Below are 570,814 nucleotides of genomic sequence, written 5' to 3'. Positions count from 1 at the left end.
TATTTTCTGTGACCCTCTTCTCTATATCTGTATACCAGTGACATGACAAAACAAGTTGAGGCTGACTAACATGATGGTCATCTTCAATATAGTCTACTCTTTTAATGCCTCACACACACATCCTTCTTTCTGCACATATATATCCAAGTGTACCTTGTATAACAGTTTTTATATATATTAAAAATGTGCAACTCACATTTATCCCCTTCCCAACATATACACAAATCCAATTTATAATTTTAAATCTACTTTCTACATCATTTGGACTAATGGTAAATCTATCCATCAAATGTTGGGGATAATATTGGTTGTTAGAGTATCCACCACAGGCAAATAATAAATCCATACAAGTGGCTATTCCAGATCTCACATCTTTGTCTCAAGTATTAGATTTTTCCCCCTTTCAGGACATACCAGAGTTAATCAGTTGGCAGAATTATGAGGGTTTTCAGCCCTCTAAAATCAAAATTAATGAGGTTTTAGGAGTTTTTCAATAAATTTTACCTCAGGAAATGGTAGAACATAGGGCCATCAACATGCCTACATTTCAATCCTTACTGTGGGAGTTAATTTCTCTTGATAGTCAGAATTGATCATCACAGACACTATCATGACTGCCTCTCCTGCTGGGAAATTTGAGAAACTACAAGTGGCTAGCTGGGAGTTAGAACATGGCAGATAGTGTCATATTAATTTCTTGTCACACCAATGTTACCTTCTTCCTTCAGGAGACCAAACTCACTAGGTAGTATCCCTCAGCTAGTATCAGAGTAGAATGGAGAAACATATTTGACTCACAGCATCTTCTCCAAGCAAAAGTTATAATTTCAGAGAAAGGTGTCCAGCACATAGGGGCAGCACATTGTAGGCAATGTGGATCCAATTTTTGTCTTTGAGACCTGAATGGGCCCCATGCTAGGTGCATGCCTTATGATTAATGGATTGGTCTTCCAAATGTTTAACTTCATAAGTATGTAGATAATCTAGTTCTCAGTCTAGGAAGATGTACTTTGGTTCATGGTGCTCTGTCATTGCAATATTACCAGAAAGCTAGTGTTTGGGGAAGTAGAACAGCTGCTCCAAAGAGTGGCATGGTTCTGCTCCAAAACCTACAAAGCCTTTATTGCTGTGATTATATTAAAACTTGTCATTATCTCCATTATTATTTTTCTCCTGCAGATTCTTCCAGAACCATTAGATCACCATGTATTATGAAATTGAAAGTTACATCAGATTTTAATGAAAGCTTGATCATTTGAATAGGTTTTGTTTTGGTCAGAGTCTTTCCAAAGTTATCAGTTCTTGGGACATCCAGTGAATAGACCTAAATAAGAAATACATATAGATTTCTTGATATTTCCAAAATCCAATTCAGTGTAGATGAACACAGTACAATAGCCTGCCTTTCACCTGGGAGGTGATAGCCACTATCTCTGTACTATTATGATTTAAGCTATTTACAGAAAACCTGAAATAAAAATTTGTCTCCCAGACATATGACTGGTTAGGTGATCCAGAAAAGGTATGGCTATGCCTAGTAGCTTCTTTTTCTTCTAAACACACATTTCTCATCTTCCATCTTGATGGCCTTTCATGGTTCCCTCTATCCCCTAACATCTCATTATTATTCAAGTTAGCTGGAAAGAAAGATGGAAGAAGGGTAGTGCATGCTCCTTCCATTTGAGGGAAAATCCCCCAATTATACACACACTTCCATTAACATTTCACTGGCCACAATAGAGCCACAGCTGTCCATAGAACACCTAAGATTATAAAATGTAAGTCTTTGGATGGGTTATAGAGTAATCATTGGAATTCTTTGTAAAACTATAGATTTATAGACTTCATGCTTAAAGTCCAGTTCAGTAGATCAGAAATCCAGTGGCCAAACAAATATTTGCAAACCAAGTTCTAGGGGCCATATTGTTTCATTTAGTAAAAGAAACATCCAGAAAAGCACCTGCAATTTAAGTCATCACCAAATTACATTATTTGGAGGGATTCTGTATGTACTATACAGATATCCCTCAAGAAATAACTTATTTCTCATCTGTTGAGAGTTCTGCAAGGGCAGTACTTTTAGCTATAAGTTTTCTTAGGGAATTGCCTCAGCTAAAGAGGACCACATCCTCAGATGTTAGGTCCCCCTTCTTGAGGAAAAGAGGAACATTTAGTGATTGGTGTGGGTTAGTAGAGAGATTCAAATTGGGGTGAGAGGGATGAGCCTAAGAACTCCCTACAAGTTTGGCAGAGACTTCCATAGAAGATACAAAATGCCTTGCCTTACCCTACTCAGTCTTGCTTCCTTCCATTAATTTGGATTCCAAGAGCATTCCATAACAAACTTGCTACCTGTAAATCTCCATCTAAGAGTCTGCTCCAAGGAAACCTAATCTTCATTGTTGGAGATTTAGCAGCATTATCTAGAACCCATCAACTGTCTATAGCAATTGAATCAGAATTGAATGGGATGGATATAGGAATTAGGCTACTTATGTCTTTCAAGTCTTTGATGGTGGCTTTGAAATGAGCTACATGGATGAACCCTCCCCTACTATCATCTCTCATTCTCATTCCTTCACTTCTTATATGTCATAAAGATAGTTTCCTGTTTGTCAAGGATACCATTTTAGTAGTTTCATACAAGTGATCCTGCATAAAATTAATGAAGGGAAGGAAAATTAATACTCAAAATTGAGTATATGTTAGAATAACTTTAAATCTCGGTATAACTGACAATTCCAATATTTCTTCACTCCATATATAATCCATCCCCTCCCATATATTAATAATTTCTTCTCATTATTTTCATCTGAATACTTGGTAATCCTACATATGATGTTAATTACAGCTATGTCTTCATATACTTACATGTAAGTTTTCTGAAGGCAATAAGTTTGTATCTCTATTCAAGAGATCTATCCCTAATACTATTAGAGGACCTAGTATATAGTAGGTAATCCATCAACATTTGTTGAGTATTAAATGATGAAATCTAACAAAGATAACACATTACTCATTTCTTATCATTTCTTATCTTATTCTTTGAACACTTATTTTTACAATGAAATATATACTCTCCAGATCCTTATCAGAGATAAGAATGAACTATACCTAATGACAAAAGTTCTATTCTTCAAAGATTATTCATGGAAATTGGTATGCATTCAGTCTTAAATACAAAGTTATATCCTTGAGTAAACAAAAGAAAATACCAAAGATGGGGCTGAAGATCCTCCAGCAACGGCTCTTCACTAACACCAATTTCAACAGGCATTTACCTACAAACAATCTTCACAAAGCTAAGGAAACCAGATGAGAGACCATAGTACCTGGTTTTATAATAATATTAATTTAAAAAGACAAATTAAAGAAGTTAAGAAGAAAAACAGTGCCTGCATCACCCATTCCCGTACTCCAAGCAGCCTAGAGAGATACAGCCCACTTGAGAGACGAAGAAGGAATTGAATCAAGGGCTTAGACTTGAAACCCAGTACCCACCTGCCATGGTGAAACCCAGGGACCTGGAAGAAACCCATAATCCATGAAGGTGGGCCAGAACCCATGGGTGAGACACAGGAACAGTGGTATCCAGGTAGCCAAGGGACTACTCCACCACCCCTCCTCTCACCTCAGGTAGAAGATGGGAATAAGACTACTACCTATTGAATGCAGGGAATGAAAGCTAGAATACACACTTTGTCTTGGAATGGGCTTGGGTCACTCCCTACTCTAAGATTGTGCAGGTTCTTGAAGCTGTCAAAGTCATGTACAACACAGCCTGCTGTCATCCTTTGTGGTCAAGAAACTATTATCTCCACTATGTATATCCCAACCTTGTGCAGCACGGTTATCCCCAGGCCAGTATTCACAGAGGGAGCATCTACACCCACCTGCCCAGGCATCGGGAGATTTGTATGCCAGTAGGATGAACCTGAGTTTCAGTGTGGATTACTGCCAGCTGCACTGTGGGCCTGTATACAACCCTGAGAATTTGCAATTTTTTGAAGCTATGAGACTTGGGTGCACCTCAGCCTTGGTGGCCAAGGTATTGCTTTCAGCAATAGTACCTGGACCTCAGCATAGCGTGGAGTAAAACAATATTTGTGAAGAGTAGGACAGGATATTAAGCAATGCAGACAACAGAAGAACTTAGTTAAAAAAAGAAAAAAATTTAAAAATCCATAGGAAATATTTGAGCTGAAATATACACTCAGCAAAATTCAAAATACTATAGACGGTATCAATAGTAAGATATACCAAACCAAAGAAAGAATCAGTGAATTCAAAGATAGACTATTTGAAAATGCCTATTTGGAGGAGAAAGCAGAAGAATAAAGAATGAATAGAAATGATAAGAATTGGGGGATAGTATTACAAATCAAATATTTGGGGCTTTAGTGATTAAGAAAAAACTAGTAAATGCCAAAGGAGTAGAAAGCTTATTCAAAGACTTGACAACAGAAAACTTACTGAATCCGGAGAGATACAGGAAGGTCAAAGGTCACCAGTCAGATTTAACTTAATCAAGTCTACTTAATACATCTTACAGTCAAGCTCTCAAAGATGAAAGATAAAGCTTCTCAGAGCTGGAAGAGAAAAGACACCAATAACACATAAAGGTGTTTCAATAACACAAGGGTGTTCCAATTTACCTCACAGAAAACTTCACAGAAGTCCTACAGGCCAGGTGGGAGTAGCATGAGATTTCCATAGTACTGAAGGAAAAGAAAAAACTGCAAACCAAGAATACTGTACCCAGCAAAATTATCATTTGGAAATGGAGACATAAACATTCACACATAAACAAAAGCTGATATTCTCTGCTAGACATATCCTAACAGAATAGCTACAGAGCATTCTTCAAAATGAAATACAGAGACACGGGAAGACTAATCCAGTAATGTTGGACTGGAGTGCAGGTGGGAGGTTGGGCGAAAGAGGGAGAAAGTCTAGAATTAGAATGACATGTTACTAAGCTATTAAAATAATCTTCAGTTACAAAATAAAAGCAGAACATTAATAAGTTAAAAAAGTCAGAAGGTATCAAACTCACTGATAAAAGATATTTAAATGTTTTAATAAGGCTCTAATATTGTAAGCATGATGCATAACCATATATTTAATATCAAGATTGAAAAAATTAAGAATAAGTGAAATAATATTGAAAGTTAATAGAGAGCAATATAAAATGGAATATTAAACAACTCAAAATACAGGGAGCAATGCCGTTTAAGTATAAAGTTTCCTAAGTATATTTTCTTTTGCTCTTTATTTTTGAGTTTTCTCTTTCCATCTTTATAATAAGTTATTATAATATAAAAATAGCTTACTATAATCGAAACATGGTTTGTGTAAACCTCATTGTACCACAAAGAGAACATATCATGGACAAATCAAAAATAATAAGGAATCAAAGTACAACTGAAAATTAAGAGTGGGAGAAAGAAAGGAATTACAATAAAACTACAAGTTACAAAGTGACTGTACTAAGACTTTACCTGTCTATAGTTACCTTGAATTAAGTGGATTGAATTCTCCAGTTAAAAGTCAAAGAATTATTGAATGGAGGAAAAAAAAGAATGAATGAATGAATGTAATATCCGACTATATGTTGCTGATAAGAAACTTACTTTATTTCTAAATGAAAGCTTGAATACCCACAATTACATCGGATAAATTGAACTCTAAATCTAAAGTAATAAAAGGTGACTATGAAGGTCATAATATAAGGTCAATTCTGTAAGAGGAAATAACAATTCTAAGTCTATTTAAACACAATATCAGAGCAGACAAATACATAAAGACCTAAAGGGAGAGGCAGCCTTGCTTCCAATACAATATAACTGGGAAGTTAAATACCCCACTTTTAGGAATGGACAGATCATTCAGACAGAAAATCAACAAAGAAAGAGCAAAGTTAAATTTCACCAAAACCCAATGGAACTAGTAGGTATTTAAAGGACATTCCACCTAATACCTACAGAATTCCTATATTTTGCATCAACACATGCAACATTCTCTAGGAGAGCTCATGTGACCGGCTATAAGTCAACAAATGTTTAAAAACAAATCATATTGTGCATTTTTTTTCCACAACACAATACACTGAAAATTAATAAGAAAAATGTCACAAAGTATAAAAATACATGAAATTGAAATAACTTAACTTTGAACAACCAATAGATTGAGAAAATCAAGAAGGAAACCAAAACATTCCTTGAAATGAATGAACATGGAGACACGCACAGCCTGCTCAAAGCTATGACATACAGAAAAGAAGTGGTCAGAGAGCAGTTCATATCAATGACTATACCAGGAAAGCAGAAAGAGACACAGGAAGACAGTGGAGGAGATCTAGGCAGGAAACCTCAAACCTTCCACAGCCTGGAAAGCAAGCAATGAAAGAACAGCTGACTAGAGAAGTGGGTCACAGAATAAAAACTCTAAAACTCAATACTGGACAGTCTGAGACTTGGAGGGGCTTGGAGTTTGGTTACCAGAACAGATAATATGAACAGAATTCCCTAACTCCAAACCTGGACCAGGGTGAAATTATGGGTGAGGGCCAACCCAGAGACAGAGGAGAAAGAAAAGCACAAAAACTCACTTTCTTAACAACAGCTGGAAAGAAAAGCAGACCAAATTAAAACACAGGTGAAACAGCAAATATGGTGAGGTGGATCCAGCAGTTTAACCCAAATTGTGAACTAAAAGCCATGACGGGCATGGCGGTCATTTCATAGAGGCCACAGCTAACCAGCCTCACTAGGAGAAATTGAATCTATATAACTTCTCCCCACCTTCATATACCAGATAGATAGATAGATAGACAGATAGAAAGAAAGAACCGGAGGGCGTACTTCTGCAATGGGATGTCTCAATCCATCAAGAAGGAAATGTACAGGAATTGTTCTGAGCTGAAAATTAACCAAAACTCCCTAGACCTAACCACAGACAAAGTATGTGGAGATGGAGATTAATCACTCCAGGGCATGATAGCTCTGACACAGGAATCAACTCAGCCTCTGTAGAAGGTCAGGCAACACAGGAGTGGGCATCCACAATTCACAGCCCAGGGCACCAAGAGTTCAGACACAAGTGGGTTAATTGCCCCTATCCCAGGCCATGGACAGTCCCCACAGTTCACAACCAGGGGCAGTAAGAACTCAGATGCTAGCAAGCCAACTGTCTCTATACCAGTCAGGAGAGGGGAATGGAAACCATGATTCACAACATTGGGCAGACACAGGCAAGCCAACTGACTCTTTCCCAGTCACAGGTATAGTATCCTGGTGATCTATGTCAGTCAGTAGAGATACTTCTGCACCACAGACCACCCACAAAAAGCTGGCAATCATAGGTCCCATGCTTGCAGAGAGCCACTAGGTTCTTTACCACTTTAAAGGGAGTAAGTACACAGCATCCTGCAGCAGAATGGCAGCTCTGAGCCCTGAATCCTGTGCTTCTGCACTCAATAGAAACAGGCAGCAGATGTAACACAGCACCCTCTGAGAAGGCAGTCTCAGGCCCCTGCACTAATGAATAAGAACTGGCTCCTGAGAAATCCACAGCAATCAGTAGCACCTGTACCAAAGCACCTCCAGAAGGATCCAGAGCTTAAAAGTGATGGACATTTTCTAAAGTTCCCAAATCCTAATGAGATCCATATCAGGCAAACACAATAAGAATTTTATCCACCTTATCATGGCTTACTATAAATAGCTCTTATGTTAATTTTGAGTATACATGTATTACTCTTCATTTTTATTTGATAGTTATTCCACTAGTATTGGATATTGTGTCCTCTACTCATTTAATTGTGTTTCTTCTGCTGTTTTAAGGAACTAATTGGAGTCATTCCATCTTTGTTTTCCTAGCTTAGGTTTATACTTGCTCCTCTTAGCCCTTTTTCCTGCTAACATTTCCTGCTACTGCCTTAAATCCTCCATCTTTTTCTTTTGGTACTGGGGATTGAACTCAGGGGCACTCAACCACTGATCCACATCCCCATCCCTTTTTGTATTTTATTTAGACAGGTTCTCACCGAGTTGCTTAGGGCCTTATTGTTGCTTAGGCTGCCTTTGAACTGGCAATCCTCCTGTCTTGGGATTACAGGTGTGCACCACGGCACCCAGGCCCCATCTTTTTCTTCTTCTTCTTTTTTTTTTTTTTTTTTTGAGAGAGACAGAGAGAGAGAATATGAATTTATTTATTTATTTTAGCTTTCAGTGGACACAACATCTTTGTTTGCATGTGGTGCTGAGGATCGAACCCGAGCCGCATGCATGCCAGGCGAGCACGCTACCGCTTGAGCCACATCCCCAGCCCCTTTTTCTTCTTTTTAACTTGGCTTGTACTATTTTCTTTTTCTTTTGTTCAATTTTTCTCTCTTCCCCATTTCTGTCCTTATATAATAGTGATTTTACTATCTTTATAACTAAATTCTCAAAGTATTCCAGAATATTACTATAATTTTATACCTAGATTAGAGAAACTTGGGAGAACATTACCAACACGTTTTTGTTTTTTCTAAGGTTGATTACTATGTGGCTTTGCTCTCCAGTGATGGTAATAAGCAAGGCTTAATGTCTTTTCTCCGAATGGTGCCGATACTGGGAAGAGCAGAAGATACATTGAGTGAAAGTGGCAATATCCAGATATTCACCCAGCCCAGGGATTTTATTTATTTATTGGTGTCAATGGCCCTTTATTTTTATTTATTTGTATGTGGTGCTGAGAATTGAATCCAGTGCCTCTCACATGATAGGCAAGTGCTCTACCACTGAGCCACAACTCCAGCCCTGGCCCAGGGCTCTTAAGAGCAATAAATTTACTAAATAGTTCCTTGAATGAAGAGGCAATAATCAACCCAGCAGATTGGTAGACATACAAGCAATATAAAAAAAGCAAAGGAAAAAAAATCACATCGAAGAGCTCACAACACTTCAGCAAATTATTCCATTGATATGACAGTGGAGAAAATGTTAAAGAATTTGGAAATCTCATAATTAAAATGTTCAGTGAGCTAAAAAAACAGATTTAAGGAATGAACTTAGAATGCAGGAAGTAAAATATCACTTCAATACAAAGAAATTCTGAAAAAGAATCAAATGGAAATTCTAGAAATGAAAAACCTCAATAAATCAAATTAAAATTTAATGGAAAACATCTCCAATAGATTAGACCACTTTGAAGACAGATTCTCAGACCTTGAAGGAAAGCATATAATCTTGAGAATAAAGTTAATAATTAAGAGAAAGAATATTGAAGAAATGTGGCATAACATTAAGAGACCAAATATTAGAATCCTTGTCAGAGAAAACTCAAATACAAACTTAAGGAAGATACAACTTTTTAAATGAAATATCAGACACATTTCTAAATCTTAGGAATGAGATAGAAACCCCAATATAAGAGGCATATGAAACCCCAAAGAGGCAAGATCAAGTAAGATTCTAAAACACATGGCAATGAAAATGCCTAATATACAAAATAATAGAATTTTAAAAGCCACAAGAGAACAATTACAGCTCACATTTAGATGTCAGTAAATTTGTATTTCAACTGATTTCTTAATCCAGACCCTAAAAACCAGGGGGGCATTGAATAATATATTCCATTCCCTGAAAGAAAGTGAATGCCAACCAAGATTACCATATCCAGAAAACTATCACTTGAAAATGAAGAGAAAATAAGATCCTTCCATGATATATAGGAACAAAAAGAATTCATAACCACAAAACTGCACTACAAACATACACAATGAAATATTTCATGCAAAAGAAATGAAAAATAAAAATGATAACTGTCACAGATAGGAATTGCACTAGAAGACTAGTTAAAGAAGAATCAAGTCTGAATTAAGCATTTTCAAATAAATCAAAACAGCAGGAAATAAAAATCATTTTTCTATAATAACATTTAATGTTAATGGTCTAAACTCTCCAATCAAACATAGATTGGCAGATTGGATTAAAAAACAATATCCAACCATATGTTGTTTATAAGAGACTCATCTTACAGGAAAGAAAACCACAGATTGAAGGTGAAAGAATCAGAAAAGATGTGCCTTTCAAATAAAAACTGAAAGCAAGCAGAGGTTGCTACTAATATCTGATAAAGTAGAATTCAAGTCAAAATTAATCAGAGGAGACAAAGTCCCTTTATATAGGTTAAGGGAATCATCCAACAATAAGTTATAATGATTGTAAATATTATGCCCTAAACAATGGTGCATCCATGTACCTAAAACAAACCCTTCAATATGAAAAAAATAGACCACAATACAATAATACTGGGTGATTTCAACACGCCTGTCTCACCAATTAGATGGGGTATCAAGACATAACCTAAGACTCTTCAGAACTAAACAGTACTATTAATCAAATGGACCTAACAGATGTTGATAGATTATTTTATCTACCAAAAACCAAATTCACTTTCTTCTCAGTGGTACATGGAACTTTTTCTATACTAGATTATAATTTTGGGCAGACAGCAAATCTTAGCAAATACCAAAAAATACAGATAATTCCTTGTATCTTATCAGATTACAATGGAATAAAAACAGAAATTAACAATTAAAAAATTTTAAACCTGAATATCAGATAATAAACTTAAAAAATGTATCACAGAAAAATCAGAGGAGAAATAAATAAAATTTTAGACATAAATTAAAATAGATTTACAGCATATCAAAATCTCTGGAACACATGAAGGCAGTTTTAAGAGGAAAGATTATACTATCAAGTTCCTACCTGAAAAAAAAGAAAGATGCAAAATAAATAATTTAACATTGCACCTCAAGGCCCTAGAAAAAGAATAAACTAGTTCCCAAATCAGCAAAATACAGGAAATAAATAAGATCAGAGCTAGAATTAATAAAATTTTGAATAAAAAATACAAAGAATAGTGAAATTCTTTGGATAGACAAAATTGATAAGCTCTTAAAGTAACCAAAAAAAGAGAAGACCCAAATCAACAAAAGAGATGAAAAAGGAGATAACACCAGACTCTTCTGAAATCCAGAGGATCATTAGAAACTTTTCAAAAATGTACATTTCAATAAGCTAAAAAACCCTCAAGTCATCAAGAAATTTCTAGACACATACAACCTACCCAAATTGAACTATAAGGATATAGAAAACTTAAGTAGACAAATATCAAGCAATAAAATTGAAGCAGCAGTTAAAAGTCTTCCAACAAAGAAATTTCCAGGACCAAATGGATTCTCAGCCCAGTTTTACCAGTCCTTTAAGGAACTAGTGGCAATTCTTCTCAAATTATTCCATGAACTAGAAAAGTCAGGAACATTGTCTAGTTTATTCCACGAAGCCAGTATCACCCTTATACTAAAACCAGACAAAACCCCATCAAGGAAAGAAAATTTCAGACCAATATTCCTAATGAGCATAGATGCAAAGATCCTAAATAAAATATTGGCAAGCCACATTCAAAAACATGAAAAAGATAGTACACTATGTGTAAGGTTCATTCAAGATATGAAAAATCAATAAATGTACTTCACCATATAAATGAAGTATAAGAATCACAATTAACTTTTTTTTCTTTGCAATTTTTAAAATTTGTTGTAATTAGTTATACATGTCAGAAGAATGCATTTTGACACATATACATAAATGGAGCATAAGTTTGCATTCTTCTGGTTGTAATTAAGTAGATTTACCTGTCATGTAATCATATATGTACATAGGGTAATAATGTCCAATTCATTCTAGTATCCTTCCTAGACCCATTCCCCCTCACCTTCCTTCACTCCCCTCTGCCTAAGGCAAAGTACCTCTATTTTTCCCTAGCTCTGCCTTATTGTGAATTAGCAACTGCATATAAGAGAAAACATTCGGCCTTTGGTTTTTTGTAATTGGCTTATTTGGCTTAGCATGATATACTCCAGTTTCATCCATTTACCAGCAAATGTCATAATTTCATTCTTCTTTAAGGCTCAGTAATATTTCATTGTGTATATATACCACATTTTCTTTTTATCCATTCATCTGTTGAAAGGCATCTAGGTTGGTTTCATAGATTGGCTACTTTGAATTGAGCTTCTATAAATATTGATGTGACTGCATCACTGTAATATGCTGATTTTAAGTCCTTTGAGTATAAACCAAGGTGTGGGATAGCTGGGTCAAATGGTTGTTCCATTCCAAATTTTCTGAGGAATCTCCATACTACTTTCTACAGTGGTTGCACCAATTTGCAGCCCCACCAGCAGTGTATGAGTGTACCTTTTCCCCACACTTTTACCAACATTTATTATTGTTTGTATTCTTCATAATTGCCATTCTGACTGGGCTAAGATAAAATCTTAGAGTTTTGATTTGCATTTTTCTAATTGCTAGAGATGTTGAAAACTTTTATACACATTTGTTGATCAATTGTATTTCTTCTTCTGTGAAGTGTCTGTTTAGTTTCTAAGCCCATTTACTGATTGGGATATTGAGGTTTTTTTGGTGCTCAGTTTTTTGAGTTCTTTATATATCCCAATGAATAATGCTCTATTTAGGTGCATATGGTAAAGATCTCCCATTCTGTAGGCTTTCTCTTCACATTATTGATTGTTTCATTTGCTGAGAAAAAGTTTTCTAGTTTGAACACATCCCATTTATTGATTCTTGATTTCATTTCTTCCACTTTAGAAAATCATATGAAAAAGTAAAATTACACCCCTCTCACCCTGCACAAAACTCAACTCAAAGTGGATCAAAGATTTAGTCATTAGAACAGAGACCCTGCAATTAATAGAAGAAAAAGTAGGCCCAAATCTTCTCCATGTTGGCTTAGGAAGTGACTTTCTTAACAAGACTCCCAAAATGCAAGAAGTAAAAACATGATTATCCTAATAAATGCAGAAGACAGCATTGGTGAAGTCTAGAACCCATTCATGTTTCAATAACTATGAAACTAGGGATAAAAGGAATTTCCTTAACATTCCAAGGCTATATCTGACAAACCCAAGGCCAACATCATACTAAACAGAGCAAAAATGAAAGCATTTTCCCTTAAAGGAACAAGTCAAGGGTGTACACTTTCATCTATTCTATTCAGCATAGTCCTGCAACTCTAGCCAAAGCAATAAGAAAAAGAAATTAAGTAATACAAATAGGAAAAGAAAAAGTCAAATTATCTCTGTTTGCTGAGGACATGATTCTGTATTAAAAAGATCTAAAAACTTCATGAGAAAACTTTTAGAGCTGATAAAAAAAATTACCAAAGTAGCAGAATACAAGATCAATATACATAAGTCAATTGCTTTCCTATACTAAAATAATGAAAGAAATCAGGAAAGCTATCCTATTCACAATCATCTCAAAAAAATACTTAGCAATAAATCTAACCAAGAAATTTCTATGAAAACTATAAAACACTGAAGAATTAAATTGAAGAAGACCTTAGAAAATGGAAAGACCTCCCATATTCTTAGCTATGCAGAATTAATATTATCAAAATGGCCATACTATCAAAAGTGTTATAGAGATTCAATGCAATCCCTATCAAAATAGCAATGACATTCTTCACATAACCAGAAGAATCAATTATAAAATTCATCTGGAAGAATAAGAGACCCAAAATAAACAAAGAAATCTGAACAAGAAGAACAATGCTGAAAGAATCATAATACCAGAACTCAAATTATACTACAGAGCTATAATAACAACAAAAAAAGCATGGTATTGGCACCAGAAGAGACATGAAGACAAATGGAATAGAAGATGGAGGTAAAAATACACATATAGTCATCTGATACTCAACAAAGGTGCCAGAAATAACTGTTAGAGAAAAGATAGCCTTTTAAATGAATGGTGCTGAAAAATCATATATTCATATATAGAAATTGCAACTCGATCTCTATGACCCACCTTGTACAAAAGTCAAATCAAAGTAGATCAAAGACCTAGGACTTAGATCAGGAACAGTAAAACTGCTAGAAGAAAACATAGGGGACAACACACCAACTTACTGGCATTTGCACCAACTTATGTAATGGATTCCCGAAACACAAGAAATAAAGCCATTATATGACACAGCTATCCCACTCCTCAGTACTTATGCAAAAAAATTTTTAAATCAGCATATTACAGTGATAGGCACATCAATGTTCTAGCAGCATAATTCACAATAGCCAAGTTATAGAACCAGCCCAGATACCCATAAACAGATTAATAAAGATAATGTGGTATATATATATATATATATATATATATATATATATATATATACACATATATATATATATATATATATATATATACACAATGGTGTTTTACTCAGTCATCAATAAGAATGAAATTATGGCATTTGCTGGAAAATGGATGGAACATAAGTGAAATAAGCCAGACCCAGAAAGTCAAGCATCAAATGTTTTCTCTCATTTGCAGGAACTAGACAAAAGTAAGAGGAACAAAGTGGGGGATCCCATGAAAATAGGAGAGAAATCAGTGGAGTAAAGGAAGGGGATAAAGGGGTAGATAGGAGGGATGGGAAAAGAGGAATGGTGGAATGAAACTTGTTGAGAGCCACAGCTGAAGGGGCCCCAGCAAACTTCCAGCTGCCAGCAAACTTTCAGACTGCCAGCTGATGATTGGCTCACAGCGGCCCCAGCAACATCTAGCTGCTTGGCTCCTCTGCAGCGTTGCTCATTGGGGGACTTCTTTGGCTCCGCCCACGAAACCCAGCCAATCGGCCTCAAGAGCAGGAGGATTGTGGGAGATGGTGAGGCTTGTGTTTGGGGAGAGGCTTGTGGGAAGCTGGTGGTGGCAGTTGGGCTCTGAGGGTTTTTCCTGAGGAGCTGTTTTGTTTGGCCTGTGTGGTTCCAAAACTAAAGTTCGTTTCTTTTGACAAGTGGCTCCTGAATTGTGCCCAGCCAGACTGCAGCAGAAACTGACCATATTATCTGTGTATGTAAATGAATATGCCACAGTGAATTTTACCTTTGTGTATATCTGTAAAGCACTAATTTTAAAAATTATATAAATAAATGGAGATAGTCTAGAAGAGGAAAGGGCACAGGGAAAGGAGGATAGGAGGGAAAGTGTAAGAGTTGAGGACTGAATTGGAGCACATTTTATTTTGTGCTTGCATAATTTTGTTAAAATGAATCCCAATATTATATATAACTAAAAAAAGTAGAAAAATCAAAGAAATAACCTATTAAGATATAACAATTATTTCAGGTAGGGGAAAAATCTAAACCAAAATTTATAGAATAATCAAAAAATAGAAATAAATAGAATGGAAACAACAAAAAACAGAAAAAAGGAACATTTCAAGTGACATCACAGAAATACAAAAGATCTCTAGCAATTATTATGAACAACTACGTGACTACACATTTTCTAACAGAGAAGAAATGGACAAATTTCTATACATCTGTCTTAACAGGGTTCACACATGAAGAAAAATAAAACCTGAATGGATCAACAATGAGTAATAAGGTTGAGTTAGTAATGAAAGACTCTTATTAAAATAAATAAATAAATCCAGCAACAGATGTATTCATTGTTGATTTCCATTATTCTCTCAAAGAATATGAATCATTCTTAAATTATTTCAAAAAAATTGAAGAGGAAATTCTTCCAAACTTATTATATGAGCCCACCATTACTCTAACACTGAAATAAGACAAGGACACAATGAAAAAGAACAAAAAAGAAAAATACTGGCAATATTCTTGATCAACCTAGATGCAAAAATCATTAACAAAATACTAGTAAACCTAATTCAACAGCACACGAGAAACATTATTCACCTTGATAAATAGGATATATCTCTAGGATGCAAGGTTGGTTCAACATAGCAAAAAAATAAATGTGATACATCACATCAACAGAATGAAGGGCAAAACCCATATCATCATATCAACATATGTATAAAAGGCATTTAATAAAATTCAACATCCCTTCATGACAAAAATACTAAACAACTTGGGAACAGAAGGAACATCCTTCAACATTAAGAAAACCATTTTTATGAAGCTAATAGCTAAAACTATACTCAAAAGCTAAAAACTTTCTAAGATGTTGAACAAGATAAGGATGTGCATTTTTTTTTCCACTTTCATTCACCTTATTGCTGGAAGTCCTAACCAGAACAATCAGGTAAGAGAAAAGAATGAAGGACATCTAAATTGGAAAAGAGGGAGCAAATCATCACTGTTTGCAGATGACACGATCTTATATATAGAAACTCACAAAGACTCCTTTGAGCACTATCACAGTAAGTTCAACAAAATTGCAGGATACAAAATTAACATACAAATACAAATATAGTGCTGTTCTATTCCAAGAGCCAATTTTCTGAAATAATAATCAATAAAGCAATTATATTTATAATAGTTACAAAATAACATCTAGTGTGTTGGGCATGTAGTATAGTGATAAAGCAATTCCCTAGCATGTGTGAAGCCTGGTGTTCAGTTTCCCAACACTGTCACAAATAAACAAAACCTAGGAATAAATTTGACCAAAGAGGAGAAAGATATCTACAATGAAAATTATAGAACATCAATGAAAGAAATGGAAGAGGGCACACACATATAAAAAAAAAACATAGCACATTCACAGACTGTAAGAATCAATACTGTTGAAGTCTCCATACTACTTAAAGAAATCTACAGATTCAATGCAATTCCCATCAAAACACTAACACCATTCTTCAAAGAAATAAAAAAAATGTTCTAAAGTTTACATGGAACCACAAAAAACAAATAGACAAACCCATTCTGAACTAAAAGAACAAAGGTAGAGGCAACTACCTCACTTCAACACATAACAAACATACAAAGTTGTTGTAATAAAACAGCATGGTGCAGGCATACATACGGATGGAGATCAATGAAATAGGACAAAGATCTGAGAAGTAAACCCACACATATACAGTCAATTGATTGCACACAAAGGCATTGAAATTTTCTCCAGAACTCACACTGTAGAAGAAAGTGTTTTCAAGAAATGGTGCTAGGAAAATTGGACATCACCATGCAGAAGCCTGAAATGAGTCCCTTATTTCTCACCACTTACAAAAAAAATTACTGAAAATGTATTAAAGACTTAAATGAAATATCTGAAGCTATGAAATTGCTAAAAGAAATTCTTCAGAGTTTTGCAATAGGCAAGAATATTTAGGAAAAAAAACCCAAAGCAAAAGGAAATAATACCAAAAAATGGACAGAATTACATCAAGTTGGAAATGTCTGTACAGCAATGAAAACAGCCAGAAAGTTCAGGGGAAAACCTACAGAATGGGAGGAAATATCGGCACAATATAAATGTAACAGGGGGTTGATGTAAAGACTATACAAGAAACCCCAACAATTCTGTAGGGGGAAAAAAAGGACTGAATACCTCTGTAGACATTTCTTATAAGAAATGCAAATGGCCAACTCTTGCATGAAAAATTTTCTGACATCACTAATCATTAAGGAAATGCAAATCAAAACCATTATGATTTCACATCACTGCAGTAAAAAAATGCTATTATCAGAAAGACAAAAGATGACAAGAACTGGCAAGGATGTAGAGAAAAAGGAAACTTTGTACCCTGTTGGCAGGAATGTAAATTAGTACTGTCCTATAGGAGCATGGTATGGAGTTTCTGAAGATAAAAAACAATAACAACAACAACAAAACAGAACCACCAAATGTTCCAGCAATCTGATTACTGGGTATATATGCAAAGAAAATTAAATTATTTTGTTAAAGAGATTTCTGCACTCCTGTGTTTATTACAGCACTACACAATAACCCAGAAATAGAAACAACGTAAGACTCCATCAATTGAAGAATGGATAAAGAGAAGAGGGTGATATACACAATAAAATACCAGTCAGCCTTTTAAAAGACATTCTGACAATGCAAAAACATGGATGCAACTGGAGATGTTTACATTATGTAAAATAAGCAAGACACAGAAGAAAAGTACCACATGATCTTCCTCATATGAGCAATAAAAACCAAAACAAGAAGTTGATCTCATAGATGTTGAGAGTAGCATGGTAGTTACTAGAGCCAGAAGAGAGTTGGAGGGATGAGGGAAAGTTGATCCATGGGTATTAAGTTATAGTTAGGTAGGAGTGTGAAATTCTGGCATGCTATTGTACAGTAAGATGACCTCGGATAATAATTATGTACCTGACATTCCCAAAATGTAAAAGAAAAATTTTTGAACATTTTCACCAAAAATAAATAAATAATATTTGAAGAGATAAGATAGGTTTGCATGATAAACATTTCATGGCATCCCATTAATATATCGAATTTTTATATTTTTTAAGTCAGGTCAAATGTAATGGAAATGACAGATGGGAAAACAATGTTTGCAGAGACAAGTTTAACTTGATTTAAACATTACACAATCAAAATTGATTGCAGCCCATAAATATGTACAGTTTTAAAAATATTTTTGTGTATTAAGTTTTAAATGATCATATACAATGCAACATTTCATTTTATCTAGGGTTATGTGATATGAAATGGTTGAAAATGCAGGCTCTAAAGCCAGATTTTATCAGTTACAACTGTGGCTAACCTCCGTCTAATCTTACATAAAATTGCTTAGCCTCACTTTAAGAATACTATATTTATTGAGATATAATTCAATAAATTAAAATTCATTCTTTTTTTTATATTTTCATTTTTTATTGATTGTTCAAAACATTACAGAGCTCATGATATCATCTTTCACACATTTGACTCAATTGGGTTTTGAACTCCCATTTTTACCCCAAATACAAATTGCAGAACCACATCTGTTACATACTCACATTTTTGCATAATGGCATATTAGTGACTGTTGTATTCTGCTACCTTTCCTATCCCCTACTATCCCCCCTCCCCTCCCATCTTCCCTCTCTACCTCCTCTGCTGTTGTTCAATTCTCTTCCCTTTTTCCCCCCTCCCCCTTGCCCCTCATAACCTCTTATAATTTTGTGTATCATTGAAGGTCTCCTACCATTTCCATATGCTTTCCCTTCTCTCTCCCTTTCTCTCCCCCCATTCGTCTTAGTTTACTGTTAGTCTTTTCCTCATGCTCTTCCTTCCTTTTCTGTTCTTAGTGGCTCTCTTTATATCAAAGAAGACATTTGGCATTTGTTTTTTAGGGCTTGGCTAGCTTCACTTAGCATAATCTGCTCTAATGCCATCCATTTCCCTGCAAATTCTATGATTTTGTCATTTCTTAGTGCTGCATAATACTCCATTGTATATAGCTGCCACATTTTTTTTATCCACTCATCTATTGAAGGGCATCTAGGTTGGTTCCACAGTCTAGCTATTGCGAATTGTGCTGCTATAATCATTGATGTGGCCGTATCCCTATAGTGCGCTCTTTTAAGGTCTTCAGGGAATAGTCCGAGAAGGGCGATAGCTGGGTCAAATGGTGGATCCATTCCCAGCTTTCCCAGGAATCTCCATACTGCTTTCCAAATTGGCCTCACCATTTTGCAGTCCCACCAGCAGTGTACAAGTGTGCCCTTTTCCCCACATCCTCGCCAACATTTATTGTTGTTTGACTTCATAATGGCTGCCAATCTTACTGGAGTGAGATGGTATCTTAGGGTGGTTTTGATTTGCATTTCTCTGATTGCTAGAGATGGTGAGCATTTTCTCATGTACTTGTGGATTGATTGTATGTCTTCCTCTGAGAAGTGTCTGTTCAGGTCCATGGCCCATTTGTTGATTGGATTATTTGTTATCTTATTATTTAATTTTTTGAGTTCTTTGTACATTCTGGATATTAGGGCTCTGAGGTGTGAGGGGTAAAAATTTGTTCCCAGGATGTAGGCTCTCTATTTACCTCTTTTACTGTTTCTCTTGCTGAGAAAAAACTTTTTAGTTTAAGTAGGTCCCATTTGTTTATTCTTGTTGTTAACTCTTGGGCTATGGGCATCCTATTAAGGAATTTGGAGCCCGACCCCACAATATGTAGATTGGAGCCAACTTTTTCTTCTATCAGACACAGTGTCTCTGATTTGATATCTAGCTCCTTGATCCATTTTGAGTTAACTTTTGTGGCTGGCGAGAGAAAGGGATTCAATTTCATTTTGTTGCATATGGAATTCCAGTTTTCCCAACACCATTTGTTGAAGATGCTATCCTTCCTCCATTGCATGTTTTTAGCCCCTTTATCAAATATAAGATAGTTGTAACTTTGTGGATTAGTCTCTGTGTCCTCTATTCTGTACCATTGGTCCACCTGCCTGTTTTGGTACCAGTACCACGCTGTTTTTGTTACTATTGCTTTGTAGTACAGTTTGAGCTCTGGTATGGCTGTACCTCCAGATTCACACTTCCTGCTTAGAATTGCTTTTGCTATACTGGGTCTTTTGTTTTTCCATATGAATTTCATGATTGCTTTATCTATTTCTACAAGAAATGCCTTTGGGATTTTGATTGGCATTGCATTAAACCTATAGAGAACTTTGGGTAATATCGCCATTTTGATGATGTTAGTTCTGCCTATCCATGAACAGGGTACATTTTTCCATCTTCTGAGATCTTCTTCTATCTCTCTCTTTAGGGTTCTGTAGTTTTCATTGTATAAATCTTTCACCTCTTTTGTTAGGTTGATTCCCAAGTATCTTATTTTCTTTGAGGATATTGTGAATGGAGTGGTTTTTCTTATTTCCATTTCAGAGGTTTTGTTGCTGATATACAGGAATCCCTTTGATTTATGCCTGTTGATTTTGTAACCTGCCACTTTGCTGAATTCATTTATTAACCCTAGCAGCTTCTTTGTAGACCCTTTAGGGTCTGTTAAGTATATTATCATGTCATCCTCAAATAGCGATAATTTAATTTCTTCTTTTCCTATTTTTATGCCTTTAATTTCTTTCATCTGTCTAATTGCTCTGGCTAGTACTTTGAGAACTAAATTGAATAGAAGTGGTGGTAGAGGGCATCCCTGTCTTGTTCCAGATTTTAGAGGGAATGTCTTCAGTTTTTCTCCGTTTAGGATGATGCTAGCCTGAGTTTTAGCATATATAGCTTTTACAATGTTGAGGTAAGTTTCTGTTATCCCTAGTTTTTCTAGTGTTTTGAACATAAAGGGATGCTGTACTTTGTCAAATGCTTTTTCTGCATCTATCGAGATGATCAAAGGTTCTTGTCTTTAAGCCTATTGATGTGGTGAATAGCATTTATTGATTTCCGTATATTGATATTGAACCAGCCTTGCATCCCAGGGATGAATCCTACTTGATCATGGTGCACAAGTTTTCTGATATTTTTGTATTCGATTCGCCAGAATTTTATTGAGAATTTTTGCATCCAAGTTCATTAGAGATATTGGTCTGTAGTTTTCTTTCTTTGAAGTGTCTTTGTGTGGTTTTGGGATCAGAGTGATGTTGGCCTCATAGAATGAATTTGGAAGAGCTCCTTCTTTTTCTATTTCTTGAAATAGCTTGAAAAGTATTGGTATTAATTCTTCTTTGAAGGTTTTGTAGAACTCCACTGTATACCCATCCGGTCCAGGGCTTTTCTTGGTTGGTAGTCTTTTGATGGCTTCTTCAATTTCTTCCTTTGTTATTGGTCTGTTTAAATTGTGTCTTCCTGACTCAATCTAGGCAGATCCTATGACTTAAGAAATTTATCGATGTCTTCACTATCTTCTATTTTATTGGAATATAGGGTTTCAAAATACTTTCTAATTATCTTCTGTATTTCTGTAGTGTCTGTTGTGATATTGCCTTTTTCATCCCGTATGTTAGTAATTTCAGTTCTCTCTCTTCGTTAGCATGGCTAAAGGCTTGTCTATCTTATTTATTTTTTCAAAGAACCAACTTTTAGTTTTATCAATTTTTCAATGGTTTTTTTTGTTTCAATTTCGTTGTTTTCTGCTCTAATTTTAATTATTTCTTATCTTCTACTACATTTGCTGTTGTTTTGCTCTTCCTTTTCTAGGTTTTTGAGGTGTAGTATGAGTTCATTTATTTGTTGGTTTTTTCTTTTTTTGATGAAAGAACTCCAGGAAATTAATTTCCCTCTTAAAACTGCTTTCATTGTGTCCCATAGATTCCAGTATGTTGTGTCTGTATTATCATTTGACTCTAAGAATTTTTTTTATCTCTTCCTTTATGTCTTCTGTAACCCATTGATCATTCAATAACATATTGTTCATTTTCCATGTGGTGTAGGATTTTTCCTTCCTTATTTTATCATTGATTTCCAATTTCATTCCATTATGGTCAGATATGGTGCATGGTATTATCTCCATGCTTTTATATTTACTAAGAGTTGCCTTATGGCATAATATATGGTCTATCTTTGAGTAGGATCCATATGCTGCTGAGAAGAACGTGTATCCACTTGATGATGGTTGATATATTCTATATATGTCGGTTAAGTCTAGGTTATTGATTGTGCTGTTGAGTTCTATAGTTTCTTTATTCAGTTTTTGTCTAGAGGATCTGTCTAATGGCGAGAGCGGTGTGTTGAAGTCACCCGTAATTATTGTGTTATGGTCTATTTGACTCTTGAACTTGAGGAGCGTTTGTTTTATGAACGTTGCAGCTCCATTGTTTGGTGCATACAAATTGATAATTGTTATGTCTTGTTGGTGGATGGTTCCTTTTAACAGTATATAGTGTCCTTCTTTATCCTTCTTGATTAACTTAGGTTTGAAGTTGATTTTATTCGATATGAATATGGCCACTCCTGGTTGCTTCCGGGGCCATGTGAGTGGTATGATTTTTCCCAACCTTTTACCTTCAGCCTGTGTATGTCTTTTCCTATCATATGAGTCTCCTGAAGGCAGCATATTGATGGATTTGTTTTTTTGATCCAGGTTACTAGCCTATGTCTCTTGATTGGTGAGTTTAGGCCATTAACATTGAAGGTTACAATTGAGATATGATTTGTACTTCCAGTCATGCTTCTTTATTTATTTATTTTGGATTGGCTAGTTTTACTTTTTGGTTATTTTCCTCCTCCTTTACTGAGATACCTCTTGTTAGTTTTGGGCACTATTTTTCAATTCCTCTTCTTGTAGTATATTGCTCAGAATGCTTTGCAGTGCTGGTTTTCTTGCTGTGAATTCTTTTAGCTTTTGTTTATCATGAAAGATTTTAATTTCGTTGTCAAATCTGAAGCTCAATTTTGCTGGATACAGTATTCTTGGTTGAAATCCATTATTTTTCAGCATTTGAAATACATTGTTCCAGGATCTTCTCGCTTTCAAAGTCTGTGCTGAGAAATCAGTCATTAACCTAATTGGTTTAATCCCTGAATGTAATCTGCCTCTTTTCTCTTGTAGCTTTTAATATTCTCTCCTTGTCCTGTATGTTGGCTATCTTCATTATTATGTGTCTTGGAGTTGGTCTATTATAGTTTTGAATGTTTGGGGTCCTGTAGGCTCCCAGGATTTGGCAATCCATTCCATCTTTCATCTCTGGGAAGTTTTCTACAATTATTTCATTTAATATGCTGTCCATTCCTTTGGTTTGAATCTCTGTGCCTTCTTCTATCCCGATGACTCTCAAATTTGGTTTTTTAATGACATCCCATATCTCTTGAATAGATTGCTCATGGGATTTAAGCATCTTTTCTGTATTGACTATACTCTTTTCAAGTTGATAGACCTTGTCTTCATTATCTGATGTTCTGACTTCTACTTGATCAAGTCTATTTGTAATATTCTCGTTTGAGTTTTTAATTTGTTTATAGTTTCCTGCAATTCTAGGATTATTGTTTGATTCTTTTTTAAGATCTCTATCTCCTGGTAGAGCTTGTTCTTTGCCATTTGAATTTGTTTAATTCATTTTCAAAATATATTTTTATTGCTTGGATTTGCTGTCTCATGTCTTCTCTAATATTCCTTTCCATTCGAGTTAGGTATGCCTTGAGTTCTTTCCCTATCCCTGCTTCTGATTTTTCTATGTCCTCTTGTAGAATTAAGTTGTCTTGCATTGTTTGTACTCCTTTTTTCCCTTGTTTTCTCATGTTGTCCCCGTTGCTTTCCAGCTCTATTTGATTGTCGTGTTTCTGCTCTCTTCTGTAGATTTGTTTTGGTTCTGTATTACTCTGATGTCTCTCCTTTGTGTTGTTAAACTATGCCTGCTAACGTGGATTCCGCTGTGAAGGAATTCCGACGTCGGAGCTCCAGTGACGACACTACTTTGCTATGACAGGCCCCAGTTCCTTGCCGGGGTGTCCTAATGAGGGGGTGTGACTGGACTGTCTCTGTTTGGTTTCAGCTCCTGGTCGCGGCAGGTGGGCGGTCTCCAGCCGCCCAGTATCACAGGCCGTGGGCGGGTGTTCTCCTACCGCCCAGTTACACGGGCAGTGGGTGAACTGTCGCCTGTGGGCCTGTAGTTTCCAGCTGCCCAGTCGCGAGGGCCTTGCCTCTAGTCTCCTGGTTTCTCTTGCTAGTCTTGGTTTCTCCTGCTAGACCAGATTTCCCCTGAGTGATAGTTCTCGGCAGTTCAAACTGTACTCTGGGCCTGCCGTTTGTTGGGTGTGGAGGGTGACTATTGGGAACCCCGGCACTCTATTGTTTTGTTTCTGTTGTGGGGGATAGAACTGTACCGCTTCCTTCCTTTATGCAGGCTCACTCTGATACTCCCTCCCCTGGAAAGCCTAAGAGAGATTTTATGTGAATCCCTGATGTATGGGGGATGGGGTGAGTGCCACACACCTGTTTTGTTGTTGCAATCTGTCAGAGAGCGGTGGTGGATACTTCAGCTTTCCAAGATGGTGGCCGCTGATTGCCTTGGTGGAGTGTCCGCTGTGGGGGATGGGACTGTACTGCTTCCTTCCCTGTCTAAAATCCTGTACTCAACCCAGGGGTCAGTGCGGGCTTGGCTGGCAGGATTCCACCTAATGGCAGTCACGTATCTCCCTGCTTGCTAATTAATAGCTTCCCTGCGGCGCCACACCTTCTGTAGCCACGGGGCAGGCCTCTCGAATCAGTCTGCCTGGATCTCCAGGTCCCACCTAAAATTCATCCTTTTAAAGCATATATTTTGATAGATGTTTGCATAGTCACAAGGTTATTCAACTATCAACTTTTTAGAAGATGAAACCATAGTTTCATGTAAAATGAAAAAGAAAATTCATGCCCATTAGCAGCCATTTCCCATTCTTCCCTCCCTCTATCCCCTGCCAACTATTAAAATATATCTTTTTGTATAAATTTGCCAATTTTGACGTACTAATAAAATAGTATAGTATGTAGCTCTTGTGTCCAACTTCTTTCACTTAACACAATGTTTCCCAGGCTCATCCATATTGCAGCATGTATCAGTATTTCATTTTTTTTTGAGAATTTTTTAATATTTATTTTTCAGTTTTCGGTGGACACAACATTTTATTTGTATGTGGTGCGGAGGATTGAACCCAGCGCCGCGCGCATGCCAGGTAAGCATGCTACTGCTTGAGCCACATCCCCAGCCACAAGTATTTCATTTCTTTTTATGATTGAATAATATTCCATTTTGGGATTTAGCACCTTTTGTTTATCTACTTTGGGATATCTGTATTGTTTCCAATATATTGACTAATATGAATAATTCTGCAATGAACATTCCCATATGAGTTTTTATGTGAACTTCTACTTTCAATTTTCTTTGGTATACCTCAAGTAGTGGAATTGCTGGGTCTTGTGTTAACTATATGTTAAACATTTTGAGGAACTGCCAAACTGTTTTCCAAAGTGGCAATCTCACTTTACATTCCCACCAGAATGTTTCCATACACTCTTATCAACATTTATTATTGTCTGTCTTTTACTAGCCATTCTAGTGGGTTATTTAACTTTTTTAAGCCCTGTTTCGCCCCACAACTTTGAAACAGAAGTAATAAAAATACCCACTTCCTAAATTTTTTTTTGAGAATGTATAAACTCGCTATCACATTGCCTACAAAATATTTTTTTAAGTTTTATTTTGCTTTCCTACTCTGCCTTTTCTCAACATTGCAAAGAGCTTGACAACAATTGTAGGAATTGATTTGCACACTGCTTACTTTATCTCTATTTAGAAATAAAGGAATTGACAAAACAGAATGATGTTCCACAGTATATAGGAAATGATGATTTCATGATATAGTAAGGATATCCAAGACTAGTTAGGGGTATTGTACTCAAGTTTTGTCTTAAAAAAAACTCAGGGGCTGGGGATGTGACTTAAGCAGTAACATGCTCACCTGGCACGCATGGGGCACTGGGTTCGATCCTCAGCACCACATAAAGATGTTGTGTCCACCGAAAACTGAAAAATAAATATTAAAAAAATCTCTCTCTTCTCTCTTTAAAAAAAAATCAGGTTTTAGAAGTTGAGAAGATGAAAGCAATGCAGGTTGTTATGGTTTGGATGTAAGGTGTCCTCCAAAAGCTCATGGGTGAGATAATGCAAGAAGGCAGAGGTGAAGTGATTGGGTTAAAGTTCTTATAAAACAATCAGTGAATTAATCCCTTGTAGGGATTAACTGAAGGCAAGTAGGGTATAGATGGAAAAGGTGGGTCCCTGTGGGTGTGCCTTTGGGGCATTTATTTTGTATCTGGAGAGCAGAATCTCTCTGCTTCCATGATGGCCATGTCCAAAGCCGCTTTCTCTATTACACACTTCTGTCAGGAGGTTCTGCCTCGACTAAGGCCCCATGGAACGGAGTTGGCACTCTATGAACTAAGACCTCTGAACACTTGAGCCCAAATAAACTTTTCTTCCTCTCTGTTTTTGTTGGGTCTTTTGGTGACAGCAATGAAAAAGCCAACTAAAAAAACACATCAACAAAAGTTTCATTGTGCTCTAAATATGACATTTTACAAATTTTTTAAAACTATTTTTATAATAACTTATTGTGATCCCATAAATAGTATTCTATTGTTATATTTGTGAAATTAGAGTAATTTGTTTTTTAAATTATTTTTGTGCATCTTAATTTTATTGTTAGGCTAATTGGCAAATAATATATATAATATTGAATAGATATCTGTCACTTTTCTGTAATTATAAAAAACTAATTTCACACACACACACACACACACACACACACACATTATATATATGTAGGAATCCAAATTTGCCCATAAAGAAATTCTAAATTTGTTACTGCACAGGATAAAATTAATGGAACACCATCATGTCTCTAACTTTCCTCTCATTCATGACATAAAAACACCAGCTAATGCATAGCCTGGTTGGTGAGGATAAAATGAGATTCTTCATATTTGGGATTTCCTATTAAAATGCTAATTATATGAGGTGAGTTCCATTGCAATTCTGATAGCATTTCCTGCTTTTCTTTTCAAAGTTTAAAGTAATTTTATTAACTTGTATTCATTGTACATATTGATGGGGTTCTATGTGATATTTTGATTTACATATAGCATGCACTGATCATGTCCATCTAGCCTTTATCTCCCCTCACCCCACCTGCTATCAACCCTAGAAATCACTATTCTACATTCAGCTCTGATTGGCTCTCAGTCTCTCTCTGCTCTCCCCAGGGCTGGAGTGAGTTGATGCATGTTTCTAGGCACAGCCCTACAGTCTCTAGGGTCAATTCCACCTCAGAGGTCTGTCACTAAGCAGCTTCCATCCAAATCTACACCTTTGTTGCCAGTTTGATGAGGACTTTGTTTCTCATAGCTGAGCTTTACCTTGTTTCTGAATTCAGATGCATCCTGTTCTACAATTCTGAACTCATGCTTTCTTTCCCGAGAGCCTAAATCTCTCTAGACAATCACCAAAGGACCATCTCAGTATGGCCTTGCAATTTTAGTGTTTTCTCTTTCTTCCTCTCTCCTTTCTTTTACTTCCTTCCTCTCTCCTTGATGCAGGTCATGGATTCTGTAGTAATTGCTACCAATTTTCTCCTCAACTACTTTTCTCTGCCTTTATTTACAAACATATTGCACTAGGCAATATCTCCTTATCATTGAATGTTGATGAAATTTGCTTGCTATTATAGATAATCCACATACACTGAATTGTCCACCCACATTCCTTGATTTTCACAGGGCTCAAGAATCTTATGACAAAGAACTTTATCCTGCCCCTGAGAGCTTCACTCATGAGCAGATCTCTTTCTGTGCAAGTTAGGATTATATTCAATTATATCAAAGACTGAATTCTAAATGATGCCAGGATCTGTATAAAGCATCAACGAATCTTAAGGACTGTGAGAAAGATTCATGGCTAAGGAACAATGACAGTAGGATACAAGCTGTTATACTATTAGTCAGATTTGTCCTGGTGGCATGTATAAAATATTTCCTTCTCCTTGGATGGGAATAGATGTCAGTTAAGGAGAGTAAAGTGTTCTCTTGATTTTTTAAAAACACTTTTAGTCAATTCAGCAGACTTAATACCAAATCTATGGTTGATAAGGATATGAAAATCTCAGAAAATAAATAAGGAGTGTTGGGAAACTCTGCCAGAGTATGAGTGGAGCAGTTCCTCCAATGTCGCATTGTGCCTGTGTGTCCAGCTGGTGCTCAAAAATGTAATGGGCTTTTAGTTGTTTTAACATACTTTTATAATTGAAAAAATTATCAAAAGACACCATTAAAGTTAACACTAATATTTCCTATAACTTTGGACAGAGAATTCACTTGCTGTTCTATTTTGTTTTTCAAGTCACGTATAACTGTATAATCCAATCTGCTCTACTAGAGAGACTAGAGAGTGCTATATAATAAACCCCATGCTGACTCCTTCAATAAGTCTTTATGGAATGGTTACTATTCTATGCAATGATTCATAAGCAAATAAGATAAATACAGAGTTTATATTTACTTATATTTACTTGAATGGGAATATAACAGTAAACAAATATTAGGAACTATGAGAAAACTGATTGTTAAGACAGAATTTGAAAGTGTAATTATCCATGTGCCTGGCAAAGAGAGCATGTGGTAGCGATACTTACTCCACAGAAGGTCTCTCTGAAATGATGAGACAAAGTCATATGTTTGAGGATAAATGTGAGAAACATTCTAGTAGAGGAAACAGAGCAAGTGTCCTAAAATAGGAACAGAAAGAAGACCAGTGCACCATGGGAAGAATGATAATACATCCAATAAGAAGTCTAAGGCACAAAGAGCAAGGGTTGGGTTTTATTGTAAATACAATTAGAAACCATCAAAGATATTAAGAAAAGTGATGTGCTTTGATTTACATTTAAAAAAAAAAGCAGGCAGAGAGAGACAAATGTTTGTCTGAAAGCAAAAGTGGAAACAGTGTATCACTATATTGCTCTCCATGAGAAATAGCTGTGGGTTGGCCTCATGTGGTGTGGTATGTTGGAAAACGGCATCAGGCACTCAACCACTGAGCCACCACCCCAGCCCTATTTTGTATTTTATTTAGAGACAGGGTCTCACTGAGTTGCTTAGTGTTAGGGTCCATAAACAAGTCAAGATGGCTCCTGGCATTTTGCCAGAGGGAGTGGTTTGTGAAGTAATGCCAGTGAGCCATTAAGATGATAGAGATTCCTAAATGACTGACTGCTGTGTCTAGATTATGTCAATTAAGTTAAGCTGTGTGTAATCATTAAGATGATGATTCCTTATTGGTTGACTGCTGTATCTGGTTTATGTTAATTAAGATAAGCTGTGTGTAATATACCTCTGCTGTCTGGTAATAAAGCGGCTCCCACCCACTCCTGCTATATTAATCTACACAAATTGCTTGTAACCCCCGCACCGCACCCCCCCCCCACCCCCAGCCCCCTGCAGCCGGACTGCCGCACTTAGTGTCTCACTTTTGCTGAGACTGGCTTTGAACTTGCTATCTTCCTGCCTCAGCCTCCTGAGCTGCTGGGATTACAGGCTAGCACCACTGCACCCCGATGGTGTCTACTCCTTCAGTCTCAGTTTGGACTGGTGACTTTTGATGGCACAAGCAGAGGCTTGAATACAAAAGGGAACTAGTCTGTTGAAGCTTTTGCCATGCTTATTCTGTGAATGCTTCTACCATAATAAGAATAAATACAGATTGGCAACCTTGAAGATAAGCAGCCATGATGTTTCTCCCAGATGTCCCAGGTGCCCCAGCATCATGCTAACCATTCAGCCCTGGCAGAGCCAGACCACCCTCAAGAACCACCCACACAACCCACATAATGGTGGCAAACAATAAGTGGTTTGGTGTTTTAAGCACTAAGTTTTGATTTTTTTTTTAAGTACAGTAAAAGCTAACTAATGAGTGGCAGTTGGTAGCAATAGCAGTTAGTGACATGGAAAGTAAATAGATTTAGAACAGATTCTGGAGATAAAGCTTATAAGAACTGATAATAGGTTACATACACATTAAGAGAAGTTAAACTTAGTTATAAGATTTCTAGTACCATTGATTAAGACAGGTTGGTCATTTATAGGGAACAGGTAGATGACTTAACAGATTTATCTATAACACCAACAACATCAGAAGCCTCAAATTTATATAATATTTACCTTCTTCCATCATATTTCCAAAGAAAAAGTGAGATGAGGTTAAGAGATATCTGATACAAATATAAAAATCAATTAAGGTAGGTAAAAACCTCATATTTCCTCTTTTTAACTGGAACCATCAATGTGAACTTGGCATTTACTGTCTATATATATGTATATGCATATATAGAAATCTTGCCTATGTATTATGTGTGTATATGTATATACATATACATATATATTCCCTACTTTGTCCACTCAGTAATCTAAAGCTCTGTCAATTAGCAGAAACAAATACCTGCACTGCACAGATTTTTATCCTCAAGTACCATTTTTCACTGAAAGAAACCAGGTCTCCTTAAGCACAATTCCTCATCTGGGCAATACATGTACAAGTAGAGTAGATATATTTCATCCCTCAAGGCAAGAAAACTATCAAAATCTCTTGTCATAAAGACATGTCTAAACCAACCTGAAAGGGCTCGCATAGACCAAAGAGACCAGTCTGAGCTACAAATTATTTAAATACATTGCAATACTTCAAATATTTTTAAGAAAACATTAATTCATAGTGCTTAAAAGAAAATAAACTCTCCAGTCATTTGAGAATGGTTATTTTTGTTTCCATCAAGAGGCCACCTGGCTTAAACGGCTCCAGTGCCTTGGATTCCTTCATAAGTAAACTGAAAACTGCTCCCAGTAAATTGAAACATAAGCATCCACCAATCAGAAACTTCCAATTACCCTCTAAGCAGGGGTTTCCCATTGGATCATATTACAAAACAGGGCAAATATCTAGTTATATCCAAAACAATTTACTTTGCTTCCACATCCCGCTTTTAAAAGCCCGCTGCACGTATGGCTGAAGCAGAGCTCTCTGAACCTTCCTCTCCTGAATGTTTCCCAATTCATCAGTAACTTAGTGTTCACATAAAATATTTTGTCCAAATTTTTCTTCTAACACTTCCTAGACATGAGAGAGTTTTTCGAGAAATTGATAAAGAGAGAATCAAGTATTATCTTAGTCACTCTTCTATGTATAAGAAAACAAATAGTTGATGAGAGAATCCTTTTTATAGAATCAAATGCATAGGAACCCTGGCCTGACAAGGGAGAAGGAGGAGACTGACCATGCTGCAGCCCGCCCCCCCCCCTCGCCCCATCTACTTCTATCTAGAGACTACAGCCAGGACCAGGAAGGTCACAGGCCTAGTTACACCAGATGTGAGGTATTGGTAACCTTCCAGGACACTACAAGATTATAGGATAGAAACTGTAATATCTCCAATCTGCACTGCCAGAGAGGAAGACAAATAAACATAAAAAAGCAGGAAATTGTCCCCAACAAACCAAGATACTTTAATAATAGAATTCATTGACAACATAGTAGATGAAATGTCAGAGAAGGAGTTCAGAATGTAATTAAAATGATCTTTAAAGCACAGGATATAAGAGCAATTATAGGCAACAATTGATCACTTCATCGAAGAGATAAGAGTAAATACAGGTAGCAAAAGATTACTTCAAGAAAGAGACTCTGGGAAAAAAAAACAGAAATCCTTGAAATGAAGGAAACAATAAACCAAATAAAAAATTCAATAGAAAGCATCACCAACAGACAAGATCACTTAGGAGACAGAACCTCAGGCAAAAGAAACAAAATATATAAGCTTGAAAATAAACTTGATCATACAATGAAGATGGTAAGAAACCATGAACAGAATGTCCAAGAATTATGGGATAACATGAAAAGACCAAATCTAAGAATTATTGGGTTAGAAGAAGACAGAGATACAAACCAAAGGAATGAACAATCTCTTCAACAAAATATAACAAAATTTCCCAAACATGAAGAATGACTTGGAAAATCAATTACAAGAGTCTTACATGACACAAAATGTAGAAAAGTACACCAGATCCACACTAAGGCATATTATAATGAAAATGCCTACTGTACAGAATAAGGATAGAATTTTAAAAGCCACAAGAGAAAAGTTTCAGAAACAAATGCATGTAAAAAGAATGATAGGATTCAATGATAGTCATTTTATCTGCTAGTGAAATAATGGATCTAGTTGATAATCAATGGCTGCTTAAACTATCATGAAAAAGAATGAAGATGATATTTCAAAGACTGACACCTTCTGGTCCTTTTTTGTTGTTGTTGTTAGCAATAATTTACCACCAGTAGAGAAATCAGACATTAAATTTTGTTGATGCACCACCCGGAAATAGCACCGTTATAAAATATTCTTGTCATAAATATTAAAGCTACATCCAATCATGCATCTAAATTTAACTACAATTATAGAAACATTCCAAATGATGCTGTAAAAATACAAAGTCAAAGCAAGGATTCATGATCCAGTTTTTTTAAGTAGAATTAAAAATGAGGAGGAAATATTATATGTTAAAAGATACTTCAGTTTCATATGAATTAAATGTGATTCACGTGTGTGATTCAGTTCCTGATTGAAACAATCTAAACATTAAGATGATATTCTTGAGACCGGGAACACTGAACAAACATTGCATATTTAGTGATATGAAGAGCTTGGTGATTTCACTGGCTGTGATGATGGTACTGTGATCATGCTTTCCTCTCTCATCCTTATCTGTGAGAAATATGCACACAAGCATTTCCTTTAAGGATTTGCTTAAAGTACTCAGACAAAAAGCTGTGGTACTCTCAGATGCTCTTGGTCACATGCTGGGATTTTTTTAAGAGATTCTCTAGAGACAAGGAGGCACCAAGGAGATAATATCAGGCTTTGATGACACATTTGAAAAAAATGAATCATTTCAGAGAAACTCTTAGACCATATCTTTCTTTTGTATAGAATAGTAGTATCAGGTTCTAAATATTTCTGTGTCCATTCCACATTTTTCATATTGCAACTGCCGTCGGCATACATGAGGGATTAAAAGACCCTGTGCGACATGAAATAAGTCCATAAGCATTACAGAATATCCACTCCCCATGTGGCAACAGTCCCAAATGTGAGGAGAACATCCGCTGCTGTCACACCTTTGCCTTGCTTGCCCTTCAGCGCTGTGTACTGTGGTTTGTTGCCCTGATCATGCTCTCTTATGTATTCACCAGTCAAAAGTTCCTGCATATTTCAATAAAAATGAGGTCTATTTTGGTGCTAGCTTGAAAGTTTCACTGTCTGACATTGCCATCACAATATGCATATTCAATTAATTTACACAGAGCAAAAATGGACAGCCTGTCAATGAGGTCTGAGGCATACAGAGGGAGCCCCTGAACCACATTACTGCACCTGTTTTGGTAAGTATTTCCAATAGCGCTACATGTATAACTTCCCAATTCCCCCTTCACTAAAATATGGAAAGGAAATAAACCACGTGGCACAGTCAAAGCAAAACAGGTTCTTTTGGAATATCCTATAAACCATTTCTTTTAACAATTTTGATACGTTGGAAGATAATGTCCTATGAAGCCTAAATTAGTGATGCTTACATGAATATTTTAGTTAATGATTCTTTTTTAGAAAACTTAATGCCTCATCTTCATGCAATAATTTTATTTATCAGAGATCCCAATAAAAAAATAAATATCCGCTTTGGTGTTTTGGAGAAGGTCCTTGCAGGTGTAGAAAAGGAAATGTAAGTAAGGGCTGAAGCCAGATTCCAGTTTTCTTTCTTTCGTTTTCTTTTTGGTGGTTGTTGTTGTTGCAGATGGACAAAATGTTTTTATTTATTTTTATGTGGTGCTGAGAACCAGACCCAGTGCCTCACATGTGCTAGGCAAGTCCTCTACCACTGAGCACAATCCCAGCCCCGAGATTCCGATAGTCCTAGGACCCAGTCATGTCAGAACACTGAGGATCTAACAATGGGAGAATTGAGCAGGGAGCCAAAGTTGGAGTTTTGGAGGTCCAATCCCTGTCTACCTACCCATAATCTTAAAAAAAAAAAACATACGAAGTGTCTAGTTTTTAATATAAAAATATACTAAAAAGGGGAGAGAAAAGAGGGAAAGCAGAAAATAATAGCAATAACTTATTTTAGTGTTATGGTTTGAATGTGTATCCCCCCCACCCCAAATCATGTGCTGAAACCTTAATTCCTCAGAGTGGCAGGGGTGAGAGGTGGGGCCTTCCTTGTGGGAGGCATTTGGGTCATGAGGTGGAGCTCTCAGGAATAGATTGATGTCTTGCTGGTAGGAACATGTTCCGCCCCCTTTTCTTCTTCTGCAAGGACCTGCTTGCCCTTCTGCTTTCCTGCTGTAGGACGATACAGCATGAAGCCCTCACCAGATGCAGCCACTTGATTACAAACTTCTGGCCACAAGGACCATGGGTTAAATAAACTTTTTTTTTTATACATTACCCAGTCTCAGGGTGATACTTATTTGTTATAACAGAAAATGGACTAAGACAGTTACCAAAAGGAAGCAATTTTGTAGCTTTGATCATCTAATATAAAACATAACCTGAGAGAGAGCTGAGAATTTACAAATATTGTCCTCTTCTGGACTACAAGAAGAAACGGGCATGGAGAATGTATACAGTATGAAGAGAATTAAGTACAAAAGCTGTGCTTAAGTTATTCTGATACTTAATAGAAATGAATACACCTCAAGGAAACAGGAGAACATTTTATTCTATTCACGTATCATAATAGCCTTTATTCATTAAGTTTTTCATTCATTCAATAGGTTTTACTGAGCATCTACTATGTGTCTTGTGAACCATAAGAATGTTCTATACTTATGGATGGTTGTAAACTGTGATTAAGAATGTAATTACAAAGGAAATAAAAATACCTAAACCTCCTCTCAAAGATGAAAAAAAGTCCTGGCCATGCCAAGACTAATTAGAAGAGCACATGGGGAGAAGATGCAATGTAGAAGAAGCCACACAAACAGAAAAACAGTCTTTGTTTCTCAGTTTATTATGGAAGACTATGTCCTGAGTTGAGCCCAGAGAATTGGCAGGTGCTGAATGTGTCATAGGTCAAGAATGGCTTTTTAATTTTAATTCTAATTCTCTATCAAGAATGGATTGGACAAAATGCAGAAGAAACATAAAATGCTGATCTAACATTTATGTGCTCAGAGGAAGAAATTTATGGACATACAATAGGTATTTTTCATATTTTTACACAATATAGATTTCTGGATTCAGATTACAACTGAGTCACTGTTGCTTGCAGTTAAATAGGCAAACCCCGCAACTGACCAAATATGTTTATGTCTTTTCTAAAGGCTCAAATTGTGATTATCCACCTTTAGTTCAGGAATAAAGCTGATAATAATTCAACTGGCCTCATTCAATCCAGACTATTCATGATCCGTCATGGAGAAATGTAGAATAAGGACAAGGGCATAGAGTTGGCTGTTCTAGCCCAAGGATAAATCATAAATTATTGTAAATGTCCACAAGTGAAAAAATATTTTAGAGCTCCTTGTCCTGTATTTGAGTTATTTTATTGTCTAATATCAATTGAATTTAAACACACAAAAGTGGTGTCTTAACACACACACACAAAAAAGATTGAGATAACCATTTATTTCCTAACTTGCATTTGAGAGGAAGAAAATACATTCAACAGAAAGTTAAGATAATTGGCTCATAAACATTTTTTTTAAGGAGCTGGATGTCAAAGGCTAAATAAACATAATAAACTAAACTCATGTGTGAAGAGAAAGTAGGATCCAACACCTTCTCAGAACGAAACCTTGAGTGTTAATTAAATTCAGTGATATGGATAAAACATGACAGAAGAATTTCATCCATTTGTCCACTACAATAGTTAACACTTCCGAGTGCTCTTACTTAAGTTTATTTATTTTTAGACCTCAAGAGACATTTAGAAGAACTAAGACCAAGTATGGGCAAATAGATCCTTCCTTTATGACATTCAGTTCCATAAAAGCACAGCAGAGCAGTGAATGCACATTTGAAGGACTTTAGAGACTATTTTGTCTACTATTTGGACAAGCTGAAGAATTCTCTAGAGCAAGAGTTTGGCAGGTTAATTCATTTCCCATTGACCCAGCATCTAATGTATGCAATATTACTGAAACCCCTGTCCCATGCATGGCAAGGCTAAATGAGAGGCATTCCCTGTGGTTTGCACCTTCAGAACTTTTTCACAATGCTCTGAAATATTTGACATGTGTTTCTATAGTGATCCGCTCTCATTATCAGAAGTTTATTTTCATTAAAGTTTAACAAAACAAGACACTAATTGAAAATTAGCAACTACCAGTGGTAACTTATAATCCAGGGTCTGAACCACAACAATAATACAAGGGAAAAAAAACCCCAAATAATAAAAACACCCTTCTGCCCTCCACCTTTGACATTTTAATGGTGGAATTAGCAGACAGTTGTCATAAGCCACATATAAATAACTGAAGTATCTGTGTAGGGTGTACAAATTATTTCACCCTCAAAGTTACTTTCCTATCTTTTTGTTTTCCTTTTAGTGCACTGACATACTACTTTTGGTGCCTGCCCTTTCATGAAAAAAAAAAAAATCACTTCATGCTTGATATTCTTCTCAAGCTACAATATGGGAAGCCACTAATACTGTATTTCCTAGTTTCCTTAAATATTTAAGCATTTTCTAATAATCACTGAAAAGTTCTTGCCCTTCCTCACATATGTCCTTCTATATTCTGATATTTCTTTTTCCTTCCTCGTCTGTGTGATAAACACCAACTGGCCTATCAGGAGAATGCCTGTCACCTGGAGCCCACCGTCCTACCTACTGAGAATTCTTCCTGCTCCATCCTTGCCACAGCTGGCTTCATCAGGCTGGGAAACTAAAGGGACCATAACTGGTTGGCTTCTCTTTCCCAGGGATTTAGATTTGAGATACTGAGAAACTACACAAAACAGCTTCAGATGGCACAAGCGCAGATCCTGAGGGAGACTACACACTGGTGCTCACAGGAACAGAACACATTAAAGAGGTGCCGCTGGTCCCAGCAAGCCAAAGCCACAGGAAAGCTGAAATAATGGGAAAGCAGAGACTAAGTGCTAAAGAGAAGGGAGAGCACTGGAAAGGAGCAGAAGGAAAACCCATGCTGTCCTAGAGAAAGAGTCAGAGAAAGACAAAATACATAAGTGCACCACTTTGAAGAGCCCAAGCTGTTTCTGTTTTCCTTCCCTGCAGAGATATTGACCGCCTACCCACCCCCTTTTTTTTTTGTACTGGGGATTTAACCTAAAGTTCCTTTAGCACTGAGCTATATCCCTAGCCTTTTTATTCTTTATGTTGGGACAGGGTCTCACTAGATTGCTGAGGCTGTCTTTGAACTTGCTGTCCTGCTACCTTTACCTCCTCTGTTGCTGGGATAACAGGCTGCGTCCAGCTCCTTTCCACCCCCCACCCCCCACTCCATTTCCTTTCAGTTTGATTTAATTAGAGAGTGTTTCTGTACCTTTTTAGCCAAAAGCTTCTCTTAGGACCTATTTCACATTTACCGAATTTCTACCTCTCAGCTCCACGGTCCTCTCTCCCTGAACGCCTTTTTCTATCCTTCCCCAAGAGGAAGACCCCCCGCCCATGCTCACATCCCTCATTGCTGTCATTTTTATTGTTATGGCTGCTTTTAAATTTTGTCTCGAGATCTGTCAAGAGTGGCCATAAACCAAGCCAGCCACTTGCTAGGACAGCTCTGACTGTGGGGAAGTCAGGTTCTAGTGTATTTCAGGTGAAACACAATGAGAAAGTAAAACCAAAATGCAGCACACAGAAAAAATGTGTTACTTACAGACTCCAGAGAGATTAGGGAGCCCAGGAGGCTGACAGGAAGCCTGAAGGTGGCAGAGAGATGACCTTCGGTACTGCCCTGATATTAAAGCTCACATTGTCCCTTGGGCTTTCCCTCAGGGTTGAGGTTTGGCTAGTTTAAGCAAAACTCTTCCAAAGAGAGGCTTTTATTGACTTGACTCTGGTGTTAACCATCAGGGTTTATCAGGGGCAGCAGCTGAGAGATGTGTTGGATATTGAGTCAGTGAGATGAGGAACAAGTGGGCTGTATCTTTAGTCACAAGTGATAGGATAATGCTGGGTTTCACATCAGGCCTAAACTGGATACCAAGGCAGCAACTATACTCAGCAAGTTTATGACACTCATAAGTTATATACATGCATATTTGACAATCCCCACTGACCTTTGCTAGATGTAGTTTTACATACATCTCTTACCATGAAGGTTGCTTAATCAATGGTTATGAGTTGATTAGTAAGTGAATGAATGAATAAAGTAGAAAAAGACTCATCTGTATATTCCCTCCAAGTTATCATCTTATTTTTTTTTCTTGAAGTTCTAGGGTAAAACATTATTTTCAAATTCTGGTGCACAAATAAGTACTTGCTTGGTTGCTTAATCATAAAATTTATAAAAAATTCAAATATATGGGGACTGGTATATATATGGTTAGTATATTATATCTTTAAGGTTTGAGTACTTGTGGTTTCAGATAACATGATTTCAGACTGTTTCTACTGGAGGCAAACTGCTCTTTCCAAGATGAATGAACTTTCATGACCAAACCCAATAACATTTTTAGTCAGCTTGCCAGTGCTACTTTCAGCAGTTGACAGTTACCCTTATCCATTTGAGAACCTCTCTGCTCCGTTGGATTTGAAGGCACTTCTACTTTAAAATGCATCTCAATATCCCTTAGTCTTGATCTCTGGCTTATTTTCTTAAACTTCAAATGCATGTGCCTCAAAAATCTCAGTACTAGCTAGCAAAGCCAAGGAAACTTGGGTCAGGGAATTGACACCAAAAATAACAAAACAGCCCACAAGATACTACATTTGGGTCTCAGGTCACAGAGGCAGGTGCTGTATGGTGGTGTGGAAGGCAGTTGCTGGAGTGTGGACTTTGCAGAACTTTTTGCTCCACTGTTTCTCATAGACTCAGAATTTGGAAGGATCTTACATTGCTGCAGTCCTGCTGGGCCAAATAACCGGAAGGTGACAAGCAACTTAAAGGTTGAAGAGGGAACTGCTTTATTGCGGAACAGCAGAGGTATATATACCTAACTGATTATACATAGCTTGACTCAATTAGCATCATTCAGATACAGCAATCAGCCAATAAGTAATCTTCACCATCTTAATGGCTCTGTGGTGTTGCCTTACAAACCACTCCTCCTGGCAAACTGCCAGGCGCCATCTTGACTTGATTTGCAGCCCTCAACATTACATATTTATCCATTCCAATCTAATTTTAAAACAGGGAAACTCAGCCCTAGGAGGTTAGTGGGTTGGTGGTAGAGACAGGCCTGAAACATAAGTTTGTTAGAATCTTGCACTCTTCTGAAGAAAATAACAGAATTTCTTATTCATTTTATATTTTTACTTATCCACTTCTTGATCATGCAGGTGATGCATGAATTTTGATAGTTTTGGAAAGCCACTTGGTAGTATCCACTAACACTGAGCACCAGCAACTCCATGGCCCAGAAATTCCACTCCTAGGTATGTATGTGTCCATCAGAAATGTACATATCTCAAGAATGTTCATAGGTGTGCTAACTTTAATGGCTCCTAAATGTAAACAACTTAAATTTTTATCAGCACTAGAATACATAAACAAACTATGGTGTGTTTACAAAATATGCTACATAAAGCAATGAAAAGGAAAAAAAAACCTACAACTACATTATAATAATGCAGAAGCATGTTACAAAAAATAATATTAAGGCAAGTAAGCCAGACACAAAAAAGTATACTCAATATAATTCCATTTCTTTGAAAGTTCAAAACAGACAAAAACCTACCTATGGATTCATTGGAGCAGCATTCAGATTTTGAGGCACATTTATTTGAAATTTAAGAGAAGAAGGTCGGGGGTTGTGGCTCAGTGGTAGAGTGCTTGCCTCTTGTGTGTGAAGCACTGGGTTTGATCCTCAGCACCACATAAAAATAAATAAAATAAAGGTATTTATCCATCTACAATTAAAAAAATAAAAATAAATTATATTAAGCCTGAGATCAAGACTAAGGGATATTTTAAAAGCTAGGATGCATCTTAATATATTTTTAAATTTCTAACCATGTTTTAATGCATACACACATTATTTGTGCTTCTATAATCCCCAAAGTTCAAAACCCAATTTTTTTTTTTAACATCTCATTTGGCAACAAAATTCTGACCTGCACTGAACTCATCTGATGACAACCTGACCTTAACTGACATGAAATTATTTATAGTCTTTGTTTATCCCACTTGGAAGAATATCCATGTATTTCCTGTGAAAAGATTAATGTGCAGAATACGGGAAGCTATTGCAAAAAACACTGAGGATATTAATAAATCCTGAAAATTATGAATTCCAAAATGCATCTTGTCCTAAGGATATAATACAGTTTTATATGTTATTGTAGGTGTTTTACATCAGAAGAAGGTGATCAGAAGACCTGACAAGAACAACTTAGAGGAGGAAAGGTTTTTTAGGCTCATGATTTCAGAGGTCTCAGTCCGTGGTTGGCCAACTCTAAGGCTCCGGGCCCAAGATGAGGCATAACATCATGGAAGAAGGGTGGAGAAAAACAGCTCAGGACATGGTAACCAGCATCAGAGAGAGAGGAGAGAGAGAGAGAGAGAGAGAGAGAGAGAGAGAGAGAGAGAGAGAGAGAGAGAGAGAGAGAGAGAGCGCTCCATTTGCCAGGGACAAAATATAAACCCCAAAGGGACATCCCCAGTGACTACCTTTATAGCCACACTTTACCTGCCCACAGTAACAACCCAATTAATTCATCAGTGAGTTAACCCATTCTTATGTTAAAACCCTCAGAATTTCTTAATTTCACCTTGGAAAATTCTTGCATTGTCACACCTATGAGCTTTGGGGGACACCTCATATCTAAGTCATAACAGGAGGCAAAATAAGTTTCCCAAAGATGTCCATATCCTAAAACCTGGAACCTGTGAATATGTCAAGACACATGGCAAAGGGGAAATTAAGGCTGCAGATAGATTAAGGTTGCCAATCAGCTGAAATCACTTGGATCTATAGACATAGAAGAGGAAGGCACGAGAGAGAACCATAACCCGTGTGGAGTCTGCTAATGCACCAACCAAGTCCTAACTCCAGGGTTAGGGAATTAGTCTTGTCTTTTGAGGGAGAGAGATAAAAATGGATTACATGTTTTTACTTAAAAAGTGGAGAACTGGGGCCAAAAATAATTTACCATAAGCTTTCTTGCCTTCAATCAAAAAGCACTGCTGAAACTGCTATGGAGAGATGGTAATAAATCACTGAGTTGATCATAAAGCAGAAACAGGAGTCATCTTTATTCAGCAGTCTGCAGGCCAAGGGCAGGCTGCAAGTCTACACTCTTTGATCCTTTCTAGGGGTTAAAGCACACCTTTTATACCACAAGTAAAACATGTCAGTACATTAATCATAAGTGGCTATTGTTATGTTTCAAAACCATAAACAAACATCATGAGATCTAAAATCATAAGCAGAGGGGGAAGTAGGTCAAAACGACCCTAATTGAGTACAAGTTAAAGAATGGGTTATTAAGGTCTAGACAATAATTTTCTGACAGGGTACATCATCCAAGAAAAATGAGAACTAAAAAGACAACAATTTTATATTGTATAAGAAGAGAAGAAACATTTGTGTTTCTAAGCAGGGTGTGCTAAGCAGGATAGGGATGGCAGAAGTGGAGTTTTCTCATGGGAGAAGCATTTCTTACATGACATAGATTCTTAGGGCAAAATGGAGTCTGTTTGGTCAATTACCACTTAGCTTGGCCCATAACAAAACCAAATGTGGCTCATTAGATTTCTCAAACTGGACAAGACCTTAAAGACTTAAGAAGGAAGCTATAGACTGTCTTGCAATAAATAATATGTACATGAGATGCAATTATTAAGAAAAGAGGGTTAGATCTGATCAGTAAGAAATTGACAAGGATATGTCTAAAATAGCAGTTTGTTAATACAGTGAAAATATTCTTCAGTAATCAATATTATAGTATATAAAGGTGGTAGAATAAACAAAAGTAAGCACACTTAAACAATTAGAAAGATGATCAGATTTATGTCATGGTTTCTTAATACAGCTGTACTTACACTGACGTTGGTTTTAAAGTTCTGTAGTTAAAGACCTGCATCTTTAGGAGGAAGTACGAGAAGCCACTTCAGTGCCTCTATTATTGGCATTGTTCCTCTATTATTACTCATGGGCAAGATGGGCAGCACCCCATAAAGAGATCTACACATTCATGGACCCAAGAAGCATGTTCAGGTCTGCCTCTGGCCTCCACTCTGAGTCTTGTCGCTCAGATTTTCAGTTTTTTTTTTATTACTCTCATTATCAAAAGTTCACTAGGAAAATTTTTAAGACAAAATGAAAGGTTTCAGTGTAACAAGCAGTTTGCAAAGCAGAAAAATGCAGACTTTCCTACACAACAAAGGTGCCTGGAGAGAGGGGTTAGCTTACAGTACCTGTCTAGGTTCCCACTCCCATTCACTAGGCAACTGAGGATGCAAGTGCACTCAGTCCTGATTGGTTGATGTTTAAATTTGACTGCAGATGGAGAAATGGGACTTTTCCAAGGCTGTTTATCTTGGCAATAAAAACAGAAGCATTTCTTGGCAAGGCTACAAAATTCAGATTGTGGTTCTTCCAGGAACACAGAGTTTGTGTGTGATCTTCACTTAGCAAATAACTACCAGATTCCCTGTTGAATGTAGGTCCAATTATCCACTTGGGACCTTTCCTGGAAACTCAGATGTTATTCAAGTTTATGGTCTGTATCCTGCAGCATAGGGACTACAGATTCATGCTGAGTATGCAATTTCACTTTCATCCTGGAAGGCCTGTCCTCAGAACTTCCTTGGTTCCACCCACTGCCGCACACTCCCCCCTCTCCCCACACATACCATGCATTCCGACTCCAGCCTTGCCCCACAGAACTCAAGTAATGATCCAACATCCCAGCTTATTGTCATTAAGAGAAGCAAAGTTGTGAATAGGGTGGACTGTTAAGACCAAGTAAGTACTTTATTTATGGATTTGTATGTTCTTATTATCCTGTGATAATAAGGGAAGGCTGACACTACCTCAGGGGCAGTATTGTGATCATGTACACATACTGGTTCCACCAAGATCTTTTCAGGACACCAAGGGCTTCTCAGATGGGGCCTTCATCGTCTTCATGTGACATTCTAAAAATACCATCTGATTTTTGGAAATGATCAACTTCAGAGGAACTTTCATTAATCAAACTTCACATGATTAGTAGTTTCTCATCATAAGCAGAATTCTTGGGAAACTGTAATGTAACCACAACCTGGAGATTTTAGTACCAAAACAAAGGATTTCAGGTATCTTAAAACAGTAGTCTCACATAAAATATTCCTGCCAATGCAACTGTAAAGCTAGAAATCACTAGCAGAGTTTTCTTCCCTGAAAAGTAACTACTTTAGTTACTTAGCAAATTTTATATCTGTTCTTTCAAAGTGGGCACTTCTGTGCCCCTTCTGTTGCCATCTCCCTGCTTTGAGTATGTAAATTTTGCTACATATGTCAAAAGGAGACTTCATGGAGATTTGGGTGTTCAGTAAACTCCTTTATCATACATGCTCCTGAAATCTCATAGGTTGGTGGTTTGGGAAGGCCCACTTTATCTGTGTGTGCTAATGTTATTGGTGTAGACGTCTGGGTTCTAGAGAAACTCATCGATTCCTTCAACAAATATTTATTGAGTTCCCATTATGTAGGAGGCACTATTCTGAGTAGTCATGATTAATTTTTTTTAAAAAAGTCTATACCCTCACAGAGGGTACAGATGATAATGAATTAAGCAAATGAAATATTTTAACCCAATGTGGGTTGTGATAGGAGCAATAAAGAAAAGGCAGGGAAAGGGGACAGATGGATTTGAGAGGGCTGAGGAAAAGGCTGTTTTAGACTGAGCTTTCCATGAAGTCTCTTTGGGAAAGTGATTTTGAATCTGGACATGAAAAAAAAAATGAGGGAGATGCCTTATAAATATCTGAGGTTGAGAAAGGGAAAGATTCCAGGCAATGAAAACTGAGTTCAAGCTGGAGGTGGTAATGCATACCTGTAATCCCAAGGACTCCAGAGGCTGAGGCAGGAGGATCCCAAGTTCCAGGACAGGTGTGGTAACTCAGTGAGGCACTAAGCAAATTGGTGAGACCCTGTCTCAAAATAGAAAATAAAAAAGGGCTGGTGATGTGGCTCAGTGGTTGAGAGCCCTTGGATTCAATCTCCAGTACAACAACAATAACAACAAAGATAGAAAAGAAAAAGAAAACTGAGTAAAGCCCAGTTCAAAGGTGATGTGTTGGGGATACCATTGAGGTTTACACAAGTACCTAGGTTAACTAAAGGAATGCCTGGGAGGTAAATGTCTGGAAATGAAGTCAGGAAAAAGCCAGGGTTCTGGTCATATAAGATTTGGAAGGCATTGAAAAGATTTCCCCCACCCCTCTCTAAAGGAGTGTTGAGAATAAGAGATTGACAAGGTTAGATAGATTTAAAAGAATTACCATTAATCCTTTAATCCTTCGCATGAGAACTACAGAAAATAAAGTTGGGAAATGGATCATTTGGAGATTGTAGTAATTTAGGCAAAAGTGGATGTTGGTTGTGGTGGTATCAGAGGCAAGAGGCAGTAAGATCTGGCCAGGATGGGATACTGAATGCACAGTTGATTCTAAGGCTTTGGTCCTGAATCATTGAATGGATCCATTTTCTGGATAGGAAGCATTGGAAGAGTAATTTGTGTGGTAAAGATTGCATATATTAATTTTAAGTTGCCTATTTAACAACCAAATGAAGATGTCATAATGAGTCTGAATTTTAGGACACAGTACTGGAAATGCACATTAGAGAATCATTCATGAACTAAGATAATCTGGACCTATGGTAGTGGATGAGATCACCTATGGATTTAGTCTAGCTATAGCAGCGTGAGAGGTTAGCCTCCAAGGCATCCCAACAAGTAGAGAAAGAGAGCCCTGTGAGATAGGAGGAATCTCTAAGTATCCACTGTGTGCCTTCACAAATGCCTTGAATGGCTCTGCAGATTCAATCACTGGAATGCCACTTGATCACTGTTTCTCTAAGCATTGCTACATTATGAACCCATATTTAATAATTAGGAATACAATATTGGTAATGAAAAGAACTTTGAGATATCAACTTGCTCATCTCCCTCTTCCAAAGTGTAACTAAAAAGCATATAATAAATCTGATTTTTCCTTAAAAACTCTGAACTGTCCCTCTACCTCCAAAATCAGTCTCTGGAATTTCCATCAGATGTGCTAAATTTGATTTAAAGAAATTTTATTAATAAAAAAAGAGATTTTAAGAGGTTAAATATATACTAAACATTGAGGGTAATTACTTTTAAAAATATTGCTTTATCAAACCTCCCTTGAAGAGACAAAAAAATTAAACTAATTTAGTCCTTTAGAGAAAACTGATTTTTTTAACAAAAGGAAGATTTTGAGAAAGAAATTAATTAGTCATAAGGGCCATTAAACCTCTTAAAATGAACAGTGGGTTCCCCTGGAAATTATATCAATATTCATAAAAATATTACTTTTACTGACAAAAATGTCAATTGCTTTATTAAAATCACCTAATTTGAAGAGAGTATCCCCAGAGAAATATGAAAATACAGGGTAGAAAGAATATTAAATATGATAAAATTTTTAATACCTTAATCCTTCCTTTAATTCTCCTTATTTTTCTTTTGGTGGGAAGTGAGCTTAACAAGTTGGTTTAAAACCCCTTCCCAGTACATTAAGATAACATTTTAAAAAAAGAGAGATATCTTTATGGTGAATACTAAAATTTTGGTGTGTAACTATGTTGTGAAATGATTAAATCACGCTAATGAATATATCAATTGCCTTGCATCCTTCTTTTTTGGTGGTGAGTAACTTTAAGATCTATTCTCTTAGCAATTTTCAAGCATGTGAAACATCATTATTAACTGTGGACAGCATGCTATACAATAGAACTCCAGACCTTATTCCTCCTGTCCAAGTGCAAATTTGCATCCTTTGACCAACATTTCCTCACTTCCCCTCTTGACCCTTTCCCAGCTCCAGGCAACCACCATCTACTCTCTGCTACTCTGTTTGATTTTTGTATTCTACATGTGAGATCATACAGTTTTATCTTTCTGTGCCTGACTTATTTCATTTAGCATTATGTCCTCCAGCTTCATCCATGTTGTCACAAATGACAGGATTTCCTTTTTTAAGGCTGTGGTGAAGATTGCATATATTAATTTTAAGTTGCCTATTTAACAACCAAATGAAGATGTCATAATGAGTCTGAATTTTAGGACACAGTTAGTACTGGAAATGCACATTAGAGAATCATTCATGAACTAAGGTAATCTGGATCTATGGTAGTGGATGAGATCACCTATGGATTGAGTCTAGCTATAGCAGCATGAGAGTATTTTGCATGCATATGTGTACCATGATTTCTTCATCCATTTACCCATTGATGAACTTTTAGGTCATTTCCATAGTCTGGCTATTGCAGTGAACATGAGAGTGCAGATATCTTTGAGATCTTGCTTTCAATTACTTGGATATATAGCCAGAAATAGGATTGCTGCATTATAATTGGACATGAAAGTGGTACTATTTTTAAAGTTTTGAGCATCCTCTATGCTGTTTTAAATCATTTCTATACCAATTTGCATTTCCACCAGCCCTGTCCTTGTCAACACTGCTTGTCTTGAGAACAGTCATTCTAACAGGAGTGAGATGATGCCTCATTGTGTTTCTGATTTGCATTTCCCTGATGATTAGTGCTTCTGAACATACTTTCACATACCAATGGGCGGTTACTATGCCTTCTTTTGAGAAATGTTTATTCAAGTCTTTTGTCCAATTTTTAGGTAGATTGTTTATTTTATTGCTATTGTATTATTTGATTTCCTTATATATTTTGGATATCAATTTCTCATCAGATGTGTGGTTTGCAAATATTTTGTTAGTTCTATAGGCAGTCTCTTCAACTGCTGATGGTTTCCTTTGCTGTGCAGGAGGTTTTCAGTTTCATGCAATCCTATTTGTCTGCTTTTGCTTTTGTTTCCAACACTGTAGGGATCATAGCCTAAAAAAAATCACTGACCAGACCAGAGTTAAGAGCTCTTTCCCTATGTTTTCTTCTAGTTGCTTTCCACTTTCATGTCCAATTATAATACATCTCACTGTAGGCTTTGATGCCATAGTTATTGATAATGGTCAAAGACTTCTTGCTGATGGAAGATGGCTATCCTGTCTAGAAAAATAGCTTGCTGAGCATAAGATGTCAAGCTAGAATTCACGATTTCTACTCACAACTCATATAAATGTTGCAAGGCAAAGTAAAATGAAATATAAAATTAGGTTTGGTTCATTCACTCTGGATGATCGCAGGTGAGTGCTTTGGTTTTTAATTACATAATGTCACACTGAGTTGGTACATTCCAGGTGTAACATTTATTTTAGTAGCATAGACATGTAATTATAATATTTTTCTTGATTAAAATGCAGGTAGTTTAAAATAATCTTAAGTATGTGAATATATCTCTCTTTGGAATCTTTGTTCTCTAGACAACTTTTGGGTTCAAGATATTCTAAAAATTAGCATTAAAATATGTCAAAGTTTTTAGAATCAAAAAAAAATACTTTGATGAAAACTGTAACTCTCTCTCTATTTTGTGTTGTCCTAGATTGAACTCTCTGCCACTATATTATTTCCACTTTTGGAAAAGAAATGCCATGCCGACATTAGAATATGATTAGAATTAATCTGCTTTGTGAAAAGGCACATTACTTACTATAGAAGACCCCAAATCTATTTCATATGTGTGTCTCCAAAGCAGAAATGTCTACTTTTCACTAGTCTCAAATTGGGGTAATCATTTAAATTATATCCATCTCATTTTTTATTGTTAGTTTTAAATTTCATTTTTTTTCCTAAGGTACTGGGGATTGAACACAAAGAGCACTTTACCACTGAGCTATATTATCAGTTCTTTTATTTTATTTTACAAATAAAAAGAGCCTTTCTAAATTGCTGAACTTTTGATCCTCCTGTCCCAACCTCTGGAGTCACTGGTATTATAGGTTTGTGCCAACACACCCTACATCAGATGTAGATTATTTCTTTTTATCTTTATTTCTCCTTAACTTATTGGAAATTTAAAAAATAAAAAGAATATAGTGCACAAAGCTAATAAAGAAATCTGTAGCTCTTGATTATTAACTGATCATTAGTTCTAATGGTTCTTAAATGTTCAATTCCTTCAATAACCAGACTCTCCTGCCTTGTTCAGTGGGTGTTTCAGGGACTACACAGCTAGTTATTTACTTGATTATTGCTGAGTTGAGATAACATGCTAATCTCTGAACAGTTCTCAGGTATTTACACATAGAAACATGCTTAATGTACATCATGGTTTGGATATGAAGTGTACACTCATGGGAGAGAGAGTGAAAAAAAATAGAGGTGAAATATCAGATTACAAGAGAGCTTTAACCTCATCAGTGTATTAATTCTCTGGTAGTGATCAACTGGGTGGTAACTGTAGGCAGGTAGGATGTGGCTGGAGGAGATGGGTCATTGGCAGCATGCCTTGTGGGTGTATATTTCATGAGCAGAGTTTAGTCTCTTTCTGCTTCCTGGTGCCATGTTGTGGAGCTGGTTGTCTATGAGTTGAGATCTCTGAAACCATAAGCGCCAAATAAACTTTTCCCCCTTCAAAATTGTTCTTATCAGGTCTTTTGGTCAAAGCAGAAAAAAAGATGACTAAAACAAAGTAGAAAATGGGAGAATTAAGGAAAGGGTGGGTACTAGATCAGGGGCAACATGGGGTGGTCAAATTTTTCTAAATCTGGATAATATTTCCCCAGTATCACTATCTGACAAGACAAATATTTTTTAAATTTGAAATCCAATTAGGTGGTTTCTAATATAAATTAAATCTAGTTTTATGGATTTATGGATTTCCCTGGACAGCCTGATAGCATATTAGTGAAAACAATTTCATTAAAATTGTTCATATCAAAATAGGGGATGAATTATGTAGGTTTTTGATCACTCTTTTATGTCCTCTCTTTATCTTAAAATCATTTTGATTATTCAACCATAGGTGTTTTAGAGATATCCTTATGACGATCTTTTATCCTACTAATATTCAGAAACCTATAATACTGTTTTTTGCTGGTTTTCAAAGAGCTTTGAATAAAATGTTATTAGATTAAAGAAAAGTGGCAGACCTCAACTATATTACATAGGCAATCACTCCTGAGAGGCTGACACAATGGCCTTGTCATTTCAAAGTAAATCAGTTCCAGGGACAGATGGCTGTTCTAATGTTATCTCTGGCACAATCCGTTAAAAAAAAAGTTAGAATTCTTGTGAAATAAGAATAATATCATCATGAAAAGTCTGTAATAGGGCATGGAATTTGAATATATAAGCACTTGTATTTATAGAATTCTTGGTCTGAAAGAGACCTTATGGGAACAATCTTGTCAAATTTTCTGGTAATTTACAGGTAAAGAAATATTAGGTGATTTATCCAAAAATCACAGTTTGCTCATGATAAAGTACTAAAATTTTATTTTATTTTCATTCTACAGTTATATGCTGGTTTTCTGCTGTGTGACAGGGATTCAAAGATGAATAATGCCCTAGAATTGATAGGAGAGGAAACTGAAGTAAAAGAGTAACTCTCATGATTATTTTTATGAGTACACAGTTCACTTTCCAATATTGCCCACCACCTCCTCATATTCCAAGTCAGGTAAACAACTGTATTATTATTAAAATTATTTTTATGATGGATATTGAGTAGGGGGTTTAAGAATGCTAAGCTAAAATTCTTTTTTTTAGAAATTTTTTTTATAATTTATTATTTATCGGCAGACACAACATCTTTGTTTGTATGTGGTGCTGAGAATCGAACCCGGCGGCACACATGCCAGGCGAGTATGCTACCGCTTGAGCCACATCCCCAGCCCAAAAAATTCTAACATTAATCTATACCCTCAACCCTAAAATAATTAATTTTAACTTGGAAATTACAGTTAGGACTACCAAACTAAACTCTGGAAAAGTTCAGGTTAGAGTTGAAAATTTTTTGGGTCAAATTTTGGCAAATTTTTTTAGAAGAAAAATAGACACTATCCATATGTGTGTGTGTATAAATATAAAACATATATATCTATATGTATTATCCCTTAATAGTATAGTTATGATATTCAAGTGTAAGATATTGTGTTTCCTTTAATTATAACTATTGAATATTTATATCTCAGTTTTGTGTCCTAAGCAGACAATCACAAATATAACTGTGTTTTTTACAGAAGCTTACAATTGATCACTGACAAAAAGAAATACTGAATATACAAGGAAGTATCATCATTTGTCTAAATGATGCGTTTATTTGGGGGCTTTGAGATTGCTAGGGACTTTTTGCACAGGAAGTTCAGCAGGAAAATGACAAAATGGAGAAAAATAATCACCTAAATTAGTCTTCAGGATTCCTGGAGGAATTGTAGCTGCTGGGAGAAGTGCTACAATTAAAATGCTCTTACTCCATAGAAAGCATATAGAGTTGACCAGGTAATTTAAATAGTGCAAGCACATTGTATCCTACACTTGCATAATATTCTGATTCTGAAGAATTTCATATATATATATTCCATTAGTACACACTCCTGTTTTTTTTAGATTCATATCTAAATTCTTGCTTCTAAGGGTAAAGTAGTAGCTTAAGATCTCCCAGAATCCCACATTGAATTTTATGTAATTGCTTCCTTTTCAGCATATTATTATTATTTCTTAGCATTTGAACACGTTTGTCTTATTCTCAGCATATCAAGCATAGCATATCAATTTTCATGTAAGTTTATAAAATTAGTTTTACCAAAAAAGTCTCCACAATGAAAGGAATAGTTCTCTCAGAGACGTCTGCCCTGCTTTTCAGAATAGCCTTAGGCCTGTCACCGACCCTTACCACTGTGAACTTTTTTCTCTTTTTGGACACGTTTCTTTAGGTCTAAGATAGGAGGGCTTTAAAAAGACCTTTTTGCAAGAGAAGAGAGGCCCACCGCAGAGGTGTACCCACATTAAGATATGACTATTGGAATGTGTGCTGGAAGGTAGAAATGAAGAAAATTAGTGGAAATAGTAAAGGTGATTGAGAAAAGGACATTGGTACACTGTGCCAGGTGGGTTTCTGTTGGGGGTTTGCTGTTCCAATGCCACTTCGTCAACGTGGTCTCAATTTCAATACTCTAGGTGAAGGTACTAAACCCACTTTTTATTCAACAGGTGTCATTACCCCTAAAATATGCTAAACTCTCAAATGTAAGTCTAAAACCAAGATGTTTGATTAACAGCATTAATGGGTTGTCTGTTTTTAATATTTGAGTGGAGCTTTTTCCACATAGAAAAGATTACTTCGTTATCATCAGAATTTAAATCAATATTCAAATTCTAAAAGTTAAAATTAAAATGGCCTAATATTTTTAAAATATTTGTACTTGTTCTTTTTAGATATACATGACAGTAGGGTGTATTATAACATAAATACATAGAGCATAATTTATTCTAATTAGGATCCCATTCTTGTGGTTGCAGATAATGTGAAGTTTCACTGTTGGTGTAGCCACATATGAATGTAGGAGAGTTATGTCTCATTTATTTTACTGTCTTTCCTATTCCTTTCTTCCTCCCTTCCCTTCATTCCCCTTTGTCTAATATACTGAACTTGTATTAAAATAGGGCAAAACAGTGGGAGCTTTCTAATGGGTTGCTTTTTTTTATATTCTCTCTTTTTTTATTATAAAAGTAACATTTGTTCCCTTAGAGTTTTCAGAGAGGAAACAACCCTGTCAACATCTTGAATTTAGTCTTCAAAGACTCATTTTAAACTTCTGATTGTAAGAACTGAAGATTAATAAGTGACTCTAAACCACTCTAAACTAACAATGAAAAACTGATAGAAAGAAAGACTGTAAATGTCCAAGAAATATTATAGATTGCAGTTTTATTTTATTTGGGTTATGATTGTGTGACACTGTAATTTTAGTAAAATAATTTCATTATAAACTTAAAATTAGTAAATATTATGATTGGTAAATTATACCTCAATTTATTAGTTTCCTGTCCAGAATGACGATTGCTGAACTAGGATCAAACTAGTGTCAGCAGGTTTTATTACTTATAGAGCATCCAGGAGAGAATAACTTTTCTTGTCTTTTCCAGCTTCTAGAGGCTTCCTGAAATCTTTGGCTTATTGCCCTAAAGCACTCTCATGTTTACTTTCAATACCACAATTCCTTCTCTGACTGCTGCTTCCTTCTCTCATTTGTAATAATATTGGATGCATGCAGATAATGCAAGATAATCTCCCCATCTGAAGATTAAACACATCTTTAAAATCCCTTTTGACATATATGATAATATTCTTAAAAGTTCGAGGGATGAGGAAGTAGATGTTTTTGGAGGGCATTATTCTGCCTTACACTCAGTAAATCTGAGAAAAATTATCTTCTTTAAGAATTTCAAATGCCCAAGAGATCAAATGGACAACCTTAATAATAAAGGTCTTTAAAAAACTCTAATACATCTAAAAAAAAGTTAAATTAGAGATATATTAAATCAGGTTTTTATAATCATTACAATTCTGATAACAACTAAATCCAATTCTTTAAACTTTTCAGTTTAAAGTCACTAAGATTAATAAAACTTCAAGTTTTTTCATATTTAACCTTAAAATGTTCATATGACTTACATTAATTTTATCACTTTATTAATTTCAACCATTTCTTAACTGTAAATCCTTCCAGAGTTGGAAAATATGGTCTCTCACACAATTGGTTATATATTTCTTTTTACTCTCAAGAAGATTAATTTTACTGACATAATTGCCTATTCGTCTGTGAATTAAGACAAAGACGTGAATGGAGACTGCTTGTTTTCAAGAATCAATAGGCCCTTTTTATGATTCTTTGCAATGCCAGTCCACATGCATAGCTTTTAGATATGATTAGTTTTGCAAACATGTATCCACTATGTTCAAGTGGCGACTTGCCTAATTAGCTCATGTATGAAAACTTATCTTTACTTAATATGATTTAATTAATCTATTAACTAATTGATTGAATTCTACACTGTTTTTATTATTTCAATTGAGCTCACCACATCTTTCATCATTCTAATGACATGTCTTCAGAGTCTGCTTTCAGTATCTAACTCATTCTCACCATTTTAGCAAAACTCTACCTGTTTTTAATAGAAAAAAGACAGTTTTTAATAGAAAATTGCAAGTTGAGTTGATGATTTGCAAGAAATACCTTTCTAAACTGGTTTATATCTTTCCTTACTTTCTAAACAGATGCTACCAAACCAAAAGTAACCCTTTCTTACTGATAATATATCATAGTTAATGATTTTTTATGTATATTGATGAGTTTCTTTGGCCTAAAGATATTCCTAGTATATACTCAAACATTGTTTTTCAAAATCTATGATTTTTCACCGTCTTATTTTTATTTAGAAGGAAAGACATTGTGCTGGAGACGTATAACAGACTACCTTTCAGCAAAATTGATTGTCAAATCAAGCATTGAGAGTGTAATAGAAATTATAATTTCTATTTGCATTATCACATCTACTGAGTGATGTGATATAAACAAATTTTCTGCATCATTGGAACACCAACTCCTCTTTGTTAGCTTCAACAACTTATTTCTTACTCATCTTAGGGATAGAATTCAGTATAATGTACAGAGAGCTAATAACATCCTAAAATTAATAGCATATTTTTCTCATGTAAAAAAGTGTCCAAAATTCAGTAATCCGTGACTGATACAAGAGATGAGGGTACTCATTAAGGACCCAGGACCCTTCCAGCTGTCTACTTTACTGCCTTTCCCATGAAATTCCCATTCTTAGAGTTATGAGTGCCTATGATTATACAAAGGCATATATTGGAGCCATTTATGTAATCTCATATACGAACCGTCAGTGGCATAAAATGTTTGTATTAACTGGAAAAAGCAGTAGCCGAGAAGTATATATTCTTTGTATCTTTTTTATCAAGTTATTTTTTAAAGAGTTTTTGTGCATGTGTACACAACACTAACAAATTATACACTAAGAGACAACCAATGGTTACCTGTTAACAGGACTTCAGATTAATTTAGTTTTATTTTTGTATACCTCTATTTTTCAAATAGTATGACTTGTTTTTATAATATAAATCTAAATTAAAAGCTATCATTTTTAATAGGAAAGACAGTTGAATGTATCAGATATAACTTTCATATGTCCATATATGAGTACTCAAACAGTGTAACTCCACATCATGTACAGCTTCAAGAATGGGAAGTTATATTCCATGTATGTATAACATGTCAAAATATACTCTACTGTCACATATATCTAAAAAGCACAAATAATTTTTTAAAGTTATCATTTTTATTGGGTGAATTTTCCTTCATCCAATGATTCAAGTACACTTCCATTTATAAATCTGTGGTTGTAATTGGGTTATCTGGTTTTTCATAAATACCAGGGAACATGGGGAAGTATTTCTCCCCTAGATAAAATGGGGACTTTGGTTTTAAATAGAAATATATATTGAGTAGGTAAACGGTAATGTCCACATAGATTAATTATGTGTTGAGCTTTGTATTTAATGTTTACTCATTGAAATAAATTGTAGTTTACTCATTGAAACAAGTTGTAGTTTGCCTAAAATAATGCCCTATATATATTGGTTTATTCCTAATAGTTATGTGCTAGTTTGTATCTCAAAGAGTTCAGAAAATCATAATGTTTTAGATTTAACAAGCTTGGATTTCGACCTGGATTCTAATCACATCTCTGTAACTCTTGTTTCCTATTCTTCAGACTGGAAGAAATACCTATATTTTTATGATGCCTAAAAAGAATAAAGACTATGAAGTGCAACCTACAGAAAGATAAATCAAGGATTGCCTTATTAGTGGGCTTATTAGCTACCCATAGGGAGCTAATTCTAATACCCTCTATGTTGTGTTAGATACATTTAGGTTCCAGAGGTAGGGAGATCACAACTTCTGAGGTAATTACTTCTATTTCTAGGATATATGACTATCAAAGATTTCTTTGCTTTATTGACTTCTATTTTGTAGCCACAGCTTTTAAAGTTAGATCTTCTCTTGAAATTTAAATGCAAGGTTTGAGAAATAGATATGCTTTTCTATTCATGGTGTTTGATTTAGGGGTCATTATAATTTTCAATGTAATTAATATTTATTTCAAAGGGAAAATAATCCCTGAAATTTTTCCCATCGCAGTAATGTTTCTCTTGAATGTTTGCTGCCAGTGTAACTCCAAAAAATAGTTGCTTTTATAAGTTAACTTTGATATTACCTAATTAATGAATATGAATGTGTCCAGTTTTTCCATTTCCTTTCAGGGTAAGCACATCTGGTACTCAGAAGCATTGCTGCAATCTCACACAAAAAAAGGGTTAGTTGATGAAGCTTCTTGAATATCCCTAGCGCAAATGAAGGCAACTTGGCTTCCTCTGAATGCTCTATTTCATGCCCTCAATACTGTGTGAGTGTATAAGCTACACATGTCTTTCTGACAGTTTTTTGCTTCCCTAATACCCAGACCAATATCAAAGACATTCTTCTATCTTTTTGGTGCATTTGCTGGATCTCAGAATATCTTTCAAGCCTGATGTTTTCATGGGACTGATAATCAATAGGCCCATCTGCCCACCGGAAGTGGCTTTGCCATCTGCCTTTAGGAAACTGGGTCATGGCTTAGTGGTTCAAAGTGAACTGGTAGTAAATCTTTCTTATATAGAAGCACAAAACACAATCATGAAAAGACTGCCTTTGAAAGGTAGAAAGACACATCTTTGCAGTGATCCTTAGCTCATTTTACCCACATAGGCTGAGCAGGAAATCATTCGCCTAATACCATTTATGGAATATCTATTACATACATGCCAAATAGTTTATATTCATCATAATAGTACTCAAGAACCAGATGTAACACCCAACAGATGTGCTCCCAAGCTCAAAAAAATTAAGTGAAATGCCAAAGTTGTGTGAATTAGCAGGAGTGCATGTTGAAGTCAAACCTGTTTGGGTACCATGGCCTCCACACACCTGCTCTCCTCCACCTAGTTCTGGCTTACTGTGTCATTCTTTCTGTTTATGTGCCATTTGGTTGTATTGTGGCCATTTGCTCACACTGTGGAAATTAGTAGGATTTTATTTTATTTTCCTGAAATCATAAACAAGCTTTGTGTTAAACCAAAGAAAACAATACTTTCACTCTCATATCTTCCAAAGCCATAAAGGAAGAGTCCTTGAAAGATTTCCATGAATTTTTCTTTTGTTCATGTCTGTCATTGTGACTTTCAGCTTTCTCAGTTGCAAGTAATTGTTCAGTTACTTGAAAACAAAATGTTTTAAACCAACTTATCAGTATTCATTTGAGCAGAAGAGAAACTTCACTAGCATATAAATAAACGTCATTAGAAAGGAAAGATAAACTGGGAGTGGTGGTACAAACCTATAATTCAGGAGGCTGAGGCAGGAGGATCCTAAGTTCTAGATCGGTTTGGGAAATTTAGTGTAGCCCTTGGTACTGAAAAAAATATTTTCTAGTTAAAATTACTTTTTCTTTCACTTAAGTTTTGGTCAGAAAAGAAGGAGACTAAGATGTGCCACTGTCCCAGCTAGAGAACAAAGGGCTTCAGAAGTCAGGTCCACTTCGTTTAAAAATCACAGTCCATGAGGATTTTGTATCACAAACTCAATGTACATTTAAACTTAACCCCTCTCATCTTAATTGTTGTTTGAATCAGAACTTCTTAGAGTAACACAGCAGGACAACTTACAATTTCTAGTATCAATTTCTCCAGTTGACAGCACCAACTAAATGTTTCAAAACTCAACATTAATTTGAGAAATCATTTCCTAAAGCCAGACTGAGGACAATGAAAAAAAAAGGCCACCATTCTTTTCTATGTGATCTCTGCAACAATAAGCTTCTATTTTCCACATCATTCTAGTTTAAGGTGTAGAAATTGGGTGCAGTGGTGCATGCCTGTAATTAGAGCAACTTGGGAGGCTAAGGCAGGATAATCACAAGTTCAAGGCCGGTTTCAGCAACGTAGCAAGACCCTGTCTCAAAATGAAAAAATAAAAAGGGCTGGGGATCACTTTACTCAGAGGTAAAGTGATCTTGGATTCAATCTCTAGTACAAAAACATAAAATTAGAAATTGTATTTGTTTTCAGAGTAATGGAGATATTAATTTTTAGAAAAAAATATTAGTAAACTGGTATAAATTAAAATTAGTACACAGACTTCATGCCACTAGTTTATTTTTGTTAACAAATTCCTACTTGCTAAAATGAATACTTTTGGGCTGGGAATGTGGCTCTGAGGTGGAGTGCTTGCCTAGCATGCCAAAGCCCTGGGTTCAATCCCGACACCACAAAAGAAAACCAAACAAACAAATGAAAACCAACTTCAAAGAATGGGACCCTGAGAAGTTTAATTTTTCGTGGAACTTCTTTCATGGAAATCTCAGGCCACTCAAGCTGGTGAAGCAGACTTAAGCTTTGTTGCTCCCAGTCAGAAGCCAGAATGCTTAGGTTCAAGACTGGTTGCAAAAGTAAATCCAGTTCACTTGAAATGTCTACTGATAATTTCCTGACTACAGTAGGCCAAAGGTTGAACCTGCAAGCTGGGATAGAAATTGCAGTTTGATAGAGGGCTGGGAACTTTCAGAAGAACGTGGCTGGAATGCTATATGGGTGGGAGACAAGGAAAACAACTGTGAAGAACATCTAACTGGATATGATAACTATAGTCAGCCTTTTTTGCTTTGTCTTGTTTTGCTGTATACACAACCTACATGATGTTTTAGTTATATTGGATTAAAATAACATCTTTATGTAGATCATTACTAAATTTATGTTTCCTGTTCAGATGTCCCATCTAAATAGCAAACTAACTGGTTTCTGCCTACCTGGCATCTCCACTAGAGTGCCTTAAAGATACAGACTTCAAAACCAAAATCTCGCATTTTCCAACTCATCTTTCTCCTCGATTCTTCTTCACCTCAGTAGATGGCAAAGCTATTCTATATGAAAACATCCTCTTTTTGCTCACATAAGTAAGTTCTTTACTATTTGGAGCTAGAGAAGATAATGCTAAGTGAAGTTAGCCAATCCCACAAAACCTAAAGCCGAATGTTTTCTTTGACATAAGGAGGCTGATTCATAGTGGGATAGGGAGCAGGAGCATGGGAAGAATAGATGAACTCTAGATAGGGCAGAGGGGTTGAGGGGAAGAGAGAGGGCATGGGATAATTAATGATGGTGGAATATGATGATCATTCCTATGCAACGTACATGTATGAAGACACAAATTGGTGTGAATATACTGTGTATACAACAAGAGATATGAAAAATTATGCTCTATATATGTAATAAGAATTGTAGCACATTCTGCTGTCATTTATAAATTTAAAAACTCAGATTCAAAAAATAGCATATAAATCAGGTTTTATTTAAAAGGGAGTAGCATAGACTTCTCCTGGGAGGGAGAAGGGGGCCATAACTGGTGTCCTGGTACCCAAGAAAAAAGTGTTTTGCCCTTTTGATATGTCCTTGTTGGGGACTGCAAATCAAGTCAAGATGGCGGAGAAGTGATTTGTGAAGCAACACCACCAAGCCATTAAGTTGATGGAGATTCCTTATTGGCTGATTGCCACAACTGGATGATGCTAATTGAGTCAAGCTGTGTGTAACCAGTTAGGTATATATACCTCTGCTGTTTTGCAATAAGGCGGCTCCTGCTACCTTGGGTGCCTTCTACCTTCAGTTCCCACTCAGTTCCTGCTGAGTTTCCCCACAATAAAGCAGTTCCCGCTTCAACCTTCAAGTTGCTTGTCACCTCCCAGTTATTCTGCCCAGCCGGATTGTGGCATGTCCTAGCTTCCTTTGTTCTCCTGCCCTCTTTCCCTTATCTCTCTCCTTCCTGCCTATCTGACTGGGCCTTGGAAATGTTCACTGCGATGGCCAAAAGGTGGGAAACAGGTGAGCTGAAGGGGAAAGGTCAGGATGGAGCATTAATTAACAAACTTGTAGTTCCCGGTAGGGAGGGGCAATTCCTGGGATGGTTACCTTAGCACCAGGATGGAGCAGGGGCAGGTTCTTGATAAGGGTGAAGGAAGGGCTCTGAAGGAATTGACATTTCAATTCCTCAGGGGACAGTCTCCAACTTGTCAGACTCACTCAAAACTGGCCTCCTTGATCCCACCTGACTGACTCAATTTATCAATCTATACTGACTCCCTGTCTAATTCTGGCTTCATTTCCCTCCCCCTCAAATTTGAGGAACTCCTTACTGCTGTAAGGAAAAGGAGCAACAACCACTCTGGCAGCTTTGGAGCAGAGAAGGGGCAAAGTGAGGTGTTGGGGAAGAACAGGTTGTAAAGTCATCTGGGTATGGATGCTTCTATGAAAAAAACCAAAAAGGCATGAGTACAAAATAAATATTGCAGCATCTGGAACTTGAAAGTGTATACCATGAAGATGATAGAAGGTGTGAGGGCTGAGAATTTGTCCCCATTATAAGACTGGAATGGACAAGCCCCCTTTATTTGGGAACGTAAATCTTTAACATCCCCAGAGTTATCAAGAATGTAAACAACGTTTAACTTTTAATGTTACAGATGTCCATCCCCATAAAATGTAGGTAAGCTGTTAATGTCATCTGACCTTGTATAACCTTTCTACTGGTATGACCTCTGTGTCAAGAAGAAAACCCTTTATTTCTGTTTTATTTCTGTTACTTAGGGATAGATAATGATGTTAGCAAATATTAATCCTATTTGTGTAGGATATTAGGAAGATCTGTAGGCCTTAAACTGACAAAAAACTTCTGACTAGGCAGTTTCAATTAATAGTTATTAGGCATTCCTTCTTAGAATCTTTCTTTTATAGCCTCTAATTTTACTTATTTGGGAGGCTAACACAAATGTATATCTTAAGTTACATTTAATTATATATATATTTTAAATGCCTAGGAATGCCTGTGTTTTGGTTTTAACTATTTTTTCTAGATGTTTAATATGGAGCAGGTCAAACTGACTTTTTAAAATTTAAATTATTTATTTATTCTAATTTGTTATATATGATGACAGAATACAATTTATTTCATATTAAACATACAGAGCACAATTTTTCAAGGCGCTGGTTACACATAAAGTAGAATCACACCATTCATGTCTTTATACATGTACTTAGGGTAATGATGTCTAACTCATTCCACCATCATTCTTACTCTCATGCTACCTCTGTTGCCCTCCCTTCCCTTTTTCCTATTTAAATACTGATGTGAGTCAGCATCCTTATACCAAAGAGAACATTCAGCATTTGGTTTTGGGGGATTGGCTTACTTCACTTAGCATTATATTCTCTAAGTCCATCCATTTATCTGAAAATGCCATAATTTTATTCTCTTTTATTGCTGAGTAATATTCCATTGTGTATACACACCAAAGTTTCCTTATCCATTCATCTACTGAAGTGTGGGAGGCCGATCTAGCATGTGACCATGTCTGACTCCCCTGCTGAATGGAGTGGCATCCAGCGGTCACACTGCATGATAGCCCCGTCTTCTAGGGTGCCAGTGAGTGTGTCTTCATGGAGGGGCGTATCTCTCCACATCCCCAGGGATCCAATCATCTCACCTGTCCTTGTAACCCTGCCCCCACCTTGACCTTTATTGGACGGAATTTCTTAAGGATTTAGATTCCCCTAATAAAAGCTCACTCCAAAGCATGCTTGCTCTCTCTCACCAGCTTCTTGTGTAGTTCCTCGATCCCTCATTTGGAGAGCTTGAGGCCGAGGGCAGAGGAGCTGTCCCGGAGCTTGGTTTGGTTTAAAGGTAAATTGTATCTGTGTATTATTTCTAACGCCTTGGGAATTTCTCCTGAGTGACCTTGAGTTAGCTCTTTTTGCTGAACACAGACGGCACTGAAGGACATCTGGATTAGTTCCAAAATTTAGCTATTGTGAATTGTGATGCTATAAACATTGATGTGGCTGTGTCCCTGTAATATACTGTTTTTAAGTCCTTTGGGTATAAACCAAGGAGTGCGATAACTGGGTCAAATGGAGGTTCAATTCCAAGTTTTCCAAGGATTCTCTATACTGCTTCCCTTATTGGCTACACCAATTTGCAGACCCACCAGCAATGTATGAGTGTGCTTTTCCCCTCACGTTCTCACCAACACTTGTTGTTGTTTGTGTTCTTCATAGCTGCCTTTCTGATAATAGTGAAGTAAAATCTTAGTTTTGTTTTGCATTTCTCTAATTGCTAGAGATGTTGAACATTTTTTTCATATATTTGTTGATTGATTGTATATCTTCTCCTGAGACATGTCTGTTCAGTTCCTTGGCCTATTTATTTATTGAGTTATTTGGTTTTTCTTTTTCTTTCTTTTTTTTTTTGGTATTAAGGTTTTTGAGTGCTTTATATATCTTAGAGAGTTTGGTGCTCTATCTGATGTGCTTGTGATAAAGATTTGCTCACATTTTGCAGGTTTTCTATTCATCTCACTGATTGTTTCTTTTGCTGAGAAGAAGCTTTTTAGTTTAAATCCATCCCATTTATTGATTCTTGGTTTTAATTCTTGTGCTATAGGAATCTTATTAAGGAATCTGGGGCCTAATCTGACATCATGGAGATTTGGGCCTACTTTTTCTTCTATTAGGCATAAGGTCTCTGGTTTAATTCCTAGGTCCTTCATCCACTTTGAGTTGAATTTTGTGCATGGTGAGAAATAAAGGTTTAATTTCATTTTGTTATATGTATATTTCTAGTTTTCTCAGCACCATTTATCTAAGAGCCTATCTTTTCTCCAATATACGTTTTTGGTGCCTTTGTCTAATATGAGATAAGTGTAATTTTGTGGGTTAGTCTCTGTGTCCTCTATTCTGTACCATTAAACTACCTGTCTATTTTGGTGTCAATACCATGCTATTTTTCTTACTATTGATTGCTCGGTAGTATAGTTTAAGGTCTGGAATAGTAATGCCATCAGTTTATCTCTTCTTGCTAAGGATTGCTTTGGGTATTCTGGATCTCTTATTTTTCCAGATGAATTTCATGATTGCTTTTTCTATTTACATGAGGAATGTCACTGGTATTTTGATTGGGATTGTATTGAATCTGTATAGTTCTTTTGGTAGTATGGTCATTTTGACAATACTAATTCTGCCTATTCAAGAACAAGGTAGATCTTTCCATCTTCTAAGGTCTTCTTTAATTTTTTTATTTAGTGTTATGTAGCTTTCATTGCAGAGGTCTTTCATCTCTTTCATTAAATTTATTCCCAAGTATTTTATTTTTCTGTTGAGGCTATTATAAATGGGGTGGTTTTCCTAATTTTCATTTCTGAGTATTGTCACTGATGTACAGAAAGGCCTCTGATTTATGGATATTGATTTTATATCCTGCTACTTTGCTGAATTTATTTATTAGTTATAGAAGATTTCTGGTGGAATTTTATGGGTCTTCTAAGTATAGAATCATATCGTTGGCAAATAGTGATAATTTGACCTCGTCTTTTCCTATCTGTATCTCTTTAATTTCTTTCATCTGTCTAATTGCTCTGACTAGAGTTTTAAGAACTATGTTAAATACAAGTGGTGAAAGAGGGCATCCCTGTCTTGTTCTAATTTTTAGAGGGAATGCTTTCAATTTTTCTCCATTTAGAATAATGTTGGCCTGGGGCTTAGCATAGATAGCTTTTATGATGTTGACATATGTTCCCAATATCCCTAGATTTTCTAGTATTTTGAACATGAAAGAGTGCTGTATTTTGTCAATTTTTTCTCTGCATCTATTGAGATGATCATATGTTTTTTACCTTTGAGTCTATTGATGTGATTAATTACAATTATTGATTTCCATATGTTGAACCAACCTTGCATCCCTGGGATGAACCCTACTTCATCATAGTGCACTATCTTTTTGATATGTTTTTGTATTTGATTGGCCAGGATTTTATTGAGAATTTTTGCATCTATACTCATTAGGGATATCAGCCTGAAGATTTCTTTCTTTGATGTGTCTTTGCCTGGTTTTGGAATTAAGATGATATTGGCCTCCTAGAATGTGTTTGTAAGTGTTCCCTCTTTTTCTATTTCATGAAATAGTTTGAGGAGTATTGCTGTTATTTCTTCTTTAAAGGTCTTGTAGAACTCAGTTGTGTATCTATCTTCTTCTTTGTTGGTAGGCTTCTGATGGCATCTTCTATTTCCTTGCTTGAAATTGATCTGTTTAAATTGTGTATATCATCCTGATTTAGTTTGGGCATATAATATACCTCTAGAAATTTGTCAATGCCTTCAATACTTTTTATTTTATTGGAGTGCAAATTTTCAAAATAATTTCTAATCATCTTCTGTATTTGTAGTGTCCATCATGATATTTCCTTTTTCATCATGGATGTTAGTAATTTGCATTTTCTCTCTCCTTCCCTTCATTAGCATGGCTAATGTTTTATCAATTTTATTTATTTTTTCAAAAAACAAACTTTTAAAAATTTTTTTATTTATATATGACAGCAGAATGCATTTTAATTCTTATTACACATATAGAACACAATTTTTCATATCTCTGTGTACAAATTATATTCACAACAATTTGTGTCTTCATAAATTTACTTTGGATAATAATGTCCATCACACTCCACCATAATTTACTACCCCGTGCCACTTTCCTTCCCCTCCAACCCCTCTGTCATATCTAGGGTTTGTCTATTCCTTCCATTCTCCCTATCCCTACCCCACTATGAATCAGCCTTCTTATCTCAGAGAAAACATTTGGCATTTGGGTTTTGGGGATTGGCTAACTTAACTTAGCATTATCTTCTCTACTCCATCCATTTTCCTGCAAATACCATGATTTTATTTTTTTTATTGCTGAGTAATTTTCCACTCTGTATATATGCCACATTTTTTTATTCATTCATCTATTTAAGTCATCTAGGTTGGTTCCACAGTTTAGCTATTGTGAATTGTGCTGCTATAAACAATAATGTGGCTGTGTCCCTGTAGTATACTGTTTTTACACCCCTTGTGTGTAGACTGAGGAGAAGGATAGCTGGGTCAAATGGTGGTTTCATTCCCAGTTTTCCAAGAAATCTCCATACTGCTTTTCATATTGGCTGCACCAATTTGCAGTCCCACCAGCAGTGTATGATTGTCCCTTTTCCCCCACATCCTCACCAACACTTATTGTTGTTTGTCTTCATCATAGCTGTCATTCTGACAGGAGTGAGATGGTATCTTAGAGTAGTTTTGATTTGCACTTCTATAATTGCTAGAGATGATGAACCCACAAAGTTATAATTATCTTATGTTAGACAAGGTGCCAAAAACATGCATTGGAGAAAAGATAGACTTTTCAACAAATGGTGCCAGGAAAACTAGAAATCCATATGCAACAAAATGAAATTATACCCTTATCTCTCACCACACACAAAACTCAACTCAAAGTGGATCAAGGATCTAGAAATTAAACCAGAGAATCTGCATCTAATAGGTGATGCTTTGTTGAGAGCCACAGCCAAAGGGGCCCCAGCAAACTTCCAGCTGCCAGCAAGCTTCAGACTGCCCCAGCAACATCTAGCTGATTGGCTCCTCTGCGGTGATGTTCATTGGGCTGTTTCCCTGCCCTTCAGACTGCCAGCTGATGATTGGCTCACAGCTGCCCCAGCAACATCTAGCTGATTGGCTCCTCCACGGAGCTGCTCATTGGGTGACTTCTTTGGCTCTGCCCATGCAACCCAGCCAATCGGCCTCAAGAGGAGGAGGAGTGTGGGAGGAAAAGGCTGGGGTTGGGGAGAGAGGCTTGTGGAAGCCGGTGGTGGCAGTTGGGCTCTGAGGGTTTTTCCCTGGAGCTGTTTTGTTTGGCGTTTGTAGTTCTAAAAATAAAGTTAGTTTCCTTTTGACAAGTGGCTCCTGATTTGTGCCAAGCCAGACTTCGGCATTTGGTGGCTCGCACGGGGAGCAACTGAGGGTAAGTAAACTGCTCGCCCCTGAGGGCAGGGCGAGAGGATGGGGAGCCATTCTAAGTCTCCTCTTTTGTTTTGCTTCGTTTTTGTTTTAACTTTCCTGTCCCTGGAGATGAGTAAGAGGGAAGAAAAACCACTCACATCTGAGGAAAAACTATTTGCGTTTGAGGAACAGATAGGGAGAAAGGACGGATACATATGTCAGGAGGATAGAAAGGCTGTTATAATGATTTTGTGTGGTTCCCTTTTTATTGGATTCTGTCTCGGTTTTATTTGCTGTTATCTTGCTGGGTTGTATTATAGTAGAAATACGGGATCAGCAATTAGTAAAAAACAAACCGAAAGACTGTTAAGTAAATTGTTAAAGGAAGGAAGCTTCCCAGTAAAATCAAGAGCAGTTAGGGCATACGTTGATATAATACAAGAATATAGCCCATGGCTTTTTAAGGAGGAGTTGTTAGATATATCACAATGGAACCATCATGGTGAAGATTTAAAAAGAATAGAAAAGAACAGCCCAGGGACTCTGCCAGTTGGCACATTGACATTGTGGACGTACATATCTGATTTGCTTAGTCCAAAGCCTTCAGTTCAGACAGAGGTAGAGGAAGAAGAAGACATATTGATTCAAGTAGAAGAGGAAGTCTCTCAAGTTAGTCAGAAAGAGGAAAAGATTCAAGTGAAAGAGAAGGTCTTTCGAGATAGTGAGACAGAGGAAGAAAGTTTAGAGCAGAAAAATCTATCAGGGGAAAAGTTAAAACAGGAGACTGCTAATAAGACCCTTTTATTAGAGAGCGTAAGTGTCCAACCAACAGCACCGCCTCTACAGGAGACTGCTACTAATAGCATTCTATCACCAGAGGGCGTAAGTGTTCAACCAACAGCGCCACCTCTACTAGAGACTGCTACTAACAGCACTCTATCACCAGAGGGCATAAGTGTCCAATCAACAGCACCACCTCCATATGCTAAGAGACTCCCAACCCCCGCAGTTGATAGTTGGGATCCTGAGACAGGATCTCAAGTATGCCCTGTATTTGAGGTAGGAGGGCAGCGAACTTACCAGGGTTTAAATTTCAAATCAGTGAAGGAGCTAAAAGAGGCTGTAGCAACCTATGGTCCTCAAGCACCCTTCACTGTAAGCTTGGTCGAATCCATTACCAACTTAAGCATGACGCCAGCAGATTGGGCTAGTTTGTGTAAAGCTGTGCTAAATGGAGGACAATACCTGTTATGGAAGGTTGCCAATGAGGAATTTTGCAAAGAGACGGCTAGTCGAAATGCAGCAGCTGGTTATCCTCAGAGAAATCTAGATATGTTGTTAGGAAAGGGACCTTATGAGGATCGGCAGCAACAACTTGCATATGATCCTGGTGTATATTTACAAATTGCTGTAGATGCAGTTAGGGCATGGAAGACTTTACAAGAACCTGGAGGTTTACAAGGTCAATTATCTAAGATAATACAAGGAGCTAATGAACCTTACGCTGAATTTGTAGATAGGCTTATTCAAACAGCTACCAGAGTTTTTGGGAATACAGAACAAGCAATGCCATTTATAAAACAACTGGCTTATGACCAAGCGAATCGTTGGTGTAGAGATATCATTAGACCATGGAAACATGAAGATTTAAACACATATATTAAATTATGTAGAGACATTAATGAACAAGGGCAAATTGTGGCAGCTGCAGTAAAACAAGCTTTAGATGCCAGAGACATTAATGAACAAGGGCAAATTGTGGCAGCTGCAGTAAAACAGGCTTTAGATGCCAGAGACATTAATGAACAAGGGCAAATTGTGGCAGCTGCAGTAAAACAGGTTTTAGATGCCAGAGACATTAATGAACAAGGGCAAATTGTGGCAGCTGCAGTAAAACAGGCTTTAGATGCCAGGCCAAGAACATGCTACAATTGTCAACAAACAGGACATTTTAAAAGGAATTGCCCCATAGGAGGAGGGTTTAACAAAACTAGGTATCAAACAAGTAGAATACCGGGTATTTGCCCACGATGCCGTAGAGGGAGACATTGGGCTAATGAATGCCGTTCTCAAACCACCATAGAGGGTACTCCATTATATTGGGCTAATGAATACCGTCCTCAAACCACCATAGAGGGTACTCCATTATCAAAAAACGAACAAGGACAGGGTGTTTATCCACAATATCGTGGACAAAGGCATCGGGCTCCGTTGCCAAAAAATGGACAGGGGGCCCCAATGCTCCGGGGCCCCAAACCACAAATATACGGAGCACTGGAGGAACCCAGCAACCCCAGCAACCCCATCAGGGTAGTGCCCAGCACATCAGATCCCTCATCAGACAAACCAGAGGGAGCGCAGGGTTGGACATCTGCGCCTCCACCAACTCAGTACTAACTCCAGAGATGGGAGTTCAAATCATTCCCACAGGGGTAAAAGGACCTCTTCCCAAAGGAACAGTAGGCTTATTATTGGGACGCAGCTCTTCTACTCTAAAAGGACTTTTGATAAGTCCTGGGGTAATTGATTCCAATTATGAAGGTGAAATAAAAATTATAGCCAGTTCTCCAAAGGGTATATCAGTAATTTCACCAGGAGATAGAATAGCACAGTTACTAATAATACCAAGCCTACATGATAAATTTTCCAGTCATGTTGTAGAAAGAGGTTCCAAGGGATTAGGCTCCACAGGTGTAGATTGGGCTATGCTTTCTTTAAATTTAGATTCTCGCCCCATGCTAAAACTAAATATTCAAGGACATGAATTTAATGGGCTACTGGATACAGGTGCAGATCTTAGCATCATCTCTCGTCAAGAATGGCCAAAACATTGGCCATTACAACAAGCCACTCAATCGCTTCAAGGCCTAGGAGTGGCGACTAATCCCGTTAGAAGTGCAATGCTATTAGATTGGAAGGATCCTGAAGGATGTGAAGGAACTATACAGCCATATGTATTGGATCATCTTCCCGTAAATTTATGGGGACGAGATGTCTTAGATCAATTAGGTTTGACATTAACAAATAATATCAATCAAAATGCACCCACTATTATGGCTAGACAAGGTTTTAGGAAAGGAAAAAGATTAGAAAGACAAGAACAATGTATAGCAGCACCAATACAAATAGATCAAGGAACAGACAGACATGGGTTGGATTTTCACAAAGGGCCACTGAGACAATAAAAATTACATGGAAATCAGAAAGACCAGTATGGGTTCCTCAGTGGCCCTTGACTAAAGAAAAGACACAAGTAGCCCATGATCTGGTCAAACAACAATTAGCGGAAGGACATATACAACCTTCTGTATCTCCCCATAATACTCCCATTTTTGTCATCAAAAAGAAATCTGGTAAATGGAGATTACTGCAAGATTTAAGAGCCATTAACAATGAAATGGTCATTATGGGACCTGCTCAATCGGGGATTCCTCAATTGTCTGCTTTGCCAAAAACTTGGTATGTTTTAGTTATAGATATTAAAGATTGTTTTTTTTCAATTCCAATTCATCCTGAGGATAGTCCACGTTTTGCATTTACTATCCCTGCACTAAATCATGAAGGTCCTGATCAGAGATATGAATGGAAAGTACTCCCTCAAGGGATGGCTAACAGCCCAACTATGTGTCAAATTTATGTTAACAAAGTAATCCAGCCACTTAGAAATCAAAATCCTGAACTACAAATATTTCACTATATGGATGATGTGTTATTGGCACACAAAGCTAAAAACACATTGCTAGAATGTTATGCCACACTTACAAACTTATTAAAAAATTATAATCTAGAGATAGCAATAGATAAAGTACAATTAAATTTTCCAATTAATTATTTAGGAGTTCTATTATCCTCAACCATGGTCCGTCCACCAAAAATTCAAATACGAGTTGATCAACTCAAATCACTTAATGACTTTCAAAAGTTATTAGGAGACATAAATTGGATAAGGCCTTATCTAGGTATTCCAACAGGAGAATTGGGACCTTTATTTGATATCCTAAAAGGTCCATCAGATCCAAATTCACCCCGAATGTTAACGCCTGAAGCAAGAAAGGCATTAAAAATCATTGAAACATATATGGAAAATATGCATTTGGATAGAATTGATATAAGTTTGCCTTTATTATTTATTGTACTACCAACAAAAAATATTCCTACAGGAGTATTTTGGCAAGAAGGTCCATTATTATGGATACATTTATCTTATTCTCCTAACACTATTCTTACTAGGTATCCTGAGGCTGTAGGACAATTAATACTCAAAGGAATAAAAACAGCAAAGGCAGTGTTTGGAATTTCTCCCCATAAAATTATTACTCCATATACTATGAATCAAATTGATGAATTAGCTAATGAGTTAAATACTTGGGCAATAATAATGTGCAAATCTAATGTTTCATTTGATAACCACTTACCATCTAATCCTTTATTGTCTTTTTGGTCATTGCATCCTGTAATTTTTCCAAAAATGACAAGAAAAACACCTATCATGAATGCTCCAAATATATTCACTGATGGGTCAAATAATGGTACAGCAGCAATAGTTACACCTGATCAAACTTTTACATTTTTAGTACCCAAACAATCAGCTCAAAAGGTAGAGCTTAATGCAGTATTACAAACTTTTGTGATGTTTAAAGATTCTGTATTTAATTTATTTTCTGATAGCCAGTATATAGTTAATGCTATAGTATCCCTTGAAGATGCTGGTAGAATTTCCCCTTCTTCTACTGTTTTCTCTTTGTTTTCCACTATACAAAGTTTAATCTGGGACAGAAAAGATCCATTCTTTATAGGACATATCAGGGCACATACAGGATTGCCTGGAGCCCTTAGTTTGGGCAATGATTTAGCAGATAAAACTACACGTGACATACATATTTTCTCTATACTAGAAGAAGCTATAAATTTTCATGAAAGATTCCATGTCAATGCTAATACTTTACAAAAGCGTTTTAAAATAACTAAGGAACAAGCTAGACAAATAATAAAACAATGTCAAAATTGTGTGACCTTTTTACCACAAGTTAATCTTGGAGTCAATCCTAGAGGATTGATGCCTAACCATATTTGGCAGATGGACGTCACACACTTGCCAGAATTTGGAAAATTAAAATATTTGCATGTTACAGTTGATACTTCTTCTGGATTTTTGATGGGCTCCCTTCATGCCGGTGAAAAAACTAAAGATGTTATAGCTCATTGCTTACAAAATTTTGCCACTGTGGGCATTCCAAAACAGTTAAAAACAGATAATGCCCCTGGTTATACGTCTACTTCTTTTAAACAATTTTGCTCATCATTTGGCATTACTCATATAACAGGAATCCCATACAATCCACAGGGTCAAGGCATAGTTGAAAGAGCTCATCAAACTATTAAAATGTACTTATTAAAGCAAAAAGATGGAATTGGGAAGGGGTATATATTCCCCAAAGATAAACTTAAAATAACGCTTTTTACTCTAAACTTTTTAAATTTGGATTCATCAGGACTTAGTGCTGCAGAAAGGCATATGTGTCCAAAAAATGTACATAAGCCCAAGGTACTTTGGAAAGATATTCTAACAGGACAATGGAAAGGTCCTGACCCAGTAATTGTCTGGAATCGGGGGTCTGTTTGTGTGTTTCCACAGGAAGAACAGCAGCCAATTTGGATTCCAGAGAGATTAACCAAGGTTCTGACCCAGAACAGCAGCCGATTTGGATTCCAGAGAGATTAACCAAGGTTCTGACCCAGTGATTGTCTGGAGTCGGGGGCCTGTTTGTGTGTTTCCACAGGGAGAACAGCAGCTGATTTGGATTCCGGAGAGATTAACTAAAATCCTGACCCAGTGATTGTCTGGAGTCGGGGGTCTGTTTTTGTGTTTCCACAGGGAGAACAGCAGCCGATTTGGATTCCAGAGAGATTAACTAAAGCGATTTCTACAGACCAAAAAGAAGATGATTTAGCTCAAATCCATAATAGCTGATATCCAAAACTCCAATTTGGCTATCCTTACATCTGCGACAGAACCAGGATGCTTTTTTCAATATCTATTTTATTATTGCCCTTTCCCATATCATGAAGTTCTATTTTATTTTTTTGAGCTCATACAGACCTAGGTTAATGTTTTGCTGATCAGTTCTATTTTTTTTTTGACTATAGAGTTTTTAAACATTGCAATAGAGATTTTACCTGTAAAAAGTTATAAGGCCTTTACTATTGTGTTATGTGTTGTATGTATTATATTATGTGTGCACACTTGTGTTTTGTGTTATATGTTTGAATGTACGTATGTCCAATGTACGTATTTCTATATATCATATATGATGAGCGCTCATGAAAAGATGGATCCAAATATTTTTTTTTTATTCACGTGATTTAAATGGTTTAATTTAAATTGGGTAAATAACTGTTAAGAATTGTTTTAATATGTAAACAAAAAAGGAGGTTAACAGATCTGTTTGTTTACTCTCACCTTTCGTTTTCATTATATTTAATAATTCTCTTCACTATAATGTAAATTGTTAAGAAAATTGTTTTCTTTTAGTGCCTTCTGAAATGTTACCTAATTTTTTCTTTAGCCATTATTGCCAGAATTTCTATCTTCAGATGAAGATAATATAAATTGTTAAGAAAATTGTTTTCTTTTAGTGTCTTCTGGAATGTTACCTAATTTTTTCTTTAGCCATTATTGCCAGAATTTCTATCTTCAGATGAAGATAATATAAATTGTTAAGAAAATTGTTTTCTTTTAGTGTCTTCTGGAATGTTACCTAATTTTTTCTTTAGTCATTATTGCCAGAATTCCTATCTTCATCCCTGTGCCGGTGAAGACAAAGATAAAACTAATCTACAGTTTCTGCAATAGCCATCACTGAACTGCTTACAGAACTTGCACTGAACTGCTTACAGAACTATGTGTCATTTGTATGCATTGTGAACTATCTGTTGGTGCAGCGACTTGTGGTAGTGTTGGGGTATTTTTGCTGATGATTTCATCGGTGGTACAATTTTCCCAAAAGGAGCCGTCAATTGACTTGGTATATCTTCCTCCCTTCTGCTTTCATGATCATTCAGCTAAAATTTGGGGGTCAACAGAGGTGAGGCAAAGAACCTCACCCCCCCCCCCCCCCGCTGAGACCTCTCCACAGGTGTGGCTGTACTGGACCGGTAGTCAATGACGGGTAAGATCCAATTACAATGGTACCAACCTAAGACAGGAGGCTGACGCCCTGAGGTCAGCTCATCCGAAGACGGGTAAGGACCATATGTATTGGACAACCTAAGGCAGGCACGGTCCATAAGCCACATGCTTGTTGTTTAAACAGAGAGGGGGAGATGTTGAGAGCCACAGCCAAAGGGGCCCCAGCAAACTTCCAGCTGCCAGCAAGCTTCAGACTGCCCCAGCAACATCTAGCTGATTGGCTCCTCTGCGGTGATGTTCATTGGGCTGTTTCCCTGCCCTTCAGACTGCCAGCTGATGATTGGCTCACAGCTGCCCCAGCAACATCTAGCTGATTGGCTCCTCCACGGAGCTGCTCATTGGGTGACTTCTTTGGCTCTGCCCACGCAACCCAGCCAATCGGCCTCAAGAGGAGGAGGATTGTGGGAGGAAAAGGCTGGGGTTGGGGAGAGAGGCTTGTGGAAGCCGGTGGTGGCAGTTGGGCTCTGAGGGTTTTTCCCTGGAGCTGTTTTGTTTGGCGTTTGTAGTTCTAAAAATAAAGTTAGTTTCCTTTTGACAAGTGGCTCCTGATTTGTGCCAAGCCAGACTTCGGCAATGCTTTCTATTGACTTTTTTATTTGGTTTATTGTTTCCTTCATTTCACGGATTTCTGTTTGTTGGTTTTCAGAATATTTATCTCTTTCTTGAAGTTATCTCTTGCTACCTGTATTTGCTCTCTTATCTCTTTGGTGTGATCAATGGTTGCCTGAATTTGTTCTCTTATCTCTTTGTTGGAGTGATTGATTTGTGCCTGTATCTGCTCACATAGGTTATTATTAAATTTCCAGATCACTTTATTTATGTATATTCTGAACTCCTTTTCTGATATTTCATCTACTTTACTTCTATTTTTGCAGTATCTTGGTTTGTTTGGGGAACTTTTCTCCCTTGTTTTTTCATGATGTCTATGTGTCTTCCTTTCTTGCAGTGTAGATCCAAGGTATTACATCTTCTGCCCTATTGTGTTATAGTGTCCCTGCAGGTTACCAATATCTCACCTTTAAGGGGGAGATGAATATTACAGCAATCAATGTTCCCAATGCACAACCATAGATCAAATAGCTTCTATTTTTACATTTACAGTTTTGTCACTATAATCAGAAATTATGAGTTCTGTTATCTTCTACCATATAGTCAATAGGTTTGCATACTGGTTTACAGTTCCTAATGGTAGAAGGGGTTTGCTGAGATGTTTATGAGTTAGGATGTGAGAATATGGAGGTATTAGATTATATTACTAGTGATAGGGTAATCATAAGAAGTTGGCTGTTAGTATGAGAAACAAGAGAGAGGCAACTCCATGCAAGACTCCCTGTTACCTCAGCAACAGGATAACTGTTAGCACCCCTAGTAGAGATAACTCTGGTTCAGCCAGGCCCACAGGGACCTTGCTGACATCTTACCAGGTCCTTATTCTTATCCCTTGATAGAAGCAGCAAAATCCCAGTTTCATGGAGGCAGTAGCCCCAAGCCTATATGTACCCTGATGTTGGACTATGGAGCCACGCTTTGCTGAATAAGGAACCCCCAGCGCGGGGAAGGTGTGGGATGCTTCTCCGTGTAGGCCTCTCTCTGGGTTGCCTGGCCACAGGGTTGTGGGGCATATTATTTGCTTTTTATTTCTAAATTATTTCTTGAGTCTGCTCATTTCTTTGGAAAGCTGCTGCCATCACAATGTACAAGGTACCAACACTATTTTCTATAGCACAGTGTTTATTTGCTAACACATGCTTTTCTAAAACTTTCATTCCTATTGCCTCATAACATTGTTTGGCAGCACTTAGTAAACTTAAAATGTAAATTGCATTGTTATTCGTTTGATTAAAGATTTCCAATGTTTATTCATTGAGCTCAGAACAGAATCAAAGTCCTTTCAGTGATGTGAAGGCTCTGCATTATCTCAGCCTAATTTCATCTTTTATTCTTTTGCCCCAAAACACTCCAGCCTCAGCTCTCTAAAGTCCTCTATGTACTGAATGCTCCATATTCTGTCCTATTTTACTGCTTTGGCACCTGTTATGTTTGTCTTTAGAATACACTCATTCCAAATGTCTACATGACTAGCACATTATCTTGATTTAGGTTTCAACATCAGTGCTATGTCCTCATGAGCCCTTTCCTGACCACGCCTGATAAAGCAGGCATGCTAATATTCTTCCCAACCCTTGCTTCCTCTAAAACTATTAAAATGTTCAAGCGTTGTTTGTCTCATTTTCTTTTTTCATCTCTGTTACTCTACTATAATGTTAAGTTCCCATGTCTCTTATGTTTGTTACTTTATCTCAGCCATTTATTAAAATGAGATAGTTGATTAATTGTTCAAGAGTCTAATTTATTTTTATAGGGGAATACTTTGAGAAAATGGACCAAGGGCAGTTTCTAAGGAGTTCTGGGTTTAAACAATCAGGAATAGGAGTTCCTTCTGTCTTTCTTATCTTATTAATCTGACTATAATTCTGCTAGTTATTAAATGGGTAGTAGAACCACTGAAAATTTTAAATACTTTAGCAGTCTAAGAATCTTTTTACCAGTTGGATAAGACTCTCATGGATTCACTTACTTTTGTGAGCCAATTACCTCATAGGGTTTTGGAAGTAAGAACCCAAAGAAATGGTCTAGTGACAAAATGGGTTGTCACCAGATGGCAGCAAAGAGTTGTTTCTTCTTGCATGAGTCCCCTTTAATTTTGCCCCCATTTAAATATATTAAACAATGATTATTTTCCAGATGTACTTAAGGCATCATTGGATTTTTCCATTTGGTATTTATATTTATTGGAAACATTTCAAGTTTATAAATTCAGCATGAAAGTTCCACTCAATAATGGGACCCTAGTGGGTGCCCTCTCATCCTGCAGGAGTACTGTCTCTTCTTGTTTGAACAAATCCTACCCTTTAGAAATAAATAATAATAATGAGATATCTTTGGGAAAAAAGTTGCAAATTTATGTAAGTAAAAATAATAGGTAGGGCAGGGGATGTATCTCAGTGATAGAGCACTTGCCTAGTATGCATGAGGCCCTGGGTGCAATCCTCAGAATTGTCAAAAAAAAAAAAAAAAAAGGTTTTTCTTTCCTAAAAAGATATTAATTTTAACCTTAGAATCTTACAGTAAGGTAAATAAGTAATGAGGAAGACATATATTTGAAACTGAATTAATTCATTTGACACCATTCTGACTCAGAAAAGGTATGTTGCTATATCAAGGTCTCTCAAAAGTAATGTAGTAATACCTGTGTCATTTTCTTAATCATCATGATTGTCTGTTCCCCTGTTAGAACTGAACTACTTAGGCTGCATAAAAGCCTTTAATATTCTGAACCTTAATTAGCTTTACCCATAGTCACTACAGTCACTTCCCCATCCATCATCCACTCTAGTCATGAAGAACTCAATCACCAAACACTCATTTGCTTCAGCATTTTTGCTCATACTAGACCCATATTTGAGAATATTTCACTAGGTTTTTCTACCTGATAAGCTTCTACTTATTTTTTGAGACTCATCTGAAACATAGCTCCTCCTGAAAACTTTTCTGCCCTTCACTTCTGTTCAGGCAAAAATACCTTTTAGTTTCTTTAATTCTTTACATGTATGGTTCTTCATTTGATAATTCATCTAATTAATAATTATCATTTAATTAGCTATGCACTAACACCATGTGACTAGTAACCGAAATAGTCATATTGTTGTCCTCATAGGCTACAGGAAGGTGAAGACATTACATGAAGAGTTGTACTATGAGTACTATGAAGAGTTATGGAAATACACCCTTTACACAGAGCAGAGGGTTTGCTAGGGAATGAAGCTGAGATCTGAAGACTGAATAGAAATCAGATATGCAAACAGGAGAGACCAACATTTCAGACAGAGGAAAGAGGATGTGCAAGTCACTCAGTTAGAAGATTATATGCATATTAGTACAAGAAATCACTTGATGTCCAGTGGGCTGGAGTGGAGACAGAAAGAATGACATTCAGATGAAGCTGCAGAGTTAGGTAGTGGAGGGTTTGCACAAGGTCCTTAGAGTCTTATGAAGGATACTGGAACTTATCAACAGCAGGGAGAAGTTTTAAGATGCATTTGTAAAATGGAGAAGGGATTGAAGAAGAGCACAAGTGGGTTGACAAAGATATGGAGAAACCATTGAGGCAAGAATTTGATGAATTAGAGTAGAGCTGTGACCATGGCGAGGTAGAATGATTTGAATGTTATTTAAGAGGCAAAACGGACAGGACATGGAGAGTGGCTAAGAAGGAGAAGAAGGAATCAAAAGAGGATTGTATGGTTTCCGGGTTAAGCTGCTGGATTTTTGTCCAGACTGTACTATTACTGGAGGTTGATTAGGTTTTTATATTACCAATTAGTATTTAGAATCAGGTTACTGATCGATTGTTTCATGTGATCAAGAAGTATACAATAAAAACAAACTTACTGAAATTTTAAATGAAGATTATAGATTTCTAAAATTTAATATTTAAAGAATTTGTGTGATTCCAAAGAAGCGTGAGTCATAAAAAATTTGTTAGGAAAGTGAAGAGAAATATTAGACGGGGGCAGTGGCAATAATAATAAATCCTGCTGCTACCAAATTCTGTCTTTGGCTGCATTTCAAGAGAGCTTTTTCACATTCCTCTCCATTTTCCTACTAAGCTTCACACCCTCTTGTATTTAACATACGTAATGCCTTAAAAATTAAAAATAGAATCTCCAAGCCGCAGATTTTCTAATTGAACATTTTAATAACTTCTTTTCTTTGCTTTAATCAACTTTCTAAAGTGTGAGCTATTTTTAGCACCAGTTCCACTTGCACCTTTGGGTCCAATTCTCATTCTCTGCACATCTCAGAGGATCTGTTTGCAGCACTCTCTTTGAAATCAATCAGCGCTTTCAGGAGAGAAAGCAATGCAGTGGAGGATGAGAACTGGGTCATGGCGAGCCTTCTCCCTCACATAATGCTGAATTCTTTTACTTCCAGGTGCAGAGACAGGGTGAGATGATTACCATTTAGAGAGCACAAAGGCGATCATTAGAGAAGGCCAAAAAAAAAAAAAAAATACCAAAACAAAACCTTACCTCCGTAATGTTATTTCAGGCTGTCAGCAATGGTGGTTTGCTTTCAGAATTTTAACGTCCTCAAGAAAAAAATTACACTGAGTAAAATCTGCTTTAATATTGTTGGTTGTTCAAAACAATACATAGTTCTTAATATATCATATTTCACAGTTTGATTCAAGTGGGTTATGAACTCCCAATTATACCCCATATACAGATTGCTGTATCACATCAGTTACCCTTCCATTGATTTACATATTGCCATTCTAGTGTCTGATGTATTCTGCTGTTTGTCTTATTCTCTACTATCCCCTCTCCCCTCCCCTCCCCTCCCCTTTTCTCTCTCTACCCCCTCTACTGTAAATCATTTCTTCCACTTGTATTATCTTGTCTTACCCCTCCTTTCCTCTTACATGTAATTTTGTATAACCCTGAGGATCACCTTCCAATTCCATGCAATTTCCCTTCTCACTCCCTTTTCCTCCCACCTCTCATCCCTGTTTAATGTTAACCTTCTTCTCAAGCTCTTCGTCCCTACCCTGTCCTTGGTTACTCCCCTTATATCAAAGGAGTCATTTGGCATTTGTTTTTTAAAGATTGGCTAGCTTCACTTAGCATAATCTGCTCTAATGCCATCCATTTCCCTCCAAATTCTATAATTTTGTCATTTTTTAATGCAGAGTAATACTCCTTTGTGTATAAATGCCACATTTTTTTTTATCCATTCATCTATTGAAGGGCATCTAGGTTGGTTCCACAATCTTGTTATGGTGAATTGTGCTGCTAGAACATGGATGTAGCAATGTCCCTGTAGCATGCTCTTATTAGGTCTTTAGAGAATAGACCGAGAAGGGGAATAGCTGGGTCAAATGGTGGTTCCATTCCCAGCTTTCCAAGAAATCTCCATACTGCTTTCCAAATTGGCTGCACCAATTTGCAGTCCCACCTACAATGAACAAGTGTGCTGTTTTCCCCGCATCCTCTCCAGCACTTGTTGTTGGACTTCATGATGGCTGCCAATCTTACTGGAGTGAGATAGTATCTTAGGGTGGTTTTGATTTGCATTTCTCTGACTGCTAGCAATGATGAGCATTTTTTCATGTACTTATTGATTGATTGTATGTCCTCCTCTGAGAAGTGTCTGTTCAGGTCCTTGGCCCATTTATTGATTGGGTGATTTGTTATCTTATTGTCTAATTTTTTGAGTTCTTTGTATACTCTGGATATTAGGGCTCTATCTGGATATTAGGGCTCTATCTGAAGTGTGTGGAGTAAAGATTTGTTCCCAGGATGTAGGCTCCCTGTTTATTTCTCTTATTGTTTCTTTTGCTGAGAAAAAACTTTTTAGTTTGAGTAAGTCCCATTTGTTGATTCTAGTTGTTAACTCTTGCGCTATGGGTGTCCTATTGAGGAATTTGGAGCCCGACCCCACAGTATGTAGATCATAGCCAACTTTTTCTTCTATCAGACGCCGTGTCTCTGATTTAATATCAAGCTACTTGATCCATTTTGAGTTAACTTTTGTGCATGGCGAGAGAAAGGGATTCAGATTCATTTTGGTGCAAATGGATTTCCAGTTTTCCCAGCACCATTTGTTGAAGATGCCATCCTTCCTCCATTGCATGCTTTTAGCCCCTTTATCAAATATAAGATAGTTGTAGTTTTGTGGGTTGGTTACTGTGTCCTCTATTCTGTACCATTGGTCCACCCGCCTGTTTTGGTACCAGTACCATGCTGTTTTTGTTACTATTGCTCTGTAGTATAGTTTGAAATCTGGAATCGCTATACCATCTGATTCACACTTCCTGCTTAGTATTGTTTTTGCTATTCTGGGTCTTTTATTCTTCCATATGAATTTCATGATTGCTTTCTCTATTTCTACAAAAAATGCCATTGGGATTTTGATTGGCATTGCATTAAACCTATAGAGAACTTTTGGTAATATCGCCATTTTGATGATGTTAGTTCTGCCTATCCATGAACAGGGTATATTTTTCCATCTTCTAAGGTCTTCTTCTATATATTTCTTTAGGGTTCTGTAGTTTTCATTGTATAAGTCTTTCACCTCTTTTGTTAGGTTGATTCCCAAGTATTTTATTTTTTGGGGGGATATTGTGAATGGAGTAGTTGTCCTCATTTCCGTTTCAGAGGATTTGTCGCTAATATACAGGAATGCATTTGATTTATGCGTGTTGATCTTATATCCTGCCACTTTGCTGAATTCATTTATTAGCTCTAATAGTTTCTTTGTAGACCCTTTTGGGTCTGCTAGGTAAAGAATCATGTCATCTGCAAATAGTGATAATTTAAGTTCTTCTTTTCCTATTTTTATGCCTTTAATTTCTTTCGTCTGTCTAATTGCTCTGGCCAGTGTTTCGAGGACTATGTTGAACAGAAGTGGTGAGAGAGGGCATCCCTGTCTTGTACCAGATCTTAGAGGGAATGCCTTCAATTTTTGTCCATTCAGGATGATGCTGGCCTGTGGCTTATCATAGATTGCTTTTACAATGTTGAGGTATGATCCTGTTATCCCTATTTTTTCTAGAGTTTTGAACATAAAGGGATGCTGTACTTTGTCGAATGCTTTTTTTGCATCTATTGAGATGATCATATGGTTCTTATTTTTAAGTCTATTGATGTGGTGAATAACATTTATTGATTTCCGTATATTGAACCAGCCTTGCATCCCAGGGATGAATCCTACTTGATCATGGTGTATAATTTTTTTGATATGTTTTTGAATCCGATTCGCCAGAATTTTATTGAGGATTTTTGCATCTAGGTTCATTAGAGATATTGGTCTGTAGTTTTCTTTCTTTGAAGTGTCTTTGTCTGGTTTAGGCATCAGGGTGATGTTGGCCTCGTAGAATGTATTTGGAAGTTCTCCCTCTTTTTCTATTTCCTGAAATAGTTTGAAAAGTATTGGTGTTAGTTTCTCTTTAAAGGTTTTGTAAAACTCTGCTGTATACCCATCCGGTCCTGGGCTTTTCTTAGTTGGTAGTCTTTTGATGGTTTCTTCTATTTCCTCTATTGTTATTGGTCTGTTTAGGTTGTCTATATCCTCCTGACTCAATCTGGGCAGATCATAAGACTTAACAAATTTATCTATGCCTTCACTATCTTCTATTTTATTGGAGTATAAGGATTCAAAATAATTTCTGATTATCTTCTGTATTTCTGAAGTGTCTGTTATGATATTGCCTTTTTCATCCCGTATGCTAGTAATTTGGGTTCTCTCTCTTCTTCTCTTTGTTAGCATGGCTAAGGGTCTGTCAATTTTATTTATTTTTTCAAAGAACCAACTTTTAGTTTTGTCAATTTTTTCAATTGTTCCTTTTGTTTCGATTTCATTAATTTCAGCTCTGATTTTAATTATTTCTTGCATTCTACTTCTTTTGCTGTTGTTTTGCTCTTCTTTTTCTAGGATTTTGAGATGAAGTATGAGATCATTTATTTGTTGATTTTTTCTTTTTTTAAGGAATGAACTCCAAGCAATGAATTTTCCTCTTAGAACTGCTTTCAATGTGTCCCATAGATTCCGATATGTTGTGTCTGTGTTTTCATTTAACTCTAAGAAGTTTTTAATTTCCTCCTTGATGTCTTCTAAAACCCATTGATCATTCAGTAACCTATTGTTCAATCTCCAAGTGATGCTTGATTTTTCCTTCCTTCTTTTATCATTGATTTTTAGTTTCATTCCATTATGATCAGATAAGATGCATGGTATTATCTCTACTCCTTTATATTGTCTAAGAGTTGCCCTGTGACATAATATATGGTCTATTTTTGAGAAGGTTCCATGTGCTGCTGAGAAAAAAGTGTAACTACTTGATGTTGGGTGGTATAGTCTATATATGTCAATTAAGTCTAGGTTATTAATTGTGTTATTGAGTTCTATAGTTTCCTTATTTAACTTTTGTTTGGAAGATCTGTCCAGTGGTGAGAGAGGTGTGTTGAAGTCTCCCATGATTATTGTATGGTGGTCTATTAGACTCTTGAACTTGAGAAGAGTTTTCTTGATGAACATAGCTGCACCATTATTGGGGCATATATATTTATGATTGTTATGTCTTGTTGGTGTATGGTTCCCTTGAGCAGTATGACGTGTCCTTCTTTATCCCTTTTGATTAACTTTGGCTTGAAATCTATTTTATTAGATATGAGAAAATCTGCTTTAAAAAAATAATAATTCCTAGTCTTAAAAAATGGCAAGCAGTTTGTAATGCAGCCTCCTCACACCCAATTTCCCACTTAGATTTCTGAAAAGATCCAGAAAAGACCAGCAGCAATCTACTGTCTAACAGATAAACTTCTTCCAGGAATATTAGAAATTTCTTTTAATTTATGTTTGATGGGATTTAGACAGAGGGGAAAAAATAATGATTTTTACACCTCCCCTGCTTTTAAGGGAAATTGAGTAAATCCATCCATTTGGAAGAAGTTTGCAAGATTTCTCATTGTTTCCCGAGTTTCTCTTTATTAGTAGTTCCGGCACTAAGACCTGCTGAAAAAGAAATCAGGAAAACAATTCCATTTACAATTGGTTCAAAATTATAAATAAATTAATGAATAAATATATAAATAGGAATGAATTTAACCAAGGAGGTAAAAAAATCCTCTACAATGCAAATTACAGAAGCTTGAAGATAGAAATGAAGAAGACACTGGAAGATGGAAACACCCCTTGGGTTTATGGATTGGCACAATTAATATTATTAAAATGGCTATATTACTGAGAATGATCCATAGATTTAATGCAATCCCCCCATTCAAAAATCAATGACATTTTTTACAGAACTAGAAAAAAAAAGTCTTAAAATTCATATAGAGACCAAAATGACCTTGAATGGCCTAAACAATCCTGATCAAAAAGAGTAATGCTAGAACCATCACAAAACTTAATATAGAAACATACTACAGCGCTATAGTAACACAAACAGTATGGTACTTGCATGAAACAAGCTCATCCAATGGAATAGAATACAGAACACAGGGATAAACTCATGTAGCTACAGCCATATGAATCTTGGCAAAGTTGCCTAACACATACTTTGGAGTAAAGATAGCCTCGTTATCAAATGGTAGTAGGAAAATCAATTATCTGTATGTACGAGATATCACAGCACAATTCACAATAACCAAGCCATGGGATCAGCCTACATGCTTATCAACGGACAATGGGTAAAGAAAGTGTGGTATATACACACAATGCACTATTAATTCAGCCATACAGAAGAAAGAAACCATGTCATTTGCAGGAAAATGGATGGAACTGGAGATCATCATATTAAGTGAAATAAGTCAGAAATAAGCAGTACTGTATGTTTTCCCTCATGTGGAATCTAGGGGAAAGCAATAACATGAAAATAACATGGAGATTATTAGATAAGAAGAAGGAATCAGGGGAAGGGGGTCAAACATGATCAAAGTATGCTATTGGCATGTGTGAATAGGCCATGCTGAAATCCATTCCTCTGTATAATTTAAATGCACTAGAGAAAAATGGGGGCAGAAAGTCAAGGGTTCCCATCAATCAGATAAAAAGAAAATCACTCCTTTAGGATGTTCATGTTGCTTTTGAGTGATCAAAAGTTACATTTTCAGTCTTTCTCTCAACACCCATCATTCAAATCCTTAATTGCATGTACTTTATCAATTCATAATGTGAGAAAACCAGGCAGGAGAGTATTTCCACCTCATTAAAAGATCCAATGAGAGAAATGTTTGGGAATTGGTATAAAAGTTAGAAGGATTTCCCCTAATTTTTTCACACAAATGTAATTTCTTACTCGCCTACCTTCCTATCTACCCACTGAAGCACCTGGTTCTTCTGATGTTAGCAGCCTTTCAATTGCCTCTGAAGAGGTAGGGCCCAAAAAATCCAAGGGGAGGAAATCTGAATGAATTCTAAGGAAAAACATGCCAAGAAGACTGGTCTCAAAATATAAGAGAATAAAAAAAATATTTTGAATATCTAAAGTAAATAAATTAACATAAAAATACAGGCTTTGACTATAATAAGAAAAGTTGGAATGAAGCTTACCTCAGTACTGTTATTTCAGACTGGTGCTTTGTTTTCATAATTTTAGCTTTCATGAAGAAACAAGTTACAGGGATTGAAATTTGCTCTAAAAAAAAAAAATTCCTAGTCTTAAAAGTGACAAGCAGCTTCTGATGCAGCCTCCTCATACCCAACTTCCCTCTGGAGTTGAACAGGGGAAATGAGTAGATGAGGGACTGATATCTGATTTTCTCTGCCATAGGAATCTTCTCCCTGAGTGATACAAAAGAGATAAATAAAATCTTGTATGGTCTGTGGGGAAAGCTTGAATATAGCAAGAAAAAAGGAAAACTGTTACCCCCCCCCCCCCCCGCACACCTGGGAAAGGTAGCCTGATTTTGTTTCTCCAAAAACGAGTTTGGCATATGTGTTAACCAGCATCAACCCTCCCTGCTATTGCATGAAAGAACTGGCCTAAAGAAATTCTCTGACCCACTTTGTTTGGTGGTGGATCAAAAGACCCTCAGTTCAGAAGGGGTAAGGAAGAAATAATGCTCCACAGAGAGGCCAAGAAGAATCGGAACAGACTTGTGTGGGGTGTCCCCCAAAAGCTCAGGTGTGAGAAAATGCAAGAAGGTTCAGAGGAGAAATGATAGGGTTGTAAGAGTCTTCACTCAGTGAATTAATCCCCCGATAGGGATTAACTAAGTGAAATTGAACTGGTAGGATGTGGCTGCAGAAGGTGGGAATTGGGATGTGGCTTTGGGGTACATATTTATATCTGACATGTGGAGAACTCTCTCTGCTTTCTGATCACCATGTGAACTGCTTCCCTCTGCCACACTCTTCCACCATGATGTTCAGCCTCATCTTGCACCCTGAGAAACAGGGCTGGCATTCTGTGGACTAAGACCTTTGAAACTGTGAGCCCACTAATAAACTTTTCTTCCCTATGACGGTGCTGGTTGGGTCTTTTAGTTACAGCAGCAAAAATGCTAACCAAAACACAGGTCTTACTGAAATTTCTCCATTCTGTTACTGTTAGGTTGTGGCCATTTTTGTCAAATCACAAGTGCTCATTCTTCTTTCAATCTAAGCATAAAAATAAAGATTTGCATGGGATCTTGTATATTTGTTTCTGAAGTCTCTTATGTCAAATAAAACGGATTAAATAAATTTGTTATGCTTCTCCCTTGTTTACCTTTCTTTTGTGACAGAAGCATTGGCCATGATTCTTATGGTGGGTGAGAAAAGGTATCACACACTTCTACAGCTACAGAGAGCAGGGATGCCCTCTGCCCTACTCCTTATCTGAATTTCTGGGTAAGGGAAGTTATAAAGAGCAATTTAATCACAATGGGGTAAAAATATATGCAAAAGCAGTTGTTATGGTAGGCAAGGAGTCTTTCTTCCAGCTTCTGATGGGCCTACACTGTAGATAAACATCTGATAATTTTCGTGCTTACTGAAAAGTGATATTAATAAATATTGAGAAAGTATATGTAGTATTTGTATTGAGAAGAAAAAATAATGATGTCTTCAATCTTTACAAATGCTTATTTGGGATGGACCTCTGTTAAAATGAAGAGAGAGAGAGAGAGAGAAAGAGAGAGAGAGAGAATATTAGGAGGAGAAAAATAATAAAACAAACAAATATGTATAAATTCATCTGTACATGGGAGCTACCTAGAAAACTAGTAATTTTCAAGGTGCTTTTGAATTATAGTTTATATAGTATCTTCAACAAGGGACCATATACTGTTTTTTTTTTTTTTTCTCTACCAGGGATTGAACCCAGGGCACTCAACCACTTAGCCACATCCCAGGCCTGTTTTTATTTTTATTTTGAGACAGGGTCTTGCTAAGTTGTTGAGGCTGGCTTTGAACTTGCAATTCTTCTGTCTCAGCCTCCTCAGCCACTACATCAATGTATAGGCATCACTGTGCCCAGCTTAAGATATTTAAGATAAGTTACAAAACAAAGGAAAGGGATTTTTAAGTCTCTAAAGGTGGCAACTTATGGGAAAACAAACGGCAGATAAAGGTCAGTTAGCAAAGCTTTATGATGTAGTTCTATCAGGTGCTATCTCTAGGCTAATATGAATCTAAAGTTGTCTTTAATACTTATCCTTCATCCTGCCTGGTGGATGGAAGTCAGGATACCTTTTCTTTGTGTAATTCTGTGTCCTGCTTTTAGGCAAATAAACTTTCTTCTTGTTTTCAATTCAGCAAAAGAGGACAATTTTGGGCAGACTATTCTGGTCTCCCACACTGGATAGGCCTTGAAGCTGAACTGAAGAATATGTGGAATGAACTGTATTGTCCTATCAACTAGTCAACTGGAGATTCAGGCAGTAGCATTATGTGTCATATGTTACCAGTGACCCACTTGCCTTTAAACCCAAACTTAATGAGGAAACCAATCCCAGATGTCCATTCACGAGGGACCATTGACTGCAATCCTTTCCTGTATATGGTGATCCAGGCAGTAGATAGTAAAGGGGTGGATGTTTATAATTCAAGGTCACTATGTATTATATATGGTGAAGGCAAACTAGGACAAAAAGCACTTATAGCTAGATACCAAGTTTCCCTTGATCCATAATGAGATGTAAGCACTTTCTCCCTAGGGAGAAAGAAGAGAAAGTAGGAACAAGCATTCTTAATTACAGAATTTAAATTCTACTTTTAATTCAATAGAAACTGAATTTAATTTACACTGGCAAAATTAAGATTTCTGTCTTTAGTAAAACAAAAGAAAATGGAGGTTTGAGGAACTAAGATTAATTTAATTGATGAGAAATAAAAAGAAAGTTCACTTTTCCCACATCTCAATGCAACTCCCAATCCCCAATAACAACAACAAAAGAGATTAAATGGCTTTGTAAGTACTGATTCCCATGAGGTATTTGGCTCCTTTATGTTTAAGATTGCTAGATTGGTCCTCTGGGGTCTTGCAAATGAAACTTGAATAATAGCATAAATATTGCCACATACAGGAAAGGATTGTAGTCAATAGTCCCTCATGGATGGACATCTGGGATTGCTTTTATTAAAATTAAGTGTGGGTTTAAAGGCAAGTGGACACTGGTAATATATGCCATATAGTGGCAAAGTCATTCTAAAATGATCACTTTTGTTCTGGAATGAAGTGTCTGTTAAAGACAATGATTGATGGATAAAGTGGGTACAATAGAGAATACTGAGTATAGGAAAAAAATCACAAAGTACATACTTCAAACTTTTGTTTGTTTGTTGTTTGGTGGTGCTGGGGATTGAATTTAGTGCCTTATGCCTGCTAGGCATGCACTCTACCAACTGAGTTATATCCTCAGCCTAAATTATGTGCTTTAAGAGAATGTTTTACGGTAAATAAAACATGCCTTGCTAAAGCTATTGTTAAGGAAAAGAAGTTTAAAATAAAAAATAATTTTTGCACTATTGACAGAATCCATGGAATAAATGTCAAAAAGCATCTTTTTAAAGCAATCGTACAGTTTGGAAAATTATTAAATAATAAAATTTTAGGACATAAAATCAATTTATCATCAATTTTTGGGGGGAAGCACTTATCAAGATACATTCATTTCAATGAATTGTAATGACCTGAGTAAGAAAAAATATTTATTGCCAATGAAATGTAGCAAAAAACAAAAATAAGAGAAGCAAAACAAAATCAAAAAAAGAAATAAATATTCTAGAAAGTGAAGATAAGTCCTTCATGAATGGTCATCCCAGGTTATGATGATTGTGAAGCCAGATTTAAAGTTAGGTAGTCAGTGTAGTTAGGTAAATCGGGTCTAATACCGAGTGAAATCTAAAATGGAGGCCATGCTGGGAATGACTCAGGGAATGTTAATGAAGTCCCAAAAAGGCCCTAGGCCAAAGTCCACCTCAAAGAAGTGTTAACCAACAGCCCCAACAGATTTGGAGATAGCCCATCCCAGAGAAGTGATAATCCCATCCCAAAAGGTGATAATTAGGCCCACCTGTGTCCCACCCCTCGGGCCTTCCCACCTACATTCCATCACCAAAACGATAAAAAGGGGAAACAACCGCACTTCCACGGATTCCACCTCTTGGGTCCCCTTCTTCCTCCGGGAGAAGTCTTTTCTGCTGTCCTTTAATAAACTTCTAATTTCTACTCTGACCTTGCCTCAGCGTGCTTCTCTGGTGTTATTCCTCAACATTGGGGAAGCAAGAATGCTGAGGGCCATTGTCAAGTAGGAATGACCGCATCGAAATTTCCTTGCCAAGTGTACCCCATGCTGCTTAGAGGACATTCCATGGGACATTGCATGCATGCTTTAATAAGGTGACCTTGCTCAAGGACCAAGGCGGATCCGGGTTTAGAGCTGATCAGGTTTGAGGAAGTAACCGGCTCCTTGAGTTTAAGGCGTTGCCAGTTTAAGACAATGGGTTTTAGGGAAGTTGGAGATTGAAGATTATTGCTGGGATTAGGGTGTTCCTGCTGCTTGTTCCCGTTGAGTTCTCGTGAGATTAAAATGGGATTTGGAGATAGCCTCGTGGAGTAGGTGAATTGTGCGGGCAGAACGGGATTGCCCCTGGACCTGTGTGGAGGCGGTGTGAGAGCCGGAATAAAGAATTGCTGTTTGAACCTACAAAGGTGTGTGGTGGCTCGTGATTCTGGTGCCAAGCCGAGACCTTGGCACAAGAACTTGTCACCGGTCAACATCGGTAACAATTGGGATAGAGAACATAGATTAGCTTTTTTGACATCTTAACTACTTCTGTCTATTTTTGTTATAGGACCTAAGTCCAGCTTCTCACCACATGAAGCCAATAGTTGGTGGGTGGTAAGGAAATAGGTTTTATCAAGGACTAGCCCTGGGAAGATGAAGGGTCTGTTTTTCTCAAAGCTCTATCTTGGGAGACTCAGGTGCATAAAAAGGCTTTTATAGGGAAGGAAAGGAGGAGCAAGGGACAATGTTGAGGGGTGGTCTTCATCATTTGCAGTGTATGTCTTCTTTTTCTTTCCCCTCTGGCCAGAACATTGCAATTAACCTTGACCTCCTGGGCTTATTTACAAACATATTACTTTTCTGCAAGTTAAACATCACAACAATTTATATGTTTTGTGTTGATTGATACACACAAAGAATAAGGGATAATACACGTTCTGATGTTATCTTAAGGTCTTAAAAGTTTTGTGTTATATAAATCTAAGGAAAGATTATTTAGTAGTTAACACTTAAGTGTGGCTAAATTCCTTAGAATTTAGAATGCCTGACAAAGGATGGGAGCACAAGTAACTGCCAAGGACAACTCCTAAAGGTACAGCCACTCTTTTCTGTCTTATTGAAATTTCTTCAATATTCAGCTTTGTTTTTCCTCTCAGCTCCTCCAAATTTAATCTCCCCCAAAATGTTGATTTTTTTAATTCCAATTAGTTATTAATAAAATGAAGAAAACTTGAATCTTGTTGCCATAGGTTTTAATTAGTAAAACAAAATTTTACTAAATCATAATGAGAAATTTCTAATAATGTCTAATCCTAGCCTATTACACAGTAAAGAGCCAGAAAATTGAAAGCAAGTTCTCATTAAAAAAAAAATGTGTTGCATTTATCAATACCACTCAGAAAGATAGCTTTAACCATATCTCCTTGAATTATTTTGCACCTTGCTAAGAAAACCAGAAACCAGTTTGCAATAGGGCATATGGTGTGTGTTCAGTATTAAATGTGTTTGGCTGGAAGTACTGTGTTAGAATTTTAAAAAGAAATTGTGAAGTCGGCTGTTTATTTCAGAGTGAAGATACTGAAGCAAAAAAGTCCATACATTTGATACTTAAAAATGAAAAGATCAAAACGCTAATTTCAAAGCCCAAGAACAGGGTATCACAGCTTGTAAAATCTCTGGAGAGCACACAAAATGTGATCCATATTTACTAGAATAATCCTTCTGAAGCAGATCTTCAGATGTGGGAGAGAAATTATTTTCCTGTTTCAGCAGCACAGTTTCAGTGTCTGAGAAACAACATCTTCTTTGTCTCCAAGGCTGCAATGGAACCACTGTCTTAGAGATCTGGACTTTCGCTACTCTGAGAGACTTGGCATGTCACGTTCCGTGTAAAACATTCTCAGCAAATGGCAGCAGTTAACTACAGATTGGTAAATTGGTATTATATTGTGACATCTGTGATATTTTATAGCACCACTGATTTGATAAAATTACCAATGTGAAGACTTAAAATTCAAATGAACAGGACTCATGCAGACAGATAGACTCTATCTCCAGGTTCCCGGGTGTTTGCACCAGGGCCTGAGGAACAAAATCACTATAGTGACTGGGTGTCAATTATATACATGGTCCCCTTCATCAAGGTTAAACTGGCTAACAGTATTGCTAACATTTCACTTGCCAAAACAGACTAATGCTGCACACATAAGAAGAAAGCATTTGGAGCAAGTGCGGTTACTTTGAATCATATCTATCAGATTAATTTGTTCTTCTTGAAATGGACTAGATTTGGTTTGGCCTTTCCTCTCTGCACTGCTGGCATAAACAACCATGCTTCATTCACAATATCAGGAGTCCACACAATATTGTTTCTAACCAATAAACTTGTCTTATAAGGGAAAAAAGTGTTACAGTGTGATGAACCCCTAAGGAATTCCCCTGTTGTGCCGTGTTTCCTAGTGTCCTCTAAGAGTTATCCTTAAACAATGAGGAAAGAGCATACTCAAGACTCAGTAATAGCACTGTTTGGAAGATAGCTCCTTGTGAGGTTAAGAGCTGTCTTGGAAAATGCATTATATAATAGTAAAGAATGATTCATACTCTGATTAGTCAAATTTAAGTTGACTTAGATTGCAAGGAGCACCCTTATTTTATTTACAGTAAGAAAGTGAAAAAAATTATAAAATAAACAATGATTTGTAGCCATAATGTAATATAGGGAAGGAAGAAATAGAAATAGAAGTGACATTGTCTCAATGTCACCTTTGCAAAGTCCCTGCCATTTTGGACTCTTCTGTTTCTGTTTTTATTAAAAAAAAAATTAAACTTGTTCTGATAACTTAATTATGTGGACTTGTCAAAGTTTATTTCAAGGTTGTCCAAGAAAAGGGATGTAAACAGACCAACTCAAAGATTTATCTTCTTCCAGTGACATTTATAAAAAAGACAGTTGTAGATAATCAAGAAAAGTCTTTTTGATTAAAGATCATTAAATTTCTAACTGTCTTTTGGCTAATAATTAGATGGTGTGTGTGGATGACTAGTTTTACAGAAAAGATCTTAGGCTTATTAAAGTTCATCTGGCAAATATATAATGGTGCTAAGTAATTTCATTAAGAATGACAATATTTTTCTCAGAAAGAGGTTGCAAAACATATACCAGACCAGATTTGGGACAATATTTTTCTCAAGTTACTGAAGAGAAAAATGCTTCCACAGGGACACAGTGGTGATTGCATTTTAGTCTCTTCTTACAAATGAACAAAACAAAACAGAAGAGAAGCAAGTAGAGTTGTGAGGAAAATAACTGTTTTTCAGTGACTAATTTAATTTCCAAAATGAAACAGAGCTAGTGATTAACAATAGGAACAAAAGACACAGGTTCAGAGCCAAGTGAACTTAGTTGTCACCTAATACTGGCTGATCTGGGGAAGATGGTATTGACCAAATTTTCTTTCAGGAGATACTATGTAGGAATCAGACATCTCAGAATAAAGTTTGGATCAACCTACAGACCAAACAAACCATCCATTAAGTGAAATAACAAAACCAACAGTCTCAGGTATTGGGTAGAAGAAAAGACAAGGTGGCATAGTTCTCATGCTTACTTGCAAAAGTGAGCGTGTGAAATTTCTTTCTCTGTATACATGTATACATACTAGTCTATTCTCCTCTTTTTACTATTTTCTGTAGGATGTATCATTGATGGCAACTTCTAAACTAATTTATTAGCTAATTAATAAGAGGAGAACTTAAGCTACAATAAGAGAGTCCAAAATCCAGTGGCTTAAGATAAGTCTATTTCACTTTTGTATGTAAATCTGGGTTGCACTCTAGGGCCAGATGGTGATTTGAACCACCACTGGGGAATTAAAGTCCTTTCCATTGCCTGTTCCCCCATTCCTAGAATGTTGTCCTTTCTTGTACTATCAAAGATAATTTGAACCCACATACATATTTCAGCCTGTGGGAAAGAGGAAAGGAAAAAAATGTATAAGGTGGCATTTTAGCTCAACCAGAAGAAGAATGAGTATCACCAAATGATGAACACAGTGACTGATGAGATGTTGTTCTCTCCTATTGCAAAGAGGGTGAATACACTTACATCTGTGTGGCAAAGGGCATTTTAGGTTGTCATGATGGTTATTGGACATTTAAGTGTAGGAAGACATGTGTGTATGCTTGTTCCATACCCAAAAGATTGAATCTGTTGAATATACTAAAATAGCACGCACATCACAGACTTTCTCCTAACATGGCTTCATAGAGTACAATTTAGTTAACTTCATGTTACTATTTCAAATACTTGAGATAATCCACTTTTAAAGATAAAAAGCTTATTTTGGCCCACAATTTTAGAGGTTTCAGTCCATAATCAGTTGATCTGTTTCTTTTAGGCCTTTGATTAGGGAATAAGCACATTATGGTGGTAGCAAATGCAGAGCAAAACCACTCATCACAAGGTCAAAAAGCAAAAGAGAAGAAGGGCCAGTTTTCCACAATCCTATTCAAGGTCATGCCTCCAGTGACCTAAAGAGTTCCCCTAGTCCCCACTTAAAATTCTCCCCCATCCAAATAAGTGCCAAGCTAGAGACCAAGCCTTTAACACAGGTGCCTTTGGAGGCCACTTACCCAAACCATAGCAAAACAAAGGTTGGAAAGCTAACCTTGAGGCTGAGGTTGAGGGCAAGAATTAGGTTCTTCTATCAGATGGCAGCACATGAGGTGTTATGGTTTGGATGTGAATGTTCCCCAAAAGCTCACGTGTAAGAAAATGCAGCAAAGTTTGGAGGAGAAATGATTGGGTTATAGCCTTAGCCTACTCAGTGGATTTATCCCTGATGGTATTAAATGAGTGGTAACTGGAGGCAGGTGGGGTGTGGCTGGAGAAAGTGGTTCATTAGGGGCATTGCTATGGGCTATATATTTGTATCTAGCAAGTGGAGACCTCTCTCTGCTTTCTGATCATCACGTGAGTAGCTTCCCTCTGCCACACTTTTCTGCCTCACCTTGAGCCCCAATGTATGGAGCCAGCCTTCTATGGACTAAGTCCTCTGAAACCATGAGCCCTCAAATAAACTTTTCTTCCTCGATAGTTGTTCTGGTAGGGTCTGTTAGTCAAAGCAGTGAAAAAGGCTGACTAAAACATGAGGTATGCAAGGCAGAAGTCTCTCTGTCACTTTGGGTGTGGTTTCTGGCAGGCATTATGATATATTTCATAGAGATTTTTGTTTGTTTATGTCAAACAGCATTCCAAACTCTGACTTCTAGGGTAGATGTTAGCTTACTGTTTCTGTAAAGGGTCAGAGAGTATACATGTTGGGTTTCATGGAATAAAAGGACCCATACAAGCTCTGTCACTGCTACTCTGCCATTGTAGGGAAAGTATTCACAGACTGCATGTGTGTGGAATGGGCCTGTGTTCATGGCATGGATTTGGCCTGGGGAACATTGTTCACCAAGCTTTCTAGAGCACAGCTTTGGGAGGTAGATACAGGCAGCAGTGATGGTCAACTGAGCATTTTACTCTCTAGTCCCTAACTTCATGGGTGTGAGGAGGTGTTTGTTCAGATGCTGGCTACTTATTCTCTGGATAACAGCTGTTCTTTGGATCGCAGTCTCTCAGAGAAGGCCTCTTTGTTTTCGCATTTTCTTGTTGTGGTGAAGACTGTATTTCCCTGGTGTGTTGGTTCAATTGTATTGATCAGGGATTCCTTCCTGGAGGAAGCCCAGGCCTGTACCTGTTCTTCTACTGCTCCGGTGATATTTTTTTGTAAACACTCCATAATCTGCATTAAGCCAAATTGTGCTTAAAATATATCTAGAGCGGTTTCCATTTCCTGTAGCTGAAAACTGTCTGGTCCCAACTAATGTCAACATCTCATTCAGAGACCGTAGCTCCTAGTTGGCAACATGCCAGGAAGGAGGAGCAAAGGCTAAGTGCATTCTGGGATATTGGGTTGCCTGAAGAAATGCTTATTTTTCTCAATAGAAAATAGGAATAACATTTTGACAATATGTTTTGATCTAAAATCTTGGGTAGGAAGGATATAAGTTTGACTTTAACTCCATAAAGCCACATTGAATTATGGTTATATATTATAATTGAGCACATCAAGTTTTTCTTCCATTTGGACAAAAAAAAAATCTACTAGCATCCATGAGGACAGTAAATGGTACATAAGAGATTCTATTTTTGTCTTTTGGCAAATTCCAGGCCTGGTTTGATTGTTCTATATTCCAAATTATTAAAGAGAAAAATAGATTACAGGTATGCTTAAAATCCAAATCACTGAGAGGTAGATATAACTCTGAACATTCTTTGTCCATTAGAAACAAATAAAACATTAAAAATTGTTAGAAGATACCTGCTTGAAGAAGATATGAAATAATAGTGGGAAAACAGGTGAGAATTCAAAATGAGGATCCAAAGCGAGAGGCAGAAGTAACAAAAAAATAGATATAAATGCAAAAAGACATCACAAAATAAAAATCAATGTTGGAGAAGAAAACAGAACAAACTGCAAAATATCCAGTGAATTCTTTGATACCTAGTGGCTAGTAAGTTTGAGCTCAATAGGGCAGGCTGGATAGATACCTTTTCTTTCCCCTCACTCCCCACTGCTGGGATTGAACACAGAGCCTCACATAAGCCAGTAAAGTGACACTTCCAGCCCTAACTTGACATTTCATTCTCTCAATAGTGTTTTTAGAGGACAGAATATCTCAGTCTAATGAAAAACAATGTATTGATCTTCCTCTTTTTATCAGGTACTATTTTGTCCAATCAGAATATTTGCATGCTTTAGATCATAAAATTATTTACCTTATGTTCCCTTCAAAACAATTTGTTTATATTTCACAATTACATCTATGAATTATTTTTTGTATATGATGTCAATATTTGTTTTTATATGAATATTTACTTGATACTGCACCATTTATTGAAAAAATAATTTTCCTACTGATTGTTGGGGCACTTTTATTATATATTAGGTTAATTTTATGTTTATGTGTCTGCTTCTGAATTTTTCTTCCATTTCATTGCTCTATTTACTGTTCCCATGCAAGCCCACATTGTCATAAATACCATAGCTTTATAAAAAGTCAGTATATTTGGAATTGGGAGACTTCTACTTATGTTTTTCAAGATTGTCTTGTGTTTTAACTTCTTTTGCATTTTCATGTGCATTTTAGAATCAGTTTATTAACTTCCACATGGACACCTACACAAAATTGCTGATAATTTAATTATAGTAGCATTAAATCTATAAATCAAATTAGGAAGAATTGACATTATGTTTGCCATGAAGAAGTTCACAGCAGAGTTCCTCATAAGCCTTTTGTAGGCAGCTGTGAATAAGCAGAGCATTTCAGAAATTTCTAGAACATCTTCCAAAACTCATCTTAAAGAATGAAATTAGCATCATGTTACATGACTCTTTTCCAAGTTTGTCTTGCCATTTTTGTGTTCTGCAGTAGGACAAAAACCGCTAAAGTTTCAATTCTGATGCCAATGGGAAAGGAAATAATTCTTTCACAATCAGGGACAGTGGAATCTTATGAAAATAATACAATCTCCACACATAGTCTAAAGTCTCAGTAGAAACCTCAAAAATCTTTATTACTATCCCCCATAATTAGATATAGGATCATCTATGAAACTTCAAAGCCAGAAATAAGAGAGTTTGTGGAAATAAACAGGAAATTCTACTTTAATAGTGGCTCCAGGACACATATTTATAGAGGTTGAACTTGGTGTATCTGAACCAGCTTTCTGAGAAGAAAAACATACTCAGGAATTCAGTGAAATAACAGAAACACATAAATAGTTTTTAAATACTGAAATTAGTAATAACTAACCATAAAATGAGGCATGCATTTTCCATTTTATTTTGATTCCCTGTAAATTTTAGTTGTCAAATGTAGTTTATGGTTCCCAGCCAGACATTTTAAACATTAGTTACTTGTTTTATGGAGCTCTGTAGAACTGCTCTTCCAAGGTGTTTATAGGTGGCCATTGGACCTAGCATCAAGTACATAAATGTCCAAGGTCCACATATTGAAGAAAAATCTGTGGGCTACAGATGTGGGGTTTTGCCATTTTTTCTCATGAAATGTACAACAAAGTTGATTCTCTTGAAACATTTATAATTCACATGGTTACAGTGACTTACAGAAAATAATCAGTAAATATATCTTCTAAAGTTAACTGATTTTTTTTATTTTGAAAGATATTCCAAGCTCTTAAATGTCAAAGTCTATGACTTATATCTGTATCATTACATAGATATATCTATATATATCTATATCTATAACATATCTTAGGGGATATATATATATCCATTTCATTACATAGATATATCTAGATATATAGATATATCTATGTAAGGACACAGTGAAAATGTTGGGTGATAAACCTTATTTTTTTTTTTACCATGAAAGAATCTGTGCATTGTAGATAATTGTGCTGATTTATGGGCCGCTACAACTAGCAAATGCTTACACAGAATATTCTGCTTAAACTATAGTGCTGCTTCAATTTTTGCTATAGTTGCTGAAATTCCCAAGAGATATTAATGAAAGTCAACTGAGTACAATTCACAACAAAATTAACAAGGTCAAACAAAGGTCATTTCTGTTTGACTGAGAAGATAAGGTAAAATTAAAATATCCCTGTGCAATATACATACAGTGTAAACAGAATATTTTATCCATTGGGGAAAATGATTAGTGGATATAGCAATATGCTTTTGATACTAGAAAAATAATTAAACTTCAATTAATACCCTGGTCAAAATAAAGTAATATTGGAGATTGTTTATCTCAACCTGCCCTTAACTCTTATTCTGCATTAGAAAAAATTGGTTAATGGAAAATGTCAAGTTGGAAAATATTACCTTCTAACATTTTAACTTTAATGTGCATATAATTTTATTGTCTGTACCTATATATGTCTAGCTATCTGTCTGGTATTCCAAATTCCAAATGGAAATTACATCCCTGCATATGAAACATACACCAGGCAACACCCAAGATTGCTCATAAGTAGGTAGAAATTTGTCTTCCCTTCTCTCTTTCTGTAGTTTTCCCGCTTCTTCTCCCATCTCAGATGTCTGTAGAGACCTGCATACTGCTGCTGTCAGTTTTAAGGAGATTGCTTTCATCTCTAACATCCATTTGCCTGTTTCCCCCAGACACTACCACACTACACTTTCTGGGCCCTTTCTCAGTTAAATGGGACAAGGAGACTGAGTTCAGTGATGCACAACATTATAAAAAATTTATTGGTTCTTTTTAATCATACATGACAACAGACTCCATTTTGATATGATTATACAATATTATCCTGACATTATATTGTATTATATCTGATATTATTTTGATATAATTTTTCTAATTAGGACCCCATTCTTATGGATGTTACATGATGGTGGTATTCAATGTGTGTTTTTATATATGTACATGGGAAAATTACATCAGATTCATTCCACTGTCTTTCCTTTTTTTGTCCCACCTCCCTTCCCTCTACTCCTCATTGTCTAATCTCCTGAACTTCTGTTCTTTCCCTTCCCCACCCCTCCTCATATCAGAGAAAACATTTGACCTTTTTTTGTTCTTTGCAACTGGTTTATTCATTTAGCAAGATAGTCTCCAGATACATCCATTTGCTGGCAAAAGTCATTCTTCTTTATGGCTGAGTCATACTTCATTGGGTATATATACCACCTTTTCTTTATCTATTATCTGTTGAAGGGCACTTAGGTTGCAAGATACACTGAACAGACCCTGGCTGGATTTTACAAGCCTAGCTGCTATCATCTTTTACAAGATATCCTCTTTTGTTCTCCCTTCCCTGTTAGCCAGATGCAAAGCATTCAATGGAATACTCAGAAGGTATAAATGATAGCAGATGTAGGTTCCTGAATGACTATAGGGACCGGAGCAATCCTGAACCTACTGCCTCCATATCATTAACCTCCACATTGGAAAAGGATGGGAGTAGAAAGTAATTATTACTTTTATTAGGCCATGGCATTTGGCAGTTGTTTATAATAGCAGTTAGTGATTCTACAAAAATACAGCACCCTTTTTCCAGATCATTTGACACTCTCCATTAACCCTTTAGTACAGGAGTTGGAACCCGAAGACTGATGGCCAAATCCAGCCAGGGTCTGTTCAGTGTATCCTGCAATCTGAAATTTTTTTAAATAAATATTTTATTTAAAGAACAAGAAGAGAAAGAAAAAGGAGGAGAAAAAGGAAGAGGTAGAGAGGAAGGAGGCAACAATGAGTCAGAGGTAGAATGTGTCATGAAAACTGCATCTTACACCTATCCCAGATCCTTGGAAAAGACTTCCTACAGCTCTCAGCAACCAGGTTCTAGCAGTGCAGGGCACTGGGCAGAGAAAGTTTTCCTGAAGGGTGGAGTCTTGACTCAGCCCTGAGCCTTGCCTTTGTCCTGAGTCCCTGATGTAGCTCCCTTGGTGACAGTCTTACAACTTCCCTTCGAATAGGGCCATAAGCTTTTGGTCTTAGAAACTAATCTCAAACTCCAGGGGAAAGAAATAGTCCTCACTATCCCCTTCATTGATTTCATATTCTAGTTTATGTCTCTGGATTCCCTCAATTTTCTTCTATCAGAATAAGCCTTGTTCCCACAAAACTTTGCATACATACATGAACAGAGACAGGCATCTATTATGTATGTGGGGAGATCATACCCATATGTGTATGTGAAGCATGTAGAGTGCTGTCTACACAGGCAAGAAATTGTTTACAAATTCCTGCTATGCTGCCTTTAAGCATCTAATAAAATATCTTGAGATTTTGATTGATTAGAAGAAGATAGCTATGTCAGGCATTGAACTTTAGAAGTGGGAATGTGTTGCCCCTGAAATTATAAAAAATTGGTTATGATTTAGTTAAATATACTTAAGAGTATATCTAAAAAGTAAAAATTTAAGTGTTGGAGATAAGGAGTGAAGACCATGGCTTCTTTGGTGAAGTAAATTCATGTATACCTCACTAGACGCTGGGATTCCTAGTAAAAAGTATTTGATGTATAGGGATGAATTTTATAATGGCAGTATCCAAACTAAACTGTTTTACCAAACTCTACTCAACCTGGCAATAAAGTATAAAAGAGAATTGACTATGAATGAAGAACTTTAAAACCCTTACAGTTCAAGCTAATGTTGGACAAAATTTTACTTTCATTAGAACAAATTTAAAGGCATTTTTTTTTAAAAAAAGACAAAGAAATGGCTCATTGCCCAAATACAGTTTGATATTTCCTAACACCTGCTGACCATGCTTTTATTTGCTCTTGTAAATATTTTGTTGAAAAATAAAGCAATCCCAGATATGCAATCATATCTATACCATCACAGAACCTTTTTTAATATTTATTTTTTAGTTGTAGTTGGACAAAATACCTTTATTTCACTTATTTATTTTTTTATGTGGTGCTGAGGATCAAACCCAGGGTCTTGCATGGGCAAGGCGAACGCTCTACCCCTGAGCCACAACCCCAGCCCCTCTCCAATCACAGAACCTTTAATGAGGTTACATTGGCAAAATTTCCAAGGGGAATTAAGTTTTAAATTCTTAATTTTAGAGAACATGTAAAGCAGACCAAGTATTATTATGCTTTATAAATATTTTAGGATTATATACCTGGGCTAGAATCAATCAAATATTTCTCCAAAATAAAAGGACCACCAACTGTGGTGGTCAGCTCTGTCTTCCCTGGCTGAGGGGATTACTGCAGAGCCAAGGAGGCTTTGTGCATGGAAGAGCATGCAGAGGAGACAAATCCTCTTGCCAAGCTCCCTCCACTGACTTCAGTGAATTAACACTGACAGGCTTCCTGATGTCAGTCTCTCTCTTCCAGCGGGCATCTTATCCATTTTAATTCCCAAATGGATTGACTGGATAAACAAATCCACACTCTGTTGGCATCAAAAACTAATATTTTATATGCCTTCAACGAATTTAATACCCTTGGCTTATAGGTAAGATTTACCCTTTCAGGAAAGAGAATGTCAAAACCTTCTGTAAGGTCCAATAGTTATTCTTACTCTTTCAAAGTGATATTAAATAAAATGCTTGAAGATTGAAAACTTGGCATGAACTTCAGCTTTCAGGTCATTGATTTAAACTGAAATCAACATGGCATATTCGATCTTTCTGTTTCAGGGGCTAATCGTAGTGTTTTCTAGCAGGTGAGAATCTCAGGATTTATGCCCTGACCTGATCATTACACATTGTACAAATGTTGAAATGTCACATCAAATCCCACAAGAATATACAATTACTATGAGTCAATTAAAAACAAAACTATACTTTAGAAGAAAAATAGACTTAGGATTTATAAGAGGGATTTAAAAAATATTACTCTTTTCTCAAAGGAAAGATGTCTCTGTGTGTGAAAAGGTATTTCAACATATTTTCATTCTTCCAAGAGCAAGTGGCTAATTTACATTTCAGTACAGGAAAGAACTAAGGATGGACTTCTAAAAAAGACTGGCATCAGTGACTATGTACTGGACAGGGCTAATGTGTCTTGTACAGGATCAAAACCTAAAGCTAGCCATATGGCATCCAGAGGAAAGCAGTTTGCTGGAATGAGCAGCTATGTACTCTTGGAGTGGTCTACCATTGCTAGCTGGTAGACCAGACCCATCTTTGTGTGTTACAAAATAGGGAGGAATTCTGGCATTTTATTCCCTTCTCTTCCCATTCATCTTTTTCTTGCCTTCTTCAAAATCAAGCCCCCTGAATGCATACTTCTAGGGAGACTGCAAGAGACTGCAGCGCTTCTTCATATTCAAGTCCCTCCTTTTGAATTCTGTTGTACTATATCCCACATTCTCTAGTGCTAATTCTAATGTGATTTTGAAGCAAAATTTCCTAAAACAGAGGTTAATTTTTATTCCTTCATAATAGTTGCCTACACCTTTTAAAAGCAATATTATAAAAGCTCTATTATCACAGCTTAATGTTTTATCTTATTTTCCCTTGCATTACTTCATGAGCCTACTTGAATAATTAATGGTATCTCATAAAAATGAGTACAGAATCTTTGTATTTTTCAATAACTATTTTCTTACGTTCTCAAATATTGCTATGTTTTGGCAATGTGACTGTAAAATTGACTCACTGTAGAAAAATCATTTTAAAACAATCTTTTGACAAAAGGGTAATTTCATATAATTTTATACTTGTATATCTTTTTTATTTTTTGAATTTTTATACAAAATAGCAATGCATTATTTTGGGCGGGATACCTGTGAAAATGTAAAGCTGTGTTATACTCATGCCCTGAAAAAGACATTTACTTAGGATATATCTTCACATTTTTAATTAAAATAAACCACCTAAATAATAGCTAATAATATCATAAAATATTTAATTAAACCTGAGATGGTCCAGAATCTTGAATAAAATTTTTTGAATCAAACTAAGCAAAAATGATTGAAAGATTTTTTTCACAAAACAAAATTGTCCTTTCAGACAGGAATCAACAGCAAAGATCATTAATCCTCCTGCTGTGAGAGGTAATACCACAGCCTTGTGATGCTTCTGAGATGATGGAAGGCCAAGCTGTTGAGAAAGCTGATGTGACTAATAGGAGTTCAAGAACTTTTATCTAAGCAAAAATAACAGACTAGGTGACAGGAAGAACAGACTGAATTTACTTTCTGGGCAGCTTATTTAAAATGGCCATTTTGTTCCGAATTGGAGATATTTTGAGAGAATTAAGACAAACAACAACGACAAAATTCTGCCACCTTAAAAGAAAATATCTGATATATTGTAGAAAATATATTCTCACTTCACCCTCTCACTCCAAAATGACATTCACAGAAACAGAGTCAATGGGGAACATTCTGAAAGATCATACTATGCATCTCAGGGACAGAGATAAAACTGAATTAAATTAATTAAGACTAATGCAAGTCAGAATTAAAGTAATGGGATTCTTTGAAAAATAGCAGCCTTAGGTTTTCTATCACTCCATGAATTTAGACGTTTTTTCATACTTCCTACTATAGGTGAGGAAAAAGGGAAAAGAATATATTTAAATAAAATATTCCTAGATATGAAATATGAAACAAACACCTCTTAGAAATAAGATTTAGTGCCTAAAAAGGAAGTTAAAAGGAGAGAAGAGGAGGGAACCGTTGAGAAAGTGTGTGGTGGAGGAAGAGCATAAAAAGAAAAGAAAAACAAAACAAAACACATGTGTTCTTTCAACCAGAGCAAACTAAACTAGCATTTTTCTGAGCACATATAGAGCTTCGGTACTGCATTAGGTACTCTCATAGGTATATGTCACCCGATCTAAACTTTAACTTAATAGTCTGGATAAATATATGAGCCTATTTATGTAGAAAAGGAAACCAAGACCCATGGAAAATTATCTAAAGCCAGGATTCCAATTCATTGTGATGATTTAAGCTCATTCATTTTCCATCTTATCATACTTCATTTTTTAAAATCATAAAGATTAATCTATTTAAATGACTAATCATTGCCCAGTGAAGTGAGTTTAATTCCTGAAATCATCAGTTTTCCTTCTAAAACTTGATTCTGCAAAGAGACTTCAGTGGTTTTTGGCTCTGAATCATGTACAGTGCTTTTTAACCATGAAATCTGCAAAGTGGAAATTAGGGAAGGCAATCCAAGGAGCCTTCCAAATCCATCGAACTGTTAGAAGTACTGATTGGGAAATCTTCTGTGATGACTATTGCTTTCCAAGGCAAGAAAACAAGCATAATGATCTCGCTTTGAGATAAAAATAGTGCAGCTGCTGAGAAGGAAGAATGTCATTGTGGAAACACTCTTTTTATGATTAACCTCTGTATTCCTGGACCAGGAATACAACTTTACACCGTGAGGTTTTCACCAACTCCAACCCTGGGTTCTCACTCACAGAGTGAGTGAACAGAATCACAATTTTGTTCTCTAAGCCCAGCAGCGCCCCCTCACACATTCCACTCTTAGCTGCTACCTGGACTTTCTCCCTGAATCATGTCCCTTTATCTGAGGTTGTTCTGATCCCTGTTCTGCCTCTTGTATCTCCCATCATTGACTCCACTTGGCTACTTAGCTACTTGTTTGGGTGTGCCTCTTGCTCCATTTTTACCCTAAGCCCTTTTGCGTTTTCTGGATTGGGCCATAGTGCCCTAAATAAAATATTTTTGAACCAGTGTCCAGGTTCGTAAGTGGTTCCCTTTTTTCTGCATTTGGCCTAAATCTCTGGGGGCCTCACTGAAGTTAGGACACTGTGCGCAACATCAACCTAATGACAGTGTTGGAATTCATTGACTTAACTATTGTCTTATGTATTCTTGTCCTCTTTGCCTTTCACTGTGCTGAACCTCATTCTCAACTGGCCCCTTATTGTTGCCCAGGAACTCTCTCTACTATGTTTTCTCACAATATTCACTTGTCCCCCGCTCCATACCCCAGATAGCTACTTTATGCCATTTTGTCTCCTGCCACCACCAGAACCTCCCTTTCCAATATCAACAGTGGGCTTTTCTCCCTCCATAGAAAATAGGAGAAACTAGGTGCTCCAAACACCATCTTTGCAAACCTACTGGTAAATTTGCTTCCCCCCCCCATCTCTGTGGATAAAATATTCACTATCCTAGTTTAAGGTCAACCCTTCCATTTGACTACTGCCAATCTGGCTACTTTCCTGCCGATTCAAAAACATTAATTTAGCAACTGTCTCCTTTCTTTGGCATCATCAAGTTTCCTTCTTTACTGGATCTTTCCCAACATCATACCAATATTCTAAAATATCTAAGCTGTGCCTTTATTGCTGTTGCCTCATTTTCAAATTCCCTTTCCAGTAACTTAATATTTTAAAATTCTGTTTGCTGTCTCTGTTTCTCTCTCCTAATCTTCTCCTGAACCCATCCAATCTGACTTTAAATTCAAACAACTCTTTTCAAAGTCTCCAGTGATCAGTACTTTGCCAAGTACAATGGTCAATTCTCTTTTTTTGCACCTGATGATTAATGTGCAGTGGTCAGTTATCTTCCTCATCTGTTGTTTAGCAGAGTGATTATTTTCTCATTCTCACTTTCTTCACTGGACTTGTGGGATTTCAGTCTCTCCCCCTTCCCTCTGTTAATTAGCTACTCCTTCACAGTCTCCTTTGCTGATTCCTGTTCATCTTTTTTAACTCTAAATTGAAGGGCCCTATAGCTTAGTATTCTGATACCTTCCCCCGCTCCCTAAGTGATATCAACCAGTCTCATGAATTGCAACATGCCATCAATTTTTGGGGGGGTATCAGGGATTGAACTCAGGGGCACTCGACTGCTGAACCACATCCCCAGTCCTATTTTGTATTTTATTTAGAGACAGGGTCTCACTGAATTGCTTAGCACCTCGATTTTTGCTGAGGCTGGCTTTGAATTTGTGATCCTCCTCTCTCAGCCTCCTGAGCCATTGAAATTATAGGTGTGCGCCACTGTACCTAGCTCATCAATTCCATTTTTATACCTCTAGCTCAGATTTCTTTGCTGAACTTCAAACTCATATATCCAACTATACTTGAATGTGTAACAGTGATTTTAAGCTCAATATGTCCAAACCAAGTACCAATTTCCCACATCTCTGGCTCATCCTCTTTCTTCTACAGGCTACCCATCTCAATAAATGGCAATTGCATTCTTCCATTGCTTAAGCCAGAACATTAATATTTCCTTTCACATTCAACCTATGAACTCATCTTACCTCAACTATCTTCAGAATATCTAGAACCTATCCATTCTCATCATCTGTACCATGATTACTACTACCCAAACCATTGTAATCTTACTTGTATTAACAGCAGTAAGCTTCTTGCTGGTCTTTATACTTGTTTCAGTATGTTCTGTCTATTCCTTATACATCAGCTACAATGAAATATTTAAAATATACTGCTGGGTCCTATTACATTTCTGACCAATACCATACAATGACTTCCCAGCTCACTCAGATAACAGCTAAAGTCCTTCTGCATACAACCCTTTCTCCTATTCCCAGCCTTTCAAACTTGTGTCCTATTAACTTACCTCTCACTGAGTATTATGCTTATTGTGTCTGAACCCTACTAGCCTTGATGCTGTTCTGAGGAAAAGCTCACATACTCCAGCCTCAGGGGTTTTACAAACATGGCTTTAACCTGGGGTGCTGTTCTGTAGTCTGATGTCTCCATTCCTCACTTTCTTCGTACCACAGCTTGCTCTAGTTTCCCTGTGAAAGGCTTCCATAAATTCCTGCTCTATCATTTTTTTCATTTGTTTAGTTTTATTTATTTATTTCTTCTGTTATGGGCTATCTTCTCTCTATGAAGGCACGGGTCTTCTCTGTTTCCTCATGCCTAAATAGTATCCATCTCAATAAATTGAAGTCAACATTGTTGAATGATTAAATTGCATCATAATGATATTACTCTCTCTTGTTTGGTGAGGAGGTATTTTCTTAGAATGAACAATGAGCTATACAAATATATTAAAAGTCATAGGCAGAAAAAATAAAATAAAAATTAAAAACAATATAAATATATATAAAATAATATAAGGTTTCTGGTAATTTTATTAGGTCATAAGGAATAAAACTTTATCTGTCTATGGCTAGGTGGTAGCTGGACTTTTGTTTTTAATCCCAGTATCTGATACTGTAGTTTGGCCTATGCTCACAGTCTAGAGGCAGAGTTCTATGTGAGGTTGCCTTGAAAGTGTGCTCACAGACTTCTGGGCCCAATTTTTCTCCTGGCACATATTTTTCAAGTTTTGTTCAAGGATCTGTAACTGAGGGCAGAGCTTTAAATTTTCTATTCTATTACATATATTTTTATAAAATTAATGATTGGATTTCCTTATTTTTTATAATAAAAGCTACCCAGAATTTAACAAAACAAGGTAAAATGTACTCAGTGTTTATTTTATGTTATATAAGAGCATTATCTTACCAGTCCACCAGATCTGTCCAATAGAATTGCAATGAGAGTCTTCTATGCAATTTACATTTTCTAGTTGCCCTAGTAAAATATTTTTTTAAAAAAATTGGTGGAATTAATCTGAATAATATATTTATATTTAACCCAACATATGGAAATATTATTTTGACATGTAATCAGTATGAAAATTAAACTATTTACATCCTTTTTTTCATACAAAATCTTTAAAACCCTAGAGTACAGTTTATGCTTACAGAACATCTCCAGTGGACCAGCCACATTTCAAATGCTCAATAGTCACATGTGGCTAGTGGCTTATGTGTTAGCTGGTACGGCTCTAGGGAAATACAACTTTTGTTAGACTTCGCATTTATTTTTGGTAGAATCCAGATTCTATAAATTTTGACCATAATATAAATTTAGAAAAGGATGATGTAATACGAGAGCATTGTTTTGTCCAACAGTAGAACAGATAAATTTTAATTCAGTAGAAATATATCAACAATTATAATTTTTTAGTCCTTTGAATTTTGTTCCTCAGTGTTCCATCCTTTCCACATTCTGTTTTTCACCTGACTTTATTTCTATTCACATTTCCCTAACCAGTCTTTTTTAACTTCTTTTGAATCAACTGAAAACCTGGTTAGTGCCCACATGAATGAGTTAAATGCATATTTCATATGCATGAAAATAATGCTTTCAACTTTTTGACATTTAGTTTTGACATGTGGACCTTTTAATTGGTATAGATAACATGTCATGTTTATGCATTGAAATGTCTGAGCTTTCTACTCTGCATCCTCAATTTTGTCTGTTTTAGCTGGCATTGAGAGCCCTAATCACAGGGGAAGAAAGTGACAGTCACTGCAGAGAGATTTGCAGAACCATGAAATAATCTTCATTGTTCAAAAGTAATACCAGTTTCCAAGGCTGGATTAAATTCCAGTTAGGTGTTCACTAGCCAGGAAAGAAGCTGGAAAGGGAGACAACTAGGAAAGGCCCTTGTGCTGTTATCATGCCTTGAGGATTTCCCGAAGAGGTAGAACTGAGTGTTAGTATTAATATGAGGTAGAAAGCATACATTTTACTCTTTTGTGTGTGTGTTTGGGGGAGTGTTGTGGTATAGATATGAAGTGTCCCTCCAAAACCATATGTGTTAACGCAGGAATTTTCAGAGGTAAAATGATTAGATTACGAGAGTTGAAATCTAATCAGTGGATTAATCCAGTTGATGAATTAATAATTGAAATGGATTCCTGGGTGGAGTGTGGCTGGAGGAAGTAGGCCAGTGGGGCATGTGCTTGGGGATTATATTATTCCTGGCTCTTTGCACTCAAGCTCTGTTTCAGTTTGCCATGTTCTGTACTGCTTTCCTCTGCCACATCCTTCCACCATGATGTGCTACTTCATCTTGGGCTCAAAGCAATGGAACAAACCAACCATTGGTCTGAACCTCTGAAACTGTGAGCTCAAATAACCTTTTCCTTCTCTAAGTTATTCTTGTCAGGTATTTTTGTCACAGTAAAGAAAAACTGACTAACAAAATGAGTGAATACAAAGATGGTGGGGCCTGAGAATAACTGTCAAAGGTCCTTCAAGAGTTGCTGAAGACAAAAAAATTTCACCATTTCACTTGAATTTGGCTTGATTGAAATTTTAGCTGACATGAAGACATGATGGCATTGGCACAGCAGACATTTATTTACCTTTTTGGAACTTACCTATGTCTCACTGGAAGAAATAGAGGGGGTAGTAAATGTATACATGGCAAGAGAGAAAAAATGAACAAGTTCCCATTATTTACATTCTTTTGTCTTTTTCTCTTTCAAATAATGGCCTTTCCCATCTCAGGCTTCAGGAAAGAGAAACAAGAGCATAAGATACAAGAAACATATGAAAGATTTAATTTGTGGCTTTTGAGTTTCCAACAATCCATTTTTTTTAAGAATTAAAGGATTTTCAGGGAATGACTATTCTTCCCTGCTAACATAGACACTTGCCAATCACTTGTAGTGAATTACATGGTAGAGCTTCCTTTCATCTCCTTCTTACCTTATTCTCAGCACAAAACCCCTGCCCCCTTGATGTTCTGCACCTCAGCTTCACCCTATCCATATCTCCTCTCCTTCCTTCATGGAACACCTTACTTAGCTCCTAGATCATACTATCCCTCTTCACTTGAATCTCTAATTAATCCTGCCTTTCTAAAAAGTTTCTGCCACACACAAAAATTCTTTCTTGATTTGGACTTTCCCACAAACCTTTAACTTTCTCAGCTCAGTAAAAAAAAATCTTTTCATCCTCCAGTTCTAGTTATTCCCTCAGAATATCCATAGGAGGACCTTGGATTTCTTCTGACCTTTCCCTATACAACTTCACCACAAGGCCATCTTCATTTTCTCCCAGCACTTAACAATTACTGAGTTCATTTGCTTTTCATTGTCTGTCTTCCCCGTATTCCATCACTGTGTCTTGTGACTAATACCCTCTGACCATTATAAACAGAATTCTCTTAAGGAAATTATTAACAAATTACTAAATAACAACAACAACAAAAAGATGGGAAACTATTTATTTTTATCTCAGCTTTACTCGGTCTTAAAGTAATACTTGGAGTAATCTTTGATTGCTCACAAAATGTAGTGAAAATGATATATGTCATGCAATTGCTTGAAGATGCCTAGAGAATTATAAAAACATAAATTACTATCATTATTCTTTTTCCTATTCCTCCTCAGACTAGGAGAGACATGTGTTGATCTCATCTATTGCTAAATTAGTTTCTCAGAGATATGCCGATAATTGTATTCAGGAACCACTCAGATGGCTAAATCAAAACTTAGAAGAAAGAAGCAGGATTTTCAAATGACTTCTATTTCAAATACTTTTTTTGTATTATTTTATTTAATGCAACAATACTGAGAGATAAGTATTGTCACCCTTTTATAGACTAGGAATTTGGGAGTCTGAGAAATGATGGGAGCTTGCTTGTTAGTTGTCAGCCTGTTAGTCCATTGTCACAGGCTGATTTTCCCAGGTTCACTAGATAGCTGTCTTCTGTCTGGGTTTGGACAAAGTACAGCATTGAATCAGAGGGAAGACAAAAGAGAATGGTGAATATTTCTCTCTATCCTCTTGAATCTTAAGAGAACAGTGATGTTTGTCTGGGGATCCATTTTATATTCCTCAAGCCCTTGCAGTTTCTAGCTTTTTCTAATTGACCCCACCTCCAGGATGTAATATATTACTCTCCCTGGCTGCTTCAGCCTAAGACTGGTAGTGATTCATGCTACTGATAACCTTAACTTTTCATCTCTTTTCTCATTGTGTGATCATTTCCTGTTTTAATTTTTTTCTCTTTTACAAACTCAGAGTAGTTTATGTTTTCTGATTGGACCTAGACATGTACAGGGACTTTGCTCATGTAATTTCAGCAACCTATATTTTTCAGATTAAAGGAAGTGTGAGTGGTTCCTGAGTACAATTACTGGCATATCTCTGAGAATCTAATTTAGCAGTAGATGAGAGCAGCACATATCTCTCCTATTCTGAGGAGGAATAGGAAAATGAATAATGATAGTAATTTATATTTTTATAATTATCCATGCATCTTTCACACAATTTCATGACATATATCATTTTCTCTACATTTTGTGAGCAACCAAATATTACTCCAGACTTTAAGACACAGTAAAGCTGAGATAAAACAAAAATTATTTTCCCAGCTTTTTGTTGTTGTTGTCATTGTTGTTGCTTAGCAAGCTGGAACACTTTTTCTTCTAAGATGTTAATATTAAGAGTAAACATTTGAAAACTCATCTAGATCTATTTAAAGTATAATTCCAAGACAGGAGGAAGAGGAATAGAAAGAGGAATTCCATCCAACTTTTAGTAGCACTTGAGGTCACACTTCAAATATCTTTAGCAATGCTTCTTGGGAATATCATAGTGTGTTTGCAGCAATCCTAAAAAATGATTGACATCAAGAATAGTAAGAAATTACCACTAAAGATACAGAAAAATACTAAACTTTAGCAAGTAGTGATCTATTATTTTTAGAGAATATGTGGAATAAAGCAAAAAGAAATGCCCTAAAGAAAAAAACAATGCCATTTAGAGTCTTTGTTGTTGAATGTTATAAGAGCATCAGCTAAAAGAAAGAGTAAGACAATATCACATTGCTACTGAGAAAATCTCCTTCATTTATGGCTTCTGTGTTCTGCCCCAGTTCTTGGAGGATAAAAAGCATGGCTATATTAATGCTAAACATATCATTTATTACTATTGCCCAATTCTGTATTCTAAATCCAGCATAATTCATTTCAGTTAAATCAGCACAGTAGTCAACAGGAATTTAGTGAGCTTTGCCTGTTATTCTGTTCTGTGGGGAATAGTATTCTGGCATTTTTCACGGTTTAACACCCATGAGCAGGGCCAGGCTCTAGAGATTTACTGGACCAATTATTAGGGTAGCCCTCAAGTATAGGTCCAAAAAGAAAATATAGCATAGGATAAAAATCAGTAGGTAGATAATCTGGGCAAGTAAATCTTATAGGGAATAATGTTTTAAAACAAAGTAACAGGACATCCTAGCACATGAACAGGAAGGACATAGACCATCCAATTCAGGAAATGATCTATTAGTCAGGAGTCATCCTATGAAAATGACAGAAAGTTGACTCAAAACAGCTTTCTCAAAAAAAAAAAAGGAATATATTGTTTCATGTAACAATGTTTAGGTTATAACTAGATCCAAGGCCTCACTTGAGGATATTAGTACTCAATCTTACCCTTCATCTCTTGAGTAGACTCATGCTACAAGGTAGACCAAATGGCTCCACAGCTCAGTTCATATCTTAGTAGCATATCAACCTCAACAGAGGAGGTCTTTTTTGGTTGACCTAGAAGAAATGTTCCAGAGAAGATTCTGCTTAACCTGTTTTGTGTTATGTGCATATTCTGCCACCAGTCACAATGTATAGGAAGATGGTGGAATTTTAGTCAGATCTGGATCATGTCTATTCTCCTGTGTTTCCTGGGGACTGACCAGATTCACATAAACCACAAAGAGTGGGTTCCCCAATGGAAAGAGGGATTTCATTACAGAATAATAAGAAGGGAACTTGGGTTGGCAAAAACAAACAAACAAACAACAAACTAAAAACACACAAACAAGAAAACTATGTGTTCTATATAGGCAGTAAAATACATAAGGACAGTTTTGACATAGGAGAAGCTTTTAAGTGTGTGAAAACAAATGAATTCTGTGTATGAGGAACATATAGATGTGATAAACATACTAGTGGGGAATGGATAGAATGTCATGGTGATATGTATTTTTCCTCAGCATATGTATCAGTAAAAAAGCAACAATGTCAAATTAAAAGATAGATGAATTTTCTACCACCTTTTTTTATTGTCTTGTACATGAGTGGCAAGGAAAAAAGTTGCTCTCCGACACAGAATACTAATTTAAAACTAGTTAGACTTCAGCTGTCAGAGAAATGTCAGAGTTATGCATCCTCAGAAAGCTTAATGAAAATACAAATTGTTGAATTGCTTCAGAATGAAAATAAAGCACACACTCTAATTCCATTTATCTGTACACCAATTTTTATGTTATAATTATAGAAATATCTGTATATATTTTCTGTGGAATTAATTATACTCACATTATCTTTGCCTGTTTCTACTTTTTACTTTTTCTATTTGACTGGTTTTATTTTTAAATATTACCTTCTACAGTTAATTAAGAGATGCTTCTCTTCCAGTGTAGAAGGAAAAGGCATCTTTAGTAGAGAAGAAAGAGAATGGGTTTGGGCTTATTGGCTGATCATATTTGCTTTCCTCTGAACACACTGTTTCTATCCAATAAAGAGAGAAAAAAAAAGAAAGAAAAAGAAAAGAAAAGAAAAAGACACAGCATTAATTATCCATGGCTGAATCCTGGAAGCCAAATAGAATTTCTCTGAATAGTGAGGAACTGCTGAAAATTAACATTAATGACAAAGTCTTACTAATCATGAATTCTTAATTTTGTGAATCATTAAGAACTTAATACCCTCAAATTTTCTACAATCTTTTTGCTCTTAAAAACCCAAGTGAAGATAGTTTGTATTTCCTATCCTCCTTGATTTATAGGAAATGCCTATATTATATAATGTTCCTCTCTCCAAATATCTCTTGCTTGATACTTGGGACTAATTCCTTCTCCCCCAGATACTATTTTTCCTGTCACTGGGCATCTTTCAGTTCAACTGCTTCTCTGCACTTCGGAGCAGATCACTGCTCGCTGGGTCAATATTACTCCTCTAGGATATTGGAGCAATCCTAAATATATAAACACATTTATACAATAGTTCCTTAAAGCTTACAGTCTAGCATAATTTGAGCCAAATCCCTTAGAACAAAAAAAAAGTTACAATAGACTTGGGAAGCAAGGCATGGAGATCCTACAATTTCTCTCCTTTCCCAGAAGTAGTAGAATCAATGATTTCCAGAATCTACATGCCACATTCTGTGTCCAAAGGTCAGCCATCACTCTCCTAAGCCCCAGACTTGTCACTCCTTGCAAGGACCCATTTCTCCTCCAGGGCCACATATTTTTGCATTAGAACCTTCCTACTTAGAAACCAGTTGCCTACACTCAAAAGACATTATGTAGAGCATTTAGTATTTTAGTATATGGGAACAATTTCCTTTCCAGAGTAGGATTGACTTTACATTTGCATACTAAAAATGCCCTCATAAATGGTTTCCCCACTCCAAATCCATGCACATATGCCTGTATGACACACACATTCTTCTTAAAAAGATCTATTCTGTCTCCATTTCACAAGCAACATGCAAAGCAGTTGTTTGTCTCAATAATAGCACAAGTCAGCAAATACGTTTTTAGATCATGAATCATTTTTTAAAATCAAAATACAAAACTTGGGCCTTTCTGTGAATGCAAGAGAGTAGAATATAATGTTTTATTTTCATGAATACATCTCTGTTAATCTCTAACAGTGATCCCATCTTTTAAATATGTATATCTATCACTGTGAATTTAGGGAGTAAGTGACGGTCCCAGTTAAACTCATGATCCCTTCTATGGACAGTTTCTAAAACTGTCATGATTTCAAAGTTTCTGGAGCAGAAAGTGAATTATCAGAGTGTATGTTTGAAAACTGTCAACATAGTTTGTAACAATTTTATATTGACATAATTATAGAAATAGGTGCAAATAATTCTCTCCTCTTTAAGAATTTGAAAATAACCACATTTAATTGAAAAAATAGCAAAAAAAAAAAAAAAAAAAAATTGCATTGTCAGAAGGTGGCGCCACTCTCTAAGACAGAAGGGATTCTTTGGTCAAGGTTTCTGCAGCCTCTGCTGCCTGATTGGTAAAGCAACAGGTAGAAAGACAACTGATTTTGGATGACGACTTTTGAGGTTAAAATTCTTTATGTCTAATCAGAACAATGGTTTTATTAGGAAATATGATTCTTTCCTCATTTTTCAATGTGTATATACTGAGTTCTTCACTGTAAAATTCTGAGTCATAGAAGACAGAAATAGGAAATCATTCTTGCAAAAATGATTATTTTATCAACATTGTGTGTACGCATACATTTACAGATGGACACAGGACTGCTAAATAAGATAACATGTGTTACATACAATAAAGAAAAGTAGAAAATTTCTAGGAAGTTCCAAATTCAGCCATCTCAGAGAGAGAACAAAGAATTAAGAATAGCAAGTGGAATAATTGATTTGAAATAATTGGTTTGTAAAATAGAGAACACACAAATGAAAGGTGAAATATAAATATATAAAACAGAGAACATCAGGTGAGCTGAATTTGGAGGCCCTTGAGTACCACATGAATATACTGGTCCATTGTTTCATAATAATGAGGTTTTAATAAAAAGCTTTTGAACCAAGGGATGAGGGACATGATCAGAGTTGTGATTTAGGAAGTCAATCTGTTGGCGTGTAGAAGGTAAAATTAGGACAGGCAAAGAAAAAAGTCTGGAAATATTTTGACCTACTGAAATCTGGTTCTTGAAATCGTCATATGGATATTATTAATGCATTTCACATGAGGCAAAATATTTTGACCTTTAAGAGTCCATACTTAGTGTTTATCCAGGCTTGTGGAAGTTATTAAGCTAAAATTATAACAGATGTTTCACAGTGTTTACTAAAGTTTCTTCCTAGCTTTTCTTGTACTTACAAATATATGGCAATAATAAAATACGTGCTTCAAAGTGTGGGAAAGAGAAATATACCCTTTACATCTTTCATTGCATCCTATGTATGTTTGATGAATGTACGCAGCAGAGCATCTATTAGGATTGTCAAAAAACATACAACTAGCCATGCCTGGGCTCTGGCAGAGGACATAGAAGGCATTCACAAAGGATTTTGGAGGACATTTGCTTTTACTTTGTTTCTTTCCAAGCCTTTTTTATGTCAAACATTTTAAGCAATCTAGCGTTTGGAGAGGAAAGAAAGTGTCAGAAAGATGGAATTGAAAGCTGCCTCCAGAGAATGCTTTTGGAAAAACAATGTTGGAGCTGAAGGAAGTTTTTCATCACACTGTATCTGGGAAAATATGCTATTAGAATTCAGTCTAAGAGGAGCAGAAAAAGTTCATTATTATCTGCAAATGAATCTTAATTAATTCCCTCATTTATCTAATAAAGCTTTAATGAGCACCAAGCATATTACCATGCCAAAGTCTCAGGAAACACAAAGACTCCAGCCCAGAGTATAATTAGTGGTACAGCAGGTCAAGATCAACAGGTAACATGTGGAAAATAGTGTTGGTCCATCAGGAAAAGCATCCTACAGAGGCAATAACAGCTGGATTTTTTTAAGATGAATAAATTTGTCAAGAAGTATGTTTATCAAGAGATCATCTTATTCAGAGAGAGAAAAATATATGCAGGCATATGGAAGTACCAGAGAATAGAAGGCAGAGAACATAGACTAGATTGTGAAATGCCTGGTATATAATTTACCCTATATTGAGTGATTGTTTTAGATGACTATTTTAAATACTCAAAAGCTGAAATGTATCAACAACATACTTACAAACAAAATCTATCCTTTTGGAATTCTCTCTCTCTCTCTCTCTCTCTCTCTCTCTCTCTCTCTCTCTCTCTCTCTCTCTTTCTCTTTAGACCAATACTGACATTTTACAAGTCCCTCTATTTTGACACAATAATGAAGATAGTTGCTAGAGCTATTGGATCTGCCAGGACTCGGAGTAACTGTTATGGGGACTAAAGGTGAAATTGAGCATATTGAAGTGCTTTTTAGTGGAGGAAATTTTGTGGTCAAAGTAGCAAAGTCAGAGAATGAGCTAAGATTGTGAAATATGCAATGAGAGGAGCTAGGAACTCATACTTAATTTGCTTAAGTAAATGAGCTAATGTATGTCAAGAGCTTAGAACAGTGTGTGGCACATACCATTCAATGTATGCTAGCTATTATTAGTGGTAGTATTTAATTTTTAAAGTAAATTAAGCATAGAAAAGAATAAGAAAGATTATAAATACGGGATAGGACTATTCATTTGTCATCTCCTCATGAAGCTATCCCCATTAATACATTTAATAAACATTCATCAAACTCTTCCTCTGTGCTGGACAGGGCTCTATGTACAATACAGTGGGAAACAAAGGAGACAAAAAGCTCTGTCTTGAGAGAGTTGCCTTGGTGGGAGTTTGGCATATTCTTAGGAATATGGAACCAGGGTCACATAATTGTATCCAAATTTCTTGGTGTTGAAATGGTTCTCCAATGTCCTATTCTAAGACTGCAGGAGAGTCTTCTGATCCTAGATGATGCCCAATTACTGTTACCTGAGTGTAAGGCTCAGCTATTCTACCAACTGCTTCTGCATCTCCTGGTGCAGTCCCCATCCCCAGGATCCAACCTGACTTCTCCCTGTGTGAAGCCATGGTCTCCTTAGGGTATGCAACTCCTTTAGTTTAAGGATGTTGCTCCTATGGCCTGGAAGTGGGTATGGCTGAAAAAAAGAGTTCTCCATTTTGAACTGAATGTTAGTCAATTATGAGATCAATTATGACTTGGAAGCTTTTAAAGCCTTTTTACTAAGCAACTTAAAACAAAGGTCCCCTCTTTTGTTGTTGCTTAAAATCATATACTAAATACAGGAGTAGATGATGTCAATACCTTCTTTAAAAATATATTCATTAGTATTTTTTTCTATGCAAAACTGAAAACCTTGAAATCTTTTAAAATTTCTCACACAGAGATCTGTGCATGCTTTTAAATTGCTTATACATAGCAATGACCCTTTTGATTGTGGTCTGCATGGTGTCCAAACTTGCTATAATAATGCTGGGTCTTCTGAGTCATCTGCCTGGCTTCATCCATTCAACCACCTAATAGATCTTTTTGGGGGGTCTTTTTACCTTTCACCCACAGGAATGAGGGGACAAGTATGTCTTTGATTTTGAAGTAGTTTCTTAAACCTGGAGGTGTATTCAAGCTTTCAGTTTTGAGGCATATTGTTTAAAATGGTGAGGACAGATCAAAACAACTGTCTTTTACACACACGAGTGCGCACACACACACACATACACACACATTCATAAGCACTCTTCTGCTAATAATGGAGCAAAACATCAAGTAAAAGAAAATGAAATTCAGGACAATTGTTTTCTGAGAATTTAGAAGGAAAAGTGTTAATTTACTTTGGTAATGGATCCACTAAGTGTAAATTAACCTAAATTATGCTCATTTTAGGGGGTTCAGATAAATAGACTGTTACATCAAGAGAATTATATATAATTACTGTTCATCACTTCCATAGAAATTTTAATAAAACATCTCACGATATTGTTGAGGAATGTCCCTAGAGCAATGTTTATTGGATACTACTAAAGATATTCTATAGACTAAGAAAGGCAAATAACTTTAATTGGTAGTGTTCATGATACATCTGGGATATTATGTCAGTACTTAATGTCATGTTTTAGTATAAATATCTGCAAACTATGTCATCTAGAGGAATTAAAATGATACGATGAAAAGGATGGAGACCATCTAATGAGAGGGAGCACTGGGGGACCGAGGAATGGTGAATCTATGGATGACAGCACATGCGAGAGGTATGCAGTTGTTCTCAGATACACAGAGCAATGGTGGGTACATGAGAAGTTTGATGTGTTCTACCTTGGCCAAGAACACAAATCTAGAATCAATAAAATGAAAATGAAAATGAGGCGCTCACCTCAATGTACAGACTTTTCATTCATCAAAACTGTGATGGGAGAAATCTTACAATGAAAAAAACCCTTATCATTGGAAAATTTTAACTGAAATTATGCCCTTGTGTTCAAAGTTATTGAGGACAGCATTCCTGTACTGTAAAGAAATTTTAGCCTTTTTTAGTTGGACAAATGTATGTAAATTTAAAAAATTGCTTGATGAACATTTCCATTTCAATATTTTCATCTGTAATCCTCTAGGATAATTTCCTTCTCTTTTATTGAAAAACAAACCCACAAAAAATGTGAATGAGAGATAGAAGCCAGTAGTCTTTTCAATTCTTTCACTGAAAGCCAAGTGAATATTTTTTTTTCTTTAAGCTTGGCATAACAAAGCAAGTTTACATTGAAATTATGCAAATACAAGTCATTTCCAAATTCGAAAAAAAATTAGTTTTTCTTTAACCAATATGTGCAAATGCCTTAATTTCAGTTGTGTTTTTGCAAAGGGGTTTGAATTCTGCTTAGAAAAATTCCCTTTCTTCTTTCTTTCCACTTTCTTTTTTTTTTTTCTTAACCTATTATGCCCATTTCCTATTCTTAGAAAATCAAACAGTATCAAAACTAGTCCCCCCCCCCATTTCTTTCACAGGCATGTTTCTGAGAGTGTTTCAAAGCTTACACCTTATTTCTGGTCACAGGCATCTTTGAGTTAATTTGGAGATAGGCAGAGGAAAGATAATACAGCATCTTCTAAGCCATGTCAGAAACTAATTTTTCCTTCATAGAGCTAGAATGTTATTAGGAAATGTTCAAGCTATGATAACATAATCTATTTATGTTGTAAACATTATCATCCTTGCTACTTACGGCTGTGTGGTGAACTGATGGCTTAGGGTCCAAATGGAGGCAGATCCCCAGGATTCTGGATATATTATATTTTTAAATATATTTCTCACAAAACATATAACTCATATGGAAGCATCTTTTGCCACAGAAAAACTGAAATTTGGCCTCTGTAAAATTATTTTCATGGCTCATGGCTTCTTTCACTTGATAATTACTAATACTAGGGAAAATTTAAAAAGGCACAATATTGTGGAAATAGCATTTACCCCACTGGTCTGAGAGCAGCTATTAGCCATCAGTTTGGATCTTCTTAGCCTCCTTTTTTTTTTTTTTTTTTTTTAGAAAAAGAGACAATGAATGCTAACACTAAATGAGTTACAAAAGGGCATAAAGTGATGAAGGTATATACATTTGTACATGGTTTGTAGATGTATTCACCTAAGTCATTTTAATCTATATTTTTCTTACTGCCTACACACAAAAATCCATTTGCATTAGCCATCTATTAGGTTAAAAAAGAAGTTTGACTTGGGATACCTATGTTTTCTGGAGACATAGGCACATTAGCACATAAATGGAAAAGCATTAATGAAACAGGATATCACCTCACTGCTGTTAGTCTGCTCTGATATTTTGTATAAATACTTGACAGCAAGTCAAGATAGCTATCTTCCTTTTTAGATTTTGGTAAATATTTTGGATTTCTTCTTTAATATAATAAGTATTTGATATACAACTTTTGGTCTAAATTCCCAGTGTATGTGAGGATTAAGGTTCTTACCTGATAAACTGTACACCTCAATTCTTCAAGGACCTGTTTTGTCAAATATCCTAACCTCCTGTTTAGGATGAGTAGTTGGATGGGGTGCAGACCAGATGGGTGAATATACTACAAGAGGCATTGTTTTTTAGTCCCATTACGACCATGTGTATTCACAAATGTGAATACCTAGAGAAACCTGCACATAAAGAAAATTTGGCAGTTCTTTTTGTGTCTTCAGGGAAGCTAATATTTTTGTCTTACATTCCTGTAGTTTGAGAAATAATACAAACTTTTTGTAACTAGAATTTTTGGAATAAAATAGGAAATTTATTGGCTATTATTAGTATGAGTTATACATAATGGGATAGTTTGTGTGTTTACTAAATTAAATAAAAAATGAACTTTATTTATTCTTTTTTTTTTTAGTGTAGGCTGCAAGATTTCACTTGGCACTATTCCTAGAATGTAAGGGAAATTTAGGAGTAGTTATTGTTGCTCTCCTTTTCAGATTTGTTAAGATTGATGCCCAAGGCTTGATAGCACAAAATCTGTGCTACTCCATCTTGTAAGTGCATGCATCTGGTTTACTTAAGCTCAGTGCACATGTTATTGTGTTGATTTGATTCTTCACTGAAATGATGAGGTTGGGAAAGTTAGCACAACAAAGGAGGAAAATAAAAGCAGTTGTTGACTTGCTGACCTTAGCACTATTGCACTGAGCAATCCTTCCAGAAGCAGCATGAAGTTATTGAGAGAATAGTGGAATTGGAGTCAAATATCTGAATGTAAAACTACAACCATGACACCCATAGATTTATAAGCATGGGGAAGTTTTTTGCTTTCTCTGAGTTACATGTTCCTCATTTGTAATAATGAGGAAAAGGATACCCGTCTTGAATATTTGTGATGGAATCCTGCCTCTGAAGGAGCCTGGCACATGGCTGCTCTCCAAATAGACCAGCTGAATCTGAGAACCCATTGTTTCTTTATTCCAATTTGTTTGGCTTCTGCTATGTCTTATACTCTTTGAAAGTTTTGACTTAACTAATTAACAATAATAAAGTATTTTCAAGACAAGGCATGTTTTAAAAAGACAAATACTGAATAAGCTGTGCATTCGTTGTATATTTATTGTTTTTCTTTTTTTCTGAAAGTCCTAAATATTTGGATGGCCCATGCCTCCCACCCCCATGTTTTAGTGGTGCTCTATACATTACAAAAGGTGTTTTATGCATTTTTATTTATTTATTTATTTATTTATTTATTTATTTTTTTTTGGATTTGAAATGATTTATTTGTAGACCCTTCACACAAAACATACCACTCAACAAAGTTAGAACCTTAAAATTTTTTAGTATTAACTCTGTGGATCATCACACCCTGTCTTGCCTCTCCCATAGTCCAAAAAAAGATGATTTCCATATCTTTTCCTCATTTTTTGACAGAATCTGCTTATATTTTCTAAAAACTACATTTATTTTCAGAAAAATTCATGTTGTTTTCTAGTTAATTAATCAGTAGGCTCATCAGCAGGTATGTCTAAAGAAGATGAAGAAAGATTATTAACAAAAAAATAAAGATTATTATTTTACTATTATTTAATAAGATTCATCAATATAGTTACATTACATTGGGTGCAACCAGAACCTAATTTAGCCTTTCTTTTTTTTTTTTTTTTTTTTGTTCTTTGGTCTGACATATTCTTTTTTTTTTTTTTTTTTTTTTTTTATTGTTGGTCGTTCAAAACATTACACAGTTCTTAATACATCATCTTTCACAGTTTGATTCAAGTGGGTTATGAACTCCCAACTTTACCCCGTATACAGATTGCTGTTTCACATCAGTTACCCTTCCATTGATTGACATATTGCCTTTCTAGTGTCTGATGTATTCTGCTGTCTGTCCTATTCTCTACTATCCCCCCTCCCCTCCCCTCCCCTCCCCCCCCCTTTTCTCATCCCTGTTTAATGTAAATCTTCTTCTCAAGCTCTTCGTCCTTGCCCTGTCCTTGTTTACTCCCCTTATATCAAAGGAGTCATTTGGTATTTGTTTTTTAACGATTGACTAGCTTCACTTAGCATAATCTGCTCTAATGCCATCCATTTCCCTCCAAATTCTATGATTTTGTCGTTCCTTAATGCAGAGTAATACTCCATTGTGTATAAATGCCACATTTTTTTTATCCATTCATCTATTGAAGGGCATCTAGGCTGATTCCATAATCTTGCTATAGTGAATTGTGTTGCTATGAACATTGTTGTAGCAGTGTCTCTGTAACATGCTCTTATTAGGTCTTTAGGGAATAGACCGAGAAGGGGAATAGCTGGGTCAAATGGTGGTTCCATTCCCAGCTTTCCAAGAAATCTCCATACTGCTTTCCAAATTGGCTGCACTAATTTGCAGTCCCACCAGCAATGAACAAGAGTGCCCTTTTCCCCGCATCCTCTCCAGCACTTATTGTTGTTTGACTTCCTAATGGCTGCCAATCTTACTGGAGTGAGGTGGTATCTTAGGGTAGTTTTGATTTGCATTTCTCTAACTGCTAGCGATGGTGAGCATTTTTTCATGTACTTATTGATTGATTGTATGTCCTCCTCTGAGAACTGTCTGTTCAGGTCCTTGGCCCATTTATTGATTGGGTTATTTGTTATCTTATTGTCTAATTTTTTGAGTTCTTTGTATATTCTGGTTATTAGGGCTCTATCTGAAGTGTGTGGATTAAAGATTTGTTCCCAGGATGTAGGCTCCCTGTTTATCTCTCTTATTGTTTCTTTTGCTGAGAAAAAACTTTTTAGTTTGAGTAAGTCCCATTTGTTGATTCTAGTTATTAACTCTTGCGCTATGGGTGTCCTATTGAGGAATTTGGGGCCCGATCCCACCGTATGTAGATCATAACCAACTTTTTCTTCTATCAGATGCCATGTCTCTGATTTAATATCAAGCTCCTTAATCCATTTTGAGTTAACTTTTGTGCATGGCGAGAGATAGGGGTTCAGATTCATTTTGATGCAAATGGATTTCCAGTTTTCCCAGCACCATTTGTTGAAGATGCTATCCTTCCTCCATTGCATGCTTTTAGCCCCTTTATCAAATATAAGATAGTTGTAGTTTTGTGGATTGGTTTCTGTGTCCTCTATTCTGTACCATTGGTCCACCCGCCTGTTTTGGTACCAGTACCATGCTGTTTTTGTTACTATTGCTCTGTAGTATAGTTTGAAGTCTGGTATCGCTATACCGCCTGATTCACTCTTCCTGCTTAGCATTGTTTTTGCTATTCTGGGTCTTTTATTATTCCATATGAATTTCATGATTCTTTTATCTATTTCTACAAGAAGTTCCATTGGGATTTTGATTGGCATTGCATTGAACTTATAGAGAACTTTTGGTAATATCGCCATTTTGATGATGTTAGTTCTACCTATCCATGAGCAGGGTATATTTTTCCATCTTCTAAGGTCTTCTTCTATATCTTTCTTTAGGGTTCTATAATTTTCATTATATAAATCTTTCACCTCTTTTGTTAGGTTGATTCCCAAGTATTTTATTTTTTGGGGGGATATTGTGAATGGAGTAGTTGTCCTCATTTCCGTTTCAGAGGATTTGTCACTGATATACAGGAATGCCTTTGATTTATGCGTGTTGATCTTATATCCTGCCACTTTGCTGAATTCATTTATTAGCTCTAATAGCTTCTTTGTAGACCCTTTTGGGTCTGCTAGGTATAGGATCATATCATCTGCAAATAGTGATAATTTAAGTTCTTCTTTTCCTATTTTTATGCCTTTAATTTCTTTTGTCTGTCTAATTGCTCTGGCCAGTGTTTCGAGGACTATGTTGAACAGAAGTGGTGAGAGAGGGCATCCCTGTCTTGTACCAGATCTTAGAGGGAATGCCTTCAATTTTTCTCCATTCAGAATGATGCTGGCCTGTGGCTTATCGTAGATTGCTTTTACAATGTTGAGGTATGTTCCAGTTATCCCTAATTTTTCTAGAGTTTTGAACATAAAGGGATGCTGTACTTTGTCGAATGCTTTTTCTGCATCTATCGAGATGATCATATGGTTCTTATTTTTAAGTCTGTTGATGTGGTGAATAACATTTATTGATTTCCGTATATTGAACCAGCCTTGCATCCCAGGGATGAATCCTACTTGATCATGATGTATAATTTTTTTGATATGTATTTGAATCCGATTCGCCAGAATTTTATTGAGGATTTTTGCGTCAAGGTTCATTAGAGATATTGGTCTGTAGTTTTCTTTCTTTGAAGTGTCTTTGTCTGGTTTCGGAATCAGGGTGATGTTGGCCTCGTAGAATGAATTTGGAAGTTCTCCCTCTTTTTCTATTTCCTGAAATAGCTTGAAAAGTATTGGTGTTAGTTCCTCTTTAAAGGTTTTGTAAAACTCTGCTGTATACCCATCCGGTCCTGGGCTTTTCTTAGTTGGTAATCTTTTGATGGTTTCTTCTATTTCCTCTATTGTTATTGGTCTGTTTAGGTTGTCTATATCCTCCTGACTCAATCTGGGCAGGTCATAAGACTTAAGGAATTTATCTATGCCTTCACTATCTTCTATTTTATTGGAGTATAAGGATTCAAAATAATTTCTGATTATCTTCTGTATTTCTGAAGTGTCTGTTGTGATATTACCTTTTTCATCCCGTATGTTAGTAATTTGAGTTCTCTCTCTTCTTCTCTTCGTTAACATGGCTAAGGGTCTGTCAATTTTATTTATTTTTTCAAAGAACCAACTTTTAGTCCTGTCAATTTTTTCAATTGTTTCTTTTGTTTCAATTTCATTTATTTCAGCTCTGATTTTAATTATTTCTTGCCTTCTACTTCTTTTGCTGTTGTTTTGCTCTTCTTTTTCTAGGATTTTGAGATGAAGTATGAGATCATTTATTTGTTGGTTTTTTCTTTTTTTGAGGAATGAACTCCAAGCAATGAATTTTCCTCTTAGAACTGCTTTCAATGTGTCCCATAGATTCCGATATGTTGTGTCTGTGTTTTCATTTAACTCTAGGAATTTTTTAATTTCCTCCTTGATGTCTTCTAAAACCCATTGATCATTCAGCAACCTATTGTTCATTCTCCAAGTGATGCTTGATTTTTCCTTCATTCTTTTATCGTTGATTTTCAGTTTTATTCCATTGTGATCAGATAAGATGCATGGTATTATCTCTACCCCTTTATATTGTCTAAGAGTTGCCCTGTGACATAATATATGGTCTATTTTTGAGAAGGTTCCATGTGCTGCTGAGAAAAAAGTGTAACTACTTGATTTGGGGTGGTATAGTCTATATATGTCAATTAAGTCTAGGTTGTTAATTGTGTTATTGAGTTCTATAGTTTCTTTATTTAACTTTTGTTTGTAAGATCTGTCCAGTGGTGAGAGAGGTGTGTTGAAGTCTCCCATGATTATTGTATGGTGGTCTATTAGACTCTTGAACTTGAGGAGAGTTTGCTTGATAAACACAGCCGCACCATTATTTGGGGCATATATATTTATGATTGTTATGTCTTGTTGGTGTATGGTTCCCTTGAGCAGTATGAAGTGTCCTTCTTTATCCCTTTTGATTAACTTTGGTTTGAAATCTATTTTATTAGATATGAGTATGGACACTCCTGCTTGTTTCCGCATTCCATATGAGTGGTATGATTTTTCCCAACCTTTCACCTTCAGTCTATGAATATCTTTTTCTATCAGATGCGTCTCCTGTAGGCAGCATATTGTTGGGTCTTCTTTTGTGATCCATTCTACTAGCCTGTGTCTCTTAATTGGTGAATTTAAGCCATTAACATTTAGGGTTATTATTGAGATATAATTTGTTCTTCTAGCCATATTTGTTTATTGATGTTTCTAAACCTGATTTGTTATCCTCTTTGACTATTTTTCCCCCTTTACTGTCCTATCTCCCATTGTTGGTTTTCAGTGTTATTTTCCATTTCCTCTTCCTGTAATGTTTTGCCAAGGATTTTTTGAAGAGATGGTTTTCTAGCTGCGAATTCTTTTAACTTTTGTTTATCATGGAAGGTTTTAATTTCATCTTCTATCCTGAAGCTTAATTTCGCCGGATACACGATTCTTGGTTGGAACCCATTTTCTTTCAGTGTTTGAAATATGTTATTCCAGGATCTTCTAGCTTTCAGGGTCTGTGTTGAGAGATCAGCTGTTATCCTGATTGGTTTGCCCCTAAATGTAATCTGCTTTCTTTCTCTTGCAGCTTTTAAAATTCTCTCCTTATTCTGTATGTTGGACATCTTCATTATAATGTGTCTAGGTGTGGATCTCTTATGATTTTGCACATTCGGCGTCCTGTAGGCTTCTAGGATTTGTGATTCTGTCTCATTCTTCAAGTCTGGGAAGTTTTCTTGTATAATCTCACTGAATAGTCTGTTTATTCCTTTAGTTTGGAGCTCTGTGCCTTCCTGTATCCCAATGACTCTTAAATTTGGTCTTTTGATATTGTCCCATAATTCTTGGATGTTCTGCTCATGGTTTCTTAGCAGACTTGCTGAGCTGTCTATGTTCTTTTCCAGTTGAAATACTTTGTCTTCATTGTCTGATGTTCTCTCTTCTAAGTGATCTAATCTGCTGTTAGTATTCTCAATTGAGTTTTTAAGTTGGTTTAATGATTCCTGCATTTCCAGGATTTCAATTTGTTTGTTTTTTATTACCTCTATCTCCCTGTGAAATTGATCTTTTACTTCCTGGATTTGTTTGTCAATGTGATCTTTCATTGTCTGATTTTGCTGTCTCATGTCTTCCTTGAGACTCCAGATCATCTGAAGCATATATATCCTGTACTCTTTATCTGACATTCCGTCTGTTGCAGCTATTACCTCTTCTAAAGTTGAGTTGACCTGCATTGCTTGTGGACCTTTCTTTCCTTGTCTTTTCATACTGCTCGCGTTTCTTCCTGCTTGGTGCAACTGTTGTGTTTTTGAAATTTACCTCCTATTTATTTATATTGCTCTTGTATAGTTGGGAAGTCTCCCTTGCAGGGCGGGTAGTGGCTGTGCTCCTCCCCTAATTAGGGTGGTCTGTCTACCACACTAATTGGTCGCAGGTCTGCCCCCACTGCAGGCACTGGTGGCTGTTCTGCTCTGACCCCACTCCAATTGTGGTAACGTAACTACCACACCCTGGGGTCGTTGGTCCTGATCTGGATGTGGGTGGCGGCTCTGCTGTGCCCCCACTCCAATTGGTGTGACGTGTCTACCACGCTGGCAGACCTCTAGGCCGGTGGGTCGCAGTTCTGCACAGCCCCCACTCCCAATGGGGGTACCTGACTACCTCTCCAACGGGTCGCTGAGCCCCCTCCGGACCCGGGCGGCGACCCTGCTCCACCCCCACTCCAACCAGTGTGACGCGACTGCCTCAGTGTTACGTGTCCACCACGTTGGCAAGCTACCTGGCCTGTCTTGCCAGTGGGTCGCTGGTCCTATTCTAAGCGTGGGCTGCTTCTCTCTTCAGCACCAGCTGCATTTGGGGTTTCATGGTACCACGCCGGCGGGTCACTTGGCCTGCTCTGGGCGCAGGTGGAAGCTCCACTCTGCCCCCACAGCACCCAGCAGGACCCTGGCCGAGAAGCAGTCACCGCTGGTTCCCTAGCCTTGGGCCAAAGCAGCTTAGGTAGCAAGAACCCCGCCTTTCCGATCCAGATACACTCTCTCCGCTGGGAGCTGGCCCCAGCAAGCAACCCCCGGGGTTCCCCAGCCCCAGGCCAAAACTGTCTCGGGAGTCAGAACCCAGTAGCCCCAAGCTCAGCGCACGCTCCACTCCGAGCTCGCCTTCACAGGCAGTCTCCGCAGATTCCTCAGACCTGGGCCCGGTTAGCCCCGGGAACCCAAGTCCCGGGAACCCAAGTCCCGCTGCTCAGTGCCCAGCGCACGCCTTGCCAGGCACGAGCCTTCAAGAGTATTCTCCACAGGATCCCTAGTCCCGATCCTGAGCAAGAAATCTGTCTGTTAGACGAAGGCAAATACCAGCCTGAATTCACCTGTTCCGTAGCTGAATGAGCTGAGATCAACAGAACAATGGGATGATTACATCATCTCTCCAAGATGGAGGCCGCCGTCCTCCGTGGTCAGACCGGTGACTGGAACCGCCGCTTCTCTCCTCTGTCTCAAGCCGGAACTCCGCACCAAGCGCTGCCGATGTATCGCTGGCAGGAGCCCTCCGAATCCGTATCGCTGTTCTCCCTCTCCTCGCTGTTCTCCCGCTCCGGCTCCCTGCCGATCCCCAGCGCGCGCCGCAGACAACCCGCCGCGGAGCTATCAGGCTATGCGACCCTCCGTGCGGAGAAATGGAGCTCCCACTGCCGAACCTCGCACAATGGAAACCTGTCTATTAGATTCTGTAGCGCCTCAATTTCACTGGAAATTCCCAACAAGATATCCTTCAGCCGTTTCATATCTTCTTTCACTGGCTCAGTGATGCGGCGCACTGGGGTGATGCACTCCCTTCGCCGCCATCTTTCCTCTCCTATGCATTTTTATTTAATTATCAATTTTTGAGACTGTTGACTTGAGCTACTTTTGCCACTATTATTTAGTGCTTCTGGGCCAGATAATATTTGTTGCTGTCAGCTATTTTATAACAGTAGCTTTTTTAAAAATGTATTATTCAGATGTATTTATAAGAAGCTTAAAGATGCTTCACTGATTTTTAGAATAAATTAAATATGTAATTCAAATCAAATAAAAATCATGAAATTGACAACGTTTCAAATTATAATTTTATCCAAGCATTTCCAGAGGTTATAATATTCTCTGCTAAAGTGCTATACTGATTCTACTGTCTGTCTCTCCTTGTTGGGAATCTGTTTTAACCGTGATTACCCTTTTCTTAATTTTGATATAAATCCATTTCTTAAACACCAGATGTGCATCTTTGTATTTTTTCCTTCTTGGAAGTATACATAAATCCTAGTTTTATAACATCTATGTTCTATATTATTTTGTCTGTGCAAATAAATGAAGAAGTCTCACAAAGATTTGGGTCCATGAACACCCAGTGTCAGCATGAGTAACAGTTGCTTGCTTTTCAGTAAAGAGTTCATAAATCAGCTCCTCAAATATTCCAACATGTCAGAAACAATTTCCTAGCAGTCAATAAAAATTTTAAAATTCATTAATACTTCAAAATATAAGGTAATTTCCCCCATATAATATCTTTCCTCCCTCAATTTCTGTTTCCCTGAAGCAACTTTGTTATTATTTTCTGGTATTTGTCCTAAAAATTATAAATTGAATATATTCTACAAATCATTTATCATCTGCATGTTATTTTCTATACATCTAAAAATCAAAGGATGAAGATATAACTCCCAAATCTCCACATTCTTCCTCTCCCTCTTCTTCCAAAACCATCATTTAACTAAAACGTTTACAGAGTGAAGGCCTGTAATATTCCATGACAATTCTTTTGCTGAATGTGAAGATTAATCAATTTGATTGGGCCATAGAGTACCCAGATATTTGGTAAACCATTATTCTGAGTGTGTCTATGAGGGTGTTTTTTTGAATGAGATCTAACAGTTGAGTCAGTATAATGAGTATTGTGGGGACCCCTGGCCAATTAGTTGAAGGCCTGAATAGAACCAACAGGCTGACCTTGCCATGAGTAAGACTGGACTTTGCCTCTCTGACTCCTTTGAAGCTGGGCACTGGTCTTGAAGTGAAATATCAACTTTCTTTTAGACTTTTCTTGTTTAGGGACTGACAAAATTTGCACCAGCACCTCTCCTAGTTCTCTTAATTATCAGAACAGTGAGAAACAAATTTCTGTTGTTTATAAGCCACTCTGTCAATACTATTTTGTTACAGCAACCTAAATGGAATAAAGCATATATACATATATCAATTTTTTCATATATGTGTGTGTGTGTGTGTGTGTATAGTGTGTGTGTGTGTGTGTGTGTGTGTGTGGAGAGACAGAGAGAGAGAGAGAGAGAGAGAGAACGAACAAGTGCCTGGTTTTCAATTCTTATGGATATGTGCCCAGAAGTGGAATTGCTGGATCATATGGTAATTCTATTTTTAATTTTTTGGGTGATTTACCTTGGCTTACCTTTCTTTATGCACAATAGCTATATCATCTTAAGTTTACACTAACAGTCAAAAAAAGATTCTAATTTCCCCACACACATGCTCACCAGCACTTGCTTTCTTCTTTCCCTGCCTCCCTTCCTTCCTCCCTCCCTTCCTTCCTTTCTCCCTTCCTTCCTTTCTTTTATCCTAATAGTAGCCATCCTAATGGGCATGAGGTGTCTTTTTTTTTTTGGCATGAGTTGTCTTCATACCTTTTATGAAAAATTGTTAATTTATAAAAATTATTTTGTTGTCTACTAGAGACAATGATGATACACTATATAATTATAAGAAATTCACTTTATATTTTTAATTTTTAATGCAGGTATACAAGTTTTTTGTATATATATGTATATGGAATATATTTAAAGCAAAAATCTGAAAAATATTCATATATATATATATATATATGCTATGTATCTTCTATGTATCAGTAGTTATTTTCCATTGTCACTTCTTTTATATTTGTTTTTAATTTATTAGCTAGTGTTTTCTAATTTGCTGATTTTTAAAAGAAATAATATAGGATTTTGGTTTAATCCAGTAACATCATTAACCTTTGCTTTTTTCTCTATTCTTAATTGGTCTTATTTTGGCTTAATTTTCTTTGAACTTTTTAAAGAGGGACCATATTTATTTGCTTCTCATCTGTCGATATATATGGATGAAGTGTTTGTGAATTATTTTTGTAAAAGATCTATAAATAGTATGTATTACAGGTTTTATTGGCCATATGATCTGTCACAAGTCCTCAACTTTGCATCTGTAGTGCAGAAACAGTAGCAGAACACGTGGAAATGAATAAGCTTGACTTTCTGCAGGTCATGAGAAACAGGCTGTGGTTGAATGAGGCTACTACAGTGGTCTGTAGTTTCCTGATCCTGATATAGATACTTGAGGTTATGAATATTTTTCAGATTTTTGCTTTAAATATATTCCATAGATACAAATATGTAGTGTTTTTGTTATTGGTTTTTCAGAAATTTTCTGATTTGTTTGTATATTCTTTTCTGCCCAAGTTATTTAAAAGATGGCTTATTCATTTCTCTGTAAAAGTCAATTCTTATTTTAATTACTAGTTGTTTTATATTGCAATTAAATTGTATTGTAGTTGTTTCTACTTCACAGGAACGACAGGTTGTTTATAATCATATTTTGTTGCCGTTCCATGTGTACTTGAGAAGACCTTTCATTCTCCATATTGCTTTGTATTATGACGTTTGCATATTCTCATAAAAGGTATACTGTTGATTATGCTATTTATACTTTTTATAACCCATTTTTTTTCTATTTTAACTATCTTGTATTGAGAGTAAAGTATTAGAATTTCATAGTTTGAGTGTTTCTGTCTCATTTTTATATCTCTTGAGGTTTGTTTTAGATAAGTGGTCACAGAATTTTTTGGTACATAGACACTCAAATTTTATGTTCAATGTGAGTTGTTATTTTTGGTATTTTAAAGGGTTTTTTTTATGATTTTGGCCTAAATTTTACTTTGATGCTAAAACCACAGTCCCTGCTTTCTTAACGTTCCCATTGTCTGGTTTATCTTTGCCAATGCCTTTATTTTTAGTACTTTTAAGTTACTATGCTTTACATATGTGTCTTGCAGCAACACATATAATTACTGTGCTATAATTACATATGTATGTGTCTTGTAGAGATACATACAATCACTGTGCTATAATTACTGTGTCAATTATGTTACATTTACTATGTATCTTTCTATGTTTATTGAGTTTTATTTATTTAAAATTTCATTTTGTGTTTGTGGAAATTATATTTTATCTATTAATTATTGATATTTTCCTCTTATAGTGTTTTTAATCCTGTTTCTTAATGTTTTACTATGTATTTTGTGAAATTTAATGGTATTTTTGGACTCTCAACTATTACCTTTATAACTACTACTACTACTACTACTACTACTACTACTACTACTACTACTGCTAGTATTGGTTCATATTTTCTCTAAGATTGCTACTTCCCTACATTTTCTTTTCCCTTTGCTACCATAAATCCAATATCTCACTACTACTACTAGTATGTATGTAGTACTAATTCAATATGGGGGGAATTGAACCCAGTTGTGCTCTACCACTGAGTAACATCCCCAGTCCTTTTTTTTTTTTTTTTTTGAGACAGAGTCTTACTACTTTGCTGATATTGGCCTCAAACTTGCAATCCTCCTCCTGAGTTGCTGGAATTATAAGGTATGTGCCACGATGTCCAACTCCCATCTATTACTTTTAAAGCAATCAATAATATTATTCCAACTTCTTCTTTGTCCTTCTTTTCTCAGTTCATTTATTAGTGAGTTCATTTATTAGTTCACTTCTTTCTAATTTGTCAGAATATGTAATGCTACACATTATTCTTTCACCCATGCATCTACCTTTAATTATTCTTAGTTCTACAATTAAATATATTAAGTGCTTATCTTCATCTTCTGTCTTTTGTATAAGCTTCCCCTGTCATTTTTTGTTTGATGGAATTTATCTTCTAATAGACATCTGTCATCTTTGTTTGATGAACTTCTTCTCTAATAGACACCTTATGAAGAGTTCCTGAGTTCCTTTTATTCAAAACTATTTGTTTGTATAGCCCTGAATACTTGAAGAATGTCATGGCCTCATATAAGACCTTTGGCTCACATTTTTTAGGTTTTAAAAACATAACCATACTGGCCATGCTCTTCATGTTGCCCTTTTAAAGTCTGACATCAGCCTGATAGTTTTATACTTATAATTTGATATTTTGTCTGGCAATCCTGATGTTGGTTTAAACCTAATACTAATTCTCAGCTATATCTCAGAATTTATTGTTCTGATCAATTTCCTCAGGTACACATTGAGTTCTGTTTTTAAAGTAAAGTTTTCTTCTGAAAATTTTGTTAGATTATAGTTTTAAATATTATTTTGTTTGTTTTGCATTTTTAAAATTTTCTGGAACCCTAACTATATGTGCTTTGGATCTTCGTGCCTGTCTTCTATTTTGTCCACTATCTCACTAACCAGTTATACTAACCTTCGTTCCTTTGATTTTCATGGTTCTCTTCTTCTTTTCTTCAAGGCCCCCTATTCAACTTTAATTTGACTCTTTTACCCCTTTGACACTTTGCAATTTATTCTTTTCTGAAATAGTTTTTTGTTTGTTTGCTTTCAATTTCTTTCCTGGATTCACTGAAGTTTTGTTATTTTCCTCCTGTGGAGTTTTAGTTGTTCTTATTTGTTTTTCCCCATGGACAAATTCTATTTTTGGTTTTTGCACTTTTTTATTCTCACTTTTTAAAAACCTATTTTCAGATTCTTGTTTGAGAATTTAAATCCAGATTCAAATGTATTACAAATTTCTGCTGTTTTTTTTATATTCATTTTTTGAGAAATAATTTTCTTGATAGATATGTTTCATATGTTATGTAATATCTTTGATTCATATCTCGTTTTCTTCTTTCAAAAGATAATTTAAGGTGGGAATATAGGATCCAACATGTTATATGCATTCATGAAATTGTTTTTTAGGAACCTGCTATTTTGTGCAATTAATATACATACTAATAATTATAATAAAATTTTAAAATTTCCATAATCTTATTTATTTTTTTAGTTCTGAGCATTTAATGAATAATATTCCTTGTCTGAGAAAAAAACTCTTTCAGTTTATTTAAGTGTGGTTCAGTTATTGGATGCTATTTTATTTTTGTCAATAATGGTAGAGGGTGACAAATTGGTTCATATTTTCTCCAAGATTGCTACCCCCTCCTCCTTACATTTTCTTTTCCCTTTACTACCACAAATCCCTAAGAGAAACCACCCTCCTTCTCCCTTTGCCTTCTTGCCCAATAGTAGTTCTACGGTGAGGCTGCCACCTCCAGTTCAAGTACTTTTCCTGTGGCAGGTGCTGTGAATAGGTACTTGGGCATTTTGTGCTGAACCTTTTTTCCCCCCACCCTAGGGACTTTGATTTTTTGCTTGTTCTGGGGTTTTGTTGTTTGTTCATTTTTGTTTCATATATTTACTTGGTTGCTCTTTCTGTGGAATCTCTGAAGTGTCCCCTCTCCTGTTCTTCCCAACTACCTACAGGCATATACTGCAGTGAGGACTATGCTGAAATTGAGGATTCTTTCTTTACTTACATGATTTTTTTTTCAGTGCTCTCAGTCTTCTAATAATTGGGTCATATGTGGTTTGTTTGCCTTCCTTGTTGCTCTTGTATCTTTCTAGATTTTGTGTGAAGATATTCAGATTCAGGCAGTCACAATTATTCTCCATATGGAGTTGTAAATAAGATTTTGGAAACTGAGATTTTTAGAAAATATGCCACGTGGGTTCAGATGCACAGTTTTGTCAAGATGTGTCTCAGTTTACAAGTATATTCTTGTGAACATATTCACCTCTTTATAGCAGAACAATAGTGCTTTATTCTCTTAGAAAAACAAACCTTTTCTGAATAAGTTATTATATTTCAAGACATGCTTTTTCATAAATATGTAACAGAAATAAATTAGAGTATCTCTAGATTCAGCTTCCTGTGTGATTCTGGTTTAGAATCTGGTCAGTTTATGGTTTAATTGAGTGAGGAACATTTCAGCTCTTCCTTTCCTCTTTTTGGGGAAAAGCTTTTACCTACTCTTAATTTAGGGAAATGTGGTGTATGTGTGTGGCAGGAATGAAGTGGATTTAGAAGCAGAAAGTATGAATATATTTCACTTATTTGAAGCAATTAATAAATTACCACCAGGTTGCTTGGAATAAAATTGCCAGGAAAAAAAGTGCTTAGCTGTAGCATCTACCAGGCAAAGGTAGGGGCTACATTATGCCAACTAACTGCTTATGAACCCAAACCAAGCAGCCTGCCCTGGCTCTGGATGTTCTTTCAGAGATTGGCTGTCATTCTGTCGCTGTGTGAGTCCTCACTAACAGTGTTCGTTGATTATTTTTGGCTGCCATGAATATTAAAATATTCTACCTGCCATGAATATTAAAAAACAAGTAATCACAAGTCTTCATTGTTAGTTACTCATTTTAAATTATCTGTTGAGCATATTATATGTGCTATACATTGTTGTAGGTAACTTGGAAAGAGAACAGTGAATAAGACAGATAAAGTTCTTGTCCTCAACAGCATACATTCTTTTAGGAAGAGAAAAAAAAGATATATGAATTAACAAATAAATATCAGCTATTATTTCCTATAGTGAAGTGCTAAGAAGGAAACAACAGTGTGATGTGACAGAGAATGGCTGGATTAGGGGAGGCACTTTAGTAGTGCTGTCACAGAAGTCTTCTATAAAGGTGTCATCTAAAAGTAGAACTGAAAAATAAGAAGCAGGCAAAGACTTTAAAACAAACAAAAAAAAGATGTCAACTAGTTTTGGCACAAGTAAGAGCAATGTGGCTGAAGTTGTAAACAAAATGCTGAATGGACCGAGGTCAAGTCATAGAGGTGGGGAGGAGCCAGGCTGTGTGGAATGGGAAAGAGTTGGACCTTCACACTGGAACGTAAGGCCATTAGAGTATTAAACTGGCAAAGGCAACTAACTTGGAGGGTGCTCTCAGAGTGGAGAGCGCCGAGAGAGGAGTAACCATAGCTCCAACCACCCTGTGATTGTGCTGTTGTCCTTTTCTGAACACCTTTCCAAAGAACTATGGCACACAAGGAAATATCGGCTTCCATGTCATGTTCAAGTCTTTGGTCCATGAAACTTCACAGTCTTTTTTTTCATAACTAACCTAAAATATGACCTATTTTTTGAGTTTATAGTAGAAATTTGTTAGTCAACAAAGGAATTCTTGATAGTGCAGGAACTACTAACTTAACCTAGAATAAGTTTTTAAAAAGCAATAATAACATAGGAAAAATCTAGGTCTTCGAGAAAATAGAAAGGTCTGATGGGCAGTTTCCAGGAATATAAAAAATATTTCTCTATCTAGTTGGGTAACTCACTCCAGTTGGACACCCAGCTCAAGGGGAGTCTAGGCTTTGAGGCAATTCTACTTCGATGCCATATAATTTTAATTTTGGGGGAAAGGGATGTTTATGTCTATCTAAAGGATAAAGAGAATTTTCCTTTAAGCAGAGTTTCTCATTTGAATATCAGATTTATTGGCAATAGGTAATACTTTTTTTCTCAAACTGTGCTTTGTTTTTTTCCTTGTGTGCTAAGAGATTTGCTCATTCTTCATACCACTGCTACAGACTCAGAGGAATGATAGCAACAACAACGAAGAATTTAATTTGTGACCACATTCTCTCCAGAAACAACAAAAAGAATTCAGAATTCTGAAATTTGAGTTATTGTAGAGAACATATTTGGATGGCCTATTTCAGTGCCCAGTAGGCTCTGTAGTTTTCAGTAGAGAGCACAAGGACTAGTGTAACCAAAAACACACGCATAGGAGTAAACCAATACACCACTAAGTGTAACCAATGGATGCTGAGCTCATCACCAATAAAAACCAAAAGCACAAGACCACCCACTGCTGAGTTCAAGGACACCTCTAAGAGACTGATACCCAGACTTCCTACCTGGATGCTGACTCACCATCCTGTTATCCCAATCGACTGGAAGGAAACACTAAAGGACCTTCACCTTTCCTTTCGGCTAAGAGAAGTCACTTGGCTTTGGAGGATTCTGGGACTTGCGGTTATCCCTAGGATTGACTTTAATTATTGGTTGAAATTTTCACTGTATTTAATATTTGTGTAATTGTATTAGAATTATTGCTGTGTGATGTTAGTTAGTGTGATCTTAATATACACATTCATTGAAAGACAATCCATCTCTGATTTATTATTCAAGTAAGCCACGGGCTATAGTTATACATATTCTTTATTTGTGTAGGTGAATTTAGAATATTCAGTGCTTTTGTCTGTAGTCTGTTACTTGACATATTTTGTCATAAATTCATGAGAACTTCAAGTTAATGCTTTATTAAGATAAAAACTGATCATAGATTTTGAGCATGTGAACCTTTGAGGGACAAACTATTCAATGCATAGCACTCACTCTTTTTCTATCTATACTCAAAGTAACTTAATGTGATTATCAGAAACCTACACTTCCTATTTCATATATAAATGGACTGAAAATGCAATTCTAAACTATAAAACTATATCTCTACTATTTATTACTTAGTCTACTTTGCATTGACATAACAAAATACTCTAGTCTAGGTACTTTATATAAGGAAAAAAGGTTTATTTTAGATCATGTTTTTTAGAGACTGAAAAGTCCAAGCCTAGTCACATCCAACAAAGACTTCATTGTAGTGATAGCACATGGCAGGAGTGCATGAAAAAGAGGCAGGCAGTGTGTGCAGAAAAGGCCAAACATGTAAGGTGGTCATTCAGGTTTTTAGCAACCTGCTCTCATAGTAAGTAATACAGTGCTGAGTGACCAAATCCATTATCAAAAGATGGACATTAACCTCATTTGAGTACAAGGTCCCATAACCTAATTATTTGGGCCTACTTCTGAAACGTTCCACCACCTCTTGGAACTGTTACATTGGGGACCAAATTTCTATCACATGAAACTTTTGGGGGACAAGCTATATCCAAGACATAGCACTTTACCTCTTTCAACCTAGGTAATTTCTATTTGTTTCTAAAGATCAAATTTATGTCATTTGCTGGAATAATATGTAACAGAAGGTAGAGGGAAGTAAGATCATTTTTTAGTTTTGACAGAGTTTTCTTATCAACCAAATACAGATTTGCCTTTAAGAAGCTTCTTATTTGTAATGAAGAGAGAGTTACCAATAAATTCCTCTATTATATTATCATGATAAAGTTATGCATAAGGTATTGAAGAACAGAAGGGAAAAATCACTGTATCTGGGTATAGGGGTGACTAGATTTCACAAAAAGAAAGAACAGATAAAAAATTTTGGAGGGTAAATTGGAGTTGACCTGAATAAAAACAGTCTAAGCGAGGACGAGGAAAGAACAGTTTCCAGGTTGTGAGAAAAACAGAGTCAGGCAAAGAACATGGCATTATTCGTGCTCTGGTTTGCTTGAGTTCCTAATTCTTTAATTTTTGTTTTTCACAGGCAACAATTATTTATTGGGTAACAACTGTGCCCCATGGACTGTTTATCATGCAACATATGGATACAACCATGAACAAAAGAGCGTCAGTTTAATCCCTAGAGGAGCTTAAATTCTAGAGAAGAAGAAGCAGGGCAGTTATATTCTACAAGACTGGCAATAAATCAAATGAACACCAAAACCATATAGTACAACAGATTAAAAGTGTCTTGCAGGATATAAGTAGGAAAGGGGATGGCGAGTTCTGATCAGGTAACCTGGGATGCCGCCTTTAAATGGGATGATCATGGATGGAATTATGGAGAAAGTACTGTTTTAATAAAAATCCGAAAAAAAGATTTCATGCAGAAAACAGAGAAGATCATTTCAGTAGGGGAAACCTACAAGTCCCAAAGCCCCACAACTGGAGTTCCCCTTATTTATTTGAAGAATGATGAGGGGGCCCCTTAGTTTCTGTTCTATTTTTTATCCTTTCATGATCATAGTTTAATCATAGCCATTTCCTCTCAGTGATTGAACTTGCCTTGCTGGTTTACACTGTGTATTTTACTAAACAGAATGCCATCTTGCACTCTTTTTTTTTTTTTTCCTGGATATTGATCATTCTTCACTAAGAATCCACACACTTCTGTCTCTGTTCCCTTTTCTTTCCCTAGGCCTATTGAGGTACTATTTTCATAAGGCTCCTTTGTAACTCTTACCTACATAATCAGTTCAGTGTGGGACATTTTGAGTTTGCTATGAGTGTGAACCAACTAAGTAGAGGTATTTACTACAGAAATAGATACATGAGTCTGCAGTGTAGGGTACGTCTAGGGATGGATTTAGAAGAAGCATCTGGTAGGAGAAAGTTGGAGGTAGAAGTACTTATAATATCACAGAGAAGAAAAGTTACAGTGATGACAGTCAAAAACCAGACATACAGGTTTCATAAAATTAACATAGAGAAGTAGATTGCAAAAGAGAATTTGAGAAAGGAGCTTTAGAGTTCTTAGAGAAGTAGGAAGAAAATCAAGAGGGAAGTCAAAAGTGGCATGAGGGCCTCAATGGGAAATTGTTTGGTTCTTGGGGTTTCTTACTGTAGTTAGAAGGAAACCCATGGTCAGAGATGATTTTCTCTGAGAAAGGATATAACACATTTTTATAATAAGAGGAAATAGATGGAGAGGCATATATTGAAAATATAAGATACCTATGTCATAACTGCTCAAAGTAAGTCAGAAAGAGAAGTTTGGTGAAGAATTAAGTGTCTTGGTTATAATTACAACTAGTCAGCTGTCCACTGGAATACCCATGAAAATTCAGAGAAAACTTACCAAGTTTCAAAAACCTTGTAAACTAATATCAAACAGTAATTTGCCAACCTCTGAATAGATTACTTTTCAACTATTATGCTTCCTGGGTTTTTGTATTTTTTATAATGAGCATGTGTGATTTGTTACACTGTGTTGAGTTTCCCAGGAAACACTCCATGATGAAGATTTGTGTGCAAGAAATGTGCTGAGGAAAATGTCTCTTATGGACACATTATCCTTTCTGTCCTAACAGCAGTGTTAAACTTTGCCTATAATCCCACATCTGACTTTTACATATGAATCACATTTTTCTTTTTCTTTTTTTGTCCTTTGGAAGTGGGTGGGTCAGGGCAGGTATAGCTAGTAATTTCAAATTATATTCTGAACATTGTACTGATACATATCATCAGATTCTGTATCTTTAACAAAATAATACTTATATGGTTTTTTTTTTTTTTGTTTTAGAAGAGACTTAATTTTGCAGTGCTAAAAACTCCAAATTTGGTTTTCCCTGGAAAAGTAGCTGAAATCACTGCTAAATTCTTATACTAATTTCTTCTGGGTACTCTCCTAAATCACCATTACAATGAAACAATAAAAATCTCATATACTCTTAAAAAATGTGGAGAGCCTGTTCTGGTTATTGATAGGGAATAGCTACTCTTTGGTCATCTCCGATATTCTCAGTCTGGGATTGTGGTTCAATAGCAGGGTGCTTGCCACTTATGAGGCACTGGGTTCAATCCTCAGCATCACATTAAAAATATATAAATAAAATAAAGGTATTTTGTCCATCTACCAATAAAATATTATTTTAAAAAATTAAAAATGTATTCTCTTACTTGAAACAATAAAATACCTTAAAACATCAAAACTTTATTCTCTCACAGTGCTGGAGACCAAAATGAAGGTTTGAGCCAGTTATGATCTCTGGAGAAGATCTGAAGGAGAGTCTGTTCATTGCTTCTCTGGCTTCTGGTGGCTGTGGGGTCTCCTGGCATATGGCTGCACCACTGCAATCTTCAAGGCCAGCATGCTCAGATCTCTCTCTGCTGTGTCTTCACATAACCATCTGCTCTGCGTACTAAAATCTCCTCCTGCCTCCTTCTTATGAGGATCCATGTGATTGCATTTAGGACAATCCCAGCTGGATAATCCAGGATAATCTTCCCATCCGAAGAGCCTTAACTTACTCACACCTGCATAGACTTTACCATATAGGGTAAGGTTTCACACATTTCAGAGATATGGGGCAGGGGGCTTAATTCAGCCCACTACAGTTCTTTCTGTCTTAACTGAGTTGGTTGGAGTGTGTCCTGTGTTTAAATAGTGCAAGAATCACTTCAAGGTTCAGATAGAGTTTATATTCTGAAATGAAGACTCTTGCTGGATCTCTCCTCTTCTGGATCTTCTGTTATCATTTAGAATTCTATCTTCTTTTTCTTCAGATGAGAAAGATTGTGTTGTTGCTGATGCTGTGGATTTAGCCACCCTGTCTGTGATGCTGGGGCTCTGTCTTTAAGATCAAAAACTACAAGATGGGAAACTCACCCCCACTATTTCCTTTTCTACGAACAGATGCTTGTGTAGTTTCTGCTTACTTTTTTGCTTTTCTTCAATACCAAGTCTTTTTTTTTCCTTTCTTTTCTGAAGGTTAATATTTTTATCTATGAGTGATAATATATAGGAGATGACCCAACAGTAGCTATTTCCTATTAATCACTAGAACAGACCCTCCAATTTTTTTTAAGAGTACATGACATATTTACAAAAGCTACAGATTCTAATCCCCAACAACTCATAAAAACTTTAGAGTATTTTTCTGACAAAAGCAATTAAAATTCTAAAAAAAGAAGCAATGTAATTTTAAATGATTTTTGAGTCAAAAAAGTAAAAGTAGATCAGAAAATATTTCAACTAAATGATAATAAAAATAAGACATATTAAAACTCATCTAATGTGTTAAAGCACTAGTTAGACAAAAATACTAGCTTTAAAGGCAAATATTATTTTAAAATGAAAAGCTGTGAACATGTAGCACACATCTATGATCCCAGTGACTCAGGAAACTTAGGCAGGAGGATTGCAAATTTAAGGCCAGCCAGAGCAATTTAGAAAGACCCTGACTCAAAATAAATAAATAAATAAAACAAAAAGGGCTGGGGATATAGGTCAGTGGTAGAGTGCCTGTGGATTTAATCCCTGATACCTTAAAAAAATGTATATATACACATGCATATGTATGTGTACATATATACATACATTTATATGCATATATATACATACAAAACCAAGTAAAGAAAGATAAAGGAAATTATAGAGGTAAGAGCATAGATCACTGAAGTAGAAAGCAAATACACAAGAGAAAATAGCAAACCCAAATTAATATTTGAAATAATAAAATTTCTAAACTCTGGAAAACAAGAAAAAGCCCACCAAAGTTATCAATAATCAAGAATGAAAATTGGGTCATAAATATAAATCTAATGTAAATAAATTTAAGGGACTATCACAAACAACTTTAGATCACGTGTTATGGTTTAGATGCGGTGTCCCCCAGAAGTTCATGTGTGAGACAAAGCAAGAAGGTTTGGAGGAGAAATGATTGGGTTACAACCTTAATTCAATCAGTGAATTAATCCCTGATGCGATTAACTGAGTGGTGACTAGAAGCAAGTGGGGTGTGGCTGAAGGAAGCGTTTCACTGGGGACCTGGCTACGGGGTATATATTTTTTGTACCTGGAGAGTGGAGTTTCCCCTGCCCGCCCCCCCAACATCCTGTGAGCACCTCCCCCCACTAAACTCTTCTGCCCTGATGTTCATCCTCACCCTGAGCCCCAAGGAATGGAGCTAGCCTTCTATGGACTATGACCTCCGAAACCGTGAGCCCGCAAATGAACTTGTCTTCCCTGTAATTGTGCTGGTCAGGTCCTTCAACAGCAGCAGCTAAACAGCTGACTAAAACACCATGACATTTGAAAATGTGGATAAAATGGAGAAATTCTTTCTCTTTTCTCTCTCCTTGCTCCTCTCAGTCCTCTGGGGGGCAGCATGTGTATTTAAGGAGATGATTTTTTTTTCAATCAAAACATGGATACCATGTTCTTAGCCAACAGTTTGGACTGGTCTGTAACTCCACCTCTCGTTTTAAGGTGTGGGAAACTGAAGTTCACCATTCTTTCCCTAGTCCCTCACCCAGTTAACTAGTCTGGAATAGAGCAAAGTTGCTGTGACTTGAATGTGTTCCCCACAGCTCATGCGTTAGATACAATCTCCAGTTGTGAGAGGTAAGACACTCAACAGGTTCAGAGGCCCAGAGGCAGCCCTCAGGAATGTATTGGTGCATTAGTGTGAGAGCTGTTTTCATGTAAGAATGCAATGCATCTAGCCCCCTGCTTCACACATGCTTGCTTGCCCTTTGCCTTCCACCATGGCATGAGGTAGCAGAAAGCCCTCACCAAATGCCAGGCCTTCTGTCTTGGACTTCCCAACCTCCAGAACTGTGAGGAAATTAATTTCTGTGATTATAAAGTTACCAGCCTCAGGTGCGCTGTTAGAGCAGCACAAAATGATGTCAAAAAGGCCTAATGTCCAATTCGATGCACACTCCAGATGCTTAAAGTATCCATTATTTCAAAGAGCTACTCAGAAAATAGAATTTTCAATGTCTATAATTGTCACTGATAATGGAGGGACAGAACATACTAATTACACTTGACAATGGGAATTCACTAATTTCCGACCTCTGATTCTTCATGAATGACAGACTACAGCTACAGTACAACAACTAACTTGAGCATTGGCCCTTCCCCAGGAAATCTATTAATTGAAAGATTCTGGAGGACATATTAGATATAAACTAAGAATAATATGTCCTTCTGTTACATGTATACATTAATTCCCATGATATATATAGGGAAGTATTAAAAAGAAATTAGTAGACTCTGTTGTGAAACAATGGGATCTGTGTAAAGCTATCCTTGCAATATTAGCATGTGGCTTTTTCTGTAAATCTGCCCTTTTGGCAGGGACTGCCAAAACAAAAGGAATTCTAATCTTATGCTTAATCCCTAGAAAAATGTCAGTAGCTCTTAGTATGTACAAAGTTGCTGCTATTGACTATTTTTTCCCAGTATTTGAAAACTATGTTCCCAGTATCATTTTCTATCATGTGGTACTGATTGTGTGTGTAAGTGTGTTTGTGTGGAGTGTGCGCATGCACACATACTGCCTTGTGCATCCCTTGCCTGTGTTCCCAATTGGCTCTGAAAAAGCTAGGTCAGTGGACTGATGTGATCTTTGAGACGCTGCAGGCTGGGTTTAGCATGACTCTCTTAAAACCAGTAGGCAGAGCCTCTGCTGCCTTTCTGTTGTGTTAAGTGCAGCTTGAAATTTTGATTGGAAAAGCCCCTTCTTCCTTACTCTCCCCCTTCTTTGTCACATCAGGCTATGTTAGGAACTGTTCTCCTGGGAAGCTTCGAAGTGAGGAAATGGTGGGTGGAGCAGAGGAGAAAGAAAGGGAATCCATGCTGTGGAAAGCTGCACTGTTGCTGTAGTTTCCTTTCCCCTCACTGAGACTTAATCAGTGGTTGGAGGAAACTGGAATGTTTGAAGAATGAGGGCCAATGCAGGGTGCAAGAAGGAGGGGATGACAGGAGAATTCAGTAATGGGACCAAGGGAAGTTGAGCAATGTAATGCCTAATAAATGATATTATAGAGCTCTGGGTGATTAGGGCATCAGTCAACCAGAGAACAAGATAAAACTGCCCCATGGTTTCTTTTGAAGATCTACAGATATATTCTGCACCAGGCTGCCAGAGTAGGGGAATGCACGCTAATATTTCTACAATTCCCTTTTTCCTCACATTAGGGAAAAATAAGTGCCAGAGCCCACCTGCATATCAGTCACCGATTTCCCATCAGCTTCCTTAGTATCTCAACAGTAGTACCAATTACCCAGATTCCAGTTTCATGAAGTAAATCTCAAATTCAGCTACCAATTGATTGTGCTCTGCTCAAGTTGTATAGCTTACGTGACATACTTTTATTTTATAGATACTGGATGATGGATATACCAACTGAATCAATCCTGAAAATTTCAAAAGATCAATGGTTCAGAGAGGAAAAGGGGCAAAAACTCTGCTGAGAGAGGTATCAGAAAAAGTCATTGTTCAAGTGGTGGAAAAAATATTGAGTGAATATTAAGACCTGGGTACTAGACAGAGCTTCACCTAGTTACATGGCCTTGGGAAAATTACATTTGATTTCTTCCTTCACTGAATCATCAGTGGAACCTGATGACTGGAACTTGATGATTTCTAAGATTTTCAAACTCTCCCATTTTATTAATCACATATTCATCAACAAGCATATGTTGTTGATAGACATAGGTTGACTCCTATATCCTAAGTATTATATACATGCCCATAATTTTTTATTCTATTGGGCTACTAATGATTCTTCTATGTAAAAACACAGGAAAATTGTACCTGAAAGGGGTATGGAAATTGTAGAATACTCTGCAGCAGATACTTTGGATATTTACAAAAATATTGATATATGTATTCCAGGAATAGATGTATAGGTTCTGCTCTTTGAGATAATAACAAATATTACCTAGAAAAACTATGTTTTATCTGAAAATATATGAGGTAGCTGATCCAGAGAGAAATAATCCTAATTCTATTTTTAAGCTGTGTGTGCTTGAATGAACACACACACACACACACACACACACACACAATAATTAGATCAGGAAATACACAAAGTAACATTGTCTACTTGAAAAATAAAGAATGTGCTCCATGAGAGTTTGTCTATTTATTCATCTCCGTGTTTATACTAATATTTGTTAAAAGAATGAATGAATGAAAGAATGCATATAGCAGAGATTTATTTATTCTTTTCATTTCTAGTTTCAATTCCTGTACTACCCTGAGTGTTCAGTGTTTTCTTGAATAGTCTGTCTTTTTCTCTATTTAAATGCTGGAGCTCATTGTGACCACAATATGGTATGCTGTGGAATCAAAAGATGTTAGTATTGAATTACACATTTCCTACTACAATATTTTACTGCCTTAAATTGCCTGCTGAACCCCTCTATAACAAGTTCAATGCATTAATATTGTTTAGTTCCATAGCACCTAAAAACAGAGAGTGGCACAGAATAAATGCTCAGTAACTCACGAATGATTTGGCCAATTCAATGGAAATAATTAATGTGGGTACTGGAGGTGAAGATACAGGCTAATGGGAAGATAATAAAGAAACTTGTCATTGCATTTTCAGTCATTCCCATTCAATGTTAAAAGTTTCCCACTGCACAAATCATATTTATTGTTTACTCTAAATTACCTCTAGAGTCTCTTCAAATACTATCAAATACATTATTTTGATTCCTTCAGTTATTATGAAGAGAACATTTATGAAGAGTTTGGCCTGATAGTATTAACAACCATAAGTACTCAGCTGAGAGTAAATGCTTATTTAGCATTCAGCAACAACAGTTGTTGTTGTCTCTAATAGTTTTTCACGTCCCAGGTTTATCATAAACTCTGTGAAGATGAGTGGAGTCTTATGAGTCTTATGCTCAGAACTAGTTAAGACTGCTCAATTTAGGTGGAAGAATTCTGGTGTTTGCAGGAAAGAGGCATTTTGTTTCTTCAGACAGCATGAAACTTAGATATTCCCTGGCTTCAGAATCCACCTGGATGATTGGCAGAGATGACAAATGGTCATCTGGAGATTTTATCCTGTCCCTCTTCACCTAAAATGCCATCTGAGAATAACCTAGGTTTTGATGGTTTTATATACTATCCCCCCAAGGGTGGAGCACAAAAGAAATAATGCAATATTATCAATAGGAGGGTGGCAGACTGGTTAATTGCCCCTCAGTTTGGTGGAGATTATTTTAAAACATTTGCCACCAACTTAATTGCCCAAGGCAAGTCCCTTATGGAGATCAGTCTTAATTTATTCAATTTACTCTTTTTTTGAGAGGTTATTATGCAGCGTTTTTCCATTTAAAGTACCATTTCTATCAGATATTTTGGAAATCTTCTGCACTACAGAATAAACCATCCAACCTTTTTGTTACAAGTAAAACTGCCATGTTACAATTAGGTAAAAATGGAAACTTGAAACAAAATCCTCACATTTTAAAATTTTCTTGTGGTTTTTTTCATGTAAGTGTATTATTAATAGTAGTATTAGTATTATTTTCTCCCTCCTGACTGAAGTTCATGCTTCTGTATCAAGGCACTGCCTCTGATTTTCTCCTGTCAAATCTCCCAGAGCAGATGGTCTCTTCAGGGAAGCTCAGCGAAGTGCTGGATGCCTGGCCCCTCCCTCTTTCTTCGGGGCCTCAAACGACAAGTCTTTAAATTAGTTTCACTCCAGTGAGGGGTCCTTAACCCAGTAGCAGCAGGTTTTGGTTCCAGGAACTGCAGAGACCCTTTGCAGTTGGGTTCCTCAGCTACCCTGGTCCGCAGCAGCCCAGGTCCAGGGGTGGGGGATGAGAGTGATATCTCTACTGTCCAATCAGAGACACAGTTTTCTCTGCGGTCCCCGCCCAGCTTTCCCGAGGCCCCAATAACCGCTCTTTAAGGCCGGGCTTCTGCTGTCAAGTAGCTAGGGTGGGCTCCGCGGAGGCGAGGAGGGGCGATGCGCTCCCAGGTGTTTGCAGCGGAAGTGGGAAACCTGTAGGGTATGGTCCAGCTGTGCCGCGCCGAGGCAAGCAGGAGCAGGGACCAGGTAGGAGGCAGGACTTTTCCTTCTTTGCAAATAGAATAAAGAATGCGTATATCCATACTGTCGCCTCGCTACTCCCTTCCCCCGCCCCGCCCTTGTTACACCCCAAATCTCCTGTGGTCGCTGCAGCTCTCGTCATGAAGTACTGAGGGAAGGACTAGGGTACTGGTTGTCGGGCTGCGGGATGCTGGAGCCCGGGGTTGGCGGGCAGGGAAGGGCGGCAGTGCCCCAGGAAAGGGTACCGGAGCCCTGGCCCCGTGTCTCCTCAACTTTCCTCTCAGGGCCTGTGGCTGCCACCGCCGGTGACTCGCCCGAGGGATGCCATGTCGACCCGGCAGGGGCAGGGGAGGGGCTGGGGGAGCAGACATGTCAGCAGCGGGAGCCGCAGGTCTTGAATCGCTCAGAGCTTCTCTTCCTCCCCACGCCCGTCTGCACCTACCGGTTTTCCCTCTCCTCACCTGCGGTCTAGACTCCAACACATCTTGCAAAAAAACTGGACATGACTGCAGTGATGGGGAAGAGGGACTGTTTGTTTCCTGGCCTCTCTCTTAAGAACTAGTTCCCTTTGGGAGGGGGGTTGGGAAAAATCCCTGCAACTCGAAGGGCATTTTCGGATTAATTACGCCTCTATTGAGAAGACACGGGCCCTTTTCCACGATCTGCTGCAGCCTGAGGAGGGCAGAGACAGAGAAGGCTTTGCCTCGTCCCTTCCACCCTAGGGTTTTCTACTGGGAATCACCATCTCACCCAGTATTTTTTTTTTTTTTTTTCCTGAAAGGTGGGTTTGGTCTCAGGGATTCCCAGAGTCAGGTGACTGTGCCCGGATGAGCTCAAGCCACTGCAAGGCAGCCTCCCTGGGTGACCGCATCTGGGTAGTAGGTGTTGGCCCAGTACCTGTTCCTGTTAGAGTCAGATTGCTGGTAGCAGTAGAGAGAAGAATTGCAGAGAAATCAGACGCTGCATCACTCTGGGGGACTGCAGACACCCTGCTTTAAGAATTCCTGAAAAATTGGGGTGATGGGAAGGAGGGAAGATGAGAAAGCTGCAATCTTGTCTCATTTTTTTTTTTCATGCCCAAACCAGCATGGACATTTGTATGTGTGTTTATGTGTGCACATCTCCAAGGTAGAGCTATATATAGCTCCTGCACACCCAGCCTGGTTTGCCTGCTGCTGAGCAGGCTGCCTTGGCCTTCTGAAGCAATCTGGAAGCACTGAGTGGGAGGGGCAGAAAGAGAATCAAATCTCCATTGGGGGAAAAGCCGGAGAAGAGGCACTCAGACTGACGAAACCCTGCACGAAATAATGTTTCTGCAATGCACATAAAGATCAATATTTTCAAATATTATTTTGAATTCTTAAAGGGCTCTCTTATCATCATCCATTTCTCTGCAGTTTTCAGCTTCATAGTGTACATATGGATCTTATCAGCCTGCAGTGTAACAGACATCAAATAAATACATACTATATCTGGAATGTTTTATTAAACTACCCAGAGGATAATGATGTGCTTATACCTGTACCTCAGTTATTTGGGAGTAAAAATATCAAATGCTAGGAGCATTTGAAGGGCTAGAAAAGGATCCACCCCTTATTCAGGATACAGAATTATGGAAAAGTGAGAACCTCTGGGGGTAATTTTAATATGTTTCTTCATACACAGTTTTCTTGTGGACATATTTGAATTTGTACTGCTGTTTCACATCATACCTATTATTCTATGTATTTATATTACATGGGCTTTTTTAATAGTTGTATTTGCATGTATTTTTCACACTGCCTGGAATTACTTCTGATGATAATCTTTCTATTGTTACAGATGAGAGAAATTGAAATTTGGAAGACACAGGTGACATGCTTGAAGTCTTCCAAAAATTTCAACTATAATATTCTAATAACATACTGTGCATTTGTACTGCATAGCAGGTTCCCTTCAAATAAAATACTTCCCAGCTTCCCACAATTTTTGCTCTCGGTAACAAAATTCAGACAATGTTGATACTGATAATAATATGCACCAAGGTTGTTCATTTCTGGTCTTACATGCAGTCTTGCAAAATTCAGTGCTGAGTTCTAGAATATAATTGTAACATGCCATGTTATTTTGAAGAGAAATTATTTAATCTACCAAGATAACCATCACAGGCAGAGGGAGCTGACTTTTAATTTTGGTTTTATAACTGCCTAATTATCTGATTTGGGGCAAGTTAATTATGATCTTAGAATCTCAGTTTCCTTGTCTTTAAAAAGAGTAATAGCACCAAAGGGTTCTATAAAATGTATGCATGTTTCTACCCTGAGGTTGGATACATAGTGGGTCATTAATACTAGAGCTACTAATACTAGAGCTACTATTAATTGTAATGATACATTGGAATATATCAACTAGATGCATTTTTAAAATCAGTGGCTCTAACGCAGACTGGAAAACTAGTCACACTCAGTCTTGCTTTGTGGCTTGAACTTAATAGTATGTCTGTTTTGCTGTCTAATGAGACAGAAAATACTTTTCTGGAAAAGATTATCACCTATGTTTTTGAATACCCCATCACACTGAACTCAGTTCTAAGTAACCTCAAAGATTCTTGTTGAGGAAGCATCATCATAAGGATCTACTGGGAGAGCTGTGACAATGACTTTGGGATGATCTATTTGTGAATAGAAAGCCAACATTGGGAACTACTTTTGGAAACTTTTTCTGGCTCTATTATCCTCTCCATGATGAGTAATAGATGACGTCAGGTGTTTCTATATCCTTTCACAGAATGATTCAATTTCCCAATCAGGGTGATGACTTTGTACTGGTTATTACATACATTTTCTTGTATCTTGTCTTTTTGGGACTAATAGAGACCTAGTTGAGAGGTAGGCAATTTATATTTCTCTGTACAAAACATGCCACATTTTCCTATTAAAAAATAAATCAACAACTGCTTCTATTTTCACCCATTTCTTCATGTAAATTGGCTATGACCTGAATGGTATCACAGAATCTATCAGAAATCACCAGCAAGCTCCTCTTCCTTATTGCCCAATGCTTTTAAAAATTTTATTGCTATGGTGTTGTTCTTCCCTTCTGAACTGCCATTTTCCATATTCTCCTTTTCCTTGAAATTTTAATTATTGTTACTATATTGCTCTTGTGTCAAATTTTCTCTTACTTTTAAAAACCCTCCTTTCTTGTCTTCTTTTATTTCTTCTTACTGACCCTAGCTGTCAAATGAATCCCCAAATTGATAAAATATAAGAAACAAAATTTTTCTCCTGAAGTTCCATTCCTAATATTTTCCCCATTAGCCACTCCAAAATACTATCCTCATGGGTAAGAACAGGTTCTGCAAAGAAACCTACATGTGCTAATATTTATATAATAAATATTATGTAGATAATTGAACATCAGCAAGTTAGTTGGGGATTATAAAAGTGCTTACTTTAGAATATTTTTTAAGGTGTTGAGATAACTGCATGTAAAACATTCAAGATAGGGCTTTGCACATACTAATTATTCATAAGTAATAGCTATTAGTAGTTGTGTTTCTGGTAATGATAATGTACATAGTGAAAACTGGTTGTTGCTTTTCCCCATCATTGCCTGTAACAAATGCTATAGCTTTCCAGGCTTTCTGATTTGTGGTTAGTTACTTTTCAAAACTTTCTTAAATATACCTTCTAGTGTTCACCATCTATTCAGTAATTGAATTATTCATTTTTATTCTCAACTCTAATTTGTGTCCTCTATTTTCTGTAGTACCAGTTTCATCTATGATCACATGCCCAAATTAGTTAGTGTAGAAGGTACTGTGTCAAGTGTTCAAGGGTATCAGCTTTTCTGCTTTAATCTAAGATGCCATATTCTATTATGTGAATGATGTGAATGATATATTCTGAATTTTGCTTTTACTTTGCCTTGAAACTGTCACAGTACTTTAATTCAAATTTTAAAGAGGACTGGCTTTGGAGCAAGAGACATGTGGGTTCAACTTCTAACAATAGGACTTAGTTGTATGTCCTTGGAAATGTAGCAGAAGGAAGATGGGGTCTTGCTTCACAGTTGGTTGTGTGAATGTCCTATTGTGTAAAACTGTTTAAAAATATAAAAACACACACTTATATTATTAAATAAATTTTAATATTAAATAAAAATAACATTCTTATTAGAAGGAAATACCTCTAAAAAGAAGAAAAATTGCAAAGTAAAAATAAAGATAAGTCTGTGATACAGAAAGAGAGAGCATAAGAGATCCACTCTCAATCTTTCCATCTTGTTGCAATAAATATACATAGTTATTTTCAATTTGTAGATTTGAGTTTATAGTGAATATTCATTTTTGTATTTAGTCTTCTTTCACTTAACCTATCCTAAACATTAATTCATTTCATTTACTATTCTTATTAACCATGTTTTTTTTACAGCTTCCAAATATTCTGTTTTATATATAGTCCCTTTAAGGTGTTTCCAGTTTTTCAGTCATGACATTAAAAATAAATATACACAAATTTTTGAATTCATGACCATTTAATTGTGAAAATTTCTTTGAAGTCACCAGGGAAATGTATAAATATTTATAGTCTCTTACTACTGACAACTTGCTTTCTCAAAAGATTATGCAAGTCTTATTTTCCATTGGTAGGTATACTGATTTGGAAGGACAGTAGTTTTATCACACTTTGCATTACTGTTAAAAGAATCATGACCATTTTGATAATAGAAATTGTGAATCTAGTTCTTTTGAGTTATGTTTGATTTTTCGATTCAAGAATTGTTATATTTATTGGCTCTTTGTATTTAATTTACAAATTTTATTAGACTCCTTATTGAAGTGTTCATATTTTTTGCATAAAATAAGAAGTCTGTTACATGCTGCAAAAATTTTGTTTACCTTGCTTTCTTATCTTTTTAAGATGTTTCCTGACCAAAATTTATAACTTTTCTGTAGATGATAAATTTATTTGTAGTTTAATCTTTTATAGCTTCAAGACTCAGAAAACTCTGGTACCTAACAAAGAATTGAATACCAAAACATGCATATGAGTTGCCTTTGCTGAACTTCTTTCCTCTTTTAAATAGAGATTTGGCTTATGTATATCATGTGTACACCCTCCTGTGAAACTGCTCCTGGGGACATATAAAATACCCTCTCTGCCTATTAAGATCCCATTATTCTTTATGAGACTCTCCCATGAAGTCAATAGTACCTTAATTCTTTCTGAGCTACTATCGTCCATTTCAAAAGTGCCACGGGGCAAAATGTACTATGGAAGATATTAATGACCAGGTTACTCAGCCAGAGCAGGGCACATTGTTTGCACAATTATCTGAATGACTCAGGCACTAAATCTGCTTCTGCCAGGATTATCCAGATGGTCCTTAATTCACTGGATAATTGCTCACCCCTCTACTTGATTTTGATGATGGAGACCTGAGTGTGTCATTGCTTTTCTTGTGCTGCTTCATTAGTACTCTGTAAATGCTTAAGGTTGGTCACATTTGTTTCTTTTATGAGAGACAGGTTGCCAGGTCCTTAAGCACACAGGTGTTAAGAGGTATACAGAGCTTTCCATTAAACCCAGCTCAGCTAATTACTAGGAATGTGATTTGTAGCAAATTACTTAATCTTTTAAAGATGTTGTTTTCTGTGTAAAAGAAAACAGGCACTTTGGAGTTCCCATTTTAGTTGCCCTCTCTTGAGGTCTTCTCCCCTTCAAACTCATTCTCTATTATCGTAACTATAGTTGTCTTTCTAAAACCAGTCTCCTGTGCCTCCTTAGCTGAAAATCTTTCAATGGAGTTCTTTTTTTTTCCTTTAATAAGATGATAAGTCACTTTTATTGTACCCCAAGTCCTTATCAAATAAACAGTCCCTGATAACTTCTCCACATTCATATTCTCATTACTCAAATCTCTTCCATTTCCAGTATCCCACAGTGCCAGTCACACTGAACTCTTCTCATTTTCCACAGTGCACCTTTTCCCTTTCCTCCCACCCCCTCGCATTCTGTTCTCTGGAGGAAATAATTTGCCTCCTTGTCTTTTTTGTAACTCATCTAACTTTATACCTCAAGTCAGATGCCACAGCTTCTAGAACTACTTCCCTGGATTTTCAGTCTTGAGTTTGGGGACCCTGTTTAGTGCTTCCAAAGCAATCTGTGACACTCTACCATAGCCCTTACCAGACTGTACTGTAATTGATTACTTGTCTATCACCTCTACTGTAAGCCCTTGAGGATAGAGACCATGCCTAATTCTTCTTAGTGTCCATGGAAGGACCTCACTTATAATTGTTACTTAATAACTACTTTCTGAAGAAATGAAAAAGTTTAAGACAAGCTTTAAAGATTTCAACAGATGAAGTATTTCTATCTTTAGGTCAAAAAACAATTGATAAAATTTAATCATGTCCATGGTCACAATATTCCATCAGTTAAGATACTGATTTTGTTGATTTATACAAGATAGATAAAGAGAGTTTTTTTAAAAATGAATTTTATAATGAAAAATTATGCCCAGCACATCTAATAATTCTAAAGTGCTAAATGAGTGGGCATCTTATAAGGAAGGAAAAAATTGTAGGTACACAGAAGATACAGATATACAAATAGAGCTATCTTGGAAGTAAATTTTGGGCAAATTAATTCCCCTTTTCTCTATTTAATGAAAATTCTTCTGTTATCGTCTTTGGTAGTTTTATTACCTTAGTTACTATCTCCTGTATAACCTTATTTAATCCTTTGAGTTTTGAAAGTTAGATTGAGAGACATGGTTATCCACATTTAGAAATAAATAAAGAAACTCAGAGAAATAAGTAATTTGCCTAAGTTTATATCTTAGTGACAAAACTGGGCAGGAGGTAAGGACATCATACTCATGAGTGTCCCTTATAGTCTATTCACCCCAAGTATTATAAGGTGACTTCCATCACTTTGTCTAGGTTAAGGACATGAGTCTTTTTTTTTTTTTTTTTTTTTTTTTGAGAGAGAGAGAGAGAGAGAGAGAGAGAGAGAGAGAGAGAGAGAATTTTTTTTAATATTTATTTTTTAGTTCTCAGTGGACACAACATCTTTGTTGGTATGTGGTGCTGAGGATCGAACCCGGGCCGCACGCATGCCAGGCGAGCGCGCTACTGCTTGAGCCACATCCCCAGCCCAAGGACATGAGTCTTGATTTTCATAATCCATTGAAAGTCCTGAGCAATCTTGTAAAATTGTAAAAAAATCTTGTAAAAGTGTATATATATATACTTTTTTATGTTTTTTAATAATTTGAGAAGAAACCAGTTGACAGAAGTTTTCTAAATATTTTAAAATCTTGTATTTATTTAATTGCTAGACCATTTAGACTATATACACATACACAAATACACACACCCATATTATACTTACAGTTATTTGTTTCAGACTTTCTTTTTATTTTTGGTGGCAAATACAATATTATTCTCCTTATCTTTTTTACCTGAATTATTAAAATAATTTTTCTGGATAGCCTTAATTATGGACAATATTCAAATTCACTCTTCAGTTTGGCATACTATATAATTCTATACATTCTTGGGGAATCAGAGGGATCAAATATTTTTTTAATTGTACAAGTATTTGAAAAAAATTGAAAAATAAATACTTGTCTAGAGTAGTAATCAACCTTACCTAGAAAATTAAAAATACTGAGACATAGATTTATTTTTCCATTGGTATGTGCAAATGTCTTTTCTAAGAACCAACATAAATCTTACTCTAATTATTAATAAGCACTTATAAAATGCCGTGATTTGTGTAGGGTATTGTTTTAACTGTACTGCACATGACATTAGAAAACTTCACAAAGCCAATGTAGTGGATTTTTAAATTTTATTATTTCCATGTTTCAGATCAAGAAAAGGATAGATATTATACAGCTAATGTTTAGAGAGGCTAGAATGTACATCCAGGTTGTCTGACTCCAAAGACCAAGTTCATCATTCTGTTATCTATATATACCCCTTACCCCAAAGATAGATGGTTTTATTTCTCTGAGTCACATTTTAAAACATTGCTATTCTAAGTGATCAGAATCTATTATTACACTTTCAAATATGTTTATTAACACAAGGAATTAAATCATTCTAAATATGCAAATGTGTTATTTCTGAAAGCTCATAAAAAGTTTCTCCACTATAGGAATTTTATGGTGAGGTTTCTCAAATATGAATCAGATCATCACAATGTAGCATTGAAATATTTATTATTAGAATTTTGACCTAAGCATGAGAAGTTTTCATGCTTTTCTGCCCTAATTTTGCTTCTTACCACCACAAACCCATAAATAGTAATTCTGTCCTGAAGCTTTTAATCTGATAGTATTTAATTGTCATGGTAACTAAAGTACAGATTTGGTATCTATAACTGGCAAAATGCCTGCTAATATACTAGCAAAAAATATTAGTAATATTTCAGTCTGAGGCTCAAGCTATTAAATACAACAGTATTTTCTATCAGATAAAACTTTCTATTATGTATTATTTTTATATATTAAGTATAACATATTGAATTGAAAATATTTTAAAATGCATAGTAGATTGATTTACTCTTGGTCTACATATATTGTTTTGGAGATTATAGCAACTCTGATTATTAGAAAATTGGCCCAATTTTTTTTTCTTTTTCAAAATTTATATATGACAGCAGAATGCATCAGAATTCATATTACACATATAGAGCTCATATCTGTGGTTGTATACAAAGTATATTCACACCAATATGTGTATTCATACATGTACTTTTGATAATAATGTCCATCATATTCCACCATCATTTCTAACCCCATGCCCCTCCCTTTCCCTCCAACCCCTCTACCCTATCTAGAGTTTGTCTTTTCCTCCCATGTTCCCACTCCCTATCCCACTATGAATATATATTATATATATATTCAGAGAAAACATTAGCATTTGGTTTTGGGAGACTGGCTAACTTCACTTAGCATTATCTTCTCTAATCCATTTACCTGCAAATGCCATGATTTTGTTCTCTTTTATTTCTGAGTAATATTCCATTGTGTATATATGTCACATTTTTTTATCCATTCATCTTGAAGGGCGTCTATGTTGGTTCCACAGTTTAGTTATTGTGAATTGTGCTGCTATATACATTGATATGGCTCTGTCCCTGTAATATGCTGTTTTTATGTCCTTTCGGTGTAGACTGAGAAAAGAGATAGCTGGGTCAAATGGTGGTTCCATTCCCAGTTTTCCAAGAAATATCCATACTGCTTTCTGTATTGGCTTCACCAATTTGCACTCCCACCATCAGTGTATGAGTGTACCTTTTTCCCCACATCCTCGTCAACACTTATTGTATTCATAATAGCTGCCCTTCTGACTGGAGTGAGATGAAATCTTAAATTGGTTTTGATTTGCATTTCTCTAATTGCTAGCAATGATGAACATTTTTTCATATATTTGTTGATTGATTGTATATCATCTTCTGAGAAGTGTCTGTTCAGGTGCTTGGCCCATTTATTGACTGGGTTATTTGTTTTTATAATGTTTGAGTTCTTTATATACCCTAGAGATTAGTGCTCCATCTGATGTGTGAGGGGTAAAGATTTGCTCTCAATATGTAGGCTCTGAATTCACCTCACAGATTGTTTCTTTTGCTGAGAAGAAACTTTTTAGTTTGAGTCCTTCCCATTTATTGATTCTTGGTTTTAATTCTTGTGTCACAGGAGTCTTATTAAGGAAGTTGGGACCTAATCCCACATGATGGAGATTAGGGTCTACTTTTTCATCTATTAGTTGCAGGATCTCTGGTTGTATTCCTAAGTCCTTGGATCCATTTCGAGTTGAGCTTTGTGCATGGTGAGAGATAGGGGTTTAATTTCATTTTATTACCTATGGATTTCCAGTTTTCCCCGTACCATTTGTTGAAGAGGCTATCTTTTCTCCAATGCATGTTCTTCGCACCTTTGTCTAATATAAGATAATTGTAGTTTTGTGGGTTAGTCTTTGTGTCCTCTATTCTGTACCATTGGTCTACCATTCTGTTTTGGTGCCAATACCATGATTTTTTTGTTACTATTGCTCTATAGTAGAGTTTAAGGTCTGGTATAGTGAAGCCACATGCTTCACTCTTCCTAATAATGATTGCTTTAGCTATTCTGGGTCTCTCTCTCTCTCTTTTTTTTTTTTTTCACAGATGAATTTTAGGGCTGCTTTTTCTATTGCTATGAGGAATGTAATTGGAATTTTGATTGGAATTACATTATAAATCTATATAGTACTTTTGGTAGTATGGTTATTTTGATAATACTAATTCTGCTAATTTTGATAGCATAGCACTGGATCTATAAAAATAAATCTGCCTATCCAAGAGCAACATTGATCTTTCCATCTTCTAAGGTCTTCTTTGATTTCTTTCTTTAGGGTTCTGTATATAGAACTTTCACTTCTTTTTTTGATCCCCAAATTATTTATTTATTTATTTGTTTGTTTGTTTATTTGAAACTATTGAGAATGGGGTAATTTTCCTCATTTCCCTTTCTGAGGGTTTTTCACTGATATACAATAATGTATCTTATTTATAGGTGTTGATTTTTTTACATATATTATTTTGGAGATTATAACAACTCTGGTTATTAGAAAATTGGTCCAGTTTTTCTTAAAAAAGTTTATTTTGAGATTTCAATTTATGGCCAAGTTGAATGGTGGTAAAAGATACCTACTTATTAAGTCACAACATTACTGTTATTTATTTTTAAAAACTTTTATAATTAAAAATTACAGTTGTAAAAGTGCATGGAAATTATTTAACTCAGTGAGTTATTGGAGTATTTACACCTATGAAATCAACACAGTTAATAATAAAGAACCTATCTTCCTTCAAGCACCCCTTTGCCAACCCCTCCCAATCACTGCCACCTTGTTCTTCCCCAAAGGTAATGACTTTCCTGACTTCTAAGACAATGTAATCACTTTGTCCAGTATTGAAACATAAGAACAATTTCATGAAATGTGCATTTGTTTGCATCAGATTTCTTTTGATCAACACTACTATTATAAGAAGTTAACAGTTTATGTGCATGTAACAAGAGTTCACTTTTATTGCTCTACAAAACGCCATTGTATGAATACACTATAATGTACATGTTTATTCTATGATTGAACATTTGGGTTGTTTCCATTTTTGTGTAATATCTAATAGTACTCCTATGAAAATTCTTTACTGATGCATCTTTTTGTAGTATATATTTATGCATTTTTGTTGCGATATAACCATGATTAAATCCTAAATTCCAGGCTAAACTTAATTAAAATTTTAGTAGAAATTCCTCCTTTTTTCAAAGTGGTTATGCTAATTTCCAATCCAACCTGTAGTGTATAGAATTTCCAGCTGCTCTTTGCTTTGCCAACCCTGGGTGTCGATGATCTTTTTAATTTAAGCTTTTCTATAAGATGGTAATATGTGTAGGTAGGTGTCTGATTATTTGCATTTACTTCATTAATAAGAACTTGAATACTTTTTTGTATGTTGAACACTTTTATGTATGTGTTTCACCCACTTGGATATCCTGCTTCAAAGTTCTCATTCAAAACTATTTCATTGGGTTGCCTTTTACATATTGATTGATAGAACAGTCCTTATATATTCTAACTGGAGCCCTTTGAGAATATTTCTAATTTTCTTTTCTCACTCTATTTTCTTACCATCCTCTCAATGTTATATTTTATCAACAGATAATGTGATTAATGTCTTGTTTAATTTTTATTACAAAGTCATGGAGATATTTTCCTGTGTGGTTTTCTAGATACTATATTGTTTACCATTTCATGTGGAATCAATTTTTGTGTGTATGGCTTGAGTTCGATTTTCCTCATTTTTATGTAGATAAAATTGATCCAGAAAAGACTGATATTTCCTCTCTTTGGCAATTCTAACTTTGTCATAAATCAAGTGTCCATATATGGGCAGATTTGCTTTTGGACTTTCTGTCCTATTTTACCTGCTCATTTATCTCTCCTTTTACCTATATACACATTCTTAATTACTTTATATTTAAAAAGGACTTGATAATTGCCAGAGTAGGTTCTCTATTTTCATTATTCTTTGTTTGATTATTGCTGATTCCTTTGCCTTTCAATATAAATATCAAAGTGTACTAATTAATTTCTACAAAATTGATGTTGGAATTTTGATAGCATAGCACTGGATCTGTAAATCAATTTAAACATAATTAATGTTTAAAATTTGAGTCTTTGAATATATATATGATCATGGCTAATATGTCAGTTTATGTGGCTTTTTAAAGTTTCTATAGATGATGATTTAAGATTTTAGTGTAATAATATTGTACATGTTGTTTTAAACTTGTTAGGTATTTGCTTTTTTATTTTATTGTAAGCATTATAATTTCCAAATTTCAGTTTCTAACTTTGTTTTTACTGAATTGAAATATAATAGATTTTTATATGACAACCCCATATAGAGTCACAAAACTCACTGTCAAGATTCTAATGATTTCTGTGTTGATTCTTTTACATTTTCTAGGTAGTCAAACATTATTTGAGAATATTGAATTTATCTCTTCCTTTATATTCCTTATAGCTTCTTAAAATAATGGCTTAATTGTACTAGCTAGGATCTGTAGTTCAATCCTGAGCAGAACTAGTGATAATGTGATATGCTTCTCATTCCTGATCTCAGAAGAACTTTTTTATTAGCATTCCACAATATAGTATTAAATTTTTCATAAATAACCTTTATCAAATTAAGGGAATTCTCTTTTATTTCTGTGTAAGATATTTTAAATTGTTAACATTTTAAAATTTATTGAAATGACCATAAGATTTTTCTCCATATTAGGTTAGCACAGTTAATTATATTGTTTCAAATGTTCAATTTGATTTATCAAAATAAACTTTACTTGTTCATTATATCTTTGAAACCCATTATTTATGTTTGGATTAGATTTGATGATATTTTGTTTAAGATTTTTTTCAGGCATTTAAAAAATTTGTAATGTTTTTATTTTTATTGAACATTATTTTTCAAAATAATTTTATATTATCTTTTTTAATAACTGTAAGATCTTAGTGATGATTCTCTTTCTGCTCGTCTAAATCCTCCCATAAAGCTATTTGTGATATTTTGTATATATTTAAAAATAATTTTAGGCATAAAATTTAGTCTTATTGCATTATTATTACTACTCTCAAAATTGTAGCATAATATGTGTAATGTTCTGCCAGTATTTTCTATCATGGACAACTTTATAATATTTTCACACATTTTAGCTCTAGTACATTGTATTTACATTTGTATGGTATCCCTTTGCATGAAATAAGATTATTTATATTTTACTGTTTAATCTTTGGGTTGTTTTCAATGTTGTTTTTTTTTAAAGAGTGCTATGAGAACATCATTAAATGTGTACTTTTATACATTTCTGGGGAGATTTCTATGGAATATATTTCTAAAATGAAATTGCCATCAAGGAGGAATATATTGTTTTACAGATTCTTGATATTTTCAAGTTGCCCTTAAAATTACTAAATATCTTCTAGTAATTTATCATTCTTAGCAACATGGATTTTTCCTTTTACACACCCTCCCTAGTGTGGAGTATTATCAATCTTTGAAATGTGTTTAGAAAATTTTGTATTTCCAAATCAAATTACTAATGAATAAATAATATAAATAAGGCATAGTTGTGTACTGATATAAACTATAAACTAGATCCTAAGTTTTTATAAAATTCAAATGACAAAATCTTCCTTGCTTTGTTAATTTTTGTGTCATTGACCTTCAACAGAAAGATTTAATTTTATATTCTGGCAGTTAGCAGATATGTGATCTTGGGATAGGTGCTGAAATCCTCTTATTGAGTGGCTTCATTTTCTAAACTGGGGAAAATAAGAATGGAAGCAAGCTTGCTGTATTGGCTGTCATCTGTCCTGGAGCATTGGTTGAGGTGATCAGGCTACTTAGCAGGTGTCTTTTCTTCCTCACTTGCCTGTTACCCTCCTAAGCTGATTGTGTTTTAATGAGAACAGTTTCCAGACACAAAAAGGACCTGTCTCCCATGAATATTCTACAAAGTGGTGCCTTCTGCTAGCTAGAAATGGAAAAAAAATATATGTAAATATGTCTTCCTTTCATTTATATTCTACAAGGAGAGCAAAAGTGAGAGTGGGAGAGAAAATAACAGAAATACAGATCTACTTACTATGTGGTAGGCATTATAGTTCTAGAGATCTGGTAAGAAATAAGTCTAACTTTCTGTTGCCTTCAGGAGGCTGGAAAATAGACTAAAAGATGAACTGAGACTGGGTAAGTGCTTTGATGCATGCCAAGTTAACATGTTAGGGGAATGTTCTATGCCAAGGACAGACAAAGGCATGAAAGCAAAGAACAGGCATGAGGGGCTCAAGTTCAAGAAAGAAATCTGACACATGCTGAAGTATAAATTATACAGTAGCAAGACATGTGGCTAAGGAAGGGAGAATGACAGATCAGGAAAATTCTTTTAAAGTATTAAAGACTATGTTTCTTGCCTTGAGACCTGTTTCAAAGGCACTGATTTAATCAGTTTTCACAAAATGTTTTTTTTGAGGACTCAGTAAAGTAAGAAAAAGATGCTAGGTACGATGAGACTTTGTAATTTAAAAAATGTTAAGGAAATTATATCTAGTTTTGAAAAAGCTCTGGATTGTTCTTGATAAGAAATCTTGCTACAAAATTGACAGACTTTCTAAATCACCTCTTTTAACAATTTCTAATAATTTCATTATGGACTTAATTTTGCTATTAGATATGCTATGAAATGCCTTTTAAGTAATTCTGAAAGAGAATTAAATGAATGTACTCACTGACATGTTTTCATCTTAATCTTTTCACAGCTTTTTTTCAAAGTTTGATTTCCGCTAAGACATGCATAACTTTTTAAAAGCCATGGGCAAGTTTATGTATGTCCTTGGCTTTGCATTTCACCGCCAGCCAAGACTGAGAACAGTACCGTGTTTATTTTTATCAACAGATATGGTCTCATGTTTGCATACAATTATATCTGTTATAAGAGCATATAAAATGATTTGCAATATGACATCACTCAAAAAAGAAGTCCAGTAGTACTAGGATTTTTGAGATATTTAAAACTTGAAGGTTATTCTGGAGCTTCCTATGTTTAACATCACTGAACTGAGAATTTTTTCCTGTTTTATTTATTTTTATAGTTGTAAAAGTGTAAAGAAAAAACATTTCTGTAATTACTAACCTAAGTGGTTCCATTGGTCCTACTGAAATATACTCAGAGAAAATCTTATGATGGCATATGAAAATCTTACACTTGCCACAGAATTCCTCTATTTTCTGATGCTCTTCTTAAATATTAAGAAGTCACAAAGAATAATTGACATGTAGCAACTGTAATGTTCTATTTGTTTCTACTTTCTTATTTCTTTTAAAGCCTTCATTGTTCTGGGAAGTGTCATGTGGAGGTATATTGACAACACTGGTCATTTTTTGAATGTCTGAAAACAATTGTATTTTTTAAAGCTAGTGATTGCCTATTATTTGATTCTTTAGAGAATTAAAATTTGTCAGTCTTTTCCTAAGAGGATTTTATTGCATCCAGAGAATATTTTCCTTCATAATTGCTTGCATTATTCTTTGTCTTGATACAACTATGTGAATTTTTTTTTTTCATTTCTGCGTTACAATTGCCATGGATCTTGTGCTCAGCTTACAGGTACTTACCTGTAAGTATTTCATTTATTATAAACTTCCTAGGGCTTGAGGCAGGGCATGTGATGTGACAGATGGATAATAATGGAGGAGATTTGTCTGAATCACATAATAGCTTTCTTCAATATTTCTTTAATAATGGGCTTTCGGCAGAATTTTGGGTAAAAGCAACATCTTTTTAAGTGTCTTTAATACTTTAATAAGATAGAAAGTTCTGCCTCTGTCTGTACGGTATATCTGGTTAGCATCTGCTCATTTTTTAAGATTATTCTTTGCCACCTCTTTTAAGACTATTCTTTGCCACCAAGAGCCAAGTTCATCCACTCCCACAGCCTGTATAGTGCCTGTATAGTGCAAAATTGTGCATCCATAGGCCTGACTTCTTCCAGTAGTTTGGCACCTTGTATGTCCCCAGTGTACCATTTACAAACTTTTGCTGTTTTATTTTTATTATTATTAATTCCTAGAATGATAAACAGAATTAAATGAATATACTCAGTGACATATTTTTATCTTAATCTTTTCACAGCTTAGAAACATTCAACACACAGCACATTTCTTAACAAAAAAATATTTTTAAATGTTCTTTTGATCTAATAGTGCATATTGTGAAAATTCCAGAGGCAAATCATTTATTTATTAGCAGATGCCCACTGTCTCCCTACTGGTATGTATAATCATAATAATACAATTGCTTTATAGCTGGTGTGCTAAAGTACAGTAGTTCTTGGTCCTTGCAGTTCATAAGAATTACCTGATACTGTTAGAAAATGATGAATCCTGACGTCTATTCCTACAGATTCTAGGGCAGTATTCTGGAGTACAGCTCTGAAATCTGTACTTCTTTAAGCTTACCTCTGGTGTTCCTCAGACTACATTCCAGGGGCAATGGTTTTGGTTTTTGTGGATGGAGTTAATGCTTATCTTCCAGCAATATATACATATAACACACACACACACACACACACACACACAAACACACAAACCTGCTTAGACTAAGACAAAAGGATTACTTTCAACACCTCAAGGACCATCAGAATGCAAGAGCTGTCATTTCTTCTATCATCCTATTCACTGCATTTCACCTCTTCTTCATTCATCCTATTATCCTTTTGGTTTTCTGGCAAAAAGATGTTTTCTACACACATCACTAACTGCATCCCTTTTCATTTGGATTAAATACTAACTTATTTCAACACGTACATGATCTAATATGTTGTGCTTGGCCAGACTTATTTTTTGAGGACTGATCATGAGTGCCTGGTTTGTCTCTCAAAAAGGTGTTTTGTTCTAAGAGAAAGAAGGAACAATATTTTGGAATCTCCCATTTTCTATGTAACAAAAGGGGTGGTTTCTGTATTGCTAAGGATTTTAACATGAGAATTTTTTAGTTTATCAAGTTCTCAACATGACTGGGAAATAAAAAAAAACTTATTTACAAATTAAGAGACTACTTGCTCTAATTATTACATAAATATTAACAAAAATTGATGCATCTTAAAATAAACCCTCAGAGTAGTTATTAATCCTGGGCAATTTTCTCAAATAAAATTGTTTTATGTGTTGGAATATTTGGTGTAATTTGAAATTACATTTATATTTCATTCATTTAATTTTATAGTACAGAGAAATTACAGCATATTACTCATGGCTATGCTTTCATTTTTAAAGTTACAATTGTATCACGAAGATTTTCTATTAAATTTGTTCATTCACTTTTTGTTTCTGGCAATATACTGAAAAATTTCCTCTGCACAGTCTGATATAAGGTGGTAATATGAATGCGGTAATTGCTACTCAAGTAAAACATTTCTTGAGTTTTACCACAAATAATATTTATTTATCTTTCTCTTCTATTTATAAAAAAGAATACTGTAGAATAAAGCAATTTTGGAGGGGGGTTCTTTCTAATATGTACGTAAGAAGACAATCTTGCTGGCCTCAACATTTACTTTACTTACCTTTTAGGTTTCTTAATGTAACACACATAATTACTTTTATGGTTGAGTTTTAAATCTACCCTATCTCCACAACTCTTCTGGAGCAGATTATGGAAGATGACACTAAATACTTGTGTTACCAGCAGTGTCGCTGGAAGGTGGAATGCCTTATTTAATTAAATTTAGCTTTACCTCCATGTATCTTTATCTCTGCAGTTATTCTTTAAACCTATCAGAGAGCGGGAATCCTGCGCCTTCCCCATTCTACCTGCCTCCTGCTGTCCTGAATCTCAACTTTTCACAACGTGAAGGAAAATTTGGTCTTGTATGTACTTGTTTCCTTTCCTGAAATTCCAACCTTTCTTTCTCAACTCTGTAATTCTGTCCTCAAACTTTTCAGTTATGCTTTCCTACTAACTTCTCGTGCTGCTTTTTATATCACTTTTTTCTTTTTCTTTTCCTAAAATTACCAGTCAACAGTTTCTAAATATTTTCCATCCTTCCACTTTATCAGAGTGGAAGAGAAAATCCATTTTTTATATCTTAATTCCTCCTCTCAGATTCTGAACCTCCCACCTCTGTAAGCATATTCTTTACTGCCTCTTTCTTGGATCTTCAACTGTAACCTCTCTGCCGGCTTCCTAGCATCATTTAACAGTACCTTATTCCATTTCATCTTAAAAACAATGCAGAAAAAAATTAAACAAAAACCCTCCTCTAACTCTTGACTGCCACAAACAACACAAGTCATTTCTCTGTTCTCTTTTGCAGCCAAAGTTCTTAAAATATTACTTTATGTGCACTTCTCCATTCTTTTCCTTGAATTCCCTCTTTTTAACCTCTGAAATCTGGTTTCTGTTTCAGGAATGCCATTAAAACTGTACTTTATTTCACTAAAATTTATCTTAGTTCATGAGATCTTTCAAATGTTAATGGATCTGTTATGGTTTCGATGTGAGGTGTCCCTCAAAAGCTCAAGTGTGAGACAATGCAAGAAGATTCAGAGAAGAAATGATTGGGTTATAAGAACCTTAATCCAATCAGTGATATAATCCTCTTATAGAGATTAACTTAATGGTACCTGAAGTTGTAGGATGTGGCTGGAGAAAATGGAAATTGGGGCATGGCTTTGGGTATATATTTATATCTGGTGAGTGGAGTATTTCTTTCTTCTTCCCGGCCACCATTGTGTGAGCTGCTTCCCTCTGCCACCTTCTTCCTCCATGATGTTCTGCTTACCTAAAGCCCCATGAATGGAGCCGACCTTGTATGGTCTAAGACCTCTGAACCCTTGAGCCTTCAAATAAACTTTATCTTCTCTATAATTGTGCTGATAGGGTCTTTTAGTCACAGCAGCAAAAAACCTGACTAAAACAGGATCTTTGAGCAAATATTAACGCTGTTGAATTTACCTTCTTGGAAATATCATTGGGTAGTTTGGATTTGTTGTTTAGCACATACTCATCTCTCCTCCAGTCCTGCTATGGTAGAGCATACTGCCACACCAGCAGATATGGTGGTAGGTCCTATAACTTGCCGTGCCCAGGGTACTAGTAGTGAATGTGAACTAAGCAGAGGTTTTGAATGTGTGTCTTCCACTTGCCATTTCCCTTAGCATCTATCATCTGCCCTGAGAAATATGTACACTAGAAAACAGGGAGAATGTGGTGACAGATGAATAGAGATGAATTCACTGTAAAGCTTAGAGCCAAGTTCATCTACTCCCTCAGCCTGAATAGTAGCTGGACCAGCCAAATTGTGCATCGATAGGCAAGAAAAATAACTGTTTATTGTAATTTTGGCAATTATTTTGCATCATTTATCAGGAAACAGGTGATGTATGTAAAACAATTCCCTGCAATTTTGTGGAAGTATGTTCTGATTTTCTTTTAAAATATCAGAATCCATTTTAGAATCTTAGTCTTATTTTTTGTTCTTTTTTTATTAGTTGCTCATGACAATAAAATGATCTCGACATATCATACATTTGAATCAAATGGGGTATGACTTCTCATTTTTCCAAGTGTACAAGTTGAAGAATCACATTGGTTATTTGGCCACGTATATACATACAGCAATACTAGTGTCTATTTTATTCTGATGTCCTTCCTATCTCCCCCTCCCCTCCCCTCCCCTTCCATCACCTCTCTCTACCCAATATAATGTGACACATTTCTCTCTCTCTTTTTTTCTTCCCCTTCACATCATCATACATGTATTTTGTATAACGATGAGGGTCTCCTTCCATCTTCCGTGCAATTCCCCTTCTCCTTCCCATTCCCTCCCACCTCTCTTCCCTATTTAGTGGTAATCTTCTTCTCATGCTCTTCCTCCCTACTTTATTTTGAGTCATCCCCCTTATATCAGAGAAGACATTCAGCATTTGTTTTTTAGGGATTGGCTAACTTCACTTTCTTCCTCTACTTATCCTTTAAGTATGATGACCTAAACTCATGATCTCAATTTACATATAACTTCTGTGAGCAATTACTCCCAGCAGTAGTTTTGATGGCTATGTACTAATCCAGCTCCTAAATATTTACCTTCAAACTTGAACTTTCTTCTGCACATAAGAAACATCTTCTCAAAAATGCACTGAACATTTTCACTTGGTAAGTCTCACAAGCACACCAAACTGAACTTCGTGAGTACAGAGCCTCAGCTTATAATTCATCTTACATTCAGCTTCAACCATGAGGGGGTATAAAACTCTGCACCACCAACATCATTATGAAAATCAGTATAGGATTTATAATTCATTACATCTTTGCTCTATGCCTTTAAATACTTAACCTGATTTAATTGTCACAATAATTTCATTGGTTTTATAAGTATGTATAATTATCCCTACTTTACAGATGAAGGACATGAAGCCCAATGAGGTTAAGTATCTTGCCCAAGATTACCATCTAATGAGGAGCTGAACCAGGTCAAATGCAAATCTATCTGACTCTAATGGCCACATGTTGCAGACCTACTTACTGAATTTTATGGTTTACTTTTAAAAAATCTAAATTTAAGGCCCAAACTGGGTATGTGTCTTTTCAAGGATATTGTGCCTTGTATGTATCACTACTACCTAAAGAGAAACTTTCTTATTATTTTCCAAACAAACTACTCACATTAGTGCTTCTGTCTTTATTTATCCTATTTATTATTTGAAAATGATGCCTTGTTTTTCACATTTATCCAGATATTTATCTTCTCTAATGCACTTCATTTAAAACTTAAGTTCTCTATTAAAAAAAAAAACACCTCAAATTATTTTTAATGATACTGATTAAGTGTTTAAACTCCTATCCGTATTATTTTCCCCCAGTCATATCAATTAAGATTCTTTAAATTACCTGCAAGGTTCTCATCGTAATCCTATTAAAGCTCTCATACTATGTATAAATAGTACCTACCCTATGGAATTTTCAATTTAGTTGGAATTATGCAAGTAAAATATTACAAAAATATAATAATTGTATGGTTTGATAGTCTTCACACCCTAACCATTTTAGCTGTCTCTTGAACACAAAGACTTATATGGTCAGCTGAATTTTGTGTTCATTTCAAAGCCAATGATATCTTATTAAATAATTTGAAATGAACCTTTTATTTTTATCCCCATATCATAGCTTTCTCTTCTACTCCTCTCTCAAATATATCTTTGAGGTGATTTATATCATTTAGAGAAATATTTTGCTCCTAAAATCACAGATTAATATCTTTCATGGAAATAATTATAGGAATTGATTTATTGAACAAAAATTAAAATCAACTTAAAATTGGTCAAAATCAAAGCTATCATCTCAAGGAGCTCAATTATCATATTTGTCATCATAATTTTTTATATGATGCTAAATAAAGTATGTTAAAATAAAGTGGGATAGATTTACTTAGTGTTTTTAATTTCTTTATACTAATAATCTCTTGGCATTTTTGACATATTTTTTTATAGACTGACTTTTCTATTTATATGGAATAGCATAATACATGCAAATTGCTTAGTGCAATTTTAACACACACAAACAGTATTTTACTAATGGATGTGGTAGGGATGTCTTGCTGTAGGTATCTTAAGATCTCATCATGTTAAAAGGTGCAATGAGGAATAGGAGAAAAAAATCAGTATTCATGGAGAATGCTGTAGAGGTACATATTTGCATAACAAAGTCAACAAAAAATTAAATAAAATATCCAACTAAAAACACTTGTACTTTGTTACTGTGTGAACCATTGAGAAATAGTCCTGTGTCTTTTCCACATCTGGTGCTTTGGCTAAGTCTATTATTTAATGTTATAATTCTACCTTTTTCCCCTGAGGGAAATAAGAGGAATAAGATGAGGGAGAGTGTTCTCCCTGAGTAATAACTATACTCTTGGGATCACTGGGAAGTTTTCTCTCTTCAACCATCTTCATGATATGAGGTAGAAATGCTTAATTGTGACCTCACTTTGTTGTTAGAATTTGGGGTACTAACTAGAAAAATTTCATCTGTGACCACATATGAATCTAAAGATACAATCTAGAGTCCATAAAAAAGCTCTAAAATATCGGCTATTTTTGTATTCCCCATACAATGGGTCTTGTCTAATTAATTATAAGGGTAATTGAGAGTTGACTTAGCATCTTGTCCATTTGAAAATTTTCCAGAGATTGACACATTAAAGTTTTCAGAATTTTAAGAAGTAGATGTTGGCTTTAAACACGAGTGAACCAAGGAGGAGCACGAAATTTGGACAAGTCAAAGAAAATAATACAATGGAACAGAATGGGTGTTTCTGAAAGTAATAGATTGGAGAGTAAGAATTTAAAAATCTCACAGAAATGTTTATATATTATGGAATCTTAGCACCTCCTCTCATTTCTCTAATCCAGCCATGATTAAAATGTTGATTATTAATGAAGTCATGTCACCCATCTTTCTTTAAAAAGTGAAATGATGCAGTAACATATCTAATTGCTAGTCCTTTACTATCAAAATTCTCTCTTATAGCTTCTCAAAAATAGATGAGATTGGTATTTCTTTTAAGAAATGACACTTTAGGAAGGGAAGGGAGGGGGCATGGGGTTAGAAATGATGGTGGAATGTGATGAACATTATTATCCAAAGTACATTTTTGAAGACACAAATTGGTGTGAATATACTTTGTATAAAAACAGAGATATTGTGCTCTATATGTGTAATAAGAATTGTAATGCATTCCGCTGTCATATATAAATAAAATAATAACTAAATAAAAAAAGAAATGACACTCTAAATCAGCTTGACTTATTCAATTTTGGACTGGTTACCTTACAAGAGGTTAGGATTATCAAGAACTCTAATATGAATATCTTTATGGATGGGTATTTAGGCATTCATTGTAAAGCAACTAAGATTTTATTTCAGTAAGCTAGGAGCGAGTGCACCATGTTAACATTCTGCAGCTTGAACTACTTTTGGATTATATGCTCTCTAACTCCCAGGGGATTCTGATTGCCTCCGGACTTGCTGAAAGAGAATGACTTCAATATTAAACTCAATGTTCTGTATGCGATCCACTAAGAAATGGACTGAAAGTATTTTGTTTCTTATAAAAGAAGTAAATATTGATCCTTTCATACCAGAACCTCATCATGTCCTCATGGTCCTTTTGCAATTGACTAAAGAAATTCCCTCTGCATGGAAATTATTTTGTAAGCATTTTTTTGTGGAACGTGAAAAAAAATGCAAGCAGGAAGGAATGAGATAAGAATACATAACACCATGGATTAAGCACTGAATTTCATTTACTTTAGCTATCCTCTAAGCCTGTGGTTCTTAAGCATGAATGTGCAATAAGTATTATTGGAACAGCTCATTGAAACATATTCCTTGGCCCCACACTCAGAGATTCCGCTTCAGGAGGTCTGGAGTGGGGCTGGATAATTTGCATTTTAACAAGCTCCCTGCTTCCTGGATGATGCTAATACTGCCTTTTTTGAGAATCACCCTTTGGGGAGCACTTCCCTGAGTACCTTAGATTTACCTATAACTCTCACCTTCAGAGAATGGTAACCATACCAAGAATATTAACTAAGGGGAGAAAAGAATAAAACAGCTTGGTTTATGTACTGAATGAAGTCACAGTAACAGGATTCCTTGCTTTGATTTAACATTACTAATACATATTTTCCTTACTGATAAAACAACACAAGTAATCTTCTAGGACCTGTTCTGATTACTCCACGTTAGAGGAAATATTGATATTCCTGTTATTTTTAAGAAATTAATTTGTTAGAGCCTTGAGTTTTTATTACAGTCAGGCCTGCAGGGATCTAGTGGAGCCACCCTGATGCTTTCTCATCAACTGATTTCAAACCTCATATTATCTAGCAGTTAGAGAATATGGGAGTGAACATAATTTGCCATGACAAATAAGTAGTAAATACACCTTTGAGATTAAGGAGTAAACTCCACAGGTTATGTTGAACATTTAGAAACTCAGGATGTCAGAGTCATTTACAACCTTTGCCAGATATTGACATTGCCTGGGTAACTTAGCAATACTGGTACTTGGGCTCAACCATTCAGGTGTTCAGATTTAATGGGTTTGAGTTTGGGTTTGGGTCTTGACAAAGGCAAAGGGTGGTGGAGCATAGTTAAGAACAGACATGCAGACACAGACAACTACCATTTCTTGAGATCCGCTTTCCGTATGTCAGTTACAGTAGTACACAAGACATTTTATAAATATTTGTCTGTAAATCTCACATGAACTTACAAGGTACAATTTTTTTTCCCCTTTATATAAGGAAGGAGTCTTGAAGAAAGGGATAGAGTAACTTTCCCATGGCAGGGAGGTGTTTAGTAATTGGGGGACTGGCCATTTGAGCACAGGTCAGGGTGGCACTGACATAGATAGAGATAGTAGCTGCTTCTCTCTCACTCTGTCTTGCTTTCACTCTCACACTCTGTCTCCTCTCTCCCTCCTCCTTTGTTTTTGTTTGTTTATATTAACAAATCTAAAAACTTTGAGGTAAGAGATGACCTTTTACAAATGCTGAGGGTTCAATGTGTCATTTGAGGAGCAACACATCCTTTAGAGTGCAGACTCACACATAGGACGATGATGATTAAAGCTTTGTCTGTGGTACCTTGGTGTCTGGCCAGCATGCTGGCATGGTCAAATACGAGTGTGTCCAGAGACTGAAACATTAGATGAATTTTCAAACACATCTGAAATTCATTGGCTTAGTCCACAGTGTAAAAGGCCTTGGATGATAAATAATCGAGACTCAGAATCTAGCAAAAACTATCTCTGTAATTACAGTGAAACCAACTCTGGTGTCTTCACAAGGTTATAGGGACAAGATTAGGATAAGCTGAAGAATCTGTGAACTACTTTTATGAGTATGCTAGAATTATTTCTTTTTTCCAATATTAAGTGATCACATGTAGAAATTAATCCACCTGAAAACAGAAAAACAACCTGCTCTCATATATAATATGTTAACAATGCTTTAAAGTCTACAAAGCTCTTTCAGGTGTTTTATAATCTGATTTGATCTTCACAACATCCATTCAGAGTGACAGGGAAAGAGAAAATAATGGCTTATGTATTTGTAGGTAAATACAAAGATTTTTTTTATATATATTTTTAAGTAATTCTCACAGTTGGTGAGAAAAGTTATTCTTGCTCCTACCTCCCAGGAAAAGCTAAGAGAGGTGAAGGAGATCGCTCAGGGTAATTGACCCATTAATTTGTAGAGCCTGAGATCAGCAACTGGACCTGGTATGAAAGCTTGACTTAAATTTTTCTCTTTAGTCTCTCTGATTTTTAGTAGTCACTTTTATTGACCTGAAACACAGTTGAAACTTTGTATAGCAGCAATTATTGATTTTACCTAAATGTATAGGTAAACAATAAAATCAGTAAAAGACAGGCATTCAACTAAAATAATCTACTAAACTCAACTAAAATGACTATTGAACTTTTTTTTCCAAAGAACCTAGAGAAATGTCTTAGAATTGTTATATTCTTTGTATGTATTCGTTGTCCAACATCAAAAAGCTCTCTTGCTTCAAATTCTGGAGTAAACTCTGACTTGGACTGTAGCTTGTCATGCAAATTAATATTTAAGAAGAGCGAATTTCTGCTCATAAAATGAGTTCAACCTACATAAATATAAAATCATCCTCCAATGTACTTTTCTCCTGTTTCAAGTCAATTTTATTGAAGGAACATTATAACTTCATGAGGAAAATAATTTCATATCCTTATATAAAGTTTAGTTATGATTTCCTTGCATTGATTTAAGTTGAAGCTTTAGAGTCATAAGTACCACTAGATAAGAAACTGCTCATATAAGACTTGTACAGTTACTGAGTTGGAGGGGCTCCTTTGGTATTTCTTCAGCAAAACGTGGGCCTCTTGTAAATTATTTGTATCCATGAATTTTTGTAAAATTAGGTTTAAGACTTTATTATTATCTAATCAGTTTTAAACTACTAAGTAAAATGATATTTCTATATAAATAGGTTATATGTTTTGTCTAAGAAGGATCCTAAATGTTTAATTGAATGACTTATATGTTCAATGTATTATTTTGATGTTTTCTCAGTATTTTATGTTTTCATGTAGAATCGGACTATTAAATCTATTTTTTTTAACCCCACAAAATATCTCTTTTTAAAGAAGGCCTTGGATGATAAAAAGTCTAGACTCAAAATCTAGCAAAAATTATCTCTGTAATTACAGTGGAAACCAACTCTGGTGTATACAGTATACATTCACATATACATTTGAAACCAAGAAACTTCTGGATAATTTAAGGATACTCCAGAGGAGTTTGAAAAATTTTTGGTACTTTCACTGATTAAAAAACCTAGGAGGCTGCAGTCAACACTGAATTTGTTTGTGTGCATTCAGTGATGTCTGTAGAGTTCATTACTTTAATCTTGTCCCAACTGATAAAAAAAGAAGTGTCTTGGGGCAACTGGCTAAAATGTTCTAAAAGCCTATCATGTGAAGAGGGTAATTTAATAGAACACTTTCATGGCACTGTAAGGTAACAATTACCCGCTCTTTCCAGATGAAGAAATGGAGGCCAATTGAGGTTACAAGGTTAGAGTCAGTAAAAGTCAAGGTTGAGATTCCAAGTTACAATCAATGGACTTTTAACTTATCCTTCAAAAATTTCCCAGACGCTACTGTTGCCTTATTTAAAAGGGCTGTTTTGTGCATTTCTGGGCCCTGCCTGTTCATCTGATGAAAGTCTGGGATTTCTTTCTATCAGTGCAAATTTTCCAAAGGTGCCCTTGGCTAGATAGCCTCATTGCATTTAATTTCCCCTCAGTTGGATGATGTGAGATGTTAAATCTTTTAACAACAGCTATTTGAGATCAGCATTATCTGATCACCTGAATATTATTACAGTTCAAAACTTTTTAATACTGCACAATCAAAAATAATTATATAGTTGTTTATCTCTTGAGGACTCAAGTGTTGCTCATTCAGTTAGAAATAATGTGCTCAAGATGGAAGTTTACAGTGGTGGCTGATTCATCAAATGAAACAATACATATTTCTGAATATTCCTTTTATACTATTTGAGAATTCTAAATACATTTGTCATGTGAAAAGAACAGGAAAACTAATTAATAGCCATTATGATTTAAAACCGAGGATAGCTATATTATCAGACTATGGTAATTAGGGAATCTTTGTATATATTGGCCTAATAATTTAGTCACCATAAACTACATTAGTTCAAAATTTGTTATATAATTGTAAGCTATTTTTTTATGCAATTTCTAAATAGCAGACCTTCTTAACTTGATCATCTGCCGTATAAAATAGATATTAAATACAGTAGTTGAAAGAAATGAAGCAGTGATTTTTATTGAAGAGAGCATTCAACTTGGAATGAGGACCAAAACCTTGATTATATTCCATGTGAAGTTGTGGAACTCATCACTTTGTTGTGTTTTTAGATCAATAAAATATCATTTTTATTTAATATTCTCTTGCATGATTTAAGATATGCTTTCTGTATAACTCCAAATCTTAGGCAGTAAAGCAAATATTTATTAAGTATTTCCCATGACTCAATAACAGCTAAAGTTAGTAGCATGTTATTAAAAGATTTACCTTTCTTGTTCTAATACTTTCTCATTCAGCAATGTGGCTTTCTTTAACTGGTCTACTCAGGAATGTAATATGTATTTTTTCTCTAAAGCATGTCAGAGCCAAGAGGGTAAGTTTAGAAAAGTGTATTTATTAACAATAATGTGGCATCTTCTTTTCTAACTTTTTCCATTAACTTTTAAAGATTTAATTCAAAGTATGCTTGTTTCATTAAGTATTATAAATAGATCTTTATATAAGGATAAACTGTTACATGGGTCAAAGGTGTTTTTCTTCTTTTTTCTCTGTTTTGTTTGTGTGTGTGTGTGTATACATGAGAATAGAGCAGTGCAGCCAATGGATTAGGTTAACTCACATGCCATAAAGTTTATGTGACTCTATGTTGTGTTTTTAATGACTGAATTTTATTTGAAATGTAAAGACAATATTAATGCCAGATAATCAAAACTTATTATAAACTCCTTTAAAGATTTAAAACTATAACAAAAATTGTTTTTCTCGTGTATAATCTAACTTTTCTTTTTTGCTGAATAATACTGTTTGTCTTATTCAAACTGAATTCCAACTATTGTTGTATAAAATATAAAAGAAGGAGAGCATATTTTTTTTCCCTTTGGGAAAAGAACTAGCACATTAGTTGATTCTCTCTCCCATTCCCAAATCCCAAGCATCATGGTTCATTGAGATATCCTCATTTATTAGAATTATGCTTCAGATGATGATGCTCATATAAAGGATGCAGTGCCTTGTATCTCAGGCCTCTTTCACAGTATTCACACATGCTGTTTTTCATGTCTTCAATAACATCTCCTGCCCCCAAATGTCAATTAAGTAGGCTGCTTGGATAGTGATTATAAAAACATTCAGAAATAGCTCCTATGCTTTTATGTTGGATCCTTTTTACTAGATTTAAAAATTCTTTGTTATATATGGAATTCTAAAAATATCATCTTATTTTCTTTGTCAAAGAGACATGCTGAAGGAAAATTTGACTTTGATACCCTCAAAATGTAATATATTTACTTTTGCAATTTATCATAAAGGATGCAGCATGTGGATTTGGGGTATACTACATTAACCCAAGCTGTGAACAATAGAATTCTCCATCAGCTGACAAATACCTTATGATAAAACTACAAGAAATGCAAACAGGTCCCCCTTTCTTTTAATTCTAGAATTCAAACTAAACATGCAGTTTTGTGATTCATTTGATGCCAAAACCTGTACCTTGGTCTGAACTAACTCAAAAGAAAACTGTATTCTGAACTTATTTAAGGCTATTCATACTTTATTCCAGCCAGTATGAATAGTTCTTATTTTTGAAGAAATATTGATGTCTTTGATTATATGTTGCTATTCCAGACAGCTATATACTTCCAAAATTTCTATATTTTTAAGATGCATCTGGTTCCAAAACACATCTGGCCTCATGAACTTTGGAAAGAGATTATAGGCTGTATTAGATATTGTCCTTGTCCTCAAGCAGTTCATAGTTTATTGAGGTATGTGACAGAAAACACTGCCCTCAGTCACAAAGTCAAGCAAAGTGACTGAATATCTTTTGGCGAGTGGACATACACATACACACACACACACACACACCCACACACACACACAATGTGAAACTATGCACTTTATAGGTAATATTGATAAAGTGAATTTTTTAGTATAAGAGAAAAGCAGTAGTAGATTTTGAATAAGTCTAGTAGTATAGTTTTAGAGAATGATAGAACTTGCTTCCTCTTTTCTGAGCACTTTTGAATTTATTAATAAAATAAAACCACAGCCAATAAGGAGTCTTCTAAAATGCACTGAAGCCCTCTAGCAAGTGTATTTTCCATGAAAAAGAAAGTTATTCTGAGAATAGAGCAGAATAATGAGTTTATGGCAAAGTAGAATTTAGTTGGCTTTTGTTACTGCTATTACTAGGTATGATTTTAGAAAATTTTCTAAAATCACTAAAACTGCTTTATTCATTGCAAACTGTTGATAAGATTAGCTACTATATAGAGGTTTACATTGGATAATAATAACTGGAGGGTGCCTGGCATGTAGGAAGTATATAGTAAATGCTGCTTGTTGTGAAGCCATTCTGATCCAGGCCCAGATGATGATATTATTAGGCTATGAAATTATACATTATTAATTCTTAGCTATTCAAGAGTTATTTTCATTGCATATTAGATTTTACTTTGACACACTAAATTGTTCTATAATTTTTAAGATTTTATCTCCAATAATTACAGCAGTTGTCCAATAAAAAAGCCACTCTCAGCTGCCTTAGTCCTTCACATTTACTAATGTGGAAGCTGCTTAGCTGAGTCATAGGAAACTTCTAGCTTTAAATTCTAGATTTTTTCCCTGGAAAGTAGAGGAAATTGCAAGTGAATGGAATATGACTAAATATATATTGTTTCAGTGCTTTTTGAACTTTGGGGGAAATATTCTTGTTATCAGATTTGTTTTTTAAAATGCTTTGTTTTAAACACTTGGGTTATTCATGGTGTTTGACCCCTTCACCTATATGTATCTTACTGTAGTAAGCCACTGACTATAAACAAAAAGAGAAATATGGTAACAGGTGATATTCCATTTAAAAATTCTTACATATTTCTGCCAGATATAGCCAGATATAGTGAAGTCTGACTAGGTTGACAACTACCACTGTGATCAGGAATCTCTATATGTTTTAAAGTGGCTCATCTGACATGGATGTGGAAGAAAGGCTTGCAGGGTCACATCATGACTTTCAGGAAGACTACACACCTCTACTGTCACGGGCCTCTTCCTCCATTAAACAAAATTATAAATTATAATCTTTCTCGTGTAAATATGAGTACAATTCAAGCATGATTTGTTATTGCATATTTGTTGTTAGATTTAATCATTTTTCTAGCTTTAAAACAAAGTAAGACATTTTTGAGAACTCTAAAAGTAACACAAACCCTAGGCATTATGCCTACTTTGCTTGCCTCAGAAATAAGTTGGCTCCAGTAACTAGTAGAAATTTGCTAATCATCCCCCACTAAAAACTTGTGTAGAGCTGGGGATGTGGAGTATCTTGGTGGTACACTTCTCTTCTAGCATGTGCAAGGACCTGGGTTTGCTCCCTAAGACTGAAAAAAGAAAAGAATCAATAAGTAGGCAGATCTTGACATGTTTGGGGGTAAAAAACAGAGGGTACCACTACAATCCCTAGATTTCTATAAGAGATCTTTCAGGCATAAAATAGAAGCTTGGCCGAGCCAACTGCAGGCTTCTTCATAAACAGAGAAAAAGAAAACTCATCTTTAGCATAGACTGACACACTCTGTCCTGATTCCTTCCAGCTTGGCTTAATTTCTCTCCATCTCCACCCCAGGCTTCTGGATCTCCTGCTTAGCAAAATGACAGCAAAATAAATGAAAACTATTCCCTTCTCCTTTCATTGTACTAGAAAGATTTGGAAAGACACCAGTTTTTTTGGCAGAACCCATCTCAACACTCTATTGAAAATGCACAGACTATCTTCTGTCATGAGGAAAAGATCGTTTATTTTTACTCAAAAATATGATATTAAAAAAGTTTATTCTTAAGCATTGGTTACTACAATACATGATAAAGATCTTTAGAATATGTTAGGTTGGCACAAAATCGAGAACAAATCTTTTCAATTAAGGTAGAGTATAAATCAGGATGAGAAAATGATCTGACACAAAAGAGATTTCATGGGTGAAAAACAAAATTACCAAATTTAAAATCTGAATGAAAACAGAGACAACTGATGGAAATTTACCACATCAGTAATATAGATGGGAAGCTCAGAAAATTCTCCTGGAACTCAGGAAATGTATAAAGAGACTAAAATGAAAAAGTGACAAGTGACCAAGACAGCCTGAAGTTTCAGTCTTCTTTAGATTGACTTCTTCCTAAGTCTGGACCCCTGAGCTCCCTTTTCTTAGAGGATTTACTTTAAAAACTTATAGTTGTAAATTCTGTCTCTTCCCCCCTTGAGATACACATCAAATTTGTCCCAGCGTATTTTGCAGGTTTATAATCTAGGAGTATCTTTCCCAAGACATGGGAGCCATTCATTCAAAATATGGTCATCAAGGAAGATGGTAGCTCTTTCAGTTTTGTGGGAGAATGGAAGCCCTACTTCAACAAATGCCAATTAGCAAACAAAGACCTAACCACATATAACAAAGTCCCCCTAATATCCTTCAGTAATTTTCCACTGACTTACCCTACTTTAAAAACTCTTTTATTTTTTTTTTAATTCAGTGGACTTTAACTTGATCTCTTTTCCTTTATTGCAGTAATCCTGAATAAAGTCTTCCTTGCTCATTTAAATATGTTTAATACAATTTTTCTTGGACACATGGAGACCTAATAGGTATTTAATAAGTATCCAAGAAAAGATCAGAGCAAACAGAGGAGAAACAGTAATTTAAAAGAGTCAAAGAAAAATGTTCATAGGTTCAGGGAAGTCTTGAGTCAGCAAATTAAATTGGTAAGCAAAGTATGGAATAACAAATTAGAAGAAGTCAATGAATTGGATATGGTAAAATATCTTACATTTCAAGGACAAAAGCTCTTTATGAGTTTTTAGACAAAGGGGAAGAGGGCATCAAAATCTTACAGGAAAATGTTTAACCAACTTCAGAATTAGGACATTAACAATTCGTTAGTGTTAATATGGTTCTAAAACTGCACAAATATCAAAATATTTGGAAAATAAGAAATGTTAATTCCAAATCATGTTTTGGCTCTCAAATATCAGTATTTCTGAAGAAACTTGGTAAAAGAGGCAAGTCAATAGACAATCTTATTTTCATATTGATAATACCAAGGAAGACATTATTCATTTTGAAAATAAACACTTTATTGGAGTAAAAAGAATGTTTACTTTCAGAATCAATAAACAGAATAATAAATAAAAATGGGTTAAAAGAGCCATATAAACCAACAAAAAAACCTTCTAACAATAGAAGGGAACATAAATATTTATGAGGAAATTTATGACATAACATAATAAATGTGATGGCTAACATCTCTGCCAAAATGAAAGTTTACAAAAGAAAGAAGAAGAAAGGCTCCAATATTGGGGCAAAGGAATAAAATCTCAATACTTGCTATTTACAAGAGAAAGTTTAGCAGTCATTTACCATGACACAAAAGCTTAAACAAGATGGAAAAAATATCAGAAGGATTAATGTTTATAAATCACAAGCAATTTTACATCACAGTTAAAAAAAAACAGATGTGATTGATGAGTCAGAAAATAAATATGCAATTTTAAGTAATAAAAAAACATAAGGAAAATCAAATGATAAATAAATACCAACATACTGCATTTAAGTGACAGAAGTAATATTAACTTATGTATCAAACTTGAAAGTTTAGAGAAAATAACCTTATTTTGAAATATTTGTGTATCCATACAAAATCTATTCATATTAAGCCATGGAGAACTTAAAAATTCCATGAAGCAAACACTACTGATGCTATCTATATTCATTTTTACCATAATAGAGTAAAACTAGGAATTTATTTTTAAAAAGACATAAAATACCCATTGAATTAAACAGAGTTCCCTAGAAGTAAGTGATTCACACAGGGAATACAAAACAAAACCCAGAAAATGAAAGAATAGAGTGTGTGTGTATGGCCGGGGCGGGGGGGTGCAGGGGGGGGACTTGAAGTCTAGCCTCAGTTTCTCCCAGTAGAAACTGTGATATATAAAAAGACCCAGAAGGTGTCCCACCTTTAGGAAGGGGAGTCCAGGCTTTTGTACTGTTTTATCACCAAGCCACTGCCTGAGAGTACCATGCCCAATTGCCTGGAGAAAGGTACAGTGGTGACCTATGGTAGCTTAGATATATGCACTGAGCAATAAAGGGAGATCTGGTTGGGGTACTGTCCTTTATGCCAGCCACACTTTCAGCTATGATTCAGTTTAGCTGCAAGAAAAGAAAAGCCTAATGAGAGTGGTTTAAAAAGAAAAGGGTTTATTTTCTCAATGAAACAAGAAGTTCTGAGTCAGGCAGTTGAAACCAGTGCATCCACTCAAGGACATTCTTATCCCTCCTGTCCATTGTTTCCTAAGTATGTGGTTTCAGCTTCTTGTTGAAGCCAACTGCTAAAACCCTGGGAAAATGACCACACTCTCTGCAGGAAGAGGGAAAGAGCAGAGGACCAATGAGACAAGTCACCAGTAGGAACAGTAAGCTTTCTTAAGAATTCTTTCACAAGTCTTAGCAGTCTTTCCCTGCAGTAGCACCCCAGGACTTCTGTTCACATTTCATTGGTTAGAACTATACCCAAGCCATGAAGACTTGAGAATTCTAGCATCCTCCTCCTGAAGGGACCAAGACTAGTGAGAAGGGGATTTACAATGGCTTTGAACAGTGTTTGCCAAACCAATCAATTTCACATTTTTGAGATAAATGATTCTCTTAATTGGCTCTTAGAAAAGTATAAATTCAATTCTACTATTATATCATACTTATAAAATAACAGAGAAAAAAGTACATATAAAATTAAGCAATAGTCCTGAGCTGTACTCAGAAGAAAATTATTTTTCATAATGAAATGAACCAAGTATTAAATACAGCAAAAAATCAAAAAAAGCTAAGAATATGTTTAAGGAGCATAAAGAAAAACTTCAGCAAAAGCAAAAGCTGTAATTCAAAAATTAGAAAAAAAGGGAAAATGTCATTGTTAATTCAGTATTTCTTCTTTGACAAGATCAATAATAAAAAGCCAATCCTTGGCAAGACTTACAGAATAACAAAGAGAAAGGAAGTATCTTATGTTGGGAATGATTGAGCAGATATTGAATGTGAAATTTTTATGTTCAAACAAGTTCAAACATGTGAATGAAGTAAAAGATTTATAGTAAAAATTAAGTGACTGAAATTTATGTTATACTTAATTTAAAAACTTGGGGGAAATAGTTAACACAGCCATTTAGGTTCAAAACACCATAAGTCAGACTGAAATGGAAACAATTTGAGTCAAGTCCTCCACTTAATTTTAAAATAAGTTTAAAAAATTTTTTTAAAATTAGATATTTTGCTTATAGGAATTTTTCTTAGGGAAAGAATGAAAGTTGTCACTGAACTTCCAATTAGCACTGTTTGTCAGCACTGCTTATAGGTAATACTAAAAATCATTCATTCAACTGTGTAAAATTGAGTTTAATTAAACAAAGGATGTGTTGATTCAGTTGAACTGTATGAAATTACTGCTCTTAACCATTTCTCATCTATAAAGATAGTAACTTCATATGGTCCAACCTGATAAATACACGCAAACTCATACTTACATACGATAGATAGCATTTTAACTGGTTATCTCTAAGAGAGGAAACTAGAAGTGACTAACTTTTCTAGTTAAATTATAGTAGAGAAATTACAGGAGCACATAACATGCATATATTACTTTGAAACCTCTCACAAAACTACAAACTGTCAGGGAACAGGCATTTGGTTTATGTAATTATTGTATTCTTGGTGCAGGAAAAAGTGAACAATTTTGAATCAGTGGCTGAAATAACTATTTATACTATAAAAGAGCTAGGTAGGGAAATTGCTCCTTAAATTACTTACTTCACCATAAGGAAGGGTTAAAGCAGTTTTAAGCCCATCATGCTTAATTTAGGCAAGTATTTCCCCCTCATGTATTCATATCTGATAAGATGTTGCTGTGATATGTGAGGTCAACTCTCAAACTGTCATTGAAATTGTCTAATTAAATTTCATGAACATAACTTGATAGGAGGAATAAGCAAAACCCAAAGATTGAGATATAGATGATCAAGAAACTATTGCTTTCCAAAAGTTTAAAATAGAATAGAAACATGATATTTTAATTCAGAATAGTATAGTGGTCTATGAAATTACGTCATATTTTACTAATTTATTATCTAAAATTCTCAAATTTCTATAATGGATTCCTTGGAGATTTCAAATGATTCTGTACACTGTGCTGCCAGGAAAACTGCATTGCAGTATTGGAGTTAAGTTATTTCCTTCTCTAGTATGAAAAGGGGCATGAGAAACCACTGCCTGTGATGGGTTTTAGTGTAAAAAGAGATTGAGATACACATTTGCTCAGAAATCCTATTAGTGCCTCTATTGAAGAAAAGGCAAAGAAAATCACTGAACTGTTAATGATTTGCCTACAAAATTTTTTGTCCAAATGTTTGGATAAGTTGACAGGAGTTAGTTCTGTAAAAACCTTTTCTTTCAAATTATTCCATCAATGTAAAATTACTTGATCCAACAGCATTCTTTGTGGCTCCTCTTAATACCAAATACTAATTTTTGCCTACATAATAAATGAAGGAGGGGTTTTGTACATACTTTGTCCTTACTCATAGGGTTGAAATATGTTTTAATAAGTTGAAATTTTACAATTGATTTGTTATTTTTACTAAACAATTTATCTTTCCAGTTGTCTAATGGATGTGATAATCTGTACCAAAATTAGGGGATGTTGCATTCTATTTATAAAAGAAATGTTGCTCTTGGGTATAAACTTGGGCTTTGAGTGGAGACAGTAGAGCAGTAGTAGACAGGGTAGAAAGAATATTTATGACTACTATAAATAGATTTGGTCATAATATTTTGTTGGCTACTGTCACATTTGATTTGCAGTTTTCAAAAAACAAAATACAGTGTCCTTGAATACAATGCTGCCTAATAACAAAGAGCTTATAAAACCTGAGTGATGTTCCATTTATTATTCCGTTGATTTTTTTTTTAAATTTGGTCATAAGTAGCCTAAAATAATGATTGAAATAATTCATTCAAACTTGGATTCCTTATGTGCTACAAAAGTGAAAGTTTTTTCAGAAATTAAAATATATTTAGTAGTAAAATTTAGTAAAATGAAGAGCTTATATTTTCCAGTCATGCTATCTTCCTCAAGGGTTCAGGTAAGGAGTTCTTTTTTTTTTCCCTGAGAGAATGTACAAGAGATTTTTTGAAAACATGAACAAAGAAAGGCAGCAGGCTTAGAAGTATGAAGGATGAAGGTTGCTTGGGAGTCTTCATTCCCAATGGTATTTACTCAACATTAATCTAGGAAGAAATTGCAGGATATTTTCAATCTAATTGAAATTTTATAATAAATTCTAAATGTTTTATCTTTAAAAGGAATACATTTTCTTCTCTATCCTGCCTTTTTACATTTATCACTAGTGTCAGAAGGTTCCATTTAGTGGAATTTGGGAAATTCAGACCTGAAAGACAGAGTGCAACCTTGCAAATGATCTCCATGTTTGTCAAGAGCCCTGATGATTGATTTGATTGCTGCTCTGGCAGATAGAGAAAGGAGTGTTCATTTCATGATCAAATTGCGATAAAACAGTTCTTAAAGATGAATGCTTCTTTTATATTTGGTAATTCTTTTGGTGCACACCAGGGTCCCTCTTGCCTGGGCTCTCCCTGAAACTTTCCTTTTGACATTTCCATTAAACTGTAAAAAAAAATTAGTGTTGACTGATTAACATCTCACTTTAAGAGCTCTACTAAAAGCCATATTCATGAATCAAAGTCAGTGTGTACCACTGGTAATTAACTTGACAAAATTCAGCTTTCCAAGCTAATCATCTTCTGGCTGCTTTATGTAATTGCTGTCAGTTCAGATCTACAAAACAACTGGAGTCCACTAAAAGGAATAGAGAGGCAGAAGAACTAGTGATTAGGCTGGGAACATTTTCTGATTAAAATACTAGAGTATAATAAGGAAACAGAAACACTCAAAATGTTGACTTGAGAGTCCCACATTTATAATTATATAAAAATAGTCTATATAAGATCCAACTTATGGTAAGAGTTCAGTGGTGGGATACAATGTAACAAATATCCTAAGGGTTGCCATGTGAAAGTTACCCTCAAAGAACAGTAGACTATGGCTGGCACTGAGTTTAAAGGTCACTGGCTTAGAAAGCACTGCCTCTACACTGAGACAGGCTCAAATGCTAGTGTTTTTCTAGATGTGTGATGTTGGATATATTACTTAATTTCACTCAGCCTAAGTTTTCTCATTGGGAAAATAATTAATGACTTTGCCTGAAAATTGATAGATGCTAAATAAGGATCACATGTTACAATTCTAATATCATGGCAATTTATCACTAAAAGTTAAATAGACACATTATAAGATAACACAATATAATGTAATTCACTAAACAAGCTAAGAAAATACAAATGAATGGCCCATCAGATGATTCAGAAATTTAAAAAAAAAAAACTAACATCTGTATTGGGAGATCTTGAAGTAGGAAGAGTTGCTTTTGGAGATATTTTTTAGGAAGAATATCTTTTAATAATATATGAATTAAGTGGAGTCTTTTTAAAGGGTAGTGGCAAAATAATGCAGCAGGAAACGCATTGTGTGTAATTGAAGAACAGTAAAGCAATCATTTTACAGGCACAAAATTTTGTAATAGAGTAGAAGTTCATACTGCAAAAGGAAAATGGATAAATATTATGGATCAATGACACTTAAACCATCATGTAATTGTTGAATGATATTTTGTTCAATTTTGTAGATCAAAATATTCTAACACAGATAAGTCTCAGAGTATCGCATATTCAAACACAAGTCTTTACCTTTATTCTATAAAATCTCAGTGAATGTTTGTTTTTAAATAATTAAAGCCATTTATAAATTCTTAGAGATTAAAAACAATAGAATTTATGGAAATGGGCTTAGAAATGGCAAGACACTTAAAACCGTGTAACAAGATATTTAGAAATGTACATTTAGTTCCCACAAAGTAGACTCTTTTAAATATTAAAAGCCTTTATTTATTTATTTATTTATTTATGTTTGTTTGTTTGTTTGTTTGGCCAAAGCATTGGATCTCACACAGAAGAATCATCTCTAAAATTTGTCAAATCACACATCTCTTGGTCTGACTCTTGAAGATTCTGATTTCACTTGTTTAGAGTTAAAGGTCAAGACATCAACAAATTTTCAAAGGTATAAGGAAAGAAAATTGTAATTAAGAGAAGGAGAAGCAAAGACATTTCCCCTTTTTCCTACCCTGAAATCAAATAATAGCAACAATAAATATATAAACTATGCTTTTGACAAAACTAGGGACATCTGTAATTTTGAATCACCATTTAAGATTAAATGTTGTTGAATTCAATAAATACCAAACCAGGGCACAAGAAGATACTGACAAGAATATCTCAGGCACAGCCAGCTACATACAGTTTAAAACCATAGTAATATGCTTGAGCTGGCCCTGGAAACTCTCTGGTCCTTCAGCTGTCATCACAGACAGGCAGGGAGGTACATGTCTTGATAATAGCCCACTGCTTGCCACCTTGGCAGGAAGAGAATTATAGAAGAAGTGGAGGAGAAATGTATGAATTGTGATCATCCCGCAGCTGTCTATCTCAGAATGGTCCAGTAAGGAAGGCTGGCCTCCTGCAAACACAACCCTGGAGAGAAAACAGTGAGCCAGGGCCACTTCCTTCCAATCAGACCATAAGTCTGAACATATACAGACACACATACACAATCAGTGTGTGAGAAAGTCAGGTGCACTTGAAAGTGTTAAAGGTATAAACAATGATGAGGATGTAACCTTCATAATATATAGACCCTTCATAATATAACAAAATCAATAGAAACATGATTATAAAATATGCTAATTTACATAGAATAGTCTAATTCATCTCTGAGACTATGGCAATCAAATAGACTAAAAATAATATATAGATCTAAATAATATCATAAATCAGCATTTAAAAGCCCTTAGGATATCCACCCAGAAAAAAAAAGTAGTCACAAAGAAATCCCTAACATATTTCCCAAAGCAAAAATATTACAGAAAACATTCACTCTCACAATGAAATAAGTTTAGAAAAACAAAACCAAAACAACAAAATACATCTATCTGAAAATGAAAAATAAAATATTAACAACAGATTAAAATAAAGTCTGTTTTTCAGATTACTCTTGAGTTAAGGATGAAGTCCAATGCAAATTACCTAGAACTTAACTATGAAGCATTATATATCAAAAATTTATGGGATACAGTTAAATCACAGTAAACAGAAACAAGTTCTTAGCCATAAATGCTTCTTATCAAGAAAAGTGAACATAACAAAAAAAAGGAAAAGAGAAGAGGATTTAGTGACTTAAAAGCAGAAAAATAATCTAACAGTAAATAACATAACAGTAAATCTAATAAATCAGTGCAATAAATAACCTAATCAGTGTAATTGTACAAATATCTAATATGGGCAAATATCCACCAAGCAGAAAATATTACAGACTTGCACAGCAGTATTTTGTTCAACATTATAAAAATAAAAATTAAATCCCAAACAAAGTCAATATTTGTTTAGGAACATTTAAATGAGTTCAACTGAACCTTGAAAACAGAGCAATTGTCAAAGAGAAAAAAATATAAAACTTTGTCATGCCAATACTCTCTCTAAACCCCCAGTGTAAGGACAGATTTACTTATAGATTTTACCAAATCTTTAAGAAACAGATGCTTTATAGTGTTTCAAATTGCTGCAAAATATAGGAAAATAAAAATTTACATTTTCTTATCCAGCATGACATTAATATCAAAATATGACAAATTATAAAATTATGCAAACAAAAGAACCTGAAGCTAGTTTCAAAGTTTAGCAAATGGCATTGAGCATCAAGTGAAAAAACAGTACACCACCCTAAGTGTGGCTTCCTCTAGGAGCCTAAATATTTTTCTGGATTGAGAGATCATATTGAGAGATCAAAAGGGAAAAAACATCAAACAGATGCAAGAACCAATACTGAAAATTTGTTTGCACACTCTAGGATTCCTTCTGGATTCAAAATCTTTTAATAATATAATAATGATTCATGCATCCTTTTTCTTTTTTTTACCCTGCTAGAGATTGATTATACATTCTTAATGGATAATCTGTAAATCCTTAAGTGATTTTGAAAAATAAGAATATTACTGCTGTGTCTTATACCAAACTAGAAATAAATTTATAATAATATGGCAATATGATATATGTACTACATGCACCATTCTAATTTAACAGAACAAAGAGCTTAGAAACTTTTATTAATATGGTTATATTGATATACATAAAAGTGGTAGGAAAGATAAACTGTTCAATAAATGGCACTGAAAAGATTGGTTTCCTGTTTTCCAGGGCTGGGTGTGTTAGAAATCTTTACTTCATGTTAATAAAAATGATTAATGTCAAGTTAGGTAGAAATTTTAAGGGTGAAATATTTTAAATTTTAAAATATAATATATGATACTTTTCTTTTTACCTTGAATCAGAAAGCATTTATTAAATACATATTAAGAAGCAAAAAGTATAAAATGAAAGATTAAAAATTATAACCTTCTGTTTGACAAAGAACAATACTGAACCAAATTTGAAGTCAAGTCATGAACTAGGAAAAGGTTTTTTTTTTTTTTATTGTTGGTCGTTCAAAACATTACACAGTTCTTAATACATCATCTTTTACAGTTTGATTCAAGTGGGTTATGAACTCCCAACTTTACCCCATATACAGATTGCTGTATCACATCAGTTACCCTTCCATTGATTGACATATTGCTTTTCTAGTGTCTGATGTATTCTGCTGTCAGTCCTATTCTCTACTATCCCCCCTCACCTCCCCTCCCCTCCCCTTTTCCCTCTCTACCCTTTCTACTGTAAATCATTTCTTCCATTTGTATTATCTTGTCTTACCCCTCCTTTCCTCTTATATATCATTCTCACTCCCTTTCCCTCCCACCTCTCATCCCTGTTTAATGTAAATCTTCTTCTCAAGCTCTTCGTCCCTACCCTGTCCTTGTTTACTCCCCTTATATCAAAGGGGTCATTTGGTATTTGTTTTTTAACGATTGACTAGCTTCACTTAGCATAATCTGCTTTAATGCCATCCATTTCCCTCCAAATTCTATGATTTTGTCGTTTCTTAATGCAGAGTAATACTCCATTGTGTATAAATGCCACATTTTTTTTATCCATTCATCTATTGAAGGGCATCTAGGTTGGTTCCACAATCTTGCTATCGTGAATTGTGCTGCTATGAACATCAATGCAGCAGTGTCCCTGTAGCATGCTCTTTTTAAGTCTTTAGGGAATAGACCGAGAAGGGGAATAGCTGGGTCAAATGGTGGTTCCATTCCCAGCTTTCCAAGAAATCTCCATACTGCTTTCCAAATTGGCTGCACCAATTTGCAGTCCCACCAGCAATGAACAAGAGTGCCCTTTTCCCCGCATCCTCTCCAGCACTTATTGTTGTTTGACTTCCTAATGGCTGCCAGTCTTACTGGAGTGAGATGGTATCTTAGGGTAGTTTTTATTTGCATTTCTCTGACTGCTAGCGATGGTGAGCATTTCTTCATGTACTTACTGATTGGTTGTATGTCCTCCTCTGAGAAGTGTCTATTCAGGTCCTTGGCCCATTTATTGATTGGATTATTTGTTATCTTATTGTCTAATTTTTTGAGTTCTTTGTATATTCTGGTTATTAGGGCTCTATCTGAAGTGTGTGGATTAAAGATTTGTTCCCAGGATGTAGGCTCCCTATTTATCTCTCTTATTGTTTCTTTTGCTGAGAAAAAACTTTTTAGTTTGAGTAAGTCCCATTTGTTGATTCTAGTTGTTAACTCTTGCGCTATGGGTGTCCTATTGAGGAATTTGGGGCCCGATCCCACAGTATGTAGATCGTAGCCAACTTTTGTTTGTAATTGTGAAAATCTGCACTTCAAATGGGAAAACGACTTGGGTAACCCATATAAATAAATCTCAAAATATACCATTTAGTTTAAAAAGCTAGTTGCAGAATGAGACACATTCTACCCTTTATATATTTTGAATTCTTCCAAACAAATGCTCTAAAATGTTCATTATCACATAATGTGTAGTGTTTTGAAAAGTTTAAAAATGACAAAAAAAATATTCGAGATATTTCTAGACCTTAGGGGTAAGGTCAGATTTAGCAAACAAAAATACATTCAAATTGCATATTGCATGAGACCTAGTTATATAAGATATTTATTCATTGTTTAACTGAATTTCAAATTTAAAAGTGAGTTTTGAATTTTATATGACAAATCCACTTGGAAGGAGATCTTTAAAAGTAAACAGCGGCTTCAACAGTATTTATAATATTTTCTCTCTTTAAGAGAAAATCTGAAGCAAGTATGGTCAAATGCTAGAATTTGACAGAGGTTGGTATTTGATACCGAGTATCCAATTTATATATAATTCTCTGTATTTTTTCAGATGCTTGAAATCCTACTGTAAAAATATTTTTAAAAGAAAGATGATGGATAAGCAGACCTCATTTGTAATAACAACACAAAGGAAATAGCTACCTTAAAATCAACTTGCTTTTATCTAGTTTTTTATTTGTTCTTTTTAGATATACATGACAGTATAGTATATTTTGATATGTTATACATACACGGGATATATATTTCTATTCTTGTGGTTGTACATGATGTGGAGTTAAACTGATCATGTATTCATATATGAACATAGAAAAGTTAATGTTTGATTTATTCTACTGTCTTTCCTATTCCCACCCCTTCCCTTCATTCCTCTTTGTCAATTCCAATGAGGTTCTATTCTTCCCTCCCCTAACCTATTGTGTGTTAGTGAAATAAACTTGTTAATAAAGGACCAAAATCCATATGATGAAAACTTATGACACTCCGGAGGATTAGTTAGGAAGACATAGACACTGAAAGTCATGACGTATCTTGTCCTTGGATAGGAAGATGGATGTGAGGAAACGTTACTTTCTCTGTTAATGAATTTATGTTTATGTTTACAAATTTCTCTCAAAAATCAGAATATAAACTTTTGTGAAATAGATAAAATAACAGATTCTCAATTTCATAAGGGTAAGTAAGTTTAAAAAATCTTCCAGAAAAAAATCTTAAGAACAGTAAAAAAGGTGGCTAACCCAACCTTGTAAAAAATCTTACTATTATTTATTTATTATTTAACTCTATTGTAGTTCAAATGAAGTTTTTGTTAAAACTATTATAATTACATTTGAGCTCAAGTTACATCCTTCTATTTTAACACTTTGGACCATCATAAAAGTAAATTTGTGTTGGTCATTGCAAAATGTGGACTTACTCTGGATATTTTTTTGAGTCTGTTCTTATCTTCCTTATCATTTTACTTCTTTCCCAGTTAGGGTTTCTGTAATCTTTCATTTGGAAATTGTAATAACTCTCTTAGAGCTCTTCATACTTACAATATTTTCTTAAATTTTCTCTTCAAACATCAGCCAAATGATCAATTGCCAGCCCATAATGTGGCCCATTCTAACATAAAATATGTCAATGTCTCTTCAGAGCTCACTAGGCAAATGTCAAGCACATTAGCATGAAATGACAGATACTTTAGAACCCAGCCTCTGACTACTTCTTCAATCTCATCTGTAACAGTAACTCCAAGAGCTTCTCCCTAATACCTCCTACACAGGATGCCCTTTCTTACTACCTAGAATTTCTTTATAACTTGCTTCACTGGGATGATTTGGTTCATTCTAAAGAAACTAACTAGGCTGCCACATCTGTCTCAACTGGGGTGGGCCAAATGCAGTTCCTCTGGAGTGTCTCAAATTTACAGCTCACAAGTGAATTTGCCTCTTTGTTTCATTAAAGTACCAGTCTTTCCCACTGCTGAGTGCATTCTTCAGGACAAAATATTTATCTTTTTGCATTTAGTGCTTGACATAGTGTATTCAAATAAATACTGATTGTTAATAAATACTGAAGCTGAGTTAAATCTCAACTGAATACTTTTTCATAAAAAAAATCACATACATACACAGACAGTTGACATCTCAAACTAAACCAACACTAAACTTCTGGAATAAAAGGGCAGATACAACTATTTTTAGTTTATTGGATAAATCCTTCATGAATTTTTTACTTCACTTTACATCAGCTTTAATAATTTTGATTTTTGAACTTCAATTAACCTCAATTTCTTCACTTTTAGATTGTGATTCCAAGAAAACCCATGGTGAGAAAGTTTCTCTTATTTTTATAATCCATTCTTCTTCCTATGTTTATAAAGTTATCATGTTTTACTATAAATAGGTATGAGAATAATGGACTAAAATAAAATAATTGATTAAAAAGAATCTGATTTTTTAGCTTTAATTTACAAGGCTACTGAGCAATTCTCTCAGTCATAAAACTTCATCATTTAAATGTATTTAATTTCATTTTCAATAACATCTAAAGATCAAGTATTTTTACCAGATATTATAAATGTCAACATAATATATGAAATAACCTGCGCATTAGATATTCTATTTTATATGTGAGAAAATATGCTATTGAGAAGTAAAATAAACTCACTGTTATAACTTGTAAGTGCCAAATCTCATTTTACTTTGAATTTATCTTCCTTGATTACAAGGTGTTAATTCCATTTTTGCTTGTCTTTTGTGATGATGTTTACTTGTAACTATTTTTAGATGAATTGAAATTTAAAAGAAAAGTTCTGAAAATTCCAGAAATAAATCCATAACGTCTTATCATTACTAATTAAATTCATTTGAAATTCTAATTGTGCTTTAAGTTATTTTTTAACAGGCAAATTTTTTTCTCTGTTTATTATATGGATAAAGCTTAGATTTGTAACCTTTCCAAGAGTTTTACATATACTCTGAAGAAATGAAACAAAACCACTTTTATTTATAATACAGCATTCTCTCAAATCAGATTGGCCCAATAATATCACATTACAGTGGGAATTTGGCCTAAAATGCTTAAAATATAACCCGTGTAACCTAGCCACAAATGAAGGGCGCCAATAATGTTCTCCTACTGTTTGATGATAAAAAGAACTTAGGAAAGTTTCATTTATCCTGCTCTTTCACTGTGCTGCAAGGTGACTGCCAAGTTGAGTTTTACAATAGCTTAAATGGGCTAAAACTAAAAGCATTTAGTAGGGTGGTATTTCACCACAGTAGCTCCATTGCTCAATAGCTGAACCAAGAGCTACCCAAAGAGGGAAAGAAGAAAATCCTTTGTTTTGTTGCAAAGGATTCTACCCAAATTAGCTTGCATTTGATTACTTAATATTGCAGAAATGGCAAAACTTTCAAGTGGGTCAGGTTTGTCTCTGCTGCTTTTCACTCTCTTGTCATTTCAATAACTGGGTCCTTTGCCTTCAATCCTTTGGGTCTTTCAGACTTCAATACCTAGGGGTCTTTTAGTTTTCTTATAAGCCTTCTTCACCTTGGAGATTTACTGATAAAAGGTGCTCTGGTAATTTTCCTCATCTACAATTTATTGAATGTCTACTATGTGCCAAGCACTGATTAAAGCATTCACAAGGTGAATGTGCAATTAATCTTAGAAGAGATTGTATGATTTCTTCATACAAAGATAAAGGCAAGACCTAGTTTATTTTCTAGAGGAAAAACACATTTATTTTGGAAGATAGGTTAACCAATAATTAAATTCTGTTATCTTAGAGTAGACAATGTGTTAACTAGATGAATGTATTGTTACAGGAATGTGAAGAGCAGAACAAGTTACTCTGCAAGTTGGGGTAGGGGTAGGGGAAACTTCATTGAGGAAGAAATCTTCCAGCCTTGTGAAGGATTTCTCAGGAGAGTGATTGGGTGGCTTTCTAGACAGCAGAGGCATGGGCAAAGCAATGGGGTTGAGGAAGGATCCAGCACATCTTGAGTTCTGCTCAGTTGGACAGGAATGCAATGTATGGGATATGGAGTGACAATGCATAAGAAAACTTAGACTTGCTCTAGACTTTCAAGGGCTTTTTCTGTGATTCTAATAAATTTGAATGTAATCATGGGCCTTGGAGGTCAAAGCGATTTTTAAAAATTAATAATTTTAAGGGGTGACATAGAGGTATAGAGATTGTTGCAATAATGTTGTTAAAGATTACCAGCTTTGCCACTTAATAACTATGCTACCAAATTACTTTCCCTTTTTGTGGCTCAGTTTTGTTTATTTTATGTGTGTTTATGTATATGTATGTATATATATATATATATATCATATATGTATTATATATATAATAGTCTAATATATTATAGTCTAATATATTATAGTATAATATATACTATAATGTAGCACAGTTTAATTTACATACTAAATATAATATGTATAATAATATAATATTATAAAATAATGTCAATTCCATTAGATTGGTATAAAAATTGAGGTAATATAAGCCAAGTATATAGAATGGATACTTGAAATAAAAAAACAAAATAAAACACCAGAGATGAATGCATGAACAGAGTGAAGATAAAAAAGAAGCATCAAATTCAGCAGAGTTCTGGAATGAAATAGCTTCTATTTGGTGACTAGTTATTTATGATGGGACAAAGTAGAAACCAGTGAAGTTTACTGCTCAATCTTTCAGTCCAGGAAACAGTCATACTAATATCAAAACTTATAGAATTGCAGGGATGATTAAAGGAATTCTTGTCACATTTTTTGTACCAAGGATTATATATACAAAGGCTTTCCAGGTAATTTCTGGAACATTCAGTTGCTGTAAGATTATATAGGCTAGCAATAGTTAGTAGTGGGGAGAGAAAAATTTGGGAGTCAAAGGAATAAAAGATGGTTGTTAAAACCATACAGGCTGAATGGGTGAAGTAAAAGAAAGAATCTCTAGGTATCACAGTTTTTAAGAATAAACAAGGGAGAAATTGCTAAAGATAGTTTCATAGGTATATTGGGAAGGGAGATATTTGAATTCAAGATTTTTGCATAGAGATATAGCATATATACATATTATCTATTTGAAAAATAAAATCACTGTTTTCAAGAACATTTGGGGGAATATCTTCTTCAAATCCCAGCCATGGTTATCATCAAATGCATTTATTTCTAGCGTTTTTCCCCCCCTGAACAAATGCAATTTATAACCTGTTTCATTTTCTTAATAGATAACATGATCTATAACTGCCATGCAATCTTTTGGGGCAGGGGGCAGTACTGGGGATTGAACTCAGGGACACTCCATGATTGAGCCACATCCCCAGCCCTATTTTTATTATTTTTGTATTTTATTTAGAGAGAGGGTCTCACTGAGTTGCTTAGCAGTTGCTGAGGCTGGCTTTATACTTGCTATCCTCCTACCTCGGCTTCCCGAGCTGCCATTGCGCCCGGCTCTGCCATATAATCTTTAGAATCACTACATGTAGTAACTCCAAAATAGCCTATATTGAATTGCACTGAATTTATTTAACTGTTTCCCTACTTGGAGATACATTACAATTGTATTTGTTTATTTTCTTCTGGCAAATATTTTCAGAACTAAAGCTAGTTTCTCACTTTTTCTTTAGGTGGTTCTATTGATGAGACTTAACACAGATCATAAAATGTCAAAAGTTACTTTACCTTAACAACAAACATATTTGGTTTTATAGTAATTATTATTCACATAACTATCAGTATTATTGGTGCTCTGAATCCCATTATAGTTAGCAGTTTTCAATCAAGCTAAAGGTATTGACAAAATGCTTCATTTATTTTGAAAAGATAAAATATTGGCCAATCTTGTTATTACTAAATGATACTAATTGTCAAAACATTTTGAAATGTTAAAGTACTGCTTTAAATAACATTGGCAATTTCAATATTTATTAAAGAACTTAATTGGTTATTATTCACTAAAGAACTAACTCTATGACTCACTGTTATATATCAATATAATCTAGATATATTATACATTGTTGACGTAATTAATTTGATAGCATAGGCCAATAAAAAAATCATTTCTGTCTCTATCATTTAGGGTCCAGTTGAAAAATTTGTATTTCTTTTTGTCTTACTTGCTACATATTTTATAAATGAAAAAAAATCATACACTTTATTTCTGTCACTCACTTTTTCAAGCCAATTAAATTTTGTATGCATAAATAATAATATTCTGGGGCCAGATATTTTGTAAGGCTCTTTACTTTCAAAATTGTTTTATGTGTTCATTTAAACATATTCCTCAAATGACAGCTATGTGCCAGTATTTTACTTACTCACTGCTGTTTCTGGCCCTTTTTAGATCTTTTTACTGTAAACATTAGTATTTGAAGTTGAATAGAAAAAAGAAATAGCCGAAAAAACTTTGTTGTTAGGTTTTACAAATAATTTGAAGTGAGGTTTTAAAAACATTTTGGTTCCCTCTGAAGTTTTAAGAATGCTGGTGTCGACTGATTTGTGCCTCTCATCTGTTTTATCAAAGAGAAATATGTCTGATGACAGGAGAAAGGTGGAAAACATGTTGTGGTTTAGAAATTATACACTTTTGACAAAAAGTCCTTTTATAGCTTGTGGAACCTGAGTTAATGAGTTCAATTCAGTCTGGATTCACAAACCCTGATACTTCTGTTTGATTTTAATAGAGCTAAAATTTTGTACAAGATAATGGTGCAGATAGCCTTGCCAGCAAAACATTTACCTAAAATGGAACAGATTTTCATGGTACATTGAATAAGAAACTATTTTATAAAATGGGTAGAATAATATTTTTATTTTATATTTTGTATAATTTTGCATTCTATTTGCATTTAATTTTTAACAATCACTATACTTTATGTCTTTAATATATTTTAAAATATAATTGATCATTTACCAAGTTTGAGCAACATTTACTGGATTTAAAAACTTTAAAAGCATTCAGATAACACTATTCTTGAGGAAGTTATAGTCAGTCTGATTAGGAAAGAGATTATGTTTTTTAACAGAATGATTAATTTACTAAATGGACAAATGCTTGTGGAGAATTTCCATATACTGAATTAGTGATTCAGCCTTAAAAAGGAACATTTATATTTCATGGGGTTTACGTTGCACCTGAGGAGGTCAGCATGATAGAAATTGATGAATAAATTCCAGGAATAATACATTTAAAGATAAAAAAGCAGCAAAATGCATAGAGGTGATTATGTGAGCATCAGTATGAGTGTAAGTGTGTGTGTGTGTGTGTGTGTGTGTGTGTGTGTGTGTGTTGGTGATTGTTTTAGGAAAGGTGATCAAGAAAGGACTTTCAGGGAAGGTAGCCATGTAAAGAAATGGGGTAAGAATTTTAGACAAGAAAGGATAACTATAGAGTTTGCCAAGAACCCAATGAGCAAAGGCAAGTGATGAATTCCAGAACCCAAGTGGTGAGGCAGGTTAGCCTGGGGCAGAATGATGCATGATGCTTTTGTGTTTCCTTCTAAGCTTCTAAGTATGGCAACCCACAGAGGATTTTAAACAGTGCAGTGACCTGAGATGACTTGTACTTTTAAAAATATCACTTTGGCTGCTGTTTGAAGATGGATTGCAGAAGGTAAAGGAAGTAAGGCTCTAATCAGGTTATTATAAAACAGTGGCATCAGTGACAATGCAGAGAAGTGTGGAAAATGAGTCATATATAAGGTTGATGGACTTGACTATTATCTAGTGTTAAAGAAGCTTTCCTTAATAGGAAGTTGAGATACAAGGAAGGGCAAGTACAATAGCGGCAATAGAAAGAACTGTTTTGGCAAAAGAAGCTTGAATTCCATGACCTCTTACTAGTTAATGAGTACTCAAAGTTGACTTCAATGGAGGATTCATAAAATGAGAATATTGGAAGCTTTTTAGGTAGAGAGACCCAGACTATGAAGAGCATAACATAAAAAGTTTAGGAGTTTATACATTTTCCTACAGTCAGAGAGAGTGAGTACAGATGTCTGAAGAAGACAGTGTATCATTCAGTGCTTTGGGCACAGTAACTAGTAGTGGCACATAGTATGTTTTGAGGAGCTGACTGGACACAAGAAGACCTGCTGGGTAGGAAAGTAATAGGTAGGTTATAAAGTGAATATGTGAGCCGGAAGCCAGGTTCAGAGTTAACTGAGTCATTGTAAAGGAAGCATGCATGTAAGGAAGGATGAAAGGTAACTCCAAGGTGGACAAGAGCAATACATATTACTGTTAATCCCTGCAACCAATCAGTGAGGTAAGGACTGTTCTTATTTTCTAGATGAGTAAACTGCGGTGTTCAGTTTCTCATATTGGCATAGTATGTTGCCAAGTTCTCTCAGTTAGTAAATATTGAGTGGAATATTTAAACCCTATAAATTATACAACACTACCCATAAAAATGTTCTGAAACAATTTAAAATTTCCAAGCACTGATTGTTGTTTGTATATTGTACTACATTTTCTTAAGATATTTATTTTCATGCTGGAATAGTTATTGTTCCTGAAAATGGCTATGATCTTTTATAGATATCACTGTTATTATCCTCCAGATTTTGAAAACGTAGTGTAAAATGAAGAAAACATTTAAGTGGAACTTTGGCTTTTATCCTCATTAAATCACAAATGATATTAATATGTTTGTTCCTAAACCATTTTATATTAGATGTCCTTAAGCATTTTATATTAGATGTCCTTACAGATGTAATCAATTATCTATGGAAAGCCTCAGCGGGGATCACCATGCCTTAAAAACTGGAAGAAAGCTAGAGGAATCAATTTAGTGCAAGAGAAAATGCTTTTACAATAAGTATTAGTTTAAAGTTATAAGTGCAGTCTGTATTTTCAATCAATTTTTTTCTGCCAATTTAAATTGAAATGTGTTAGGCCTGAGAAAATCTTTAAAACTCCCTACAGATTATTTTGCCTCATCCCTCAACCTTCTTTGATATTGGTAGATCATTTCAGTTTGATTATTTTAATTGTTGTAGAAATGAACTTAGTATTTTTCTGAATATTGGTTCTAACTGAAAAGCACCTATATTTCATTATCTCTCTGGAATTATATTCCATTTTGTAAGAATGGTTCAGGGATTGTATTATATAATACTTTAATAGAACTGTGATTCTTAAAGAGAGTTAAAAATTGCCATCAATTAATATTCATCAATTTCACATGGTAGACATTACATTATAGCAAAATAAATGCACAGGAGACAGCCTATATCTCCATTGTCCACCTTTAAGTTTAAACTGTAAGAACTATGATTTTTTTTAACAATAAAAATACTACTTTTGATGTATATGCCTAGTCCTGTATATGTTTTCAGATACTGTGAGATATTTTTGTACCATTTAATATATATTTCAAATAGGAAAATAATGCTTCCTTTGGGTGAGTAGGAGACAGATTATAGATTCGGTTCAGTAATGTTTTATTAATAACCCATAGGTCTTGAATGAGCACTGAGCTAATGAAGAAATGGTCATACCATCTGCACAATAGCAGTAATTGTACACATTAGTTTATTTGATCCTCTAAACTACACTAATAATCAGTTCTTTTTTAATGATCATTCCATTTACATTGATAATAAAAATGAAGTTCTGACAGGAAATTCACATGACCAAAGTCATATGATGGCAGAACTGTAATTTGAACCCAGGAATATATGACCAGGAAGGCTATGAAGTGCCCCTAAGTACTATATTTTTAAATACTCAGGGAAGGTATGTGAATTAGTTAATATAAATGTACAATAAAAATAGGCCACAAAATTAATTTTTCTAAATTTTTATTGTTATTTAAGATGTTTGATTTGTTTCTTCTTAGCATATTACTATTATAGATTTATTGCCATATGATTTGATTTATGCTTTTAATTAATGGCAATAATAGATTTAAAGGCAAACAAAATTGAGATACAAATACTCGTTTGTTTGTTACATGGTCTAAGAATGAAGAATATCTATAATTTGTTAATTAACTGGTATAATAAATAGTACAAATAGAATAATTAGTATAAATGGTATAGATAATATTTAGTACATTCCTAATATGGGCCAGAGACTGGTACAAGTTTAAAGTTCTTACTTTCATGGAGCTTACATTTACATAAGCCACCTGGTAATAGGTGCTGTGGAGAACTCTAGTAAGGCTGTGAACGGGGACGGAGAACCTCATGGAGGAAAGAGGCTGGAGGTGGGAGTCTTACTATTTTTCATAGATAGTTCAGGAAGTCTTGAAGCTGTCTCAAGAAGGAAGGAGCGATCCTTCAAATGTTCCTATTAATTCATAAAATATAAGAACTGTGCATCAACCAGTGGTATAGAGGTCGCTGGGACCTTAAGAATACCCATTGCACAGGGTGTGAAGAATATAATCCTGGGTGAACTGGGTTCACGAGAATGTGAGAAGAGAAAGTGGAAACAGTACTCACAGTTCTTGTGAGTTCTGCTGTAAAGTATAGAAAGGGAAAGGTAGTTGAATGGGGAGGGGACCTCAAGGGAGGATGATTATCACTTGGAAAATGGAAATATTTTAAGAATCTATTTTGTATGATGATAAGATCACCCAGGACAAAGAAAAAACAAATCAATGAGACAGGAGAGAGAAGAGGGATATATTCTGGAGTATTGTCTCTGAGTAAATTCAAAAATATGGAGGGTTTCTAGGATATAAGGAGGGGTGGACTCTAAGTAGAACTAGCTCATATATATTAACAGCAGAAAAGTGGTAATATATGGATACAGATGGAAGTAAGTTTGTAGGTATGGTACTGGTGATACGTAGAAATTTTCTCTTTCTTTTAATTGTTTTTTTTTTTTTAAATAGAAAGTATCAGCAGTGACTAAGAATCAGAAAAGGAGAAAAAGAACAGGGAGGGAATGGAAATGAGAAAAAAAAACTTTGGGGAAAGAATTCTAAAAAAGACAACAAAAAAAAACCAAACGTGCTTATTTTGAAGATGTTAGTTCAAAGTTTTCTGGGTTGTTCAAGAAGAAAAGATAGATAATTTTTTTTTTGCTCAGTCAGGAGATGAAGAACAGAGTCATATTTGGGTATTAATGGCAAAGATATGGTAACTTATATCATGGTGTAAAGGATACAGCCAGAGGAAACTCGTGAAGTGAGCGGAGAAGACCAAGACCCTAACTTGAATCTCATTATCTGTTTAAGTAAGGAAAGGACCAAGAAAAAAAGAAGTCAACGATGGAGAAAGAAAACAAAGTGGGGAAAATAAAAGTAGGATAAAATAGTAATAGGGGCAAGGAGATGGACACTTACAGGGTGTTCAGTTTTTAAATAAGTTCTAGTAGGTTGAAGACTAAAAGGAGGCCATTGTGTTTTGCAAATTAGGAGGTTATTGATTATCTGGGAATTGTGTCAGAAGAGGGTGGATTTGAAGCTTGGCTAAAGTTTCAAGATGTTTGACTGTACCAAGTGAAGGGAAATGTCATGAGAGGTTATCAGCTTTGAAGTAAGATGGAACTGAAGGAAATTTTATATTTTAATAAAAAGTAAATAAAATCTAGTAATTGCTCTGTAACAGACACTATTTCAGATTGTCTTGAATAAAATGGCCATGGTAGGACATTGTAGGGGAAAAAAATGGAACAAAAATAAAACAGACCAAAATTTTCTGTTAGCTTTTCATGGCTGTGACCAAAATACCTCATAAGTACAACTTAGAACAGAAAAGGTTTATTTTGGTTCAGGAGTTTAGAAGTTCATTCCATGGGAGGAAGAGTCCATTGCTCTGGATGCAAGATGTGATAGAATATCATGGAGGAAGTGCTGCTTGCCTCATGGTAGCCAGGAAGCACAGAAAGTGGGGGGACATGCAACAGGGAAGGTACCCAGTGATCCACCTCCTCCAGCCATGCCCCATCTGCCTACAATTACTACCCAGTTAGTTCATTCAAACTAGCATAAGGCTACAATTCTCACAATCTAATCATTTTACTCTTTGCATTAACGTAGGAGCTTTAGGAGGACACCTCATACACAAATCATAATAATTTCTATGCACTAATATTTTGCATTTTAGTTTGGGTTGTTTCTGTCCACCTGAAATACCTTTGAGCATTTTGTAGTTTTATATTGGGAGAAGAGTCAAAGAAGAGAGAAATAAGAAGAGGCTATAGGGCATGATAGAGCTCGGGGAAATTCACAGTGTGTTGGCTGACAGACATCATAAGAGGAAACCCAGATCAACTGCAAAGAGGTCGCCTTGATTTTCAATTAATGGCATGTTCATGAAGAAAGGTGTGAACAAAAACACTGCAGTTCAGTGAAAAGATCAATATATAGAGACTATGGTTCTAGACTCAGAACTTCACTAGTCCTTTGTTAAAGGAGAAAGAGCCTGTGGAGCTATAGCCTTTTCTTGGTAAAGTAGCAGTACTACCTGTCTGTTCAGCATAGTTACACTGGCCAAATGAGATTGCATGTTCTCTAAAGACACTTTTAAATCACAGAAAGTCATACTTGACAGCACATCCGTAGAACTTTCTGACGTACATATTTTGTGATTCTAAAATTTAAATCCAATTTTTATAATTATTATTTTGCTTATCTGAGTGTAATCTCTCATCTTTGTATCTAACATTTTTTTATTTTTTGGCTTTATATTTGTAAAACATACTTGAAAAATATTTAATTTACTTTTTTAAATGAACAGTTAAACAAAATAAATTTAGACTATACAATTCTCCTTGATAACTGTGCACTAACACAAGAACAAAGTCTTTTTTGTCTAGTATGGTCACATGTTAATAATAAATGAGCCTCTGCTTACAATGACTGCGTTGTTTGATGTTTATTAGCCCATGCTTTGGTGCAATTTCGCTTGTCCTAAATTCACTGTTTTAGAACTACTACGTGTGTAGCACTTTCATTGTCCTTTGAATAATACTCTTTTGATTCTGTAGAATCTCAATAGATTTACCTTTAGACCTTTCCAGGTTCTTTCCTTATATTTTTTGCAAACTCTGTCTTAAATGCTGAAATATGTAAAGAATTTAAAATATTTTAAGACGTGTAAAAGTTTATCATTGTGTGATTTTGAAAAATATCAATGCTGTGTGGATAGGACAGGGCTTGCTTCACATGCTCCCCTCTGTTCTAGCACTAATGAACATTTGCTATGTGCAGAGTTAAATCTGTGACCAAATGAGACCATTCTATGACACATCAAAATTTATAATTATAGTGTCCATTCCTGAGAATTAACAATAATTTTAAAAATTGTTATTTAATATTTTAAAATGGCATCACAAATGGTAAAGACAAAATATTTCAACCATCATTTTAAACTCTAGAATTTTTTTGAGGTACTTAACATCTCTTACAAAAATAAGATGTTGTGTTTCCCCTATTTTCTTCTATATTACTGCACAAAGCAAATGAGTAATGAATGTACTAAAGAGGTTATCTCATTCAATATTTATTTTATAAATGACAACTGAAATTCAGAAGTATTCTATGATTGCCCAAGCTACCTGCTTGGAGGATAGAGTTTAAAATTTCTGCACAACTGCATTATGTGCTATTGCTTTTGGCGGTTTTAATAATTGAACATCTCCAAATATGGTGGTGGTAAAAATAGAATGGTATTTGTTGAAACCCCACAATAAGTTTGCTGTTCCAAGCCCCCTTACCCATGTGAATACTTTAAGGCTCTAATGACTCTGACCAATTCCTACTAAAGGAGCGGAGAGGAGAAAACTTTCTCTTCCTCCCTTCTTTCCTCCTCCTTATTCACATCTACATCTTCAGTATTGTCACTTTGAGTTTCTGGATTTACAGCTAGAAGAAAATAAGAAATTATAATTACCTATAAATCCACAACTTAGGAGTCACTCTTGGTTATCCACTGTCTATTCTATCATTATTTTCTAGTCTATTATTTCTGGTACAATATCTTAGAGAATTGAGACTGTATATGTCACACTGCTTTATAACCTGATTTGTAGATTTGACTGTGTGCCTGCAGCAATAACTAATAGAAGTGCTTACAAGTTCTTCAAAATTATAAATTTTATTTGGTCTATAAAATTCTAATATAAGGATATATTATAATTTATTTAAATAATTACCTACTGTTGAAAGATTATATTATTTCTAAATTTTGCTATTGTAAACATCACATTAAAGAAACCTCTCAAGCTGGATGCAATGGTGCTTGCCTGTAATCCCAGTTGCTTGGGAGGCTAAGACAGAAAGATTGTGAGTTCAAAGCCAGCCTCAGCAATTTAGTATGGCCCTAAGCAACTCAGTGAGACCCTGTCTCTAAATAAAATATAAAAAAGGGCTGGGGATGTGGCTCAATGGTGAAGCATCCTCTGGTTCAATTCCTGGTACCAAAACAAAGAAAAACAAGGAGAAGAAACTAGTTGATTCAGATTTTCAAACTATCACTACAATGTTATCAATTGATATCCCATTGGTATGAAAGTATTCATTATCTGCTTTGCAATATATGGTCCCCTGTGTGTGCATGCACAAATATATAATGTTACTATTTGCACTTATGATATATAAATTTAAATATATTAAATATATGTTATAAGAAATAAGAGTATCTCGTTTTTATTTTGATTTATATTGCTATTTTTGGTGAAGTTGGAGATTTTTCATATATTACTGGGTACATCTTCTTTTGAATTACTTAATCATGTATATTGACAAAATTTTTCTTTTGAGATGTGATTTACAACATTTACTTATATTTTAATGCTATTTTTGTTTTTTTTTTCTGGTACTTATGGTGCATAGTTTTCCTATGTTATATGCTCGTAGTTTTTTTTTCAAGCCACCTTTTTTTGTTCATGGACATGCTATAATCATCATATTGATTGTAGGTCTATTTTGGTTATTTCCATTCTTTTAAAGGAACTCTATTTTTGTTTTTATTAGCAATATTTTGTTATCTTTGCTTTAATAATATGTTCTAATATTTCAATATAACCGACTTTCTTAAATCTGTAGGTTAAAAGTAATTTGCTTGTTCTCATTCATTTATTTATTCATCCAGAAAAAAAATGTGTTTTTTTCCCATTTATTTATTTTTCCAAAGAAACCTATATGAAAAAAGACAAGTAACAACTGTGTATATGTTGATAGGTATAATAAACGAGTGTTGAAAAAATTGACAATACAAGAAAATTAGGGGCAATTTACTAGATTGATACAATGGAATCTTATGTGCAAGTGTAAGTTGTTTTGTTTTGTTTTTTGCTCATTGAGCAATTGTTTTGAAAAGAGTGATCCCCACATTTTTGTATTGATGGTAAGTTTTGATCTTTTGGAATTATAGCACCTGGGTAGTCGTATAAGAGATAAGGAGATACTTGCAGCTGAAGGAGAGAAATGTAAGAATTAAATAGTAATGTAGGAGAACAGGAGATGATGGCATGGTTTAATGGAGCTTTTCCAAGGACTGTTTATGAAGGAAAAGCAAATAATTCAGAATGAGTCTATGGTGTGTTTTGTTGAGTTTTATATAACGTCATGATTTTAGTGATATATCATGAAATGTATGCCACATAGGGAAAGCAATAAGGATATAAGTTGGGGGCAAGGTAAGAAAACGGGATCCATGGATCCCAGGTCCTGGTGGGATAGGAAAACGGTTGGAATCTGGGGACCTGGAACAAGGGGTCTGGGAAGAAGGGTGGTGATTAGCGAGTGCAGTACTAGAGATGAAGGCTATGAATCAACATTCTTATTGGTGGGATGCGAGAAGCTGCAGTGGTGTTGATGACAGCATCGCTGTAGGAGGACACCAAGGAACATAGAGGCCAGTGTGTTGAAAGAGTCATAGATATTAAAAGTGCCAGAAACCGATATGAAGTTAGTGTGAGGGGTGTGGTGATCAAAGACACCTGAGAAATGAGTAGAGGACTGCAACAAGAAGGGAAATGGGGGAGTGCTCCCGAAACTCATGCGTTTCAAAGCTGAGTGTTGTTAGCCCTCTGCACCAGATGTTCCCTGTGCCTAGAATGTTCCCTCCCACACCTCCAGTGTTTGCTCCTCTTCTTTGGTCAATTTCCACTTCTTCCTGGAGGCTGTGCCCCATCATCCAATCCAAGATAGTCCTGCAGGTATGCCTCTGCTCCATTTTTCACTTGTTTTACATTTTAATAGTATTTACAACTTACTGAAACTCTCGTGTCATTTATTTGTTTTTATACACTGGTTCTCTCCCATTTGGAGAATATAACTTCTTAAAAAACAGTGGTTTTGCTTGCCTTGTTTATGGATGATTTCCCAGACTTATAATTACTGGCATATAGCAAATAGCCAACAATTCATTGTTGAATGATTGAATTAATATTTATAAGATATCTTGCCCCTTATTTTGTTTATGTTTATTGGTGTGTGTGTGTGTGTGTGTGTGTGTGTGTGTGTGTGTGCGCGCACGCGCGCGCGCACAGTATTCTCATTTGGCAGAGGGGGAGAGAGCAAGCTCTGGGATAAGAATATCACATGATCTCATTTAAACCTAATTACCTGGAAAGGACCCACCTTGTAATGCCATGACATTGGGGGTTGGGGTTCCAATGTCTAAATTTGGGAGGGGAAATAAACATAGTCCATCACATTGGGTTAAAGATTCTCTCTCACTTTCCTCTTACTTCTCCCAGAATCCAGCTATACTTTTTAAAAAAAATTCTCCAAACCAGAGGATTGATTCTTCTTATAAGAATTTCTATTTATAACCCTCTCCTCAGGAAAGGTGAGTTAGGACATAAGTAGAAATAAGGTATGAACATAAGGTTTGTCTTGTGATGGTAATTGAAGTTAGGATGCAAAGATATTGTCACCAATACTTTGAACAATTCTTACTAGTGGAATAATGAACTTGAAATAGTTATATTCTGATTTATTGGTTTTATCTGCCATTAGCCAATGGTAGCCTCCCACAGACTTTTTTAATCACATAACTATAAACCTCTTGCTGCCGTCAGTATGAAGGTGTGCTGTGCTCATTCTTTAAGAAGTCAGACTACATAAGAATTAAAAATCTTATTATTCACAAAAAAGGAAAACCATTTATCTATCTTCAGTTAGTCTTTATTTTTAAAAAATCAAGTATCTCCTTTTGCTTGCTAAATACAAGGTACTATAGGTAAATTTAGGTTCTGATGGCTTGAAAATAAGCTGAAATATTAGGTTGTTATTCAACATGATGTTTAGATTATATATGGACAACTGGAAATAGCATTGTATAGTAAAATAAGCCCTTGGTATTGCCAAGGATTAATCATGATAATAAATGTAAATCTGTTTCCCTCTTTTTCTCTTTACATGACCAGATATGTTCTATTCATTTTTTTACACACAATATCCAAACTATGCACCTTAATTTGATGCCTAGAGGGAAAACTTTTTTTCCATATTGTAGATGGTGATTATCTAGCATGTTTCTCATTATTGATGACCTATTTTTATAAAGTGCCACTCTGTAATCACATCAGTGATTTAATGTTTTTCATCATTTACATTTTTAAGCCTCTGGTATTATGAATATTTTACACAGTGGTTAATTTATATTTATATACTCAGAATAGTTCAAGTTCAAAACAATGCTTTTTGTGTATGGGTGTACATTCTGAGAATTTTTTAGAGGGTTTTAAGAGAAATCTGTTTTTACTTCAAATTCTGCTATCATTTATTGAGCAACTATCAAGAAAAGGGGACTTAAGTTTAGGAAATACAGGCAACATTTAGCTAGGCAGGGTGTGCACACCTGTAATCCCAGAGGCGTGGGAGGCTGAGGCAGGATGATGTGAGTTCAAAGTCAGCCTCAGCAACTTGCAAAATAGCAAAACCTTAAGCAGCTTAGTGAGACCCTATCTTTATAGGAAAAGGGCCGGGGGATATGGTTCAGTGGTTAGGTGTCTTCAGCTTCAATCCCCAGTAACAAAGAAAGAGAGAGGGTGAAGAGAGGGGAGGAAGGAAGAAAGAAATACAGGCAACATTTTTGAAGTAAAATCAAACTATGGTTATCAAAAGTTATCATTATTTAGATTTCCTATTGTAATTTAGCCATTTATACCTGCTTAAAAGTTGTTCTCTTTAGGTTTTGAAACATTTATTGACACTTCACATTATAAGATTTTGCATTCCCAGAGACCATGACAATTTTTTTTGTGTGTGTGTTGTTCTTTTCATATTATGAAAAACTTCTAATATGTATAAAACCAGACAGAATATTATAATGAATTCCTGTGCACACATGACACAGTTTTCACAGTTACCAACTCAAGATAAATCTGATTTTCGCTATACCTCACCCACTTATACATAGCATGCCTCAGATCTGGAATCAACTCCCTCCAAGTTCTATGATATTTTTAGTAGTTCAAATTAAATCTGGGTGCCAAGGGGTCTCTTTGGTACTGACTTGAGTTTTTTTTTTTATTTGAGAGAATAGGAAACATGTTTTATTTTTAAGTTGAACATAAAATATATTATTCACTTAATACTGATTTTTATACCTGAAAATCCAAGCTTTCAGAATTTTTATCACTTCCTTCTTGCCCCTATACTCATTAATACCCATAATATATAATGAACTCCAAAACCTTCACAATGAAAGCCTAATCATCCAATTAATACATGGGGAAAATATATGAATAGATACTTCTCAAAATAAGAAATACAAGGGGTCAATAAACATGTGAGGAAAACACTTAGTATCTCTAGCTGTTAGTGAAATGCAAATCAAAACTGCAATGAGATTCCCTCTCATCCAAATTTGAATGGCAATCATTCAATGTCCCTTGTGGGACACAGTCAAATTATATCCAATCTATAACCCTCTGTCAAATCAGTTTAGAAAAATAGCCAGATTAGTCAAACTAGGATTATTGGAAATGTGAAGAAATGTGCATTGTAATCTTTTTCTTTTGGTTTTTTAATATTTTTTAATTAGATTTGTTTTTAATTAGTTACACATGACAGTACAATGACCTTGACATATCATACATTTGAATCAGATGAGGTATAGTTTCTCATGTTTTCTGAGTGTACAGGTTGCAGAATCACATTGGTCATGCAGTCACGTATATATACACACAGCAATCATAAAGTCTATTTTATTCTGCTGTCCTTCCTTTCTCCCCTTCCCTTACACTCCCCTCCCATCACTTCTCTCTACCCAATCTAATATGACACATTTTTTTCTTTTTCCTCGCATCATCATACATGTATTCTGTATAACGATGAGGGTCTTCTTCCATCTTCTGTGCTATTCCCCTTCTCCCTCCCTTTCCCTCCCACCTCTCCTCCCTATTTAGGGATACTCTTCTTCTCATGCTCTTCCTCCCTACCCCATTTTGAGTCACTCCCCTTATATCAGAGAAGACATTCAGCATTTGTTTTTTAGGGATTGGCTAATTTCTCTTAGCATAATCTGCTCTGATGCCATCCATTTCCCTGCAAATGCCATGATCTTATTATTTTTTATTGCTGAGTAATATTCCATTGTGTATAAATGCCACTTTTTTTAATCCATTCATCCATTGAAAGGCATCTAGGTTGGCTCCACAGTCTATTGTGAATTGTGATGCTATAAACATTGATGTGGCTGTGTCCCTGTAGTATGCTTTTTTTAGGTCTTTTGGTATAGTCGGAAAAGAAGAATAGCTGGGTCAAATGGTGGTTCCATTCCCAGCTTTCCAAGGAATCTCCATACTGCTTTCCAAATTGGCTGCACCAATTTGCAGTCCCACCAGCAGTGTATGAGTATACCTTTTCCCCAGCATCCTCTCCAGCACTTGTTGTTTGACTTCATAATAGCTGCCATTCTTACTGGGGTGAGATAGTATCTTACAGTAGTTTTAATTTGCATTTCTCTGATTGCTAGAGATGGTGAGCATTTTTTCATGTATTTATTGATTGATTGTATATCCTCTTCTGAGAAGTGTCTGTTCAGGCTCTTGGTCCATTTGTTGTTTGGGTTATTTGTAAATCTTTTTTTTATTTGTTATTTTTAGTTTTGCATGACATTCGAATGTATTTTGGCAAATTATACATATATAGAGTATAATTTATTATATAGAAAGTATAATTCATTCTGGTTATTTAGGACCCCATTCTTGTGGAATTACCCTGGTTGTGTACTCAAATACAAGGCTAGAAAAGTTCTGTAAGATTAATTCTACCACCTTTCCTAAAACCTTCCTCTTCTCTTCCTTCCCCTTTGTCTAATCCAGTGGATTTTTATTCTTACCCTCCTTACCCTCCCTTGTTTTGAGTTAGCATCCACATATCAGAGAGAACATTCAGCTTTTGGTTTTGGGGACTGGCTCATTTCACTTATCATGATATTCTTCAGTTTCATCCATTTACAAGCAAATACCATTATTTATTTCTTTTTTATGGCTTTATGATATTCCATTGTATATATACACCACATTTTCTTTTGTCTATTCATATGTTGAAGGACACCTAGTTTGCTTAAGGAAGGTTATAATCCATGCAGCATTTCATAAATGTATTTGACAGGTAACCCTTTTGCAAGTAAACTCATTAATGTCCCCAATTGTGACAATTTAGAAAATGCTGGTAATACATTTTCTCTGGAACTGTCAACAGATGTATATAAACATTTCATCTCTACCTATCTTTGTAAAAATAGACTCCAGAAGTTAGTGTAGTAACACTGATTTTTATTTATATAACACTTAATTTTCTCATAAAATAGTGGATGTTATCTTTTTAATGTATACTAGACTCAGAAATTATAATAAAGATTTGATCTTCTTCTAGTAGTTTCTGGAATACTTCCACTTTTAATTTGTATTTATTTTTTTTCCTGTAGAGTTTTGAGAACTGTTTTAAAATGTATGATTCATTTTATTTTGGTTACTTATCTTTGACTTCATTTTCCCCATGTGGCATTAGAACATATATTAACCTTTATTTCTTAGATGGATAAGTTCAAAATAATCAAAGAGTAGGCATTTTCATTCATATACATGAATTTTACTCTTATAAATATAGAACATGGTCACTTCTAAGTTAGCCATTTATAATTTCCTGGCAAGAAGGCATTGTCTGAAGTTACCACAAAAGAGATTTAGGGCAAACCTTTGACATTTTCTGGAATATATTTGTCATGATGGACTGCTAGGGTACCCTCTTTAACTTTGCAGAGAGAATCAAGGTGAAAGAACAAGTACTTGGTCTGTGGGGCACCCAGTGAATACCATCACCTTAAACTACAGAGTAAAATTTTAAATGGTCTTGGGAATTCAGAGAAATGCTCTGAACTTGTCCAAATCAAGTCTATTTACAAAAATTACATGCAAAATTTGAGACAAGTAATATGTATAATCAGTAAAACTGAGCATGAGTTCAACATAAAGAAAAAAAAGTAAGCTTACTTATGCAAAGTGTAAGGGTAAATGCTATACTGCACATAATAGAAAGGGGTGGACTTTTGAACTACGAGCTGCATTTGAATCTCAACTCAAACATAAAAAGTGACCAAAACCCTGTTCTATGTTATTCTGTATGCAAATAAAATGTGGAGTAAAATGATACTTGATTCCTGTCTTCTGAGACTTATATTCTAGTGGCTAAGACAGAAATTGATATAATAATAATAACAACAAAAAAAACAGTAATGATAATAATAATAAGAAGAAGCAATTAAAAAGTAAGAGAAGTGCTCTGAAGGCAAAGAGAAGCAGCTTATAAACCTGCCTCAGCAAGAGATCTTACCCTGTGTGAAGTTCAGGTACAATTTGTCTCATGCAGGCATTTTTGCTGAGAACTGAAGGATTGATAGGAATTCTTAAAGTAAATGAGGAGGGGGCAAGACAGTTGTGTAGCTAAGAATATTCTGAGATGAAAACAAGATATTAAGAGTAAATGTTCTGTGAAGGGAAGGAACACAGCAACAGCATATTAGAATAATAGAAGAAGCCAGTATACAGAGAAAAAAAGTAAATGAAAAAAGATCAGATTAAAGAGATAGGCAGGGACAGATCATGGAGGGTATATAGGTCATGGTAAGTGTCCAGGTCTTTATTCAGTGTGACACAGAATAAAAAGATGAAAACAGTGGGGCTTTGAAGGTGTACACCATGTAGGGTGTATAATACATAAAGTGTGAAAAGCTCATCTGTTTTATAATATGTTGTAGTATCCTCACAACCTCAAAATCAGTGGCTTGCAGGAATACATACAGTCATGTATGATCTAACCATGAGATATATTCTGAGAAATGCATCATAAGGCTATTTTTTGTTGTACAAACATTATATAAAATACTTTAAAAAACCTAGATGGAACAGCCTACTGCATACCTGTGACTCCAAGGCTACAACCTGTATAGCAGGTTCTTATACTGAACACTGTAGACAATTGTAACATTAGTGTTTATGTAATGGAACATAACTCAACATGGAAAGTGTACAGTAAAATTATGTTATAAAAGATAAAAAATGGTGTGCTATGTATGGCACTTGCCACATACAGAATTTGCAGGATTAGAAGTTGGTCTGCATGAATTAATGAGTGAATGGTGAGTGAATGTGAAGGTTGGAGATACTACCATACGCTATAGTAGACTTTAAACACTGTACACTTGAACTATATTAACATTATATAAAAATTCTTCATGAACAAATTAACCTTAACTTACTCTCCTTTTGTAAAAATTTTATAAACACTTCAGTTTTTATGCTTTTTGTTTCTATTGGTAATAGCACTTTAATAATACACAGTCCCCAATGGTCAGAGATACTTTCTTTCTTTATATCTTTGTTGTACTGAATTTTTCCCATTAAAATTTTGAACCTTTTAACACCTTTTGTTAAAAACTCAGCCAAATTCATGCACATTATTCTAGACCTAAACAGGGTCAGGATCATTACTGTCACTCTCTTCCACCTGCATATCTTGTCCTCCTGGCAGGTCTTCAGGGGCAATAACACTCATGGAGCTGCATCTCCTATGGTAACAATACCTTCTTCTGGATCACCTCCTGAAGGACATGCCTGAGGCTGTTTACAGTTTACATTATGTTCTATAAGTAGAAGTGGCACATCCTAAAATAACAATAAAATTACAGTTTAGGTAGTATATAGTCATTTATTATCTCTATCAAATATTATATGCTGCATATTGTATGTATACTCTTATACAACAGGTAGAATAGTAGGTTCATTTACACCAGCATTATCATAAACATATGAGTAATGCATTGTATTAATGTTACCATGGCTACAACATCACTAGACAAAAGGAATTCTTCAGCTCTATTATAATCTTATGGGACCCGCATTTATATCTGTGGCCCATCATTGACCAAATATCATTATAGAATGTGTGAGTGTATTTCCCAGTCAGTATTTTGCAGTAGTCTGGGAATAGTTCTTTTTCAGGCTTCAATTCCAGACCTGGAGACTCATATTTTTCTCTAGGGACTAAACATGATTTTTCTAACAGCAGGAAGTAAGGTGGAAAGTAGAAGTTGGGAGCTGGAGTTGGGGGAAGGAAGCCAAATCATTCATTTGCAATTGGTCACATGAGTGCTTTCCATTACCAGAAGTAAGTCCCATGACAAAATTCAAAATTCAAAATTAAAAGTAAAAAATATGATTCTTCCATGTAGGGGAAAGGAGAAGTATGATTATTTGGTGAACAATATCTACCAAAGAGATCTATGGATTGGAAGTATCAAAGAGCATAAGCCAGAATGACCTTATTTAAGACTATTGCACTAAGGAGAGATTGAACTCAGTGAAATGCAAGGCAGGAGAATTTTTAAACACTGGGCTGAACTAATAGGAAAATACTGGACATTATTGGGGAGAGGCTGGTCAATGTGATCAAGCCATCTGTTTGCTAATTGCTGCTTATTATTAAAGTTTGGTTCCTCTCTCCCACAGAAACTGGGAAATAGGTGTGCATCTTTTTACATAGATACATTTCAAAAGGATGTTTCCCAGTCCTTGACAGAGTTTCCTGGCATTGGAAGGTTTATATATCAAAGGGGTAAAGAAAGAATTTACAGTTTCAAGTTTTCTGAAGTCAAATGCTCTGAAAAAAGAAGTCAGGGGCCTATGTCAGGAAGAAACCTGCTTGAGGTTTAGTTGGGCTGAGGGAAATTTTAGAATCTCTTGGTCACAGTGAATAACAGATGTAACATTAGAAGCATCTCAGGATTGCCCCTTATTATCCCATCCTTAATGAGATGAGCCATGGAGTATTTGGCAGTATTTTGCTTAATTTTCCAAAACTTGAGAGTTTTTGGGTACCTTTTAGCTTAGAATTGTTTTATAATTTTAAGTTAAATTTTCATTGATATCAGAGAACACATTCTATTTGGTTTGTGAGTCCTGCTATGTGGTTACAAATAGTAATATTCATAAGCATTCCATAAGCACTTGAAAAGAATATGTATGTACAGTGACTGGGTGCAATGTTTATATTAGTTCAAATGTAATATGTTTTATGCACACATATATTTATATATTAGGTAATTAGGTATTAAGTCAGTTGAGCATTTTGTTAATAAGACTTGATAATGGATAACTATGAAGAGTATGACAAATAAAGGAATCAAGAATATCTAGATCTTGCTGAGGGGCTTGACTTGAGGTGCATTGTGAATTTTTTTTAAGAGTATCTTAGTTTTTATTTTTTGAAAGGATGAACTTTTTCTTTTTCTAATTTTTCTTTTTTTGGAAAAATGCATACAATATCGCATTTACCATTAAAACATTTCCCAGTTCAGTGCATTGTGAATGTTGATGACATGTTTTGAAAAAGAGTCAGAAAGGAACTGATTGGAGAATCGTGTTAATTGTAGTAAACATCTACACTATGGTGTCATTGCTAACAGAGAGATTGTAGAGCAAAGAGAAAAGAGAAATTGATCAAGATTTAAAAATTCAGTATTTTATATACTTTCTTCAAAATTCTTTTGTTATACAAAAACCAGATGTTTTATAAAGGGATTACCTATTTTTAATATGATATTGTGTTTTGAAAAAGAGCCAGAAAGCAACTGAAAGGAACTGGAAATTTCCAACATATATAATATGTACTTAGTCTGGGAATTACTACTAAAGGTTAAATAATAATATGATATAAAATATTTACTTTTCAATTATTTCTTAATAATAGAATTATTTTATTTCTACCATCCATTCTTTATATGCTAATTAAATACTTCTTGGAAAGTTACCAGGAAGATGAGATAATTGTCTTTCGAGTTTTCTTATTTACTTACTTACATTTCTGTAGGTAAAAAATAACTTTAAAGCAGTTTGTCTTAATTGGTTGACTTTGCTTACATAGTAAATTATAGAGAGAATTAATGTTTTATAAATCTCTTAATTTGTGTTCCTAAGAAGCACAGTCTTGACAAAAGAAATGATTTGTTGGATCATCTTTAGCAACTTAAGCTTCTCTAGACTGATGAATATAACTTTAAATTAAATTTCTTCTCAAATAATGGGGATTGATTTTACAAACTTGCTTCGTATTATCAATGTATTTTGTTATCCTTTAAATTCCTTTACAACATTTATGCAACAGTTCATAATTTAATTTTTTGGTTTTTGTTTTGTGGTGCTGGGGATGGAACCCAGGGCTTTGTGCATGCTAAGCAAGTGCTCTACCACTAAGCCCCATGACATACAAACTATTTATTTTTGACATGTTATTTAATTTTTACCACAACTCTGTGATCTGCTTAATTAATTTTTTTTTTTTTTGTAAAAGGGAACTTTTGCTGAGAAGTCAATGGCAATGTTGGACATCCAGCATAGGCCACGTCAGCTCCTCTCCCTCCTGATTCCAAGTTTTGGGGCCATACCCCAGTAATTTCAAAGTGGTATCTGTATTTTTGTAAATTACTTGCTCATGCTGCTCCTGTAAATCCCTTCTAAACGTACACTAATTAGGCAATCACATCCTTTATACACAATGATTAGGATACAGCCTGTTATTCCTCCATCCCTCCCCCAACCCTGTTCTTTTGTTAATTGGGCACAAGTAGGGATCTTGTATGAAATTGAAGCAGTGCTACATTTGGGGGGGAAATTATAACAAAGAAAGGTTATTTTCATCTCTAAACAGTTGCTGGCTGATCACCGTGTTCCATGCCACAGAAAGGCCTGAATAATTCCTTTAAAGCAAAGTCCAAAGCCAAGAATTAGCTGTCTTTCTGGCTGGACTGCAACTACACACAGGTTGGCCTCTCAATTTTGCAGGAATGTTTTCATTAGGTCAGCTGAAAGAACTCCTCCTTGGCTGGAATGTGAAATGAGAAATGTAGACAAAGATGAGGAGTTTTAGGAAAAAAAAAAAAATGTCTATACCACACCTATTGTCTGTGTCTTCTCAAGTCTCAAGTAACTGGAAATTTTATGCTTATGTTCAACTAAGTGCTGTTTATTTTAATTTTATGAAACATAAAATCTGTTATTTATATGTTACTTCATATGCGCATGTAAACAAATCCTTCACTGATTAGCTGTACACTTTGAGAAATGCGTCATAGTGCAAACAGTGTACTTGCCCAAATCCAGATGGTATAGGTCAATCACTCAAAGTGATCTCTTGATATCATCAAGAGATGTAGTAAAAAACAAATACATGGGGTTGCTCCTGACATAACACCATTCAGTTTTCCAATAAAATCTTTTATATAAATAGAAGGCATTTACTCTAAAATAATGATAAAAAATTTAATGCAGTAAATATATAAACCACTAACATAGCTGTTTGTTATCATTATCAAGTATTATGCAATGTATATAGTTGCATGGTCTCTACTTATATATGATTAAATCAGCATCACCACAAACACAGTAATATGTTGGCCTGTGATGTTATGGTAGCCACAGTGTCATTTGGTGATGAGAATCTTTTACCTCCACTGTAGGTAGGGGACCACTTGCCACAGGGCTGTAGATGTTTGAAACTTCAAGCTCCGGTGGTCTATGTGTGCTATGATGGTCAATCTGAGCCACTTCTCCTTTTGTTGGTGGGACCAACAAAAATCTGAGCTCATGTAGGTGTCCTCTAGTTGCAACGTATTATTACAAATTACCAAGTTAGACTTATTGTAGTCTATCTCTGTGGAAATAATATATAATAGAATATAAAGCACTTCTCATGTGTGCCAGGGCTAATTGTAAAAATTTAGTATATAAAGTAGGTAAAATAATTAAATTATTGATTTGGTGTTTCATTATATTTATTCTGATATATATGAATTGACCTATAGTAATCTTCAATTAACCAATGGAAGAAGAAACAACAGGAAGTGTGAGGTCTTGTTGAACTTGGTATAATGATTAAAAACTGTATTTAAGATATTTATATTTTGTACATCACAGTTTTTTCATTTCATTCTAAAACATTGTTTTAGAATATCACATTAAAATATTATTTATTTTTGTTACTGATTTTTTTTTGGTGTTCTCTTAAATTTTGCACCTTATTTTTTTATTCTGGTTCTGGTACTATATGACTTAGAATTTTTTTAAAAAAATGTGGTTATAGATGGACAGCATGTCTTTATTTTATTTGTTTCATTTTTATGTGGTTCTAAGGATCAAACCCAGTGCCTGACACATGCTAGGCAAGTGGTCTGCCACTGAGCGACAGCCCTAGCCCCACCTAGATATTTTTAAGGCAGTAATAAATTGTTTTTAGGACTACACCTCTAGAAAGAATTTAATCCTTAGCCCACTATCTTAGCTAGATGTGTATCAATATCACTTTCAAATCATTAAGAAAACTATACATTGTTGAAAGAAGAACATTTGGACTATATTGCAGAGAAGTAAGAAGAGGAATCTGCTAGGTTGTTCTTCACTCTATCACAGTGCATCTTTGACAGGTAGTGAGGCCAAAATTACAAACTATCGAGTTTGGAGGAACCTCGTAGCCTAAGTTTTGCCAAACCTTGAGGTTCAGTAAATATTCTGAAATTCTTGCTTCTGAAGCATTCAAATTTCATTAGCACTTTGAAAGATGCCACTGTTACCTGAAAATAGGGTCTTTTAGAGGTTAAATTGGCAGTCTCCAATACCCAGGTGATTATGGAGGGGAAGATTCACCCAATCAGTCATCTGGAAAAGAATAACCCTCAGGGCCCGTGTTTCATTTAGAACATTTTCAGAGGAAGTAATTAAAATCCTTTTGAGTCTTTTCTAAAGAGCCAATTTGGGTATGCTATTATCTGGGACTGGAAATAAAATGAAATTGAGAAGAATGAAATTTCCACTTAGAGAATATAAAAGTGAATCAAGAAAATTCCTACCTAAAATTTTCATAAACACAGACATTAGATTTTATTAACAATGTATGCATATGTACATATATCTTCAGTGCCCTTGAGGACGGAAGCCATGAAAAGAATTTTTAAAGGTGGTATGTATGTGTATATATATATATATATATATATATATATATATATATATGTATATTTAACACTAATTTGCATATCAGGTTCATATTGGAATTTTAGAGTCTAGTTGCATCATAAGGAGTACAGAAAACTTAAAATATAATATATAATTAATGAAATACAATTGCAAATATTACTAAAATGTGTTCGTAAAGAGGAAATATTTATACATTGTATAGGAAACTGAGACTGACTTGATAAATGCTTTTTCTATTATGTCTGCTATATTGGATAATCTAAAGCACATGCTATATGCAAAATAATAAATATGAAATATGAAGCACTTAAATTTTACTAGTGACAGTTAAATAGTCAGGGGCAGGTGCATTATGAAACTAATGGTGTGGAAATTTTCTTATTAGGGTTTAGATGTTAATGAATTGTTTTCCAATTCCAGGAGTTGAGTCTTGCTTTGCTTATTAAATTCAAAACTCGAGTGCATTTTCATGAATACGGACTTTTGATAAAATAGTCTGTGCATGTAGTAGAGAAACCAGTTCTAAGGAAAACCTAGAGAGAATCCAACAGGATGTCATGAATTCTTAGACACCTGCTATTCTAATAGGAAATCACATCAGAAATTAATCTCATTATACTGTAGTTAAAAAAAAAATGAGGCCCGTGAAAGCTTATTGAATCACCCAGTAACTGTCAGAACATATTAGAATCTGGATTAAAATCACATCTCCAGACTCAAAAACCAGAATACTCCTCTTTCTATCAGCCTATCAACCTGCAATCTTTTCTTGAACAGTGTGAATAGATACAGATTTTTACCTTGATTATAAAATAATTTTCTGAGAAGCTTAATTTTCAATTAAAATAAAGTAAATATGTAGAGTTATTTACTTTTTTGTAATGTTTTTGCAAATATTCTGCTAGATATGGATAACTATATGCTTATGAAGGATATGTTCTAGTTTAGACAGCTGAATCTTCAACTTAGGATTAGTGAATAAAATCATTAATAAGTGAGAAATATTTATCCTGTTGCTTTTGTGTGTACCTGAGCAGCAGAGTCCACAGGCAGGATGGGCCACTGCAGTCTATGGGCTGCCTATAGCACTGCCAGGGTGTAATATCTGCAAAATAATATAATGTAGATGCTATGTAGACTTGTGAACTGCGATTCCAAATTAATTTGTTCCTAAACTGTCTTCAATTATATTTTAATGTTATTTTTATAAATAAAAAGCAATGGGAATATCTATATTCTTTGATTGAAACAATCACATTCACTTGTCTGTTATCATATACTGTACTTTGTTCACTATATGATAGATAAATTCTATTAGATACCTAGAGTGGGAATCTTAAATGCAGTATGAGGAATTTATAGCCAGAAAGTAAATAACTAAAATCTATTCTGTAATTTGCACTAAGGTAGAAGTGAAATATAAGGAAAGTATGTTATACTTATTCAAGTGCTATGTGTTTGAAAGATTAGCTTTATCCCTATTTCTGTAGGATTTTTGCCAGATCTTCAATCAAGTACTAATCCAAAGTTCTTAATTGAATATTCAGACTCACCAAAAGGGATGAGTTTCCTTCTTTACTTAGACAAGCTGAAAATTAATATTTAACTAATGGTGGAAAGTCATTGAATATATCTGAACAGGCCACTGACATGATCATGCCTGTGATATAGGAATATTCATTTGGAATCAGTGTGTAGGATAAAGTGAAAAAGGAGACCAGTCAGAAAGTTGTGATTGTCTAAGCAATAGAATGAAGGACTTCATTAGAGTGGGGACAGTGAGACGAAACAGGATATATACTCCATTAAAATGTCCACCTTACATACAGTTACTTTTCCAAATAGAGATGGAAGTAAAATACACTAATGATTCAAGCTTAAGTACGTGGGGGGAAGAAGGGGGTAATACATTCTAAGTCATGTTACCATGTGCCATAGGAAAATGCAAGTTACGTACTGTCCCTAATATTAACAGAAATATAGTCCATAGAAAAAGAAGGAAGCCATGGAAAGGACTGATGCAGGAGCCAGGCTTCAGACTTCAGCCACTTTGGAAAATTCAGGAACTGAGCAGCAGTGATTCTGGAACTGAAGAGAGAAAGAGGGAGAAAGAGAGAGTGAGAGCTTGAAACGTTCATAAACACTTTGACATTATTGGAGAGAACTCAATTACTTTCAGAATAAAAGAAAAGAGAGCCATGGTCATAATTTTGGTTAATGAATACGGATTTTTATTGAACCTTGGGAAAAACAGAAGCCAATGAAATACAGAAAAGGCAGCTAACAGGGTGCCCAATATAGTGCTGTACCATAAAAATCAAAGAAAAAGAAGGTTTTAAAAAGGAAAGACTCAGCAATAGTGGTATATACTGTAAAGAAAATTAGCAGAATGAAAGCTAAAAAAACAAAGCTTTATATTTTGAGATTAAAAAAAATGATGATATAATTAAGTTTTGATTAGGTCTGGGGCTGTAGTTCAGTGATAGAGTACTTACCCAGCATGTGCAAGGCCCTGGGTATAAAGCCCAGCATGCAAAAAAAAAAAATTATTAAAATTATTATTAAATAAGTGGGAACATAGTTTAGAGCACAAGAGCATTATCAACATAAATCAACAAATATTTGCAAAATGATAAAATAAATCCATAACCCCTAGGTAAGAGAACTTGACACTTCAGAGATCAAACCAAGATAAATCAGATCCAACCCAAAACAATGTTTGTAGGGGAGGGAGAGATCCTGGTCGAAATTTAATTAGAAGCAACTTCTTGAGGCTTTATTGGAGAATGCAAACTAGCTGAGACATTCAAATATTCAGTATTAAACTTAGAGAAAAGAGGTTCAGGCTCAGTCTGGAAAGAATTGAGAGGGGAAGAAGAAACACAACAGGAAAGAGATATCAATGCCCCTTACGAGATAAAAAATTCTAAGTCATCTCACTAACATTCAAAAAGGGCAAATAAGCCACATAACCATAGAAGAGTTCTGATGTCATAAATCTGGATTCTGGATTGACTAAAGAACTAATGTCTTACTTCAGGAAAGAAACAATATCTTACTGAATAATATCTTGAAGCCACTATAGCCTGAACATTCAGCAAAATGCCTATCATGGTATATATTCTGTAAATAAACCAAGAGTTCGGTGAATGAATGAAAGACAGGGAAGCCATTAAGATTTGAGAAGGAAAATGAAACAACAAGGAGAACCATTTTAAAAGGTCACTCTGCCTACAAGAAGATCATAGATTTGAGCTGGGAAAGATTATAAGACATAGCTTTTACAGAAGAAATATGATTGCTGTGGGAGAATTAGGTGATTTGAGACATGTTTGAATAAATTTGAAAAATTAATAGAACTTGGTTGTTTAAAGTATGAGGTGAGAATGAAGGAGAAATGGGAAAGTGCTCAGTTTTCTCTTTTTTGGGAACAGGATGAAAAAATGGTGAGAGGATACATAATGGGGAGGAATTTGGGGGAGAAGAAAAGGAGATTTAATGAATTTAGTTTAAGGCTTGTTAAATTCGATTTCTCTGTGGATCATCCAAGTAAAAATGACTAGTAGTTTGGTGGTTTATGTCTCTCCTATCTCAGAAAAGAGGCATGGACTAGCATGAACATCAGTAATTGACACTGGTTTGCAGAAGACAGGAAGACTGTCATGAACAAAACCATAAAACTATGATCAAGGAAATTGAAAGCTAAGAAAACATGGCCGACCTAGGTAGGCTGAGTTGATCAGGGAAGAGATATGGAGTCAAAACAAATGGGACACTGGATAATTTTTTGCAAAATAGTATTTATGTGTGAGGACTGGTGATGGAAAAAGCCTTGCCTCTGAAAACATTCCTTGAAAAGTTCCCAAGCAGAATGGGGTTTTCTATGGTTGAAATGGCACTGGAAGGAAGGCATTAATGATTAAAGTGTCCGAGGAGAATTCCAAAGCCTAGTATTCATTCTCAAATGTTTTACTGATGGAAAATAATGGATCTGTCAGTCGTTCTGTAGTTCCACAAAAAGGAACTTTGCAAACACACAGAAAATGTATAGTGGAATGATTATAGAAAATGCATTTGAGATGGTGATTGTCCTCTTCAATGGAGGAGACAAATACAAACTAATGGTGACTGTCAAACTTTGTGAAAATTTAACAAACCCACTGTAATAATGTCTGTATTTTGAAAAACATTTCCATTCCTCCTCAATCAACCTGATTTCATGAATATCTACAGAAATCACACATTTAACTCTCATTTCAATATGTAATTTAGTTGTTGTTGAATTTTTTCACTATGATAAAAGAACATTTAAATTTTGCCTTTCTTTTTCTTTTTTTAGTTTGATTTACCCTTCTCTAGACTTTTTATTAAATCAAATTTTACTAAAATCTTTGAGAGAGAAATTAAAGTCTGAAGAAATATTTCTCATAGTTAATAAGAAAGTGGTTATTTCTTAAATTCATTGTATAGGGGAGAAATTCTGAAAATAACTTTAGATACTGAACTTGAAGAAAAAGTAACTTAGATTCAAGTTAATAGTGCAATTAAATGTGTATATAATATCATGGTTGTTTCTTTGGGTACATTTTCTTCTGCAGATCTCAATTTTGAGAAAATTTAAAAATATGAAGTATAATTACCTAGAGGCCTAGAATCTTGGGTAGTTTGTCTTTAGCTCAATAATTCTTACCTCCATCATACTTTTGTGTATGAAATCAGTCTATCTCTCGCTCTGGCTCTCTCTCTCTCTCTCTCTCTCTCTCTCTCTCTCTCTCTCTCTCTCTCTCCCCTCCCTATTTTCCCCTTTCCCCTCTCTTTTATATATCTGAGTCTGATATCCTGATGTGAGGTAATATATATAGATATATTGTGAAAAAACTGTGGTTCATCTTTATTTTTGGTCTGTTTACTTTTTTCTTCATTTGAAAAATGTTTTTCCTAATCACAGATAAAACATGAGCATGCTTTAAGTCTGAAAATAAGCATTCCGAAATTGGAGTATGCAAATATATAAATACATGAGTTTCAAAAAGTTGAAAAGAGAATTACATGATAAATTTTTATATTTGTATATTTATTGTAGCTCAAGATCTACAACACAAAGAACTGAGACAATGGTTTCTTGAAATGGGGAAAAATTGCTCTGGGCAGCTTTGAAAATAACAAATAAGCAAACAAACAAAAACAAACCCTAGAGATCGATATGAGGTAAAAATGTACTATAAGTTGTGTGTTACAGCACTGTTACCTCATGAGTCAACTGTAGATGTAGATTCTAAATGTTATGAAACAAAAGTTATTTGATTCATACAGTGTGGCTTATTAATTATCTATTGTAAACATGACAAAAGCAACTATTTACAGCATTTGCCTCATTCCACATTATCTGTTGTAATGTTACTATGGTCAATACCCATGATATTTTTCTATTACTCTTCTGTTCTAAATTTTTATTCTCTTATATTGAATATAAGCCTTAAATTGTATTCCTTTGTTCTACTAGCCAGTGTGCATTTGGGGCTCAGATTGAGTATGAAGTTCTTAGAACCCTCCAAGACACAGAAGACCAAAGTTCTTGTACTTATTTTGATTACTAGACACATAAGCTAGCAGTAAATACTGGACACATAAGCTAGCAGTAAAACCTCTATAAATATACTAAAATTCATGGAATGATACATTTAAAATGGACAAATTTAATAGTGTGCAAATTATATCTCAAAGGTTTTTTTGTTTGTTTGATTTTGGTTTTAAGAGATAATTAGGACAGGATTTTATTTGTAACCACTCTTGATTTATGACTTTGGATTTATGAATCTTCTGTGCAATCCTGTGAGGTCAGTTAGTCAAATCATAATTTTATATTTTAAACTGCTTCTTTCTCCCTGGATACTTTCTCAACTTTAAATATGTTCAGTGAGTTTCCATTCTTAAAAATAAACAGGAAACAAAATGATTCTTTTTTATCCTTCCTTTCTTCCTTACCTTCTCATAAATAATAGGTATAAGTAAGAAATAGTCCTCACACTATTTCCACATGTTTAACTCCCCCTCCATTTACTCTTTGGAGAGACTGACTGTACCAGGTCACAAGTTACTCTTACATTGCCAAGTGCAGTGATTTCTGCATGGCTCTCATTTTCCTGGAACTCTCTGAAGCAGCAGACACTCTGGAGAACCTCTTTTCTTTAAAATGTTTTTTTGTTTTCTTAATTTTTGTTAATGTTGTTGTTTTACAACTACTCTGAAACCAGTGTGGAGAATACTCAAAAAACTAGGAATGGAACTACCATATGACCCAGCGATCACACTTCTTGGTATTTATCCAAAAGAAGTAAAATTGGCAAACTATTGCAATACAGTTACTTCAATGTTAGAGCAGCACAATTCACAATCAGCCAAATTATGGAATTAGCCCAGATGCTGATCAATAGATGAATGGATCAAGAAAATGTAGGATACATGCACAATGGAGTTTTACTGAGCCATGAAGGAGGATGAAATAATAGCATTTCTCAATAAGTGGATGGAAATGGAGATCACGCTAAGTGAAATAAGTTAGACTCAGAAGATCAAAGGTCAAATGTTTTCTCTTATGTGGAAGCTAGAGCAAAATTAGGGAAAAAAGGTGGTGGTAAGGGGGATTGGATATCATAAATATATATTATACGGAAGTTCAGTGGAATAGAAGGTAGAGAATGAGAGGAGAAAGAATGGAAAAGGGAAGGAAATATGGAATGAATTTAATAAAATCCTGGTATATGTATATATAAGTATACCCAAGAGAATTTTATTTTTATATGTATGTATAAAGTACCAATAAAAAATTAAAAATAAAGGAATAAAAGAAAGACTAGTATTAGGGAAGGAGAATCAGGAGGAAGAAGGGAGGAAATGAACCCCTTGCCTTCTCCTAAGTATTAGGTAATAGCTAAGATACAGTCTTCACACTATTTCCACATCTTTAACTCCCCACTTCCCCCAACTTTACTCTTGGAGAAACTGATTTTACAAGGTCACAAGTTACTCTTACATTTCCAGCTGCAGTGATTTCTGCACAGCTCTTGTCTTCCTGGAACTCTCTGAAATAGAGGATTGAAATCAACCTTACATGTGCGATTCTGTCAAAATGGACCTAACCACTATGGATAGCTCTAATAATTGTAAAGATTTTTTGTTTGTTTGTTTGCTTTTGGCTTCAGTGACCCTAGTTTTAAATTGTCATATCCATTCTCTGATCACACTTTTTATACTGCTATTTCTTTTTTTGCCTATCTTGTTGTTCCCACCTCTCCCAGTCCTAGATTCCTCCCACGTATGTTCCATAATTCTTCTGCCACTAACTCTCACACCTCTGTGAAGAGGTGGCACACAATCCATAAGTTTAGCCTTGATCTTCGTCTTAACTTCAGGTACATATTTTCAACTTCTCTGCCATATGTCACTTAAAAAAAAAAAAAGTCACTTTCCTTCTTACTCCAGACTCTATTTCCAAATCTCCAGCAGTAGCACATCCATACATCTAGTCCACCACAGAGGGCTCTCAGAGTACATTTAATTCTACATTTTTCATTTTTACATAGAAATACAGAATTGACCAACTCCTATCAATTCAGTCTTAAAATTTTTAAAAAAAATAAAAATTTTGTCTTTGTATTAATAAACATCTTTGGACTCAAAGTCAGGGAAGGGGCTGATGTTCCATATACAGTGGTTCCCCCTTATCTGGTATTCACTTTCCATGCTTTTAGTTACTCTCAGTCACCCATGGCTCAAAAATACTAAATGGCAAATTCTAGAAATAAACCATGTCTAAATTTTAAATCATGCACTCTTTTGAGCAGATGATAAAATCTCATATCATCCATCCTGTTCTGTCCTGCCTAGGGTGTGAATCATTTTATTTACTCAGTGTATTCATATTGTATATGTTACTCACCTATTAGTGACCTACTAGCCATCTCAGATATCAGGTTAACTATTCTCCTATTGCCATGTTTATGTTAAAATACTCCTCTTTTTGCTAAATAATGGACTCAAAGCTCAAAAGTAGTGATGCTGGCAATTTGGGTATATCAAAAAGAAATCATAAAATGCTTTAAGTGAAAAGGTAGGAAAGAAATAAAAAAAGTAAATAGTGAGTTTCTTTAGTAAAATATGTCAAATTTCTTTAAATTATCCTTCAAAAAGACTTTTTGTCAATTCCTCATCTGTTGTTTCCCACCCCCAAGGAGTGGTGTGGGGCATGGGGTTACTTAACCATTCCTTTGTGTGCTACTTCAAAACAAGTAAGAATTTAACCTTCCTCAACTTTTTTTTCACCTGTTACTTAGAAAAGTTCTACCAAGGAAACATAATTTAAAAGCTAATCATCTGTTGTTGTCACTTGATTGTGTAGCTATACCTAACAGAATAATTAGGTATGGAGGAAGAAAAAAAATAACAAACCTTAAGAGACTTAGTTTGATTAGGTTTTACAAGGTCCAAAACTAACAATGACCAGGGATTGGACCTTAATTACAAGTACACCCTTTAAGACATTTGCTGTCACTTAAGACATTCTTTTAAATGTGCTTTCTTAGAGTCAAGTCATGAAAGGGAAGTTTTCCTGTTATTGACTATAAAGCAGTTAAGAAATACTTTGAGATTCAATATAGAAATTCCCCAAAGTTACATAAAAGCGAAAGCAAAAGTTTAAATCTCTTTTTTAAAAGAAGAAATTGAATATAAAAAGTGCTATTTCTACTTTGTGCTTGCATATCAAAGTGCAGGTAAGATCAAAGTACAATAGGATCCATTTGGCTAGATTATGAAAGCTTTTTCACAGATAAGCACTGTTCAGAGCAGTCCAGTTGTGGTTTCTGCTCTTGCTATTGTTAGATGGAATCTTTTAGGCTAAAAGTCTAAATCTTCCCAGAGCAGGTATAGTTCTGAAATAAATGTTCAGAGTTTGAGCTTGGAATCTAGTCTGAATTCCTAAGATCTCTGGACTACTTATCTTTTTCCTGAAAAGTCTTTACACCAAGGTGTAATCTTATTTTTATTTCTTATTCTAAAGGTACTAAACAATCAATGACCAGGGATTGGACCTTAATTATAAGTAATTAATTACAACCTAATCAAACTAAGTCTCTTAAGGTTTGTTATTTATTTTCTTCCTTCATTACCTAATTTAAGTGGTCCTATCCCACTTAAAAGTTATGGCTTTGGGGAACATAGCTGATCAATAAAGGTATACAGAAGGAATACCTTGTGCCTTTATTATACCAGCAGTACTACTCACTTAAACAAACAAACAATAGCAAAGTAAAACAAACAGCATATTCAAGTATGCCAGGATTGGAAGGAATTGAAAGCCCTTGGGAAGTATTTATGTGTAATGAGTACAACTAAGACAAAACCATGGTTTGGAGAAAATTGTAGAAAGGTATCAGAGTTGGTCAAGATGACCATGGGAAGCTACATATCTCACAGTTTATGCATCAGTACAACAGGCATTGGAAAAAAGATAATCATTTGAATGACTGGGTCTTGAAGTTTCAGACTATTAGGGATTGGGAATAAGTGAGACAAAAGATCTGGAAAATCAGGCAAAAGTTTGTCTAGTTTCCAACACTGTAGGAAGCTACAATATAGTTTTAGAATATCCATCATATAAAACAAGATTTGAAAGAATTTCTCAGGCCTTCCTCTCTTATATTTTTGTAGAATGCCCTTTTTTAACAACAACAACAAAAAATGACCAAGTCTTGCTTCAAGGTTCATCTCAAAATTACATGAATCCAAAGAGGAGACTGTATAGGAAACAGCAAGGCACTCTATTCAAACTTCTTGTTTTGGATTAGAGGTTCAGGACTCATTGAGTAGAAAGGCATAATGTGTTTCCAGGAGTGACTAATCTCAAGAGGTTCAGTTTTTGTTTTTTTTTTCTTAAGGACTTTACATCAAGATGATAGGAGTCTCTTTTCTTCATGAAGATGGGGTGACTCATTATGAGTCAGGCTCTGCCTTACATTAGAAAGCAATCCATGTTCACTAGCAAGGTTACCTCCATTAACAAGATTTATGTGATCCATAACCAATTAAAAATGGGATCCAAATATGAAAATGAATCGAATGTGAAAAACATTCAGGACCCTTAAGATATAAGATATCAGCAAAGGGAGAAGTCAAATCTTGGGCTATAAATGGTTACTTTATCAATCCTCCAAGTCATATTTGCACTGACAGGTAAAGTGCTGTTAACAAGTAAACCCATAACCATACCTGTGGGACAAAAGACCTCAGATGAGATAGAGAAGAAGAGAGATGCTGCGTCAGCACCCAAAGACACACCAGTGTTATAGTCTCACACCTGAGTGTCTATCCTACTAGACATTTGTCCTGATCAATCAAAATAAAAAAATTAAGTTTCTGTCCCAGCTGGGCTATTGAACCTGGTCGCGGTCCCTCAGTGAACTTTCTTCTCTTTTTTCATTGATGATATGAAACAAATATTTTTTCCCCCAGGTATTAGGAACAAATGAAAATGTGATTTTAATTTTGTTATTATATGGGCTAAAAGAAGGGTAAACCATTATTATTTCTATCTTCCACAAAATTTGATTTTTCACCAATTTTCTTCTAACCACGGTCTGGGTCGAAATGAGTCACTAAAGTGAAGTATAAGAATAAAGGAAATCAAAAGCAATATCATTAGGTGCATATGGCAGCATCAAAGGCCCTAAATGGAATTGTCTCTGTGTACACTGTGGCTTCTCAATTGTTCTCTATTACAACCAAAATGGATCCTTATTGATTTATTTAATGCTTGTTTATGTTTTGGTTTCTGCATCTGATTTTACATTTTCTCAGAAGTAAAGAATCTTTCCATAAGAATAACAGTAAAGCTGCTGCAGTGGTGCACACCTGTAATCCCAGCAGCTCGGGAGGCTGACGCAGGAAGATAACAAGTTCAAAGCCAGCCTCAGCAAAAGTGAGGCTCTAAGCAATTTAGTGAGACGCTGTCTCGAAGTAAAACGGGGACATGGCTCAATGATTGAGTGCACCTGAGTTCAATCCCCAGTAACCCCTGCCCCCACCAAAAAAAGAGAGAACAGCAATAAAGATTTTCAAAGTTACTGAGATTTGGAAATCTAACACTCTCTTTCTATTCTTTTCCTTCTATTAATTTTTATTATTCATCTTGTGAGAATAAATATTTTAGAATACTATTTGGATGTGATGTTTGACTTGTAACAGGAAATTATTAATTCTTGAAGTTGTATTTTTTGGCATGTGACTAGCTCCAACCAAGTGTTCTTAATGTTCTATATCATCAAATGGGACAATGATAGTATTATAGTTGAATTTGAAAATTATTTTTTAATAGAAGTCAATAATGCTGAATAAGATGATAGTTTAATAAAACCATTTTTCAAAGGCCAGACCACCTTAGTTTAAATGTGTTTACTGATTTTCTAAATATAATTTATGAATATGTTGAAATCTTATTGTAATTAAAACTTCTAGGGGTTTAAGATACAACTTTTCCTTTGTATTATCTATTAAAATTTTCACTAAAAGTACAAACATTTTAATATTCAACTTAACTAACTATAATTTCATAATTATTGATTTATAGATATCCTCTTTGGACCATTTCTGAAGCCCAATTCAGAACAAGCCTAAGGTAAGATATTTACTTATGCACATGTACCTGGTTATTTTAAGAAATCAAAATCCGTGGCAAAACTGAATGTAATGGAATATTCAAACATATTTCTAGTTGCTAAGAACCCCAAAATATTCTGGTCCATGATAAACACTCGATGGCATTGTTTTCTTAAATTCTTGTAACCTTTCTCAATTTTTAAAAGATAGTAAAGGTGCATAATGGATTATGTGTGCTTTCTCTATTAATAGTCACACAAAGAAATCACCATGTCAACCTACAAACCATTAGGAAACAAACTAGGTTGTATAGTGCAGCACTCGGTATCACTGAATTGTTATAAGAATCCAGAATCCAATGTGGGCTGGAACAATGGGAACCCATCAAGAAATCATTAATAAGAAAAATAACATTAATAATATGTTATAGCTACTTAATGTTAATATAATTTAGGCACTTTATATACTTTCTATCATTCAATCCTCCAGCAATTCTATGTAGTAAAATTATTATTATTTTATTTTTATTAGTCCTGTACTGAAATGAGAAACCTGAGGTCCCTCAAGTTTGTTAGGTTATATAACTGGTAAGCGACACAGTTATTTTAGGTCTAAGACTCCAGTTCTTGTTTTCTACAACTATGTAACTACCTAGTTAAGTGCTGTATTGGGAGAAAGAAAGGCTTTGAATGGAGAGAATGAAGGGGAATTCTTCATGGTATGATGACTGCTAACAAAAGCATGAAAGAGAACAGAGACATAAACTGTGCTAGAGGGAATGATGCATGTTTGAGAAAAATATAAGGAAGATTGTGCTGGAGGAGATAGGTGCAGGGATCCTTTCAACTTGGTAACTGGTCCCCCTCGTCTCTAATGTTGTACCTGAAAAATGCTGAGCTAGATTTTGCACTATCATAGATGAGTGAGAGAATCCACAACCTGATGGGAGTAACCTGTTAAAAAAAAAAGTAGCAGTGAAATACCAGACTTATCTAGCCCTGCCATGCTTAGAATCCCAGGAGAAGCAGTTGAAATAGAGGGAGATGTGAAATGCTAGTTACCAGAAGAATAAAAAAAATATATTACATTATTTATGACAGATAAGGTAAAAGACATAAAAGAAAAGAGAGAGCAGTGGTTTTAAGTTTTTTTCCTATAGAAAAGGGAAATTTTAAAACTGATAAATATGAGGAAATAAACAATTTTATTAGAGAATATGAGTTTGGTTTCCATATTTTGCTTCTGAAGTATCAGAGGAGAAATGGATCTATATATCCTTTAGAATGTAGGAAGTTGAGTAAAGGAAAGAGGTGAAGATTAGGTCTTCATTGTATTAACTATATTTATTAAAGTTTTAAGGTGAGAGATTTCTCTGTAAGAGTTAGTATAAAATAAAAGAAATAATGGTATTTTTAAAGATTATTCATATTTTTTTAACTATTTAAAAACAATTATGGATGTATTTGCTTTGGGAAGACTCTTAAAGTGTAATTAAAACACTAAAAAAGTAAAAACTGTTTCATTGCAACTGACAGATTTTCTTGAAGAAAGAATGCAAGATCAAGCTTCTACTACCAGTGTGTTATCATTTTTGCTTTGCTAACCTCTAATCACAATATATATTTCTTCTGTTTTTTTTTCTTTGATTCACATTCCTTGATTACTGGTAACACTGAACATTTATATATACTTATTCATCATTTGCATTTCTTTAGTTAATTATTTTATTTCTTGCTTAGTAAGGTTTATTATTTTTACTTCACATTTAAAAAAATATTTTGTTTTTTCTTTTTAGTTAAATGTGACAGCTGAATATATTTTGATATATTATACATACACGTAGTATAACTTACCATTTTTGTGGTTGTATGCAATTATACTGGTTGTGTATTCATATAGGAACATAGGAAAGTTATGTCCAATTAATTCTACTGTGTTTCCTATTCCCATCCTCCCTCCCTTCCCATCATTCCCCCAATGAACTTATATTCTTCCCTCCCTCGCCCATTGTCCGCTAGCATCCGCATATCAGGGAGAATATTTGACCTTTGGTTTGGGGGAACTAGATTATTTCACTTAGCATGATAGTCTCTGGTTTCATTCATTTACTGGTAAATGCCATAATTTCATTCCTTATGGCTGAGTAATATTCCATTGTGTATATACACCACATTTTCTTTATCCATTCATCTGTTGAAGGGCACCTAGGTTGGTTCCATAACTTAGTTATTGTGAATTGATCTGATCTGCTGTAAACACTGATGCAGCTTTGTCACTGTAGGTATGCTGCTTTTAAGTCCTTTAGGTATATGCCAAGAAGTGGGATAACAGGGTCAAATGGTGGTTCCATTCCAAGTTTTTTGAGGAATCTCCATACTGATTTCCAGAGTGTTTGCACCAATTTGCAGTACCACCAAATAGCTGGTATTTTAAACATAATTTCAGGTCAACATGTATGAATGAAATATAGCTACCTAAGCTTTAAGAATACATGTGAGAAGATTTGCAAGCTGAATAAATGTCTTGTGTACTATGCTTCATTGTAAACCAACACAAATTTTGCTTGGAATGTGTTTCTTTGCTTGGCAACAGAATGTTGATTTTTTAAAAAAAATATCAGAATAAAGAACAATCCCAGAACTCCTTTAATAATGCGAATTACTTAGAACACAACTTTAGCAAACATTTATTTCAATTTATTCCTGACAATGTTCCTTCTCTTACTTTAAGAATTTTCTTTTTTTTCTGACATTATCATCATTCTGTTAACAATGTTTCAGTTTTATTTAAAAACAGTTTTATTTTATAATCAAACACTCATTCATTGTCTGTGAAACATGAATCAGTAAACAAGAAGATGAAGAAAGATGAGCAGCACTTGTTAGGCTGCAGATTCACTTTGAGAGATATCCTTCCCAATGCTGGAATTAACATAAAATTTTTTAAAAACTTTTTTTTTCTCAAACAGGAAAAACATACAAGTTGAAATTATATGACAACATAGTTACAAACTTCTTACCAGGGAATTTGCTTTTAGTGAACCTCTTCACTCATGGCTTACATTTGTTTAACATTTATTCAGCACCTATTATGTATCCAATTCTGAGCTAACCATAAAGAAAAATAGATATGGTTTCTCTTTTCAAAATGCTCACACTATAGTAGAAAAAACAAGATATTTAAACAAATATTTATAGCATAGTATGTTCCCCTGATATGGAAACTCAAGGAAGGTTTACTCATTCTAATTGGGGAGAGATCAAGACTCTTAAAAATCATCCAGGAAATGTAGATCTCTGGTTCATAAAACTGTAAAAGAAGATATAATTTCTAAATTTTGTTCTGTTTTTGTCTGGAAGTCAGTCTTCATAGGATGCTATTAATGCATTTCAGAAAAATAGATATTTAAAATATAATATATATTCCCTGTGATGGTGTGCTAATTATTTTTTCTTAAACAGCAGAACCATTAAGAGTGGTACCTGTTAAATGCATTAGGAAGTTGAGAGGAGAAGCTATCACTTTGTTAACAGTGTCACTGAAATTAAAGAAATCTCTGTTGTAGAGGCAAAAAAAATGAATCACTTCACTTTTTGAAAATAAATTGGGATAGGTTTAAAAAGTTACATTAAGGGTTCCCTTTCAGCAGGTGATAAATGAAAAAACTTTAAAAACATGACTATGAGAAACTTTCTGAAATATTTTGCTGAACTGTATTTAGCAATGAAAAAGAAATTAAGGAATTCAAAGGGAATAAAGATGGAGTGAAATCAGAAACCCTGAGAGGTGAACACATGGGAAGTCTGGAACACATGATCTATCCTAGGGCCAGTCACATACTGTATAAAAGAAAGTCCACCAAAAAGTCAGGATCCAAATGGACAACAGTCTAAGGGCATAGTCTTCAAGAAGCAACCTGCCCTGAACAGATCCATCAGGAAATATACTTATCTAAAAGTTTGTCATTGATTAGAGGGGAACAACTCTGCCCCTAGGGCTTGGAGCTGCAATTAGCCTTTGCTGAGATTTCAAAGAATCCTCCTATGTGGTCTCACAAATCTCATTGTTTGCACTATGATCCTAAATTCAAAGCATTTCCAAAATAAAGTTGTAAAGACATCATTTATTTTATTTTTTCTATTTTAATCATTTTATTTAATATTTTCCAAATAAGTTGTCCCATATTTTCTTCCTTGAAACAGGCTGGACATAAATAAATACATATAATAGTTAAAATTATAACCACTAAAGAAATCATTTAATAGTTAAAAATGTGAGAAAAAATAGATGCAAGAAAGCCAACAAATACATGGGAGAAATATGGACATGTAATGATAATAATTTCAGATATTGGAATTACCAGACAGAAAAAAATATGTATGTTTAATATTGTATTAATTTTCTATTTCTGCTATAAGAAATTACCACAGAAGTAGTGTCTTACATAAAGGTAGTGTCTAAGTAAAACAACAAATATTTGTGATCTTCTAGTTCTGCAGGTCAGAGATCCAGTTAAATAATCACCAGATGAAAGTCAAGGTGCTGTCAGGCTGGGTTCTTTTCTGTACAATCCAAGGAGAATTAGTTTCTTGCTCCTTCAGACTTCTGGGAGAATTCAGTTCCTTATGCTTATAGTACAGAGTTCCTAATTTTCATGCTACCCTAAGTTGAAGGGTGCTCTCAGCTTCCACAGGCCACTGGACATCTTTGCTTGTGGGCCACTTCTTCATGTCCCAAACCAACAAAGATAGGTCCTGTCCTTTTCATATCATTTGTCTTAGATTTTTTCAGTCCTCACTGGCAGTGTTTCTGCTGAAATAAAGATTTCAAAACCTCTGTGTATCTGCTATAATGTATGTCATGGGGATGCATTCCATTAGACAAGAGGTGCATTGATTGATACTTCCAATATGAACCCTTCTCCTTTTATGACATCTGCTGTGATGGTTGAAGGGAGGTGTGAGGTAGATGTTATTCAAAGACTGATCACACTGAATACTATGAGTAGAATGATGGACATTAGAGACTGCCTAGTATTCAGAGCTAGAAGTCTTAAGAAAGTAAATTAGGATAAACTAAAATAAAATTATATCTACACACATAATTAATTAAGAATACCAAAAAATAAAAATAAAAAAGAACTGTAAAAAGCTAGAGAAACAAGGTAAGGCATAGCCAAATGAAAGACAATTACACTGCAAGATGACTTTTAAATAGCAAAAGGGGAAGCCAGAGGATACTGGGTTCCATCTAGAAGATTCCATCTAGAAGATTCCATCCCTCTGAATGTTTCCTACCTTGTGCTCTTCACCATGTTTTTTCCTTCTCTCTTCCATATGTGTGTTATTCTGAGGTGTCGTTTGTATTTTTCTTCTTATGCTTTATATACAGTATAACATTTCTGAAAGCTAATAAATATGAGCAAATGTATGGCATATCTAATTACCTGTTTATTGAATAAATATCAGCTCATTGTGATTCCTATTGTAGGCTAGGTTCCATAAGGGAATTGGCACAATATTAAAAAACGATGCCTCTATTAAGTTTTCTATGCACATCAATCTTTCATGAGTTAGAAATCATAAGTGCAGAGTCATAACTTTCTTCCTATTTAGAAGATAAAACTTTTCTTTAAAAATTTTCTTTAAAACTTTTCTTTTAAAAATTATATCTCTATAACTTTTCTATGATTTTCCAACAATTCCATGGACTGCCCTAAATACTATAGTTAACTCAGGACTTAGAAGCCCACTCATCAATCAACAGTAATTTGTTTAGTATCAAATACTTACTCACCACTCTCCATAGCACCTTTGGGAACACAGGTCTGTTACAGCACCACTGTATCATTACAGTGTCACTAGAGTCTGTTCATTATATTACACTTTGGTATTCTATTGCACAATTGGATTATTTTGGATTTTTAATAACTCAAGTTCATCATCATTTCTATTCGAATGAATTATAGAATAGGTATTAAAGGCTGTTGCTTTACTTTTCTGAGTGTGACTAATGTAAGAAAATCTCATGACTTCCTTTCATTGAGACAAGAATTCTTTATTAAATAAAAGGAAATCCAAGCAGGCACAGGGGATTTAGTGCCTAACATTCAGTGGAGAATAAAATAAAATGACTGAGCTTTTCACAAAATAAATATTAGCTTTATTTTCTTCCAGAATTGCATGATAGCATATGAAGTTTTTTTAAAACTTACTATGAGTGAGTAATAATCTATTGAGTTTTGCATGATGTATAATTTTACCTGGAAAATGCATAAAAGTCTTGTGGTATTTCTTATGTACAGGGTAGAATATTAGTATCAAACAGAATATCTATGACTTCTTAGGCAAGCTATATAACTTCTCTAAGCCATCATCTCAGTACTAAAAATTAAAAAGAGCTGGATTTCAAATGCAGTCACTGTTGATTTACTCATTATTTAACTATTTTTTTACATGGCTCTACACATAGCATGCCCATATTAGCAGGAAAGTCAGTGCCTCCATCTTGAGGTCCTCTCTATCCACACTCTCATTGCCCAAGATTCTTAGATAAATACCCTGTAAAATACAGTCTTCCCTGATTCCACATGCCAAGCAAATAGAAAGCCAAGAAGGCTGTCTATTGCTTTCTATCATTGCACATGGAGCTGCATAGTAAACTATTTCCCCAGTACATTCCAACTGGTGATTTTTTTGCTATTACAGGATCTCCTGGATGTAATTGATCTGTGTGTACTTTAGAACTTTATGATTCTATCTGTCATCTAAAAGAAGCTCAGCCAATTGTTCTTATAAGACTTACCATGATGCAATGGCCTTGGGTATTTTTAAACCATGGCTCTGAGCTGGGTCAGTGATCAGGTTCTTGCCTCATGGTAACCTCATTGGGGCTTCTGATAAATCTTTCTGCAACCTCAATAACTAGTAGAATACTTCAAGTGGATTCCAGTAGAATGAAACCAAAACATATCCTTCTCCAACAGCAAATAATATCTTGGAAATTTTTTAATACCTCAGTGACTCACTCTTGGGGAAGTTTGGTGATCCATAATTTAGCAGGTCATAAAAAGTTTTACTACTACCTTCCCCATGAAAATGACTAGGGGCAAATAAAATGACTCAATTAAAAAGAAGTTCTTTCTAGATGACTTATTAAATTCACCAGAGATTCATCTTCTTTGGGAGTCCTACCTTCTCAGACACAGCACTTATCATGTTCTGTGATGACTGAGATGATATATATATATATATATAATGTGCTCACCAGTGTCCACTGTACAGCAGACACTACATATTAATTCCCTCCCTTGTCCTAGATTTTTTATTTTTAGTTTTAAACCGTTATTATTTCTTTTCTTTTTCATATAGTTGATATTATAAAATCTGCAAAGGAAGAGTAATGTCTTCCATATCTTTCAAGCTTCCACAAATTATTTAGCATAATACCTTGGAGATAAATATTAATTACTATATAATCATTGCTTTGGTGATTACTTTGAGATTGATTTTTTCCATATGTAGATAATATAATCTGCTTTTAAAGTATGACTTTGTGCTGTCACACCAGTGCTATCATTCTGAGCAGAAGCTTGGCAAGGAAAGAAGATGAAATTCTAATCCAGCTATTTGCATTTTGATTACCGAATCACCTATCTGTCAACAACACTTAAATTGCCTAGAAATTTTCTTGAACACTTGAAATAATGGCTTCTCTTCTTTCTCAGAATAGTGAGGCAGAAATACATTTATGTGAGGCATAGCATTGCAATAAAGAGAATTTAAATGTGAATTCTAAATCTCTACTCACACTTATAAGATAGGGGCAAGCCATTTAAAATGATCTTTATTTGGCAAAAAAAGGTGATGACAAGATTGTTGTAAAGGCTAAAGAATATATAGACTAATAGTTTATTGTTGTAGGAACTGTTTAATTTAAAAAAATGAACATGTATTTTAAAAAGTTGTAAAATAATTTTAAAAAGACTCAAAATCTCACACTCCATGGATAATATTTTGTTAATTTTGGTAAATATTCTGAGAACCTACATGCATACATTTAAATATCCTGTTTGTTTTCTAAATTTATATCATGTTGAGCTTTTACCCTTTCTATGTCATAAATGGCTTCCTATTGTGGGCCATCTCATGTTTAGGAAGCCACAGGATCCCTTAACCCATATTATTTTAATGGTATTGACCATTTCTCATGGCTATATTATACTTTGTTCTATTGCTTAGACTAAAAATAATTTTATTATTATCATTATTGCAATGTTTCCATATTTCTTTGTATTTTACTGGATAACATGCTGTGGACATTTGTGCAATTCTTACTTTTTGGATTTACTCTCTTAATATTTGCTAATTATCTAATCCCAAAATACCCTGTGAAGACTCATAACTTACCTAACTGTTGTTCTGCTGAAGTTCACATTTGATGCTTCCCAGGCTAGTGAAACTACCATGCCCTTCAGCTGTATAAGGGGGAGTCTAATGGCTACATGACCTTCTGCATCCAGTTCTGTACTCAGCTTAATTGTATTATTTTTCCCATGGTCCACATCAAATATCTCTTTCCTGTAATGTCATATAAATTAATATATTTTCTAATACCAACCTATCCTTTCATCCAAGAGAGAATTCATTTTGAAACTCGATTTTCTAGGACTTTATTACTTAGCATCTACGATCACATATATAATTTTTTCTTTTTGTGCTTTGTTAGTTTTGTTATCAGAACTGTAGTTCCAGGTTCCCACAAAGAATGTGTTAACTTAATTTCATATTCTAGAGTGCATGGGAAAAATTAAAGTTAAATATTACAGTTAGATAGTTAAATAGAACAAGTATTGCCTTTACATATAAGCTACTAGCTAATACTTTGGATGACAGAATCAACTTTTAAACTTATTATATAATTATGATATTGAGCTCAAATTAACAAGATAAAATATTTCCAGTATAAATCTAAAATTCCTCTATTATAATGGAAAACATAATTATATAAAGGTGGGATAGAAGGGATCTAACTTTACACCAATTCATATGAAATAAATAGTTATACACATAGCAGAAATACAAGTGTTCTATGTACCACTGTGTGCTAGCTGCTCCTGAAGCTATTATCAGATGATAAGGGCATGGGTAATATAGAAAAAGGGTGTCACTTTTTTTTCACCATGTTTCTGAGATTCCTTCCAGCCGCAAACTCCAGTACATGGAAGACTAGTGTGTGGCTCCTACAGTTAAGGTCCACATCCACTTGGCTAGTCACACTTGTCATGTACAGCTGAAGCCCATTTCTTCCTCTCCAGGTAAAGTTCAGAGCCATCGAATCCCCTCCCCCCCGCCATGGCTTCCTGTTGTGGGCCATCTCATGTTTAGGAAGCCACAGGACCCTTAAACCCAAGTGATAATATCACTTCATTCCATAGGAGAGCTCTTACAAGCATGACCCCTAGATTAGAGTTTCCTACTAACATCTATGGGCTTCTTAAATGAACGGGAACTAGTATTTTTTCTGTGCATCACTAACACCCATAGGAAACTAGATTGGATTTTGCTCTCTTCTCCCTCTCTGAGGCTCTTTGCTCTGCTGTCCCATCCTCAGACTCTGGCAACACTGGAGATATCTGGGATTCTGCTGCTTAGTAACCTACAGGCAAGAAGAGAGTGCCAGCACCTCTAATTCAAAATCACTTTCAAGCCCCAGGGGAGGGTTCTTTCTGCACCCCTCCTACCCCTACCACCAACCAACAGAGGATAAAGGATTTCAGAAAACCAGTTCTGCCTGTTTCCTGACAATGACTTTAACTCAAATTTGAGGGAGGCCCTGTTGTAACTAAGAAGGACTGGAATTTTGTTCTCATCAGCCAAGGATTGTCTCCGGGGAATCCCTAATTTAGTGTCAGCCACAGCTTGCAAAAGAGGCTTCCTAGTAGTTAGTCTCTTAGTGGGTTTGGAAAAGAATATTTTCCTCCTCAAACATTTTTACTTCACATTAGTCTAACAATTTTATTGCTTATTACAGTCAGAGCTAATAATTTTCTACCCATTTAAGTGCTTTTATGGACAAATTTAAAATACTTCGCAATCATCAAGGCATATGATTTGTAGTTTGTCAATTTGCTCTTTGTAGCTTTTTAATAAATTAAAACATGTTCACTTTGAAAACAACCTTGTTGACTTTTGATTTTGTTTAATCCATGTCATCATATCATTACAGAGAAGGTATATTACTTTGTTCCTAACAGTGTGTATAGGTAGTTACTCAAGTGCCCCCACAGTATTTCCCAAGTTCTCTACTCTGATGTAAGATTCCTATTGTGGAATTTACTCATTTTCTTTATAACCAGAGCCAGACCATTTTCTCTAGTAGGCCAGTTAAAATGTGGGCACTGACATTTTGAGACAGGGATGTTGATTCAATTATCAGACAAGCTCAAGGATAAATTTGGATGGAAATAAGAAATGTAAATATAGTATTTCTTTGAGAATTATAATCATATACCTATATTTCATATTCTGAAATGTCTATGACATTTATTTACATGAATAATATGTTTTAACCTTCATATAAAGCCTGTGAAATAGGTAATGTGTGTGTATGTGTATATATATATATATATATAAAATATTTATAATCTATATAAATAATGTAAATTACCAAGTAATATAGCTGATACTGTTAGGACATGTAAAAATGGTCTCTGAAAATATGCTTCATGTCAGAAAATAATGTACCCCCATCTTCCTCTAGATCACTAGGAATAAATGGCTGATTATGTGATATTCTGATGTTTCATCAATGGGAGAGAGGTTATAATGGAAATAATTTAAGGGCTCAAGCCCTTGAAGATGTAGATCTATGAATGTCTAGATGTTCAGTATGTGTTTGGGTATGGGGTACTGATCACAGGAATTCAAAGAAGGAAGAAGATATTAGGGGCTAGTGTCTTCAGAGGATAGTTCTAGAAGAAATAGCATATGAGTTGCACTTTGAGAGAATGGGGACAGAGCTGGGCTCAGATCTCAGCTACTCTAGTCACTGTTAAATTGTCTTGGGAATGTGTTTTCAGCTCTTTGAACCACATGTGTTTATAGTGATAAAGTGAGCAGACAACATCTACTTTATTTTTTCCCCACATTTTTAATTGGTACATTATAGTTATACATAATGGTGGGATTTGTTGTTACATGTTCATACATGCACACACTATAACAATATACTTTGGCTAATATCGTTCCCCAGTATTTCCCCATTTCTTCTCCTCACTCCCCTTGGTCTCTTTCCTCTATTCCTCTGATCTCCCTTTAATTTTCATGAGATGCCCCCATACCCTGGCCCACGATCTTTTCTTTTTTCCTCCCTAGCTTCCATATAGGAGACAAGATAAGAGCCTTGAGTCTCTGAATTTGGCTTATTTTTCTTAACATAATATTTTCAAGCTCCATCCATTTTCCTGCAAATGACATAATTTCATTTTTCTTTATGTCTGAATAAAACTCCATTGTGTATTTATACCACATTTTCTTTATCCATTCATCTATTGATGGTCACTTAGGCTGGTTCCATAGTTTGCCTATTGTGAATTATTCTGCTTTGTATGAAAGTATTGCAATAGTATGATTACTTTAATTCTTTAGGATAAATACTGAGAAGTGGTATAGCTGAGTCATGTGGTGGTTCCATGCCTACTCTTTTAAGGAAACTCCATAGTAGTTGTATTAATTTACGACTCCACCAATAATGTAAAAGTGTTCCTTTTTCTCCACATCCTCTCCAGCATTTATTATTGTTTTTATTCTTGATGGCTGCCATCTGACTGGCGTAAAATGAAATCAGAGTATTGTTTTGATTTTCAATACTTACTCACTTTAAGAGTTGTGACAATTAAAAAAAAAGATCCTTTAGGCAAAATACTTAAAGTCCTTGGTAACTGTTCAACCACAGTTCTCCAAAAGCCCTAACATACTGTTAGTGATCTTAGAGAATGAATTGGTGGGGTGGTGGTGGGGACTCGATTGAGAGGACTTAAACATTTTATTTTTTATGTGCTCTATGCAACAGCAGGCTAGGAGAAAATGAAGGCCACCTGTGCCTATGAATGGGGGCAGTACATAGGATGGGTTGCATGCCCACTGCACAGAGAGATTTCTTCATATTTTTTTTGAGAACATTCTTTTACAGTTTAACTGAAGTTCCTCTGCTTTAATCCCCACATTGGGGACAGGGGAAGTGGCCAGTTTCCTTTCTCTGTTTCCTTCATTATCACATTCTATGGAGTCTTTATCTCACCCTCAGGAATTTTAAACCTTCCCAAGCAAACCTGTGTTGACACCAACAGTAACCAACAACAGCATTTGTTAGTTTTTACTGTTTAATCATGTTCAGTTCTCTTTCTTCTCTTGAGATAGAAAAAAAAATTAGATATTTAAAAGATGGAAATTAAAACATTTAAGAAGGCAGAGAAGGAAAAACATTGTAAACCAAAGCACTAAAATAATAGATACAGACTGCTCCAAGGACACAGATTGGTCTGTGGATTATGGGGGGAATTTTTAATTTCCAAAGGTGACTTCTATGTTATTTTCTATCTGGAATTACAACAATTTATTTTATCTTGTATATTTCTATCTTGATTTAGAATCATTTATTTATATTATTGGTTTTTTTTTTTTAGTTGTTGCTTGTTTTTATCTTGCATACGCCTTGGTAAAGTTTCTTGAATATACATATTTAGTAAATGCTAATCATTTTATCTTTATTAATAAATATTTGTTCAGCACCTACTATATGAATATAATCAGACTATATGAATAGTGTGGAACAAGCACATGAAGCCCTTTGGATTTAGAAATCAAATTTGGGAATTCATAAGCTAAAAATTATGCCTTGTTATTCTAAATTATGCCTCACTGTATGATTCTTTGTAGATAAGAAGCCAAACTGTGTTGTTCCTTATCATTTTCTGTATGTCGCTTCCTCTTCCTGTAATAACTCCCTGTCTGCTACCTGGAAAATAATGGTAGCAGACAGACAAGAGTGGTTAGAACAGGAGATTGAGTGGATAATTTTATAGATGAGTCCTACTGTGCTGACCTCTCATATGCTTTCTTTTAAAAAGCAATTTACCTGAGGCCAGTCTGGACCTGTCCTGACTTAAGTCTACAGGATAGATTGTCCTCAGCAAACACCCTCTTATCTTGCAGGAGAAATGCAGGTCCAAAGACTCCTCCTTGCCAAGGAGAACAGGAGACATCCTGAAGGGGGCCGGCTTTTGTGATCTTTACACAGACCAGATTCCAGGACTCAGGAAGACAGGGTAATTAGAGGCAAAGCCCACCAACCATAAGATCAGTAAGAACAAGTTCCCATTAGAACTGACCAGCTTAGGCCAAGGTGATCCAGGGTGGCCCTTAGATCTTTATCATGTCAAAATCATAATAAAATGTGCCCCTCAGGAGTTTTGTTTGGGTAATTACAGTGTACCTGTGTTTGCAGTGGGGACTTGGAAGTTTGATGCAATTCTGCTGTCAGGTGAAAAGTCAAAAACTGGTTCTAGGACAGACTCTCTGGAAACTTCCCTGGGACCCCCAGCAAAACAGAAGGATGGGGAGGTGATGAACTTTCCTTGTCCTCTGGGATAGGTCCTATTCTCTCCCTTTCTCCTTTGAGAGTTTCCCTTTGACCATTTGTTTTTCCCTTCTAATAAGCTCCTGGCTGTTGCTATGTGTGACAGGATTGAAATCCTTTCAGTGGAATCACAAAACACCTGGGGGCTGAGAAGCCCCATGGCCTCTTCAGCTCTGTGGGCAGGTATCTGTCTGCAACAGAAAGTACCTATTCTTCTTCCATTACTCAGGGGAATGAAACCTTTCTAACGTTCATTCTCACCACTACAGGGGGATAACACAGTCTATTCTTTCTCCTTCCTCTAAATCTGGTACTTAATTATATCATAGCCCCTATAACATGTCACTGCATCCATTTGTTTAAAGTCTTCCCCGTTGGACTAGAAACTTAAATGCTCAAGGGATGGTAAAGAGGAATCTTGTGTGAGTACTTTTAGATCATTTTCTTACATGCGTCTAATAATATGTGTTCCACAAATCACTGTTTTACGGAGATGTGCATAAAACCAGAAAATCTTCCCGATCTTGTCAAAATAAGAAATTTAGTTTAAACTCTCCATGGTTGTACAATGAGAATATAAACATGCTCTTTGAGCAGTGCTTTCAGTGAATATTTTTTAGTTATGCCTGTAAGAGACAGCAACATTATTTTTGTATTGCTGAAGTGCTTTGAGAGTAATGCTCTGGTGACAGCATAAACAAAATACAAAGGCCAGTTTGTTTTTATATCTAAATGGGGGATTGTTGGTGAAGAGCTGTGCCAGCCAGTACAGAGTGGAATAGTGTTTTATTCCTCTCAAGATAGATAGATTGCTGAATTGCCTCAGTTCCTGCTGTTTTATAGCCTGCCCCTTGAATTTGAAAATGAATAAGCATTCTTTTTTTCCTTAAATGGCTGATGAGAAAATGTATAATTTAAATGAAGCAGAACTAATAAATTTTGTCATTAAAAATATACTCACCTAGTATTTTACCAAAATGCTTTATTGCCCCAAATATTAAATGTCCTATTTATTAAATATTATGGGATTTTTAAAGCAAATCATAACATTATTAAAATGGAATTGATTACTTGCTAACATGTTACACCTTTAAAATGGCTTTCCTTTTAATAAAGAGAATTAAACTTTACATCATTGGTTAAGCCATTATTTGAAACTTTTGACTAGATACTTTCATAAAATTAATGAATTTCTTTTGAGTGGTGAGAAATCTCTTGTAGGGGATAGAAAGAAAAAGAAATCATGTTCCCCACAATCAGAGAACTCTCAACAACAGAGGAAATTTGCCAAGGACTTAAAAACAGATATGGGAAAGTACAATGACTCTGAGAACAGAGGAGGCAAAGGTTACTTCTAATTCTTCCCAAGGGAATGACTGGAGAAGACTTCTCAAATTGATGGAACCTGAAAACTGATTCTCCTGACTAAGGAAGGAGGAATTAGGAGGGAGGATTTAAGTTGGGTCATGGGAGTCCTTGAATACCAGGAGAGAATTTTTTTATAGGTATTAAGAAGTTGTGATGATGGATTTTACGTGTCAGACTGGCTAGGCTATAATACCCTGCTATTTAATCAAACTCTGATCCAAGTGTTGCTCTGAAGGCATTTGACCGATGTGGTTCACATCTTTAATCAGTTATCTTAAGTAGAGTAGATTGCCCTCCATAAAGTGTGAAGGTCTCATCTGATCACTCAGGAGAAAATACTGACATTTCACAGATTAGAAGTACTTCTTCCAGATTTCTACTCCTGCCCAGTTTCCAGCTTACATATCCCTGACTCAGGGATTTTTTTACTTGCCAGCCCCACATCTATATCTGTGAGCCAATTCCGTAAAAGTAAATGTCCTCTGTTGTTGATGTCTGTATTTCTATATCTAGGTACAATGGTGTGTACCTGTGGTCCCAGCTTCTCTGGAGGCAGATGCAGGAGGGTCTTTAAGCACAGGAATTCAAGACTAACCTATGCAACATAATAACTTGTTTTTTTTTTAAAACATATATATGTGTGCATGTGTGTGTGCGTGTGTGTCTGTGTGTATATACATATATACACACACACATATATATATACACACATATATGTGTGTGTATGTATATATACATACATATATGTGTGCATGTGTGTAAATACACATATATGTGTATGTACACATATATATACACAAAAATATATCTAAACAGAAGCTATATATTTAACAGAATTTAAACATATAGAATATTTATGTACATTATATACATATACTTACATAGAATATATATATATATATATATATATATATATATATATATATATATATTCTAAATGTATGTATTTTCTCTATATACATACAGAGTTTTATTGATTCTTTGGGGAACTCTAAATTGAGAATCCTTACCAATTTTAAACAAAATTATGTTTGCTACCTTTCTGGCAGAAATTAAGTCTTATAATTTTAAGCTCTCATTGATCATCAGTTTATACCAGGTTTATGCTACATGCTATATAGTAAACAGGACACTAAAGCATTGTGCCGGGTTTTAGGGATTTTTGAAACAATGGCTAACAGTTTTTATTTATTTATTTTAATGAAAATTTATTTATCTGAAATTCTTAACAATTTAATAAATTAATTTCTGAGGAAAAAAGCAAAGAATCTCTCAACTAAACTTAGAAGTAGTACAAAAACTGACGTGACGCAAACTACAAATCAGGCTAGGAGTTTTTATTTTTCTTATGTAGCTATCAGTGTGCTAAGTTTTTTTTTTCAAGTTCTTACCTTTCGTCAATGAAATATTCTTGTAGATATTATAAATATAGTGATTTTGTATTTCTAATTTTTTCAAGTTCTTACCTTTCGTCAATGAAATATTCTTGTAGATATTATAAATATAGTGATTTTGTATTTCTAATTTGATGGAGAAATAAACAGAATTTACAGATAGTTAGTGTCATCCCTGGGACAAAATCAGGGCTACAGCATGTGAAATACATATTTCGCCATTAAATTCATATCTTCTCTTAATGAAAAACAACTTGGCTATTGCCAATAACCTGTGAATAGAATAAAATTATGCTTTTAAATCTCATAAAGGAACAGCATGTTTCTTGTAGAAAACAGTTTTTAAGAAAGAGTGCTTGGTGAGTTGTAGAAGGAGTCTGATGGTCTAAACAATAAGAAAGGAGAATAGCTTAGATTATGATAGTCATCTCTAATAAATGTTGAAAGATGATGTTTTTAAAACCTTAGGCAGCTTCAGACCAGATTTCAACAAACTTGTCCAATCAATTAGAATATTGTTTTTATAATTCTATTACTGGCAATATCAGCATTGGAAATTACCTGGGAGTTAGCCACAAAAGTAAATTTGGAGGCTTCCCCTGAGAACTCACATATCAAAATCTCTGGGATAGAGCCTGGGAATCTGAATTTTGAATGAACTCTTTGAGTGATCTGTACTCACATTAAGGTTGAAAAGTCCTGTATTAGAACTACAAGAGCTGACAAAGAAGTCTCATGATGCTGAACTGAGCTTCCCCAGAGAAAGCAGAATGAAGACTCCAATCTAGGATTAATAATGGTTGATGGATGTTCTTCTTAGGTTGAAGTACAAGGTGGGAATGTGGGAGAAAAATAATTTCAGGAGGGACAGAACTTAAGTAGGGTCATGGAGAAATTGAACCTCTCTCACTTAAGAGAAGATATATTTGGACACAGAGTTAGAACAGGTTACACAGCACAAACAAGAGGTTGCGGTGGTATACTTCAAGAATCAAAGCAGAATTTAAAAAAAAATAGTACAAGCTTGGCAAGCCCAGAGGATAAAAATCCTGGCACAAATGGACAGCTATTTTTGAGAAAAGTTAAAGACAAAGGAATTCACAGCCAAAGTCTGAAGTCGAATGTAAACTATTTATTTGGAAACAGGCAGCCCATATCTGTTAGGATACAGTTGACACTTCCCATCTTAAAGGATCAGTTTCCATGAACAGCTAATGCAATCGTATCTTATCCAACTGACTTTTTTTGTCTATGAATTCAGAAATTTTTTTCTGATGTCCTCTGTATGCCAACTACACTGATAAAGTAGCAGAGATAGAAAGATAAATAAGACAAATGTGATCCCTGTTATCAGGAGAGCCAGACATTAAATAAACACTTGCACAAGTAGTTGATGGCATGTATCAAAAGTTTTACCCAGAAGAAGTACAGGTATGATTAGAGTAAATTAAAGGATACTTAACCTAGCTTGGCAGGTTAGGAAGATGGCCAGAGAAGTTTCTAGAAAAAGTAAAGTTAAACAGTGGCTCTACTTATGATATGGACTTTTCTGAGAAAAGAGTTAAGGGAAAATCACTGTAGACTGTGAAAACAGTAGACTGTAAAGAGAGTGTGCACATTGGGATAGAACAGAGGAATTCCCAAGATGAATGGATACAGTAAAAATAAAAAAGGGAAAAAGCCCAAAATAAGTCTAGTAGTGATACAGGGCCAGCAATAATCTGTTGAGAACAGAATAGCATTGTCAGTGCAATAGAAAGTCACTGGAAAATTTTAAGCCAGTTAATAAAGATGACACTGGCCTTAAAATATTCTTTTACATTTCATGATAGGGTTTTTGTATGGAATATACCAGGAAATCTTTTAGAAGCTCATTGCAATAGTAAAATCAAGAAATGATCCTGGCTTGGACTAGGTTAATGACAATAGAAGAGAAAGAACATGGTGGATTCAACATATATTTACCGATAATAGAGCAAAGGACTAGTGACTATAGAGGAAGACAAAAATATAAAAATCTAGATAGCAGATGAGCAGAGATTGATACTATTAACTAAAATAGTATCATTTTGTATATAAAGTGAGGAAGATCAGATTTTGGAGGAAAAGACAAAGGTTCAATTAGGTTTGAATGTTAACAGAAAATATGGAAGTGGGTTGATGAATCTGGAGCTCCAAAAGAACATAGTTGCATATGCAAGTTGAAATTTATTATACATGATAGGCCAAATTATTAGTGTAGATGAAAATACCTAGAGATAAAATGAGAAGAGATTTCTCATCCTTTAATCTTTAAAGAATAAAAACAGAACTGTTTCAACTGGCAAAGAAAAGAAAACAAATGATCAGAGAGGCAAAGGGTTAAGAAGGACCATTCATGTCCAAAAAACTGCAACTTCGGGGAGATGTTCCTATAAAGAAGGAGTCAGCATGTGTGATAGCATGCCACTGAGTTAGGCAGAATGAAGTGATGAAACAGAACAATGGACTATCCTTAATTGTTCTATATTTATTCTATTTTCTTAATCAATATGGATGAATTGTCGTATATCCACTTACTTTTATCAACTAGAAACTTCTTTTTGTTCTTAACATTTTTTCTCCTGTCCTCCACATAGAACCTTTCTCTTTAAAGAATTGCATCCTAAAAGTACTGAAAGAATTTAATGTTTAATCCCATGCCTAGCAAAATACCTCTCAAAAATGCAACATAACTAAAGATATTTTTCAATAAAAAAATAAACAAATTATTGCCTATATATCTGCTCCAGTACTAGTGCAAATGATATTATTTATAATAGCAGATGATACCAGTGGGTATCTCCCAGAACGTTGCAATATGTAAGCCCAGGGTGTCAAAGCCTGTATCTGTCTATACTGCTTTCTTCTCTGGAGCTGAAAATGGTATGAATATTGATCCAAGACTTATTGTAATTTATTTTCTAAATATATATGTATAAGTATAATATATGTGTGGATATATATATATATATATATCCACACATACATACAAATATAAATGTCAGCAAATAAATGAATGTATAAGTCCCTTAAGTTGTTGGAGCATTACTGAAAAAAATAATGACACTGACTGATTGTTGAAAACATTATATCTGATAAATCATATCTTACAAACAAATCTTGATGTCTGTACTTATTATTATTTCATAATGCATATATAATAAAATCTTTTATGTATAATCAAATAGTCAGATCTATTATTTGATATTTACATACATAATTGATATACACATAAAATCTATTATTGAGTAGCTACTTAATAATGTATACATAATATAAACTATTATTTCTTAGAATTTGCTCTAAGATTACCTGTATTACTAAGTCAGAGTATACAGTAGGGTCATATTCTATTAAATACTGAAATTACTTTTAGTCTATGACTAGGAACTTTTTTCTTTCAACATTAAAAAGGTAATGAAGATTTTAAATAAAAAAGCAAGCACTTCAGTAAGGAGATAGCATTATTTCTTTGGCAGAAAATAATACTTGTAGCTGGGCACAGTGGCTCACACCTGTGATATCAGCCACTAAGAAGGTCCAGGCATGAGGATAATGAAGTTCTAGGCCATCCTCTGCAACATACTGTGATCCTGTTTAAAAATTAAAAAAAAATAAAAAGGGTTGGAGGTATGACTCACAGGCAGAGAACCCCTGAGTTCAATTCCCAGTAAAAAGAAAAGAAAAATAAAGGAAGAAAAAAACAATAATAAAAAAGAAACCTTGTATTTTTACACATGACTCTTACAATTGGAGACAATATTTTCTGATTTATTAACACCTGACAAAGCAAAAGGACTTAGTAAATAAATTCAGCAGATTCATCAGCCAATTATTAAATAAGTATTTATTGTAAGCCTACTCCATTTCAGCTCTGTGTTGGTTGTGTATGATACAGAAGCATAAAACCTTGTGCCAGCTTTCAGGGAGTTTATGTAATTATAAAAACCAACAATACAGAGAACTACCTAGCTAGTGACACTATGCTTTGCAAGTTTATCTTTTAACATTCTTCCTTTTAATCAGTCCTCAAAATATTACTATAATATAGGAATTATTGATATTAGCATTATCATTTGACATATATAGTTAGGTTTCAAGAGCTAAGGTACTTGGTTGAGGAAAATGGTCAGCAATCATACAACATAGTATTAAACCCAGGATATAAGAAACAAAAAGTTATACTTTCAACCATTGGATATGCTGCTTTTTCCCTTCTTATAACCATTTGGAAAAGTAGGTTGGAAAATATAAGCAATATGAGATAAGAAAAAAACAACTCTTTACTTTCCTGTTTAAAACAATAATGTTCTTTATTTTTAAGCAATATTTGTGAAATTATTAAATTGAAAAAAAATTATCAGACTTTCTACTCAAGTAAGGTTTCCCTTATTGTTTGGATGGGGGTAAGATCATTGAAGCTCGATCATTGAAGGTACAGGAATAAGTCACAGCCTGAAAAACAGAGAGGAAAGGTAAAGTCATCTTGGTTTTTATGGTATATCTGGCAGTCATCTCCACACCAGATTCAATACATCAGCCACAGATACAAGAGCCAGCTAAGAAAATTATCAGACACGTGAGAAGAATTTCCTTGGTGAAAGCAAAAGGAAAACAGCTAATATTATTAGAATTAATAACTGTTAATCATTGTCTGACTTAGGTCGAACCTAAGCAGGGATCTGTGGCAGCAGGGGATTCAAGCAGGCAGAGACAGAGTTATGGAGATAACACTTTCCCACTTAAGGATAAATAAGTGTATATACAAAGACAGAGTGGATTTCAAAAAACAAGTCTAAATAGAATTTTCTTTAAAGAGCATATTCTGATCAGCCAGGGAGGCAAAATCCTGGGACAGAGACAAATAGCACCGAGTTTTAGAGAGAAGCTTCATAAAACGTATCCTTAGTCCAACATTTGAGGTTGAAAATGAACTATTTATGCCAGGCCAGGCAGCTCAGTTCTGTGTGGTCAACTCTGTCACTGTGGCAGACAATTAAAGCTTAAAGGATCAGGTCTTCTGAAACAAGCACACACTGTACTGTTGATTAATTTATTCCAGCATTCAGCAAATATCTGGTATCCTTTATGTGCTTATAACAATGACAAACACCAGACTCATTAAAAAAGTGAAATGTAAAATGAAACAAATAGGTTTTTTTGCTATAGTGGAATTTATATTATAGTGGAAGAGTTAAATGTTAAATAAGTAATTACAAAATTACATTGTTAATTACAATTTTGATTAAAACAATAAAGGAAAGGTAAAGAATATTGTGAGAAGGGATTGCAGAAGATTCTATCCAAGTTTGCAAAATGGAAAAGGAGATGAAGAGTGAAAGATGAGGCTGTTGACTAAGCAAACAATATTTGGGGAAACAGTATATTCTTGACAGATGGTACATATTTTTTTTTTAAGTCAAGAGGGAACAGGGAGATTGTCAATGTGGCTAAAATATAATAAAGTTGGGGGAAAAGAGAACAAGATGAGGTTGGAAGGTTGGTTGGGGGCCAGCAGGACATTATGTACTATATAAAAGACTTAAAATATTAATTGTAGCAGAAAAACACTGAATATTTTTATACCAGTAAATAATATGATGACAACTGCATTTTTAAAAGATCCTTTTAGGTACTCTGATATGATATTTGATATGGATTAGCAGGCAAGCAGAGTGGATGTGGGCTCCCATAAGATCATTTCAATAACCTAAGCAAGAGATAATGATGACTTGAGCTCAGTTATTGGCAATGAAGATAGAAAAAAGTAGATGGATTCAGTAGATAATCAGGAGGGAGAAAAGGGACTTGCAGCCATGACACCAAAGTAAATAATGTAGGAGTATGTCATTTACTAGGATAAGAATTATTGAAGGAAAACAAGATTGGGGTAAAATACTGAGTTCTGTTATCTTAGAATGAGATGACCAAGTGGAAATGTCAGGGTGATGTTTCTGGATTTCAAACAAAAACAAAAACAAAAAACAAAATTTGACTTTATAGCATACATGTGATCCTTCAAATGTAAAAGATGACACCATAGCTTTTTGGCATGTGCTAATGAGTAGACAGTAGGATAATGGAAAACAAAAGGAAAACCAAATTTAAGAGGATAAGGTTGAGTAGTGGATTGCCTGAGTTTGAGATGCTTGTGATATGGAGATCAAGTACATAAGTGGTCTGATGGTCTGGAGTTCAGAAGAGACATTTTGGCTGGAGATATATTTGAATTAATAGCATATGATTTTATAAGAGGGGATGAGAATATCTGGGGAAAAACATGAATTGAGAAGGGAGTGGGAAGAAAAAGAACAGGAGAAAAGAAGAGAAAAGAGGTGAGGGAGTTAAAGGGAGGAGCAGAGACAAGAAAAGGGAGAAATCTTTGGGGCTTTAAAAGGAAATGAAATAGATAGGATGATAATGATTAAGAGGATAGCAAGAGAAGCAAGGTGGAAATTGGGAGAACTGGGTGCCTGAAAGTTCCAAGAGATGCTCCAAGTGCTGGGAAATGGTGGAGCACTGTGCCAGAGAGGAGGTGAAGAAACCCATATAGTTCACTTTCCTCCATTATTTTATATAAAAGGACCCCTCCGAACGGTCAGCTGTAGCTGTTGAATCAACTTTCTCTGACATTCATGAGATACAAACCTTAATGTTATTTCTTCTCCATCTCTTACACAGAAGCTTACCGTGAACCCTATCACTTCTGCCTCAGAAACATCTTTGGCCTCTTCTTGTGTCTTATGCTTACAGTCAAGGCCTCCTTTTGTATTGATTTATTTTTACCATGAAATAATTTTTTAATGTTTCATTTATTCAGACATTTTTTAATCCTAAAATATCCTATGTTCCCTATTATCGAATCTGCTTCTCTTAACCTAGAGCAAAATCTCTTGCTTCTTTGTATAACTTGTACATTTAAAATCATATCTTATGAGTTGCATGTAACAGAAAAATAGAGACTAAAGTAAATAATATTTATTTCTATTATATCCCTATTATATCTCTTATATAATAGAGTGTGCCTCTTTTTCTGTCAAGTCATCAGTGAGGGGGTCTGAGTCAATATAATTTATAGTAGAAATATAGAATATTATTTATAAAATATTTGCTACTGTTTTGTTGGAGGTAATAATAAAACAGGAAATTAGAGAATTAGGAGCAGTATAGGATATACAGGGACCCTAGAAATTCCTAATAACTTTTGTTTTACTATTTACATTTTACATTTAAAAAGTGTTTCTTATATAAGTTGAAGATGAATGAATGAAAAATTCAGGCTAGTTTGATAACGATCTGAAAATTTTTTTGTTATTGCACCCAAAGACAAGAATAAACAACTTGTATTAATATTTTCATTTCTTCTTTCTAATCTTCAATTACTTCATATGTTCAGAGTAGATTTTTCCTTTTCTCTAAATCAAGCATCTTCCAACTATGCCCTCAAGGTCAAATCCTACCCATCACCTACTTTTGTTAATAAAGTTTTATTGGAATACAGCCACACCCATTTGCTTACATGTTTTATATACCTTTTTTATACAATGGCAGATTCCAGTAGTCATAACAAACAAATCCTAAAAAAAATTGCTATCTGATGCTGTAGATAAAATTTTTCTGACCCTTGCTTTAGAAAAGTTTTCCATCTGACTTCATGTTTTAAAACCATTTATGTTATGGTTGATTATGGATGCTAAATTCATCGTATTTCCCTACATTTATGGTGATTGCATTCTAAGTAAGGTACCTTAAGCATATATTTACTATGGAGATTTCAAATAACTAATATGTGTGATTAAAATGTGTTAAAATACATGGGTATGGTGGGCACGTGTCTTTAGTCCTACATATTTGGAAGGCTGAGGCAGAAGGATTGCTTGAGCTTAGGAGTTCAAGGCCAGTCTGGGAAGCAGTAAGACCCACACCCCCCAAAAAAATTATATTTGTTAAAATAGATTTTAATATATGAGCTTTTAATTCACCACAGTTGCTTATCAAATGTTTCTCCAAGGCAGAAGTAAAAGAGGGACAGACAGTTGAGGTCCTTATTTGTCAGATCTACTTGTCTAGTCCTAGACTTCCATTACTGTTGCTCTTTGCCTTAGAGAATGCTTAACTTGAGTGTTGGGGCTCCCATTAAACAAATAAAGTGATTTCACATAATTTGCACACCTGAATTTTGTTCTAAAAATCACTTAGATTTTGGGTCAGGGAAAGGCAGAGATTAGGTTTTGAGAGCCTCAAGAGTCCCTTCTGTTGCCTGGAATGTAATAGTAATAAAGTTGAAGTAGAAAAGGTGTATCTACCATGCTAATAAAATTCAACACAATTTATTGATACCTGTGTATATAAACAGTTACAATCCATTTGCAATTGTAAGAAACTAATCATTTTCTTTAAAAATTCCATCCAATTTATTTCAGCTATTATTGCTTTTTTGAAAAATTATTACTTTGAAAACCTCTTGAGATATTATAAGTTTGGAATTGGGGTGTTAAAATACTTTAATATTCCCCTGGTACCAGAAAGGATGGTGACCTGACCCTGTATAAGCTGGTGCAAGTGTAGTGACATTCTCTGATTAATAACAGGTTGGGGACCTGTTGATCAATCGAGAGTAGGATAAAAGTTAAGAAGCACAGGAGAGGATAACTGAGGGTAGGAGAGAAAAATTATCATGATTTCAGTGTACGAGAGTTCAGAGATTTTAGTTCAGGATAACTAGAGCACAACAAACTGGATTTTTTTAAAATCAAATTCCAGAGCTCTTAATTTCTTTGTAGAGTCCATGTTTCTCTCTGGTATTATATGCATTCTGCCTAAAAATTTTCCTATACTATTTCTTATAATTCAGACATATTGGAAATGAAATCTCTAAGTTTTGATATATCTGAAAATTTCCTAGTTTTGCTTACATATTTGAAACATATTTTCTGTGAGTATAGAATTATGGATTGATAAATATTGCTTTGTTTCATAGTTTCTGGTGAGAACTGTGTGGAATTTCTTATATTTTTTCATTGTTATACCATGTGTTTTTCTGTCTTCTCACTGCCTTTCAAAACATTTTGCTTATTTTTGTTTCCATCAATTTGCCTATGATGTGTCTGTGTATTATGTTAGTTTACATTATTTATATTGTTTGTGGTTCTCTGAGCTTCTTGGATTTGTGATTTGACTGCATTTATTTACTTACTGCAACATTTTTAACCATTATCACTACAAGTTTTTCTTCTATCATATTCTCCTTATTTTCTTCTTTACTTTAACAGAATTATCAGTTACCATTTGATTGTTTCATATCTCCTGGATGGTCCATGCTCTGTCCCCCCCATGCTATTTTTTAATTTATGTTTAATAGGGGAGGGGTGATTTCTATTACACTGTCCTCTGTTCACTATTTCCTTGGCTGTGTCAAGTATACTCTTCTAGTCCATCAAAGGAATTCTCAGTTTCTAAAATCATCTTTTTAAATTCCTGATATTTCCACTTATCTTTTGCTTAACATTTCCATCTCCTTATGTTATGATTGAGATGTGTTGTCCCCCAAAAGCTCACATGTGAGACTATGAAGGAAGGTTCAGAGGAGAAATGATTGGGTTATAGCTTCAGCATAATCAGTAAATTAATCCCCTGATAGGGAGTAACGGAGAAGTAAGTGGAGGAAGGTGGGTGTGGCTGGAGGAAGTGGTTCATTGAGGGCGTGGCTTTTGGGGGTATATATTTATATCTGGCAAGTGGAGACCCCTCTCAGTTTCCTCGTGACCATGATGTGAGCTGCTTTGCTCTGCCACAAACTCTGCTGTGGTATTCAGCCTCACCTTGAGCACCCAGAAATGGAGCCAGCCTTCTATGGACTAACAGCTCTGAAACTGTGAGCCCTCACAAAAACCTTTTCTCCTCTACAGTTGTTCTGGTCTGATATTTTAATCACTGCAGCAAAAAAAGCTGACTAAAACACCCTGCTTAAATTCTCCATGTGTTCCTGAATGTTTTCCACGCTTTCTTCTATATCCTTTTTTTTTGTGTGTGTTAATCACTGTTATTTTAAACTTCCTGATAGTTCTAATATCTGGAACTGGGCCAGTTTGCTGCTTTACTCTTGAAAATGGCTGCAGTGTGAGCATATACTTGCGTCTCATAAATTGGAATGCTAAGCCTTGACTCTGGAACCATGGAGATTAAACCAAACTGCGTTTTTTTTTTTTTTTATACCTGAAAATGAGCATGCCTTTCTTCTGTCAGGTTGGTAGTATGGAGTAATGGACATGGGTTTTGAGTTTTATTGTTAACTTTGACAATCTTTAATAGGACAGAAATTTCAGATTTCTCCAGTATTATACTACTGCTCAGAGAGAAGTTTAGATTGATAGAGTTTCAATGTTTTTCACTTCTTTTTTCAAAGTCGGTCTTGTGATATATACCCAGTTCTTGGCCAACCCTTTGTGCCTTTCCCACAGAGGACATCTTCTCAATGCTCTGTCAGCATCCCGGAGATAGAATGCTATTACTTGAGGCTCAGTGCTGGGTTCATGCTGGAGAGTGGGGGTGCTGCTTGTCATGCCTAGTGCTATCCTCTTCTGAAGTTTAAGGTTTTGGCACACCAAATCCAAAACCTATTACTTTCCAGGACTTTGTAGTAGTCCTGTGGGTACTCCATGTCTGGAGGGATTTGAAGACCTTATTTAAGACTAGAAGTTAACACTGACTACAAGTTAGGAGGAACTCACTGTCAGAACCTCAATATCATTTTCTGTTTCTATATTACTTCAAGAGGAACCTGCAGTAATTATTCTTTATCTTATTCTGTTAAACCATTGTACCATTTCAAATTATTGCTTTGAATTTTTAGGTGAATGCTTTATTATCCTATTCAGCCATAAGAAAGATACACATTTGAGGCTGACTTGAAATATAATTATATTTAGAATTTAGAATTTTAAGTTTATTTTTAATACTATTATGGAAGGAGGAAACATAATCAGATGGATTATATTTTAATGTAATATATATATATAATTTCTCTGTGGATTCAATAAAAAATTTAACCACTATGAATTGCTCAATTCTGTGTGACTATTTACCTAGAGGTATAATCACTTTCAAATGTTTTCCAGTTTTTCCCAACACTAAGTAGGGAAAAAGTAAAGATCTTTTGAAATAAGTACTCCTTAGACTTTCCTTTAGGTTTAGTCATTGTTCAGTTGACCAAAGAGAGGTTGTCCCACAGTTTTTCCATGTCTGTATAGGTAATATTTGTTGAAATTTTGAGTAAATAATGTTAAGTTTAAAATTGGAAAACTGTTGTTAGAATAACACATTTGTTATTTAAAAAATTCTCTAATTACTTGTGAGCTGGATATATGGATAAATCTTTTAACAACTGCCTTTTTCTAGTAGAGAGGAAAATTTGCAGCATTTGCTAATTTTGGTAATGTAATTAATTATTTTTATATCATGACTGACTTCAAGTTACCATAAAGTATCACTGAATATAAAGTTGGAAAGAGATGTCCAATATCATACTGTTATATAACATTTATTCTACCAATAAAATATGTAAAAATAATCTCTAATATATTGATAATGTTAAACTATATATAGAAAATTGTCCATTTTGAATACATTATTTTTTAAATGTAATTTACTTAATAATAAATTTATATCATTTAATTACTAGTAATGACTATGTTTGTGAAATTCCTGGAAATTAAATTGGGCTCTTGCAAGTTGTTATGGGTTGACTTCCACAGATTACTTTCATAAGTCTTTGAGGACCAGGACCTTTAAATTCCTGGAACTACATTGAATTTTGACTCACAGCCCACATCAATGAATATTTGTGAATGAAGGGGCTCAATTCAATGTTAGCCAAGAAAAGAAAACTAAGTGTCACTCTTGTATTCACATCTGGATACTCTAAACTCATTTTAGTTTTACCTCCCTACCCTAAGTTTGTTTTGATTTGTTCTTATTTCTTAATTTAATTAATAATTTATTTCTGGATTATACAGTAGTCCTTCTAGACAAAAATTTGCATCTGACATGTTATACCAAGAAGACATTCTAGATCACATGCTATCCTAAGAAACAAGGAATTATATAACCTATTTAAGTCATTCATATATTTTTAATTGAAGTCCTCATGTGTTTCATTAAAGTAGTATTTTGTTTAAAAAAGATCTCTATACCAACTACCTAGAAGTAAACATTAGTTATATTTTCAAAGTACTTTTAAGAGTACCTCTTTAATTTCATAGGACAAATGTCTATGATAAAATCTTTTCCAGGAAATTATAGTTGCCAGTTTCAAGATAAAACTCTTATGAAGAAACAAAGTTGATTGCCTTCTGTAATAACTTCACAAAAACAAATATTTTGAGAAAGAAGTTACTGGTACATTAATATCCTGCTAGGGGATTGAGTTTTTGATAGGAAATAAAATGTGTTCCAAAATATGCATGTCAATACCAACTTACTCACAATTGCCTTATCAAATGAAAGCATGTTATCACTCTTTTACAACTTGAACTTTTAGCCAAATAAAAATGGGAAGAGTGTGAACATAAAACTTTTGTCCAAACTTACTTTTGAAATGGCTGTATATCTGAAGAAAGTTAAAGATCTACAGCTTGGTTTTCGACATTTGTGTAAAGAAAAACCCAGAAGAAACTAATCCATTATTCAGTCAAGATAGTGCCTGACTTTGGAATTGGAAGAGGATGTATCTGTGTACCCCAAGGTATACTAGTGTGCACATGACTGTGTAATTTATATCTGATGTGCATTAATGTGAGGTATGATGCCTTCAGTAAAAGCCTTACAATGTTGGAGACAAATATACATCTACATATATGAACACAATATATACTTTTATACTATAATCTTAATGTAATTGTTTTTTAAATACATCTATTCAAACGTCTTTTTCAGGTACCTTTTAAATGATAAAGAGGCTGGAAGCCCATAAAGAAAGAGAGTTTTTAATGTGTTAATTAAAATATTGTAGTGACTATGTAACCTATTTTGTTATTGGCACTTATTTATTCATTCATATATTCAATATATTTGCTATTTATATTTTCAGCTTTTTTTGAGGTATAATTGACAAATAAAATTTTTTTCTATTCAAGTACATGAAGACACAAGGATGCAAGGCAATGTTTTGATATTTTACAGGCTTTGAAGTGTTTCCCAACAATAAGCTAATTAATACACCTATTGCTTCACACAGTTTCCTTTTCTTTTCTTTTTCTGGTAAGAATATTTAGGATCTACCATCTTAGAGAATTTAAACTATATAATACATTATTTCTAACCATGCTCACCATGCTTCACAATTTCCAGAACTTATTCACCTTAGGTCTGTCTCTAAGTTGTACCCTTTGGCTAAGTTATTTCAATTAGTCTCCTGCGTTCATCTGTGACATTGCAAATGGCAGGATTACCTTCTTTTTGAATGTTGAATAATATGTGTGTGTGTGTGTGTGTGTGTGTGTGTGTGAGAGAGAGAGAGAGAGAGAGAGAGAGAGAGAGAGAGAGAACCAATAACCAATTTCTTTATCCATGGATTCATCAGTGGGCACTAGACTGTTTTCATATCTTGACTATTGTAAATATTGTTGCAATAACCATGGGGGAATCTATATCTTCTCCACAATGATTATCCTTTGGAAATTTGTGTATATTTGTATCCAGGAGTAGAATTGCTATATCATATGGTAATCCTATGTTTTAGAGGAAACTGTACAATGATTTCCACAATGGTCATAGCAATTTACATTCCCAACAAAGATGTGTAATGTCTCACCAACACTTGTTATCTTTTGACTTTATAACAATAGCTATCCTAACATGTGTGAAGAGATTATTCATTTCCCTGATAATTAGTGATGGTGAGCTCATTTTCATATACCTATTGGGCACTTGTGTGTCTTCCTTGGAAGAATGTCTATTCAGATCCTTTGCTCATTTCTTAATCAGATAATTTGTCTTTTTAAAAACGATTAAATTATGTGAATTCCTTGTATATTTTGGATAATAATCACTTATTTTGCTGATAGTTTGCAAAAATTTCCCCCCATTCCATTTAATCTTTATTATTTTATTATAGTCCCACTTGTTTATTTTTGCTTTTGATATATCCCAAAAACATGCTCCAATGTCATGGAGCTTTCCCCTGTATTTCCTTCTAGAAATTTAACAGGTTCAGATGTTATGTTTGAATATTTAATCTCTTTTGAGTTGATTTTTGATAATGTACACAAAATGTTTTGCCATTCGCCTACTCTTTCCTTTTTCTTTTTTTCATATATTTCTGTTTAGTCAGTTGCTTTTTTTTTTTTTTTTTCCTTTCCTTCCTATGGTGACCAAAGGACCGGACAACAATTTTAGAGAAGAAAAAAATTATATGGCACTGATAATTTCAGAGGTCTCAGTTCATTATTCTTGACCCAAGGTGAAGCAGAATACCAAAGTTGAAGTGTGAAGAGGAGGAAAACAGATCAGGAAATACCAATTAGGAACAGCTGGGCCCACCCCCAGTGACCTACTTCCTCCAGCCACACCCTACCTGCCTACACTTACTGCCCAGTGAATCCATGTCAATGGATTAATGTACTGATTAGGTTAAGGGTCTCATAACCCAATCATTTCACCTGTAAACTTTCTTATGTGGTCTCACACATTAGCTTTGGGTGATACCTCACCTCTAAACCATAACAATGTGTATCCAGTTTCCCAGACCTTTTTTTTTTTTCCCAAAAATGTTTCTTTTCCCAACATGTATTCTCTCTAGCATGTCTTCTTTGGCAACTATGTTGAAGCTTAGCTGAGTGTGTATATGTGTGGTTTTATTTCTAGGTTTCCATTCTGTTTCATTGGTCTGTGAGTCTATGTGTCATTTTGGTTTGGCTACTATAGCTTAGTAATGTAATTTAATTCAAAAAGTGTGATACCTCCAACTTTGTTATTTTTTCAAGATTACTTAGGTTATTTGGGGTGTTTTATGCTTCCCTAAGAATTTTAGGATTTTTTCCCCTATTTCTGGGGGAAACAATGCTATTAAGACTTTGATAGGCATTGTATTGAATCTGTATGAAGATTGTTTGGGGAGTTACAGGCAATTGCATGGTACTGATCCTTCCAGTCCATGAACCTAAGATACTGTTTCATTTATTTTTTACTTTTTCAATTTGCTTCATCAATTTTATACATTTCATTGTTAACTCTTTTGCTTTCTTGGTTAAATTAATTTCTGAGAAGTTTATTATTTTAGTGCTATAATTGTTTTCTTTTTAAAATTTCTTTTTCTAGTTTATTATTAATGTATAAAAATGCACATGATTTTTGTATGTTGATTTTTATATTCGGAAACTTTACTGGATTCATTTTTTTAATAGTATTTTTTGTGAGGTCTTTAACATTTTCTCTATATAAAATCATGTCATCTATAGACAAGAAAATTTTACTTCGTCCTTTCCAGTTTGGATGCATTTTATTTCTTTTTCTTGCCAAATTGCTCTAAGAACTTCCAGTATTATGTTGAAAGAAGTAAAGAGAAAGTCATACTTGCATTTTACTTGATCCTACCACAAAAGGTTTTGTTTTTTCACATTTATTATAATGTTAAATGTGGGATTTTCATATTTGACCTTTATTGTATTGAGATAAGTTCCTTCTATATCTGTTTTGTTGAAAGTTGAGATTATAAACAGATGTTGAACTTTGAAATGCTTTTTTTTGGTATTAATTGTGATGATAATATTTTTGGTCTTCATTCTGCTGTTGTAGTGAATCACATTTATCGATTTTCATATGTTGAGCCATTCTTGCATCCCAGAAATAGCTCCTACTTGAACATTATATATCATTCTTTAAAATGCTGTTGAATTCATTTACTAGTATTTTGTTGAAGATTTTTGTCCATATTTTCTTCAAAGGTATTGGTCTGTACTTATAGTGTCCTTATTTATCTTTGACATGTGGGTTTGGTATCAGGATATTGATGGTCTCATAAAATTATTCTTCCTTTTTAAAATTTTCTCATGGATATATATGTTGCTCAATTCTTTTTAAAATTTGCATTCCATAAAACTCTAATAATCAAAGATATCATGTGAATTTTATGATATTTAGTATTGGAGATTGTATGTCATGAAAGAATAAACAATATAGAGATACATAGTTTAATCTCCTAGTATTTGGAATCATAATCTTTTGGGGTATTTTATAATGATAACACAAAGCACCTTTTTATAGACTGATGGGACGATTTTTGAATCTCTGTTCACAGGTATATTGGCTTATAATTTTTTTCCCTTGTAGTGTCTTCTGTGGTTTGGTATCAGGACAAAGCTGTCCTCAAAAGATGAATTTGGAAGCCTTTCCTCTTCTTTAATTTTTTTCACAGCATTTGAGAAGGACTGGAATTATTACTTCTTTAAATTTTTAGGGTAGAATTTTCCAGTAAAACCCATCAGACCTCAGTGGGTTTTTTTTGTTGTTGTTTGTTTGGGTGGAAGATTTTTGATAATTGATTCAATTTAGTTACTCACTATTGGTCTGTTTAAATTTTCTATTTCTTAATAATTCAGTTTTGGTAGTAATTTTCGGTAATTTATCCACTTCGTGTAGATTATCCAATTTGTTGACATAGTATTTATAGTAGTTTTATGATCTTATTTATTGCTGTGGAACCAGTCATAATATTTTATCTTTAGTTAATAATTTGTTTGAATCTACTCTTTTTTTATTAATCTCTTTAAAATTTGTCACAGTTTTATTTAACTTTTTAAACAACCAACTCTTAGCTTCATTGCCTTTTTTTATTTTGTTTTTACTCTCAGTTTCACTTATTTCTATTTGGATTTATATTTTTTCATTTCTTTACTAACTTTTGGGTTTGCTTATTCTTTTTATAGTTCCTTGAGGTGCAATGTTAGGCTATTTATTTTGTATATATTTTTTTCCTATTATAAGTTGGTATGTATCTATAAACTTACCTCCTAGAACTTCTTTTGCTGCTTCCCATTTTATTTATTTATTTTTTAATCTCAGGTAAGTTTTAACTTACCTTTTGATTTCTTTTTTGAGTTACTTGTTCAGGGGCACATTGTTTACTTTTCACATTTTTGTAAATTTTCTAGTTTTTCTTCTATTATTGATTTCTACTTTTGGTCAGAAAAGATACTTTATAGGATTTCAGTTTTCTAAAATTTGCTAAGACCTGTTATCTTCATGGTGCAATATATGATCTAACTTGGAGATTTTTTTCCTTGTGCATTTGAGAAGAATAGGTATACTGTTACTGTTGGGTGGTGTGTTATGTACATATCCATTAGGTTAATTTGATAAATGGTGTTATTTAAGTGTACAGTTTCCTTATTGATCTTCTGTCTAGATGATCAACGACAAAAACCACTGTTTTAAGTGGTATGGTAAAGTCCTTTACTATTATTGTATTTCTATCTATAACTCCTTTCAATTGTATTAATATTTGTTTTAGATATTTAGGTGCTACAATATTGGGTACATATAGATTTATAGTTGTTATATCCTCTGAATGAGCTGTCCTCTTTATTATTATATAATGGTCTTGTCTCTTGTTACAGTTTTCCACTTAAGGTTCTTTTTCACCCACATATAATTTAAACTACACTGGATTTATTTTGTTTTCCATTGTCACAAAATATTTTATTCTATTCTCTTATTTTCAGTATCCAGATTTCCATTAAAGTATTTCTTATAGACAGTGTATAGTTGGGTATTTTTAAGAATATATTCATCCTCTCTATGCCTTTTGATTAGAGAATTTTATCCATTTATATTCAAGGTAATTATTGATAGGTAAAGACATAATGCTGCCATTGCTTTCTGGTTATTTTTTTAGATCCTTTCTTCTTTTCATTCTCTCTTACTGTCTTCCTCTGTGACTCGATGACTTTCTGAAGTGGTATGTTTTTATTTTATTTTCTTTCTTTTTGTGCAGCTAGTATAGAGTTTTGTTTTGTCGTTGCCACAGGGTTTACCTAGAATCTCTTATAGTTATAAAAGTTCATTTCCACTGCTTAGCTTTGATCATATATAAATATCCTTATCCCACACAGACATTTTAAACTTTTGATGTCACAAATTACATCTTTGCTATTGAATATCAACCAACAAATTGTAGTAGCTATATTTATTCTTAATAATTTTATTCATTACCTTTTATAATAGAATGTGATTTACATACCACCATTACAATACTAGTATTCTGACCATAACCTTGCTTTTATCAATGAGTTTTTTACTTTCATACATTTTCATCTTACTAATTAGTGTCCTTGATTTTTATCAGCAAGATTTTGGTTTTGCCTTCTTAGAAGGTAGATCTACTGGTGAACTGTTAATAATGGGTTCATCAGCCTTTGTTTTTCTGGGAAGATATCTCTGCTACCTACTACCGAACAGCTTTACTATATATAATATTCTTGCTTGACAGTTTTTATTTCAGCCCTTTGAAAATATTATTCAACTGTATTGTTGTCTGAAAAATTTCTGCTGAGAAATCTGCTGCATGCTTTAAGGAAGTAGACTTGTATGTGAGGAATCTCTTTTCTTTTTTGCTTTTCAGATTTTCTTTGTCTTTTATTTTTGATCTTTTGATTATAATTTGTTTTTGTGAAGTCTTCTTTGGTTTGAATGCCATTGGAGTTTCAGGTTCATGTACATAGATTTTCATCATTACTCCGGATTGGGGAAATCTCAGTCATCAATTTTGATAATATTTACATTATTTTCTCCTTCTTATCTCCTTCAATAACACCTGTAATATGAATTTAATTATGTCCCGTAAATCCCATAAACTTTCTTTTTTCCTTTTTTCCCTATTATCTCTTTTGACAGGACATTTTTAAGTGCCCTGTCTTTAAGTTCATAGCTTCTGTCTTGTGTTTAATTATATCTGTTATCTATGCTGTCTACTGCACTTTTTATTTTATTACTTGTATTCTTCAGTTCAGAATTTCTGTTTGGTTCTTTTTTATTTTTATTTCTCTGTTGAACTTCTTATTTCTATATTGCTTTTCTTATTTCCTTATTTCATTGCTGTCTGTATTTCTTGTAGCTTGTTGGGCTTCTTGAAACAACTATTTTGAATTCCTTTTCAGACAATTTGCAGATTTTCATTTTCTTGGGGTGGTTATTAGAAAATTTTGTGATCTTTTTGTGACATTATATCCCTTTGGTTTTTGTTTGTTACTTTGCATTGAAGTCTGCCTAATCATTCTATTTTCTTGTTTTTAAATGTTATGTGATTCAAACTAGGAAGTATGAATTTATCTGTATTTTTACCTCAGTGTTAAGCTAATAAGATCTATTTATTTTGATACTTATATATTTTTTTCTGAGTGAAATTTTAAAACTCCCATTAAAATGTGATACAATATAATAAGCATAGTCTGTTTTCATAGGAACTCAAATTTTGTCATTTGCCTTATGTCAATTCACCCTTAAGAAATTAATATAAACTATTTCATCCTATTTTCTTACCTACAGAATGAGTTAATCACATTTTTATAAATTAGTATTGATGTAATCATTTATATGTATATATGGAGAAATATAATGTGTGTTGGAACACAATAAAGTCTCACTTGTCCACATTCTAATTCTTTAATTTCTTAATGAGTCATTAGAACTGAACATATGTTTTATACAAAACTCACCATTTGCTGGCTTTCTGGGACATAAAAATACAAAGAAATGGAGTGAAAACATTCCACTCTGACTGTGGTTCTGGGAGGTAGTTCAGCAGCTGAATATAGTGGGAAGGGCCTGAACTATGAACTAAGAAATTCTTGATGTGACCATGACCACAAGCTCACCTTTTCATTGGTCATGTGACATGGCCAAATTATTATCTTCCTTTGAGTATGACTTTTCATTGAGAAAATGAAAAAAAATGCTACTTAACTAACAAGTGTTTTGTGAGAGCCCGATTAAATGAGTTTACTAAAGTAATTAGCATTATTCCAACATTGGTATGTATTCAAATACATATAAGCAGTTTTATGTTTTGCTGTCAATTTATTACTAGGTCAAGATATTAACAGAAGTCTTTTATGTATATTTATTTGTCAATATTTCAGAGTTTTGTATGGCTTCCTTATCCAACCATATACTGGAAGTGTATTTGTCCAACTCTTCACCAACCCATCATCTTGTTTCCTACTTTAGTTTGCTGTGTCTGAAACTGTATTCTCATTGTATTACCATATTCTCATGAAACCAATACAGTTTTGAATTGACAGGAGAGATGGGCGGAAGATAAGTTACTCAAGTCAAGTGCTTAAGGTCACCTATAGCTCCTCTCAACCTCAATCCTACTTAGAACTACTGCCTCAAAAGTTTCAGTGTCTCTGGAATATTTTCTTTATTTCCATATCCCTGTATCTACCTTGGTTAGGTCATCTTCATTTTCTGTCAGACTACAAATGGTATTCTGTTAATTGTATTTCTTGCATCTGGCTCTTGCAATCATTTTTTATCCCCCTCCACAAAATCTAATCACATTATTTCCTTGGTGATATCTCTAAATATCTCATTCTTCACAGAATAGTATCAAATAACATTGTTCTGTTTGAAATGACGTTGATATTTAGGATTCAAATAATTTTTGAAAAAATCTCATATTTTATATCACATTTATGTAATTTTTAAGTCACCTTTTATGTAATTTTGCTTTATCATCTAACAAAATATTCATTGTATCCAAAGTGCTCATAATATAGATGCTTGAGTTTCTTAAGCATGCCGTGGGATATCCTACTTCTCTACAAATGCACATGTTATTGTCTGCTAGAGATGCCTTTCCATATGAATCCTTTCTTCAAAGACTAAACTTTGGCCGGAAATGAATAAACATTTCTAAAGTCCTTATTATTTCATAAACTGAGTTAAGTGACATAAGGACATTGCAATATTTGAATTTCCTAAAAATTCTATCATGTTGATAAAAATTCACATTTTTAGAAATGAGGAAATTGGAGCAGAATTCAAACTCTCATTGAGTGATTTCAAATACTATATTTTAAAATGATGGTGCTCTAAGTTAATTTACACACATATATACACACACGAAACATACTTACCTTGATTTGTACATGGTAAAACTGATACTCAAGGAGTATGAATGGCACATTTAAGGTTTCATAGTTTAATTCAGAAAAGCCTGAATCTAATTTAAATTTGTCAAACATTAAAGCCTATGTTATTTCCATTATACCACCCAGTTTCTTTAAATGTCATCTCCTTCAATGAATCATTTCCTGATGCTCCCATGGGATAGATGACAATGCCAATTTTTCTTCTGCTATAATGCCTCATCCAGTGGAATAAAAATAAGAAGAGTTGACATTTACCTAGTAGTTACTTAACATATACACACAGATATATGTGCTTTAGTAGTTTTCTCGTTTATTTATCGTAATATGTACGCTACTAATTAAATTCATCTTTCTAGGTCAGAGTATTTACCTTTTTTTTGTAACTAACATTTAAACATCTTGGAGGCAGTCACTGACCTACACATATTTGTTTTTCAAGCTAGCAGAATTTCTTGCATGCCATAATAAATATATTTTAAATAAATGAATGGGTTACAACTAGTGGGTAACTATGATATTTGTAGGACATAGAAAAGCCGGGAGAATGTCTTCTATGTAACAGAGCAATGTAATCGCCTCCAAAGACATTCATCCCCTTGAGCTCAGAGTTGTAAGAATTTTGAACTGAATTCTTTTCCTAACTTCTCATGACATTATTTATTTTCTTATATTGGAGACAAACCATGCATTTTTCCAGATGATAGTATTCAGACTGTCTAATTATATACCTTAATAAGTGTCACAGATTGAACAAACTAAATGTGCTTTGATTTATTCCAAAATTTTGATTCATTTTATTGACCCTATTCTCAATATAGAGTTCACTCTGTATTTTTCATGCATTATAAATTTGAAATATTGGAAAGTCTCTTAATCTTCAAAGAGATCAAATTTGTTCCAAGTGGCCATCTCTGTTTTTCATCCTTTTGAAAAGATCGGTTAAGTGTTTTTTTTCAGTCATAGCCAGGCTCTGGAAAGTGGAAATTGGCTCTTTATTATATCCTTGGGCTTTGTCTTATCTGGAAGTACTATTTTCCCTAGTCATTTTTATTCAAGTCTTACTTACCACCTCCCTTTTCTGATTTCTTTGGGATTTACCATATTTATTGTTTTTCCTTGTGTCCTTTTCCTGTTTTGCTGGTTCTTAATGTTTGTTTGATCTAGGTTGATTGTGTGTATATGTGTGTGTGTGTTCATCTCTCGCCCCATTTTTAGACAATTAGCAGATGCAAATTTTCAGTCTTCATTTTAGACATGGATTATGGATATTTTTAAGTGAGAAAAAATGCTGGTTTCTCTCCCATTCACTGCAGAGAGATAGACTAAATTAATGCTCTTCATTCACCTGATTAAGCACTATTAGACATGTTATTTCGGGGATGTAAGCTGTATCAGTAATTTTAGATTTTTTATCCTTATGATTAATACATTTTAAAATTTTCAAATTTCTACTATTTTAAATGAGGTATTTTCTTTGTATAAAGTTACTTCTATTGATGTTCAATAAAACTTCCATAATTTAAAAATATATGAAACCTTTTAATATCCTATTTAAGTAATAGAGAATACTACTCAGAGAAAGAGATTAATATTATAAAATAAGGTTTATTATGTTTACTTGAAATTTATTAGGTTATTGGCAATAGGTAAATATAAAAATAGAACCTACCCAGGGCAGAACACAACAAGAAGAAAATGCAATGTATTAAAGACCAAGTAATTGGAGGATTAATTTCTCAGACTGCCATTCAGAATATTGTGACCTAATCTTTATCAGTCAAGCAGGGATTGTACTTTAAATGAGTAAAGCATATTTCTCTGGTTGTCTCTTGAGAAAGGCATGTTTCTTTGGTTGTCTCTGATGTCTTCAGCACCTCTACAACCCTCCAGGGCTGGTATCAACTGTAGATTTATTGACTGAAAACCAATATGATCCTACCTTCTCCAAAGGGGAATTGCTCCCTACAATATAAATGTCAGATGGGAAACCTCAGCTATCTTCCAATGGTTCTTCCTTTTTCTAACCTCACAACATGAGCTTGAAGATTTTACTCTGTTTTTACACGTGGTCAAATGTGATGACATAGAAATATGAATTTGTGTGTGTGTGTGTGTGTGTGTATGTGTGTGTGCATGTGTGCACACATGTGAATAAAGCTTTAGAAAGACAAGACTTTAGGCAACTCAGTGACCTTAATAACAATATGTTCAGAACTTTGTGGGTGGAAAAATAAGACTTAATTAGTTCTATTTCCAAAACACTGAGGAGTAGACAAGCTTCCTCATACATATATGCATTTTCTGTTTCGTGTGGGTTTCCCACTATAGTATTTTTATAAATACTGCTATGACATTCTGAAGAGCTACCTGTGTTTTCTCCCAGTGAATATTATATCAAAAATGCACATTTTGTCTTAAAGCATCTTTTTGGGGGATACTAAAAACAGCGATGTGTTTTTACAAGCTTAAGTTCTAGAGAAAGAAATCTCAGAACTACTGACACACCCACAGTAAAGGAGCTTATGATCCAAAATAGTTAATATTTGTGGTCACATATACTCAGTATGATAATTTTTAGAAAAACTCTTCCTACATTATTAAGATAAAAAATAATTATTTTAAAATTAATTTATTCTAAGAAAGGTTATTTGAATGAGTCCAGAATTTTTTTTAAAAAAATCTATTTTTGTAGCCATATATTACTCTCCCTTTTATTTATTTTTTCTTAATTTTCATTGAGCCTTGCTAATGCTCCAGAAGTGGTAGGAAAAAAACAACAACTCTGTATATCTTAACGAAAATGTAGAATATCCAGTCTAAACCTGCAGTAAGTATGTCTTTTGAATAGAAAAAAAAAAAAAAAACAGATGCTGTAGCATTTCTGCCCAAGAGAGAGTCCAGTTTGAACATTCTGCAGTATGCAAATGTCATCTTGTCTATGTGAATGTTTTACCCGAGTGGCTGCTGCAGGGTTGGAGTCTTCTGCTAGTGATTTAGGTTGTAATTTTATTTGTGGAAATAAACCAATCACGGAGCTCCGATTGTCTTAGCGATGAGGTGATCAATAGCCCATTACTGGATAGAACAGCGGCTACAGGAAGTGCATTGAAGATTTTAATGCATGAATTATGCATGCCGTGCTCATTCTGTGCTCATTCTTTAGTCTCTAAGCAGAATGACAGGGTTTGTGAAGTCGCCTCAGATAGTTTCTTGCATTAAGTGACTGCAGTAAAATGCTTAATATTTTCAGGCATAGAAGCAGCATTGACTCGGGCCAGCCGAATTTGGAAGATGTAAACCCCCCAGCTCACAGCACAGAGGCTTTATTTGAAAGTATTGCTATGTAGAGAGCCAGCTTTGCAGTCATCTAACCTGTTCTCCCCAGAAGGTTGGCTGAAGGATGGGAGCGGCTGTGCCTGCCTCTGAGGTCACAGCTTGAAGTCCTTTTAACTTGCCTTCTGCTGCAGGAGAGAGGCGTATTGTGGTGTAACTGTCGCTGCGTTTATTCAAATGGACAATTTGCAATAGATATAATACCCAGAACGGCAGATAATTCAACGTATGAGGTAAGTCCAGGATTTTTCTCTAGTTTAGATAATTGTAAACTAGAATGTGCTGAGTTGGGATGATGGTGATGCCGTGGTAACAGTAAGGTAGACTCAGACCTCAGGATCTTAAAGCAGTGGCAGAGCTATCAATTGTTATGTTAATTGAGAGGTGACTTTATTTTATGTTTGGCTGTATTGGGTGTTTTATTTCGCTTTCAAAGCTTTTCAAGAATGTACCTGAGCCCAGATGTGTGTGTGCCTGCAAACTGGGGAGGGGCAGCCCTGAGAGTGAGCTGAATCAATAAGTGAAAATTCCTTCCTGGTGGAGAAGTTTTAGCAGGGCTGTGGCATTGCTTTGGCTCAGATTATTTCTTTAACATCAGCATTTTCTCATTCTAGATAATGATGATGATAGAAACCAAAAAATGCTCAATCCTTTTCCCACAAGTAGAGGAAAGCACTGAGGTACTCAAACTCAAATACTGTGTTGCATACAAATTGAGCAGATGGAATTAAAACAATTTGGACTAGAGTGTCCTTGAGGGAAGACCTTGTTGTCTGAAACAGAACAGTTTGGCTTTTACCTATAATAGTTGTTATTTTATTTTATTTTTTTCCTCCTGTCAAGGACTTACTCCAAAAGGAATGGATGAATGGCATATTGTGAAATTAAAAAGAGAGAGACAGAGACAGAAAGAGAGAGAGAGAGACAGAGACAGAGAGAGATTTGTATTTCTCTTGGTGTTTTAAAAATTAAGCTTATACAATTGCAGGACTCATGAAATAAGAGCCAAGTAAAATTTGCAAAAACCCTACAGACCTGAAAATATACTATACTGCTAAATTGGTCAGAGGTCTCTGTGAATTAAAGCTGGTTGCTTAAATATCATGGCAAATAATAGGTAGACAAATAATGTTCAGCCTAAGAATTCCTGAATATTTCTTTAACATGACAAAATAGCTTTAACAAATATTTATAAAGAGACTGTAGACATAGCAAAAAATTTTTAGGGAGGCTTTTCAACAGTAAATTTATATGAATACATTATGAGCAAACACATATATTAATACATATGATATATAATTTATATAGCACAACACATACTATGCATGTCATTCTACTTCATAAATGTTTTTATTGATACTGCTTTAAAAATGTTTTGTTAGATCTGTCAATAACCAATAATAAATAAAGCCAGTTATGTCTTATAAAATAAGCAACCTTTTACTTAAAAACAAAGAAGAACATACAGAGCAGTGATAACAAGAGCACAGGAAAACTACTTCTCAAGCATTTCACAGTGCATTTCAATTCTGCCAGGGTGTTACTCCATCAGTTGGGTTTCCTGTCAACTGCCTGTTGGTGTGACAGAGAACTCCAGCCAGGTCTACAGCGTTTAAATCTTCAAAGGTAATCTAGTTCAGGTAGATGAGGAGACTCCCACGTGGAGTTTTTCTTTAGGGAGGGGAAGCAAGAAGTAGCTGCCTTTGTATCTTCCAGGTCTCCTGATGCTGAGTCACTTGCTGAGTTCTGCCCAGATGCCTCCTGGCTGAGGTGGCCCATTATCAGCTGGCAAAAGGGAATCTAAAGGGAAATGAGAAAGAATGGAGGGGGCAGAGGCTTGAGGATATTTATTGCCTTAGTGACACATAAATTCTGAGTAATGAGTGTAATGGCAGTGCTACTTGTTGGATCTGGGTGAGGTGACTTTGGGTGAATGAGGAGATCACAGCAACAGAAATTAATGCAGGAGCATGGGAAATGGTGCACACAGGGTTCCAGGGAGTGCTGCCTGTGAACTTAACCTAAACCTCTCTGTCTTATTTCAGGTGTTAATCCAAGACCTTAATCCATCTCATTTAAAATACGTGAAGGCCAGAAAAAGAATAATTTCTGAATCATGCAACAGAAAAATGGAATGAGATAGCCTCAGTTCCCACTATTCAAGTAGTTATGATTAATTTCTGTAGACACTATCTTGGGAGAGGCTAACATGAAATTAATAATTTGTGAGCATCAACCTTAATACATATGAGGTGAAGCACTAAAATGAGCTGAGTTTCTAATTGTTATAGTAAGGTAGATCATATTAGATACAATTGGAAAAAGAGACTGAAGATGTTCTAAAAAGACATAATAAGAGGAAAGAGGTAAAATCATTAAATATAAGAATTTTCAAACAAAAATGTACATAATTCATGATTGATAGGCATTAATGTTTCTTAAAATCAATGTGTAAGAATTCTAAAAACCTTGGTTTACTGGTAAATGGTTTTATCATTTACTTTAAAATTAATTTAAGAGGTAAGCTAGCACACTGAGAAATCAGTTAACAAGAAAATTTAAAAATGGTAAACAATAAATTTTCTCAAAGGGAATAAGTACTGATATAGATAAAGGCTATCAGTACTTATAATAAATCTATGTAGAGAACTACATATGCACAGTTTTATGCATGCATTCACACATATTTTTGTATGTATATAGTCATTTAACTAGGATTGTGAGAAAATTATAGATAACTTATGGCAGGTTCAGAGACTTCAGGTATTTGTAGTGAGATAATATGTCTGTTTTTCCAAACTTAAAAGACATATACAAATTACGTCAGAGCTTTTTTTTAAAAATTTTTTGCATGATAAGGAAATTTCCCATTTGATTCTTTGACAAACAGTCCTGATGATTTCTAAGCTTTGTAAAATTCACAGAAAAATTTTCAAGTATGAATTTTTAACAAAAAGTGATAATCAAAAGATTTCATCTTTTCTCTCCCATTGGAGAAAATGATAAAGTTAGTACTACCTAAAATATCTCCTGAGTAGTTTATGAACCTCTTCTAGATAAACTCAGGAGTTGATTCTGAGGGGTGTGTCCCTTCAATATAGGTTCATGCATATTTTACTAATTTATTCCCTCTCAGTTGAAATACACCTTTCACCCCATTTTCTATTGTTTCTCAATAACTTTCCTCTCAAAAAGATAACTCAATGCAATAAGGAAGCATTTGATATGATCCTTTTTTTTGTAGTTTTGCTAGTATTATAGAGCATGAGCCATGCTGCTGAGCTGAGACAGCCATGGAGGCCCTCTTTTCACCCCAGTTCTTGTGATCAGATCAGTAAGATTTCAGATATGTAGCTCAGAATAGCAGGCATGAGTTTAATGAACATATAAGAAAAGGGAAAGGGTACACTCTCTCGGGAGAGAATGGGTCCTCTCAGAGGGAAGAGGGATGACATATTCCTCCTACCCTTTGGTTTTATTGGATATCCAAGTGAAGTTTTCAGAGAATACCATCCAGGTTTACATCTTGACTTTTGACTGACAGCAGGTTGACCTCACGACTATTTAGTCCCCACTGTGCACAATAACTCTCCATCTCTTTCACCCATGTTACAAGTTCTAATTGGAATTTGTTCTTATAGATTTGATTGTTATCACTCTGAGTTCTGGGATCTGGTCTGTGTAAGACTCCCACCAGAGCCCATTCCATCTGGGTAACTGGTCTTCCTTTTTAATGGCATTTTCGGCCTTCATTTCTCACATAGCTAACAGTTTGTTTGCTGAGGAATGTAACATATCCTGTTGACTTAAGCCAGGAGGAGGTGCAGGTAAATTGCTTTTTACAAAAGAAAGCATGTGGGGGTCAGCATAATACCAGTCTTGAAAATCAGGGTAAGGGTTCTAGCTCTCCTGGTATTGAAGATTAAACACCCAAGAATGCCAAGGCAAGAGCAGAAAGTAGATTTTATTTAAGAGAGGGAGAGGGAGAGGGAGAGAGAGAGGAAGAGGGAGAGGGAGAGGGTGAGGAAGAGAGAGAGGGAGAGGGAGAGGAAGAGAGAGAGAGAGAGAGAGAGAGTGAGAGAGAGAGAATGAAAAAGCAAGAGAGACAAATAAACTTCTCCAGAGAGGAAGGGATCCACAGCTTGTGCCTGTGGAAGTGGGGGTGTCTTGCCCCTTTATGAACTTTAGGATTCTTTTCTTCTCATGTTTATGTGACCAAAAGGCAGTAAGAGAGCCATCCAGGGGATGATTGCTTGTGTTGGAAAGTGTAGTCCTTCCCCTCCCCTGGAGGCTGTTAGCAACTGGTTGATGGGGACTGGCTATCTACTAATTTCCTTTTCTTTGATAATCAGCTACCTATCCTTTGCCCAGGTCTTAGCACAGTGGGCCCAGTTTATAGAATAACTCCCTTAACCTTATGTTCCCACTCTCCTATCACTAGGTCTTCTGATTCTTTAGATGGAAAAGAATGATAAGCCTGTGCTTACTCTGGGAAAGTATAAGGCAAAAACAAAGGGAAAAGTAGGTGCAATATGAAAGAGTCATTCAAAATATTTGGTAACAGTCATAGCAGAAATGAGGATCCATAGTCTAAATTATGAATCTGGAAAGAAAAAAAATTATAAAAACATGAAGGGAAATAGTAATACTGTATATTGTAATGTCAAGACTGAAACAAAGGGTTTGGAAGGTTGCTGTGAAGAATAAACAAAGTAGGGCCAGGCTATTAAGATCTGGACTATCAAAATAGCAAGCTAAAACTTGCCTTTACAGGTATTGGACACTCACAGACATTATTTAACCTCCCTGGAAATATTTAATACTAGAGAAATTTCTGAACCTGCATCAGATAATGCTAAACTTTTTCAAAAAACGATTATTAATCCTAAGTTAAGTATTCTGATGCTTTAACTTTGATGATCTAGAGAGGTTGCCTTTCCCATCGTTAACCAATAACCAGAGCTGGTAAACAACTTCCACCTGAGCTCACTAATCAATTGCAAAGCCGCCAATCTCTGGCCACAAACCTACAATCCACCTTCTTTCTGGGCTTAATATTTTGGGCTGCTATCCACTTGTCCTAGTCACTCCAAGGATAAGTTCCAGATAACTAGATTCTATGTGCCAGGGTCCTCTGGAATAATCCAAAATAGACAATATTAAGCACTTACCTGTCTCCCCTGTTCTTTCCTCTGAAAATCACATCATGTCCACTCTCTATGCACCTCCTAAATGGTCTCTGTGTATCTTCATATGGTTCCCCATGGTATGGTGTGCCCTTTCTCTTAAGCATAACAAGCTATCTTTTCAGTGGCAGTAGTCATCAGACCTGAATGATAAAACCTGTATTAAAACAAAAATGAAAAAAAATTTTAATCTTTTTTTTTTTTTGCTTTCTGTGGTGCTGGGGATTAAATCCAAGGCTTTCTGCATGCTAGGCAAATGCTCTCCACTGAATTGCACCCCAGCCCTCTTTTCAGTCTTAATACAAATTAACATAGATCTATTTTTTTCTCTCTCTCTCATCATTTATATATATATAATATATATATATATATATATATATATTATATATATATATATTATATATATATATATATCATGTATATATATATCATGTATATATATATGATAAGTATATAATAAAGTTATTTATTTCTTTATTTAAAAGTCTTTATTTAAAAAACAGCCTTTTATTGAACTGTTATTTTGAATTTAAGGGTAATTTCTGAGTGAACCTTCTGTAAACATAAACTAAACTATTTTCTAAATTGTGATTGATAGAGGACATATCCTCCAGAAATATGAATGGGCAATTAGAAATTTTCAGTCTTATAAGATACATAGGTCTAGAGTTTTAAATATTTTCCTGAAATCCAGCTAATGGGGGAACTGAGACAAGAGGTTTACAAGTTCAAAGGCAGCCTCAGCATTTCAGGTAGATCTTGTCTCAAAATAATAAATAAATAAATTAATTAATTAATTAATTAATGAATAAATGAATGAATGAATGAATGAATGAATGAATAAATAAATAAATGGGCTTAGGTTGTGGTTCAGTGGTAAAACACCCTAAATTCAACCTCAAAATAGAAAAAGAAAAAAGAAAAAGAACAAAAAGAAAAAGAAAAAAATTCCTGACACAACCTAACTTATAGTTTGTCATATGAAGTACATGAAAGCAAGCCTCTAGTGTGTTAAGCAATTACATCAATGCTGAGGGAAAACACTTTCTACTACTTGGGAACCCAAATTTTGAGACTGTAATTTCCAAATGCTAGTGTTGTTTACATAATGTCTTTGTTGTCCGGTAGGCAACTATAACACACATCCTAATTGAAAGGTATTTCTGCTACATTAAGTCTGCAAAATTAACTTGAACTTTCTTGAGAATGTGGTGTCCATGGAAAGGTTACTACTAATCCGTGAATGCAAAGCTTTGGAGCAATGTACCAAGTGCAATTAACTACAAAAATAACAAGAACTGAACCATGCAAAAAATAAGCCTCTGAAGAATTCATACCAAAAGACATGAGCTGTATCATCCTGTGGTGTCCTCCATCCTCTCAAAACACCATTACTGAAGGAAGCTGACTTTAAGATGTGAAAAAACTCAAACATTAAACATGTGCTTGGGCTTCATGCCTTTTACTTTTCCTTTCTACACGGAGGTTATGTAAGTTGTTATTGCCATCCCCATATCCCTTTAAGAAATACACTTTTGATAAGCCTCAGTACAAAATTGGCGATGATTTAGACCGGGAATGGGTTAGAAAAGATACTAGTCATGCTAGCAGATGGAAGGGCAGCAAGGTAGGTGGCTGAGAGGGAAGCTGGAGGCGGAGCTGTGCCAGAAAGAACATGGGAATTTAAACAGATGGAAGATGATATATTAGTTGGCAAGGAAGGATGCTGGGTGACAAGCAGGAGAAGACACTGAAGAACTGGGTGGGTAGGCAGCCAAGAGGTGAAGTGGAGGGACCAGTAGTAAAGGAAATAGGTCAGCATGAGGGCATGAAGTTCCAGAACAAATAGGAAAGAAGAAGAGAAAACAAATACAGTTTTTTTCCCCTTTACTTGAGCCTTGGAAAGCAACTTTTACTACATTCTTTTAAAAAGTGCTGCAGAATGAAGATGAACAAAGAGCTACAGAGGCGAGATTTTAGTATAAAACTCCAAGATACTTATAGCTAAAGAAATTTATTCTGTAAAATTATTATGAGCATAAAACTTATTTTATTTCCTATCTTTGTGTTTCCAATAATTTGAGTCTGATCCTGGCTTTGTTGAAATACCTTGTTTAAAAAATACTATGGAAATCAAATGCAAGAGGAATAAAAAGATAATGAAAATAAAATGAAACTGAAATAAAATAAGAATAGTAATTTATGAAAAGTGAATTTCAGACTATGGGGAATCTGAATGTAACCTTATTATAAAGATGTCTTACATTATCTTGGGCTCTTAGAAGTGGTAATATCAGCACTCCAGTTGACATAAAGAAGTTGGTTACAAGTCATTTGGTCTCTTTTGCCGTCACACTTACCTGTAGGTCACCATTTACTTAAACAATTCTTTTTACTTAAAAAAAAAATTATTCAACTGTGTATTATAGTTAATCCCATATAATTACAGCTGTCACTATGGATCTGTATAAAAATGCCATGCACAGTAATATTTATAGGATGGGCTTGACTTAATATAGCCATTCTGATTGAGTTTCATAATAACTACATGAGCTTTATATAAACTTAGAACTAACATATATATAATAGCTGGAGCAAATTTCTTAAGCTAATGAACCATCTATGGCAAATCCTACTATGGAAAATCTTATACATATGCCAGGCACTATATTAGACTTTGGATAATCAAAGCTGAATAACATATAAACATTTCTAGTCTAGTATCTTGAGTGTGCGGGGGGGCCCCCCCTCCTCTGCCAGATAACAAAGTACAATTTCATAGATGTACTAATATTATATACATGTGATATATGTGTATATCTTTCCCCCTAATTTTTATTCTATTGAGGCTAGGGACCACACTACTTATTAATTCAGAAAGTATGTATTTAGGTCCTTCACTATATAATGACTGTATAAAGAGAAGAATAGTCCCTATTGCCATAAACAAAGCAGTCTATTGAAAACCAGAGCAGGGCAAACATAAATTTCACTAGCTAGACAAAGGTAGTTCTTGTAATGATGTACACCAGGTACACTAAGTTAATGTAAATCGGTGCTATTCAAAATCAGAGAAGGAATTTCCTAAATGAGTCTATCACAGGATAGGTAGTTTTAAGATATTTGTATAATGGCTTATTCATTGTGTTGTTCAACAGTGTTGACTGTAAACTTAGAAGTTTACACTAAAATAGACGTTCATGTAATGAACACACCTTGAACAGAAACAAATAATGTATTTGGCATTGAAATACATTAAATACAAATTGAAATACATATGCTTAAATGCATACTCAATCTGCTCTTCAGAAGTGAGCTTTGCACTCTAACCGTGGTGAAACAGATCTGGAAGTGACACTGTTACTGAAATTCTTAGTTCAGGATTAGGAGATTAATGTTTCTTTCCATATCCCCATAATTTGCTAAATTTTCTTGACACCTTGTAGAAATTTTCAAATGTCAATGCATTTATATATTCAATCTGGGCCCCTTATACTCTGGTTTGTTCATCTTTCTCTCATTTTAACTAAAACTGATTTAGTGGAACCAATGTAAAGTTGCAAATTAATTTTTATTGATGTTTTTAATTAGGAGAATGTCAAGCATGATTTAAAAAATAAACCATCCATAAACAATCTAAGTTTCAAAAGATAGGTCATTTTGCTTAAGTGTGGAAAATTTGACTGGTGGATAAGAAACAAAATGCCATTTGAGAAAACACATCCACTTTATAGAGTATCTGATGTGTGTACAAAACTGAAATATCTTTGAATAGCTTGATGGAGAGTAAGTTTTCAATACATTCATATTAATTAATTCATTATTTTTTCTCTAAAATGTTTATTGCTGATAAGAATAATTTTGAATGTCTTTTTCTGAGGAAATGTTTTTAGACTATTTTTTAAAGAGAGAGAGAGAGATAATTTTTTAATATTTATTTTTAGTTTTTGGCGGACACAACATCTTTGTATGTGGTGCCAAGGATCGAACCTGGGCCACACTCATGCCAGGCGAGTGTGCTGCCACTTGAGCCACATCCCCAGCCCCGTTTTTAGACATTTTTTTCTACCATTTCTAATTCAGATAAAAAATGATATTAATAAGGGAAGTCTTCTATATGGGTGAAGAGTAAAATGGGCATCCCTTCAGCTTTGTCATTGAATTTCTGGTGTCTAGTACAGTGTCTTGAACATTAGATGTTCAATAAGTGCATACTGAATAAATGACCGTATGAATTAATATTGTCAAAATGAAGTCTAAGAATTTTTTGTTTAAATCACACCATCAAATTTATAAATATTTATGGACTGTGTTAGTCAGCTTTCTATTGCTGTGGCCATAATACCCAAAAAGAACAATTTAAAGGAGGGAAAGTTTATCTTGGCTCACGGTTCCAGAGGTTCAGTCCCTGGTGGGCTGAGTTCATTGCTCTGGGCCAAATGTCAGGCAGAAGAGCATGGTGGAGGAGCACTGCCCCATTGGGAAAGGTGAGCCTCCCAACTCAGAGAGAGGAAACAGGGGAAGGGGCTACAGGGAAGATGCACACTTCTAGGATATGCCCTCAGTGACCAATATCTTCCAATCATGTTCCATCTGCCTACCGTTACTACCAATTTAGCACATTCAAACTAAGATGGACAGATTTGGTTGTAGCTCTCACAATCTAATTCTTTCACCTCTGCATATACCTGCATAGCACAGGAGCTGTTGGGCAACACCTCATACACAAACCGTACCAGGGACTCATTATTTTAAACACACTGACCAAATGTAATAGAAATCCTATAATAGAGGATTCTTTGTTCACTGACAAAAATCTAGATAGATCTTGTTTAGATAAGAGGAATTTATTGGAAGGAGATAGTGTCACATGATTGAAGGTTGTAAACACAGTTTCGGGAAGGATAGGGTTAGAGTGAAGTTGGACCCTAAATACACCTTTAGGACTTGAATGCTATGTCAACAGTATTAGTGGGCTTCAATCTTAATGAAGACCCACCTCACTATGCTTTGGCTGAACTGAGGTTTAAATATCATCATATCTTGTAGCACTCCTTCCCCATCAATGAATATATTTTGTGATTTTTTTAACAAAGATTATTTTATAAATAGTTCAGGTGATTGGAATGAGTGTACCCTTTTTATTGACATATTGATTTGAAAATTAATGTAAAAACATTTGGCTTAAAATTTTAAAAGATATTCATCCAACAAAGTCACCATACTTATTTTAATAAGAAAGAAATTTTGTCTTACATAAAAAATGATGAATGTTAGGGATAAATTAATTAAAATATTTTAAATTACTTTAAATAATATTTATCACATTTTAGTCTCCATATTGTGTTACTTATCTCTGGATCTCCAGCATTTATTATGTTGCTTGTTATTTTGTATATAGTTGGTAAATATTTGTTCTTAATATGCTGATAAGAAGTTCTTCTTGACTCATGTAATTAGCTCACAATAGCTTAGTGAAATGAATTACAACTGGGGAGCAGCAATAGAAAGAAAGTATTCATAAAACCAGTGAATATATTCTAGATTGTGACCTCCTTGGAAAGGACAAATTGTATGATAAAGAGTGTTTAGAAATATATGACCTGCAATGTAAGTGGAGATCTAGGCCAAAAAAAAAAATGTGTTTGAATGGGTCTGGGCTTGTATTATGTTCTCAAAACCTTTTTGAAATAGTACATTTTTTAGAATTTATTGACCATGTTCAATATTTATGGATAGGAGTAGAACTAAGTAGTAATAATAAATATATATATATATGTATATATAAGTAGAAATATTATATATATCTAGATAGATAGATAGATAGATAGATAATTGTATTTATTTATTTATTTGTTTGTTTGGGTCCTGGTAATTAAACCCAGGGCTTACCAATGTAAGGCAAGTGCTCTACCACTGAGCTATATATCCCCAGACCTTTTTATTCTATTTGGAGGCAGGGTCTTGCTGAATTGCCCAGGTGGACTTGGAAGTTGTACTCCTGCCTTAGCTTCCAGAATAGCTCATAATACACACATGTGCCACTGGGTTAGGTTAATGATAAAATTATTGAGAAAAGGGGTTGTTGATGCCAGAATACTCTGATAGAAGAGAAAGAACATGGCTCAATGTTTACATAGATATATTTGGATGAGACCTTTGTAGGAGAGCATGAATGCCAGATATTGTTGATTTTTAAATAAATGCCATATTTTAATTATTTTAATAGAATAAAAGAAAATTATTTGGCACAATAATTGTTTTGAAGATTTGCAATGCAAGATACCCACAAATATGGTTTTGTCTTTCTGTGTTCTCTACTGCAGTTGGATGAGCCTCACCTCTGAGCCCTGGCCTCATCCTACTGTGGATGAGCCCTCACCTAAGTTCACTGGTGGGGGAGGCCTACTTCAAGATGTAAAGGTCAAGGTGTGGCCCTCACCTTCACTTTAGGTGAAGCCCTCCTTTAATTTAAACTGAACTTAAGTTTGATTCTTGCAGTAACAACAACAAGAATTTTTTTTTTGTAATCCAGGAGTCAGATTTTTTAAAATCTGCCTCTCTAGCACTCCATCAGGAATAAAATGGAATCTTAGATTTGAAAGAAATAATATTAAAAATTGGGACTATTCTTTCATTTTACATGTGGAAATTAAATTTCTGATGACCAAGCCTACCACTGAGACATACCTGTGGAATAAAAAATAAGTTTAAAAGCATATATACTTAAAAATTCAATGATGTAAAAATTATAATAATTTTTTCCCTTAATCATAGAATTCTTGATTCAGCTTTGAGGTTCTTCAAGTAGTTACTTTCAGAGTTTAAAGGAAATTTTTCTTTAATGAATTTCTTTTGTTTCTCTAAATTATCTATTTCAAGAGACATTGTTAAGAAAAAAAACTTCAGAGAAAGAATATAATTTCTTTACTGAACTATATCCCATCCTTATTATATTTTATGACTTGCCTAGTTGCTCAGGACCTCCCTAAGTTGCTGAGGTCGGCTTTGAACTTGTGATTCTCCTGCCTCAACCTCCAGAACTTCTGGGATCATAGGCATGCACCCCTCGCCTGACTAGATTTCTTAGATTTTAATCACAGTAGGAGGATGTCGGAAGAAATCATCATGAGTATTGATTAGGAAGTGGGCACCATTAAGACATGCTCAGCATCAATATAAATTTAATTCTTTAATAGAGTTTGTCATGTGTTAATTGACTGTCTGGTAATGCTTTGATTATATTATTAGAAATAAAAATTTTAGTGGCTTCTACTTTAGGAATAAATAAGAACAAGTATATGAAACTTGAAATGCAAGTTGTGTAAGTCTCCATTTCTCACATGGAAGGAGCCCAGTAAATTGTAGATATTAATAGATATTAAATGCATAAAAATTATATAGATCACTCTGGTAGCAATTAGGTAAATAAGAGGAATGAAGAGTAAAAAATGAATTTAATTTTTACTCTCCCATATATGTTATCACCTGTTCCACAGTAAAATCACATTCTGTATTTTATTGACTGACTGAAGACTGCTCACAGGGAGAAATGGGAACACCAACATTTATTCATCTTTTATTTTCTGCTGGACACTGTGTTATATGTTTTGCATATTTACTTAAGTGACATCAGTGTTATAACTCATTAAGCATTTTAGAATGTGTTAGTAATACCTAGCCTTTCAATTTTGTTTCGAAACTGATGATTTTGTCATGGGTATGCTACATATATGATTAGTTATTTTAATATAATTTAATATTTACTGTAAATAGACCATTTCATAATTGCATATGAGACAAACTACAAAAAAATAACCTCCTTCACATAGTATTGGTGGAAGAATGGAGTAAACAAGTTTAGGTTATAAAGAAACATCAAATATGCATATTAGTGGAGTGAAAATTAAATATTATTCATAGGCAACCTACTGTACCAGATACCAGAGGAACCTTTTCTTTTGTTTTCTATACATATATTTGGAGGAAGGGGTTGGGGGAAAATTCACTAATGGGTGTTCTTTCTTTTAATTGTGTCTCTCTCAAATATTGTGCTGCTTGTTAGTGACAAATAAAAATGTAAACTGAGCATTGAGTTTATTATTTTCCAATACCTTTAGAGAAAAGTTTTTTTAAAAAGTGACTTTATAATAGAGGCAACAATTAAAAATATATCTTTTTGGAAATGCCATAGGCATTCTTCAGTAGAGAGTTGTAGCCTGAAGGATTAGTTTGTTCCTCTAGGCTTCTAAACTGCACGTTTGGTGTAGTGAGCTTCTACATCCACAGAGCTTCTACATCAGGGCTGTGTGATTTGAGAACACAACTAATAAAAAATCAGCATATAAAAATACACTTGACATTCCTTTAAATTTTTTCAAACTACCATTTTCCTCAATTATATTTGTATAAGTGAAAATTTTCACTGCTCAGTGATAAGAAAAATTATTAACATTGTCAGAAATACTGATTTATTAGATGAAAGTTATATTATTGATAATTTTCTTTTCTTTCCTCACTTTTTTTAATTGACAGATTTCCTATAACAAAATTTTCTGTTCAGATAGTAGGCAATTCAGGGTTACTTGATTTGGTATCTAACTTAAGATTGTGTTAAAAAGCTTTATTGGCTATGTAAGATGCCACACTTTACTTTAGGAAGTCTTAGTGCATATAAAATGAAATAGGTAAATGGTTCTTGAGTTAGCATCTAGACCCTCACCTCATTAGAAGTCAAGCGATTCAAATGCCATTTTGGAATTTATGATAAAGGGTAGTCTGCCCACATCCTGTTCTTTCTAAAAGAGAAATAGATATAATGAAATGAAGGAAGGATATTTTGAAGAGGCTTTTCTGATTAAATTGTTAATTTTTTTTCAAGGATGTGTGTCCTGTCTGGCAAATAGAAAGCCACTCTTAGTCTTTTGGTTTTAAAGATGAAACTCTTGTTGAGGTTGTACTGCACTGAATTATACATAAAAGCTTTGAAGTGTAGACAGAATATAGAGCACCAGTTTTTATAAAATGAGAATAGAAACTGGTTATAAAGGGAAAATGTCACTTCTTTTTCCATGAATTGTCTTTTCAAGTAAAATAATCAAATACAATATAGGAATGCAATGTGCTAGTATACTTGTGATAGACCTATGTCACTAAGGTATGAAAGTACCAAAAGAAAACATCTTTGCACACTTAGAAATGTCAATAAACTGGATGGAATGACTCACGCCCATAATCCCAGCAGTTTAGGAGGCTGAGGTAGGAGGACCACAAGTTCAAAGCCAGCCTCAGTAAAAGTGAAACCCTGTCTCTAAATAACTACAAAATAGGTATGGGGATGTAGTTCCCGTGGTTGAGTGCTGAGTTCAATAAATATTAATGTAGTGGTATCATCAACACTGGACTAAGAATGAGGTAACCTAAACTTAGTCCTGTGAGATTTTAAACAAATGGCTTAATCTCTTTAAACTTCAGGTTATTAATCATTAAAATGGAAATTAGTCATACCTTATTTTACCAGTTATCAAAGTGCTCTTCAAATACAAATGAAATGTTCACAAAACTGCATATAATTAATACATGTATAAAATATGATATAAAGAAAAATATATTCCATTTAACATTAAAAAAATCCCTACACTCTTGATTAAAATGGTTGATTTTTATATGATAAACATATGTAAAGTAATTCATGGAGGGAAAATAAAACACAAATGAATGTTTAAAATGCATTAATGATAGACTTTAAAACAAGCATATTATAGATTTGAAATCAGTGAATCTTTCAATAGTTCTTTAAAAATTGCCTCACCATTGTGGTCCAATCCAGTCTGTCCTCTGATTCCACAAATACCAATAATGGAGTATGATTCAAATTTACTAAGAGAAAAAAAGGTAACTGATGCTAGACATTATGTTAGGGTCTTTAATTTATTCTCTACCCATTTGAAGAATTTCTACTAAGGAGAAGATGGGGTCTCCCCTAATATGTAATGCTAGCACTTTCTTAAACACCTTTCTTTTGATTGCTAAAAATTAATAATAATTTGTAATTATTAAAATATTTTACATCCATTTATAAACCATCATAATTAATCAAGGTGAACCATGATTAAATTAGGAACAGCCTACTTTTTCCCCTGTGAGATACAGAATACTGTATTAGTGTATAGGTATGGACGTGGATGGATAGATAGATGGGCAGATGAATGAAGAGAGACAGAGAAGTGGTGTGGGAGATAAGGTGAAAGAAACTGCAAGCCAAATGCCTATGAGCTGGTAGTTGCCAGGAAAATATGGAATGAACAAAAGTTGGTTGTAAGTTTATTTTACAATGAGAAACATGGATGTGTTTGCTCATATATATACATATATTATACAATGTCAAAAAGTCAGTCAACTAGTCAACTCTTCAACTCTTTAGAAAAGAGAGTTTTTAAATTATTATATCTTTAGCATTAAAATTGATGCTGGCTGAGTTAGTTCTATTTAAATTTAAGTTGAATATTTTTACAAATGTGCAGGAAAATTGTTCATTTTTCTGACCCCTCCTTCCATGGACATGTCTTAAAAACATATCCATTTTGCTCATTATGAAATTAACTTAGAACAAATTTTTGTTCACTTCATATTTTTCTAAAGACTATGAGCTTATAGACATTTGGTTTGAAGTTTCCAAGGTCATGACAGGAATTTTAATTTTTATCTTTATTTTTCAGACAGAAGTCTGAGTATATTCACTACTTTTAAACTCTGATCTTAGATGTACCCCCAACTTAAGTCCTGCAGGACCAACCACAAGGAGTTGTGGTAAAAGAACTGAGAAGTTACCGAAAGCTCTATTCCTTTGTGTCAAAAAACAAAATGGAATTGTTAAAGTGTCCGATCTATTCCTTAGTCATTCTTTGTATTTACAAAAAGGCGAAAGGGACTAAAGAAAATGCAGGCCCAGTTTGAAGCTTTTATTGTTTTTATTTTATCTGATGTAATATAAATTATCAGATGATATTGTAAAAAGTATGAGCTAGCCTTGAGTAAGCTCCATCTTTAGATGAACAAGTAGAGTTCTTCAACTCTCCATGAGATTATAATTGGTTCAGGTATACACCAGTTGACATGAGATGGTTTTTATTTTGTTGTTGTGTTGCAAGTTGTGTATGAAGCCTTTTACTCATTTTTGTATCATTTCTGCACTAAATGTAAACCAAGTATGAATTACTGAATTTCATTTTATTATTTTCATTTTGAGTTTCAAAATACTATCTGTTTGCATAAAAAGAACTCAGCAATTTTTTTTCCACCCAGTTGTCTTTAGTGGAGTTATTTTTACCCAGACAACTTTCAGACTCTAGGACATAAAATGGAAATATTCCTGTTTGGATTCTGATTGGGATCATATTTATTATACAATGAATCTTTGATTTGATGCAAAGTTATTTTCCAAAGCTTTCCAAAAGACTAATTGTGGCAGAAATGGGAATCTTTGGATTGGGCTCTTAGTCAATCCAATTAACAGAGTTTCCATGTGCTCAGAATATCAAAGCATACTTTAGTGAAAAATTAGAGCTTAGAAGTAGGCATGACTTTTTTTCTTTAGTTTGCATATCCTTTTTTCTCTTTCCCTCTTCATCTCCTTGCTTTATTTTTTCCCCCAGTGCTCTGGGAATAAAAGCCTTAGTTTAAAAAAATTATACTTGCATGTGCACCCATATGTGTATGTACATGTGTATATATTTTAAATCATATTTCAAAAGAGAGTAGGTATTCTGCACTACCTAAATAGGCAGTTGATAAAGAAGACTCATCCATGTTTTGGGAGTCATCTAGGACATCTGTCTTTCAACCATTCTTAGTTTTTTTGGAGGTTATTTTGCTAGAGAATTATATGCTCCTTTAAAAATAAATAAATAAATCACATCTGCAAAATTGCTATGCATAATTTATATTCCCCTTATGATTACTCAGCTGTACTTAAGGTTGGTATGAAAGCTATTTTTCTTACTGTTTTATAGATGAGGAAACAGATTCAGGAAACAGCTTCATAATTGTTTCAGGATTGATGAGCAGTGCTTATTTCTAGTTTTGGACAGCTCTATCTGGGACCACTGCCCTTTCTAGTACATGGTGTGAGGCTTTTATCAAATTTTCTAGATACCAGTAATGTATCCAAAATGTTTATTAGTATTTTAAGGATCACATGGACCTTTTTTTTTTTTTAAATACAATGTTCTCTCAATTCTAAATGGCACATTTCCCCCCATTTTAATATTTTGAAAAATAAGATGCTACTAGAATTAATGTCGCAATGACTTCTTTTCAAAGCCTGAAATTAAATTGATGAACAGGTAGTGTCACAAAACTGAGGAGATACTTTTATATCATGCTTTTATATTCAGTCCTGATGCCTTCAGAACCTATTGTATGTCTTTGAATTCCCTTCTCCCCTTCCTCTGATAAATTTTTTTTTCTCTGCTTTGGTAGGGAAACTTTATATACTTCAAGGACTATTTCATTATTTCTGTTGTTATAATTTCCAAAGTACTAGTAAATCTTTCTTTATTAATTTCTACAATCTTTTAAATCTGTTTTTTTTTTTTTGAAGTCACTCAGTTTTCTCCTAGAAGACAGTCTTCATTGGTTTTCCTTTGTGAGGGATTTTAATATCTATTATATTTTTAGTAATCTTGCTAAATAGGCACTGAAGCTTTCCAATAATGGCCTGGATTATTGCAATGTATTTTTTCTACCATATTAACCTAAACATATTAACATATTAACCTTTTCTTCAATTTTTTTTATATTCCATGACATCTCAGTATATTTTTTTTCCTACTTATTGGGAAAAAGTATGTAAGAAATTGGATTTTAGAATCTCTTGCTGAACTTTTCTGTCTTTGACTCATCTAATGTAGGTTTTGCTACCAGGGATGACAAGACCTGAGCAGAGGTGAATCAGAATTGAATCAATTTACATGTTTGAATAACTTGACTAAGAATAAGAAGAAAATGGAGGTAGAAAGGATGCCAAAGGATTATGCTCAAAGGGTGGACAAGACCTTAGCATAGGAAATTCAAATGCAAGAAAGGATTCCATTTTTTGTGCACAAAATGAAGTGTGGAATAGGATATGGTGCTAGGTCCTTGTGAAGTTGGTCTAGCTGACATGGTAATTGTTAGTGGAAAACTCAGTTGAAGGCTCAATCCGAGGCATACTTGGATCTGTGACATGAAAACTATTTTCATGCTTTTATTGCGGTAGTCTGGCTTCATTCATTTATTCAGCATTTATTTACTGAACAACCACTGTGTGTGAGACTGTCCTAGGCATTGGAGCTCAGTGGTAAACAAGAGACACACAGGGGTTTTCTTTCTTTCTTTCTTTCTTTCTTTCTTTCTTTCTTTCTTTCTTTCTTTCTTTCTTTCTTTCTCTCTCTCTCTCTCTCTCTCTCTCTCTCTCTCTCTCTCTCTCTCTCTTCTCTCTCTTTCTTTCTTTCTTTCTTTCTTTCTTTCTTTCTTTCTTTCTTTCTTTCTTTCTTTCTTTCTTTCTTTCTTTCTTTCTTTCTTTCTTTTTAAATGTAGAGTGTAGAGTCCATTGGGACACTCAGGCAAGCTTTGATACAAGGAATAACTTCAACTCCCTTTCTTGCTCTCTCCACTACCTCTCCCAACCCCATCCACCTCTAATTTTCATTTAAATGGTTCTGATTATTTCAAATTACTGGGAACAACATTAAAAAAAGATACAAGAGGATGCAGATCAATGCCCACAGGCTTTAGTAATCAAATTATGTCCTTGTCTATACCTGACTCAAAATGAGGCCTTCCTGTACCTCCAAAATTAAAATAATTTTCCAAATATATTCTTGTTTCCTCTAAATATCTTCTGTTTTCCAGAAGTCTAGATCAATAGGACTTATTTTTTAAAATTTAAATAAAATACTCTTTGATGCAACATTGAGGTCCTGCTCTATGCTAAGTACTCTCTTAAATCTCAGGGTATAATGGTAGGAACATGGACACACTGATCTGTCCCCATTTTGAGGGATTGGCCAATTTAGTTGTAAAGACACAGGCTGAAAATAATTAAACAGGTAACTATTTTAAAATATGTAATTCATCTTGTCATATATGCTGAGAAGGAAATTGCAGAAGTATAAATTTTCTTGTGGGATAAGAGTAAGTGGGAGCTAATTTAAATGAGCACGAAAAGGCGTTTGTAGAAATGTAATTTATTTTGAATAGTGAAGGACAAAGATTTATTCAATCCAGAACACAGGGCTTTAATTTGTTGTTCTTATCTTCTCATATTTAACTTTGAAGATTTCATCTTCTCTTATTTCTGAATTTCTATTTGGTATTGTTTTTTTGAAATTGTGAATTACCTCAAGTCTCTACATCTTAAATCTGGATATCTCTGAGTTAGAAATTAGCTTCAGAAATAAGAAGAAAAAAAGAGATTATCTTGCAAACATCTAACCATTTAAAATTGGAAGATTTGAGGAGTCAAGTGAAAGTTTTTGGCTCCCATTAAAATTTTTGGTTCTGAATCAGAAGTTATGTGCTATGACAACACATGGAGGCGATTTCTGACTCCAAATTGGAGGGCCAAGAACATTTTCTAAAGGAACTGATTTCAGAATTGGGACCTGAGTGATGACTGGGAGCTGATCAGAAGGGCAGATGGTAGAAGGAGGGGAAGAGGAGGGAGAAGCCCTGAGGAGTCAGAAAAGAAAGCCTGACAAAGGGCCCAGAGGCAGGAGCCTGGGAAGTCCTGTGGTTCCTTTCCTATTGTGCTGGTGAGGGGCAGCAGTGGCAAGGTGTCATGAGAGAGGTGCACAGTGAAAGGCAATGAGAAGCCATTGATTGCATTAAGTGGAAGAGGAACACAATTGGATTTTTTTTCCTTTAGGAAATATCACTAGAGCTGCAACTGGGAAACATTTTGAATGGGGTATGGCTGACAAGCTGGAAGAATACTAAGGGGGTATTGCAGAAACCTTGGGGATTAATAGTGATGGCCTAGACTTGTAGTTTTGAAATGTTTCCTATAAGCACTGTCCTCAAAATTTGTAAAATTATATATCCTTTTATGTACTTACAAACTAATGTAAGTATTCATCATAAATTTAAATATTTGCAGAAGATGTAATTTTCAGCATATTGTAAATTTTGACATTTTAAAATAAATCTGTTGTCTCACTCTTAAATTTATCCACTAGAGTCTGAATAACATTGAGCTTTAATGCTTATTATTAGTCATTTAAAAATATTGAAAATGGCTCTTATGGAACTTTAAAATTTTTATGCATTTCTCTTTCTTAACTCATTTACATTTGATGGAATTTCATCCTATTGTTATATACCTCATACTTAAAAGTGTTCAATTTATTATCTGATAATTTTTTAATATTTTAGTTGGACACAACACCTTTCTTTCTTTATTTTTATGTGGTATTGAGGATCGAATCCAAGGCCTGGAACGTGTTAAGCGAACACTCTACCGCTGAGCCACGACCCCAGCCCCCCCTCTCGATCATGTTTTTAGTTGTGAATGTTTATCGTTTAGTTTTTTTTTTCAGTTTCCTACACTTGTACATAAGGGTCTAAGTATTATTATTTTTTCTAAAGTGGGTTATTGATAAAATTTTTATTAATGTGCAATTGACTAAAACTGCATAACTGAATTTCAAATTCCAGAAAGTTGCTAGGGACAAAAGAAGAAAAACTTTATTGGCAATGTATTGCTTAATGTGACAGATGGGCTTTTGAAATTTTAATTAATTCTCCACCTTTGGAAGGATGTTACTTATTGACAAAATGAGACAAGGTTTATTATTAATTCTGTTTAGTCTTTTAATTTTTATAGATGGTAACTTGTGGGTGGGAGTAAGAGTTGAATATAACAATGCCATTCAATTATTAGAACTCTTTTGGATCATGTAAAAAATCTAATAGAGATCTATTGTCAACATCTACCTTTGGGACTTACCAACGTTGTTGAATGCAATGAAATGAAAATTACCTGATTTATAAAATAACTTATTTGAAGTCACTCACTTTGTCAACAGCAATTACAGTATTTCTCAGCATTTATATCAGCTGTTTTTTTGGTGCCCCTACAGAGAGTTTCCATGTTGGGTCACTACAGTTGAAAGAATAAAAAGAATGTCTTTCATTTGTAAAAATAAAAGAAAGGTAACTAAGAAAGTAGAGTTTGCACTTCTGTCATAGAGGTTTCTTTAGTTGATTCTTAAAAATCTTTCAGAGAGGAGTTTTGTACCTCCGGAGAAGGTGCACACCAGTTTGGAGACCAAGTTACCCAGTGATTGTGGAGAAAAGTAGAAGAACATGAGAAAGAAAGAGAACACTAAGATGAACACATCCAATAAATTTTGGTGTCTATTACATTAGGGGTATGTGTCAAAGTCCTGAGTTTGATGAGTAGAGTGCATTTTAATTACTCCTTAGAGAGTAGAATACAGCTGAGTAGGAAAACAGGGAACCATCTGCCTGGTAACTGGAGATGATGTTTATAGGGCTGACCTGCAAAGTTGTGAAATTTTCTCTGCAGTCATCAGCCACTGGGATGAAGGTGCAGAGCAGGCAAAAGATGGATGGCTTTATTTGCTAATTTCAGAAAGCCGGTTTTGAGAAATATGAGATGAAGGTGAATTATTAAAAAATGGAATTGATAAAATGCAGAGCAGTTTGATACCCCTGGGTAGAATAAAATTAAAAACTGTACTCAGTATAGGAATATATGTTTGTAAATTAAGACTTATCAGAATGTGTCAGGACAAGACAACATGAGAAAAATCCAAGACAGGAGGCCTAGAAATTCTGGCAAAGAAAACTTGTGGATAATCCATACACAAAGATGACCTAAGAATGTATAGTTCCTATCTATATCCATACCACCCTGAATGCTTCCATACAGTCTCAGAAGCTAAGCAGGGTTTCATCTGATTAGAACATGGATAGGAGAATGCATTGCTACTCTGAAAGAGTTCTTTGAGATCAAAGCAGAGAAAGTTACCACAACATTCGAAAGATGTACATAACCTAGCACAAATAAGTATAAAACCTTATTGCCTTCAGGAGACTGAGTCATAGAACATTCTTAACTTTGAACTTTATTTCTCTGTTTCTAATCTATTTCCAATACTTAAAAAATGTCTATAAAAATCTTTATACTGTATAATACACTATAAATTATAATCTTTGAAATTATTGTATATGTTTTAATAAGAGTTTAGATATAAACATATACGAGGAGGTATGTAACTTTCTCAAAATTATTTTAGGGGGTTTGTTGACAGAAGCTTGGAAGATGACTGAATGGAAGTAATAACTAGGAGGAGAGGTTGGGAGAGGATGGTGATGTTCATCTAGATAGAGAGAAATGTGTGATGTTGAATGATGATAGTTTCAGGAACAGAAATTTATGATTAATCTACATGATTTTTCCAAAAAATGAAGTGATTGTATTTCAAAGGTTTCTACCCAATAATCTATTCGAAGGTTTGGTAGAGCTGTTGAAAATAGCACAACAAATGTTTGGAAGTAATACCCCTTTTAGAGAAGAATTTGATTAATTTGTCTTTATTACATTCTGACTGGCAGGGATATATTCATAATAGAGATGCTTCCTTGGCTTTTGGCAAAAGTTGACAAGAAGAGAGGTCTGGGGCTATAAATCTTAATATTTCTTAGTCATTCACAAGAAATTGATGGCCTGACAGCAGGCTTGTTTACAGAAAGTACACAGAGCTATAGTGTTACTCCAAAGAAAAATGAAGTTGCTTACTGTGGAAAGAGTGAAGTCAGAACCCTGAAACCTTAAAGCAAAATAATATCAAATTAAGTACAGTGGTTCCTTTTTGTCTTTGGATGCTATGCTCCAATACCCAGTGAATATCTAAAAACTAGATCGTACTGCACCCTACATATAATATGTTTTCTCATATTGATTAATGAATGGATAGCATATACAAGGTGGATACACTAGATGAAGAGAAGATTTACATCCTGGACAGGATGGAGCAGGATGGCACAAGATTTCATCATGCTACTCAGAACAGCACACAATTTAAAACATATGAATTGTTTATTTCTGGAATTTCTTTGTAACACTTTTGGACCATAGTGAACCACACATAACACATCACAGAAACTGACACTGAGGATAAGGGAGGAGTAATGGTATAAAATTTTTCTGAATGCATAAATTCTTGTACATTCATTAAAAAAAATCATTGTTGCCTTTTAGACACAAAAAGACTGAGATCTGCAGACACAGCCCTTTTCAGTTCCTGAGGTAACCCATGCCCCCTAAATGATAAGTTTCTTGCATCAATCTGACAATTCTTTTGTGTTTGTTTTGGTTTTGTTTTCCGTCCTGTTTTTGGCCGTGGGAATATTACTTTCCTATTCTGCTTATGAAATGGCACAAGTGGCACTAAAAAATTTAGTGACTTGAAGCATGCTTTGTGATCTCAGTTTCTGTGTCTCAGGAACATAGGAGCAGCTTAACTAAATCCCTATTACAGAGTCTCACAAGTTTGATATCAAGCTCAGCTGGGTCATGTCCCTTCCTGGATTTGGGGATTCTCTTCCAATCTTATGTAGAATTCCTGTTGTTGTTAAATATAAGGTCCTCATGGTTTTGATCCTCATTGTCGGCTCTTGGAAGCTATTCACTCTTCCTTGCCCCTCTCAAATCTCTTCTGTCAAGGTGATAGCTTACTCTAAGGCCAGCAGGAGACTTTCTCTTTAGGAAAATTCCAAAATCTTATATTCTTTTTCTTCTTCCCCCTTTTTTTAAAGGCCATGTTAGGGAATAAACCCTAACATGCCCATGCTAAACATGCATATGCACTCTGTCACTGAGCCCTAGGCTTCTTTTGAGGACTAACTTCTTTTTGGATAAAATCAGAATCATCTATTTGAGACTTCAGTTAGATTTTTCAGTATCCTTTCACCACTCTTCTATTATATAACCTATTGATTGGCATGATGTCCCATCATATTCACAGTCCCCACCCACACTTAGGGGGAAAATGATACAGAAAATTTATGCCAAGGGTAGAAGAGAAGAATTTTGAGAACTTCTAACCATTCTGTCTATTACAGGAGAAAAGGGTATACCAATATGGCATCATATGATTAACTTATTTATCTACTGTCACTTTATCATGAAACTTCCTAATTTAAGGGTCTTAGTTTGTTGGAACACATCTCGGCTGCCTTGCACGCTGGAATGAGCTAGGGCAGGATGCAGAGCTCCCACGTAATGATTCTCTCTGAAGCTCTCTTGGCTGCACACTCCAAGGATGGATAGATGGCAATGCTGCAGTGTGTTAATGACTTAGTGTGGAATGTGGGGCTCATTTGGCAAAGAATCTCTCCAGAACTTTTTCTACTGCTGTACACTCTGAGGGTAAGGGTACCTGTGGCTCTGTGATTTGTCTCCAGATGAGGATGAGAACAGAGAAAGACTGTAGAGATTATAGAATTATACAGGTCTTTGCTGGGGAGAGTGTTGAATGGATCCACACAATTTACTACCCACAAATCTGTTGTTTCTAGGCTTATTTCTCACAAGGAGTTGCATATGATTGTTCACTCCTCTGGACTCCAATAGCTGGCCTTTCTGAATGGCCAGTTTTGAAGGGTGGACTCCATGTCACAGTTAGGTTCCCTGCTTTATAGAATTCTCAGCTGGTCTGTGTCACATTCTGTCTCCCAGGCCAAACTGACTTAAGAGGAAGCCACTTATTCAACCAGGGCAATGATATTGCTGCACAGTCCACACAAAGCAGAAAAATGCAGAGGACTTTGATTTTCAGAGTTGTAAGCTCAGATAATAGGACCTTTCTCCATATGGCTCCCACTTACAGTATCGTGAAAATATGCTATTAAGAGCAGAAAAATTCTTCCAGAGCCAGTTCACTGTGTAGGTTCTAGATCTGTTATCTGTTTAGTCTGTACACCAGCAGACTACCAAATCTTGGGTAAATGGAGCTCACTGGGACTTTCCCTCATGAACCTCTGGTTTCATCAAGGTGATGCTTTCCCTCCCTCTGCCATGCTCTGTGATCATTGTAAGGGACCTCTGTTTCAATCTCTTTTCAACTATCCAAAGCCTTGCAATTGCAATTCTCCAAGTCTTTGTCCATCAACTTGAATTGCAGGAGTCTCCCACAGTCACCCACATCAGTTAACAACTATACTTCTGTTGTTTTGATTCTATCTCTTGGAGAAGCAGGCAAGTACTAGGTGCCCCTAATCTGTCATCTTGACTCCCAGATTTTTGTTATTATTTCTACTAATAATTGATTCATTTTTTTGGATTTTAAACAAACCTTGAATTTCTGTGAAAAATCCTACTGGATTATAATATATAATCCTTCTTATGTATTGCTGTATTTATTTTACTAGAACTTTATTAAAAACTTTACTCCTTGGGTTACAATTTTCTGCTTCTTTTCCTATCCTTTTTTAAGTAATTGGACATTTTATATGGTAACATAGCAAATCTCGATACTGATTCTTCTGCTTAGAGGATTTAAATATTGGTGTTTGATTATTGTTATTATTATATAATTTGTTTAGTTATTGATTTGCCTAAAAATGTACTATTGAGTTGGTTTTGGTTAAGAATATTTTAGTTAGGATTTTTTTAATTTGTTCTTATTATGGAACACATCATACATAAATAAGAGTATAACTTCTCATTCTTCTGATTGTACATGATGCAGAATCATACCAGTCATGTAGTCATATATGCACATAGGGTAATCATGTCCAATTCATTCTATTATCCTTCCTACCTCCATACCCCTTCCCCTACCTTCACTTCTTTCTGCCTAATCAAAAGTAGCTCTATTCTTCCCTAGCCACCCCTGCCCCCCATTTATTGTGCATTAGCATCACATCTCAGAGAAAAAAATCAGCCTTTGGGTTTTGGGGATTGGCTTATTTTGCTTAGCATGTTATTCTTCATTTCCATCCATTTACCTGAAAATGCCATAATTTCATTCTTTAAGGCTGAGTAATATTGTATTATTTATATATAGCATGTTTTCTTTATCCATTCTTCTATTGAAGGATACCTAGGTTTGTTCCATAGTTTAACTATTATGAGTTGAGCTGCTATAAACATCGATGTGACTGTGTCACTGTAGTATACTGATTTTAAGTCCTTTGGGTATAAGCCAAGGAGTGGGATAGCTGGGTCAAATGGTTGTTCCATTCCAAGTTTTCTAAGGAATTTCCATAAGACTTTCCATAATGTTGGCATTAATTTGCAGTTTATCAGCATTGTATGAGTGTACATTTTTCCCTACATCCTTGCCAACATTTATCATTGCTTGTATTCTTGATAATTGCCATTCTGACTGAAGTGAGATAAAATCTTGAGTAGTTTTGATTTTTATTTCTCTAATTGCTAGAGATGTTGAACATTGTTTCATGTTTGTTGATTGATAGTATTTCTTCTTCTATGAAGTGTCTGTTTAGTTCCTTAGCTCATTTCTTGATTGGGTTATTTTTTTTTTGTGTTGAGATTTTTGAGTTCTTTTTATATCCTGGAGACTAATTCTTTCTCTGATGTGTATATGGTAAAGATTTTCTCCCATTCTGTGGGCTCTCTCTTCACATAGATATTGCATTCATCACTCTTCCCTACTCACAAATGCCAGAATTCAGAAATGTGACCCACACCTACCCTAAAGATAGGCTGGGAAATGTGGAGAAACACAGTGTTATTTGCTCATCACCAGTATTCTCTGCCACCATCAACATTTACAGTTACCATCTGTCCCTTTGCTTCCTTTTCCATGTCCACGAAAATGTCACTCTATTCTTTGAAGAGACCAACCCCAAATTACACCACAACCACAAATTTTATCCAGTTCAATTTTCAGGAACTCTTAGTCAGTAACTACATCTTCTTGGTCTAACAATGTACAAACTGAAAGACACTTCTCACCAACATACATACATCATCTGCATCCATCAATACTCCTAACAGAGTCAGGGGTCAGGGGAAGAAAATGGATAACATTTGCTGTTTAGAAAATGGAAGACTGGATAACAAGCAATTATCCTTGCCTACAGACATGCTGTTTTCCTCTAGGGCAACAATTTGTCAATTTGTGCTGTCTGGACCATGGAGAAGACCCCTGCTAAGACTCATGCTCTGTTCTTCAGAAGGAAATTTTATGTTTATTTTCCTCTCTGGCCTCCGATTCTTCCCTCTTCCACCTTCCTGAGTACATCCTTTGGGATCATGTTCCTTTTCGGGTCATATATAAGTTTATACTTTATGGAAAGTTTGGTTTCAATTTTCAATAGTTCAGCACTATTCAATAATCTTTTCTACACATGGTTTGGTATTTGCTTTATTTATTTTCCTTTTCAGGGCACCTGCTTTGTCTCGCAACTCATGGCAGCTACCCTTAAAATATCTGGAACAACTGAAGAGAAGACTACATCTTTAATCAAACTTTCACCCTTTTACTTTAATTAACTGAGAGATTTTGCAGGGTCTTTCTCACTCAAAACCTGTTTTATTTATTTATTTTTGTCCAGATCCTTAAATAGAAAAATTTGTCTTTATCAACCCTGAGGCCACACATTTCTGGACTTACTGTATTGTTTTAATTTCTTTTGCAAATTTGCCAGTTTCTTCCTAAGCTCATTTGTTTTCATAAAACATAACCAAATATAAGCAGTAAAGATGGCACTCACAATAAGACTTTGTAAATCATCCCCTGAAGTACTAGCTCAGTGAACAAGTAGCCCACTTCCCTGGAGTATGTAAGAGGCATCTTTACCAAGATTTTGCCACTGCATATCATGAATCAAAGTCTTTCCAGAGTCTCTTATTGACTTCCCTACTGCCCACAAGCAGAGCACTATATATCTTTCTCACACTTTAGAATATGTTTTAATTTTGTAGCAATATCCCTCTCCAAGGTACAAATTTCTATGTTAGATATGCTAAGCTCTGTTCTACTAACAAATAATCCAGATATTTGTTTCAACATAAGTTAATTTCTTACTGACATCAAATCTGTGACTTTGGCATTTAGAACTTAGAGCCTCCAAGGCCACAGTATTGGGGGAAGAGCAAGCTGAAGAATTTCTGACTACATTCCGTTGGCTAGAACCAGTCCTAGGCTCCAGCCATGTGAATGCAGAATAGAAAAGCAAAAGGATACTTGGCAAGTGCTTGTAAGTCTCTGCCAGTTATTAAAACATTTTATCTTCTTAAGATCAATATGAACCTGCTATTTTACCAAAGCCTTCTTTCATATCCTGGCACTGTCAAAACACAGTGCTGGCTTTCTGCTCCATTCATTAATTAAGGTTTTTATTCAACAAATATTCAGCACAGATGATATGCTTAAAACTGTGGAGGCTCTTAGAAAACAAAGACAAGGAGTGCAGGCATACCTCAGAGATAGTGTGCTTTCCATTCCAGATCGCTTCAATAAAGTAAATATTACACCAAGTCCCATGAATTTTTTGGTTTTCCAGTGCAAATAAAAGTTCTGTTTGCAACTGTACTGTAGTGTATGAAGGGTGCAATAGCATTATTTCTAAAATGACAGTATATATGTCTTAGTTAAAAAGTACTTCATTGCTGGAAAATATTAACAGTCACCTGAGTGTTCAGAGAGTCATAATCGTTTTCCTGGTGGAGGGTTTTTCTTTAATGTTCATGGCTGCTGACTGATCAAGGTAGTTGTTGTTGAAGTTAGGGGTGGCTGTAGGATTTCTTAAAATAAGACATCAATGAAAGTTGGCCCATTAATTGCTTCTCCCTTTCATTAAATATTTCATTATCAAACAATACATTGTTTGGTAGCATTTTACCCAGAGTAAATACTTTCAGAATTGGAAGCAATCTTTTCAAATCCTGCTCCTGCTTTATTAACTCAGTTCATATAATATTCTAAATCCTTTGTTGTCGTTTCATCAATGTCCATAGCATCTTCACCAGGAGAAAATTCCATCTCAAGAAACCACTTCGTCTTTTTATTCAGAAGAAGCAACTCATTATACATTCAAGTTTTACTACAATGTTGCAGCATTTCAGTTACATCATTGGGGCTCCACTTCTAATTTTAATGCCCCGGCTACTTTAACCATGTCTGCAGTTCTTTTCCTACTGAGGTCTTAAATTCCTGAAAGGTATCCATGTAGGTTGGAATCAGCCCTTTCTAAGCTCTTATTCATGCTGACATTTTGACTTTCCATAAATCACAAGTGTTTTAGATGGGATGTAAAAGGTGGAGGCTTTCTAGAACACATTCAGTTTACTTCGCTCAGACTCATCAGAATTCTAGAATCCTATTTATGGCACGGTAGCCTTACACAATGTATTTCCTAAATAAGTCTCGAAAATCTGAATTGCTCCTTGATCCAAAGGCTGTAGAATAGATGGCTTAGCAGGAATGAAGACAACATTAATCTCATTGTACATTTCCATCAGAGCTCTTGGGAGACCAGGTGTGTTGTAAATGAGCAATACTATTTTGAAAGGAATCTTTTTTTTCTGAGCCGTAGATCTCAACAGTGGGCTTAAAATATTCAGCAAACCATGCTGTAAACAGATGTGCTAACATCCAGGCTTTGTTCTCTCATTTATAGAGCACAGGCTGAGAAGATTTGGTGCAATTCTTAAGGGCCCTAGGATATTCAGAATGCTAAATGAACATTAGCTTCCATTTAAAGTCTCGCACTCTGCTACTTTCTGACAAGAGAATCAGTCTGTCCTTTGAAATCAGATATTGACTTTCTATCTCTAGCTATAAAAGGATCAGATGGCATCTGCTTTGAATATGAGGTTATTTCATCTGCACCAAAGCCTGTGTGACCACCTTCATCAGTGATCTTAGCTGGATGGTTGAGTTTCTATAGTTTCTACATACGCACTTGCCCTTCACCTTGCACTTCTAGGTTGTGGAAATGTTGTCTCTCCTTAAATCTCATAAGCGAACTTCTACTGGCTCCAGACATTTTTCTGCAGCTTCTTCACCTCCCATAGACATGGGATTTAGCTCCAATATAAGAGAATGTTGTGGCTGGTTTGCTCTATCTAGACTTTCTCCATGTCAGCAATGTGGCTGTTTCACATTCTTGTCACTTGATTGTTCACTAAAAATTAAAGTAGCACTTTTAATTCCTTCAGGAATTTTTCCTTTGTATTCACAGCATGGCTAACTCTTGGATCCAAGAGGTCTACCTTCCAGCCTGTCTTGGCTTTTGATAGGCCTTCTTCACTAAGCTTGATTATTTCTAGCTTTTGATTCAGAGTGAGACCTGCAACCCTTCCTTTGACTTGAACACTTAGAGGCCATTATAGGGTTAGGAACTGACCTATTTTCAGTATTGTTCTATTTTAGAGAACAGGGAGGCCCAAGGAGATGGTGAAATAAAGGAATAGCCTGTCAGTGGAGTACTCAGAACACACACATTTATTGATTGTCTGCCATCTTCTATTGGTGTGGTTTGTGGTTCCCCAAGACAATTATAAGAACAACATTGAAGGTAACTGATCATATATCACCAAAATAGATATAGTGAAAACATTTGAAATATTGTGAGAATCTCCAAAATGGGACACAGAGACATGGACTGAGCCCCTGCTTTTGGGAAAAAAAAAAAATTGGTGACCATAGACTTGATTAATGCAAAGTTGTCACAGACCTTCAATTTATTAAAAAAAATTGCAGTACATTTGAAGTACAATAAAAGTGTAATAGAACAAGTCTGTATCAGAGACAAATATGAAAATAATCAGAATCTAAGGTAAAATATATACATATCTCACTTATATGATGCATTTATACACATATAAATAGTATTCTGTGTATGTGTGTAATAAGTATTATAATGCATTCTTCTGCCATGTATTTAAAAAATAAAATCAATTTTAAAAAAGTGACTTATTTTTAAAAGTTGGTAATTTAAATTCAATTTTTAAAACATTTCAAGGCATATTTCAGAAAGAATGTGACTCTTGTGTTAGTGAAAGCTTAGAGAATATGAGGGCTATATGATATGAAATATGTAATTATGTCAGGTAAGTTAATTTTTAATTTATACCAAAGTCAGGTATGTCAAATTATGAACATAAGTATATTCATGTACTTTTAGTGGATAAAATTTTTAGAAACTACTAGATGAAATTTTGTTTGTTTATTACAGCCTTCTAAGAAATACCCATTTTCTTATCCATTTGCTATCAGGATTAAGTAAATTCATTTTTGGAACATTTGGGTCAGAGTGGGTGTTTAGCATTATCAGTGAGCAATCAAAATATATTTATTGAACAAGTGAATCATAAAGTAATTTATCTAGACTGAATTATGTTCTTAGATGTTTTTAATTGATCCTATTAATCTATCCTTCAAGTATTATTATGTAAAGCACTGTTCTAAGTACTAACAGATCTACCCATGTAAGTTCAGCCATAAAGCCCTGCAAAGGTTTACTAGCTGTGGCAGGGCAGAGAGGACATTTTTTACCTAATAGAGTTTCAGTTTTAGACTTAGATGCTTACTAATATCTTCATATTTTGTTGTTTCCCTAGAAATTGAACCCAAGAACACTTTGCCACTGAGCTATATCCCCAGCTCTTTTTGTTTTTTATTTTGTTACTGAGGGTCTTGCTGAGTTGCTGAGGCTGGCCTCAAAATTAAAATCCTTCTGTCTCAGCAGCCTGAGTTTCAGGGCTCTTCAAACATATATTAATGTCACATTTATTGGGCCATTGCTCTTAGTTAAGTAGTTTTCCCTTGAATACCCTTATTCAAATCTTAAGATACTAACTGGAAGTAGTAGCAATGGAAGCCTTCATGATCTGCTATCCCAAGAGCACAGATTAGTTTATTGCACTGGTCAGTATCCCCACAAGTTTCACAGAATTGAACATAAAACCATCATGTTTTGATTAGAAGTGAGTACACTAGAAAGAAAGAAACAGCAACACAAAAGTCTTTAGCAACCTGAAGAAAAAAAAAAAAACGAATGCTTTGTGTTTTGGTTTTATTTGTTATTACCAGAGTAAAACTTAATATTCACATTGACTTATAGTTCTTGTGGGCCATATCCCATATGTTGGGAATTACTGTACAGTTGGACAATACTATGGGAAATGTGAGCAGAGTTTTGGGTTCAGCTGATACCTGTATGGCTAAGAATTGAAATAAAAAACGTAACTGTTTAAGGAACAACAGCTATAACAATTTCTATAAAATCTACAGAAAGTGTAATTTGAAGATGCTCAAAAGAAGAGCTGACCTCTGCATAACATCTTTGTCAGCTCTTCATTCCATAGAGATATCACGCATGCACTTTGCTTCAACTTCTTGGAACTATCACTTCCTTAAAAAGCACACTCTGCTCCTCTACTCCTGCTTCACAATCTCTGTGCTGCCATGGATCTCTAGTGGCACCTCCTTCCATGCAGCACAAACAACTGTCCTGGTCATTTCCTCATTTATTTCAGTAGATCATAAATTCCACATGGACAGAGGCTAGCTACGTTTTCTTTCACAAGTAGTTGTGATTCTTTAAAGCATTAGATGCTTTAAAAAATTTGTCCAATGAATAAAATACTACCCACCTCACAGATCTGTTGAAATTGTAGATCTTGCATTTAGTTATTTTTTAATAGAGAATTTTAATATTGCATTATCATTATTAATTTTAGATTTATTTCCAAAATATTTGAGATACTAAGTCTTCCAATAAGTTGAAGCAAAGGGCATCAATGATGTTTGTGGAATGAGAGCTGAGAAAGATGCTATGCAGAGGTCAGCCCTTATTTTGAGTATCTTCCAATTACAACTGCTAGATTTTATACAAATTGTTACAGCTGCTGTTCCTTAGACAGTAAAGTCTCCTATTTCAATTCTTAGTGATACAGATACCAGCTGGACCCAAATATATGCTCAATATTTGTGTGAAAAATGAAAAAGAAAGTCTGATCAAATTTTTATTAATGTGAATACAATACTGCATTGATGAATATGAATTCATCATTTTAGATTTTTTGTTTTTTAAAACATAAAATAATACAATAATAAGAGATAGTCCATAAGGTTTGATCTTAATATATTCAAATGTTAAAAACAATCAGTATAACAGGATACTAAATCTACTTCTGAATTACTTTTGCATATACATACATTATTTTAATCAATAGATTGTAGTGCACATATTGTGTATACATTGTACATGTAGCTAATTGATAAATAATGCTTATATTATGCTAAATCTATTGAAAATCATATTACTGTCATAGTTTGCAGGCTCAACAAATATTATCTGCAATCAATTCTAATTATTGTGTCCTAAATAAAGATATTGGACTGAAAAGAAATTGTTTTGAGTTGCAAATACAAAAAGCGTACTTTGAAGACAATGATTATTTTTCTCATGTAAAATGTACATATTCCTGGCATTGTTTAAGAAATAAGGCAACAAAAGGAATATAAAATTACTGAGATGTAGAAAGAAGAAACTAAGCATGGCATAATATAATCTATTTATTTTAACAAAAGACATTATACTTTGTGAAAAATGTCATTGTACTGGGGATCTCTTTTTCGATTCTTAGAGCAAAAAATAAGATAATATTTACTTTAATTTGTAGTCTAAGGAGGCTTGGAATATAATTCATATATATTTTTTTCACCTTCTGTTTCTTGATCTGGGGCATTCACTCACTGGTCCAATTACGCTTATTTTTAAGCCTAATATTTATGGCAATACTAGGCATCATTTTTGGGGGAAGGGGACCAATAAATCAAATTTAAATCAATATGTATTGATTTTCTATTTTGACACATGGTGTGGTAGGGATGGTGTGGGAAAAGGAATGACAGACATTTAAGAAATACTGTTGCTGATATAAAGATGCTTATTTTTGCCAAGTACGGTGGTGCATGCCCGTAATCCCAGGAGCTCTGGAGGCTGAGGTAGGAGGATTTCAAAGCCAGTCAGCAACAGCAAAACACTAAGCAATTCAGTGAGACCCTGTCTCTTAATAAAATATAAAATAGGGCTAGGGATGTGTCTCAGTGGTTAAGTGCCCCTGAGTTCAGTCCCTGGTAGCTACCCCTGCCAAAAAAAAAGATGCTTATTATGGAGTTATGCAGACTACAAACATACGTACACACCCTCACATTCAATTAAGATTTTAATTGAGCATGGCAATATCATGAAGGGTGGTCTGAGTTGAAAGCCTAATGAGAACTTCGACAGTTTCAGTTTATGGATATTTTTATGTTGCATTATCTAGAACTAGCAAACAAGCAGCTAAAGATATAAGTGAGTGAGTAGAGTAGAGGAACACACTTGAAGTCTTTGCCCACCTCACTTGGAAGAGAGGATCTTGACAGGCCAGAAAACCATCAGAAAACCAACTGCTGGGAGTCAGTTCCATGACTAGTTCAAATTCCCTAAGGAAGGGCTTGCATCTATCACAGGGAAAAAAAATAAGCTAGAGAATATAACCACAGGGCATTGTGGTATGCACTGTGTTCAGGGAGTAGGTGAGTGCTGAGATAGACTGAGTCTTAACCCATTACAGGATGCTTGGTGGCAGTGAACATTTATTGTATGATATTAGGGAGAGGAGAAATATGGAAGGTGACTCTGGAACTTTTACAGAGTGGACTTCAGGGAGATTACTTGGGGGACCAGGATAGGTTGATAGTAGAAGATATGGGTTGGGTTTAAAATATTCCAAAGCTATAGTTTAAAGGACTCTCTAATAAATTGGATGTCAATGGAGAAAAAAAGATAATAATAATCTCTGCGCCTGATCAACTGAGTGAATGATTATACCATTCTCTGATGTAATCCCCAATCAAGGAGGAGAGAGATTTAAATGTTTCATATAAGGCTATATTTTGCATTTTCACATTGACAAAATGGAGTAAAATAAATTTGGCTCAAAATGATTGCATTAATAGAGCGAGTGAAACCAATTTACATCATTCTAAAATAATTTGAATGCTCATCTGTTATTATTCTTTTGGCTGGATATTGTGGTTGTTGGTGGTGTTTTAACAGAGAAATTTCAGAATTTCAGACATTTTTTATGGCAACCATGAGGAGGAAAAAACTAATACGCACACAAAAATGATCTAATGCATGATTTTCTGTACATAAAACGTATTTATTTACAATATGAATTTATATCAGTTCTTTGTTAATGAATGAGATGGAAATGGGTTTGGGGGCAGAATGTAAAAAAGTCTACTTTTAATTTATTTGGGCTTATTTCTTTGAAGTTGCCTCAGAAATGATCTAGTATAATTTTTGATTCTATAGTATGAAGAAAATTGATCTAAAAATTCCAAATAAATTGAAAAAGGTTTCACACATATTTTATCTATCAGGACTAGAGCTTGATATTATGGGATCTAGTGTGATTGAAAATCACACTCATTTACTAAATTTCAAATATTGTTATTTGTAGCTGTATCAAGGGTAACAATTGAATACCTTCAAATGAAGTAGTGTGGACTCAAATAAAGGTATCCATACAAATCACAGAAATGCTACTTTAATTCTACCTGGGGAATTCTTAATTATATATATAAATGTCTTTAGAGGGCTTAGTGAAATTCATCTGATATTCAACTGGTCTTTGAGAAATACTAATAATGATACTAATTATAAAGATAGTAGTTGTTATATGCCCTAAGCATTTTAGCATTTTACAGGTGTTGTCTTATTGCATCTTCACAGTGACCATGTGAGTCTGGTACTAATACTTCCTTTTTCAACAGGTGTATAAACCAAGGGTAAGAGACAAAGTCATTGCTCCAAACCATAGCATTGTAGGTAGCCTGTGTAGGAGTCAGGCAAACCCCATGCTGCTCTCCATTCTGTTCTGCTACCTTATTATTTGGTAATGCAATAAATAGACTGCAATCAGAAAGTGAAATATGATATAATCATGACAAGGAGACATTTGGTAGGAAACACAAAATGGTCACTTAAAAATTAACTCTGAAATGTGCTACAAAATACAAGAACTATTTAAACTTTTTTATACTTGAATTGAAAAGATTATCAGTAATATATATTCCTGATCATTTTGTGACTGTTGAATTACTTATTACAAGTAGTAAAATACTATGCATGAAGAAAGATATAATTTATATAACTTAGTTTCATGGTCCAAAGAATAGTTATAATCCTTTTGAACAATTTGATACTTTTTCTGGGTTAAGCTTCTAATAATGTATATTTTTAAATATGATACAAACTCTACATTGGTTTATTAGAAAATTTTTCAAATTAAAACATAAAATGTGGTAATCTATCTTTGCTTCTACTACATATTAAAGTTAAAATTTTCAGGTAGTACTGAACTCAGGACAGTAATCTGAAACTCAGATCATCGAAGGCAAATAACAGGTGGGTAGGGGATAGAGCATGGATATGATGCACCGAGTTGATTTTGCATCCCAGGCAGAAAGGAAAGGGAGGATGTGAGATTTTTATCACACTATTCAAAATAGTGACAAAACTTACAAATTGTGTAGTTCTGAAATTTACCATTTTGTATTTTTGTGCCACATTTGACCATAGGTCATTGAAACTGTGGGAAATGAAACTACAAATAAAGGAGGATTATTCTACATACTCTACATATGAAGTTGCTCTGGTCATTTGTATTTCTGTGGGATAAATTCCCAGGAATGGAGTGATATAGTATAAGCATGTTTAATTTTTTAAAAAAATTTCGAAATGAGCTTTATGTGAGAATTTTAAAAACTTTCAGGTTTTCAGAGTTGCTATGCTAGGATTTATACTTAAAAGTGGTATTGCCAGGGCATAGGACATACACATCTTCAACTTTACTAGGTTTTGGAAAAATTTGTTTCTAAAATGAATGTGACAATTTACATAGCTATAAGTGATTCTTTGCTCCATCTTATCATTACTTGGCATTTCAAAATCTTAAAATATTAATGGATAGGTTTTTAGTGATATTTATTATGGTTTTATTTTTCATTACTCTAATTAACTACTGAGATTAAGGATCTTTTTTTTTTACATTTTTTATACATTTATCACTTTTATGCACATTTTTATACATTTATCAACTTTGCAGCTTTCATCCTCTAAGAAGTCAAGGTCTCTGCCTTTCTTCTATTTCTTTCCTTTTTTTGTTTTCATCCTTTATTGCTCAGCATGACCTCTTTATTTTATTTTATTTTTTTTTATTGTTGGTCGTTCAAAACATTACATAGTTCTTAATACATCATATTTCACAGTTTGATTCAAGCGGGTTATGAACTCCCAACTTTACCCCGTATGCAGATTGCTGTATCACATCAGTTACCCTTCCATTGATTGACATATTGCCTTTCTAGTGTCTGATGTATTCTGCTGTCAGTTCTATTCTCTACTATCCTCCCTCCCCTCCCCTCCCCTCCCCTTTTCTCTCTCTACCCCTTCTACTGTAAATCATTTCTTCCATTTGTATTATCTTGTCTTACCCCTCCTTTCCTCTTATATATCATTTTGTATAACCCTGAGGATCGCCTTCCATTTCCATGCGATTTCCCTTCTCACTCCCTTTCCCTCCCACCTCTCATCCCTGTTTAATGTAAATCTTCTTCTCAAGCATGACCTCTTTTAAACATACTCTTGGTACTATGATTTGTCAGTTATATGAATTGCAAATAGATTTTTGTTTCTGGTGTCTTGATGAACAGAAGTCATTTTTATTTTTGTAAATACAGCAAAATATATAAACTTTTAAATTGTGATTGGTGCTTTTACATCTTTTTATGGAAATTCTTTTCCATTCTGAGGTCATGAATGCATTTCTATTTTTTTTCCCTTAGAAGTCTGAAGTTTTGTGCTTTGAAACATTTTTCTTTATTAAACTTATAAGTAATTTGAAGGCAGAATTATTGTGAAGTAGACCACCTACTGTCCCAGATTCTACCTATTAAATAACCCATCCTGTTCCCTACTAGTTGCAGGAATATTTCCATCATTTATCATAGCTTCTTTTGTGTGTTTCTGAACTTTCTATTTTGTTCCATTGATTTATTATTTCCCACCTTCACTGTTGTTATGCTGCTGTAGCCATCATAACATTATAAAAAGTATAGAACCTGCTTTAAAAGAAGGTTTTAAAGACCCCACCTATTTCATTTTCAAAGTTATTCTGACTTTTCTTGGCAGGTTTATATTCAACATAAGTTTTAAAATCATCTTACTGAATTCTCTGCTAAATAGTATTGATATTTAGAGTGAAATAGTATTAAATTTAAGCATTATTTTGGAAGGCATTTTAAATAGTCAATATTTCCTATCTATGGACATTTAATAATATCTCTTCATTTAGTTAGCCTTCTTTCAAAGTCTTTTGGTAAAGTTTTGCAATTTCCTCCAAGGATATTTATATTACTTCTGTGCTTTCTTCTCCTAATGATTTTGTCGCTAATGTAAATATTGGTATATATATTTTTAACTGCCAGCTGCTTGTTGCTAGAACTAACTAATTTTTGTCATTGATTTGTATGTAGAAAATCAATGTATTCTTAGTTGTAATTTGCAAAATTAAAAAAAAATTCTTCATAGCCAATCATGTATCTGTGAATAATTAGAGTTTTCTTCCTTTCTAGTTTTTCTACCTTTTATTTATTTTTCTGGCCTGATGGCACAATACTCAAGTATAAGTTTGCATGGCAGGGTAGAAGCAGACATCCTGGATTATTCTTCACTTTTCAGAAAATTATGTTAAACTAACTCCTCTTTTATCATCCTTAAAAAGTCAGTCAGTTCCTCTCCAGGGTTAAATTGCCTGTAATAATGATACCAACAATATTTAATTTTTTAATTTTTGAAATGTTATTTTAGTTCCTTAAAAAACATGAAATTGCCACAGTTTAAATGTTTGTAAAACAGAACTTATTATGTTTTATCCAATGCATTGCATGTTTACTAGGAAATTAATATCTCTATTCATCCATTTCCCCAGCTTTGTTTTCTACATGAATCATATGAAAAGAAAACACTTTTGTAATTTAAAAAAATTAAAGTTTATACTAGAAACTAATTAAAAGAAACATACTTTGCTAATGAGATGTTCATTGACTTGAAATCAAAGTAAGAGGAATGCTTTGAAGAAAAAAAAATACCCAAACATACTTAGAATAAACTTGATATGGAGTTACATTTAAACCTGAAGTAAACTTGTGAAAAAAATAAATGACTGGCGTTGTATGATATCCAGTAAGGCATGTGTCCTCTAATAGAATCTTGACAAAACCATTCATATGGACACTTTTATCCTCAAGAAGTTTTAGGATTCTACAGTCAGCAAAAACATGACATAATTACATAGAATAAAATGAAGTTATCATGGAAACATATATTATTATTATATAAATTATTATTATAAAATTTAATGTCTATTTCCATATAAAAATATTGACTATTAAATATAAATATTGAACATTTTTTAGTTAGTGTTTCATTTCCCACCTGTTGAAAAAAGACTTCTCAACTTCTCACACAGAAGCACAATTGCAGACATGTTGGACAAATATATTTTGTTCTTTTAACAGAAAACTTTAATTTGTGATTTTATCATTTTAATAAGCTCAGTACATTTATTAATGAAGTAATGTCTAATGTTTGGCTGTATGCCTTACTTTTCTCCAAAATTTTATCATGATGAATTTGAATTACTTGTCTGACTATAGTGTTTCAAAACTTATTTTCTGTTGCCACTAATCATTTGGTTATGAGTTGCTGAAAGAAGTGAATCTCATTAAAATAATTGTGAATGTGAAAACTCCTGTTTGTGATTTCCTAACTCAATAATGAGATCACAATATAGTAAAACAATAATAATTTTTCTTCGACAATCTTACCATCAGCCAGTTTCCCATTATAGCTACCCTAAAATTTAAACTTATGTCTCCTATTTTGTGTTCAGTGAAGGTCAGGGATACTTATACAGTGTTTTTTTTTTTTTTTAAATTAAAGTTTATACAGTGAATTTCCTTGCAGTTGCTATTATGCATTTAGCAATTGCTCTAGGATAACATAAAAAATGGTATGGTCAGATAGATTCACAAATGATTAATAAACACACCTACAACATCTTATAATATTTTTTCAATTTTTAAATTTTAATAAAACATTGGTTTTACTCTGTAATTCTTTGAAACATGCTAAGTAAGAAGCCTAAACATATTTCAAAAATTTTTTTCCCCCAAAGGAAGAGATTACTTAGCATTTACAGGGCTTACATGCTGCACATACTCTCTGTTCATGAGGGTTGCTCACATTATTTAGCTTTCTATGAGATGTTTTGAATTAATTTTTTTATGCTCCATCTAAAATAAAGGCAGTGAGGTCACATCATCTGGCCTTGGTTTTCTCAGAGATTGATTAGTAACTATGCTATGCTTAGAGTAGGCTCATATGAGAAAGCCAAATCAATGTCATGGTTTTTTTTTTTTTTTTGAGTTGAGATTTTGAAGCATTATGGTGACCTTAATTATGTGTAGTAAATCATTTATCAAATATTACATGCAGCACACTTTGCCCTTTCCTTTGGAAACTTAATCACTTCAGCAGGATTTTATTCACCATTTCTTCAAAGGATTTTTCCAGTATGCCTCTCACATTAAAAAATGCCCATTCTCTGGAATCCCTTAGTTTAATCAAAAATCCTGAGAATATGGTAAAGTTCCTTCTTCTTTAAGAAAATCCTCGATGTGGAATTAGCAGACGAGGAAGAGATTAAAGCATTTTACACAGCCCCAACCCTCGCCCTCCCAGGTTTCCTTCTCTTCTCACTTGTTAAGGTGGAGATTAGCAACAAGAGAAAGAAAACTAGAAAGGAAGCAACAGGCTCTTACTGAAGAAGAAATTAGCATCACCACCACTGAACACTGAGATGTGTCTCAAGAAGCAGGGAGGGACATTACAGAAGAAACTAACAGCTGGAAGAAGAGAAACCTTAGTCATAGTCCTGACTTCCCACCAAGGGGAGGAACTAAGGTCCCTATGATAAAAGAACTCAGGAGGCTCACAGAGAGACATACATTCTTTGTTACAATAAAGGCTACAAGTGTTGTGATTTTGAGACTAGAGATGACACTGGTGTTGAAAATAAATCAGGATTTGGGTCCCGGGTGTTGAAAATTGAACACCCAATAAACACTGAGGCAAGAGCAAATATATATATATATATATATATTTAAAGGATAAAGAGAGAGAGAGAGAGAGAGAGAGAGAGAGAGAGGGGCCTCCAAAGAAAAGGGGGTCCAAAGCTTGTGCCAAGGAAGAGGGGGTGTCCTGTCCCATTTACAGATTTCAGATTTCCTTTGTTCTCATGCCCTCTCTTCTCATCCTGCCTACCTGACCCTGAAGGTGGAGTGATCCAAAGACAGGAAAGGAGCCACCCAGGGGCATTCATTAATAATTCCTGCTGCAGGAACCATTCCATGGAGGCAGGTAACCTTGACAACAGGTTGGAGGAGGGGAAAGTGCCCTGGAGTTATTAGCATTTTATTTCCTTTTCAATTGTTGACCAGCATCTTGCTGACCCAACCATTCATTATCTACTGCAGTCTCAATTTTTACATTGAGGGCAACTCCATTTCATCATTTGTTCATTTGTTGGGCCTTTGGAGATTTTTAACAAGGAAAAGAAAAATAGCTAACTCTTCAGAGGTGATAGATACTTAAAGATAATTGTCTACTATGTGAAAATAAGTAACATCTCATCAGATGAGCTGAATAAAGATTATAAAAGAAAATCCATGATAATACCCATGTTTTAGGGAGTTAGATGCTGATTGCTACAGCAAATACAGGACAGCATAATGCAGAGTAAACTCCTAAGAAACAGATTTACCTGGGGTGGTAACTATTCACCAAGTAAATATTATGTATTGCAGAGATAAGACCTTAAAATAAAAGAAGGCAAATTGTATAGCTGATGCATGCTGAGTATATTCATTCAGTGAGTATCAAAATATCTAAAATCAACTAGAATTTAGAGGTGAAAGATTATTTTGAGTTCTACAATTTAAAAAGTCTAAGGAAGAGGAGGAGGAGGATTTCCTTTTGCTAAATTTTGGGGAATTTTATTTTTGTGCGGTGGTGATGTGAATAAGTAGGTTTGAAGTGTGAGGGTATTCCTTTCTAAAACAGGTTTGCATTTAGATGATATTAAATTAAAAGTTCTGGAAAAGACAGATTTTACTCACTAGCCAGTATATTTGCAATTAATGCTATGGAAAAAAAAAAAGAACTTATTTTCAGGCAAGCAAGGAAATAGTGAAAAATTTTGTATCATTTAGGGCTCCATTAATAGAAAGTGTCACAAAACCAACTAAAGCTGACCAAAGAAGGAAGGCATTTATACTAGTACTTATCACCAAAAAGTTCATAAATAATGCAAGAATATCCTGGGGTATAGGTGATTTAACCAGGGATGTGTTTTGTCCTTTTCTTGGCTTTGTTTTCATTTTCAAGGTCCATGTCAGTTACTTTCAGTTCTAGGTTTTTAGGTTGACATTGTTTTAGGATTAAGTCCTGAATGGAAGAGAGAGAATCTTTTTTACTTCCTGAATAGTTACAGTGGCTTATGCTTGGAACCTGTATGGTCACAAGGTCACAAGCTCACCTCTGAGCACACCATTGTAGCTACAAAGATAGGTTTTACACCAGTTTCAGGTATGAATTACAAACCAATATTTGAACCATAACTCATGTGAATAAAATAATTCAATATTAGAACTAACTAGACATAGAAACTATTGTAAGACAGCAAGATAAAGACACCAAAGAGTTAGCAGGAAGCAGATTTATTTGACTATAGCCAGGTTCAGAAGGAAAAGCTTTCACTGTAATCAATCATTCCCTCCTGAACCCTGAGTTCAGAATATTTTAGAACTTTATACTCCATGTATAGGGGAAGGGATTTAGAGGTTCACAATCCACAATAGTTTTCATTACAACAGGTTTTTCTTTCACTGTGCTGGGCAAATTAACCCCTCAAATACAAGTTTTTTGCAAGAATCAGCACCTGATAAAGGGAGACTTTCTTCCCTTTCTTCCTTCCCTCTGCCAGCTATTTCCATGGAGTTCAATTAGTAACATTTTCTCTAATTTTTGAAACATAAACATCCCTGTGAAGCAGCCTGAGACCTTGTTAAAAGAATCTGTGTTTCTTATCACACTCTGCATTGACAAACATATTTCCTGCTTGAAAACTTTTACAAACTATTATATATTGTTTTAATACTAGATAGTCCAGAAATGTTGTGAAAAACTAGCAAAGGAGTATTCAGCACCTTGAATGCTGATCTCTTTCAGGCCCGCATCCAAGTAAGATAGAGCAACAGGAAACAGAAAGCTTAACTATATTAAACTCTTTTGTAGAGATCCTTTTGCTGATAGTCCTAAGATCAATTATGGTGAAGATTTCTGGAAAAGCTTAATTAAGATTTTCTGTGGAGGAAGGGATGCCACTACAAGCCTATGAATCACCTAGAATGAGAATTTGGGAAGAGTTGTTTTCCAGGGAAATTTGTTGTACTGGAGAAGAAGAGGGAGAAGGAATGGAAGAATGAGAGAAGGTAAGAGAGAAATAGGGATAGGGAGGAAGAATGTGATGTGGATGAAGAATTACCCATAGCAAATGAAGTTGACCAAGAGTTAACCCTGACTGTGATTGGATGAGGCAATAAAAGATAAAAATTATCAGAAAAATAGTCACAGAGAAGGTATATACAAAATCAATTGGAATATAGACACTTTATACTAGTGATTGATTCTAGATATTTAGTCAACATGGGTTTAAAAAAAAAACCTGGTGCATATACTTTGCCTTTTCTTAATTTGATTCTGAGAATGTTACATAGGAGAAGAAATGTATACCATTTGATCAAAAAAGTAACAATTCTAAAGCTGTTCTGAAAAGAAATGTTTCAATATCCTAGATGATTTTTGTTTTCAGACTCAATCCCCCAAAGAATTCCTTATATAGGTTTTCTGGAATATAAATTGCAAAAAACTAAGTGGTATAAACACTATTCAGCCAAGTTTTTCTCGTCTTTGATTATAAATACAAGTAATTTCAGAAGAAATAATCTCACCTAGATCTCTTTTCTCCTGTTAAATATCATTTAGAATTTGTGTGAGTCTAAATACTATGGTATAGTTCAAAATAGTATTGCATCTTCAGTAAGCCCTTTGGTTATTCGTGTCCTGCTAAAGGTCATATAGGTGTCAATAGACGTGAACACACTATTTCCTTTTAAAATGCTTTGAATTTTAGCTAGTCACAGTGGGATATGCCTGTAATCCCTGTGAGGCTGAGGCAAGAAGATACCAAGTTCCAGGCCAGCCTCAGCAATTTAGTGAGGCCCTAAGCAACTTAGTGAGACCTTATCTCAAAATTTAAAAAAAATAAAATTAAATTAAGGGTGGCAGGGAGTTGGGGCTATAGCTCAGTAGTATAGTAACCCTGGATTAAATCTCTGTACCAAAAAACAAAATAAAATACTTTTAATTTAACATATTCCACATTTGCCGCAGTCTGGCTGGGCACAATTCAGGAGCCACTTGTCAAAAGAAACAAACTTTATTTTTAGAACCACACACGCCAAACAAAACAGCTCCTCAGGAAAACCTTCAGAGCCCAACTGCCACCACTGGCTTCCCACAAGCCTCTCCGAAAACCACAAGCCTCTCCACCTCCCACAATCCTCCTGCTCTTTAGGCTGATTGGCTGGGTCGCGTGGGCGGAGCCAAAAAAAGTCCCCCAGTGAGCAGCTCCGTAGTCTGAAAGGGCAGGGAAACAGCCCAATGATTATCACCACAGAGGAGCCAATGAGCTAGAAGTTGCTGGGGCTGCTGTGAGCCAATCATCAGCTGGCAGTCTGAAAGGGCGGGGAAACAGCCCAATGAGCATCACCACAGAGGAGCCAATCAGCTAGAAGTTGCTGGGGCCGCTGTGAGCCAGTCATCAGCTGGCAGTCTGAAAGTTTGCTGGGGCCCCTTCGGCTGTGGCTCTCAACATCTCCCCCACTCTGTTTAAACAACAAGCATGTGGCTTAGGGACCGTGCTTGCCTTAGGTTGTCCAATACTACGTATGGTCCTTACCCGTTATCGGATGAGCTGACCTCAAGGCGTCAGCCTCCTGTCTTAGGTTGGTACCATTGCAATTGGATCTTACCCGTCACTGACTCCCGGTCCAGTATACAGCCACACCTGTGGATAGGTCTTTGTACCAGCAGGGGGGTGAGGTTCTTTGCCTCACCTCTGTTGGCCCCCAAATTTTAGCTGAACGACCATGACAAGCAGAAGGGAGGAAGATTTACCAAGCCAATTGATGGCTCCTTTTGGAAAAATTGTACCACCGATGACATCATCAACAAAAATACCCCAACACTACCACAAGTCGCTGCACCAAGGATTCGCTTGGTCGTAAGCCAGTTGTTTTATTAATGGCATTGCTTTTTCTGGGCATATATTGATACAATACAAAAATGTAGCCCATGGCTTTTTAAGGAGAAGTTGTTGAATATATCACAATGGAACCATCATGGTGAAGATTTAAAAAGAATAGAAAAAAAAAGCCCAGGGACTCTGCCAGTTGGCACATTGCCATTGTGGACGTTTGTATCTTGTTTGCTTAGTCCAAAGCCTCCAGTTTAGACAAAGGTAGAGGAAGGAGAAGACATATTGATTCAAGTAAAAGAGAAGTTCTCTCAAGTTAGTCAGAAAGAGGAAAAGATTCAAGTAAAAGAGAAGTTCTTTCGAGCTAGTCAGACAGAGGAAGGAAGTTTAGAGCAGAAAAAGCCATCAGGGGAAAAGTTACAACAGGAGACTGCTACTAACACCTTTCTATCACCGCAGAGGAGCCAATGAGCTAGAAGTTGCTGGGGCCGCTGTGAGCCAATCATCAGCTGGCAGTCTGAAAGGGCGGGGAAACAGCCCAGTGAGCATCACCGCAGAGGAGCCAATCAGCTAGAAGTTGCTAGGCCGCTGTGAGCCAATCATGAGCTGGCAGTCTGAAAGTTTGCTGGGGCCCCTTCGGCTGTGGCTCTCAACACACATTTACTATATAAGCAAAAATAGTTTAGATTAGCAAAGATTTCAAAATCATATTTTTTGTTTCTTCTTTTTAACACATTAGTTTTTTATTTTGAGTTCTTTATGGTTTCATTATTTGAACTTTACAGTTGACTTATGATTGCAAATATTATATTTAAGTTATGCTTGAACATCATTATTCATTCATTTATTATAGAAACTTGATTAATCCCTTACTAAATGCTTTGCACAGTGCACAGTGTTTTTCAATTAGTGCATGTGTCTTAATCATCTGGAGGGTTTTTAATCAAGCCTCAATTCAGACAAAATAACAAATTTTGAACCAGGGCATGAGTTTTTTTTATAAGATTTACAGGTTATTTTAACTTGTATTTAAGGTTAAGATTGGCTAGTCTGATAAGAAGGCTACATTATAAAAGTTAATTGTATTCAGAATCAGTGGCTATTTCTGGTCTTGAAAATATGAGGATGACATAGTTATGGTGTCTAATGCTTTTCAATATAAAATCTTGACAATTAAAAGTTTTACTAAAACCATATGATTGAGATTGAAAATGCAAATATATTATCCAAACTTAAAGCACAGGCATCATAGTACTCCAAAATGAATAAGAAAAGTCCAAGGACTGTAGAATTGGTATTCCTTTTCTTCTTCTGCAGCTGCCTGCTAGCCTATTTCACATTGTTTATTCACAGGATGAAAGAGTTGTTTCTAAGTATTTTTCACAGATGTGAGTGATTGATAGAAAGAAAAGATACTCTGGCCTAAAGAGTGTTGCTAGGAAACACAGTTTGAAGATGAAATCCCCTACTGAGCTGACTTCCATTCCCTAATAAGAAAGTGTTGTGGTAACATGTCCTGATTTTAAAAGTAAAACAAAAAAATAATAATCTATTAACTCTGTATCCTGAGGGAGTCAGTTATAATTTTACTTCAATATTTTCATTTTGGAAATTGATTTTTATTTATTATGTCACACCGAAACTTCCAGGAATTCTGTTTTTAAAAATTTGTGTAAGGATAAAATTGTAAATAATAATCACTTCCAAAAGAAAGGCATTCAAACATAATGTTGAACTCATCTAAATGTTTTTCTTAACAGTAATTTTCTTACTGATAAAGGAACTTATTATTCATCATAGAAAAAATTGGTTATTCAGAAAATATAAAGAAGACAATAAAGATCACCATAATAGCATCATTCAGAAATAAATAAACATTTTGGTGATATCCATTCATGTTTCCTTTCTTTTAAATAATATATATTAGCTAATGGTTTTAAAGTCTGGTTCTTTTCCCTTTAAATAGATTCTGAAAGTCTCTGCCTTTGAATATGTAAATTTGTTTAATCCATTTATAGTTATTGTAATTTTAATGTACCTTGATACATTTCCAAAGTCTTATTTTATGTTTTGTTTTTCCTGCCCTTTCCTTGTATTTTTGAAGTTATTACATGATATTTAGTGCTGCTTTTCTACATAATATAGTACATTCTCTGATTCTATTGTGAGGAGTTTATAAGTATAACTTTAAGGTCTCCCTAATATTTCATAATATTGGTGTATTACAATGTAGTTAAATCAAATTAAGTCATTAGAATAGATTTCTCTATGGGGAAACCACTGTGTCAAAATGTCAGAATTCTTTTAAGACCCTTGATATATGCTACTAAATTATTTTCTCAAAAAGTTGTCTGAGTTATTACTTATTATATCTGTGTAGGGAAATACCAACCATTGCACCCAAATCAACATTAAGTATTACTAAAATTTTAATGCTGTGAAATGTTATAAAAAATATATACAGCTTTTGTTAATTTCTGTTTTTAATTCATTCACTAGTTGCTCATATTCTTTCATGTAAGTCTCTAATCATGTTTTCCATCCATGTTTCTATTGTGATTGTAATTCTTTTACCTTTTTAGCTATAAGTTCTTTATAGCTATGTCTCTATATCTTTCTTTTTGTGGTGTGAGAGTACCCGAGATTGAACTCAGAAGAACTCGACCACTGAGCCAAATCCCCAGCCCTATTTTATATTTTACTTAGAGACAGTGTTTCACTGAGTTGCTTAGCACCTGGCTTTTGATGAGGCTGGCTTTGAACTTGTGATCCTCCTGCCTCAGCCTCCCAAACCGGTAGGATTACAGGCATGTGCCACTGGGCCTGGCTTATAATCTTTTTTAACTTTTACCCAATTGACATTTTGCTTTTTAAATTTATTCATAGTTTTTTATATGTCTCATTTAAAACTTCCTCTTTATATTTTCTTCTATTCAGAATTTGATATATTTATTGCCTTTGTTACTCTTAAGTTGATTTGTGTATTTTAACATTTAATTCACCTAGCTTTCTGTTGATGTATGTAGTGTAGAATCCATGTTGATTTTGTTTTAACTAGTTATTTCATTGCCTCAGAGCTCTTCATTCAACAATATTTTGTATCTTCATTTGCCTCATAGTATTTCCACAAATGAAGAAGATAAGTGTATTACATGGAAGCCTGGATTGAAATTTCATTTCTGTCACTTATTGGCACCATAGCCATCACAGTTCTGGACAAGTTGATCAACCTGTATCCCAAAGTTGTTTCATCTCCAAAATTAAATCAAAGAAAGCCTATATCACAAGGTAGTATTACAGGGAACCAGACTGCCATTAATCTGAGGCAACCCCAGAGTCCCCCTCTTGAGATTCTGATTCTTACAATCACACTTTTCAGGCCTGGCACAGACATAAGTTTATTAGAAGCCATAAGAAAAAGGAAAAAAGGAAGGGAGGCAAAAGGAGAAAGGAAGGATCCTCTCAAGTGAGGGAGAGGATCCTCTTAGAAGGATGGTATGCCCCTCCTGCCCTCCAATTTTATTGGGGATTTAAGGGAGGTTTCCAGAGTCTCCTATACAGGCCCACCTCTTAACTTTTTACTGACAGCAGAATGACTTCAGACTTTCAAGTCTCCTCTGCACATGACAATTCTAGGTCAGTTTGGCCCATGCTGACCAGTTCTAATTGGAACTTTTTTTTTAAACAGATTTTATGGTTTGGAAAAATTATCCTTATCTCCCTGGGTTCTGGGATCTAGTCTGTGTAAGAGTCACAAAATCCCCCTTGCCCCCACTCCTTCAGGGTAACTTGTGTTCTTTTTATTGGCATTTGGGGCCTGTATTTCTCTCTCAGATAACAGGTTGTTTACTGAGGAAGGTAACTTATCTTGTCCACTTAAGCTAGGCAGGGTTGCAGGTAAATTGATTTTTTAAAAAAAGAAAGCATGTGGAGGTCAGCACAATGGGTCCAATTTATACAATTATTCCCTTAGCTTCATGTTTGCACCTCTCACATCTGTCTCTGACATCGTGATATCTAAGATGTCTGGTACATAGTAAAGGCTCAGGAAATGCTAGCTATTACCAAATCTTTTATTTTTACAAGAACAGCACACTTATTTTATGGAGATTTACATTGGATTTTCTATCTGGTAGAGACATTCTTACTTTACTAGCCTTGAGAAACAATTTGGCACAGTATTTAAGCACATGGTCTCTTGAGCTGGACTGCCTGGGTGTGAATCCCAGCATCCCAACTAATTAACTATATGACCTTGGGTAAATTACTTTATATCTTTGTGTTTTAATTTCTGTCTTTAAAAACTGAGGTATTTATAGCATTTGCCTCAGAGATTTGTTGAAAGGATTAAATGAGAATTAAATATATTTAAACTTTTTAGCGGTAAGTGTTGTGTTATCATTAGCTATTGGTTCAAGGGGTTCTTAATATCCTCTTCATCCAGTTTTTGATGTTCTGTTCTGTCAAGTTTAGGCAGATCCATTTGTACTTTAGCAGAAAGTGTATCATTTTGGAAAACCTTAATATCAAATATTAAGAGCATTATGACATAATCTATTGTGTTTGCTAATATTATAAAGAATTTATTTTTCTTAATACTAAATAGTTATTGTTAGGACACAGAAAAACACTTGGTTACCCACAATGATGAACTCTCTGAATTCTAGTATTTCTTCTAAATCCATTTTCTCTGATAAACTAGTGTATAATCACACTACATACAAATAATAATTCTGACTCCTCTCTTCTAATTGCTTGAAATCTAATTTTACTTCATTATGAACAGTTTTGCCTAAGCTTTCAGAGTAGTGCTAGATTCATGTATGTCTAAATTCATCTTCAAGGGGTGTTTTTCATGTTTCAGGTACTGTGGAAGGCAGTGGGATACACAGATGCCACAAAGGAAGGGCCAGGTGCACACAGAACTTCAAATGGCACTGGAGAGAGAAAAATGGCTTCCCTTTAACCTTCTAGGTTCTTTGGCTTTGATATGAATTAAGTTGACATAATAGGAGATACTGTATAACACTTATTGTGTGCCTGGGGTCATCACACACACACACACACAAAAGTGAATACCCTAACACTCAGTGAGGCCTAGAGGTTTTTATGCTTTCTTCATACAAGAGAGGAGAAGTATGGGCAACCAAGGGGACAGTAAATTAGTTTGGGGAAAGATTAATGGTCTCTTAGAACAGGTGACATTCTTGCTGGGTATAATATCAAACTCTAGTCTCCCTTCCAATGATCTAAGTTATTCTTTCCTGATTGCTAATACTCCCAGGAGGTGATTCATGACAGTTTAGTTCCTTTTTGGGACCCATATTTAGGCATAGAAAGGGAGAACAGAGAAATTTCTGCTTGCATTTGCTGTTCCCCTAAGTGCCCTCAATACAAAGTAATCAACACACCAAAGCATCTTGTGTTGGGGTGACCTTTCCTGAACTTTCTCAATGGTGTTAATCTGTCAAATGCTGTGTGTCAATTTGCATTATTTAGAGAGACTTTATATAGCTTCCTTTCAATTATCAAGAGTGTTTATGACCATAAAAAATTCAGAAACGTGAATCCTAATTTATAGTAATAAATAGCAATCTTATTTATATCCCAATTAATTTAACTTTGTAAGTGACATTTTAAATTTTGAAATCAGCTGTGGTAGCACTATCAGTTTCCTTATAAGTGTGTATATATAATCCACAGTCAAAAATCAGTTATTTATTTGTCATAGAACTATGTAAAAACAACTGATATATGAAAAAAAAGAACTCTTCATAAATATATTAATTGGAGTTTTAGAAAGCAGTATTTCAAGTGTTTAAAGGCAATAATAGAAACATCAATCAAGTCTATCATTACAGATTGGTCACCTATGTGTGTGAGAAACAGGAATAAGTTAGGGTATGATTGTGATCTTACCATGCGGCTTGTTGTTCTAGAGTGTAAGTTAGGATTTTAAAGACGTGGTAATAAACAAAACACAAACAAATAGACTTTGATTTATCTTCTGCCAATAATTATTATTTTCATATTTCCACTGCTGAAACAGGAGAAAGGATAGAACGTATGGTGTCAAATCACATTTCCTGATTGGTAGGGAAGGCAGCAAGGTTTTGACAGAGTTTAATAAAGTGACTGTGGGTATAGTTTATCAATTTATTAAACATAACAGAGGAAGCATCTAAACAAGCTCAGCAGCTCTCCCCAAACAAAACAAGGTTGAAGAGTATGAGAGATGCAAGGACATCACCTTCCTGATCCAGCATTTATAAAAAGCACTCACATGAGGAGCCCTCAGTGGACAAAGAACAGAACTAGCTTCTGTTTCTCTGCTGTCCACCATATCTCACCTTGCCCGTGGGCCATAGGGCTGTGTCATCAGGTGTGTTCCACAGGACCTGTCAATCGAAATCCCTTGAAAATATTTTGACTGGAGCTATACAATGGTAACACTTTTGAGAATTCCTTCTCAAGTAGTTCTCGGTAAGATTTCAACTTGATGTGTCAGGAAACTCTTAACTTCCCATCTGTCCTTTTAATGAATTTCTAGGGGATGGAGATGGTTTACTAGGTTGTGAGAAGTGACTAGGGCAATACTTAGAATCACTGCCCTGCGTTAATTAGATTTTAGATTTAGATTTAGGGAGAGGAAAAAGCAAAGATGGGGGATGGAGGATGTTATAAATATTTGAAAACTAAACAATAGAAGCGTATTAAAGCGAAATATGGTGGTATAGCTTGAATGTGATTACAAAGAAGAAAAAGGGCAACTAGAAGAGCATTACTTTTCAGTCTCATCCATTGATCCCTTCAGGTATTCTGCACAACCATTAGGTTGTTATTTTTTTTGGTTACTGAAATAGTTACGTTCAAAGCATTAATTTATATGTACAGGAGTTTATAACAGTTAAAACCTTTATAGGCATTATGGTAACTTATGGAACTCTGAAGCTTGAAGATCAATGGGAAGTCAGACATGGAGAATCATCTGGTCATAAAGATCTCGACTTACCATGAAGGGAAGTCATAGAAAACTGTGAAAGTGCAACAGCAAATTCTGATTTTGATTGGGGATCTTAGACAACCTCGTGAAGAAAGTATATTTAAGGTGCAACCTAAAAAATGAAAAGTATGTGAAGTACAAGCAGGAACTCCGTCTGATAAAATACTGTGACCCATTTTGACGAATTAGTGGGTACTCAGTGAAGGAGGAAAAACATAGTCATGTTTCCAATATTAAAAACAATATGAGTTTCCCTGTGGTTAGATAAGAAAGTTCTTGAGATTTACAGTGGTGAAAGTTGCGGAAACCTGTGAATGTACTGGATACCACTGAACTGCACACTTAAAATAGTGAAAATAGGAAGTTTTATGATGTACGTGTTACATTGCAATAAAAAAGAAATGTATCCTCAATCTATACCCAAAGGACTTAAAATCAACATACTATAGTAATTCAGCCACATCAATGTTCATAGCGGCTCAATTAACAATAGCTAAACTGTGGAAGCAACCTAGATGCCCTTCAATAGATGAATGGATAAAGAAACTGTGGTATATGTACATAATGAAATATTACTCAGCATTAAGAGAGAATGAAATTATAGCATTTGCAGGTAAATGGATGGAACTAGAGAATATCATACTAAGTAAAATAAGTCAATCCCAAAAAACCAAAAGTTGAATGTTTTCTCTGATAAGCTATGTTGGGCCATAATGGGTGGGGTGCAGGAGGGTAGGGAAGAATGAAGGAATTTTGCATTATGTAGAGGGGAGTGAGGGGAAGGGTGGTGTGGTGGATATGGAAAGGATGGTAGAATGAGACAGCCATTATTATCCTATGTACATGTATGATTATACTACCGGAGTGACTCTGCACCATGTTCAGACAGAAGAATGAGAAGTTGTGCTCCATTTGTACACAATGTGTCAAAATGCATTCCACTGCCCTGTATAACTAATTTGAACAAATTTTAAAAAAAATAGAAGGAAGACCAATAGAATAGAAGAAGGGTAACAAGTTGGGGAGGGGAGGGATACAGGAGGGACTGGGGAATTAAATTGAATAAATTATACTGTTTTATTGTGTAAATGTATGAATATATTATAACAAATAAAAATGTGAATTAAAAAGTGAATGCATCATCCAGTGGCCTGTTTGCTGGGCTATAATCTACAAAATTAATAAATATTTAGACTGTGGAGTATCATTTTCTCAGCCCCAAGAACAGGAATACTAATCAGATTCAGGACAAAATTTATTTAACAACTACTTTATACCTTCTTAAGTAGAAGTCTAATTTTGCAAGGACCAGAGATTGGCAATGTGAAATTTAGAACTTTTCAGCTTGCTTGCTTGTAAGGCACTTTGCCACTATCTCATTCATTATATAATATATATTCCAAGAAATATAAAGGGCAACACCTGGTGCCTTTTCTTTCCATGGAATGCTGAAAGTCAGCAAGGTTCAGTTCAGCAGACTACAAATCATTATCAATCTTCCATCTCAGAAATTCAAGACATATTAATCAAAACAAATAGAACTCAGACAAATGAAAGCAATAGGCAGATAAATAAACAAAGACAAGATTGTATTAAAAACATCAACCATCTACTGACATATTACATAAAATACATAAAATATTAAAAAGGAACATCCTGGTTTAAGTATTTTACATATATTTCAAATATAAATGCAAAATGAATGGCCCCTTAGAAGATTTGAGTAAAAAATATTACTTTTTGGCCAAAGCTTTGATTTTAAATGTGAAAACTTCCTCTTCATCTTTACTGTGTAGATCATTATATCCTTATGCATAGTCAAGTTAAAAACCTAGGTTTCAAGCTAAATCAACCTCATTTAAAATGTCAATGATAGCACAAATTCAGAGACAAAAATTTGAACATATTTAATTCAGCACTGATACATATCGAGTAAGATTAAAAGTCTTTGAATAGCCATAATAAACCCTGGCTAGTTTATTAATCAAAGTGAGTACACAAAAATAGGAGAGGAGAAATATCTGTATTCTACAACCTCTAAGTTTCTAACATCTTTGTTCTAGGAAACTGAAATTATAGTGGAGATATTCCTTAGATCTCTAAAACATCCAGAAAGGAATTTTTTAAAATTTTGTTTTATTTCAGGAAGAAATGCAGAATAAAGGCCAAAAGTATTTCTCCAAACTTGTAGAGCAATTCAATAATCTGGCAGAGAGCAATGAGCTTAGGGATCCTGCCAACAGGGGCAGCTGTCACAGTTTTCTCCCTTATTTTATTTTGTTAGTTTTTGAGAGTTATGATGGGGAAAAAAATCACTTTAGATTTATATTTCTACTGCATCATTTTCTCCCTTTAACATATCCATTGCATAAAACAAATATCTACTACTGCAGTTCAAATATTATTGCTATACAGGTCACATCTCAATAGTCCTGTGTGGGCTATTTACAAGTCCTATCTCACCTCCAAATTTTTTTCTCATTTATTCAAAATGTTTATTTGGTACCTCCACTTGGATGTCTATCAGGAAACAGAAATCTAAAATGCTCTAAAGTTATGTCTTGGCCAACTCATTTTCCCACCAAAATTCTCCCTCTCTTTTGCCAAATAGCAGCATTTTTCACTACAAAGGACAAACTAAAAGTCTCCTCTCTGAATTCCTCCACTGCCTATTTCCACTGTCTCCACTGGCACCTTCCACTCAGTGTTCATCTCTCACTGATCCATACCTTCTTTGAAGAAGCCAAGGGCTTTATATCTTGGATCAGTTGAAACCCTAAGACCTACAATTGTACATAATGGGTTCTTCAATATATTAAAATAAGTAAATATATTAAAATAACTAAAGTTGCCGTAAATGTTTCCACATTGCTAAGTATATCATTGATTTTGCACATCTACATTGTGAATTATAGTGGCAACTGCACTGCATTAGAAAAATCATTAGGTTTCAAAGAGAGATCCTATTGTACCCCTTCTCTCAATTATAAAAAAAAATTATTGAATTACCCTCAACCAATATTAAGTATTGTATAATGATTCTTCTGTTTCAAGAGCTCTGAATGAACACAAGTGCATAGCATTTATAGGTGCTTTTCATTTTAATTATCAGATACCTTCAATGACACTTAAATCCCTTATTTTTTAAAAATTTTTAATTTTTTTATTATAGATGGACACAATATCTTTATTTTGTTGATTTATTTTTATGTGGTGTTGAGCATTAAACCCAGTGCCTCACATATGCAAGACAAGTGCTCTGCCACTGAGTTACAACCCTAATCCCTTAAATCCCTCTTATTAAACACACACACACACACACACACACACACACACACATTTATTGACCCAAACACTATGCAAAGTATTTAACCCTTATTAGAAATATGAGGACTTGTATGAATCATGTTCCTTTTCCCTTAGTAATTTACAATCTAGCTAATAAAGAGAAACTGTCATGTGTCTATGTACATTTTTCATCTAATTCTCACAGGCATTATTTTTCCCATTTCCCAAATGCTAGCATAACTTTCCCAAAGCCATCCAGCCATACAAATCAGTACTGATTTATATCTGCAGTTTGTACTTGTCTCTCAATCTCACTACTGTATAATAAAAAAAATCTAAAATGTCAAAACCCTAGGTCCAGTTTGCTGACCAGTTTTATGGTCGGATATTGTTTTGTACTTATTAATTATTTTCATAAGCCATTGAGATTTCATAAAATATCAAATCTCAGCAAACAAGTTACTTCTTCAAAATATTGTTCTTCTAATCCTCTGAAATTGTCTTCAACTATTTTTGTAATAAAATATAACTATATTCAGTTGTAAGTGGCCTTGCATTTAAAAAATAAGCAAGAACATAACAATAATGTATGACTGAGTAAGTGCAACAGTTTCTCCAAGAGTTCAGATAGGCATTTTCTCTATTGGTCAGCTTTTCACCTCTGGGACACAATCCCAGATAGTCAATTTAGAAGAGGAAACATTTATTTTGACTCATTATTTCAGATGTTTCAGTCCATGATTGGTCAGCCCCATTATTTCTGGACCTGTCGTGAGGCATTACTACAACATGGCAGAGGAACAGGACAGAGAAAAGCTGTTCATCTCCTGGCAGTGGGAAGCAGAGAGAGGATGGAGAGAGAGGAAGGAGCCAGAAATTAGAGATAGACCCTAAGGGCATGCCCCCAAGGAGTCACTCCCTTCAACTGGGACCCAACTCCAACAGTTTCTACCACAGGTGATGCCATTGAATTATGAATTCCCGTGGCTTCATCCACTGAGGACATCAGAGTCCTCATGATGTAATCACTTCCCAAGAGCCCTACCTCTGAACATTGCTGCATTGGGAACCAAGCTTTTAACACCTGAGCTTTTGTTGTAAATTCCAGATCTAAACCACAGCAATAAACAAGTACATAATAATAAGGTTTTACTGAGTAAGCCAAATAGTTGCTCCCAGACTTTAGACCAGGGAAAAGTCCTCTGAGGAGAGGATTGTCCAAGAAGACCATTTCCTGTAAGAATGAATTTTGATATTGGTCCTGAAATGTATATGAGACTCTTATTTTCTTATAGTTAAGCTGAGGTGAATCTTAGTAGCTACATTATTGGGTTATGTTTATTAATTGAGTTAATACTTATGCTTTTAAAGTGCAGCCTGGTTTGCAAGTTGCAAGATAGAGTGGATTATCTTGACTACGAAGCTGGGACTTTTAATTAGATCTTTTTATTTCTATGGCCTAGTATAATGTCTATAAAAATTGTTCAGTAATATTTGTTGAGTGAATTATGAAATGATGATATATCATTGATAAATTTTGAGCCAGCAAAGGACAAGACAGTTATATTTTCTGAAAGTAAAATCTAAGTTTATATTATTTATATTGTGTACTAAGCTTCAGAAATCTGGATATATGTTCCTTAAAATAAGCAATATATAGTCATTGCTTCCTCTGGGTGGTAGGGATTAAAAGGTATATTTAGAGAGATGTTTCTCATGCTTGTACCTCACTAGAATCTAAGCTTCTAAGGTTTGACAAATTTGCCTCTATTTCTTTTACCAACTGAGACATATAAGAGCCTTTCATATAGTAGGAAATTAATTAGTATTTGTTGTTTGCTAAAACTTTGATTTGATATAATAAAACATGTACATTGAGAGAGAATAAATGAAGATTTATCAGGAGCTGTGGAATCCCAGTCCTTTAAATTCAGTTTTTGCATGATTCATATCTTTTTTTTCTGTAATTTTATATGAAAGTATGCATGTATTTACTCTTGTCCTCTTGGCTACTTAATTAAATTTTATACAAACATGAAAAAAAAATAGACCAAGCTCTCTGTAGGGCTCAACACTGTGTTGTCAATATAAATCCAACACCTCAACACCCCAAGAGCTTTAGGATTCAGGACTTAGGGAGTCTCTCCAGTGTCCTTTCCAGTAGTAGTAATGGAGCCTTTGAAAGGAGTATGCAGCCCAGAGCTGTCATAAACCAGAGCACTTAGGATTAAATATTGGGATAATATTTTCTTTCAGGACTGTTCACCAGCCACTCATTACTAGGGGAAGAAACCAAAAGTTCAACCCATGGCCTTTATGCTCCTGCAATTTAACCACACTTCTCCTACAACTTTAGTGATCCCAGGAGAGTATGCTCTGGTCATACAAAACTCTAAAGTTTTCTGAATGTGACCTTTATTTTTCTACTTTATGACTTCACTGTTGCTATTTCGTTCTGTTCATTCATGTGGATCTGTTTGTCAAATATGGAACAAAGATTTGCTGGTTTTCATCAGCCAATAAATTTATTCAATGTATATTAATTATCTATCCTCAGTGTATAAGGCATAATGTTAGGTAATGTAGGTAGAAAAATGCACAAGGGAGTTCTTGATGTTGGGAAGCATATTTAGAAATTTCCTTGCTGAATATTTATCTCTGATCTACCGATACTTATGCTGTTCCCTCATAATTTCTGGACATGGTAGATACTTTGAAAGCATATGTAATAAACGAATGAATATTTAAAATTAGCATCCAACAGCTAGGCACACTGGCATATACTACTACTATCCCAGCTACTGTGGAGGCTTAGGATCACAAGTTCAAGGCCAGCTTGGGTACCTTACTGAAACCCCATTTCAACATAAAAAAATTTTAAAAAGCTGGGTATTTAGCTCTCTGGTAGAGCACCCCTGTGTTCAATCCTCAGTTCTGCAAGAAAAATAAATCACATTCCATCTACCTTTATGTGATTACTATTTTGTAAATTCTTCAAAGAAAATGAATCAAATTTTCCGGTTTTAGAACAGCATACAATAAATATGGATGTCTAAGTGGTAAAATTACACAAATGTTCATTGAACTCCTCTTATATGTGTTTAAAAAGAAATGCTTGTTGAATTTTAAAAATTGAAGTACATTTTTAAAAAATTATCTTGTGCTATTTCTAGGAATAAGGACTTTAATGGTCTTCCTATAAATGGCTCCTTAGGTCATGTACTGATCTAACATGCTACATTTAGTGATTCTTCCCTTTTATTTACAAAATAGACTGTCATGATCACACCATGCTCTCCCAGGAGGAGACATGTCTTTGGCATATCTCTTAACCTGAACAGCCACACAGGAGTTAAAAGATTATCAGCCTCATTCTTCCTATATGTGTGGGTCTTTTGTCAGAAGGCATTAAGAAACTCAAGGTACCCTTGGACAGGTGGAGCAGAATCAGAGCCTGCTCTTTTACTTGCAGAACATAAAGGTACTGTGCAGTATGGAGCAGCTGTTCACATCTTGAGCCTTTGCAGAAACATGAGAGCAAATGGCTTAGAGAAGAGCCTCTGGAAGCAGAAATGACAGCAGCAATGAAGGCTTTTTATTAGATGTGGGCATCTCCACAGAGGAATAAAGCCATACGGAGGGAATATTAAAGCTCGGGAGGACCTTAAAAACTCCCAGTGTAAATTGAGTGGGCTCTTCCATCTGGCACTGTTTCTTCACAGGTTTGTCCTTTTGTGCAACCCTGTGAGAGCCAAAGGGAAAGAAGTTTGAACATTCAGTCTTGCTGGCATGGGAATTTTTTTTCTGCTGTCAAAGACTTATTAAATCCAACTTTGGATTTTTTGATATGATTCACATGGAAGGTATCACAGCACACATTCCTTTGTAGTAGTCCTGTTATCGCAGATCCATTTGAATGGCAGTTGAGCAACAAGAGAAGTGAAAAGCACAGTCAGGTCAGTATAGTCCAACGAGCTTGTCTCATAAAAAAGTTAGAACCCTTCCAGATATTACTCAAAGCCCCATATCAAAACACCTTTTTCATTATGATATGGCAAAGTTAATCAGATGTAGACAGACTATTTTGTCTGGGTGGCTAACTGCCGAAGTAGAATACAGACATAATTTTAAGAGATAGAAATAGACTATTAAATGTTTCATATCTTCTGATTTTTATTTAGATTTTTATAATTTTTTGTTGGTGCATTATAACCATACTCAGTAGTGGAATTCATTATGCCACATTAATATAGGAACATAATTTGATCACTCTTATTCCTCAGTACCTTCCCTTTTCCCATCTTCTTCCTTCCCACTGATCTGCTTGGTCTACTCTACTGATAGCTCTTTATTATCAGCATCATTATTATTATTTAAATTAGTGCATTATAATTATATATATGCAAGTGTGATTCATTGTATTTTATTCTTACAGGGACGTAGCATTATTTAAAGTGCATTGCCTGAAGGCGTGGCCTTAGAACACACTTGTATGAACAAATTCACCTATAGATTGTCTCTGGGAGTGGTGGAAATATTACAACCTTTACTTATTGTGCTTACTTCAATAATTGTTGAACCATCTATTCCTTGGGAAGTTTTATCTAACTGTTGATACTTGGGTTATCCTCAGAAACTGATTATTTTTATGAATTGCTCAGGACTCTTGTCTAATTAACAAGTGCACCCCAATGCTGTTAAGACAAGTGGCCCCTAGACTACATTTTGCATAACCCTGGCCTATAGTCATGAAAACTATGTTAATCATTAAATACATAAAAAATCCTTTATTGAGATCTAAAGCAAGAATATATTTTAAATATCTTTTTTTTTAAATTAAGCAATAAAAATGTGAGATTAAAAACTGTCTGGAATAGGATTCAAATCCTGGTTCTGTCACTAGCTGCTTGTCTTTGGGCAACCCACATGATCCCTATAACTTGTCCATCTCTAAAAATCTCAGGTAGTTGGGGACAGGATCATAGGAAAGAATATATCAATTAGTGATTTGCAGCATTTTAAGCATGTGTGAATGTGTTTGTGTGTGTTGCTTGCTCCTGAATTCTCCTCGTGTATCTGAGTTACCTTGCTACACTTCCGTTCTCCCGTTTATCATCTGACTCAATCCAGTTTCTTTCCCTCCTCATTCCTGTAAATCCTTTACCACAGGGTATTATCAATTGCACTTCCCTTTGTCCCTCAATTCCTATTAAACTTGCCTACCATGTTTACCACATTTTTGTTGAATACTCATTTAGATTTTCAACAACAATTTTTGACAAACCTCACACTTGATTCTGGTGACTCAGAGTAAAATAAAATTTGGGTTTGCCCTTGAGTAGCAAACTGATTTTTATTAATGTGTTGATAAGAAAGAGGTTGAGTGGAATCCCATAAATATGCATGTGAATATTGCTTAATAAAACATCACCTTCATTGTTCATTGATTTAGAATAAGATTCTTGAAATTTCCAATGATCAAGAAGTCACATTGCTTGATTTGCTCATTATTACTCTCTCTTTTCCTTTAGCATCTCAGGATTTGTAATTTCAAGAAAAATAACTGTGATATTGGCACCATATCAGTTTCCTGTGAGAGAGAGTTTGGAATCAGCAGGGCCTTTCAGCATTTTCTCAAGTTTTATGAAGTACCTAAAGACATACACACACTCCTACAATGTGGGACAAAATCTTCATAGGACTTTCTATTTATTCTACCAAGTAATAGTGATGGTTTCCTGAAATCCAGTGAATAAACACAGCTGCTTCAGTGATGGTCCTGTGTGACACCATTGTGAAAAACATGCTATAAATACTATAAATGTGATTACACTATTTTGAAGTTCCTCTGGATCCATTACATCATTTAAAAAAAAATAAAAGAGTAATTAACTTTATCATAAATCCAATTATCAAAGATGTTAGCATCAGTTCTGCAAAATGCAAGCAGGCTCTGCTATCAGCACTAAATTAATATTCGTATCTGCAAAGAGCCTCTGGATTCCTTCCCTCCCCAGTATCCTGTGATTTATTAAATTTCACACTTCCCACGTGTTATATTTTTAAAAATATTTGCAAATATATTGTATGGCTTCTTTTTTCAGGTATCCTTCACATGCAGTCACATGGTAGGTTGTGTCAGGGGCTAAATTCTTGTAATCTGAAGACCATTGCAAACCATTGGAGCTTTGTTTACTAGTCAAGCAATATACTATTCTATTTTGACAAAGAAAGGATACTACTTATATAATAATTTTCAGAAAGTGGAGGATTTTCCTTGATCATGTCCTGTATTCCTTGGCTCAGAGCACAATGTTCTTCAGATCTTTTTATTAAATATATTTGACAATATCAGTTAGTTGTTCAAACATTATGTGTGTTTGCAGAATAAAAGGTTAAACAGAAATAGCAACAATTTGATGATAGTTTAAAGAAGTCACTGTGAAGCCAAAGTTGAAATTCTAAAACATACCACTATTCAGCTGAAGAAAGTTGTGTCATCTATTTTTAAGTTGTATTTAACAATCTGAAAGTTAATGGAGAGATATAATACTTATATGAAAGTATTTAATGAACTTAGCATTTAAATACATACTATCCCTTTCTTAAAAAGTAGTGTTTTAAAAATTCAAAAACCATTTGTTTCCCAGGAATTTTCATTTACTCAACTTTATTCCACTATTATGAGCACATGTCATAAGCTAGTGCATCTATACACATACAAATCACTTAATCCTCACAATAATTCTCTAAATTAGAAGGAGGATGTCCAGTTTTACAGACTGGGCAACTAACACTGGGAAGATTAAGAGATGGAGCAGCAGGGGCAGTATTTTAGTTTGATTCTGAGAATAAAATGTCCCCCAGTTTTGAATTGATGAGTAAGAGGTATTGGTGTCTTTCAACTAGAATAATCTGTGCTTATCTCTAACAACCTTTTTTGAAACATTTTCTGGAAATAGAATTCAATAGCAAATGTTCTTCAGAACCAAAACAGAGTGATGGGGATGAGGAACCAGGTGAAATTTTACGGAGGCTGATTATCATTTTAAAATCATCTTTCATCGGTTGTGTTGAAGATTAAAAAAAAAAAAGTCAAGAATTTTTTTTTTCTTTTTAAAACAGAGATGGGGCTACTTGCTAATATATCTGATTATTTTCTCAGTGTTCCTGGAATCTAGTTTCCCCTCAATGTAGATAAAGTAAACCATCAGTGCAATGAAAACTTTGTTTTATTGGTCTGGATGGAGCACATTTTCATTATATAGCAGTATGAAATATTTTGTAAATAATTGTTAGTGACTAAATGCCTGCTTATGTATTGTTGATGCTGTTCTGAATAATTTATTTGAGCTATCTTGCCTAAGAACATAAAGAAGAGCTAGACAGTGTCTGTCCAGACAGAATGCATATCTAGCTATGGTGCTCATTTCTCAATAAGAACCCTAGAATTATCTAAAGCAAAGAGGGAGAAGGAGAGAGAAAGACAGGCATGGGGAGATGAAAAAAAAGAGAGTGTTCCTATTGCATTGTTTTTACCACATAACAAGGCACTGCTGTTACAATACATAGTTAAGAGATTTAGTAAAGAGTGCAATTGAAAAGAGGAAGCTGAATTCATTTGGACGTTAGTACAGCCCCAATATATCAATGATGAGCCAGTCACCAGAGACCCACAGAGCTCTGATGGATTGTGGGATACGATATCCAACAGCCTGATGCCAGATTGGGGAGTATAAGAGTCACAGGGCTCTCTGAAAGCCAAAAAATTCAGGGACTGGCCAGCCCACAATGGTCTTGGGGACAGAAATGCATGCTGGCTTCTGATCATTCTGTTATTTCAGTTATGGAGATGGAAGAAATCTGCCTCTGTAACTGGCACATTTGTTAGAGTTGCATGTTTTCTTCCTCTGTCCCTTCATTTGCTGCAACCCTGCCAGGCCCATGGAGGCCAGAGAGGGGCTGTGACTTGCTGAGTGCTACTTCCTCAAGAGAGAACTAGAAAGGGCAGTTTCCTCCACATTAGCAGGAATGAGCTTAGCTTCTCTACTGTGCTGCTGAGGGATGTGATCAGGAGTCATGGATGACTGGACTACTGGTAACACGGTAGAGCAAAGCACCAACAGAAAACACATGTATAAACAAGATGTGAAAGATGCTTTTATACCCAACCCACAAGAAACCCATTAAGTGAATTAAATTAAGTGCTGCCTGAGTGATGGCTCTCTGTCCTACTTAAATGGCAACATTTTAAAGGAGAAGATAGCATTGTTAAGACAGAGAGGCTCAAAACAATGAAAGAACTTTGCATTCTGATTAGAGTGTGCCTATATTCAAACTGAAATACAGTTTTCCATCAACACTCACCTAACTGCATATCTAAGAGTGCTTTAGAATATTGATATTTAGAATATCTTTAAGTCATTATAATCTCTAAGATCAAAGCCTCAAGAAGAGACAGTGTTGATACCTATTGTCACCATCTTATCCTTATTTAAGGAAAATAAAATTAAATATCAGTTTGTTTATGGCAAGAGCTTTGGAATATACTAGAATATAATAAGGGACATGGTCCATTCATTATGAAATAATAATACACACACACACATATAGAAATAAGTCATATACACAATTTCATGTGTATATATCATGAAATAATGGTGTATTATATATATATATATATATATATATATATATAATATACATAATGAAAGAATGAATGGGCCATATATATGGCTAATATATATGTGAGCCATCATAATGAATGAGAAACATATCCCCTGCCCTGACAGGTGTATAGCCTAGTAGAATAATAATCTAATATTTACTAAAAAAAACCATACTAAATATCTCACAGGCAAATTATCATGTAACCATTATAGCAGTCCTAGGAAATAGACATTTTTTTTTATATCTTAGAAGTGAGGAAAATGAGAGTCATAGTTTGAGTAACTTGCCCCAAATTGCAAACTAAAGAATTATTGGGGTAAAATTTAGACAAAATCTATCTGGCTTTCTCTTAGATTATTTTGACTATTTATGGCACAAGTTCCCCCATACTGTGATTGTTATGAAAGGAAGTGTTAAATAACATGCTAGACCTAAAAAGAAATGGTCTGTATTTTGTTTTCAGTTTCCTAAAATCACTTGCTCTGTGTGAGCACAACCAATCTTTCTTAAGACTTGCTCCACTTTTTTAGACTATCTATAAAATTAATGAGTAAATCTCTGTGCCACAGACCATCAGAAGGAAAACTCTCAAGGACACATTCAGAGGACTAGAACTTCATTCTTCACCTCTGTTTCCTTTTTTCTCTGGTCACTGGCACTTCCTTTTCACTCAATACCCAAATTGCGACAGGATCCCTTGCTCTTAAATTTGAATATCTGTGAGAGTCATTTAGAATTTTAAATGATAATAAATAGTATATTAATAAATAAATTAGAACTTTTAAAACCCAGTAATCACTGTTGGGTGCCATTGAGCTGTACATGCTTTGTGATTTGTAACTTTTTGCAATATGTTGTCCAAGTCAGCTTTTTTTTTATTGATAAAACAACAGTTTTTACATGAGTTACTATTTGTGTTTTCTACCTTTCTCTTCATGAAAGGAGGTTGTCCTCATTATTGTGCATAACCTAACTGGAAGAGTTAGAAACCAAAGGACCAAGAAAATGCTCAAGGGCACATTTGTGTGTGTCTGAGAAAGCTTAGAAAGACACAGCCAATCTGCACACATTCTAATTATTCTCCTCTAGGTCTATATTTAGATACAAATTATACACTGCTTCATTGAAATAAAAAGCTAACCCTTCCACAAGTCATTTCATTGATTCTCCTGCACCCAAAAGATTTGTTCTTCATTCTTCATGTTTCTTATACTATTTATTTTTCTTTCTGGTCAGTCCTGCTTAGTGAAAGAAAACTAAAATAAAAATTCTAGATTTTATATTTTCTATGCAGATGTATAGTTCATATCTTCTCAGACTCTCTAAGAGGAATAAATTGGTCATAAATTAATATCAACAATTAAAAATTATCTGTGGGATACTTTTTCTGCATTCATATTCTAAATATTTCCTGCTTAAATTTGACCCATTTCCATTGTGTTCTTTAAGAATCCAATTCAAATTTTTATATAGATTAATAATTAGAGGTTAATAATAATTTCAATATATTGAATGTAATAAATTATTTTATCCTGGCTCATGTGCTACCAGTAAACATTTGCAAAGTGTTAGAATTCTTGAAAATCAAGATTCTCAAAATCCATCATAACTAAGTTAACTGGAGCCAATATTTCTCTTCAGCATGTTAGTGAAATATGAGCAATTAGTAAAATTTTGTTTTTGCTCTTTTGGATAATACTCAAGTATATTTCTATGTTGAATACTACATGATTAAGTTATTATTTTAGAATGATTTCTTGCTGTATATTACCTGCTGTTTTGTACTCATTTCTAGGACATGATATTTCAGTCATTCTATTTTAAAACACTTGAAACATGATTTAATGTCTTTTCAAATTGAAACTCTTGTTGGCTCCTACTGAAGAGGTCTTTTCTTAATGGCTTGGGGATGTATTTTTTCTCAAGGAGTCTCAGGAATAAATGGGTTTACAAAGTAATTGAATGACTTAAATCTTAGAGTACAGCATCTCCACTTTCATGCCCTGCCTGTCACACTTGGGCACATGTTCATAGGGCTGTACTTTACAATGATTTCAATTAAAATGATTAACATTATTTTTCAAATTTAATAGCATGCAAGTCCAAATAATTATCTCATTATACTGACTTGTGTACCTATCTCTATTTCCACTGACCTAGGAACTTCTTCAGACCAAGAAACTCTTATCCGTATGCTTAGTCACAGATGCAGCTAACAAAACTTAAATTGTTGGGCTCCTCATTTCCATAAGATATTCCAAGGCCCTGGATGAAATCTCAACAGTAGGAGCCAGCCAACAAGAGTTTCAATTTGAAAAGACATTAAATCATGCTCATTGATTTTTGCAAAATTTGTAAGAGCAAGATATTTTAATTAGACAGTTGCATAGTTTTATAGCTTAGTTTACATTAGTAAGTTTGTCTCCTTGTCTTTAAAGAGGTCTCCCTAACTTTTAGAGATTTGATTGTTGAACTAGATTTGTCTTTTCTGACATACCTGAGTAATTTACTAATTGTTGAAAGAATGAATGAAAGTGAAAGTTAGAAGGAAGAATGAATACATTCTTAATTATGTTTTGTATTAAAAATCAGCACTGTGGCAAAAATTCTTCACAAACCACCAACAGGTAGTACTAATATATCACCCTCTATGATACCTATGTGTTTACAAAGCTTTAGTACAAATACATCTTTAAATGAATCTTCCTATCAGCACTTCAATTAAATTTAATTTTCAGTAAAAATGATAGATATTGGAACATTGACAATTATACTATTTGTTGAAAGGATTATTATACTCAGTGGTTCAAAGAAACTCGAAAACACCTGTTAAATGACTTGCTTATGCCCAGGGTGGATCGGTACTGGATGTCAGCCCCGTGATATTGAATCTACTCTTTTCATTACAACAGTGTCTACAGATGTATTTAAATAAGCTAAAAATTATTCTACAAAAAAGAAGTACAAAATAAAATAGAATTAACAATGTTGTTGGCCCCAAATGATAAATATTTTTCCTTCTTTCCTTTCTTCCTAATCCTGCCCCTGCATTTCCCTTCCCCTCCTTCCATTTCTTTTCTCCTTTCTTCATGCAGGTGTTTAATACTACCCAACTGCCAAACAGCTAAAGCTTTTTATTTTCTTTTTCTTTTTTTGGAAAATTGAACGAATTTCTATTAAACATAAGATGAAAATGTGGTTGCTGGTCAGTCATCTGATGATAATCTCTTTTACAACATGTCTAGCAGGTAAGAATATCCTTTGTATATTTTCCATAAATTATACCCACATAATCCATATGTTTTGCATTTCACTAAATTGCTTGTATGAAGATAAAATTAATGTTTTCTTTTGACTTCTGGTTCATAGAAGTAAATAAATTTAATGTTAGGGTTAGCCCTATTTTTAAAAAATTTTGCTTTCAATTAAAATTGATAGGATTTTGTTACCTCATGTGATAATGTGATGGTAACTGTTTAAAATTTGAATATCTAACGGGAGGGATTCCTGGCATGAAGCATTTGTCTATTCCTGAGAGTAAATCTTCTCAGGATGGTCAGTTTCAACTTATTGTCATTTAATTTGGAAATAATGTGTCTAGTTCATTATTAAATGATTATTTTCACCATCCAGATAGTGATATACTTAAATAAATAAATGCAGTTAAAATATTTTTAAAGTAATGATTTTAAACATGTATTCCCTTTGTTTTTAATATAATTTATTTATTTGTAATTTAATAATAATATAAATGTTAATTATGTGTTTAAAAATGATTCATAAAGTTTCTGTAAATTAATAGTCACTTCTTGAGAGTGATTTTGAGTGGGTTCAACACAATATTGAATTATACATATATTTGTCTACTTTAGTTAATCATAGGTAAATAATGTTGAAAATAATTTACAATGTATGTAGGCACATTCACAATACCAAAATAGTTGTGAGAGTGTTCCAATTTTTAGGACAAATATTATAAGTCTGTCATTTGAAGACAAATATGAACCACTCAGAGATATTTCCTTCAAGGAAAGATGCATCATATTTGTATCTGAAATTAGTATTTTCTAACAATCAGTCTTTCTGATACCTTCATCTCAATGATCTTAACTCAGCACAGACTCATTGAGTTGCTGAAGTTCAAGACATTGCTGTCTCTTCCTTTTACATCAACCTTTACTGATTGCTTGAATGATAAAACTGAGAAACATTCTATCCTATTCTTAACATTTTTAAGGAAATAAAAATGGTATTTTATTTTGGGTGGTAATTTTTATTATGCTGACTCCATAATCCAAAAAAAAGAGTTTTATTATTACTTAAGAATTTTAATGACATTGGTAACTATGTATTTTTATAGTTATAATAATTATACACACATGCATACAAATAATTGCATATATAATATGTATACACATATGTAATATAAATACAATCCAGAAAAAATGGAAATGTTATTATTTCAAATCTTATTTATATGGGTGAAATAAAAATTATCTTGTTAGGACCAAAAATTTATATTAATTTTATTGATTAAAACTTTGCTGCAACTATAAATGTAAGGATAAGAATAAAATATTTGTACTGATGTAGAGATACTTCTATCTTAAAGGTGAAAGACTGATTCTTCAATGTCATTAACTAGCATCTCAGTTATTTGAATAATGTTTGAAACCACTACTCAAAGAATTGCTTTAGGTCAAAATTGTTTTTTCTTTTTGTTTTAGAGTTTACATGGCACAGAAGGTATGGTCATGGAGGTAAGTTGATGAAGGGGAAAACCCTTTTAATAGCTTTTCTCACTTGAATCACACTTTATTTCTGCTTTGTGTTATTACCTCTCTAAACTTGAAAGCAATTTTTTAAAATTTTAATAACTTAGGAAACTTTTATGATGGTTTTTATGAGATAATAAGGCAACTTGTTCAATTGGCAAAGTGATTAAATCACAAATAGGATTGTGGCAGATGGGAAATATCCAATGTGGCCTGTATTCTCTCCCTACATGCTTTGTGACAATGCTATGCTACTACAATTTGAAGCAATACTTTAAATATCGTAGCTGTCTTACTTATTTTTGAAAACTGCTTGCATTGCTACAAGAGAGAAAATGAAAGTTGGTGAAGTTGGAACCTTAAGATATGGTTTACTTAGGAACCTAGAGATGTTGCAAAATTTATTTTTCAAGATGTATTGAACAAAGGGCAATCCTGCTACTTTGGATTCTACTTTGACTTTTTAACAGTTCTTGCAGAAACAGAGGCAGCATGGTATACTACGAAAAAAAAAATCAGAGTCTAGAATAAGACCAACCTGGTTTTGCAGCCTAGTTCTCACTAGCTGATCTTCTGAATATTTTTGTGTAAATTATTTTACTTTTTCATTTGCCTCAATTTTCTACCATGTAAAAATCAGAATTGTTGTGAGTACTGAAAAAGTTTTGCAGTGATAGTTTGTAGCACAGTGACTGGCATGATATGTGCTTAATGAACACATTTAAGCTGGTAACTTAAAAAAGCCACTATGTGATGATAGGAGATTGAAAAATCAGAAAGAATCTCAGCAACCAGTGCTACAACTTGCATGCCAAATCAAGAATGCCATACCAGTTTGAAGGAAAAGAACTTCCATGTGTGGTATAAAAGGACAAGAAATTCTTGGTCTAAATTCTATCAAAGCCATTTCTGTTCATATCTTGTCAATTGGTAATCATTACATGTAGGCTGTATAAGGATGAGTTTTGTATGTTCCTTGACTTAAGACTCTTATCATATAGTCAGAAATAAGATACTGTTTTATAAGAAAAAGTGTGATCAATGTTTTAAAAGGATAATTTGTTGAATTATGATATATTTAAGATATATCTACTAACCAAAGGGCTTAAAAATAGCATACTAGAGGGACACAGTCACATCAATGTTTATACCAGCACAATTCACAATAGCTAAACTGTGGAAGCAACCAAGATGCCCTTCAGTAGATGAATGCATAAAGAAAATGTGGCATATATATACAATAGAATATTATTCAGCATTAAAAGAGAATAAAATCATGACATTTTCAGGTAAATCGATGGAGTTGGAAAATATAATGCTAAATGAAGTTAGCTAATCCCCAAAAAACAAATGTCAAATATCATCTCTGATATAAGGATGTTGATTCATGATGGGGTTGGGGGCAGGGGAACATTAGAGGATTAGATGAACACTAGATAGGACAAAGGGTGGGAGGGGAAAGGAGGGGGCATGGGAGTAGGAAAGATGTTGGAATGAGATGGACATCATGAACCTCAGTACATGTATGAAGACACGAATGGAATGGTGTAACTCTGCTTTGTGTACAACCAGAGATATGAAAAATTGTGTTCTATATGTGTAATATGAATTGTAATGCATTCTGCTGTCATATATAATAAATTAGAATAAGTAAAAAGATATTTAATGACAAAGAGGCTAAGTAAGAAAAGCTTGAAGTATTTTAAATGTAAGAAGTAGAATTAATTCTAAATAGAGAACAAAATACAGATAAAAGTTAAGAGTATTTAAAAAAAAACAACTATATAAAAGTTAAGAGTATTTAAAAAAAACAACTATACCTATAGTGTTCTGTGGAATGTTAGTAGAAGTTTCATTAAAAAGGACTTTATTGTCGAATAAATTTGAGAAAAACTGTAAATTAAAGTTTTTATTAATTTTAAATAATGTTATACTACTTATATACTAAAAATAATATATATTAGTTTTTTTAGGGCTGTCATAAGTATATTCCACAAATTAGATGACCAAGAACAGAAACTTATTGTCTCAAAGTCCTGGAGGTGCTCATAAGCAAGGTGTCAGAGGGCCATGTTCCCTCTGGCACCTAAAGAGAACATTTCCTTCCTGTCCCTTCCAGCTTCTGGTAGCCCTTTGCTTATGGCAGCAAAATTCCAATGTCTGCCTCAAACTTCACAGGAAGTTACCCCTCCATCTCCTCACATAATCTTCCCTGGGTGAACCTCCATCTCTGCATCTAAGTTTCCTCTTTCATTAGGGTACTGGACTTATTGAATCAGGGTTTACCTAATGACCCCATTTAAACTTGATTCCCTCTATAAAGACCCTATTTCCAAATAAGATTGTATTTGGATAACCAGGAGTTAGGACATATAATTTTTAGAGGAAGAAGGGGAAATATAATTCAACCTATAATATTGCCCTATAAAAAGTATTGTGAATCTCTGAAGAAAAGAATTATAAAGTGTTCAGATGTTCCCAAGATAATTTAACCGCTAGCTGATAGGCACTAAGAAGGCTAACTGCCCCCATTTTGAAAAATGTTTTTTAATACTCAAAACTTATCTATGCTAAAATTTAAATTCATGAAATATAATAAAACCATCAGAACCAACTTCATTATTCCTCATGTCTTTAATTGTTTCTTTAAAAGTTTTCATGTTTTGCAAAAATGTGATGAATGAACATATTGAGTGGAATAAATGAATATAACCAAGAGAATAAGAGAATGAATACAATCAAGTTGCATAAAGCCAACTTGTAATGCTCAGATATTTAAATCATTTGAGATGTGTGAGGTGATGCACATGTGTAATCCCAGCTACTTGGAAGGCTGAGGCAGAAGGATTGCAAGTTCCAGGTCAGCCTGAGCAACTTAGCAAGACCCTATCTCACAATTTTAAAAAAGGGCTGGGTAGAGTGAGCCTAGGTTCAATCTCCAGTATCTCTGTTCTCCTTCTCTTGCTTGCTTTCTCTGTCTTTTACATACACACATGCACACACACACATACACTCACACACAATTATGGTTTTGATGTGAGATGTCCCCCAAAAGCTTATTGTTACATTATGAGATCTGAAATATAATCAGTGCATCAATCCATTTGATGGGTTAATAATTGAAATGAATTTAGTGGGTGATAAGTGTAGGCAGGGAGGCATGGCTGGAAACAGTGATTCACTGGGGTCATGCCTTCAGGGTTTATATTTTGGTGCCTCGCTTTGCTTGTAGGCTCTATGAGCTGAGCAGTTTTCTTCTGCTACACCCTTCTGCCATGATGCTCTTGCTCACTCAGACCCAGAGTAATGGATTCAACTGACCATGGACTGAACCTATGAAACCATGGAAACCCAAATAAACTTTTCCTCCTCTAAGTTGTTCTTGTCAGGAATTTTGGCTTCAGTCACAAAAAACTGACTAACACACACACATGTACATACTACTAATAAGAATATCATTTGAAAGTAACTGCTTATTTTAGATCCTTTTTCATTTGTCATTTGCATTGACCTTTCTACCAGAAAGAAATAAAAACCAACTCGCAGCTATTTCAGGACCAACTTCCATGGAGACTAACCAAAAAATAAAAATAAACATTTTTAAGTTTCTTTATAATTCAGTGACAAAAAGTGTAAAGAAATAAAACAGTAGTATTTATTTCATAAGAATTAGCATGTGAAATAATCTATAATTTATACTTTGCATCTTGATAGAAATCTACTGTATACAAAGCTAATATTTAAAAAATTCTTTTTATGTCTTTGTTGGAGGGAGGGCAGATAGGGAATTTCCCATGTCTTTATAGCATTTGCACCCAAATTTCCTGGATATTGTTTCAATTAGACTTACAATGGTTATTATAGCATTGTTTTGGTACATTTTTATATGAGTGATATTTTACAGTGATTACCACTATTTTATATTTGTGATAGGTCACTCATAGCTCCATTTATCAATATAGACTAGGAGACCAAGTACAGTGGTACATGCCTGTAATCCCAGAAGTTTAGGAGGTTGAGACAGAAGGATTGTGAGGTCAAAGCTAGCCTCAGGAAAAGTGAGGCTCTAAGTAACTAAGTGAGACCCTGTCGCCCACTGAACTACATCCCCACACCCATTTTGTATTTTATTTTATTTTATGTGAAAACTTTGATACACGGTCTTTTTTATATTTATTTTTTATTGGTTGTTCACAACATTACAAAGCTCTTGACATATCATATTTCATACATTAGATTGAAGTGGGTTATGAACTCCCAATTTTACCCCAAATGCAGATTGCAGAATCACGTCGGTTACACATCCACAATTTTACATAATGCCCTATTAGTAATTGTTGTATTCTGCTACCTTTTCTATCCCCTACTATCCCCCCTCCCCTTCCCTCACATCTTCTCTCTCTACCCCATCTACTGTAATTCATTTTTCTCCTGTTTATTTTCCCATTCCCCTCATAACCTCTTATATGTAATTTTGTATAGCAATGAGGGTCTAGAGTCATGAGTAATAGGTAATACTGCAGTAGTTTATCACAAACAAAAATGAAAACTGTGCAAAAGTATGGTTTGAAATTCAGATTGACAACTAGGGTCAGGTTAACAGAAAGTTTAAGCGGACTAAATTCTCCTTTACTTGGCTTTACCTGCCCAAGCAAAGCCTATCACATCTCAATTGCCACTTCCTGGACCAATGTGTATTTCTGAAATACCTCACCAAAAAGAGAAAAACTAGACTACGAATACCCTGAGATAGTCTGGTTTCTTGAAGAAGGTGCATCATCTGTCACATGCTACATCTGAGGATGAAGGCAGATCTTAGGTAGCTGTGGGAAGATGCCAAGCCAGTTGTGTAAATCACAAAAAGTCTATATATTTCAGAAATGGACATTGATCCAAGAAGTGGCTATTGAGATGTAATAGGCTCTGCTGGGGCAGGTAAAGCCAAGCAAAAGAGAATTTAGTCCATTTAAACTTTCTCTTAACCTGATTCTAGTTATCATTCTGAATTTCAAACTGTATTTTTGCACAGTTTGCATTTTTGTTTGTGATAAACTATCACAGGGTTACTTATTAATCATGACTGTAAAAGACTGTACACCAAAGTTTTCAAAGCCAAGCCCTATACATAAAGCATCTTTATTCTTTTATAAGTAGGGAATGGTTAGCAGTGATGACAAGGATCTGTACTATATAGAAGTATGCTTTGAGACAACTTAAATATTCCCTAACTTAGAGAGGTTATTGTATTTCAAGAGAGCTTGTGCCCCACCCTATAATGATTGTGATATTATAAATATTGTAAAAATTCCAATATTAGACTCTCTTCAATTTTTTTGCCATTGATTTTTTTCTAATAGATTTTTCTGAGACTCTTCTTACAGCATACTTATGTAAAATTATGTTTAATAACTAACAGATTGAGGTGACATATTTCAGAATGAGAATTGAAATTTGTTTCAGTATGGGTATGAAGTGAATAAAAATAACTCTCCAGCACAAATTTTATTTTACTTTCAATCTCCAGAAATAAAGTGGAATAACAGGATTATAGATAGAGGACCATCTCCACATAGTGAGAAATGAAGCAGTCATATTTTTGATCCTACAATTGACTGATCAAATTAATTTTTAGACTGAAAATTGCACCAAAGAAAAAGCACTTGCCTATTACTCACACTTGTAAATTTTCTGCAAAAAATGCATAGATTATTATTTTCTTTTTAATATTTGATAAAATTTAAGAAAGATACTTCACTATAGACTTATGACAGTCCCGTGTTAGAAAATCAATGAGTCCACATGAAGAATACTTCAAAAGAAAAAGTGATTTAAAGTGTTAAAATCCTCAATTAGCTTGAGAAGTTGATGCTTATCTTTAGGATCATCTATCCAGTAGAAAAGGGGAGTATATTTTAAAAATAATCTTAGCTTCTGTTTTAGACATAATCCCTGTTTTTTGCTCTCCTGCAGATCAGTGGTCTTCTGTTTACATTACTTGCATAATTTCATCACACATCCATTTCTTTCTAGTTTGAATTTTATGAAGTCTTATGCAATCATTACTATATTCCCCATTATTAAATAAGATATTCAGTTAGATAAAAGTTTCCCCAATTTGTTGCTTATAGAATGTAACTTTGAGGAAGTCCAAACAAAGGAAAATCATCTGACACCAAAGACCTGAGATTCTCTTAACAGTGGTTTTCACAGAGCTGAAGTTTTGATTTTCAATAATATCCAACCTATCCAACTTTTTCCTTTCATGGATTATGCTCTTGGCATTGTGTCTAAAACTCATTGCTGTACCCAAGACTAGATCATCAACTGGACTAAGGACACTAACCTGAAGTTCATAAAACTAGTTCCTAAGGCAACCGTCTGAAATCCTTATTCTAGCATTGTTGTAGGTAGCAGAAATTCGAGATCTATTCCAGTGCAGGTCAGTGATCTTAGGTGTACATTATAGGCATAACCACACCACACATCCATTTCTTCTTAAAATAGATGATCTTGTAAATGCCATGATTTTATTCTCTTTTATTGCTGAGTAATATTCCATTGTGTATAAATGCCACACTTTTTAATATCCATTCATCTATTGAAGGGCATCTAGGTTGGTTCCACAGTTTAGCTATTGTGAATTGTGCTGCTATAAACATTGATGTGGCTGATGTTCCTGTAGTATGCTGTTTTTTAAAGTCCTTTGATCATTATTATCCAAAGTACAGGTATGAAGACCCAAATTGGTGTGAATATATTATGTATACAACCAGAGATATGAAAAATTGTGCTCTATATAGGTAATAAGAATTGTAATGCATTCCATTCTCATATATAAATAAAAAAAAATTTTAAAAATTGATGATCTTGTCTACTGGTAATTTTAATGACATCATTAAATAATATGTAATTAAATGCAGTTTACTTAAAATATAATTATGAACTTTTTACTCACTAAAAATATTTATTTTTAGCTTTCTAAATATGTAATAGGATTTTGAAATAATTCACACTGAAATTGCTTTATCAAAGGGTAAAGTGGAAATAGAAATCATTTTGCTCTCAAAAAGAGAACCTAAATATACTGATAAAAGGGCACTTTTCTGTTTATCTTTTTGAGCATTTTTATTATTTGCATTGGGAATAAAAGCAGGGTCTCCAAAACAGCAGGTATTACTAAATTGCTCCAGTTAGAAAAGCTGTGCAATTGAGAGAGACTCAAGTAAGTGCTTATGAAATTGTCCACGTGGGAAGAAAAATAGCATGACTTTTATCATAGATAAGCACAAGGTCATTTCTCTCAAAAATTGGAAACTCTAGACACTAGGTACAAAATGAAAGTCTCTAGTCGTCAGGGATTTGGATTCATTTCTCATTTTCCCCTGGTCTGCTGTTAAATTCTGAAAGGCCAGAAAGTAGAGGGCATCATCAGTAAAATTATTAGAAGTGAAGCAGAAAGTGCTTTATATATATATATATATTTTCTTTCCTGGTTTTCTCAACCTCAAGAAGGATGTGGAACTAGAGTCAGCACTTTCAAAGTCATTAGCAGAAGGCTTCTGTGAATCCCTTGCATTCATGATCTTATTTATCATTATGGTAGGCCCATGGGGTCTCAAGGACTTTTGCCCTTATTCTTTTCTTTTTTTTTTTTTTTAAAGAGAGAGTGAGAGAGGAGAGAGAGAGAGAGAGAGAGAATTTTTAATATTTATTTTTTAGTTCTCGGCGGACACAACATCTTTGTTGGTATGTGGTGCTGAGGATCAAACCCGGGCCGCACGCATGCCAGGCGAGCACGCTACCGCTTGAGCCACATCCCCAGCCCTCTTTTATTTTTTTAAGAGAGAGTGAGAGAGGAGAGAGAGAGAGAGAATTTTTTAATATTTATTTTTTAGTTCTCGGCGGACACAACATCTTTGTTGGTATGTGGTGCTGAGGATCGAACCCGGGCCGCCGCATGCCAGGCGAGCGTGCTACCGCTTGAGCCACATCCCCAGCCCTTATTCTTTTCTTTATAAATGTAGAAGCCATGTAGTACAAGTAGCTTGCATAAAACAACAACTAGAAAAGTGAATTGATGGAGATAAATTCCAGGTCCCCTGAGCAATTTAGTGGCTATCTGAAATGGTTATGGTGGTTATGAAATGTGGCTGAGGTCTATAAATTCTTGAATGGCAATTTGGGCATTTCAGCTAAAAATGAGGCAACTCTCTTTGAAAAATTTTGAGTTAGTTTAGAAAAATTAATGCTTCCTAGTAGAGGAAACTACCTTAAGGAGTTTGTACTGAGTGTCCAAGACTACACAACATTAGTGCTATACTAATAGCACCACAGCTGTAGTATAAGACTGAGTACAAGTTGGCTCTGTCTTTTTGGAGCTTTGTGACTTTTCTGAGAATTGATATACATAAAAATGTGAATTAATATTTGAAAGTGTTTATAACAATTTTTGCATAATAAGTATTTATTGATTACTAATGATGTGCCAGGTAGGTACATTACTGTCTTCCATGCATGTCTCAAAATAATTGTGATAATAATCCTATGAGATAGACTTCATGATTCCTCTTTTATAAAGGTGATATTGAGACTTAGAGAGATTAAATAATTTGTCCAGTGGCACATGGATATATGGTATGTGACAAAAATTAAGTGACATAAATAAACCGTATGTTAAAGTAAGTTGGAACATATCTCTTCAAGGTTGATGTTAGAGAAGATAAAAAGCCAGCATGGCATTTGCCTTAAACTCTCTTAAAAAAATAAACTGGAGGAATAAACTATGTATTTGAACTAGGAGAGACATTTCAGTAACCCTATATAAGAATATTCCCCCTTTCTAGCCACATAGATCAGTATGTACTGATCAGATCAATAGGGCCTTGAGCTGTGCAGTGCCAATGCTGCAACAATGGTGACATGTGAGCCCCTTCTCTTCATTCTGCTGTGCATTGTTACCTTTCCTTCCAGAGAGGACAGAGTGCTGGGAACACTTTCTTAACAATATTGATGTTGTGATGAATTTCAAACCAGTTGGTCAGACCTTGTACTCAAGTGATTTGTTTTTGAGTTGTTCTAAATGTTACTGAGTACCAGTGATGGTCACATGTTTAGGAAATATATAAATAGGGAATAGAAAAGAGACTAATTACCTAGAGCTTCTAGAAATTTATTTGTTCTCTTGTAACAAACTTTTAAAGCACCTCTGTATTCCATGCAGACACACACCAAGTTAGGAAACTGGTATACAGAGATTAAAGATATAGCCACCTATGTGGTATATGGAGATTAAAGACATAGTCACCAAGCACTGACCATCTAATGGGATGGAAAGGTTGCCTTTAAGAATTACGTTGGGTATGCTACGTACCCTTACTGAAGATAGCTTCCTAAAGGAACTAACTTCATGATCAGATTACAAAGGACCATATAAATTTTAGCAGAAGAGTGCAGTGGTGATTCTAGAAAGAGGCAAAGCATATGGAAAGACCCAGGGCATGAAAGCATGGCATGAGGAACTGGAAGTAGTTAAGCATGAAATCATCATGTACTTTTAGGAAAATGATGTGGGATGGATAGGAGAAAATTTTGAATACAGAACTGAATGTTTTTAATCAGAATCATGGAGGTAATATCTTTGTTTTGAATTAAAATGGAAATTGTGTTTCTGACATTTTTTTTAAATAACCTTTTTCTGTATATCCAGATTTTCCTTGACATATAAAATAATTTTATTTTTCTCACAGTTTCTGAGGAGGACAAAGGATTTGGACCAATTTTTGAGGAGCAACCAATCAATACCATTTATCCAGAAGAATCACTGGAAGGAAAAGTTTCACTAAACTGTAGGGCACGAGCCAGCCCTTTTCCAGTTTACAAGTAATGTGTCTCATTGTCCTGAAAAAGTCATAACTGTAAATGATGGATGATATTTCTATGTTAACTAAATTTATAAAGCTTGCATAGATAATTCTAGAAAGCCTTACTTTTTCAATACTCTCAAGTCTACATTCCAGATAACAGAACTAATTTCTTAAATAATCTTACCTATTAGACAATCTATTTAGATGTATCCCTTTAGTTTTTCTGAGTTACATATTTATGATATTAAAAATAACTTTTAAAAATGTTACAGTGGGTTTTCCTGCTTTAAGTAGTTCAGAGAAGAATGCTAGCAGTTTCTAGTCTGGTGCAATAATAAGATTCAGAAATTAACTAGATACTAATGGATTTGAATATCACTTGAAATGGTTCCATGAAGATAAAGCAGGTGATTGATGGGAAAATTAGGGGCTGAACTGGGTTAATATCAACCAACTTAATTGAAGGTTGTCACTCAACAACCCTAATTTTAATAGTAGACGCTTATTCCTCGATAGAAAAATAACTTTCTATTGTTATAAAAAGTTAATATCAAAGAAAATATCCCCTTTCCCTCATTTAATTCTAATTGAACTCATTTTTTTCTTGCCACTGGCTATAATTACAAAATTATTCTTAAAATATGAATTTAGACATAAAATCAACATACCTTTGAAATTATTTTTATTGTTTCAATTTCATGCATGGGAGTACAATATAAATACAATTTGTTGTAAAATAGTTGATGGGCTAGACTTATTGCTACCCTTAAGCTATATATAAGGGAAGTCTATGCACATTGCACATAGTCCTGGTCATGGACTAGTATAGTTATTAGGAACTGTAGAGGAGATCAAACCCAAGACTATTTTACAGGAAAAGAAGCTAAATCCTCTGTAAGTAAATTGACTTGGTTTTGAGTTAGGAAACCACAGATCCAGGATGAAAACACAAGTTTTATGACTTCCAAAGAAGCCTATAATTTTTTAGTATTTATCTATTTAGACAAATTGATAGAATCTTAAAAGCTATTTCAATTATGCTTATTCTGTGACACTCTTTCCTGGACATTCTTACAAGAAACCTTGGCAAATCAACTTCCAGACTAGAATGGAGTCAACGAGATAGAAGGGCTGTTCTCAGTGTTCTAGAAACACAACACGGGCAGGATTATGTTTCTTGTTACGTTTCTTGCTGTGTGCCCTGTGCCCCTCAGTATCACCACCTCCTCCTGTAAGCTGCCCCTGCACTGAAACCCAGGTTGCCTTGACCTTTATGAATGTAGCTGAAGCAGCCAGGTAGATGTTTAATGCTATTTGTGAAGACCGTCCGCATTTAACCACAAAACATAAAAACAAATCAATAAAGAAGCAATGAAGCGAAAGAGAAAAAGAAAAATATATGATGTAATTAGTCTCATGGAAAAGAACACTGGCAGGTTTTAAATTCATTTAGTATTCTCAGCAAGTCATACTAAACCTTGGTAATCAGACAATCTGTCATTCACATAGTAGTTTTATATTTGTAGCATGTTCCATGATAATATGTTATTCATGGCAATATCCCGAGAGGGAAAAGTTACAACAGGGAACTTTATCTCCCACTTTTTAGCCTTGAGGCCTCCATTATATCCCCCCTACCCCTAAAGCAACAAGCACTACAGTAAAAGCTGTATTTAGAGCAGTACAAAAGGAATTGCAACAATAGTGTGTTTCTGAAAATAGACCAGTGAACTTACCCAACCAGCAAAATTTAATGGTTGTATCACTGGCAAAATCAGATCCCTAGGGAGGAAGCCAAGACCATAAACAGAAATATGGAGCCTATATAATGAAGGAGAAATCACAATAGTCGCAGCTGTCCAACAAGGAAACTCACTGCCTTGAAAAATCTAAGCAACAGCACTGTGTGGTTGGAGTAGAGACAATATCACCATCAACTGAAGGAAGGGGGCATATTTATTCCTTGGGTTGGAATTGTGTAGGTTTTCAAAATGCAAAAGCATTGCTTTCTATGCTTGTTTCTTAAATTACCGCCTATACTATAAAGATTATAACTGAATATGTTCTAGTACATTTGATTTAGTAAAAAAGATGTTCTAAAATCATAAGGCTGTTTTGGCATGATTCTTGCTTATCAGAAATATGCCATCAATGAATGGTGTGTCCACAGGCTCTACTATTTAAATTATTTGACCAGGGCTCTTGTATTTTGACCTTCCTGAGGACATGAAACCTTAATGGATAAATGCTCATACAAAATGATTATGAAATTTTGAGGTGGTAATCCTAATTATATTCTACATGCATTTTTCTCAGACCTCACCAAGAAAATTACATCCCTGTTTCTAGTAAATTTATTTATGACAGTTCCCATCAATTATAAGATTATAAAACAGGTTAAAAAACTCTTTGACAAAAATAATACTTAAATAATGAGAAAAGACACAAGTGACCACTGACTCTAGGCTGAGGAAATCTGATTCAACTAATTTATTTGTGGCTTTGAGTTAAAAGACCCAGTGGAATCATAATTTTCGAACTGTATGATCACCCTCTAGTGGTCAGAATATACCATTTACTAAGCAGAATTTTAATGAGTTTATTTCACTGAAAAATGTTTGCTGTTTAAAAATAAGATATTGATATATTTTGTTGAATTTCTGCTAGATCAATGTTTTAATATTTCATAGAACATGCATATATGAATCCTGTACATTAATTGCTATCATTTATACTCAGATATACTCTGTGTATCTGCTAAGAAATCAATTTATGGAGTAAAACTCAACAAAATATTTGTTATTTGGTATGTCTTATTTTTTAAAAAGAGGAAGTATGTCATTTAATTTAATATTTACCTTTTTTGTATCTGAGCAAAATTATATTTCATGAACCTAGATACTCAGTTATAGAGTATGAAGAATTACCACCACAAGTCACATACTTAATCATCTGACTTCGCATGTAGCTGTATTCAAGTCATTTTAGAACAGTGTTAGCCCAGTAGAGTTTCCAGGGCTTCTTACCTTGGATCTGACATGAATATCTTTTCTCACAGATGGAGAATGAATAACGGAGATGTTGACCTGACAAGTGACCGATACAGTATGGTGGGAGGAAACCTTGTCATCAACAACCCTGACAAACAGAAAGATGCTGGAACGTACTACTGTTTGGCATCAAATAACTATGGGATGGTCAGAAGCACTGAAGCAATCCTGAGCTTTGGGTGTAAGTAGTTGTAACTTTAAAAAGGGTAGTTTTACTTGATGAATTGAGAATTAGATGTGTTTTAATTATTGATCAAAATCTATATAGACTGGAGGGCTAATTCTGTGATGATCAACTCTGTGGGCTTCTTTTATCCTCTTAAAATCCTTCTACTTGCTTCTCCCAGTAAAATCGGTCTCTTGCATCACCACTGCAACATCAGTACTGAATGCTTGCCAGTGGGTTATTGGAGAAGACATATTCCCACCACCCACACAGATTGGCAGGATGTAGTTGGTGACACAGGTCAGACATGTTTAAAAATTTTCAATTGAAATGCAGAAATTCTAATGTGACCTTTGAGATAGTTATCATCAATAAGTGATACCTTAAGAATTCAGCAAGAAGAGAATCAAGAAGAAAGTATAGCAGAAGGAAGTCAACACAGAAAAGGTGGGTCTTTTATGATGAATGAAGTTTAATTGTGTGGTGAAGAAAAAAATTCAGGAGACCAAATCATCACACAGGGTGTTTTAAGTGTACTTAAGATTGTGAAAGATAATTTTGTAAAATAAACTGAGGCCATATTCTGAAGGCTCTTACATATCTCGAAAAGTTAGTATCACTGGAAGTGCTAAGCCATACATTAGTACCTCCAAGGGAGTACAAACTGGTTCTTAGGAATAGGAAATGTCTTAAGCATTACAATATTATGGTTTGTGGCTTTCCATTGCTCAACCCTACCCGACAATATCTTATTCCTCAATATTTAAATTCTCTTCATAGGAATGATTAACATTATATTTTAAGCTTAAATTAAATAAAAGTTTTCACCTTGAGAAAAGCAATAATTAAAAACATTTTGAGAAATACTGTGTTAAACTAAAGTTAGAGGTTGTTTTCATTGTACATTAGGAGATGAATTTAACCAGATGATTTTATAAGCTAGCACTTCTATCTATTACAAAATGGTTATAAGATAAGAATAATATGTTAAGAAATGCTGCATGGCAGTGACCACCAGAAGGGATTCAGACAGGATCAGAAAGAACAGTAAAATTAAATTAGTGTGATGAAAGAGAAATGGAAATAATAAATACTAATCTTGATAAATAATTAACAGGTTACAGTGCACAGAAGGAAAGAAGACATTAAATATTAAGAAAAGTTCAGTGAAAGGGCAGATACATTCTGTGCTTGTTAAAAGTGGAATGGGAGGGAAAAAACCCACTTTCAGAGATTGGAGGAAGCATTGGATGGTTGTTTCATATGCAGAGTTTGTTGTAATATGAAGTTACCCAAATTGAGATGGCAAATAAGCAATTGAAGATAGGGCTGGCATTCAAGTGAGACATCAGGACTGGAGATGTCAATGTGAATATTTCTTTGTATAAAGATAAAAATCAGAATACACTGATTTTCAGAAATAGGTAATATAGTAAGGGAAGTAAAAGATATAATTTGGGGGCAGATCATAGATGAGGACCAGAAGGACAGGCAGGACTGAAACAGAATGAGTATCAGCAAAACAAATGAAGAATTAAAGGGCTCAGGATCTATGAATAAAGCAAAACAAGAGCTCCAAATACATAGAAAAGAGTAAAGGAAATTACAATCTAGACAACCCAGAATTTGAAAAGGTCACATTCACCTTCTCAATGAATATTCTGCCTTTTGCTCTCATTCCTTTCAATATCTAAATCCTCCTTCTGGTAGAGAAATATAAACCTTCAAATGAGTCCATTCCTCTAAGCATGCCTCTTTACTTACTTTATTAGTTAGATCTCTGATTTGACCTTTCCCAATTTACTTCCTTATTGAGATTTTCCTTAAATCTGAAACAAAAGTTCATAGGATATTTATGATCTTCAGAGTTGTCAGACTTCTTACAAAGGCTGCTATAGGTATCCATAGGTTCTGCACTCATGACAGAACTCTTAGGTGGTGTGTGTAAATTCTGGCATGTGCAAATGAGGAACATTGTATCTCAAGTGACAGTTAACAGTTACAGAAAGGTAATATTTAATGAATATCTCTCTTTCTCTTGACCAGAAAGTGAATGATTTCCTTTTCCTTGTTTATAATTAGATCTGGATCCTTTCCCACCTGAGGAACGCCCTGAGGTCAGAGTGAAAGAAGGAAAAGGAATGGTACTTCTCTGTGACCCCCCATACCATTTTCCAGGTAAATTTAGTGTCTCTGTGTCTATAAGCACCTATGAAATGAATGGCAAGTTTCCATTTGTCTAGTAGTAATGATACATTTACTAATAGTCTAATTAACTCAATAATCATGGCTCATCATTAATTAATGAGACGCAATGTTTGTATAAATTTTTGTAATACATCACTTTATAGTGGTTAGACACTTTCTTTATTGGTTCATTAGACACTTGATCATAGCACCAAAGATCTTTTATCATTTCAGTTTATAAACAGTATGTAGGGTGGTTTGTTTTCTCATTAAAATTTCTGTTACATGGGTGAAATTATGAGATATTTTTGAGAAATTATTCCTGAAATAGAACAGCACCAAGACATGATAAAAAATCAATCATTTTCTTCATAATTTAACACCTAAAACATGCTGTTATCTGGAACTAAATACTAGAAATGGATAAAATGTAATAAATTATCAATCTCTTCAGGAATACTAAGATGCAAGAATAGTCATCATTTTAGAAAAGGGGCAAAATGAGTATCATTGGTTATGAGATTCAGCTGTGAATACATTTTCTATAATATTATATCAGTAAAGCAAAAGCCAGCAAAGCACTAACTAAATAAGAATGCTTCATATACTTATTTTCATTTATTTTATTTATTAAATCTCTCCTTGAGATGATATATAAAATTTTTCATAATAAAATAATGTTTTATATTATTTGTTATAGTTTTTTCCTCATGAAACTCTGATCAACTATGTTTTTATTATTTATTATGAATATACATTCTTCAAAATAAATGATGCATAGATGTTAGATATTGAACATACTATCAAAAGTCATTCCCATATTTTTATTAGATCCAACAGTAGAAAATAAAGCATAAAGTGTATCACAAGATTTTTTATTTCCTTAAATTAACTATTTATGCTTTATTTTTAATCACAAATGATGTTACCTTATCTGTTATGTAATAATATTTTTCTTCAATTTGTTATGCTTTTCTTTTTTTTTTACTTGTACTCTTCTTCTTTAATTTTTTTTTAGTTTTTATTCTAATTTGTTATATATAACAGATTCAAACTAAAAAGCTTCTTGTCAGCAAAGGAAACAATCAGTGAGGCTAATAGAGAGCCTACATCTTGGGAGCAAATTTTTACCCCTCAAACATCAGAGCACTAATCTAAAAAAGCTAACTAACTCAAAAAGCTAAACACCAAGAAAGCAAATAGCCCAATCAATAAATGGGCCAAGGAACTGAACAGGCACCTCTCAGAAGATATATACAATCAATCAACAAATATATATATAAAAATGTTCAACATCTCTAGCGACTAGAGAAATGCAAATCAAAACTACTCTTAAGATTTCATCTCACTCCGTTCAGAATGGCAATTATTAAGAACACAAACAACAATAAGTGTTGGCGAGAATGTGGGGGAAAAGGCACATTCATACATTGCTGGTGGGACTGCAAATTGGTGCAGCCAATATTGAAAGCAGTATGGAGATTCTGGGAAGTATGGAGATTGTGGAAAGCTGGGAATGGAACCACCATTTGACCCAGCTATCCCACTCCTTGGTCTATACCCAAAGGACTTAAAAACTGCATACTACAGGGACACAGCCACATTGATGTTTATAGCAGCACAATTCACAACAGCTTAACTGTGGAACCAACCTAGATGAATGGATAAAGAAAATGTGGTATATATACACAATGGACTATTACTAAGCAATAAAAGAGAATAAAATCACGGCATTTGCAGGTAAATGGATGGAGTTAGGGAAGATAATGCTAAGTGAAGGTAGCCAATCCCCAAAAACCAAATGGTGAAAGTTTCTCTGATTAAGGATGCTGATTCATAATAGGGTTGGGCGGGGGAGCAGGGAGAATTAGATGAACTCTAGATAGGGGGCAAAGGAGGCTGAGGGGAAGGGAAGGGACATAGGAGTAAAAATGATGGTGGAATGAGATGGATATCATTACCCTAAGTACATGTATGAAGACATGAATGGTGTGAATATACTTTGTGTACAAGCAGAGATATGAAAAATTGTGTTCAATATGTTTAATATGAATTTTAATGCATTCTGCCATTATATATAACAAATTTTGTCATAAATTTGACTCTAGACATCTCTGTAGAGAATAAAACATAACAGGCTGTTATAAATAATTTTGTGAGGACTATATCAACCTGAGATAGGCATATGCATATATGCACATATGTACCTCACACAAAATTATACACACACACACACACACACACATATATATATAAACTATTATAAAAATACATGTATAGAGATGATTACTTGAGAAATATAGAAGTAATATATGAAATTTAAAATGTATGAAAACCTTTCAATGACAGAATAGGCATTTTCTGTGAAAAATAACCTTCCTAGATTCATTGTCTTCCCCACAAACAAGGTAACAGTCATGAGCAGGCATGACTACATCTGAAATTCAATACTGAATAGGCATCATTCCTTCACTCATTGACTTAGCAAATCTCTCATGAGCACTCTCTACATAGCAGGCACTGCTATACCATAGTAACACCTCAGTTGAAGTAAAATAGAAAAGCTACCAGCTTTTCATAGACATTCTGCTGGGACAGACAGACAGTAAGTAAGATGAAGAATTAAAAGATATGGCATGCTTTGTATTTTAGATACATATTAGGGAGAAACACATAATAGAGGGAAGGGGAGGAGAGGGAGTTTAGGGAATGATTGAACTTTTAGATTGGGCTTCACTGAGAAGAGAACTTTGAATAAATGCCTGAAGAAAATAAAAAAGCTAATGGTAAAAGTGTCTGAGAGAAGGACATTCCAGGCATATGTAGCAAGAAAGCCAGAGTGGTTCCATAGAGTGAATAAGATTGAAGGCAGCAAGAAATGGAATGAGAAACTAGAGCCCCATGGTGGATCCTGTCATTCATTGCAATTTCTTTGGCTTTTACTTTAACTGAGAATTGCACTGGAGGATTTTGAGCAAAGGAGTCATATAACATTACTTTGGTTATGAAAAGAAAACTTCATACTGGTAGAGAAAGATCAGAGGAATTAAATACAATGGCCCAAAGTGGTAGCAGTATAGATGGAAAGAAAATTCTGGATATATTCCAGATAAATTGATATATTTAATTGTATATTTAATTTTACATGTCCTTGAGTTAAATTCAGCATATATTTTGAGGAAGGAGACAAGAGGAATTAATAGTAGACTTTATGTGAAGTATATGAGAAATGCAGAAGTTAAGCATAGCTTCAAAAGTTCTGTCATGAGTTCCTGAATTGCCATTACTTATGCTGAAGGAATAGATATGGACACATTAAATGTGAGATGTCTATTAAACTTCCAAGTGGAAGTCATATTGTGAGCTTTATATGTGTGGAGCTCACAGGTGACATCTGAGTCAGAAATATCGATTTGTGATTTATCATCATATATTTTTAAAGCCTTTGGCTACATGTGATTACCTAGAAAATTAGCGTAGATAGAAAGTGGGAGGAAGATTTCCAAGGTATAAGCTGAGATTTACTTAAAGTAAGTTCTGATTTCAGTCTCTATGATTTCTTAACCACTGTGCTGAATGAGGAATTTCATGGACCAAAAAAATGGTTTGGAGAAACTTAACATTAATAAACCAAGAGAATCAATTACCTCTTTGATAAAGATGTATATACATATTTTGAAAAAAACAAAATCTAAAACTAAGCTGTTTTTAAATGAGTCTAAGAAGATCGTTAATCACAGAATAAAATCTGAGTAGCTCTTCATCTCCTATTAATTTGATATACAACTTATTTTTGTATTATTAGCAGCTATATGATATCTTTGAACATTGCACATAGTACTGTCAACCGTATATACTATCTCTATGCCATAAATCTTCTTTCCTCCTTAATGCAGTTAAATTGAAGTTTTGTGCTTTGAATCTTAGAAATTTATTGAACTGAGTGTGCAAAGGAATCTGTTGTTGGGTTTTGAATATCTAAGAATATTATACATGGCATTATTTATAGTTCTAAAGCCCTATTGTCCCAATGATAATCTGGGAATCAGTCTCACTGTCAGGTAAACTTTGTCATATCTATCTTACTTTTCTCATTTAAACTCAGGGGATAATAACTCCTGTGCCATTTCTTCCACGTAGCTTGTTTTGAGTTTCAAACTTAATAATGAATTTGAAAATGGTAAAATAGATATATAATTTCTATGGATTATTATCAAAGTAAACAAAATAATGTAAGTGTACTCAATATTTTGGGTCCATAATTATTATTCAGTAAATCTTACTACATTGAGGATTTGGGGCTTTTATTTATTTATTTTGTATCTTGTATTTTTTGCAGTGGTAGGGATTGAACCCAGGGTCTCATGCGTTTAGGCACTGTACCACTAAGCCTCATCCCTAGCCCAAGATTTTTAATGTATGACTGTAGAGATGTTATGTCTCATTTATAAGCAGGAAAAAAGATTCAAAAGGAAACATCTCATTTTCCTCTGAGTTTAGGTACTGTAGTTTTTCTAAGGGGAAATATTTGATCAGAACTATGCTACCTATTTATTAAGAACAATCACAAATGTGCATTTCAGAATAAATACTTATTCGATTTTATAATAATATTTGATATACAACTGATTTTTAATGCCTAGCACAAAATAAGTGCTTAAAGAATATTTGAGGAATGAGTGGGTAAGAGAATGAAAGAGAAAATTAATTTGTTCATTAACTTGACTATATATAGGAGTTAAGATTCATATGAAACTAAACTTGTCTAGATTTTATTTTAGATAATTAATTCATAAATGCATGAGTTTTTAAAACTCCTAGACTCTTGAAAATTAAAATTCAATATTTTATTTCTAGCCTATTTTATGTCAATATAATTATCAAAAACGGTTTAAGTGTATCTCATAAAATATAAACCATATCTTTGTATTTTTAGAGAGTGAGAATAGGGAGAAAAATAAAAAGGCCATTAATTGAAAGGTGAGTTCTATTGATAAAATATAAAATACCTAACAATAGTTTTATAGACGAATTAAAAAACTGGAAAAGGAAATGGGAATACACTTATGAAAAATAATTCCTGCTATGTTGAATATGATTATGAAGGAATCTCAACAGACTAATAAAGCTCAGCACAAAAATAAACAAGAGCCAGAGAGCAGGGTAGGAAATATATTAACTCATAATGTGTATAAGTTGGTATAAATTTCTTTCTAAACATGTTTAACATACAATTTGCTATGTTGAAGCACTAATCAGAAGCTCTGGTGATTTTGTTGGTGTAGGTAAACTATGCTGTCAAGGCTAGTTTTTATAAAAGCATGAAAATATTCTGAAAATGTTTGCAAATTACTCCTCCAGGGCACACAAAAGTACTTCAAGTGTGTTTCAAGGAGAAAGATACATTATTCAGCAAGGCTAAATAAGTGATGCAGTTCAAAGTAATATAATGAAAGTAGCTAAATGCACTACAGTTGTCCAAAACAAAATTTTCCTTATAATATGTATGGTTCAGACTCTCCTGGGGCAATGGTTAGAAATCTTTTTTATCTGTGGATAAAAGCAACATTTTAAAACATGTGCTGGCACTTACTCTTACTGAAAAATTAATTTTATGGTTAATTATTGTTTAATCCAGTCTATAGTGGTAGGAGAAAAACAGGCAATGGCTTTTTCAAAGATGGTTGATTTAATCAACTGCATGGAGGAAGGAAATGGCAAGGAAATATACAGAAAAAAAGATAATCCATTGAATCTTTGTGAAAACTAGATTAGGATTTAGCTCTTAATTGCTGAAATCATCTCATTGTTAAGTCAGGGAAATAGGGCACTTATGAGTATGGTCATGGCACAGTTTGGTTTGGTGATGGTGGGCAAGGAAGAAGGTGAATATATTGGTTCTGGCTCCTTCTTGCTGTATGGATTTTGGGAAATCACTTAACCTAGCAAGGCCTTTGCTCCTCTGTATAATAATGGGAGAAGACTTCTTCTTTTGTTGTAATGACAATTGGTATCTTCTGACACATTGCAGTTATTATTTTTGTCTAAGTGAATGTCCTCGTCATTAGGTCAAAATTTGTTAGTTGAATTTAGATTATATTACAAGTCCCACAAGAGCAAAGACCAAATCTATATTGTTTAATGGTACATCGGAGATCCTCAGTTTGTACAGTAAGCAAATTAGAGAATGTACACCTACATTCTAATCTAATTAGAATCTGAATTTCTAATTATACTCTTCCTAGCAGCCACTGTCTTCCCTTGGACAATTTATATTAAAGGAAGTTATCATTTTGTGAACTAGAAGTATGCCTCATCCATAGTTTCATCATGTAATTTTGTTGAATGACTACTAGAGTTTTTCTTCATGGCAGAAATAGAAAATGAATGGCAAAGCAACAAATTAAGAAGGACATTCCATTTTTGATCTGTCTGGTATGATCCAAATTAAGAAGGACATTTCGTTTTTGATCTGTCTGGTATGATCAGCCAATGAAATTTCTGTGGCTGAGTAACCATATGATACATTTCCTAATATTTAAAAAACTAATAACATTCCATTCTGTTTTTACTTTTTAATATGACCACAACAGGTTATGTAAACTCATTTCTAAATCCACAATTTGAAATAGGAATACAGAAAGAAATAAAGATACAAAGCCATAGTATGTTAAGTCATTTTGAACTTATTTACAAAATACAGTAGGGCAGACAGATTGTGGACTTTGGAATTATTAAACCTGTATTGAAGTCCTAATTGTACTTAGTGGTCATTAATTTACTAACCAAGTTTTTTAACTTGAGTTTCACTTAAACATATCAATGAAATGGAAATAAAAATGCCAATAGTTTTTACATTAATATAGATAGATAAATAAATGTAATTACTTAATACTTTGCTTATATTCATGAAAAATGATAGCTATTGAAAAATTTGCACTGTTTGTCTTGGTTCTCTTCTAACATTTGCTCTACCATAGCCTCTAATAGATTATTTGACAGCTTGTGATTAGAAAAACAGAATCTTTGCTTTTGGAGGAGAGCTTAATATTTAGTAGACAATATTTTCTTCTAGATGATCTTAGCTACCGCTGGCTTCTAAATGAATTTCCTGTATTTATCACAATGGATAAACGAAGGTTTGTGTCTCAGACAAATGGCAATCTCTACATTGCAAACGTTGAGGCATCTGACAAAGGCAATTATTCCTGCTTTGTATCCAGTCCTTCAATTACAAAGAGTGTGTTCAGCAAATTTATCCCACTCATTCCAATACCTGAACGTAAGTATTTTATTTAATGCACTGTTTTTGCAAGGTTGTCTGCTATGGCATACCTGTACTAAAAAGAAGAACAACTCTTCAGCGGGGAGGCCAGCCTACTTCTTAGGTGGGGTAATACAAAAGACAGGCATCTAAGTGGGGTGAAAAGCTTAATTCTTTGAGTTGTGATTTACCTAATAGAGCTTCCCTAAGATGGTTGAGTTCAGGTTAGCTTTCTATAGCTTAGGACTGATTCATTCCTCCAGTGCCAACTTATTGGTTGCAATAGGAGTTGCTGGCATCTGCATTTTGTTTTGTAGCCATTCCTACTTCTTTGTAAGTCCATGAAGAGACCAAATGATTAGATCTAAACAAACAATAGCAAGTACAGATGGGGGTGAGGGGTTGAAGAGCAGTTTTATTATTTTGATATTTTGAAGGAAATATTTACATGATGCCAATAAGTAAATAAATAGCCTTTCCTGCTCTAATTCACATGGGGTGCTATGGATAGGTTCTTAGTGAACTAACTCTCTTTTAAAATTCACTGCTATTTAAGATAATCAGATCAAACTATATTTGCTTTTTTACCTTGCTTTTTTATCCCAGTCCTGCTGCTACATTAATATCAGTGATTTACAGCACCAGAGGAAACACCAGCATAGGAGTTGACAGACAGCTTTGGTTCCTGTCTCTTCCAGAATACAGTGTGACAATGGGGAAAATGCCATAATGCCACTGAGATGCCAGATTTCTCTCTGTAAAGAAAGAGTGACATAATTAGTATTCAGTACATGTTGTTGACTTTCTGGCACATTTTTTCTTCTTAGTCTTAGATACTCTCACTTCTTACTTCAGAGAGATAAAGAAACCATTGTGCAAAAATTCCCTGGATCATTCTTTCTACTCTCCCCAAGAAATATACTTGGCACTTCAACACTTCGGTTCATTTTCTTACTTCCTGTCTCTGTGGAAGAAATATTTCTCCTCCTGCTCAAACTGATTCCTCCTGTTTTTCTGGTTCACATCCCATTTGATTCAGTTGATTCAATCACTTTTTTACTTTCTCTTATGATCTTCAAAATGTTCTCTTCCTCATTCCCTCTGTATGTTCTTTGCATTCAAAGCAAACAACCTTGAATAATCACAACTTCTTGTTTCTCAATTGAAGGATACTTTTCAGCCCTCATTCTGTTGGATCTCTGACACTTCTTTTCTACCTCTTATGAATATTCCCTTCTAATTTCCTGGACTCTTCATCTTCTACCTGTTGCTATGACAAATTTTGCCCAGTGTTTTTCACCAGAGATTCTTCCTTCTTATGTGTCTCCCCTGTCATTTCCTAGGTATTCTTAGCCACTTACACATTTTTAATTGCTGCCTTATGAAGATCTCTTTAAATTTATGCCCTGAACTTGTCTCACAAAAAGTTTCAAGGAGGTTAAGTTCAAAGTGTTCAGAACACACCATTTTATTTTTCCTAATGCAAGGAAGCATTTCAACTCATCAATTCCTCTCTTTCTTTGATATTCAGAACAGCTAGTCCTTGGATCTTAATTAGTGTAAGCAATGGAGAGTTTTGAGAAAAATGTGAAATGCAGAGATCCTGAATTAATAGGCCTGGGACATGACCCAGAAATTTCTAAGTTCACTGAACATTCTGGGTGATTTCTGATACATTGGCCTTTGATCTATACCTTAAGAAACATTGATCCAAGGAGAGTCCTCTTGATTCCACTGTTCAAATACAATTTTTGTCTGGTCTTTCTTTTCTGTTCTCACTGTTATATACCCCAGGTCTAGCCCTCACCTATTTCCCCAGAATTAATTAACCAACCTTCTTTAGATCTTTGTCTGTGCCTGCTATATTTATCCTTTCCATGTTCCATCTTTTAAAACAGCCAAAAAGATCTTCTTTGTAAGCCAAAGGTAAGATCCATTCCTGCTCATGTTTGCATGGGTGGCGGAAATGGGGTTCCCCTCGGTGGAGTAGGCTGGCTGAGAAACAAAAGCTAAGAAAAATAGGACAATGAAAAAACCACAGGACACAGAAAGTAGTTTCAAAAGCAAGGGCAGGATGGGCAAGCTGATCAGATGGATGGAGCTTCTAGACTCTGGCAAAATGGAGCCTGTACCTGCTTTATTTATATTGGGAAACATCAAAGGCTCTCCATAGAATGTTCTTCACCAAAAAAGGTTACAGGTGGGCTGTACAGTTCTCTACAGGTTACACCCATCTCCGGAGCAAATATGAGGTATCTTCGTAATACAAAGGAGATAAAGCTCACATGCATTGGGCAATTTGTTGCTATGGGAGAGCCACAGATAGTTCGCAATGCCAAAGTTAAATCTCTCTGGCTGCCATATTAAATGAAGATCCTCATGGGTATCTTCCTGAAATCCATATTACTTCTGTTATAAGTCTCATTGATAGTTAGTGAGAAATCTCAAAAGTCTTTTTTCAGGCCTTTTACATTGTGGGATAAAGCTAGTCTTCATCTAAATAAATTTTACCATGAGTTGAGTTTCCAGACCTTTGCACAGCCCTTATTTCCTGTTTGCCTTCATCTTTTTGGACACTTCTTTCATCCTTTCTCCATTTTTTTTCCTGGTCTTGCCTCTTTATTTTTCATTCTCTTCTCCCCATTCTTTCCCATTTCCTATCTTCTTTTTCTTTCTTTCTGATTCTTGTACACCATGGATCATAATGTTTTATACATATTTGATGCTCCTTAATAACTCCTTGAATTTTTGAAGTGAATTGAGTCAGATTGATTATATAGGGCTCATAATGAGTTCATGTTAACTGAAAATGCTTGATGAACTTCATACTTTCATGTACTGAATAAAAATAAACAAGTCTATATAGTGTGACATGACCAGTGCCTGTATGGAGAAAAGCTTTCCATACTGAAGTAGTTCTAAACCTACAAAAGTCACAATGTTAAATAAAATCACTATTGTGTTTAATAATTCACTGATATTTGTTTCTTTTAATATTAGGAACAACAAAACCATATCCTGCTGATATTGTAGTTCAGTTCAAGGACATATATGCATTGATGGGTCAAAATGTGACTTTAGAGTGTTTTGCACTTGGGAAGTAAGTATACTTTGCATTAATATGTATAGAAAAATATTAGTTTTTGTACCCTTTCAAGAAAAAAATAATGTAAATATTTAACTATAACCACAAATGTCTTTTAAGTGTTGTGGATTTTTAGCTCTTGTATCTTTTAATTTAAAGTCCTGTTCCTGATATCCGATGGCGGAAGGTTCTAGAACCAATGCCAAGCACTGCTGAGATCAGCACCTCTGGAGCTGTCCTCAAGATCTTCAATATTCAGCTAGAAGATGAAGGCATATATGAATGTGAGGCTGAGAATATTAGAGGAAAGGATAAACACCAAGCAAGAATTTACGTTCAAGGTGAATATTTTAATTTTCTATAAATTTAATTAATATTTTATTCAGAGACATTTTCTTTACTATATATTGATTAGTAGTTTTAAAAACAGTCATATATATTACATTATGCATAAATCTTAAATATTTATCTCATGTCTAGTTAAGTCACAACTGAGTTATAGAAGTTATAAATTTATACCTTTAGCATCATTGTTAATAGATTGATATAGTAGTGTTCGTGGTGATTTTCACTTTCATTAATTTAATTTCAGTTTATGTAGCTCATTTACTCTTTTCAACATTCTTTTTTATTCAGTACTTTTTATTTATAGAAGAATCTATGTATTGTGACTTAGTTTGATTCAGTGGTTTGCAAACTTTTGCATGTATCAACATCACTCAGAGAGGGGGGGCTTGTTAAAACACAGATTTCTGGGCCCCATCCTCAGGATTTCTGACTCAGAAAGTCTATTTTAGGCTTGAGAATTTGTACTTGTAACAAGTTCCCAGAAGATGGTGATGCTGATAATCCTAGAGTCACACTTTGACAAATACTGATGTAAGGAATCATTTTTCTTTGACAAAATTATTTCGGCAAAAGTTTTCCAATCTCACACATTAAAATAAACTCATATTTTTCAGGCAACACTTGAAACTTTTCAGGATGAAATCATTTTTGTAATATTCCATTATATAGAATAAGCATCTAAGGCTTCAACAAGATCCTTCATTTTCAACTTTGGCTAGTGCTCCACTTCTTCTACTCTCCCCCAAAATATAACAAAAATCTTAACAGAATTATTTAAACTCTAAAGATGTTGTCTCCATCTCCAATTTTCACTTCTCTTCAGTGCACTCCAATTTGATTTTCAACTACAACATTCTGCTGAAACTTTACTTTTTATAATCATTGATCACATCCATGTTGTTAAAGCTGATAATCAATTTTCCTTTGTCCCTTATTAGATGGGCCACACTGGCACCCTCCCATCTCCATGATTCACTTTCTGTACTTGTCATCTGGAATACACACTTATCAACTTCCTCAAGTACCCCTCTCATTCTCCTTTGCCGTGTACTAACCTGGTGCCTTTCTAACATTGGTGTGACCATGGTTTAGTCTTTGCGTCTCTTCTCTATGTTCCTCATCCCTTTTATGATATTCTCCATGCTCTATACCCTGAGATCACTAACCCTGACATTTCTTCTGAACCACAGATTTTCATACCAAACGGACTACTAACACGAACTTGCACATATCAAATGTACATGAAGTGGCATTGTAAGTGGGGAGAAATTCTGGTTAGATCTCTTAAATTTTTATATAAAGCTACATTATTTTTACCAGTTTCCTAAAGTGTTTAGATATGTTTTTATTCAATACATTAAACCACCAGAAGAACTAAACAATTAAACCATGTACAGAATGTATCAAGTTGATTCACTTACTTATATTCTTCATTGTATTATGTAACATGACATCCATGTGTTACCTGTGTGAGGACAATGCAGGAAAGATGCTGGCATTCCTACTTCAAGTGTTGCTAAGATTGTGTACAAAATAAAACCTGTATCAATTAACATGATCATATCTACTAACATTCAACTTTTAAAAAATTATCTATCTATATATGTTAGACAAATAAAATGGTTAATTAGAATGCATTAAATTATATTATATACAACATAAAAATTTATATAGATATATAAATTTATATAATGTTGATAGTTTGGTGAGATCATTAACTACTCTGTTTTTTAAATTAACATAAATGTGAAGTGTTTCTTATGAGATGTGTATATTACTTTTGTCAAAAATGAGTGAGTTTTAATTTTGCCACACACAATCAGAATTTTCTCCCCATACTTTTTAAAAGTTTACATCAGTTCATTTACATGCATCTAGGTGGATGACTTAGATAACTGACATACTCAATAAGACTATCAGATTGCTCCTGTGCTTGCTCTCTGGAGTTTTTTATTTTTCCTTCTTCTGGGAAATTTCTAGAATTTTTGCACTTTCCAAGTATATTTCATCAACTGTTAAATAAATCAGATCAAATAAAGAGACTGAGATACATTTCACTGAGTCATGGGTTTTGCCAGTCATAGCGACTTTGTTTAGTTTCTAATATGGAAAGCACATCTCAGTAACTGGGCCACTTTTTAGTCCTGCAATAGGGTATCACAATAGTCAACAGATGAAAACTCCAAAAGGAAGATAATGTATACTTGAGGTACTTAAAAAGAAAATCAAATCTTTATTCAGAAGGTGAAAATATGATGTCAAAATAAATTAATTAAGACATAAGTAATTGATACATAATTCTTTAAAAGCTCAATTTTCCTTTTAACAGATTTGAAAGATTTATATTGAAGGAAAAAATCAATCTTATGTGAACTAGCTTTCCAACAAACATGCTTTACATATAGAAAAAAATAATTGCTAACTGAATTGCAATTACCTCATGCTGGGATGATGTAGGATTTGCATAGAACACAGAATTGTGCAAATACAGTTTTGATAGCTCTATCACTGATTTTGGACATATGCCATATCTAATGTATTTTCCATAAGAATGTTAACAAAATGTAATATTTACACTCTTGTGATTACAATGGATATTGAGTCTTGCACTTGACATTTAAAGTGTTCTTTGCTTTTTAGCATTTCCTGAGTGGGTAGAACATATCAATGACACAGAGGTGGACATTGGCAGTGATCTCTACTGGCCTTGTATAGCCACAGGGAAGCCCATCCCTACAATCCGGTGGCTGAAAAATGGATATGCGGTATGTATGTTCCAGCGTTGTGCTGTCTCTGAGTCCACATTTAAGCAACATTTCAGGGTAGTCCTGGGATAAATTTAGCAGAAGAGTCAGGAGAGTCAAAAGAGTAGGGGTAGTGGGCCCTGAAATATAAAAGCTTCATTAAAAAGAAAGAAAGAAAGAAAGAAACTGAATGTTACGTATCTTCTTTCAGTTTAAACAACTTTCTGTAATCTTATCTTTACCTTCTCTCTTTCTCTCTCTCTCCTTATTTTTCCTTTGTTCCACTTTTTTCCCTTCTTCCTACTCATCCATCTCCACTACCTGATATTGTCCCCTTTTTCTTGCCATTGTTTGCCTGAATCCCACAGAAACAGAGGTAAGAGAGACGCTCTTAAGTCCTACCTTTAGCCCTGGGGACAAGTAGCAGCAGTGGGATCCTTGTCTACTTTCCCACTGTATTCTCCCAGCTGGTCCAAGAGGGAAAAAGGTGGACTCTCGGCTCTGTAAGATGAGTAGAACAAGAGCCATTGGGCATGGTAAGTGGGTTTTTCCTCCCCAGGCCATGAAATTCCCACTCTTCACATCTTAGGTAATAGTGGGGGCAGATGAACATAACATAGCTGAATTAAAAGATATGCTCAATCCTAAATGAAAGCATTTCCATTGAAGTTTATGGAGACGGTGTGTTTTACTTTTATTCCTTTCAGTATCATAAAGGGGAACTGAGACTATATGATGTGACTTTTGAAAATGCTGGAATGTATCAGTGCATAGCTGAAAACACATATGGAGCCATTTATGCAAATGCTGAGTTGAAAATCTTGGGTCAGTATCATCTCTAATTTCTCTTCAATGTTTATCATGAAAATGACAAATAAAGTATTCATAGGTTACATTTAATCTACATTATTTTCTCCAATTGCTTAACTCAATAATTTTTTGGAAATGTGGTTTAGAATGGAATGGTATTATCTTTGTTTTCACTGAAGACTAAGTGAAGAAGAATAAGTCTTTAAAGGTGTCTTATGTTTTTTGAAAATTCCCAGTGCATGTAAATTACTTCATAAATCGCATACTTTTTTAAACTAAGAAGCTGTACTCTTATCATTTTGAGAAATTATGGGGTGTAATGGGTTTTGAACATTTTTAAAATGGTAAAACAAAAATTACCTGTGCCACTTTTGACAAGTCTTGTCTCATAAGTCTGAGCAGCTAAACATTGGCCTGCAAATTCACCTAATAGCGAAGACTGACACTCCAGCACTGCCTAGAATCTAGCCTCAGATGAGTCTTTACCACTTTGGAGCTTTACCAGTCCCTGAGTCTCATGCTACAGTTGCTATTCCACACCTTTAGGCTATTCTGGAAGTCCCTTCCCCACCCGGATTTCTACTTTTATGGTGTTATTTTAGTTTCTGTGAAAATATAAATCCTTTGGCATAAAGTCTTTCAACTTGTCATCCACACTTAAAACTATCTCTGCACCGCCCCTGTCTTCTCAGTACTCTTCATCCAGAGAAGGAGATGTCTCTTCCATTCCTCTACTGATATTTTCATTGTTGTTTTTTGTTTGTTTGTTTTTTACTTTTCCTGTTATATTGTATCAGTAACTATTCCTTCTCTTATGTGTGTGCATGCATGTGTGTATATATGTTCTTTTAAGATAACTCTTCTAGTCATATTTTATTTTGGAACACTCATCTCTCTTGTCTTTGGTGACTTCCAGTTCTCAGAAGTCCAAGACTATTTCTTCTCCATCTCTTTCACTGTTCTCTTTCTATCCCCTCCTCTGTCTGGATACAAATCTTGCCCTCTCCCAGAGTTCAATTCATCTGGCTCCATTCCATTTCCTTCCTGTATCTATTCACATAGTCTGTATAATTATTCATGGATAACTATTATTATTATTATTATTATTGAAATTCTTACTCAATTTCTTCTTCTCCCATTAATTATCATATCATTTCCATCTCTATCCCAGATACTTATTCTCAGCTTCAGACTCAATATAATTACTTTCTACAAGAGATGTTCATCCAGATAACCCAATAGACAATTCAAAATCAGGAGTGTGAGTGTCTAAAACCGACTTCATTATTTACAGCCACATCTTCTATCCTCCAAGATTCTCTGTTCTAAAGGATGGTAGAGTCTTCCTGGTGCCTTTCCCACATCTGGTACATTCACCAAACTTCTCTAGTTCACACCAATAATCTCTCTCAGATCTTTCACATTTTCCTTACAACCACTTTAACAAAGTTCTTACTGTGTCACATCCTTTTCACACCATTTGAAGGAGTTTACACAAGGCTTGTTCATATATTAAGTAATGAATCCATGTAGTCAGGCTTCCTCTTCTAGAATTGGTTATTGAAAACATAAAGAAATGACTCAATGTGGCCAATTTTATTCTTGCTACATCAAAAGGAAACTCTCAAAAACACGTGTAGAACTGCAGATTGAGTGAATCTGGAAGACAATAAGAGATGAGAAAAATTTAGGAAAGTGTTAAGGAATCTTCAAAAAAAGTTGAGGTGGCACTAATTTCAACTTTCACTGCCATTTATTATAATGCTGAAGATCATACTCCATTTCTTCCTACCTAAAGTGTAAATTCCTTGGTAATATATTTAGTCTAGTTACGTTGTGTATCAAGCAAGCATTGCAGTTCAAATGTCTTTGGTGCAAAGGGGTATGAAATCATTTTGATGCTTAACAAAAAAAATGAGGTAAGATTGATTCTTTCCCAAATGTAAACTTTCTGTTTTCTGCTGAAGTTATTATTTATCTTAAGATATTTAAAAAAGAAGTGTGAAAACTCACTAGATCAGACTGAATGGTCTCTCTATATTCAAGCCTAAAGTCTTTAAAGCTTTTAATGACTATCAATATAGTAATTAAGCAAACTATTCACCAATTGAGTCTCACATAAATAGTTCCAGGACATCTTTATGTTAGTCTCAATTTATTCTTATATTTTATACCTTTAGGAACAGTGCTTCTATCTCTGTCTTGCTGTTTTCTTCCTGAATTATCCACTTAATTAATTCATTCTTCCACCAAATATTTATTGAGTGTCTACATCAGATACCATTCTTCTAAGAGAAGGTGCATGTGATACAATAAAGAACAAAAGATAGGCTATGTGTCATACTTTCTATTTCTTAGTTAAGGAAAAATATTCCCTCATTCCTTCCTACTTCCAAAATGTGTAGAAATGTAGTCTAGATTCTATTTCTAGATATCAAAATATCAGAATAAATGAGGTCATTTAAGGGACTTCAATTCACTAAAAACTAACTTATAAATTTTCTTATTTTCTAGATGTACTTCAATTTAAGAAACATAATCTTATTAAAGTTTCTCTTATATTTTTTCCTGCTATATGTCACCCCCCAAAAATTAGTCTAAACAAAATACATCCAGATTAAAGGAACAATGAAATGGATTAAATCCTTGCATTAAAGGCATTGTCTCAGAAGCAGCAATACTTAGGAGCTTAGTAGAAGTACAGAATCTCAGGTCCACCTAGACTTAATGTGGACATTATAACAAGATCCTCAGATGATTTTGATACACAGATAAAGTTAGTGAATTACTGGACTAGATGAAGAGTCAAATTCCAACTAAAGGGCTGGAGTTGCAGCTCAGTGGTCTCAGTGGTATAGTGCTTGCCTAGCATGAGTGAGGCACTGGGTTTGATCCTCAGCACCACATAAAAATGAATAAAGTAAAGGTATTGTGTCCATCTACAACTAAAAAGAAAATTAAAAAAAATTTCAGCTAAAGATATACATAATCCAAGAAAGGCTCTAGAAAAGCTGGGGTACAAATGACTGGAGTGTGGATAAATGATGTCCCTCTGAAATCTGCCTAAAGATAAGGGGAGTGAGCACTGGACAAGATGTGGGGACTCATGAATGGGGTCCCTTTTCCCACAGCTCTTTGTATATAGGTCACTAAGTCAGGAATTGCTCTGTTTATTTGGGCATCTTGCAGTATGTCTGCACACAGTGCTTGGCAAATATCTAATAAGGGAAGGGTGATATTGTTTCATGAAATCAGCATGCTTTGCAAATAGGAGGGCCTAGATTCAAATATGAATCCCATCAATATACTTCCTATGGCAGCTTTGTGCAATTACAGATTTCCAATAGATTTCAGTTCTCTTATGTATAACTTCTGCATAGTTCATTTAAGGCATTGTTGAGAGATCTACTATGACCATATGGGAATGTTTACAGGCTTACTTCCCTCCAGCCTTTTACTTCACCTCCTTTTTGGAAATGAATCAAAACAATTAAATTAGAGGTTACTTTGTGTTGAATTTGTGTACAACATTTGATTGTAACTAAAGTTTATAACCCATGTATTATGTATTTATAATCAAGGCTTCAGAATTGTATATTTGAATTGGGTAAAGTTTATATATGTAGAAAAATAATTGATATAATAATAATAATATGAGAAAAAATAATTGTTTGTTTTTCTTTCAGCTTTGGCTCCAACTTTTGAAATGAATCCTATGAAGAAAAAGATCCTGGCTGCTAAGGGAGGAAGGGTTGTAATTGAATGCAAACCTAAAGCAGCACCTAAACCAAAGTTCTCCTGGAGTAAAGGAACAGAGTGGCTTGTCAACAGTAGCAGGTCAGTTTGGAAACTAGAAGTATAATACAAGTTGATTATTTGGGAAAGTTTATTCTGTAGAATATTTGTTTTCATTTCACTAATACAATTGTTGTTTCTTCCAACTTTTCTCTTTACTATAGTAATGAGATGAACAGAATTTAATTTTCAGTATTACAAAATTTATAAGGCATTTAGGACTTCAAAGCTCAGAGGTGCAGGTTGCTGTTTGTAAATTGCCCCAGACTACTCAGCTAATAAACAGTGGGAAATTAAATAGGATCTCTCCAACTCATTGTTTTTCCAATCAAGGGCATTTATTCACATTTTATATAATTTTGTACAATTAGCCTATTAAATATGTTGATAAGAATATAAAATGGTGATTTCAAAGTATAAGCATGTCTTCCCATCTTCTTATAATGAGCAGGATATTCTTATCATATCCCCAATAAGCAGACCAGCTACCAATGTTTTGGTGGTTTTGGTTCAAGACAAAGAAAGCCGAGGGTGACCGTTAACTTAAAACCATCACTGAATCGTTTCTGTAGGCTTCCTAGAAGAGGTTACATTTATACTGAGTTCTAATGAGAGAGAGAAAGCTAGGATGGGAAATAGAAAGAATGAGAAGTGGGAGTGGGGTGGGGCTATGTTCCAGAAAATGAAGGCAGCATAGCAAAGGCCCTGAAGCGGGATTATAGGGTGTGTAAGGAACTGTAGGAATGGCATAATTTGTCTTTAGGGAAAAAATGCAGAAGGCTTTTAAGCGATAAGACATAGTGAGCTAGTTAACAAATGTAGAATTGTCTTTGCTAAGGGGATTGGGTTTCATGTAAGAATAATGGAAATCTGTCTAAAGCCTTAAAAAAGGGAGGAATGAGATACTATTTTGCCTTTTGAAAGAATATTCTGGCAAAAGTATAGAAAATAAATCTCCATAACAATCCAACAAAGTAATAAGATGGATGTGCTAAGGCCTGAAAAAGTTAACTGATCTCATCACAACTCATCATTAATATCCAAACTGGAATTTGAACTGGTGTCATGTTGACATGGAAAGAGGATTTGCTGCTGCAGTTATTTTGTTAGGATGATCCCACATATAACTATGTAGAGGGGCAGGGAGCAGGGCAGGAATATCTGGGCCTTATCTGAACATACTAACTTTTGTTTTTTACTTTATTTTTATTTATAAAAACAGCCAGCCCACAAGCCATAGTTTACAGACTTGATTTTTGCCACATTCCTTGGTGCATTATAGTTGTACATAATAATAGGATTTGTTGTTACATATTGTAAGGGTCCGGCGAAGCGTCGGAGGAATAGACCACAAGAGACCGTCTTCATGCAATTGGCAGTAGGGGTTTTATTGATTCAGCATGCTGAGGCTCCAGGCTCACTCAGGAAGATAGAGCTGCCCAGAGCCCAGAGCAGAGGTCAAGCAGAGGTTAAGTACACTTTTGGGGGAGGGCAGGGGGCTTTGCATACATCAGAACAAATCATCATGAGGCGCGAGAAAATTGAACAACAACTCTGAGACATGATTAGTACATTCATTGGCGGGAACAGGCTGGGCAGGGGTGATTGGTCACTTCTAAGCAGGGTACACATTCAAACTGATTGGTTTTAGGGCCTACATAACTACGTGACAAACTACACAGAATCCCAGGTTATTAGACAACCAGTGGAAACAGTGGAAATATTTACTGGGCAGTTCCAGTATTGTCCTAACAGCTACAGGGATTACAGGTTCTGGGGGTAGCAGAGGAATTTTAACAATACCTGGTCTTTTACTTTTTAACCCAGGCCTTGCAGCTTGGAAACTTTATAATGCCCGGTCTTTTACACTTTAACTCAGGCTTTAGGGCTTAGAATCAGCTTAGAAATTTTACCTTTACAATATGAGTTCATGTCCTCAACATAACAAGATAATTTGGTCAATACCCCTTCCCAGCACTTTTCCCTCCTCCCACACCCTGGTCCCTTTCTTCTAGTCTACTGATCTCCTTTTGCTTTTAATGAGATCCTACCTCACCTTTCTTTTCCTTTTTCCTCTCCGTCTTCCGTATCTGAGTAAAAACAAAGGAACTTTGAACTTTTCTGAATTGGGATTATTTCGCTTAGCATAGTGGTCACTAGTTCCATCCATTTTCCTATAAATGACATAATTTTATTTTTCTTTGTGACTGAATAAAACTCCATTGTGCATATAGACTACATTTTCTTTATCCCTTCATCTGTTGATAAACACCTAGGCTGCTTCCATACTTTGGTTAATGTGAATTGGGAATGCATTAATGTTAATCTGTTTGACCTGAGTCTTTAGGACTTTAACAAAATGACATGAGAAGAATTAATGATAAAGGAAGAGTCATTGTGCTCAATTTGCCCTCTTGTCGGGTGCTCACTCCTGTAGCACCTATAGTGTACATTCCCCATTGGCCCATCATCAACTCTCTTTCCTTACAGACAGATTCTTGCTCCAGTTTTATGAAGACCAGTGTCATGAGTTTCTCCAACCAAGGATTTCCCAGAACCATGTTTCATAAACTTGTTTTTCCTAAATAAAATACAAGAGAAGTAAAGAATGATCTAGCTCCTAAAATTTTATAATTTTGGCTGTGCTATAATAATTTCATAGACTTAGAAATCAAATTTCATTACTTCCTTAATGGGCCTAGAGTTAACTTTTTGCTCACTACTTTAATCCATTAATATTTCAGCATTAGTACCATGTTAAAAAATATGTAGTATTCACCGAACACATATGTTGAATGTAATAAAATTATATGTATACATAAAACTAAAAACATTTGTATTTATAAAAAATAAGCATAAACATATTGAAAAAGAATATCTAGAGATTAAACAGAATATAATTATATGTTATTCTGATAAATATAATTATAAAAGTTAATTTCATATAATGAAGTAATTTCTGTGCCCAGTTAGTGGCCTATAGGATGGTTAATATCTGTATTCTATAAGGGACAGTCATAAATTTTGACAAATTTTATTTAAGTTCTTACTTGTATAATTTTCTTTTGGGTTCTAATGACATACAGAATTTCTTTTTAATTTACAACTAACTTAGTTATCCATTTGTATTTGATAGACTACTTTTAGCTCCAAAATGACCTTTATCTTTGTCACTTAAGTGGGAGGAACCCCACAATTATTTTCTGTTGCAGAATTGGTATGCTTTACCAATAAACAACCTCCAAATAGAGGTCATCCTGGAGTAATTTTGACAAAAATAAGTGACTAGTTTGTTAAAAGACTGGATTGTTCCTTGGTTATGTTGACTGATTCATAGCATATTACCTAGAAATAAGGAGAAGAACCTGAGAATTTAATCCCAATTGATTTAAGAATGAGCAATATTTGCCAAAAAATCAAAATTTCTAAATATTCTTACAAGTAATTTCAATGCTAAGGGAGAAGTTGGAAGTGTATCTAATCATGCTTCACTTAACATGGTGATTTCATTATTATGTGAACATTGTTGTGTGCTTACACAAGCTGAGATGGTGTAGCCTATTGCTCCTACAGCCATGACGAATAAAACAATGCAAGATGAAATAAAGCACCAGAGAAAAATGGTACAATGAAGGGATGAATGAGTCTGCCAGTATAATATGCCATATCATTTTATAGTAAACTATGCTTTTTAATAAATAGGAGTAGACTCTAAAATAATAATAAAATATAATACAGTAAATATACCAATCAGTAGCACAATCACTTATTATGGTTACTATTAATCACTTTGCATAACTGTATGCACTACTCTTCTATAGAACTCAGAGTGCAGTAGCTTTATTTACACCAGCATCACCATAGACCTGTGAGCATTACCACATTGGCCTTGAAATTGCAATGGTTATGGCATCATGAGGTGATAGGAATTTTTCAAGCTTACTGGATCACTGTTTCATATGCCATCATTGATTGAAACATAATCTTGTAGTACTTGACTTTATACCCCTTAAAGAGCATTAAAAAAACAATTGTGAGCTAATATATGTAAGTAAACTAAAAATATTAGTATGAATCTTAGAAGGACTTGTAGTTTTTCCACTGTAACTTGACCAAAATATTTGTTGCTTTGCTTGAAAAAAAAAATGGGAAGAGTTAGAAGTTTGGCAAGGATTTATTATGGAGCTTAGAGGGAAAATGTATGGTGTGTTAATCTTGGTAATGTGGTAGTACACATTGTCCAAGAAGTAGGAGCTGGGGCAGGACTAGCTGTGTAAAGGATTTATTAATTGCAATATCTGGGAGGGGAAAGGAGGTTGGGTGGAAGACGGGGAGCCATCTGACTAGGGTGCAGTTCTGATACCAGGAGAGAGGGAAGGAAGAGGAAAGGCTAGGCTGAAGAGATCTTTACAGCACAACTCTCAGGAGTGCTCCAGCCAAATTCCCCTCAGAGGAGTTTAATGGAACAGGTCTCCTGTGCTGGTCCTCCCATGCTCAGTCACTGGCTGACAGCAGCCTGTGGGATGGGTGGCCTTAGCTAACCAGTGATGGAGTTCTGAGGGCAGTGTCTGGGCAACAGATTATAGTTACCTTCTCTCACAGTTGTAGAAAGGCACATTGTCAAAGCTTCCATGGTATCAAATAACTACTTTTATTCGTTTTTTTAAAGAGAGAGAGAGAGAGAGAGAGAGAGAGAGAGAGAGAGAGAGAGAGAGAGAGAGAGAGGATTTTTTAATATTTATTTAGTTTTCAGCAGACACAACATCTTTATTTGTATGTGGTGCTGAAGATTGAACCCAGCGCTGCACACATGCCAGGCGAGCACACTACCGCTTGAGCCACATCCCCAGCCCCCACTACTTTTATTCTTGTATTATTTTTATATTGCATTTCTTCTTCAAGAGCAAAGAATATTCTGAAATGAGCTTTGACTGGATAGTTGAAGTAGGGAAAGGAAATCCTGGAATGCATTATCAGTGACCACTGAGCCCAGCCCTAGCCCCAGCCCTTATATGGATACTTTTATTAGTGAAGTAAATAAGTATTATTTTTCTTTCATCAGATTTTGCACTTAAAATAGGAAATAGTTTTGAATGTTTTATACATAATGACTTAAATTTTGAAAACTATGAATTTCAATAAAATAAAAATCTAATGATAGGCAATCTAATATGAAAGGCTATAAAACTAAACTTAGCAATTTTTTTTATCTTTAGCCCCTAGAATAGAGAAAGTGCACCTGAGAAATAGGTGTAATATGAAAGACTGAGGTTCTGTTCCAAGAAGAATTTCCTAAGCTAATGATCTGTTATTGAAGGGAGATTTTAAAGTATCTTTTAAAAAAGTTTCTAAAAATAAACTATGTTTATATTTCTCTGTAGCAGTGTGAATAACATTCTGTTCCAACTCTGAAGTATGAATTGAAGTACTGAGGTCTCCTTTCTGGAAGACCTGGACTCATTTATTCGAGGCCTGTAACTTGCTTGAGCCTGTCCAATCATGGTTTAAATCTCAGTTATAGTGCGGTGTGGGAAACCACTTGTTTCATCAAACCTCATGTAGTTCATACATTTTATTACAAAAGACTGGGCAGGAGGTATATTTCAGGATGGAGTTCTTGCCCAGTATGCACCAAGCCCCTGGGTTCCATCCCCAGCACCACAATAAATAAACAAATGTATAAATAAATATATAAATAGATACTTTTTTGAATGTCATTAAATACCTGTTTAGTGATAGTATCTCACTACTTAGTGCCTGTAACATAGAGTTTTTTTTTCTGCTCTTTTGAAAGCACTGTGGAAAAAAAGTTCACATGTGGTATGCTGATCCTTTGATCCAGTCTTGAATCACACATTTATCTGGTTCTTCAATGGTTATGTGATTAATTTCATCAAAGAGAATATTCATGACCAAATGAATTTTTATATATATATATATATATATATATATATATATATACATATATATATATATATATATATATATATATGTGGTGCTGAGAATTGAACCCAATGTCTCACCACTCAGTACTCTACCACTGAGCTACAGCCCTAGCCCTACCAAAGGAATTTTATGATATGTGTTTTATGTGCTGGAGACATGGCCAATAAATAAAATAGATACAAATTTGTGACAGTAGGATGTTACAATCTAATAAAAGGATTTTTAGATAAAGATTTTAAAATAAAATGTCTAATAGGAAAAAATATCTGGGAACAGGAATAGGCTGCAGAATGCCAAGACAGCAAAAATATTTGTGAGTGTGTGCACGCGCATGTGTGTTGCACATACATACTCTCATCACAATTACCACAGTCATCCAAAACTTTATTGAAGGTGCAACTAAGCAAAAACATTGAGGATTCCAGGAGTGATTCCTGAGATTATCTGGAGCATGAGGAGGCAAAGGACTTTGGTTTTAGCTTTACCTAAGATAGAAAGTCTGTGGACAATTTTCAGCTGCAGAGTGACATCACTGAATGGTAGAGTGACATAAAATGACTTAGGTCACTTGTTTCCTCCTCTCCGATATGTGGGAAAGAGACAATAGAAAGGCAAGAGTACCAACAGGAGGTCAGTTAGAGGGCCCAGGGATATTTCAAGAATAGCATGAGTGAAGAAGGCTAGGATGTTTCAATTTGAAAACACCCTATTGTCAACACTTTTGCAGAACGTAATAGTAAAAAAAAAAAATTAATGTTGATCATGTAAGGAGTACATTAATATATTATTAAATTAATTGTGTAAATCATATCTCTTTTATTTTAATAGAATACTCATTTGGGAAGATGGTAGCTTGGAAATCAATAACATTACAAGAAATGATGGTGGTGTCTATACATGCTTTGCAGAAAATAATAGAGGGAAAGCTAATAGCACTGGGACTCTTGTCATCACAGGTAAGAAATAATTTAATATTTGATTGATATTTTTTAAAGCTGTTGATGCTTAATTTCTACTGTATTAAAAGATACATAATTCAGTGTTAAGGTTCTAAAATAGTCCATATATTAAGTTTCAATTTCAAAAGCCTTCTTTGGCGATCTTCTTTGATAAAATTGTTCCTGGAATTTGGATGTGAAAACATTTTATTACTTTACATAGAGAAATCAAAATATATTGATTATTATCCATTTGGTATACTAGATAAAATGGTATCTTATATTTTCTTAAATTGTGTTTTACTCTTTTTTTTAAAATTTGTAGATCCCACACGAATCATATTGGCCCCAATTAATGCTGATATCACTGTCGGAGAAAATGCCACCATGCAGTGTGCTGCGTCCTTTGACCCTGCCTTGGACCTCACATTTGTCTGGTCCTTCAATGGCTATGTGATTGACTTTAACAAAGAGAATATCCATTACCAGAGGAATTTTATGGTATGTGTTTTAACTTTCATCTTATTAATATCCCAATGATTCGTATTTCTGCATTAAACTTCTATGACTATAATAATATTTTATATGATTTTTCTTGAGAACACAAAACAGACAAAAAAAAGTTTCTCATAGTTCTTGGGTTAATTGTAGCACTTTGAATCTTCTAAAAGGGCTATCCCTAAGGATTTTGTTAGAGATATTAATTATTAAATATTGATTGGTATTTAGGTACATTTTCCTTCTTAATTTTAATAAATGCTTATAGTGATATATATTATACCTCAGTATATATATATATATATTTATCCTGGGTTATACTTCTTTCACTTCTACTCTAAATGAGATAACAGCATAGAACCTATACACATACATACATATTACAAGGTTTGAAGAAATAGTCCATGTGATTTGAAAAGGAGGATTAAGTGGCTACATTTTAAAACTTGGAAAGTGTACATGCCATGAGTCCTATAATTAAGCATAGTAATATAGAGAGTCAATTTATAGAAGTGAATAAAATAGAGGGAAAATCCCAGGAAGTAATGCAAGAGCAACAACTTGCAAAGGAACATCATTGGTCTGTTGATAGGCTTCCTGGGTTGCTGTGTATCTAAAAGGGAACTTGGTCACTCGCTCCTGCCAGCCTCTTCTCTGAAAAGGAGGCCCTTTATAAACCTGAAGATCTATTTGGAACATATGCTTAATTAATAAAACTGTAATGTTAGAATCAGCTATTAATACAGATACAAAACTCATAGGGTGTTTAAATTTTTTTTTAATTATATTAAATCTGGATAGATGTGTACACATTATACCATTATACTTACAAATCATCCTGCTTTTTTCTTTTCACTCTTCTAGAATTTGCACTTTAAAAAGACAAAGAGTCTTTTAGTTAAGTTTAGTGAGACTTACTTTAATTAGAAAGGAACATTTGTTTTTACATCATTGGGTAGATGCCTATGAACAATTATCGATGCTGTATCAAAGCATATGCATCTGTGTGTTCAGTGTAAATCCAGTTCTTTAATTTACCTGGTCTAGCTATAATTGTAAATCAACAGTAAACATACCAATTTGGTTTCTGAATGAAAACTACACTTTTAAAAAAATAACACAATTGTCATAGAACTATGATTTTTATTTTGATATCATACCATGTGATATTTTTGTCCTAATATATCTGAAAATGTTTAGATGTACTTAATATAAACATACTCAACATTTGTGAAATTGTTATCAAGGTCTCTAGCAATTTAATAATTCTTCAAATTGTGGTTTTTGCAGGCAAAGTGGCACATGCCTGTTTTAGTGACTGGGGAATGTGGGGCAGGAGGATCACAAGTTCAAGGTCAATATCAGCATCTTAGCAAGACCCTGTCTCAAAATTTAAAAAATAAAAAGGGCCGGGGATGTGACTCACTCATAAAGCAACCCCAGTGTTCAATCCCCAACACTAAACAAACAAAAAAATTGTGAGTTTTATCTTCCAAGAGAGGTAAATGCCACTCATTATTTTACTTACCTTAAGGAATAAAGAAAGCTAGAGATCTTTCTTTTTAAAAAGTAGGCTTTTGAATTTGCTTACTTCTTTTGTGTTATAAATTTTAAAGTAATCAGTGAAGGCTATTTAAATAGACTTGGAGATTTCAGTTGCCCTAATTAAGCTGAAATTTCTTATTTAGAACCTGTCTATGTTCTTTTAAAATAATAGTTACATTGCTACTTTTTGATATAAATAGCCATGGGGTGTTGGAGAGGAGAGGATAGGATAGGACAGGTGAGGAGAGGAGAGAAAGAAGAAAAAAAAGGAGGAAGGAAAGAATGAAGGAGGGGTGGGAAAAAAGAGTTGAGTGCACTAAAAAGAGAAAAAAAATAAGAAAATAATAGAATACAAATTTAAAATGAATAATAAATGGGAAAACAGACCCTAAGAATGTGGAGGTTTGTTAGTCGTCCTTTACTGCAGTTGCTTCTTCTGCTGACCATGGCCACAGAGTTCACACAGGTGCTTCTCCGTGAGTCCAAGGCATAGTTCCATGGAGTTCCCATCTCAGAATTCATCCACTCAGCTTTTAGTTCTTCATCAGATAATGATGCTCCCAGAACAGAACATCAGAGCAGGAGCTAAATAGGCAATGTGATTGAATAAGAATGTCAAAGGAACAGTTTTATCACTTTATAGATGGACAGGTGGATTCAATTTTCTAAATTAAGAAAAAAATCTCAGATAAGAACATTTATTTTCAAATACATTGTTAAACTTAATTCTGTCTTTTGAACCTACAAAAGATAAGTTTTCTTTGGTCCTTTCCTTCCTTTTTTTAAGGCAAACATCAAAGTCAGACTTCACAGCTCAATGAAATTTAAGTAAAAGCATCAGAAATGTTTGACTCACCTTTTGAAAGAGGGTCTTAATGCCTAGTGATTGTTTCTGAGCTTATTAATACTCAGGAGCTGCTCTTCCTGCCTAAAGCTCAGAGGGCAAAACTTAACAGGAAAACAGGAGTTAGGGACAGCAAGAATAAAGAAAGAAACGTGGTTGATGCCACTTGTCTATCGTTTAAAATTGCATAGACAAAATGCCATAAGTTTCTTGAATAATAATTTGTTTTTCAGTTAATTCTGGCAAGATTTTATTACTTAAATAGCAATTTTTGTTTAAAAATATATGCTGAGCCCCTACCACAAGCAGGCATAGTAAAGGCCCTAGCATGAATAAAACACTGGATTAAACAAAGATACAAATTCAAAATAAATTAAAGATACTCTGAGTTTAAAATTTGAATGGAAATGTTCGGAAACTTTCAACATTATCAAAACTGATGTCATTATCTTTGTTTTAATAATTCTAATTGTTAACAATTAATATTGGAAGTTATAACTAACAAAGAAAATAAAGAGATCCAATTTTTAATTTTTTCATGAGCTTGTTTTCAGTTTCCAATTTGAAAAATAAGCTATTCAAAAGCTAAATATCCTGATTTTAGCTTGCTATTCTTAATTTTGACCACTAAATGGCAGTCTTGTATAAGGATTCAAATTTCATAGTCTGGACTAATTTGTAACTTGAAATATTAGTTTATGAAATTAAATTAGTGCATTTTCCTATATTTGTGAATCCGTTGAGGGATCATGGGTGATTTTTTTTAATTATTATATTTTTATTAAAATTAATGTTCATTTGTTCCAAATTATTACAATAATTTTGTCAACTGTGAAAGAAAAAGGCAGAAATTGTTCAGTACTACATAAAAATTAACATGTAAACTTTTACCTACATATGCATTAACTTAAACACAAATAAATTAGTACTGTTTTTATTCCGAAAAAAAAAAATAGAAAAGAAAAGCAGATTGATCAGATCATTTGATATTGACTAATTGGAGAGAGTAGATTTGATTCAATTAAATGATTTGTACATAACATTTCCCTGCATCAGATCAATTTTACTGTCCATGTATTACATACTCAATGCTTCTGGACTGGTTGACTATACAGATGCTATGTCTGTAAAGTTTCCACAGTGGAGGAGAGGGTTGAAAGTCTATTTGGAGAGAGTTTAAACAGAATGGAAGGAGCAGCATCTCTAAGTAGGTAAAGAAAAGAGAGCTGGGCAGAAGGAAGAATGGACTGTAATCCAGTTGTTTTAGTAAGCTTTATCACTGCTATGATGGAAGGACTTGACCAGAATGATTTTAAAGGAGGGAAAGTTTATTTGGGGGCTTGTGGTTTCAGAGGTCTCAATCCATATAGAGCAAGCTCCACTCCTTAGGGCTCAAGGTGAGGCAAGAAATCATGGTGGAAGAGTGTGGCAGAGGGAAGTGGCCCACGTGGTGATCAAGGAAGCAGAGAGAGAGATATTTCCACTTGCCAGATACAAATATATACCCCAAATCCAGGACCTCAATGAACCACTTCCTCTATCATGGGTGATTTTAAAAATTTCTTCATTAAAGTTTATCCAATTAGAGTTATTTGACTGTCAGGAAAAAGTAACTACATTTTTAAGTCTTTGGGGTTTTTTTAATGAATTTATGGTAAACCCATAAATAGAAAAATATTATTAGCATTGCATTTAATAAACCTACTTTATATAGACCTCTTCTGCATGAGATTACTTTTTATAATAAAAATTTTAATTTTAAGTCTATGATTTATTTAAAAAAATTTAGAAGTTAAATGTCAAAGGTTTGCCTATCATGTCATTTATCTGTGATTTATTTAAGAAAAATTCACTGAATATTATATTGCTACATGATCATGACCGTTAAATGTTTCATTTTAATTTGAACTTGTATATACAGGGATCCTAAAAATATAGGCATTAATTTAATAGGTTAGAAGCTCCCATATTTATTGTCATCAAACATAATTAAGTTTTTAAAGTGGTTTGCATTATATTATTCTGTTAGAATTATGTGACAAGTGTAAACTTTTCTAGTCCAATTATGACTCTTATCCAATTCAATACATACTTCCCTTGGAGTAAATACAAAGGGTAATCATTTTAGTTATTAATTTAATTTATAACTCCTCCTTTTCTAGAATGGACTTGAAACCATCTATTATAAAATATACATTTGCAATGTATCATTTTATTTCTTTTTCATGGTAGTACCTGAGTGATAGAATTTATTTTTTTTCAAAGCCTGCCTAATTTTTGATATCTACTATGAGTCCTTTTCTTTCAACAGTTCAGTGATATTCTCCTTGTTAGTCCCAATCTTAGTTAAACATGAGTTTCTTAAATTTTGCAATTCAAGTGATTGCCCCTGTATTTTTCTCAGACTCTCTTATTACAGATGTTAAAATTATAATCTAGGAGGTTAGAGCAATCCTATTATGAATTCATAAATATCATATGAATTGTTCAGTGGTTCTGCCACAACCTGACCTGTGCTCTAGGATCCATCTCTTCACTTTTTATTGGGTGACCTTGAGCTAGCGATGCAACCTCCCAAAGCCTCAGATTTTGTCTCTTAAAATGCTGGTAATCATTTCCTTACTTTATTCAGATTACTCCATTGGATTTCAAAACCAGTTACCTCATAGTATTTTTGTGAAGATAAATGAGAGAGTTCCTATAATGTGCTTGGCAAAGAATCTACTATAATGATTATTATTAATACTTTTATAACAAAGCAATGATTTCCTATTGAAAATTCCAGAAACTTTTGCCAGATAGTTTTTTTTTTCTTTTTTAATAACTGATCTCGTTTTCACAGTTTACTTCTGGCTTCTGGTGCTGTTCACTTTGCAGGATACCTAATTTGAGACAAAAACATCCTAGGTATTTCATTGTTGAGGGTAAAGAAGAGGTCATAATAGTCAACATTATTCAATGCTTATTTGGCCAGCATTGGATTAAATGTATTTCTTATAGTTCTCAGTTGATCTCAGCAATCTTAAATGGAGTATATATTATTATAAATTTCTCAATTTTTGAGGTGGGGAAACTGAGGATTAAAAAGGCTGAGTATCTAGCTGTAGAAATCATAACTTACTCATGACTGAGAGAGGGTTTGAAACCATATGGTCTGACTGCTTGACCGTGTGATCTTAATCAATTGTAGTTTTAACCCATAGATTAATATTCATGTCTACACATATTTAAATAATTCTATAATTGTTTAAAACACTACAAACGCAGTACTGTTCGACTCATTATGTTCTTCTTTAATCTTGTTTGTGAATCTTTGATGCTCAGTTTATCCGAATTGTTTCCTTCTTCCTACACTGTCAACACCTTTTGCAATATACTGTAAATCCAGCCTATCCTGCTTAATGTGGTCTAACTGTGAAGTTTTTGGCAATTCTTAACAATCTCCTTTGATAGGTCTACTCACATGTCTGCAGGTGTTCATTCTTCTGATGGTCCAGGCAACACCATTGAAGAAAAAAGACATTGTGGTTCTAACCCAAAGTCTGTTCTCTTTATTAAAGAAACTATTAATGATACTATAGATGGCACAAAAATTGTTTAAATTTGAGAAATTTATTCTTCATACTGCAGGGTTAGCTCTCTATTCACTGCTGGATAAAAAGCTGAGGACAGTCCAAGGTTATGGGGCAACTGATTGGAAGAGATAAGGAGGGTTTGACAATCATCTGGAGAGAGCCAAGAATCAAGTTACAACTGAAGAAACAGTGTAGAAGACTAGGCAGGTGCAGTAAGATAAATATAAGCTCTAAATCCATAGGTATAGACAAAAGATAATTTTGCTCCCTAAGGAAACTTTTTCCATGTGTGGAGATACTTGTGTTTATCACATTGCACAGGCATTGGGTGGCTGTGTGTTATGGGTATCTGTTTAGTACAGGTCCTACTCAATATCTTATGATGTGAAAGATAGACCCCTACAACAGAGAATTACGTAGTCTAAACTGTTAAAAGTCCCAAGATTGGGAAATCCTCATAAGAAAGATTTGAACAAGGAATCATATTATTTTGAGCAGATGAGGACATAAATTAAAGGAAGTTGGATAAAAAGAAGGCATTTCAAAGTTAGTATGAGTAGTGAACTTAAGACTTAAATTTTGATGAACAGTAAAAAAGAAGAATAATTATGTAAAAAGTATGCAGACGCCTGGTATAGTACTGGGACCAATGAAACTCACAGGAGCATTCTTCTCAGGACCGTGCCCTCTCTCTGCTCTTTCTATTAGTAATTAGTTGGAAAGGAGTTAGACTTTTCTGTGCTATCTCTATAAACCTTTAATTAGGAAGGCTTTAATCTTTTAATTAGGTACTAGGTAACTATAACTAATTTTTAAAGTTAAATTACTTATTTATTCTAATTTGTTATACATGATGGCAGAATGCTATTCATTTCATATTACACATATAGAGCACAATTTTTCAATCACTGATTGTCCACAACATATTTTCACACCATTTTTGTCTTCATACATGTACTTAGGGTAATGATATCTAACTCATTCTATTTGCCATTTCCTAATATGAACACATGGGATATTATCTACATTCAAGAGCAGTGTCTCTAGTTTAGTTAGGCAGGCTTCTTAAAGATCATCACACTTCCAGTACAGAGACCATGCAGCTGAAATCGCTGTCCCACAAAGGGCTTAGTGAGCACTGGTTGATGATACAGCTAATTGAAGAGCATTAAGCACATAGAGCAAGTCTTTGTTCCATAGAGATGTATTATTGGCTTCAAGGGATCTCCTAAAATTCATCCCAAGTTAAGAATATATATTTTGACATAGAACTTTATATATACTTAACTGTACTACTGTAATTATTCTGGCCTTTTATGCTTGCAGTGTAAAGTCAGTAAGAAGATGGAGATATGAATATGTAAACCTTTGTTGTCTTAGGAGTTTTATAATTTTGCGTTATAGACTTTGATAGTTTATTTCTATCACACTAGGAATATACGATTTTGTTATTAGTTTTCATATTCCTAAAAAACCACCAAACTTTTTCAGTTTGTTTTAAAGAATGGGACATTATCTAAGTAACAGGATTTTTGCTCTGGTTTTGCCATTGACATATTGTATGAGCTTGGGCCAAAGTGTCACTCTGAGCCTCAGGCTCTGCATCTGTCACATGAAGAGGATGGGCCACATCAGAAGTTTCAAAAACAATAGAAACAAAAAATGTTTTGGCAGAAAATACCTTTCATAAAGAAATTTTAATTTAGGTACATATATAAAGTGAGGTGCTCTAACGGAAGATGAAAATGTGTGTGTGTTTGTGTGTGTGTGTGTGTGTGTGTGTGTGTGTGTATTTGTCTGTATGTCTACTGCATAATCAGGAGCCTTACCCTACAGTGCCTCTCATTTCTTCCTATTTCAAAACCCCTATCCTGATTCTTTCCTTCTACCAAATGACCATGAAAATTCGCATAACTCTGAGGCTAATGAGAACCAATTTAAACCAATTTTGAAAAATATATGAATTAAATGATTTCCAAATTTATTTTCAACTCTTCCAAATCCAAAGAATTGATGTCTTGTCCATCATTCAAAATGTTTGGCAGAGACCTCAAACAAAACTTCCTCCTTTCTGAGTTTTCATTTAAATGGGTCAGTCAATCAAAACTGAACTCTTTCATCATTATTCTCACAGTTTGGGGATATCCAAATCACCAAAAGCCAACATTTCCCCAGATCTTGTAGATTCTAAGTGACCTTTCAGTAGTTATCCGACATCTTCTCTTACTTATTGTAGTTTTTATATGCCCAGTGACATCCCTTCATATTAATAAGATTTCTATATCTTTAATTAATGTTTAGATTCAGGTAATTTTAATGTTGATATATTCCTTAAAATAACACTAACTCTAATATTAAATAATGCTAAAGAGGGGCTGGGGTTGTGGCTCAGCAGTAGAGCGCTCACCTAACATGTGTGAAGCCCTGGGTTTGGTTCTCAGCACCACATAAAAATAAATAAAATAAAGGTATTAAAATAATGCTAAAGAATAATGTTAATTATGTGTAAAAATGGTTTCATGATTATTAAAAATTTTTTGTCATTTGAGATTCCATACTACTATCATAACAAATTGTTAATGAGCTGAGGAGTACTGATCTATCAGTCATTTATTTTTCAAGGTTTCAGCAGTAGCTAGTTGGATAATAGATAGAAGTAAAAATGGAACTAGCTACCTACTCAATTAGATAAAACAAATATGGCAAAAGTTTACAATAGTTGAATCTAATCTGGTGATTTATGGATAGTGATTGCACAAATTCTTTCTACTTTCTGATGTTTGAAAATTTAAGTGGGAAAACAATTTAATAAATGATACAATAATTTATGAGAATTACTGCTTCTACTTACCAAACTGTGAACCTCCATGCAGTTACCTGATCGCTAAAGCACTGCCTTGGGAACTGCTTAATCCAGAGAAACCAGAGTGATCTATTGCCTATCGAGTCTCCCACAAGCTGCTTAACTTAAAAACTCAAATGCCTTATTTCTAAAATGGGAATATTAATAGTAAATCCCTGGGTATTATGAAAATGAATGAGAAAAATATATGTGAAGTAGCTGGCAGCTTGCCAGACACTTAAAAGTCATTCAATAGATTAATTCAGATCATGGCAAGGGCTCAGGAGCAGTGACAGCAGTGGAGGTAGCAAGAGCAGAAGCGGTAGTGGAGGTTGTAGTAGTATTATTAATAGCAGCAGTAGTGCAGGCAGTAGTAGGGATTTTAGTCATAGTAGCATCGCGTTTTTATATGCAAAATACAATTAGAAGTAGTACCTATTCCATAGCATTATTGCTACAAGTTAGTGTATTTGTACATGCAGAGGCTTACAATAGCCCCTGACACCTAGATCCTTACTAAATATTGCTGTTAGCAAAGTTTGCAGTGGTGATGCTACCATTAGTAACTGTGTAATATACATCTTCTATAGCTATTATTTCTCCACTATAACAAGTAAAAACTAAAAAAGAAGATAATTGTTATTGTTTCATGAGTAGAGTATCCATCACATATATTTAATAATTTCTGTTTACATTTATGATATATCTTTAAAAGATATCTTTTCTATAAGCTTTATATAACTGTCCCTTAACTCTGAAATTCAATGAATAAAACAGATGTATTTTTTTAAATAGATCTCCATAATGAGACCTAAGTTTTATCTAGACTTTGTATGTACCATATAGTGTATTTCTTTGTTCATTACAATTAAATTTAATATAAATTAGTAATCAGATGCATTGATATTGCAGTAATTATTTTGCAGTTATTATACAAGGGAGGAAGGAGTGAAGAATGGGTCTTTGTACGTTGGAAGTCTTTTGACTTAAACTTGGGAAACTTCTGAGTGGTCAACCACATACACACTTTGGAATATCCCTGAGCTTTGCTATCACAATTTCCAGTATGTGATTCAACTCTCCTCGTATGAAGGGAAGAATTTTGTAATTCAGCCAAGCTGTGGCTTTTAGTGAAAATATAGAGAGCATTCGTATCTAATTTGTGGCTAGAATGTGCTGAGGCCCATGATCTTTACTTGCTTTGTAAGCGTTCTGTCAACCACTGAGAACCTCAGCTTCTTTTGAGGTATGGAAAGTGCTAGCAGCACTTATAAAATTGTCAGGAAAGCTTTTCTATGTACAAAGCTATACTGGAAATAATATAGTATGTTTTCCCTTTGCTTCCTTCTGAAGAAATGTAGCACTACATTTTTACCAGGTAAATAACAAATAAGAATAAATTTTGAAGTTGCTTATTATTGTTTTATACAAGTAAACTATCATTATGTTCCTAAAATCAAATGCTTAAAACAGAGCTGATTTTAAAATCAGTTTAGTATCAAACTTCTAGAATAATTTAATTGAAAATTGTAAAAGTGTTGTGAAGATTTAGTAAGTTTAAATTTGATAAAATATTTGAGGACATAAGTAGTTTGTTTCTATTACATGTGCCCATATAAAAAGAAAGACCACTCCATTCCTATCAGAATAAAATAAATGGATATATAAACAGTATTATGTTTTACACTGGAAACTTAGGAACAGAAAGATAACTACTTCATTAAGAAATAAAGAATATCAGATATATAACTATTTTTAAAGAAGCAATGTCAATGCTCTTGTTCATTTTTATATTAGTTTTTAGTTTTGTTACTATAACATTGTATGAGAAAATATTTTTAATTGAATAGGTTATTTTATAATGAGATAATGGAAGTTTAATGACAGGATAATCTTTGTTGTTGCTGCTGGGGATGGAACTCAGTCTTGTATATGCTAAATGACAGGCTCTACCACTGAGCTACATCTCCAGCTCACAGGATTGATTATCTTTTATCTAGAAATCTGAAGCAATCAAGGTACTGAGCTCACTTAAGGAAAGAATATAATAGAGTAAATGTTTTTTTATGTGAACATTATTATTTTTTCAATATGATTGCATTCTTAGTATTCTTGTGCCCTAATAGTTTAAAAACATTTTACTTAACACATTTCTATTAATAAATATTTAATAGCCAGTGAATTCTTTTAAGGATGTCAAAACATATAAAAGCAGTGTCATAAATGTATACTGTTCATTTTTTGCTATAATTATATTATTTTGATTTTTTCCTCACTAGAAAATTACTTAGATAATGTGCCAATTGGCTTTTATTATAGCTTAAGAAAAACCCCTATAATCACCTTCCTCATATACAGAACCTTACATTCTGCTTACCTCTAGTATTTTTTAAATATAAGTAATAAAATAATATTGAATCTCCTTTCATAAATGAATTCTATGTATGAGGAGTTAGGTCAAATACAAAACTGGGCACAGTCTCCAAGACCACCCTCACTCCTGACTTCAATTGCAAAGTTCAAGAGGTTGCCAAAACCACCCTCGGGTTCAATCCTTCAGTAGAAGGGATGTGTAGAACTCAATGAAGTGGTTATACTTGTGGTTACAGTTTCTTAAAGATGGAGGATTCTGGTTAAAATCAACCAGGGAAAGATAGGGCAGTCCTGGAGAAACACCAAACACAGAGTATCCATAACCTTCTCCCTGTGAAATCAAAGTGCATTACTTACCATCTTTGATGTGTGGTAGTATGCACAAAGTATTGTTAACCAGGGAAGTTACTTGAGCCTCAATATCCAGAGTTTTTATTAGGGATTCATTATGTAGGCATGATTGGTGGGTTGCCCACATGGTTAATCTCAATCTCTAGGTTCACTGATACCGTGCTATCAAAGACCACTATTCCATGTCACAATGCTCATCTTTCTGGCACAATCATCCATCCACTTCTAAGACTCTACAACCGTTGCTGTCTCCCACCTTCAATCTCACTGTTAGACTATGCAATCCTTACTCTATGACCAGTTTTTACTCTGAGATTATACAAGTGTGGCTAACCTCCAACTTAGATCATATTGTTAGACCATCCAGCCATCCAGTATAACCCAAGACCACCAGGGAAAGAATGATGTTAGAAGTCTCCTTTCAGAAGCTGACACAAGGGCCAGAAATCTCTTTGGGCAACGTCAAATTCTTACTACACAATTGAATTAAAAAAGACCTTACATTTCATTTTTTTAAAAAAGTATTAACAATGTTCTTTTTTTCCTATAAATATGCTCCTTTTTTTCTAAACTTTTACATTCTCTCATGAAATTAGTATATAAGTAATGAGAAAAATAAGGGCTGGGGGTGTGGCTCAGTGGTAGAGTGCTCACCTAGCACATGCTCACCTAGCACTGGGTTCAATCCTCAGCACAATATAAAATAAAGAAATAAAATATTGTGTCCAACTACAAATTTAAAAAATATTTTAAAAAATGAGAAAAATATCTCATGAAGAATTGATCTTAAGGAGATGGATGTAGCAACCTAATAGCATAATTATCTGAACTGAAAAATGCATGTGAAATTAGTAAAATAAAATTAATTAAGTTAAAATTGATAAAAAATACTTATGTCATTTTAGATAATAAGTATTTATTAATTCATTTATTTAATACTTGTTGATTTCATCTCGTGTGGCAGATATGACGTTAAGTATGTTATATGTAATAATAAATAAAATCTAGTCTTCCTTCAAAGAATTACAGTTTAGTAGAAAAAATGAACTGCTGCACAATTATACTAGAAAGGGGTAGTGACAAGGAAAATGTGCAAGCCAACATCTAACTGAAGCTTTGAATTCTGGAGAAGGAAGGGACATCTCAAATGTGGGCTGAGGTTAGCCATGTGATGGGGCAGGTGAGGCTCTGCAGATGTAACAAGAGTGTGTACTTCATCCTAACACCAAGAACATCCTCTTTAATGTGTTTAGGAAATATTCTCATTGTCATGAGCTTACATGTTACATACCTACTAACGTAATTCTGAATGAAGCTAAAAAGATGTGAATATATATTATCTTAAAAGAAAATGACCAAATACTTAATAAGTTTGAGTATTTCATTCAAGCATGTGCATTTAGTGGAATTATGTTCGTAGCACAGTGCCAGTCCTGGGACTGCAGCACATACAGCCTAAGGGTCTACAACACAAGAACTTACAACACGTATCTTACTGACAGAAAACGAACAATCTGCCAGAGAGAGATTGATGCATAATTGCATAAATATTTAATAGCAATTGAGATATGTAATATGACATAAGATACACAGTGCTATGATAAAACAAGGCAAGGAAACTGTTGGCTCCAGAGAAAATTGGTAGGTTGCTTGAGGAGTAGTTTGCATAATTTAGGTGAAGGTGGTGATGGGGTAGAGTATAAGGGTATCATATTTCTGTGAGCTGTAATACCGTGGGGCATTAGAGATAAGAAGGTCCTAAGAAGGGAATGCTCTTCCTGGAGAGTAGCTTGTAAGTGAGGTGGTAGCCCCCAGAAGGAAGCAGGTTGTCTGTTAGAGTGGTTTATGACTTGTATTCCAGGAAGAAGAAGTTTTAAATGTTTAAATTTCTTCACTTTTATGCAGACTGGTGACTTGAGTATGTTTGCATTTTTTAAAAGGTCATTCTGGGTATCAGGTGAAGAAAAGAGCGAAGTCAGGCAAGGGTGCTGATGAGACCAAATAGGATACAACAAGTCTGGGGAGAGAGTTTGGAAGTTTGTTCAAAGGCAGAAGCAGTAGTAATGGAAAACAATGGATAATTTCAAGAATTCATGATGAAATCTTGAGGAAGTTGGAGAAGAGGTGGGCTTAAGAATATCTTTGAAGTTTTCAGAAAGTTACAGGTGACTGGAAAAGCTGAGTATTTTGATAAGGAAGGTCAGATGCCGTTGGAAGGTTAGGTAAAGTGAGGAAAAGGGATGAGGTCCAGATTAGAATTGATTGAAGAGCAAAAGGGGAAGAAATGGAAAAACCAAAAACAGAAAGTAAAGTTTTGAAACCTTAGTTAAATTACTTGACCACTCTTTTAGTCTCCTTCTTACTTTTAATAAAGTAGACATAATTAGATGTTGTTCAGAGGGTCGTGATCAAAGTGAATGAAATGACAATAATACGTATGCATTTATAGCCTAGGCCTTTTACAGACTAGACAACATCCAATAAATGCTAGCTATATTTAGATATTACATTAAAATAATGCCTTATCATAACAAGTAAGCTTCCCGCAAGCCTCCTTCAAAAAATATTCATTGAACACTCTTTAGAGCATTGTGAATAGAATATTGAAGAATAACAACAACAAAAATCCTCATTCAGCTTACATTTTGGTGACAAAGCATTTTAGTAGAACTGTTCATTTTGACAGTTTCTACCAACTTTTAGTATCTTTGTGAAATAAACTGTGGCACATCTTGAAACCAGACTAAAAAATCAGCTTTGCAAAACAAAATCAGCAAATCTCAGCCACATAGCATTTATTTATCCATGTTGACACTTAACACTACCATTATGAGACCTTTAAATGGTATCAATAAAATAGTTTTATCTCCTGGTTTTCTCTCAGTGTAGCTCTCCAGTATTAGAAGTAATAGAATGATAAGTTTATTAAATCTGAAAAGGACCTTAAGTAGTTAATTCACTTTATTTATTTTTTTTTTCGCAGAGAAGCCAAAGCTTCACGTGTAAATTGAGTTAGGTGTCTTTTAATGGTGTTCATTTTGTCAGGGGAGAAAAAAAATACCTTTTGATTTTAAATGCCATATAATTTGTGGGGGGAAAAATGTACTGATTGGAATGATTGCTGTTTGTGCCAACAGCTGGATGCCAATGGTGAGCTGCTCATTCGAAATGCCCAGCTGAAACATGCCGGAAGATACACATGTACTGCTCAAACAATTGTGGACAATTCTTCAGCTTCAGCTGACCTTGTTGTTCGAGGTAAGAATTTCATAATTTTAAAATTATGTAATCAAAGGTTTGTGTCAATAAGTATAATCTTCTGGAAACTATTAGGGTCTCAATTCAAATTCTTATGTAGGGTCTCAATTCCATGCCTCAAAATGCATCTTAGCTTCTTACCCATGTCTGAGAATGTTTTATGCCAGACAAGAAGTAAACAAGACTGATTTGTTGTTGTTTAACTAACTTTATATCCTCTAGAAAGTTACCCCACAGACCTACTAAATGTTTGTGTTTTTAAACGTAGTACTCAACTCACTTTATTTCTTACTAATTTTTTTTTTAGTGTGTTGGGTGTAGTGCGGTTTCCTTTTTTATTTTTTTATGGAAAAATACATTAATGCTGTTTACTATAATGTTGAGTATTTCATATTTATCACCAACCATCATTATAGAATAAAAATCTAATTTATTCATGTATTATGCTTCTATTTGTAGCTCATTTTCAAACTACTGCTTTTGTTCTTACAAATAATATAATTGAGAATGTGATGGGATATGTGTTTATTAAAGATACAACCCCTTTGCTTCTTGCCTCTATGTGGGGATGAGGCTGCCTTGGAACATGACACACTCTGTTGAAATTCATTAAGTGGCTCTTTGCTGGTTGCCTGTGGAATGAAGATCATTTCATTTTGCTTAGTACCCAAGACAATCTGTGTGTTGACTTCAGACTTCTTACTTTATAATGTCTTATCATCATTCCCTATAATCAATTCTAAATGTCCTGCTAATTCACAATACCCTTGTGTTTCTACATCTGTTCCTTGATTCACAGTTCTTTAATGTATTTCTCACATCATCTGTTGGCCAATTCCTATCCATACTTTCCAGGTGTTGCTCACATATTATTGAATTTGGGAATCCTTTTTTGATGTCCAACTATAACCTCTTATCTGCTAAACTTTCACAACATTTACTACTTTCTCCAATGTGTTTCATAGCTAACTGTGCATGAGTTATCTCCTAAACTAAATTGCAAAATTTATGTATACATTTAAATTAATGTTTAATTAATTGCACACTCTTTTACATAGTTTTATGACTCTTTTTCTCTGTCTCAATGTCATAATAAAACTTCAATTTTTCACATTTTACCAACTGGAAATATTTACTAACCATTATTTAAATCCATATTTGACTATAATTTTTGGATAAAAAATTGGTTAATAAAATAATATCTCTAATGTTTTAATGCCCCTCCCAGACTTAGATTAATAGACTTTCATTCAATCTGATACATTTTCTGAATTCCCTCTAGAACAGTGTTAATATGGAGTCCTTAGGCAACATAGTGAAAATTCAGAAAAAATTTTATTTCAGTTAAATATGTTCTCTAGTACAGGATTAAGGAACCTAATGGGAGTTTCTCTTTCAATTTGTTCCACAAAACACTTATTGAAAATTAATAATCAAAATCCTAAGGCTACAAAATTCTAAATTAGAGAAAGTTCATTTAGGTTCAGTGTTTCTATTTGGAGTATTTTGTTGTCTGGTACATCAGTTGTTTTCAAGAGTCATTAGGGAAAGGAATGAATTCACCGTTCCTTCTATTCAGAGCACAAGCTATTAAACCATTTCTAGCATGGCCTAAGTGTAGATTTAATTAAAATTCCTTGCACATGAGAAGAATAAGAATTAATGTTACAGTAGGGATCAATCACAATGCATGGACATGGATATTTTTACATGATTACAATATAATGAGCTCATTGTAATAATTCTACAGAACACTCTCTAATATTCTGAGGGAAGAGGATGTTTCAAAGATATAATGTAAGAGTAGTACTGATATTATTCATACACATAGGTAATTAATAATCACCTTGCCATATATTTTTATATAGCTAAAACCAATAAAAAGGGACTATACCAGGTATTATGTGGAAATACATTTTTTTCTAGAGTCTTTTTAGTTCCAGGAAAAAACACCTTAAGGCAAAAGAACCTGGCAAGTATACTCAGGAAAAATATAACATTTTAAGACCATGAACAATAGCAGGATGCTAATAAAACTATACACATAAAGGAAAGGTATTGCTTAGCCCTATTCAAGTCTACACAGTCATAATCTCTCTGTGAGCTTTATTTCAAATAATAAGGAAGGTATTCATTTATATCAAAAGAAATTCATAATTAAAATAGATAAATGTATTTCTGAAGAGTTTGTATCAAAAATATATTGCAGATCTTCTAAAATGTTATATTTATTTAAGTCAGAGTATATACAATTGCAAAGTTTTTTAAATATTTTTATAGTAATAATGAGTAATATGTGAAGCATATTTTGGGGGGAATACCAGGGATTGAAATCAGGGGCACTCAATCACTGAGCCACATCTCCAGCCATATTTTATATTTTATTTAGAGACAGGGGCTCACTGAGTTGCTTAGTGCCTTGCCATTGCTTAGGCTGGCTTTGAACTGGCGACCCTCCTGTTTCAGCCTCTGAAGCTGCTGGCATTACAGATGTGAGGCACCATGCCTGGTTTATATGAAGCATATTTTGCCTTAAGTGATAATACTATTGTTGGCCCATTTTTCCACTTAATTGTGCTTTTGCATCTAGTTCATGAAGTCATAACCTAGAGCTCATGGACTGTCCTCAAGAGATATATGAAACTGCTGAAATGATATACTAAATTCCATATATATGTGAGTTTTCCTAGGAAGAGGATTTATAGTCTTCATCAGATTTTCTCAGCCACCAATGGCCAAAAAGCACTGAAAAACTTAATTTTTATTTGTATTCCTTATTTTTCCCCATATAGATCAAGATTCTCTGAAAAGAGAAACAATGAGCTGGTTAGTTGATTTTTTTGTAAAAGTTTAAAAATCCATTAAATTTCTTGTTGTGAGATCTTAGTAGCACATTTAGACTGAATTCCTTTGAAGATTGTTGTATTCAGCCCTTCAAGAATAAATATCTGTTACTCAAAAGTTTGAAAACACTTCATAATTGCCCCCCACCCCATATCTGCAATTTTCTTTCTGTGGTTTCAGTTACCATGATCAACTATACTCTGAAATGTTAAATGGAAAATTCCAGACATATATAATTTTAAATTTCAAATTGCATACTGATCTAAGTAACATGTTGAAATCTCATGTGGTCCCACTCCTACTGCCCAGGATAAGAAACATTTCTCTTTTTTACTGTGTCCATGCTGTGTATACTACCTGTGTATAGCTGTCTTGGTTTACAGATTAATTACAGAGTATTACAGTGCCTATGTTCAAATGACCTTATTTTATGTAATAACAGCCCTAAAGCACAAAATTTTGTTGCAGTCTATTGTTGTAATCATCCTAATAGTTACCGTTAATCTTCTATTGTGCAAATTCATATATTAAACTTTATATAACTATGTCTGTATATGAAAAGACAATATATGTACAAGTTGGTACTATCTGCAGTTTCAGGCATCCACTATGGATCTTGGAATATTAATAAGGATTCAGAAGACTTTAGACATATATAAAGTCTACTGCACTCAGTAGACTTTAGACATATATAAAAACTTGCCAGGTTTGACATGGACTAATTCTAATTTATATTGGATATCAGCGATCTGAACTGCAGATGCTGAAATTAGTGTTATGAGAGGGACAGTGAACGTTGTAGAGGGGAATGCAGTTTTCTCTGAGGAACACCAAGAAAATTTTTGATAACAAAATTAGTCTATTATGTAAATATTTATACTGATCAGATGACTGAAACAAAAGTATAAATACTCAGATATAATTAAGACTGTGGAATCCTTTATTTTATATTACCTTGAAGGAAATCAGTGCATAGTAAAAGAAAAAAAAAATGTTGCTACCCTCTGTACTGTGTGTGTGTGTGTGTGTGTGTGTGTGTGTGTGTGTGTGAATTTGTAATTGCGGATGGGTTAGGGTTATATATGTAAAACTTGATGGAAGCAATTTGTATGGCAGGAAAAATGTGTTTTAGGCCTGTCCCTTTAATTATCATTTTAAATGGATTTTAGAATGGAGACAGTCAGTTAAATCTGAGCATCTCTATGTTAATTTCCACTGTTATAACAAAATTCCTGAGCTTTAATTATGTATGAAGAAAGGAGATTTATGTAGCTCATAGTTCTGGAGGTTCAAGGCCATGGCACTGGCATTGGCCCTATTCTGGTGAAGACTTCATGGCAGGGGGCATCACCATGGTGGGAGTACATGTGGGAGGGGGAGATTACCTGGCAAGATAAGAAACCAGAGAGAACTCAGGAATGAGGTTTGCTCTTTTATAACAACTCATGCAATGCAAACAACTAACTCACTTCATGAGGCCAGTATCGATCCATGCTGAGCACAATGACCTAATTACTTTGCACTGAGGCCTACCTTTTAAGAGTTTCACCATCTTTCAACATTGCCACAAGCTTTCTACACATGAACCCCTGGAGGACACAAACAAACCATATCCAAAGTTTAGCAGTCTTTAAATAAAAAACTGAAAAGGAATATGGGAAAATTTCATATTCAAAGCATATACAATATTTTATTTACTCCCTTTTTTGTCTGTGTCATATATGGCAAAATCAAAACACCAGAAAAATAGCAGCAATTTTTGTCAAGTGGAAATAATCCATTAAAATATGGGCCCAGTAATCAAATGTGAGACATCATCGTTTATAGAGGACATAGTACTTTAATTTATTTAACCACTAATTGGACCCCAGGAGAATTGCCAGAAAAGTGCATATTGTCTAATTTATCAAATTGGATTTTCAGAAGAAACATTAGACAAAATAAGGACAAACAGTTTTTAAAAAGTTAATGATGGGGTTTGTGGCTCAGTGGTAGCACGGTAGTGTGGTAGTGTGGCTGGGGTTGTAATTCAGTGGTAACATGCTTGCCTTGCATGCATGGAGCACTGAGTTCCATGATCTTCAGCACCACATAAATAAATAAAATAAAGGTGTTGTGTTCATCTACAACTAAAAAAATTTTAAGTTAATGATTATAAATGTGGGAGTATTAGTGGCAAAAAATGGTGTCTCGTATTCAAGCATCAAAATGAAACACAAGAAAATAAAAATGAATAAACTTGTATTGAAACAAGTATGAGAGTAAAAAGATTTTTTTTTTCTCCAAAGATGTAGCAATCCTCTGTTAGAGGACTACCAAGTAGCAATAATACTTGGGGACATCAGCCTTCAAGATGGTTTCCATTGATCCTTGATTCCTGGCCCACAAACCTTAGTGTGGTCCCTTGCATACATGGAGTTGTGCTATGTGCCAGCAGAAGTGACTGTGTATGATTTCTCAGGTAGAACACATTGCTGTTTCTGCCTGGATATTTGGCTCACTTGTTCTGAGGGAAGACAGCTTTCATCTCATGAGGACAGTCAGAAGTGTAGAACAACAGGAAGAGGAAGTGAGCCTTCTTCAATAACCAGCACTAACTGCCCAATCATTCAGTGAGCTGTCTAGGCAGCAGATCCTTCATTCCCAGATCAGCTTGAGCTTTCAGATACAGCTCTGTTTGACATCTTGATTATAAATCTCATGAGAAAAAAATGATCAGGAACCACTCAGCTCAGCCATTCAAGAATTCCTAGTTTACCAAAACTGTGAGATAAAATAATGTTTATTGTTTTTAAGCCACTGAGTTTGGGATTAATTTGTCTCATAGGAATAGCTATAGAATACTACATACACTACCTTCAATGTGCTGAATTAAATGTCCATTGTTTACCTACACAAATTATTATTTTATAATGAGAAAAATTAAAGCCATATTAAGATGAACAGAAATAGTTTATCCTCCTAGAGATTTTTATCTCTAAAGATGGGTAATGGATTAATTTCAGGAAAACTTCCTAGGAGAAAGTTCTGGAATGTCAAAACTCATAGTAAATGAAGAAACCAATAAATATGTGGACAGATGCAAATTCTCTTAGTCTGTTTGGGATACTATAATGGAATACCATAAACTGGGCAACTTATGATCAACCAAGATTTATTTCTTATAGTTATGAAGGCTGGGGAGTCCAAGATCAAGGTACCAGCAGATTCAGTATCTAGTGAGGATTTCTTTCTTCTTCTTTCTTTCTGGCTCATAGAAGGAACCATCTTACTGGGTCCTCACAAGATAAAAGAGAACAGCTCTCTGGGGCCTGTTTTATATGGGCATTAATGGCAGAGCTCTGATGACTAAAAGTCTACCAAACACCCTACCTCCAAATACTAGTGCATTGGTGATTCAGTTTTGAACAAGAATTCTGGGGTAGAATACGATGTTTAGATTATAACATAAGCAGACTGAGCTAAGTCTGATTAAGATGATTAAGATGTGATTTGCTTTTATTTCAGGTTTCTATATAGCCACTAATCAGGCATCTATATACATGTATGAATGTAGTGTGGATGTGTGTGCATGCACACGCATGTGCGAGTGTGTGCATGTGGTGCACATACATGGTATATATCTAATATGGATAAATATAAAGAATACTTGAAAAAGAGAATCATGAAATACAGGAGAGTGGTTACATCTGTGGTGGGAAGAAAGGAGTGAGAGAGGATATCATTTAAAGAAGGGAGGACATCTGCTAAAAGCTGCATCTATATAAGTAATTTTTTCTCAAGACATGTAGATTTTTGTGTAATCATTTTTCTATCCTTTATAATTTTTCCTAAATGTTAGATGTTTCTTAGCAAATATAATGTAATAAAAGAGCATAACAAAGAACCTGCTGTCCCCCTGGTTTCTCACCACCATCCTTCTTTGCAATGGTAGATGAGAAATCTTTGTATAGTTCTGGTCCAAGCTCCCACCCTTGTATGTGCATCAGCTCCACCACGACAGCTAACATAAACACACAATTCTAGGCCCTCTCTTGGCAATTTTTGAATTAATATCTCTAGGATGGGCTTAATAAAGCCAGATCAAAGATTAGTCTGGTGAACCATGGTATATTAGCAATGGCCACAGAAATTGACCCACACAAATATACTCACTGGTTTCTTGACAGAGATGCAAAAACAATGCAATGGAAGAAGGATGACCTTTAAAACAGATGGTGTTGAATCTCTTGGGCATTCATAGGTAAAAGAGAAAAATGTTAAAAAATATATAAACTTGGCCTAAATTTTGAATTTTATACAAAATCAATTCAAAATGGATCATGGATGGACTTAAATGTAAAATATAAAACTACCAAACTCTTAGAAAAAATATAGATAAATCTTTTCAGAACCAAGAAGTAGTTGAAGAGTTATTAGAGTTAATACCTTAAAGCATCATGTATAATATGAAAAGTGACATATTGCACTTCATCAAAGTTTTTAAAACTTTACTATGCAAAAGAATCTCTGAAGAGAATAAAATGATAACCTACAAACTAGGAGACAATATTTTCAAACTGTGTATCTGACAAACAAAAAAAAATTGTATCTATAAAGATTTCTTCGAATTCAACAATTAAAAGACAAAAATCCAATATAAAAATGGGCAAAGACAAAAACAGACATGTCATCAAAATGTATAAAAATAATAAGCACATAAAAAGATATCTATCATCATTACCCATTAGTCTTTAATACAAACTGAAGACCTAAAGAGATATCACTATATACCTATCAGAATGGCTTAAATTAAAAAAATAGAATGAAATAATGCAAAGAGACTGGGTCACTTACATATTATTTGTAAACATGTAAAATGGTATAGCCACTCTGGAAAACAATATGGTGATTTTTTTAGAAGACTAACATGTTCTCACCATGAGCCAGCAATTGCACTCTTGGGCATTTATCCTAGAGTTATAAAAGCTTAAGTTCACATAAAAATATTTACACAAATATTCATTGCATCTGTATTTATAATATCCCCAAAGTATAAGCAACCCAAATAACAAAAATATACAGATTGAAAATAGATTAATGGTTGTTAAGGGTTAGGGAGAGGGAGAGGAGGGAGTGGCTGTGGCTATACACAAGTAGCACAGGGGATTCTTACAATGAAGTTATTCTGTATCTTGACTGTGGTGGTGGTCCCCCAAGTTTACACACGTGATAAAACTAAAAATCACTTATAACTAAACAAACACACCCAGAGGCACATGAAAAAAATATAAATCAGGTGAAATCCGCCTAAGGTTGATGGACTGTGCCAATGTCAATTTTTCTGCTTGCACATTAGTAATGCAAAATGATATTGTGTTGGGGGATAAAGAAGGACTTCTCTGATTACTTTTCACAATTGCATATGTACCTGTAATTAGCTTAAAATGAAACTTCCAAAAATCACTGGACATAAAATATACTAGAAATATAGAGAAAATGTATAGTTATTTGTGGGCATTTATTTTAAGAATTGTATGATATGATTAAGAGGAATGTTTGCCCAGTGATGGCCATTACACTGCCTTTAAAGGGATGTGTCCAATTAACCTTAGGAAAAGGCAAAGTGGGTGGGACTTGCAGCTTTGGAAGCAGTGTTAAAATTATTAAAGGCAGTAGAGTTAAGCCTGCACTAAAAACCCTCTTCTATTTTTTCCCTTGCAATTTTTCATCTCTCCTTTAAATAAATATTAAATACATTTTAAAAAATATCAATATAGAGGACATCAGATTAATACAATCCTAAAATGTCTAAATGTTTAAATCTGGCCTGGGTTGGCAACTCTGTGCAATTAACTAGTCCCCAATACAAACATGATGAAGAAGTAACTAACTGTTATTTGGAAATTATTATTCTAGGGAATTCATGTTGGACAGTTTGAAAGTTGTACTGTTTTGTTTATATAGTGTATTTTTAGAACAAATTAATTTTGAAATGTGTTTCAAAAAAAAAAAACAGTTAACATAGTCCTTTCCTTCAGTTGATCAGGAGGAACTATATAGAATTAAATCAGAAGACAATAGAAAAAATGATGTTCATATCTTGCTAGAAGCAATGAAATAGAGTTCTGACCTGAAGGCCAGGGATAGCAGAGAATGAAGAAAAGCAGCCAGGTGGAGAGAAAAGGCTTAATTCCATGCTGTTTTCCTTTATCTATCATCATTTAACACAGTTGCAGTTAAACACTAAGTCACACTAAGTTAGATGGAATTAGCTTTAAAAACCCTGTTGTTAATCACAGGACCACTCAACCTAAGCATGCATTAAAATGAAAGAAAAGAAAACAGAAAAAAAAACCACATGGTAAAAGCAATAACAAGTTCCTAGATACAGCAATAATTTAAAATTAAGATACATTTACAGGATGTCATAGTGCCATTCTTAGTATTATGATATTCAAATTGTTTTAAGAAAATTTCAGTGACAGTTTGTCTTTCTTTTAATAAGGAACATATATTGGTATTAATTGAAAAAAAATGTATCACTGAGAGAAGTAATTTTAGAATCAACCTTTTCAAATTAGAGTTGTGTCTTATAGTCAAACAGATTTAAAACTCAGATTACTATAATTTGCTTAATATTTAGATGACCATTTTAGTTCATAACCATTGTCTTGTTTTTTGTTTTTTTTAAGAATCAGTTCTATTATACTTTAGATATTTATTTTTAGGCTTCTAATGTGAAAATTCATTCTAAGAGAATGGATACAAATTTCTGGGTTTCTAATAAAATGTTTACTTCTGAAGTTCATGGAAGTGTTTCAAGTGGCTTCCTCAAATGTTCTGGGCTGGGGAGCAGCCCTTTGTGAATGATCTTCAGCAGACTTTTCTTGAGACCTTAAAGCTCTTCCTTTCAGAGCATCACTTAGAAGCAAAGGATCCTCAGGATTTACTCAGCCACACTCATGGAAACACAATAAGGTGCAGTTTGCTAAATCTCAGTTCTCATTCATGAATGATATTTAAAAATGGGCCATGAAACTAGGCCACAAGAGCAAGAAATTATATATATATATGATTATATAAGTTTTCACTTATATGTGCTTTACACCTTTCCCTTCTATGTTACAAACATCGATAGCAACGCTGCTGGCTATTAGGGACACTTTCCGGACATCTGCATGAACAAAACATGTTTGGCATTAAAATTGCCAAATAGGAGATGTCATCAGGGTTCTACTTTCCAGGTTCCCTCCTCTGTGCTTCTATACTACATTAAATAATATTTCTTAACCGAAGTCTGAGCTTTCAAAAGGCAAACAAAAGACAAAAGGACTTTATTATCTAAAACTTTCCGTTTGATCTGATTCTCATCTCCAACATATGTGCCATGCAATTTGAAATTGTTTGGGGGGAAAAAGTAGCTGAAGCTAAAGTAGATAATATGAAAAGAGGGTGAATATGCTTATATTGTTTCTGTTGTCATATTGGAAACTTATATTCATTTTGTCTTAGGTGGATTTTTATTTAGCTGGAAGCACTTTGTGTGTGTGTGTGTGTGTGTGTGTGTGTGTGTGTGTGTGTGTGTGTGAGAGAGAGAGAGAGAGAGAGAGAGAGAGAGAGAGAGAGAGAGAGAGACTTTCTACTTTATTTCAAAGTCAAACATAGACATACAGAATGGAGAAAAACACAAGGTAGATGCCATCTTTATTTGGTATAGTCTATTGAAGTTTTTATTACTTGACCTAATGACATGGTTACCAGATTCTTTCATAAGAAGGTCATTTTGTTTGATGACTAAATCCTTTTAAATTCTGTGTTGGATAAGTAAAGGTAACATATCTGAATAAAATAACCTGGAAACTTGTGGAAGTGGAAACTGTCAATACCCTTTTTAGTCTGAATAATATTCAAACATTTCAAATTATTAGAAATGATTGGCTAAAAGCCTTTTCTATGAAAAATGTTTTTGACTACTTATTACTTTCAGCTGTTCTGTATTAGCAATTTATATACAGAGTATACCAGTCTTTGCTGTTCAGGCAAAAATGTTTTAGATGTGTTTATTTGGATATATTTGTCCAGAGAAACTAGTACACTGTGTTTAAGAAATATGGAATAGATAACTATGTTCTTCCTCTGAGGTAAATGTGTACTAATCCTGTTGTTGACAATTGATACATTAATTACATCTTTTTTCTTCCCACTTCTTGACATTTGAAAATACAACTTCATATTCTTATTGGTACATTACAATTATATATAATAATGGTATTTGTTGTTATATATTCATACCTGCACAGAATATAACAATATAATTTGATCCATATCATTCCCCAGTACTTCCCTTTCTCTTCTCCTCCTCCCTACCCTTGGTTCCCTTCTTCTACTTCACTATCCTCCCTTCTATTTTCTTTAGATTGCCCTCCAACACACGCACATCACCCCCACCTCTTTTTCCTTCTCTAGCTTCTACCTAAGAGAAGAAACACATGACCCTTGACTTTTTGAGTTTGGCTTATTTTGCTTAACATAATGCTCTCAAATTCCACTCATCTTCTTGAAAATGACATAATTTCATTCTTTTTTATGACTGAATAAAACTACATTTTGTATGTGTATATATAAATACGTATAATATGTATATGTAATATATATATATATATTTTTTTCTTTCTCTGTCCATTCATTGATGGACACTTAGACTGGTTCCATAATTTGGCTATTGTGCATTATGCTGCTATAAACATGGATATGCAAGTATTGCTATAGTATGGTCACTTTAATTATTTAGGATTATTACCGAGGTATTTCCATTGTTGATCTTTTGAAGAATCTTCGTACTTATATCCATAGTGGTTATACTAATTTATTCCACCATAGTATAACAGTATTTCTTTTTCTCCGCAACCTCTTCATCATTTATTATTGTTTGTATTCTTGATAACTGCCATTCTGACTTATGTGAGTTGAAATCTGGGTATAGTTTTGATTTGTATTTCCCTAATTGCTAAAGATGTTGAATACTTTTAATATATTTTTGTTATAAAAATACAATTTGAAATTGAGAATTAATCCTAAATGTCATCTGGACAATTCTTATCTCCTCATTTCACAAACTTAGACACAGAGAAAGTGTCTTCCCCTTCATTCTCTATTTATTTACTGGCACTTGATCATTTTAGGACCCTGGTTCAGTCTTATTGTCCTAGGCTTCTAGGAAAATCTTTTCATAAAGTTAGATGTAATTTCTAAAATTCACCATATTAGATAGATTATCAGGTCAGCTTTATAATCATTACTACTAAACAGTAAAAATTTCTGATTTCAGTTTCTACTGAAACTGTTTCTTTTCTTTTACCCTTGTATTGTCTGGAATATAGTCACAAAAGTAATTAAATTTTAGAAACATTTTGGGAAAAGTTAGAACCAAACACGTTTTTTTAGGAAAATGTTAAATCACCACCTCAAGGATTATTTAGAGTTTTTTTTGAATGACTAACTCAGAACTTTCATGTTAGTGAAGGCAGCAGGATGGAGAGTATGTTAAAAGTTTGTGAAACTCTTGGTGCTAAATCAGAGTTTAGAATTCTGTGGTATCTGGCATAAATATTAACATTGTGTTAAAAATTATTTTATTCAAATTATTATTAAATAAATGAATGTGGGTTAATACTCAAAATTACTATGAAGGCATGCCAGGCTAAAATTAATTCAAAAATATATTTAAATTAATCAGTCAGAAATTTCCATGAAATTAGGAAGAATAGATATAAAGCTTTCATGTAGTATATACAGCAAATCAGTATCCAGATATACACATACCTCACCACACACCTATGCATGCATGTGCATGCATATACGTGTACACACACACACACACACACACACACACACACACACACACACATGAGAATGGGAAGAAATCCAGAAAAGGGAAAAATTTATACAGGCAGAAAAATCAGTGTCCAGATCATCATAGTCAAATTAAAGAGGTAGTTTTTCAAGTATTTGGAGCAGAAAACACACATTTACCTCAGATACTTGGATAATTGCCTGTGTTTTCCACTTGCTTTGGCCAAGGAAATCTTGCCACAGAGACAGACTAAAGACTCTGTCTCATCAGCCTTGGAGAACTGAGACAGCAAAATGGTCCTTGCTGCCCACACTGGTTGGAACAATGACAGATTGGGCGCCCTTCTGAGGCATGCTAACCCCACTCTGCATGATGCCTTGGCGATACAGCTATTAATAGCCCAGAAATTAAACATTCCCATTTCCCTTTCTTAAGAGCATCAGAAAATTTAGGTCAAAGAAAAACTATTAGAGGCCAGTTTTCCATAATTGTTACATACTAAAACTGAAATATTGAGCCAAAATGCATATCTGGTTATAATAAACACGGAATTTAGAAAATGGATGATTGTTTCAAAGTTATAACTTAGTAGTGCTACTTTTTTAAAAAAGGAACTTGGATAAAAATAACAGACTTTCCATTTATTTTTAGAGTTTTAAAGTATATCAATGATTGATATTATATTTCTCAATGTAAGTTGAATGTACAGTGATTACTTCTGACTTTCTTTGTCTTAAAATCAAAATGATCAGCTTTTGGAAAACTGGAATGTCTTCTTTGCTACTCAGTTGATCTGTATCCATGGCATCTTTCTAAAAATAGTCAACAACTCTGTTACTTCTTTCTTTGAATCAGGAGAAAACAGAAAAGCATTGCAGAACTTAATAGGCATTCTGAGCTTTTAGACTCTCCACTGCAGTGCACCAAACAGGTTTACACATCTCTGTATATTTACCAGACAATTATGCCAAATCAAGCTGGAAACTACACCAATTACGTCAGTTTTTTGAAAGCAGATACAGATAAAGGGTGATGTTGAAAATTCTTCATAAGTGAATGAATGACTAAAGACTTTTCATATTTAGCAAATAATTTTAATTTTTGTTCACAAAATATTATATTTTGTTCACTAAAAATTATATTCTAATATTTATGCTGTGAAAAGGTATATATTATGAATATAAAATAAATATGAATAGCATTATTTAATATGTAATATATGACATAATAAATATTATAATTATCTGGTATTTTATAATGAAATATTATAATTATATAGCAAGTTATAATGACATATTAACTTATTTCATATGTTTATTATATTATATAAGGATATATAAAATTTATTAAAGATATTATTTGGCACACAATTTTAAGATTACTGTAACTTGATATAAATAAATTCTAATTCAGATATATTTAATGTGATAAAATCATGTGGAAATGTTAAAATGTAAGCCTTTTCTATTTTGTCAAGAAATATTTATTACATATAAAGCTCTGATAAAAGATTTTATAATTTTTATTTTCACCCATGAAATATATATATATGTACATGTATATATTTTATTATTAAATATTAATTAATATATGTATATATTTATACACACACACATACATATGGCCTAATAACAAGCAAGGGTAAGGGTAAGCTATAATAATTTAAAACATATTTTTTTCCAACTAGTTAACTTTATACAGTTATAATTCCAATAGTATAAACAGCAAATAAATTATAGTAGATGGTTTGAAAACTTGATTTTATAATGAACTCTTTGGCCTAAAAATAGTTAATTGAAACTTTGATGTATGTTTTCCTGCTTTTTTTACAGCATAATGATTCATACAGTCAAAAAAATAACTCATTCAAAATGTTTCAATATCTTATATTACAATGCATATATCTATAAAACTTTTATATAAATTTTACCATATCATCCTAACAAAATCATTTTAAAGTGGTAGCAAGAAGATTATTAATCTCATTTCATTAACAAAAGAATTTTTTAAAAAGAAAATTCTCGATTTTCACACTATAAAGCCAGATACAGGCAGATATCAATGCTCCAGATTCAACAACCTGAACTTACTTCTGTTTTTCCTTAATATTTAACTTTTCCAGATACATAAATCAGACCACATAACTTTTATTATATATCACTATCACTGTTAGAAAATGTTTAGTTTATCAAAGTAACTAGATTGCCTGCCACACACACAAATGCTCTGAGTCATTGATAATTCCAAGCTAAGTTAGAGAGTACTGTATAATTTTAGGTTATTTAAAATTAGAATTTCATTAAAATCATCTTTTTCAATTCATTTTATTTTTTAAACAGAAGAAAAAACGCCTTAATATTACTACTGATAAAATAACCAAGAAAAGAAATAATGATATAAGATCCCTTTCAAACAAAACAATTTTGTAATTGATGATTTTTATGGAATGTCTGACCTTTTGAGTTTTGGGAATGTGCAATTCTGTCCTTAGGGTGCCTTGTGCAGGCAGGCTTCCCACCAACCACTGCCTCTCAGCTAGGAGCCTACTGCCCTAGCCTCCCCAGGAATTTGACTATGCCCCTGAGGTTTTTGCCTCTTATTAAAGGAGAATGAAGTAAATTCAGAAAAAGCGTTTACCTCTACACATATGGTAAATTTAGGAAGCTACCAGAAGGAGAGTTTAGAGCCTCCAAATTCTTATCACATGGTTCCTCCAAACATTACTGGAATTTAATGAAACATATTGCAAGGGAAAGGATGACATGTTAACAGGTCTTACAACTCACTGGACAATCTCTCTTGGTACCCTACAAATGCAGCTGTTTTAGATTTGGCAGCCTCCCTCCTTCCTACTCAGAACTGACCCTGGGACCCCAACCTCTGTGTCAGAACACCCCTTGTGTACTCAACATCTGAGTCAGGTGTCCCATGAGATCAGAACAGCAGGGAGCAGTTCTCTATCTTTTCTCTGCCAGGGCACTTTTCCATCACAGTGTTTTACTGTATATTATCCTCTCATAAGTGATTGCAGACTCTGGCATAAATCCCCAAATTCCTTTCTCCTAAAAAGTAAAACACCATTTTAATTTCTAATTGTCCAGTGTTAGCCATCATTAATGGTCACTCTGGACATGTGAATATCTGAGGAAGTTGACTGAGGTTTGTGTGGATTTCTCAAAGCACTCCTGAACAAGCAATCTCTTTATTTGAAACTGCATTGGGATACAAGTGAGTGACATCTCACATATTGCAGTGATAACTTTGAATCCACTTATATTTTTTAAATGTGCATTCTCATAAAAAAGGATGAATTCCAGTCATTTGCGACAACATGTATGGAACTAGAGATCATTATGTTAAGTTATATGACCCAGGCATAGAAAGACAAATAGTTGTATGATCTTACTCAGATGTGTAATTTTTAAGAGTTTATCTCCTAGAAGTTGAGAGTAAAATGATGGTTACTAGAGGCTGGAAAAAGTGAGGTGGGGGAAGGATGAAGCAAGGTTGGTTAACAGATTAGTTAGAATAACATTATAGTTAGAAGGAAGAAGTGTTGATATTGCATTAAACACTAGAATAGCTGCAGATATCTATAATGTACTGTGCAGTTTTAAAAAATTAGACAAAAGGATTTTAAATACTTTTTACCATATGTATGTATATCATATACATGTATACATCATAGTATCCCATTTATATGCTAAATATTTATATATCAGTTTAAAATAAGAATAAATATAATGTACAAATTTCTAAATTCTCAATGCTATTAGTAGCAAATTATTTGTGACATACCAAAGTATAGGTATCCTTTGTAGGAGTGTCACTGAGTAGTTCAAAAAATACACTTCTGAGCACCTGCTCGCTTCGGTTGTAGTGGCTCTTGATAAACAGAGCATCTGGTCCCCTCAGATGTCTGGACTTTAAACAGCTTGGATGATAACCATGGTAGCCATGCCAGAAGGAGCTCAGGGAAGCTCATTCAGGGAATGTACACGTCCCCTTCTCTCCAGGCTTAAAACTTCAGATTGCAGATAAGCACATTCCGCTAATACAGCAAAAAACTACCAACATCTTATTTAAAAGTGGGGGAGAAAAGAATATATGTCATATTTACAGTTTTAATTTTTATCTAAGGAGCTTAAAATTTCATGTGCTTAAAGTGTCCAAGTTCTAAAACCTTTGTTACTATTTACCATAAGAACTAAATTTGCAACAAGCTGTCAGCAGAGGCAAATTGTCCTAGATACATTTGTCTATTTAAATAACTGCCATCAGTGTCAGTAGTAGCTAGTTAGTAGCCTAATTCTAATAATCAGGCTATTCTGAGTTAAGAGTAGGAGAAAGAGATAGACGATCATCTGTTAATTGCACCCTTTTGTATAATACCATAACTGCATTAATAAACATATACAATTTCTGTAAGATCTTCATGGTATGAAGGAAAGGCTATGGTCTTTGGCATTTTGCACACATAGGTTAGCTATTTACTCTACATATTCAATAACCTGTGGGATCAGGAGAGACAGTTAATCACTATAAACCTCATATTTATGAAGGAAAATACTGGTAGTTACTGTTTATACATACCCATGGCAACTTTTTATAAATGTTTTTCTTTATTTCCTTCCTCTTTACTATTAATATAGACATAAAATAAATATTATTCAAGGCATTGCTATCATGACATCCTGATTCAACTACTGATTAACTCTTTAGGATTATTCCTTGAATCTATTTTAGTATATATTTCTTCATTAAAATTCTTCAAAACATAAGCATATACTTTAGTGGGTAGACTTAGACTGTGGGGAATAAACTATACACAGGGTCAGAATTTTCATTTTTTTTTCATTTTTGTTGTTGTTGTTGTTGTTGTTGTTTTTTTGTGAAGGGTCTCCCAGTTACTAATCTTTAAAAAGTGAGTCACTAAGAAGCAGAGAGGTTTGATTGGGCAAAGCTTGTCACTTTTTCTGTCACCCTCCTTTGGACCTCCATCCTCAGGGTCCAGAAGACAGCTCTCTCTGTTCATTATTTCAACTTAACCTGAGAAGGAGACATGGCAAATCCCCGAAGTTCATGGCTTCCTGCCTGGAACTTGGCATCCACATCTCCCTTCAGCATTGATCTTTCCTCTTGCAGGTAAAAACAGAAAAAATGGAGAGAAAAGCATGGCGGATCCCTTTCTCCCCGTCTGTGCAAGCCTGCCTCCAACCTGGTGATCGTTCACACTCACCATTTGTGTGAAAGCCTTGTTGTTGTTGTTGTTTTTTTTTAATATGATACTAGATTCGACTAATTAACTCAATCTCATAGTTTCTGCAATTTTCCCCCTGCAAACTAGTTTTTAGAAGATGTTTCCCCATTGAAACTTCTAAACATAAAATATTCTTTTTAGATATAATTATAAAGCTTCACTAATAATTGCAAAAAACAAAATGCCTAGTGAACTAACCTCATATAGTGGCCAAGTGAAAGTTTTGTGTTTTCCTGTCTTGTTTTTCTTTGAAACTATAAATCTCAGAAGTTAGCTCATTACCTGAAAAAATTTATGAAGAACTGGCGAAGTATAACAGGAGTATTGCCACTGAATGGACTATTTGATTTATTTGAGCAGGTAATGAACAATGTTGCTGTCCAATCCACCAATGCATCACCTTAATTAGGACATAAAATAAGAGGAGCGATGCTCCAGCAGCTTTTCCTATCCTAGTGCCATCCATAGTCATTGGTAGGAAAGAGGAAAAGGAGCAATAACCAAAGAAAAGTGGCCACGTCCCTGAAGGGACTGGGAACAATTACTGGGATTCAGAAGTAAACACGGACAGTATGGGTAGGAAAACACCATCTCTGTAGCAAGATTTATGGGAAGATGGCTAAGCCACTAACAATGCGCACTTATGATGAATTTTATTAACTGTAGCCATCAGCTTTCTTTTTGAGAGGAAGGTTGAGATATTTATTAGAAGGACTTGGGCAGATGTGGAAGGATTAATATGGAAATATATAACTATTTCTGGGACTACTTAAATTTCATGATTTGAAAATACTTCCCTTCTTTAGTTAAAGAAACATTTAAAATTCTTGTTTCTTCACAATAATATTTTTGTTCTTTATAGACAGTTTTATATTTAGATATGAGATAGTTTTCAGGCTTCTCATTTAGTAACTCTAGCAACTCCATCTGTGGTTTGAAGAATGCTCTGGAAAGCCCTGAGGGATATAGATATTTCCATCATTACATATAGTTTTATTTTTAAAAATAATTTATTAGTCATCTTAAAAGAATAAATGTCTCTGATGCAAGATCTTACTTCCATCTTTTATATTTTGTAAACTCAGCTGGCATCACAGAAAGAAGTGCCTTAGAATTTGAACTAAAAGTCTAGACCAATTTGCGTGTTAATAAGTTATGTAAAATCATGTTGAGGATTTTGAAGTGTCTGTAAACATCACCATGGAGACATGTGTCTGAGTCATTATTGTGGGCATCTTCCTACATAGTCCATATCTGAAATTAATTATACCACCAAGGACAGCTAGGAATATAGTTTGAGAATGAAAGAGGAGAAGTTAGATTAGAAACCACATGACAAGGATGATGGGAACAGGAAAGGGAGAACATTCTTATTTAAACAAACTATACTGATATCAAGTAGGAAAAGTATACAGATTCATTGGCCTTCTTCTTGCTTCAATCTCTTTCTAATTAGAATCTAAGTTCACTTTTATTGATGTCAGATGTTAATAAAACTAGTAAGCTCCTATTACATGGTAGACATATTTAATACTTAGCTTTATCCTAGTACAGTTTCAAACATCAACAAGACCACACAACACTGATTTGCATTGATAATAAATGCATTTATAATGGGCATTAATATGCATCTTAAAGTAGAGCCATTGCTTTAACTAATTTTCACGTCAAGAGCAGTAATAAGAGGGAGTTTAATTTTAGGTAAAGAAGACCTGCCTTAACATAACTGATGTTCTTTATCTCCCAGCAACTTTCATTTTAAGATTATCTTATTTTAAAAAGGAATAATAATCAGTTCTCAAATTTTTTTGTTTCCTTATCATCTTCAAACTTTTCATTGAAATTTGCTGTTTTGGTAAAAATAAACAATGAATCCTGGGATATTTTATGTGGTGCTTTGTTTCTACTCCTTGCTGGGGAAGAAAAAGACAACAAAATGTCATTCTTGTTAAACACACCAGTTTGAGATCAGCAATGTTTATATTAAAATAGCCTGCTGTGTCCAGAGGTGTCCCAAACGGACTGGTGGTTGTGAAAGCACATTTCTAACAGTAGCTGTTAAGGAAGCCAAGTGTAGTTGTTGAATAAGGAGAGAGCATGTTTGGGTTCCTGCTAGGTAGTCACTGACTTCAGTGATGGATGAAGGGCATGGCATATATTCTTCAAGGTCTGAGTTTCATGTCTTCTGTCCCACGTGATTTATTAAAAAAATGAGTTTCAAGTATTGATTGAAAAATGTGGTCAGCTTATTTTTAATATGTGAATCACTTGGAAAATTTATTTGTCCTGCTATCTTTCCTAAAATGTTTGAAATCTTCTCATTTAATATTCTGGACACAATTGACAAATAATTTGTTTTTCTGCTCATTTTTAAAAATTGTTTTACATATAAATGGGAACTGAGTGAAAATCAAAAAAGTCTTTTTTTCTAAAACATTAATTTTCAGAAAAGATTAACAGATATCTGTATGATGGTCAAGAAAGGCTGGGGATGAATTGATTAAGAATTTATAGATAGGCGATATGATAACCTATGTATTTGAGTTAGCAAATAAGATAACGATTTTAAAAGCTATAACCAATGTGCTGTAGTTTATGTCATTGTTTCCAAAATATACACTTGTGCCCAAGAAATTTATATTCTCCTCTTTAAGAAAATAACCAATGGAAAGTTATCAAGACCATTTTAAAATGTGGTATCAATAATGCTATTTCTAAATTGTAGTTGTTGAGAAGTTGGTCTCAAGGCAAATTGACTGGGTACAAATTCTTAACTTTGTCATTTATTAGTAGGATGACCATGGTCATTTGATTTAATCTGTCTCTGACTATGTTTCCTCACCTATAAAATAGGAAAAATAATAGCATAGGATTCAATATTAGTATGAATTATAAATGTTTTGGCAGTGACTTGGCTGTAATAAGTACTCAATGAAAAATATGATTTTTATTAACATATACTGTGTAAACTTCTTTTTGTGATTTTCTGAAAATTTTGTTATATAAATTTTATGTTGTCATGGGTTTATTACTTACTTAAATAATATGGACAAATCCAAGAGAACAATAGAGTAAAACTGTTGGCATTAATATAGTTCTTTAGAAATTTTTTGCAGACTGACACATTTGAGCTACATGATCTGAATCTGCAAATGGACATTTTCTTACCTGGGGCATGTTATAACAGGCCTTGCCTGTCTCCTGTTCTGACTCTGCACTTGCCATTGACAGGCTACGATTCTGACAGTAATCTTTCTAGACATAGCATCCTTCTACGAAACAGATATTGGCTTAAACAAGATCTAAAGTGTAGGTGATTTACATAAAATATTGAACTATCTCTGTTATCTGCTGAAAGTCAATGATTTAATAGTAAAAATATTGAGAACCATGAAAAATTTAGAGAAAGAAAAATACAGATGTGGCAAAGGAGACTGTCCATTTAACTGCAGATGATAGGGGATCATTCTGGAAGTTTCCAAAGTCCTTCACTAGGTAACAATGTGACAGTAATGAACCTCAATAATTATTTGTGAATTCCTTTTAGCTAATTTTGAAGGACATATTATGTAAAAATAGAACACTAACAAGGATTTTGGTAGACCATTATTTATCTCCCATAAGGATGGTTTTATTGAGCACTCTTAATGAACAGAGACTCTCCGAGAGGGATCTTTGCAGCTAAAGAAAGAATACATGGGTGAAAAACAAACATAGTAAGAAATGGGTAAAGACGATAGAAAAGGAAGACTATTCATAGTGTTAGCCTTCAGCTGAGAAGAGAAGAAACGAAAGACAGGTAGTGATCTAACACCATGATTCTGAATGGGAAAAAATGCAAACAACCAATATGGAATGGCATCTGTGTTGTTACTTATATCAAAGTGGAACTCAGTCAGAGGAATAGGCCTAATGCAATTAGAGGTGTCCACTCATAGTAACATCCTGCAAGTACTGGTAAGAATCAGGAAACAAAAATAGCAGCACTGCTACAGGAATATGATACATGAGATTTAAAAAAAAATGCATTTCGGAAACTCCAAGGCATGGGGTGGGAGACATGTTAGAAAGACAGGGATGAAAATAAAACTATACTCATAAGAGCACAGAAGCAAAAAGTATGACTTAAATAATTTTCTATTATCTCCTCCAAATCTTTTTCTTTTTAAAAAAATTTTTTTGTAGTTGTAGATGGACAGCATGCCTTTATTTTATTTGTCTCATTTTTATGTGGTATTAAGATCAAACCCCTCACACATGTTAGGCAAGTGCTCTGCCATAGAGATACAGCCCCTCCTTTTCTTTTTCTACTCATTTCCTTCTCTTTCTAACTCCCCAAGTATTTAATTAATGATGGTGAGACAAATTGATGAAATGACTTTTCCTGGGCTAGTCAGAATAGTATTCCAGTCTTCCGCCTTCATACCTCAAATCTTTAATAATTAAAATAAAAGAAATAAAAAAATGAAAAACTAAAATAATGTATCATATAATGTATCTAAACACTTAAAATGGAGTCAAATTGCAGAGGTCCTTTTCATCAGATCAATTTCTCTATTTTATGATAATTTAACTTTGGGATAAATATTGTTCCTGTGGTTCATTAGCACGTGACCAAGGACAACCTAAGAAGCTCTAAAGAGGTATAGGAGGATACTAGTAAAAGAGCTGTATGTAGCAGTCCATTTTTGCTGGATTCAATTCTTCAGTATTTATTGAGGGTACAGATTGAAGGGGGTTCAAGAAAAAGGAATTCACAGGGTCAGAATTATGTATTGCTTTTTTTTTCCATGGACAAAAGAATCAGAATAAGTTGTCAACTCTTAAATAACTTCCCTTGTGCTGAGGAACAAGTAGTTCCTTATTTTATTTTCTGCCATAGCATTTTTCTCTCCATTCTGAAAAAAAAAAATTAAGCAAGTAACATCAGCCTCCACTGCTTGAAAACCTTCCCTCTGCAAGCCTCCACTGGGCCATCTGACTGTCTCTATGGTAACACTGTTCTATTTTTGCCACATCCTGATTACTTAGTATGGACTGGAGTGTCTTCACATTCTGAACTTTTCCTCACCTCTATCAAATTGACCAGAAAACATTTTACTTTCTGAGGTTTCTACTTTTTCTCAGTGGCAAGTGATAAATGAGTGATGTGGTAAACAGATCCCTCACAATGATTAACCCATACTAATAATCTCTACTGCCAGATAGCTAAGACACTTGGATGACTCTTTTAGAGACAATGACAATAATACTATTACTAGCTAAAGTTTACTGAGGGCTTCTATAGACCAGGCCTACGTCTAGATACTTTAAGGATGTCACTTTAATCCTAACAACAATATCATCAATTTGTATTACTTTTGTTTTATAAATGAGAAAACGAGAGCTTAGTAAATTTAAGTAACATAATCAAGATAAATCAGGGCATAGAATTTAAAGCCAAGTCCATTTTAACTCTAAAATTCCTTTTCTTTTAATAGTATGTTTTTTTTTCCTCCATTATTTTCTGGGAAAAATTTGTAGGCATTTGCTAGATGGAAAATTTTACTTTACATTAGTTGAAACCTTACCAAGTAATATTGTCATACAAGGGTGTTAAGTGTTAAGGATGCTAAGCAAACTGACCCTTTGCATTTGTCATCTAAACTCCTTCCTTGTGATGGCACAGTTATTTCAACACAAGTTTGAAAATACAAGTTGTATTTTAGACAGTCATTATGGTTATGGAACTGTCAGGAGATCAAGTATGATAAGTTATTTTTATATAGTTAGCAAATATTCATGAAAAACTCACTGTAGACCAAACATGTATCAGAGAAAAAAATAACAAATACAGTGTTTTACTCAAGAATTCTTCTCTTTAGTGAATGGAAAACTGAAAAAGTTTTGTATGCAATATCCCATTAAATATACCAAAAAATGCAGCTCTAATCTGATCTTTGTGAAATATTAGTCATTTGAAACTCCAAGAATTCAGAGAATAACAGCAAGGAAATGATTTATAGTTTAGTGGTTAAAGACTAAATTTTGCAATTTGCCTTAAATTCCCTTTAACATTTTCTGAATACCTTTACACACAGAAAAGTTTTTGAATGCACGTATTATAGAAGTTTATCTTTGTTTTAAAGTCTTTTTAACATATTTTCTCTCTAATTTTTAATTTTTTAATACTCTGAAATATTCTTCTTAATAACTAACTTGGGATGATGCTTTATGTGAAGTAATGAACTTCTTGATTTTGAGCAATAATGTATACTGTATTTCAGTGTGATTTTTTCACATAAAAATGGAATGTGTTTTCTCAATATAAAATGTGCTCTATTATTTATGTATCTGTTTTCAATTATTTAACATTAAGAAGTGTAAATATAATATTACAGATGACAAATTTATATAAGTAAAATTACCTATATTATATTCAAATGTGATATATTTCCAAATAATAAAATTTACTACCATCCATAGGGTGTGTCATGTGCTGCTTTATATTGGTGATGATGTGTTCATTGACTTACAAATGTTTTTCTTCCTTCGGGCAACCATAAAGAAATTGGTGAAGATTTGGGTTTTGCCCACATTTCCACAGAGACCAAACCCATATGTAAAGAAAAAGCAATCAAGGCTAAGCAACTCATCTGATATAAAAATGTGAAGGCGTTAATTTCAGCTAAAAGATAAATATAAATATCTTCTTTAGTACTGCATTATTTGAAAATGAAGGTGTTACTTAATTATCAATTGTTATATTCAACATGCCTAATTTAGTTGGACATAAACTCCTTTGTAGTACAAAGAAAAAAAATGATGACATTTTCTGAAATATCTGTACTAGGAACTGTCTATTAACCAAGAGGCTTTTTTAACAGTGTAAGCAACAGATAGCATTTTATCATTTTAAATTCTTTTCCCCCTCATTTAAAAAAAAACATGATGCAAAATATAAGTACTTTGTATGCAATTATCATGGCATTTATTACTTTCTATTATAGTTATTTGCTTGCTGGTCCATTTCACCCTCTTCAAGACAAAGAGCTGCTCAAAGCCCGAAAGTTTGTCTTATGTATCTTTTCATCTCTACTACTTAGCATAGTGCTCTCAGTTCAAAGAATAAGTAAATTACATTGTTACTCAGTTGTGAAGCATCTATGAAAACGTATTATTGTGTTCTATAATAACAAGTCCTAAGACTTTCACTTATGTAATGTGATGTTTTCAGAATATCCCTGTATATCTATGAGTTGATGATTATTTTCCATATTTTATATAAGTAGAAACATTTCTTTTATTATTATTTATTATTATAACATTAAATTTTATTACTCAAAATAATATATAAAATTACTTGCAGAAATTGTCACTCTGAGTAAAATATATCACCTATATTATCATTAGGAGTAATGTTATATAGCATTTAAGGTAGGGTTATAAGAAAATATTTGTTCCATATTGGGGAAAGAGAAAAAAACGGTTGACCAAGTGTCCACATACCTGGATTAATTGTGCTGCCATATATGATTCATCCGTTCAGCAAAAATTCATTGGATGTCACTGTCTTCTAATCTGTAGTAGGTCTTCTTAATGCCAATTGCATTTTATATGATGAAGATTATCATATGTATACTCAATAATAATGCTGTTTTAATGAATGTATTGTCTTATTCCTTAAAAAGTATACCTGAAATATTTTAGTGAACACCACAAATGATATTTTATTATTCCTCCTTATGGTTTATATTTAAAAGAAGGCAACAACACTTGATTATATTCTATACTTGTTTAGGTTAATTGCAAGGAGGATGTTTTCTTATTCTAATATGTGATCAGTCCTCTAGTTGGAATTCAGTAATTCATGACTCATTTCATTCCAGGTCCCCCAGGCCCTCCAGGTGGTCTTCGAATAGAGGACATTAGAGCCACCTCTGTTGCCCTCACTTGGAGCCGTGGCTCAGACAATCACAGTCCCATCTCCAAATACACTATCCAGACCAGGACCATTCTTTCAGATGACTGGAAAGATGCGAAGACTGGTGAGTTATATTTGTCTGATTAGTTATTACATGTTTCAGTGTGACTTTTTCAATAAAATCCTGTAGGTTTTCAAATTTCATGATGTATGTTGAAATACTTTTTTTCTTAAATCATTTTTTGTTTTAGTACACTGGTTTTTTAAGCATGTCTAAATCTGTAGTGGGAAAGCAACAAGGACCTCCTAGTTTTCTTCTTTGAACTACAGTGAGGCTAAGATTCATTGGGAAAAAAAAGAATCATTACAGAGTCTTTGTTTTGGCAAGTGTCATTTATGACTCACTTTATCTCATTATTTAGGAACTATAGTTCTTCATTTTAAAAAACAGCTGCATTAATCATAAATATTATATTAAGCATTCAAGTCTTACTCCTTATAGTCATTTACTTCCTGAAAATGATCGTGCCTGGTTTTAATTTCCTCAGGGAAAGATTTTAAGGTTTGGTTTCTTTCAAACTTTTTTCTTTTCTTATATTAAGATTTTCTTAAAGTTGATAAGGAAAAGTTTATTACATGGATACTTTTGCTTACCTATAACTATTACCATTGCCATTTATCATTACTAACCTAGAATATCACACATCACTTTATTTTCACCTGTAACATTAAAGAAGGTAGAAGATATTTTTGTAAAATAATAAGAAAGAATAGTAGAAATATCTGCTCATTTGTCACCAGAGGAAAAAGAAATAAGGCAATAATAGAAAATAAGATGTTTCTTCCTTTTAAAAACTGAAAAATAATCAATCCTGTGTTCCAAATATACTCTCGACTTAGCTTTATCCTGACAGTTTTGCACAGTAAGGTGTTTTAACTTAGATTTATTTTGTATTGAATATATTCTTTTCTTTCAAGGAAAATTAGTCAAATAGAAACTTAAATCTGTTTCAAGGATTTAGGATATATCTTAGTGACAAATAATTTTCTACATAGATGTATAAAGTTCCAAAGAATTAGAAACAGGTGAAATATTCTCATTATACTGTCTTATCATTATAAGAATCTTTTATAGATGAACTTGACCAAGTCAGACAATCTGGGAAACAATTTTTTAAAACTTTTAAATTTTAGATTATTTTAAGGCATGAGCGCTTTCTGCTTTTATGAAGAGAATAACAACACAATGATGAAATTATAGATAATATTAGGAATCAAGTAGTGGACACTGATTATAGGTACCAAGAGCAAAGTGAAATAAATCAATACATGGTTAAAATTTGCCTTGGTTTTAGAAAAGGAATATAAAATTCAGTCATTGCCATTAATTATCTGTGTATGCTATGTAGCCCAATCAAAAGGAAAGCAAAGTTATTACTAAAAAAAATAATCCACCATAAATTAAATTCCATAAGTATGAGAACTTTGTTTTATTCATACTTCTACTCCCAGGACTTTTATCAGTCCCACAGTACTATTTCATTAAATGGATACTTATTGAGCTTCCACTGTGTTCCAGAGTCTGATCTAGATGCTGGAAATATAGCTGAGGAATATAGAGAATAAAACAAAGTCCAAAACACCCCTGCCTTCAAGTACCTTGTTTTCTTGTAGGAGAAATGATAATAAACAGTTAAAATATATAGCAAATCATGTGGTTATTTGTGCTAAAGGAATCACAGAGAATTGGGAGCTGTGCTTCTGATATCAATGTATATTGATATACTCCTGCCTCTGGCTATTCCTGTTTCCATCACATATGTTTCCTACTTTCCCTTTTAATTTATCTGCATCTTTGGCTATTGTTTCCTGTTGACAATGTATAGTTAGAGCTTATTTTTTATCCAGTCTGATGATCTCTGACATTTTACTGAATTCTTTAATCCATTAACTTTTAATGTTATTATTGATGTGGTTGGATTTATAGCTCCCATTGTTTTTTTGCTTTTCAAATGTTCCAAATTTTTATTCCTCTAGTCACTACTTACTGTTTTCTTTTGAATTATGCACACTTTCTAGTATAACATTTTAATTTCCTTAATGATATTCACTATATATGTGTGTATGTGTGTGTACACTTAATCATTTTTCTAGGGCTTACTAGATATATCTGAACTTCCTAGAATAGACTTCAAATATTTACTAACTTACTTTCAGAGAGTTATGCAAATAATTCTCCTAGATAATTGCATTTCATGTTCTCCTTTTTTGTGCTATCATAATTATAGATAAGTAGATGTAAATACAAGATGTCTATAGATAAATACATCCATTTATCTTACCGAATAACTTTTTGTTGTAAATATTTCTTTCTATAATTTTGTAGCTTAAGGAAAGTAAGAGAAGAAAGACAATCAAGAATATCTATGTTTATAGAGCTGTTTAGTTACCTTTTTATTCATAATTTTTGGTGTTCTTTGGTTGTTCATATAGATTTGAGTTACCATCTGGTGTCACTTCTTTACAACTTTGCTCTACCCATCCCCTTTGTGCAGTTATTATAAAATATAATGCATTTCAATATATTATAGATCCCAAACCACAATGATATATAATGTACATATAATATATACATGTATTACATACATATACATATGCATTAATATTTATACAATTATTTATCAATATCTGTGGAAGAGTAGTTTCAGAACCCCCTCATGAAATGGTGTAGTATTTGCATATAACTTATGCAAATCATCCCATACATTAAATCATCTCTAGATGACTAGAAATACCTAATACAATTTGGATACCATGTAAAAAGCTATTGTACTTATTGTTTAGGAAATAATAATAATAATAATAATAATAATAATAATAATAATGTCTGTATGTATTCAGTAGCAATGTAATTGGTTTTTTTCAAGCTATTTTGATTAATAATTGATTGAATCTGTAGATGCAGAACCCATAGATATCAAGACAAACTGTATATGCAGTTTTCTACTGTTTATTTTAAATCATTTAAGAGAAGAAAGGACAGGGGCTGGGGTGGTAGCTCCGTGGCAGAGTGCTTGCCTAGCACACATGAGGTACTGGGTTTGATCCTCAGCACCACATAAAAATGAAATAAAGATATTGTGTTCACCTACAACTAAAAAATAAATATTTTTTAAAAAAGAGAATAAAGGACAATAAGTGTATCTTTTATAATTATATAATTACCTTTGCCAACACTTCTTGTTTCTTTTATGCTGCTTCACTTTACCCTCTGAGAGCCACTGCTTTCAGCCTAAAGAACTTTCTTGTGAGATAAATACGCTAGAAACTCATTCTCCAAAGTTTTATTTACCTGGCAATGGCTTTATTTCACCTTGAAAATATTTATTGCCTATAATATTCTTGGTTCATATTTTTTTTTCTTTTCAATGCTCAGAACATGCTATCTTAGATGTTTTCTATCAGGCTGAGAAAGCACTTTCCTATCAGTTTTCTGAAAGATGTTTCAAAAATCCCTTTATGTTTATATATATATTTATTTCTGAATTTCCATTCCTTTTTGTAAAACTGGATTTTTTTTTTCTGGTACAATTCCATAAATATAGAACTTCTTATTAGAACACATGTTTCAGGTTACTGGAGTCAAAGACCTTCAGCATTTTTTCCATTAGAAACAGTCTTTTTTGTTGTTGTTTTATATTTAAGTGGTGTTTTTGTTCAATATAAATTCTGAGTTGTTTTATTTTCTTTGAGAACTTTAAGAATATTGTTCCATTGTCTTTGACCTGAACTGTTTTTTAATGAAATTAGCTGTTGATTTGCTTCTTTCTCTATACTTAATATGTCCATTTTTCTGTGAATTCTGTCCATATTTCTCTACGAATTTTCTTTTTAGCTTGGCAAGATGTATGGGATTTGCTGGCTTCTTGTGTCCTTGGATTGACATTTCAACTTTGGAAAATTATCAGCCACTACCTCTTGAAATGTTTCCTTTCTTTCACTTGGTTCATGGTTGTCCCTTTGGAGGCTTAGGCTGGATTGCTGGTCGTTGCTCTGACACCTGTGACGATGACCTCCTTTTCTCCGTGCTCTACCAAAGATGAGATTTATTCCATTGTATTTCTTCACAAACTCAACTCTAAGTGCCTTTGTAGACTATCTGTTTTACTTACTTTAGTGTACAAATGAAGATTTCTAGTGACTATACCCTCAGTAGAAATAAAAAATATACTTTTGGCAAACATCTGTAAATAAAAATCATGGATTTTTAAAGTTATGCTAGTGTTCAATAAAAATTAAAGTATAGGATGAAATAAGTTTATAAAGGTAATTATTTTGAATATCCAATAAATATTTTTCAAGTTATCAGCTCTTACCAGTTCAAAGATTAAATTTTAATTTAGAATAATGATATTAGGAAAAAAGAGAAGGGAAATGTGGATTTTGAAAACAATCTACTATAAATATTACTCTCAATTTTTTTTTAAGAGAATGAACAGTTTGGTATCATTTCCAGATTTCTACAAGATGCTCAGGTCATACTTGGAATACTATGTTACAGTCTATGCTGAGTGGGAAGTTGTTTCCAGGTAGTTTCAAATATTTGGGTTTTAGATTGAGATGGAGGATCCTAACATTTCCAATTGAATCCTTAAGGAAATATCAGGACTCACTCAGGCAACTTTCAAAAGTCTAGAATATAGGGGATTATGTTGGCTGGAGTTTTGGCTGGGCTGCGCCCCCTCCAGAGGCCGCAGGGAACAATTTATTCCCTGTCTCTTTGGTTTCTGATGGCTCCAAGTGTTTCTTGCCATATGACTGCATCACTTCAATACTTATGGTCATACTGCCTTCAGCTCTTTAAGAGTTTTTCCTCTGTGTCTCTTATAAGGACACTCATCATTAAATTGGGGCCCATTCAAATAACCCAGGATGATCTCATCCAATATTTAAGTTAAGTTACAGCCTTAACTTAAACTGAAAAAGGTTTGCCAAGACCTTCTTTCCAGTAAGGTAACATGCACAGGTTCAGGTAATTGATATTTAGACAGGGACTTATCTTTTTTATTTATTTATTTATTTGTCAGGGATATGATGTAAACCACTGTAGCCTCATAGTGTCTTTTTCCATAGGGGGCTCAAGACCACTGAAATGCATTCAGTGAGGATGAAGTACTGCCCAACCCAGGGTCATAACAACTCATTCTATTTCTCCTTTACTCCATGAAGGGCCTTTTGCAATCCAGAATTTCACTTTTCCTCTTCTAATTACCTAAAAAGAAAGTGCCTAAGTATATCAAATAAAACAAACAGATTCTGATGTTATGCAAGGGAAGAGTGGAATAGATAGGAAATAAAGAAGCAGAACAAAAACAAGAGGGGCAGCCACATTTTTAATCAGAATATCAAAAATTTATGTCAAGTCTATGGGCTGGGGTTGTGGCTCAGTGGTAGAGCACTCGCCTAGCACGTGTGAGGCACTGGGTTCAATCCTCAGCACCACATTAAAAATAAATAAATAAAAGAAAGTTATTAAAAAATTCTTTAAAAAATCATGTCAAGTCTATAGAACAAATGTATAATGAAATAAGAGAATAAATAGCAAAACTTGCAGCAGAGTGAGAAATGAAACAGTCTGAGCTATAGAAGAATTTTTCTAAAAGTAAAACTGAACACCAGGATGCTTTGCATTTATTATGGTAATGGGTACAACATCTTAAGAAGCTGCATATTCATAGTTTGCATTGCAGGCTAAAAATTCCCTAAATATTAACATAATGAGTCACAAGACAAGCCAAAAGAAAAAAATTTCCAAATAGGTAGTGTATATGCATTTGTATGCACATGAATGTATAAGTTAATTATGAAAATCCTGTATAAATATTTTTAGAGAGCTTAAAGTAAGACATAAACCTATCTTGGTTGTATATCTTATCATATTTCAATTAAATAAGCAAGCTAAGGTCATATCCTACCCATAATTTATAATTGCCTATTAGTATTTAGTAACATGAATTCTGACTACTTTACTAGTATAATATTTATTATCACTGCCCCAGATGATCTAAGTACACAACTGTAACACCAACAAAAAAAAAGGTCATAATCATTATCCTTTTTTACCCTATTAATAAATCTTTTGCTATGTGTAGACTACACCTGTGGCAGTGCATAAACTTTTTGTGCTAGTTTTACCTTTGCCTCTGGAAATCTTTCTAGGTTTCACCTCAAGAACACTGCTTCTTGTTTCTCAAGCTATAGTTCCTGGACCAGCAGCATCAGCATGACCTGAGCATTCCTTAGAAATACAGAATTCGGTGCCCTACCTCAAACTTCTTATGTTGCATGTCTCTTTCTAGTTCATTATTTATAATAACTTCTTCTCTTACTTGAACTTCACATTCCTAGTTATCATTTTTATTTTAATTCCACATAATATGTACATTCTCTTCAAGAAAATAAAATGAAAATGAAGAGTGATATAAATAACAACTTAGGCAAATAATAATCTCCATTTAATATTTATTTTATTTAGATCCTCCAATTATTGAAGGAAATATGGAGGCAGCAAGAGCAGTGGACCTAATCCCATGGATGGAGTATGAATTTCGAGTGGTAGCTACTAACACGTTGGGTATAGGAGAGCCCAGTTTACCATCGAACAGGATTAAAACAGATGGCGCAGGTATGTACAAGAAACTAAATTCCAAAAGGTTTATAAATGTGATCTCAGTCTAATAAGTAGAGGAAAGTACTTGGAAATAAATAATGCTCTAAGGTAAGAGATTCATCAAAACATGTATGTGTGTATGTATTTCACACATGTGTGTATTCTATATCAAGGTGGCTGGCCAAAACCCCCAAACAGGAAATATTAAGTTTTGAATATTGTTGCATAATTAATGTAAGGAAAGAAGTAAATGGAAACCACTGCACAGTCTACCAGACACTATGTAAATGAAGTTGGCATTTAGAATATAGACTGTAATATACATTCTGAATTTTAACCAGGCAGATTCTGGATTAAGCAGGTTCCAGGATTTAATTTAGAAGGTTAGTGATTTTTTTTTTTTCACTTCTGAGGCATTTATAATTGAATGTCCTTGCAGATGGAGGGTGTGAGCGGAGGGCAGAGGGACAGCAGGGCATGGTGAGAATTTACTGAGGACTTCTCAGATCAGTGCCACCTGGGGAGACATAGCTTCCCCAAGACATAGCCAGGATGTGTTCTTTTAACATTAGGTATAACTCAAGTTCTCTTTTATCATAGTTCAACTTTGGCTGTTCTTCAAATTCAGGTTGGCATTTTTATGCTAATTACCAACTCCATTAAGTAGCTTTTACTGAAAGAAGCACTCTTTTCCCCTTTCCCCCTGAATTAATTAATTAAATAACTTCTTTCTTTCTTCAAATTTGTTATACATGACAGCAGAATGCATTTCAATTCATAGTACACATATAGAGCATGATTTTTCATTGTCTCTGGTTGTACACAAAGCAGAGTAACACCATTCTTGTTTTCATACATGTATTTAGGGTAATGATGTTCATCCCATTCCACCATCTTTCTTACCCCCATGCCCCCTCCCTTCTCCCCACACCCTGAATTTCTAAGCAAACTGTAATTTTGATTCTAATGATAGCTCTTCATTTATCATTCCTGTATATCAAAAGGATTTTGTTTTTGTAAGCTCTCTGAGTTTCTTTATTTTTATTTTGACTATACTCTGCTAAACTTCAGCACTTTATTTTGGGAAAAAGTTTGGGTTTTTGAGGGGGAGTGGGTACCACGGATCAACTAGGGGACACTTGACCACTGAGCCACATCCCCAGTCCAATTTTGTATTTTATTTAGAGACAGGATCTCACTGAGTTGCTTAGTGCCTTGCTTTTGCTGAGGCTGGTTTTGAACTCAAGACTCTCCTGCCTCAGCTTCCCGAGTCTCTGGGATTACAGGTGTGCTGTTGGGGAAAAGATTTTAAACAGGTAACAGACTAGAATATAATCATATAATCCTGCTGTGCTCTCTTAATACCACTTATCCATGTTTCTGGCTACCTCAGTTACATGGTATAATTTCTGAACTTCTATTTCTAATGTCTTTAGTTTTTAAAACAAACTGATTCCCAGAGATAACCATCAATAAGCTGTCTCTCCCAGTGTTATATAATTTCATCAAATTTATCTGATGAAAACGATGACCCTTAAGTGAAGAAAATAGGATTAAGATATATGGTCTTTGGGGAGTATTTTCACCTAAATTTCATTTAACCTCATGATAATATTTCCATATAGGAGAACAGTCCTTATGATTGTTAATAAGCAGTAGACTCGGGGACACTGGGTAGTTTGCCTAAGTTAATACACCTACTTGTGCGATTCAGAATTCAAATTCAGATCTGTCTGATTCCACTGATATATTGAGCTTTTCTGATAAAAGCAGTATCTCAAGCAGGATCCTAAAAATTTATTTGCTTATGTGAAGCTGTATTAGAATTGCATTAGAAGTTTGAATTTATTTAATCCTTAACTAAGATGTTAGAGATGTCCTAAGTATTATTTTTATTTATTCGTTTTAGTGTGTTCACCTAGGAAACAAAAAGTGTTCCCTCTTCTCTACCTCATAGAAATCCCTTAGGATATGGAAGTCATCTAAGTCAAAGCTGTCTGAAGCACAGTGGTACAGAGCCAGCACCCCTGTGTTTATTTTTATTATTATTATTCCCTAGAGTCACCTATGTTTGCAATGGAGGCCTGTTTGGCAGGCTGAACACAGTTGTTCTTTCTTGAAAAATACAAAGAAAGGAAAATGGGGCATGACTGGACCAGTGGTTTTGACCACATAATTTTACACTGAGAGATCATGCACTTGATTTGATTTAACAAGCATTTTCATTTTCAAAATAAAGTTGGAGAAAAATAAAGAATGATTAAATTGGTCTAAGCAAGCATTTCAGTTACAACACTGTAACATACCTACCTCAAATACAAACCTTTTTAAACAAAAATCTCATTGAATTTTATTAATTTTCTGCAATCTCTTGATTAATGTCATATAAACCAAGTCTTATCTGGACACTGTTTCTTGAAGTAAAAATGGTTCACAGACAGGAGGATGCTTTCCTTTGGCACTGAGAATAGAAGTAGACCTCCCTCTTTTTACAAATTTTATTAAAAACAATATCTTTAATATTTTTCTCAGAGAAGGATTTGTTACATAAGTTCATCATCTGGACATGATTGCCATAGGATTTGTCTTAGGCTTATTTTTAAATTCCCAAGTAGAAGTAATGAAATTAAATGTTTTTAAGAGCAACAATAAAAATACCAATGTCTCAGATTCAATTTAATTGTTTCATATCTGGGTCTATGAATATAGTTTGTATTTAATATAATGCCTAGAAGTCCCTTGCTTAATACTAGTGGTATGTACCTCTGAAGAATTTTCTACTTCAATGTTTTTCTTCTTCTTAAATTCTAAGGGAAAAAATGTTTCAAAGTAATATCAAACCCCAAATTGTGGCAACCAACTTATTTTTGGCATCATCTCTTACCTTATTTTTACTCAAATGGTATTTTATTAAGGATTTAACTTCCTCTCTAGTGTGCTTAGAAAATAAATTATTTTAAATGACATCATAGGCAAAAGAGCAAACACAACCATGAAATGATAAAGGTCTTAATCTCAGAACAAGGTGAAGCCCTGTAGTCATAGGGGATGATTCATTTACTTTGTGAAAAACTAAATCCTGTAACCTATAACACATTTATTAATCTATCATCAGAAAATGCTTTAGGAATTTTGATTAGTCAACTTTTAGGTTGCCACCATTCACATATGGGACATAGGTTGTCAGACATAATGCTTCACTCTCTGCTTAAATAAATACTTTTTTTGTTCTTTTGGTTTTTTGGTATGCTGATTGAACTCAGGGGCACTCAACCACTGAGCCACATCCCCAGCCTTGTTTTGTATTTTATTTAGAGACAGGGTCTCACTAAGTTGCTTAGTGCCTCACTTTTTGCTGAGGCTGGCTTTGAACTCGGGATCTTTCTGCCTCAGCCTTCTCAGCTGCTGGGATTACAGACTTACACCATCCTACCCAGTCTCTGCTTATATTGCTTCTCTTAATTTTCATGACAGCTTTACAAAATTATGATTATTCCTGGTCTGACATGAGGAAGATTATACCCAGCTAATGGGAGGCAGAGTTGGAATTCAAATCCAATTCTTCCAAATTCTAAATGTTTTGCTCCTAAATTCTATCTGAAGACAGTGCTCAGTACTGAAGTTCCAAGCCATTGATCCTCTATGGAATCATAGCATCATCATTTGGAAGCTCTAGGATCTGGAACACATTACTTAATCTCTTGGAACCACACAGTCTCATCTTTATATGGGAATCAATTGTCTTATGGGATTACTTTTACGATTTAAAAACACAGGATAGCAGCATTGTGGTACATAATATTTGCTCAATACATATTTATTATGCTATTAATATTAATTTTAAAATTTAATATGCTTATAAAAATATGGTCTCCTGTCTACTTTGTAATTGATCACCTCACTTGGTAACATATTTCCATTTTTAAAAGCATAACAGATCATATTATTTCATAGAATTTTTTATCATCTTAAAAGAATCATTTTATGTATTCACAAAATAAAATTCAACAGAATTTCTCTTTTTTGTTTTTCCTTTCATCTACTTTATTAAAAATGAATATACATAAAATTGGACATTTACATTTTTCATTCTTACAAAAAAGTAAAAAGACTTTCTAAATGAGAGATATTTGTCTTGTCATGTGCAATTATAACGACTCTAAGAGATGCCAGCATATGTTATGTGGGATAAAGGCTAGTTTCCATTTGATGGAAAAGTTGATCTGTGCCTCATTATGCTGACTGAAGAGAGGTGACATTATCCAATGCTGCACATGCCCTGCTCTGTCCAATTACTTAATGTCAAGATCTCAGAGCACAGTTGAGTGTATTCTTTGGATTCAGACAAGTGTATTATAAAATGGATGCTCCCAAATGAAGAATTAGAAGGCATGTTTGTAATTCATTTTAGCCCTTTTAATTTTGACTGTAAGAAAGAGATAACAAAAACATCCTTTGAAATAATGAGTCATTGTAAGATATATTCCCACAGCTAATAGCTCTGCAGGTGCAGTTGGTGAATTGATAGCCTCAAATGGTGCAATCAGGTTTATTTTGACAGCTTTGTGTTTATTTGCCAGTTCAAGCCAGTTTGAAGAGGAAAAGAGGAAAAATAACAAAACCAGAATAAACACTTTCATGTTATGTATTAAGTCTGAATTTCATGTCCAACAAAGCTAGTATTTCTTTCATTTAGCTTTTTCCATTTCTTTCTTTTTTTCTTTCTGTTATTTTTTTTTCCTTTTTTCCTTATTTAATAAAAGACAGGAATGCTGCTAAGAACATATTTTATAGCTAATAAGAAACTACTATGTGAAAGTTGTCATTAATAATTAAGTAGGTAAATCATTTTAAAAGAATCAAAGAATATAGATTGATTTTTAAGCCATCAGGAGACCCAAATTAATGTTGGCAGCTTCTCTACTTGTGAGTAGTATAACCTGGACAATTGGCTTCTTTGGGATTCATTTGCCTTTTTTGTGCTTTAAAGTGTTATGTGAGTGTCCAATTAGGTGAGATAAGTAAAAATAATTCAAAAGTTGTAGATAAGTCTGTTGTTAAACACGGATCATTTTATTCATTCAGCACTTTTATAAATTTTGGACAATTAGCACAATGAATTAAAACTAGTAGTGTGCACTTAACCTCTACCATCATAAAGAACATCTTCAGGACTTGAAGCAAATTGTATTTATATTGTTATCTTTAGTGCTTAACATAGCATATTGTCCATAGTTACTCAAAATTATTTGTAGAAGAAAAAGGGAGAAATAAGGAGGATAAGCTGGCAGTACTAACTACCAGTCATTAATAGCAGATGGTGAAAGAAATTTGTGATCAAAACAACAGTGGAATTTACATATTATGATTTAGAAGGATCTACTACCAAATATATTTTGTTTTGTTTGAAAACAAGCTTAACATCTATATTAGATGATTTTGGTTTTTTTACACACAGAAAGGTAAACTAGAAAGTAACCAATATTTTACTTTATTTAAAGAAATAATCCATTACTGGTTTGGATTTTACTTATGAATTTTATTCTGCATATAATTATTTCAATTTATAGCATTCTTTTTTGCCTATCTAACCACTATCTACAACTGACTTTTCTTATAGGATCATTGCATTGAGCAATTAATAAACTTACTCTACTTTCCTGTTATAATTTCCTATTTGAAAACAAAGCCTATAATAACAAACGAACCTCCAATCTCTGCCTGATAAGATGCTAAAACATTAATATTTTTGTGAACTATCTTGAAATTTCTTTATTTTTATCTATAATGGAAGAATATCAATATAATATAGTAGGTGCATTAGAACTGCTAGCAATCTGCTCCGCCATCAATGTAGGTTCTCATGAGTTACAAAGAACTACTTCTATTTGAATATCCAAATATTTTACAATTTGTTTCATTTTATTTTTCACTAGATAAGGAAGAGGGGTGGGAGGGAAAAAGAGGGGGCAGGGGATTAGCAAAGATGGTGGAATGTGAAGGACATCATTATACAAAGTACATATATGAAGACTTGAATTGGATGTCAACATACTTTATATACAAACAGAGATATGAAAAATTGTGGTGTATATGTGTATTAAGAATTGTAATGCAAAAAAAACCAAACAAAGTACATGTATAAAGGCATAAATTGGTGTGAACATACCTTATATACAGAGATACAAAAAATTGTGCTCTATATAGGTAATAAGAATTGTAATGCATTCCACTGCTGTTGTGTATTAAAAAAATAAAATCAATAAAAGATTTAAAAATGTAAAAAAAAATAGAAAAAAGAGTTTTTCAGAATTATATATTTAAGTGCTTAAACATAAAGACATAAAAATAGAATAAAACTAGGCGTTAAATTGTAATCTCTTAGAATAATACTTATGGAACCATTTAAAATCTCTTACTAAGATATTTGCTTTAAATCATATTGAACTTTTGATGCAACTTAAGCTGAAAATTTACATTCATGTTTAAATTTTTTGTCTAAAAGTGACTTTTCAAGTCAAGGAAATAATTAGCAACAAATAAGTAGTTAATATATTCTGAGTCAAGATCCAATCTTTATATATTCTATTTTCATAATTTTTGTTTTGTTACAAGCCAGTTTCAACACTGTTAAATAAAACATCAAAGCCCAAAGTGATATTTATATACAAATTGTTTAAGTGATGTTTATATACAAATTGTTTTATATTGAAATATAAAAGGGAGATTGGCAGTATTAGCTTCTTTTCATAGGAAAGATAATCATGGCATTGACTTGATTTTCTTTTTTAAGTTTTCTAAACCTGTGACTGTAATACAGAGGCACTCTTATAAAAAACCTCAAGGGAATCGCAGTTAGACTGAAATGATGGCAAAAGAATGTGTTAAAATATCCCACTGTTTTTACCTTTCATAGTAAAATTATAAATATTGCTTATTCATTATTAATATTTTAGCATTTTAAAAAATATTAGCTTACATTCGTTTTAATGATTTATTATTTAAAGAATGTCCAGTTTGTTTTCTGTTCAGTGTGCTGAAGCCTGGAGCTAAACAGACTTCCTTGTGCTTATGGTGATTTACTTGCCTAAAAAAGTCACCATGTGGCCAGGTCCTCCTGTGTTACCAGGGCCAACAGGAGGAAAACAAAACAAAACAGCATCTAACTGCTCCGTTCTCAGATTCAAGTTAGATGAGTAGGCTATGTGCTAACTGCATCTGTGAAAAATTCCCCAAATCTGCTAAGGCTACTGGTGAATATTTAAGGCAACATGGGGGAAATTAAGTCAATAATCTAAGTAAGATATCAAAACAAAACTACTTTTTATTACTTTTACTTCTGTACTTTTCTTCATTGTCTTGTTTTCAGCAACATGAGCCCAACAGGCAATATTTGAGGAGCAAATCAATCCTGAATTATTTGTTTGAAGCATGTTAAAAAGCACTTAAACATAAAGTGGCAATGTAAACACACTCTATCTTTCGCTCTGTTCTTATCATAAGGTTAAAAATGATTATAATGAAATGCATTAATTACATTATAAATTACAATGTAACATCCTAATATACTTGTCCCAAGGAAGGCAGTGTTTGATTCAACGAATTGTGGTATAGTTTATTATTTTAGAGGTATTTTTGCAATTATTTGCAAAAAAACCTTTACTCATTGATTATTAGACAATAACCTTTTTTGTTTTTCTATAGCATGTGGAATTTTAACTTCAGAACATGAGTTATGGAGTTAGAAGTGTTTCCAGAGTTATTTTAATATCCTAGTCTTCAATATGTGTTTTAAAGAGCTACAAACAACTTCACTTTTAACAACCCTGTGCACTGAATTTTACCTTCTGACATTCACTGTGGTAACAGTTGAATGATGAATTGAAATCACTCAGGTTTTTTTCATGAGAAAAGGAAATCATCATATAGTTTTATAAATATAAGGGAAAGCATGCATTTTGTTTCTGTGCAATAAATCTACATATTTCATCTAAGAACTTACATAGCTAACATGAGGTTTTGAGGCTTGTCTTTTTTAATCATAATTATTTGTTAGGTTTTGTACTTCAGTAAATGTTACCTTTCTAAGACGATTCTGAGGAAGATATGACCATGTCCCCTTGGGAAGGGAATTGAGAAGAAATGACAGTTCATCTCTTGGAAGGGTTAACCAATTTGGGAATAATATCTCCCACTGAGCCAACACATTTGCATGGGGAATGTATACAGCTTATGGAAACCCAGACCTCTTCCTAGGTAGCCAGTAGCTGGGGCATGCTCAAAACAGACAAAGCATCATTCATCTGCACATCTCCAGTTAGAGGCCATGTCTACACTTCTAACAAGATACAGTGTCTACCCTGAAGGGATTTCAAGGAATGAGAAAATAAAAAAAAAAAAAAGGAACCCATTGGACTTGGCAGTTAAGATCAATTTTGTGAAATAGGGATTTTAGGAATATGAAGAAGTGGAAACAGATTGAGGGTTGTTAAAAAGTGATTATGTAATGAATACAAAAGACAGTCATGTGTTCATTCTTTCACACACTTCAGTGACAGGAAAGGGTGTGATGGGTTGGGGATTAAGAGGGAAGCAGCATTACAAGAAAGTTCTTCAGAGCAGAGAGACTGCACAGTGAGAAAACTCTCCAGCAGAGATTGAGACTGAAAGATGATGTAAGAGGTTCCGGAACAGAAGGATTGGAGTCACTGATGGGGCAAGCTTCCAAAAGAGACTTAGGAATTGGAAATGAGAGCATAAGAGATAATATTAGATTTATTGCATTTTTCTTATATCCACATATTTGGGGAAACATTATCCAATGTTAATATAAATGTATGGAATCTTAATATTTATTTTGTAGAATGAAGTATAAAACTGGCAAAACAGTAAGTTGTGGGAAATTTGTAGGGTTTCAAGTGAGAGCTCTAAAATATTTTCCAATATAATATATATATTCTTAAAAAATCATTTTAAATGGAAGGACACATCACACAAAAGATGGATGAGGCCAGTTTGCTTCATTCTCCTTTGCTGAAGGAAACCGGCACATTTCCTATGGCACAGAGTCAATTTTTATCTTGGCAGTAAAACAGATTATTACAGCTACTGTGAGCCATTGTTATTATAATTGAGTGGGATCATGCAGGCAGCTTGTTTTTCCTAGTGAAAGAAAAAAATTATGTTTTCTGTGGTAAATAAGAACACTATCATCAGAAAAAAATTACATAGTCTCTGTTTTTGTTGTTTCATATGTTTGTTTGTTTGTTTCAGCACCAAATGTGGCTCCTTCAGATGTGGGAGGTGGAGGTGGAAGCAACAGAGAGCTGACAATAACATGGGCAGTAAGTATTGACTGAATTGAACATATTATAGGGTACTTCTATACTGAACTGCAAACACATTTTATTTTTTGAAATAAATTCAAAACAAAGCAGAATTCTCAATCCACAAACAAGAGTGAATTACTTCTTTTTCTTTCTCTGCCTATGCAAAAAAAGAGTCCTGAATACCAAGGGATGCAGTACCCTAGATGATTAAATATTCAACTCTCTGATTCCAGAAATATTTTAAATTCATTGTGGTCTGGTAACCCAGTTATAATTTATAACTTTTTCTCTGGACAATCTGAACTCCAAAGATTCAATTTGCAAACGTTCTATCCAAACCCATTTTTTAAATTGGAGATTGTTTCTTACTAGTGTAATCCATCATGATAGATGAGTCTTAGAAGTCATCCAGGGGACTGTTACTGAGTGATCCAAACAGTTTATTACATTTTCTTTATCCAAAGGAGAACTTCTATATCAGATATAGTATTTGTTGATTTTTGAGGTGGGAGGGAAATTGGGAGGGTGTGGGGAAAACTGTGATAGCACAGAATTACCTGAAGTAGGCATCTGGCACTTATCCAGGTAACACTCCATAAATTCATTTATACGGTCCAGATTTTTAATGTTTAACTACTGCAGATAGTTGAGGAACACAATTTAGGCTCCAAAGGATTTGAGGACCACAAGAAAAAAGACAGGTTTTAGTCTTTACATGAATTAGACTGATTTATTAAGTAAGAGCATATTCAGGTGACTTTATTCTGTCCTCTGTAGTCACATATTATGTTTGGCACTTAAATAGATTTTTAAGCAAGATTAAAAAAAAGAAACAACGAAAGAAAGGAAAAGAAAAAAAAGAAAGAAAAAGAAAAAGAAAAAACCCTGCCTTTTGCTTGTCTGAATCTCCAATTATTTATTCCCAAGTTTTACTGTCAATGTAATGTCTCAAAATGGAAATATAAAAATCAGGACATTGTACTCTTTTCCATATGGCATGGTTTTTGTAAACCCTGTGGATATCTGCTTCCCAATAAAATGAGCTTTGTGAAAAAATTTCGAATTAGAAATTCTCCTAAAATTCAAAATCAAGTTTCCAAGGATAGGGCCTGAGAATCAGTGTTCTTGAAGGCTCAAGAAAGCTTGGGAGGAATCTATTTGCATCTCAGGCAGAAGAAATTGAAAATGGGAAGGTCCAAGGCAGGAGCCCCTGAGGTGTTTGAGAAATAGCAAGGATGCCTCTGGGTCAATGAGGTCATCACATGTTGAGCATGATTTTTCTCTGGCATGTTCCCCCAGTACTAACTTATGAGCAAATACATTTTAGGGGAAAGCATGCTTCTATGTGAATATTTATTCTCATAGGATTTTTTGCACTGGTAACTGTATCACTAAAACCTATTTTAACCTCTATTTAGCCTTTATCAAGAGAATACCACTATGGTAACAATTTTGGTTACATAGTGGCATTTAAACCATTTGATGGAGAAGAATGGAAAAAAGTCACAGTTACTAATCCAGACACTGGCCGATATGTCCATAAAGATGAAACCATGAGCCCTTCCACTGCATTTCAAGTCAAAGTGAAAGCCTTCAACAACAAAGGAGATGGACCCTACAGCCTCATAGCAGTCATTAATTCAGCACAAGACGGTAGGTCAGAGGCCTTGCCAATGTGGTGAGGCAGATGGAATCTAATTCTTTGGCATTCAGTTTGCTTTCTGTCAGGTCTTACTTATGAAGATCCTTCTATAGTACTACACCTTTCACAAATTTTGAGCCAAAATAAAATGCCAGTCTCTCCACGTAAATGACAAGAGTGTTACTCATGCTTTTGTTCATCCTTTAGATCATGTTCAATGTAGTTGACTAGACTCCTGTTCCTTGCCTCTTAATTATAACGTGGTTGTCAAAATTCTCCAAAACTGGATTGGAACTTATGTTTGTGCATACTACTACATAAGACTCTAGAACATATGTATTGCTTATAAAATTGCTCAAAATTATAACACAAAATTTGTGTGACTGCAGCATTCAAGTAAGTTTTCTTTTTAATTATAATAGCATGCTGAAATTTTATTAGTGGGTATCTAAACATGATTATATAAAAGAGGAATCAGAAAATTAGTTGAAATTTTTTTCTTTTAAAGGAAAATTTTTGTCCTATAGGCAATTTAGGGAAAAAATATTGATACTGGCTCTCTGTTTTTCTAGAAACTAAATTAATTGTGCTTATAGAGGACTTTTATTGTAAATGACATACAGTTTTTAACATAGTTACCTTATTTCCTATGATTTCCTATTTAAGCTGCTAAGATTTTTAAATTTATATTCCTGTTAAAAAGTGATAAAATGTCCACATTATGTCTTCTTACTCATATGCACTGTGTAAATAATTAATGACTAATGGAGCAAATAGAGATTTTATTGACTTCTGATCTAACACATTTACCTTTAGACAATTTCCCCTTGCAAACACTCAAGTGGAAGATTTTGAAAACTAGAACTGTGTGAGGTATTCTTCTACTCTCTTAGAGGAAAAAAGGCTCCATCTAATGGTTTATCCAATTTGCATTATTGTTACTTCAAAATAAACAGAACTGTCCCTTAGAATTCAACTGAACTTCTCTAATATGATCCTCAGTCATAGACTCATTAGCTTTCATATTTGTTTAAAAATGTAATATATATTCAAATAATCTTACCAATTCTGTTATTCCATTGTATATGTAGTATCTCATAACATCATGTTGCATACTCTAAATATATATAATATGTATTCAAGAATGCACATGTGAAAGGCAGCCATATGAGTCATTTAACTCAGCTAAATACCTTGAAAGAATAAAAAGCAGAAATAATTTGTTTATAATCAAGCCATGGAAAAGTCCTGATGACAAATCTTACATTCTCTATTCCTGTACTTATTCAGCAGAAATGTGATAACTTGACTCAGTTTTAATAACTTGAAAAACATGACTACATCTCCTAGAGAAAATGAAAGTTAAAAGTATTTTACAAGTTATCTTCTCATCCAATATCATTTTTTTACTGCTGTATTTGATGCTAAAGTAAGCTTCTAGGCAAAAGGCCATGCTTGTCATCTATGGAGTCATGGCCATTTGTGTTTAATTATATTTCTTTCCTAAATATTTCATGAGTCTCATAAAACTTGCATGTGCTGAAACTTGCATAAGTTGTTAATCTTCTACTTCTAAGAAATCAATCACAGTGCTACATGTTTACCTTGATTTGGAAAGGCAACAGTGTTCATATGTAGGACATTTTTTTAACATTAAATAGGATTATGCCTTTTTAATGAAAGACAATAAAAATTGATCACCCCTGCTTAAATGTTTCCCTGGTTTCTTTGTGTAAATTTCATAATGGATGTAAATTACTTTTTCTCCCTGAACAGAGGCTTTTTGATACATATTTGACTTGATGCCCAGTTGTAAGATTAGACATATAAAAGCTTTCCTGAGCACAAGAAACAGTGGATGTCACAACTTGTTTCAAAGGATCATACATTCTTTTTTTTTTTAATTCTTAGCTTGAACATAAAAGAAGAAAGTTTTATTAATTATATTGTGGTGTATTGTTAATTATGAATAACAAGTAGGAGAAAACTCATTATAATGAATAATTTGTATAGTAAATACTGAAAGTTCTTTTGGTAAGGTAGAATAGATAAATATAGTTTTAATTTACATAAGGAGGCCTTCTTAAAAATATCAATTGGGTGAAATAAAAACAAATTAATGTATTTCTTGTTCAAATGTATCCTGGAAATCCACAAAGCTCTCTATAATTTGTAAAAGTACATGAATAATTGTATGTCTACATTATCACTCATGTGTAAGAAAATGTGTGTACATAGTAATAATAAACATAATAAAAATAAAGGAAGATATAGTAAAACTAATTTATTTTTCAAATGTGATAGTTCTAATTCATTCATATAGCAAACAGTTTTATTCAAATCTCTTTATGTAAGTATCTAAAATGTAATGTTCTCATCAAATTTCAGCTCCCAGTGAAGCCCCCACAGAAGTAGGTGTAAAAGTCTTATCATCTTCTGAGATCTCAGTACATTGGAAGCATGTATTAGAAAAAATAGTGGAAAGTTATCAGGTGAGCTCAATTTTTGTCAAACATTGCATTTATTCATAAACATATGAGCATACACTTAAATAATTGCATGTTATGATGTCCTGGGTCCCATTAATTGGTAGAGCAACTTACATTATATTTTGGGTATTTAGTGTTTTGGGCGCTTATAAGCTAATTGTCAAGAGTAAACTAGGTAATACCCTGAGATGATTATTACACATTATGTATATGTATTAAATTACCACACTGTACCACATAAAGATGTACAAATATTAAAATATTATGTATCAATAAAAAGTAAAAGAAAAGAGTAAGACAGTGTTCCTAACTGGCTAATCCAGAAGGGATATAGAGACCTATGTGCTAGCAAACCACTGGCTGAAACAAAACCTAAAGTAATAACACTCATGGTTAGCCAAGGTATTTTAAAACAAACATTCTCATAAAATGCTGGTGAATATCAAGTTTTTTTGGAAAGCATTTTAGTAATTTATATCAGCCTCCTCAACATGGTCATCTTATTTCACTTAAGCAGTTCCACGTCTAAAAGTTCCTTTAAAAGATACCATTATAAATTTACCAGATATGTGTCTTACAATGTTATCTATGATGGCAGGGAATTGCCAACAATCAAAATGTCCCAAAGAAATTCATGAAGCCAGGCTTAGAGAACTGGTAGGAATTAGCCAGGTAGGAAGGGGAAGGTTTGTCTTCATAAGGGAGTGAAAACTGGAAATGGGAAACTAGAAAGGTAGTTGGGGTCTTCAACACAAAGCTAAAACAATTCAGGCTCAGTTACGTCGGAAAAGTGAACAAAAGGATTGGCATCACCTGCCTTCACAGATGAGCGAATAAATACTAGATTCCAAAAAGATTCGACATGTTTCCTCTGTTGTTCTTAACAAGCAGTGGCAGGGCAGTGTCTAGAACTCAGATTTTCTGACTTAAGGTTAGGGCTTGATGCCATACCACAGATCTCCTTTTGTTTTGCCCAGTGAGTAGAAAGGACTGCTATTCTGGAGGTGCTCACCAGCTAGCTTATCCTCTCAATTCTTGTGCTCTGCTTTTCCATCTGTGAATAGAATATCAGATTCATAAGGGCAGGCTTTTATATATTCTGTTCTCAGTGCTGAGAATAATGCTGTGCACATATCAGACACTAAATAGATGTTCATTGAGTACTGATAGGAATAATGAGGTATGATTGAATACAATGTTAACCTTTGGCTCTCTGAAGATCATGTTTCTGTAATGCAGACACATAAGCAACCCAAACCTTTAAGCAGAAACACCCAGACTAATAGGAATTGCTTTTCTGTTGTTGTTGTTTTGTTTTGACACCATGGTTCATCATTTGGCTAGATTTCAAAGCACCTTCAGGTAATTTTTACAAGGGTTCAACTGAAATTATAATAAAGATAGCAGATAAGAGGGGACTAGGAATGAAAGGAGCAGACAGACTGGGGAATACACAGTTCTCATGATTTACTAACTCGACAATTATACATAGTACAAAAGGAGAGAGAGAGTGAGGTAGAGGGAGAAAGAAAGAGAGAGAGGTTGAGAGGGAAAGAGAGAGAGAGAGAGAGAGAGAGAGAGAGAGAGAGAGAGAAATTTTGTAGATGTCACAAATCCTCATAATAAGTAAATCCAAGATATCACTGGGAGAAGGCATCAATGATTGGTGCTTAAAACATCCGATTTTATACCGCAGGATTTTTTCATTCTTTATATTATTTATTTTTAACAAATGAAAAATTTAATGAGAATGAAATTTAATATATAATCCATCTCATTGAGATAAAGTGTTAAATATATATTTTACTTTATTAAAGGATACCCTATAGAATTATATACTATCTTTCCCTATTCCAGTAATTCTATATTGACTATGTTATTATTTTCAACATAGAGGATACAAAAGAAATATAAAGTAAGAAACCATATATTGATACCAATAATTCAGACAATAATCAGAATATAAGCTTTGGGAAGTAACCCTGGATTAAAGATTCTCAAATAATAGAAAATCAGATTTTCTGAAATGGGAATTTCAAAAAAAAAAAAAAAAAGTGTGTGCCATGGGGAATTTGGTTTCATAGACTTCTGACATTTTGCAGCACCACATCAAGTAGAAAGTTATGAGCTTTGTTGCTGACCAGACACAGGCTTACATTACAGCTCTGTTACTTAGGAATTTAGTGGGAGATTTATTTGAACTTCCTTAGTTTCCTCACCTATAAATTTGAGAGAGTCACCATTGCCTCATAAGATTGTTGCTTGGAGGAAATGAATAATCCACATTTAAGAGTTTTCCTGTTCTTTGCCATTGGGTATTCTGAAAATGACTATGGCAATGATGAGATGATTGGGATGATATTGAAAAAGACAGCACCTGTTAAGTCCTTGTATGCTGAACCTCAGCTCATTGTATTGAATCTACACAACCTTAGGGGACAGCCGCTTTTGTTTTCTCCATTTTAAAGATGAGGGTCTCGAGTCTTCCAAACATTTATAATAATTGTCTTGAATCTCCAGAGAATAGAAGATTTAAAACGCTAGAAGTAAATTGTTCAATTATTGTTTCTATTCAGTCTTGAAACCCTTTTAAGCCTTTCACACAGAACCTCGAATATCAAAGATAAGCACAGATCTTAAAAGAGAAAAATCAGTATCATTTATTTCTCCCATGAGAAATGTCCCATGAATATATGGGGAGAAATTTTTACTGACTCTAATATGGCTATTATTTCTATTTTAAAAATAGGAAAGAAGCCAGTAGTTTTGAAAGATAGATGATCAGGAAAATCAATACCCCCACTGCACTTTCTATGAAAACCTATGATGGATCTAAGTTACAAATATACATATGCAAAAAGCAACATGTTAAAATACCAAATAAAACATTATGTTGAGAAAGTTGAGTCCTGGTGATCAACCGCATCTCAAGGCTGAGATTTCAATGAGCACTGCAGGCAATTGGGTCCAAAATTAGTCTTTTCTTTGTGGTTTTAAAGTGTGTCTCAGTAGAAAGTTGAAAGGTCACACATGGTTTTTTGGGGGAGGGGCAGTCAGGTTAAAAAGTTCCCCATTTCCAATTTAATTACCCAGTGAGTTTTTCTATAGAATAGGTGAGCTAGAAAACCACAAAAATTCCTTCTCAAAGTCATTTCAGTAACTTTGGTCTCCTTCCCAGAAATCCACAAAAGCCTTAATTTACTCACTCAGCAGGTAAAATATTCACTTAATTATAAAATATAAATATAAATTTTGAAAATAAGCAAAAATAGGCTATCGGAAATAATGAATGCAAAAACTCTTGGTAGCTGAATTGGAGATTAATGCAGATAATTGATTGTGCAATCATCATAAAAGATTAACGGTCCCAAATATTCTTCTAAAGTGTTCTTACTGGTTAAGTTGTTATGAGTGAGCAAAAAATGATGTTTAGGAAGTGCTTCATGTTCTTATTTTGGAGAAGGCGTCTGTCTTAGTCTGTATCTCCCCTAAGCAAAACTTCACAAAGGTGTAGAAGAAGGGGACTTTTTATTATTGTTATTTATTTATTTTACATAAGATGCAACGGAGCAGACGGGAGGGAAAGGCAAAGAAAACAGGACAGGAGAGAACTTAAAAACAAAGGACCTTTATCTTGTTGGCAGCCACTGTGGACAGCATTGAGATCTTTAAGAAACTTCACAAATGTGGCTCAGGACTGCCCTGCCTGAGATGAAAGGGGAAGCACTGAGGCACCCTTTTCCCCTGGGTTAAGGTGGAGCCATAGGCATTGTCTCCTCTTTCTGTGGGGCCTACTGAGCTTCGCCTTGAGGTGCAGGTTGACCCTCGGCAGGGAGTGTGATGTTGGGAGCTCTGAGGAGATGCAGTGTTGTCCTGTGTTTGTGGAAAGCTGCTTGAAACCCGCTCAGCTCTGTTTGATCTCTGTACCAGTGGCTGAAATGAAAGGGAACTTTGAGTAGTTCCCAAGTGGTATGCAAATAGATTTTGAAAGATTTATATCATTGCCATTCATAGTCATAAACTGTGCTAATACTTGATCTGGGACCTGGATAATTTAAAGTCATCATATCTCTTTAGAGATTTAGTCCTTTTTTGTTACTCTTATTTTTCCACTTAAATACCATCTGTAGATTTTTTTTTTTTTTTAGTAAAAAGATACCAATTCTTATATTAAGTAGAGGAATATTCACATGTCAGCGATTACTTTTGGATAGATAAAATTTGCAATTTAAAGGAGGGTACTTGGAAATTGATATGAAAGTTTACAGAATTAGCAAATAATAAAATGATACAAAGCTAGTTTTTGGAAATGCTAAATATCTTCAAGCACTTCATAACTGGTAGCATGTATTATTTTATTCTGATCCTCTTTGAAGTAAATGAGGTTAAAGGGCTGCTTTTCTTACAAATTTCTCATTTTTTTCTGGGAAGGGATATAATTGTTGCTTTTTTGAGTGAGCACAAAATGATGTTTAGGAAGTGCTTCATGTTCTTATTTTGGAGAAGGCATCTGTCTTAGTCTGTATCTCCCCTAAGTAAAGCTTCACAAAGGTGTAGGAGAACTTCACAAAGGTGTAGAAGGGATATAATTGTTGCTTTTGTAACACGATTGTCACTATTTTGTGACACTATTGTAGCTCATAAATTTATTATAATTATTCATTGTTAAAAATGGGAGTTAGTTTTTTTCTGAGGCTTTTTTTCCCGCTTCTTAATACTTTTATGAAGAGTACATTTTCTTGAAACAAAATTAAACACTGATCTATCAATGATTTTAATAATTATATATGAACTTAAGCACTTTTATTCCTTGCTTAACATTTAAATAAGAAATATGAAGGAGAACACATTTCTTTGGTTCTCTACTGCATGATCAGCATTTAGTACATTATCTGGTACAAACTGGGAATCTAATGAATATTTGTTCAATGAATGAGTAAGTACCACAGGTAAAACAAAGTATTACATACACTTTTTAGATCTCAATTTTAGCATATAATGTGTTCAAAAATAATACACCTCCCATCACTAAGCTTATAATCTATACGAGCAGAGAGACAAGTAATGAGGCAATTCTATAATGGTTTAATATGCTATTATGAGTGAGCACTAGACACTGAGTATGGTGAGGCTTTTAACAACATGTAGATAAGTGTTAAATGCCATGCATTAAATAGAAATAAATATACAACTCAGACAGAATCACATGTTTTCTCTCATATGTGAAATCTAGAAAAAAATAGACAACAAGAATATAGAAGGGAGGCTTAGTGATGAGGAGGGGAATTGGGGGAGATGAGAGGGGTGGTGGAGGGTGGGTAGTGGTGGGATAGCAATAATCAAAATATGTTTTATGCATGTATGAATATGACACCCAATGTATGTAATACATTAAAATGTATTAATAAATATTTAAAAAATTAAATACAACTTTTGTTACTCCAGCAAATGAAAATGAAATTTAAGGTCAACTATCAAAAAAGTGTAGACCTGCTTTGTTTATTTTCTTCCTTGCTTTTCAAATAATGATAATGTAACCTCCCATTAATTCATATAGAGTCTCTTTTGGTCTCCCTACTGATTAGCCAAGAGCATTACATTTGTTCTATTTTATGGTTCAGGTTGTAGACCCCTCCCACTTCCTGCCAAACAAATTTTCACACAAATTATTGTTGTTTCTTCACCACAATGAAAAACTCAGCATGAAGATCAAGATGCAAGAGACCAAACTTATCATCTACTTGGAAATTCATTCCAATTTCATAGTCAGCATCTAGTTCAGACAGAAATCATAATGCCATGTTTTACACATATCCATCCACTTCTATTTATTTTAGAATTATTTGAAAACATAAGTCATAAGTATGTTCTTATATACTTAAGAAGAGGCTGATTATGCAAACAAATCATTCTGAGTCAGGTCTTTCATTTGTAAAGGTTGAGTGTACATGTGAAAATGCTATGTAACTGTCATATTTGGAAACTAGGAAATAAGGAAGTACTACTTGGCACACTCGGTGATTCTTTCTGCTCCCAAGTTACAAGGGAATAGCTAAGTCACTGCTTCAATTGGCCATGAGTTTCAGTGGAGACTGTTATTACACAGATTCTTGCCAGAGTCAGAGGAATAAAGGAATTGGTCATTCAGGATAAGTTACAAAGAATACATTAAGAAAGGTTTTTATTTTTCCTTTTGTTGTGCCAAATGTATCATGAAATTTGAATAAGATGACTCATTTTAGTATAAAACATGGAAACTGCCTTCATTATAGTCACCTGGTTCAAAAACTTCTCCTCTTTAAACTGGGTTCTTCTAAAGGAAAGATGTTTTAAAATGTGGTATGCATCTCAGTCAATAAGCACATTTATAAAAATTCAGGAATCACGGAGGCCTCCATTGTAATTGCTGTAAGATGGGGTAAATTCGACCATCAGATGTTTGTTGAGAAGACAGTGTGTGTGGATGATCCTAATGCAGTGCCTGGCATTTCCTTAGAACCTAAATGTTCATTTTATTTCTCTTCTGCTTAGTAAGGAATAGACCTTATGTATTGTCTGTCTTAACCACTCACTTAGATCGAGGCCTTTTGCTTCTGATCAGATGAGTGTTCTTAGAGCCTGAGAAACCCAGGCCTCCACCAGAAGACTCTTGTCCTATCTAGAAGACCAGGAAGTTTCTGCCAGCTAACAGCTGCTTTCCCAACCTCTGTGTACCTTTCTCAGTCTGAGAATTTCCTTCTGGTCTGATGATGAAAATGTCAAGGAGTGTCTGTTACAGTCATTAGAAAATATACTATTGTACCAGAAAAGTTTAGCATTAGTAAACAAAATAAAAACATTGCAGAGGAATAAATAAACAGTAATCTTATTCAGAAATGTGCTTGTTCTATGTATAAAGCTTATTTGGGGATCTTGCATCTTGAATTTGGATCATCCTGTTCCATTTTATATGATTTCATATGTATTTATGTGAATGAAAAGTTCAGGATTATTTTAATGTTAGATAATTTTTATCTAGGATTTTGAACTAATTGTGAAATTAAAATCTCATAATTTTATAAATGGGAATCTATACTATATAAAATACCAACATATTTATAAACAACTATTTTTAACTTAAACTTTAGGTTTAATTATATAGATTACTGTGCCCTCTCCCCCCAAAAGCCTATATTTGAAGAATCTAAATTATAATTTATAAATTTTCTTAAACTAAGAGACAGGAAGACTATAATCCTTTGGCAGAAGTCATTATTTCTAATCATAACATGGACACATTTTAAAAATTAAGTTTATAAAGTTTATCAAGTTATCTGGTATATTTCTTTATGATTCATGTATAAAGATTGGAAGGAAACAATTTTACATGCAAACTTTGAAAGAAACTACAAGAAAGTTTACTTGGGCATATTCTAGGCCACATATTGACTGCTTTTGTCAAACAAGGTTGTACTCCTGTCAAATTGCTTTATCAGTGACTCATAACAAGTCTGAAACCACATAACAGAAATAAAGCAGGAAATAAATGATAAAAAATTATTGTGGCAATTATTTCCAAGGAGATCACTTTTATAGATTGAAGATAAGTCATATGTGTTGTGATCTGGTTTCTCTACGTCTCATTTTGGTCAGTGTAAAAACTTCTTCAACCAATGAAGTGAGGCTTTGATTTGCTCCTGATGCTTTCATCAGAACTGCATATGTACCTTGCCATTTTCTAAGACTGACAGAAAGGTAAGACTGTAATGTAACACTTGAGAATATGATGCTCAACCAACATCAGTGTAACAGAACCAATGGAAAAGAACTTCTCACAATTGAAGAATCTGGGTTATGGTAAAAATATTACTACTCTTCAATGTTTGCAGATTCGGTATTGGGCCGCCCATGACAAAGAAGCAGCTGCACACCGAGTTCAGGTCACCAGTCAAGAGTACTCAGCCAGACTGGAGAATCTTCTGCCTGACACTCAGTACTTTGTGGAGGTTGGAGCCTGCAACAGTGCAGGGTGTGGCCCTCCAAGTGACGTGATTGAGACCTTCACCAGGAAAGCACGTGAGTGTCTTTTTTAGCCTTTTCAAAAACTCTCACTGGATTCAGCCATAAAATAGGGACATTTGAAGGAACTTTCCTATCTTATTGTGGGAGAAAGTTTGATTTCCAGTGATATCTTTTACAATAACACATGATTTCATTTAAAGCATTATTAGTTGTGGATATTGAAGAAAATGTGAAGGATGTCTTCATACATTTAAGGTTCCATTAAAGCAATAAAATTAAACAGCTTCCCTTTGTAAAGACTACTTCAAGTTTTGTACCATTAGGTTAGTAATTTGTTTGCATTCTGTATTTATTAATTTAAAATTTTTTAGAGAAATGTATTCAAAGCATCAGAAAATTAAAATTCTGCTCATTTTTCTATGCTTGATATATAAACCATCACTACACAAAGCAAATACAAGTTAAATCTCAGTAGCATTTCTTTTACTCTCATATTACTGTATGTTTCCATTGTTCATATATCAAGACCACCTAATCTCCTCAGGGTTTCTAGTCATTCCAGTCTCTTCAGATTTACCCTGATATCTCTCTTCCTGAATCCAGGTTGAATATATGAAAAAGAAGAATTCACACACAGGACTCTAGGGACTTTTGCAAGAATGCCTAGGTTTGGTTAGTACTAGGGTTTGAAAATTTATAAAATGCTCTTGGAGACAGAGAAGCTCCTAATGAGACTATGGAATATAGTGGTAAGAGACAGACTTTGGTGTCAAACGTGGGTTTAAGATATAGTCTGCCTCTTAGCAAATGTGTGATAAAAGAAAAATTGTCTGACCTCCTTAAACCTCAGTTTTATAAATTGCAAAAGAAGCACACATTCCTTTGTTGTTGTTTCCATTAATTCATTCATCAGAAATATACTATGTACCCAGCACTGTTCTAAGTGGTAAGAATACAGAAGAGACTAACTAAGCCAGACCTTGAAGGAAACAGACAAACAATCAAACAAAATCTCTGATAAATTTTTAATTTTTTTTAGCTGAAGAAAGACCAATAGAGCCAGGGCATAGGTTATGAAGTGAGGAAAAGGAAGTGCCCTAGGGTCAAACTATGGAGGATCTTACAGACCACAGGAAGAAGTTTGGGTTCTATGTGTTGTATGAATACATTGCAAGATTTTAAGGCAGAGAGTAATTAAAAAAATATCATTCTGGTTTTTGGGTAGAAAATGATTAGTGTTAAGAGAAAACAGAAAAGCCAATCAGAAGGCCATATCAATAGTTGAGGAGGATTGTGGTTGGCTAGCATGGAGTGGTAACGAGGACAGAAGTAGTATGTTCTCTGTAGGTAGAGTTGACTTTTTCCTGTAAATTTGCGTTGCCGTGGGTGAGATAGCTGGTCTGAATAAATTTTTGCCTTACAAATTGGGAATTTGGTTGTGTCATTCAAAAAAAAAAAAAAAAAAGAATAGGAATGACTTTCAAGAGGCAGGTTTGGAGGTACACAACAAGTGTTCCATCTTGGTTACATTACACTCAAGAAGTCTTCCAGATGTTCAAGTAGAGATAGGCATTTGGGCACATCTGTCTAGAAGTCCAAGAGAGAAAAGAGGGCTATAATTAGAATTGTATTTAAAACCATTGACTTGATTTTGGTACTTTGGAAAGATTTAGACACAGAGGAGAGAAGGATGTGTAGGATCAAGTTGTAAGTAATGACATCATTTAGAAGTTGAACAGAAGACCTCAATCTAGGTCATGAAAATTAATGAGAAAGAATTCTGACCAAGGTAGAAAGAATATCAAGGGAAGATACCATGCATTTAAGAAAAGAACAAGAGATTCAAGAAAAAGAAAAGTGGTACAGCTCTGTGAACTATTCCAAGGATGTTAAGTTTGAAAAGAATAGGACAGCGACATTAGATTTGGCCTACTTGAGGTGACTGGTGACCTTGAAAATTGCAGTTGCAAAAAAGTGGTGGAGAAAGAAACTCAAGTGGAGTGTGAGAGAAAAGAATACAACATAGTTATATTCTCTACTTTACACTAAAAGAAATCATGGCTATCAAGTGCTTAGCCTAGTGTCTTTCTGGCACTATAGGAAGCACTTTTCCAAATTGGGTGGTGGTGGTGTTGTCATCATTGCTATCATCAGTAGTATACTTCCTGATGCAATGAGATTGCAGACCTGAGTTTGGATATGGTGACCACTGATTACCTATTGCTGCTTTCCACAGCTCCTAGCCAGCCACCAAGAATCATCAGTTCAGTAAGGTCTGGTTCACGCTACATAATCACCTGGGATCATGTTGTTGCTCTATCAAATGAATCTACAGTGACGGGATATAAGGTATGCAAGAGTACTAAAATGTTCCTCATATAGGTTTCATTCTTACAGATGTTTATTGATGTGTGTAATTTTTGCCATTTCAGTGAATTCCATTCAGCTTTCTTATTTTACCTGTATAGCAACATTAGATGGCATAGTCTGAAATTTTTTGAAATGAGAAAACATCTTCAAGGAATTTTAAGGAAATGCTATGTTAAGTGATCAAGATACATAAAATAACTGTTTTTTAAAGAATATAATTGCTAGAATAATTATAGCTTGATGAGGAAAGACATAATGAATTCAGTTTTGTTTGACAATGTTTATTTTAGTGTTGCTAAACACACAGCAAAGTAAAAGAGAAAAGATTGTTACTATATATTCTCTATATCACATGCTATCATATATTTCACATTTATCAGAGACTAAATTTTAGGAATAGTATGAAAAAAAGTTAAAGTAAGAGAGAGTATGTTTAGACTATTTCAATATATTGAAAGAACTTTCATTTTATGTTTTTTCCCTTAAAAAGACATATAATTCCGATCTCTTTGTTTTCTATTATATCAAAAAATAAAATTCAGATTCTGATGGCAAACCTCTTGTAAAATCTTCCCCCAGAAGCAGAAATCAAGTTCTGTGAATTGAAAATAACATTAAATTTTTCCAGGTGTGAAAGTGCTAATGTATTTTGTTTGTTTGTTTGTTTTTAATAAATGCAAGGGTAAGTACTTTCATTCCGATTTTAGTATTAGGGAATTTGCTAATTAGTTTGAATTTATTAATAGGAATGTCTTTGGACTTTATCAGGTACTCTATAGACCTGATGGACAGCATGATGGCAAGCTGTATTCAACTCATAAACACTCCATAGAGGTTCCCATTCCCAGAGATGGAGAGTATGTTGTAGAGGTTCGAGCACACAGTGATGGGGGAGATGGAGTGGTGTCTCAAGTCAAAATTTCAGGTAAGCCAGTCATTTCAGTTAAATACTTGTAAGTTTCTATGCCATATGGCTTCCCAAGAGTAAAGGTAGAACTGATATTCATACCACTATCAACATGTCCCTAAGTAGCTTTGAATTATCAAAGAAACCTGAAACTTGATATTTTTTTCCTTATGTGTCACAAAAGTAAAGTTACAACATACAATGAGCTTGTTGATTATTATCTAGATGTCAAAGCATAGTTAAAAACTTTCAGTTATAGAATGAACAAATTCTGGGGATCTAACATATACCACAGATGGTTATAGATGTATTAATTTGATTGTGATAATTACTATATACTAGGTATGTGAATGCAATCATGTTTTCCTTTTTCTTTTTCTTTTTAGTTGTAGATGGACACAATACTTTTTTTTTACTTATTATTTTTATGTGGTGCTGAGGATGGAACCCAGTGCCTCACTCATGCTCCGTGAACATTCTACCACTGTGCCACAACCCCAGCCACTACAATTATATTTCGTACCTTACATAGATTCTATTTGTGATTTCAAACCAAATATTTTAAAATATAAGATATTAAAATGGTTAAATTCTAGACCATAATTTAATAAGATCCAAACTTCTCTCATATCAAAAGGAAATCTAAAGAATGATTTTTAATTCTCTACACAACTCCTTTTTCTTGTCTGCCCATGTTGATATGATAATAAAACAGATCCTGTACCTTGATCTCTGTTTCCTTTTGTGTTAGCCTATTTTTTTCTGCAAACTCTTTTTCTCACATCATTGGTTAATTTTGAATATATATTTGAGACAGAGGGTTTTTTTTCTCTTTTTTGATCGCACTCTTATGATTTGTTTAATAGTTGAGACTTTTTTATCTTCATGGTTTCATTGAACTGAATTAAAACTAATGTTAATTTGAGAATTTTATGAGAGAATATGAAATACTAGATAATGCTAAATCAGACAGGAATAACTGGATTATAAGAGTAGTGATGTATTAAACCAATAACACATCCTTAACACAATATCAGACAATTCAATAATTTAAGTACTATCTTCCTATTTGCTACATTTTCATGCAATTTACCATAACACATGCATACTTTTTTCAAATCAAAAATTTATTGAATAGTGAATTTAAATTTTTCATTTTAATTTTAAACATTAATATTTTGCCTTTTTCGAATATTTAGAAATTCGAAAAATCTAAAAGTAACAGAAAATGTTCATTCATATTCAAAGTACCCTGTAATAATTATAGTTAATGTTTAATTGAATTTATTTCTAGTTACTCTATGTACATATATAATTTTATGTTTTAACTTTATTAAATGCCATATCTACCTTTCATTGATTGTTACACAAATATTCTGTTTATCACTCAAGATTTTGAAAATTTTATTTAAAATTACACATAATATTCTTTTAAGCACTTCTACTCCGTTCAGTTTTTCCAATCATAAGTGATCAGTTTTTGAGAGCATGTTTGTAAACTGATTTTTCCACAGGTTAAATTTAAATAATGAAACTAAAATTTTCCTTCGTTTTGCAGTTCTTTGAAAACATTTATCTGTTTATATTCCTATGTCATTTAATGTGTTTGTTTTCACTTAATACTCTAACATTATTGTCTTTCTCTTCAGTCATTACAAATTTGATAAAAGAAAATGGTATCATTTTGTTTTTGAAGCTTTTTCTATATTCTGAACTATGATAACCAACACCTTCATTTTTTTTTTAATCTGGCATTCATTCCTCAGTTTAAACTGAATGTAGTTTCTGGGATTTGGACTCACAGTCTGTAACTGGTAATGCTATAGCCAAGCCAGCAATGTCAACATGTTTATAAAAGTGATATGTTGGTAATTGCTCAATAACAGACTTTCTGTGGATAGTGGAAAGCCCTTTGTTTACATCTGTGGTGTAAATATTCTCACCATGTCTGATTGCAAGTTTCCCACATGATTTTACTCAGTACCCACTAAGTGTAAAGTACTACCCTCTGCAGATGTGAGGGCCATAACTTCAAGAGCACTGGTGACATTGAAGAGTAGTAAAATAATCAGGAGGTGATGGATTTTGAATATTTACTACCTTTGTTTTAAGTTTTTTAATAAGTTTATTTAATTTGACTTTTAATAATGGTGTTTTTAACAAATGCTCATAAAGTTCCTGAAAACATAACAGTTGGCTCTCAAAAGGTGGTATGGGCCAATTTCAGTAAGCCATAGAAGTAATTGGACATTCCAGTGTAAATAGCCTATGTATAGAAGATACATTGTATGCTTGTTTAGAAACATAATTGGTGTCTTCCCCTCCCTCCCTCCCTTCTTCCCTTCCTTCCTCTCCTCTCCCTTCTCTCCTCTCCCCTTGACATCCCTCTCTGTTTCCTAACTAATGGACAATTCTTACTTGCAAAACTTCTATTATTTATCTTAGTCCAACTGTAAGTGCACAAAGAAACTGTAGAATTAACATTATGAAATGTCAGATATTTAGGGAATAGTAACATTTTAGTATTTTGTTGTTTGAGTTTGGATTTATTTGCAAATTGCTTAATTTATTTGTAATGAAAAAAAAGCATGTAGCTGGAAATGTTAAACCTTCCTGCAAATTTGAAGAATTTTAATACTTTAATATTTTATTGCAGTTTTGTGTACAAAATATGTAGCCAAGAATTTTAATATGCTGCTAGATTTAATGTTTGTAACCATTTTGCTATTAATTCATTCATTCAACAAATATACAATTAGATACAGTACAGTGGGCTCAGTTCACATACTTAAAACCTGCTAAGGTCTTTACATTTCTACATTCCTCTCCGGTCTTACTGCAGTTCCAATCTTAGTCTCCTGCAGTTGACTGTATGCACACTCAGTGAGGTCTTTTCAAACATACTCAAATCATGTGAGTCTCCTCTTAGAAAGAGGTCCCATAGAGTAATGTCTAAGTTCCTTCTCATGGCCCTTAGGCCCTGTGTGACCTGGCCAAACTCATCTCCATTAAGTGATTTCTCCCTTCTCCACTGACCTCCATATCTACGTGGACACAGAGGTGTCACTCCTGGTTGAGGCATTGTACTTGCTCCACCTACTGCCTGGAGATCTTTGCATTTTGGCAACCCAGGCTCTTTCTTACCATTTTGTTTCTGCTCTGAGATTATCACCCCCAGTTTTTGCTGTGCCCCCTCACTCTGAGTAACTGTTAGTCACATATCACAACACTGTCTTATTTTCTTCATAATATTTATAACCATTTAAAAGTGTTCAGTGCGTAGTAAAATCAAACAGTTATTCATTGTCTCTCTCCAGTCTTTCCTGAATCTAAGCCCTATGGGAGCAAGCTCTTATCTGCTTTGTTCGACTTGGGGATCTCTAGCACCTAGGGAACTATTTGGCATGTAACAGCATTTAGTAAATGAATGCTGAATCATTTATGAATTCCACATAGAGAAAAATATAGTTACAAGAATAATTTGGGCAACTTAAAGCTATGGTTAGATCTTCAGAAAAATTGATATATTTCCCCATTAGGTACAGGCATTATATGTCAGGTGCTGATCTACAAATTTGAGTCTTTGAAGAGTCTTTGATCTACAAATTTGAGTCTTGGAAATTTTACTAGGCATAGTAATCTGTAATTCTACTTCTTTCTGCCCTAAATACTACTTGCTGTCTTACATGATTCCTTATGGAATATTTACAGTGCACATCAAGACAAATGTAATACCTCAAATGTTTCATCACAAAAAAAAAATCTCTAAGAAATTATGAATTGTCTTCTTATAACCTTTAGTTGTTTCTAATCATTAGGAGCTAAATTAAGAGAATGTACAGATAGCTATAGTGTTTTGAGTATTGATTTAAGTAAGCTAATTTGGTTTAATTCATATTTGCTATAAAACTTAGGCTATCAGATAACAAGGATCTTTGTTCATAAATATCCACAGAGAACCATACATTTATCATTTATGTGTAAGCGTGCCTATTCTAAGCCCTTATTTTTTTTTAATTAGTTTCAAACAGGCAATAGATACCTCAGCCAAACCAAGGAGGACTTTTAAGGACATTTCAGAGGCTGGACTTCTTCCTAAGGACAGAAATAGTTAGTCATATGATACCTTTGACATAGGATTAAAATGATCCGATTTTCTCACTTGCAAAAATCATATTGGTGATTGTGGAAAATATATACAGCCAGGCAGTTAGAAGTAAGGAGAGGAACTGCAGGGCTTATTGCCATAAGATGATTAAAAGATATTGATGTTTTACACCAGAAAGATGGGGTGATTGAAGTCTAGGGTGGATACTAAAAGAACAGGCCCTCTTTTCCATTTGACTTAAAGTTACTGTGTATTTATTTTGTGGACTTTATGTCTTCTAATAAATCTGTAATTTATCCTGATGTTACCGCAGATGATGTAATATAAACATTTAACCTACTATTTTTGTTAACTCCAAGCTATTAAGTTAAACTATATAACCATAGCCACTGACTTCAACACTGTGATGAAAAACATGTTTTGTCTTTTGTTTGTCCTTTACTCTCCAGTCGAAGAAAGAGGGGTAAAAAAATCATTTTATGATTAGAACTTTCGGACATTTAACTCCTTAATTCCCATGTGCCCTTCTCTGGTGCCTAAATAGTGCACTATAAAAGTGACAAGGTGACAGATTGAATGTTTATAGTTAATTCACATGTTATTAAATGAAAGTGCAATATTGACGTCATCATCCTTGCGATGTCTTTTATAGGCATTTTCAAACCCAAAGTTCTGAGCTTCTAGTCTTACATGGTAAGCTCTAAATGGAAGGAAAGGGAAGGTAATACATATGGTGGTTTTAAGCTTACTTTATCCTGCTTTCCTTATGACAGGATACTATATATGATTCAGTGATCCCTACATCAGCAACTTTGTAAAAGTCTTCTATCTTTCAGGAGAAGTAGATTTCTATGAATAAAGTGACCATGTGAATATTGTGAATGCATATTATTTGACAGTAATACTACAGTTGAATGCCATTCTTATAAATCCATCATCATAATTTAATAAATTTACATTTTCAATAAAGGCAATTAGATACTATTGAGGAATGCTATCTCTGCAACCATTTTGATATAGCCAGATATTTGGTTTTCTTTTATATTTTGTGCATGCTCATGTTGAGATTTCAAGTGGATAAATCTAGTCTACATAGATCTAGGTTCACAAATAGCTTAATTTATGTCACTTCTAAATATGAATCACCTTTATTTTCAGTGAATTGTGACATCTCAAAGCCTTTCCCCAACACCTGTACAGAATTCCTAGTTTTGTGGCAAGAAAGAAAAATGAAGGAAAGGTTTTATATAAAGTAATATCTTGTGAATTAGACTTCAAGAAGAAATGCACAGCCCTGATGATTAGTAACCTCACCCTGTGAATGACCCAGCCTTGCTCCAGTAGTGGATGGTTAGCTCACAGTTCAGGGAGCACCCAGAGTCTCACTTGTCTTTCAGAAGCTTTGAGCACTAGTTTGAGAAGCATATGCTAGGAAGCAGACATATTGTGAATGGTGGGAAAAATTTCTGTGCATCTCTGGAAACAGGGTAGTGAGGAGCCTAGTGATGATAGTCCAAGCAAAACATGAAATCAGCTTTGACTAGTGTGCTAATAGTAGAAGATGGAAGAAGCAGTATTATTCAAGATTATTTGAAAGAAGACCCAGAAGTATTTTTTGATGATTTGATGAGAGAAGTTTGGGGATTTGGTATGACTAAACATTTAGATTGACCAGAAGAATCATATACCAACATGACCAACAGATTCATGAAACAGAACCATTTACTGACAATAGGAAAATTAAAGAGAACTTCAGAATAATAGGATATAATAGAAGATCAAGGAAAACCAAGATTCATAACTTCTAGTTAAAGAATAAAGAGCAAAACAGAGTCTGCATACAATCACAACAATTTTGGTGGTCAGTCATAAATTCTCAATTCAAAATTATTTGAGAAAATAGATACAATTAGTCCTGATATGATCAGGGTCTCAAAAATATAATCATGAAACAGGTTTTCTTCTCTCTCCACTTGAGAGGCCCCAGTATTGGCCTTATTCAAAAGCGTCCATTTATGCAAAATGCTGAAGAAGCATTAGGGATTATCCCTCACATATAGATATTATAATTAATACCATGAACAAGAGGCTCCATATCTTTTGAAAGTCAATATTAAAATTATGGATCTTTCCCAAAAGCCACTCCAAAAACGCTCTCCCATGATATTCAGAACCAAGTCATAAGTCTATCCCTAAATTAATAGAATGAAATTTCTATGATTGCCCCAAATGATCAATATTTACTGTTGATCTGAGGATGACAAAACCTTTCTGGAGAAAGAATATCTCAACAACAACAACAAAAAATGAACAGTGGATAAACAAGAGAGCAGAGAGGAAAAAGATTTCTGCTTAATATTAAAAGTGAGGAAAAAGAGGGAATTAGGTCAGAGATCAACTTTGTAAAAACTCAGAGGAAGAGGGTTGGAAAGTTATGGATATGCTAGGACATTATCTTCAAAAGGCAGGGTTATTTTTAGTTTGAGCAATAAGGTATGGCCAATAAGTGTAGGTGCTGAGATTAAAATAAGAATTTATAATACTGAGCAAGTTATCCAAGATTATGTCAACACTTAAGCTGAAAGAACTCTAATCCAAACAAAGTAAGTAAACACAAGTTTATCCTTTACAAATAGACATTTGGATGTATTCAAATATTCACATAGGCAAGTGAAGAGACATATTTAAGGAACAGTTTCAGTCATTACTACTATAAGAAAATTATAAAAGTTTTTTTTGTTTTGTTTTCTATTTTTGATTAGATATTTTACAATACTGAAGTCTTTGAGACAATACTTTCCCTTTAAAAGCTGCATTTTGGGGTGTGCACTGAAATCAGAAAGATACACTGTGAATGTGTAGTCTGGAAGGAATATTACTAAAGAAACTAAAATTGGTCCCTCGCATGAGCAGTGACTCATATGATCACTGCTTTAGAAAACCAGATTGGAAATTAGAAGAATTTACCATTTTAAAACAGTATAATTGCATCAAACAAGTTATAGGAAATGAGCCTAAAGGAGATACTTTGATTCATAAATAAGTTTTGTTTCTGTAAATCTTGAGTATCAGAAAAATTCCAGGTTCACTAAATAGTAATTTGGTTGTCTCACTTTGTATAATACCAAACTATGAGAAATTTGGCGGTAAAGTTTTCAAAATGATTATGGATAATAATTTGCTTCAAATATTGGTAATGAGAAAATGGATAATCTTATATAATGATATATCTTAGGTATCTAATTGTAATTATTAACAAGCTCACATTTGTATTTGTAAAAGTTAATATATTAATGGCACAAAATAATATTAATATATCTCTTCTTTATACTCAGAAGGATTAGAAACAGCCTATATTCCTAAAGATGTAATATCAGGATAGTTATTCCTCCCCTCAAATCATCATTTTATTACTTTGTATTCTGTATTGAAACAGCATCAATAAATATGTGAAGTAAAGCAATTAAATGGTCTGTAATCAATGTATGCAAAAACTATTAAAAATACTATTTCAAAATTCATTTTCCTCAGAAACTTTATAGCCATCTTAGGAAAATATAAGGATAATTGCCTATGTTGAGAAGGGGAGTTGGGTTTTAAATTTTCTCTCCTGAGATTTGACATGAATTGATTATAACATAATGTGAAAAATGTTTATAAATGAAAATGAATTTATCATTGTTAAAAAATAAGAGCCTGGAAATTTCTCACAAATGTAACTAAAAACTTTAATGCTATCATAAGAGGAGCATAAAACACTTAAACTGAAAAGTAATATGCCAACAAATCTAAATGGTCCATTCGATATTACATTAGGGACCAGCTTTGATGATTTATGAAGGAATTTTCAGGGCTCAAAGTACTTCCCATATTCTGGTAAGGAGAGAAGGTGGGCCTCTTGGTGGGCCATGCACAGTATGGAAGCAGTTCAGTGAAGCAGATGGCATTCCAGAGTAAGATTTTATAGAGCCAGACCAAAAGTAAATAAATAATTTGGAGCTTATTTCAAGAGTATGAATTTCTCCAGCCAGTTTTCTTACTTCTACCATCAGACCCTGCACACTTGACTCTTACCAAAATCCAAGCACCACAGAGAACCAAGACCATTCCCAGGTGTATAGATTATGGAGGAGTAGCTCCACAAGACACTAAGCCCAGAGATACTTCAGAGTCCAGCTATGCCTGCTCGTGGCAAATTCTTAGAATACTGATATAGATGTAGGTGATTCCTCCAATAATGCCCTGGCCTCCCAATTCATTGACCTTCTCCTTCCTGAGGATCTTATCCTCTTCCCTTTCTCAACGACCCACTTATAATCACAATCTCAACAGGACCACATCCAGAATGTGAATTAGAGTTTGAGTAGTCCCTGAAATTGGAATGAGGAAAACAATTACATTGTAAAGTTCAATAATTTCTAGTAGAACTTTAACATTCCTTCAAATATAAAATCACTTTCACCAAGAGTAACTGAATATAGTCTCATAACTTATTTGAACTGTTGATGTAGCAATTCAAAATATTATTAGACCTAGTTCTAGGTCTCATTATTTAAATATGCCAATAAACATGTTATTATAATGTGCTAGAAAACATATATTTGACTTTCTAATCTTTGTATAAGTGCACTTCAATATAATTGGTTTTCTTTTAGCTCTATATTGTATTTTATTCATATAAAAGCAATATTTCCAATATTCTCAGTTTCACAAACTACTAACAGTGTCCATGACACACCAAATAGGTTAAGAATGCCTAAAAATCTTAATATTATTACTAACTTCAAATTTTTTAAAAAAAATCTTAACTTAAGCATTTTATTCTAAGATGCTTAACTCTTCCCAGCTTGTTCCTCATATTTTATCTCAACTATAACCATTTTTCTACGTTTCCCCCAATCAGACTTTCTGTTGTTCCTCTTGCTTATGCTTCTGTCCTTCAGCCTTCTCATCACCTAAGTGGTCTCAGCTCAGACACCACATTTGCCTTGCCCAGTTTTATTGATGCTCCTTCCATAGCCAAGTCCTTCTTGCTTCCTTCAGGACATTCTCCTCTCCAGCCGCAGAAGGCCTGTTTGGCATCTCAAAGCCTCAATTCACCTGCCCATTTCCTCTTGTTGAGGTTTTCTATGAACCTTCTACAAGCTCTTGGGCTCTCCTATTCATTCATTGAAGACTTTAGTACCCATTCATGGTTACACTCTCCAGATTACTTCTTGAAACATTTTGATGATTTCAATATAGATGTAGATGATCTTTCCATTTTTTATGTCTTCACAGGTTCTTGAAATATTCCTCTTATTTTACTGTCCTGCTCTTGTTTCTACCCCTCCCCCTTATCATTACTGTCTTCATCATCTCACACATTCTAGCGTTGACTTCCTCTTCCTATCTTTCTTCTCATTCCTAATAATAGAACTTCTAAAATTTTTGACTCAGCAGTCACCACAGCCATGACTTTACTTTTTCTCTATCCTCTATCATATTCTTCATGTCCACATCTGTCCACATCTAGCATATATCCAGACACATCCACCTCTGCTCTATCATGCCCAGCCCTCACATTTTGCCTCTAGCACTGTTGTACCAGCCATCTAATGGTTCTCTTCCCTTTCTTCCTAACACCCTACCATTCATTCTCAACAGAATGACCACAGTTAGCATTTATCCAGCTAATGATTGTTCGCTCCACTCAAACATTTAAATTTAGCCACCCGCCCAAACACCAAACACCATTCTCTTGACACTTGGTATTGGTTTAGATTGAGAACATCAATACAAAAATTAGTTAAATAATCCTCCTCTGCGGGCAGTTCAGATGTTACTGACTGTTACTGACTTTGATATTTGGTATTGCTTTAACATGAGGAAACACTAAAAAAAGAGAATAAACAAAACCAAAAAGTAGTCACACAAAATCTACTGTCATGTTACAGTGTTCTAAAATTGTTGAAGATTTATTTTGCTGTACTACACAATATGCTTTTAAAGAGCCATGATTGAAATGTCTCTCTAGTAGGGCTAAACCCAGAGAAAGGAGCACCATGATTCAGGATAATAAATAGCTAATATTAGAATAATATATTATTTATTATTATATGAGGAGACATGAAATCCCTTTACATCCTCTATTTAATCCCTTTAAATAGAGGATGAGTTCTTCAAGAAAGGATGTGCAGAGGACCTCTTATATCCAGACTCTAAAACAGGTCATCTCTTCCACATGTATCCCATGTAAGCACCCACATTACAAAAGTACTGTGAATAGTCCATTTTCCTCTACAGGCATCTGAGATATTACTTACTGGAGTGTTTTGAATAGGAGCCTTTTTCATCATACACATTCTTTTAGTTAGCTTTTTGTCACTATGACCAAAAGACCTGACAAAAACTTAGAGTAAAAAAAGCTTATTTTGACTCACAGTTTCAGAGGGTCAGTACATAGTTCTGGACTCCATAGTTCTTGGCCTAAAGTGATGCAGAACATCATGGTGGAAGGGCATGGAGCAGGAAAGCAGCTCAGAACATGGCAAACAGGAAGCAGAGAGAGAAATAAGGGTAGAGGTGGGGAGGAGAGCTGGGCTCATCATGGACAAATATAAACCTCAAAGGCACATGCACAGTGACCTACTTCCCCGGCCACACCCTACCTGCCTAAAATACCACCTTGTTAGTCGATGTCAATGGATTAATCTACTGATTTAGTCATACATCATCATCTGATCATTTTGCCTCTGAAAATTTTTGCATTGTTCCACACATGAGCTTTTATGGAATACCTCATGTCTAAACCCTAACACATATAATCTCTAAATAGGTTACCAATATTAATCTTCAATTCAGTGCCGTGATCTAAAAGAACTCCGGGGAAAGCACACTCTGATAACTTCCTAATTTATTGCATTTTAAATAGATTGTTGGCAAACATTATAGATTGTTATTCTGGATACCTGCCCTACTTGATTATCCCTCAAACGGTGTCTGTTCTCTGGCATTATTTGAAATATTTCCTCTTATTATACTGTCCTGCTCTTGGTTCTGCCCCACCCCTTATCTTTACTGTCTTCATCATCTCAAACATTCTGTCTGAAGCATTATTTGTTTTTATATTTTGGATGATGACCTTGATTACTGATCTCTTTCTCTGTGTGCATAATCTGGCCAAAGCTGAGAACCAAATCTGCAATATGCCTTTATCTAAATATATGCAGCATTGCGTATTTTAATTAAAAATCAATAAATATATATAGAACGCTTTTTAAAGTTACCTGGGATGCCTGAAGCACTTCTTAAATATTAACAATATTAGTAATAACATTTGTTGATATTATTGCTCTTTTGGTTTTATTTTTTTCTTTTGTGTTACTTTTCCTAACTTTATTTTTCACTCTCTCAATATTTATTTTTTTCTTTTTTCAAGCTCTCTTAGTTTCTGTAAACTCTTGCAAAGCCTTTTTAAAATGAGCCAGCATATATCTTAAGTAAATATTTATTTTATTCTCCAAAGAACCTCACATAGCATTTTGATTCAGTATTTGTTTTTTTTCCATTTCATTACCAAAAACAAAAACAACAACAAAAATAAACCTCTTCACATAAATACTATTGCCTTACAATGTATGAAAAACTTATATCATAAATGTTTTAGGAGCATATATTGATCCTCAAGAGCTATAAGATATGTGGATCCGATTTCTAGTATCTGCTTTATGATTAACTGTAAGCTAAAAAGAATTCTTAAACTATTACTTAAAATTCTAAGGAATGAGGACCTAAGCTACTTAGCAAGACCTTGTCTCACAATAAAAAAATAAAAATGGATATGGGTTGTGGATTAGTGTTAAAGTGCCCCTGGGTTCAATCCCTAGTAAAATATTTTTTTTAAAAAAGAATATATTCCAAAATATGAGAACAAGTAAAATATAAAAAGGAAATGCCTAAAATAAAGGGAAACAAGAAGAAAATTGGGCACAATTAAAAACCACTTATGTATTTAGTGAAACAACTTTCATAGCAAATGGAAAACTAGAACATGTGATTCTAAGATTAAAGAGATTATAATCTAAGGAGAAATCTCAACCATAAATTAAACCAACTTAATAGAGGAAAATTAGATGCAGAAGAAGTGATGCCACTCTATTTGAAAGGTATAGTCCTCATAGTTCTCACATTTGTTCAAGTCCCAAATATTTTGGTGACATTATCTATTTGAGGTTTTCTGAGAAAACCTTAGTTTATATAAATGATATAATATTTTTTCTTTTTATACAGCCCCTACAAATAGCTGCTTTATGTTATCACTGAGTATATTTTTCTGACAATAAAATAGAATTAGTCCTTTGGAAGATTGCTCATTTCTCTGAACTCTAGTGATTTTGAGAAGATTGTTAATTACTTTGCTCTGTGAACTGGTAATTTTGACATTGGAACATACTGTTTTGCAGTTCCCTTAAGCCATATGTTATTTTTTGCTTTGTTTTCCCCCCTAGGATTGAAAGCTGCCTTTATCAAAAAATTTTAACTGATCTTTAACAAATTTAAAATAACTAAAATGTATTTAAGTATCATTACAGAAAAGGCAATATATTCGTTCATTTATTACACTTTCATAGAATATTGAGCTCAGTTAAAGAAATGAAGGATAATTTGACTTAGAATATTTTTATTCTGATTTTTTAAATCCCTTTTCTTTCATTTATTTGAATGAATATAATTTGTTAATAAGGCAAGAACTTCACTAACTAGTCCTCTATTTTATTTTTATTTTTTTGGTATTAGGGATTAAACACAGGGGCACTTAACCACCGAGTCACATCCCCGGGCCCCCTTTGTTTAAAATATTCTATTTAGAGACAGGGTCTTGCTAAGTTACTTAGGGCCTTGCTAAGTTACTTAGTTGCTGAGGCTCACTTTGAACTCACAAGCACCCTGGCTCAGCTTCCTAAGACACTGATTTTTAAAATAATATTTTACAAATCAGATAAAGGAAATATAAAATGAATATTTTGTAGAATATCTGAATTTTGTAGACAGAATCCCTTTTCTGGGAAAATTTGATGGGAAAATCCAAATTAGTGTGGATTTAAAATTATTATGAAATTATTTGTAACTATGTAGTGTTTGAACTTCTTTGATTGACTGTCTTGGAATAAGATTTATCCTACTAAAATTTGAATTTAATTGAGTAATAAATTTTGATAGGAGTTAGAGTATTGTTATCAGGAGAAAAAGCACACATATCACAGGCAATAATAAACTCTATACTATAATTATTTCTTAAGACTTTTGTTTTTAAGTATTTTTGTGTAAATTAAGAATTGTCAGTGCCTGATAGCTTAAATAATACATTTTTTTCCTGTAGCATAGACTGTATGTGCCAAGGTTAGCTATGCAACAGATAAAAAAATCACAATGAGAATATGATCAAAGTTTCTGCTTTAGTAGAGAAAGGAATGGCTATTCTTTCTGTACTTTAAACTTGAGCAAATTTCCTTTTTTTAATAACTGACTTCTTGGCAAGAGCCAAAACACTCATCTCAATGTACAGCAGTTATTTTATGAATCCTCAGCAGTTACTAATAAACATTGTAATGCTCACATGTGAATAATGTGTTTCACACAGAATCCTCCCTTTATATTACATTCTCAATTGTCACATCATATTTAAAATACTAGTTCTTTAGTTATTAGATGTACTTAAATAGTCTTATATGGTTTGGAAATTGTCAAATTATAGAATATATTTTTGCAAACTTAATGGATTCTAATAGATATGTATTGATTTTAAATTGCTGTGTCTATAATTTTATATATTTTCTATACAGATATGCTGTGCAGTCACTGCACAATATGTCATTTATGGCTTATTCTCATACCTTTTCAATTAGTCAAAATAAAACACTGCAAATTCAAAACCAAAAAGTAGGGTTATTATAAGTAGTGAACATTTCTATTGTGTTTCCTTTCCAAGGTTAATAACTTCTCTGACATTTGAACAATTTTTTTAATATATTCTAAAGGAATATGTTTTTTAATTCTGTAAAATTTATGGTTAAGAAGAAGATGATATAAAATATTTTCTTATATTTTAAGGCATCTATATGTTTTTATTGTTTTAGAGTGTTCTATAAATCAGTGAATGTAAATTAATATACCAGGATGACTTAACTATAACTTTATATTAAATATGATTAATATAAATAAATAGCTTAGAATAAGAGTTAACTTCTTTTTGAATATCAAGGATTACTTTTGATTAACTTTTCTCTTTTGAGCAATGCATTTGCTCATGAGTATTATTTTTCTCTTTTCACAATTAGAAGGGCATTTGTAAAACACATTCATGTATTCTGCTCCCTCTCATCTGTTTAGCTAATGTCTCTCCTCCCCTAGGAAGCTCCTTATTGCAACCACTTGCAGCTGTTCCTCCTTTTCCTTTCCATCCATCCTGTTTGGCATCCTAAATGCAATAGTTCTCACCACATGTTACTACTATTGTGGTTTATTGTCACTCACCTGTGATCTCTGGGGGAGAGATGGTTCATTCCTGCAGCCAGTACTAAGAAGCACTAATAGGCTCATTAAATTGAAATACGTGAGTGAATGTCTGGCAGTTAACTTTCTTTCTCTTCTGTTTAAATTTAGAGAATTTGGCTATAAGAAAAAAATTGATCAGATCCACAGATTTTTGTCACATTCACATGATAACTGACATTACTACTTAAAACACAAAACATCTTTATCTACAAGTTGGATCCTGTCAGTGTACTTTGCTCGGCGGTGATTTGTATGTCTTCCCTCTTTGCTTCCCACCTAGGGGCATTACGGTGCAGGATCTGCTCTTATTTGAAAGAAGGGTGTGCTTCACTTCAGTTGGTTTCCAGCTTTCAACAACCTTGGAAAGGTTAAGCTATAGTGGCATAACCCTGATTCCCCCTGGCTTGCCTTACATGATGCTGTAAATCCCTCTTGTTACCTTTTAGGTGCCCTTCACTGTGGATCTGATAGATACCTTTTCCTTCCTCAGTGTGGAAGTCTTTTGAATTTGGTCTGTAGACACTGCAGATGAATGTCACTCAGATTTTTGACAAGGGCAGATATATCTACTTAAAATAACAGGAAGAGCTAACAGCTATTATATATTTTAAATAGTAATGTGCGCTGTATCTTTAATTGGTACAATAATACAATTAGATAATTTTGTTTTCTCACATTTTGTTAATGAAGTGATTGAAATTCAAAGTTTAAGTAATTTGTATATAGTTGGTAAACTGAGGATCCAGAATTCAAGTGATATAGTTTTAACATCAAAACATGTACTCAATCTCTACACTATGCCCAGATATAAAAATTCCACATGGCCAATTAACAAGAACCTGATTCTGAGACATGACATGGCTCAAGAGAAAAAAAAAAACAAAGACATTTAGAAATACCCAGGCCATTCTATAAGTAACTACCCTGTTGCAAAATAAGTAGTGAAGCCAGATAGGCAGAAGTGAGATCTATAGCACCCCAACTCCAAACCAAAGTTTGTTAATTATAGGGGAAAGAACCTGTAATTGCTTTGTCCATTATATAAACATTAGGAATCCACAATATCTTTGGGGGAGGAAAAATTAAGTAAACTCAGATTACTTTCTTTTAATTATCTAGAGTCCATCTGCATAAGAGGAAAATTCTTCTGATTCAGTTAAAGCTAATATAATCAATTAAAATGTTAACTAAATATATTACTGTAAAGTAATAGATTATGATTGCTGGACCAAGATCATATCTCTTGCACAGTGGAAACATAATCAATGCATAAAATAAGAAAGATGCTGAATAGTGCTTAACATCTCACAACTGCATGGGCAGAAATTTCACAAGAGAAAAAAATACATTGTTGAGAGTCTCAGTTCTCAGGTTGAGAAACTTGCTGGTGTGCAGCAAATTTTTCCAAGTAAATTCTACTTTCTTTTTGTCTATATTGTAAAACTGACCTATAATTAGCTAGCAAAGACATTTCTCAAATATGGAATATATGAAAGACTGTTTTACCATATTTCAGAATCGCGCTCTACAGTGTATGTTGGACTAACTACTTGATATGGGTCTACCAATAAGTAGGAATTTAATAGGAAAACTAATTTCATTCACTTCATTTTCTCAGGAGAATGCTTTTTCCAGCATGCATAAAAAAAAGAAATACATGGTAGAGCTACAGCAGGGGGTGGAGAATCTAAAGTATGGTTTAGTGATAGAATGAAGATAGTTTTGAACATCAATCAGTTCATTCACCAAAAATGTACTGAGCACCAAATTTGCATTATACAGCATTTAGTGCTTGGAAATTTGAAGATGAATCAGAACATAGTCTCTATTGTCTATTTAAGGAGCCCCAAAGTTACAAGAGAATAAGGCGGGTGAAGAAATAATTGCAGCATGGTGCATTAAGTTTTGTAGAAGCGGGCAGAGAAGTTAGCTATGCACAATTGTTTCAAGGAATGACACTTTGAGTGAATCTTAAAAGATCCCCAAGACTTTTTCAGGCACTAAAGCCATTCAAGGAAACAAATTTAAGGAAAAAAGTTGACTCTGGGAAAACATGAAAATAATGTCTCATTTACTGAATCTGGAATGCAAGATTAAAAAACAAAGGTAGGGTAGATTTGATGACAGCACAGGTTATAGTCAGACTGCAAAAAGGGAGCAGATTAAATTTGTTAGCTTTGGAGGTTTGGGGCTTTTTTTTCTTTTGTTTTGATTAGGTCCTGAGTTTCTAAGACAGAGGTAATAGAGTGGAACTAAGAGATTCTAGAGCTGCTTTGGAATAAATCAATTGCACTTTGTGTACAAGTTTACATATTGCAAGTGAAAGGGGGAAAAAAGGGTTTTGAAATTGATTTTTTCTATTATATATAATTAAGTGCATGGTGATGTCATGGACTAAGCTAGGTAATGCAAAGGATGGGAAAATTTTATAAGAATAGTGACAGAAAAAGAGTGTGTATGTGTGTGTGTAGGAAGACAGAAAAAAAAAGTCCTATGACAAACTCTAAATGAAAAACCCAACCTGAGAAAACTATGTAAGGTGAACAAGAGTTAGAACAGCCCAGATAACATATACTCTATCAAAAATGATTCTTTGCTCTCAAACTTCTAATTTCCATAACATTTATCTCGGCCCCTAGAAGCTTCCATTATCAATTACTTCAAAATACTTAGTATATCATCATTTTTCAGCATTTACAAATCCCTTTATATAAAATATAGTTTCAAGAGATACAAAGACAATGGGATACAAGTGGAAGAGAGAAAATGCAATAATGGCTCTAAAACCTGAAGTAATGAGTGACTGAGAGAAGAGTGGCAGTACTGTTAGAAATGCTGGTATTGACAAGGGTCTCAATTCTCATCCTCTGTGTGGGAATTGACTTGCTCAATAAAAACAAAATGATTTCTTAAAAAATTTCCCAGAGTTTCTGGTGGTTGGAAAGAAGTAACTACTCTGTTGATTTTGTAAACTCTTTGCAGAGTGATGAAAGTTAAACTTTTATATATATTCATTTTTTTTAACTCAAAAAGAATTTGAACACCACTTTATATTTCAGGTCCCAATACCATAAAACTATGACTAAGAAGTAGTCTTTTGGGAAAAGCAATTCTCAAGAGTATATATATATATATATATATTTTAAAAGAAGGAAATTTTGTGCAGATACAACCTGAAGAGGTTACAATTATTTTATACTATCTGGATGAGAAAATGAATAAGCACTGTTCTTAGACATTCTTTGGAATAGTCAGTGTTCAGTTTTGCCAGTAACTCCTTACACATTTCTGATCCTTTTCAGAACATCTTAGAAATTATTTCTCCTGTAGTGCAAAGAGAACCCTAGATTGTTGTGATCCATTTAAGGTACCAGGGATTCATAGATTTAGACAGTTTCTTATAAAAACTTCGTATGTAGGGTTGGAGACAGAGAGGCACTGATCTTTTTGATAGCTGAATCCTGCAGTGAGGCTCCAGTATAACAAATAAGTTCAGGATCATAGTAAGAAAGAAAGTCATGTGTACCAAGATACTATGTTAAACAGGTGAGTCATTCATTTGTCATAGCCCCAAATCAAAAGAGAAATCAAATGGGACTTTTTGCCCTAGTTTAAGACCTGGGAAAGTTTCCAAGGTAGTCATGTCTCTGAATCACCATTTGGAACCAGTGGAGAATAGGATTCTTGGCTTCTGTAGCAATAGAAGTTTTTAAATACCTGCAATAATCTCCAACTTGCAAATCATTACTTTAAGGGAGGTGGGATCACTGCATTATCTAACAATATTAGGAGATGTTCAGGAAGCAGCCATGGGATAGACCAAAAAGGGCAGTAGGCTTAGACTGCGGTTTGAGTGGAGTACCCAATTTTGCCTTCTGCCAGGTGGACATAGGTGAGCCTCTATAAATAAAAATAAGGGTACATAATTGTGCATTGTACTAGTTAAATAACATGTTCAAAGTGTCCTGAACAGAGTAGAACTTACTAAGTGATAAAAATTAAAAGAGCACATTGAACCAGTATTTAATAATGCCATGTTATGGGTCAGACTGTCCAGAAAACTTAAGTGAAATACAGTTAAAGAAATCTCCTTTTTCATTCTACTATCACCATTCCCAGTATATTTAAATTTTGGAGGTTTCCTCATTGTCAGATGGAGATTTTATTTTACAAAGAAAAACAGAGGTACAGTATAAATTTTGATATAATCTGTATCTATATTTAGATAAAACCAGATATGTGAGATCAGAATCACTTCCAAGTAAGACAACCACTTGGATAGTGGCTGCTAAATAAGGAGCCACATGAATCTGAATACTGCTTCCACTTGGGACACACACCACGGATGGATGGAAGTTTTTCTAAGTATTCCACAGCTCTCACCTTCCTCAAGGAGCTACTATTCTTTTAGGCCACATACATACTTTTTCCTAGAATTGAGGAAGAATTCTCTCACAAATATTGGTAAGATAATAGGTGTTCAAGTATGTATCTCCAAAACATATTGCATCTTTCCTATAATTTTAGGAATTTCATACAATGCTAGACTGTCTTTAAATGAGTAGTCATGACATCCAGCTTCATGATAGTGTGACCCCAAAGTTTCCATTGTCTCATCTAGAAGTAAATTTTATGCCCCACTATGGGCTTGAACATGGGTATTAAAATCACCAAAAGATAATCTACTCAAATTTATATAAAAGAACTGAGAGGAATTCCATGGGCTATGTGAGAAGACATATCTGTTCCCTTTAGTTTGAATTTCTTTAGTTTAGATACGCTTACATCAACTCTTGAATCTTCTTTCTGACTTTACTTTTCCCTGTGCCTCAATACTAATTAGATGAAGGCAAGGTAGAGGCTGCAGAAGAATAATTTATTAGTTTTAAAAATAAACATGGAAAAATCAAATGAGCATCTGAAGTTTCCAGGCTCTCTAACTTCAATAGAATTTAAGAGAAAGTAATCTTGTTGGTAATTTGATATATTCCATAAAGTTCAGGCTACCTATTGTGGAAAATGTTCTTTAAAACAGCTATTTTCATACCTATATGCAAAGATTATCTAATAAACTTGCTCTGGTTGTTATGAAGAAATTGAATACCATTGCTATAGATTTCGTATAAGTTGAAAATGAAACAAATCCATAAAACCCATATGTATGCTGTGTAAGAATTCTGTAGAACAGGATGCAGAGACCGGGTCTCTTTTGTCTCACTCCAGGCTTACATTGTATCACTAAATATTCACTAAATAACAATTTGTAAATGGACAATTATTTTCAACTTCATAATTAACAGATGGGCTTTACTGTGCATTTCTCATATTTTTCAAATTTAATTCTTATAACATCCTACTGTATAAGTATACCCTCCCCATTTTAAAGGTAAGGAAATGGAAATCAGAGAGGTGGGTAAGTGCCTCTGAGGGGTCACACCCTCAAGTGAGTGGTTTTGATATTCAAATTGCATTCTGTCTCACCCCAAAGTTCATGCCCTTATGAAAATGCCACCTTGCATTTCCAAAGAAGTAGATAAGCCAATTTTAAAAGTTTTCATAATTATTTTCTTACCTCCCCCCCCCAAAAAAATCAAAAGTTGGGTTTTGAAGCATGTGCTTATTGGCAAGGAGGTAGTTATAAGTTGCTTTTATGTTTCCCAGCAAATAATTGGTAGTCATCTATTGCTAATGCTCACTCTTTTCTCAAAGAGGAAATGTATCCTAGCAATCTGGCATTCTCTGACAGGAAAAGGGCCAGAATCAACAGTGAGGAACAAACAGAACTGCCAGGACCAGCTGCCAGCCAACCATGAACCTCTGCCAAAAATAGAAAAAAAGATCTATTTTGCTTGGCATAGCGGTTCATAATTGCCAAACAAGTAGAAGCAGCAAGATTAGTGGGTTTGACTTGATTGAAACAACCCACCAAACCACTGGTACTTATATGACCAAGCTTTTAATGAATATTTATAAACTAATATCAACTTTGATTATCATAAATAAGGAGAACTATAACAAGTGTGTTTGCAGATTTCATGGCTCAATACTTTACATTCTAAACTACATTATGGTTTGTTTAGACTCAGACTCCTGCCTTAGTAGGAACCTTAAGACTAACACACTGAACCCTATATTTTATAGAAGGAAAGTCCACATGTTTGAGACATAAAATAGCCAAAGATCGTGACAGGGTCAGAACCATGATTTGAGCCCAAATAATTATTTTTACGAGTTATATAACCAATTATTTGATAGAACTAGAAGCAGGCCTTAGGCTGCCTTTTTTCTATGCAGCATAATATTAATAATGCTGTCTCAAAGAGGCATAAGAAGATAAAATCAACAAAATCAAAATAAGCAGGGTGATAAACAGATACTGTACTTAAAAATATATCTGAAGGCAAAAAAAAAGACAAGAAAAACATCAAATATACAAAAAATCCTGCTCTACCTAAAACTACAAATTAATTTTATTTTCTGATTTCTTTTTGGTTTCTGTTCTAGAAATTCTTAAAACCAACTAGGGTAAATATCTATTACTTCATTTTGTTAAAATCAGAAAGTTAGTACTCATAATAATTGATTCAAAATTGAAAATGGTATGGATGTGTTCCTCAAAAGAACTGTTTAAAGCAAATCCAACTAATTTCCTAAAAAAGTCACCTTTAATTTTTAACTATTTTATTTTAGTCATATATAATTAGTAAATAATAGTAATGCATATTTATGGAATGCAATGGGATGTTTTGATTTATGAACACATTATGGAAAGATTTAGTCAAACTAATTAACATAACCACCACTCCACCAACTTGATGTGTGTGTGTGGGGGGGGGGGGGAGGGGAGGGGATGAGAATCGTTAAAAACATTTCCTCAAAAATTCTTTAATTCTTAATAAGCATAGAACATGTATAAAAAAGCAATTTTGGTAATGATCTAAAAGAAATTTTAACAATAGTCTTCCTGAACTACAGGAATTTTACCATCAATTCTTTCCCAGTTTTCAGGCAAGAAAATTTTCTACTTTGTGAGTAAGTTTTATATTTCAGGTCTACTGTATGCTTGTGCTGTTGGTAGAGATTAGGCAAGATGAATAATGGCATATGCACCTGGGAAGAAAATACTGCAGGAGAAAATGTATAAAGACAAAGAAACAAAGATAAGAGAAATTCTTTTAAAAATCTGTCAAATAATAATAAGTCTAAGATTGTATTGTCCCAGATATTTTATGAAATCCCTGTGATTAAGGTACATTTTTAAATATTTGTTTTTGTCTCAATGGCTTCAAATTGATCAAGTGTTAAATTCTGTAAGAATATTGGGCTGCATGAATTTTTAAAAATTGCCTTTGTCAGAAGACTGCACCATCTCATAGGCTTCATGGTCTCAAATTTAGACACAGTTCTGCCTCCTTTAACATTTGTTTCTATTCTTTTCTACCACAAAAAATTAAGTAATTATATTATATACCTAATGAATTTCCTTACCTAATCCCTACTGTGACCCAGTAGAGAACAGATAAAATTTAATAATTTTCTGAAGGGTACATCTGGTGAATGACCCAGAAATTCCCAACTTATTGAGCTAAATTTCAAAACAGAGCTCTTAAGTATCTTTTAGCTGTTTGGGTTTTTTTTCAGAATAAATTTTTTGAGTGATTGAGTTTGTAAAGTGAAAAACTCCTCTGAAAATAAATAAGGTCATAAATTCTGACAGTTTCTAATGCTGCACCAGTCCTGGGTGAATCTCAGTGGTTTCTCATGAAATGACTCTAGTTTATTTGAAATGCTGAAGTTTTCTGTAGCTAAATAAATCACTCACTGTTATCTTGATTAGCCTCAAGCAGTTGAAAAGTAGGTGAATGTTGACAAGGCCAGTTAGAGAGCCTGTGAATAACTCAAGTGTGTAATTCCCTGCAACATACTTTTATGTTTTACCACAACTTTGTCACAAAACACACTTTCCAAATTTGTGGACAGGTCCTTTCTCTTGTGTCATGCTCTTTGACAGAAGGGTTACTGATCAACAACTTTGGAACACTGTTTATCCCATGTTGTTTTCAGTGACTTGAAAGCAAATGAAAGAGAAAGAAACAAACAAACAAAAAAAAAAAACAGAGACAGACCTCAACGGATCAGCAATGCTTTATTAAGCAACAGAAGGGCACATTTTAGAGAGGAAAATAGCAACTGATTATAACAGGCAGTTGAGTTTTATAAGATTCAGTGTGACCGAATCATAGCAGACTGTGTCCATTGAGTAGTCAGGATGAACTGTTGTAGAAAGTCCATGGCCCACGGTTTTCCTTTTTTCCCTAAGAGTTGTTCTCCTTTTCTCCCTGGTGGTTGCTGTTTCCCATATTCTTCATTACGGACTCTGAAAGGGGATACTGAATAGGTGTATTAATATCATGTCTGGCTGCTTCCTGCTGAAAAGGGGCAAAGTGTGGAGACCTCCACTTTCAGAGTTCTGAGGGAGAAGACAGAGGTCCCAGGGTTGAGGCTGAAAAGGACCATATATGGAAGGAGCCTAGAGGTCATTGTAGGTGAAGTCCCCTTTCTGTGGTTTCAGAGAATCACAATGTAAACACAGGAGGGCAGTGGCTTTAACATGTTCCTGGGAGGCATTTTGAGCTAAAGAAGCTGTTAAGAATAAAGGAACATTAAGAATACAGGGAAGAAAGTTTACTATGAGAAAGGTGAATATTAAGGGGGATATAAGGGAGCATAATCAGGAAGTCTGTCATTTTTGATCCCCCAATGAGGACTACCAGGAATCAGCTACTTCAGTACTGAGTCAACAACCTGTTGAAACTCTTTAATAACCTGGTCTGATAACTTTTCATAGTAATGAATTTATGATCCCAATCCTGCTGTTCCTATGCCAGTCACAGCAGATAACTCTAGCCCTGTGAGTAAAGGAATAAACTGGAGGGATTTCTTGAGCCTGGTGTGCGCCCTTATTAAGATAGGTAAACTTTGGTTGTTAGGTAAAATGTCAAATTGAGGAGTAAGGATGATCAAGGTACAGAGGCCAGTCCAATTTTTGGTAGGTAGGGCTGTGGGGCTGACACAAGTATACATCTCAGGTTCAATTAAAATAATAATAGTCTTTTATTTTAAATACCCAGGTATGGCTATACTTTGGTGATAACTATTTAGGTATTTAAGACCAAGCTGGTCAAATTGACCTTATTCCTATCTGTTGTTAAGAGCCAGCTGAGATCACTCTTTGGAACTTGTGAGCAAACTCTAAGTTCCACTAAAGTGCCATCTGCCTGGGTAGATCAGAGTCTCTTTGACCATGTGGCTTCCCTTAGAAGCATCAGGGATAACACCTCCTCCAATGACCCTCCCCTTTGCAGCATGTGCATCAGTCAGCTTTCTCTTCTACAGGGTCTTATTTCTCTCCCTGATCAGGAGATTATGTGGCCATGAGCTAAAAAACCCTAGAGAATTCCCCTTTTTCCCTGGAGTCAAGCTGATCTCAGAGGGCAAGAGCCAAGTATTGGCTATTTTCTCTCTTGGCCATTTTATTCCTTAATTTTAGTCTCTGAGTTTGGGTCCTGAATATACAGCAAGCCAGTTTCACCAGTCTTACAGTAAGAGTACTGAGGTTTACCTTTAATGTCTGTAACTTTACAGTTATTTACCCATTCTACTTAATTGGGATAAGTATTAGTGCTAGAAGTTAGCCTTACATCTGTCTGTCCTATACATGATGGCCTATTATCTCAAAATAGTTCAGGTTGTTATATTACCAGTTGTTCTTTTGTAAGGGACTAACAGATACTGGTTAAAGTTTAGAAGGAAAATACAAAATGAAATTAACAAGAGTAAAACATATTAGTGTGTATAATAGCTATGAACTAAGAAACACAATTTTTGTTGTGGGAGGGTGGATACCAGGGATTGAACTCAGAGACACTCAACCACTGAGCCACATCACCAGCCATATTTTGTATTTTATTTAGAGACAGGGTCTCACTGAGTTGCTTAGTCCTTTGTCATTGCTAAAGCTGGCTTTGAACTCACGATTCTCCTGCCTCAACTTCCCAACCACTGGGATTGCAGGCATGCATCACCATGCCTGCCAAGAAACAGAATTTTTATAATCCCAAACATTTACTTTAAACTCTGGTTTGAAGAGAACCAAATTGGCAAAATGTTCTTCTACACCTTATATTTTAATGACTTGTATGCTTGGAAGATATAAATACATTTAGGAAAATTCAGAATCTATAGTGCAATGTAATACTCTAAAATAACAATTGTTGTTTAATCAGAGTTGTACAAACTGTAATTTTATTAAGACAAGTTTTTCTAAATAAAACTTAACAGACATGAGAAATTATCTTGATAGATAAAATCAGATTAATGTTTTAAGAAATCCTTGTTACTTCAACCTATAGAGGATTAAACTTTGATTTATATCACTAGTACATTAATAGTTGACCTTAGGAAAAAGCCTTCCTTATGAAATTTCTGAATTTTTCCAATTATTCCTCTTAATAAGATTACATACTTTATGTTATTTACAATACATTAATTGAAACACAGCTGAAAAGTTTTGGACTCTTTTCATATAAAATTGCACCTGTTAGAACTTTAACTCTTAGCAATCTTGCTTTAGTGAAGAACAAGAAACAAAGAAATCTTAAACTCTTTTTTCATGTAGCAATTTATAAAACACATCTAATGTTTAAATATATTACCTTATAGAATTTGAAAAATCAAAAGTACTTGATTTTATATTTAGCAGTTAATGCTTTTTAGCATAAATTAATCAGATATCTCCTCTAACATACTTATGATCTCCTCTAATATATTATGATATTGATGTTAAATCTAATTTACTCATTTTTAACTGTAAAAACCAAGATATCAGACAAGTGTTGTTAAGAGTATTACCTATCTCTTTCCTGTTGAAGAAAAATCCTAGAAACAATGGATATTGCATTCTAGATATTTTATAGAAATCAATACTCTGTTAATTGTCTGACCATCTAGAAAACCTATGAGTTAGTAATTTTAAAGACATATTTTTTCTCATCTGTTTATCTAATTTAAATTAAATTTTTAACTCTCATGAACTGAAAGGTATTTGGATCCATTTCTCTTTTAAATTTTAATTTATGAGCACTCATTTATCTATATGCCAATTTTGATACCATGTACATGATATATGGACATAATCAGATATGTAGACACAACACAATACACAGGTGTGCACACAAATGTAAATCAGCCAGGAAACAATCTTGTAGCTGCAGGTAGATCTCTACAGGTAGAAGGCAATGTTACAGATGTTTATTAAAGCCTCTATTAAAATTAACCTGCTATAAATTAAAATGTAGTTCATTAGACTTTTACATTATGATTAATCACAGAAACCTATGAAATTGAAAATGCTTGGTGTAAAGTCTAACAGCCCTGATTGATACTTAGATCAGGTGGCCACTTTTCCTCAGGGACCACCAGATTTATTTCCAACATCACCATGTCCATGTCCTTTTTTAGGATTTTGTAAAAGGAGATTCTCCAATGTATTTGAGAGCTTACCCTTGAAATTTTGGCCTCTAAACAAACACAGTGTAAAAACCTCTGTAATTAGATTAAAAAAGACTGATCAGAAAATATTTTAAATTAGGTATACAGGATTAAATGTGAATTCACCATAAAACCAGGAACTAAAAAAAAAAATAGAATTTTTAAAAACGGGAGTTCTAAAAAAGTAGCAGTAATTAGTAAAGCAACAAACTGAACATCTTTATCAGATCAGAGTGCACTTTTGGTTCAGATTAGAGTCAGTTCAGATGTTGAAAGAGTGAAAGAGCTCTGAAATGCTTAGGTAAAAAATCTTCAAGGTACAGAAGACTTGTATCTTCTATCTTCCCTTCTTGTGCTGTAGTGTTTAGGGAGGAACTTGTTAAGAAAGCAGTGTGGTACACTGCTAAGAGATACATAGCCAGACATTTAGGTCCCATAAGCAGCTTGGATTTAAAGGTGGCATTTTTTCCCCCTTTGATCTCAACCAGTTCTCTGAAAGCCTTGTAAACCTTGCAGGCTCTGCAGGCTCTGTAAGCCATGGAGAGATAGAGATCTGGCAACAGCTAAGAAGTAAAGGAAGCTGCTGTTTTGAGCAAGGCCTCATCCATAGGGCATTTTAACCATTTTTCATTTCCCCAACTGGCTACATTTGGATGAAGAAAATTCAGCAGTTTCTGCCTTTCCTTCCATGACCTCTGGCTGGGGCTTCACTCAAAATGGAGGATACTAACTTCTTGGTTTCAAGGGAGGATTTTTGTCATCTCGTTGTGCCCTTAACATTTCTTACATATTCTCTTTGTCCTTTGGGGTCCTCATACTCATAGGACCATGATATCATATTATGCTCCTCAATTGAAGTGGGAGGCAAGCCTGTTAGTGTTCTGGGTGATATCTCCACTAGAGAAAATAAATAATTTGGATTATTGAACTAGGTAGGACAGATAAGGGGTAGTTTTAATGTGATTAAGTGAGACAGATTTTCTGGTCTTTTTCCTGCCAGAAAAGGGGAGTACAGAATCAAATGTGTCTTGTGAGAGTCTAGAGAAGGTAGTCTGATTTTAAGTCATGAGTCCTTGTTTAAGAGGCAAACAGTATGGACAGAAATGGGGTTGAAGCATTTGAAGAAGGAGAGATTGCCTGACTCATGCTTTGAGGATTAATGGGTCACCACTTTCCCAGAGACCTCAGATCAGACCGAGATTTCATCTCAGAATCCCAGATTCATTGGGTGAGAGTGCCCTCCAGCATCAGGCCAAGTCAGTCAGAAACAGAGACAGACAGTGGTTGATATTTGGCACCCCTGGGAGCTATAGGGGTCAAACTCAGTACATGACAGCTTCATGCAGCACTGGGGAGTGGCCCCGGCCAGCTGACTTTGGTTGTCTCAAGCTGTTCTCTGCCCCAGGCACCAAATTTCTCCCACAGAAAAGAAACTGAAGCAATGCTGGACCAGCATTCCCAACACCTGGGTGAAGGGGGATCCAACCCATCCCTTATCAACATTATTTTGGGCCTGTATTTCCTCTGTAGTAAACAGGTAGTTTGCCAAGGAAGTGACATATCTTGTCCACAGGAGGCCAGGCAGGGTTGCAGGTAAATTGCTTCTTGGAAAAGAAATCATGTGGGAGTCAGCACAGTGGGCCCATTTGATAAAATTATTATATATAAAATTTAGCATTTTTAATGTCACAGATGTCCTCTTGAGCTGTAGTTAAGAAGAGGGATGGGGATCAGGATCTGATCTAGGGGGCTTATGGAGCAGAGGTCTAAATTAAGGTAGGAATTGGAGAGGAGAGGATTAGAAGAAGATGCCTCCAACACAAATAACGGACACTATACAGGTCCTTGCTCTGTCCATGTGGCAATGAGGAAGGAATGCCTAATGCCATTTGATTTTTGTAAAATCCCTTACTTTTGGCATTACCTCTGTGTTTAGTAGAGATCCTTTTATCTGTGTCAATTAGAGCTTTCATAGTGTAGTTAGGAATTTTATGTGCCATATTACATCTTTTCAGACTAATATGAGGGATAAATATTGGGGCTAGATAATCATACTGGCAAATAGAGAAACACAGATAAATTTAGCCTGCTTATGTAGGAGGTTAGGAAGATTTGTAGGTCTCAAATTGACGCAGAAAAAAAACGTTTGTGACTCTGACAGTCTCCTTTGGTGGTAATCAGGCACTCCTCTCTATGAAACTTTCCTTTATAGCCTCCCGCTTTACTTTTGGTGAGGGTTCATCTGCTATTGCAGGGCAGTAAATGAAGAAGAGGGCTGGGGATCAGGATCTGATCTAAGGGGCTTATGGATCAGGGACACAGTGAGAATTTGTTGGCATAATGAGGGCCTTGAGTGAAGGTCAAAGAAAGCTTGGAGGTAAGCCTCAGGCCATTTGCCATTTCATTCAAGGAAATTGTCTAAGTTTTGGAGGATTTTGGAGTCAAAGGTCCCAAATTCAGGCCACTGATGCAGGTTGTCTGATTTATATTGTGGCCAGATCTAAGTACTAAGCCTAATAAGGCATCAAATTTTAAGGTTCTTAAAATTATTTTTGAGACAACCTAAGGGAGAGTCCAGTAGATGGAAGCTCCCATGTGGGAGAGGTCTGTTTGGGGTGGTGATTGAGATCAAAGTGTCCTTTGATGTCTCCTGTCACTAGACAGAATTTCACCAGAGAATGAGAGGGCATCCCTTCTAGAATCTGAGTAGTGAGGGACCCCCAGGGTCCAGAAAGGTGGAGGGTCTTGGACAGGATGCTTCTGCAGGAGACTGAAAGGGATCTTACCTCTCCAAAGAATGAGGAGGTTGGTGTTGCATACAAAAGCAAAATGGCAAACAGCGGCCTCTAATCCAGAGGTCTAAATTAAGGAAAGGATTGGAGAGAAGAAGATTAGAAGGAGGATGCCTCCAACACCAATAAGGGATGCTATACAGTCCTTGCTCTGTCCATGTGGCAATGAGGCAGCAAAACCCTCGCCCAAGAATGGAGTTGGTTTGGGGACATATATCTGCTGCCATTGAGCTTTAGTGGACTTGGAGTTGCAAAGGGGATCCTTCTATCAGAAGGAAAGAAGGAGAGAAATAGAAATCAGATGAGAAGATAGAAAAGATGGTGGAGGTTCATTAATGGGGAGGTATAGACAGCCTCAAACCCCTTCCCAGTGTTCGGCACTAAATGAAAGCAAATAAAAGAGAAAGAAAAGAAATGGAGATAAATTTCAACAGATCAGCAATGCTTTATCAAGCAGCAGAAGGACACATTTTCGAGAAGAAATTGGCAACTGGTTACAATAGGGGTCTGAGTTTTATAGGGTTCAGTGAGACTGAGTCATAGCAGAATGGGTGAGTTGGGCAGTTGGGGGGCCGGGGGGGGGGACAGTTGTAGAAAAGGGAAATTGTGAAAGTCCAGAGCCCTTTTCTCCCTGGGGGTTGTTGTTTTTCATATCCTTCAATTCTCATTGTGCATTTACACTTTGGGTTGAAGTATATTCTCTTTTTTTGCCCCAGAAACCCTCTTTTACTCCCAAATCTATTCACTTGGGAATGTTGTGCTAGTCCTCCTGAGATAAGAACCAAGTTGTCAATTTACTAAGTGGCATTGCCTCCTTTACCACAGTGATTGGTTGAGCAATGGGAACATGTTCAAGGCTGGTCCAATCATAGCCACTAACTAAGCCACAGTTATTAGCCTGAGGGCAGAGGTGATTCAAAGTTGCAAATCATTTTTTCATTTAGAGTTTTCTCACTCTGGTAGGATCTAAAGAAAAATACTACTTATTTGTTTTTGAGAATCTATAATTGTGAGTTAGGAGCTCATCTCTATTTGGAATATATGTCTATTTTCCTGGAGAATGTTGATCAATATGCGAAGAAAGAAAAGAGGAAAGCTACACGTATTCAGTTCCCTGACTCTAGTTATCCCTAAAGTCAGAGCATCACTTCTTTCTTTGGTTGGATTTCTGTTACTTAAAAAACAAATATCTCTGACTACCATGCCACAGAGAAGGTAACACTATAGCCAGACTATTACAGAAAAGTTCAATATGCCCAGTTTATGCTGCTGTTTTGCTCTGGTTTCTATCCAACTACTCTTCCAAAAATAAAATGTTCAGGTCCAGAGCAAGAAATAATCATATTCAGATGTAGTGTGAATAGCTAGCACTTACTTAGAGTTTTCTTCTTTATTATTCGCATTATTTTTATTTTTAGTTATACATGATAGTAGAAAGTATTTTGACAGAATACACATACATAAAATATAACTTATTCTATTTGGTTCCCACTCTTGAGGTCATACATGATGTGGAGTTATATACATATATGTGGTCATATATACAAATACAAGGCTAGGAACATTATGACCAATTAATTCTACTGTCTTTCTTATTCCCCTTCCTTCTCCTTTCCCTTTATTACCTTTTGTCTAGTCCAGTCTATTTTTATTATTCCCTTCCCTCACTTGGAGTTTTCTACTATCCATGTATTTGCTGAAGTGCTTTACAGAAAGATTCTGCTTTAAGACTGTGATAAGCAGAGCCCCTGTGTTCCACGGGGTAGTTGGGGATGGGGAAAAGTATAGCTGCAAGCTTAAACACAGAGAAGGCAAAAACCTGGCAGTGCCCTGTCCTCAGACCCATCTTTCAATAAAGCATCCCTTTTGCACCCATTTCAGTAATGGGCTTCCACATACTGTGATTACTTATGAAGAAAAAGTTTATGTTGTATATACATAATCCTTTGGTAGATATGTTCTCAATTCTCACAATATAGCCATAGAGACATATGATTATTCCTATTCTATGGTCGAAGGAACTAAGGTTTACAAAGATTACAGAACATACTCAACATTGTCCAGTCAGCAAAAGGCAAAATTCGGGGGTTGCACTTCCCTTCCCCTGGCCTCAGAGCCCTCTACTTGTGCTGCCACGTGAAGCTGCTCCCGGCGTAACCTCATACCTGCTACTAAGACCAGGGAAGTCTCTGCTTGCTTATTGATCCTCATGGGTGCCAGCCTGTTCTGTTAAAACTTAAACAACCAAGACCAAGCACAAGCCTGTTCTCTGACAAATTACCTTCTCACATGGGAGGGAGAAGGGCCTTATGTAAGATATGAGTTCCTGCTAACAGAATTCTAAGGAGGATCTAAGGAAGGTATCAGTCAGTTCTGGATTTATTTTGGCTTCTGAGGCGGAAGTAGAAGAAGTGGGAATTAACAACAGTTATGAGGGGAGGGCAGGTTAGCAGTTGGGTATCCCCACTAACAAATGGGAAGGGTAAAGCATCACTGGGCCATCATTGTAACTGTACACTATCCACTCAAGGAGAAATTCATTATGGCCTTTTATAGCTGCTATGTCATCTTGGAAGTGTCTCCTGTCAACTTGGCAGGGAGCATGACCTGTGGCTTTGTTCTTTTCCTCTCTGAGCTAATTTTACTCTTTCAGTCCCAAAGTTTGCTCTTTCTCCTTTCTTAAGCTTGCTGCTGTCCCAGCAGGGGTTTTGTTGGACTCAACAACTAGCAATGGCAAACATCTACTGATGTGTACCTAAGAGACCTGACTGTACTGAGCAAACCCCTCAGAACAGGTGTCAGCCATCTTATCAGAATTCTTTCTTCTCTGAGCCCATGGAGATTGTAAGACCTTGGAAGGGTCAAAAGCGGCCTTGCAAGGCAAGCTGGGCGATCCCAGGACTTAGTAAAATGAATGCCTTCTGATGGTGTGGGTGATGGCTATCATCTCTCTGATAGGAAAAACAAAATACTATTTCTTGAGAAAAATCTTTCATAGAAAGGGGTAACCCTCCTCCTTACACCCTGTCTCTATAAGTTAGAGGATCATGATATAAAAAGAGAAAGAGAGACAAAGACAGAGAAATATTAGAAGTGTGATGGAGGTCATACTGGTATCCCTTAAAGGCCTTCTTCTTCAGACCCCCTTGCCCTGCCCTCTTGCTGTTTTCCCTTCTGCCTTGTGCTTATTTATCAGAAGAGGTCATTTCTTGCTAAGGAAACATGATTCAATTATGTGGCATCATGGTTTGAATAATTTCTATATACTGGATTTGAAATTCATTAACACAGCTGCATTAATTTGGATTCAGATAATCCCTTTCCTGAAGTTGTCCATAAACTAAAAATATAACAATTGTGAACTTTAAACAAACAAACAAACAAACAAATAAAAATGATACCACAAAAAGAAAAATCTAAATATGATGTCATAATCAATAGCCAAGCAGTAGCAACTTGGATTAGATCATGGTTATGAAATTTAAGCCTCAGAGAGGAGATATAATTAAAAACTGATAAGAGCGGTTCTCTACTTACCATAAGGACAACTTAACTTTTAAATGAAGTATTATTCAATTGAAATTTCTGCTCTCAATCTGTATTCCTCTCTAGCAAAAAAAAAAAAAAAAAACCCTTCCTGAAGGAAGTAATAAGGTAAAAAAAAAAGAAAGAAAAAAAAGCATGAAAATCTAATGAAATAGACAGTACTCTAAATTAGTTTTAAATTTCTTCTTCTAGGGAAAAAAGTGATCCACATGACTGATGATTTGTTCATATTTAACTTTGATCAAATACATGAAAATCAAAATATATGTTTAATACATACCATATATGTACTAGAATTATTCTTGATAGCAGTAATATATACTTTGTGAGATATATTATCAAAATATATTGAAAATCCCTCAAGAATATATAGACCCCCACATTTATAATGACTTTAAATAGTAATTCAATCAAGTCTCCAGTTTCTGCTGGGATGGAGAAGAGAATTGAAGATGAAGACCACAATTACATAAGCAGGAGCCATTAGAGAAATTAAATATAACACACATAAACATGAAGAGTTTATTTAAATAAATCAAATATCCTGATGTTGAAACCACAAATTATGAAATTGTGTTTGGTTTTCATACTAACACGAAAATTTCAAAATCGCATCCATAATTGACTACACTTCTTTCTGCAGTCATAGTTTGTACAGTGCCAAGCCACATACTCAGGCAAGCACATAAATGGTACCCATGGCTGATGTAATTTGTGGTCACAGGATAGAGCATTGTAGAAACCCTGCACTCATCCTTGGACAAAGGTCTTCAGGGGTCTTAATATGGATCAAACTTTGAAAACTGAATATTTAACTATGCAATTGAGGTCTGTTATTGGTCATTTTATAGGAATAACATGATGTGTGCATTGTAGCCTATTTTTAAAATCATGTACAAAAGTAGATTTTTAAAAAGGTCTACAAGAATGCAAAAACCTCTCTGAAACAGCTTAGGAGGTATCCCTGTTTTCCCATATGACATTTATTTTCCTTTTTGTGATATTATCTTGACACATCAAGAGCAAGGTGTAGTGTCCTTATGAATTTCCAAAAGTATTCCTTTTCTAAAGTTATCTGCAGGATAGTGACAGAGAGGTAGAAAGAACACGGTGTTTGGAGCTAAGCAAATCTGAGATCTAAACCTGTCTCTGGCCTCTAGTGGTGGTTGGCCTGAATCTGAGTTACAAAATCTGTAGTATGACGATAATAAAATGAATAGACTGTTATGTTAAAGTGTGTATATGCATGGTGTGTGTGTGTGTGTGTGTGTGTGTGTGTGAGTGAGAGAGAGAGAGAGAGAGAGAGAGAGAGAGAGGGAGGGAGGGAGGGAGAGAAGAGCAAACAGGGAGTCTATTTTGTTGCTGTGGAACTATAACAGAGGCTGACATAGTAAGGATTAGTGTTTTCATTGTTATTGATAGTGTTACACAGCATCTGCAATATTGCAGCTGCTGGAGGGCCATTTATCTTGCTCTTAAAAATTTTGTCTTCACTTTTTGATCCTCACTGCCCTCCTTATTTCCCAATATCACTTTATCTGTATCTAAAAATACTTTCTGTTATATTTTCCAAGTAGCCAGCAGGATAGTGGTGGAATGCAAGCATGCAGAAAGGATTCTCTTCCTCTTTAGAGGGACCACAGATGTGATCATAATGCCTAGATATTCAGGAGAAATGCTCTAAGTCTTGGATGTAAGAGAGATATTTTAAAGAATGGGCTGATTTAGGCCATTTTTAATCTTAGATAATAAGTTTTCAAATTTAGAAAGTAAACTTCCAAAAATTGAAAAAGAAATTATCATCTTTGCAAACTGTTGACTATAATTTTTAGCCCTTCCCTCTTTCCAGTAAGTTAGTTCCTAAAATGTGTGGAGAATGGAAACAAAAAGAAAACCTTCTCTGTCAGGAATTCTAGAGAGAAAAGCACATAGGCCAAGAACTTACTTACAACAGAAGTTGTCCTTCTAGGTGGCACCCAAATTGCAATATCAATTCATATGTGTTCAGAGCATATTACATCATTTTCATTTTTATTTCAGAGAATAATACATCAGGGCAATTATTCTTTAGCTAAAAAACATAAAGAAAATTAATGTTATTAGAAATGCTTTTCTTAAGTCTTTATGTGAGTACCTAAATGTGTTAAAATTATTGAAATATGGAATTATGCAAGATTTATCCAGTACACCTCTGATATTATTATCCCAGGTAACATTGTTAGGTTTGTTTGTTATTTTTGTTGTTGCTATTGTCGTTTTTTTTTTTTTTTTGCAAAGCCCAGGGCTTTGTGCATGCTAGACAATTGCTCTACCATTGAGCCACATCCCCAGTCCCATTTCTTATATATACTTCTTGACCTTTTGCCTTCTGGTAGGAATTCGGGACTACTGTATCATAGAGACAGGATAATCATTTTGGATTTTATTATTTTCTATGACTACTTTAAACCTATAAAAACAGTTCATGTGGTCTCTAAATCCTTGATCAAATCTATCTCTTTCTCTATTTCTTTCCTTCCTTCCTTCCTTCCTTCCTTCCTTCCTTCCTTCCTTCCTTCCTTCCTTCCTTCTTTCCTTCCTTCCTTCCTTCTTTCTATCTTTCTTTCTTTTCAATCACCAATAAACAAAACATTTGGTTTTCAGGGCAACACAATCATACCTTCCCCAAGCAGACTAAATGAACAATAGTGACCAATCAATGAAATGACATATATGCTTTTCATTTTCTTTTGTAGGTACGTCAACCCTGTCTTCAAGTTTTCTTGGCTTACTGCTGCCTGCCCTTGGCATCCTTGTCTACTTGGAATTCTGAGTGTGATGTGAAAGCTGCTGTTCCCAACCCAGCTCAGAGGACAACCTTCATCCTGGGATAAAGACAGTTCCCACCAATTTCTGCGGCTTCATCCTAAGCCAAATAAATTACACTTCAACAAACTATCCAGCTGATTTACAACACACTATGACTGAGGCATTCAGGAACCCCTTCATCCAAAAGAATAAACTTTTAAATGGATATAAAATGATTTTTAACTCGTTCCAATATGCCTTATAAACCACTTAACCTGATTCTGTGACAGTTGCATGATTTATTCCAATGGGACAAGTTACAGTGTTCAATTCAATATCATAGGCTGTAGAGTGAAAGTAAAATCACCATACACAGGTGCTTTAAATTTAATAACAAGTTGTGAAATATAATAGAGGTTGAAATGTTGATTGTATGTGGTAAATGTAAGAGTAATACAGTCTCTTGTATGATCCCATCTGTTTTGGGTCCTGCTTATTTTTGAATGGCCCCTATCATTCATGAAATTTTGATTTTTTTCCTAAAAAAAAAAAAGAGAACATGACAGAAACATTTCAGCATAAATTCATTACCAAATCACTTTACTGAATGAGCTGAAAGATTTTGAATATTGAAAACCAAATTCTAGAACTTACTATCAGTATTCTTATTTTTGAAGTAATTTTCTAACTATTTCATTTTCAGAATCAGTAATGCTTTTCAGTTAGTTTTCTAATGGTAAACATACCATATGAAGATTTTTTTTTACTTTTGTATTCTACTCTGAAATTATTTTATGCTTTTCTTATCATCAGTATCAAACCTCAAAAACCACAGCTCTTATCTGAAGTATCATCATATTGCTGTATTTATTCATATGTGAAATGATGGATTTTGAGAAGTAGTGTGCTTCCATTTTTTTATTAAGATGTGAGTCTTTATATAGTAGAGATAAATGACAGTTAAGTGAATATCTGAATTACCTAATAATATTCTAATATCTTTGTTTTTGTGCTTCATTCCTAAGTATAATCTTTCTTTATTGAAGGTGTGAAATCAACAAATCATCTGTAGGTTGAAGAAGCTACAGTATTCTTTTAAAAACAAATAAAATAAAACTTAATTTTAAGCTCATTTGCCACTTCAATGCCATATTGACAAATGGCTAAAAATACCAAATTGACATGTTGTTAATGGTACTTTGAAGATTATGCAAAACTGGAAGGCCACAGGGAGACAGAAGATGTGTCTCCCAAGTGTTGGTACTTAGGGTTTTTATAAGTTGTGAAAAGAAGGGTGCACATTTCTTCATTCTCCATGGTGTGCATGGAAATATATCTGAGTGTGGATGTGAGAGCTCGGGAAATAAAGGATTAGCTGGCTCATGAAATAGTGCAATGTTTGATGCTTCAGGATGTATGATCCTATTTTATTAGCACAACCTTGCTAGCTAATTAGAGATAGAGTTTATCTTTTTAGAAAGGATACCTTATAGGTTCATAAAAAGATATTTACAGGAAGCAAAATAAATCTATTACTACTTTACCCCCTATCTTTAATTTGTATAATTTTTGTACTATATATCTATGTATAAATGTTTAGAATCTTTATTATGAAAATATCAATAAATATTTCATTAATTTACATTTACCTCTTTGTTATAAAATGAAAATTTTTAAAACCAATGAAATGGATGACTGCCCAGTGAAAGTATGTCAACAGTCTTAAGATCATTGCCAGGTTTCATAAAATATTTAATTATTTGGAAAAAGAAACAAAATGACTTCATACTTTAAGGAAATGAATACTCTGTAAGCCTTCTGTATAAATGTTGGTGTTTCATTGTTACACTACGGGGTTTTCCTTTTGCAATGTGACCCATGTTGGGCATTTTTATATAATCAACAGCAACTACATCTTTTGCCAAATGCATGCTTGCCTTTTTATTTTTTAATGTAAGGTAATAAAGAGCAAAACTGGCTAGATTTTTGCATGAAATGGTTCTGAAAGGTAAGAAGAAAGCAGACTTTGGAGGTTGTTTAGTTTTAAACTTGTGACAGATAAAGTAGACTAAAATATCTCATATACTGATAACTCAAGCTTTTCATTTCCTCATACAATTGTACGAATTTGACTGGGACCATCAGTTTTAAACTGTTGTTGAACTAACTAATGTATCATATGCTTTAAGACGCAAGATTCTTAATTAAACTTTATATAGATATAGAAACATCTGTGGTTTCTTTGTATTTCAGGAAAGGTGGTAGTAGTTTTATTTGATACTGATAAAATATTGAATTGATTTTTTTAGTTATTTTTTATCATTTTTCAATGGAGTAGTATAGGACTGTGCTTTGTCCTTTTTATGAATGAAAACAAATTATAAAGAAATAAATGTCTTACTGTTACCCAAAACATAATAACTGTCCTTTCAATTTACCAAGAGTTTAAATTTAGATTTAGAAAAGGTTTTCATTATAAGTGCAATAGCATGGAATAAACATTACTTGGTGAAGCAACAATTCAATGTTGATACGGTTCACTGTTAAAAAAAAAAAAAAGTATACACACACAGACAAAACCACAGTCAGCTTCATTGTTACAGTGAAATAAGATCACCTGGTAAGTCACTTCAACTCTTGGAGATGCCCATGAATGTCACTCAGGCAGCAGCAGAAAATAAGAGACTGGTAAGTCTTGAATGAGCTGAGACACTAGGAGGAATTTGCATGAAAGCATAAACCCAGAGGCAAGGAGTCTGAAACAGGTAAAGTCTTCCTCTGAGTTCTAAGCAGACTGGACCTAGAATTAGGAATCTCAGGGCTTCCTGAGCTCTGCCTTTCCATTTTCCCAAGTGTCCCTATTGTGATTTCTCTTTGCCACCCTGACCTCCCTTCCTGATTCATGAAGCTTGCTTCACCATGGATCCAGGTTTTCCCTTTTAAGCCCTTTGTTTAAGTTCCATTGCTTGACCCTAAGTATTAGGTTACTTCCTAATTCTAATATTTTGCTTTTGGTATTTGACCTTCAACTGACCTCAGCTCAAATTTTTCCCGGCTTTGGGAGATCAAAGCTTTCATTGAGAGTACCTTCCATGTAAGTATTTCTCAAAACTAGTTGCCCATCAGAACTTTCAAATTCTCAAGAAACTGAAAAAACAAAATGGACTCTGTTGCTTCAGTCTGAAATTTCCATATCAGAATCATGGGAGTGAGGTACAAAAAGCTGTTTTGGGAGGCAATGTTCAGGACTGTTTGATAGGAGGTCAGGTTTGAGAATCAGATTTTTCATGATTACTATAACTTTGATATTTTTAACTAAAGAACATAGTTCAACATAATATATACATAATTTAACACACCTGAAGAAAAAAATCCATATTAACTTACCTAAAATGCTGATTTGCTTATGACTTGATCTTATCTTTACTTCTACATTATAAATATCAAAATGCTATATGTTTTCCATAACAAAAATATCCCTTAATTTGTTTATACCTGAAACACAGGCAACAAACTGAAATATTCCTCAGATTTCTTTTCTCAAGGAATGTGGATTTTCCTTACATTTTTTTCTTTCTCTTTATTTCCTCAATGATACTTGGATAATTAATTAAAATTTAATAATTTCCTGAGCCTATAATCCTCGGGAATGTCTTAAAAACAAAAATAATGATGAAAGGTGCCCTATCCCCAACTTCAGAATTTGTTTTTTTCTGAATAGAAACATGGTGATTTTTAATAAGTTGACTTTCATAAATTAGTTTATGGCAAGCCAAAATTACATTTCTACATTGTTTATCATATTTTAAAACATATTCCTCATTTTGGTTACTAAGAATACATTTGATATTTGGGGTAATGTATACCAGTACTTGCAAAACCATTACTGATTTGGATTTAGAATTCAGTCTGGCTGATTGTAAGGCAGAACTCTGAAGTAAAGGAACTTGGTCTTCTTCTGTCATATTTGCTCATTCAGACTCATTTGCTTTCCAGGATGCTGCCTTGAAGTATTTCTCCTTTCCTCATTTTGAAACCTGTATGTGTGTCATACTCATTAATATGGATAAGATTGAAATGCTGCTCCAAGCACATTTTCAGAAAGCATTTATGTTGATAATGTGCAACAGTGTGGATGAATCTGAAATGTATTATGCCATAAAAGAAGTCAGATGCAATGCTATGTGATTCCATTGATGTGACATCCTGAAAAAGGACAGAACTCTAGGGACAGGACAATGGTTGCCAGGGTTGGATGTGAGAAAAGTATCTGCATATATGCAGCATGATAGTTGATAAAACTGGTGGTGGTGGTGACTCATACCTAAGCATTTGTCAAAAGAGTGCACTGATAAGGTGAGCTCACAAAACAAGGCCATGAAAAGTCAATCTCATCTCTATCTTGCTCACTTTCTCTCTGTGATTCATAGGATTGGCTAGACCTATTATATTGTTCTGACTACCATTTATTACCTTACGAATATGAACAAGAAATGTAACATTTTGAGGTTGTTTCCTCTTCCACAAACTAGGGATATCACTTTTTATCCATTCAGGATTCTTTCAATTACATAAGTAATTACATAATAGACATAAGTAATAAACAATAAGTTTAAGGGGAAAATAGGGAGTTTATTGGCTCAAATAATGGGATCTCCAAGATGGAATGGACATAGGGCTTATATAATATGATTAGGGAATGACTTTTCAACCCACAGATTTTGCTTCTCTGACAGAGTATCTCTTGTGACAGGAGTTATCCTAGTTGATGATCCAAAAGTAATAGATATGCATTCTTACTGATTTAGCACATATACCAAATCTTATCGAAGATTCATTTTATCTTCAAGAGTTTGGTATGTTTTATTTAGCCAGCCTGGGTTTTCTGTCCACACTTGTGTAGTTGGAAGGTGGCAGGCATTGTGTTAGAAATCCCCACAAGGACCACATGGAGTAAAGAAGGGATAGTTTCCCCCAACGAAAGGTGCCTTTTGGCACTGACACCCTCCTCTTTCTATACTTTAAGTAAACACCATGCCCGGAGATGAGGGGTGAGGGGAAACCACTGTCAAGCAATCCATCCACACCATTGTCATTCTTTCTAAAAAAAAAATTGTCTAAGAAAGAATGACATGAATATCAAGTACAAGTTTTCAAGGGACTTCAGAATTTCATTGGAAAATCTTACAAACGTAGATAATCACTCCAATTAAACACTGAATATGTTTCAATGTTGGAAACACACATAACATTTTAAGCTACCTGCATTAGCATTTATGGCCAAACAACCACAAAATATAAGTGGCATATAACAATAGACATTAATGACTCACATATCTGGGCAGTAGTAAGTAGATATGTTATTTTGCTACCTGAGCTGGGCTGCCTTATATTTAGAAATTGATGACTGTCAGCTGTTGGAGGCTGCCTTTAGATGGGGCCTTCAGGGCAACTTGGCTTAATTTAGTTTTCTTCCAAGCTCCATAAGTCTAATCCTGGCATGTTCCCATGGCAAAGACAGAAGTGCAAGAAAGCATGTGGAAACATGTATGTACTCTTTCAAGTCTTTGCTTGCCTCATGTCTGCTAACATTCTGTTGACCAAATTGAATAATATTATAAACACTGGTCCATGGGCAAGGCAGACTACCAATATACACTGGTGAGCACTTTAAATATACAAACAAAGAATATAGATATACAGGCAGGGTCAAAAATATTGAAGCCAAGTCATTCAAACTATCACAAGTGCTTACCAAATTTCATTGGCTCTCAGAAAATATCAGTTTTTAATTAAAAAAGGAAAAAATACTCCTAATTAAATTATAACACAATGATTGATTATCATGTAGAATATAATATATATCATATAGAATATATATATATGAAGAGAGAGAGAGAGAGAAACAATTTCTACCTCAAAGACTCTTTATTATTTATTATTCTTACACATAGGCAAAAGTGAAACTATCAATAAAATAATTCTATAAGATAACCCTAAAATTCTCCACATTCAGAATATGACTCTTCTAAATCATTTAAAAACTCTGAATAGTTGGTGCTTATATTTTGATACAAAATATCATTCTTTGGTACTAATGTGTTATTCATGATTTCTTAAAAGGATATTCTAACCTTTTTCTAAGTGACTGATGCCCATTATGCCTGTACTCTCTCAATATTACCAGGCACTAAAAGAAAGTTATTGTGTCCATTAAAAAAAATATATGTCCACAGATTTTTCCACTTAATAGTTGGAACCTAATTCTATTCCCCTGAAGTATGTGCTGGATTAAATAACTCTCTCCTACTGAATAGAATAAAACAAGAGTGACAATGGATTATTTGGAAATGGGGACATGAAAAGCCAAACATCCCCATCTATCTTGCTTTCTATCATGTTTCTGGGAGAAGAAAGCATTCAGGTAGCCCTGTGGAGATGCCTACATTGCCCAGAACTGAGGCATCCTGCCAGCAACCTAGTGAATGAATCATCTTGCAAGCATATCCCCAAGCCACACCCAAGATTTCAAATGACTATACTCTGGCTAGAAGCTTAACAGCAATCTAATGAAAGGCCTTGAATCAGAACCACAAAATCAAACTGACCAAAGATGCATGACTCTCAGAATCTGTGTGAGATAATAGATATTTTTTGTTGTAAGCCACTATGTCTTGAAGTGATTTGTATTCAGTAACAGACAACTATACAATTAGTATACAGTGAAACTCTTACAGGACTTGTTAACAAGAACTTTAGGCAAATGAAGTCATCTAATCTGTTCAGTAAGAATAACAAATGTATCCCTAGATGTCCAGCTAACTTATTTTGATGAATTTCTGTGCATTAGAACTTTTTGTCTCCATGCTAAATCAAAAGATACTTTAAAAGCAGTTAAAGTCAACATGTGTTATCTTCCACATACTTCCAAATCAACTGGAATAATGACAATATAAACAGCTATGAACAAGGCAACATATGTGCAGGCAGTCACAACTATGTCATAGTTGTCTCCTTGCTGAGAGCGATTGAAAGACACCATTAATTATAAAATGCATTCTATTTTCCAAGATGTTAAAATGTAAAAAAAAAATGTATACTAGAAATATGATTTTTAACAGCTCCTATGGATGCTTGCAGCATCTAAGAGTAAATTTAGAGTAAAGGAGGTGAGGGTTATATTTAGATTAGGATGTTGAATGGTGTTTGGTTCACTGCAGAGGCAGGACTCCAGCTCAGCTGGCTGGGATCCCAGTGGTAAACTGAGAGGAGCAAGGCTGCCAAGGGAAATGGTTTCTGCCTTTACATCTACTGTAAATGTAGCTGCTCAAAGCGTTCCATCTGGCTCACTGTTTCACCGCTTCTTTTCATCTTCTCAGAGCAGTACAAGGCCTTGCGTGTAATAAAGAACCGAGTACATATATATCGAATGGATTGCTGAATGAAAAATAAAGCTTTTAGTTGTTTAGTGTTTTAGCACCTTTTCTAGAAATTTTTTTGTATTACTAGATTACTAATGTGCCTATTCCACATATTCTAATATTAGAAGAGCTCTTGAATAAAAGAAAAATATCAGTTCTACACAATGGAGTGTTTATAGGTCTGAGTTTGTAAAAACATTTGGGAAAAGGAATAGGTTCAATGAATAGTGGTTGCTGAAGAGGAAGAAGTTTATTTACACTTGTACCTTCAGAAAACAGCCAGTACCTCCTTCTCCTAACATTGTTTTCATAATCCTTTCTTTAAATGTTGCATGTTAGGAGCACATAATAAAAAATACCATATAATTTGTGGTACCTATATATTATGCACAACATATCTTTTGTTTAATGACATATGTATTTATTTACATGTTGTATTGTGTAATTATCCCTTTAATTTCACCTCTGTTATGGTTTAGTTGTGAGGTGTCCCCCACAATCTCCTATATGAGACAATACAGAAAGATTTAAAGGTAAAAAGATTGGGTTATGAGCTTTAACCCAATCAGTGAATTAATTCCCTGATAGAGATTGACTGAGCAGTAACTGAAGGCATGCAGGGTGTGGCTGAGGGAGATGGGTCCCTGGGGGTGTTCTTTTGGGGTATATATTTTGTCCTTGAGGTGTAGAGCTCTCTCAGCTTCCTGATGTAATGTCCTGAGCCACTTTACTCCCTCACAGTGTCCTGCCTCACTTGGGCCTGAGGAATGGAGCCAGCTGTCTGTGGACTGAGACCTCAGAAACCCTGAGCCCCCAAATAAATTTCCTCCCCTAAAATTGTTCTTGTCAGGTCTTTTGGTTACAGCAGTGAAAAGCTCAGTAAAACAGACTTCAATATCATAGATTCCATATTTGTCCCCTAAATTCACCTTATTAATTTTATTTATGAACAAAAATTTGTATCATATGTGGTTTTTAATTACACAAATTGCACATTTTATTCCACATGTCTTATTCTATTTCCTAGCTCTCTCAATTAACTTCCCCCTAATCCACTCAATGTTGTTCTATAAAGACCTGGTTTATTCTTCTGGCTAATTTCATTCCTGTATTCCCATTCTGTTTTTAAATCTCTCCACCAGAGACTATTCCAAGCAAACATCTATTTAAATAATTTTTATGCCCCTCTGTGAGACTATTTCTGAGGTACATTTAGTAACAAAATTACTACTTTACAGTATGCATGTATATTTATTTGTTTAACAAGGTACTTTTCTTGGTGTAGGAATGAACAAAATAAATCCATTCCAATTTGTAAAAGGTGATACTAATTTTCAGTTTGTCCAGAATTTGAAAGTCTTTATTTCCTCATCAAATCTTAATATATAGATTGAAAGTTTGGTCAATAGTCTGTATGAAATGTTTAAATTTACATTTTCTGATTTACTAAGTATCTCTTTGTGTGATACACTATTTGTATTTTTCTCTTCTATGAATTGACTATTTATAACTAAACATTTTGACATTTCCTTAAAGATATGCATATTTTCTGAAAAAGCAGTTTCAATCCTAGAGAGATATGATAGAAAATTGTATGTATATGTGCACTAGGTATAAAAGTATTCAAGTCAGCATTGTTTATAAGTGTTCAAATTTAGAATCAACACAAGTTCCAACAATTAGTAGCTTAGCTAATTATACTGTGGCATTGTATTACTCAGCATTCTCAAGAGAAACTGAACCAACGATTTATGATGAAGAATTATCTTATGTGATAATGGAGGTGGAGAAGTCTCAGGATATGCTATCTACAAACTGGAAGCCCAGGAAAGCAGGTGGTGTGGTTACAGTCCAAGACCAAAGGAGCAAAACCATGAGTGCTGATGTCAGAGGAGAGAAAGAGATAATGTCTCAGCTGAAATGGAGAAAATGAATTTATCCTTCCTCTACCTTCTTCTATTCAGTCCCTTGATGGATTGGATAATTCCATCTACACTAGTAAAAACAGATCTTCTATATTCAATGTATGAATTCAAATACTAATTCAAAAATACTCTCATAGACACACCCAGGAATAATGTTCTATGAGTTATCTGGGCATCTCTTAGCCTCGTCAAATTGAAACATAAACTATCAAAGGTATATTTAATATAATAGAGTATTATGCAGTGATGAATAAGAAAATTGTACTACTAAATCCAAGTATAAATCATATTCATAAGATCAATGAGGAAGCAAGATTCAAAAGACTATATGTTGTAAGTCTTTTTTTTAAGTTCATGGATAAGAGAAACTGATATATTTTGCTAGAAGTCAGAATCTTTGGGAAGATGGATGCCTGGCAGGGAGCATGAGGATATTTCTATACACAGTAATCAAACTATGTAAGAATCCATTAATATGAAAACTTTAAACTTATATACTTTTCTATATTTATATTATGCTCCAATAAAAATTTAAAATTTTAGTAGCTCGATCTGTGCATAACCTTACATTTCCAATTCTATCCTAAAATAAAATTGCTAGTCTAGGGAGTATGTTTATCATGTATTTCTCCCACAATAAACTTAATTTTTTTTTACTCTTGGTCAACAAGAAATACAGGTAATTAAAGAACAAATTATAGTCAAGTATGATAAATCTATAATAGGGAAATTTGAGATGATATAGGAGTAAAGCAGGCTTGACAATAGCTGTCTGGGAATCCAGAGAAGATTCTCAGAGGAAATAGTGTTTAAGGGGATACCTGGGGGAAAAACTGGGTGTCACTTGGGGAACAATAAGGAAAAAGAAGGAGCCCAGCAAATGTGAAGGGACAGAAGCAAGAGAAACTGAAGTCTGTTTTGTGCTGCTGCAACAGAATACCACAGACTGAGCAAATGGTAAGTTGAAGATTATTTGGTTCATGGTCTCGGAGGCTGGGAAGTCCAAGAGAGATGGGCCATATCTTGTAGGGGCCTTCTTGCTACATCATGACATGGAGAGAGATTTCACGTGGCGAGAGAGAGATGGGAGAATGGTGGCCATGCACCCCCCTTTATAACTAACTCCCTCCCACCATAATCTTATTCACTCATGAATGTTTCCATTGGCTTTTTCATTGCTGGGACCAAAATACACAACTAGAACAATTTTAGGGCAGTTTATTTGGCACTCATGGTTTGGGAGCTCTTAGTCCATAGACAGCTAGCTTCATTGCTCTGGAATCAAAGTGAGGCAGAAGATCATGGTAGGAGGGGTATAGTGGAGGAATGCAGCTCAGGAGCTGGCCTACAGGAAGCAGAAAAGAAAGCTCCACTCATCAGGTCCAAAATAGAAATCCTAAAAGTGCACCCTAGTGACCTATTTCCCCCAGCCACAGCCTACTTATACCACTTAGCACCCAATTAATCCACATAAGTGGATTAATGCACTGACTAGGTTAAAACTCTCATAACCCAATTATTTCACCTCTAAACTTTCTTTCGTTGTTTCACACATGAGCTTTTGTGGGACACTTCATATCTAAACCATAACAACGAGTGTGGACCCCCCATGACCTAGTCACCTCTTCAAGACACCCCGTCACAGTACCATCCAAATGTAATTAAATTTCAGCATTAGTTTCAAAGGAAACTTTCAAACCATAGTACTCAGTGAGGTTTAGAATTTGTGAGAAGGTCAGTATGGCTTGCATGTGACAATAGAGGCTTGGCAATAGCCATTTAGGAATCCAGAGGAAATTCTCAAAGGAAATGGTATTTAAGGGGATAGCTGACGGAAAAAACAATTGAGTGTCACTCAGGGAACAGTAAGGAAAAAAAAGGTGCCCAGCAAATGGAAAGGCACTGGGAAGGGACAGAAACAAGAGGAAGCTAAAGTCTGCTGTAAACAAAAGTGGATCGTGAGGACCTCATAATCCCTATTAAGAAAAGTGTAATTTATTTTACAAGAACTAGGCCACGTTGGAGGCAGACAGTGATATAATAAGGATGGGCTTTCAGGACTAATTCAGACTAGAGCTTGGAGAAGGGCTTGGAAATGGGTATTGCTGAAGCAAGGAACAGTAGTCTGGGAGCAGTCACTGTGTTCCAGGGAAGAATCCTTTAGGTGGCTTGAAATTCTCTTATGGTTAAGTAAAACAAATTCCATAGACTTTAGGATATTGATCCAAAACTCCTGGATTGATTGGACACAGTGGAAAATTTTAAAAAAAAATTGAATACCATTTATTGGTTTGTGCCTTGGCTCTTTTTCATAGAACTTAACCAGTACTCAAAACTGACTTCAGGACAGATTTTTGAAACTCCATAAGTATTTGCAGTGAATTTTCATAATTGTATCATTTCAATTGTGCTTGCACTATTCATAGCCATGGCTAGAAAAAACAATGCAATGCCAGGAGGGAAGCTTAATGAGAATTAGTCTATAGAAGGAAAGGAAACAGAAGGGAAAGTACAAAATATCTTCCTAAGACTTAGAGAACTTGCTGAGGTAAGCAGAAACAATTCAGGTTGCTCAAAAGTTTCTCCAATGATTTTATAAATGAGATTTCGATTCCTTTTAGAGAACATGGTCACATAGACATTTTAAAAGGGAACAAGTTATATTCCCTTCCTCACTTACCCTGCAGTGCTGGAAACATTGGCTGACTGCTTAAATATTTGCCATTTACAATTATTGGAGAGACAACTGCTGGTATCCAGTGGTTTGAGTATTACCAAAGGGACCGTGTGTCTGATACATTTTAATTATCTATATTATTATCTCCATTAGCCTAAAACAGTGTCCCTTAATCTTTTAGAATATGTAGCTAAAACAAAACCAATCAACCAAACAACAAGCTATCCATGCTGATTAAATTATTGTTAAAATGTTATTTAAAGATATTAGATATAAAATAAGTCAAAAACATCTCATTCTTGTGATGCATACATTTTAAAATAAAATTAATCAACAAGGCTAGTAATATTCAAATTAATAATTGATTTAATATGATCATTGAGTTTGTTTGGCTAAAATTAATTTGTTGCTCACAGTCCTATACTAGAAAACTGAACTCTTCCACCACATTCCTCTCTCCTAATTATCACACAATCTTTGGGCAGGCAGTGCTGACATTTGGGTGTCACTCAGTGCAAACTCATCATTCACCCTCAAGTTTACATGCACTTATTTCTTGTAATGTACAACAGAACTTGGCCCCGATGGAATTATAAACATAAACTCTGGGACTAAAATTCCAGAAAAAGCTTTCAATGTTTTTAAAGATATTATCCAAAGATAATCACCAAATGATCAATTGCTTTAAATTCTCCTTGAATTAAAAATACTAATTGGTGGGAAGAAGTTTCTTAGGCCAGAATTAGCTTGAGGAGCACTGAATTGATTTGATAGGCAAGAGTCAAGTGTATACATTATTTATAAAGAATAGCACACAATTTTTGACACCTAATTCAAAATAATTTGAGTGGAGAAGGGAAGGGCCTTGAAGAAAAGGAAAGACTATCTTCTTTCTGATTGAGTTAAGGAGTTTGGAAGTGGTCAGAACTTTAACCATTTGTAGTAATTATATGAATCTTTCAGAAGGTACTAGAAAGTTCTAGAAGGCTCTAGGCAACATAGTCCAGTGAGGTCATCATCAGAATAAGAGGATTTGAGGGAGAATGTAAAACATTCTTTGAATGTTAAAAAAAATTGTTCATAACATTAATACATATTATAGAGGAGTGTCATTATTTTCTTCAGTTCAGCTGTGTTCACCTAGAGTTGTCATTCTCAGAAAAGAAAAGAGGCAGATTTTGAAAATGACATCAGTACTCAAAGGACTATTTACACTACTAACTCATGTAAACAAGCTTTTAGAAAAGATTTATGGACTGAAATTTTTGGCCAATGAGACACTATCATGGGTTCTCTATATTCATCACTTTCTTTCATATGAACAAAAATGTCTGTTATTTTTAAATTATCTCATTCTAGATTGACAGATTATTTACTTTAGAAAAAGTCTCATCTGGCATGAAATATAGTATTTTAACCAATCCAGTTTGGGGAGTGTTTTATGACTTGAAAATTTTGGGGAAACATAACAACTCTTTGAAAAAGTAATTTACTAAGTGCATTAAACCATCAATTTGAATTTCAGATCTAGAGATACTGAGCTAGATATGTGATCCCTGTGGGTCTCACTTTCATCTACCATAATAGCAGGGAGTTGGCATCAATAATCATTGGCTCAACCCTCTGTATCATCAAATCATGCAGGAAGCAAAATTTCCTCTAATCTGCATCTTTAAGTATTGCACTACTAACATTAAACAACAATAAAAATGAATTATTTATAATTTTATTATTCACTTTGATCTCTGTTGTATCATATAAAGGGTATTTTCAGCTCACTCTGTATATATGCATAGTCCTAGGAGCCTGTTAGCTAAGTCTTAACTGATAATCTACTTCTGTGCTTCATCTGCAGAAAGGAAGAAAAATATACTATATTTTATAATACTTTCTTAAAATATTTATTAGAATGGAGATTCCTCAGAAAACTGGAAATGGAACCACCATTTGATCCAACAATTCCTCTCCTCAGTTTATACCCAAAGGATTTAAAATCAGCATACTGTAGTGACACAGCCACATCAATGTTTATAGCAGCTCAATTCATAATAGCTAAACTATGGAACCAACCTAAGTGTCCCTCAATATATGGATGGATAAATAAAATGCGGCATATATACTCAATGGAATATTGCTCAGCTTTAATGAAGAGTGAAATTATGACATTCACCAGTAAATGAATGGAGTTGGAGAATATCTTGCTAATGGAAATAAGCCAATCCCACAAAACCAAAGGCCAAATGTTTTCTCTAGTATGTGGATGCTAATTCACAATAAGGTGGGGGGCACTAGGGAAGAATATCATTACCTTAGATTAGATAGACAGAAGTGATGGAATGGGAGGGGAGGGGATGTGGGAATAGAAAAGATAGTAGAATGGAACAGACATTATTCCTTTATGTATATATGTGACTACATGACCAATATGATTCTGCAACATGTACACTCAGAAAAATGAGAAATTACATGCCATCTATGTATGATATATCAAAGTGCATAAATGCATACTACTATCATGTATAACTTAAACAAATATTAATATTAACAAAAAATAAATTATGCAGCTCAAAAATGTTTTTTAGAGCATTATAATTACACACAGTATTTATGTTCATTTTGACAAAAATGATACATGCAAGGAATTTGATTTTTAGAATACGTTTTTATAATCTCAATTTCTGGAAAGAAAAAAATCATTTTAGCATTTCTTTCTACTACACTCAGGAACAGAACCTACCCCTAGGAATTTACAATGAATTTATTTTTCTGTTTCACACAATTACTCATCATCCAGAGAAATATTGCCTCCAGACGGATATATAACTATATGAAATCTCAAAATTTTAATGATCTTTCCAGGTTCCTGAAATGTTTTCTCACTGAGAATCTTGTTTATTATATTTTCCTTCTTCTCCCTGCCCCCTTTCCCTCCATAGTTGATTTTGTTGACTCCTGATTGACATAACAGCTTTCCCTAGTAATGACTCTTCAAGGCAAAAAAAAAAAAAACAACAACAACAACAACCACCTAGATTTCTTTTCTTTCCATGGCATCCTCTGTTCTCTGGCACTCAGGAAAGCTCAAATTGGGTGGCCATTCTAAAGATACATAAAATGCCATGAGGGTGGGCAAGCCCCCAAATCAAAGAGCTGTCTCAGACTTCCATCCCCACAATAACCACAGGAAGCTCTTCCATCTCCACCTTGTCTCATCTTTCCCCACCTTCTGCCACTGGGTGCTCCTGTGGCATGGGTCCCTGAGCAGTAGCCTCTTTTATGCTCATTCTTCAGAACCTGATAAGGAAAAATGTCCTCAACCATGTCTGACATTGCCTTTATATACCCGAGTCTTCTGATGACACTCTGAAAGAACCCAGCTTTCCAGAAAGTTCCTATCAGATTTTTATAATTTCAAATGTTATTTAAATATGCAGTCTATGAAATAAACCGCACCACAGAAAATATGATAATTACTACTTAGGAAAAAAATGAAAGATGGGTATTTGGACTCTTCTGGCTTTGAAAAAAATAAACCAGTAAAACAGGGGAAGGTAGAGAGGAGAGTAATGGAAAGCACCTGCTTCTTGTGAGCTGAAGGGCACCTGGCCACATGTGAAAGTCATGATGCAGACCTCTTTAAGGCCATTAAACTCTATTTTTCCAGTAACTATTTAAAGGATGATGATAAAAATCTTGGTTGTCAGTCAACTTGACTGAATTGAGAAAATTTATAACCAAATTTCTGAGAGTGTCTGTAAGGGTGTTTCCAGAGAAGACTGGCATGTGAGTAAATGAACTGAGTATGGAAGACCCTATCTGAACATGGACCACACTTATTCTGAGATTCCGGATTCCTAGATTGAGCACATACTGGTTTCCACAGCTCCCCACTCCAATGATGACCATTGAGGGACAATCAACTTCTGATCATGTGAGTCAACCCATATATATATATATATATATATATATATATATATATATATATATATATATATATTCATTCTACTGATTCTGCCCTCTGGAAAACTCTAACTAATACAAAGGGTCTACCAGATTTGACTTGGCTTAGGGTTCTTGTTACTGTCTCTGGGAAGTTGATTCAAAAGGTTTATAACAGATGTGAGTCTAAATATGGATTTACTTGTAATTTCTTAGTAGGTTTCTGCTTATCTTCTCTCACAATGAGTGTCACCAAAGAATTAAACAATTGTAGATCACATAAAATAAAACAATTCATTAAGTAATTTCTATTGTAAAATTTCTTAGGTGGCAAGTTGCCTTTATATCCCCTTTGATTACTGTATGAGTTTCCTGCAGCTACTGTTAACAAATGATCACAAGTTTGATGGCTTAACATAGCAGAGCTTGTATTTCCTCACATTTCTGGAGTCCAGAGATCATAAATTGGTATCACTGACCCAACTTCAAAGTGTGGTCAGAGTGGTACTCCCTTGAGGCTTTAGGGGAGAATCAATCCCTGGTCTCTTCTAGATCTGATTGCTGACTTCTTTAGCTTGTCTTGATGATCACATAGTCTTTTACTCTTCCATATATAGTCAAATCTCCTACCTCCCTCTTAAAAAGATACTTGTCAGTGCATTAGGGCCAGCTCTGATAATCCAGGATAATATAGTCCCATCTCAATGTCCTAATACACTTGAAAAGTCTTTGCTGTATATATTAACATTTAAAGGTTCCAAGGATTAGGACCAATTTCTTTGGGGGCCATTATTGATCCTTCTACAACAAGCCTGACTTCTGACTTATGTTTTACTTCTTGGAGTGATGATATCAATAAATAAATTCTCATAAGCAATTCAGTTCCTGACTGTTAATAAGTTTATGTCAATATTCTGAAAAACAAGGCATTTAAAATATGTACTATAAATTACCTGATAAACTTTTAAAACAGTTTCCTAGAGGTGTGGTTTCTGGAAACAGGCTTATTAACATCACTTTTTCACACCTGAATCAATATATTTGCCATATGTATTACCACCCCTGTAATTGGCATCAAAGAATATCAAGTGATGAGTATATGAAATTCCTGTTCCCATTTTCTTTTCTAGTTGTCCTGCATTTAGGTGAAAGAAATTACAAAACTTCACCCTTAATTTAATATCTATGCAATAGACATAATGTAATATGTATTTATTATATAAACATTAAATGTCCATATTCTAAGTCTGAAAATTTCCTAGATACTATTCTGAAATCCCATTCATCTCTCCTATACCACCCAAAATTTATCTCTTTCTAGTACCAGTATGCAAGACTTGTGTCTTTGCTCTTGTATGGAAACATCAATTTTTTTTTAAGCTGCTACTCCACAAGTTGGTTTTAAATCCCTCCTAGACACATAAATATCTTCATTGAGATTAGTAACTCCCTTTTCCACAGGGATGATACTCCCAAGGTTGCAGTTTGGAGCAACCCCAAACACTCAAATCTAGCTCCAGCTGTGCCTTCCTTCCACTGCCTCCTTCCTGGATAATCATCTCTTCTTTCTTGCACCCATCCTTAGATGTCTCCCTAACACACTCCCCAGAGGGAAACACATCCTACAAAAAAATTCTCAAGAGACAAAAAATGAAATTCCTTGACTGAGAAGTCTCCATTTTTTGTCTATTTCCTTGTTATTTACTTTCCATCTGACCTGCACACTCTCTCTAGAGCTTTACCTTGTAATTTTCTTTGAGTGTTTTTTCCCCCTGAAACAGTCCACTGACTCCATTTCTATGGCACATGCTTAGTCAGGTGGTGATGACTCTCCAACATCCCTTTTCACACTTTCCTGGGCAAATCACCTCTCTTTGCTTCCCATGAGTCATGTGGGTTAGGTTCAGCTAAACCCACCCTCATTAAAGTAGGTTCTGGTTGACTGAAACTTGTTCTATCCTGTTGGTTCTAGAGATTGCCCAGGGGTGCTATATGAATTTAGATATATTTGACTACAGCCAGCATAAAACTCATGAAATCAAACTTTTCATCATTATCTCATCAAAAAGTCCAGATGCGTGGTGTCAAGGTGTCTCAGCTGGTGGATGATTTCAAAAACATAGGCTTTCCTACATTTAAAATATGAGTCCCTTGAATCTTCCAGTTGGAAGAACTATGACAAAAATAAATAAATAAGCCAACATGTAGAACAAATAATATCGCATGTGCTTCACACCTTCAGCACTACCAGAAGACAACTAAATTGTGAAGTCTTCAAACTGATTGTAAATTGAGTAAAAGAAATCCAAATTCCCACAGAGCTGCTGAAAACTTCTTGCTGCTGCAATTCTGGGGTGAGAAGAGTAAAGGAAAAGATGTTTAGAGAGGCCATAACTAACAGGAGTTGAGAACAAAGGCCTTAGATGAAGCAAGAACAAAATTACCCCCATGGAGAGAAAGTCAGCATTAAATGCCAAAATAACCAACATGTCAGAACTTGGTCATTCACAGCACTGGCTACAAGAGAGTCCGGAAAGGTACAAAACTAGAATGACAGCACTGTTTCTATGGTAAAGTCAGGGTAGTCAGAAAACCTTGGCAGTCCAGGTTGCTGAGGTTAGACATGAGAGAAAAGTTAAAGATCTCACAGAGACAAGCAAAAAAAGATACACTTTGTCCTCCACATAAAAGAAACAGAAAACAGAACTGATGGGCACTGTCCTGATGGGTAAAGGTGCTCCCAAATCAGAAACCTTGTTCATGAAATAAAGAGAAATAGGGAAAAGCAAGCCACACTCACCTAAAACCTCTGTGAATAATTCAAAATACATATCAAAGCAATTCCACTGTGAAAGTTTCACCCCACCAAGGGTACCCTGGAATCAGTAGGTATTCTGCTAATATGCTGAATTATATTGATTGATTTTCAAATGTTAAATCAGCTTTCTACTCCTGGGATCATCTATTTTTTATGTATTCCTCATTTGATTGATTCATATTTTTAGGGGGAGTTTTAAGTCAATGATCATGAAGAATAGAATAATATATATCATTTTCTTCTCTTTTAATATCTTTACCTGATTTTAGCATCATGGTAATCCTAGCCTCATAAAATGATTTAGGAAATGTTTCCTCCTGTTTTATTTTCTAAAAGAACTTGTGTGGGATTGTGTTCCCCTGATTTTGCTTATTAATTCTGGAAAAATGGGGAAAAGAATATCCTCCCCTCCAAAAAATGTAATTAGTTTGAGTCCTTTCTTCTTTTCCACATGAGGATTTAAATTGATGAATATTTCTCTAACTATGTTCTAAATGCATCACAATGTGTAGTTTCACTATTATTCAGGTTAAATTTTTATAACTTGTAATATCTCTTTTTAACCATGTAGATGTATATTGTTCAATTTCCAAATATTTTATGTTGTCAACTGTATCTTTTAGCTGGTTTTAACTTAATACTCTAGTGGCCTCTATATAATTTTAATTTTCTTTAATTTGAAATTTATTTGATTGTGTGGCCAATGGCCCAACTTGGTAATTGTCCATGTGCACTTGAAGTTCATGTGCAGCTGCAGTTTGAGTAAAGATGTGGTATGAATGTCAAAAGTCAAGTTGGTTTATAATCTTCTGGCCTCTTTTATCAACTTTCTGTCATTTATGCTTTACCAACAGGGGAGTTTAAATATCTAATAATACTTATGATTTTGTCTATTTTCCTTTTGCTTCTATCAATTTTTATTTTCTGTATTTTGCAGCTCTGTTATTAGGTGCATACAAGATTAGTACTCTTACATGTTCTTGATGAATTGATCCTTTTATTATTATAAACTGTGTCTCAGTATCTCTGGAAATATTTCTTCTCATAAAGTTTACTTTGTCTCTTACTAATATAACCACTCCAGGTTAAAACTGTTGTTCACATTTTAGTGTATCTTGTTGCATCCTTTATTTTTGACCATTTTGTCTTTATATTTAAAGTACATTTTCTGTTCACAGTGCATAGTTTTTATAGTTTTCCCCAGTCTGTTATTAGCCTCTACCACTACTTTTTTCATTTTCCTGCTTTTGATTATAGAAACCTTCATACAAGTCAAAGAATGAAAGATGTTCTTGCAATTCATAAGAATGAGTAACAGGATTATATGATCTTCAGCTCCTTTGAAGGCCTGGCCACAAGCAAAAAAAAGAACTTCTTAACAAGGATGAAAGATTTTTTGTTTCTCAGAAGACATATTACATACGACCTATAATGCTACAGGAGGCAGAAGTTCCCTCAGATTTTTAATTTAGATTTTCCAATTGGCTTCCCAAGATGGAATAAGCTTCATTTGCAGATTTAAATGGTACAGCAATGTATTTCTTGCCCAGTAAAATTCTTAAGATCAAAAGAGGAGGCCTATTTGATAGTTTTTGTTCTGCAAAGTCTTGAAGAACTTGGGCTCATTCAAGGTCACCAATCTGTTACTCTCAAGGTGTGGGTCTTGTCTGTCTTCAAGGTCCAGGAGAGTTCCAGGCAGTGAAATGCAGGAAAGGGCAAAGAAGCAGAGGCAAAGGGAATTTTCTGACTGTTTTTATTGAAATTTTCTGAAATTAACCAGATGAAGTCTGAGCCCCAAGGCAATCTGTGAAATGTAGTCTTTTTTTCTGTAGGGAGCCATGTATTCTCAAAATAAGGCTGAGATAAGAGTACCCTGAATTATTATTATTATTATTATTATTATTATTATTATTATTGCCTTTGACTTACTTTATCCAAACCCAAAGTTGGCTTGCAAACATGCTTTCTTTGACCTGCATTATGTAACTTTTTAACTATTTGTCAATTAATTGCATGTAAAGTATGAGATTTATGGCTTTTCTTGAAAAATCAGAAAGATCTACTAACAATGGGGTATGTGTCTACAAGGAAATAGCTGGAATTAAGAACTGTTCCCTCTGTAAAGGAGGCTTGCACTCTGCAGATGGCTGACCCACCGGCAAGTTTCCTGGCCTCAGAGACATTTGTTGATATTGAGAGTATTTGACACCACTTCCCCAAGGGCAAAGGCTGTCTAGTTACCTTCTTGCTTAACTGTAGAAGGTCACTAAGGACATTCTTGAGTTACTGTAAGCAGCTTTGAACACTGAGACTTGCTGTAACTTGGTTTTTATAACATACCATAAATTAATTTCCCTTTCACTAAAAGATACTTGGGTTGCCTCCAATTTTCATTCCATCCAATTTTATATGTACCTTTAAATATATCTTTTTACTATATATTTTATACATCCTACTACATACACACACACTCACTGTGTTTACCTCAAATGGTGTTTCATAGAATACAGCTAGATAAGCCTTGTAAAGCACTTAGAGAGTCTATGATGTGTGTGTGTGTGTGTGTGTGTGTGTGTTAAATGAAGGAAAATCTGAAAGATCAGTTCTCAGATTTTAGAAAGTATGGCATTACCAAATATCTATAGGTGATTATGATTATTATATGATTAAAACATATTTACAAATTCCAAGCTAAGTACTTTTTCATCTTTTAACATGAAAGATGTTAAAACCCCCAGACGGAATGGGGGTTTGGCTGATAGTTGGTGGTGCTTTATAATCAGTGTTGGACAGAAAGAATTTTTACAGGGGATAATCTTATCTGAGCACCTGAAAACTTGGTCATGATGTCAATATTGTCCTCACCACAGTTAAGAAGATAACACAGCTGGTAACATACATGTTGGATTTAATTATATTAAAACATCCTGATTATTTTATGAATGGATATTTACTGAAAAAGAATAGTGTGTTCAAAAAGTCATCAAAGCAGGCACAGTGCATACATTGTACATTAGTGAAGTAATATATTGAAGAGGGGACTATAAGCACACAAATTGCAGAATGGATGTCAGTAGTTTGAAAGAAAATAACTGAAGCTAAAAGTACTTGATTAACCCCCTCATTTGTGACCTAGAGAACTTAAGAACAGTGAGTCAAAACTGGTTAAAGACATAACACCGAGTCAAAGCAATTCACAAAATGTGGAGGATTTAGGCATAACTTGGCCAATTTATTTTACTTTTTTTTTTAATTTGCAAGAGTGATACTGTGACCAAAATATATTTCTATGTGCATCTAAGGAGCTCTTTTGCTAAATATTAAAGTGGGTGGGAAGAAAGCATTATCTGGGTAACTGATAACATTTTCTAAGTGATGTACAGTAATGATGTCTCTTGCATCTATAGCATCTTAGATAAAAATCTAAAAATGGACAATTTCCTAGCATCCCAATATTTTTATATTCTGACTGAGATCAGAATCCAAGGAGAGGGCTTATGTATCCTTGCTTTAATCAGATGCCAATCTTTATCCTGGAAGAAAGAAGAGACACTTGATTGGGAGTTCTGATAGGATTTAATTCAATAAAGATGGGATAGATTTCAGAATAAATATTAAAATCCTATTACAAAAAAGAAAGGGACATTGGGCTGGGGTTGTGGCTTAGTGGTAGAGCGCTTGCCTAGCATGTGTGAGGCACTGGGTTCCATTCTCAGCACCACATAGAAACAAATAAAATAAAAAAATTCATCAACAATTAATACAAAATATTTTAAGAAAAGAAAGGGACATGGATTTCTGTGCAATCAATACAATTGGATAAAAAGATTAATTTTGATAATAAGAAAACTGTTAAATAAGGAACAGAAGTAATTTAAATAAAGAAACATGAGAATATGAATTTCTCAACATCTTCAGCAACATGTGATAATAATCATATTCTCTCTCTATTTGATGAAGGATAAAAGATATTTCACAGTTGTCTAAATTTGCATTTTTCTTCTTACTAGATAAAGTAAGCATCCTTTACGTTTTTTTTTTTTTTTGGGCTATTTGTATTTCCTCTTTTATAGATAACCTACTATGAAATTTGCCTATTTTTCTACTGTTTTGTCATTTTCTTATATACATGATAGAATATCTGATTATTATTGTTTGTTACATGTTGTTACATATGCTATCTCAGTCTTTGACTTTACTTTGGACTTTTATTTACATGATACTGTTTCATGCAGGTAATTGATAATCTAATGTTGTGAATCATCCAAATCTCTCAGCTCATGAAGGAAAGGCAGTTAATATGTTGAAAATAACCAGTATAGGGGGGTTCTGTGCAGCTTCACAATGGAGGCAGACCCTCCAGAAAAATGAATTAAAAAAAAATAATGATAGCTAAGAGCCTAGAGATCTCACCTTAGGTGCCAACAGAGGGCAGGCTCCCCCTGGGTCTCTGGACCTTCCTCACCTTTCTCCATTACAACCTTTTGTAAATAACAATTCATAAATGACAATCTCCAGATCCCCATATTTCTGGAAAACATGGAATCCTTTCAAGCGTCCAGTATTAGGCTAACAGTTCACATGTACTCTCAAATACTTTTGTCCAACACTAACTTGATCCTATTTTTTCCATGAGATATTTGGAAAGAGGGGAGCATGGGCATATGGAATCGAGATTTTTCTATTTGGGTTAAACTTCTGTCTCAGCAGTAAAGGCATAACCGTGTAAACACAGTATTTATCCAATTACTACTTATTAAATATTTAAAACTGCATGCAGAGGTGGAAATTTTATATATCCAATTTTTCAACTTACAAAATAAGACAAATAATCATCAACCAAATATTTTAACTTTATTTTTTTAATATATATGTATGTATATATATATTTTTTAATATATATGTATGGTTTCAGGTTTTTTGTACTTTACAGTTGGTTAATGTATTTTAATCTATAAGCAAACATTAGGACAAAGAACATAACTCCAGAAATATAATTAGAAGGCCATATTTTCATTCATAAAACATAAAGATTAAATTGTATCTTTAGTCTTTAGGCTTCATGTTAGGGATGTGTTTGTGAGCATATAAATAAAAACTCCAAATACATGCAATGATGTGGAAGAGAGAGTATAATTCTGAGCCAAAATGTATAAGTAATAGTTGCTAACAACATCAGTCTCACCACAAGTTCACAGAACATTCACAGAGAGCAATTCCAAGTTTACACAATAATCTATCTTAAGTGATTATCATGGGTATGTGATACTGGGATCTACAAATACTGTTTTATAGTTTTTGAAAAGCAATCAATATAAACCAGTGGTATTAAATAAGCATCAACAGAGTTACTCATAAATATAAATGCTTATTCCCTGTTATGAGAAGAAGTGATGATTATTCTTAGGCAAGGAAATTAAATTAAATAAACTCTTAATATCTAGGGTCTTGCCATTTTGCTTTGTAAGCAAGAGCCATCTTAAACTAATTCATAAGATTGATTGGCTGACTGCCATTATTAGCTCAGATACTAGGTTGCTGATGAGAGAAGTTTGTTTTAGAAAAAGTCATGTCCCTTTGTACATTAAATGTAGTTGATATAGGTACCATTTAAGTTCCATGAAGTAGATAAATTAAGCCAACTATCTGAGAATAATTTTTCAATGTGTCCATTAAATAATTTTGGAAGATTTTATAAATGCCTCATTAAAATCCTTGAATTAATGAAAAAATATTTTGCATTTAATCTGAATTGTAATTCAAATGATTCTTTGTTGTTAGACTAAGATTAAAATTTGAAGATGTTTCCATATCCTTGTTAACCTTGAGACCAGAAGTCTGTCTGCAATGAAATCATCCTTTGTAGTCAACTTTGATTTTTTATCACAGTTTTTTTCCTTGATATTCAGTTTAAAGTTCTTAAAATGAGTTAAATGCTAATTTATGATAACATATAGTATATCTTGTTTTTCTTGAAATAGTGATTTTTGAAAAGTGACCTAGAAAAAAAATACATGAAAAGAGAGATAAAACACTGTAAAAAATTTCAAAAAAACTTTTTTTATTGAACAAATTAACTTTAGATTATCATTGTCCTGTAGAACTTTCTGAAATGACAGAAATATACTTGATCTGCACTATCCAAAGTGGCAGCTCCAGCCACTGAGAGCTTGAACTCTAAGCAGTGTGAAGAGAAGCTGAGTTTTTAAGTCTCATTTGATTTCAATCAGTTTACATTTAAATAGGCTCATATGACTAGTGGCTACTATGTTGGACATCAAAGTTATAGGCTATAGCAAACCTATTTTAACAACCAAAGGGCCATTACTTGATAATCACAAGAAAGAGCAAATACTGAAACTATTAACTCAGATCCTCTGGACCTCAATTTAAAAAAGAAGAAGAAGAAGAAGAAGAAGAAGAAGAAGGAGAAGGAGAAGGAGAAGGAGAAGAAGACAGTCATCTCAGACTAAACTCAGATAAGATGCTTTTACATCTTACTTCTGGATAGTTTTTTGGTGTGGAAAATTCTGATGATGAATAATCCAGTCTCACTGTTAATGTGATAAACTATTGGTCTACAAAAATGATTATATTCTCTTCTCACTTGCTTAACATAATACTATGTTAATCCCTTTAGACAGGGACATTTGTTTATCAGATTACCACCATTGACATGGCAAGTTATGAGTCTGGCCTGGACATAAGCTTCACAGAGGTATTCTCAGACATTGGCTTACTATGTTGCAATATTTGTTAACATAAAAGAAATAGGAAACACCTTATAACATGTACTGCAGTACCTTTAAATATATTCATGTTATTTATTCAGTTATAAAAATTGAATGCTTTTAAAAATCTAAGCCATTCAACATAAAAAATAAAATTAAAAACCAACAAACAATTCCATCCCACCTAGAAATAGTCATCATTAAATCATTCAACCTTAAATCTCTTATTCCTATATAAATCAGGGGTTTAGATATATAGGCTCAGAGACCAAAACAATATTATAAAAATGAACTCACTGCCTCCAGACTCTCAATAGACATGAGATTCATAGGAACAGTTCTCTATACTGCTTCAGACTGAAGGTCAAGCTTCTCTCAGCGTTAGTCCCCATTCCTAACAGTCTATAAGTTTCTAATTCCTTAAGTCTTTCATACCTAAAAAACATACATTTTCTTCTGATCTCCTGACCAGATCTTGGGTGCTATAAATACACTTCCTCATATTATATTGGCCCTTGAAAATCTTTTGTGAAATGCTTCATTGAATTGCTGGCCTTTTTCTTCTTACTGTCTTTTTCTTATTGATTGGTGGGCATCTTAGTCTGTTCAGGCTATCATAACAAAATACCACATGTTGTGTGGCTTTAAAAACGGACGTTGTATTCTCACAGTGTTTTCATCTGTAAGTCCATGATCAAGATGCCACCAGTGTGGTTTCTAGCGAGGTCCCTCCTGCCAACTTGCTCATGGTGGTCCTCTTGCCTCTTCTCTGTTTGTGGGGGGAAAAATAAACTCTGGTGTCTCTTCCAATTAGAAGTACATCAATCCTAGGGGATGAGGGTCCAAACACAGTTATGTTGAGTGTTAGGACTTTAACATATGAATTTTAGGGAGACACAATTTATTCCACAATAGTTGGAGTTCTTTCTAACGTTCAAGAGTTTTGTTATAGATGACGCAAAGAGTTCCTCCACTCCATGGCCTTCTTTTCCATTTTCGACGCAAAGAGTTCCTCCACTCCATGGCCTTCTTTTCCATTTTCTCTCAAATGGCATACTTGGATAAAATGTGCTTAGTTTTGAAATAATAAGTTGAACAAATTTATAATTAATATTTTTATATTTTATATTAAAAACTTCCTACCAATAATTTTTATTTTATCTTTATTTAGGATTTCTTACCTTTCCTTTTGCATTTATATGTAAAATCCATTTAGAATAACTTTAATTTTTCAAGATCCTTTTTCCCTTCTAACTACCCAAGTGACTCATGCTCTCTATTGACTAGACAATTCTTTCTCCTACTTGTCCAAAGTGCCAATGTTTGCATAGGTCAAGTATCTATATCTATATGAGTATCCTTCTGGATTATCTATTCTGTTGCTTTGGTTTGTCTATACTTGAAGCAATCCATACCTTCTTAATTATCTATCTTTATAATGAGCTGTAATATCCATTAAAGCAAGCTTTCCTATGCATTCTTCCTTATGATTGTTTTAGCTATTCTTGGTTTTTGTTTGTTTGTTTGGTTGGTTGGTTTTTGTTTTTGCATTTCTGTGTAAATTTTAGAATGATATTGTCAATTTCCATTTTTGCAACTCTGGTTACTTGTTCTGTTTGGTTTGATTTCGTTTCTTATGTGTGTATGCGGGGCTGGCACTTACATTTATATTCCCTGCTACCAGAATTATTTGTATAATGCACCAATATAACCTCAGTTCTACTTTTAACTTCTCAAAACACATTCAAGGTAAACTCTAAAAACTTAGATCATTATACCACACCCTATGTTAGCTTGTTCTTGCCTCATTTCCAATCACATTGACCAGGCCTAATCCTTTATCTGACATTTTCCAACTCTTATTATATATAAAGAAAAAAACTACAAATTGAATGTATTCTCTTCCTTTATATATTAACCTGGATGTCATATATTCCTAGAAGTCTTGTTTTAGTCCCTTCAGAAGGGCCAAGGACACTCTTGTTTGATCAATAGATAATTATAACTCTATATTGAACAGTAGCCTTAAAATAAATTACCTCATCACCTAGACATCATTATTCCAATCTCCCTGACAAGAAGACAAAGGCCTAATTTCATTATCTTGAATAAGAAACACCTAGGATAAAAAATACCTTTCATTTCAGTTGAGCACAGGACTTTCTACCACACTTTATGTCTTAGAGTACAGCCACCAGCTTCTGGGTAAGTTTATGAAAGTGCCTGGCCATAGTTTAAAAGTCACAATGACAGAGTAACCATTCAGCATTGTCATTCACCATCTCATTTTGCTGGTTTAGAATCTTAATGTGAAACAAGGGACATGGTGAGGTGACACCATCATGCCAACCTTACTTTGCTTTTGTGTAAGAGGAAATGGATCTATTCAGGGTTGAGATTCCCTACTGGCCAAATCTATGGAAGGTGCTGAACCAACCTCACAGCTGCCATCATCATACCTGTTGTCTTGCTAGCCATTGTGCTACGGCTAGGAAACGTGTGGCCCCGTAGAGATTCTTCTAAAAAGATCAGCTGATGAGCAAATCCAGCTTTAAATTCTGCCAACTGTCAACAAAAATACTTATAAGTATTGGTTTTAAAGATTGAGAACTCATACCAACACTAAAAATAAGAATCTACCATCTATCTGTTGAAATAGATCAAAAGAAAACAACCATTGAAGGGATGCTGTCCTATGTGTATTAGGTCTACTTAGAGGGAGCACGATTCCTCGTATCTCCTTCACTGCATAGTTCCTGTTTGGGGGACAAGAGATCTTTGCCAAGCTCTTTCCTACTTCAGGACATTTAGCAGGATGTGCTCTCTCTGCCTGCACACCACCCTTGCTCACCCCAACAGCCACACATACATACACTCATCATATAGTTGACCCTTTTTAACCTTTGGTTCTTAGTTTAAATATTATTTACCCAGAAAATCATTCTCTAAACTATCTACATTCTGTTTGATTCTACAGTGGTATCATATTCAATGTCATATTTAATATGATTTATAATTTATAGTTTAAAATGAAAAAAGACAGTGGAATAGATCAGTATTATTCATGTTTACATTTTCTACTAGAATGTGAGGTCTATAAACGCAGGTAGCATAGTTTTGTTTGCTTTTGTGTTACTACAGGATTTTCACCACTTAGCTCAGGTCTGTCATATAACTGAGCAGAATAAAAATGTGTTCAATATGGAAATAAATAAATGAAGCGAAACAACAGAAAAATGGGGGGCACACTCAATTTCTTAGTTGCCATATTTATGAACACTGTATTTCTCTCACCACTTACAATTTTGCCTTCCTGTTCAATTCACAGAGAAAATAAAACTCCAGAAGAATTTGACAAAAAGCATATGGCAGGGTGGCTGGTGGTGGTTGAGTTGGGGGTTTAATAGAGGAAAGTAATGTTATTGAGGGAGAAAGGCAAGTAGGAAGGATATTGGTAATGTGACATTGTAACACTGGAAGTAGAGTCCTCCTAGAAAAATACTGTTTTAATAACATAGTTTCTGTTTATTACGTTTTAAAAATAAATTGTGCCAGTTCATAGCCCATATTTTTTCAGATATTTTTGGTGTATAAAAACTTGGAAATCATATATGAACAAACAATCTTGCCACCTATCAGAATAACTATAATCATTTTGCTATAATCTCATCCAATAATTTTTCACTTGCTTGCTATTATGCATGTACATTTTTATATCCTGAGTTTTTATATTTAATAATACATAATAGTACCCATACATATTGAAACATAGTCTTCCTAATTATTTTCATAGTTATATAATACTTCATTGAGTAAATGAGTAGTAATTTTCTTGTCCTCTTTTCTTCAGGTCAATATTCTAGTAGCACTATGACCAGAATCTTTGGGTTCTCTCAAATTGACATGTTGCTACCAAGTCTTCAGAGAGCTACTGGTCCCTTTTACCCTATGAGGATGCAGAAAACATAGCTGTGAATCAAGAAGTGAGTCCTCACTAGACACAGAACCTTCCAGCACCTGATCTTGGTATTCCCAGCTTCCAGAACTGTAAGAAATAGATTTCTTCCATTTATAAGTCACCCAATCTGTGGTATGCTGTTACAATAGACCAAACTGACTAAGATCAGCAGCTTCCTACTTTTGGCAATAAAATAGGAAATAAGTCACACACAGCATTTTAATTTCAAGCAAGTTAATTATTTCCTAAAAATCATGGTTTGCATGATTGTTGTTATAATATCAAAATTTGAGTCTTGGTCTATATTGCCCAATTAAATGAAAGCATGTTTTTGGCAATATGCATGTATGACTGTACTGGTTTTTCTCCAATATCTACTATCAATTATCATTAAATTTATTTTTTTTCTAATTTAAAGGATGCTATTTCATTATTTTTAACAACTTCTTTTAAAACTAGTAAGATCACTTTTATATATTTCTTTATTATTTATATATTCTACCAAAAAATGGGATTAGAATGAAAATGCAACAAATAATAAAACCTAAATGGTAGCAGACTTAGTAAATGTGAAAGGACATTAAAATATGAGAGTTGGGAAAGCTGATGTTCCTTGTCATCTTGTTAAGAAATGGCAAAACATTTGGTCAAAATATTGCCAACTATATTTTAGAAGACAGATGAAGTGCCAGCCAATACTACAGTCTCTGGTAAAGGAGTAGGGAAAAAAAATTAGAATGTTGTGTTCTGGCTGTTTCTTAAAACTTCCAACAAAACAATTTCATCAAAAAATTTCAGCAGAAATTCAGGTTAGGGTATACTAGTCTACAAGCAGAGACAAAAGGTAATAGTGCCTTATTTTAAAAGACTCCACTTATGGCCTCAATCTACATTAACTGAGAGTCCAGAATTTTGAAATATTGTTGGGTGATTAGGTCAACTCTGTCTATATCCAAACTGAAGCCGTGAGGCATTTCTTCTCCTCTGCAAACCCTGAGACACTGTTGGAAAAGGCACGTGTAAGGGGATTGCCTTTCTACTCCCATAATTTCAAAGTTGATGAGGAATGGGGGCAAAGAATAAAGGCCAGAAAGCAAAAATAATGGTTTAGGTTGAAATAGTAACTTTAGCACTTAATAATACTACATGGAACAGACCAGAATAAATTCCAAATTCTTTTTTTTTTTTATTTTGGTACCGGGGATTGAACCTACTAAACCACATCCCTAGCCCTTTTTAAAATTTTTATTTACAGAATTTGCTGAGGCTGGCTTTGAACTTGGGGTCCTCCTGCCTCAGCCTCCCAAGTTGCTAGGATTATAGGCATGTGCCGCCATGCCCAGCTAAATTCCAAATTCTTTTGAATAATTTACAATACTTTGCAACAATCTTGCCTACCTGATGAGTGCCTTTCATTTTTCTCATCTCTCCATTTCCCAGTCTATCACAGATCCACAGGACACTCCTTCCCCAGGGCTGCTGGCTTTAATGGAAACCCATTAATTTGTAAAGATAGCCCACTGTGACTATCACTCCTTTTCTCCCTTTCCCCTAATTAAACTTCTGTTCATCTTGGCATCCATAGTAGTGTCTCTCACAGTGCCATAAATAGAGAAAAAAATTTTTATACACTTAACATGAGCCTCCTACTGGGATTGGTAAATGAGGTACCTAAGGCTCTTCATCATTCAGTTGGGACTGAATGTGTATCTTGTATTTAGGTAATTTATGTCCAGCCATAGATGGAAAAAATAACAAAAAATTATAATATTCCCTCTCTCACACACACACACACTCATGCACTTTATACACATTATTCCATGAAGCATGTTAGCTAGATGTAAGCCTCGTGATTCAAGCTGCATCACCAAAAACAAAATAAAAATGAAAAATGATTTGAATTTCAACTGGGTAAATAAGTGGCATATTGTTTTCCTTTCCCATTGATTTTTCCCCCAATTTTTATTATTTCAAGGTATTGCCAAGACAGCGTGAGCAAACATGAACCCCAGAAAGGTTCTTTTCCTTAGGGTAGCCCCACTGCATGCAGGGAATGCTCTGGTAAGCAAATGAATGGTGTAACATAAAAGACTCAAAATTACATATTTTATCACATTCCGGATTTAAATATGTACCAACTTAAAATGACATTGCCCCCTTTAAAGAAGAGCAAGACAAATGCAATCATAATCCCAAAGCAGCCAGATGAAAAGCATGTAGAATGCTGAAAAAATAATAAACAAAAATGTAAATGAAACTGGGCATTCTGCCTGGAAACAGAATCTGTGTGCAAACAACACATATTCATGCCAAATTTTAGAACCCTTGAGAGGCTGTTCTACTGTGCCTCTCTCTAAGCATAGGGCCAAAAGGAATAGGTGGATTTTCTATCAACACACAGTGGGGAGGTTATGAGGCATAAAGTTCATAAGTCTCTCCTAGGAAAGACTGAGCAAAATGATGAAGATTAAATCAACTTTATCTCTAATCTGATGGGAGGACTTGTCAATAGCTACCATCACCCAGCAGGAATTCCCAGAAATTACTTTGTTGCTAAGCTCCATATTTTAAAGTTCCTTTTGTTCATCAAAGGCTTGTTAAAATATAGATGTGTTAGAGACCCCAAAGGCTAGAATTAGTATCAAATAACATGTATCTTATTCCTGGTTATATGATTGAACAAATCAATTTTTTTCTAGTCCCATCTGTAAAGCAAAGCTAACCATTTCACGAAGTTGTAAGTATAAAATGCTCTACAAATATCAAGTGCTGTCATTGTAATGGTAGTAATGAAGACAAAGTTCATATCAGACAAAATAATGCCGTAGCCCAAAGTGTGGCACTGCCATGTAGCCAAACATGACGGTGGGATAGAAGTATGTCTGGCTAGCCAAATATACTTTATAAATATTTTTAGTGCTTCTCTGTTAGGGTTTGGATGTGATGTGTCCCCTAAAAGCCCATATGTGAGGCAATGCAAGAAAGTTCAGAGAAGAAATGATTGGGTTGTGACAGCCTTAACCCAATCAGTGAATCAAGCCACTGATGGGATTAACTAAGTGGTGACTGGAGGAGGTGAGGCATGGCTTTAGTGTATATATTTGTACCTGGTGAATGGAGTCGATCTGTTCTCTCTGCTTCCTGATTGCCATGTGAGCTGCTTCCCTCCTCCACACTCTTCCACCATGATGTCCTCTCTCACCTGGAGCCCTGAGGAGTGGAGCCTCTGTCTGGATTGAGACCTCTGAAACTATGAGCCATTATAGAAATTCTTCCTCCTCTACAATTGTTCTGATAGGGTCTTTTCTGTTTTGTTTTGTTTTGTTTTAATTATTTACACATGACAGTACAATGATCTTGACATATTGTACAGTTGAATCAGATGGGATATAATTTCTCATTTTTCTGAGTGTACAGGTTGCAGAATCATATTGGTCATGCAGTCATGTATATACCCACCCCAATAATAATGTCTATTCTATTCTCCTGTCCTTCTGGTAGGGTCTTTAAATCACAGCAGTACAAAGGCTGACTAAACATTCCCCTTTACTTATTTTAAGTGCAGAGAAACTCTCTCTTCCTTTGACTTTGATGGCTTTTACTATTTATTTCTCTATAGGCAACTAATTTCTTGCTGTAATTGCTATATGGAATTAGGAAGAATGTCCTTTACCTGAGTATGAGATCCTATGATCTTAGTTTCTGTCCATTCCAAACCCCTGTGTCAAGATTTCTCACCTATGGTTTTCCAAATGCTTGATGTAAATTCTACAGAATTACTATATGAAAATCACTCTTCTAGATCTATTCACTATCAGGATTTCAAAGTCCTTTATTATCTACTTTTACTCAAATAATCTAAAATTAAACTCTGGTTAGATCAATCTGTTTCATTTCAGGAGAACATTCTCAACAGGCCAGCTTTTCTCCAGAGTTAATTTTCTTTTAAAATTGCTTTCTCTCCTTTCTGCCTCTTCATTTTTGCCCAACCATCCAAAGCAGATGATCTTGAAGTCTCTGCCAACTTAACACACTTCTGTGAATTTAGCCCTTCCCAATTTCTTCCCACCATTTAAAACTTGATTATATTTTATCATACATATTTTATATTTCAAGATGACCCCAAAAGATTACAATTGGATACAGGGATTTTTCTTCTATACATAATAGACACCCCAAGATGCAAATTAATTGATATAGCAATTGATAGGGAATGAATCTGAAAAGTGATTCAGAAGTCTGAAAATACAATGAAACCACCCCTATTTAACAGTAAATTCACAGCCTTGTACACTATTTCCTATACCAAAGACCTGTTGGATTTGGGACTATATCTCAAAATAAATAAATAAATAAATGGAAGTGAAGAAACCTCTCTTGGAATCAAATTCATAGACTTAAGCACCACTGTAAAAAAGAAGAGCAGTTGTTCAGAATAATAAATTGTGTCCTTTTTGAAGTTCCAGGACATGACTTGCAGTAAATTTCCTCTGGAGGTTGATATGTTATGAAATGAATAAGTGATCCATAGGGTTGCTAAGATATTGGAACTGTGGCTCTCTGATATTGAAACTATCCATCTGTTCTAGTATGAACTACATGGTATGTGCACTATAAGTATTATTTATATTTAGTATTTAGATTTTATAAGGAATGAAAAGAAACCATGCCACACCTAGAAAGGGTGTGAACATAGAATGCCACATTCAGAAAGGCCTGCCTCTTGACAGTATTTTTTCTTAATCAAAAGTTGTTCCCATAGTTACAATACCATTACTCTTATCTTGCACAGGTGATAAGTCACTATATTTTTAAATGTTACTTGGTTACTGAAATATAAAATTCCTGTAAAGCCAAATCAAATGGCTATTTAAAATGCATATTGAATATGTATTTTAAAATAAAACAGCACAACTACTATGCTTTTTCTGTTATTGAAAAAGACATGCCACTTTAAAATTTCATGTAATTTAACTTTCAGAAATAGATATGGCTGAACCAATTCTGAGATAAATTTCTGTTCCAAAAAGATGATTTGAGAAAGCATTTACGATTAATATTTGACTTCACTATTGAACCATTAAGTAAAGTAATACTATGATTCAGCAAAATGAATCCACTCTCTAAGTTTGCAGAATACTATTTACTGGCATAATGATAAAGCTGTTACAACCTCTTTTTTTAAAAAAAAGTATATAGTCCTGAATTTTATGGAGAAATTCAGGAAGGAGATGAGAAATTGGGACCTGGGCCACGGAAAATATGGTCACATTATTCTGACACTTTCCAGTTTTACAGTTCTAATTTGATCTATGTTGAAAAGGCATAGCATAAATTCAGACTAAAAAGATTTATTATACAAAGAACATTGCATGTCTTATGACTTTAAACTTGGGGAATTCCAAATGTTCAGATAAAATAACCTGAGCAGTAGAGAATTTCACTATCTTGGATTAGAACACATGATATACAAAGGTTTGCAAAAGCAAGCCTGATGGTGATGGATTTAAAAAAAAAAAGGGCAATGTGTAAGAGTAGAGGGGAAGAGGTGCTCAGAGGCTGTGGTCTACCTGCAGCACCTCTTGCCCTAGCAGACACCTCACTGGGAAAACCAGAAACTTAATCCCCTAGACAGAACAGAGAGCAGCATACTGAATTATTTTCTCCAATTATGTTCTCCTACAAAGAATCTAGATACTGTTAGAGAAGCAAAAGCACACTTCTAACCACCACCTTTCTCAAACATCTCTACATCATATCTTTCACCTTCATATTTAAATTAAATAAGATGATGGGCATGAGTATCAGTAAGTGGCTACATAGATTATGTAACAGAAGCAATGTAATGGAGGGTAATACTAACCTGGTCTATTCATCTGACCATGCCAAGAAATCCTAAGTAATTGCTATTTTACAATCCTGCATCTGGATTCTATATTAAATTTCTGGTGGAATTATTTATCAATTTCACTTTAATACCAAAACCATGAAGTAAACTCATGCTAAATGTACTACATGGACTCAGGTAAATGTCATATTATATATTATAGCACCATATTTATTCTCCAGTTAGTCATATAAAATTGTAATGTCCATGTAATTTTCCCAGAGGAAACTTCAATTTCTTTGCACAGAATTATGATAGTCATGGCACTATTTAAAACATAGGAACAGCTGTACATGTGATTTATTTATTGGTATGAGCTCTATGATATATATGGCCTTAATTGAGCTGGACGAAATCCAGAAACAGTCTTGTACTTATCTTCCTGTCTCTGAACAAAATTCTGATATCTGACTTGACATTATTTATTAGCACATTAGGCAGTTTCTGATTTGAAATGTTCTAACATCTCAGCACTTTTTGCTTAAAACTTTGAATGTCCTACCAAATTCAACCTTTCCTCTTTCCTCTTACCCTGCTCCTTACACACACACACACACACACACACACACACACACACACACACACATCTTATTCTTGTGTTAGTTTGCAATGTATTTTCGTCTATAAATTTAAGTGTTCAAGGGAATGTGAGGACTTTTGATTATTTTTATTTTTTATTCTGCTTAAAATATGTTTGAATGAACAAGCTTCTAATTAACACATTATCTTCTACCAGGGCCCAATTTCCTTATCTTAAGAAGAAAATACAGTTTACTCAGCCCTTATTATGACATTGTCTCATAAGGTTTTATGCACTTCTTTCATGTAATCCTCATAATTGTTCCAAAAGATTCATTCATTTTATTCTTATCTCAGGTCGAACATCATCCTATCAAGAATACCTCATTTTATATGATTTAAGTAGTAACAACACCTATTATTTAAGTAGTAACAACACCTATTATTCCATTCTCCTTTTCCTAAGTTATTTTTATAGCACATAATACCATATGCACTTTGATTGTTTTTGCCGCCTGCTACAACAAAAACAGCATTATAGTAACCATTTTTCCTGATTTAAGTCCTAGATATATCTTCATTACTTAGCTGACAGCTGACACATAGTCAATACAAATAAATAACGGTAGAATTAATCATTCAATAAGTTATTTTTCTTTATAGCATATATTACATAGATTTTATTTGTTCTAGAGCATTTTATTCTATTATAACCATCATTTCTCTCCTACCCTATAGTGTTCTTCATATACTGATTCTCTTTTGGCCAGAGAATTTTTTCTCCAAAGAGCAATTTACCACGAAGTTCAACTTAGAAAATTTCTAAGTGGAGTTGCTTTGATTGAAATACGGAAGGGCACTACAGAATCCAGCTTCTGTTTCTCCTTTACTCCTTCTCAGTAGTCCTTTAAAATGGAGAAAAGACTATAAGGCAAGATGATAATTTCAAAAGAAATATTACAAAGATTGGTTCTTTTTATTATATTACATTATATTATAGAATATTTTATATAGAATATATAACCTCTACTAAAAGGAGATCAAAAAAGAACAACAAAATTTAAACTGATAATTTGAGAAGTTTACATGTATCACTGTTCCCCAGAGAAACGGAAGCCACAGAATACACACATTTGTGCACACGACTGTGCACACACAATTAGGCATTGGCTTACAGGGTCTGCAAGTCAGAAACCAAGGGAAGCAGTGTTATTTCAAAGGCCAGAGTATTAAGTCCAATGACACAGATCCCAGTCCAAGTCTGAAGGCCTGAGAACCAGGAGCTCCAAGGGTAACAAAAGAAATATTTCAGCTCAATCAGTGAGTAGAGAGGAAGTTCCGTTTTCCTGTGCCTTTCTGTTCTGCTCGGTCCCTCAACAGATTGGGTAATGCTCACCCATGCTAGAGAGGACCCTCTACTTTAGTTAGTTCACTAATTCAAATACTAATCAATCCAGAAACACCCAGAAATAACACTTAAACAAATATCTGGGCATACTGTGGCCTGTTTAAGCTGCCACATCAACTTAACTATGACTGTTTAGATAAGCTTCAGAACAGAATTGATTTTCCTTCTGTTTTACCTTCTCACTCTATGGTTGATTTAGTGCTGTTATTTGTCTTTCTAATTAGAATTCGGAATGCATTCTAATTATTAAGGCATTATCCTAAAATCATCATTGTCTTCTGCCTTACTTTTAAAATAAGAACTAGAAAAGGACTATCATAGTCACCTGGTGAATTCTGCCTATATGTTCACTGCTCTCCCTCTGCCTGGCTCCACCTTTTTCTGCTCTACTCCATGTTTCAGGTAAAAGCACTCAGCCAGGTGTATCAAAGATGGAGAGACAATGGCAGAGCTCAAAGTAGATGCAGCCTGAAGGCAAGTGATTCTGATCATAGGGCACCTGAAAAAAGGTCTGTGAGTGAAGAGGGGGCTGGGTCCCAGGCACCACTCTTGCCTCATTGAAGCTGAGCCAGATACTGAGGCCCCAGTGCAGGCCAGTCTGTCCAGACCCCACACTGCACAGAAAATGACAGAGCCATCATGGGCATGTCTTCCTACTTAGAAAATGAGGATATGAGCATATTGAAGATTGTGGTTCAGGACCTTCAGTCAGATGCAAGGGGCAGGTAAATCTAGATGTTGCCTCTGAGAATCATGATTAAAAATTCATTTTGCACAATTTCGATACAATGGAAATTTGTTTAAAGCAAATCAAGATTTCTTTTTTTTTTCTTTTTTATTTTCTTTCTTTTTTTTCTTTTTTTTTTGCAAACTGCAGTCTAAAATATATATCTGGTGCAAATAATTTTAAATATTTCTTTTAATTTTGGAATGTTTTTCTGATAAAGTTTTTTGTTTGTTTGTTTGTTTTGGTACCATGGATTGAACCCAGGGGCACTCAACCACTGAGTCACATCACCAGCCCTTTTTATATTTTTATTTAGAGACAAGGTCTCACTCACTTGTTTAGCACCTTGCTTTTGCTGAGGTAGCTTTGAACTCATGATCTCCTGCCTTAGCCTCCTCCCAAGCCGCTGGGATTATAGGCATGTGCTACTACCCCTGGCCTCATAAAATAATTTTGAACTTTTAAAGTTAACCTCAGCAACTTAGCAAGGATCTAAGCAATTTTTATCTGTGTGTGTTGATGGTTTTTTCCCCCTAAGCGAAAATGTCTTCATCAGTTTGACTAATCAATAGTATTTCCAAGAGAGTTATTAAAGACTGATACTGAATAAATGGCAACAGGAGACGCTAAATATGACTGCAAACTATATATTAGTGAATATTTTAAATTGTGTTTAGTGAATATACTCTCTAAACTACATTCAATTTCCAACCTGAAAATTTGGTTTATGCTGTTAACTTTTTAGTGAATACATAATTTTAAATAAAATGTTAAAGTTTATTAAACACCAGTCTAGCTATAATCTTACACTAAATTTTTACAGGTTATATTGAAATTTCATTGTTGTTACAAGTAGATATTGTCAGTAGATAGCACCTATACAGTTATTTTAATTTCACAAAATAGAGGTGAGGAAGGACAAACACCACAGAGGTTCTACACTAACTTTTCAGAATATTTCATTTTCTAAGAATCTCTCATGATCTCATTTTAAATGGCACAATCCTCTACATGGCCCCACTGACAGGGTCTTAATAACAGATTTTATTAATCAGGGGGTACAGGATGATTAATAATGTGGGGAATTAAGCTTAATAAACATTCTGTATATTTTGTATTAAAGAAAATCAACCTACCTGTGATCAACAGCTTGGTGGGAATTTATAACTACAAAGTTCATTAGGGAACCAGTAACCACATTGTAATCTAATGAAGACCATACTTTAATTTTGATTAGAGCTAGTTAATAGCATTTATAAAAAAACAAAATAAGCTCCATTTGCTGGTTGGATTCCCTTCAGATCTGTCTGATGTGACTTCATCCATCATAAAGCCTGGGTTGTCTGCTGGGACAACAGTTTCCTGAATATTGTAATATGGCACATCACATATTCAACCTCCTTCTCTGTGTCCTTGAGAAATACCTTCACCCCATACCTCTTGTTTATAATTGCTATACATCAACCATACCCTATTAGCCATTTTCACAGTAAACATTAAACTATACTGAATACTTAATGTACCAGGCTATGTGCTAAGCACCCTAGGATCCTTAACATATCCATACTACACAGATATTGAAATTGAGAGGTTAGGTAATTTTTCCATGGTTAGTGTATGCTCATAAATTCAAAAGTGGCATTCAGAGATATGTCAGATTCAAAAGCCCAGTTTTTCTAACCTCTTAACAATTTGTTGCCTCTATGAGCTTGCTTCATTTTGTGAATTCATTAGCTTGTTAGTTTGTGCATCAAACATTTATTAAGCACCTAGGATAGAATTGGAATATAAAGATGCATAGCACAGAGTTCCTGACTTCCTGGCTTTTCCACAAGGTGAGAGAGAGAAATGAAAAAAAGAAAAGAACTGTTGGGCTGGGGATGTGGCTCAGGCGGTAGCGTGTTCACCTGGCATGCGTGCGGCCCGAGTTCCATTCTCAGCACCACATACCAACAAAGATGTTGTGTCCGCCGAGAACTAAGAAATAAATATTAAAAAATTTCTCTCTCTCTCTCTCTCTCTCTCTCTCTCTCTCTCTCTCTCTCTCTCTCTCTCTCCTCTCTCACTCTCTCTTTAAAAAAAAAAAGAATTGTAAATAATATTTGTTAAGGGGGGTGAGGGAAAACACCATTTAATTCTTGTGAAATCCAAGGATAAACTTCTCAAATGAGAGTGATATTGGAATTAATTCTTGAAGGAAGAGTAGATATGATGAAATGAGAGATACATTGGTTTTGAAGAACATCATGGCTGGAACACACAGATAGCAACGCTGGAGGGGCTAATGAGGTCCCAGTTTGTTCAGCATTCTGAGAATGAATCCCAACCTTCATGTAGGGGTAAGCATGGGTAGAAAGTTTGAAGAAATTGAAGATGCAACAAACATCTGAATGGAAAGACACCCCAAAAATATACATAAGGGAGATGTTGAAAGTATTAGGGTTTGTAGTTAGGAAGTTGAGTTTCAATTTTGCCTCCACAATTTAAAGAATTCTTTATACTTTGCAAAAAGAGGGAATTTTTCTTTACTACCTCATGGGGATTTTTAATTTGAGCTTCAAAATATTGTATCTATACAAGTACTTTGTGAATTATTTATAAATCATGGAAGCGGTAAAGCTGAGCTGGGGCAGTGTGCAGAAGTTTGAGGTGGAAGGCTCTGCCTGCCCCTTTTGGATGGCTTTAAAGTTTTAGTGTAGGTTACAATATGACGATTGTTATATACAATATTTAGTACAATAGAGAAATACACACATATGGGTGTCATGATCTGGAACAATCTCTCTCAGCAATGGAGAAAAATTTCAGAGATAAGAAAAACTCAAAAAAAATGGATGGTGGTAAAGAAAATTCTAACAGCTTCTTTCTTCCTTGTTTATCGCTTAAGTCTTCCCAACTGCTATTCAAACCTCCTCCAGCTGGAAACATAGAAAGTATAGAAAAGAAGATTCCCCGGTATAGTGCCAGAGCACTTAGGAAGGAAGAAATTTTTCAGAGCTAAAGATGAAGCACTTAAGAAAGAAATTTCCTCAAAAGATACTTCAAATGGCAAATAAGATGCTTTCTGTGAAAGAACTAAGCACTATCATGAGTATAAGTAGAGGCACAGATCTAAGATTCAAATAGCTAGAAGAGTTAAGAAAATCTGGCAACATCTGTGTACCTGCAGAACCCAAATTAACATTTGTCCAGTCCTCAGGATCAGAGATATCAATAGTGTGAACCCAAAGGCCCAATAGGTGTTAGTTTCTTCCCTTCTGACTGTTATGCAGTAGAAGCAAGGCTCAATAAGGCTTCCCTAACTTGCTGAGATTGTGGACTTATCTACTGCAGGGGGTATCAAAACCTGAGATCAGTAACAACTAATCTACAAGTATGATTATCGCAAAGCCAAGGAGTAACTTGCCGTGACCGGTGACACCGTGATTGTTGGATTTCTTGGAAGACATGGCATCATCTATATGGAGGATCTGATTCATGAGATTTGTGCTGTTGGGAAAGTCTTTCAAGAGGGAAATCACTTCTCATGGCCTTTCAGATTTTCTGTTCTATCAGGTAGAGTGAAGAAAAAGACCACCATCCATTTTGTAGAAGATGGAAACGCTGGAAATTGGGAGGATCAGATTAACAGGCTTTTAGGAAGGATGAGCTAAGGTGTCTACCTTGATTATTTTTGTAATCTAGTCAATTAGTAAGCAATAGTTGCTTTTCATGTTGAAAAAGAAAAACAGCCAAGGAATTCCAGTTGATATCAGGACCCTAATTTGATACTGAATATTTTCTATAAGGAAGCTTTGCTTTTGAAATTCCTTTTCCATTTGAATTTTATTATAGGTAGAAAAATTTACTCTAAAACATCATTGTCTGCATTAGCATGGGCATTGTTTTGTATTAGTAGAGGGAAAATGGGAGGCTCAAACACGATACTTCTTAAGAAGATTGTAGGCAGATACACAATGGTATTTGGAGGACTAAATGTTAAGTAGCCTTCATCAGAGGAGACTTTTTCTCTGTCATCATTGTAAGTCTACTTATCACATTTAACAGTAAATATATTTGAAATGTATATATGTACATATCTGTGTAAAATATCCAGTAACTACCTATCTTGGATTTTTTTCCATTACTATAATATTTACCATTTCTATTGGTTTCTTTTATTTTCTCATGGTGCACTTGGGAATACATTCCGTGTCTCGTGAAAAATTCATGACATCGGTGCTAATCTGGAACTAAAAATCAGAATAAAATTAAAAATCCCAGGCATTTCTTTCACTTTTCTGGAAAAGCCAAGAAAGGAAGGGTAAATTTTGTTGATGATACTAGGAATAAATTCAACTCAGCTCTTTCGAAAGTGTGAATAGCACATAAAATTAACTTTTATATGTGTTGTTATATAATTTTAAAAGAAATCAACACATAAATTATCTTCACCAATGCTGGAAATGATGACAATACTGCTTTGTAGGACTGTACAACAAAAGTTTAACCTCCCAGCAATGATCAGAACAGTAACTCATGATTATTTGATTTGGTTGCTATACGGACACAAGAATCGGTGTAACGGAAATGAGTGTTGGCTGCTTGGGGGAATTTTCTGATGTCAAAATCCCTTAGACTACAACTTAAAGAGTCATTGGATTCTTGCCTCATTTACACATAAATAATTTATGAATTTGCACTGTAATTTTTCTTTGAGCTGAATCAAAGCTCTCTGATTTTGCAAATCATCACGCAGAAGCCAATAACACACATTCCTGAGACTTCCATTGCAATCAATAAGTTTGCTGTTACTGTCAGTGGGTGCAATTTCCCTGATTAACCTCTAAAAAGTGTTCTCCTTCATGAATTCTGTTCAGAAATAAACTGATATTGTAAAAGAAGACAAGGGCAGATTTCAAAACATGAACTCTTGGTCATCTTAAATAATGATGTATAAAAGAGAGAAAAAAAGGAGAACAATTTGATTTGCTCCCATCAGGTTGACCCAGAAAAGAGACAGCAGAAAAATGGCTTAACCTAAGCAAATGGGACTCAAAGTCATATAAGACCAACACTCCCATTTGCAACATCAAAGCCTCATTTAAAATATGTATTGCCTGGATCTGATAGACATTTAAATTCCAGAAGAAGCCTTGGCTCAAAAAACAAACAAACAAACAAACAAAAAGAATCAGTGTAAAAAGCATTAATAATTTCTTCTTTTTTATTGTTGAATAGTATTTCAACTGCATGGATGTACCGTAGTTTGTTTATTCATTTACAAGTTGAATAACATGTAGTTTATTTCCAGGTGTTTTTTTTTTGGTGATTATGAATAGAGTTGTTATAAAATCTGTTCAGGTTTTCAAGTAAATATAAGAACTTTTTATTTCTCTGTGGCAATGACCTAGGAATCAAGAGATTGCCAGGTCATATTTTAAGTGTATGTGTAAATAGAAAATAAATTGCTAAACAGTTAAAAAAAAAAAAAAGAATCAGTGTAAAAAGGAAGAAAATAATAAGAATAAATCAAACCGTGGGAGCACTCAAAGGAAAGAATCAGAGACAAAAAGAAAAACAGCAATGTTTGTCCTCTGTCAGCATCAGCCCCAAATATGGATCCTGAAACTGAGCATGATGTGTTATGCACTAAAGGTACATTGTCTCACCTGATCTTTGAGATGGTCTTCACTACTTTTCATAAAAGGAAACTAAAGAACGAAGAGATCAAGTAGCCTAGGATGTGACTATTAAGAAGCAGATGGTGGACTTAAAATTTTTTTCTTGATTTCATGTAATCTTTCTCCTTGATAGCTCTTTCATCCATCACATTTTCTCTGTCATTTCTTTGGACCAATCTGTCAGTAATTATCTCCTAGAAAACAGCAACAGCTTTCTAATTACTCTTGTAGTGATTTGCCAAGAGAAGAAGGGTCAGACCAACCCCTCAAAGTCTCTCCCATGCTGTGCTATCAAGTTCTCTTTCTGCCTGAATTTGCATTTGGCTGGATGATTGGCACAAATTATAACATACCAAACCTGATAAAATGCTTGAATACATTAAATTACATTAGTAAAAATGTGGTTGCCAGGAAGACAACAAAATTTGTGCTTAGAAATAGATTTCACCATCCTTAAAGATGTCTTCGTCCGTTTGAAATGACACTCTCCCTCTAATTTCTGGCACTGGTGGTTTCTGTTAGTTCTGGACCCTTACTGCCACTGAAGAAAACGTGACTTAAACACAGTTGGTGGCATTGCCTCCAGTTTCCCCAAGCATGTCCATCCTGCACAGAGTCATTGGTGTGACCTTCCTGAGGTGCTCATTTAATTCATACAGTCCTTTTAATAGTGCAGCGATCCTTCACAGAAGACCAAGCTTCTTAGCTTAGTGTATGAGACCAAAGGGCCTGGTCTCTGCCTTTCTAGAGATTCACATCCCATTACTCCACCACACAGAACCTGTTTTTTTTTTTCCCTAGGACCCTTACAATCTCCCTGTATGCAGTTCCTTCAAAAAAATTAACACTTATTTTTTTTCATCTGAATGTCCCTGGGAACCTTTTCCCACCATGTTTGTGTAATCAAATACTGGTATCCTGCAAATGTTAGTTTGGATATCTGTTTCTTCAGGGTTCTTCTCCTCATCTGTCTGAATTGACTCTCCAATGTGCTTCCATTACACCTAAATTTTTCCTCTGTCAAAGGCTGATCATGCTGTGCTGTAAGTCAGAGCCTCGTTTCTCCTCTCTGTGACCAAAGGGTCTGTTCTCTGAGGACTGACTCTCTCCTTAACCTTTAAATGTTTTCTGGTTCACTAGATGGAATATAAGAAAAACATGTAAGGAACCCCAATATATAATTAATTAATTAATTAGCTAATTAATTAATTGATTAATGGAAAACTCATGGAAGTAAAAATGGGACAAGGAGCCTCAGATGAGAACAGTTGCATTTGGCAGTATGATTGGCACAAATTATAACAAACTTGAGTTCAAATAAGGCTCAATATGTATTGCTTAAAAAATGAACAGGTGAATATCTTAACAGCTCGAGTAAAAGAACAGAAAAAGGCAATTCAAGACACAAAAAGTTAGAAAATATTTGGGTATTGTGTGAATGGGTACAACTATAATGACATAAGGTTGCCAATATTCCATATGATACATTTCCAAATGACTCCCAATCATGAATTTCTTATAAGTCATAATACCAGTGTTAACTCCTCTCAATAATTGGTTGTTTTACTCAACTTTTATAATAATAACTTAGATTTTAATGATTTTCTCTTTTGCAAAGGGCTTACCTATGCAAAAATATCATTTAATTGGGCAATAATCATGTGAGGCACTCAAGATATTTCTCTTGTTTTGCACATGAGGAAGCCAAGGGGAGTAAAGGAGTTGCCCATTGGTACTTTTGGGTTCACATTGAAGCCATAGTCAGTTTGTGGATCACGGCAGGCAACCACTCATTTTGTAGCTAAATAACAGCTTCATGTGCCTGGACTACCTCGGGATTGAAGAGGTGGTAACCAGCTCTACCCATTTCATAACTTCAGTCAGGTACATGTCTAATTAATCCAAATAGTTTCTTTATTATTGTTTATGTCATTCATTTCTAAAATGTCATCATTTTCCATTTATCTTTGTGCTACAGTTTCAGATTACTAATATTCCTGCCTTAAGGTACTGTACTTTATAATCTTGTCCCTGGGAGGTAAAACCCTGACTTTTTTGGCTTCTACAATTCACTGTTTGCTGAGTTTGGGGAAGACTGACCATCTAAGAAAGAGGTGATTCTGTTCTCCTTGGTTGAACTAGAACAATGGGAAACAATTTGCAAATAAAATTAATTTTCTAATATGTCATTTTCTATTGGCATAGCCTCAGTATTGACATCCTCTCCTGTGGCTGCCAGTGCCTGCCTCACAGAGGAGGATGTGAAGGTGGAGAAATCCACACACTTGGCTGGTTATACACAACACATCTGCACCTCTACCACCCAATCTCATTCATAACACCTGTACACTGTGATTAGAACACCTTCTACTCCCTAGCCATGATTGTCTCTTTAAGTATCTGAAGGAACTCCTTGCTGATTATTTAAAATACCCATACACCCATCTGAAAGAAGAGCTAATTCTGCATCTGACTCCTTATTTTATTTTCAGGCTTACTTTAGACCTCCAAACACTGGATACAATGTACTTCAAGACTAGGTAAAACAAAGACCTCATTAAAGATTAAAAAAAAAGAAAAATTAAGGGAAAAAAAGATCTAGCTCAAAGTGTTAATGTCTAAAGACTATGTTTATAATCTGTCTTGAAAGGTGCATTGCAAGCAAAACTTAATAATATTATTAGTTCCATATTATAATAATGAAAACATAAATGCTTATATGTGTGCACTGAATAGTTTACTACTTGATTTAAAGATTTCTCAAATTAATACACTGTCAGCTAATATCAAACTTAAAGGTATGTAAGTTCAGAGCATACTGTTAAATCAGTAATGAAAACAAAGTCTTTGTCTCCATTTTATTAATTTTTGCCTTTTGGACGAAATAATCTCTAAATACTTTGAAGTTCATTTCATGTTTACCATCTAGACATAGCATTAAAGAATATTTATAAATAACACTCAATTCCCTGTGAAGAGGAGAATATTTATTTATTAAGCCCAACTCATTTGGCTTCTACAATTCAATTTCTGTTTGCTGCATACAAATCATATTATGCAACACAAAAAATTATCACGGGATTTAGTTTCCTAACTAGATTCACTGAAAAGTTTTAGCAGATATTTCATTTATTCAAGCTTTGTCACAGAGATGCAAAATTAAACTATTTTCTAAGAAAAAAAATGTGAAATTTGATTGAATAATGGAGAAATTTTAAATAGAGGGGAAAAGAAGAAAGGAAAAGATGAGAAGGGGAGAGAGAATATGGTAACATTTGCTGCCTGTTTGATATGTATCTTCTCAACAAGCCCTTTTTCTCATAGATAAGATAATGTATAAAAATGGTAGGCACTGGGCCTGGGGTTGTGGCTCAGCTATAGTGTACTCACCTAGCATGTGCAAGGCACTGACTTCAGTCCTCAGCACCACATACAAATAAATAAAATAAAGGTATTGTGTCCAACTACAACTAAAAAAAAAAAAATGGCAGGCACTGACCTTATGTGACTATATGCTCTTCTTCAGTGAACCATCTCTTTTATTTCCATGTGTTCCTGGTGGAACTGTCAATTATGGTGTTCTACCCATTACTAAAGATGTATATAGGAGCATCTTTAACCCAAAGTACTATACTCCTCAGGATACAGTGATATGGTTGGAGCAGATTTGTGCATTTTGGAGAGATGTTGGAAGAAAATTACTATTACTAGGCAGAAAATAATTTCCATCCTCTCAATATGTCACCCCTTTTTTTCCCTTTACTAAAACCCAGCTTATTATTTCTCTACCTATAGTGTCGTGATCTTCAAATCTTTTCATGCATAAATTTAGAAATTTCTTTTTCTTGTTCTCTTTAATTTCTACCACTTGGCCCTACAGTTCCATTCATGGCTACTAAACTTATATGGAATTTAATTGTCTGCCTGCCTACTTGATCTGTCCCATGTAAATAAATTGTTAATTAGGGCCTTCAAACTCTGCTCAACTGTGGATATTCAAAAAATTCAGACATGATCTACAGTCTTCAAAGACAACATAGTGTATTTAGTAAAATAGGCATGTTAAAATTCCATAGTAAAGTCATTAAACTTATGACAGATGTTTACAACTCACAAAGGGACCAACCCCAGATATATGAGCAACCAACACAAGCAAGAACCTATAACAGTCTATTTTTTCATTAGTATAACAAAATACCTGAGAATGGGTGCTTACAAAGAAAAAAGGTTTATTTAGGTCACCATTTTAGAAGCTCAAGGGCATGGCACTGGCATCAGCTCAGTTTTGGTGAGGGCCCTCATGGTTGCATCATATCATGGTGGGAGTGTGTGTATAAGGAAGAGATAATATCACTGGATAGGAAGCCAAAAGAGAGAGGAAGAGGCCAGGCTTGCTCCTTGAATAACAACCCTTTTGAGAGCACTAACTCAGGGTTCCAAGAGAACTACCTTAATCCCTACCAAGGATACACTCCAATAACCTAAGGGCCTTTCAACCAGGCCCCACCTCATAAATGTCCCATTGCCTCCTAATGTTGTATCACTCAAGACCAAGTTTCCAACATGTGATTCCTTGTGGTGTACAATCCAACAAAATAACAGCAATAAAACCCAATGAAAATGTTAAATCTCAGACAAGGACTGAAGGTGCAATGTTGGAGAGGGAGCATGGTGTCAAACTTAAGTATGGCAGACCAAACAGCCAAAAGGCACAACCACTTGGGGCATAAAGCATCTGAGTTTGGTGCATCTGAGTTTGGCCCACAAAGATATTAGGCAATGTCTAGCCTGTTTCTAATGAACCCTTTAACAGCACCTTCATTCTCTGACACTTCCTGTCCATAATAGTTGTTCTTCCTGCAGCCATGTGTGCACAACATGTGCATTAAATACCTATGTCTGATTAAAGTTTATTAGATCAGAATGCTTGCCTCATCCAAGCTGAACGAATAAGCATCTCTTCCACCAGAATTTAGTTTGGCTCAAAAGAGAGAGATTGAAAAAGAGACCCCAAGCTGTTGGATCTATAAATTGTAAGTTTATCTAGTGCACGTGGGAGATAGAAGCAAAAAAAAAGATATGAAAACCATGTTGAGAACAATGAATTACAATAGAATAGAGAGAGTTCTGGTACATCATCAAAATGCATTGTGAAATTAAAACGAGGTATGCATTATGAGAAGTACAGAGAATAATAATGCAGGCCCCATTCTCATGAAACTAACATACTAATGCAAGGAATAGGCAGTAAATAAACAAAAAAGAGGACATGGGATAGGGATTAGAACTACAATGTAATAATCAAGGGGATGAGGTAGATAGCATCTTAGGGACCAGTTCAGACTGGAGGTTCAGAGGCCTTCGTGAGAACATTGCAGCAAAGCTAAGACCTAGGTAACAAGCAAAACTAGTGGAGATTGAAGGGAAGAACTTTCTAAGCTTAGAGAGTATAGCAGTAAGTATATATAGCACGTTAAATTCACAGAAAAAGATCAAAGTAACAGTGAAAGCAAGAATAATAACAGGTGAAATAGGGAGAAGCAGGTTTTGAACAAGGTAGAGCCTCTCTGACAGGTTAAGGATCTTTAATTTTAAATTCAGTCATAACCATTAAAGCAGAATAAGTAGGTGAGTAATATGTTCAGATATAAGTATTGAAAAATAACTTTAACTCTCAAGAGGGAAGCAAAGAAATCAGGTCACAGATCACCTGAACTATTTTATGTTAGAAAAGATGACAGCTCTGACCACCAGCTGGGCATTAGTGTAGAAAGAAAAAAATGGCACATTTAGAAATAGAAGGCAAGTTAATGGATAAGACATAGGTGATGAAAAAAAATTAAAGCAAAGATGATTCTTAGGTCTGGAGCTGAGGCAATTAAGAAGATGAAGATGCAATTTTCTGAGATGTGAGAAAAGCAAGTTTGGGTTCAGTGGGGTGAATAGTGTTCTGTTTTGACTATTCTAAACTTGAGATGCCTATTGAATATCCAGATAGACACATTAAGTGGGAAGCTATATATTCAAATCCAAGTCCAGGAGAGTAAAATATCAACCTAGTATTAGTAACCATGTGGGTAGTATTTAAAACTCTCACCTAGAAGATATTACTTAGACAGCATACTTTGATAGAATAAAAAGCTCTAGCCTTTGAGAGATTAAGGTACAGAGGGGAAAGTCTGAAAAAAGAACAGAAAATGAGCATCTGAAAGGTAGAAGGGAAACATTAGTGTGTTATTTCTAAAACCAAGGGAAGAAAGAATTTCAGAAAGGAAGGAGTATTTATGTCAAATAGTTGGAGAGGTTGAATAAGAAACAAAAACACATACAAACCGCCATTGGATTTGAAAACATGGAGATGGGTCTTTTCACAGTAGCTGTTTCAGGAGAGCGAAAGAGATGGAAAACCTGCTGTTATTGATGAAAAAAAGAATGAAAAATGACTTAGTGGAGAGAGAGAGAATTGGTACAACTTTCAAGACTCTGTTATTGGGTGAAATGGGTTGGAAGAGCTAAAAGAGTCAATTCCTACAACACAGCTATGTGCTAATAAGAAGGGACCCACAGAGCAGTAAATATTGGCACCCCGACAATGCAGGGCAAGAGGAGTGAGGGAGAGGGGATTAGAGGATGAGACCAGAGAATGAGTGAGTTGAGTGAGGAGTGACCTTTAGTGTGAGCAGGTGCCTTTCATCCATTGTAACAGAACAGGCACAGGATGCTGGTGCAGATGCCAGAAGAGTAGATTGGAAATGCAAAGCTGTGAGATTTCCTACCTGATTGCTCCTGGTTTCTTCTCTAAAGGCACCAGCTAAGAGAAAAGAAGGAAGGTAGAGTGTTGGAGTTTGAGCAAAAGGAGGTGATTTTCAATAGTGGCCTTAGACAATGAAAGAACAAATATTCTATGGTGGTTGAATAGGACCCCTGATCAAAGTTGAGCCCCTTGACATTTGGTCATGAATATAAAGTGAAATCACTTGGAACCTGTATATGTTTCTTCCACTAACATGTAAATGCTCCAGTATTGAGTAGGGGAGTAGCTGGAATTTGCTGCAACTGATGCATTTTCAGGTAGCAATTTTATTTGCATGCACAATTAATTTGTGCATGCAAATTAAATTTTTTAAACAGTGATTTTAATTATTTGCCATGGATTTACAATAATGTGAATTAGAGGGGCATAGGAGATACAGAAAAAAAGAGTGGTAACAAATTAAAGGTCTCAAGGAGGACACAGAATTATTGAAGTAAGAGAATTAATGTAAGTAATTTAAATGAATAGGAGTTGTTGGCAGTAATAGTCTAAAGACTGAGATAGAAAATCTAGTGGTATTTGAGTTTTTGATAATTATAATAAAGTGGGACCACAGGCATTGGTAAATGAGATGAGGTGAAAAAATGCAAAGAATTAAGAAGTCAAAGTAGGAGAGAGATAATCTAAGCAAATATTGAGGCAGAAGAACTGTCCCAGAGTATAATGAAGAGGAAAGGGAGCAACCAGTAAAGTCACCATGAGTCACCATGAGTGAAAATGGATGAAATAGGGAGATAAAACTCAGGAGGGGGGCCACTCCATAGAGTTTGTTGGCACAGACTTCAAGGAACCCAGAGTGCTGGAATGAGGATGAGGGAGAATGCTTGAAAAAACAGCAGGGGGCAGAGAAGACACAATTTTCCCCTTCTCTGAGCTCCAAGGTATGTGCAAGGAACAAAACAAAACATAAAGCAAAACAAAATGCTCTTCACTCCAGAGCTCAGCCAGGAGTGCAGCAGGCAATGACTAGATTTTATTTAGAAAAAGAAAAAGGAATGTTCAGAAAAAACCTTACCGAAAAAGGAGAGCTGACTGGCTACCTAGGAACTATTTGTTCCAAAGGGCACAATGGAAGGATTTGGATGTGAGGGTTAGTGATAGACTAGACATGGCCTCATCAAACCACTATCCACCTGAGGAATATACCGTGCGCTAAAGCCCCATACCCTGTACATGTGCAACTGAAAATGGAGTTTCACATGAAACTTTCCTAGTATGTATGATACATGTCAACCAGTCACATCCTCTTTATGTAAAAAGAAATGCTAATTTGTACCCACTACGTCATTTTTGTAACCCACTAGCTAGTTTCAAAAACAAAGTGAGTTGGCTCCTGCCTTTTCTTTAAGTTTCCTTCTCAGAGAGGTTCCCCTGCCATTTTCTAAAACGACCTATGCAGTTATGTTGTATCTTCTTTCCATGTTTATCAGCTCTGTGGTGCTAATTACCTGTAGGTACTCGGCTTATCTGATTAACTACTATCATTTGCGTTCCCTCTATCATATCAAACTTATAGGGACAGGGGCCTGCCTGATTTTGTCTTTTTACTACCTGCGCACTACTTGGCATGAAAAAAAGCTATCTATGAATAGTGAGTGGATGAATTATTGGGAATGCCAATTTTAGATGTTCTAGACTATAAACTCTGTAAGTTGGATGTAGCATTGTTTTAAGCCTACTGTGATCTTAAATAGATACCTATTAGAGGGCGTTTAAGAAGTTTTTCTTTATCACTTAGTCTATTCTACATATCAACCAACATAGTACATAGCCCACTATGTACTATGCATCTCTCTTGATTCACTGTCTTCCTCTTTCCCCTATTCTGTGGTATCTGGTTGACTGCATTTTCTACAGGCTTCCAATTGGGTCTGATCAATAGGAGATCCAGAAGGAGGAGCTAGAGAGCAGGTATTTACCTGCTAACTCTCTCTGTGGAGGTGGGTTGTAGTGGCTGTGATCCTCCGTGAGAAGCTTTCTCAGGGTTTATAACTGCTCCTTCACCTTGCACCTTGAAGCCTCAAGCTGGTAAGAGCCCACTCCCACCCATAACCACAATCCCTTTTATAAATTCCCTTAACTCTGCCCACTCCTTTCTAAACAGTTCATCATTATACTCTCAACACCTCATTTGTTTCAATCTTGGTTGAAAGAGAAATAATTTTTATTTAAAATAATATAGTACCAGCCTAGATGCCTCTGGGTTTAAAAATCAAGCCAAGGTGATTTCAAAACAAGTCCATAGATGCCAGGAAGATACAGTCTCCACTCCCCTCTCTCTCACCTCATGGAATTATGGAGTGTTTTGTAGCTACAGGCAAACATTCCATGGTCACCATGCCAGTGCCATTCATTCAATCAAAACATTCACCAGCTACCTACTGTGTGCCAGGATATGCCAAGCAATAAAGGTACAAGTAGTTGAATAGGTCCAAGTGCCTTCAGTCAAGGAATTTAAAATGTTCCTGTGGAAAGCCTAACCTGCTTTGTATTTAGAACAAAGTAAGGACAAAGGACACCATCCTGAGATATGGAGATATGCAGTATGAAACTTTCCATAAAATTACAATTCCATAGGCCAATATTAAAATACTCAATTTTAGAATTAGAAGATATTTAGCATCTCAACAGATAAGTTGTGAAAATATTTGTTCTTTTGGAAGCAGACACACACCTATCGTTTGACATGAAATTTTTTTAAAAAACCAGAAAGAATATATGTACATATATTTTATTCCTTTGAGGAACTAAAGGAAAAATACAGACATATTTATAAATCATAAATTACTTGGATAATTTGAGGCAAAAATTTTTGGATTAGATGAGGCACTGTTTTCAATGTAACATTCAAATATGTGCTTCTGACTTAACATCTATTGTACAAAGTGATTTTTATCAAGACCCATTATGTTTATTTTGTGGTATGAACATCATTTTGACCTAAACCACTTGGCTAAAGTAGAATTTTTCATGCTGTTAGCTGCAAGGGGATACTGGGCATGACTCATGAGTTGGGGGTTGAAATATCAAGCTATTGTCACCATTTCCCAGAGTAAACCTTAGATTCAGACCTTATCGAATCTTACTTTTTATCATGAGTGAACAGATAGATTGATAAGACTTGCTAGAATGTTTCTCACATTTCTTTTTTGTCAAGTGGAGGGCAGCCATTATTGATCCTTTGGTACTTGTTCCTAAATGGTTACGTTTACATAGGAATATATGAAAAATCAAAAGGTCATATTATGAAAACTAATGTTTAGTTTCATTAAAATAGAAGAATTCTTTTAAAAATTGCCTTCAGGTTAAAAAGTCATGTTGGGTTTATTAAATTTCTCTTAAGATAGCAATTTTAATTTCCTGGAAATTAAAAACATTTACCAATGAAGACACAATGAAGCTTGATGTCGATTGTATTGCAAGTGACTAAAATGCTTGGTGTGTGTTGTGGTTTGAACTGTGCCCACCCCCCAAGATTTATATTAAGACTTCACAACAGGTTCCTGTAAAGTGTTACCTTATTTGGAAATACAGGGTGTTTGCAGAAGAATCCATTTAAAATGAGGTTATACTGGATTAGGCTGAGCCCTAATTGCAAGGGCAAGTGTGTTTATAAGAAGAAAGAGATTTGGAGACACACACACATATGCCACCTCCGACACACCCCACAGGGAAATGTGTCATTTGATATCAACAAAGGAAAAGAATGAAGAGATGCTGCCACAACTGAGTAACTCGGGATTGCTGTGAGCACTAGAAGCTAGAAAAAGGCCAGAGGATTTCTTCCCTAGAGACTTCAGAGGAAGTAGGGCCCTGCTGACACCTTGCTCTTGGACTTCTTACTTTCAAAAGTGTGAGAAAATGAGTTATTATTGTTTTAAGCCACACAATCAGTGGCATTGTTGTTTCTGCAGCCCCAGAAAACTACTGTAGAATGTCATGTTTTTACAGACAACCCTCTCGCTCTCATTCATGAATACGGAAAACAAAAGATACACATTTAGTTCAAATAAGCAAACAAAACACATAAGACTACAAGCAAAGCATAAACGGAAAGAGAAGCCGTCCACAGAAACATGCCCCAGTGGCTAAACTAAAAAGATTTGGAAGTGCTAAGATGAAACATTGACCATACATTCAGCTGCAATTTAAAGTCCGCTCTGAAATAAGAAGAATCATAAAATTCATCATATATTATTTTATAAGATGTTAAAAGAGAGGAACTAACATTTACAGAGTTGTAGTATGTGCCAAACCCAGTAAAAGACATTTTACTTTTAGTATTTAATCTAATCTTGACAATAATATTCTCTGAAATAGAATGATAGCATTTTTATTTTCCAAATGAGGAAAGTATAATAAAGCTGCCTAAGATATCACATGGGTTCCTTAAGATCACACAGTTGTAAATGATAGAACTAGAATTTGAACCCAAGTCTAAGGGTAGATATAGATCTTTTGAGGCCTACAATTGCACAATATGTAGGGAGAAGGCAAAATTCAACAAATTAAGAAATATGAAATGCCCCCCCACCTTGCATATGCAAGAATCTCAAGCTTAAGTTTTACCTGGGTTAACTCCTGCCTAAATATTTCTGACTTCCAGCAATTTCCTCCCAAGTGATAGACTTGTAATAGAAGTTAGCATAATATATAAAATATAAAAAATATAAATATATGTACACACATGTATATAATATGAACATGTTATATAACATATGTTTAATAATTTCTTAAATCACTTGAAATTCTACTACTAGAATTAACTTATTTTGCCCATAATTTTTTTCTGTATTGTTCCCAACATCCTTCTATACATGCTCTTTTATAACCTGCACTTTTTTCCCACATTTAAAATATAAGCCAGACCTCAATATATCCCTACTTATACCCATCTAGTGGCTTCTATGTGCAATTTTACTTCTTTTATTTTTTTATCAATATAACATGAGTTCTTACTTAAAGTACTGCTGTAAAGCTTATAAAAACAGGAACCTCTTATCCTGCCATTAAATCCCACAGCTGGATGCAATACTTTTAAATTCTTAAACTATTTGTCCTGCATTTCCTGTGAAGTTTAAGTAAAATTTTATTCAACATTATTTAAAATACTATCTACTAACCTTCAAAAATGAAATATATGAATTTAGTTTTTGTATATTCCCTTCCTCAATTGTTGGTCTTCTCATTTTCCCAACCTTTTTGGTTAACTCACTATTCGGGAATTATCCTACATCATTATATTAATGTTGTTCGGCAAAGACACAAGAGATACATTTTCTTTTTTTAATGCAAAAACTTTTCTTCTGAAGTTAATGATGGTCTTTATTTATTATTTGTTATTTCCTTATTTATTACCAATCATTCCCCATTCTGGAACACAGCTCTAAGAACATCACATCCTTGGAACATCACATTCTGCATGACCACGTGTTAAATTACCTTTCAGTTCCAGTTCGTTGTTGTTTTCAATTCCTGCAGAGTTCCAACTGTCCTGCTGCTCACCAGGCCCACAACTAGACCACTGCCCTGAGCTCTAGGGCTTCTCTCATATGCAAATTCCAATCTTTTTTGCTCCCACATCTAATATCAACGTTGTGCTTTTTTCACTTCTGCATTTTGGTGGAGAACAACCTGTAGTAGTTTCCAAAGAATATATCTATGGAAAAAAATTATAGAGAAATGTTCATGCCTGAAAATATCTTTATTTTATCCTCATGTGTGTTTTGTGATATCAGGAGTTTGAATTCTAGACGAGAAATAATTTGCCAAGAGAATTGTTAAAGCATTCCTCTATGGTTCTTTCTATGGTTCTTATGTTTCCTGTGTGACGAGGAGTCTAAAACTGTGCTGATTCCTAATCCTATCTAGATAACCAGCTTTTGTCCCCTCTCTGAGATATTTTAAGTTTTGTTTTGTTTTGTTTTACCCTTGCTTGCTGAAATTTCTAATGATATGTATTGTGGTGTTGTTTTTAATTTAACCAGTGGAAATTCAGTGATCTTGTTCAAGATAGAGACTCAGGTTTTCTGTTCAAGGAAATTTTCTTGTATTATTTCTTAGATAAATCAGTTTTTTCCCTTTTTCCTTCTAGTTGTGAATGAAAATAGAACCCCAAACTGCAAACTATAAAAGATAAAGATACATGTCCTAAGCACAAAGCAGTCCCCAAATAAATTTAAGAGTGGTTTGATTACTAACAACTCTTAGGAATAATATCACAACAAATTAAAATTTATTCCAATTTTAATATTTATTCTTGGCCATATAAGGATTTATTTTCTTACTGAAATTAAGGTTTAGTGTTCCTTTAAGTGCTTTATCTTTTCTGACTTTCCAATTTTGTATATCTGAGTTAGTGATGGACACCAAAGTATAAGTCAAACACAGGTTAGTAGGGAAAATGAATAAAGTTAGCTTACTTACATAAAAATAACATCAAAGCAAACCTGTGATTCTCTAAGCACTCTTTAACATTGATGAGCTTCTCTGTTTCAACAAATTGGATTCATCCTCTATAGACTACATCATGAAATGAAAGAATCTGAGCAAAGTTTGCACCATTAGCCCATTTAATGATGAGCAGTCAGTTTACTGTGTTTATGTTTAGCACTAAGGTTGACTTTTTAACAGAAAAGTAATTCTTATTTTTGAAGGTTTTTTTCCTATTATTAAACACTAAAATAGTCATCAAAGCAGTGATCTCGCAGTGGTCATTTTTGTTTTCAAAAGAAAAGAATAAGATTGGGGTGTGATTCTAGAATGTTCTAGACTGTAGAGAGTGGTGACAGTGATTGGGAGACCAGTGTGTGATATTGGGGTCCCTGATGACTTCATGGGTATGGCATGCTTGGTGACAGGGAAAGTTTCTAGGCAAAGGTGTAGGATGGCCAATTACTATGCTGTCTATGGGAAGACTCTGTTTCGAGAGTCTTATCAGCTTTGACCTTATTCTCAGACACACAGCTCCTAGGAATGAAGGAACTTCCCTTGCTAAGATAACCACAATGTTTCACCAGTTCCACTGCTCCTGAATCTGCCCCCAAATCAGGAACTTTTAACAATGGACTTTCTTGAGAGCTGCACAATGCTCCTAATATTGCACATTGCAACTGTAGAATGTAACTAAGGAAATAGCTGCATACTGTTGCTAACTCTGTAACTTTCATGAATACAAAGAATAATGCTTGCATAGTCTTTAATCTGATTAATGAGACATATATAATAAAGATTGCTGGTGTAATTCTTTAGACCTGCTTCTCCATCAGAGAGCAGAGCTCCACCCAACCCCAGCTTTATCTTCAAGATCTGCATATGTGACTCTTTATTTTTTCTAATCTTCCATCACTCATCCCTGGAACCTGCTAGTTTGGTGGTGCTGGTCACAGAACTAGGCAGCATGAAAATCAATCAATCTCTCTCTCTCTCTCTCTCTCCCTCCCTCCCTCTCCCTCCTCCTCCCTTCCTCCCTTCATCTTTCTCACCATCCAACTTGTCCAAAGGATATCTGCTCCTTTCTGCCAAATAAACCCATTCATCCTTGTTTTTGTTCCCTTTTCTCAAGTTGTATGGATGACTTAATTCAATATTACTTCTTATCTCAACTGCTTTGATTGTAAACTGCTTGTTAGTTACTCAGTGAATAAAATAAAAAAAAATTTTTCCTTCATCATTCAAGATTCTGTACTTGGTTCTCTGCTTTGAACCTTAAGTCCAAGTTGCTCAAGTGTGTGGATGTTCATCATCTCAATTGTCACTGGAACGCTATTGACTGTAGAATTCCAGACAACAGTATCGTGTTTTAAATTTCATGTCCTCAAGAATTGGTAAGAGAAGCAGTTGTCTTTTTAGGTGCCAGTTCATTTGAGTATGTATGGAAGCCAGCTTGTCAGGTGGAGAGGGACCACTGAAATGCCTTCAATTCACACATCCCCTTCAAGTTTACTATCTATGCATTGTTATATTCTGACAACAAAAATTTACATAGATTTATTCTTCTGGAATATCCTACAATGTTTAATTTTTAGCCATTCAGCTTTTGCTTTTTGTTTTAAATCTGCTCATTTTCTTGACTCAATCATATTATAAATTCTTGGGAAACAGAGATTATACCCTCTACCATTATATCCCCTAGTGTGTCCTTAACTGGGCAAGGGTAGGTACTCATTAAATACTCATTGAAAGCTTTTTATCAAATTGATGGGATTTTCCCCATACTTTGGATGCAACTCAAATATCACTTAATGCATGCTTTTTTTAGTGAAAAAAAATTACAAACTTAGACTTTTAATCTGGTTACTGGCCTTTAATCATGTGAACTGCCACTATTAAGTTGCATTACTGATCCAAAGAAAATAATGGTTGTTGGTTATTTTCTGGCTTGTGATTGATGAAATGTTATTGAGTAACATTAGGTCACATTCTTTGTCAGAATGTAATTTGGAATTTGGCAGCTACACCATCAATTAGCAATATTGTTGATAACCTGTATTTTATATAGCAAGTAATTTGTTTTTCCATAGGAGCTGGGAGAAGAAGAGAAGGAAATGGTAGTTACTCATTGCCACAAATCATGTGTAGTAAGAATAATACATCAGAAATATTCTTTAAAGTTTCTTAAAAATTCCCTTAAAATCTTAATATGCTTAAGTGCATGTATATATACAATTGTATGGCTATGCTGGTAAGATTTTTAATCCACCACTAAGTAATAATTTATTGTTATTGCCCACTTCTAATATAGCTATTTGATGCTTTACTTCTTATCTAAATTTTTGGATAAGAATCAGAGATCCATGTCTTCATACCAAGGTCTCAGGAGCATTGATACTGCCAAACCAAAGAGTTGCTAACTTATTTTTCCCCCTTCTAAAGTGCCTTCTATTAAAGCTAACTCAGACTTCAATGCTTTTACTTTACATTTTAAAGGAGATGGAAAGTATTTATTTAATGTCTACACGTAGCAAACAACGTGGTAGGCACCTTAAAATATATAAATAAACTAAAAAAAAAACAGGTCCTAAAAAACTTATACCAAAATATTGACAGCACAATAGATATAAATCTGGGTTTTGTTCTTCAATCTTATATTGACATTCCAAAGCACACATTAAATGATAAATTTTATAACTCTGAATAGTAAAAACTATAGCAATGATTGGCTGATATTACATTGGAATGAAGATAACTTAAAAAGTATAATGGAAAAATAGCTGTTTTTCAACATTCTAAGTAACTTATAATCATCATGAAATCCGAAAGAAGAGTTGTCTAGTTTAGAATTGGATTATTAAAATCATCCACATTCATTGCATAAACTCAGTTACCCTTTGCCCTTAAAAATAAAAATGTTAGAGATTTTCACTTATCCAACCCACTTTTACTTTCATCAAGACTGTCAGTTGCAGTGGGGAAATATAAATTCAAAACAGATTTTTAAAAAGTGGAAAGAACATATCCCAATCTCCAAAAAAACATAAACATATATATAGAACTAGGCAGGAAGAGCAAAAAGATCTTTTTAAAATAGAAACTGAAGCACTTTGGCAAGTAGTAAACTTCAATAGATCTTATTTAAAAATTCATTATTTAAAGAAATTCTTGTTCCAGAGTTTATAACCTAACCAATAAAGAATTAAGGATTGATTGCTTCAAGGTAGATTTATAAAACCTAAGATGCTACTATTATCACCTTCAAGCTTTCTATTCACAAATTAATACATTATAAAGATAAAGTAGACATCTTTAATTCTATTAATTCTTAGTACAAAGTAGCCAACTAATAACTATTGGCCAACCATTTTGAGGTCCTCCCTACTGAACCCCTCCAACCCCCCCATGACTATATAACCACATGTGTTTTTGTTTTGATCCAAGTATACATTCAATGTATGAGAAAGCATGTTCAGACAACATGAATTCACAGAACATAAATGAAGCCTATATATAACATAGAATAATGACTATGGAGTGTAGTAGAAACCCATGCATTCTATGTAATTTTAAAAAAAGTGTGATTTTTGAATTGCATCTATCTTCACCTTCTGAATTAAAGATGTTCTTAACAGTTACTTGAGAATGAAAGTGAAAAACCACACCAAAGCAGTAATATTTAGGAATAATGTAGATGCTTTTTTTTGTATTTCTTTTTAAAAGAGTCTTTTATACAAGTCTACCTATCACTGACTTATAATTCTAATTTTTTCCTGAAAATTCGTATGATAGGTAAAAATTGTTAAATGAAAAAAATTTCCCATGAATCCAAATGAGAAAAATCATTAAATATACTACCGTAACCAAGATGCCCCAGAAGTTTTTATAGATGGAAAGAATTTTCAAGGATAAAGACAAGTTTATTTGTTATAAAGAATTTGAAAGTACATAATTATTATGCATAAAAGATAATAGAGGTTTATTGTGTTCAATACAACAACAGAATATCTTATGGTTTATTAAGGTTGGTAGAAGTAGTGGAGGATGTCAAAGAATTGTTCTTTGGAAGATGTTAAAAACTCAATCTTAATGCCAGAGTGGCTTGTCCTTAATAATAACTATAGTCCAAATGTGAGAGTCCTTCCAGACATCTAGCAATGTTGAAAATTAGCTGACTATAAGTATATATTTTTGTTTTACTAATAAAGATTTCTAAAGAATTAAGAATGGAGTATAAGAAAAAAAAAGGATGATCTTATTTTTAGCCTCAACATCTATACAGAGGGAGTTCAAGGTTGAGGATAGAGCAGGTTTGGAAGAGAAATAAGAAACTCACTTGTAATGTAAGTTTGAAATATCCATTAGGTATTTCAATGGGAGATGTTGGATTGAGAAAGGAGTCCAGGCCAGAGATATAAATTGGGCAATCTTCAGCTGATAGATAGTATTTAAAGCTTCGAGTCCTGCACACCACATCAAAGATATAGAGGAGAAAAGAAGAAACAAACACTGAGGACTGAGAAGAGGTAACTAGTGAGATAGAAAAAAAGTTCATGAATAGTGCTAAGAGATGAGAAAGAGAGAGTGAAAAGAGTGTCAAATGCTGCCAACAGGTCAAGAAAGATGAGGAATGAGAACTCATCTTTGGATTTACCAACATGGTGGTCATTGATGTCCTTGAAAAGAAAAGCTCCTTTGGAAATTAATAAGGCATTACTGATTAAGCTCTGTAATAATGTATTTGTTTATGAGTTGTTCTTCTGGAGTATATTGAGTGGGCCTAATTATTTCAAATAGAATAAACAAGATCCTTATTTAACTTCAGGTATCCAGTTTTATTGCTTTACCACCAATATTTAAATGTAAATTATTTCCCTCTTACAACTAATTATTGTGCATCTCTGGTATATGTTGTCTACTTTTATTATGCAGACTTAAATGAGGCACATCATATGTTTTCCTTTAAAGCTGTATAATATGATGAGATATTCTACGATAAGGAGGCAATAGAGTAAGACAAGGCTTAGTTTAAATAAAAAATTCAGCTCCCAGCTAACGAATGAGATAAGACCTTATTTATAAATATGATTAGAGGGTAAATCTCCTCATCTGGAGTGAGAAAAACTTATTATAAAGCATATTGCATACCACCAATGCCTAGTAAATAGAAGATGGTATATTATAACTTCCCTGAACACCTCTGTCACCAATAGTGACATTCCATTCATAATGAGATAGATCAAATCTCAGGAAGAGAGCAAAAGAGACCCCCCACTTGATGGAGACTTGGATCTACAAGCATGACCAGCCAATAAGCTTGTCTGTTTATTCAGATGACCAAAACCTCCAGCACATACCAGATCAACTATTATGAAAATACAATCTATTAGATTCAAAGATCCGCACAATGTGCTTGAAACTGCTTTATGGCTAAACTGCTTAACCTAGAAGAAACATTCTGAACCCCAAATACCAAATGATTAATAAAGGATTTGGCTTTCACAAAAACTTGCCTGGGACCTGCACATGTGTTCCCAGGAACATACTATTTATAATCAGAGAGCTCAATCCAACACACATCACTCTTCTTTGCTGAAAGGCAAAGAGTGTCCATACTCTGCCTTTGAGGTGTGTATACCATTATTTTGCTGTCCATTAATAAATCTTTGCTTTTGCCTTGCTTTTGACGTGTCCTGAAATTCTTTTCAGCAATGTAAGTCAAAAAAATATCTGGGCCTCATTGAGATCCCACTACCCACTTGTGGAGATCTCCTCAGATCCCTGACCAGTAACAATAAGATAGATTTAAAAATAATAAAACTTCATTACAAAAATCTAATTTATATTTTTCACAAATTCACATTCACACAATGATAGTTGTGGAAATATTTTAAATTGTCATGAATTCACTAAAATCTTTCATGGTCTTTATGAAGGTTCATACTTTACAAATTTAAAGTTACTTTATATTCAATTGCACTCCTTTCACATTTAAAAATTATTCAGTGAAGAAGCAGACTTCCATTTATAACATTAATTTTCTCATTTTGTAATTTCCCTTTAATTAGATACATATTCCTCTCCAGTTTTCTTCATTCTGCTATTCTATATCAGGTGGACATTTTGCATTCTATTTTAGGCTGTATCATGGATACTGGGTTGATTTTAAGAACACTCTGGCTTCCTTCTTTAAAACATTTTCATCATTTAAAAATGTGTACTGTTTATTCTTCTAAGCTGTGTGGCTGACAAAAACAGCATATATTCATTTGAGAAGGATTAGCAGGTTATATAAGGATTTGAGCATAGGGGACCAGTCGTCTGACAGAGTTGTTGAGGTGTGTTGTTGTCCTGGTGGTATTTGTACACATACTTGCCAACATTGTCTACAAAAGGCCTATAGATAGAAAATATTTTTGACCTATGATCCAGACAGTTTCTTTTGTCTGAACCCCAAGGTTTATCATGTTAAATCAGCCATCAAAAATATACAGATATACATGGCTTTACTCCAGTAAGCTTTATTTACAAACAGGTGACAAGTTCAGTTTGGCCCTTCAGCCATCATTTGTCAACCCTTCTGGAGAGAACTGGTTTCAGGGTGATGTTATGGCCTTCACGTTAGATTAAGATGTTTCAGTAATGTGCTTTTTTGACACTAACAGGTTCAGGACTGGAAGAAGTACACAGATGCTCAGTCAACCTTATCCTCAAATCACATGGTGGGGGTTACTTCATGGGTATAAAACTTTCTTATGAAAAATTATTTAGGATTCTTCAAAAACTAATTTAGAGACAACTCAAGGGAAGTTTGCATAGAAATGATTCTGTAGGGAACATTATTTAAACCTTAACTTCCACCATGCACCAGGGAAATGTAGGTTGACATTCTTCCATATTGGTATATTTTATTTTCAATATTCTTACATTTTTCCTGTTAATTATTCAACTCATGAGGTGGAAAGGGAGGGCAAGATGACATGGAGAATTTCAATATTGTTAGAGATGTGACTTATTTAGTAATGTTCTACAGGCTGATGAAAACCATAGTTTTAAAATGCAGTCTTGGAAATGGAGAAAATAAATGCCTAAATTATTCTACTAAATGTAGGTAAAAATGACTCGTTTTGAAATGTAAAGGGTATAATTTGTTCCTCTTCAGTTTTCCTTTCTACTCTTCCTCCCCCGTTCCCCTTCCTCTACTCTGCTAGACTTTCTTCTATTAATTAATTAATTAATTGTTGCTTATAGATGTACATACAGTTGAGATTCACTGTGGTATATTTATACATGTACACAGCATAATTTGGTCACTTTCATTCCATTGTTCCTCTCTTTTACCATTTCTCCTTCCTCCCCTCCTCTGCTTTTTCCATTTCTCCCCCATCTCTCTCCTCTGCTCCACTTATCTCCCTTCTATTTTATGTTTTTTATTATTTATTTATTTATTTATTTATTTATTTTGCATTACAATTCTTAATACACCATTATACAATAACTTATTATATCTCTGATTATATATAAGGATTGTTGACACTAAATTCACATCTTTATATATGTATTTTGAATAATGATGAGAGTCTCCTTTCACCATCCATGCTATTCCCCTTCTCCCTTCCTTTCCCGCCCACCCCTATTTCCTATCTAGAGGTAATCTTCCTCCCTTGCTCTCCCGCCCAACCCCATTTTGAGTCACCCCCCTTTTATCATTTGGCATTTGTTTTTTGGGGATTGGCTAACTTCACGTAGCATAATCTTCTCTAATGCCATCCATTTCCCTGCAAATGCCATTATCTTATTATTTTTATTGCTGAGTAATATTCCATTGTGTATAAATGCCACATTTTTTTATCCATTCATCCACTGAAGGACATATAGTTTGGCTCCACAGTTCAGCTATTGTAAACTGTGCTGCTATAATAAACATTGATGTGGCTGTGTCCCTGTAATATGCTGTTTTTAGTTCTTTTGGGTATAGTCCGAGAAGAGGAATAGCTGGGTCAAATGGTGGTTCCATTCCCAGTTTTCCAAGAAATCTCCCTACTGCTTTCCAAATTGGCTGCACCAATTTGCAGTCCCACCAGCAGTGTATTAGTGTACCTTTTCCCAGCACTTGTTGTTTGACTTCATAATGGCTGCCACTCTTACTGGAGTGAGACAGTATCTGAGAGTGGTTTTAATTTGCATTTCTCTGATTGCTAGAGATGATGAGCATTTTTTCATATATTTATTTATTGATTATATATCCTCTTCTGATAAGTGTCTGTTCAGGTCCTTGGCCCATTCATTGATTGGATTATTTGTTTTTTTTTTTTTTTTTTTTTTTGGTGCTTGTCTTGTTCAGCTCTTTATATACCCTAGAGATTAGAGCTCTATCTGATGTGTGAGGGGTAAAAATTTGTTCCCAGGATGTAGGCTCCCTATTCACCTCACATATTATTTCTTTTGCTGAGAAAAAACTTTTTAGTTTGAATTCGTCCCATGTGTTGATTCTTGATCTTAATTCTTGTGCTATAGGTGTCTTACTAAGGAAGTTGCGGCCTATCCCCATATGATGAAGATTAGGGCCTACTTTTTCTTCTATAGATGCAGAGTTTCTGGTTTAATCCCTAGATCCTTGATCCATTTTGAGTTAACTTTTGTGCATGGTGAGAGATGGGGATTCAATTTCACTTTGTTGCATATGGATTTCCAGTTTTCCCAGCACCATTTGTTGAAGATGCTCTCCTTTCTCCAGTGCATGGTTTTGGCACCTTTGTCTAATATAAGGTAGCTGTAATTTTGTGAGTTAGTCTCTGTGTCCTCCATTCTGTACCATTGGTCTACCAGCCTGTTTTGGTGCCACCCTTCTATTAGGATTCACACCCACCTTTCCCTTATTTTGGTCTAGCTTCCTGTTTCAGTCACATTTTGTTGCCTGTGACCAAAAGACCTGACAGGAACAACTTAAAGGATGAAAAGTTTATTTGGTTCATGGTTTCAGAGTTTCAGTCCATGATAGTTCCGGGCCCAAGGTGAGGTAGAACATCATGGCAAAAAGTGTGTGACAGAAGAAAACAGCTCAGAACATGGCAACCAGGAAGCAGAGAGACTGCTCTGCTTACCAGGGACAAAATAAAATCCCTAAAGGCTTGCCCCCAGTGACTTCTTCCAACCATACCCTACCTGCCTTCAGTCACCACCCAGTTAATCTAGATCAGTAGATTAATCCACTAATTAGGTCAAATCTTTTACAATCTAATCATTTCACCTCTGAACCTTCTTATGTTGTCTCACACAATGTAAGAGCTTTTGAGGGACATCTCATATTTAAACCTTAATACTTCTGCATATGAGGAAAAACATTTGACTCTTGATTCTCTGAGTCTGGCTTATTTCATGTAGCATCATGTTCTCCAGTTCCATCCACTTACCAGCAACTACCATGATTTCATTGTTCTTTATAGCTGAGTAAAATTCCATTATGCATGTATATCACATTTTTTTATGCATTCATTTATTATCAGGTGCCTGGACTGGTTCCATAATTTAGCTACTGTGAATTACATTGCTATAAACATTGATGTGCATGTATTACTATAGTATGCTGATTTTAGATCTTTGGCTAAATACCAAGGATATGATAACTGGATCATTTGGTGTTTGCATTTTTAGTCTTTTGAGGAGTCTCCATACTGATTTCCAAGTGGTTGTGCTAATTATATTTCACGCAGGAATGATTGTGTTAAAATTAATTCATTAAATAATATAATTAATGACATGATAATATATTTAACAGACCCAAAAGGGTCTACAAAGAAACTGCTAGAGTTAATAAATGAATTCAGCAAAGTGGCAGGATATAAAATCAACACGCATAAATCAAAGGCATTCCTGTATATCAGCAACAAAACTTCTGAAATGGAAATGAGGAAAACCACTCCATTCACAATATTCTCAAAGAAAATAAGATACTTTGGAATCAACCTAACAAAAGAGGTGAAAGATTTATACAAATGAAAACTACAGAATCCTAAAGAGAGAGATAGAAGAAGATCTTAGAAGATGGAAAAATGTACCCTCTTCATGGATAGCAGAACTAACATCATCAAAATGGTGATATTACCCAAAGTTCTCTACAGGTTTAATGCGATGCCAATCAAAATCCCAATGGCATTTCTTGTAGAAATATATAAAGCAATCATGAAATTCATTTGGAAAAACAAAAGACCCAGAATAGCAAAAGCAATTCTAAGCAGGAAGTGTGAATCATGCGGTATAGGGATACCAGAGTTCAAACTGTACTACAGAGCAATAGTAACAAAAACAGCATGGTACTGGTACCAAAACAGGCAGGTGGACCAATGGTACAGAATAGAGGACACAGACACCAATCCACAAAAGTACAACTTTCTTATATTTGATAAAGGGGCTAAAAGCATACAATGGAGGAAGGATAGCATCTTCAACAAATGGTGCTGGGAAAATTGGAAATCCATATGCAACAAAATGAAACTGAATCCCTTTCTCTCACCATGCACAAAAGTTAACTCAAAATGGATCAAGGACCTAGATATCAAATCAGAGACACTGCATCTGATAGAAGAAAAAGTTGGCTACAATCTATATACTGTGGGGTCGGGCTCCAAATTCTTTAATAGGACGCCCATAGCCCAAGAGTTAATAACAAGAATAAACAAATGGGACTTACTTAAACTAAAAAGTTTTTTCTCAGCAAGAGAAACAATAAGAGAGGTAAACAGAGAGCCTACATCCTGGGAACAAATTTTTACCCCTCACACTTCAGATGGAGCCCTAATATCCAGAATATACAAAGAACTCAAAAAATTAAACAATAAGATAACAAATAACCCAATCAACAAATGGGCCAAGGACCTGAACAGACACTTCTCAGAGGAGGACATACAATCAATCAACAAGTACATGAAAAAATGCTCACCATCTCTAGCAGTCAGAGAAATGCAAATTAAAACCACCCTAAGATACCATCTCACTCCAGTAAGAGTGGCAGCCATTATGAAGTCAAACAACAATAAGTGTTGGTGAGGATGTGGGGAAAAAGGTACACTTGTACACTGCTGGTTGGACTACAAATTGGTGAGGCCAATTTGGAAAGCAGTATGGAGATTCCTGGGAAAGCTGGGAATGGATCCACCATTTGACCCAGCTATTGCCTTTCTCGGACTATTCCCTGAGAATCTTAAAAGAGCGTACTATAGGGATACTGCCACATCAATGATCATAGCGGCACAATTCACAATAGCTAGACTGTGGAACCAACCTAGATGCCCTTCAATAGATGAATGGATAAAAAAAAAATGTGGCATCCATATACAATTCGTTGTATTATGCAGCACCAAAAAATGACAAAATCATAGAATTTGCAGGGAAATGGATGGCATTAGAACAGATTATGCTAAGCGAAGCTAGCCAATCCTTAAAAAACAAATGCCAAATGTCTTCTTTGATATAAAGAGAGCAACTAAGAACAGAACAGGGAGGAAGAGCATGAGGAAAAGATTAACATTAAACAGAGATGAGTGGGGGGAGAGAAAGGGAGAGAGAATGGAAAGATTATGGAAATGGTAGGAGACCCTCAATGTAACACAAAATTACATATAAGAGGTTGTGAGGGGAAAGGTGGGGGGAACAAGGGAGAGAATTGAACAACAGCAGATGAGGTAGGGAGGGAAGATGGGAGGGGAGGGGAGGGGGGATAGTAGGGGATAGGAAAGGCAGCAGAATACAACAGTCACTAATATGGCATTATGTAAAAATTGTGAATGTGTAACTGATGTGATTCTGCAATTTGTATTTGGGGTAAAAATGGGAGTTCATAACTCACTTGAATCAACTGTATGAAAGATGATATGTCATGAGCTTTGTAATGTTTTGAACAACCAATAAAAAATATAATTAATTAATTAATTAATTAATGGCAACACAGAAAGGGTGTGCCATTGATCAATGTGCACACCAAAAAAAATCTACTTGAGAAAAATGAGAGAGTAAGACTTTACTTCAAAAGTCTCTCTGTTATCAGTTTATTTCACACAAGGTGATTAGATTTGGTTCTAAATTCAAGCTGTGCAGCTAATTTTAATATATTCAGAGCAATGAATTTGAGAGATTTAATGAGGCACTGGACAAAAAGACTACATTATGAAAGCAATTTGAATTGATTATTTTCTGAATACTAAATTTTAAATAGAGTTTACCAAAACAACCATACAAGCTCATATTTTAATGAGATTAAACAATTTTTCTCTCAGATAAATTTCTATAATACACTAAGACATCAAAAGAATCTAAATAACTATTACTTTTTGGAAAGTGCATATCTCCTATTTTTCAGTAGGACAAAAGGGATGGTGACTTAGGTGCCGGACTTTATCAGAAAGCAACCATTGGCATACAAATGAGAACAAAATTTTCAGAGAAATATCAGCTCACTGTCCTTTGACAATTTTCTGGATGTAATTAAAGTAGAATTACCAAGAGCCAGGCAAGAATGTTAAATTTTTATGTATTTTTTGCTATTGGATATTTTATTGCTTGTTATTTTTCATTTACAAATTGCATGTAGTAGTTTAATACTTAGACAATTTTCTCAACTTTTGCAAGACTTGCGGCTACCTTTATCAGTCATTGCTCTGGAGATACATGCTTGTCAGGGTGCCAACAGGCTGTAGGAGATAACATAGTAGGTATGCAGTTGACCAGGCGTCAATGATGGTGTTTAAACAGACTAATGGAAGGCAGTTAAATTGGAGACTGAAAAAGACATAGATGGAAGTTAGGTAAAAGATGAAAGCAGAAGAAAATGTCAGATTTCATCCAACTGAGCTGTTTCACTACCTTGAACCCTTTGTTCCCATTTGACCTACCTCATTAAATGTGCAAACAGAAGGAATTATGCCAGTAACCACAGATAAAAGTTGAAGAATAGGGTGAAAGACAAGAGGAGGAATATATTTTACAAACTATATTGATGACCCAAATCTTGTAGACACATCCCTGTTATTTGGAAGAAAATGGGAAACTAATTTCTCTCCTAAAGCTTGGCTTATAAATTTTATTTATTCATTTGACAAATATTTGTAGATCATCTACCATATGCCACAGACTGTTATGGGCATCAGAGGTACAACAGAGAACAAAACTAGACAAAGACTTCTGCCTTAATGCGGGCTCTTAGAAAATGAGTTGAATTGGGGAAATGCATATTTTATGAAACATAAGTTTTTTTTTCTTTTTATAAAAGATCAAGAATCTCATAGGATAGAACACAAATATTTTATTTATTAAATAGAAAAATTTGACTTTTGAGTTAAGCCTAGTGGTCCAACTCTCTTTTTCTATCTGAAACTTTCCATCCCAGTAAGTGTACTTAATTCTTCCATAGCACTCATGTTAGAAAGACATCTAGATATTTCTGGTCAAACACACTGGAGAAATAACATTTCAAAATTTGATATAGGTAAAGAGGCTCTAATTGTTCAGTTGCCTTTTGGGAAAAATGGGATTTGTGAAAAAATAGGGACGTTGGGAATTATAAGGTGTAATTGAAAATATAGCTATTTTTTGGTACCATCTCAACTTTGACAGGATATTTAAGAGTGACCTGGATGTAGTAGCGCACACTTGTAATCCCAGTGGCTCAGGAAGCTAAGTCAGGAGGATCACAAGCTCAAGGCCTCTTCAGCAAATTAGTGAGGCCCTAAGCAACTTATTGAGACTCTGTTTAAAAGAACCAAAAAGGTATGGGGATGTGTGTGACTCAGGGGTTAAGCACCCTTGGATTCAAACCCCTATACCATTACCACCAACAACAACAACAAAAAATGGAAAGGCAATAATTCATGGTGTCAAGCCTTCCAAAAACTAAGAGGAAGGGGGAAACAGAGAAAACCACAAACTAGTTTACATGTGTGAAAAAAGCATTCATCCTAAAATTAGGTGACCAATTTTTAAGTTTTAGCTTATGACCTTGGACAATTTACTTAAAGGTCTGAGACAATTTCTTGATCTGTACATCAGTGGTTAATACCTGACCTTCAAGTTGACATGAGGGAAGATCCAAGATGGAGTGTATGTGTTTGTGAGCACTAAAGTCCTATAGAAATTGGAAGGATCATTGTTTTTCATCTATATTGTTTCTGAGGACAATGTAATGAGAACATTCATTTATTAATTTCAACACTCATGTTAAAATTTCCTTAATTTTTTTTACTTGCTTACTTATTTTCAATGTGACTCCTTTGTAGATGAAAGAGAGAAAGAAAGAGCAAAATTAGGTCAAATGAATGTTGTCTTGCAGACTTATTTAAGTGTTTTTAGCTCCTTTTTTCTGTTTTGTTTTTCAGAAGGCGTATTGGCCAATTTTCCCTGCACTTGGGCAATATCTCATACCTGTCAAGCAGTGATGCTGTCGTGATTCCCTTCACAGATTCTTTGGGATGCTGGGCTTAGCTTTGTGTGAGTCAGTTGCATTCTAATGGAATAATATTTAAACTTCATTTCACTATCCTAATTCGAAAAATTAAAGGAAACACTCCTCCAGTGTACTTCTGCTTCTTCTTTCCCCTCCCTCATTTTTTGTGTACATAGCTAGCTCCTTTTTCATTCTTCATGCTTTTATTTTCCCTCCTTTTAATAATGTTAGATGAACACTAAGGGTCTTTCTTTCATTCCCATAAGTTTTTTTCAAAATTAATTACAATTAATCAGGTTACCTGTATAATATGAGAACCAATTACTTACCATGGAAAACTACTAAATAAACACAAGAGTGTGGCTAAAAAGTTTGCTGTGAACATTTGAGGAATCTCTGACAATCCATGATTTAAGTAAATGGGTCAATCTCCTAAAATTGTATATTAGTGGAATTTACTTTAGTACTTAGTAAAAATGGTGGTTTCAGCAGTCAATCGCTCAAACTTTATTTTTACTATCAATCTTGTAAAAAGTGTGGGATGAATAAGTTAATTGAACAAAATTTTTAAGATTTTAATTTCTTGGGGCTGGGGATGTGGCTCAAGCAGTAGCGCACTTGCCTGGCATGCGTAGGGCGCTGGGTTCGATCCTCAGCACCACATAAAAATAAAATAAAAATGTTGTGTCCACCAAAAACTAAAAAATAAAAATTAAAAAAGATTTTAATTTCTTGTCTGTTTTTTGTATCTTTAAGAAAAAATTTTAAAAGCCAGACTTACTTTCCTGGTATGTGTTGTTAACAAATTGTGAACAAATTGCCAGTCTTCAGGGAAGTCCTAACTGTCCTGGAGAACCTGGCCCCTCCTGTGGGAGCCTTTATTTTGTTCAGAGACTCCAATGACATAGGCCAGCTTTTCCACTTAGAATCCTGACATTATACCAGCCGATCGAGTCTTCTCTTCCATGGGATTAGTAATAATATAAGATGGGATTAATAATGTCGATGTTTTACAGATGGCATAGGGCTTAAGTGGTTTTATAGTATAAAACCATTAGGCAAAGCCCAATAGAGATCCTTGTCACTATCCTGGTGAATGTCATAGTAGGGCCTTTTGGAGCCCAGGCAAACACAACCTATTGGGCCTATCCTGCCCAGTGGTGCCCATTCTCCATTCTCCTGAGTAACTCTTTGCCTGCCTTCACTCTGGTTTTACCACAGTTTGACAGGCAGTTACTGACAGGGTGAACCAATTGACCTGGGAGGATGAGTGCTGAAAGCCAACTTAGAAAGAACAAGGGTTGTGCAGCAAAATATACCTGGATTTAAGACCCAGATTGTCACTTATGAGCTATATATCATTTGGGCTCAGATAACTGACCTCTTTCACCTGTGGTGTCTTCATCTAAAAAATTAAGATAATAGTAGAATCTTTATCACCTATTGGAAATCCTGTGGATTCTGTCCCAGATGCTAAACCATTCAGGGTTATCAAACATTGAGTATAGGGATTAGACCTCACGTGATGGTAGTTGCTCCTGATAGATAAAGTGTGAGAAAGATCAAATGTATTTTTCTCTTTCCAAATTCTGGATTTTATGAATCATGCTTTATTATGGACAAAGGAAAATTCAACTTTGAATCTCTATTCTAGGAATATTATGCTACCTCTTTTTCTCTAAATAATAAATCACCTCATATAGCTTAGATGGTATAAGTCAAATTTCAATTGAGATTAAAAGTTATTAAATGTTTGCACATATTATTGCAAACATTTTAAAGGTTAAAAAGTTAATTTTCAGAAAGGTTAATCATTTTCCACAAGATTATGTAGTCTTATTTAAGGAAGCTAGGATTTAATTAAGAAACTGCATTTTCAGGGTGAGGTGGTGCACACCTGTAATCCAAGCAGCTGGGGAAGCTGAGGCAGGAGGATCATGAGTTCAAAGCCAGCCTCAGCAAAAGTGAGGTGCTAAGCAACTCAGTGAGACCCTGCCTCTAAAAAAAATACAAAATAGAGTTGGGGATGTGGCTCAGTGGTTCAGTGCTCCTGAGATCAATCCCTGGCACCTCATTCCCCCCCCCAAAAAAAAACTGCATTATCTACAAAGTCTGGGTATTTCACCATGGAATTCAAAACAAGATAATAAAGTGGGTCTCAAAGAGACAGCATGGCATGGTGATTAAGGGCAAAGCCATATAAGCAAAGTGTCTTAGTATGAATCCCAATTTGCCACTTAGAACTCTGAAACCTTAGGCAAGTCACTTAAACTCAGTTTCCTTGTCTATAACACAATGGTGATGATAATCATGCCTGATTCTAGTTTCTTTTGTCTTGCACATGACTAAAATCCATTCAAAACTTAGGACAGTTTCTGGATGCATCCCAGTTGGTTATTTCTAAGCAGCATGTCCTTCTGTTCATTCACTTCTCTTTCAAAATCCTGTTCACCCCAGTGAAACTGAACTCTTCCCCAGCTCCAGGATAAGCTTGGTCCATCTGTCAGTGAGCATAATTCCATTCCCCTTGAGATGATGACCAGTGAGGCTCATGAGATTTTTGCTAGGGGTTTCTGACAAAGATCTTTGCTTGCTCTTTGGAGAAAAACTCCCTTTCTATTTGCCATGCATGAGGAAATACAGAAGCCTTAGAGTTCCTGATTCGCAATCTTCAGCCTTAAGGAAAATTGGCCTTTGAAGCCAGTAGAACTCTAGAGGTAAGAACATAAGTCACTGGAAGCATGCTGGAGACCTCCTGGAGGCACGGGATGAAGGAGACCTGACGCTGTCTTTGTCCATAGGCTCCAATGCATGGTTGAGTCCAGCACAAGTTGAATTTTTGGTGAAGAGGATTCTGACAGAAAGTTATCTACAATTACAAATGAATTAATGCTGTTTGCTTTCTCAGCTCTTCAATTTTAATAAGGGGAATGAACTATTTCAATTTGAGAAGCAATTTAGATACCAGAGGAAAAGCCACATAATGTGGGAATATTACTAGGAGTTTTCCTAGGAAGATTTGAATATGTGAGGAATATTCTTAGAAGTAGAAGAGGCATTCCTGAGGAGGGCATTGTAAAAAAAAAGCTGAAGATAGAGTTAAAATAATTAATCAAGCATGATTAAAATATTATCTAAAAGAAACAGTTGGTGAAAACTACTAATGCAAAGGACTTAAAATTTGGATGGCAATTATTGATCTGATGGGAAAAAGGCACATAGAGCTAGGAGGTGGATGACTAGTAAATGAATAGAATTGATTGGCCTCTTCATTCCAATCAGAATTTTAAAGTGCAGTGGTGGGATGACTCTGTAAACAAAGACTTTAATCGAAACACTGACTATGAATCAAAATTTTGCACAATTTAAGCCATCATATTTACTTAACAATAAACATTTACTAAATATTATATAGTACATACAAAGATGTACAAAAACTGCTTTTCCATAAAAGAGTACCATTTTAGCACAACAAATATCAAATAAAGATAAATTGTATCACAAAACTATTAAAAATTTTTATCAGACATATGAAAGATTGTCCTGAATGCTTCCATAATTCAGATGAAGGAATTCAAAAGGAAAAAAGAAGTTTTCTTAGTTTACATTCCAAGCCCATTGAATGACATTCTCTTTTCTTTAGACTTTTAACAAGATAAGCATATCTTCTTAACAGACCAGGTAGGACATATACAAACTTACTCTCTTCTCAAAATAAGACAGGGATGGTTGATATTCTGTTTTAAGATCCCTTTACTAAGAATAGCATAGGCTGTTCTTTCTTCAACTTTCAAATCTAAATGATCATAGAAATAACTTATCATTGTTATACAAGCTGAAGAGATCAGTTTTCTTACTATCTATAAAATTTCACATCAATTATAAGCAAATATTATGATAGAAAAATGGAGAAACGATATGAATAAATGATATGTAGGGTAAGTTTTATGAAGAAACATCTATGATCAACAAATATTAAAAATATTTAGTTACACAAAGAAGTATTGGTATAGTTAAATATTAATTAAATATAAATAATACTTTATTGTGATTTATTTCAATATAAATTAAAATAACAATGAAGAGGTGATCTTTTTGTCGTTGCTTTTTGGGGGAGGGATTTCAGCTGTGTGAGACGTGTATAAGTATACACTGATATTCTGGAATGCAATAGTGAAGACAAATCTTTTTATAACACTTACTGTGCTTCAAAGTTCTGTATTACATTTATTAACTCATGAAATCTCATAGCAATCCAATAAGGCAGGAATGATTGTTATCCTTAGCTAATTAGTGACAAAGCTGAGATTTGAACCCAGGCAGCTTTGCTTCAGAATTTACCCTGATCCTCAAAGTGATATGTATTACAATTATAAAAAAGTTAATATGAACACATTTACCTAAGTTCCACTTACTAGAATCTATTCCAGCTCTACATCTTATATGAGGGAAAAAAAGTTGTAAAATGCTACTCAGCATTTTTTGTTTAAAATGTGCAAAATGCAAACTAAATCCATTTGTAATGGATTCATATAATAGTACAACAAACTTCCAGGAAATAATTTAAAGATATAGTGGTATAAACATGTATGTGGGAAAGTATTAAGGTTATTATAAGGTTAAATGATTACAAAATTGGATAGATTACCTTGTCTCCATTTTTCTCAAATAGAAAACTCTATGATAAGACTATAAACATTAGAGAAATTTTCTGGAAAATCATGCAACCAATGTCAATGTTCAGTATTTCAAAATGATGAGTTAATTTTTAGCAATAAGCACATGATGCTTTTATAATCAGATAAGACATAATTAAGGTATTTCATTTTTAAAAAAGAAAAGAAAAAAAACAAGTTAGAGGAAAATAATCATATTTTGGTCTGTGGAGAATAAAATAAAGGTCTACTGAATCTACCTTTGATTGCTAGAAAGTTTATAAACAAAATGATATACCTTGTGTCAGTTCTTTTTAGTAGATTTGTATCTTAATTATATTGGTTACAAAGACAGTATTCTTTGTACAAGTTCTTTCTAAAAAATTACATTGATGTCATTTTAAAAGGTAGAAGAGAAAACTTAACTATCTTTAAGTGTTAAATGTTATCTATAATCAACTCTTAAAAGAAAAAAATATTTATTAATTTTTATTGTACAAAGACCAATAGATCATTTCCAAGTTTGACTCTTCCAACTCAGATGAGTTTTTTTTTTTAAATATTTTTCTAGTTGTAGATGGGTACAGTACCTTTATTTATTTTTATGTGGTGCTGAGGATTGAACTCAGTGTCTCACACGTTAAAGGCAAGAGCTACCACTGAGCCACAACCTTAGCCCGAAGTTTCTTTTTTAACTTGTATTAATTATATACAACAATGGAGTACAGGGTGACATTTCCATATGTGTATATAGTGTGTATCAACCTCCCTTTCTTCTACCTTTGCCTGTCTCACCATGTCCAATCTTTATAATGACTATTCTACTTTTGACTCAACTCCTTTTAGCCTTCACATATGTGAAAGGACACGGGATACTTTTCTTTCTATGCCTGACTTATTTTATTTAACATGGTGTGTTCCAGTTCTGTCCATTTTGCCACAAAAACATTACTTCATTTTTCTTTATGGCTGAATAATTCCCCATTGCATGTACGTATCACATTTTTCTTTCATCTTTTGACAGTCACTTAGGCTAATTCCATATGTCAGCCATTATAAATAGTACTGCAAAAAACATGGGCATGCACTTATCTCTTTTGATCCATCTTGAAAACTTTTGTACAAGATGAGAGGGGTAAAGTTTATCTTCTGCAGGTGGATATCCAGTTTTCCTGGTCCTATCACATCAGAGTCTATCCTTTGTACAATTATGTTTTTACTAATTTAGTAAAAAATCATTTGGATATAGATGTAGGGATTTTTTAAGGATCTCTGTGCTGTTCCTTTCTTCTTTGTGTCTGCTTTTATATGATAGTATTGGTACAATGGTGCTACAGTATGTCCTGAAATCAGGTATTATCTTACTTCAAATTTTATTCTTTTTGCTTAAAATGCTTTGGAGTGTTTTTTGCTACCATATTAATTTTGAGAGTTTTCTGTAATTCTCTGAAGAATTTAATTGGGGATTGCATTAAATCTGTAGATTACTTTTGGTAGTATAAGCATTTGAACAATATTAACTCTTCTAATCTATGAAAATTAGAGACCTTTCATCTTTTTGTTTCTTCAGATTCTTTCATTTTTCTTTATTATAGAGGATTTTTCTATTTTAAGTTTATTCCTAGTGTTTGGGAGGTTGTTTTGTTTCTTTGTTTTCGTTTTAATTTTATATTCAGAATAGGGATTCCTTTTGTGATTTTTTTTCTCAGTAAATTCATTATTGGTGTTTAGAAAAGCTACTGATTTTTGTATGTTAATTTTATGTCCTGGTACTTTACTAAATTTGTTTATTAATTTTAATAGTCTTTTAGTAGAGGTTTTACTATACATAGAATCATATCTACAAGCAGGGATATTTTATCTTCTTCTTTTCCTCTTTGTATGCCCTTTATCTTTTTTTCCACTGAATAATTGTTCTGGTTGAAATTTCTAGTACTATACTGAATAAAAGAGGTGAGAGTGGACACTCCTATCTTGTCCCTGATCTTGAAAGAAATGCTGTCACCTTTTCCCCATTCAGTGTGATGTTGGCTATGGGTTTGTCATACGTAAATTTTAATTGACTTTAAAGAAGTCATTACATTTTAAACTGAGTGGGAAATAAGAATTAGGGAGCAGAGTCATTGTATTTACAATTCCTGATCACTGTGAAATTTAACTGTTTGAGTTATTGATTTCATGTAAATCCACTTCAGAAATTATTCCAATTATGGCAAATCAGCATACATTTGAATGAAAGTGCTCTCTCTTCAAAAATGTGCAGGAGCGGCAGATAAATTAAATTAAATTAGGGAAGGATGTTTATAAATAATTAATAATTACAAATATTAAACTATAAGAAATTCTCTAAGCCTTCCTTTTGGCCAAGTATAACTATATTCGAAGAAGCTCTAGTTCACGCAGCATTCTAGGTACTACTTGGCATTCAGGTAGAGAGTTGATTGGTCTTTAGAAATGAACATGCAAATCTATCACATTAATAAAATATAAGATACGCTGAATTCATAAGTTAGGAGTCTAGAATTTTAACTTGATTCATTTTTTACTAGTATATGACACTCTCATCTCTTTTATTCAGTGTAGTACTAGAAATTTAATTAACATATGATCACTCTATACTCTAATTACAAATAGTCACTAAAAAATTCAAAACATAGTAGAGACTTTTTATTTTATTCTTTCAAGATTTCTAGTACGTATAAGGATAAAATGTCAATGATTTTATTTTATAGATTATAGTGATGTTAAATAAATCATATCCAAACCCATGGTTGAGCAGAAAAAGATAATGGCAAAAGAATCTCTTGCTTCTTAGACAATATTACAGTCAAAAGGGGTTTCATGTGGAATTTTCAATATTCCTTATTTTAAAAACTAATATAAGCACATAGTAAATCATTAATAGACAACATTAACTAGTTATGGCATTAATTGAGCTTGAGAAAGATGGCTTAGAAATTCAAAGGAGATTACCAACAGTAGATATGATCAGTGACATTTTTAATGGTTTGAGTTTTTTTTTATGTTAGTTGTAGGCTAATTATTTAATAAGTAGTAGGAAACAAAAATGACATTTACAAAGGAATTTGTTGCCTTTTACTAAACAATAAGTTGATTTTAAAAAGTCATCACAACTCAAAATTCTTTGGGGAAGGTCTGGAATTTTGCAGAAACATCTAGAAAATACTGTTACAAAAACTCTTCATGGAAGAAGCAAGAACAAAATAAGGGTTGAAACAAAATACAGAATAATTGATTTAATAAGTCAGGATTTAAGGAACAATTAGTTAATTACTTAGAAAACTCATCTATTTGAGTCCAGTTACAGGGGAAAAAATGCCCTAAAAATAAAGCCATGTTAGTATTGTACAGAAAAATTCATAAGGTCAATATTCTTATTCATATCAATTTTTTGAAAACTTCTAATAAATATGACCCTAGAATTTCCCCCATCAAAGAAGGAAAAGCAAAAGTTGGTAGCTTTTAAATAATGAAGTTCAAATGAATACAGGTTCTCCTGAATTTGCAGAAAATCATGTCCTCATAAATCTATTAATTTGAAAATATTGTACTTTACAAATGCACTTAATACACCTAACCCACTGAAGATTGTAGCTTAACAATACAGTGCACTGTAGAGTGTCAGTTGTTCCCTCTGGTCATTCATTGCATGGCTACTGGAAGAAGTGGCTCATCGCCACTGCCCAGCAACAGGAGAGTATCTTACTGAATATCACTAGCCCAGGAAAAGACCAAAGTTCTAGATAAAGTTTCTCCTGAATGCAAACTGTTTGCACCATTGTAAAGTTTTAAAAAACTTGCATGTTGAACCATTGTAAGTCTGGGACCATCTGTACAATTATATCTTACATTTATAAATCACATTTGATTGTGTATTTTATTCTAAAATAACTCCATGACAAATCTAGGGTCAGGGGGGTCATTACATTAAAGCATTTAAGTGTAAGATTTTTTCAGGTAGGCAGATCTTGGCCTAAACCCAGATTCTCTTACCTTCTCTTTGTGTAAACTGAGTAAAGTTGTGGGGAAAATCATAGTATCTGCCTGTGTTAGCCAGCTTTTTACCACTATGACAGAACACCTAACTATAAACAACTTTAAAAAGGAAAGATTTATTTTGTCTTGTTTCAGTCCATGGTTATCTGGGTCCATTGTCCCTGGGCCCATGGCAAGGTGGTACATTATGGGGGATGGGTGTGGTAGAGCAAAGCTGCTCACCTCATGGCAGTCAGGAGACAGAGAAAAAGAGTGAGGAAGGAGCCAGGGGCATTATAAATTGCTTCCTCTATTTAGACCCACCTCCTAAAGATTCCACCACACCGCACAATATCATCAAATTATTAATCTATCAATGGATTAATCCACTGATAAGATCAAAATTCTCATGATCCAATCCCTTTCCTAAATTCCCACCTCTGAACCTTGATGCATTGGGGACCAAATCTTAAATACTTGAGCTTTTAGGATACATTCCAGATGCAAACCATATATAACACTACTCAAAGTGGTCACTGGGAAAATTGAATGTGATGGTGCGTATCAAGAGTGCAGTGCTCTTGCTCTCACAGAGTAAGAGTTATTGCATATTAGTTTGGGGGAGTTGTTTTTGGTACCTTTTCCCTTTGTCAGTGATTGTCACCTACAAAGATATAGTACAAAATCAAGATTAACTAAATGCATGATTTAATTTATTTTTCTCTGCAAACTACTTCTCATTATTGTCCCCTCTTAAACAGGATAATAATATTACCCTAAGGAATTTCTCAGTGACTTTAGAAAAATCAGTCCATAATCTAATTGAAAGTTGCTACAAATTTTAATTTAATGCCTCGCTTTAACTTGATTTTCTTCAAAGTCCTCATTCTGCTTTGTCTGATAATTCATTCCCACTGAGACTGTACAATTACATTAAATCATTTACTCTATATTGGAGTACATAATAGTTTTGTTCATATCATTCTATTCCTCTTAGAAATGGCATTCTGTACTGTCACAATGCCCCTTCTCACTCTTCGTTTTGCCAAAGATAGCAGAAAAGCAAGACAATAGCCAATAACTCCTAATGGACCGCATGTCAACAGACAGGGATTATAAGGATTGATATTGCTCTGTGCTCTTTGGGTTTAACTGATTCTTTACTTTTCTAAGAGTAAAACATATATCCACAATGGATCTCTGATAGCATCATCAGCCTAATCATAAAAACTGCTGTCTCATCTTCAATGAGCTTTCTTTCAACTAGCTCAACTTGAAAGCATCTTTTATCGTTCCTGTCAAGTTTTAAATTTCTACGAAATGCATCAAGGTGACTTTCTAATTATCTCATGCTCTATGAGCACATTCATTTTTGCAACAAGGTATAATTCTGATCCTAGATTGTGATACAAAATTATCAACATAGGAAAAAGTATAATTACAAAACTAATAATAGAAATAAACACATTCTAAAGAAATTATTTTGACATAAAGAATACAAGTACTTTGACTTCAGCTTTTAATTTTATAGATACAGCTTCAGTTTAGGACACTTGATACAATGCATATGACAAGAGACATAATACTGTTAATAATAAGTAACCAGGAAATCTGAGACAATAAAATATAAATGGTGTGATTTTCCTTATGAGAAAGTCCTACTAAGAGGATTTAAAAATACTGTTCTTAAAACTAAATTACGCTGTCTGAACACATTTAATGATTTATTTATTTAAAGTATACTTTGAAAAATAATTTACTCCAAGCTTACTGACTTTATGACTCTTGATCAAATGCATAAGACAACATGACAAAAAAAAATAAAATTATGAATGATTTGTTTTAATCAAATCATTATCTTTGCTTATGAAGGGGAAAAAAACCTCTTTCCTGTTTCACCTCTCCATTCACCATTTCTGAATCTTAGAATAGAGTATTTGAATATTAGTTTTTTTTTTTTGCATCTGACTTAATACCCAGTACTCCCAGATTCCCTAGTTATCCTTGGAGTCAAAATGACTCATCTGGGTTGGAACTCTGCCTCTTCTCACTGGAAACACCCACAATTACAGTCCAATTTCATTACTGCTCTTGCTCTAGGAATAGGCCCAACTAATATATAACAAGTTAATTCTTTATCTCTTTTTATGAATATATGGTCCTTGGCTGTGGACTCAAGTAAAAGCTAGTTACTAAGCTGAAAATATCCAACCAAATGCTGATTACTGTGGGAAGCCATTCAAACACGTGATTGGGCACCTCCCTGTTTGGGTGTGAGGCATTCTGGCTAAATTGTGTCAGAACTAATCCCCACCCTCTCTAGGTTCCAGAGCCCATTTGTGTGGGGGTGTGACTAACCATTGACCCTGAGACCAATCACTGACCCTGACCTTGGAATGCTGTTCCCCTTGACCTTCATTGGATGGAATTTTCCCCTGAATTTCTTGTTCCCCAATAAAAGGCCACTCCCTGGGGTGCTCTCTCTCTCTCTCTCTCTCTCTCCTGCTAGTCTGTGTAAACCTTGCTGGCCCTCTGGGTGGCTCCATGCAGGAGCCAAAGGGGAGAGCCATCTCAGACCTGGTCAAAGAAAAAGATAAATTGAGTTTTGTGTGTTTATTTTGATCTCACTAGCTAACTTCTATGCTACGAACCTCTTGAAGCTGCGTGCTGGTTGCGTGGTGATTACTTAAAGACATTTTGATTCAAGCCATGGTTCTTGGCTTGATGATAAGGTACATGAATTTGTTGTTTTTCTTTCTCTTAATGGCAAAGCATATTCTCTTGTTAAACCTAAGTGAAAGTTTATGAGAAAAGTGACAGACCTGGCCTTGGCCACAACTAGAAATACAGCTAGAAGTTGACCTTGCCCAACATGCAGGGCAACTGAGGTTTGCCTTCCGTTCTTCCAAATGGCATTATTCAGCTATTCAGCCTGCAATTTTCACTATCCAGGGATTCTTAAAAGAGGAAAAAAAATATATGATTAGTGAAAATCTAAGAGCATGTCCAAAGCTAAATGCAATGTTAATTTTTCCCATTAGCCAAAAAGACATTTAAATGTTCCTGGGTCTGTTTGCTAAAATAAATGTGCATATTTTATATTCATTCGAAGTGCTGTCTTTGCTTACCTAAGATAATGACTTCTATTTAATTAGGCTTTGTGTTCCTAACTCACCAAAAATTTTTTGTGATATTACCATTTTCCTAATATATAGAAAAATCTTTTCCAGTCTGGGAAGTGAAACATGACTATCTGACTCAACTGATGTCACAGATTAATTATGCCATGTAGGTGTGTCGATTCCCTTCGTGTTCAACTCTTGTAAAGTTTTTCTCCTTATGCTAAACTCTTTTGGAAATGCTCAAGCTTGCATTTTCTTATGTAAAGTATTTTTCAAAGCTTCTTTTTGGCCTACTTCTTTTCTTGGCTTCACTTCACATGTCCTCATTTTTTAACTTGTTATTCTTATGGACAAAGTTTTTGACATCAGTCTTCTCATTAATAATCAAAATGTTAGGGGCTGGGATTGTGGCTCAAAAGTAGAGTGCTCGCCTAGCATGCGCGGGGCCCTGTGTTCGATACTCAGCACCACATACAAATGAATGCAATAAAGGTACTGTGTCCAACTACAACTAAAAAAAATAAACAAAATAAAATATTAAAATATTAGATATCCTGGAATTACTATAGTCTCATACTACAGTCTGCTCACATTCCTTTTTTTTTTATGGTGCTGGGGATTGAACCCAGGATCTTGTGCATGTGAGGCAAGTTCTCTACCAACTGAGCTATATCCCCATCCCTGACACTCCTTATTTTTGCAATAGGAATTCTATGGGTGGACTGAGGACACCATGAGACCATTGTTTTATGATTTCTTCTTTTCTCAAGTAACTGCAAGTCCCATTCTCCTAATATCTCAATAGCACAGTTTT

At 34.5% G+C, this 570,814-nt stretch overlaps 1 protein-coding gene across 7 annotated transcripts; it reads left to right on the top strand.

The window, feature by feature from the left end:
* Positions 1–145,864: 145,864 nt before the first annotated feature.
* Cntn1 (contactin 1) lies at positions 145,865–489,102 on the top strand. Of its 7 annotated transcripts, none has more exons than XM_078014881.1 (26): positions 145,865–145,965; positions 228,484–228,531; positions 269,550–269,648; positions 337,236–337,296; positions 338,776–338,808; positions 348,570–348,702; positions 351,745–351,917; positions 353,985–354,080; positions 361,165–361,371; positions 364,354–364,453; positions 364,598–364,779; positions 367,427–367,551; positions 368,238–368,355; positions 372,027–372,177; positions 378,910–379,037; positions 379,345–379,520; positions 394,185–394,305; positions 420,113–420,271; positions 426,683–426,832; positions 436,091–436,161; positions 437,565–437,799; positions 440,177–440,280; positions 448,146–448,332; positions 450,515–450,627; positions 451,417–451,573; positions 486,823–489,102. In XM_078014881.1, the coding sequence occupies exons 4-26, from the start codon at positions 337,236–337,238 to the stop codon at positions 486,897–486,899; spliced, it is 3,057 nt and encodes a 1,018-aa protein (XP_077871007.1). In that variant the 5' UTR covers positions 145,865–145,965; positions 228,484–228,531; positions 269,550–269,648; the 3' UTR covers positions 486,900–489,102. The 7 variants fall into 7 exon arrangements, with proteins under 7 accessions (XP_077871007.1, XP_077871004.1, XP_077871006.1 ...); XM_078014878.1 differs by having other exon boundaries at positions 337,144–337,296; XM_078014880.1 differs by lacking the exon at positions 269,550–269,648.
* Positions 489,103–570,814: the final 81,712 nt, after the last annotated feature.

This window comes from Ictidomys tridecemlineatus, chromosome 6 (genome assembly GCF_052094955.1).
Source record: "Ictidomys tridecemlineatus isolate mIctTri1 chromosome 6, mIctTri1.hap1, whole genome shotgun sequence".
Taxonomy (NCBI): Eukaryota; Metazoa; Chordata; class Mammalia; order Rodentia; family Sciuridae; genus Ictidomys; species Ictidomys tridecemlineatus.
Note: the sequence above shows the minus strand (reverse complement) of the source record. Positions and strands in the feature narration are given on the sequence as shown.

What these genes read in the sequence shown, in the direction of transcription:
- Cntn1 (XM_078014880.1), top strand. Translation starts at nt 337,236, where the DNA reads ATGAAAATGTGGTTGCTGGTCAGTCATCTGATGATAATCTCTTTTACA. An exon ending in GATTAAAACAGATGGCGCAG is followed by an intron (nt 426,833 to 436,090) that starts GTATGTACAAGA and finishes TGTTTGTTTCAG; the next exon opens with CACCAAATGTGGCTCCTTCA. An exon ending in CATTAATTCAGCACAAGACG is followed by an intron (nt 437,800 to 440,176) that starts GTAGGTCAGAGG and finishes ATCAAATTTCAG; the next exon opens with CTCCCAGTGAAGCCCCCACA.